This window comes from Aplidium turbinatum, chromosome 8, assembly GCF_918807975.1.
Source record: "Aplidium turbinatum chromosome 8, kaAplTurb1.1, whole genome shotgun sequence".
Lineage (NCBI taxonomy): Eukaryota > Metazoa > Chordata > Ascidiacea > Aplousobranchia > Polyclinidae > Aplidium > Aplidium turbinatum.
In genome coordinates, this window is record NC_137479.1 from 8,204,802 (window position 1) to 8,781,517 (window position 576,716).

Consider the following 576,716-nt stretch of genomic DNA (forward strand, 5'->3'; position numbering starts at 1 on the left):
TCTATGATTTTAAATAAACTGTACGGTATGCCTACATGTTTAAAACTTGGGCCATGGCAGTTGCAAACTTTAAAACTGACTGTTTTGAACCGATAACATCGATACTTGAGTTTCGGTACACCACTAATTTGTAGACCTACTGCGCCAGTATCTAAATAAATAGTGTGGCCAACTAGCTTAAAACAGAAATAATTCTAACGTAGTTGCAGTAATAGCCTTTTTCAGAAAACATTGGCTAGGCCTGCTATATTAACGATTAATAGTCTAATTGTATTAAACTGCTTATTTCTGTGCACCAATGGGCAGGGTTTGAAGTCGTTAGTCAAAAAGCAATGACTATTTCACTATTCGATAGTGCCCAAAAAAGCAATGACTTTCCGCTATCGATACTTAAAAAAGCAATGAATAGCAATTACTAAAAATAATTTAAAAAATAACGGGCAACCCGCAAAATCAAAAAAAAATACGCAAACTCGAAAAAAACAAGCCTAAACTTGCGAGAAAACCGCAAGGTTGGCAACACTATTAACGACTCTCACTGGCATGGTTTTTCTGAACTGTGTTGGCGCAAAATTTTCCTTAATCTTTTAAAGTTCGTAAACCGGAAGGGGACTAGGTCGGATAATAATCCGAAAACTAAATCTTGTAAATCCGTTTTGACGACAAAGTTATAGTGAACCACAAAAAAAATGATTTAGCAGTTCTCCCAAATATCGATTAGTGAAAAACGAATAATGATTTCGTTGCTTGCATAAAAAGCAGTGAATATAACGCGCATTCGATATTTATTTTTAAAAGAAATGAGTATAAGCATTCGATATTCAGAAAGCAACGAATAACGCTATCGAATAGTGACAACTAGTCGTTACTTCCAACCCTGCCAATGGGTGACTCTGCGACCATTGCAGTGTTACTTCTAATTTGATTTGCTGTATGGTAGGCTATATGGCAAAAGTAAAAGCAACCAAATGCTATCATAAAAATAGTAGGCTAAGCATTTGAAACATGGGAAGTTGAAGTCATTTGGGCGTGCAGCCCACCTGAATCTAGCCTGGTAAAAAACAAAGATTAAAAAGATTTCAGCTACCGGTACTGTAAAGTTTGTAAGTTTCTTGTCAATCCACATCGATCTAACTTGGTTCGACACGATAAAAGCAAATTGCACAAAAAAAAAGATCATAATTTGATCATAATCATAATTTTGTTCTGCGCTAATAAAGTTGATAAAAGTTTTGCTATTTTTAAAGGTGAAAAAAAATTGGTACTCTGTTTATCAATTTGGTACCCATTTAGAAAACAACTGGTACCCATTCATTAAGTGTGGTTGGCAACACTGCTCACTCATTCAATCAATTTTTCTTCATTAACGAGTCCTGGACGAAAAAGATGCTACAGTACTAACTACAATAGTCGATATAGACTGGGTTTTTTTTTTCGCTGAGACTTTTCGGTCATTTGTCCGACATGACTTGAAAAAATTCGGTCATTTTTTATTTATTTCGGTCATTTTTTCTGATGAAAATATTTCCTTTCAAGTAGCTGATACAAACCAAAATTTGCACTTCCTGACTAGCTACAACATTACTGTAAGTTTCACTGAGAAACGTTGTTTTTTCAGACATTTTGACTGAATTGACTATATCTTTTTTCGGATATTTTGACCGAATTGACTAAATTTTTTTAGGACATTTTGCTAAAAAATCGGTCAATGACCGAAAAAAAAAAACCAGGATATAGACCTACCAGCACGTTAATGAACGGGAAAAGGTGGAAAAACCTTGAAAGGTTTAAAACGTGCTTGAATAGAAAATCATATAGTAGGCTATATGCCTATAGTTAGCACGGCCACAAATACAAAGAGAAGCATCAATGTACCGGTAGTAGCCTAATGAAAAGTGTTGTGGATTGAATTTGCCAGTTTCAACATTGATGTGGATGAGCACTGAGCAGTCATCATAATAATAATAGGATTGATTGATTGAATCTTTATCCTCGGACTGGGAAAGCTTCTTGCAGAGCTTAATCCTAGCAGTTTCGCATACTTGTAGAGGCTTTAAATCACTGACGCAGGCCCGGTCACCGAGATTGACAAAGTGAAGTTTCCAATTGTTGAAGTCTTGTTGCCGGGGAACTATTCCATCCATTAGATGCCGCTGAATGGAGAGCAGTCCTTAACGTGCGTTGCTCAAGCGCACACCCCGAGAGTCGAACCAGCGCCGCTTGATCTTGAAGCTTCTTCGTTCCAGAAGTGACGCGCTAACCAATTGAGCTATCGGAGAAAGAAAACCGAACATAAAAGAAAGACATTGGCTATTGGACCGGCACCAGTCTTTTATTCCAAAACATTATTTGACCGATCATGACGTATTTTTTTTCTTTCATCTCTTTCAAAGCGAAAGATGAGAGGAGAACAAATGAAAAAAGTGCTTTGGTTATGTATATAACTTCTAAATTCAACAGTCTTTTTCAACTGAATCAGCGACGCAAACGGTATTTGTCAGGCTTGTATTTCAAGGATTTGAGTTCTATACTACGGCACTGTACCCAGAAGCGCTTCATTTTAAACTAAATTGCCTGCTAAAAAACACTGCCTAAAAGTAATCTGAACATTGATGAAACCATTTTTTTAAAGAAGTATTGTTGGTAACATTTTACGGACCGTGCAACCTACCGGTAGTTCGTACCCTGAACAGTTTGTACCCTGAAAAGATCGAGAGAAAAAATTCAAAAAAGCCGAAGTCGCTGTTCGGAGTTTCCGCAAACAAATAAACTGAAAAGATCGATAGAAAAAAATAAAACAAAGCCGAAGTCGCTGATTGCAGTTTCCGCAAACATTTTAAAATTTCAGTAATGATCCCAAGAGTTTGCCGAAGTCACTAATCGCAGTTTCCGCAAACATTTTAAAAGGGTTAGGGTTAGGAAAAGATCGAGAGAAAAAAATAAGAAAGCCGAAGTCGCTGATCGCAGTTTCCGCAAACATTTTAAAATTTCTAGTAATGATCCTAAGAGTTTGCCGAAGTCGCTGATCACAGTTTCCGCAAACATTTTTAAAGAGTTAGGGTTGAGATCGGAGTTTCCGCAAACATTTTATAATTTCTGGTAATGATCCTGAGAGTTTTTGTTTGTTTGCGGAAACTGCGATCAGCGACTTCGGCTTTGTGCTATTTTTTCTCTTGATCTTTTCAGAGGGAAAATTTTAAAATGTTTGCGGAAACTGCAATCAGCGACTTCCGCTTTTTTTTTATTTTTTCTCTCGATCTTTTCAGGGTACGAACTGTTCAGGGTACGAACTAGGTTGCATCCGCATTTTGCAGCCACCAAACTAACTTATTGAGTGCAAAAATGTAATGCGTCGTTCGGCAAACGTGGTCACATCCTCGTATGGCGAAAAAAAATCTAACTTTATTACTCATATTTGAAAATCTTGACATAAAAAATTAGGTTGTAGGGTACTCAAATTAAAAATTCACCACAAAAATGCAGTAGCCTAACGATTGAGTCACTTTAGGTTAGAATTTAGTTTAAACAAGCGCTTCTGGATAGTATCGAACTCATATCCTTGGGAATACCAGCCTGACAAAATATTGTACGTGCCACTGATTCAGATGAATAAAACTGTTGAGTTTAGAAGTTATATAAGCACGTTTTTGATTTGTTCTCCTCTCGTCTTTTGCTTTGAAAGAGAATGCAAAAGAAAAAAAAATGTCATGATTAGTCAAATAGTGTTTTAGATTAAAAGACCGGTGCCGATCAAATAGCCACCGCCTAAAAGAAACCCATCCTGCAGCTTAGCCATTCATTGTTTTTGTCAGAATGCAAAACAAACGATATTGTGGATTTCAAATACAGCAACAAAAAGAAGAGGTGGCAAAACCATCAGAGTTTAGGATGTGCATGCAAAGATCTGATTCTAAAGTATATTGTACGCATTGCTGAATATAGTTAGGCCCTTGTTGATTTCAGTCTATCTCTTGTTGCAACTTTGTTCCAGACGGTTGTTCGCCTGGTCAAACGTCATGTAGAAACCGTTCGGGTCTACTGAATATTACGTCATGGAAATTCCTAAAACATGAGCCAAAATTGCACCATCGTCCGTAAGACCTGGGTCAAACCTGTTGAAACCGGTTTAAACATGAAATGTTGCGTCGCCTTTGAGTTATCACAAATTTTTCTGATTCATTCTCGAAGTTGTTTGTTGGAAGTCGGTCGCACATTTAACTGGTTTATTTGGTGCTTGCTAGCTGGACAAATTCTCCGTCTTTTATCCAAGTAATCTGTATCGTAGTGACAGTTTTTAGAGGTGCAAGGCGTTGCATTTCGATTTCGATAGCCGCGGGCTAATTTTACAGGAATACACTTTAAGAATAGACGTTTCAAGGAGTGTTTCCTTTCGGTCACTATATGCAGACAAACGGATTCGGGAACTTTATGTTACAATTTTCCCACGAAGAGATTATGGTTTACCGCTGTGACCAAACTTGTTGGAGAAAAAGAAAAAAATGTACAAACATAAATGGCAAATAGGTTGCACAACAATATAAAAAGGAGTTCTACGTCTGTCTGTGTGTGCAACCAAGTTTAACCAGTTAGATTGAATTAAACCTCTAAGTAGCACTTACAGATTATGCTGTTGTGATTGTATTAGACACAACAATGCCACCACATTATTAAAGACTTTAAAGTATGAAAATACCTTTCTAATAGAAAAAGAATAGGGGTGAAAACAAATGAAATCAACACAAAATTTTGCATTTTAAAACCTCGACGACACCGATTGTGATGAAAATCACATCATTAGTAAAAATGTATGAAAAAATCTTTTCCTAAAATTTTGTCTTTCTACATCGAGTACTTTTCGAGATAGAGTGATTTGAAATTTTAGTCATTTTCACCACTTGATGGCGCCATTTTTCACATTTTAACCCATATCTCGGCCAATTTTTATTGTAGAGACATGGTTGATAGCTCATTTGAAAGGTAATTTTAAGCTCTATCAATCTATCTAAAAATAATGAAACTTTATTTAATAATGAAAGAGGAATGTTGTGTTCTTGGTTGTAAACTTCCGACGAGCACAGCAAAAATATATATTTTCAAAATTAAAATTTTTTTTATTTTTTTTTTAATTTGATTCTTCTTCTACAGCCATGCAAAATATTGTGTTGTGTTTTGACCATTCTGTGTGTTTTTTAATAATTTTATATTCCTTAGCCAATTTTTTTTTTTTTTGTTTATCCTTACTAAATTTTTTATACGTATCTGCAGGATAACTTACATGGGAATTAGTAACAAGCTAAATGCTGAGATATCTTAATTATAAATAAGTACAGCTTCGATGAAGAGGAGGTCTTCAACTCTTCATACAGTGTGTCTTTAATATAATTAAGCAAGAAGAGACTGGGAGTTATACAGAGGCAGATGATTTAAATTATTTCTATATTTTCGCAATGCTGCAACATTTTGAAAAATACAAATTCAGCTTGAGGAATGAAGTTGGCTATTGTAGCAGTTTGTATTGCGTGTGTCAGGAAATCTTTAAATAATATTATACAACATAGCTTTTTGTAGGTTCTAAAGATGAAATCCAATAGCCAAGATATAATGATAAAAATTCATGATTAAGCAATGACATTGTCGACCGTTACCTTCAGTGGTTAACTATAAGCAAATATAAATAATTTTAGTGGACATAACTCGCTACTAGACTACTATTAAAATATCCAAACAGTAAAAGCTGGTCACTTTATTTGAACAAGTCAAAAATATGCAATATTCATACATTACATCAGTGTTCCCTCCAAGGTTTTAATAATATTAATTTCTGTTACAGGGGAAATCCACTTAAAGCTAACTGTAGTTTATAAAATACCAAAAAATCCACACTTTACAAACATGCCAATGAAACTTATGCAACTTTATTTGATTGGAAGCAATCATCAAATCAATTTTGGCGATTAGGAGATGTGCTTACGTCATTGGGTGGGCATGGCTCTATACTTTGCATGCAAAATTATAACATTATCGCGAAAACAAAAGTTCTGGCACAAATTCCAAGCAGCAGCTATTTCATAGCAATGCATTAACTTTCATTTTAAACCACGAAAATCAGTACCAGTATGCCAAAAGTACGAACACTGAATCTTTGTTATCGTGATCGTACTGTTAATTTGCATGCAAAGTAGAAAGTACCGGTACTGTATAGGGCTATGCCCACCAAATGCCGTAGACACACCTCCTAATCAACAGAATTGATTTGCTGATTGATTTCAAATGAAAGTTCTAAGTTGCACAAAACCTTTAAAACTTTTAGATGTAATCCTAGAATATTGCTTAAAATACATATTTTACATAAATAACTGACTTTGGTGGGAACACTGCATTACACGTTAGTTCACTGTTCAAGTTGCAATTGAATTTTTAAAGCTAGCATCTGTTCGGCACGCAACAACTCGTTGTTGGTGAGGGAATATGTCCTTCCAAAGCTTGCAGTAGTTTGAGGATCCACTGATGAAAATAGAGAATTGCGTGGCACTATCAGAACACCATCTTTTCTTGGCAATGAATATGATGATACAGGACCATGTGGAATGTGGATGCAGAAATTTTAGTTCAAGCTCGTCATTACTCATGAACTTCTTCTAAACATATGCTAGCCACCAATTCTTCTCATACACACAATACACATGTAACATATATATATGAGGTAATTTTTTCCCATTGTAAAATTTTTGAACTGTGTTTGTTGTTGATTGTTGCGGTGGAAAAATTGGATGACAATGAATATTCTTTGACTATCAGCTTCTCAGTAGATTTCGTCAGTGGTTCAAAGAAATGTAATTTTTGTGTACCTGGAATTGGGTTTGCATAGGAAAACTTTTCTTCAAGGTCCGATGCATGTCGTTTAATTTCTTCATCTTCAACATACAAACATTTCACTTATTGTTAAGCTCTTTTCGGCCCAAACAAAAAGTTGCGTTGGTGTTTGATTGTGGTCATCAGACACTCTTTGTAGGCTGGCTTTGGCAGCCAAGTGTTTTATGGTACCTCCTACTCCATCACAGCGGCCTTTTCCATGTGATGGTAAAATAGATTGCCTTTTTTACAAGAAACTTAAAAGATTGCAAATATTTGAATAGATGACGTTGAAAGGTGTGAACAGTTACAGCAGGGGTCGGCAAACTGCGGCCCGTGGGCCAAATGCGGCCCGCGGACAAACTTTTTGCGGCCCTCGAACGATCTTACTTTTAGTGCATAAACTAAAGTTTCATCATCATCTACGCATCAATTTATTTTATATCATAACAAAAAGCCCTTTAACATGTGTTCCGACATTACTCGGTAACTCTCATGTACGCTACAAAATCTCTCAAAATTATGGTCTGACGTTACTCAAAATTAAAATGGAAATAATTTGAACTTCAATCATCCAACATATTGAAGGCCAAATACGATTCAGTTCCAATTGCCAACTTTTATAAAGAATATGTCCAGAAATCCACCTATCCTCATCTGTATGACAATGCAAAACGTGTAATGTGCATGTTTGGAAGCACATATTGCTGTGAGCAGCTCTTTTCAAAAATGAATTACGCACAGAATAAACTTCGCACTCGCCTGTCAGATCGTCATTTGAATGACGTATTGCAAATATCATCAACAAAGTTGCCAGTTGATTTAAACACCTTGGCCATGACACAAAAACAACATCATCCTTCACATTGATAAACGATAAGTAAATAAAAACAATGCATTGCGTTTTAATACGTGTTTGATAATAAATATGAAACGGCAACAAACACGTCTCATTGTGCAATAGACACAGGAATAGGAGTTGCAGGTGCGCCATGATTTTAAGGATAATGTGGCGATTGTTTATAGGTTGAAATTTATGCGGCCCGCACGGTACCGGAAGTTGGTAGATTTGGCCCAGTAGTACAGAAAGTTTGCCGACCCCTGAGTTACAGCATTGTGTTGAAGAGTATCAGAAATTAGGGCCAAACAAATGTGTTTCGGAGAAGTACCATAGATGGATCTTCAGCAGTAGGAAAATTGTGGTAAATTACAATGGGTGAACGGTAGCCTGCATATTTGTCCATGTCCATTGATAACTTTGAGCAGCATCTTGCACAAAAAAAGAGTAATTTTCAGCAAAAACACCCAAAATTATAACAGAGCCATCAATTTGTTGTTTCATTCGATTCAAACTTGCAGATTCTTGCTTAGCTATAAAATCATGTCTTTGAAGGATCCATAGTTTTTCCAACAGGCTCTCTACAAATTTGTCTAGGGGTCTATTAAGGTTTCCAAATGTGTGCGGTCAACAGTTCAGTTGTTTTTATTTATTTATTTCAACAGACACCCATGCTTTGTATGTGATTGAATCAACGAGCAGGTTTTCTTCAAATATTTCCGTGATCATACGTTTAAGGTCATTGATATGACTACATTTATCGCATAGGCTAGTCCAAGAAAACATTTTGGTTGAGCACTGAGCAGGGTTGCAAGCTAGGCGGGCAAGTAGGTGTTTGTAGCTAACTATTGTAAAGAAATGATTCAAATTAACTTTTGAAGCATTGTTTGCACGATGGAAAGAACACAACCGTATTTAATGTGTTGCCAAACATCATGGCTATCGATTTTATGCTGGCTTGACCAGCGCAAACTGTGCAATAGCCAATAGGTAATATATTTTTACATCTGACTGATAGTTTTGTAGTAGAAAGCAAACATTGTTTCAGTAGATCAAGATTCTAGAATCTAGAAGGCACACTGCATTGTATATGACAACCTGAAATCCACATACCATGCATGCACCTTGCCTAGTGTCCTTTCAAGATAGCTACAGTACAGACAAGATAGGCTATACAATGCATCCTAATAGGCTACAATGTCATGCAGAGCAAACTATGGTGAATTGTTAGAGCAAGGAAAATGAATTGATTGAAAAACACACAGAATGGTCAAAACACAACACAATATTTTGCATGGCTGTAGAAGAAGAATCAAATTTTAAAAAAAATTTTGATTTTGAAAATATATATTTTTGCTATGCTCGTCGGAAGTTTACAACCAAGAACACAACATTCCTCTTTCCTTATTAAATAAAGTTTCATTATTTTTAGATAGATTGGTAGAGCTTAAAATTACCTTTCAAATGAGCTATTAACCGTGTGTCTACAATGAAAATTGGCCGAGATATGGGTTAAAATGTGAAAAATGGCGCCATCAAGTGGTGAAAATGACTAAAATTTCAAACCACTATATCTTGAAAAGTACTCGACGTAGAAAAACAAAATTTTGGGAAAATGATTGTTTGTTACAGGGCTTCAAATCATGTAATTTTCATTAAAATCTGAGAGATTCGGGTTTCGGTGCTGTGTTGATTTCATTTGTTTTTACCCATAGGCTACTGTACCTGTTTAAGTTAACAAATACAATTTTCAGAGGTCCTTTAAAAATAGTTTGGATATTTATGCATGGACTATATATCGTTGACGTAAAACCAAATGGTGTTATGTCCAAAATCATCAAACTGAGATAAACGCAAAAAACCATTTATTTTTTTCAATATTTTTGATATCTCAAATGGATCAAACGCCAGTGCCACATACTTACAACCATACCATGCTCTCCTTGGTTTGCACACAACTAGATGTTTTTCAAAATTGTGTGCCACCCCCCATTTTTTACACCCCTTTTTTGGACATAGCCCAGTGAGGTTCTCAAAGTAACAACTGGTTGTAAAACAAAAACTGGACATAGCCCATTACACTGCCAGGATTGGATTTGATGTGGTGCTTTTGAAAGAGCATGGCATTGTTTGCAATCATGTAGTCATCTGCAAATGGAGTTTTGTAGCCTATTTCAACAATTTGTGTTTGTGGTGAAGAGCTGGTGCCTTCAAACACAAATTGTTGTATGGTAGCATATCACTTCGTAAGTGTAATCCTCGGCAGATTGCAATAATTATGCTTTGTTTTGCATTGGATAAATGATATAGTGATATTACTTTTACAGTGTTTAAATTACACTGGCCAACAAAAAAAATTTTTTTGAGTGCCGAAGATATTTTAACGGTTTCTGGGCAATTTTTGCCTCTGAATTTAAAATTAACATCTGTTTCTTTCAATTGGCTCCAGTTTTTGAAATATCAATATTTTCAAATTTTGGCTAGAGAAAATTAGCTAATTTAAAGTTAAACTTGGTGACCAAGATAGGCCGTGGGCACCTCATATTGTCTGCAAAGCATGTGTAGAAAGCCTGAGAAAGTGGACTAAAGGTACACTTAAAAATTTTAATTTTGGTGTACCAATGGTTCGGAGAGAACCAAAAAGCCATTTCAATGACTGCCACGGTACTTCTGTTTGGTAGACATACAGGGGTTTAATCGTCACAAGAAAAGCAGTTCGAATTACCTAGATTTAGAATCTGCTCATTGCTCAATGACCTGTTCCTCACTGTGAGGAAGTGCATGGCCATGGAGTATAATGAGTTTCATGAAGAGGTAGAAAGTTCTGCAAGTAACAGCGGTGGAAGTGTGTTTGAAAGTAGTTCAGCTATTCCAGAGACATTCAGACAGGGAGGAGCTGAGTGATCTCATCAGGGATCTTAGCCTATCCAAAAAAGCAGCAGAAATGTTGGCATGTCGACTTAAAGACAAAAACTGTCTTGGAATCGGAGCTTCCATAACATTTTACCACGCAGAAAAAGAATTGCTTCCATATTTTTGCCAACAAGATGAATTTGTTTACTGCAAAGACATCAAAGGGCTTCTGCTGAAAATGGAAGTACCACAATATAGAGCTCAAGAGTGGCGCTTGTTCATCGACAGTATGACACTTCGAAAAAAAGTGTCAACTGCCTTGCTGTAGGCCTACTAGCTTCTTATCAAGGAGAAACGCAGCTTCTATCAATACCTAAATTGCCATCTGGGACAAGTGAAGTTTTTAGTGTCAATACCATTTCACAATTGCCAAAGAAAAAACTGTTTGATAAGTTATATTAAATGTCGCTTTGTATCAGCTAAGGTCTTAATGTAGCGATAGGTTTTCTGTCACTCTACCACAAGTGTGACTTGAGCAAGAAGCGAACTATGAGCGCAGGAATATCAGTATAGTGACTGTCAACCAGACTGGTCATTAACCACCTGACCAGAAAAGGAAGGATTAGCAATAACATGAATGCACGATGATACACCAGTTATCATACCATATTAATTCAGGTGCACTGCACAAGTTATTTTCACACGAATGCTGTTTGGCAATTCAAATATGTTACAATTCTATAGAAAGGACTGAATCTTTCGCATTTTTTTTTTAATTTGCATCATGACCTGAATGGAAAATTGAACATAGATCCTTGGCATGATTCCATAATAAGGGGGTTATGTCCATAATTTATGGTAGCATTAGACATAGACCTATTTATACTATCAAGCTAGAAAAGGGCTATGTCCACAGAATTGCACATAGCCCAGTTTGCTTTCAAAGTATGCAAGATATTTGGGAGTATGTCCATAGCTTCACCTTGAATTTGATTATATACAAGGCTGAAACCCGGAGTGCTGGAAAGAGCTATGTTCAAAAACCGAGAAACTGCAATAAAACAAAAAAACCTAAAAGTGGACATAACCCGGTTTGGTTTTACCTCAACGATATGTAGTATGGCACTTTGGAATAATCAAAATCAAACCATACATTGTTTTAATTTATTGCCTCTAATAACTGTTTTAAGTCACTCAAATTATGAGTTTTTTTTAATAATTTCTGGCAATTATTTTGTCATATTTCAGTTCTGGCTTAACTTCTGGACCGCTGTACCAGCAGACAACTGTTTCATCCCTAAACAAAAATGCAGTGGCTACTCTTACAATATATTGTGAATATTATATAGTCTTAAAGGCTATATATATCTGTTCATTCAAGCATGACGTTTTTTTCTCGCCTTTCAACACCGCTAAGCTCTACAAATTTTAGTGTGAATGCCTGTGCCTCATCAGTCAGCTGCATTGGTCTTAGATTACAAAGAGTGTTGGTGCGACACCGCCCAGGAGTATTTTAAATAGATGGAAATCAATCACTGAATTGTTATGAGCTGTCACAAACCTCAATCTCATCTTAAGATCACCCTAACCCCAGATTTTCAACTCTTACCGACAAAATTGAAAAGTTTTTACAAAAATTCCAATCAGCGATTTAGATGATTTTCATTATTTTAACTCAATCTTTTTAAGAGATGAGGTAGTCAAGTGACGAAACAAATTGCACCCTGGTTAGCCAGCAAATGTGCATAAAACAATTACATTGATTGTGTCTAAAAGAGATTAAGAATGCAGATTGTCCTAAACAAAGTTATGTCTGCTCAAGTGCTCAACCACTTGTGTGTGTGTGTGTTTTTTCTTTTACTTGCTTAATCTGCCAAACAATATTTTTTTTGCAAAATTTTAAAATTTTACTTTCACAATATTGTAAAATTTTTATGTATATATTTGTGTTATTTGGACTTTAAAACAACTTCAAAGTTACCGTATACAGTATATCATACACATACAATCAGCATCCTTTCTTTTGTTAGTAGTTTTGAATATATGCATCATCTGTCTTCTGAGCTGTGATAAAACATAGTTTGTATAGCACATATCTAATGTAATATCTATATGTCATCAATCCAAAAGTGATTTACAATAATGCATTGGTATTGTTGCAAGTCGTATGGGTCTTGCAAATCCTAAACATCGGCAGTATACTTGTATGTTTGTTAGTTCTGGTACACATACCGTATTTATTTTTACACAGACGTCTGTTATCTTGTGATGTTTTGCAGGTCAACAAATTTAGAAAACACTGCAGGAAAAGATCAAGGGGCAGTTCTGTTGTGTAGTATCATTAATATTTCTTCAACTCACTGGCAACACTATGGAGAAAGTGGATTCCGAACTGGATTCAACAAAATCAAATAGGAAACGAACTCATTCATCTACGTCTGATTCATCATTTAAGTCACCTATGCAACCACCAAAAAGACCAACTTTAGATCGCTCATCCAGTGTGGGTGAAGATGGTTTGTCAACAAAGAAACGAAAAGAATTGGCAGAAGCAGAAGAAAGAATAAAAATGCAGTAAGTTTCCCAGCTTTGGTTAACAAATTTGACTGATTGTGAAAGCACTTGGCTAAACTGTTTTACTTCGTTTCCTGAACTTAAGCAAATATTTGTTGACACACCAGATTTAACTTCGTCATGCTCAATTACTTTATTTTGATAATTCTCTGCCATTTGAGAACTATAGCTAGGGTTGAGAAGGCTTTTTAAAATTTCAGCGAAGTCACACTGCAAGGTTTTCATCAGACCAACGACGTGCGCTTGAGCGCTGTGTAGCTGCTTATTACGCCGCACAAGTGATTACCTTTCATCGAACTAGGTCGTGTGGCTTCTTGCGTCACAATGCTCTGGGCACGAGTCGGAAAACTTCTACACTACACTAACACTACTATTTTCTGCTGTGCAAAGTTTCACTAGACTTTTTTTATTAGGTTTATTTTTGCGTGTCATGTGAGCGAAAGTGAATTTACCCTGGGCCTTTTCTTTCTTACTGTAATACCAAAACTTAACAAATTTTGCTGCATCTTGTGGTAATATCCTACTCGTATTTAATCTAATTTTGTAACCAACCTTGCTTTATCAATATTACTCGGAGATCAAAGCCAGACATTGGGACGTAAGACTTGAACTAAGTTGCGCGTGATTAGTGTAGACTAGAGGTACTTGTGTCCCCGTCAATTCATAGCGAAGAATTCACCTTTGTTACGCTGATTCAGTGTCATCATGGCCACCTAAAGATACGGCCTGATTTGTCACATTTTGCGGAAATTTCCAGGTTTTTCTAACTTTGGACGAACGTTTAAATAAATTTTTCTAAAAGTTATATTTTTACGCTTTCTTTACTCTTTTCCCCAGATGACACAATAGGTTTTAACATCCTCACATGTTGAAAAACAAAGAAAATTTGATTTCGAAGATTTTAGTCAAACTGTTAATTTTTCAATAACAGTCTGATTTTGCGTTTTTCAACTTACTTTTTCTCATTTGCTACTGCTTCCCCAAGGCAACGAAAAGCTTTTATGTCATAAGGAAACCGCAAAAAGTAAAAATATCTCAAAAAATGTCAGTCAAGCACTAGCAGTAGCTGTAATCAAAATCTGCAAAATGTGACAAATCAGGCCGCATCTCCAGGTGGCCATGGTGTCATCAATCGTTGAAGCAAGGTAACAATTGAAAGTTTTCCTGCTTAAATGGAAGTTAAGGGATACAGTATTCTCATTTTCTAGATGCGCGCTAGAATGCGCGGGAAATTATATTCTTGCAACAATTGTTCGTGCTAAGCAATGACGATTTGTATCGCTAGTTCTTGTGTTATTTCTCGGCGGACAAATATGACCGATCTAGATGGTACTTCCCACGGACATCACATGCTGTGACGGCGGACATGTTCGCCGTGAATTTCGAGGCCTGGATTACCATCAAGCAAAAGCTAAATAACATGATATACGTTTTTCTTCAAACCAAACTATCACAAGATGTATGAGGTGATAAAATACTGATTGTCACCTTATACATCTGATCATCTTATCATTTATTACTTATATATACCGTACACTTGATTATCAGATTATTACTTCATACATTTTGTAATAGTTTAGCTTAGTTTGCATATGAAGAACATCATGTTATTTAGCTAAATGCCTGGTGAACAGCCTCATTTAATTTTTAGCAAAACAATAGCTGTGTTGTGCTGTAATTTCCAGTTTGCCAGTTATATACCGTATGTAGTGCAGTATCATATGTATAAATGTATATTGTATATATGTTGTTTGAAGTACCGTATTATATTGTCAGCATCATTACACTCAAGCTATTCTTGCTAAAAATTAGACTTAGGGTTAGTACATGCATAGTTGCATACTATGTTGAGCAGTTGATAACATGTCTAGTTTAACTATTTAAATAACGAGGGATGGATATTGGATAATGCAGCGGAAGACTCCATCCTATAGTAGCACCCTTTGTATTTATGCTAATGTGGCTTTTCATTATTGTTGACAACAATATAGTGCCGTTTTAGTATTTTTAGTAAACCTTCTCCTATTATTTAATTAAGTAGAATATTGGAAATATCACTTCCTATTAGCTTGTGGGCCTAGCCCATTTTGTTAGTACACTGTATATATAATGTTAAATTGTGTTTTCATAGACGTTTAGTTGAGTCTTTCTCTGAAGATCAATTGAATCGATATGAAATGTACAGAAGGTCTTCATTTCCTAAAGCATCTATTAAACGCTTAATGCAGACGATAGCCGGCTGCAGTGTTTCTCACAACGTAGTTATTGCCATGTCTGGTGTTGCAAAAGTGAGTGTCTTTTGTTTTTATATCTTGCTCCTTAAAAATGTTTTTTTTTCAATCTTTGACTGTCCGTCGATATACACATTCATCAAGAGCACCATTTTTATAACTTTTTATCGTTTAGATTTGGAATCAGAATAATGAAGTTGTAAATGACTTCCAATTACAATAAATTGTAGTTAGTTAGTGCACGGTTTTACGTCCTTTGTTCCCCGTATTGCGAGGGTTGGACGTCAGTAAATTTCGATTCGGCTTGATGGCGTTAAAAGATCGGAATGGCCCGTTTCGGTGAGTCCGATCCCTTAACGGGGGATTTTTTCATTTTTTTTTAAATTATCGGGTACCGTAGGCCAGTGCTCTTCAACCGGGTATACTGTATACCCAAGTGTATACCAGATCAAAACTAGGGTATACAGCTGGAGAAGGGTATACGAAGGGTATACAGCTTAGATCTGTGATAGTGGAAGTCACAACAGAGACAGCAATTGGCATATTTGTAAACTTTTAACCGGACCTACACTGATGTGCGGTTATTACTCGCCAACCTGCTTTGTGCTTTCGAAACAGATACGCTCATTTTGGATGCGTGTGCCGTGTGGTTCGCATTTGACTTTGGGATTGTTGCGTCATTAATGCGCAAGTACGGGTGTATGTCCGCCGATTCAGGCCCTATTGTCAGATATTTTTCTTTTACTTGGAAATATTGCTAGTTTCGCTGAGATGTAGCGGTTGAGTGAGTGAGAATTAGTATGGTAGCTTGCTTCTATTGCAATCTACAGCAGCTACTGCTACTTAGCACGATTTCAGCTGTGGCTAATTAGTGGCTAGTACCAATTGATTAGCGGTGGTTGGTCTTACAGTTAAAGTCGTGGTGGATTCTTGAGCAGTTCTCAGTTAGCATTTAACCAGGTGGGTGATACCAGTACGAAAGATACCGCTAGGTAGCCTATTTCAGATAGGAGATAGTTGTGACTAATTTATAAAAACTTTGGATTTAAAGGTTGCAATGTCTTTGTTCAAATACTTTGGAAATGATAGTAACAAAGAATCTGATGCAGCCCCAGCCTCATCTTCTGCAAATGAGCTTCTTCCTGCTAAGCGTCGGAAAACAACGCTAAAGAGAAGAAAATGAAACGATGATTTCATAAATTATGGATTTTGTCGCCTAATCGGTGAAGAAGAAAATTCTTATCCATCTGCTCAGTGCCTTTTTTGCTCCACCATACAGTATATGGCAATGTTAATGCTGTTAAATCGAAGCTCTTAAATCATCTTACAAAACAGCATCCACAACACCAAAACTAATCTACGAAGTTCTTTCAGTCACAACTAGCTGCTCAGCAGAAACAGAGCAATGTGTTTGATAAGCAAATGGGACGCCAGTTAATCCACGACAAGAACATATTATTGGCATCGCTGAAGATGTCACATCACATGATAAAAGTCAAACGCCCATACACAGAACTTCCATGTTTCGTGACATATTCTGGATTGCAAAATTGGCATACTTGGCGTCGATTTTTGATCGTTTGAACTAAGTGAACATCAGTCTTCAAGGGAAAGGAGGTGATATATTTCGGTCGACTAGCAAGATCAATGCGCTGAAGATGAAATTGCACTCTGGAAAGAGAATGCTTTGTCGAGGAACTTCAATGACTTTCCTGTATTAAGTCAATACATGAAAGAGTCTAGCTGGGAGTTTGAGGACGTTTCTACTGAAGATAACTTGTCTGCCCTTATTGTTGGTCACCTGAAATCACTTGCCGACAATTTGACTACGTGTTTTCCTGAAGATAACGACCAATGTCTGGAAGCAAACTCGTGGATTATCCAACCATTTAATGAAGAACCAACTGAGGATGAGGAATTATTGGAACTACGAGCTGATTTAAATCAAAAATACTCATTTCGAGAAGTGGATTACACAGAATGTTGGGTTTTTCTTCTTGAATTTCCAGAATACAAACATCTCGTGCAAAAAGCCATTGATGTCTTGGTGCAGATGCCTACCACTTATTTGTGTGAAGAAGGATTTTGCAGTCTTGTTGAGATCAAGTCAAACAAACGAAACTCGATACTTGACATTGATTCTTTGATGCGGGGAGGATTAGAGAAAGAGCTAACACCACGTTATGTCCAACTTGCCGAAACAATGCAACAACAAGCTAGCCAAGTAGCCATTAGGCCTAAATCAACTTCAATTTTGACATTTTTTGCACTTTTGCATGCGTAGTTTCTTGTGCCCAGTTCAAGACTACTATAATCACTTTAACAAACAATTAATTAATTATTAGTTTTTTTTACTTCCTGTGAACAATTAAACATTGCTATTTGTGAGGTATACAAAGTTATTAAAAATTGAAAAAAGGTGTACGACGGACAAAAAGGTTGAAGAGCACTGCCGTAGGCCATAGCCTAATTATCATTGCCGTTTTAGGGTTAGAGGTTAGGAACTCACCGAATCGGACTCACCGAATTGGACTCACCGAATAGTAGCAGACCCTTAAAAGATAATGCATTGAAAAGGGAATACAATAAAAGTTATTTAACTTTGAGGGACACAAATACAAATTTTTAGATCTACAACCTTTGCAATACTGCATACACAATACACATCATGTGCGGTCAAATATATCATGGCCACTTGGCATGATCATATTCTTGCGCTCCTAATTTATGTACCGGTAGTGACTAAAATCAATATGAGGATTTTTTTGTAGTTCACTCGGCCATTGGCCTAATTAGATAAATCCATGAGCACTGTGCAAGCGCATGCCACCCATCCTGTAATTTTTGTCTTAAGTGCTGCCCCTTAGCTGGCTTCGACTTTTATGGGTTTGGCACTTGAGCTAAAGTTAACAGTTTACGTCGCACTATGCATGCCGCATGGAATAACTTTTCCAATAATATTATGGCTTAGGTGTTTGTTGGCGAAATAATGGAACAGGCTCTTGATGTGATGGAGCAATTGGGAGAGCAACCTCCAGTCAAACCAAGACACATCAGGGAGGCAGTTCGGAGGTTAAAAGCTCAAAGGGTTGTTCCTTATTCCCAAGAACAACATGCTCCGGTGAACTAGAGCAAACAGTCTCTGAACAAATGCTTCGGTGGTGATAGGTACCGGTAGTTTATGTTTCTGTATGTCTGCGACTATATAGATTTTTCGACGATAGTCTCAATGAGATCACAATATCGCAAAGAAACTATTTACTCGGATGCATTTCCTTATTTCCGAGCTCTAAACTTGGTATGACTTTGTAGCCGTCCATGCCTAATGTACTCTAGTCTAGAGAGACTGGTGATCGATCTGGTGTTTGCAAAACTTGAAAACATGCGATTTGAGGATATAAAGTCACTTTTTTGAACCAATGTTTCATAAATTGTAACAAAAGATGGCCAGTTTTGGCAGCTGTTATGCTTAAAAAACGTTTATTTTTATTTTTTATATGGCATGCACCTGTACAAGAACTCAGTAAAAAGGTGTAACTTGTCTATTCGTATTTTCCATTGCATGCGTGCAATGTCATTTGACGGCAATTTGTTCATTGCAGCATGGAGGACAAAGATAAAGAATCGTTACAAAGATGAAAAGCCATCGATTTCCGGCCACTGGTGTCAGCAGATGTTTTACTTGGGCTGTAAAGTGTCATACGATCCTCGGTATCTTTTCAAAGTAATATTGTAACAAATTGATCACCTTTGTTTTCTCCTGATCGAATGGCATGTTCTGTCTCTCAGCTTTGCAACAACAATTGAAAGAACTCTTTAACCCTTGACATTGAGTACTTACCCAGTTGAATTGGATCATAGACATATTCCAGACAACAAATCCTTCATTTTTACATTGATTCAACGTCTGCAAACGTTGAATCAATGTAAAAATGACGGATTTTGTTGTCTGGGACTTCTTGTTTTTCTTCCTGCTTTAGTGAATAGCTGCAGTGGTTTCTTGGGATGAAAAAGACTGTATGATCGAGTTGAACATGTTTTGAATATTCCCCTCAGGGAGCACGCTGAGGAATGTTGTTGGTATTGCTGCACAATATTATACATACGCTTACAAATGGTTGCTTTTAAAAATATTTCTTTTGTGATTCATTTCCATGTTAATGGTTGCGCATGAAATTAGTCTGAATTTTTTTTTATACTCATAAAATCTCTAAAGCTAAGCCTCCTCTAAGTCTAAAACGTCGAATTAATTTAAAAAATGTTTAGTTTGTTGATTTTTATTGAATCAGTGTCGAAATGACATCTCTGCAAGCAGAAAGGCACTCCTAAAGTTTGTGTAATCAAAACATCCACCTGTGTGCTCAGCCAACAGCACGATGCCTGTTTCGTGACTCAGGCCACGATGCATGCATATGTCGTCAACAACCATTTTATGACGTCATTTATGCAACTGCGAGTCCACTCCCATTTCTTATAAAAGACGGTTGCTTTGCTGTTTTGATTCATGATCTATTGTTGTGAGCTTATCAGATTAGTAGCCTACGACTACGTTTTCATCGCGATCGATTAAGCAATTTAGAGTGATTGCCAATGTAGTCAGAATGCAAAATAATGATAGTTTTATGTGTTCAAAAAAGGACTGCTCGAAATTCTTGTCCAGTTGTCAAAATAAAATTCTTAACGCTTCCTTGAACCTTCATGTTTCACGTCAATATTGCTTGTGCTCAGCCAGCTCATTTTATTATTGATTTAACGTCTAGAAACGTCGAATCAATATCAAAAGAATTGGTTTTGTTGCAAGGTGAATCTTTAACTTAAAAAGCTAAAATGATCAAACGTGCTATGACTGACTTGCCAAATTTAATTCTTTTTTGTTGGTCTTAAACTCTGCATTTTCCTTAGTATGATTTCGCAAACTTGTAGCTCTGAAGGGTGTTTTTTTATTTTGTTTACTTCACAGAACCGTCGATATACTTGAGCTAATTTTGAAATTCGGTGTTATGCACGTTGCGCGCATTCGGAGTTGTTTAGTTGCATTCTTTTTACGTTCGTTCAAACAACAGGTAAACATTTTTCTTCTATGAATGCCACCCCCTGTATTTACAGTGTTTGAAGTCAGAAAATGTCAAAACATTATTTTTCAAGCAAATGATGTTATGGAAGCAAAGTGTCTGGTACGCTTCGTCAATCTAAACCAAAAAAACAAAGCTCAAAATCCAGGAAATAATCTAATAGTTGTCAAAGGTTTCGAAATATAAACAATTCGCCATCTTGTGCCTAAATGCAAACATTAATTTCACCTGCGATCCTTCACTTGAGCTTGGCACACAATATAAACAGTTTTGATTTCATTAAAGTGCAAAAAGTTTGTGTAAAAAACTGTCAAGTGTTTGATAACTTTGTATCATGACTTTGAAATGTGGTTTCGTGCTTCACTTGCATTTACACCGAGCGATGATCAAACGTCAGTTGCTGCTGTTGAAATGTATTCAAGCATGACAAAGCTCACGTAACTTAGGTACATGCTACCCGTGACTGTGATGTTCAACCATCTATTTTTGTTTTATTTTTCAGTTATTTTCAATAAGATTACCTTTAAATGACAATAGATTTTTCAACATATCAAAATGCATTTTAGTCACAACCGTGTGCAATGTGCATGTGCTGGAAAGTTTGATATGTGTCCGCGATTTTCTTTGTAAAGCAAAGAACTTCTGTGCAAGCGCAATATGTTGTGATCAGGTTTGAAAGTACCATGTTATGCTATGCATGTTGCATCAAGAAAAAGATGCTTTGAAGCTTCTATCCTTTTTTGCCGAAAAGATTGATAGCTTCGAGACAAATTTAAACAAACTATTTAATTATTTAAACTCATTAAATTTTCCTAAAACCTTACATAGATCTACACATCAACTTGTCTTTGTCTAGTGACAATCTCTAAGCTTGTTTTTGTAAATCTTTGTATTGTAACTGATATTTACAGTTTTGCTAACATTTTATCAACGTTTATGTTTAGGTTTTTGTCGTGAATTACTACCAGTTTAAAATTAAGGGAACTGAAATTGTTTTGTTTTTGATTGAACCATGGCAACTCCTTCGGCCAGTGCTCAAGCGAATCCTCCATCTCTAGCTTCCAAAAAGCCTGCAAAAAGCATCTTAAAGAAGCATCAAGACCACCATGAGAAGAACAAAGGTGCCTCTTTTGATGAGATGAACATCCTAGCCACGTATCATCCTCCAGACAAAGACTACGGTCACATGAAAATCGACGAGCCGAAAACTCCGTACAGAAACGACAGCGACGGTGGGGAAGGCTTGGACGTTGATGATATATCTGAAAGACTGGCCAACGCCAGCGACCCTTCAGTCTGCAGACCACGCCATGATAGTGGGAGATCAGATGACGAAAGTGAGCAGTTCATGTCCCCTGATCAGAAGGAGCACATCAAGCAGTTTAAGCAACACCGAAAAGATCATTACAATATGAAAGAGCAGTTGAAAAAAGCCAAGGAACTATTAGCAAAAGAGATGGAGGAATTAGAAGACGAATAAAAACTTGGAAAAAGGTAAAGCTTGAAGTGCTTCCCTACCAATAATTGATCTTGAAAGGATGTAATTGTTTAAAGAAAATTTAGCAGGCCTCGAAATTCGTTTTTGTTGACGGCGGACAAACGTGTCCGGTCTGAGCAGCTATCTCGGCGGACAAATTAAGTAACACGGCGGACACACCAGTTTTAGCGTCGATCGTCACGCTTAATCACTTTATCTTGATAATTCTTCGCCATTTGAGAACTATAGCTACGGTTGAGAAGTCTTTTTAAAATTTCAGCGAAGTCACTCTGAAAGGCTTTCATCAGACCAACGACGTGCGCTTGAAGAGTCAAAGCGCGCGTAGCTGCTTAATACGCCGCATAACTAATTAACTTCCACCGAACGAGGTCGTGTGGCTTCTTGCGTCACAATGCTCCGCACACGAGTTGAAAAACTTCTACACTAACGCTACTATTTTCTGTTGTGCAAAGTTTTACTAGGCTTTTTTCTTTAGGTTTATTTTTGCGAGTCATATGAGCGAAAGTGAATTTTCCCTGGGCCTTTTCTTTCTTACTGTAATACCAAAACTAAACAAATTTTGCTGCATCTTGCTGTAATAGCCTACTCGAATGATCTAATTTTGTAACCAACCTTGCCTTATCAATATTACTCGGAGATCAAGGCCAGACATTGTGACGTAAGACTTGAACTAAGTTACGTGTGATTAGTGTAAAAGTATCGGTACTCCCATCGGTTCTTAGCGAATAATTCACCTTTGTTACGCTGATTCAATGTCACCAATCGTTAAAGCAACGTAAAAATCGAAAGTTTTCCTGCTTGAATGGAAGCTAAAGGATACAGTATTAACATTTTCTAGATGCGCGGAAAATTATATATTCGCAACAATTGTTCGTGCTATGCAATGACGATTTCTACCGCTATTTCTCGGCGGACAAATATGACCGATCTAGATGGTACTTCCCGCGGACATCACATGCTATGACGGCGGACATGACCGCCGTGTCCGCCGTGAATTTCGAGGCCTGATTTAGAATTGACATTCACTCAACGTTGCCGAATGTTGAGATAAGTTTAAAAGGCAGAGTTGTCTTGAAAGTGATTAGTGATCAACAATACTGCCTCTGATTTGGATTAATAGGGAAGGCCTTAGTCCTTGTTCTGTTAGGGATTACTCTTTGTAACTACTCGTGGCATTATCGAATCCAATTCCCAAAGGAGAATTAATTTGGCTTCGCTGCAATACTAACGCTTCAGCTGCTTATGGGTCGATTGTCGAATTTGGTGTTTTACAGCGTTTCAACGTCCGAGAGCATTGAATTTCAGATTGGCTGCGACGCACAAAAGTCACACCCCTGTCTCTGTGTCAAATTAAGGTTTAATTTAATAATTTTGAAAAAAAAGCATGCATTTAGAGTTAGAGTCAAAAATGTAATGGATTCGGAACAAAGTGTGCGGTGCCAAATTGCAGCAGGTGATATTGAAAGCCCTTCAACTGTACGAAATCATTATGTTGCACGTGTTTACGTTTTGAGCTGTGAAATTTACAAGAGATATTTCTTCACCTACGTTTTTAACTTGACTATGCTTTGCCACCTGTTGGCAATAATGCAAATTGCACCTAAATAAAAAGTTTTTTTTTTGTACTAAGAAAATAGACTTCTAAATATCCTCACATCTTGTACCTCATCTCAATGAGATTTTAAAAATACAGGAAAAAGTTTTGAGATAATGAATGAACATCTGTTGCTGCCTGCTTTTTTTACACCTTAACTTATACTACCATGGCTACCTAAAGATACGGCCTGATTTGTCACATTTTGAAGAAATTTCCAGGTTTTGCTATCTTTTGGCAAATGTTTAAATAAATTTTTCTAAAATTATATTTTTACGCTTTCTTTACTGTTTACCCCAGCTGATACAATAGGTAGGTTTTAACATCCTCAGATGTTGAAAAACAATGAAAATTTGAGTTTGAAGATTTTAGTCAGACTGTTAATTTTTCAATAACAGTCTGATTCAGCGTTTTTCAACTTACTTTTTCTCATTTGCTACTGCTTCCATAAGGCAACAAAAAGCTTTTATATCATTAGGAGACAGCAAAAAGTAAAAAAAAGCTCAGAAAATGTCAGTCAAACACTAGCAGTAGCTGTAATCAAAATCTGCAAAATGTGACAAATCAGGCCGCATCTCCAGGTGGCCATGGTACTACCTACTGTGTATAGTTCGGCACTACGACAGTTTTCGAACAGGGACAATGTAAAGCTGTTTTCTTCTATAAAACTTTGTTTAGATCAATTTTGAAACAAAGTTGTTTCGATAAACTGTCGGGTTTCAACGTGGCACAGGTGCGTGGCAGATAGTCTAGATTCTAGAAGTACGCAGCTACAAGTTTTGAAATTCTACTTCTCTGCAGTATATTTGCTCTCGAAGATACTTGGCATCAGTGGTGGGTATTTTGTATGAATCAACATGGAAATTTTGTATTTCTTAAGTTTTTGTCGCATCTTGTGCATGCAACTTTATACCGAATCTTTTCATTGCTTAGACGTAATTTAGAGTTAATTTATTGCAAGATTGATGTTTGATAACATCACATCGTTTTCTCACGTTCGCTTTGACGTCACAGCCCGAATCAATATTTGCTATTAAGCTAGTGTGGCTTATCATCATATAATGAACAATATAGTACCGTGTAGCATCTCTTGATGAAGAATACTCGTTAAATATTGTCTTTCTCAATATGCCGTGTCTTGTTTAGCTCACTCGTTCAATCAAAACAAGCTGTTCCAAACCTGGCACATTTTTCGATTCTGAAACCAAAGTATGCGATTTTTTATCCTCAACTCTTGAGTTCATTGTTAGTTTGTGCCAACTCATAGTTCAGTTGTACCAATCGCTTTGCCTTGGTGGCATGTAATGGTAAGATAATTACAAAAATAAAAGGCCTGGTTCACATCCTAACCAACAAAAGTTTCCGTTTTTACATCAGTTTCACGTCAAACGGTGTAAAAATGAATGCCTGTCCTTGTTCCTGACGCAAAGGCCGCTTTCTTATTTAAGTTTGACACAGCGTAGCCCACCCAGCCAGCAAAATCTTGCTCTATGAGTAAGCCTACATTCTATTTTCAAACAAACTCTTTGATTGAATCTTTATCCTCGGACTGGGAAAGCTTTTTTGAGAACTTAATCCTGGCAGTTTCGCATACTTGTAGGGACTTTGAATCACTGACGCAGGACCGGTCAGCGAGATTAACAGGGTGAAGTTTCCGATTGTTGTTGCCAGGGAATTATTCCATCCATTAGATGTCACTGGATGGAGAGCAGTTCTTAACGTCCGTTGCTCAAGCGCACACCCCGAGAGTCGAACCAGCGCCGCTTGATCTTGAAGCTTCTTTGTTCACAAAGTCACGCGCTACGGTGGTGTATTCCGTACGAGACCTTGTTCTAGGTTTACGCAAGAAATTGTGGAAAACCCGAATCGCAGTTGATGTGGGTTGAACCCTCTGCTGGCGAGCCCAATGTAATCTAACGTCTGGTCACCCAACGTTTGCGTTTTGTCGCTTCTACCTTTTTTAGACCTCTGTTGTGTTTGTCATGAGTTACTTTTCGCTCTGATGGTCAAAAGTAGAAACGAACTGAACTCAGTTTGCTGAGGTGGTTTTACATCAAAACTACGTCATTTGCACAGGAAGGGGGCAATGGGTTCATTTTAGTTGTTCTTTCCCCCACCTAGCATACACCATTTTAATGTTGTTGACTTTAATAATAAACATTGTTTCGACATAATTACATGACAAACGTGCAAAAGATGATTGTTTCGTTTATTTTTTAGTTTAAAAACTCTCAAACATTTTTGTTATGAATTGCTACCTTTATCTTTCGCATTCATGTACGGTAATTAACATCATTAAAAACCTATTTCAATTGCATTTCACCCGCAATTAAATCACCTCGTTTTCTAAAAAGATGTTTTTGTTTGCTTCATATAAATATTTTTCACAATTTTAGCCCAAACTAATATAAAACTAGTTGTTTAAACGGGTTAGTCCAGACATGGGCAAACTACGGCCCGCGGGCCAAATCCGGCCCGCCGGCTCTTGTATTCTGGCCCGCCGGATGTTATCGACATGTTGCAAGTTTTATTATTGTGAAGTTTCAATAGGAGGATTAGATACCTCTTGTCTCTAAATAGCGATACAATGTAGAATGTAATCGGGAAAGAATGTAATCGGGAAAGCTGATGAATTTCCTGAGCTGGAGGACAGAGATTGGCTCTGTGATTTTGCTTTTTCTGTCGATATATTAACACATATGAATGAGCTGAATGCAAAGCTGCAAGGGAAAGAACTCTTCGCTCACGATATGTACACAAGCGTTACGGCTTTCAAATCAAAATTGGCTTTATTCTCAGCACAAATGTCCAACAATTCTTTTGTTCATTTCCCCACATTACTGACGATGAAAGAAGCCCCTAAACATGCAAATAAATACAGCAAATCACTAAATGATTTGCACCACGAATTTTGCCGTAGATTTCTTGATTTCGAAAAACTCCAAAAACCATTTCAGATTATTTCGGCTCCACTTTCACAAGTCGCTGCAACAGCACCACAAGAACTGCAGTTGGAATTGATCGATCTTCAGAGTGACTACGTTTTAAAGGAGAAATTCGAAGCCCTGAAGCTAAATGAGTTTTACGCATCGCTAAGCAACACCAGATTTCCAGAAATTCGAAAGGTGGCACAAAAAATGCTGGTATTGTTTGGTTCCACATATATTTGTGAACAGACGTTCAGCTTGATGAATTTTAACAATTCTAGCCACAGGTCTCAGCTGAGTGATGCGCACCTCAAATCTATCCTGACTATCGCCACAACCAAAATGATGCCAAATTTCGATGCTTTGGCAAAAAATAAAGCTTGACAATCCTGTCAGACGTCGTATTTAAATTCGATTTTGTTTTTTGGTTGTATTTTTCAGTTATTTGTTAATTTAATCTTCCGTTTTTTTTGTCCCTTTGTTATTCGTGTGACAAACTATATGTAAGTGGCGGCTCGATCACTTGGCCCGCCAGTCTAAGAACAAAATAATTTTGGCCCCTAATTCAAAAAGTGTGCCCACCCCTGGGTTAGTCAATTCTTGGACAAAATATTTACGTGAATAAAGTGAAATTGTTCACACCTGTTATTCGTAGTCTTGTTGAAGCTTTATATCAGCATCAGCACTGTTTCATTCTTTTAATTTAATTTCTAAGAGAGAATCGAAAAATCAAAGTATGTTCGCTCTGCGGGGCCAATGTTGAACTATGGTAAAGGTAGGTCTATTGGCAGTTGGCTCCACGCACATGGCGATATTTTTAAACAATGGTTGAAGCTTCAAAGGCACCGCATTTGAGATGTGCAAACCATCCGACTCCACTGCAAATTTTTCGAGACAAAATAGTGAGCAATAGCCTAATGGCAATTTTGCTGCAAGTGTAGTCGAGTGATTTTGGTTGATTTCCACATTGAAAGAATTTTTTTTTTGGTTGGTTTTTGAATCTTTATCCTCGGACTGACAAAGCCTTGATTGATTATTCCTGGTAGTTTCGCATACAATACTTGTAAAATGTAGAGGCTCTTGACACGGCCGGTGTAGCAGTCCAAGAGTTACTGCATGCCAAAAGTTACAAGAGTTGCCAAATATTTCATTTAAATTTTATTTAATTTTGTTTCAAAAAAATAATTAAATTTTAACCTCTCAAAAGGTCAGATTAATAAATACAAGTATTTTGTAATGTTAACTGAAAAGCTTGCATTAGTTTGAGAGCAATGAATTCATTAAATTTCGTTAAAACAATTTTCGCTTTTCTATCGATTGTGAAAACGTCTGGCACCGCTGGTAACTTTTGGACTGACAGTAACTTCCAGACTGCAACGCCGCAGAAGCAGTCCAAAAGTTACTGCTATTGTAAGTGGGTGTGCTTTTTCGAAATTCTTTTGGAAAAACTTGTAAATGGACTGAAACTTCAATTGGTCAGTAGATTAAACCCTCTGCAAGTGTGCGAAAGATGAATCCCAAGGATAAATATTCTCACCACGAAACCATAATTCTAGACTTTTAAGTTTCGTGCCACGTGTTTTCGATGGGAGTCCAACGGAAATTCATTGGAATCTCAAAGTGTTCAACACTTTCGTAAAAGCTAAAGCCTTCCCCGCGTGTGAGACTGTGATAGCCTACTCACTGAAGGTTGATGGCGTTTTGACTACTGGTTGGCCTACATGTAGCCTAAGTTACTTTATATTTCTTCAAAACGGTAGTTATGAAAAACCAGACCAAAAATAGGCTCAGTGCTTTATTCACTAGAAAACTTTGGTTTTAACTTTCATGAAATAGGCCTGCATAAAATATAGTCAAAGACTATGTTCGTCAACTACAACTCAAGATCAGCGGCTAACAAGTCAGCCTTCAAATGCAAACTTTGTACGATATATAAATGCCACCGATTCACGTATAGCCCGATTTAAACTTTGAAATGTTTGGAGCGATGATCAATTAAATTATTTGTTTCAACAGAGCCATATAGCCTACAATGAGTCAATAAAACACTCATAATACTACATTGTGAATCGTAGGTTGCATTATAGCACAATCAGGATGACAGCAAAAGACTATAGGCTAAGTGGTCATCTAGTCAATCACCTCCCCATGCAAATTTATTTGCCAACGCACGTAAGGCACGGACACACCTTCAAATGGTATAATACAAACAAATCAGGTTAAAATGATATCCTACGTAAATTGTTAGGTTACAAATTCAAATTTCATTCCAAAACAGCAACAATTTCTGGTACAAAACTCATCTTTTAACTTTCATCTTATTTTCGCTTCATTCCCAATTACGTTTCTGCTGTAAATCATTTAAGATGCAATGGTGGATAAGTCTTCAAGTTCAACATGTTTCCAATGTTGAAATCATTTATACAAATCTGCTGCAAGCGTCAAATCTGAAAACCCTGTTTTAGTAACTTCTGAACTGGCAGTAACTTTCAGACCGCGTATACGCGGTCCAGAAGTTACGGTAACTTTCAGACCGCAGTAACTCCTGGACCGTTACACCGGTTAGCGAGATTGGTAAAGTGAAATTTCCGTTTGTTGAAGGGTTGTTGCCGGGGAATTAATCCATCCATCAGGTGCCGCTGAATGGAGGGCATTCTTGAAATGCGTTGCTCAAGCGTACACCCCGAGAGTCGAACCACCATAGCTATAGCCTACGTTGTTAAAATTTAAAAGAAATTTAATTTCACTTTGAGGAAAGTAGGCCAAGTTCAGCTTAAGAAATGATGCAACGCATGATACAAATTCGTTGCTTGTAATTTTACTGGAAATTGTTTTTTTAGGGCCCATTTTTGGTATTGTTTCAGACCTGATTTCTCTCGGAGGCCCTGATTGGTTATGCAGCAACTATATAATTCAACACTTTCTTTTGTTGTGACAAGCAGATGAATGAAAACAGTTACTTGAAAAAATGTGTAAAACGATTGGAAACAGTAGGCTATAAAAAACAAAAAAAATAATCAAATAAAACAAATTAAAAAAAAAAAAACGATTAAAAAATCGACGACTGAAAAAAACGTTTTTAACCATCCTCAGCTTTACACATGGAAAAGTGAAGTTATACAAGTTCAAAATGAAAAGTTCTGGAAACATCATTGTCACCATTTTTTGTGTAGTAAAGTGTAAATCGCCCTTGTTGCAAGTGATCGTTGTAGGCTACAGTAGCTTTCGCCCTATTTTTTCTTAAAAGAAAAAGATTAGCTTATTTTGTTCAACTTCAACTTGTGATTAAAATCGTGTTTAAAATTTTAAAAACATCTGGCAACCTTAATTGTGGCCATCTGCCATCATGTGGACAATGCGCAAGACTTTCACTTGTGAATAAATTTAGGAAACTTATTTGAGGAAATCTGACTTCTTCTTCTTCGTTTGAACCTTCTTCGCCACTCCAAGGGTCGAGGGGCTCTGCCTTTTACCACCCTTGGGCAGTGGCGGCGACGCGGTCTAGATGTTTGGGCAGGTGTCGAGCAGCCATTCAATTGATTTGTCATCCAGTTCACGCAGACCACGCACACCATTTGGCGCATGGTAGATGGCGCAATTACAAATGGTGTGGTCTACGGTTTGTTCCTCCTTGCCACACTCACAAATCGCGGATGGAGCCATCCCCCATTTGTGCATGTTCGAGCGGAATAGTCCGACGCCAGTACGCAGGCGGTTGAGCCGCACCCAGGCCTTCCTTGGCAAATGCATTCCAGTTGGGTGGTTGCCGGTGTCGGAGATGAAACTTTGGAGTCTTGAAGAGTTCTTCTTCCACTCCGAGCTCCATTGGTGGTCCGCCCAGGTAGCCGCACTGATGGATTGGTCTTCAGCAGTTTTCATCAGGAGTTGTGCGGCACGTACAAATGGGTGTCTCGATTTCAGTCGCTGAGGTTTCTTGTTCACAGACTCATAGAGACTTGAGTAGAGCAAGTGGTTGGGGTTCGTAGCGCGACGAGAAAGAGACAGGATAGCTTCTTCGCGACGAAGCTCAGCTGGTTGGATGCCTGCAAGGACAGGGAGATTTTCCGATGGTGTAGGTCGCAGGCATCCTGTCACGATACGCAAGGCGTCATTTATGGCAGTGTCAATTTGATGGCAGTGGGCACTGCGACTCCAGACAGGTGCACAGTATTCTGCTGGAGCGTGAACTAGCGCGATGGTGGCAATGCGCAGGGTATCGACTCCGGCTCCCCAGCCTGAGCCGGCCAGACGCCTTAGCAAAGCTGTGCGTGTTGAGATCTTTTTGCGTTCAAAATCTGACTTCAAAATTAATGAGAGGAAATAGAGAATTTGCAAGCAACAGAATTCCTGTTTGTCCATGTACCGTAGGTACAAAAACAGGAATTCTACATACTGCAGTAAAGTTTTAAACAAAATACTTCACATTTCTCAAAACTATAGTAGAAAATACCTCTGAGGTGACTACCGTAGTACATCTCCAGATATAAGGACGTTGACTGAACATTGATGAAGACCTGTTACAATTTCAAAATGTTGAATATTATTAAGTTAGTTCTCCATATTTTTTATTCTAATTGGTGTTTATCATGGTTTATTATATTTAAACTAAAAGTTTGTGTTTGACATATATCAATTCTTTTTCCTAATTTGATAGGCTACATTTTTATATGAGCACCATTACTTTTGCGAATCACATCAAGACAATACTCAATTTCCTGCCAAGTTTGTTGTAGCATAGTCTCATCAATGGCATTATAAATCCTTTGCTTCAAGTCAGTCATGTCTCGTACGGTACCTTTGTTTTTTACACCGTAAGTCGGTTTATGCCACTCATCTAATCATTACAATTTCAAAGTAATGCTGCCTTTTAAATTTATGTTTGTAAGTCAATAGAAGCTGTCATCACTGTGAATGGTATTAATGGCACAATTTTTTCTGTAAATTTATGCAATATTTATGTAGGCTAAATAGGCTACCAAATGGTCTTTTTGGCCGGGTGCAACCTAGTTCGTACCCTGAACAGTTCGGACCCTCAGTTTGTACCCTGAAAAGATCGAGAAAAAAAATAAAAAAAGCCGAAGTCGCTGATCGCAGTTTAATAGCACAAAGCCGAAGTCGCTGATCGGAGTTTCCGCAAACAAACTCGAGGGTTAGGGTTAGCGGAAACTGCGGAAAAATATTTGCGGAAACTGCGATCAGCGAGGGTTAGGGTTAGAAAGCATAGATTACTCGAGGGTTAGGGTAAGCCGAAACTGCGGTTAGCAAAAACTGCGGAAAAATGTTTGCGGAAACTGCGATCAGCGAGGGTTAGAGCATAGATTAGGGTTAGGATATAGTTAGAGTTAGGGTAAAGGTTAGCGGAAACTGCGGTTAGCAGAAACTACGGAAAAATGTTTTGCAGAAACTGCGATCAGCGAGGGTTAGGGTTAGAGCATAGATTTGTCTATGGTTAGGGTTAATAGCGGAAACTGCAATCAGCGACTTCAGCTTTGTGCTATCTTTCTCTCAATTTTTTCAGGCGGAAAATTTTAAAATGTTTGCGGAAACTACGATCTGCGACTTCCGCTTTTTTTAATTTTTTCTCTTGATCTTTTCAGGGTACGAACTGAGGGTCCGAACTGTTCAGGGTACGAACTAGGTTGCATCCTTTTCGGCCACTGTTTCATTTTGTACTCTCTTTTAATGTATTTTACTTTGAGTTTGTATCTGTTGCAAGACAAATAACAAAATTATTTTACTGTTGCATCAGAAACAGGCGCAACTATTGTAAAAATAAGGCAGGGCGCCGATCTTTGAATCTGAAACACTATTTGACCGGTCATGACGTCACTATACAGTCACTTTTTTTCTTTCAAAGCAAAAGACGAGAAGCGCGTATTATATATAAGTTCTAAATTCGACAATTTTATTCAACTCGATCGGTGGCGCGTGCGATACTTTGCCGGCTCCTATTCTAGAGGGAATGAGTTCGATACTATCTGAAGCGTTCTTTTTTCTTTTTTTTTTAACTAAATTTTGACCCGAAGTGCATTTTTGTAGTCAATTTTTAATTTGAGTTGCATTACATTTACATACCATTACCATTTTTTTAAAAGAAGCTTTGTATATAACTAACTTGTTGAGAGCAAAAATGTAATGCTTTGTTCGGCAAACTCGGTCATATCAATCAATCATTTTATTTTTCGTCATTAGCGCGTCTGGGACGAAACTACAAAAATCGATATTGACCTACCCGCACGTTAATGAACGGGAAAAGGTGGCAAAACCTTGAAAGGTTTAAAACGTGCCTGAATGAAAAATTATGTAGTAGGCTATATATTAGTAGTTAGCAATTAGCATGGCCACAAACGGAAAATCACCCAGAGAAATTCTCAAATTCCAGCAAATTAAAAAAATTCTAACTTTATTACTCACATTTGAAAAGACATAAAAAATTGGGCTGTAGGCAACTCAAATTAAAAATTGACTACAAAAATGCACTTCGGGTCAAAATTTAGTTTAAAAAAAAGAACGCTTCTGGATAGTATCGAACTCATTCCCTCTAGAATAAAAGCCGGCGAAGTATCGCACGCGCCACCGATCGAGTTGAATAAAATTGTCGAATTTAGAACTTATATACGCGCTTCTCGTCTTTTGCTTTGAAAGAGAAAAAGGTGCCTGTATAGTGACGTCATGACCGGTCAAATAGTGTTTCACATTCAAAGACCGGCGCCAGTCAAATAGCCACTGCCTAAAAATAAGGGTCTGCTACTATTCGGAGAGTTCCCTATTCGGAGACAACCTTTTTCGGAGAGTTCCCTATTCGGAGATATTTTGAAATTTTTTTTTTAAATTATTATTAATTTTTAAAATTAATTATTTAAAAATTATAGGTTTACTCTAAACTGCCACTTAGGTTTTAACTTCATCTTTTATGGCAAACGCTATTTGACAACTGTCTTTTTTTAGTTGACACGTTTTAGCTGAGACTATCTCATTAACCCTATTGGTAATCATAAAAACTGTTGTTGTGATGTAAAACACATATTTTGAACGAACCCAGACAACAAAATTCGTCATTTTTACATTGATTTGAATGTCTGCAGACGTTGAATCAATGTAAAAATGATGGATTTTGCCGTCTGGGAAGGCACTCAAAGGTAAACACTGGATAAAATGCAAGAATGCAAAAGAAATGATATTGTGGAATAAAATACAAAATTTTCTAAATAAACAGAAGAATCGGACATACATCTCTCTGTTATTATTTTTAATGTAAAAATTCCTTTTGTGGTCCCTTTGTGTGGAACAAATGCAAACTGTGTTGTTGAAATTTCCGATTGTAGTTTTGGTCTCAATCTCATCATCATGATTCGGAGTAAGATGTTTGTTAGGTGATTCACAAGGCTAATTGTTCTGTGGAGTGAGCATTCTGTTGCTCCGGTTTTCTTTGGTAAAGTTATGAATATGGAACGTACCATATCACTAGGGTCTTTCCGGTGTCATAAATATGATTTAAGATCTCAGTGGTTAGGTCTAAACTCCACTCATCTAAAGCTTCGAGAATTTCAACGATAAAAGAAACAATATTGTGGAATAAAATACAAAATTCTCTACTGTATAATAAATAAACAGAAGCCGTCGTTGGATTTAGAATTTTGTAATAGTTGAGGATTCTAATATATTCTAAGTTTGCATGCAAAAGGCAACGCAGGATGCATGTCAATTTTATCTGAGCAAACATTAATAGTTTAAAAATAAATTTAATTTGCTTTTTAGTTTTAAGATCTCAATGGTTAGGTCTAAACCCCACTCATCTAAAGCTTCGATAATTTCAACTATAAAAGAAACGATATTGTGGAATATCCTAGTATGCGTATCCTAGTCAGCTAAAGTTCTCTTTTCTATACGATTTCAACGTTTAGCGACGTTAAAACGATGTAGAAACGGCAATTTCTGCTGGTCGGGATAACTAGGCTACGGTATTTCAACGTTTAGCGATGTTAAAACGATAGGCCACACATTTGGTTATCTGTTACTACAATGTAAAAATGAACTGTTAGCAGGGTTGGCTGATTTAAATCAAATGATTTAAATCAGTGTTTCCCAAACTTTTTTTTAATAGCGCCCCCCTGGACAACGAACAGAGTATCAAACGCCCCCTTTGACAAAAAAAGTAAAACCAAAGTTATATTCCATTCATCACAACTTAAAGTCCAACTCTAAAGAGACAGATGAGGTTGGTGCAATGTCATCAGCCTCTTGATATCGAGTTTCAGTTTGGATAGGAACAATCTTAAGTCTCCCCGTCTAACTATGTCAAGACGGTTTCTTTTGTTATCCAGAAGCGTTGTCACGGCACTGAAAACACGCTCCACCAAGTATGAGCTGGGAAAGGCAATGATAGAAACTTTGACCCGATTCTACACGTGAGGGTATTTCTCTTTGATTTGGTTCTGTAGCCAGAACAATTGATACGAGATATTGAACTTCGGTTTGAGTGCAAAATCGCTTTGCAATGTTATCAGTTCCTCCTCAAGAATTCCATGTTCGAAAATATTACAGAATGGGTGAATTATCCAGTCATGGATTACTAACTGGAATACATCCTGGAATCGAACTCCCATGCCTTTGTGTACTTCTTGAAGATGATTGCTGTACGTCTCTACATCAACATCAGATATGCCTTTGTCAAATTCTCGTCTAGCTAAATTTCGCTGAAAGGCTTACAACACGAGATTTCGTTACCCTGAAGGGATAATTTCAATTCATTAAATTTGAAAAATATGTCTGACAAGTAGGCGATATGGTCACAACTTTGTAGAAATTCCACGACAGTTTCAAACAGCGAATAAAATCGTGCAAGGCAATTTCTCTTGGAAAGTCATCGTGCTTCGGTGTGGAGTAGTAAGCGCTCAAAAGCTTCATCATTCTCATTGCACAATCGTTTGAATAAGCGTATATTCAGAGCGTGCGCTTTAATTTTACTTACTGCTTTGATGACAGACTTCAAAGATAGATTAAGACGAACGCTAAATCAAAATACTCTCAGATTGTAAGATGGAATTTGCGTAATGGGAGTGATTCAAATTGTCATGCGTTACGTTACGACCTCAACTAACTTGTGAGGCACTGCGAAACGACGTTGCCAACATAATTACCACAATATCTGCCACAGAGGTCTTATAACCACCGTCTTTTGTATTTTTTTGAAGCAAAACATGACAAAAAAATGCTTTGCAATCCTCTTCTCGTAACTGCCCCGAATTACTATCAGCGCCCCCGAATTGCCCACTTTATAGTCAGCGCCCCCTTCATGGTCGCAAACGCCCCCAGGGGGGCGCTGGCGCCCACTTTGGGAACCACTGATTTAAATCATTGATTTAAATCATGATTTAAATCAAACAATAAAAATCAAAAAAATCAATTAAAAAAATCAAATGATTTTTTATTTGCTAAAATAAAAATAAATACATCAACAAACGTTTTACTGCTTCTTTGTAATACAAAAGTTATATTTAAATACATAAGGCTATAGGCTATGCATGTTTTGAAAGGCAACTTAGTTTACTTGGCAGTTCACACTTGGGACTTGTATACCAGCTCCAACATAGTATATTAGGCTAGAGCTTTTTAGGTAAAAAAAAATACAATCAACGATTCAGAAAAATGATCTGTGACTTAGTAAGGATGGTACTATCATAATATATCTGTGATGTTAAGGACAATAACGTTAGTAGGTGGGAATAATTGCACATGGCCAGGGTGACTGCTCTTGTCATTTATGAGAAAGGATGAGCCTTGGTCTGAAGTTGCAGCAATGTAATAGCTCAAAGTATAGCTGTGATTTAAGATACTGATAATTAAGTATAATACGGAGTTTCAGTTGTGCATTTCAACTCAGACAAAATTGTTTCAACTCAGACAATTGTTTCAGCATTTTAATACAAAAGAGGGTAAGCTGCACTATTCTGCAATGAGGCTCAGGGTTTTCAAATGTGAGAGTTTGAGCTAAAAGACACGGCACAGATTAATTTTTATTAGACCTTTTTTAAAATGCCTGTCCAGGTTAAAAACCGTTTTAAAAGATTGGTACTTTTTAGATCATAGAAGTAGTTTGCAAAATGTGTTTCTTTCTTTTTTCAAAAACATGTTACCATTCCACAGCTATTGATATTTTGTAGAGCCATAAACTTTAGCGCGAATTTTTCCTTTTTATTCAACACAGATGTTGTCATGCAATGTGATGTCACGATGGGAGTTTTGCGCTCAAACGTAAGGAAAGATCTTAGTGTAGTGAGATGACAGTCTGAGACTCACCTCAATCTCGATATGCACAATTGTGATTTAGTATAAAGCAACATATCACACCTACTTAAAAATATGTGCAATAGACAGGCTAGCCTACAATATGATAATAAAAATGATTAAACACTTGCAAAGCAAAGCCTTTCAATCAATCAAGGGGTTAAAAATGATTCTGCTATCTTACTAAAATGATCTCTTCCCCCAAGTAGACTCGACGCTTTTTTATCTAAAAAAAAATCAAAAAAATCTGATTTAAATCAAAAAAATCCGATTTAAATCAAAAAAATCCGATTTTTTTGATTTTTTTAAAAAAATCATGATTTTTTCCAACCCTGACTGTTAGGCTAACTGGGTTCTTGGAACAAATTTTTACTGGTTGGGATAACTAGGCTACGGTACCCGATAATTTCCTTTCAATCCAAGCTGTAGGCCACACATTTGTTGATCCAAACTATCGGTAATCATTTTAACTATTCAAAAGTACGGTACTAACTTATAGACAATTAGACATAAACATGATTTTTTTTTGTAACATCTTCTTTTTTTTATTTTCCCTTTATATCTTAAATTTTTCTGAAGGTGTTGCGGCGTGCCAAATTTCTTTCAACTCAATCACAGGTAGGGCAATGCTTTTCACACAAAATGTTATATTGAACAGAAAAATGTATTGTATTTTAATGCGCGTGTTCGGCATTTATTTGTTGTTAGTCCAGGTTTGCGTTGGTGAACGATTTATCAATAAATTATTCAAGTTTCCGAACATGACTGAGTTCACTTTTAGTTAAGTCAAATAAAAACTACACTAAATATCAGTAAAAAATACCGCAGCCTATATTCAAGCGGGTAGTAGGCTTGAGTGAAGAATACCGGTAACTTACTTCACAGTGTAGATTTTAACGATCTGTTTTAGCCTGATGCTGAGAGTACGTTGTGGCAATATTAAAATGCCCTAGCTTTCGGAACACAGTTCCCTAGTCATGTGCTATGACGAAGGGTAACTTAGTTTTCAAAACCCTGACTAGGTTTAATAATGAGCAAATTCGCACCATTATGCTTGCAACTTACTTGTAGCCAGGGTTCATATGCCCTATAGAAATGTATTCATGTTGTAGAGTGTTGTCTCATACGTGCTTGCCACATGACAAATCCATCCCGAGTAGAAGTAATTGCAAAAGATAACAGATTAAGTAAAGTTCTATCTGGCTGCAACCTGTGTTCAGGATGCATAGCAAATGTCCTGTGGAGATGTGCTAATGAGTAATATCAAGAGTAGTTAGAGCGTTGTCTCGCACCTCATCTCCACACGCGCATTAACAAAACAACATATTTTTTGTTCAATATAACATTTTGTATGAAAGCATTGCCCTACCTGCCAAGCTGATACAATCTGCAGACTTTACTAGGAATGGCACCTAAATGAACGGGCGCCACAGTGCTCCGCACCTAAATATCCAGACGCCACAGTGTGCGCGCCTATTTGACCGGCGCCTAAAAGATGTGGACCCCTAGATTACTATTATTATCGATACGCAACCACTAAACTACAGTGCTCTATAAAATACTCTGGCGCAAAAATTTGGAATAATATACCAGATGAAATTCGCAAATCCTCCTTCACAACTTTTAAAAGAATGTACAAAAAGAAAATTATTGACACATATTAGGCAAATGCTAAATTACTAATCAGACTTGCAATTGTAACACAGGCTGCGTTGGCCTACCTGAATATTTTTAATTTCTTATCCTCTTGGACAGCTTCACTGTTATTTATTTATTATGATTTCTTTCTCTCAATTAGCCAATTGTAATTATCATTGATGAGTTAAGGGCTGGCTGCTTGACTTGAAGATTTTGAATGGTCACTTCGCAGCCTCCCGCTGTTGTGATGCTTTCATCATTTTCTTTTTTTAATTATAATCATGTCAACAGTTTTACTATTTACATTCTGTTTTGATTTATTGTATATCTTTTTCGCAGCAGCTAATAAACATCTAAATATCTATTATTATGAAAACTGTCTTTTCAAAGCATGTCTTATCTATTGTTTTTGTGCAATCTCTGCTAGAATGTAAGTTTGCAAAAAACTTGAAATGATAAAATTGTTGATTAATGATGACCACAGTGTCTCGTCTAACAAACAGAAATTGTATTTTTTAATACAGGGCTTATTATACATAACAAAATGAATGAAATATATAGTTACAAAACTGTTTTTGTGCAAAACATTCCTCAAACTTGTTCAAATGACCATCTCAATGAAGTGTTCAGTGTGATTGGGCCAATAAAAGAAGGTTTTGTTGTCAAACCCAATACAGCGAGCCTCGATAATGATGTTAGAAAAAAGTTATTTGGTTTTGTCACTTACCACTCCCACGATGATTGCAAATCTGCTGTGAATGCATCTCCATCGACGTTCATCCTTGATGGCATGCAACCAAAAGTAACTTTGGCTAAAAAGAAAAGGTTTTCAAAGTCGATAAAATCAAAAGAAAAGAGAAAAGAATACATGAAAACAATGAAAGAAAAGAAGGCTTTAAAAAAAGAAGAAGAAGCCGCAGTAGAAGATGATGGCATAGATCCAGGATTTGAAGTTGTACCTGTAGAAAAATCTAAAAAACTTTCGGAAAGAATAGATGAGAATAACACGGGAAATGAAACAAAATCAAAAACTGCATTACCACCGAGCACTGTTGTAATTAGTGGTTTTCCATCCACTTATACGATTGCTAACTTTATCGAGGTTTGGAAAGTGAAAGATTTAGCATTGCCGGAAGAGTTTGTGATTGTTCCTATTAAAGAATCTTCAAATAATGAAGCTATTGCTCATGCTGTCATGAAGAACAAACAAGCTGCTTTGAAAATTGTTTTTCATTTGAATGGTGTTTCTTTTGGAGACGTGATGTTTAAAGCAACATTGAAATTTGACCCCAATTCAAAAGACTTCAGAAAATCAGCAAAGAAATCTCGACTCATTGTCAGAAATCTTAGTTTCAATTGCACTGAAGAAGATCTTCGCAATGCCTTTGAAAGGTCTGAAAGTGGTTTCATTTCATTGCTACATTATAAAACAACTCATAAAGTGGCTTAGGAACTTTTTCTGTCATATCAATCCTTTGAAACATAACGTTAGTACTGTAGTCACGTGGTGAGTTTGATTCTAAATTCACCTGTATTTACCCACTCAACCATTTCTGTCATATTTTGCTCTTCTTGTGTGCTTGTTTTTTTAAAACTTTTTTGTATCATTGCCAATTTGTTTTATGAAGCAGGTCAATAATATTAAATATTTTTTTGTGAAAGCCATGACCCTTTTCAAGTTGATAGTGATGTGTCCATTACTGCTCAGGTATGGAAATGTCACCCATGTGGAACTGCCCCAAAAGAAAGATGGAAAAAAATTGGGGTACGCCTTCGTTCAGCTGTCCCATGTCTTTGAAGCAATGAAGGCGATCAAGGAAATCAACATGTCGGAAATCAAAGGACGGAAAGTAGCGGTGGATTGGGCTTTTGCAAGAGAGAAGTATAAAAGAATTTTCCAAGCAGACTCCACTAAAACCCAAGAAACTTCAGGTTCGATGCTTTTTTATAATTTTAAGCATTTGGAAGTGAAGTTTGTGTTTCTTGACGTATTCTAAAAGCGAAAGAACGTTTTATCTATGTGAATTCATCATTTGGTTGAGAAAAACAGTTTTTAACCAACGTCATCGAAAGCAAGCTAATAAAAGTTTTTATACTTTTCAGATCGGGAAGAAAATAGTGATGATGAAGATGAAGATCAGGATGATGGTAGTGATGCAGATCAGTCTGAACTGAGTGATGATGAGGATAGTTTTGAAATCGAAGATGACACTGCTAATGAAGTTAGTAGAAATGATGATGATGCATCTGATACTGACGGTGACCATTCTGATGAAGAATCTGACGATAATAATCCAGAAAGTGATGATGAAAGGGAAGATGGTGATGCTGACAATTTATATGAAAAGGATCTAAACAAAGGTATCGCAAGGCCGAAAGAATTTCTTATTTGCTAACTTTGTTGGAGTTAGCATTTACTTCTACCCTCTACGTTTCACTGAAGTGGTGAGACTTGCCATCTTCATATTTTAATCAGTAATCCACTTGGTATCTGAAGAAGAGCACAGTGAGAGGGCAAGTATCTCTCCTCACGACAATCAAAATCTAAAATCACTCTTAATTATAATTTGTGTTAAAGACATGACATGTACTGTACATTATATAAAATCGCTGCAAGTAAGCCACTTGTTGAGCAGTGTTTGTCCTTTGCTACAAAGCACTGTGAAATGCTGATTGCTGAAATCCATTATATCTCAGTACACGATGTAAGTTCGATAATGTCCTAGTAGTTGAACTTGAACATCAGATTTTGTTGCTTCCATGCAGGCTTTGCATGGTTCATCCAAAGACCATCTTGGCCTGGACACCGTACACAAGTCTTCAAACTGAAGGCTGAAGTCGATTGCAGAAAACATGTATTTGGGTCCTATATTTGTCTAAAACGTTCTTTAAGGTTTTTATTCAACTGTTTCAGTGTTCAAATATTTTTTTACTATGAGAACCTTCAGGATGAGAACAAAATTATAGACAACGGTCTATCTGTCTATGGTTAAAAAAATCACCTCTCTATCAAAATTGTAGAAAAAAATTAGTATTTTATCAAGCAATATTGAAACGCAATTCATTAGTTCACACATAGAATGTAATTCTTTATACGTAGTTTCAATAAGTTTCATTAACATACTTTATCAACTATTAGTATGGTAACATTCAGATTGCAAAATGAAAAAAGCATTGAACACTGAAACAATTGAAACATTTTAGGCAAATATAGGACCCAAGTATAAGTTTATCTGCAATCGACTTCAGCCTTCAGTTTGAAGACTTGTGTATGGTGTCCAGGCCATCTATTTTCGTAGGCCACGAACCAAACACAAATTATTTTTGGTGATTAGTTCCAATACCAAACTAAAGAGGAGTAAGATGGTCTTTGGATGAACCATGCAAAGCCTGCATGGAAGCAACAAAATGCAAAGCCTGCATGGAAGCAACAAACTTTTATCTGCAATCGATTTCAGTCTTGAAGTCTTGTGCACTGTGACCAGGTCATCTATTTTCGTAGGCGATGGTTTCGTTTAATTTTGTTGCTAATGTATCCAACTTTTATAGCTGAAAAGTCGTTAAAAGATGGTAAGGTGAAGAAAAAAGTCTCCTCCGATGTCCATGAAGGAAAAACAGTGTTTCTTCGTAATTTGTCCTTTGATCTCGATGAAGAAGAACTCTCTGATACTGTGAAAAGATTTGGAGAGATAAAATATTGCAAAGTAGGAGATGTTAAACTTCTTTTTATCCCAAAAAATGTGTTTTTTTAAAGGTAGCTTACCGTAAGTAGCGCTTAACTTATCGGTGTTAGTTTTTTCCGTAACTTTTTTTAAAAAGTGTATTTATAAAATAAAAAAAGACTTGAAAAAAAGAAATGAAAAAAGAAAGTCAAGTAAGTCCAAGACATTTGGTAAAACCTTAATTTCATTTTCTACTATCTAAAAACTTACAAAAGGAAGCAACGATTTTCAAGGACATGTTGGTAGCTTGAATCATGGTTTTCTCGTTATTTCCTCCTGTGTAAACGTCAAGTCAAACATATTGATAGCTTTGTTGGAAAAGTAATTAATTGTGGTCATTACATTGGCGTTTTAATTCAACTGATTTTTTTTCACGAAAAACTTACAGATCGTGCAGAATCCCGACACCGGTTTCTCCAAAGGATGTGCGTTCGTTCAGTTCTTAACCAAAGACGCCGCGGATGAATGTGTGACCTCGCTTGAACGAGAGGCTACGGTAACTCAACTGTCTCATTGCGTTGTTTTTATCAAAAAGTTACTTTGCTACCCAGCGCCAGCAGTTAAATTGTTGAGCTGATACTTGAAAGTCACGAATTCAACACCAACAGTGGTAGTAGTTTGGTATCCGGATTGCTATAACGTCTCTGGACTTTCAATCGCTCCTTAACTGATTCTAAAGTTAAATAATTTTGCTCCGACTCCAAATCTCTCCGTATGAATGAATAGTTCTAGCTTGACGTATTTCGACGATGCTCACAGAATCTTCCCTGGCTACAGCTGCGTGCTTCGGTTGTTGCATGTATTGTATGCACATAATGCACTATTGGTTTAACGATGTGCTATTGAATTGAGATTTTGACACTCCCAAATAAATGGAGCTATATTTGAAGAGCAACTCGTTTAACAGCGTTTGGAAATTCGACTCTATCAAGACAGTTTTAATCTTTACATCCGTTATCTTGTAAAGTTGTCGCAATTTCACGTAAAGTCTTCAACGAAATCGCTTCCTTTTGCTTCACTTTTGGTAACGTGGCATCACACTCTCGTTGCAATAAATTTTTAAACTTACCAGAGAGTTACCTTGCGCGGCCGAACTATCTTCGCCAGTGTCGCCCACAGCCAGGAAAAACTGAAGACAGTTTTGAAAGAGAAGAAAGAAGCTAAGGTTAAAAAGGGAGAAAAAAGAAATCTTTACTTGGCTAATGAAGGTCTCATCAGACCAGGTATTTGCTTGAAAAGAATAGCACCTTCAAGTTTTTGTTGCTTTATCACATTGTTTGTCTGATCTTATTTATTACTTCAAATTATCTAGTTATCTTATTTTTCATTTGTCAACTCAAATTTCTGTCGGTAGGATGGTGCAGTATATCAGACCCTCGCATTCCAAAAATTCCAATCATGCAATTCTGGTTCGACTCTCGGTTTAAGCTGGTTGTTAAAAACACTGCTCACTTCAGGGTGTAATAAATTGGTTGGGCATAGCTGCTGAATGAAAGGCGGCCGGAAGAAAGGAACTGGCCACCCTACTCTCGTTAGTGCCCAAGGCTTAGTATAATGAGAACCTTATCTTATCTCCCGATGCTTGGATTCAAGTATGAAACTTACCTCTATTTGTCATCTGAGTTCAGTTTGTCCTGCACTCAAGGTTATATTTGAAAGTCATGCGAAAAAACATACTACGCCATGCATTCTACACCATGGCCATGCACAACGCAAAAGTTGTTCGCATCTACCTTTTTCACATTTCAATGTCTAAAATCTCTCTTGGTATCAAGAAACATAGATATTTTACTTCTTCTGGATTTATTCCCACTTCAAGTGGGGTTGCCGGTGCAGATTGCAGTCCTCCACATCACTCTCAGCAGCATCTACTTCTTTCACTCCTACTATTTTTATATCTTCTGCTACAGTCTCTCCATCTTCTGTCTAGCCTTCCTTTCTTTTGTTTCCTAACTTCTAAATTTCTCTCATTCTTCTTATTTCACTGCAGAAATTAAAAAAAAAATCTTTACCAGGCACTCAAGCTGCAAGAGGACTGAGTGAAATAGAACTCAAAAAGCGTCAGAAGATCGAAGAAGCAAAGCGCGCGAAACTGAAGAATCCGAGCGTCTTTGTTTCAACGACGCGGCTTTGTGTCCACAACATCCCCCGCCATGTTGATGACGGCGACCTCAAGGTGTGGTCAAGTGACGTAGTTTTTCTAATATTAATTTTTTTCTGTATACATTCAGAAAGAATCTTACATTGTGCCGTGAAATAGTATCGAAATAGGTTTTACAAATAGTGTGGTTGTGGTTTTTCTTAAGTTTCTGTCTATTTTTGCCAAGTATAAAAATAAAACTTTCAATGAAATCACTTTAATCCAATATTTATTTCCCTTTTGTTAAAATTTTTAAGCAAAACTAAAAATGTATATGATATACAGTACATACAGCTGTTTAAGTGTTTTACTTGGCCTGTATTAACGTTGTTTCTTCATTGTTGTCGCTTTCCCATAGCTATATTTTAAACAAAACTTGCAGTTTCATGACTTTAGAAATGACTTGTGGCTGTATTGCCTCTGCACAGCACAGCTTTTAGAAACATCATCAGGAAATTGTAAGGCAACATAAAAAGCCGATTGTCGTCATATCAAGGCCACAACTGTGAATAGAATTCTGCTCAAATCAGCAAATCATGTGACATCCAATTCCATAAATATGATGTTTAAACATTTTTGCTTTTATAAATATCACTTGCGCTAGGTCGCTTTGTTAACCTTACTATGTATCATTAGCGGACACCCTGAAAATACTCCTAGAAGTTGCACAGAAAATCTGTTACTGTGCAGTCTTCTGCTTCCGATCGTCTTACCTTAACAGACTTTCTTATTTAAATATGTCACCCCAGTTTCTTCTTATACTTTGTAAGATACTTTTCGATCAATTTAACTTTTCAGTACTTTTTTTTTAATCAATGTGTGGCGTTTTATCTGCAGAAAATCTTCCTCAAATCCTTCGAGGGTGAAAAGGGTGTCCGAATCACCGAGGTCAGGATAATGCGCGACCTCCAGAATGTCAACGAGTCGGGGAAGGCGCGCTCGCGGGGATTCGCGTTTATTAACTTCGCCAAACATGATCACGCAATCCGAGGCTTGCGGGCGGTCAACAACAACCCGGATATTTTTGGCGCTAGCAAGCGGCCGATCGTTGAGTTTTCACTGGAAAACAAGAAGGCGCTAGAGCTGCAACTGCAGAGGAGGAAGCGACAACTCGCCAAAAACAAACTGAAGCAGACTATGGCTCCTGCCGCCACCGAGAAAAAGGAAGCTCCGCCTTTGAACAGAAAAGAAAGAAGAATACAGAGATTGCGTGAGCAGCGGAAGCAGAAACGCGAAACAAATCCATTCGGAGGAGACAACGCGGGCGTTCCAGTCACTCGTTTGACTTCGCAAGTGATCCAGTCCACCAAGAAGGAAGACAGAAAGGAGTTTGAAGGCAGTTCCTGCATGACATCTAGCGGAAAGAAAGTAAAGATGTCAAAGCATCTCGGACCCAAAATCCGGCAGCGCAATAAGGGCTTAATTTTGAAACAAATTCGAGAAAGCAAAAAGCTAAATAAAAAAGGAAACCCTAAAACCTTAACAAATCAAAAAGAGAAGCGAACAATGTCAAAAGAACCGCGTCCACTGGTGATTAACAAAGGAACTGAAAATCCTAAGTATGGGTCCAGGAAGCGTCGAGTAAATTCAGATTTGCGTCAAGACCGAGAGTTCAACGAACTGCTTTCAAAATATACGAAGAAGTTTCAATCTAATTCTGGCTTGAACGTCAAGCAAACCAAATGGTTTGAATCATAACTTAAATTTTTCTATCTTGTCTAAGTGCATATGATCGCAGTGACGTATGAATGATGTTGCTGCTAGCGTTAGCCCAGACAGCAGACTCCGCCATTTTTTTACATTGATTCAACGTCTACTATGTAAAAATGACGGATTTTGCTATCTATTTGTCAGCTCAATAAATTCGGTGACTCTGACTGATCACAACAAAAGTTGAAATCCCAATTTGCCAACGCTGAGTCATGCATAGCCGAGTGGTATGAGCCCTGGTTCGTCGTTCAATAGGGCGCCGGTTCGACACCGCTCAAGAGCATGTTTCTTAGGCAAGACACGCCGTCGATTGCGGAGTGACCTTTCGACTGTAGCCCTGGATTTCTCTAACGTAAGAATACGCTGCTCTGGAGAGAAATTCCCACGGCCCTTCTTAGGGTTATGGACTGGCCTACTGAACTGAGTCATATCTCTTGCCTCAGTGTTTAATATACTTAATTACTCATCTTTGGGACTACGTTTATCCCAAGAGGTCGTGTTGGTAACCTGGTTTAAACGTTAAACCAAATGGGTAATGTTAAAGAAATATAGTTTGAGTTATCTACCCAATAATAACATGCCGATCACCGAATTCTATATTTGTATTAGCAGAGCAATCTGAAACAAACATCGGATGAGCAGAAAATAATGTCGAGACACGCAAACTTGTATTGAAGCAACCAGTAGGCAAAATCAGTTCTTGTTCCATTTAACAAAGTCTTTTCCCAAATGGTGAAAGATCTAATTTTAGCAGGGATCTTGCGTGCAAGATATTTTAGTCATCCTGTTGCAAAAGATCTGGACTCGGGTGAGGCAAATGGTTAGAATCACAATACAATGCAACTTCTAATATACGGTACATCATTCTAACGAAAGGTAAGATTGATAATACTGTCCGTGGGAGCGGCAGTGTTGTCTGCAAATGAGGTGTTGCGATGATAGTAACTTGTTCTAAAGCTGGACAGTAGACTCTACCCAGCCTGCAAAAGTTGCAGTTTCAGCAATAAAAAAAAACGGTAAATTTTTCTGTGATAATTACACATGACCAGGAAACTGTGTTCCGAAAGCTCGTGACAAACCGACCACTACCACAACGAACCCGCAGCATCAGGCTAAAACAGGTCGTTTGCATCTGCACTTTTGAAATAAACAACGATCGTACTGCTGAAAGCGAAACTCAATCTATTATTTTATCCATTTAACCTAGTACAGCCACCTGCTCTGGCATCATCTGCATCAAACCGGTTCAAAGCAGATTATGACGTCTCAAATGTTGTACGGTATCTACAAACGATTAAAACCTAATAATTATTTCAACTGATCGAAATTACTGTAAAATTAATGTCTGACAAGTGAAATCGTTTCTAAGGGAAATAATGCGTGGTTTACAAAAACGCCAGTACCGGTAGGCTACATGAAAATGCACCAACGGTGGCAACATGAACGCTTGCACCTAGTGGCGTTGACAGGGGGGCTTTAGGACCCGGGCCCGTGATGATTTAGGGGGCCATAGACTTGAAGAAACCACCCTGTATTCTTTGAATGCAGTGTTTTTTTCTTAGGTGTGTCTTGATTGGGGGGCTCATTGGTACCGGGCCCAAATTATCCTCTCAGCGGCCTTGCTTGCACCAATGGGCTGTTCAAATAAGCCCATCACATGGCGCTCTTGGGAAGCATTCAGCAAACCAATCCTTTTGCTGGCTGGGTAGTTTGGCAACATACGTCATATAGCGGTAACCATGACAGCAAAATCCTTCATTTTTACGCTGATTTAACGTCTGCAGACGTTAAATCAGCGTTTAGCGTCTGCAGAGTTTAGCGTCTGCAGACGTTAAATCAGCGTAAAAATGAAGGATTTTGCTGTTATGGAAAAGCACAGAAAGTTGAAACATGACATTCGAGCAACTCTCAACGAGACGTAATTTTAAGCTGCAAAAATAAATATAGCAACCCTAGCTTAAAAAAACAATCGTTAAAAGCTACAGTTCGATAAGAACACAATACTAAAACGGTCACGATATCCGACCTTGGTACATACTTCAACCGTTCTCTATATGAATTGATCGCTTCCAAACGCTATTTTTACCAGGGCTGTGAAGTAAGAGAGATTTTGGCGTGTCCAAATCGTTAAAAAAATGCCGACGCCTGTTTAATTTAAACAATAAAAAAAAAAAATTTTTTTCTAAAACTCACCTGAAAATAGAGGTAGCCACTTTAACAAGTCGAAATGCTGGCACTGAAATTGACTAGAATGAAACCGCCAACCAATCATAAGCTACGGTTTAAGTGACGTAAAAAATGGCAAAAAGAAGATCATAGAAACAAATTAAGTGATGGATTTTTTGTCAGCTGGTTGGGTTAGGGCTAAAAAGTAGTCATTTCATTGACGCGTGTTCGATTCTCACCACTGCTATTGCTCTTTTTCTTCTGTAATTACCAAATAAAGTTCAAAACAAGCATTAACTCTCTGGGTGAGTGCTAGAAGAGTCACAATTGGACGGTAGCCTCTTATAACACGTTCTGATTGGTTGACGGTTGCATTGTCGTCAAATTCAGTGGCAGAATTTCGACTTGTTAAAGTGGCTACCGAAAATAGAAGTGTTTGTTCTTTTCAATTTTGTTTAAGTCGCCGTTTCAACTTCAATTACAACCTAAGTGAAATCAAATTTTAAAAAAAGGGGAAAAAAATAATATCTGGCCACACTGAAGCCTATGTTTTTGTCCGACTCCACAGCTCTGAATTTCACACTAAATTGCATAATAAGAAAATGAATAATTAAATCAAAACGTGTGATTCAGCAAAAGCACTTTCATGAATAAACCGTTAAGTTTCGCAACGATTAGTTCTCTTTCTATAACACGAAAAGATTAGACTTCCATATGAAACGCTATTCTTTCGTCAGCCTAATATAGGATGGTAGGCACTTTAATGTACCCCACTGTCCGAAGGACATAACGCAATCATGCGTAGCGTATATGACATCACTGGTGTTTTAGTCACAATTTTCCTTATAAACTCAATTGATTGCAGTCATTAAGATCCTTCCTGCACTCAGTTCAGTTGCAGATGAAAAACAATATTAGCAGAGGGTGGGAATCGAACCCACGCAATTTTCTTTGTATCAAAATCTTTCGAGAAAGACGATCGGAATAACACGTGCTAAGTAACATGACTGAAATCAGCTGATTCTCGTATACGTTACGCATGACTGCATTATTTTTTTCGAAGAGTGGGTTACGTTAAAGTGCCTACCATATAGGACACACGGCTACACAGGCAACAACATTACAAAAAATAACGGCAAATTTGGTACATACCTTTTCTTCGTAAAATCTTAATAAAAAGCACTGGCGCAGCAAGTTAGCAGTAACGAGGATAAGTGACATTTTCAAACTGATTTCAAGCTCTATGTAATTACAGTAAACGATGCAAGTAAAGCAAGATCATCAGTTCAGTGGAATAAAATAACTATGCCACCCATTAGGTACCACTGAGTAGAGCCAAATGACTTTGCTTAACTGTAGTCTACCAAGAGTCGAACTCTGATCGGTTGCTCCTCTCCGACGCTTCGTAGGATCACCAAACGTGAGTACGTTTAACCAACAAATTTCCTGAGCCACCATAGCACGTATCGACGCTTTTACCCAGAAACTAACCACCGCAAAAGTAACGAACATGTTAAATAATAATTATCGTTAGTATATCAAATTTTGCCATAGCGAAACCACCATATACTGTACTGTAAAAACAACCTATCACATACATTAGCAATTGAAACAGTATAAAGGTGATAACAAAAATGTTTTGATCAGATAATTTTCGTACAGTTACAATAATCGACTAGAGACAATTTCGCTTTTGATGCAAAATGTAAATTTCCTATTGTTGAGTTGAATCCAGATAAAAGATGTCAGTGGCAAACCGCGCTATTTTCACGCTCACAGCGTTCCAAAAACGATGCAGCTGGAAACAAGTTTTAAGGATCGATAAAATAATTTTCCACAGCATAGTAGCCTTGAATCGCTGTAGCGGTTTTGTCACACCTTGCTGGTCATGATTGATTCCTGAGCGCGGCCTTTTAAATTGTTTCTGCCTGAGTGAATAAATTCGTGTACTTCGTCGAGGGTTCTTCCCTTTGTCTCAGGTATGCAAATAACAACATAAACTACGAAGATGGCGTTGAATATAGCGAATGGGAAGAATGCAAAGTCCCCAAACCATTGCTGCAAGAAATAGAAGTGTGTAAATATAAAAATTGCAAACGTTTCTTGACAGCCGAGTATAGCAAGAATTGACACCGATAGACATTTGTTTCGTCCGTAAGACCGGACTCATCTCATCGCTCTTTCTACATATTCACCGATTTCTCACCCAAAAAACACCCAAACTTATTCTGTGAAATACATCTTACAATTACTTAAAGGAAAACACAGTTTAAACGACGTGTTCAATTTCAAGCCGCATGTAGAAGCTGAACTTACCAGCAAATAGAACGGGATAAAACTGACAAACCAAGAAAATATCCAAAATATTCCTCCGCCAAATAGGAAAGCTTTCTCTCGTGTGGTGTCAGTAGTGAAGGCGCCAAGCATGGGGAACAGGGTTAGGTTTAACCCACATGCCCATCTGAGATGCACAAACACATTTTACCCATAGATTGCAGACATAGGTTTGACGAACAGTAAGAACTTATAAAAGAACATGAACTTATAAAACTATGCACTTATGGACCTATAATCACTTCTAAAACTTAATACGGTTTTTCTTTTAGTAGCTTTGGGAGAGAAGTAACGTTACAATACCATTAACAGATGGCTGACAATAACTTTAATAGGATTGAATAGCATTATTCAAACAAATACAATACTATAACAAACTGACAACGTAACAAAATTTAAGCCTTTTCGGCAAGAACTCTTTGCCCTCATCAGGAAATACTTGATACATCTAGAAAAATAATAATTTTTACTAATGGTAATGATAAGTGACTGAACTAACAAATAACTGCACTACGCACTGAGCTAAGTACGCATACAACTGAAGAACAGATAACAAAAATGTTGACATTTTGTTGCAATACTAGAGTGTAATCACAAAACACATTTTTCTTTTTAACTGGCAGCAAACTGTGCATTGTCGAAACTTTGACTTAAACGTAAAAATGTTTACTTAGCAATGTTGCTAAACTTACACTAAGACGTAAATCGTCACTGCAGCCAGACTGACAAATCTCCAGAAATCGGCTTGCTCCTTCATGGCCATGCCTATCGTCAGAAGGACCAGTGATACCGACATAACCGATCCAGACATGATGTTAAGTCGCTTCGGTCCGAACCGATTGATTACGGCTGACTGAAAAGTATAATCATCAAAATCAAAAGCCAGTCAGAAAGTACCGTTATTTTTACGTCGTTTTAACGTCTCCAGATGTAGAAACCATGTCAAAATGGAAACTTTTGATAGCTGAGAAGCTTCTTGATTCGGTAATTCAATGTAAAAAGCGACTGATTTGCTGTCTGAGTTAAGCAATGCTAAAAAGCAAAGCCTCTTTTGCATCGATGGCACGCACAATCGCACATCATGATGGAACATGTTAACCTGTTCACAATGTCGCATCACTGCAATGTTCACTATGCAAATTTCAATCACACCATAATAAAGCCACCTACTTGATTATTTGGGTATCAGGAAACGGAAGCAATTATCACCATTTTGTCATAAAAATATGAAAACTAAATTGTTCCTTCATTTAATGGATAAAAAGATGTTGACATGAGGTGTAGCCTTATACTGGGCGTAAACAACCCGCCCATTAAGAGTAGATCATACCAAAACACTTATGGCACAACATGTTATTTTTGTCAAGCACTGAATGAAAACATACTCCTTGTGTAAACTAATTATGTGCTGTCTTACTAACCTGCCTGAAACAAGCACGTGCGTGCAATCAATACACTGCTATCTATAGACACACATTATCATTTGCATATTAAATGCCAGGCCATTGACGCATCACTTACCCCTGCGAAGGCGACCACACATTGCACCGTGTACACAACAGTGGATGCCACGGTGTTAGCCTGGCCTTCAAAGCCAGCTTCGGTAAATATTTTGTTGCTGTACATACCGATTCCGTTCACTCCACAAAGCTGAGCTGTAACACGAGGCCAGATGTTTTGTTTAGACCGGTTATAATTTGCTTTCTTGTTATAACGAAACAAAACCAACACAAGAAAATTTATGTAAAAACAAAACACTAAAAATATTTTTAATTTCAGGACCACTTCTACTTTTCACGCCTGAAAAGGGTCTGTCAAAGAAAAGTGACCATATCACGGTATCTGGACACAAATAACTCAGGTTTATCCATTTTGATTAGCTGTTAATATCACCACCTGAACGTCAGAATGTAAGGAAGGTTTGAAAAAATATTTAAAAAGATGTACGCATCGACAGGATAATCCAACTTTTTGACACAACTGAAACAGATGCATGCAATCATGAATTAATCTTCGCCACACGATGACGCTAGTCAGCAAGAAAACAAGTCGGTGTTGAAACTTTTACTCAACCTGCATCATCTTCAGCCAACAGGCTTCATCACAAACACAATCGGAAGTGATAAATTGCGCGATTGACGAAGTTAATGGACTGGCCAACAGAAAACTTTAAAAGAATTCGGATTTCGGACTGCACATCTATAGAGTGCAATGCATTCTTTCCCTCCGTGGTCGAATTACGTGCAGTAGCAGCAAGAAGATAGGCCATGCTGTTTACGCACATTCCAAAACTTGCAAAGGTGATAAACTACTCTTGTTGTACTTGGCGAATAAAACTTCATTCTGGCCACGAATATTGATTTTGAAAACCATTTGCATACAAATTTATAACCCAACACAGCAAAGTGCACGCATACTCATAAAAGAATTACTTTACAAGACCACACCATAATCGCACATAGAATGATTGTAAGGTTATTTCTTATGGTTTATTTTTGTATGAATGATTTTGGTTGCAGCTAGCTAGCCTAGCTGTAACGCTTGCACAGTATTTGTTTAATGCTTGGAAACGTTGAAACGGTGTACAAAGGGTAACTTATCTGAAAGCATTACATCTAGCAACAAACGTTTTTTTTCGTCTGCAGACGTTAAATCAATGTAAAAAAGACGATTAGCTGATGACATTAGCTATGCTGCATTGTCACTATCACACGAGAAAATCGCCCGGCTAACAAACTCGTTCGTTTAATATCAGTTCAACATCTGACTACGTTGAAACAATATAAAACGAGTGATTTGCATGCTGAGTTTCGTAATCAGTTCTCACCTTGCACAAACAGCATCACCACCACAACCAGCTGCCTCCTTTCGCGTGGAGATTTGAACATTTCTGACAGAGTTATACTTTGGACATTTCCCGCCATTTTCTGATATGCTTCTATTTTGTCTAACTCCGCACCGAGGACCTCCTGCGAGATGAATTCATTTTTGTCAGTGATTGCCACAAGTTACATTAATGTTAACATCTAACAACGGTGAAACAATGCATTGAAATGTACTGTCAGCCACTTTCGTTATCTCGTTCGATTAGCAAGAGCTTCCCAATCAGCAAGACACGTTGCAGACAGGTATAATTTTTATAATCACTTTTAAAAGGGTGTCTAGTGCCATTTCCCATCAAAGCTTCGCAAAGCACGAATAGGTGGTGCACAACTTGCCACGGCAATTGACACAGCGAAAGGTAACATTTAGGTTAAAACATCAGCACTTCTATCTTTCCGATCCAACAGAAGTGCAAATTGACGAGAGAACAATGACCTGAGTACGATTGGTATCAAGAAGATTTTCCGGTTGACCTCTTGTTCTCAGCCAGTAAGGAAAACCATTAATTCTTCTCATTCAAAACAACTATGTCATTATGTGCAATAAAATCAGTTGTTTTTCTGTGAAAAAGTTTCAAAGTTTTCTGTGTATACTTTATAGGTTGCAGTTTGGAAAACCATGATCGCCAATGTCTGTATCAGATCAGGCACATAATTAATAATATCAATCTTCAGATAGTTGCAAAAGAACATCACAACTGTATACGTGGATTTTGTACACATTTTGGGGGTTGAAACTAGTAAAAAGATTGCAAAGCAAACGACACAAAAAACTGGCTATAAGAGCTAGAACAAAGTCTGTCTGGTGTGGGTGTGATTGCTTTCCTACACACACAGTCACACAGGTCATGTCAAAATATGTTTGTTATCACTGTAAGGCTTTTTATGCTTCTGAAAATCACAGTTCAACTGAACGCAACAGACCAACATTTTCTAAGAAATTATTTTTGAACAATCCGATTTTTAAATTTGCACTCACAGAGCCGCCACTGTTGTCGAACCAATGTCATGCACTGACATTCTTTATCGCTTTAGTCACAAACTTTGAACTACCAGTGCTAATATGCAAATAAAAATTGTTGCAAAAACTAAAACATGTTTTAATCCCACAACCACAATCTACGAACAAAACCAAGGCTTGTGTTAGCATCAGACCACAATCTTACTATAGCCCAAAGCAGCGCTTGCTAATCAAGCTGTTTTCTGATTGTGATATCACCTGAAATTCAAATGACTAGGTTTGCACATTATCAACTCCAGCAGTAGAAGAGGGAGGTTTTTTATAGTGATTCCAAACTAGCCGTTGCGAATTTGCTGAAATGGGTCATAGAGTAATATGGGGAGGTGTTTCCATGACAAGTCTTCTTGGAAGTTCACTAACACCATATGGGTGATCACGGGTAGATCTGGATCTTACTGTCCCGTTGGCGCACATGGTCTTTCGAGACCCAATTAGAATCTTGGCAACCATAGTTTTCATTTTGATTTCCTATTTGGAGCTCTGTCATTATCAACAAGAAAATTAAACAATCATTCTGCGCCATGAAAAAAGACAAAGCAAATAAAAACAATTCAGCACTTATTGAAAATTGTTGCTTCAAGAAATTGACGGACATAAACGACAGTGATAAAATAGGCCTAACGGGCCTTAGTAATTTCAAAATGCAAAAGTGACCATTCAGGCCAATGCTATTGCGTAGCCTAGCCTACTCAGTACTGCACACAAAAGTGACAAATTGGAAAGCTACCATAAAAAACCATGTGCAGAGTAGTTGCCGGCAAGTACCTACTTCAAACCATGGTCACCCTGGACACGTAACTGATGTTAAACACAGCTACCAACTCAGTAATCGAAAACTTAAAACTCCAGTTCAAAGGCCAATACTTCAATCCATACATCAACACTACCCTAATGTAAATCACGTTTGGCGGAGACAAGAGTGTTGAAAGCTTTAACTAACAAGTTGCCAATACAAAGAATAAATCAGGACTCAAATTTCTTACAATTTATACACAAATAGCTTTCCATGAAATACAAACTTTCAAATTCAAGCTCTTTTAAAGTTTGTGGTACGGCTTCTTTTGAAAACAAATCCAAGCTGAAGCAACTGGGAGAACAAATGTGCTTTTCAGTGCAAGTTGTTTGTTTTAGAATGCTGGCTACATATTGCACAAAAGGATTACATAATATCCGTAGCTAGAAGGTCAAAGTCAAAATGTTTGGAAATGATTAGAAGTAAAACATTGCAGAAAATACGCAAGTACGTCTTTCCAGATCCTTCTGGTTGCAACCAGTTCAACAACACCTCGGATCATTCTTTCTATTAAAACAAGACATTTTACCTCGTTAATCTTGTAGTTCTAAAACAAATGACTAAACTTCAAACATTATGAAAGCGTTTCTGAAAGGATTTGAAATCTGGGCAATGTTTTAATTGTCTTCAGCCCTCAGGGCAGGCTGTGGTCGATGAAATTTAAGAAAGTATTCTTGCATGCTCTGCTATACGTGCTAATTTCAATGTTGCCTTCATATTGCAGTGTTTGAGACTACCTTTAAAATTTACACTTTGGAATAGTCAACCAATTAGATTTCTGCTCAGTCCAGGTAGGCTATGGGTGACTTTCTGATTTTTTCAATCGTCCTTCTCCACTCATCTCTCTCGAATGCTTTTCTTTCAGTTTGGCTATTTTTCGTTTGCAGGGTTTTGTGATCTTTTGAGTTCATCATCTGCCATCATACGCTTAGTTTTTTCCTTTTTTTTTCAGATCTTTTTCTATACGTGGGTGCCTTGCTGTGTGCCTTGCTGTGTGCCGAAACTATAAAAGTCTATATTGAGTGATCATACATTGTAAGGATCATTTAGTTTGAAAGTGTTTAGTTGAGGCGTTTGTATCCCTGGCTCTCCGTGATAAGCTCGACATCCAGTAACCATAAGTCCTCGTGGTCCATTAGCTCAATAACCATAAGCTCATAGCTTCAATAACCAGTAACCACATTTCAAAATCATCAAATCGTTTAGGTTCATTCTTTTCATAATCCAGCTTTCACCTCCCAAGTAACCATGGGGATCATTAATATCTTAACAGTGATTGTCTTACTAGATACATATGTTTGTTCCTCCTAACATGTAAAAGTTTTTTTATTATTATTTTCTCTTGATGAATCAGCACTGCATTTTTTGTTTCAGCAGTGCTCCGACAGATGTGATGAAACCTTTAACGGTTTGCTTCTTTAATAATTAAATGAACCAAAATTGCCAGTTTGACTTGGAAACATTTAATCAACAATAATCAGTAAATAATAACTAGCAACTTATCAGGAGACTAGTATAAAATGAAGGAGTGAAATTATAAATTATGAAATGAATAAACACAAGACAAGAGCAAACAATTGCATGAAACGACACCCATCAGCGCCAGATGGTGTGGTCCCTTCAGAAAATATCAACATTGCGGAACAAACCAACAAGAAAGTTAAACCAAGGTCACTTTTATCGTTAGTGGTAAAAAAATAGTAAACAAACCTTAAACTACGTTTAATCAACGCAACTTAAACCTTGTGAAAAATGACAACAAACACTTTTTCTTTACATTGTTTCATTATCTTTAGAGTGTAGCCTACTCGGAAATTTATTTAGTGCCAGAACCAGAACAAGCCTTTGGTCGGTTATCCATTCACGATCGGAAATAAATTACTGTATCCAGCTGTCATTGCAAGTTTTGCATCTGTTCCCACTTTCTTATGCCCATGACCACCATTAATCTGATTGGATTAGAGACTGGAACATGTAAGATATGAACGTGAATGAATTAAACAGCATCGAAGACCCAAACAGCAAATTTATCGTTTTTACATCGGCCGTCTGCACATGTTAAATCAATGTAAAAATTGCGGATTTTCTGTCTGGGGGCAGCCAAATGTATTTAAAGTCATGTATGTAAAAATTGAACAATGCTGGATTCTTGTTTTATTCTCCAAACTAAACGGCAAACCTTTTCGAGATCCTTGCGATTTGCCACAGAAGTAATTGACTATTGCTTGCATTTGATTTTGTACATGCTCTGCACTGGCAAAGGAAATATACAATTTGACAGGTTCCGAAATGATTGTAAAGGCTACGTTTCTAAAAATAAGCAAATCGCCCCTTGCCTTTGAGTGCAAAAAAGCGCTCAACTAAAAAAATCGTACAGTTCTTACAATATGCATTCAGTAATCATCAACATACTTTTGAGCAGACTAATGGTCACACTATCAGTAAATCAGTTATTTTTTTACATTGTTGCAACGTCTGCAAACGTTGAGTCAATAAAAAGTACTGGTTTGTCGGTTGAGTACATTGTTAGGTGTACGCTGTACGGTGCGGTCTGGAATCAATAATTGTGTCAGACTTTTGTCTGTCAGTGAATGTAAATATACTAGGTTGCCAGCCAATTGGCAGTTCATGTCGACATACAACATAAAAAATTGTCAATCTGTCGAGCCGTGAGTCAACGCCTCGTTAAAGATTTCGGCATCTACTCGAACCATATACTTTCTTTGAGACTGTTTTGTTTTAAACGAAATCCAGCTATAGAGTGTTTGTGTTACGGCTTGATAACTTTAGCCTCTGATTAGTCATTAGAAAAAAGAGTTCAAATTGGTTGCTCCGTCGCCTCAAGTCTTGTGCGGAGAACAAGTCAACAACAAGTTGATTAAAAAAAGAAATTTTAACAAGCAATATTGAGCTGAAGGAACAGATTAAAGACAAACAAAAAGTGCTTAGATTACTTTGTAATTTGATCTTTATAGTTACAATGATCTATTGACATCACTCCATCTAATTTACATTTTCTAAGCTTACACTATAAAAGACCTTGGCACTATCAACCAAATAAGGCTTAGCAAAACACATTTAAATGGAAAAATATTATATCTAACTTCAGGCACAATAATGATGAACTATTTATAATAAAAAGCTAAAGGTTTGCTTTTTAAGCGAAACTTTAGTGAGACCAAAATAAGGCATTTAAATTGAGTCAACGAATACGCGATATCTCGTGAAATTTTAATGAAAAGCTAGAATTTATGAAAAAGTTAGAATATTTCAAAACTTATTGTGTGGAATTTTCAACCAAAATCACCGAGGACAAGGAGTTGATTGTGGCTTTTTTGCTGTTTGGAAGAATTTAAACTCAATATAAAAAGGAATTTGAAATAGTGAGCTTGACAAAAAACAAAAAATTAAATAAGGAAAGTAAATTTTAATCATTCACTGCAAAGTGCTACAAACAAATCTGTTCTTTTTACATTGATTCGATGTTCGCAAAAAATGCTAACCTCAATTCGCTAACCCGATGCAAAACAAGGGTGTATTTTACTTGCTGCTTCACTAACTTCCCCAAGCAAATGGGTGTTATGTTACACAAGGTCAGAAAGCACCAATCGGACTTAAGACGTACGAGAAACAACAATACAGTTCATAAAATTATAACACAAAATTTCAATGGAGTAGTTTAAACTAATTCGGAAGCTACATTGCGCTTGTCTTGCCTGGAATTTTTCACTAAGGAAATTACACATACTGAGCAAATTCATGCTTATTTAGCCAGTGCTGTTTATTACTCAGCATAAAAATTCCGAAAAAAGCTAAATCAATAAATACCGACAACACTCGCATTTTATGCAGATTAATGAAATTGCAAGTATAGGTCAGAAAGCAAGAAAATATTGCAAATTTGGTTGCAGAGCTAGCCACTTGCTTGAAATATTTGATAAAGTTGGAGGGTAAGGAAGCCTTCGGGCATGCAAGTAACTTTCCTGGCCGCTTGCTCTATATGAGAGAAGAGCCAACGTCTTTTCGAGAGTTGAGCAGACACATTTCTATCACGCAGATAACGGTTTGTCCCAGGTAGCCAAATCAGTCATATTTGACGGATTTTGCTGTCTGGGGTAGTTCAAAATATTTATCGGAAGTTTTATTTCAAACGTTAAGCATCCACTCACCTCTGTGGTTTTTTCTCGGAGTTTGCGCAACATCAACATTGCTCGATCCCTCTTCCCTTTTCGGAGGAGATAAGACGGAGACTCCGGCAACCATGGAGAGGACATCACGTAGATGATGGAAGGAACAGAGGACATGGCGAGAAGAACTGGCCACAACTCATTGGTGCCAAATAACTGAAAACAATAAAGATTTACGCTTTCTGTCACAACTTTGGAGGAGACACATAAAGAATTAATAACAATCTTCTTCCCCAAGCGTCATGTTTTAAGGACTTCCATGAGCAACAAAATCGAGATCCGCACATATTCGCAGAAACTGTAAGAACTTGAAATTAACTGGTAATTTGAACCACCGGAAACTATAACAATAGTCATCAACGCAACAAAATACCAAATGTTTTTTATCTTTGCCTAAAGATTTTATTACTCTATTTAGTCTGTATGGTATTCCTGAAGGCAGAAATAAACAATTTACTCCACGCGTCGTTAATGAAAAAGCATTAATGAGAAAGGTTTTCAAGGCACGAAAACAGGCTTTTCGATAAGACCCACCGTGTAGCTGACTGCATATAAAGCGGAAAATAGGCTATGAGAAGATTGGCTTATAACACAACTATGGTTTATATCAATGGAACAAGGTATGACAGTGGTTCAAAAAAATGAAAAACTACCTCGCATCAAACAAATATTTTAATCAGTTTTAACTATAAAGACTTTTAGCCTATAAGATAATGCTGAGCAAAGCATGAACAGCACATGACAAAATTGCTTCGTCGCCCTTGAGACTTTTCATAAACAAGTTTTATAATCAGGCACTTCTTGGATTGCTAATTATACATTCTTGCCAAGTTTAAGTAAGTTTAAGCTTAGAATAAAGCCTTTCCAAGAAAATGTGAAAGATTTTAATCCAGATTAAGACTTTTGGTATAGCTGTCACAAGTTCACATCCTTGTGTTAGCTTGTATTCAGAGCTTCTATGGTATTCACGATTATAGTTTATTTTCAGTTTTTTTTTCATACAACTGATCAAGCTTTTCGCGTTACTTCAATCATACTACACAATGTACCATCTTTTGCTATTTTTAAATGTATTTCTCAGTGGCGCATCAAGTTCAAACTAATGATTTGTTGGCAGAGTTTTTATCAGATTTTGACACAAGGCTGTGCTCAGTGTGCAGGGTGCAGCGCAAAACAGATTTCGATGCCTTGTTTTTGTCAAAGAACATCTCCCTCGGGCGTAACACAAGCGTTGTTTTAGAAAGGTTACTGTCCAACGAAAAAAGCTTTGAATATTCTTCAGCATAAAGGAATACGTTTTCTCTTCACGTTGGCTCTTCCGCATGTGGGTTTTCATTGGGACTAAAACTGCAGCCCTCCATAGTGGCGTACGGACTACGGTGACCATTTTTTTGAGTGTTTACTTTTTCAGCAGGTTTTAAACCCACACTAGGCTTGCAGTTTGCTCAATAGCTGTTCAGATCATATCAAAATAAGCTGAAGTGATGTGGTATAAAAAGTCACTGTGCAAATCAAGCATGTGGTTGAAACTTTTTGAAAGAAGTGAACACCCAAAAAAAGATGACTGATTGACTGTTGATTCCAATGGTCACGTACAAAGTCAAGCAACACGAAGTGACTACAACTACTTTGAATTGAAAATAATTAACATTTCTTGAGCTTATATTTAATGCTCGTCATGACTAGAAAACTTTTCGTCTGCCTGTCACCACAATCAGCAGAGCTGCCGTGTGAATGCAGCACCAGTCAGTGCAGAGGAAATTAGAACATCCTAAAGCAGAGTTGCAAAACAGAAACCTCTTATCTACTTACAAGTGCGCGTCTACATCTGTTGACTTATAATGCTATGTAACATAACAATGGCTGATCAGTTATGTGTTTGTGCGGTGAAGTATTCGTGCACTATTTGTGTATGAAGGATTTTTGCGTTGACTGCTGCTTCGTCGCGTAGAGTCATTGTACGACGCTCAAAAAGGACGCCGGTTCGACACCGCTCAAAAACATGTTACTATGTCCTTGGCAAAGCACTTAATACATACTTGAAGGCGAACAAAAAGATTAGCATTGTCACCAATGCTGAATTAGTTTTATCTTCTGTCAGTTTTTGTCAATGTTATTTCGTCTGCAAAGTAAACCACGTCGCGTTGGTAAAAAGTTAACTGTTTTTTAATTCTTGAATCTTTGGACTAAACATCAGCTGCCTGTATAATAGTAAAAGTGATTATCTTACTTCTTTGTAGCCAAGACAAAGGCCAATCAAACTTCCGAGAGATAAGTTGACCCCAATCAAACTGAGGTAAAATGTTTGACGGATAACTGTGCAACATTCTGCCACGACTATCGGAATCAGGTCTGCAAAGTAAATTGAAGTACTCTTAGATAGGGCTGTGGAGTCAGAGTCGGGAGGATTTTGGCATGTTCGGATTCGGAGTCGTTCAAAAAAGGCCGACTCCAACTTGATACAAAACGATAAAAAATAATGTTTTTGTTTACAATGTTTTTTCAAAACATTTTTTCTTGTTCTCTGTATTGCACTCTTAAATTCTTTGAGAAAATAGAAGTAGACAATTTTTTTTTAAATATTGCCATTTCAATTTCGATCTCAATTTGAGTGAAATTAAATTTTTAAAAAATGAAAAAGAACAAAAACTTTGAAAAATCTGGCAACACTGAAGCCGGGTCGGCCAGTTATACAGTAAATCGAGGAGTCAGAGTCGTATAATTTTCACCCGACTCTACAGCCCTACATTTATAAGGTTTTAAACTATCTACGCAAAAATTTGCATGGCATTACAATCATAAAAGTTGCTTTTGTGTCTAATGACGTTGAAACGATATAGGCTACAAATAAATTGTTAGGATTAGATATCGGTCAACGAGGCTGAAATTTAAAACAAGTTGCAAACTTGATTTAAGCCAAGTTTGTTTTTTTTAGTTATGTAAAACAAAAATGTTTTTCGTCACTTAACAGGAAAAGTGGCTGTACTTACTCATTAGTACTTACTCATTAGTCATTAGTACTTACTCATTCCAAACCCTGAAAAAAGACCGACAAGAAACCGTCCCACGATAATAGCCTCGTGAGAACATCCAAGTCGGCCTCCCAAGCACATGATCGCTACAGCAAAAATGTTCGTCAAATTCATGACCACCATAGATTGTCTTCTGGTAAACACGGAAAGTATCAAACTAATACACAAAGCACCCACGAAGCCGCCTGCCAGGAGCATTGAAACTGACAGCGCGATGAGCAATTGCACTTCTGACTCAGGAATGGTCACATTGAATCTTGCCTGAAAAACACAACACTTACGTTAGAATACATTTAATCAACATCACGCAAATTTTTTATACGAAATAAACTGAAAAAGTGATTCTCGTGCCATGATAATTTGGGTTGACAAATCTAGGTAAAAAGAGCCAATTTTGATAGCGAATACAAAGCAGTGGAATGCAATATTCTGTGATTGAATGCAATTTCAGACCAACGTTTCGGTTGTCACGAAAGGGCAGAAGGCAGCCTCATGGGCGAAACACGTGTCTATCGCTGTCAATTTTTGCTACAAATCGGCTGCCAAGAAACATATCGTTGATTGGATGGTCTGAATGGCTAGAGTGGAAGCTACACCGTTATGGTTATTGGTTAGCGCATCGCAACTGCTCGCTGTACCAGTGAGTGCTCACTGCTCAGCCTTGTGCTGATAGCCGGGAAGAACGCCCCTTTCTTCACATCTTTTCTTTTATCATTTTTTTTCCATTGAATTCTCACACATTTTGAATATCTTTGCTTCAAGAACGTTATGGGAAGTCTTCATCGCACACTTCACTGACCTAGCTTTGTTTGAACTCAATTGCTTTGATCTTTCAAGGATGCACATCTCGTGCTGTCTTCAATGATATCGACGGTCACATCACAAGTTACAATTTTCCTTTCCGCTACTAGACACGCTTTTCCGACTCAGTTAAACAATTGCTGACTCAGTTAAATAGTTGCTGACATTAGCCCTTTGTTTACATTGATTCAATGTTTACAGGCTTTAAATCAATCTAAAAGAGTTGATTTGCTGACTGGGTTTCAGCAATTAACATCGTTTTCGAAATTTGCGTGGGCACTTTTTTGCCAACTAAATTCATATTTTGTTCGATTACTTTACTTTGGCATTTACCTCGGCAACTGCCGACGCCAAATTCTGACTTGTGGGCCCACAAATAGTATATTATAGTTGTTTAGGTTAAAAATTGGCAATTTTTAGAAATCGCTTTCAGAATTAGCGGGGACTTCTCGCCCCCCGCCCACCCTTGGAATTGGCTTTGGCCAGTAAAACATCGACGCCAATGCATGTTCCCTTGCATTTAGCCTACTTTCCAAATGGAGATTTATAAGGTTTTATTATTGCAGAAGAGATGTGTCATTTTTTTAACCACACAAATTTTATAAATTCTTACAAAAACTTACACGTTGTGCAAACCTACGTGCACAAAACACGCTACAAAATAAATGTGCAAACCTACACAAGCAGCAATCGGTCTCATTGTACATTGATTCAACGTCCGCAGACGTTCAATCAATGGGAAAAGGACTGATTTGCTGGCTGGGTCGCAACACAAACCTGGTAAGTTTCGTTGTAAAAGGAAGAGAGCAGTATCATAGCGGGATTGAGGGCGCCCACAGCAATCCCAGTAGACATCATGACAGACGACACAGACAAAAATAAACTGAACATGCAGTAGTTTGAATTCTGTAAAAACACATGCCTGGTGTGAGAGTTTATTATAATATGCTTGCATTGAGTTAGAACATATTGATAAATAACTTAATAAATCAAAAATAGATGTTTTGCTTTTGTGACGCCGTCAATATCTGTCACCAACTTTGAACAGTAAATACAGCATCACAGGAGAAAATTACTGTTTCGTCTCTCCTGTCATATTTGGTGACACACAAAAAATAATAAGTCATTGGGTTACATCGTTGTACATGGGTATGTCAATTTGCTTGGTATTTTCAATCCATGAAAATATCATTGTTTTATTTAATTTATACAGCGAGTCTGCGAGAGATTTAAATCTCTTATCGCACAGCCAAGCTCATATCGATTTTAAAAGAGATGTGAAAAGATTCCTTGTTGTGCTGAAGTGACGTCATCACAAAACCACTGGAGCAATCATTCCATGACGTGTAGTCTACTGAGCCAGAATTATCAAACAAAGGAATGCACATATTTCCGCGGGAGCAATAAAGTGGAACCAATCTCCAATAAAATGTCTGGTCGGCCAAAGTATATGGCTATAAGTACCCGGTAGCACAATAGTTGAAACTGAGTTAGATTGAGGCAAGTGTTCGCATAAGGTTGTGTTATTCTGATTTCCTACCTACTTAACACCACAGACAAGACAGAAAACAATAACATTATAGCAAAAAGACAACTAGATTGGACTAACAAAGCCTTTTTACCTCTTCCAACTGAATAAACCGCATCGAACAAACATTCAGCGAAACCCGTTTCAATTTCAAAAGAAGAACAGTCCAAAGTCCTTAGCAAATGCATTAGACTGAAAAACATTTACAAACCTGAAGGGGAGGCGTTTCTTCGCGTTCGTCGAGAGGTTGTGCAACTTTCTTTTCATTGTGTTCATTTTTTTCTAACAATGGCATTGCGCCATTGATTCCATTGCTGTCTTCCATTGTTTTTTCTTATTGACAGAGTGTTTTAGCAACAAAAGTGAGTATTAGTTTTTTCAAACCTTTAAATCAGTCATTTCGGTTGCAAAAATCTAAAATTTCTTAAATTACAACAACCATTGAAGCTATTTTGGCCAACCAGACTGCAAGCTGCAATAAATAGGTCACTGTGCCTTGCTGTGCTACCCTTTGCTACAATTACAAAGCATCTTTCTCATTATCGCCAGACAGGATAGCCACTTCAACACATGTCATCATTCTTGTGTTTTAAAACGTTGTATGAACATAAAAACTCAACAAGAATTTTCCCAGAAACACCATCTCAAGCCGTCTGCATGACAATCGCTTACTCGTTGTGGTATCCGACAGATAGCTTTCCGCTGTGAAATGAATTAACGCAACTGGTCAGTTGGGTCGATATAGTTGACACGCTTGAGTTGCCTGGCTTAGAACTCAGCAACAGAAAACAACATATTGTTCAAAACTACCGTTTTAACTTGGTGTTTCGGTCAACTGCAAGATCATTATGATCGTTCAACTTTGCGTTAGTGAAACGTAAAATTATAACAATGTAACGAAAACACCACCACAGAATAATCAACAGTGACTAACATTAGCCTAAGGACTGACAAATACGTTGGGCAGTAGACTACAAAGCGAGATAATATCGAGTTTTGAGTGAATCATATAGGTCACTGAATCAAAACTCCATCATCTTATGTTGTTCTAACGTTGGACAGGAGTGAATTGACATAGCGAAAACTGCTCCAATATGAGTTTCAAGGAAAGCCATACTTTTTACTAAAGAAATAACTGAATCATACTTTCAACACAGGATGTTTGGCTGACCGGCTTTTTTCAACCATAGTGACGCGTAATAGGGCTGTTGCAAACAATTGCTGTAAAATGGCCTGGTAAAAAACGACTCGTTTAAACCACCTACTGCACTTTCAACAATGAGTCCATGTTGTGACACCATGTATTTTGCTTTCATGACTCATGTCTCCCTACTTCTCACCATTCAAGAAGCATCAATTTCAGCCTTGTTAGATCATATCAAGTTAGAAACCATTCGAACTGAGAAACCTATTGACAACTAAAGCAGCGTAGTTTGAAACATTTCTCTTTGTGCTACTTGTAACTGCAATTTATACTTGAAAAGAGGTAGAGAGTATGGTAGCAAACTTTTGATCATCTGACAAAGCACTGTATGCAATAGAAAAGAAATTTAATAATGAAATGTTTAAGTTGAACATTTCATTACGAAACGGGCAGAATTAAATAATATGAGATGTTCTGCTGGTGCAAATTAAGCTAAACTATGCACCAGCAGAACATCTCCTATTATTTAATTTAATGCCTGGTGAACAGCCTCATTCAATTTTCAAACGGGCAGAATGTTTCCTTTATTGATACTTCCTCATGTTAATGTTGTCTACACTTTTATAGCTTTTAACAGCTAGCGGAATTAATATTAAAAAAGCAGCCTGCAAATCTGTCCTTTTTGCACTGATTCATGTAGAAAAGAGGGATTCGTTTGCCGGTTGATAATCGTCGTGATCGTGATTGACCTTCTGAGCAACTCCACAAACGCCAGTTTTATCGCAACTGTACAGAAACGTTGCTTTTGTTATGCACTCAGAAAAAACCGCAATTCCGATCAAGTCCAATAAACTGTAGCTACAAAACCTGCCTACAAGCACGTATCACTTTTATGCTGATCCAACGTCACTGACTTGAGTAGCAACGTAGAAAACAGGAAATACACCAATGTCAAGTCCTTCTAAGAAAAGACTCGACTTACACCACGTGGGAACTCTTACCCAGACAAAAAATCAACAATATTTTTGCATTGATTCAACGTCTGCTGCAGACGTAAAAAAATTCTGATTTACTGTCTGGGTTACTTTATGGCATATTTAAACCAATAAATTGCGTTAAAAACTATGAATGCAGATTGGCAAGCATCATCGCATACTTTCAATGGCTCACGTAGCAACATTCCGTTTACACTGCTGCAGCTGTCACCTTATCGCATTCTATTGTAGGCCAGGTTACGAATCCAGGAAGAAAGCACGTCATTTATTAGCTTGTTCAAACATTGCAAACAGTAGGCCTACATCTACGCTCCAACAACGTGCAAGTTAATCAAATAAAAGTATTTCTGTTTATAGAAAAAGGAACATAAAAAATTGAACATGTAGTTTGTTTATTTTTTAACACCAAGAATGTAGTAAGCTTCTTGTCTCCATAAGATAACGGTATTTTTAACCCAACTGGAAGCAGGCTTTCCGCCGCACGTTGCACCTAATGATTGACATATTTTAAATTTCTAGTTAAAGGTTTGATCATTTCGACTGCAACTGCATAATTATGAAATTCGTAACTGTGTAGATCTGCACAAAGTATACAGCACAGTACAAGGATAGCAGACGCAATGCAACAGACAGTCAGAAGTAACAAATGCCCACAGCAACCGAGTCAGCTTTTCCATGTTGGCATGCCAACAAGTGCTTAGAATCTAAGCCTTAGATAAAACATGGCAGAATTCTTTCGAACGGTATCGAACCGCCGACCTTTCAAGCTTGGTGAAAGAACTATGATTATACTTGACCGATGTAGCCAATACAAAATTTTAGAAGCCAAATAGTTCCAAATTGGAACTTCCAATTGTCTGAGAACAAACACCAAAAACTGTAAGATACCACTCTTTATTAGAAGAGTATCCTGCATCCTTTTTGAAACAACAAACTGGTTACCACTATCAAAGGAATTGCCTCACTACTTAGTGAACAGATAAACAAACTTACTACGCGATTACTCCTCAATCTTTTGAGAACAAAATCGTTTAAGGAGTACATACAGTTTCTTTCGAAACGTCTTTGGGGTTGGTCACCTATTAAATCAATGCAAAAAGGGAGAATTTTTCTAGCTAAGTTGAACCTGACAAGCAGAAATAGGCATCTTAAACGCCAAACCCGCCAAACTCTTTTTGAATATTTGCAAATTATTCTGCCAATTTGTACTATTTCACAAGCAAATTGTAGCAAACGAAAACAGTAAACCGTAAAATAATACAAAGCTAGTTAAATCACAAAAGCAGTAAATGACCCACATACAGTCAAAGACATCTCTTGTCAGCTGTTACTACGCTTCCCGTTCTGATGATGCAAGGCTACACTGCGCTTTGGTATACTCAAGTGCACTACTACAGTGAAATATGACACTTGCATTTTGCGCCATGTAGCTGATTGAAATGTAAAGGAAATCATAGCAAATAATGTGCTTACATTGCACATTTACCATGTAAAGAGTACAGGATATTGCGCAAATACAACATTTAGAAGCATAGTAACGACTGGTAACAAAACTACGTTTTATGCGCAAACTTAAGCCTCCACAAATCAAACAGCCTTCGCTTTTATCTGTATCTTTAACGAAAAAAGAACATCTAGATGGGAATACAATATTTTGTTTGTTTGTTTTGTATACGGTATTATAATAAAAAAAAGCATCACAGGATAAGCACGGCTTTTCCAATTGAAAAAAAAAAGATCAATACTCAGTAGAGATTACTATACTGCAATGTTTGGTGAATAGCGTCATTCAATAATTAGTGTATTTTATGTTGGCCATGGTTGAAGTAATGAAAACAGAATAGCCTAAATTTATTTTTTGAAAAAGTTTGTCGAAATACACATTGCAGAATGTGTTTTCGTTGCACCTGTGTTGATGTCATCACTGAACAAGCAACTAAGCCAAAATGCTGTTCTTCTTCTTGCTTACGAGAAAATTTGTTGAAAATGTCGATTTTAGACTTGGTCAGGCCTTCCACATTCAACTGCAGCCAGGTGATGCCTTCCTGTACGACAACCGAAGTTGCCTTCCCTGAACAGTTGTTTGACATGAAAAGCGCATGCTCTAGGTCGGCATCACTCTGTGCAAGATGAAGTTGCGTAGAGCTCTGTGAGCTACAATTGCGGTCTCGATTTGTTGTCACTCGCTTGATAGCAAGGATCAATTACAAGGAGGTTTAACAATGCTGCTCTTGATTTTCTATTTATTGAAATACGCAAACTTATTTTAATATTATTGAAAAACGCAGCTTCAGTCAAACCGACGAAACTTTACTTTTGCAACACCTAATTAAGCCATGCGGATGCTCCTTAAAACAGAAAGCAACAGTTGAAAACGAATTGAGAATGTGTGAGAAATCATGAAATGATAAAGTAGGCTATAAGCAAATAGGCTTCTTATTGTTCAATCAAAGAAGGAAATCTTGACCTACGCGATACAGACGTTCGCTCTCCATTTACAAAGACATCTTCGATCCAACAGAACACCATTAACTTCCTCTGATTTTAAACAGCAGCAAAAGTGTCATCGCAAGTTTATTGAGAACTGCTTAACCCTTTATTTGTCCAGCAATAAAAATTCAGGTCATGCCCCTAAAACGTTGATTAAACTGCAGTTTAAGTGAGAATGCAAACACCAAAAAAAATCATAATGCAGCAACAAAAATTTTATAAAAAAAGAATTGTTGCAAAAAGAACAAAACACTGTCGTTCAAATGATTATTCAGCGACATAGGATATTCTAAACCATTGGGAATCAAATTTTGGAATTTTTGCTATATTTTCTTCGTCTTCTTAAGTCTCATGCATTTATTTGATATGAGATGGTGGCAGTCACGTTATTCCTATCCAGATGCTGCAGTCATTGAATTTCGTTGCTATCAAGTGCTGTAAGATTGGCATTTCCATCTCGAGGTCCGTAGATGAGGTAATAAATGATGACGTGCTGTGCGGTTCGAGTCCTGTCCACATGTACAGAACAGCGATTCGGCGAGGCCCCATTCAAACATATGACTGTTAAAACGTCCCACTCCAGTGGGAACAAGATCGAGCTTTACTTAATCTTTGCGGGATAACTCTGGTCTCTTATCATGGTGGAGGCGATATAGTTGGTCTCATTGCATCAACCCATATTCTATAGAAATTTCAGACTTTGGAGTTGTGCACGTGAAATCTTGAGGTTGACAAGCTACGACCTAGCTGCGACACAATCAATCAAAGTGAAGTACGACTGAAGGCAATTGAGATGCACAGCCACTGACCTAGTTACGAGTAGCAACGTATGGTCAAGCATCATCCCACATCTGAGCCAGCACATAATTTTTTGTTAATTCTACATCTCCAAACGTTGAAAATATAAAAAAGCACATGTGCTGACTGTATTATGCTGCAGAAATTCGATACCTGAAGTTGATTTTACAGTACAGTAATGCAAAAACTAAAAAATATTAATTTGCATCGCAAGTACGTAGGCTACTTTCAATTCTGCAATGCAAACACCATAAAATAGCTAAAAGAAAATTGGAAAACCGGATACAGGTTATTCTCGAAATAATAGAACAGTTACGCCAAAAAGTAGCCATAGCCTAATTTTGCAAAAGAACAATATTTATCACAACTCTGCCAAAGCTTTTTTTTATGTTTTCTTTATTCCCTTCTAAACATTGTTGTCAGTAGGCTACGGTGCGTTTATTACTACTTTTCGTCATTTTTTGTTTCTTTAGGTTGTTGCACCGTTCTCTGACAGTTTTACTACACTGTTTTGCTGGCTTATTTACTATTTGTTGTATGATCGTGACAGACTAGCAGCTGAAGTCTTTGACCCTGTGATCCCAGTACCACTAATGTAGGCTACTCCGCATTACAGCACTGTACATGTATTCGGGTTCTATGTGTTATTGTGCTGAAAAAAAAAAATGATCTAAACTTTCCAACACTATCTATAATATAATTTTAATTGCAGAAAATGAAGTCTAGTTCTCAAAGGCTATGTAAAGTACAGCGTTTCTTGATAAATTCGGACTAGTTCGAGCGCACATTGAAAATCGCGCACAAAAAAAAATCGTTCATAATTCATAGTTTATGACCTCCGTTGCAAAATCTGATGCAATGATTAAGACAGTGGGGACCAGTCTTTTTGATGCATTCTTCCGTTTGTTTATGTTGAGTCCCTCTCCTTTTACATGAAATATGCAACATATGACTAAATGAGTTAAAACGTTGCTTTTTTCACGATCACTCACTTCGTACTTCTGTGCTGAACTATCATTGTAGTGAAATTGTTGCGTCTTTGAATAAGCCATTATATATAGCCTACAGCAACATGGGTGTCGTACAAAGTTAAAAACAACCAGTTTGTTTCAAATAAAAATAACTTAGCAATAGCAATTTTGGAATTTTTTTTTCCTGGACAAGAAATTCATCTTGCTTACGACGGAAATGTGTTAGACGCATAAGACGCTTTATCACTCCCTGCTCCTAAAAGCAAGCCTGAGCAGAACTGTCAGTGGAGAAACAAAAAATTAAGTTGATAGTTCAGGTGCCCAGCTCAGTGCACCATCTGTAGACTACGACGCCAGAGCGTCAATGTAACGCCCATAGTGGGCATGTTGAATAGCACAAGACACCAAATGCATTTTTAGCTTGAATACAAAGATTTCCTTTCCGCCTACGTAACCAAAATTCTTCAACTGCCATAGCCTACATAAATCGGGATGATACGAATTTCAAATTCAAAAAATGCTCCCAAATCCTAATCCCAGTTTGCATCGGTGTGCGAAATTAATCAAATTGATGACGCCAATGCCAACGAATCAAAATGCATTTACCGTTTAAACTGCATGAAATCATGAAATTCCGCCTGGGGAATGATTTTTTTCCCGTTGGGAACCACAGAATTAAGGTACAAAACAACTTATTGTTTTTCAAGTTGGAGTCCTTTCGTCTCATCAAAACGACTCCCTACAAATACACGTGCAAAGCAAGATATTTTTGTAGCTGTAGGCCTACTGAAAATATACTCTTCTCGTTGTCAAGTGATATTTCAAGAACTGCATCTAGGTCCAATTTTTATCTTGGTCAACTTCTCGATCGCTCCAATCGCCCCCCGTGAAACCGCCACTGGTAGACTACTGCAGTCTGAAGAGAGTAACAACTAACAATCTACACTACTGTTGGCCACTCATAAATAAAACATAACCTTACAATTGCTATATTCCTATGTTAAATAAGCTTCGTTGTCTGAAGAAAAGCGTTAGATACAATAGGCTTCAGTTAAACCACAACTCTACTTTCAATGGACCAGTTCACTTTGAGGTTTCAGATCTTTATTTTTACTCTGCTTGTAGTCGCTGCACGTTTTCTACGCTGATAAGACAAAATATAAGTAAAAAGCACTCGCGCAAAAGTAACACAGCCTCTGTTTCCACCCGTTTTGTCTCATTCTTTCCAGCGTTGATTTCTGACTTTCAAGAACAAAACGAAGTTGGCTACAATGTCAACTGTCAAGTGACTACTGCAGACACACATACCACACACCGACACGCTTAGATAAACTTCGCATGTGGTTACCCAGTTGTAGGCCAAGTGCCACAGTCCAAAGTCTGTGCTGTGCTTTATTTATTACATAATTTAATATGTTAGTTAAAAGACAGCTACTGTACTTGCTGTTTCTTTTCTTAGTTCATTCCTAGTTGATGTAAAATCCTAGAATCTTTACTCTTTTGCGTTCTGTATAGTGGTAAAACTTGCTCTATACGCTATTGTCTGTGCATGCTTATGAAACGGTAGGCTAATGAGCATATAGAAACAATCAGAAATCGATCACACTACTGCACTGTTGGTACACAGCTTCAGCAATTTTTCAACCAGCAGAGCAATCCCTGCCAACAGACAGCAATACAGTAACAAAGAAAAATTACTTTTACTCCTGAATTCAAAATCAAAATCGCCAGTAGCCTTATGCTGACTTCCACATTGCACAACAACGTAGCACAGGCGTTCTGATTTCAACGACTTGATTTATGCGCGAGCGATTTCTACAAGAGTCAAGTACACAACTACACAAATGACAAACAAAAGCCTGAAACAGTGAGAGTTTACTTTTTTGTTTTTCTCGTCAGAGTTGCCTTGATTGGAAGTTAACCAAAGGCTCTGTAGCGACGTTATGCGGAAATCAAAACCCTAACTATAGCTTATTGAATGGTTTTGCAACAAGGCCAGATAAGACGTGCCTAAAGCATGTACTCTTTGCTGCTGCTTCCCTTGTCTTGGTTACGTAGATTCCTGTCTTCCTACTTGCACAACTTCAATATCTCAAAAATCTGTATTGTAGAAGAGCTTCAGTGTTTGCGATTCTTAAGCCCTACTCATCAAAGAACCTAGCGCTATCGTCCCATATCCCTTCTCTGTTTTTCTTTTAAAATATTCCATCGGTTGATCGACGTCCGTGTCAACCCTACTATCGACCCACTCCTTCCGACAGAACTTTGGGTTTCAGCGCGGAAAACTTACTGTGAATCAGGTCATGCTTTTTCCAAAGCACCAAAGGCTGCTTTGAGGCCAAAAAAAGCCAGCGCCGTTTTTCTAGACTACCAGCTGCTTGCAATAATCAGTAGGGTTGACAGGAGATCTAAGGGGTACTTTTGGACCAAGGCCCGTGATGATTTTAAGGGCTCGTAACCATTGCAAGGAGCTCGAGAGCTTTGAAAAATCACCTCATATTTAATGGATATAGTGCGTTTTTCTAAGTAGTGTCTTCCTCTCAACGACCCTGGCAATAATGTATGGCACAGTGGTCTTACATACAAGCTTCTTCTCCTGCTTTTAGAATCCTGGCTCCACTTCGGTCTAACTCTAACATCTGCACCCACGGCCTGCCACGCACAGTTTCCTCAAAACATGCATATACAGACGATCTACAATTTTCCATTGCAAGTAGTCGTGGGAAAATCTAGAAGACACTTTGCGCCAAGACACACAAACCTTTTCAGGTTATGACCAGAAATGGCGATTCAACTTATCAAAATCAAAACTGTGGCAGTAGCTTTCGAATTGCACAACAGGGGAAGCTGATTGTAAGAGAAATGTTATGAAGGGATAGGTTATGTTATGATATTACCTTGTTATGTTATTAAATGCTATGATATTATCTTGGGATAGGCTAACATTAGACAGATCATTTACATACAGCCACCATTTAGATCTGGTGTCACTGCGCAAGAAGTTCGCATCTTCTGCTACTCTACTGAAGCGTTTAGCAAGCACAGTGCCGGTCTTTGGGGTGTGCAAAAAGTGCGATCGCACAGGGCCCGCAAATTAGGGGGCCCGCAATTTACTCAGAAAATGCAGTAATTTTGTCATTTCCAATAGAAAAATTCAACATGTGAATTCAACAAAGGAATTAGCAACAAGAAAACATAGAGACTCAACGGGTGCAACCTATTTTGTCCCCTGAACGTTTCGTACCCTGAAAAGATCGAGAAAAAAAAACAACAGAGCCGAAGTCGCTGATCGGAGTTGTCGCAAACATTTCAAAATTTCTCTCGATCTTTTCAGGGGACGAAATAGGTCGAAATTTGATTTTGTTACTCCGATTTCAGGGTACAAACTTTTCAGGGGACGAAATAGGTTCCATCCAGACTCAAACATAGAGACATCTCTTTATTTCCGAAAAATGCCAAAGAAAGCATCATCTTACCCTTTTGCTATACCACCGGACAGCACCATTTTACAGTAATATTCATACCCAAACTTTTGTTGTACATGCTCTTAGAATGCCCCAAATTCAAAGTAATGTTTTAAAATTTTCTGGGAGAGGCCCCCCCAGACCCCCGCCGCTGGGTGTCGCCTTCGGCGATCACGCCGTCAGGCTTCGCCCGCCTCTTTCAAAATACCTAGCTACCTACGCTACTGAATTGGATCATTGTCATTGGGGCCCGCAAAGCATATTTTGCACAGGGCCCGAAATACCCTAAGACCGGCACTGAGCAAGCACCAGCTTGGGAGCGAAGGCTGTGTTTTCATGAAAACATGTGTTTTTATGAAAACCATATAATGTTTTAACACTTCCCACAACTAAATGTAGTGGCAGCTGAAGAGTTGGAAAAGTGGGGCCGCGTCTTCGGTGCAGACGAAAAAACAATGGGAGGTTTGAGGGGCCTGTTTCAGAAAAAATTGAAAATTACATTTCATTTGGTGCATTCTGAGCGTATCATCACTAAATTGTGATGAAACGTTTAGATAAAACTTTTTTATTTTAAACTTTAGAAGACACAAAACTCTAAAGTTTTTGTTCGAAGTCAGTCTTTAGTCAATCAGTGCCTTAGTGCCTGATCCTTTCTTTGACTTTAGCATCTTTTCAGAACTTTAGAAGATTAGATTTATCTGCGAGCCAGATGCCGTTATCAAAAAAGCCATATATCACAATAGCCAATGGTTCGCGAGCCATAGGTTCCCGACTTTTGCTCTGCGTAATTCGTCCCTGATTCGTTTCCTTATTTCAAGTAGGCCTACTGGTCCTTTTTCATAAGCCCTGTGTCACAATCAAGGTGCAATGCCTCGCGAGGGCTTGCTTTGTATCTTCAACGAGCGTGTTGTTTTGGTTGTAGAATTCTTGAGCGGTATGTTATTATCGGTCAATGACCAGTAGTAACCTCTAATTGTGAAGTCGTTGTTCTGCAACGTAATTTTAGATCATTCTGTATCTGGAACGTTCTGTTGTTTTCACAATTGCCAATATCGTTTGTCATGATGTCACAAGGTTGTTTACGAATGGACCTCTGATTACGAAATCTGTATTATGTAACAGTTCTCTACTCCTACGTGACATTCTTTAGACTTCTTTAAACTTGCTTGTTTATGCCGCTCAATGCTACGTGACCGACGATGAGTTCGTGTGATGCAACACTACGTAACCTTCTCGAAGTTACTAGACCGAACAAACCAACTATAAATAGTAGTGTAGTTTGTGTAATTATTATTATGATGATTATTATTGAGTTGGTTATGAGAGTGTGTTATGAGTTGTGGATTGGTAGTTGATGCAGAAATTGTTGTTGATTGAGAGTTGAAGTAATCGAATACAAGTAGATGAGAATTGATGCTGATATAATTTCTGATCAAAATTAGAGTTATTTGAGAAGCCGTTCGTTAAAGTCCTTCAAGAAGTTAGATTATCATTCCACTAGTAGAATTATTCGACATTTATTTGACTGCTTTTCGGTTATAACCCATTAAACTACGTCATTGAATCTTTCCAAGTCTTTTTCCTGGTAAGAGATAGAAAGAAATCGTGACATCCTGGGGGCTCGTCCGGGAAAAACCGAAAAAGAAATTAACCGAAAAACCGAAGAATACCGAAGATTTATTGAAAGAATAATAAATTAATGTCAAGATGGCGGATACTGTCAAACATGAGATGATTGAAGACTTAGGGAGCATGGCTGAACGAATGGGGCTGACTGGTAATGAGAAGTCTCAGTTTGTGATAGAAGAGTATCACAAGATAATGAACCAGAAAGCTCAGCGAGAAGCTGACGAAAGAGAAGATAGAAGAGCTGCTCGTGAAATAAGGAAAGCACAACTTGAAGCTGAAGCTGAAGAAAAACAAGCACAACGAGAAGCTGAAGAAAAACAAGCACAACGAGAAGCTGAAGAAAAACAAGCTCAACGAGAAGCTGAAGAAAAACAAGCTCAACGAGAAGCTGAAGAAAAACAAGCTCAACGAGAAGCTGAAGAAAAACAAGCTCAACGAGAAGCAGAAGAGAAACAAGCACAACTTGAAGCTGAGGAGAAACGGGCGCAGCGCGAAGCAGAAGCAGAAGAAAGAAGAGCGCAATATGAATTGGAAAAGTTAAAACTTGAATTAGAAAGACAAAAGCTGGACATTGGTGAGCGATCTAATTCCACTAATGATAATGCTCGAGATGTTATTGTGGCGCAAGTTAGACGTCCAGATTTGCCATCATTTGTTGAAGAAAAAGATGAGTTGGATAGTTATTTGTTAAGATTTGAAAGATATGCTACAATAGCTAAATTGGAGAAGTCGACGTGGGCTACCCAGCTAAGCATGTTATTATCGGGACAAGCTCTTGATGTATATTCAAGACTTTCGCAAGAAGAGGCCATGAACTACGACAGATTGAAGTTAGCTCTGTTAAAGCGATACAATTTTACCGAGCATGGATACCGTCAAAGATTCCGTGAGGCAAAGCCTGAACGACACGAAAGCCCAGGTCAATTTATTGAACGTTTAAGAAACCTTTTGTTAAAATGGTTTGAGCTTTCGGGGGCCGACCAATCATTGGACGGATTGGCAAACCTTATAGTTAAGGAACAATTCACAGATTCATGTTCAAAAGATCTGTCTGTTTATCTAATGGAGAGAAGTCCAAAAACTCTAGAAGAAATAGCCAGTGTGGCAAAACAGTACTTAGTTGCTCATGATGAGAAGTTGTCGACTGAAGAAACGTTGTCATGCGATAATGACGAAGAGCAAACAAATAATTTTAAAGGAGGTGCGGTTCCAAGAGAAGTACGTTGTTTTAATTTTAATGGCTTAGGTCATAAGTCTGTTAACTGCCGGAGAAAGACTAATAGAAATCATCAGGAATCGAGGAAGTGGTGCAATCGTTGCAATAGGCAAGGACACGAAGCGAAGGAATGCAAGGATAAGTCGTTTTCCTTACCTAATCAGTCTGGGAAAAATAAAGACACGGACGTTTATCGATGCGGTTGTGCGTTAATGATTCCTGAACCCACGCTTGGGGAGGAGAGACCGGATGAAGAAGTTTGTGAAAAAATAATACCTGAAGATTACCTGCCAGTAGTGGATGGAAAAGTTGGAAACAAAAAGGTAAAAGTTTTACGTGATTCTGGTTCTACGGGTATAATGGTGGTAAGAGATAGAAAGAAATCGTGACACCCTGCACATCCCATTATGCTTTTAAACTGTGTGAATCGATGGAATTACCGCAAAACCAACTTGACAATATTCACTGAGTAGGTTATCATTAAGATTTATCATTAGATTAAGACTCAAGAAAACGTAGAAAAGGCAAGTTGAGGAGGAAAGCAGTAAGGTGGGATTGACAAGAGAGGACGCGTCAGACAGATCGTTGTGGCGGCAGGGTGTGAAGGCGATTGCGACACTTGGAGGTGAATCCGGCTACCCTCGGTAACAGGGACATCACATGATTAAAACTGGACTACTAGCCTACTAATAGGTTATGTCGAACCCCAGTGACGTTTGGTGGCTTAAACCGTTGGGAAAGCAACTTGGAAATATGCTGCAGCAAGGTAGTAGGCACGAAGGGCGTAACCGTCGGGCGAAGCCCGAAGGCGTGTTGCCGAAGGCAACACTTCCAGCGGGGGGTCTGGGGGGCCTCCCCATACATTTTTGAAAAACACTTCCAATTTGGTGCGCTCTGAGAGCATTTCCAAAACAAATCAAAAATAAAAGTTTGTCAAATTGTGCTGCGCCTATGTCGTGATCATACATCCATTTAATGTTTGGAAGTCATGAACAATCTTAATTTTAACGTTGCAAGACCAAAATCCTGTGTTAGACATGGAATAATAGTTGTCTAAATGTTTAATTTGTCATGAATGTTCATTCTCAAATATTCAGTTAAGCCTACACTACAAAAACTAACACTTAGGCCTAAACATTACAACCGCAAGCAATTTTTACAAAAAGCTGGATAAGTTTGCCTCCTGCGTATAGAAGCTTAACAAACTAAATATTGCACCCGCACCTGAACGTTCATTGGCGAAGTAACGTTATATCAACGCTGTAAAAAGGGCAAAGGCATGACTATGAAAGCTAGTACAGTAGGCTAAAGTACATGGCGAGGAAACATCAAAAAACAGCAACAAGCTTTTTGGCATTATGATGCTGTGCGTGTACCGTGACGAGATACCATTCTGACCAGTTAGTCTAGTCGCTCTAGCGAATGTACGCGTTGACGTCACTGGGACAGCACAACTAACCTACCATAACCATAACACATCTGATTGGCTAAGCAGCTGGTGACGTTTTGCAAAACGGGTGAGGATTGGTTAAAACGAAGGCGTTTTTTGACATTTTTGAATCTGGGAAATCAAGTTTGATAGTTGCTTACCTGGAGCCTTAGTGATTGTTTCTGACAGAAGCGTTTGCGTCAATTGGCATTTATAGGCAAGACATGCGGTTTGGTGAGAACTTAGACTACTCACAAGCGTTACGAGTAATTCTAGTCACGAACACAGTAATTTTCAAGTTAAAATAGACGTGATAAAAACAATAAGTTAAACCTAGAATTCAGTCATTATATTTTGCATAGTTTTTGCTAAGGTAAGCACTGCTTTCCTTGCTTTCCCTCACCGATCGTCACTGTCGAACCCCAATGCACTAGCTCACACAATCTAACAAGCACGGGCATAGATAAAGCCTACGCTTCAATTTTCCAATTCATGTTGGATGCTGTAAAAATCTGGTAGGCTATGATATCTCATAAAGGCGAAGAAAAGAATTTATCTCTACCTGGCACAAGGTAACTTATGTCATGTACCGTACTGTAGTTTACAATGATCCAAAAGCTGAACTTGGCAGTAAATCGATCCAAAGAGCAAACAACCTTTCAATGCATCTAGATAAGAATCACAAAGACCCTGGTAGGAAATTGTCCAACGTATCTAGTGTAGGCTACTCATTCCAATCTATTGACGTGGAAGGTCTTGGATTTTTGGACGCATTTCCGCAACGGAATGCTGTCTTGTTTCAGAAAATGACATCTTTTTCAACAAAACAAATGTTCCGCAATGGAAGGTTAAGCTAAATCTTATATTGGAATGCTCAGTAACCAAGAAAGAAAGACATCACACAGCCCATCAATGCAACAATATCTTCATGGATTGGCCAAGTAAAAACTGCTTGGACTTGCAATAAAATAGCTTCATACGAAACAACAATAGAAGCTTCAAGCAAATCGATGCAGCATCGTCGAGAGCGGTTGAGCGAGTAAAATAAATGAAAGTAAATTTGTTGTGTGCTCGCGCCTCGCTTAATTTTTTGTTAGCGCCTTCACCTACGGGAAAGGCGCTTTCTCAAAAAGACAACACTCTTTCGTTTTGTTCAGTTCAGTGTTGTGTTAAATCCCATCCGGATGACTGTAACTTAAATTCTGCAATCTACTTTGTTGTTCTATGTAAAAATCTAATTGTAGTGTTAGCTTGGTAGAAAAAGTAAAATAAAAATTTAGCAAGTTGGGGATGGTTTGAAGTATACCAGACAGGATCGGGAGACTTACAGGACAAGCTCCCTGAACGCAACAAGTGTCTTTCGACAGCCTTTGAGGACGATTCAGCAGGTTCATAGTAAGTGCACGTAAAAGTAACTCCACTTCATGGCATTAAAAAGTGCAAATAGGCAATTACATATTCAATTCAATTTCAATTCAATTTATTTTTTTCTTTGTCGGAAAACAACAGCAATGATAAAGTTACAAATAGTGAACGGGAACAAAACCAACAAAAGGAAAAGGTGGCAAAACTACATATATTTTCTTTCTTTTTGTTAACAATTTTTTTGTTATATTATTATCAGTCACATGACTTCGGGAATTTAACCAATTGTACATAAATATATTTGGTTAATTTTTAACCTGATTAACTCGATTTTGAAGTTGATTTGGCTTTTTTCTGAGTTTTAGATTTGGCAACTTTGCTGCAGAGGACGTTGCTGAATGCCAGTGTTGCCAACTTTGTGATTTTTCCGCAAGTTGGAGCTTGTTTTTTCAGATTTGCGTATTTTTTTAGTTTGCAAGTTGCTTTTTTGCCAGTCTAATGTTTTTTAACTTGTCTTTGACACTAAATTTAAGATATTTTTTTATTGTATTCAACATTGCATCCTTTCTTTTCTTAATTGTTACGTATAATGGCATTAAATAAGTGTCATTCTTGAAATAAAACGTGATGCATAAACTGGAAAATGTTATTTAAAGTTTTCAACTGTCAAACTGCATACTGGATATTGGTTGCAAATTATGGGTTTGTGTTGGTGTTGATTTGCTTGTTTTGGCTTGTGTTTTAGATTTACTTATTTGTTCTTGAAAAATAACCTGGCATCACTGCTGAATGCTCTCAGTCTCAACCTTCGAGAGTTCGAGCTGCTCAGCAACAACAAACTTGGAATAAAAGGCACATTTTGGCATGAAAGATGGAAAATGTTAAGGATGGAAGATTTGGATGGTGGGATGGAAGACAGTCTTCCATCTGATGGATAACTGAGCTAGCAACTGCTTAAACTACATTCAGTGTAATTCCTACAATCGCCATTATTAATAATGAGCTAAAAAGATGATAAAGAGAAAGTAGAGAGCAGAGGTTAGCCTTGCTTATGCAGAAAAATATATCATACATTGATTTAAGTATTTTTCACCATTTTGAAACTAAAACTAGGCTAGCAAAGTATTAAAAAATATGCTTACTTGCACAGTAGTTTACTATATATATTATCCACTCCAGATTAGGTGCAATTTACCTTGTCTTTTAAGTTACAGTTTATATAAATCACCTTTTAAGCTGAGAAATTACAATGAGTTTTATCAATGTTTATGACACTGGATTGGTATCGCCATCTCCTACTGTGAGCCACAGGTCAAAGCCGCCATCAGTACTAAAATTTCAATCCACTGCAGGTAGGCTATAGTCCAAGGTTTGTTGCCACTTTTTAAACAATGACATTTTGCCATTATTACTTTAGCATTTACCAGACTGGCATTACCACATTGTAGTTTAGCAATAAATATTCCAAGCACATACATTTGTAAGCAAGAAAACAGATGAAGCTAAACTACAATTTCAAACAATGTTAAGAGTTGATTTCATAGGAGATTATAGATATAGATCATCAAAAATGTTGCAAAGAGTTTGACATGCAGAAATTCAAGAACTATTGGTCAAGCTGATGTCAGTTGAATTGATAGATATGTTTTCTATCTCCATTTCATTATAAGCTAGCTACTGTTACTGGGTGGTTTTGAATCTTTATCCTCGGACTGACAAAGCCTACCAACCAACCAACCAGTAACAGTAGATGGCTTATAATGAAATGGAGTCAGAAAAAATATCTATCAATTCAACTGACATCAGCTTGACCAACAGTTCTCGAATTTCTGCATATCAAATAGATATTTTTTCTGACTCCATTTCATTATAAGCTATCTACTGTTACTCAACCACATTCTATGTGTGTGTGGTTGTATGGTTAATGATTCTCTTGTCACAACGGATGATTTATGTCTTAGTTTATTTTTGATAAAATACTAATAAAACTTAAATCTGTCTATTAACTTTTTGTCCTTATATTTGTGGGAGTGATTAACAACAACAATCAGGTATATGTACTAGGGTGCGGCTGGTGCCCCTTACATGGATGTTTCAAATAGATATTTTTTCTGACTCCATTTCATTATAAGCTATCTACTGTTACTCAACCACATTCTATGTGTGTGTGGTTGTATGGTTAATGATTCTCTTGTCACAACGGATGATTTATGTCTTAGTTTATTTTTGATAAAATACTAATAAAACTTAAATCTGTCTATTAACTTTTTGTCCTTATATTTGTGGGAGTGATTAACAACAACAATCAGGTATATTATGTACTCAGTGACCAAGTTTGTGGATATGTTTTACAATAAGTTTAACTACGTACTTGTTTTAGACTTAGTTTAATTATTCTTGAAGAGTTGATTGGTGGTACAGAACTTAAAGAATCTGACTAAAAAGAGGTTCATGGTAGCCCGAAGCTGCAGGTTTTTGTCTGACTCTCTTCAAGAGCTTACTTCATTCTGGCGATAGCTTCTGAAGAGAGTCAGACAAAAACCTGCAGCTTCGAGCTACCAAAAGCAACCTTTTCGCAATCTTTAATTATTCTTCTTAAATTCTGCAGTACCATTTTAAAATGTAATTTTGCATATATATACTATAATTAACATTATTTGATTTTTCTAGATAGGAAAACTGCCAGTGTTAAGACCCTTGACCCTAGGCTTAAAAATTTTATCATCTCTTTGGTCATAGTTGGATTTTTGGCTGTTATTGGAGCTGCACTGTACACAAGTAAGCTATGGCTGACAAAATTTGCTTCAAAATGTTTTGTCTAATACAAACTAACAGACTATTGCATTCACAGACTGATATATTTTTGTTGACTTAGTCTACTCCTGAAGGGAATACAAATCTTGAGAACCAACCAAACACATTTTAGTTTGTTAACACAAACAAATTTTAACAAATGTGCTATTGCCATGCCATTTTAGAATTCTATGAGATAGGCCTATATACATTGGATTTGTGCAAGGTGTTTGAAAGAGTATGTAATATTTTAGCATGTAATGATTCAAATATGTTCAAAGCTGCAGCCGCATCGGTGTTCACTGACATGCAGCAAATTCAAGATGCATCATGTCTTGCTGTCGAAAGGGCACTGAATGAAAAGTTACCGCAGTCTTCAATTTTTGCCAATCGATGCCGAAGTAAGTAGCCTAATACTGTCGGTGCACGATTTCATGCCTTGGTCCTAATGAGACGACCCCTTGGCCGCAAGGCACAAATGACTCATGACCTGAATGACGCAATGTATGTATGAGTGAAGTTCTTTTCTCAAATTTGAAAGTTGGGTTTGTGACAATAGTTTAGTGTTTCAACCATAGATGCTATCAACACTATAAAAAGAGTGCTCACTGTCAAGTAAAAAAGCCAAGCAGAACGAATTACAGCAAATGTACACGTAGTTACTAAGCTTCTAAAAACTTACCAACTTGTTTTCCTTTTATTGGGATCCACAGCAAATTCTTTAAGAGGAATCTTTTCGTTTATTGTAGGAATATGTCCAATGCTTCATTTCCGATTCACCGTCACCTGATGCTTGCTGTGCATTGTAGAGTCCTTGTCTTTTAGGCGCAGACAGTTAGGCACCGGTCAAATAGGCGCGCACACTGTGGCGCCCGTTCATTTAGGTGCTATTCCTAGTAACGTCAGCAGATTGTATCAGCTCAGCTTTGGCACAACCTATTCGAGGTTTTGACGGAAAACTAAGTTACTCTTTACTCAAGCCTACCACCCGCTTGAATATAGGCTACGGTATATTTTTACTGATGTTTAGTGTAGTTATTATTTGACTTAACTAAAAGTGAACTCAGTCATGTTCGGAAACTTGAATAATCTATTGATAAAGTTTTCGCCGACGCAAACCTGGACTAACAACAGATAAATGCTGAACACGCTCATTAAAAAAACAATATATTTTTCTGTTCAATATAACATTTTGTGTGAAAAACATTGCCCTACCTGTCAAGCTGATACAATCTGCAGACTTTACTAGGAATAGCACCTAAATGAACCGGAATGGCCTGATTTGGTGAGTCCGATTCGGTGAGTTCGATTCGGTGAGTCCGATTCGGTGAGTTCCCTTTTCGGTGAGAGCCTTTTTCGGTGAGAGCCCTATTCGGTGAGTTTTTTTTTTAAATTATTGCGCGCCGTAGCCTAATTATCATTGCCGTTATAGGGGTGGGGGGTTTGGGTTTTTGGAGGTTGGGGGTTTGGGTTTTTGGGGGTTTTGGGTTTTTTTGGAAGTTTTGGTTTTTTTTGGGGGTTTGGGTTTTTGGGTTTGGGTTTTTGGGTTTGGGGTTAGGGGGTTAGGGGTTTTAATTAGGCTACGGTACCCGATAATTTTCAAAAAAAAATTCAAAAAAATCACCGATTAGGGCTCTCACCGAAAAAGGCTCTCACCGAAAAAGGCTCTCACCGAATCGGACTCACCGAATAGTAGCAGACCCAAATGAACGGGCGCCACACTGCCACAGTGTGCGGGCCTATTTGACCGACGCCTAACTGTCTGCGCCTAAAAGACTTGCTCCCCCATTTTATGATGGTTGGCTTCTGATATCACAGTTCGTAATTTTAGCTAAAAACATTGAAAAGTGCTTTTCAGATATCTCAAGTAGGCCTATCCCCGGTTGATCTTGCTAGCAGGAGACAATAACTGATCCATCCATGATCCAACTTCATCATTAAAAGAAAAATGTTATATTTTTTACTACAAGATGAAGCACTTTTTTGAACCGTTTCCATCCGGTGTCAACGTTTATCGATGCTACACACTGACTAAACTATTTGACAGGCAATCTTCGATTCTTAATGCAAGCCTGAGGTTCCAGCTTCTCCATGAATGTGCATGGAACTTAGTGCGGTTCTGTATTTTTTGCACAAAAAATCAAAGGCTCTTGTTCTTTGATTATCTGACAGTTGCTGACATCTTAAAACAGTCTAACCGTAGCCTACCTACTCGACAGAAGCCTAAATTCTTTGTTTGTCCGAGCAACACACACTTTCTGGATCATAACGCACAATTATAGCTTGTAAATTTCTCAATGTAACTATAACCTATAAGTTTTCCACCTGAATAAATAAATTGGCAGTTGAAAGCATGTTATCCAATAAGTTTCGTATACTTTTGGACTGGTTTGCTATTTAGAGTCAAACCAATTCCCAACTACGTGATGTCGATTTATTGAGATAAAATATCCCATTTGCTGATAAAAGCACTTTATATTCTTTCAGAAAAGTCGTGCACATTTGACGTAGAAGCTTGCAGTGTGAGGTGCCCGTTTGGCTACACCACTGACGTCAACACCGGTTGTGAAACCAATTGTGATTGCGCCAGCACAGGAGGAATATTTGACGGGGACATTCAATTTGACGTTGATGATCTTCCTGGACTATTTGCAGTTTGTACTGTTTATTGCAATATTTACATGTATGGACAGTTGTGGTTTTGAACGTAACTTTCTGAGCTTAGATAAATTTTCAGAGAGGTTAATGTCGATTTTTAGAATGGTTAATGCTGTGGTTCCTTGAAATGGAAGTAGTGCTAATCGTAAATTCATGGAAATTGATATCAATGATATCACTATAGAAATCCTATCAGAAAGACATGAATTGATTACAGTGTCGTCCGGGCCACTTAAAGTTGGGTGTCATAATTTGGTGCACCAATGCAAGTAGGTTTGACGCCACATGTTCTAGGCTACGGTATGGACATTGGACACACTTGATATTGTAGCGTTATATAGTATATATGTTTGTTACAAGTGATGATAAAATGGGCAGACTTTTGGTTCTTTTGAGGATTAATCAAAGCAAAGCAGACAAGAAAGTAAAAAAATCTAAAAAATTCTTTATTTTGTGATTGGTTACTGGTTTACTGTGGCAACTACATTAGCTATCTATTGCGTTTAATTACTTTTTGTTAAGGCTATTTATTTTTCTTATGTATTTAGGAATTTGTTGAAGATGAAGGAACAAACAGTGCATCCGTGTTTGCAAGTGGCCTCAGAAGTTCAGAGTTGTGGCCGGTCAATTCCAACAACAGGGTGGAACTCCCTTTCGAAATAGATTCCTCATTAGGTAGCACCTTTAAAGCAGATACGATCATGTAGCTTATCATGTATACAGTGTACAACATGTTAGTGGGCACTGGGCAATCACGTTAACAGACACAGGCCAAGCACTTCAAACAGGACAGGTAGACTGGCGTCGTTGGTACTTGAAACAAATTTTACTTTTTACCAGAATCGACAGAACAACATATATATATGAGAATGAAAAAAGAATGAAATTATTTAAATTTGAAGTTGGTGCCTTAAGTTAGAAAACGGATAGTTGCGTGCTGCAAGGTTTGTACGAAGGAAACTCCTTTTTTCATCGACACAAAATCGCCTCAGATCAACTACGGATTGTGGACCAGCTTTTCTGTGATAGGTTGCCGAGTGAAGTTTGTAACCTATCACTCGGCTCATCACTTTCAGGCTCTCGTGGCCGGACAGCGATCTACGAAGCCGCTGATTGGCTGAAGAAAAACACGTGTGTGGATTTATTCGAGAAACGTGACACTGATACGGTCAGCTTGAAGGTTTATAGTAGAGGCCCTTGTAGGTACGGTTGATGTGCACAACAATTTTTGAACCTTTGCGACCCTTAATTGCCATAAAGCTGAATAATAATATTGTATTGTGTAGCCTACATATTAACAGAGCAACTATTACCTCAGAGCGTGGAGGGAAGCTCTGGAACACAACTTTTAAACCACAGTGTTATTGATTGATTCCTTTAATTTTTCAAGACGTTTGTGGCACTCCATCTGATGTCTTGGATAAATCTTCCTTGTTGCTATAGGTTTACTCCTTTGAAAATGTAGATTTGTAAAATACAGTTGCATATTTTATGATAGGCTTTCTTGTTTTAAATTTATGCTGCCGGCTTTTATCATCCCAAGTATTTTTGTTGCCTTCAAAACATGAAATACTTTTGTTACCGATTTGCAACAGAAGTTGCTTTTGTTTATTTAGATCAAAAATTGGATTTCAGCGCAAGGCAGCTTTTGTAGATAAAGTCTACCAGCAAGATCTGGTCGTCAACGAGGGATGTGACGATGTCTCCGCGGTTTTGCATCTTCTCTTCCACGCGTTGGGCTTCTACCATGAACAGTCGAGACCTGATAGAGATGCTTTCATCACCCTGGATGAATCAGCAGTCAGTTTCGGTATGTTTGTTCTAATGTGCTGGCTAATGTAATGACTTATGGTTAGGACAGCTTTTGTAACACTTTTTACATCTTCGAGCAGCTTCCAAAATATTCAAAACTCATATAAGATGTTTTGCGCTACTTTCAGGAATTTTACAATGGAGCATTTTTTTAAATGCATGTTTTTATGCTTTTTGAACTATTGATTTTTATTGAACTTTGCTATATGATCGTCTTTTTAACTAAAATCACACAAAATTGTGTTTAGCTAATATTTGTTTGAAAAGTTTGTTAAGATGTAAGAAAAATTCTTTTTAATCTTGGTTCACTGCGGTTGTAAAGTACCCCCCTGTAGTTGAAGTGTTAACTTGTGGCTTCAATTTTCAATTCTTCTTCAATTGCCTTTTCAATTCAACTTGAATTCTGATCACAGCTTTAAAAAGCAAATACGATGCCGCTGCTGAAGAGAATGTCACCCGCGTGGACTTGCTCTTCCCGTACAACGTCAGGTCCATCATGCACCACACTAGCGACATGGAGGTCAAAGAAGGCGACTACATGTTCATTCGGAAAAGTACGAGCAAGCCACAGCTCACAAGACCAAAGTATCCCAACGCAAATGACGTGGCAGAACTCCATCAGCTTTACGGATGCAATGTGCCAATATCAAAGCAGCTGTTTGATGTTTATGCTGAGTCAGCTGCTGATGACGAGCCTGGCTACCAATGGGGACGTAAGTACCAGCTCAATGTTTTCATTACAAATTTCGTAGTTGGTTATCCAAGCTTTGTTCCCGGCAGTTGAAGATTTAAATTAAGTGGATGGGAAGCCAATCTTCGTGTCCACCTTTAGGCATGCCTTTAAGTGTTCTGCCTAAGACACAGCAGCATGCTCTTGAGCGGTTTCGAACCTGCACCCTTTCGAACGTCGTGCCAGGGCTCTCACCACTCGGCTATGTCATGATTCCAGTGACGTATTCAGGGTAGAAACGAGAGGATGCGAAGAAACTGTTACCACCGTTTCAGGGGCCAACTAAGACTTTTACTGCACCTTACAATTTTCAATGAAGAAATCGTGACGCTTAATTTCAAACTTAGACCGTCTTCTACCTAGTAATATCTTAGTTTTACGATAACTGTCGTAAGCTACATTTTCATACGTTTGCTCATATAGGTCAAATAGATTTGAAGTTATGTCTGGATGCAGACTGAGTTAGTCTAATATAGTAATAAGTGTACGTTTGTAAAGTGTTCAGCTTGATAGGCCAGTAAATTTGTTCAAAATGATGCAGTGTGAAAAAAGCATAAGTTTAGTTAAAAGTTAAAGACCTAAGTAGTAAGTATAGAGGGTCAGTTGTAGTTTGCAGCTCACTAGTGCAAGGATTTTCAAGCAGGGGTAAATTTCATCTGTGAAGCAGGTAAATTTAAAAAAAGAAAAGGTACGAACCACATTGCAAATGCCCAAAACCTGATGTGAAAACAGGTGATGATGATAAGTTTTCCTTTAGCCAGTCATTAAACAAATTGGGATTAAAAGTTTGCGGACCTCCCCAGACAGTATATCAACCACTTTTTGCATTGATTCAACGTCTGCCTGCAGACGTTGAATCAATGTAAAAAGTGGTTGATTTGCTGTCTGGTCCGTCCCAGTGAGTGGAGAGGATCAAGAAAACCTTTTGGTTCGAAAGTAACCAAATCGGTACAACTTGATACAGAGGTACAAACGTGGTCGGAATGGAGTTCATGGAGTGATTGCTTCGAGTGGTGTGGCGACTCGGCTCAGATACGCTACCAGTCCAAGAGACCCCTCTCGCCTGACGATAGCGCTAAGTGGGAGCGCAGGAAGGAAGAGTGAGTCTAGAACATCCCTTCGATGACAATCCCAGACAACTAAATTCGTCATTTTTACATTGATTCAACACGCAGACGTTGTAATCAATGTAAAAATGAAAAATGTTGTTGTCTGTATAAGGATTTCAAATTTGTGCTGTCACTAGTTAAGAGCTTGGAAATGTAGTTAGTTTAGCCAATTCACTGTCGTCGCAGATAACCATCAGCAGAAAGACTCTCGAAAAGGTGATTTAGATAAAAATTGTTATTTTGCAAACAAAAGTAACCATATAGTAGTCGGCCGTTAGTTTAAAATTGGACTGGATAAGGAAAGTTTGAAGAAAATAAAATTTGATAGCAAAAGTCTAAAGTTCACTAAATAGCTTTGTGATGGGCATCAGGTCCACTTAAAACTTCTAGAGGGGAAGAAACTGGTTTTTGACATTTTTTTCATAAACTCGAAGAGAACTTCTCATGTTGAAACAACTGCAATATCCAAAGCATGCCTGCAGAATACATTTCATTTCTCTACAAGTTGTTTGAAAAATATTTATCGCAACGCACAAACCCTGATCGATTGTTGATTTGGTTTTGAATCTTTATCCTCGGACTGACAAGGCCTCTGAGAAGTTATTCCTGGTAGTTTCGCATACTTGTAGAGGCTTTTGACGCAGAGCCGGTTACCGAGATTGACAGAGTGAAGTTTTCCGATTGTTGGAATGTTGTTACCAGGGAATTACAGTATTCCAACATTCCATGCACTAAGTCCCATTAAATGGAGAGCAGTCTTGAAATGCGTTGCTCAAGAACACACCCGAGAGCCGAACCCGCACCGCGTGACCTTGAGTCGGGCGCTTAACCACTGAGCTAACGGGGCGGACAAGCTTGTTGATGTAAATTGGTGTACAATTATAGACCATTGTATTTATCGGTTTACAATTACAGACCATCGTAAATTAATTGTTGATGGCAAATCGGTTTACAGGCGCGCCTGCAAAAACCCGCCCTGTCCGGATACGACGTACAGTGAGTGGGGGTCTTATGGGGAATGTTCAAACACATGCGGAGGGGGAACACAAAGCCGGTGAGGAATTAAGAGACTATCATGTTCTTTCCACTTATATTTGCTCTTTATTTGCATTCTTATTTCTTCCGCTCATCGAGAGTTGGAGGCAATGAAGCGTCAAATTTGTCATGTGATTTTTCAATTGTAATGTTATGCCTGGCATGTCGTTCTTCCACCTTCTTGGTTAGTCTGTCCCTGCCAAGACAGCACATCAATCTTTTTTTATATGTAAAAGCGGTTGATTTGTTGTCTGGGTGCTTTGCTTCCCATTTATCGTTTTATTTTCTATTTCAATTCGAGCACTCCCGTACTGAACAGATCAGATAAAAAATCGTTTAGTTTGACTTTGAAATAGAATAGACTATCATTTATGGCCAAACTATTATTCAATGCTGGAATGTGCAGGTAAAAATTTCATTTCAAATACGTTCAGTTGGCTACTTGCAAGGTTAAATTTTTTTGGTTGATTCTCTTTGTGAAGTCCACAACTTTTGTCACTCGAGAGCGATTCGACAAGACTGGCTGTTTCGGTACCATTGTGACGTCACTATACATTTTAATCTAGCGTATTAAACTTTCGATGCAGATTTGGAAAAAAACCAACAAACTTAACTCACTTTAAGCTAACTTCATGAAAGAATTGGTTCACGTGTAAATTTTCAAAATCATTTAGACATTACTGCACTAGTGCACTAATGCAATTTCATTACATGTACGAACACAATTGTATCAATGCAATCTTTGCGAAACCCGCGCCTCCAAACTATACAAACGTGCATAGCAAAAACAACAATTGCTTGTTTTCTAGTCATCGAGATTGCTTCCCAAAAATCCCATGCGATCGTACGAACTGGCAAGCGTTCATACAAAAGACGGAATGCAACACTGTGCCTTGTACTGCAGGGAGTAAGTGAAATGTTTCTTCTCTGCAATCTGTGTTGTGCTTTGAAAGACTAAATATCATTGTAGAGCTCATGCCCCGCATGAAAAGTGGGTGACGCCCCCCTTTGTTAAGAACCACTGATCTATCTTTTTCTATTCTTTCTAACTCTTTCCATTTTTAGTCGTATCCAGGCGTACGCCTGGTGGTTGAAGATTTAGATTAAGTGGACGGACAGGCAAGCCTTTCCATTCATTAGCATGCTCGTGGATTGATATCGAATCGTAACTAGTGCTTCAACTGGCGGTCGGCGCCTTTCGTTGATGGCAATAAAGAAATTCTTTCTCACTTGACACCTTTTTTGTTAATTAGCGTATCCAGGCTTATGCCCGATGGTTAAAGATTTATTTTAACTGGAGGGAAGGCAAAGAAGCTAATCTTTGTTTCCAGTGTCCACCTTCAGCCATTTCATTAAATGTCTTCCCTGAGACACAGTCACGTGCTATTCAGCGTTGCCGAATGGGGTGTCGACTACCGAGCATCGTAGGCCTACAGGGGCTCTCTTCAGTCGGCCATGCAACTGTACAACATGAACTTGACACAAGGTCCCCCTACAGTACAGTTGAAATGAGTTTTCACGGTTGGTATTTTATTTGCGTCAAGGTGGGCCGAAGGAACTGATTGTTTCGTGGCAAGAATGGGGAGGTTGGGGATCTTGCTCCAGGACCATGTGTCTGCTGGGGGATAGCGCTACCCGTGAACGATTTTGCTTCGATCAACTATTCAGGAAATCTGACGATTGCCCAAATAAAGAGGTTTGGGGTTTTTAACGTTAAGAAACACTTGTGATATTTCCTAAACGTTTTGTGTGTCACTCTAAAGTTTCTCAACTATTGATTATGTTTGGTGTGGCAATAAATTACAGGCGTACGATTTTGTTTCCAACTTGTTCAATCATAACTGCAGAACGTTGACAATGCATTTCATTGCTACGACATGAAGAAAATGCAATCGAGATGTTGCTTATAACGAACATAACATGGACAAGTTTTGGCCCACAAATTTTCCAGCCACTCCTGATATCTTTCGATTTGTTATCCTCAGCTCCCCGGAGGATACAGTAAAGAGGAGTCTCATGCAAAGTCAATACAGAAGAGGAAGTGTGAATGCACAGCGGAGGAGACGCGCAGGAGAGTCACATTCGGACCAACATCCACTCAGGGAACCTTACCAACGAAAGATCCTTCGTGTATGTTTATCGAACTGTCGATATCTTTTGATATGTCATTTCAGCTTTGTATATTTTTAGTGATAGTTTTGAAATTCTTTTCGATATTAACATGAGACAGCCTGATATTTTCTACTGGCCGAAGAAATCTTAATTGAGTTCTTGTCATACCGCAGGAAGTTCATCATTTCCATGCTCACTTGCATTGTTTGGTACAACATCACTTTGTCGCCATGGATTAGCCTTATAGTTTTGTCTTGAGTATTGCCATGTATTATAGTATTACTTTGAAACCGAATATTTGATATGTCTTCACACATGCAGAAAAACCTGATGTTTCTATTAGAATAAGATACTGAAGAAGCTGCCTCTACGGTGGCGAAAGCTTACTTAATGTATAACTTACTAAACGTGTCTGATTCCCAGGCAACAAAATCCGTCATTTTTTGTGTCTGCGCAGACGTTTTTACGTTGACGTCCGCAGACGTTGAATGAATGTAAAAATAACGGTTTTGCTGTCTGGGTGTTATTTGCATGCGATACATTTTTCAAACCGATGTTTTGCGTTGCAGTCGATATGTTCGCACCGGCAAGCGAGTTACATCATAATTATTTTTCTCTTTGTTCTTTCAACGAGCGCAACGACCAGTTCCCGAAGTGGCTCAGCGGGGAGTATGACGACAGACCTGGGGCTGACTGGGTTTGTCATGACACAACGCTGGGATATTAGTGAGTTCCCAGACAAGAAAATCCGTCATTTTTACATTGATTTAACGTCTTATTTATGTATAAATGACGGATTTTGTTGTCTGGGTTTCCCTGTTGCTGCCTCGCTGGCAAATATACTCTTTTTACCTTAGTTCGACGTCTGTTGACGTTAAATTATTGCAATTAGGACTTGCCATTAGTAACAGATGAGATCATAAAATAATGGGATTACGCCAAATTTTGTCATTTTAAGCAGGTGCAGAAATCAACAACACTTCGGGGGAGGCTGTTTCTGTTTGTCCCTACAATTTTTCATTTTTAATACCGTGATTACCACTTAGCCAACGCTTCTAAATTGAGCTTTCTCGGTAGATCGGTCATTTTTGTTTGAAGTCATACATTTAATTATTCTACTGATAAATAAGATCTTGATATTAATTTTTTTTTTTTAAGTAAACTTGGATATTCCGACGATGAAGGGAGAGTCCTCCAGTCTGACTACGCCGACCAGCTCCCGTTGTGTAAGAGATTGTTCACAGGAGATTTCAACAACGACGGCAAGGATGACCTACTTTGTGTCGACCCAGAAAACAGGTTATTTGAAATAATTTCCTCATTGCTTTCCAACAGCCCTGCAGTTCAGTGCATAAGAAACCACCGGGTCGTGTCAGAGAGAGGTGCCCATAACTCATAAAGATGTGTTCATGAATAGGTGCGATTTTTATAAAGGACTGGCCAATGTTACCACGAAATCATAATTTTTGATTGGGTTCCTGCATGCGCAATTGTTGTGAGTTCAGTATTGCGTTCCTTATTATGTTGGCCTAATTGCAGCAACTGCTTTACTATGAACCTCTAGTAGGCTATGTCTTAGTAGGGCATTGAACTTGCAACTTCAACCTTGCAGGCCACTGAGCTCAGGGCGTTTGCTGCAGCTCAGTGGAATGTAAAAAAAAAAACATGGTAAAAACGTGACTAAAAATTTTACTGGTTAAATCCTTCTCGATTCATTAATTTAAACATAGGCTGCTGCACATGACTAAGAATGTTTAAACAGAGCTCAATTTGTAGTTGTTGTTCTTTTATAACTAAACGTTAAATTCTGCACTTGGCCTATACTTTTTACAACTTGCGCAGTGAGATGGCGGCACACCTCAACGAAAACAACTTATTTCTTGGGGAGCCGGTTGTCTTCGATACTTACTGTGTGGACACGGCTGACCAGATTGTTGTCAGTGACGTAGACGGTGACGGGAAGGATGACGTCGTCTGCTTGGAACCCAGTGGCCACATATCCGTTCGTCTCAACGTGAAGAATGACTGGTAGCATGGTGGTGGAATCTTTTTCACTGCAATGAGCGGCAGGAGTTACGAATATTGACAGACTGGCTAGTCGATCCGTACACGAATGAAGCTCAGTCAAGCTCGTGTTTTCTAATCCGCCGAGATGGTTCCTTTTCCCTAGTCAGAAAATTGGTACTTTTCTCTATTCAACGTCTGCAGACGTTGATTCGATGTAAAAAAAGGACCTATTTGCCGGCTTGGTAACGATGATGTTATTTGAATGTCAATTTTTAGTATGTTTTGCAGACTCAATAACGTTATTCGAAATAAACAACTATTCAGAACAAGTTATTTCAGTTCAGTTTGTTTTTATTTCTGACCATCATAATGAAAAACCATATATTCCAAACATAGCAGAGGTCTAAATGTTGACTGGCAGCCTAGCAGGAAGCAGTAGGCTACTCTTGTCAACAATAACAATCATTTTATTTCACCACGTTTTTGTTTTCTTACACGAACGCATCCATGCGCTCTGGAGCGATGTCGAAAAACGTCCTTTCAAGCTTTGCGCAGGCATTTCCACTGCTTGGCCACGAACTGTTAGCTCTAGTTGGATTAACACGCGAATTAGCTACAAGGCAAGATTAGGTCAATTTTAAGGAAAGCTTTCTGTTCAGTGGCAGCGAATGGATATAGTTACACACTGGCAAATGAAAATTCCATTCTGTCATTCTCGGTGAGCAGGTGTGTTGGTAGTACAACGCCTGTTCTACCAGTAGAAGTAGGGGCTATGGGTAGAAAAGTTTTGTTTTTGATATGTAACATAACTCATCAAAATATGCTTTTTTGTCTCATGTTTATTAACTTATGATTAGTTAGTACTGTACTGGTTGGCAGCAGCCTGCATCTCTCCTCAATAGGTTATATTTCTTGTTTTTTTTTCTGCACAAGCATGTATGACTGTTGAAAAAATTCATACAACTGTGATTTCAAAGGCATCATGATCTTAAACTGTTGATGCTGAATGAATGCGGTCAAGCAGTTAAAGATGTAGCCTAATGATCAAATTCTTCAGATAAGGAAGATCACCAGTGGAGGGCAACATCTACACTTCCGAGCTAAGAATGCCACACATCTCTAACTAAGCTGTCCAGTTGGTTTCTAGCGAGTGAACAAACAAAAAGTGTGACTGCAGTTTCATTTATTTTTGTTATTCAACGACAACCACAGCAAAAAATCCAGACGTTTATACGCTGACCTGAGCATGCCCGTCATGATGACTGCAGCCGAGCAAGGGCTACTTTTGCTCAAGTATAAAAAACGTCATGCAACAGGAACTATCACTCATGCCGTCAATGAATATCTGCACTCTTGCCTTTAGCAGCGTAACAGCAATAGATAATACCAGACATTCACACATCATATTTAATATTTATGCTATGTTACCGTGACAAAACCACACTGAATCATCACAGAGCGAACACAAATTATTGTTCTATTGTAAATTAATACGAGAAACATTTACAGTTGAGAATTAATTCAACGCGAAGAATAAACTAAGCAGTACGGTAATCCTATAAGATTGTCGAAGGCCTTACCACCGAAACATTGCTGCCATGAACGCATGGCTTATGCGGCGCGAAAGTTAATACATAGGATCGCGACAAAATGTTTGTTGAAAGTTTCATGGCTTTTAAAATTTCTCTTTAACATGCTGTAGGAAAAGTATTTGTGTAATCAACAAACGATTTAAGGATACAGAAAGTCAAGAGTTATTACTTTGCACCGACAAACAGCACAGAAACAAGTGAAGACGCTGGCAGATTAAGAATTTAGTTTCTTTGTAAAAGTCTTGAGCCGCTACAAATCTCTTTGTTGCACCACGGCTTACACAAAAGATCAGCTCTACACAAATTAGATGATCCGACCGGTGCTATATAAAGGACACAATTTTTTTGGTTGCACGCATGGTCAAATTTTTCTCTCAGCCTCAGCGAAGTAGTTAGTACACAACAGATATCACTGTGTCAACATACCACAACAAAATTTCACGCAGCTAAAATCATCACAATATAAAATAGTTTACTTCAGAAACAAATAAAAATACTTTTCATCAATGCAGAAGCAGTAATATAAGATCACCCCAATTGATAGAAGGTAGTGCCGTAGTTTTAAAAGTTGTCTAACAAGATGACGCATTTGAGGCATCAATCTCGTCTCTGCTTGTAGAAACCTACGGAGTTGCGTTCATTCAAATCAATGTTTGTGTCAAACCAAAGCGAATTTCACGAAATCCGATGAGTTGGATGGACATTGGACAGTGATGTATTGTATAAACTACACAGTGTGACACATGTCGAGATATCTCAAGGCGTAGCCTGGGTTGGCAGAAAAAGTATATTTTCTATTATAATAGCTTTTTCTGTGATTGCAAGGTTGTTTAATATGCAGTGTAAGACTGGCAAGAGCATTCACCGTATCTGGATTTAAATATCTTGCAAACTCTACTATAAATCAACATAAATTATGAAGTATCTCATACAGCTTTCAGTTGAATCGCACCATCTTCAGCCATAGCAGCAAAACGCAGAATGAAAAACAGGTTTTAAACTTTAAATTGCAACGAGAATAAATTTGAAGCATAAAACGACTGCATTAAACCAACGTTATATTTGCGAGTTAAAATCCCTGACAAGTCCCGGTGCGTTCGCGCCGTCTTAGGCTGCCTTGAACTTTCGTCTCCCGCCGAACTTTTTGCTTCTCATCTTCCACATGTACCGCATCATTCCACAGACGCCTGGAAGTGGGAAGAAACGTTGATTAATTTTGCAGCAACAAAAGTCGGTAGTAAAATAGCATAAATAAAGTCTCTGTAACTGAAGATATCCTTTGCTTTCTTTTTAGTTTGAGATTTAATTCTTTGCATAAAAACTCGTGATTTAGTTCTTTGCATAAAAACTCGTCTTCCCTGTTTCTGCTAGTGAATAGTTCACAGAGTGAAAAGAACACGGTACCGTAGTCAATAGCTGACTGATAAAGTGGCAGTCTCGTTTCTTCGAAGCTTAACATTATATGCTATATAATACAGTCACATCAAGATTCATGGGGGGGGGGGTCGCTGCAGACAACTGATCGGTTTTGATGTCTCAGGATAAAAACCAGTTTCTGTGGAGCAAAATAAAGAGAGCCACATCATCCCAGACAGAAAAACTAATATCATTTTTACATTGATTCAACGTCTGCAGACATTTTGCTGTCTGGGATCTGCAACAACATTTTCAGTTGTTACAAGACCAAATCAACACAACAAGACTGTAAGAAATTTTCAGTGCAATTGTTTTGCCAATCGATGTGCTCTGCTGTTTCGGTTCACATTGAAAGCGGCACCTCACTCACCTACAACCAGCACCAGGTAATAGAACTGCAAGAAAGTTGAGAACCTCAGAGTGATTGGCAGGGGACCAGGAAGGGTGTAAGTGTATCTGTCGAACTCATCAAATATCACGGCAGCCGTTCTTACAATCGAATCTGGTGTGTACAAATTAAAATCATGTAAGCATCAGATGCAAAAGTTGGATTCTTAATACAGAAATTATCACACTGCAAAAATCAAATTATTTCAGTCAAAAAGAGGATATCAACAATAATGCAGTCAGCAGAACTGCCGTTTTCATATTGTTTCAACGTCTAGCGATGTTAAACCGATGTAACAAGGCAGCTTTTGCTGGCTGAGATTAGCCTTGGAAGAAGCCACTTCACGGTAAAGTATAGAAACGCTGGATTAGAAGTGACACCTTCGACAATATTCGTGTCCACCTTCAGGAATGCCTTAAGCGTCCTGTCCAAGACACAGCCGCATGCTCTTAAACGATATCGAACTGGCACCCTTACGAGCGTCACACAAGGCTCGCACCACTCCGCTACGCAGCCGACATAGTGTTTGCATGTCATAGAATTGGACTTACATTCGCAGTAACCACCAAAAGGATAGAGCACAATCCATGCGTGGTATCGCAGCCATGTTAAAGATTTCGACTCCATACCAATAATCTGGAGAACATAAACGGGGTATCTGAAAAGAAGCAAAAAACTATATTGGCTTTTTCATTCGACGTTATGTTGCTGTAAAAAGGCGCAGGAAAGTGTCTGCGGAAAACCGAAATCTGGCGAGTTTAATGTTTCCTGGGCTTGTATTTAGCCTCACCATGCGCTACTTGTGAGGCAGGAGGTACTTTAATGCGCTTGGTCGAATTAAGATTTCCCTCCAATCGATTATCACTCTGCGTAGGATAAATTTTTATTGAGTGCTAAATATTCTTCCGCTGTGGCAGACGAACTTAATGTTATAACACTGATGACTGCAATTCGCATGGATGATTCTGTGTTTGATGACGTTCATGGAAATCGCCCTCACAATGCCATCTCAACATCTCTTTGGTTGTGCCACTGAATGACGTCATGTTTTATGACGTCACATGCTTCGAATGCCAACAAAAATTCTAACTCGGTGCCAATGTTATCCTATGCTGTTACATTTCAACAACAGCCTACCTTATCATATCAGCGATACTCCACACGACGTAGAGATACCACACCGTCCATATCTTCTGGACATCTTCACCTCCTAACCATAAGCAGAAGAGAGCAAAACACCTCCCAGATACCTGGATGATGGAAAGAATTTGATGGGGTTTATAGGTCTGAGGTATTGATTTATGTCTTACGGGATTTTAAGTGATTTTAAAAATTTTTTCGCAACAAAAGTGTCCAAGAGTCATGAAAAATCGTTGTCCAAAAGTGATTCGCCTGTTATTACTGTTGGTAGAGTCATCATTCTTCTTGGTGGAAATAGAGACGTTCATAAACGTTTTTTAGTTACTGTGTTTTAGACTATTTGTTCTTTATCCTATTTGCAATCATCCCATACATTTTTCAACGCCATGTTTTTCAAGCAACAAAAATCACAGTAATCATTATAAAGAACTGTATCAGTGAAAATGCAAGCAAAACTGCAAATCTACGGCTGCCGATCAGCCTCTTAAATAGTAGATAAGTTTCAATTTAGAAACTGTAATCTATAAACTGGAACGAAAAAGCTTCAAGATCAAGCGGCGCTGGTTCGACTCTCGGGGTGTGAGCTTGAGCAATCCACGTAAATAATTCCCTGGCAACAATCGGAAAACTTCACTCTGTCAATCTCGGTGACCGGTCCTGCGTCAGTGGTTCAAAGCCTCTACAAGTATGCGAAACTGCCAGGATTAAGCTCTCAAAAAAGCTTTCTCAGTCCGAGGATAAAGATTTAATCAATCAATCATGTAATGTTTCAAGTGAATATTTTTAAAAATAATTAGAGATGATGCAGTTGAGAGAACTGATACAAGTCAACTTATTTAGATGTCTCGTTTATTTCAGAACCGCAAAGAGTTCAAAACTCTGTTTTAGCATATGACTTGTCCACAGATTGTTTACAAAAATTGTTTTCCAAATTTTTTTGTATAAAACACTTTTTTGAAAAAAAAAAAAAAAAAAATTGCAAAAACAAACACGACTCACGTCGTTAAGCAAAAGTAAAACATTTTCAGGCCAAAAAAATGGGAGAGAAAGCAATCTTGCTAGTTGGAGACGAAATAGAAAACGAAACCCTGTAGTTTCAACGGTTGCACGGCAAACAACTGTTGAGCTGAAGCAAGAGCGCAGCAAACCAATGAACACCAGTCCGCTCCTTTACTTGGTAGGCTCACCTGACACTTTGTGACGTCATTTCCGACAGCAATGTTATGTTATGACGTAGTGGTGTGAGCGGTTTTTCTTGTGTTCAAAGAAATATCAGAAAGTACGACAGCAAACTGATAAAACAATTTTATTGTAAAGTTCTCGCCACACAAATGTAGCTTCATAATTCTTATTTAAAGAAACAAAATTTAGTTGCTTCTATTTGAATAAGAATGATATACTGATGAAGCTACACTTATGTGGCGAAAGCTTTGCAACAAATTGGTTTTTATCAATTTAGTGTGGTGTTTAATGCTATTTCTTCGATCCTTATACATCACACTGCGTATTCACCGATAAATTCAAGAAAAGACATTCTAGGACACTTTTTTGTGACAACTTTTTTATCTTGAAGTTTTTCTTGTGTTAGTTTAAAAAAAATAACTGAAATAGAAGACAGTCGTTTTTGCATCAGCAACCCTTGCATTTGTTATATTAGGCTTTGATTCGAGTTGTTGTCAACATAAAAGTTTTGCCTGTGTATAGTCCATCATACAACATTTTTTTATTTTGCAAATATAGCTTTGCAAAACTGAACCCTTGCCCTCTTGGGAAAAGATTGTTTCACATCACTAAATACACGAATCACCATTTCATTTTCTTCTAAATACTTTGTCCTTGCAACGAGTCATAAGCAAAACCTGATCGTCAGGTCATAGTATTCTGAAAGTTAATTTTAACTTATGTTGAGCAATTTGATTTCCTTCCCAGGCTCTAACGTTGAAATGTCAATTAACTGGGCACCGGGTTTTTTGAAGGAGTCCTCTTGGTTGTCCAAACGTAATTTGCTCAGTCCGTTTGGTAACGGGCTTATCTCCCGACACCGAGAGCAGAGTGTTTAGCGATTGCGAACGACGTCGTGGTAGCAAGTTAGTGCCCTAAACCCACTCTTCTGCTGAGTACCAAGCAGGAATGAAACTTTAGTGCCATTTTCCAAAAAGATATTGGTGTGATCCGACGAGGAATCAAACTCACATCTACCGACGCAGAGGAGGGCACTCAAAGCACTAGGCCATAAAGCCAATTTGATGTTGCTGCTTGTTGCTTGAAAAATGTAAATTATTACAAATTGCATGAAAAACAAAATAAAACGCCAAGAAAATGTTCACGATTGCGTCTTGATAACGTAACAAACATTGAAACGATAAAAACCAAAAAAATCTGGCATTGAGCTGGAGTTTTATCAGGAATCACTCACCTGAAGAAAAGAAGTCAACCAAGGAGTCTTGACCATTCCCATGATCGGATGTAGGACTTCCAAGTAACACAGCCCAACAGTGAAAGCGACTAAGCCTCCCAGAGATTCGTAGATTCCGACGCGAAAACCTAAAAATATCATATCTCTATACAGACGCAAGTGCAATCTACGCTATGGCATCGGTAATCGGTATCTTATTGGATATATTGTAGTTGTAAATTGTAATCGTGACCTGTTTGGTGTAAAGGATGCAAGTTTTCATAGAAAAATTTCAATTTTTATCTTAAATTAAACTGTCACGAGTCATAATCTCAAACTGAGAAGGCAATTAAAGAAAAGACCTTTTTGCATTCTACCACACTAAGGGGCCACAAACCTTCGCCATGTAGCATGTAGCCACCGAGACAGCCAGCTGTGATGGCAGAGTAAAGGAGAAACATGACACAGTTGTAGAACACCATGTAGAAGTTTTGCATCACTGCAGCTGCTTTCGTGTTCTCGTCAACATCTAAAGCCTCTTTCATCTTCCTCTGGAAACAATCGTTATTACCAAAGATACTGAACGTTTCGCAACAAGTTAAACAAGAACAACGACACTTCCGGATTACCGGGTATTGTGTATGGGTAAGTAGGTGAAAGAGCATGTAAACATAATTGCTCTAAGCTTAGCAATTATACTCCGTTTTAGTTTTCATCTCATTTAAAGAAACAAAAAGAGACCTGTTGAAGTCGCAACGTTTCAAGCCAACGGTATCTAAACTCTTTTTTCCGAATTATATTATAATAGTTCGTTTTTCTTGAAAGTTCAAGATAAAACATAATCTAAATTGTATAATAAGATCGGAAAAAGAACACTACATTACGTATAACAGTGTCAAAGAAATGCAGTATTTATCAAATACTTTCACTAGGAAAACACCAGCTAACCAAGTACGCTTCTTTTTCCTCGTCTACCTCTTCCTCATCGTCACTCTCGGACCTCCATCTGTCAAAATCCAGTTTCAAGTAATGCGGCTTCTTGATATGATCCGGGAGCAGACGAGGCCACCACTCCCCGGGACCTTGTTTGGTGAGCTGGACATCCACGTGAGATGCTGACACCTTGAAAACACATCCCTGCAAACCAGAGGTGAAGTCAGGTCGTAGCAACAAAGCTGTCAGCGGTTTTTCAGCAACTCTGCAGTTATTTTCATAATCCGCTTAGTCTTCTATAGCGAGGAAGTAGCCGGATTATTGGCACCTGTTTAATTTTTTCTTAACTTTGCTGGGTTAATCCTTGTTTATTGTTACTGGTAATTGGTATATAAGTAAATAATTTAAAAAAAACATACTACATTGTACAAAAAAAACAGGTTTTTAGTGAACGAGGCTCGTGTCATGCGGCTTGGAGTCGCATTGAAATCATGGAAAACTGTCCATAACAGACTACAGAGCATGTTTTTCCTTGACGCCACTGGAAAAACAAGTTTAAAACTTTGTAGTAAAGTGTGACAGAAGAGTTATCACTAGTGTATTACATACCTCTGGATCAATTGGTCGATAAAAATCAAAAGCAAACTGGTAAATATTGTATCCTTTTGCTCCAGTCCCTTCAACTGCAAAACACAAACGCACATGATGACGTAAGATGGATTGAGAAGCAAAATAAATACATTTCAGCATTGCATTATGATTGATTAAGCCAATGTCTTTTAAGAATGAATTGAAAGTTTAACCAAACTTGAAAGTGTAGGACAAAAGCAAGTTAGAAATTTGTTAGCTTCAAAGTGTGCTTAACATGGAGTGGAAGCTGACTTGGTGACCTTGTAAAGTACTTCGCTTCCTTCATCTCTCATTTCACTATGTAATGTACAAATGTATTGTTGTGACACTTTTAAAAAAAGGTAAACCATAAGCAACAAACTACAGTACAACTTGCATATAATTTGGCTTATTTGTAACCAATTCATCAGTGGTCCTGATGAAAATCTCATCTTGCGTTAATATTCTAGTTGTCCAACTCATAGAATAAAAACCATAGAATAACATATATTACCTAGATTTACCGGTGGCTACTAAAACAATTGCATCATTTTATTTTGTTGACAAAAAGCAAAATTATATCATACAAACACAAATTTGTACAAGGATTAAAACTGAATTTGCGCTGTCTGCAGTCTGCATTTCATCAGTGAAGTAAAAAATAAATTTGGCAAAAGGCAAAGTGTACACCTACTTTTGGCCCACATGATGCTGTTTAACATTACGACCAAAACGATTTACTTAGAATGACGAAAGTGTCGGCTTCAACACTTTGCACAGTAAAACCTAATATTTTGCTTTCACTCATCAGGTAGTTGTATCTTAGACATTTCAATCAAAAGCAGCTTCAATAACAGAAAATTTTTTTTTAATGGAAACAGGAATGTAGTGCAGAATTCCATATGTGTCAAAATCGACATCTCCGTTGTTGGAGGTACTGCGTATGGCTCTAGCGACAAAACTTCTTGCATTACTAATTTTATAAAAAGTGACTTCAACTTGTGGCTAAGCTTGAAATACTTGGTACACCGTAGTTACGGTGTACCAAGTATTTCAAACCAAAATTCACTCTACAAGCATTAAAAAATTTAAGTTGAAGATTAGAATATGTCAGGGATATCTAGAAAAGGGGATATGAAGGCTCGCAGCGATTGCCTTATTTTCATGACACTACAAGGGCGGTAGTTTGTAATGCTTTAAACATGTGCTTCTTTTTTAAATCGTGGAAAGTTTTGCAGTGCAGCTGGTACAGTGAGCTACAGGAGACAGTTAGCAAATGTTAAGTGGAGCATATTTAAAGAATACTTGTTCACTAAGACAGTTGAAAAGTCACCAGTAAGCTGTTTGTTTTTAACAAAACCTTTGCAGTAGGCTAGATGTAAAGCAAGTATATGGGTAGTTGAATTAACAAGCAACCATGAGCATGCTGTGAATCAGGGCTGGGGAGCCACTGCAAAAAGCATAGGCTCCGGGTCCAGCTCCGGAGCTATCAAGCATTCATCCACTAGCTCCAGCTCCGGAGCTATAAATTTTTAAATAGCGGCTCCGGCTCCATACTTTATCCGACTTATTCTTTTAAGCGGTATTCGCTTAACCGATGTTTTTACTTTACAGTGCCGGCAAAAAAAATCTTTACATTCAGTCGGCAAAAAAAAACTTTACATGTAAAATCTGCAGAAGTTCTTGGCTTACTGTTCCCGCCAATAGCATTGCGTCACAAAAATGCTTATAGTTACATCATTAGCTACTCTCTGGCATCACTTCGCCGTAAAGCCATTGCTCTGCGTGCGTAGTGTTGCTTTCCAGCTTCGTGAATAGTAAGGGGGGTGAAATCGCACAATATTTTTCATTTTCTCAAAGTTTCGAGGTCTTGCAAAAAAATTTTTCAAAAACTAAAATGGGTTGAAAGAAGAAGCAAATGGAAGAAAAACCTCATGCCTTGACTTTGTTAGAGAAGATAGATTCTTTGATTGCTGAAGCCAGAGATATTGGGGTCTCAAGAGAGGCAATTTATCAATTAAAAAGGTGAAATATTCACTCATTGCAAAGATTTTGGTGATACATTGCCTCTCTGAAGACCCCAATATCTCTGGCTACAGCAATCACAGAATCTCCCTTCTCTCACAAAGTCAAGGCACAAGGTTTTTCTTCCATTTGCTTCTTCTTTCAACCCATTTTAGTTTTTGAAAAAAAATTTGCAAAACCTCGAAACTTTAAGAAAATGAAAAATTTTGTGCGATTTTACCCCCCTTACTATTCACGAAACTGGAAAGCAACACTACGCACGCAGAGCAATGGCTTTACGGCGAAGTGTTGCCAGAGAGTAGCTAATGATGTAACTATAAGCGTTTTTGTGACGCAATGCTTTTGGCGAGAACAGTAAGCTAAGAACTTCTGCAGATTTTACATGTAAAGTTTTTTTTTGCCGACTGAATGTAAAGATTTTTTTGCCAGCACTGTACATCAGATTGGATTTGGTTTGGGATTTCAGGTTTTGATTCAAATAAACGATTGATACGTTTAAGCTGTATACTATTAACCGATTTCGTCTGTATTCAATACTGGAGCTGGAGCTGATAAATATTTTGTAGCTCCAGCTCCGGCTCCACAATAAATGTTTAAAAAGGCTCCAGCTCCCGCTCCGGAGAAAATGCTTGGCTCCAACGCTCCAGCTCCGGCTCCCCAGCCCTGCTGTGAATATCCAGGCCTGATGGTAATAGCGCAATGCAAGTTATCATAACAAGATTTATTAAACTATTATCGCTGCCAATTGTCATTTTACAATAAACACAGATTATTTACGATAAACAAAAGCCCTTCTATTGTCAGAGGTAATAAAAGCCTTCGGATCCCCTTCTTTAGATATCCCTGGAATATGTATTCACACACAGTTGATTTCATATTTCAATAATACCGTACACAAACATTAAATATTTTGGCTGCAAATTTTGAAGTAGCAATATAATTATGGTCAAAAGTTTATAGGCCAATATATACCTAGGTCCTATAGCCTATACGTATTTGTATATATACTACAATGAAGTGTTTTTTCATCAACAATAATTTAATATGCAGGATGTCTGTGCTCATGCTTCAAACATTCGGTGAATAATTGTGTCAGAAATTATCAAAATGCTTTAGCATTGTTTTAAAGAACTCTGAAACATCATCGAAAATAAAGTTACCTTGAAAAGTGATAGAGGAGTCGGTCAAGTCAATACTTGGAGGCTGAAAAAAAACGTATCAGCAACACAGATATTTGAAATGGAATTCTATAATACAATTGCTGCATATGCCACACTGTGACAAAATGATGAAATTCATAAAAGCCAAAACACATTTGCAGTAACATGTTGTAAATTCGAAATAACTTGTTTTTTATGCAAGATATTGAACAAATTCTATAAGTTCTAAAGATATGCCAATTTTCATGCATTACATTTTTAAGTACCGTACTGCAGACCAATACCGAATCCTAACATGAAAATTTGATTATAAACCTGCCGATGATGAAATCGAACAGATTTTATAATCTTTCTATGTATAAGAAATACCGTACCATCCATCATTCATTATATGACATTTAAGCATTACGTTAGTTCAAATGTACCTTTGCATCAGATACATTGACTTTGAGACTAATTGTTTCTTTTCTTTGAGCCCAAGCCACAGTGGGATAAAGAGCATTTTCATTCAATTCTTTAATTTGCACCATTTTAAAAATCTTGCTCACAAGATAACACCTACTTTGTGCACAGCTATCACTGTTATCAAAAAAAGTATGACCAATGAAAAGGCATAATCAAAAAATCACAAAAATAATGCCGCGTAATAACAGCAAAACAGCTAAATGCAATAAAATGGGCCCTAGTATGGAATCCGCCACCCTGGTCAACATGACGTTACAAAACGAACGCAACTACTACATGAAGGGTGAAAAAAGGGATGCTGAAAAGCGGCGGAATGGAGGTGATAAAGCGGAATAAAACATTAAACCAACGTCGAGTGTTGAATATAACTACCTAGAATGACATAAAATTTACCAAAACTAAAAATTTACCCAATTAAAGTTTAAAAATAAAAATATGAAACGTTTGCAACTAACTGTGTTGTAGCTTCCTAATTTCTGCTCGGATTTTAACAGTTTTACCATTGTTGGAAACAGTGTTGTACGTTGACGCCGTCAATTTGACGGCGTCATTTGACGGCGTCAACTTTTTGTTGACGCTGAGGCTAGCGCCGTCAATTTATTTTTCAGTTGACGGAAGTGATAGCGCCGTCAACTATTTTGCCGATTTTAAGCGTCAAGCGCTATGCGTCATTTTTTATTTTCATGGAAAAAAAATGAAAAATCTTGTTTCACAATTAGAGTTTCACCTATGGTTTCACAATGTATTCTGGCCAGCGCGACTCATCCGAATTACCGGCTTTTGCGTTGGTTGGAATGGCTCCCTGAAATACACGCGGAAGAAGTTCGCCAAATGGTGATCAATGATCAGTCTAGGGCTATTTTTATTTTGACCTAAAAAAAAATTTTTTGACTTTATTTTTATCAAATTTTGACTTTATTTTGACCTAACGAAATTGCTTATTTGTAAAGGTCACATTTCTTCCTTGAATTGATACCAGGTACTCAAACATAATATTTTGTCGATTTCAGACCCAAACGTAATATTTTGTCGAAAAGTCAAGGTTTTTATGGATTATAAAAAGTGCGTCGTGTTTTTCGGCGATAGGAAAATCTCCACAAATCTGTCTAACTTTTGCTGAAGACGATTTAGCTTGGCTATTCCTAAAATCCAAACTGTTGATTTTCGAAAAGACTACGTTTGTGAAGATGGAGCTTTTTATAAAAAATATTTAAATACGTAACAATGAATAAACAATGGGCAATTTGCGATAAAAGGTACTGCTGATCCGTCAGCATTGTGACATATTTCCTGCTTTTATGGGTTAATATGGTTTAAGTGGGTAGCCACTTTAACAAGTCGAAATTCTGCCACTGAAATTGACTAGAATGAAACCGCCAACCAATCATAAGCTACGGTTTAAGTGACGTAAAAAATGGCGAAAAGAAGATCATAGAAAGCAAATTAAGTGATAGATTTTTTGTCAGCTGGTTGGCTTAGGGGTTAGGGTTAGGGCTAGAAAGCAGTCATTTCATTGACGCGTGTTCGATTCTCACCACTGCTATTGCTCTTTTTCTTCTGTAATTACCAAATAAAGTTCAAAACAAGCATTAACTCTCTGGATGAGTGCTAGAAGGGTCACAATTGGACGGTGGCCTCTTATAACACGTTCTGATTGGTTGGCGGTTGCATTGTAGTCAATTTCAGTGGTAGAATTTCAACTTGTTAAAGGCATACTAAAGGAAAATTTCAAACCGGAATTAAGCATTAAAATGAGTAAACTGAACATTCAAGAATACATTTCAAAAACAATTACCCAAAAAAATTTGTTTTCAATGGCGCTGGCAAGGCCCAAAGTCCAGTGTTTCATTTATTTTCATTTTTTTCAAAATGACCAAAACGTGCAAACACAGCTCAAGAATACGTCATAAAGTCCAGCAATAACAAAAGCCACGTTACCAATCTGATGTTTTGAGCAAACTGTCTGCTGTTTTGATGTTAAAATGTGCTGTTTTGATGTAAATACATACATAGCCTACAGTCAAATCGCCCGCAGTAACAATTATTGCGTGATTGGTTGATTGCTAGACTTTATGACGTAGACTTTATGACGTTCTTTACAGTCGCACGCTTCGTTGCTCAGGCCAATCTCGTTTTGAAAGCTCTGACAAAAGCACGCGCACAATGGTGGTCAGACCGCAATGGGGCAAAATTTTATTGAAAATCGTTTTATGGTAGCATGTTAAACACAAAGAACGTGGAAAATCGCCAAGTCAGGTTTTTCCTTTAATACCCCTTTAAAGTGGCTACCGTTTAAGTGTGTCGCAGTTCCTGATTTACAATGTTTCCACGAGGATTTTGACAAAAATTACTTTCAAGAAACACAAAAAGTTTGTCAAAAGCCATAATTTGACAAATTTTGACTTTATTGAAAATTTTGACTTTATTGTCAATTTTGACTTTATTTTGACCTATAAACTTCTTAGAAACAGTCCCCTAGGTGCTAAAAATAACTTTATTCTTGGATTCGTGGATAGACGAGGTCCTTAAAAATTTTTGACTTTATTGACTTTTGCGGGCCCTAGTGATCACCCATGTATTGAGAACGAGAGATCAGAGACAGAAAGCGAAAAATCCATGATCGGCTTCGCGGAACGTTGAAGATACTTTATTTCAAGAGCTTTATGCCTTTGAAAAGAGCGATGTTGGTGCAGTGAACCTGGTTAAAAGATTTATACATGCTAAACTATCACAGCACGTTAGGAACAGTGATACCTTTCCGAGTAAACGTTTTCAATTTATTTTTGAAATACAACACACCAATACCAACCAGCGCTGCTGTGGAACGCATGTTTTCACTTGGAAAGGACAATAGCCTAGGCTATGCGTCCCAAACGCAGCAAATTGTCAGACAAACGTTTTGAAATGTTTGCTTTTTCTGTAAGGAAATAACTAATAGGCTAAGCAGCTAATTACAATACAGTCTCAAAACATAATATCTGCTCTTTATTTTTAGCTATTGTTAGCCTAAACTTGGTTGAAATATTTCCGTTTTATGAGACGCTGGCAAAAAATAGCGCTAGAAATTATCGCTGACGCTGACGCCGTCAATTTCTTTAAGAGCTTACGCAGTACTTTACGCCGTAAAGTTTTTAGGCAATTCGCGCTGACGCTGACGCCATCAATTTATTTCAATGACGCGTACAACACTGGTTGGAAAGCACGATCACACATCTACCAGAACAAATTAGCTCTAAGTAGCCTACCAAAAAAGCACTAGCTTAATGTAGTGCTGACAAAAAATTCACCAACTTGTACCGATTCTCAGCAACTTAATTTTTACAATAAAAGTACTAATCTAACGCAACTGTAAAGAGTATGTCTTGCTTTATGCACATGAAAAGTTTTAAGTTTATATCTTATCTACAAAACGAGCAATCGTTGTTCAAACTTAATCGCCCGGCGAAGCTTTTTTCCAATGCATTCTAAAGGCAAATCGATCCTTATTCAGTATAAGCCACCCCTGTTTGCTGTGATCGGTAAATAGTGCTTCCACTAAACTTGCTGTAGTTTTCTCGTTTCTGCTCGGATTTTAACAATTTTGCCATCGTTGGAAAGCACGATCATACATCTGCATGAATTAATTAAACAAAGCACAAAATAATTACTAGATTTATCTTGTCATAACTTAAACTTTACCAACTTGTACCGATTCTCAGCAATTTATTTTTTACAATAAAATTATTAAACTTTTGTAAATTGAAGGAGTATATCTTGCTTTATGCACCTGGAAAGTTTCAGGTATACATCTTATCTACTCTAACCCCCACCAGCTTTATTGCTTCCCTTGCTTAACCCACCAGGATGCGCCACTGCACATCAGGTGGCGATGTCTTAAATCAAACATTTTGTCGTTCTCTTCAATTCATCAAATATTTGGCCCCCCCCCCAAAATTTTTTCTGGCTACGCCACTGGACAGAGTGCTTGTCGCTGCTTAGCTGCCGTCATTTCATACACAGCAAAAGCCGTTATTAACAGCTAAGCAAGAACATTGGCATGTATCCGGTTGTTATGAGAAAATTTCAACTATGCAAAATTGAATCATTCGCACAATGTCTTTTAGCAATAGAACCAAGACTTTGTAAAGTCCTTAGCAAGAGAAGAGCAAAACTTTCATCACTCTACCCTACCTAGATCTTGACAAGCGACATACTTCATGTCAAGTTATTTGCATGAAAATAGGAAATCTCTAAATTGATCTTTAAATTTATAATATGTGTTACCTGAATAACCCAACTTCAAAACTCAATTCAAGAAAATTGCTGAAGTACCGTAGCTACATTATACAATTGCGTTAGAGCTTCTCAAATAAATAAATTTCAATTACGTGGTATCAGCTTAAGGATTGTTTAGATTGAACAGTGTTTCCTAAATTTATTGCTGTAAATCACCATATTGCTAACTCAGTAGGCTATAGGTTATGATTACTGTATCTTTGTTTTGCTTCGCTCTTGATGGTAGCCTACCAGGCAGGGCTGTTGAGAGGATATTTCGGGCCCGATACCAATAAGATCCTTGGGCCCCAAAAGACATCTATAAAATAAAAGCACTGTATCCAAACCATACGTTGCGGTTTCTTTATGTTTCCGGGCCCTTTGAAAAGGTTTTGAGCCCCTAAAATTAACCCTGGCACGGGTCCAAAAGTACCCTCTGGACCCCCTGGTCAAACGTACCCTCTGGTCAACGCTACTGGTAGCAGGTAGCAGTTGTCGTTTTTGTATACGTGTTGTTTATTGTTGTTGTTTTTATGATACTGTCAGACTATTTTCGTAAGGAATAATCTTTTTGTAACATTTGTCTTTTATATAAAATCTCATGTTGATGATGATGACGATCAATGGATACTGAGCGCTATGAAACTGAAGCAGGTTAACAACAAGCACGGGGCTCCTGAGCCTCGAGAACCATTTATTTGACCTTGAGCACGAGCTTGTGGTCATAGCTCAACGCTCTCTTCTTCTTCCTGTTTTACGTCTCATTTCCTAGAATCAGGGTAGGACTGGGTCTGGCAAGGCACATCCTCAGTCTCCATTCATCACGATCTAGGGGGGTAGTGCTCGGACTTTGTGTATGCCACTGTCTTCAACACGGAATTGTAAATGGTCTTCACACCGTCACACGTAAACTTAAACTTTGGCATGAAGACAGAACCACATGACTCTAAAGCGTTTAAAAACGTCTTTGAAACGTTATTATTTTCAAAACTTGTTGCGGTCTCACGGTTACCAAAAGAATTTCTTACTAGGCGCCTCGCAAATTTCCCACTTGCAGATTCATTTCACCAGCACTTTTTCCTTGCAAATCGGCAAGCTCTAGTAAAAAGCGAAACCAAAAAAGTAGTTTTCGAGACAGCCTTTCCATTAATTTTTACTATGTCGAAAAAGAGTCATCATCACCTTTGAGATGCTACTTCGGCAGAGAAAGTTACCTGTGCAGATTTTAATGTCGACCGCAAGTCTTTGTAAAACCATCAACTTTCTCCAGTTGAAAAATTTTGTCCTCAACGACCTTACAATTTTCCCAAATTGAGTACGAAATTTTCCATATGGCGACAGTGCGTTACTGGCCACACGACAGTGGCTAAGGCTCTGCAACGCCACTTAGCGGCATTTTTCAACCACCTTCGTTTATTGGAATTTTTCTGCTAATATATTATTCAATGTACAAAATTGTTTTTGATAGCGGTAACTATAGATTTATTTTTTTCTAATGCCCCACGTTAAAGTATTTCCACAATTATTGTTGAAAGTAATTTTATTGCGTTGCTTTTAAATATTGACTTCTAAGTTTATATCGTGACGTAAAAGACTTCTAAAAAACACAAGTTTTATGTTTTGTTTCATCATCTGTGCAAAGTGTATTTGTTTAAAGTTATACAAGACATCTCATCCTTGCTCACTGACACTGTGACATGGTTTATAAGTGTAACAGTTTTTATAGACAAGCAGTCTACATAACAGATGTTAAATTTGTAACCAAATGCACACGATATAATTTACTGTAGTTAACGCTTTCGTCGCTGTAAACGTGTCGTCACCAGTTATCCTTTGAAACAAAATCGACATCTAATGAGCAAACTACGCTTGTGTTTAATTGTTTTAAACTTGTGAAGCAGTTTCACTTTTTTTTACGCCTAGGGTAACGTTGAAACAGCAGTTCCGTTTGACCCAATTACAAAGGCTACACCGCATGTTGAATGTCTTTGTTTTAAATAGAAACCTCAAATGACCGAAAACAGATTTCGCTGACTTTACGTTCTTTAATTTTGCTGTATTTTTTTTGTTTTTACAAAATGAGCACATTACTTCATGTCGAATTTGTGATTTTTGTTTCGCATGTTTAATTTAATGGTCCACATGGCCTGAAATTAACAGTTTTTTCAATTTTGAGTTACAGTTTCAATTCCATGGCATAAAACAGTATTTTGCTATAGCAATACGTTCATGCAGTGATGTACGCGCATACAAAAAATATTGACGCCGTCAGCGTAAACGTTCGAAAAACCATACGCCGTATGCGTCAACGTAACTTGTAAAAAAAGTTGGCGGCGTCAGCGCATACACTAGCGCAGAGGTGACGAACCTGCGGCCCGTCAAAGAATTTTGTGCGGCCCGCAAAACAATTTGACAATCGCTCATGCATTAAAGACAAAAGACATCTCAAAGCTGTTTTATGCCTTCACTGGTTACATTTCCTTTGCTATTTTCTTGCCCTAAACACTAACTTTCAGGGTTTAAAGTTAGAAAATAGGAAAGCTATAAGGTAAAGTTGTGAAAACACTATTCACCAACTTCATCTTGTATTTTTAGTCGATTCCAATCTATGAATCTTCTTCAATGTTACACCTGCTTCTGCACCCTATGAGCTCCAACTTGAACTCATAAAACTACAGAGTGATGACAGGCTAAAAGCGATGTATGTGAACAAGCTGTTGCTTGAATTTTATCGTGTTAGATGAGTCCCATACTTGATCCAAGCATCGGGGGATGAGAAGATAAGGTTCTCATTAGGGTCGGCCGCTTTTCCTTCAGCAACTACGTCCACCCAATTTATTACACCCTTGGCCTTGGGTAGAGGTGAGCGGTGTTTTTCAACAACCAGCTTAAGCCGTGAGTCGAATCAGGATTGCATTGTTGGAAAGTGAGTGCCTATCGGCAGTGCCATCTCACCACCGCTTTATCGTGCTGTATGTTTATCAAAGGAAGAGTTTCCAAACGTGAGAGCTCACGCTTTCAAATGGTCATCTGTTTTCGGCAGCACGTACCCATGCAAACAGTTCTTTTCTAAAATGCACTTTACAAAAAGTCGTTACAGGTCGAGGCTGACTGATGAAAATCTTAGTATGCAGTGGAAAGTTGCCACATCGTCTGTTCGACCTAATATTGAACGCTTAGTCAAGCAAAAAACTTTCCAAAAATCCCACTAATCAAAAAAAATCAATGTTTCAATGGTATTTCTTAATATTTTATGCTTCAATGCTGCATTAGATAGCTTCAACTATATGATTCGCATGGGCTTTTGTTTGTTGTTTGAAAAAGAAATTTCATTAACTGATTTGTTGTTTCGGAGCATAGCGGTCGAAACATTTAGTCAACTTGAGCAAAAAGGATAGAGCCAGAAAAAGAATTATACTCATATGAAAGCAAACGCTTCGAAAATTAAACTGTCGTCATTATCAGTGCAAGTACTGTTGCTCTATTCTTTTTGCTCAAGTTGATTTGTTTTTATTTTTTACTGTTGTATGTTTCGATTCTGCGTAAGATAATTTCAACTGTGTGGGTTTTATTACTTTCATTTGCCGTTTGTTACTTTTCATGAATAATATCTTGAGTCGCTTCTAAAAGATTTCATAGTAGGTTACGATTAAAAAGTTGTGTGGCCCGATAATTCATGTGTAATTGACAAAGTGGCCCGCGACCGCAAAAAGGTTCGTCACCTCTGCGCTAGCGTGAACTAATTTTGTTTGCTAGGTGCCAAACATTCACACGGTATAAACCACTCGAAACAAACAAGTTTTATTTTGAATTTCCACGAAGAAACACAAGCATCTGAAAGTGTTCATCTGACATTTTGCTGTGTTTTGGTTTCAATATGTCTTTGCCCATTGAAAACATTCTTTCAACCGCAGCACTGGAAGGTATTGGCGTGTTGTAGCGGAAAAAAGTATTTTGGAAATCTTTCGTTGGAAAAGCGCCCACGGTTAATGGTCCTTTGTGTGGCCTCTCTTCCAAGTACGCTTTTACAACCTCGTCTATGCTGTCTTCGCCAGTGTCCTCATAAAGAGCATGGAGTAGCCCACGGGGTTCGTTGTCGCTGGCTTCCTTCGTCTGGTTGCAGTGGCTCTCAGCCTCAGAGTTTTTTAACAACTTTGAAATGTGGCGAGCGCCTATCAAGAAAATTCTAGTATTATACTAACTGTCGCTCCTAGTAATATACTAACTGTCGCTCCCTAAAAATCCATTATAAAAAACACTATTTTTAAAATGATTCCGTTTGAATAAGACTGATGTTGCTTTTAATGCCATAATTCTCTCAGTAAGCTCTATGCTCTTTTCTGATAAGATTTTTAAAAAGTGGGTTAATGGAAGACAAAATTGCCAGACACAAGCACGTTTAGATTCTGAACTGCACAACTCTTTGTTATTAGCATTCAGGGATAGTTAGCATTAGCCTACTAGTGTTATTAGCAGTAGGCTACTCAAAAGCCTCTCACAATTGGCCCCTGGATGCATGTTTTGCTAAACTGCTCATCAAGTTACAAAACATATATAATTACATGCTTAGTTGCTTACGCAACAGAATGTATAAATTGTCAAGTAAAAATTACCTTAGCTTGATAGCCTACTGTATGTAGGCCTACACATTATTACGCTACATAGCCTACAACAAGAATAACCGGCAAAGGCAAAGTAATGTACTACATATAACATACAGAGTATAACATCATGCAAGCAATCACGGTCGGAGACCAAATATTTGAGTTTGTTTAGATACATAGGCTGCACTGCTCATTGCCTGAGAAGTTTATGATTTGCCCCAAAATGCAAGACTTAACTAATATAAATTAAAGTGCTCACAATTGCTTACAAACGCCTTCAACACTGCTTGACTAAAAATACTTCACACTACGAAGCCAAGTCATTGTTTACATTTTACATGGAGCAACATTACCAACCTACCTACTTGCTTGCTTACATTACATTCCTGTTCCGACCCGTAATTTACTAATTTCTCAGTAGGCCTAATTAAGTTGTTTTAACTAATTCTTTCTTTTTTTCTGCAAGACTTCAGTCTCCACGTGGGACTCTAGCGTCAAAGGCAATAGTGCGATATACAAACAAACTCCAGCTGACTGAACAATAGATGACACTGTGACACAACACTAGAACAATGGGCAATTGCAAGACGTCAACATTTCGCAGTTTGACAAAAAAAATTGCAAACAACAACTAAGACATTAAAAAGTATGCGTTGACGCTATGCGCTAAAAAACCGCGAAAACTTTACGGCGCAGCCTCAAGCGCAAACTATCCAAAAAAATGTGGCCGCAAGCGTTAGCGCAAACAAAAGTCTACGCCGCAAGTATGCGGCGTAGAATTTGCGGCGCATACGTACATCTCTGGCTATTTGTTTAACTAACAAAATTTGGAGCTGGTATACAAGTCCCCCCCCCCCCCCCCTTGGTAACTCATGACAAAGACAGGACTCGACCAACCATATAGGGTGAAACTACTTTACCTTTGCTTTACTGTTCACACACTTCAATCCACATGTTTTGGTCAATTCCTCTTTGTCATGAATTACCAAGGGGGGGGGGGGGGGGGGGGGGGGATTATTGCTGCTAGCAACTAAACATACTTCTCACTATATTTGTTTAAGCAACCTTTAAAATCTTTGCTGCTTTGTTATCTTGATTTTTTTGGAAACACAACTGAAAACAAGACTATTAGCTACGGTAACAAGTGTCACTTGTTACTTTGTTGTATAGATTTGTTTGTAAAGAATGCGGTAGGCTACTACAACAATGAAACTGCATCACTCTCCAGCAGTTTGGTTGGAAATTCATTTGAAAATCGCCAAGAAACTCCATCCCTCTCCGATACCGAAGTCACCCGCACGCCATCAAGACCATTTTCATTGATCATCACTATAATATAATGTTCAAATAATAATTAGTGTATATTCCTGAACCCATCAGTTATCGATTCCTGTTTTAAAACTACACCACTGTCGTTGCTGCGATCAGTTCATTTTATTTACAAACGAAACACTGTAGGCCAGGGGTCACCAACTGGCGGCCCGCCACGCTGTATCGCTGCGGCCCGCGGAAGGTATCAGCGTACAAGTATAACCAAAAATACTTTTCTTGAGGAGTTAAAGAGCACGAAGGCAAAAAAATACTTTCCGGGAAGCATATTTTCGCTTTGCATGCGATTCCACCGACCGACCAATCAAGTTATAGTTCTAGGTGGGGGTTGCTTAAAGTTATTCCAATGCGATGTCCAGCCACACCGTCCCAGTGGTTGATTAAAACGTCTGTTTTCGAAATTGCCTGTGAGCATAGGGTTGCTTATTGTTTGCAAATGTCATGTGAACACTAGTGTGCGTTTCACCGTTATTGTGTTTCCCGAGCAGTGTTCTCTTTATGCAAGTTTTTGTTGGAAAAATAGGTCGGTGTGCCAACTCAATTTATAATAAATTGGCAAAATATTATATATAAATTTGAAGACTTTTTCTGATTGTATAATGAAAATATTTAGCTTTGTACTGCAAAATGTTTTTTGTTTTTAAAGAAATATGGAACGCTTCACGATTTTGCGTGTCATCCTTGCGCAGGGGCCGTACTAATCTTCTCTGTATCGCTCCAATTTTAGCATATGTACTGCTGAAGCAAGTACTGCAAAATGTTGTTAATCAACAAATTCTTGCCACGCTGATAAGCACCGCAAGCGACAGTTGTCTATAATTAAAGAAAGACGGTTTTATAGACTCTCACAAAAGGATGAAAAATCAACTCATTACTTTTTTAGAGGGAAGACTGTTCATGAATTAGGATAGAATTACGATTTTTCGATGATTTTCACAAGCGTTTGTTTCATGGTGCCTGGTTTCTTTTTCCCTGTTATTGGAGCCTATTTTTCGCTGATACGATTGCAGATCACTATTGTTGCCTGTATTGCGATGTGTCAAACATTTCCTTGTTTACTGAAATTGTTAATTGCAAGATATCTTTTGTGAAGCGAAGTGGCAACACCACTCTTGCTTGGCGATGAATATTCTGATGAAACCGCTCGCCTCGCTATAAGTGCGCAAAACAAGTAGCCTCGTTTATTAGGTATTGTTAAAAAAGTCAAAAGTGTTGTAAAAGGAGCTTGGCCTGGCAGTAGCGTTGTTCGATTAATTTTGTTGTTGCGGTATTGTAACATAAATATGAACAACATGTAACGCTGGATAGCCTACTGGGTACGAAATGCGTTCTTTTCTAGCATAAGAGTCAACCTACCTAAAATTTTATTAGTGCGGCCCGCCAGCGAAAAATTTTTTTTCACGAGATTTCTGTCTCATTTACATATGTTGGCAAAAGTTTGGATTAAAACTGTGTGAATGCAACATTTTCTCGTTGGCACGGTTGGTTCAGTGGTTTCATCCTCGCCTAGTGATCGTGAGAACAAGGGTTCGACGCCCGACGAAGTCAAACTTTTTTTCTTCTTTAAATTAATTTTTGCGGTGCACAAGAGCTTTTCAAAAAAAGTAGGGTTAGGGAAAGCATATATTTTATTATCATTGCAGAATTTGTTTGGTAAATAGTTATTTCGCAATCTGAATCAACCAATCTCTTAACACTTTCGGAAAATCTTACTTTTAGAGTGACTAGAATCAATGATACAGAAATCTCGTGGGAAAAAAAATTTCGCGGCCCGCCACAGCTCTCCTTAGTGCCAAAATGGCCCGCATGCAAAAAAGGTTGGTGACCCCTCCTGTAGGCTATAGCCTATAGTTTTTTGTATAATAGGCTCACCGTACGTTTATTAAATGCTCGTGTTTTTCTTTTTTTGTATTGATAAAGCTTTGGTAGAGAGTTTGCTTTGTTGAACCATAGAGAAATAAAACATAGTAACTTTAGCGGGTTTAGCATACTTTATTTCACACAAAATATAACATAATTAAATAAATAATTTTAATATTTAATAATTAAATAAATAATTAATAATAATTTTTTTGTATTGGTTGTGAGATTCAGTCGTCCCCGCATGGCTACATCAACTGTCACACCTCCAGTTGCTTTAGGTATGTGGAGCCGACTGATTCTTTCAACTATAGGCTATTCATCTATTTTAAACTGTTTGGTTTGGTGGCCGTGCTTAACTTTACTTTCATCGACGTATGCTTTAAATTTACATCGCATGCACGTTTTAAACTTCTGTGGTTTTGCCGCCGTTTCCTTTTGTTGGTTTGTTCCCGTAAACTATTAGTAACTTTATCATTGCTGTTTTTTCCGACAAAGAAAAATAAATTGAATTGAATTGAAAAACTTTATCTCTCACCAGTTACCGGTACGTAGGCTACTCCATCAAACTTTACACACCTATTGCATCATCGCCTCGGCCCTACGCCTACCAACTCAATAATATAGCATAATACAAATCAAAATGCACATTTTTATTAAACTTTAACCTTCGGGTTAATTATTAAAGTAATTTGCGTTCTTCTGGTGACTATTTACTAGGTTACCTCCTGATGTTAAAGATGATAACTAGCTTTTTGTATTTCCGACGTTTCGTCAGTCAGCACGACTGACTTTATCAAGGAGGCTAAAACAGGTAAACACAACCTGTTCAGCAACGATGGCATAACACAAAAACATACTGATAAAATGAATAAAGTAAAGCAGCAAGAATCAGAGTTAAAAAACGCAACAAGATACCTAGAGGTTAAACTGAATACAATGAATGCCTAAAACCAGTAGGCTACTTTCCAACAGCGTAAATTTATTATCTTTAGGGCCACCGTCAAGAAACGTTGAAAAGACATCAGACAAGACAGAAAAAAAAGAATTAGCAATTAGGCTACAATGATAGAGAAAAAGCACTGAGCAAAGGAAAAGATGAAGCTAAAGTTAAAGTAATTTTTTGAACACAGAGGGGAAGTTCTGACCATCTTTCTGGTTAAGAGCATGTTGTGCTTTCTGGTTTATGTAGCCTACCACTTTTCTATAAACAAAAAACAATCTTTTTGTATAATCCTTTTCAGTTTTTAGAATGGTAGCGTTGGTCCAAGTAATTTTATGGTCTGAATCCATAGAGTGTTTGCAAAAAGTGGAATGCTCCGGACGTTGAAATTTAATAGCTCTTTGGTGCTCGTTGATTCTTGATTGAGCGTGATCTTAAATCAAGAGCGTGATCTTAAATCATTGAGCGTGATCTTAAATCAAGAACGATAGCTAAGTTTTAGGCGCCCGACTTTGCTCACAAAAAATGCAAGATCAAGCAGCGCTGGTTCGACTCTCTGGATGTGCGGCTGCGCTTGAGCAACACATTCAAAGACTGCTCTCCATTCAGTGGCACCGAGTGGATGGAATAACTGACAGACAACACTTCAACCAGAGGCTTCAACAATAGGTATTAGGTGGGCTGAGTAAAAACTTCACATTGTCAGCCTCGGTGACCTGATGTCCAACAACAGCGTGCAAAACGATTGAAGGTGAAGACAAACATGTTTACAATCAAATCAATTGTTTATATTTTTGGTAAAAGTACCAAAAAAAAACTGTAACCCAGCAAGGTTCAAAATTTTCTCCTGGTTTGGAAAGTGGAAACGTTGCCAGATGTTAGGGATACCAGATGTTTATGTAAATTTTATGTTTTTGTTTTCAAAATCAAAAAAAGTCATGTAAATTTAGGTTCCAGATCTTGTTTCTGTCAAAAACAACAAGATCCAGATTCGATCTGGATTCGGTGAAAAACTATAAGATATCTGTTTCTTGTAAAAATGCAGCTAATAAAACGTTAATCAGGGAAAACAGTTTTTGATTGGAATTTTGTATCTCATGGTGCAGTAGCTTACATTAGCTCGCCTAACCCTATATGGACATTTGTGACAGATCTGTTACGTTTCAAATTATCGCAATTTATTTTACTGTAAAAGCATTCATAAGTTTTAATTTTGAAGAATTTGATTCTGTGGCATCTGACTATATAGACCGAGAGCCTACGACAGAAGATTTCACCCCATAAGGTACAAAAGGTTTGATCCCTTGAAGTTACTGGGGTCAACCATGTCACTCACAAAAAGTATGGAAGATTGACCGCACCGGGTGGATCTGGACCCTAGAGCCCCCTAAAAAGCCCAAAAAGGGGGTTAATTTCACCCCATAAGGTACATGGACCAAACTTGGTGAAAACGAAGTTCTATGTCAGGACATCACAAAAATATCAAATCTAACAGTATTTTCGAGTGGAAAGGTGATGTAAGACCCCCCAGGGGGTTAATTTCACCCCATAAGGTACATGGACCAAAGTCGGTCAAAACGAAGTCTTATGTCAAGACATCACAAAAATATCAAATCTAACAATATTTTCGGGTGGAAAGGTGATGTAAGATGCCTTCAAAGTGACTTCCCTTAATGTGACCCCCTCGGAAGGTTTATTTCACCCCATAAAGTACATGGACCAAACTTGGTCAAAACGAAGTCTTATGTCAGGACATCACAAAAATATCAAATCTAACAATATTTTCGGGTGGAAAGGTGATGTAAGATGACTTCAAAGTGACTTCCCTCAATGTGACCCCCTCAGAAGGTGTATTTCACCCCATAAAGTACATGGACCAAACTTGGTCAAAACGAAGTCTTATGTCAGGACATCACAAAAATATCAAATCTAACAATAGTTTTGTTAGGAAAGATGATGTAAGACTCCCCCAAAGTGACCCCCCAGGGGATTAATTGCACCCCATAAGGTAGGCTACATGGACTAAAGTAGGTTAAATCGAAGTCTTATTTCACGGCATAACAAAAATATCAAATCTAACAATATTTTCGGGTGGAAAGGTGATGTAAGATGTCATCAAAGAGACCCCCCAGAGGGTTTATTTTACCATAGAGTACATGGACCAAACGTGGTCAAAACGAAGTCTTATAGGACACCACAAAATATCAAATCTAACAATACTCTCAGTTGGGAAGGTGATAGACCTACCCAAAAGTGAATCTCCTTCTGGTTTAATTTACTTCATCCCTTACTCGAACCAACCTTGGTGTAACGGAAGTGCTATGCCAGGACAGTACGAATGGATTAAATTTAAAAATATTTTTATGTAGGTTTTGGTGAAATACATTCACAAGCTGTCCCATGATGCATGAAATGGAACTATAGCCTACTTTACAATAAGTTTTTGTATAAATCATATTTAGCCAATCGAAAAAAGGCAACAGGACATGACAATACATGGCTTTGTAACACCAAAAACAGAAAGTACATAACAAGCATATAGGCTACAGTAGCCAGAAAATTGATCCAAGATCTTGATACGACCACTAAATGTTGACTTAATCGAACAACTGACTATCCAAATCAAAACGTTTCGAAATGAATCATTTGGAACGTTAATTCAGGCAGTAATGAACATTTTCCAGCTGCTACAATAAATAACCCAATAAACCCAATGTAGTAAATTTTTGTTTAATGCCATTTGCTTCATGTCTCCAATCAGTTGTTGTAACTGTTCATTCATAAACAGAGATTGTTTGTGTAAATGTAAATAGTCGTTTCTTTATTCTTCACTGTCACTGCTGTCGCTTTCACTTTCTTCGTCTTATTCTTCAGATTCATACAATTCTCCTGTTATATACAGAGAAATAAAGACTGTACGAAACATTTGCTATTATGCACTAACAGTAGCGTATTTAGAGGGGAGGATAAGGGGCGATGGCCTCCCCCTAATGATCAGGTAAAAAAAAATCATAAATTTTGCAAAAAAAAAGTTGTAGCGCAAGACATAATTGCTTGAATGATTCATCCTGCGCAACTGTGTCACAAGACCTAAGGGGCGATAATAGGCTTTTTCACCAACTTTTTGGCAAGACTTGCTCAGTTTTTGGCGAAGAAATCCGAATGCCGCGGAGAGCATCTAGACAACAACATTAACCTAACATTCCAGCTGAAACTGCTGAGATCTATTTCAAACAAACAGTTTTTCTTCCTTTTCTTCACAATTGCATGGCATAAATTCACGAGAGATTCAATGAGCACTGCTCGCTAGCTTTTAAAGTCAGCACATGATATATCTGCCTTCATTGATTCATGAAGATGAGGACTGCCCGATCGACGAGATTTTCGACTTCTACCATGCCTACCATGAAATGCTGGATGTTGAACCAAGCAATTGCTTTGCAGCTACTATTAAATTACGAAGAGCGAATCGGCTTGCAATTTCTGTGGATAAAAGGCATGCGACTCTTGTGGATGCGTGTCAAGCTGTTGAATAACTCGGCAATTATCCATAAATTACTTCGAATCTTTGCTACGCTTCCAGTTACAACTGCCTCCAATGAGCGATGTTTCAGTTCACTAAAGTACCTGCAAAATTATTAACGCACGACCATGACCGAGCCACGTTTGGATGGTCTACTAGCTCAGATGTATTTAAACAAGGATATTATACTCGAGTATGATGCAGTCATTGATATATTTGCCAAGCGCAGCCATCGCATTAAACTGTAAATTGTCATTGCGAATCGCCGAGAATGTTCAAAAGGTGTTCGAGGTCGGAAGGCCTAACTTATTGTTTATGTTCTGAAGTGTTTGATATCTTTTGTTGGTTCATTGATTGGAACAGTAACTTACTTCTGCGGATTCGCTCTTGATTTTGGACCCCCTCCCCTCCTATCTGATGGCTTCAGCTAACCCTCTCCCCCCATTCTGACGCATGATATGACATTTTGGTATAGCCTACTCCACCTATTTAAAGGATCAAACAAGTCTAATTTTTACCCAAGTAGAAAAATTTTGAAACAATTAACAACCATTTTCACCAAATTTGAGTTTTCCATGTACTTCCGTTGAGACTACCCCTATTGGCCTCCAGCCGCTATGCGGCTGACTGACACAATGTCTTGGCCCCCCTCCTAACAAACTTTCTAAATACGCCACTGCCACTACAGGTATGCGTAACATACAATAATAATTTTATTATCTTTTACAGACGTCTATTTTTCTTCGAACAATGCAACATTGCAACTTACTATTAACTGCAAAAGTTCAACATTTATTAGTTATTTAGTGCACCCAGGCATTTTTCTCAAGATTGCAGAAATTATTGGTTACAGGTTCCTAAAACGAAACTATACAGCCAGTTATTGGCTAATGTTTACAGTAAGAAAGTAAATGACGGATAGACCAGGAGAAAGTTTTATATTTATAAAGGGTAACCCAAGCGAAATCCAATGCTGTTTACCTTCTTCTTGACTTTTCTGGATGAGATCAGATTCCACGCAGATACATCTAAAGATGAAGGTGAAGCTTTACCTTCAAACCACACCACTTTATAACAACCTCCTTCTTCTTTCCAGCCATACTCTAGCAGCGATGTTGCTGCTTGTTCACTTCTAGTTGAAGATAACCACCGTCTTGTGATGAGATGTGTGCGCCTTGTCTTCTGGAGAAGTACTCGTGAACAAAGTGGTAGAGTACTATACTATCTACAGTAGCTTCTGGTATGCATGATATCCTTTCATTTTCTTTTTTGGGTTTGTAGCTGTCTAAAACCATTTGTAAACGGACTTCGTTGACATAATTAATTTTCTTGTTTTTGCACATGTTACACACAAAGTTCTCTATTGCGATGATAGTGTCTTCACTAATTTCTTTGTCTTGTCCGAGTTGGCTAAAAGCTGCCTAATGGGTAAAAAGCTGCCATAATTGGCTAAAAGCTGCCTTCGCCCTTTATGGGGTGAAATAAACCTTGCGAAGGGGTCACATTAAGGGAAGTCACTTTGAAGGCATCTTACATCACCTTTCCACCCGAAAATATTGTTAGATTTGATATTTTTGTTATGCCGTGAAATAAGACTTCGATTTAACCTACTTTAGTCCATGTAGCCTACCTTATGGGGTGCAATTAATCCCCTGGGGGTCACTTTGGGGGAGTCTTTACATCATCTTTCCTAACAAAACTATTATTAGATTTGATATTTTTGTGATGTCCTGACATAAGACTTCATTTTGACCAAGTTTGGTCCATGTACTTTATGGGGTGAAATACACCTTCTGAGGGGGTCACATTGAGGGAAGTCACTTTGAAGTCATCTTACATCACCTTTCCACCCGAAAATATTGTTAGATTTGATATTTTTGTGATGTCCTGACATAAGACTTCGTTTTGACCAAGTTTGGTCCATGTACCTTATGGGGTGAAATTAACCCCCTGGGGGGTCACTTTTAGGGGGGTCTTACATCACCTTTCCACCCGAAAATACTGTTAGATTTGATATTTTTGTGATGTCTTGACATAGAACTTCGTTTTCACCAAGTTTGGTCCATGTACCTTATGGGGTGAAATTAACCCCCTTTTTGGGCTTTTTAGGGGGCTCTAGGGTCCAGATCCACCCGGTGCGGTCAATCTTCCATACTTTTTGTGAGTGACATGGTTGACCCCAGTAACTTCAAGGGGTCAAACCTTTTGTACCTTATGGGGTGAAATCTTCTGTCGTAGGCTCCCAGACTAATAGTGCTATTTCATTTTGGAAACACTGCGGTCTCGCTTCACTGATTTTTTCGAACACAAAGTTTTTTGAGTCAGGTTCATAGTAGCAGCAGCTTAGCCTAGATGTTCTCTCGTAAAGTTTTGGATTTTCAGAACACCCAGGTGCGTTGGATTTTTTGTTTTATTTGAAAATAAGACTGTTGGAGTAGTTGATAACAAAATATTTCATAAATGATGTTTATATATGCTACAGTCATCCTAAGCTCAAACGTAACAAATCTGTTGACTTCGTCCATCATGCAACTGTTTTTTTGATCTCAAAACTTTTGTTTTGTTAGATTTGTAATCAATAGAGTTTTATTTTCATAGGTGCAAAATGAACGCATGATCTTTTTATGGAAAAAATCGGTATACAAGACCAGTTGGTGGAAAAAGAGAAGATGAATGTTTTGATATTTTGGAGTCTGACACTGAGAATGTTCCAGTAGTGGACCCTTCTACCTTTGTTGATGTGCCAGATGACAGCTTTAGTGATTCAGGTAAGTTTTATACAAATAAACACTATCAGTGAACACGTATAATTGCTGGCCTTCCATATAACCAAGCATTAACTCAGCTGTAGTGGACTTTGTTACAAAAGAAACTTACATGTACTGCAAAAAAATCCATTCCATGTTACAGTGCCGGTCTTAGGGTATTTCGGGCCCTGTGCGGAATATGCTTTGCTGGCCCCTATGACAATGATCCAATTCAGTAGCGTAGCTAGGTATTTTGAAAGGGGAGGAAGGTTTGACGGCCGGCGGATGAAACCTGAAGGCTTGTTCGCCGAAGGCGACACTCAGTGGCGGGGGTCTGGGGGCCTCCTCAGAAAATTTTGAAAAACTACTTTGAATTTGGTGCATTCTGAAAGCATGTTCAACAAAAATTTAGGTATGAATATTATTGTAAAATGGTGCTGTCCGGTGACATAGCAAAAGGACAAGATCATGTTTTCTTTGGCATTTTTCGAATTGAATTGAAATTTTTCCATTGGAAATGACAAAAATTACTGCATTTTCTGAGTAAATTGCGGGCCCCCTAATTTGCGGGCCCTGTGCGATCGCACGGTTTGCACACCCCAAAGACCGGCACTGCATGTTATAATGATAACCAGAGGCCCACACAGCGACGACAACTAAAAATATAAATCATACCTCTCTACTATCAAACTGATGTGTTCGATATATACTCTGATGGTAAAAAGGACTCTCCACCATGCTCTCTTGAGCCACATTGAGTTTTGTATTTGTTTGAGAATGTCTCACTTATTTCTCAGTCCCACAATAGGTAATGTTTGTACAATGCATAATTGCATATGTATGTCAAATTCATAAATGGAAAACAATAGTGATTCTTGTCATTTACTTTTATACTGCAGCTTTGTAGTATTTTTCCTTACTCTTTTACAACTTGTTATTTTTAGATGAAGGCATAATGGAATCCATCAATCCACCAACAAGGACAACCAAACCACCCTGTTCAATTTGGAGCTGTGTAAGAAAAAGTCCTTCCATGAGAAACACCCCTTCGATGAACACTGTACGTGAACAAGCTGACCCACATTTCATCACCAGCCAATTACTTCAAACTGTTATATGATGAAGCTATTGTGGAGCAGTCCTATTTGTATTTGGTCCAGTTAGACCAGGGGTTCTTAACCTTTTTTCCCTTATTACCCATTTCTGTCCAGATCAAAGTCCCATTACCCAAAATCTAATTTTAACTAGTTTACCATATTAAAAATATAAAACAGCGTTATTCAACAAAAACAACATTTATATAACGTAAAGAACGGCATCAATAGTTTCAGTGAGACATTTGCGCTTTTTTTGTGTACAATCGATGCAATATTGGGTGCGATTTTGGATACTGCACAAAGCAAGTCTGACTTCAGATCTAACAGCTTGTTTCGTAATTTTGACTTCAAAGCAACATCACTTGAAAATGCTGATTCACAGAGATAAGTAGAAAGGAACATAGTCAACAATGTTAATGGTTTTGCACAACTTTTGGATATGCTTTCCCCATCATTCCCCAGAATTTTCCCAAGCTTTCATCTTCAAAAGTATAGCCTATAGCTCGCTCGTCTCAACACTAACTCTAAATGTACACTTAGCTATACTACTTCAAACAGCAACGCAGCCATCAAGCTTGCTCATAAAACAACTGTAACTGAACTGATTAGGCTATACAAGAAAAATCTTACTTATTATGTCACAAATATGAAATACATAAAACCGGCAACAAAAATAATGCGAAAAATAAATCACTATGACGAAACAATTCTGAAAATGATAAAATATCACTGTGCTTGTTTGGTTGTTTTGAACGGACTCAAAACATCAAAAAAAAGTATAAGTAATAAAGCAACTTTACCACTTACAGCTGTGGCATTGTTTGTTACATCTATAATTCTAAATATTCTGGTTCAGCTGATTACCCACCTGCTATCCTGAAATTACCCACATGTGGGTAATTACCCATAGGTTAAGAACCACTGAGTTAGACCCTTCCAAACGTCTCGGAAAAACAGCTAAGAAGTTTGCATATATATTTACAAAGAAAGGGGATTATGCAAAATGTCTGGCTGGACAAGCTGCCTATACTTTTGTTAGAAGTGTGAAGAACACCTTTGCATAGACAAAACGCAACACTGTTTTAAAATTCCACAAAAAATGAACAATTTTGTGCTGTTTGAGTGAAAATAAACTAGTTGCTTGTTACTGTTTATTGTGTGCTTTTGTTGCTAGAGCGCCTGACGTTACAGATCTGCTACGTTTCAAAATTCTGTAGGTAGTGCGAATGTGCCTGACGTAACAGATTTGCTACGTTTGAAAAAAAAAAATTAAAGTACTCGAAAAAAAATCTTTTAAAATACAACATGTTTTGACTGGACTAAAATGTTTTCAAAAAATAGAAAAAAAATTTTTTTTTCAACTAAACGATAAATTTGTCCATATAGGGCTAATTTACCAAGATTCGGTTAAACCAGTGGTTCCTAACCTGGGGGTAAATTACCACCGGGGGTAATTTGCTTGTTTTTTGGGGGTACCGAGACCCGATTTAGAAGCAGTGAAGGTTGTGAACTTTATAAAAGCGAAGGAATTGAACAGCCGTCTTTTCAAGGAACTGTGCAAGAAGATGGAAGAAAGATACGAAGCATTACTGTATCACACAGGAGTACGATGGCTGTCTCGTGGCAAAGGGATAACCCACCTGGTTGAACTTCGTGAGGCTGTCCATGTTTTTTTAATAGAAAAGAAGTCCGACTTGGCTGAATAGCCTTCTTTTCTTACCAACAGTGGATTTCTATCTGGCTGATATCTTTGATGAATTGAACAAAGGCAATCTTTTAATTCAAGACAAGAATGTAGGCTAATTGTGATCGACACCAAAGTAACCGTAGCAGCATTTATCACAAAGGTTAAATTGTGGAACAAGCGAATTGGAAGAGGCACAGTTTCAGACGCTTGACATGTACCTCGAAGGCAATGGACTTGAGTTGACAGCGGCGTTGGAGGATATAGCTGACTTAGCAGACTCCAGTACGCACCAACATTAGCGACACGGGAATTAAATATCCTGACATCTTTTTCAACAACATAACGTTGTGAACAAGGTTTTTCAACTGTCTTGGGAATGAAGCGCAATCGCCTGGATGTAGAAAGCGACGCAAGAATTGCCCTCAGTAGCCTACCACAAAGGGACAAAGCCCAGGATCACAAAGCTGGCGGCTGAAGTCCAGGCCCAACTTTTTTACCACGCATTTTTATCTTGTCTTCAGTATTGTATTGATTGAATCTTTATCCTCGGACTGGGAAAGCTTCTTGCAGAGCTTAATCCTGGCAGTTTCGCATACTTGTAGAGGCTTTGAATCACTGACGCAGGCCCGATTACCGAGATTGGCAGAGTGAAGTTTCCGATTGTTGGTCTTGTTGCCAATCTGTGAAACTTCACCAGTCAGTCTCAATTCACCATAGGAGCAATCAGAGCTTCCACTTTTGTTAAAACAATTTGTAACAACGGAGATCCCGGGGGTGGGCCTTATTAGCTGCAGGTACCTTGTGAGCTAGATAAACTCGCAAATTTGAAAAAAAAAATGCTTAAGCTTTGCCTCAGTTGGAATCCACTGCACATAGGCTACTTACAGGAACCAGTTAATACTGTTTGGTGGTGTACAACAAAGATCGATCTTATACTATCGAATTCTAATAAAATACACTTTGGCAAGTAAGCGACTAGCACACAAACATTAGAAGCAGCAAAATCATGTGTTTACGTAAAACATTTATTATCGAATGCAAAGTAGCGCATCAAATATTCCAAATACTTCACAATGAAGGAAAATAAATAAAATTTGTAACAGAATGAGTAAAAGTATGACAAACACATCTGCATGTCACAATTGTCACATGCACCTTTGACACCACACAACGTCCCATGATCACCTAAATAAATGATCTCTGGAGTTCAAAGAGCACAAATGCAGAAAATTCTAGAAAGGGAAAAACTGCATAGTCTATGTCTGAATCTATAGCTGTACTTGAGTCTCTCGGAGAATTACATCATTACCGCTCATCGAATGGACGATCTGGACAAGATTCATGCAAAATATCAAGTTTCCTTGTTTTCCAAGTTTCATATCTTGCATTGAACTAAGAATATCAGGATAGAACTTCTCTTAATGCTATCTTCTGTTGTTGTGTCAGCACGTCCGGGAAATTTACATCAAACTGGATGATTAAGTCTCCTTTTCGGTTAGGCTGCTTTGACAGTGGCAGTCCTTCACCTCTGATGCGCTTTTGAGTGCCTGGCTTTATGACCTCCGTGCAAGGAACAGGTATGTTTCGTCCTTCCAAGTTTGGCACCACAGCAGTGAATCCAGTTAAGGCCTGATTGAAACAAAGACGTTAGAATTATATAATCACCAACCAAAATTGTAAACTATCTAATTATTGTTTAGTGAGTCAATTTTAGAATTTACTCTCAAGCAATCGTTAAGACACCGAACTTGGAAGACGATAGTTCTTTATGTTCAAAAAAAAACTTAAAGTTAAGATTTTAAGCATTGACCACTTTCACTATGCATAAAGTCAGCAAACCATATTTTGAAACACATCTTTAATAAAAAACAGACACTACTTACTTCTTTCAAAGAAACTGTTTGTTTACAAATAATGTTGCTTCCGTCTCTCTTGAACCTCTTATGAGGCTGATCTTTCACCACAAAAACAACATCAGAAGGAAGCCTACCAACATGTTGATCACCCTCCTGGGGAAATGTAATTCTTGTTCCTTCCTATTAAAACAGAGTAAATTTTGCAGTCTTGCTTCAGTAAAACCTCATTAAACTCTTAATTTTCAACATTCTTACAACTCAATTACATTACAACCATACTCACATCCAACAACTAAATAGTATTATTGCAAGCCAAGTCACTATACACTACCTTCCATCCTTTCTTAATGGCAATTTCCAGTATACGATCTTCATTAACTGGGTGTCCATCAGGCCGCATTCTCTTTCTTGTAAGTTTCATTTTTTTCGTGCAGCCTAAATTAATATCTTCCAGTGAAACCTGAAATGATATTAAATAATTAAACAATTTATTCCTTATAATTCCATAACTTAAATCCTGGAGAACAAATTTAATCAAACAAAAAATGAGGTATAACAGTGATAGGTGAGTAAACTATAGCCCACAAGGATGATATCTGGCACATTTCACTTAAAGCACAAACACATTTCACACAACTACAAACCTTGATAACAACTAATAAACAGAAAAAGAGGCTACAGCAAGCAGAGTAGGCTATACAAAAAATCTACCAATTTTAATACTAAACAGGCCTGTTTAAAATTGGAAAAGTTTTTATTCTGCAGTCTAAAAGATTTGTCCACCACTCTTAGATATCACAAGAAACAAGACAGTGGCTTATTAAGCCTGTTGTATAGCCAAATTAATACTGAAAACGCAAAGAAACATACTTTTAAATCGTGTAAAATTGGTGGGTCTTGTTGTGGTTGCTGTTTGAAATTGTTGATATTAATATGCTGACTGTTCTGAGGACCAAACATATTGCTGAATGGACTTGAAAAAGTGTTTGTTGAATCCGTAAACATCATTTCTTCATTTTGATTAGCTCCTGTACTTCCTCCACCAAAAAAACTAAAGGGATTAGAAGTTCCAAAAAATGAAGAAAACGTAGCCCTCGGATCACCATGAAAAGTATAGGAAAACCTTTCACCACCAGGACTACCGGCACTGTTGTTAAAACCAGCTTGTCCTTGAGTGTCATATATTTCCTTCTTTTTAGGATCGCTCAATACTTCATACGCTTCAGCAACTTCTTTAAACTTTTCTTCAGCTCCAGGACTTTTATTTTTGTCTGGATGATACTTCATCGCCAACTTGCGATAGGCCTTTTTGATGTCACTGCTTGATGCAGTCTTGGTTAAACCAAGAGCTTTATAATAATCCTTTTCCACCATTTTCAGTGTTTTTGATTTCGGTTTCAATACAATGACAATCTAGCGAAGAAATACACTTTATTTCGTATGTGTCTGTAAAGTAAAATAATTGAAAGTTATAAAAATTAGGTTTGCTTAATGTAGTGGAAATGACATCTAAAAATTTCAAAAAGTTTGAGAGTTTTGTCAAGATTACCATAGGTATATACTTAATTGAGCTACTAAGCTAGAATTTAGGTCACACTGGGATGTTGTAGAAAGTTAAAAATAATGGAAATTCATCACGGGTCCCAGTCCCTACAATTGCAATAAAACTGTTTCAATAAACCGGCTACAGTAATGAGAGTGTTCGCCTCTGAATCAGCAGGCATGAATTCGATATTCCATTAGTCATACCAAAGACTTTTTAAATGGAAGTGGCTGCATTTACGGCGCCGTAAATACAGCCAATACAGCTGTTCCATGCCTTTTCTTTTAATCTTTACTGCGCATGCGCGCTGTTGCTGGAAAAAAGTGCGTATATAACTTCTAAATTCAACTGTGTTTGCCAAGTGAATCAGAGGCGAGTGCGATTTTTGTCTAGCTCATACTCGCAAGGACATGAGTTCTATTCCACCGGAAGGTGATTTTATTTTAAACTCAATTCTAACCCGAAGTGACTCAATCATTAGGGCTTAGGCTACGCATTTTTGTGGTCGTTCAGTTTAGTTTGTTTTTAGTTCTGACCATCACAACAAAAAAACAGTATATGAAAAACATAACAGAGGTATAGAAAAAAGTAGAAGCGACAAAATGCGGATGTTATAGCGTGTATGATAGCAAAGCAGGACAATCAGTTTAAAATAATATAGCAGTCGTAACACCTAAAATTTTTTATAAATTTAGAATTTTTTTTTACTCATTTTAATTGTTAAAGAAAAAAACTCACTAGCCTTTTTTTCTCTTTGTTTTAAATTCATAAAAATTTTGTTAAGGTGTTACGACTGCCATAAAAAAAATTTTCTCGATCTTTTCAGGGTACGAACTGACTGTACGAATGGTTCAAGGTACGAACTAGGTTGCACCCACTAAATACGGCCATAAAAATGTGTAGCCTAACGATTGAGTTACTTCAGGAGTTCGGGTTAGAACTTAGTTTTAAAAAAAATCACCACTGGTGGTATCGAACTCATACCTTGTGAGTGCGAGCCAGACAAAGATTTTAGATTCAGAGTAAATCTAATCTTCTGCACCTTTATAACACTAGCCTACCGTATCTGCTTTGTAAAGTGCTGAAAGCAATACATTACATAACCTACCGTATCTACAATGGATAAAGCACTAGGCTATATAAACAAAACTATTATTATCAATGCATAGGCCACTTAAAACAAAATCTGATGCATATCTAGTTACACAAAAGCTGAAGGTGACACAACTTGTTCATTTAGTCTAAAACTTTACAAGACTGACAGCCAGATTAAATATCAACTATTGCAATGTGGTCTGCTTGCAATTCAGATTACAATATGCTTTTAAAAATGCAATCATTGCAGACTAGCCTATTATATTTTTACAATTCCCTAGTTAACACACCTTGCTGCTCCAGTTGTGTAAAAATTGTCCCATAAATTACACATAATTTAGTGAAACTACGTTTGCATACGTAAAACCTAGGCTAAAATAATAGCCCTATGCCAATTTGTTCTCAATTTCTTTTACGATGCTTTACGCCTTACTAACCTGATAAGTTTACAGCAGTCTAGCGTAACCGTAAGATTACTAACACAGAACTAAACAGTAGACCCGCAGGGTCTGTATTTATATCAGCTTAGAACAGTTGAGAAATTTCTCGCGGGAACTTTCGAGAATTGACATGACGTAATTTCATCGAATGTTGTAGAAAGTTCCGCTTCGTTGCGTGATTTTGTCAACAAACCGAGGTAATGTTAGACAAATTTCTTTTTTTTAATGAGGGACTAATCGATTGTGGGAATTCAATTTATTTTTATTGTTGGCGCAAAAATATTGAGGCCAGCAAAGTAAACACACAGATTTGACATCAACAAAAGGAAAAGATGGCAATACCCAAAAGTTCAAAATAAATAAAGTCTAAAATAAAGTATAAAATAAAATCTTTATACTCGGATTGGGAAAACTTCTTTGTAGGACTTCTTAAGAGCTTAATGCGAGTTGGTTTTGAATCTTTCTTCTCGGACTGACAAAGCCTTGATAGGTTATTTTTTCGCATACTTGCAAAGGGTTTTGACGCAGGGCCGGTTACCGAGATAGATAGAGTGGAGTTTCCGATCAAAAAAGTTCCCGCGCTTTTCAAAGCAAGCAGCAAAAATTTCTCTCTCCAGGCCCAAATCAAAAAATGGACTCATAAAAATAATTAAGGCCTGGAGAAAAGCTAATTCTAGAAAAACCAAGAAGAAAATTTGATTGTAGTCATATCAACACCAAAACTATCAAAATCAACCAGGAAGTTGCAGAGATAATTAAACTTGAAAAGACCTTCAGTTAGGCTAGCTAAGAAGTCAGCAGTCATTGTTTGTTTTTTTGCATTTACGAAGATAATCACAGCTGCCAGTAAAATCCTCAAGTTTAGAAGACAAAGTAAGTTAAAAGGACTCATTTTTGACTTTCTTACATTTTCTAAACTCAGCCATTATTTTTCACCCAACCGTTACTAATAACCTTCAACCCAACCAAGACCAATTTCAGCACAAGCTCAACCATCAACACCAAAGAGGTTAATCTATTGGAAACAAATCAAATTTCAGAAGAAAAAAAGATCAAATCTGGACAGTTTATTGTACGCTACCACTACATTTTTGGTTTAATTTTAGTTTGTTATTCTATTAATTTGTAGTTCTACACAATTTTGAAGTACAGTAATCAGATTCAGCTAGGTCAAGACTGACTAATATTTTTCCCCTAAGTTTCATCCTTTGTGACGTAATAATAATATTTTTGAAATCTTCACCTTCCGAACTCGTATTTTTTTTTCTCGTACTGTATTTTACAATTCGTATTCCGACATTGATCGATATCATAAACCGACTAACTTAGGCTACGTGTACGTTAGTATATCCATTATCCTCGCCAGTCTTAATTCTCTTTTTAAGCTGCATATTTTAATCAGGTCATTTTAACACAATTCATTTGATTCTATATCACTGCTTGACGGAATTTTGCCCTGAGTTACCTCTCATCAACTAAAGTACCGTAATTTAATTTAGTTTCAAATTAAAATTATTACTTAGTCAATTTCCAAAATCCTTGCTAAATTAAATATTTCATAACGCAATAATAGTGTTTTGTTTATTTTCTAAAGTGTTTCTTACACCACTTAAACCAGACTTGTTATTTGTTCTTTTTCGGTGCTTGTTGGTCACCGTCCTATTTCGTCACACATAAGTGAATTCTTTGATTATCCTGACTACAAGTTATAAATGCAGGTGTTGGTGATTTTGCTTTTAATCTGTTTTGTTGCAAAGTCATTTTGTAATCTTTCGTGTCTTGCGTTATTGGTTTTGTATTCATCTGTTGGTCATACTTTGTTTGTGGCAATGTCTGCGGATTGTAAAAATTTTTATTCAAAAAACTTCTTCTCTTTAACTAACAATATTAATAGGAACCAGCTATCGATTTTACATGTAAACATGAGAAGCCTAGTTGGCAACTTTGAAAAATTAGAATTACTGCTTGTCGAAATGCAAGAAGCACCGGACCTTATTGCTGTGTCAGAAACCTGGCTGAATGAAAATCGATTGCATTTTGTTAGCTTGCAAGGCTATAATTTTGTCCACTTTAATAACAAACAAACTGATGCTAAAATACAAGCAGGTGGTGTCGGGCTATACGTAAGCAGTTCAATAAAGTATAATCAAATTAATAATTTAAGTCTAAACTTACAGGAATGTGAAGATCTCTGGGTGGATATTACTTTATCAAACAATAGACAGTGCACAGTTGGTGTAGTATACAGGCATCCCAAAAATAAGTTAATTGAGTTTCAAACCAAATTCTGTGAGTGCATTGATTCGTTAAATAATTTCAAAAAACAATATTACATTTGTGGTGATTTTAATATTGATATGTTAGCAAAGACAAAAAATTCTGCTGTAAAAAATTACTGTGATGCGTTTCTCTCTTTAGGCTGCAATCAATTAGTACAATCCCCAACCCGTGTAACTTCCACAAGTTCAACTTTAATCGATCATGTATACAGCAACGACCAATCAAATAAAATTCAATGCCATGTTCTTATTCACGATGTTTCTGACCACTTTCCTATTGTAGTTGTGATAAACTCTGTAAAACCAAAACAAGAAAAATATACACAAAAAGTAAGGAACATGAAAAACTTTGTTGCTGATGAATTCGTTTGTGATCTGGAAAATAGCTTGACCAACCAATACACAGAAAAAAATGATTCAGTTCATAGCAAATTTAATCATTTCATCGACACTTTTAATGACACTTTAAACAAGCATGCACCTTTACGATTGTTGTCTCGAAGAGAAAGAAAACTCAAGACCAAACCATGGCTAACAAAAGGAATTTTGAACTCCATCAAAACTAAAAACAGACTATATCACTTAAAATTAAAAGACCCAACAAACACTTCTGCACAAGCAACATACAAAAAGTACAGAAATGTACTTACTCATACCAAAGAGCAAGCAAAACAAATGCATTACAGTTTTCTTATTACGCAAAGCAAGCACAACACTGGAAAAATATGGAAAACCATAAATGACATCATCAAGTACAAACATAAGCACACAGCTCACATACCAGAAGAAATAATTAGCACTGACAATGAAAAAATATCTGACCCTGCACAAATAAGTAACTGTTTTAATGATTATTTCACAGAAATTGGTCATTCTATGGCATCTAAAATCCCTCTACCGTCTCCTGGCTCATTATTGAAATTGCAAAGTGTCCCATTCTCCTTTTTTCTAAAACCTGTCAATCAAGAAGAAGTATTAAAACATCTTAATAATCTTTCTGTCTCTAAAAGTACAGGACATGATGGAATACCTATGAGATTTGTCAAACTATCCTCACCAATAATCGCCCCTTTCCTCACCAACTTATTCAATGAGTGTATCGATAAAGGTGTATATCCTGATGTACTAAAGGTCGCTCAAGTTACCCCAATCTTCAAAAGTGGCTCCAGGAAAAATTGTTCCAACTATAGGCCCATATCACTATTGTCCCCCTTCACCAAAATATTCGAAAAATGCCTGTATGAACAAATGTACAATTATCTAACAAAAAAAGACCTGATCACACCACATCAGTATGGATTTAGACCACAATATTCCACTTCGTTAGCTGTGTCAAACGTTTGTAATAACATCTTAACTAACCTAGATAATAAAGATACAACTTGCTCTGTATTTCTTGATTTAGCTAAAGCCTTCGACACAGTTGATCAGACTATTCTCATACAGAAACTGCAAACATACGGTTTTCGGCGCCTTCCATTACAATTGTTAAAAAGCTATATCAGCAATCGTCTACAGCACACGGTCGTCAATGGAATCTCTTCAAACTCAAGACAGGTTACCTGCGGTGTGCCCCAAGGATCGACATTGGGACCCCTTCTTTTCCTACTCTATATAAATGACTTACCAAATTCAACAAACATGAATGTTAAACTATTTGCTGACGACACCAATCTTACGATGAGCGACAAATGTGAAATAAATTTGCAGAACAATGTGAATGCCGAAATGCAAAAAGTTTACAACTGGTTGAAGCTTAATAGATTATCATTAAATTTCTCAAAAACTAAATACATGCTAATAACAAATAAAAAACACATAAAAAATTTTAACATTAACATTGGTAACACAAGCATTCAACAAAAAGATCAAATAAAATACCTTGGCGTTTACATAGATAACAAATTAACATGGAAATATCACATAGATAAAATTTGCGGAAAAGTAGCAAAAGGTTCATGGGCGTTGCTTAAACTCAGAAATTATGTCAACACAGACACTTTAAAAGATGTGTGTTACTGCCAATTTGCTTAAGTTAAGTCCTCTGCATTCATTTGTGCATTGCAAGACGTTTTCTAAAGAATAATTATTAATTTTACTTCAAATAAATTCCGTTACATTTTGTGTGCAAGCGATTACGTAACTTGTTTATCTATATTTGGTCTCGGTTGCACCTGTGTTTGCACCTGCATTCATTTTCGTTGAACCAACCATTTATTTCTCGATGATAGAACGTCAGTTTTCATTGATTTCTACAACCTTTATGACGTGTTGTGTTTCAACATTTGTCAATCTTTAGAGAAAGGGAATTTCGTAAATTGTGGATTGAGTTGTGTCATTCTTAAATTTGCTATTCTCAAGGCGGTCAGAAAGTAAAACTAATTCTCAAAGTTACCTGTTTATGAGATTGTCTAAAAATGCACATTAAAAGAACACGTGAAAACCAATTCAAATTCATGTGTCGTGTTGTTGGAAGCAATCTAGACAGAAGAAACTGACCAGGCAGTTCAATAGAGCAAAGGTCAACAATAAATAAAATTCGTCACTGTAACGTCGCAACCAAATAAACAAAGCGGGCGTTACATTCAGTTTTTAGACAAATCAAATCAAGAAAATCGTCGTTGTTGACAGTGAGCGAAGTTGAATGTCAAGAAAATGGCAACAAATTCTGTAAAGGAGAAAGACGTGGCAGATAAATTAAATACTGAAGAATCATCAAATCCAGAGCCCCCAACATCAAAGGTGACAACAAGATCACAATCCAAAAGGCTCCAACAAGCAACAAATGGCAGTCTGCACCCAAGCGACAGCGCCAGCAAAGATTCTAGCAAAAGCCGCTCCTCAACAATGAGCGCTAAAGTTAAGAAGGCGGTAATATTAGCTCGACTGGAATCACAAAAAAAACTATGCGAGTTGGAACAAGAGCAAGCGAAAGCAAGGGCAGAATTTGAAACAATGGTCCTAAAACAAAGTCAGCTACGTGAAGAACAAGAAAGAAAATTCCTGCAACAAATCCAGGAAGCTAAACTAAAGGCAGAGCTCCAAGAGACAATTGCCCAACTTTCGGAAGAAGAAGATGCTGGTGAGCGCTATAAAATATCTAAAGACAATGTTGATATAAACGGACAATTTCAATCGAATTTAGCAACTAATGTAAACAATAATGCTGTGTCTCCTATGTTATCCAATTTAACGTTGAGTGACGTAGAAACCAGCAGGTCTGACATCTACAAACCTATTGTCGTTTCAAACAAAATTAATCCTTCACAAACAGTAACAAATAAATCGTTTGTGAGACATGAGCCGAGTACGTCGTATGCCCAGACCCCTGTACTAAATCAAATAAACAATAATCAATCAGTAAACTCGAAACAAATTCCAAATATTACTATCAACCCGTCCCCACTGTTGTCTGTAGAACCCCCAATCTTTGATGGAAATTCTGCTGAATACTGTGGTTTTATAGACGCATTTGATACGTTAATTGATTGTAATTTCACAGAGCCTAAACGTAAACTTTTTTATCTGTTGCAATACACCAAAGGCTCTGCGCACACTTTGGTAAAAGGGTGTCAATACATGCTTCCCCACGAAGGTTACACAAAAGCAAGAGCTTTGCTACAACAAACCTTCGGTCAAAAATTTCAAATAGCTCGCGCATGTGTTGATTCCGTCATAAACGGGCCATCTCTTCAAAATTCTAACAAGGATTCTCTAATCAAGTTCTCTTCGGAACTTACTTCCTGCATATGTACTTTGTCTGGCATGAATTACTTACAGAAAATGGACAACATGGATACCATAACAAAAATAATAAGACGCTTGCCAAGTGGCTGGTATTCTGGCTGGTTACGCGAAGTTGACGTAATTTTGCATGAAAGAAATCAAGAAATAAGCCTTTCAGATCTCTCACGATACGTCTCGCGCAAAACGAGAGAAACGACCAACTTGGCATGCGATATTCTAAAATCTACTAAAAAACAATTCGATGATTCCAACTCCAAACGTAGGAGCAGCGTAACCTTTGCAACGCAAATAAAATCGTCGAACCATGAAAGGTCATGTCATCTGTGCAGAGATAAACATTTTCTCAATCAATGCAAACAATTTCGAATGATGAATATTGACCAAAGGCTTAAATTTGTAATCGACAACAAACTCTGCAAGTGCTGTTTAAATGCTGGTCACTGGGCATATCAATGTAAAAGGAAGGACCCTTGCATAAAACCAGGATGCACTGAACGCCACACTACTCTCTTGCATCCCCCAGATGCAACACAAATCACCACAAATATCACACCTAAAGACACAACTACTGAAAAAATTAATATCAATCAACCTACACAAGCAATACGCAATGGGCTTGTCAACACACGAACAAATTCTCGCAGTCTGCTTCCCATAATCCCAGTAAAGGTTCGCCTGCAAGGAAGTAATCAAACTATCACTACACAAGCATTTTTGGACAGTGGAAGTACAACATCTTTCATAACGAATGATTTGATAGAAAAGTTGCAAATTGCCGACTGTCAAGAAACTAATATTTGTACCATCACGCTAAACAACACTGGCAAACGTAACAAGGTAAAGGTGGTCACAAATGTCGAAATGTCAGATTTTGACGAAAACAAATACATTTCTCTAAGCTCTCTTTACTCCACCTTTCAAATTCCTGTTTCAAATACAGATATTCCTACCCTAGAAGACACTAAACACTTTCCAGAATTTGTAAACATCTCGATTCCCGATGTTGACGCAGAGGTAGGACTCCTTATCGGCAATGACAATCCGTACGTTCTCCAACCACAAGAAGTAATACAAGCAAAAGGTGGCTATTATGCCATCAAAACGGCCGTTGGCTGGCTAGTGAATTGTCCTAACAGCAAACAGGATCAAAGTAAAACTAAAGCTTTCTTTACCAAAACTTCTACCCATCCAATGTGCGACATGTGCTTTGACGCTGTTGACTCAATTGTTAACTGTAAACCCGAATTATCTGTTCAACAAGCTCAATTCATGAAATCTGTTAACTCTAGTATCAAACTTTTGGAAGACTCGCACTACCAAATCGACTTGCCCGTTCGAAATCCGGACCTAAAATTACCCTTTAACAAATCTCAAGCTCTCCAAAGAATTAATTGCTTGAAACGAAAGTTTGAAAGGGACGCTAATTTCTACATGGACTATAAAAGGTCTGTTGATGACATGATCATGAATCAATACGCCGAAAACGTTACTGATGTCCCTGGAATACATGGAAAAACGTGGTATATTCCACATCATGGTGTATATCATCCAGAAAAACCTGAGAAACTCAGAGTAGTATTTGATTGCTCTGCCAAATACAAAGGTATCTGTCTCAATGATACTCTATTACAAGGACCAGACATCACAAATAACCTGGTCGGCGTTCTTTTTCGTTTCCGCCGTGAAACAATTGCCATTCAAGGAGACATACAGTCTATGTTTCACCAAGTAAAGGTTCCTCAACAAGACCGTGATCAATTCCGATTCTTATGGTGGAAAGATGGGAATCTAGAAGCGCCCCTACAAGAATACCGAATGAACGTGTATGTATTTGGCACTGTCTGCTCCCCAAGTTGTGCAAACTTTGCTTTAAAACGCACAGCTGAGGACAACTCATCTCTTTTCAGTGCAACTACTGTAGATACAGTAAAAGAGTCTTTCTACGTAGACGATTGCTTGGCTTCAACAGCAAATGTTTCAGAAGCAGTTCAATTGGTAAGGGAACTTCGTGAGCTACTGGCCAAGGGTGGCTTTCGCATTTTAAAATGGATAAACAATGACCGAGTAGCCATCAAATCATGGAACAACAGTCAAATCGAAGATGCTTTAACACAAAAAAGCATCAAGTGGATCTTTAACTCTCCAAGTGCATCCCATCATGGAGGTGTGTGGGAAAGACAAATCAGATCCATTAGGAAAATCTTATCAGCTATCTGTAAAGGCCAAACTTTAACAGATGAAACGCTGACTACCTTCATGTATGAAGTAGAAAACATTATTAACAGTCGCCCACTTACAAAATCGTCAGACGATCCTAATGACATGGAGGCTCTCACACCGAACCATTTGCTTCTTCTAAAACAGCAAATAAACCTTCCTCCAGGCTCATTCACAAACAAAAAAGAGCTTTACTCTCGAAAACGCTGGAGACAAGTCCAATACATGGCCGACATCTTTTGGACACGGTGGGTAAAAGAGTACTTACCTTTGCTCCAGCAAAAACAAAAGTGGACCAAAAAATCTCCTAATCTGACTGTGGGGGACATAGTTTTAATCGCAGATAACACACCCCGAAACAATTGGCTCATGGGTCGCGTAATTCAAACGTTTCCCGACAAAAATGGCATTGTCCGTAGCGTTAGCGTTCAAACTAAACAGTCCTTGATTGTCAGACCAATTCAAAAGTTATGCTTGATCGTTCCTGCAAAACCAATGTAAATTTGTGCTGATTTTGTTTTCTCATGTTGGTTTATACCTGTGTATTTGAACAAATGTACGAGGCCTTAAAGGGGAGGGAATGTTACTGCCAATTTGCTTAAGTTAAGTCCTCTGCATTCATTTGTGCATTGCAAGACGTTTTCTAAAGAATAATTATTAATTTTACTTCAAATAAATTCCGTTACATTTTGTGTGCAAGCGATTACGTAACTTGTTTATCTATATTTGGTCTCGGTTGCACCTGTGTTTGCACCTGCATTCATTTTCGTTGAACCAACCATTTATTTCTCGATGATAGAACGTCAGTTTTCATTGATTTCTACAACCTTTATGACGTGTTTGTGTTTCAACATTTGTCAATCTTTAGAGAAAGGGAATTTCGTAAATTGTGGATTGAGTTGTGTCATTCTTAAATTTGCTATTCTCAAGGCGGTCAGAAAGTAAAACTAATTCTCAAAGTTACCTGTTTATGAGATTGTCTAAAAATGCACATTAAAAGAACACGTGAAAACCAATTCAAATTCATGTGTCGTGTTGTTGGAAGCAATCTAGACAGAAGAAACTGACCAGGCAGTTCAATAGAGCAAAGGTCAACAATAAATAAAATTCGTCACTGTAACGTCGCAACCAAATAAACAAAGCGGGCGTTACAATGTGTATCACGCTTTGATTTACTGTCATTTGCAATATTGTATTTCAAGCTGGGGAAAGGCCTGTGACAGTGCACTGGATCCATTAATATAATTACAAAAAAAGGTTATAAGAATAATTACGAAACAAAATTACTATGCTCACACTAATTTTTTATTTTTCAAAATGAACATCTTGAAACTAAAAGACATACATAACATTGAAATAAAAAAACATAGTTATTACTATCTGAAGCCTTTACAAATTGTTTCACCTAACGGATCATCAGAAGGTCTTAGGTGAAACAATTTGTAAAGGCTTCAGATAGTAATAACTACATTTGATTTAATTCGCTCTGCTTTGCCTTTTTGCTTGGCATTGAGCACTTTTTGTAGTATTAATAGTTTTCATTGTTTTAACATTGAAATAAAAAAACATATGTACAAAGTTCATATGAATGAGTATCCGTCTACGTATTGTGATTTATTTACAAATGCTTCATCTATTCATCAGCATAACACAAGATATCAAACAGGCAACAATTATTTTATAAACAGATCAAACACAGAATTTGGCAAGAAGTCCATGCAGGTATTGGGACCAATGCTCTGGTCAGAGGTTCCAAGTAGGCTAAAAAACTTATCATTTCATTGTTTCAAAAAAGAGATCAAAACGTTAATTTTACAAAGCTACAGTGCATCGTAAGTGATATGTTATGGAAACCAACTTGTCAGTTGCTTCGGAAACTTTATTATTCTCTGCTTGCTTCATGGAATTTTGTGTTTTGGCCTACGTTATCATCAATATGTTTTTTTTTGTGCGTATGCTGTTGTTGAAGCGCGGGAACGTTTCAATTATTATTTTTCTCTTGTAAGCTTATTTTAAATGGCAAAATCGTAATTTCCGTAGGGTGGCAATTGACTAGTAGACCGTATGGTCGTCTCGTTGTCTCCCTGTCGGTATGGGAACTTGTGTAACTTTTGTACTGTGTATATTGCATATTTCAAACATGTACCTATGTTCCTGTTACTGACAAATAAAACATTGATTGATTGATTGATTGTTGAAGTGTTGTTGCCGAGAAATTAAACCATCCATTAGGTGCCGCTGAATGGAAAGTAGTCCTCAGAATGCGTTGCTCAAGCGCACACCCCGAGATTCGAGCCAGCGCCACCTGATCTTGAAGCTTCTTTCTCGAAGCCACGCACTAACTAACTGAGCTATCGGGGCTAACGTGTGTCGTATAGGCCGACTTGTAGAGACTTTGAACAACACGGTCAAAGCAGCATCGTCAATCTTTTACTAGCGGGAAAGTGGAGCTCCCAACTCCTCTCGGAGAATAATTTCATCAAACAAAATAATAACTACAGACACCCTGCAGGGCAATGAAGGCTACCCAATTGTTGTGGCGCCACGTTAAAAAATATCATAACATATCCTGGGTTTCATTGCAAAGTTTATTGTAACCTCCTTGGAGTGTAACCAGTGCTGTATTCGAGGGTATGCGGCGGTATACGCAGTATAGGCTACTCTCTGCTTTTTCGACCAACTATAGTATACCCTCTGGATTTCCAAAAATAAACAATTTTGTACCTCTCATCCAATTTTGATGTTGATAATTCATGTTATGGTAGAATAAAGATTAGTATTTTGCAAATTGTGTATTATAATATTATATCATTTTCGCAAATCTGACAGTATACCCTGTGCTTTTTTTACGAATACAGCGCTGCTGTGTAACACGTCAGATAACCTCTTTTTTTTTTATTCACAGAAGGTATTAAAAATTAGAGACGCATTTCAAATCGTAATTTTTAACCTGAATAGGCCACAAGAAGCTTTTCACACCACTTCTTCTTCGTCGTATGAGCTGTTCTTCCGAACTATATGTTTGGGCATGATGTCATCAGCCACTCGAAGTCTCGTCATCCAGGGCCTTCAGTCCAAGCGTTCCATGTGGTGGTTGATGGGTTGGGCAGTCATGGACGACATGATCTACTGTCTGGTCTGTGGTGCCACACTCGCATCCCGGTGAGGGAGCCAGGCCCCATCTGCACATGTCTGAACGAAAGCGACCGACGCCGGTTCGTAGGCGGTTAAGCCGGACCCACGCAAGTCTTGCGAGGGACATTCCCGGAGGGTGGGGATCGACGTCAGGTAGGAAATCACGGAGTCGGGAGGTGTTGTTTTGCCACTCCATGTTCCATGTGTAGTTCGTCCAGTGTGCCGCACTTATTCCAAGATCTTCAACGTTGTTCAGAAGCTGTCGTGCGGCGGCACAAATGGGCGTCTTGATTTCAGTCGCTGCTGTCCTCCAGGTAGGCGCTGGAGTGTACTGTGGAGGAGGTGGCCGGGGTCCAGCGCGCGACGAGCAAGGGAAATCATGGCTCCTTTACGGCGAAGCTCAGCAGGTTGGATGCCTGCAAGGATGGGAAGGCAGTCCGTTGGAGTGGGACGCAGGAATCCAGTCACAGTGCGTAGTGCGTCATTGATGGCGGTGTCAATGTGGCGGGTGTGAGAGCTGCGGCACCACACTGGTGCGCAGTACTCGGCGGTAGAATGGACGAGGGCCAAGGTAGCTGTGCGAAGGGTTTTCGCATCAGCTCCCCAGCCGGAACCCGCCAGCCGCCTCAAAAGTGCAACGCGCGCAGATAGTTTTTTGCGCAGTGACTCCAGGTGTCGTCGGTACGTGAGTGACCTGTCCAGGGCTACGCCGAGGTAGGTGGGTTCGGCGCAGTAGGGGAGGTGTTCGTCATCGGTGGTAATGTTGATCTCACGTTTTGCTTCCTTGTTGTTTAGATGGAAGGCCGCCGACACTGTCTTTGCCTTGCTGAGCTGTAGCTTCCATTTCTGGAGATATGTTGATATAGTTGACATGTCCTGGCTTAGGTTCCTCTCCATGGACTGCCAATCTTCGGCTGGATGCGGGAGAGCCAGATCGTCTGCGTACGCATACTTCCTGGAGATGGTGTCAGGCAGGTCATAGATGTAAGTGTAAAAGAGGAGGGGAGCCAGGACAGAGTCCTGTGGGACGCCGTTCCTGAATCGACGTAGTCTACTTCGTCGGCCGCTACCGGTGGAAAGGGTAAAGCTGCGGTTTTGCACAAGTTCCATAATCATATGGACCATGTGCCTGTCAGGAAGGAGACGGAGTAGTTTGCAGGTAACGCCGCTGTGCCATACAGTGTCGTAGGCAGCCGTGAGATCGACAAACACGGCGCCAGCCTTCTTTTTTGCCGAGAAGCTGTCCTCGATGTCTTGGGTCATCAGAGTAACCTGGTCTACGGTTGATCTTCCCTGGCGAAAGCCGGCTTGTTTCCAAGGGAGCTGAGGGTCTATTATCGGTTCGACACGGGCGTAGATAAGTCTCTCGAGTATCTTGAAGGAGATACAAAGCAGAGAGATGGGGCGGTAGCTCTTCGGATCCCCTGGGGGCTTCTTCGGCTTTGGGACTGCAACCACTAGGGCTCTTCTCCAGATTCTTGGAATGCGCAGGTGACGCAAGCAGCAGGAATGGAAGTCTTTTAACCTGGACCTCATGGAGGGGGCAGCTTGGAGTATTAGTTTCAGGCATAGGTGGTCAAGGCCCGGGGATTTGCCTGGCTTTAGGTGCTGGAGGGCGGAGGCAAATTCTTCTGGGGTAAACTCACCAGAGATGTTGCCCTCGGCAGGTGTTGGGACCTTCCAGAGGTCTGTCATTTCCTTGAGGACGGACTTGTCTGATTCACGGTCTCTCGTTCTGTGCACTCCATTTTTTACAACTACTGACCCAACCACTGACCATACCACCACACCACTGACCAGGCCTTTATAAACGTATCCTAGCGACTGACTCAAAATGTCCGTAGTGATCGACCGACTGACTGTAGTGTAGGCTAATATGTCTGTAGTTGTGATGACTCAAAAATGTGCTATGTTACTACAAATTCTAAAACCTGGTAGAAAGTTCCGTTCACAAAACATCTTGACCAAAGAGGAGTTATTTAACCGTATCTATCACTGCTTCCTTTTGGCGGCAAGAGTTACTGGCCGAGACCATCAGGTCTACGTCTCTCTTATTGCTAATTACTTCGTCAGCTAAAATCAAATAACACCGGGAAAAAGTATGCTGTTGGTCAAAAGCCTTATATATCACTTCAATCAATTTATTTCGCAAAATATATTTGTGATTGTGTATTTTAGGTAGAAAAGGTGATAAAGACTCGGTTTTAGACCTATTTTCGCCATTTCTTGGTCAAATTTTTCAGTTGACATTTCATTTTGAAAGTCTTCTTGCATTGAACACAGAATTTCATCAGTTTTTTTTTCCGTTTCTGTGCAAACCATATTACATGCACTTTTTGCACTACAAAGCAATTTGCGCAAATAACGAATTACCTTCCTAATTATTGTCTGCCAGCAAAGAATGACTCATATTGCTTCAGAGACCGACTCCCTAACCAGACAGCAAAATCGACGTTGAATCAATGTAAAAAGACGGATTTTGCTGCCTGGAATTTTAACGCCATCGCGTTAACACAAAATGAAACCGCACGCTAATAGTAAATTGTCAATCAAGCTATTGAATAAACCCGAAATTTTCCTGCATTTTATAACTGGCTGTGACAAAAGGTTTATTGTGAACTTCACAATTATCCGGTACCAACATAATCAGGATTAAAATTTGGGGCAAGAAAAAAAAGTAAAAGTCAAGAAATCTCAGGTTTCTAGCGTCACTGCTTTTATGTGAAATTGCTGAATTAGCAGAGGGCGAGACCATAAGGTCTACGCCAGTCACAGATACGGTTAAACAAAGGGATATCTATGTAACGCTGATCTAGTTCCACTCTCAACCCTCGTAGACCAGCGTCAACAGGGGGTAGGCTATGGTACTTTTGGAGCCAAGAAACCACCGTGTTTCTTTAAATTTATTATGTTTTTCTTAAAAGTATCTTAATTCGGGACCGGAAAATGTGATTGGCAAAAGGGCTCAAGACATCTTCTTTACGGCCTTGGCCTACACAAAGATAGCTTAGGCTACACAACGTCATGACGCTGTTTTGGCCGACCCTTTTCCTTATGGAGGTCATGGAGCAGGCCAATAGCCCATACTGCATTTGAATACACTTTAATCAAATACTTAGGCAAGTGAGTGATTCTAAAAACAGAAAGTAGGCCTGGACTGTCGTAACAACAATCTCGGCAAAAGTTTGATGTGACTACTTTTGTCATCATCATCAGTCGTCATCTCCGCCTGCAGCAGATTGCGCATCAACATGGGTTATTTGCTTCCAAGAGTGGCGATTTTGAGCCAACTCGCCCAGTGTCGCCAAGTTGAGTCCGGTCCATGATGGGATGTTGTCTTGCCATCGTTTTGGTTGTCTGCCACGTTTTCTTTTTCCTTCCACTTTGCCTTCTGTGCAAACTTTGCTGATTCCGAATTGTGATCTTTTAGTGTGGCCGAATAGTTTTAAAACTGTTGATTTTATTATTGCTGCAATTGGTTGTAGTTTTGTCATAGTTAAAAGATCTTCTGTTTTCGTGTGGTCAAGTAGCCTTTTCTTGGTCATGCTTCTCATGATGTGATTTTGGAAGGTAGTGAGTTTTTTCATTGTTGATGATGTCCAATTTACGCATTCTAGACTGTACAGCACGACTGGTACAACGTAGTTGAAGATTTTTGATTACAGTTTAATTGGGAGTCTATTGGAGGTTAGAATCTTTTTGTTCTTTTCAAATGCTGCCCAGCCTAAGCCAATTCGGTGTGGCACTGCAGTCATTCCATATTTATGTACTAGAACTGTAACCTACTACTACTACTATTTTTGTACTACTACTAGAACAGACTACTTTTATAGGCTACGGAAACTGTAATCATTTTCAAAAACGTTATATTAGTCTGCTTTCAAACTTCATCAAATTTAACTGTTTTGTTCTTTTAAAGATAAGATTGCGATCCCTCTCTTCTTCCAAACTTCTGCGTGCGCTACAACACACAGGTTGTTAGCTAAAGAGCATGGCAAACATTCTTGAAGTTTAAAGTCGCATTTAATTTGGTGCGACGATGTTACCTACGGGCTGAGCTGAGAGAGGTGTAATTTGAACTGGCTGAGAGAGGGTAATTTGAACTGGCTGAGAGAGGGTAACTTGAACCCGGTAGCCTACCAATGAGATTCTCAGACCCCAAGTTTAGACACGAAAAACACACACTATATTCAAAGAATATGCGGTGTTTCTTCAAGTTCGTGGCCCCTAAAATCATCCGTGGCCTGGGATAAGTAGGTATAGCTTACCCCTGGTCAACGGTTCTGCCTGCGGACTGCGCCCACCACCAACGCTAACTTGTGATGGCAGTTGTAGAAACAGCTAACAAGCCTATGCTAGCATTGGCAACATTGGAGAACAAATTAGATTGACTTAATTTGTTTGCATATTATTTACTCACTCTTTTGTAGCAGTTGATCGCATTTGGTGCCATTTCCTAACGTATGGTTTACTTTCCGTTTTAAGCTACTGGTGAGCATGGGAATAATACAGACGTACAATCAATGTATCGGTTTGATTTATTCAAACAGAACAAATTGTGGTCATGTGAGGCTGTATGAACGGCGAATGTAAACAAACCATGGTAGCACTCGACCTAAATGTCAGAGCTTTTGGGAAACAAAAGTAGTAGGCTATTAGAATATAAAAACAGAACTTTACTGTAGGCCTAGTAAAGCAACACGTTATACAAACACATGTTCAGTAGGCTATATACAAAAGCAGATGAAACATAGCTAGTTAATCGAGAAAACAAAGTTAATACAATGCTGACCTTAAGCAGCAACATGGCTAGCGTGGAAGCTACACCGTTATGGTTAGCGAATCGCAGCTGCTCGCTGTACTAGTGAGTGCTCAGCCTTGTGCTGATAGCCGAGAAGAACGCCCCTTTCTTCACAATGGCAGCAATAATTATGCCCGTATCGTGCTCGGGGCAATTTGGTGTATTCATCAACGTAGTGTACATTTATTAGCTTACATAAAATTACTTCTGGCGTGACCAGTGTTCGTCTTTTCGAACGACATGAATGAAAAATTCTGGCAAGTGGTAGAAAGTTCATAATCAGATACTTGATGGTGCAGAGAATCATGGCTACCTGGAGAAGCGGCCTGATTTGTCACATTTTGCAAATTTTTAAGATCGTTGCTGTCTGACAGAAATTATTTTTAATTCAGATTTTTTCACTTTTTACTGACTTGTAGCCTAATAACATAAAAGCTTTTTTGAAGAAGGGGGCGTTCTTCCTGGCTATCAGCACAAGGCTGAGTACTCACCAGTACAACGAGCAATTGCGATTTGCCAACCATAACGGTCTATCGCTGTCAATTTTAGCTACAATTGGCTGTCGAGAAACATAAAAGCTTTTTCTTGCTTTGGGTAAGCAGCAAAAATTGAAAAATAAGAAACATTCAATCAGACTGTTAGCAAGTGGCTAACAGTCTGAGAGACATTTGCTGTGTCAAATTATCGTTTTTTCTATTCCTTCTTATGCTGAAACATATTGTTTCACCTTGAGAAGGGAGTAAAAAAGATTTCGTTCAGTTACTAAAATCTGAAAAAGTCTTACAGGATGTAACCAATCAGGCCGCATCTTCAGGTGGCCATGAGAAAATACAACAACAAAAAACTTCGAAAGCTTCTTTTTTCCTTCTTGTAAAAGAATGAGTTTTGTAACAATTTTGAAAAGTTGAATCAGGTTTAACAATTTTGATAAACACAATACTCAATTGGTAAAAGTGAGACCCCACAGCACAAGTAATCTACACGCACTGGCAAGTCACGAGTTTCGCAAATTCCACAAAAGATATCAATGACAAAGAAAAAACTGACAAATTCTGACTGAAAAAATGGACGGAGAATCAAAACTCGTGTTTTTACGATAGTTCAACACCTGTGGACGTTAAATCAATGTGAAAAACAGATCTTCTAGCTGGGGAAAACCGAAACTTGCCCTTCTTTGAATGGAATTTATTTGCATGCCTAGTAACTTTCACTGTATGACTGCTCTGTTGTGTTTACGGCAGCACTGCTCGTGACGTCTTCATCGTCTGACGTGGGTGGCGGTGATGCAGGCACTTGCGACAGAAGTTCCTCACCTAAACATGGAAAAGTGATAATATACTATAATGAAGTAAAATTTTAATTTATTGACATAACTGGGAAAGAAATAGGTTCAAATGTAGGATTCAAACTGTAGTATGTGTGTTACAAAATCTGGTAATTTTATCAAGTTACATACAACCTCTATGGTACATTGCCTTGGCTACAGTCGGTGATGGCTTTTGCTGTTAGTCGGTGATGGTTTTTTGGCAGAAGGCAGTGATGCTAATGAGACGCAGTGGGCAACATGATGCTGGCGTCGGCCAAACAACTGTCCGAAGGTCATCACAGTCGATTACACAATACACATAGCAAGGATGAACGTTCACTCTTACCTTGTAAAGTGCGGTTTTTCAGGTTTCCTAACCAAAATGCTTCTCGGCAGTTATGGAGAACCAACATCGCTTTGACGCGGAAAACAAACGTTTCCAGACTTCTTTTCAGTGCTGGCACATGATTGGTCAATGTTGAATCCTTTGAAACCTGAATCAAGTCGAAAAAAAACAAAAAAAACTAAACGTAGAAACAGTGACACAACAAACTCATTACAGTGAGGAGCACCGCAAACTATTTCAGGTAAAAGAGCAGAAATAAAGCTCTGTGAATCCCAACTTCCCTCTTATTAATATTTTATGATTTTGTTTTAACGGGAAGAAGTGGCAAAATCTTTAAAGACTCACGAGCTGTTATAAAACTTAGTAAGAACATCTGCAAGTTAAAAAAAACAAAACCCGATGATGATTTTATCAATGACTAGCAGGTTCAATGGTACATACAGCTCAAGTTTCTTGGTGATTAATTAATAATAATCTAATTACATAATAATATAATCAAACAATGATTTATAATCTAATTGGCTGTATTAGCCGCAATATTTAGCTTCTATTCAATTTTCAACAACGTAGTTCAATTAGCCAAATGCGTTCAAACAGCACTTCCTCAGGACGCACTTTTGAGTGGCAAGTGACGTGCTGCAACTGCCTGGTGCTTATTTGGAATTTCTTGAGCAAGTTGATGACGTCATCTTGGTGATCTCGAAACGTTTCTTCACAGATCGGAATGCCGGTCTTGACAAAACTCTGAAAAAGAAGGGCTACTGAAGACCTTAGTTGTGGCGGACTGCTATAGGCGGAAGCTATGGCTATTCTGCAAGGTACTGAATGAAAATATGGTGGGCCGTATTCCAAATGTTTAGTAAAACATTTATTCTGTTCTGCAATATTTGATCGCTATTTTATAAAGTAGAACATTGAAAATTTGTGATGGGTCAATTCGTGACTCGAGTCAGTGCTTTTGCATTCCTGTTATAGACTATACCGTTTTAACAGCACAAGAAAGTACGGAAATTATGCCGAGAAAGAAAAACTACTTGCGCATGGTGAAAAATACATTTGGATCAAAACAAAGCAATACTTGCTAAATTATTTTTGAAGTAATCGCGTACCGGCAGTCAAGTGCTTGGGTACCGGTACGCATACCACAGTTTGAATAGCACTGCACTAGGGTCATGAGGCAATATCTCCCAAAGCTCAAACGACGACAGATTTATGATGTATATTTGTGATAGAAGAGAGCCAACTGACGACACATAGATAAAGGTATGTTTGGAACAAAAAAACTCAAACAAACGACCTCTTTCCGTTCAAACGTGAAGTAAAGACATTATTAGAAAACCATTTTTTTTTTATTGAGAAGACCATCATACTCGAAGACGAGGGATAGCTATCATCATCATTAGAAAACATACATAAGTGATGGCTGATGAGTCCACTTACTTCCACTGTAGACCGGGCAAACTTTAACGCTGGCTTGAGCATGACCCGTGACGAAAACGTTTTTAAAACTCGTATGAGCATGTCAAGTACCTGAAATGTAAGAAAGTTAGAAAAAATAATTCAGTTCAATATCTTCACAATACGATGATTGAAAAAAAGTTTTAGGTTGTAATGTTTCAGAAACTTTACATTACAAATTTTTAGCAATCACTTGATACTAAAAATTCAGTTAACGTTGCCTTTTGGAATTAGGCTCAGCCCTATATCATGCAATAAATAAGATTAGTTTTGATACAACTGATCCATATATTGTACAAAAACTGTGTTTCATATACTCTTAATTTGTAGAAACATGTTGAATTGTTGATGCTACACAAACGAGGTACCCAAAAGCTCATTTTTACACCAACCCATAAATGATCAATATTCTTGTGTAAAAATGATCATACATTAACGAATTTTCAGCTAAAAATACACAGAATACCTAAATTCTAAACAAGATAAACTATCAGAATAAATCAGCTTACCAAGCACCCGATCAATTCATTGCTTGCTTTAAAACATAAATGTGATTTGGATTTTCAATTGCTTACTTTTACAACCTCGCTCCAGCTTAATAGGAGATCAATATTTTTTTCTTCACTGCCTGGTCCTTTGGAAGGAGGGGATATAGCGGCAGCCTGCTCCCCGAGGAACTCCATCATACCTTGTCAATAACAACTACTTGTAAAACAATGGAATGCACTTAGCTGGTCAAGTGTTGATAATCTATGAATTAACAACCATTTTTCTTTAGCAGTATATTTCCAATAAAACATCAAAGTTTAAACTAATGTACATTAAAGAGCGTAAGTGTTCGTTGCTACTTCAAATGGGGGAAAGTAACACTGAGCTGCGGTGCAAACTAAACCTGTTTCAAAATTTCAAAGGCTGATTTTTGCCAAACCTTCTAGTTGGTAAAAGAACATTATAATTTAAGGTCGCTAATTTGTGTACGATTGCGGCGACCTATACACAGAGTCCTTGCCAACGTGCAAGCTTTTAGTTTGACTAGAGACTGACCTGCTATGCTTCATAGCATGCAGAATGGCCATTAAAAGTTGTCAGAGTGGCAGTTGATGATTACAGCAGTTGTGTGTATTTTGTGTAACTTTAGACTACTTTTGTGCTACTGTTGTCATACATTTGAAACAATAATTATAATCTAGGTATTAGCACTTGTACTTGAAATCCGAAGACCTGGCAACACTAGTATCAAAAGAGACGTTTAGTCACTGGTAGTTTTGCAGTGATTTGAGATTTAGCGATCACGCTTTGGCAGTATTGCTCTTGTTGCTATCATTTCAAAACGGTAGAAAATACAGTTAGCCCAGGGTTTGTAATCAAAATTACATCAGCCTCTAGTTATTATGGTATGCTGGCACGTTGGCAAGACCTGTGTATATACAGTAGGTCGCTATTTGTAAGCCGGGCATATTACAAATTGCCTCTACTATTTGGAGGACTTGTTTATCAATTACAACAGTATTTCATTGTCAATCAAAACATTTATAAGTAGACTTGTGGCAGCAGAAAGATATATAATTTTCTTTGTACTTGAATAAAAAATATAGAAATTCGTCTTTGTCAAGCAAGGATAAGCCACTTTGGGCTGGTCATTTTCGTCGGCCTCTTCCTCTCTAGAATCGGCCAGCAGATAACAGAGACTGTTTTTGAGAAACTGTTCGATGCTTTCCAGTGCATCTTCACTATATTTCAAGTAGAAGCTAAACAAGCCGCTGATGATAGAGTTCATCTTCTGAGTGTTCACTGAAAAAGCAAGAATAAAGCTGTATGTTAAAAAGGTCAGGTACTACACAGACAGACAAATCAAGCGTTATTCACATTTATTCAAAGTTTGCAGACGTTGAATCAATGTAAAAAAACGGTTGATTTACTGTCTGGGTAATGTATCAATGCATGATGATCGTGCTTCATACATCGGATTAGAATTCAATCTACTGTATGTTTGATGAAAAAAGAAAATTAAGACTAAAAACTAATGCAGACAGCAAATGCGAATGACTAGATGAATTGGATTGCTCTATTTTCTGTGGGATTTGTCCAGCCTCGAAGACGGAAGACGGTGTCCATAGGATTACACAATTGCCCACTGGTTGACACAATTAATAGAATCCATCGCAGAAAATACGCTGATACAGAAAAACTAGTTAAGCAGTAAAATTGAAATTATTTCATGAAAAAAAAGAGCTAGTTTGATGTAAAAAAGTGCAAGCTTTCAAATACAGTAACACTTTTCTAAACCACGATCATCACACTTTTCTAAACCAAGCAAATTTACATATTCACTTTTCATACCGTAAAACAAAATAGCAGATGGTCTTAATCTAAATAGGTTAACCAATAACCATGCAAAAAAAACTTTCTCGAACCAGTTGCTGATGAGCTTTCAGACCATTCCCGTTTTAGAAACTGAAGAGCTGTGCTGCTAATTTTCTTCGCCATCCACGTTTGTTGTGATTTTTGGTCATCCGCAAAGTCCCGGATGTTGACCAAAAGTTTCAGCAAAACGTGAGCACCATGACAAGTGGGCACGGTCTCCGAGAAGGTGTTGATGTACCGAAAACAATTCGAAAGCATCACAATTGAGCCAGAAGTTTCTTGCCGTCCTTTTAATCTTTCCGATAATTGCTTTAAAATCGCATCCAGAAGTGGTTTGTTGCTAAAGACATTGAAAAGATTGCTCAGTTTATCAATTATGGGTTTTCCGATACATCACCTACTTTCAGTGGTAAAAACGTCTTTTTGCTTTTTATAAAGGAGGTGTGAAACAAATCGTATCCACACACATTAAAGTACAAAAATATGTTAATTCAGCAATAGACAACGTGGCATTTATATAGCCTAAACGTCAACCCAAGGTTTAAACGTTGATCAGCTAAATGTGTAAAAGTAATAAAACTAATTCAGATTAAACAAGAGTTTTCTTTCGTGTTAAAAAGCTTGTAAAGATATTGAGATGAGCAATCTTGAACATCAGAAAAGCATAACACTTACTTTTGGCAACTTGTTATACTATTGTACAATTGTACATGTACAATTGGCAGCGGTGGGATGGCGCAACGGATAAGGCGTTGGCTTTTCAATTATGCAAACCTGGTTCGACTCCCGGCTAAGCTGGTTATTGAAAACACCGCTCACCTCTACCCAGGGTGTAATAAAATGGGTAGGCGTAGTTGCTGAAGTAAAGGCGGCCGAGAGAAAGGAACTGGCCACCCTACTCTCCTTAGTGCCGAAGGCTTAGTACAATGAGAACCTTATCTTCTCATACCCAACACTTCAATCAAGTATGGGACCTACCTTTTTACATGTACAGTTGTACAACGTACACAGATCACAAACTTTCCAACATTATGTCATAAATATCATTATTATATTATCATTAACGGTATGTAATAAATTTAATGTATTGAAACTGTACGAAATTTTACCTTCCTTTCCAAAATCATAATGATGACAAATACAACACCACACTAGGTACCTTTCATCATCGAGACCATGCCAAGAGACGATGTGGTAAAATATTTCCATGAGTGTTGTGTAGCATGACTTCAAAAAATCATGTTGGAATACAGAAAGACCAGAGTGTTGGGAAGACATACTGTCATCACTTTCATCAGTTTGCGTTGACTTTTTTGCTAAGCAGTCCTAAGCAATAGAGCGTGTAAATAAACTGGATCAGCTTAGCACAAGTAATGAAAGCTGGACCTGACGTTCCTATAAATTAATAGTTTATTAACCTACTTTGTTAATTACACTTGACTTGAGGCACGGTAAATCATTTTAAAAATTGTCTGTATTCAAACAAAAATCTTCAATTTTCCTTGTTTTTTTTTTATGTACATTTAGCCCACGTTATCTATCCGATGAAAAATCCTAAACAATCTATTTTTCATGCACGTATTCACGCCGGTCAAATTTACATTCCACAAACTTTAAAATAATAACCACCGAACCTTAAAATACGAATTCACACTCTCCAAATGACGGCACAAATACGGCAGTGACTGAACAGTAAGAAAAGCAACTTTTCTCGCAGAAACTTGATCGATTCTCTCAAAGCCTACGCCTGGGTTAGTCTGATGACCAAAGCCGGGAGGTAGTTTTGATACGCTGAGTCGATGACGAACTTTCTCGTTGAAATCGTTGAGAAGAAACAATAGATGTTTTGGACGAAGAAACTTTTCGTCAGCTGTAAAAAAACTTGTTACCGGGTATTGCCAGCTTGTGTGTCACACTGTCACGGCCCACAGATCCGCTGCAGAATTTTCACAGACGCGTCATTGGGTGATTTCGTTTGCGTGAAGCTCAAAATTGGATATTTCGAAAATCATACACAACAGTTTAACATAGACGTCACTTCGAAAACAGGTGGTACAATCATTACACGATTCAGTGTAATGGGTCGCTGCAAAAATGCATAGTTTTCACCAAGTACGTAAATCTATCCAAACGCAAAGTCTATGACGCATAAAATGTTGACTGTTGAGAGTCTAAAAATTTGTTTATTCTATAAAATTAGTGAACTGAAACTATTTGGTTTACACTTGTAAACAAAGCATAAAAAGAAATGGCTTCAAACGTGATAAGGTGCACTGAATTTTAACAAATACAAATGCTTGTGTCAGCTTATTGATCTAAACTGATATTAGACTAAAATTTCAAAATTTATAGTTTAGATAATATGAAACCAAGGAACTTTCAGAAATAATTAATTAAACTATCATTCAACGTTTTATAGGCAGAGAAAACTTTTTCTCGAACCGTAGAAAATTTCATTATCAGATCACCGCTTATTGCGTTCATAAACGTAGTTGCACTGATGAGAATTTAATGTTCGAAAACGCGTTCTGCAACACTGTTTTTTGCACTCTGCAATGCCTGATGCAGATTTATCTGTAGATTTCCATCACGCATTGAAGCGGTAATCTGATAATGAAATTTTCTACGGTTCGAGAAAAAGTTTTCTCTGCCTATAAAACGTTGAATGGTAGTTTAATTAATTATATAGTTTAATTGAGCACGTGAGCATATGCTGTACCAAAAACATAATGGAAAAGCAACATAAAAGTACAAACTTGACATATTTTCTTCCAAGTCCTTGTGTTTTTGTTGGACACATTGCAGAGGGTGTTGCAACAAAACAAAAACGTCTTTACTCAGTTCTCGTAAGTATGGACGATACATCGATGAAGACAGAGACACAGCTGCTGAAGGTGAAGACGTTTTTTTGTCCTTTTTAACTTTGCTGAGGTTGGAAGGTCCAGCTGTTGAGGTGATGGTAACATTCTGAGATTTTTTAGGCGGTGAGCCTGATTTGCTGCTGGTTTGAGATTTCGAAATTGCTTTCAGAAGAGAAGAGTGAGAAAGATTTGCAAGTTCAACGTCGCTTGGACTGACAGTGTTAGGCAGGTAGGTATCTGGTGCGAATGGTATCAGCTTTTCAACGGCAGTTTGCAAGTCACAAATTTGCTTCAACCGAACCAAGACGTTCAGCTGCATTTCTGGGTCGTTTTCAGTGCAAAAAACAGACACTAATTCTCGAAACCAGTTTATCGCAGCAAACAACGAATCCAGAATACACATTGCCTTATCAGCAGAAAGATCCTTAAATCTGTCTTTATTCTCGTACATCATGTCATGCAAAAGAATAGGACAGCACAGCAAGGCGTCTATTTCACCAAGAGAACCACTTGAAATGACTTCCAGGACCGAAATCGCGCGAAAAACTGAGCACAGCAAGGAAGCAATGAAGCGGTTTTGAAAGTTCAACAAAAGTGAAGTGAGTTGAATTCCCACTTCGGTTTCTTTTTGTTCTTCTGCGGAAAGCAAGCCAAAGCGATAACCGCATTCGATTTCGTGACATGTGCTTGAACCACCTGAACCATTAAAATCAGTCAAAAACTTTTCTTGCAATTTGCTTTGAGCGATTTCGTTAATTTTTTTGGCAAGGAATTGTGATATCTTTTGGTTCTTCGACGCAATAAAAACTTCATCGAAAAACAAGGACCACCCTTTGATGTAATTTCTTAGAACATAGTTTAACGTCTCAAGTAAAGAGTCAACATCTTTTTGTAAACGTTGATCGTTGTCTTGCAGTGAAGTAGACATTGTGACTAGCATTGTCACACTTCCGATAATCCCAATGTGCCGAAATCTAAATGCAAAAGACAATCTGTAGAATAAGGCCAAACCAAATGTTTTTTGCGCAATTAAAGACCAGACCAGATTAACAGACACAATTTTATATTGATAGTATTATTGTTTTGATGGAATTTCTTCAATTGATACAAACAGTAATGAAGCAAGCTTTGCCAACCAGTGTTATGATACTGAATTCATTTACACAATCACAAAAGTGACAAAACGTACCCAGACAGCAAAAGCTTTCACTTTTACATTGATTCAACGTCTATAGACGCTGAATCAATGTAAAAGTGAAAGGTTTTGCTGTCTGGGTATGGTACACATTGGTACAGTACCTGTCTGATATATTGCTAAGCTGTTTTTGTAGTGTCATGTGCATCTCATCTCTCATGCCAAGTGTAAATGCGTCGGTTGCATCAGAAAAGGCCAAAGAACTTAAAATGTAATAAGATTTCCGAACCTACAAAAACGCAAAAAAAAAGTTTAGTAAAAACTAAAATAACACATTGTTGAAAATAGTGGTCACACGTTGAGCGCTTATCAAGTAAAAGGGGGATTCTGTCTGCAATTAATAATGCCTGCTGCGGCATTATTTAATAATGAATTTCAAACGAATTTATTTTCACACGAGTCAGTTCAATCATAAACAGCTATAAATCGATTTCGATCAGCTAGCAGGTAGACCATCTTCTAGTACAAGACTTCCCAAACTTTTTTGCTCGCGACCCCTTTTAATCTCCTAAAATTTTCCGCGACCCTTTACAGTTGACATGATAAACAGTGCAAAATATACATTTGTGATATTTATTAAAAGGCTTAATTCGAACGAAACTAGAGTAGCATCAAGCTACCGATACTCGAAACCTGCTACTTTACACATAGCCTATTGGAAACAAAACACAACCGAAAACACATTTATTCAGTGTGATGAGTGCGACCGCTTTCTGCTGCAAAGCAAATCCAGTCATTGCTCAACGTTTATTACTGCTCGTCTCCAATCGGTTTCAATCTTGCTTAGTCTGGAACGGCATTTTCTTGCGATTGTCGTCAACTTTAATAACGTTGACTCGCACAGACGCGTGAACACAAACGGCAGGAGTGCAGTCACTGCTGAGGGAGATAATTAGGCCTATAGATATTCCGCTTTAACCCGGCCAAATAGTGTGAAACTTTTTCCAGAAAATTCAAGCCGCAACGTAGAGTCAGAAAATAGATCAGCATGTTATTCCTGAGATTTGGAAGAGAGGTGCTCGGTATTTTGTTTTTGTATTGCAAATAGATTTTGGATCCAAGCTAATTTGGCATTGTTTAATTCTGGAAGAAAATACTTTTAAAACTGTTTCAACAGATTTGACAAGTGGTCGATAACCACAGGCTTAAACATTTGGTTCCACATCACTGTTAGTCAAAAACTCTACAGTAGATGAAAAAATTTCAAACGAATCATTTTCAACTTCTTCTTTCTGCAGTAGATGTTTAAATTTTTAACGAACGCTTCAAGTTTTTGATTTCTTGATTTCAATGTAAAAACATTGGTGTTTTTCCTTAGGTGGATAAATTAAGTTGTTTCCATTTTTCAAGCAAATCTTACAAATAGCATAATTTTGAAAGTCAGATGCCATTGCAGAAATGATGGACCAAGTTTGATTTTCACGACTTCATTTTTCAACGTTATTATAGCATTTTTAAAGTTTTGTAACTTTTGTCTTTGAGAGCCATCTTTCTTCACAATGCAGTAAAAGGGATTTAAACTAAACTCTCAGTACATTTCACCATATAAACTCGCAAAAATACGGGTATTGAGTGCGCGACTCTTGAATAAAGTTATTATTTTTACAGCATCTTGCACAATAGCATTGCGATGAGGATATATTCTTTTTAGCTATTAAAGTCTCGCAATGAATCATAACCTATTATGTGTAAATGCAATATGACTGTGTGTAGGCCTATCACTCACAAATCACACTTTTGCATGAAACCGAGCTGTAGCCTATGTCCTGTCATTGCAGAAGCTCCCTCAGTAGACATGCCAACCCAGTCCTTACAAAGTAGTTCCACTTTCGTTTAAAATTTGACAAAATTATCGTTACAGTTCGATTTTTTTAACTAGCTTTCGATTGATTCGATTAGTTTTACTTTTTCAATATTTAGCTACTAGCATGCAGTCCTCAAGCCAGGCCACTACCAGGGCTAGGCCTATTTAAGCAGAATCTAAGTTACAACTCAGTTAAGAATAATGTTTTCAACAGTGATATACATTAATTTTAACAACTGCATTATAAAATAAACGTCTGAAAAGTACCATAGGATAATATGTATATACTACTTTATGTAAAATTGGTATACTCTCTGCGACCCCCGAAGTTCGTTACGCGACCCCCAGTTTGGGAAGCCTTGTTCTAATAGACCATCAGCTTCTCGCTGATCGAAATCGATTTTTAGCTATGATTGAACTGACTCGTGTGAAAACAAATTTTTTTGCATTACAAGACATGTAACCGAGTCGTTCATATCAAGCATTGTTGTGGGTTTGACACCTGTCAGAAGATATTTCATTTTTTTGATAATTTAAATTTGTAGCTGCTCGTTGACATTGGGATCAAAGACAAACCTGCGACAAGGTCATGAGTTCCATACGGTCAAGCGCATCTCGTAAGAAATTGGCGTATGGGATCAATACGGACGGTTTTTGTTTGACAACGTCGCACAAGACGCCAAGCGAGATATCGGTTTCAGAATTTTTTTCACTGGTCAAAGCACTGATATGTTCCACTACCACCCCAATGGTTTCTTGCTTGCAAAAGCTATCCAAGTTTAAAAGATAGAGCTTGTAGAGAATGGCTGCGGATCGCTTGAGAGATAAATCTGAGTGCCACAGCTGAAAATATGTAATTTAATGTGGTTTTACGATGTGTGTTCTACAATGAAGTAAGCTAATTTCATGTAACCAGTCTTTACAAGAGACTTCTTCGTGTACCATGCCTGTTCTGGCTCGGGCGTTCATGCAGTGCCTTCCATTTACCTTGTTATTTGACTGTATTAAAAGTTGTTGTAGTAGTTACAAGAGACTAAGGAGTAACAATGAACAAAACCTTACAATTACAAACCGGAAGAGAGCATGCGCATCTCTCACAGTATGCGACACATAAAACGAAAAAAAAAACAGAAAGTTTATGACACTTACCAAACCCTGTGTGAGTTGGCGCATGGACTTGAAACGGGGGGACAGAAGGTGAGAGCAAACTTCAATCGTTTTTTGTATTTTATCCTCAGGCAGTAATCCGCGCTTTAGTTTAGTTTGCAAAAGATTGATGGCATTTTTTTTATTCTGCGTATTGTTGACACTACACAGCAACAACAGTGTGATGATGTCTCCAACTGTGATGTGTGATGACCTTGTCTAAATATAATTAAGTTGTGACAAGCATTATTTTATTAGGTGCCTTAGTTTTAGTATTATTAAACATAAATGTGTGGCTGTGTGTATATAAATGATAAACCATTAAAGAATCAATAATCTTTAAAGTAATTTTAAATTTAATTAAAATAAAGTAACAAAATGCATGTTTTAATCTACATTGAAAAATTAACAGTAACTAAATTGAGTAACCAAAGAGCGAAATTAAGTAAACAAAACAAAAAGAGTAACTAAAATGAGGTTTTAATCTGTATTGAGAGATTAATGTAATTGCAACGAGAACTTTTACCAATAATCATAATTTAAATTTGGACAATTTAAAAATTTCTTTTACACCTAATCATCATTACATCCAATCAAATTCATGTCAAACACACTGTACATACACAAAACCTACAGCACATGTAATTGTGTTTGGTTAGCCACATAGTATTCCTTGTACTGGCTGAACACGATCATTTGAAACAATAATCGTGTAGTAAAAAAAATTTCAATGCAAATTAAACCAAATAAAATTGAAAGATTTTTACTTTATCCAACACATTGATCCATGCCACAGAAATCCAAGAGTAAAGCTGCATTGAAGAAAAAATAACGTCGGCCAAGAGAGTTGTGCTAGATTTCACTGATTGTATATTTTCATCACTAACGTTTGACATGAGAACAGAAAAATCAAGATGGGGTCGAAGCTCGGCAATAATCTAAAAAAAAGTTAAAATTATTACTTTGCTGCCAAGTAAAGTCTTTACAACCGTCAATACACCAGAACTTAGTCAGTTTGCATTCTGTCACACATGCGCAATACAGCATCTATCAGAGAAGACTGGTATAAAAACAATTTATGCTGTAGCAAGAAATTTTGTGTAAAATTCATTTCTGAGTCACCAAAACATGACTGGAGTCGAACATATGTCGAGAATTACCCATTCAACTGCTAGTTTTAATTTATCTCAGGTTTACTCTCTGATAAATACCACTGGACGTTAATGGAATACAAACTTGACAAACCTGCTTTGCAGTATCTGCAGTCCTGCAAGACTTCAAAAGGTATTTCACAATGACAGGGATGTCTGCAATTGAAGCAGTTGATAAATATGACACTCCAAGATCGTGAACTTTCTTCTCAACATCTTCATTGAGAGTAAGATTTGAAAGAGCATCAAACACAGAAGAGGTGATGTTGTCCAGCCCGCTATTTAATAATTCACACAAATTTAGTGCAACAGAGGCATGGTCTTGGTCGTCAGCCAACAAATCGGGAATGAAGCATATGATGTCACATGCCACCTAGAAAATATTCAAGATATTATAATATATATTTAATTTTTGTGGGAGTGTACGATCTGTGATGTCATAAAATACTTTGACATGGTCTAGGGCTCTAGGCTATTATAATAAGTGACAAAATAATCTCAAATGAGATACAGAGATTGGCAATTATATACAATGTTGATTTGAAAAAACTTAATTTTTCGCAACTAGGGTTAAATTTGCGCATTAAAAAAAAAAAAAACTTGTCAAATTTTAACAATGGTTTGATTGTTGTCATTCAATCTGAAAGTAGCGAGCATCCAGCACTTGCAAACAATTTTCCAAGTACAGGAGTGTACAGTACACTTGTGCTTTTATACATACTCAGATCTATAGTATGAATTAGCAACATGCCATCGTAATGTTCTCCTTTTTCGTTCACTAAAAATGAAACTACAAGTACAAAAGTAACCAAGTTGTAAAAAAACTTATACAAATTATTGAAAGTTGTCTTAGCTGTGAAAACCACATGTTAAAAGGTAAATGAAAAAAGTAATCCAAAATGAGCAAAATAATAAAGTTAAATACACATTTTGAATACGATCCCATACCTCAGATTGCATAATTGAAGCCATTTCAAGAAGCTGGCTAGCAACTGTTGCAGAATTTTTAAATAAATCCAACCAACGCAACTGATTAATGATCAGCCTAGGCATATTAACAATATCCGCTCCATTGCTGTCACTTATTCCAAAAGAAGGATCCACTTTCACATTTCCATTTTCAGAATACTCTGGTAACTTTTTGATCAAAGCATTTGCAACAATATTTTGCAAATGATTGCAGTGCAACATCATTTTAAAAAGACTATCCTGTCAAAAGTGGTATGTTAATGCCTATTTCATTATCCGCTCCGGTAGCCGGAATGGCCCGTTTTGGTGAGTCCGATTCGGTGAGTTCCCTATTCGGTGAGAGCCCTATTCGATGATTTTTTTTAAATTATCGGGTACCGTAGCCTAATTATCATTGTTGTTTTAGGGTTAGGGGTTGGGGTTACGGCTAGGGTCTTATTTCAATGTTTAGCGACGTTAAAACGATGTAAAAGCAGCAATGATAATTAGGCTAAGGTACGGTACCCAATAATTTTCAAAAAAAATTTCAAAAAATTATCGAATAGGGAACTCTCCAAAAAAAGGCTCTCACCAAAAAGGCTCTCATCGAATCGGACTCACTGAATAGTTGCAGATCTCCGGTAGCACAGTTGGTTAGTGCATGACTTTGCGAACAAAGAAGCGTCGAGATCAAGCGATGCTTGTTCGACTCTCAGGGTGAGCAGTTAAGCAATGCACGTGAAGGACTGCTCTTCATCCAGCGACATCTAATGGATGGATGGAATAATTTCCCAGCAACAACACTTCAACAATCAAAAAACTTCAATCTGTCATTATCAGTGAGCGGCCTGCGTAAGCAGTTTAAAGCCTCCACAAGTATGCGAAACTGTAAGGATTAAGCTCTCAAAGATGCTTTCTCAGTCCGAGGATAAAGATTTAATTTATTAATGAAGCACTTTAAGTAGAGCTTTCTATATAGTCTGCTATTACCAAAAAAATATTTTTGACCTTTTTGGCTTTTAAAAGACATTGTAAAACACAGGAACGCTGGGTAATATACAAGGCCAGCATTTAGTTCATACGCGCCGACTTTTCAAAAAACCTTGAGGGGCGAGAAAGGTGATGACGTCATAACCAGGGGCGCCGGAAGCGGGGGGGCGGTCGCCCCCCTGCCCTCAATTTTTTCTGCAGATGGAGGGGCAGGGGGGGCAATGGTGCCCTTTTAAATTTATGTAAGCTACTGCACATTTTGCAATATAACAATTTCTGCTATTCGCTTTTAGCCTAATTATAATCTTTCATTTTTGCCTCAAAATAATATATAGGACTACGGCACAAAATTTTGCAACACAGTAGGCTACATGCCTTAAAACTCGTTTTTTTTCGGCAGCCATCGTGGCCTACTGGGAGCTCCTTCTCGGCGGCCAAATCTGCGTGCTTGGAGGCCAAAATACAAAATGAAAATAACGATAACACAAGTAAATAGAATTAAACTTGAAACAATGCAAAAATGACCACTTAGCGTTGTTGAAGTCTGGGCCTGAGCGACGTTCTACAATAGAATCGTTGCACCACGCAATAACTGCTTTATCGGGATTGTAATCCAGTACTGCGGGACCATCTAACGACACCCACACGAGTGTCTCCAATGTGGCTGATTTTAAAGAAGTTCGCCACTCTCCTAGAATTCTGTTTAGCAACGAAAAATAACGTTCGACATGTGTTGACGATGACGGCAAGGTAATAAAATAAGTATTTCAATGATGTGAAGGACATTACTAAAAGAAGCATAATTTTTTCAAAATATGATCAAAATATGTTTTCCCCTCGGATGTCAACTAACCTAATTCTCCTTCCTAACTAACCTAGTTCTCCTTTTTAATGTCCGACAACATCGAATCGACATAAAAACGACAATATTGGAAGCCGATGTAAATTAGTACTTCGGATTAAGACTTTGTTAAAATTAACGTCGGGAATTCCAAACAAGACTTACAGCGCTGGTGATCGCAGATGGATATATTCCATCAATAACAAATATTTCCGCACAATGCAACAGTGGCGATTATGACGAGCTGACCTAATTTTGCGTCACTCTTTGATACTACATATTTTCGACAGTTAATCCACGATCATTCTATTGCAAAATTAAATAATTGGCTAGAAGAGACCGGCGGCCAAACTTGGCCGATTGAGGAGGTAGCACCGGCGGTCATGCAAGCACTACTTAGCGGCCATGGCCGCAGGCTGCTTTAAGGCTTGACAGTAGGTTACATCATTATAACATAGCATGATGCCCTTCTTTGTATACCGGACACTTGTAGGCTATCATTAGCCTACTCAATACATAGTGAGCTGATAGATTAGCATTGTCGCTATATCATATCTTAAAACTCGAAAAAAATTGGCCTTTGGCTCACGGGACAAAAAAATTGGCTCACGAGACAAAACAGCGGAAAGAGCTATTTTAAGAGATCAATTTTTTTATTTTTGCGTGTAGGATATAATCGTTCTAATTATATTTATCGTAAATCGTTATATTTATTATCGTTATACATAATCGTTTATCGTTCTAATTATGTTTTATTACGTAGCATTCCATGATCGTGGAAGTCGATGTTAAACCTTAGCGGCCGCATAAAACAATGATGTCAGGTTAGTTAGGTGATAATGGCAGTAGGAGACGATTGTTAATGCAAGCAATATCTGCGACCAAGACCATTAAACACCTTTTCTTTTATCGGTTTTCGATTTAATTCTCACACATCGCGAAAAAAAAACAATGCGTTCTGTTGAATCATAATTGATCTCACAGCGGGAAGACCTCGTTGAAAATAGCGCGTCTAATTTAGTTGGTTTTCTTAATATTGCAGTGAATAGTTACGTGACTATTCCAGCATCGTAAGCTACTCTACCATCTACTTTGAAATTTCCATACCGTATGAGAAAGCCATGCGATCAGCTGCGGTTTTGCGGGCAACAGCAACGTAGGCTATATTTCGCTTTCGGTATTCTTTATGTCCGTTTAAATGATCTAAATCTCTTTCGCGAAGTGTTTTATCCTTTAAAACACCACTTGTAATAACCATTTTTGTTGCCTCTCAGCCAAAAATTTACGGGGGGCGCAGCCCCCCGGAAGTCGGCGCGTATGATTTAGTTAATCAAAAGCCGTATTGGCTATGATACATACAACAACAGAAATTAAAAATTTGAAAGTAACAGCCAAGTTACACATATCATATAGTGTAGAAACAAATCTAGCAAAGGTTATTACAATAAGAAAATTTTACCTGTATTGAGTTTGGAATTTGTGATGATGTTAAACCCAAATCATCTAATGAGACTGATAGTTCAGTTGCCATTAAGCATGATACAAAAAATGCTTCATCCACTAAGCTTTCTTCCAAAGCAGCAGAAAACGCCTCCACTGTTTCCGCAACTTCATCGTTGTGGGATCGAATCAACTTGTTCAATTTCTGCCAAAAACTAACTGAGTCTACATTTAATTTATTTCCTTTGATGTTAAACGTGAAACCGGCTTCAGATACTAAATGAGTGAATATGTTCTGGGGGATAGTAGAACTGCCACTGCTGGATCGACGTGCCTTTTTCTTAGGTCTTTGTTTTGTATTTGTTTCCATGATATTATTATTGTCACATTCAGATAAAGCATTTCGTTTGCTACTTCTTCGTGTTGCCATGTCCAACGACCCAAAGATCAATACCTACATTAACTAAATAAAATTCTTTACAACAATCTGCTTCATAGTTAAAAAGGCTATATAGGTAAGTTTGAATATGAACCGCTTGAGCTTAAAGCTGAGCCACTCTCGCATACGTGATATTTTACATTTGTCTACCATTAACGTCAAACCAGACTTGGCCTGAGTATAAAAATCAAGATGTCAATTTCATCTTTCACATTACCATAGAACTTGTGTTTTACTGGGTGCAACCTAGTTCGTACCCTGAAAAGATCGAGAGAAAAAATTAAAAAAAGCTGAAGTCGCTGATCGCAGTTTAATAGCACAAAGCCTAACTCGCTGATCGGAGTTTCCGCAAACAAACTCGAGGGTTAGGGCATGGTTAGGGTCAGTTAGGGTTAGCGGAAACTGCGGAAATATTTGCGGAAACTACGATCAGCGAGGGTTAGAGCATAGATTACTCTATGGTTATGGTAAAGGTTAGCGGAAACTGCAAAACTGCAGAAAAATGTTTGCGGAAGCTGCAATCAGCGAGGGTTGGAGCATAGATTACTCTATGGTTAGGGTAAAGGTTGGCGGAAACTGCGGAAAAGTGTTTGCGGAAACTGCGATCAGCGAGGGTTAGGGAGCATAGATTACTCGATTGTTAGAATTAGGTTAAGCGGAAACTGCGGAAAAATGTTTGCGGAAACTGTGATCAGCGAGGGTTAGGGTTAGTGGAAACTGCGGAAAAATGTTTGCGGAAACTGTGGTCAGCGAAGGTTAGGGTTAAAGCATAGGTTAGTCTGTGGTTAAGGTTAGCGGAAACTGCGGAAAAATGTTTGCGGAAACTGCAATCAGCGACCAGGCCTCGAAACTGAAGGCGGCCATCGTGGCCATGGCCGCGATTAACCTACAGAAACCGACATTTTGTCCGCCGGGTCTCGCCCTTCCGTCGGCCGCATTTGTCCGCCATGAAGTTCCGAAAATTTTGTACGCAAACGGTCTTGTGAATAAAGTACTTTGCCACTTATAATCACAAAGGATTAGAAAGCAGTCAAAGTATCCGATAAATCAAAATACACCCTGTCTAATGTCTATGCTTGAATTGTTAACATTATTGATTGACCGAGCAGCTGATGTCTGACATCCGCAGGATGCAAGTGACATCACAATACACTTTATTGATGCGATATATTCAGTCTTCGAAATTAGCGTCGGCAATAAAAATGCCTAGGCCACACGAGCGCTTGTAAGGTTAGGGTTAGACATTCCTCCCAGTCGTTATGGCACAGCCATAGATTTGTTCCTCAGTCAACACCCTGATGGATCTCTATGAAAAAGAAAGAGGCGTGTGGATTGGTATCAAAGCCCGAAAGCCGCAAAACGTGGACGCTTCATTGCGAACGGCAAAGACGGTGTAGATTTACAGCCAAGCGATGAGCTTCTTGAAGTGTCTGATTCCAGTGATGACGCGACAACCTCGTGCTCCGATGCAGCATCTGATGATTCCAATTCTGACAACTAGTTCTTTATCAAACAGACTTTGTGTTGTTCGCAGTATCCCAGTTGTGCCGAAATTATGTTAGTGTAATAATAGTGTATACGTAAATCGAGGCAATCTCCTCGCAGGGAGCTATTAATTTGTTATCGTTACCTAGTTGAGCAATTGACGTTATTTTATGATAATTCAACGTTGCTAGATGTCGAATTATTGTAAAACAAACGTAACTTTCTTATTGGGCATTGTTGTTACGCAATATAACCCGCCAGGAAAATTAAATCGATTTGTGCTGACTTGAACGTTGAATCAACCCAAAATCAACTTACTTTCCCCCCGTGAGTTATTTAACGTGAATTACTGTAACAGCGTGCGACGTGCGTATCTTGTAGCTCGCTTTATCGCTACTTTTGGCATTATTACATCACAACAAATCAAACAGTGCGGTCGTGATAGACTACTATAGTATATTTTTCGCCGAAGAAAAAATGTGCTAATTTCGAAGACTGTATGTTGATGCGTGTCGAAGTTGCGATGGCTGCCATGTGCTTGTGATTGGCCGCCGAACAGCTTGCTTCAGTCGGACACGTTTGGCCGCCGGAAAAAAAAAGTTGTTTCGAGGCCTGCTCCGCTTTTTTTAATTTTTTCTCTCAATCTTTTCAGGGTACGAACTGTTCAGGGTACAAGCTAGGTTACATCCTGTTTTACTCTGAAATTTCTGGATGTGTCAATTTCTGATGGAAAAGCAGATTACATAATGATAGTTAGGCTCTAGAAGTTCACAATGATCATGGATGGAAATTGCTTAAACTTGCAATTTCAATCCACCCCGATAACTCAGCTGGTTAGCGAGTGACTTCATGAACGAAGAAGCTTCAAGATCAAGCAGTGTTGGTTTGACTCTTGGGGTGTGCGCTTGAGCAACGCACATTAAGAACTACTCTTCATTCAGCGGCATCTAACGTATGGAATAATTTCCCGGAAACAAACATTTCAACCAATCCCTGATTTCAACATCTTAGTGACCGGGCCTGCGTCAGTGGTTCAAACCTTTGCAAGTATGCGGAACTGCCAGGATTAAGCTTTCAAAGAAACTTTCCCAGTGCAAAGATAAAGATTCAAGCAATCAATTAAATGTTGGGCAAGAAATCTCATTTATATATATATTTTATTGGAATAGTGTGCCTGTCTCTGCGCACTTGTGTACATGAATGTGTTGTATAATCAGATTTGTTGATATGGGATAGTGGCGGACTAGTTCAGTGCTTTTTTAGATTACGAGCGACACATCAAAAACTTTCAAAACCAGTGCGCACATTGATTTTCTACTGCAAGTTGTGTATTTTTTAATCAATGTATATAGGTTACTAAATTATTTGCTACTATACTAACAAGGTAAAGGATGTTGCTGCTTTTGTGCACAAATAGTCTTGATTCGAGGCATGACAGCACTGGGGAGTGATTTGATGCTCAAGCGATTTATGCAGTTAATTGTCAATCTGCTGTACCACGAAAGCAAATACCGTATTCTCTTTCAAATTAATTTGACACATCACAAATTGCACTTCAGCAATAACATTTATATCATCATAGGCTACTTTCATGGCACACTAGTGTACCACGACATACATTTTGGGAAATTCTGAACTAGATGACCACTGTTGGTCTTGCGCTACCATCATGATTATGCTATTTAATCTAACCTACTAGTATGGCAGTGGCTATTTGACCGGCTCCGGTCTTTGAATCTGAAACACTATTTGACCGGTCATGACGTCACTGCATAAGCACTTTTTTCTTTTTCTCTTTCAAAGCAAAAGACGAGAAGCGCCGACATAAGTTCTAAATTCAACACGTATTCTTCAACTCAGTCTGTGGCGCGTAGGGTTCGTCTCCGGCTGCCAATCTAGAGGGGATGAGTTTGATACTATCCGGAAGCATTCTTTTTTTCATTTTTTTTTTTATCTAAATTTTGACCCAAAGCGCATTTATGTGGTCAATTTTTAATTTGAGTAGCCTACAGTCCAAGTTAGTTAATATTTCTCAAGTTAGTTATATACAATAGCCTACCTCTTTTAAAAGAAATGATAATGGTAAAACCATTTTTTAAAGAAGTATTGTATATAACTAACTTGAGAGAAAAATGTAGGGTCGTTCGGCAACACACGTTCACTTATGACGATCGGAAAATTACCAAGAGAAATTTTCAAATTCCAGCAACTTAAAAAAACTCTAACAATATTACTCACATTTGAAAAGACATAAAAAATGGGCTGTAGGCTACTCAAATTAAAAATTGACCACAAAAATGCACTTCGGGTCAAAATTTGGATAAAAAAAAAAATGAAAAAAAAGAATGCTTCCGGATAGTATCGAACTCATCCCCTCTAGATTGGCAGCCGGATACGTATCGCACGCGCCACGGTCTGAGTTGGAGAATACGTGTTGAAGTTAGAACTTATATCGGCGCTTCTCGTCTGTTGCTTTGAAAGAGAAAAAAAAAAAGGCGCTTATGTAGTGACGTCATGACCGGTCAAATAGTGTTTCAGATTCAAAGACCGGAGCCGGTCAAATAGCCACTGCCATAATAATAACATACAAGAAGTAACATAACATACACAAACTAATAAAGATAATAACTATATTGAAGTTAACAGTTGGTATCAACGGTGATACACATACAAAAGCAAAGAGCTATGTAATATCAGCGGGGGGTAGGTAAAAAACAAACAAAAACAATGGGTTTGTTTGAAAATTTTATTCCCTCTATTTGTTATTTGATGCTATTGTAATAAATAAATTGATTTAACATTGCACTCTTGAGTCGATTAAATTTGAAGTAGGTACATTATATTCAATCATTGAAAATGAATTGAGATATGACTAGCCTATACAATTACACAATAGCCTAAGTTATGTTATTTCAAATATCGTTTCTAAGGCTACTTAAACAATAACTCTTGCACCATGTTTCTTTATAATGTAAAATAGTTTTGTAATTATACTATCTCTCAGTCTCTAGGCTATTTTTCTTGCAAATTCTTATAGTCCTCCTGAATCTTGTTATTCCTGTCAAAATAATTTGCGCCAAAAACACTCGCGCGTCGGCGGTATTTCCCCGAAGTACAAATGATACTTTTTTAAATACTGCAAAGAACACGGTTTGTAGAAAAAAGTATGGTTGGGTGGTTTTAAATCTTTATCTTCCGATTGATAAAGCCTTGATAAGTTATTTCTTGCAATTTCGCATACTTTTAGAGGCTTGTGTTTTAATCGTGCTATCTTAGTTTGCAATTTTTTGGAACATTGCATTTTTCTGAATAGCCTACTGAAAAGCTTGGGTGTTCATCAGGACAATTATCGTTTCTATTTCTAGCACTAGTTGCAACGTTTATCTGATGAAAGTAAAAGTAAAAGCAACAATAAACAGGTTGATTTATTGCTTCATTGACGTTGCGCGCACCGTCCATGACAATGTGGCATGCGTATCCTCAGAGCGAATTACATACAAAATAAAATTTACAAAGGTATATAGGCCTACTGCAGTGCGGTTGAAGGCAAGAAAAAATGAAACACACATTACATTATTTTAAAGATGTGTGAGCGGTTACTTTCCACGTTGAATTACCTAAATCTCTTAAAAATAATCATAATTTAGAAAAGTTTTAACCTATTGTTCTGTCATAAAAAAATGGCTGAGTGACTCTCTGTGTTACCTATATTAGACTGCACGAAGCTAGCACTAGCTCAATGTGACCATGTAAATCGAAAAAGAAATTAAATAGAGTGTAAATGAGGAATAATTAAGTATAAAAGAATAAACACAATACGTCACTAGTGTTTTCTTCAGGTGAAATTTAACAAAACAAATCCAGGTAAACTATCAATAGAAAGTTTGAGCCCAAAGTAACAATTTATAACAAATGTAAAAGGCTATTCTCGCAACAAACGAAATAAAAGTTTTTTCTCTCCCTCTTTGAACTCGTTACGTCAGTCACGCTACATTGCAGAAACGTCACGTCCAGCGCGCTATGAACGTATAGCGTCATCACGTTTAAATCGATCACGCAAGCATAGCAACAGGCGGCTTCAGTCTTCAGCCATCAGCATAGTCTACCGCTACCAGTTATCAGCAGGTGATAGTGGTGTTACAGAGAAAGCGTAGTTTGCAGCACTGGAAAGGATTTAAAATAAAATAGCCAAGGAGGAGTTTATCTGAAGCAGAACTTTCTTGTCACAGTAAAATATGTTTTGTTTCAAAGCATTTGGACAACATTTTGTAACTGTAATGTCTCTCAAATAAGCTATCAAAAAATCGGCCTAGGTGGGCTAACGTACCGGCATTTTTTCTTTTCTTTGTAGCCCATCTACAAACGCAGTTTCGTAGAGTATAGTTGACGAATCTGATTGAGACTTTATAAAAGTTAAATCCAATCCAACCAAGTTAAAGTAGTATATATTTTTGTCATAATGACGAAAAATAAAGTGATTGATGATTTTACTACCTGGACGTACGATACCTAATAGCGAAAAGTTAGGCTGCTTGATTAAGGTGGAAGTATCCCAGTTGTGAAAATCGCATTTGCCCTGATTAGGCTCTTGGGTTTGACAAGCATTTTTTTCTGAAGAATTATGAGGTTTTATATGGTTTTACTACATTATGTTTGTCATGAGCCAGGGACTATAGAGCCAACACAATAGGCCTCTTCAGTCTTCATAGCATTTTGAAAGTCTACTTTGGAACAAGCTTTTAGAACAGGAAAGTATGTGGCTTGCAGGTTAGCTCAGCTGGTGAACAAACGTAGTATCCACGTCATTTTGATGTTAAATTGTTCTGAAACTTGGCTGCAGCTGTTGCGCAATGAGTATTGATTAAAACAATCCAAAAGCGCGCAGTTCCATTCTGTGGGTGTGGACTTTGGCTGCCATAGTGGCGTGATTGGCAGCCGCTCAACCGTGACATGCCGACTGCCGGCGTTGTTTATACGTCGTTGCGTGAAATGCGTAGCTATGGAATTTTGTGCAGCGTTTTGCTACTAGTACTGGGGAGAGAAGAGAGAGAGTGAAACCTTTTATTTAGAAAAAAAACTTTTAATTCGTTTGTTGCGGGAATAATACGGTACAATTATAAACAATACGAATAAAGTAGCACCATAGCAATGTAGATACCACAACAGTCAGGAAGCAGCGAAAGTATCAGTCATCCATTCAGCTGCTTCCATGTTAGGCTGATGTTCAGTATAAAAAGGAAAAAATTAAGTCATGTGCTGCTGCGATACTCAAGTGAAGTCCTGTGGTTTTATTCAAATGTAAAAAAATATCATGCTCTACAAAAGTAGAATAAGAAAAAAAAAAAAACTTTTAGAAAAGAAAAAAAGAAAAACTTTATTTCGTTTAGTGAATAAAAAAATAACAGTTAACCTCTCAAGTACATGTAGCTCCACACAGAGTGAAATTTACATGCCTTTTGTATCATGGGCCAATCCTATAGATGTTTGCTGGTACACCCCTTCATTTTCTTTGAATTTTTATTTCGTTTGTTTGAAAATAATGGAGAAAAAAGAAAACTTTTGAAATCAATCAACTCTTATAACCCAAGTCCAAAAACTGCATCATATTCATCTCGTAAAGAGTTAAACTTGACAGAGTTCAACCATTTTTCGGTAAAATGTTTTAACGGCATCAGAATTTAAAAACCGCTAATTTAAAAATTATATCTCAGTCTGTTGACACGGAAAAATTGATGTTGATATCTTTTAAAAAAGAATATTTTGAGTTCAAATGCAAGCGCAGAGCTTTCGATCCAACTTCGAATCGAGTCTACAGATCTCCGCCCGTCCGCGATCATTTTATTCAGGACTATACAAAATTAGTTGTAACTTGCTTGTTTCTGCTTCGATTTTAACAATTGAACTATTGCTGCAAAGAACATGTTCCGTTCATCCAGGCTAAATTTAACACAAGTGGAAAAACTGCAAAATATTTCACCAGTTATTAGTTAAATTTGACCGAGTTCAACTATTTTTAAGAAAAATGTTTTTAACGGCATCAAAATTAAAAAACCGCCAATTTAAAAATCATATCTCGATCTGTTTATATGCAAAATTTATGTTGATATCTTCTTTTAAAAGGGAGCATTTTAAGTTCAAACGCAAGCGCAGTGCGTCCGCTGGCTTTCCGATCCAGCAACTGCTTTCGATGATTGTTTGGCGTTCCTGCAAAATCAACAAGGTATTTCCACATACATTTGATTACCTTTGATTATCCACATACATCAACATGCTATGATTTATGTCACCGTTAATCAATTCGCTAAACATCGTATCAGCAAATTTAAATGGACTTTGATTTTCGCAGCGCAGTTGAGGTTGGTGTGATTTCTCGAATTGCTGTCATTGCTATATTTGATTGGATGCAGCAAAACCAACAGTACTTTATTTTATGACTCAACATTACTATAAATAGCACTATTTCAACTACAGATTTGCACAAAAAGATTGGCTTAGTGACATTTAGTAAAAGTAAATTATTTTCGATCTTTACTTTGGAGCAGTAAATGTAGCCTGCTTACGGTTTTGTAGCATGAGATTAATGTAATATATTGATAGGTATCTTCAAAGAATAAGAATGATTCGTTTGCTAAGCTTGTTATTTGCCAGCCTGCTTTCTTTTGACGTAAAGGCTGGAATTAAATGGTTTCGTGGGGTCACTGGAAAAATTAGTCGATGCAAGAAGGACAACGATGATTCTGGAAACTTGAAACGGTAAGTTAAAAAAATAAGTCAATTATCTTTCCATTACGGCATTTACACGGAGAGTACCGGTATTGGAAGTTTTATGCTTGCTTTAACATTGAAGCTACAAATCTAATTCTTATTGATCAAAATTGAATGCGTCAATGGTTCTTAATCTTAATTAAACAAAATGTTTTTTTCGATTTATTTTGCGTTCTTAATTCTTAAATCTTTGCGTTCTTAATTCTCATTACTCCGAGACAATGTTTTATTGGTGATTAAGCGCTCGGTTATCCTATGCGAACATCATAAAGATCTGTTTGGACATAAAGACAATGCAGCCCAATTGTTTAAGCTCTGGACTTTGTGAACGAAGAAGCTCCAAGATCAAGCAGCGCTGATGTGCTTGATGTGCACTTCGAGGACATTTCTCCGTTCAGCTGCACTTAGGCCAAGAAATGGCATAGGTTACAGACAACAACTCTTTAACATAATATGGAAACTTTACTCTCTTTACTTCGACGACCAGGCCTGTGTCAGTTGTTCATGGTCTCAGCAATCTACAAGTGTGCGAACCTTCCAGGATGAAGCTTCCAATGAAGCTTTCTTCGTCTGAGGATAAAGGTTTTCACAATCAAAATCAATCAACATAACAAAAAAGAGAGTAAAGAAATCTACAGGGCTAATCACTCAAAACTACTGTAAAATGTGTTTTTTTGAAACTTTCTGTGTAGGCTACAATTTTAGATAATTTAAATAATAAAAGCATGTTTTTGGTGTTTTCAAGTAGATGAATTTAGTTTAATTTTCTTTGTGGAGTAAGCATTTTTCATTTTCTTATAAGTGGGTTTGATACCATTAATGTTTTCAAAGTTCAAACTATACTTCGACTTACCTTATTACAAGTCTGCATCCATGGGAGCACGACCTACTAGAAGGCTGTGATAGGAGTGATAGATGAATTAATTGTGGATCAATGTAAGACGTAGCACAAGATTGGCTCAAGTGTGGAAATGTATTAAAAGCGAAAGAAGTTTCTTTACACAGTAAGGTGTAGCAATGTTGCTTTGTTGTTGAGGGTGAAGCTCATAGCATTTACGAGCAATCAAAGCGGACTTCAAGCAGACTTTAAGAATGAGAATCATTGTTCCTTGCTACGAAAACTTGGTGCACTACTAGTTTCTCTATCCAGTATGTTTTTGTGGTGCTATTGTATTGATTTATGGATATTCAAGATCACATGTTTTGTCTCCTTGATAAAGTTGGACATCATGACTGATAAAGCATCGATATTAAAGCTAGTTCTCGCTTTCAATATCTTAGTTTAACTCAGCTTCCAATCACATTAATAGCAGCAAGGAAAAATCTAAGATTAGTTTAGATGCGCGGTGAACACTTTTAGTGTTGGCTAACTCATCTTGTCTAATTTAAGAATACACTGTAGCATATTGCTGACAAGGCCAATCTATTCTCAAAGAAATGTTGAGTTGCTCAAATTCATGTTCTTTTAGGATAAGCTTAAAAGTTGAAAACAATCTTGGCTTATGCCAAGGTCCAAGTCTAAATACTTTAACATGGATTAGGCATTACGTGATACTACGTCATACTCATCCAATGTTACTAAGGATTAAGCTCACATTGAAAGACATTTGGCTTTTCCGAAATATTTCGTTTGTTTGCATAGGACAGAGGTCAGCTGAGATTTCATTAAGAGTTCGAAAGATAGCTTTCATGATATCGGCAGTACAGTAGTTTTCAGCTTTAGGTTTAAAACAATTTTATTTTAAACTGAGACAGTAATTGTAAGTCAATTCAGAATTCTTTCTTGTAAGTAGATCACAATCAATTCTCATCTATCGTCTAATAAAAAGTTGGTTCTTATTTTAATCCTGAAACTCCAAAAGAAATTACTCATTTTATGCTTTGCCGAAAGATTTCTGTCTTTATTAGGCCTCTTCCTATTAAAATGATACAAATTAATTGTTGTAAGTTAAGTTAAAAAACAAATCGATGCTCATGCTTTCCCGTTTTAACGCAGACCCTTGACCAAGCGAACACATGAAGTTCGGGACATTTTGAAACTTTGTGACAAAAACATGTCCGAAGATTGGAAGCTAACTATGAGTTTCCGCCGGCTCACAGTGCCCCAGTCCGGGTTGACGAATTCTTGCGCAGCCGGGCTCTTAACCATCACGGTCATCAGCATGGCGTCGAGAACATTCAGTGCTTCTGACTGCTATTCTTGGTATTCTTTGCTTATCGTCGCTTCAACATGCGTAGTGCAAAAGCTCAGAGCAGAAAACGACCTTTACTACATCTTTGGCGATTTTCAGGTAATTTGAATGACAAAAGTTTGATATTTTTTAGTTTTAAACCAACAAATAACACTCAATAGTCAAAGTGTTTATTGAATATTCTATAAGCTGTGTTGTTTTGTACTTGATTATATGTGAACATCTTCGATAATTATATTATCTGTTCAGTAAATGCATGTTAGAGTACAGAGCCATGTTGCTTTAAAACGTAAAGGACTAAACAAGAAAACTCAAACAACTTATTTTTTATTTCTTATTCTTATTTTTTTGTCACTCACCAACTGCCTGTTCTGCATATTCACTTTTGCTGTACCCACAATATGACGTCATTATTATTTCAATTTACTCTCTCACTGCGTTCACCGGAAGAACTTTTCAATGGTTTTGTGACGTTTATTGTGTGTTGTGACCCATCCGGACAGCTAGAATCTAACCAAGCCTCTAAGAAACGGGAGCAGATGTTCTGTTTTCTCATCAACTAATAAATTGATAAACTAGCAAAAGCAATTGTAAAAATACGAGGTCTCACTGAAGATGGTAAAACTAGATGAAAAGAGAAAATCGTCAAACTTTAGCCTGTTCATTATACTTCAATGTACACTTTATAGTATTTCTTTTGGAATGCTTTAATGGATGAGAATAACCTTAAGAAAGGGTTAAAAAATTTCAGGCATATAGATTGCGTAGTTTTATTTTATCTAAATTTTAACCCATGGCGTAGAAAATATGGTTGATATTGATAAAATGCTAAAGTGAGTTGTTTTGATGTTCTCGAAGCTCACACCTCTTTCGTCCGTCGCAATAAAAATATCTTGGCAGCTCTAAATTTGAGCAATATTCTGGAATATCTTCAGTGTTTTCAGTCTTCGTTTTAACTACCGTATAATACAACCGTCTGTCTTTCTTGTAGCTTAGCGACTATTGATTACAACAGGAAGTGCATTGTGCTTGCGATGCATGGGGGATTTGTTTCTGTCAATTTAGCAGATTTTGTCTCATTGTTACAATTGCTTCTAAACTCGAAAGCACATGAGACAAAAACTTTATTTACGCTGCGCGCGCAAGTCTTCCGCTACTATTGTTGACATTAGAAAGCCCAGTTTTTATTAAAATCATCTATGAAGCAACATCATCTGGGAAGCAACATCGTCTATGAAGCAACATCGTCTATGAAGCAATATCACTTATTTTCACGTGTCTCAAAGCAATCGCAATTTTAAACATGATATTTATTCTCTCAGCTATTCCCATAGCTAGGGTATAGTAGACAATGAGACATCTATAGAAGCTTTTATTTGTACTAAAAGTTTTGCGGTTTCAAACCAGCAACAAAATATTTTCGAGAAGCATCCTTGATTGTGTTTCTTGCTCTCTTTTATCAGAAGAGCAAAGTCGGAGCATAGCGCAGCGGATAAGACGCTCTCTTTCCAATCGTGCAATCCTGGTTTGACTCCCGGATTCAGCTGGTTGTTGAAAAACACCGCTCACCTCTACCCAGGGTGTGATGAATTGGGTTGGCGTAGTTTATGAAGGAAAGGCGGCTAAGAGAAAAGAAACTGATGACCCTGCTTTTGTTAGTGCCGAAGGCTTAGTTTTAACCAAGTATAATGAGAACTTATTCTTATTCTCCGATACTTGGATCAAGTATGGGACTCACATTTTTTATCAGTAACACACTCCCTTCTAAGTTGGATTAGTGCAAGCGCTGCTTTACCCTGTCTATCGTCATCAGAAGAGATCAAAACTTTAAAATTAGTAGATTATTCTCCATAAAGTAGTGTTTTGGGCAACAGAACACTGTTAGATGTACCCACGGTTTGAAAACACAAGTTTATCTTGACAGATCGCTTTCGTAAGATATTTTCAACTTGTGGTTCAACTACAGACAATATCAATGAATGCCCATTGCACAACGTTTCCCCAAGTTAAGAGACTATGATGTATATATTTATGTAGTTCACTCCCATTTGTAGTCGAAATTTAACCACGTGAGCGTGGTATAGCCTATTGCTTCAAGTAGGTGCTACATGCTCATTGTCTATTCTAGGTGGGTCTGCTACTATTCGGTGAGTCCGATTCGGTGAGTTCCTAACCTCTAACCCTTAACCCTAACCCCTAACCCCAAACCCTAAAACGGCAATGATAATTAGGCTACGTACCCGATAATTAAAAAAAAAAATTAAAAAAATCCCCCGATAAGGGATCGGACTCACCGAATCGGACTCACCGAATCGAACTCACCGAAACGGGCCATTTCGATTCTGGGTAACGTTGTTCATTGGACCAAATATAGCATAAGAACAACAAGCTTTCACAAAATCCCGTTTTCAATGGAGGGACTAACGGAATAATCTAAAGATCAGTGACCATCATTGAAGTCAACATTGAAGACCCTCTGGAGAACTGACGAAAGATCAGTGACCATCATTGAAGTTTACATTGAAGACCCTCTGGAGAACTGACGATATTTCGACTTTGAGGAGATGGCGTACGTCTTTTTGACTGAGTGACGTAACCAGTCCCACAAAAAGAAACAAAACACTTGTACCCTCATTACCAGCCTAATGCAAAAAAGTCGCGCTCATACACTAATGCTGGCTGTTAAGAAAGGGAGTTGTTAGCAATAAGCTACGAAACGTAGATGTCCTTGTTCATAATGTATGTCCTGTTGAGTTGTTCATACCAATACCTTTGGCTGGAAGTTACATTGGGAAGAAAAGTAAATTGTGTTACCTTAGAAGGCCATCAAAATGCAGCTAATACAGCAATACAGCTACCCTAAAAATACAGCTAGACATCAAATAGCCTACCTACCTACCTACCTACTTACCTACGTACCTACCTACCACTACTAATAAAACTTTTATGTTTTTCGTGAGTTCAGCTTGTGAATTTATCTACCAGGCTACCACTACTACTACTACACAGTATCATAGCCGATTAAGTACCGTACCTGCAGGCTTCCAAAATACTCAAAAAAACACCACTAGAAAGAAAATAGAAGTTTGCAAGAACGCTGGAACTATTGGTGTTCTGTGGTCGAGATGCAAAGCATAGTGCAGTGCTTGATGTCTATACGTATCATTGCTACAAGGCAGAGATCTCACATTAGGAAACGCCATGTCACGCACAGCTTGCAGTGCGACATTTTTACTGGTGGTTTTCAGGAAAAACACTAGAGAAGCAAACAACACGGTATGAACTGACCTAACGGAATTGCGTTTTTGTTGGGCTAGCTAGAAGGATAATCTTTCCGCTTTGTAAACAAACATTACGAAAATCATCGAGCCGTTTGAAAACTAGTGAAAGTGCTAATCTGAAACAATATTAGTTCAACATTTAGCCAGCTATACGCTGGTAGCTAAATGTACAATACTGACCAATTCTGATATTTTGTTGTTTCTGGTTGGGCCATGCAACCAAAGAGAGGAGTCTAGGCAGGTAACCTTTGAAATGATGATTTGTTTTGCCCGTCAAACTGATTTTTTTTTGGCGTTATCACAATAAAGTATTCACAATAACAGGGAAAGACAACTTTTCCCAACATAGTTTTGTGGGGCATATTTCAGACATGCTATCTGCAATCTGCATACCCTGTATAGCATATACAATATAGCATACATGGGGGTTACAATTCATGGATCATTGAATCAAACCTTTTAACTGGCATTATTCTTATCGGGTCTGCTACTATTCGGTGTCCGATTCGGTGAGTCTGATTCGGTGAGTCTGATTCGGTGAGTTCCTAACCTCTAACCCCTAACCCTAACCCCAAACCCCTAACCCTAAAACGGCAATGATAATTAGGCTACGGTACCCAATAATTTAAAAAAAAAATTGAAAAAATCCTCCGTTAAGGGATCGGACTGACCGAATCGGACTCACCGAATCGGACTCACCGAAACGGGCCATTCCGATTCTTATCGTATGCCTGTCAATTGTCCCAATTTAGACTTTTGCTTTCTTTACCTAATGTGGCGTGTGTGGGTTCGGCAAATTGTTTCAACATCAACAGATGAACAGATGAACACTCAAGCTCAACTTTGTCATTGTATCACAGGTCCTTCATAGGTCCTATATTTAGTCTTTTTTGTTAGCTTAGCAACGTTGTTACACAGTTCAACGAACGACGATTCTGTTAACACCTAAATTTTTAGCCTTTCTAAAAAAACGTTTAAACAATAATTGTTTGCGGGTTTATGCTTGTAAATTTTACATCCAATATCACGTTGTTCTGTGTTAAGCAAACGTTAAGTATTTACCTCTTAAAAAGCAAACAACATTGCACACGTGTAACATGACGTCATACTGCTTGTAGGTCCTGATTTTCCGCCTGCTTCCTTTTCGTCTTGTATCTAGATTGTGGGGGCGGATGTGTGCATTATACGTCACGCCAAGCCTTCGTACATCACTCTACAGCTTCTACATCAGAACTTATAATGTCAATATAGAGGTGAATATTGCATTAAAAAGACGTTATCTTTGACTTCTAATGAATTTTAGACGCTTCGATGACTACTAACGTCAAAGCAGCAACAAACTTTCGGTTTAAAAGTGACCTGGACTGACTATAAGTGTTGTCATAATGGTGTTAGTTCTCTAGATAATTTTATTTTCAAAACAAAATGTTCCCTTGTAAAACGTTGCGTAACGCTAGAACAATGTAAAAATAGCAAATTTTGAAGTTTGGATTTTTGGAATATTTGCCATAATGATGACACTGAACATACACGTTCTATAACTTTTTAAAATTAACTCTTGAAATAATTATATTGACTCTGTAGTTGAGGCGAATCTCACCATTTACTGAGTGGAACATTTTATTTGTTTCAAGGAAGCTTTGGAAGGGGATCTACGTACTTACAGGACAATGGGGGAGTTTTTCAGGCGCAAAATCAACCCCAGCCTTCGACCCATTGATTCCACTGCTCAGGTCAATATTTCATTCATCGTGCACCCGCCACTCGTGATGTGTTAATTGTGAAGTGGTAGAAATTGGTTTTTAATGCGAAATTAAATAGCCAAGTTTTACAATGTAGCTTTTATTTTAAAGTAAGGAAAACCATTCTTTCTTTAAAGTTGTGAATCCAAGTGGACAAACTCTGTTCCATAGCCGGAGGTTGACAGCTTCTTTCCAACTTTGGCTACTTTGTGTCAACGTTGAACGTTTTTGATGTTTCAACGTCTTTTTAACATACGGGATTGAAAAAAACTGTTTATCTAAAGTGTCTAACTAACGTGGCTCTTATGCCACACATAAAGGATTAAAACAAGAAATAATTCGTGGCAAACGCCCGTCTTTGAACAAGAACTTTTTTACTGTACTTTTGTTATTAATTCTATCATTTTGTACCGAACGACATTAAATTGGCGATAGTTCAGTAGTAGAAAATGCATTTCTAAAACGAACCTGCGATATTACTTTAAATTCTTGCAATGATCGAGTCCTTTCAATAGTAATGGAGTTGAGTTTTCTTATATGATCAAGTTCTATTAGCTGGTTCACTGACTTTTTGTGGGATAATGTTGCCCGTGCGTAGTTTCGTTCATTTCAATGGATTTTAATGTCACAAAAAGTTTTTTCAATGTTAGCGTGTCATTTTCATTACCGGTACTTGAAATTTTTGTTACACCCCACCAACTTTCAATTCCACCTGTTGCATCATTTGTTGTGGTGGCTTGACATTGCAGTGTTGCAATTGAGCAAAGTCAACATGCTGCGTTAGGTTTGTTGTTGTTTATGTGAACTGGCGTTGAGTTTCTGCAAGGTCGGATTTCCTGAATTGGTTGAGTTGGACTGTTAGAGGGATGGTAAAGCAAGGTAGTGGATTCAGGCATAGATTTGTGCCATTGTGTGATGGAAGGTTAGCTATGTCAGCTAATCAGCCCATTTCTACATTGAGAACGTCTACAGATGTTGAATCTATGTTAAAAAAGGGTTAACTTGCTGGCTAGCAAAACATCAAAATTCATAGACTCGTTTAAATATACTTACAGGCGTGCCTGTTTCAGCATTTACTCCTCACCTGACAGAACAATTTCTATTATAAATCTTGTTTGAAATTTACTGCAATTGATCTAAAAAGTTTCCATTCTCACTTTTTTCTGACGTAAAAAGCGCATACTTTACACGGTCCCAATGAGATTTGTTTTCAGGTTGTCAGTTCCGTGGATGGAACGATGATTTACAACGGCTTGTTATACAACGGCACCGTCCAGCAAGTGAAAGGAATCAATTATTCTATTCACAAATTTCTAGGACCTCTGCTTAATCAAGGTAAATACACGGTTTAGATCCTTTCAATATAACACACTTCTGTGTGCATCCTGTGTCAAATGATGAATCCCGTTAGTTATGCATAACCAGTCAGGCTGTATGCACCAAAAGAAAATACACAATACCATCTATAGCGTGTAGCTCTAGCAATGCCAGCAAGTAGAACTTTAAATAGAGCATTCAATCGTTAGAAGTCTGTCTGCCTTTACTAGATCACTAAAACGCTTAAAACTTTTTGCTCGTTCTGTTTAGCTTGACAGAACACCAATCTTCAACGACCAAGCTTACAATATTTAGATTACATATACCTAACTATACTTTGGATACAACAAAAAACGTGTGATTTGATAAAGCAAATGTGCATGTTTAGATCATATTACACTTAATTGCGATATATCCCTCTTTATTGGAAGCATTTGTTCAACCTGTCTTATTAACCTCGTAAAGCTTCACCAACAATGTGTGATGCATTCAATCAATATTCATCTTACATTGCATCGCAGACGGTAAAGAAATGTCTCTTCAGAATTACATGACCAGTTTGATGAGAAATCCACTTGCTAACCATCTGTACAGTTGTGTTGTGTATCTGGCGCCAGGAGACTACCACCGGTTCCACTCCCCGGCAGAATGGTCGATGAACCACAGACGTCATTTCGTCGGTGAGTCTTTTTTTATCCTATTTTACTTCCCACGCAAATTTAGGAATGAATAACTGTCAAGGGTTGTATGTCGAAAGTCTATTAAACATGAAAATTGCTTTCTACAAACACGGTTTATTCGGCCTTTTTTGTTTCAAGCAACTCATGAAAGTTTCATCGCCTTTATATACCTATATGATATATAAGTTATTTTATGTAATAGTTGGCATTGCAATTTTGTTGAACTGTTTGGTGTTAAATTTTGTAATTAAATTTGTTTTCCATTGACGACTTTTGACTTAATTGCGTTAGCGGTTAAAATTCACCAACGGTGTTGTAATGGTCGAAGGTTCATGTTTAATAAATCGGTTGCCAAGTTTCTAAGTGGATCAAGCATTTTGCTTGAATGTTTCATGTCTTGTATGTCTATAACCATGTGCTATTAACTACTATCCTTTTGATAGCTTGAGTTGCATCAGATTACAGTAGATCAATTTTTTGAAAATATTTGTTTACTCCGAGGTGTAAGATGCCATTGATACTTATCCATGTGTGGTAATGATCTGCCTTGCAAGTCTAAGAATATTATCAAGTTGTCAGTGGAAGATCGTGAATATTGTTCGTACGCATGCATTATAAGTAACTCTATCGATTAATTGCCATTGTAAACACAATACGGTGGCGAAGAACCAATCAATACAAGCTCAAAGTTAAGATCCCTGATTAATGCAACATGCTTACGACGTCGACTGATGGAAAGGCAATGCTGCTGGGTTTAGTTTTAGTAGTCTCACAACAGCGGTGTGTTTTGTCTTCCCACACAAGATCCAGCAACATCGATGTTTCTCGTTGTCGTTTCTTGCTACATTACATTGCAAACACGTTGTCAAGGTCCATTGCAATTCACCAATGACGAATGGCACAAAACTGCGTATATTTGGCAGTGTGTTTCTTACAGTAGGGCCACACAGACTGCCTGTTCTTGGCTAATTTAATAGCTAAGTGATGCTCGTTGTAAGTGATACCCGTAGCTAAGTGATACTCAAATTAAACAAGTTTCTAGTAGCCTAATTCTAATCGAGTTAAAAAAACGATGCCTTTGCAAATCAAGCCTCATCTACAAAGCATCAAGCCCAATTTATAGCGTAGTAGCACCGGACAAAGCCACCCTGAACTAATTTGTTACTATCTTTCCTAAACTTTTTAAATTCTGTCTTACTCGAAATAAGAATCCAGTAGATCTCATTAAATTGCGTGGAAATGAACGTTCGGTAATGATGGGGCGACTTCCTGGTTAGAGGCGCCAGGGGCGACCACGTCTTGAAATTTTTTAAAACATATCTTTCGAAAAACATATCTTATTGCATATATTTCGCATACGCTGTTTATAAAAGCAAAAATCAGGAAATACAGCATAAAATAGAGTAACTGAATCAGGAATATCACAACTGGTAATCAACTTTATTGCAAAAAGTTGGTAGAACAATGCAACAATTCTAATGTTGCCTGTGGTGATACGTTCGAATAGTCAACAAATATATCGAGAAACAGCAAGGAAATAGTGCTGTACAAAACTACTGAAGGTTTTAGTTATCGGTGAATAACTTTCTAGCTCGTTATAAAGATCCAGTCTAAACTTAAATATTACAAAAAGTGACCAAAAACTGTTTTCTAACAAAGTGATACAATAACCCGATAACCATAAAACCAATCCTATTCAATGCAAGGATCAACTTGGCCTCTCTGGTAGTTTACAGTTAAATTTCCAGGTATAAAATTCTTTCTTTTTTGTATGTATTTAAGTTATGTGTAGACTGGTGTGACCATGTATTTGTCACCGTGTGGTGCGCGAACGTCTTGGAATGGACTTCTTTGAAACGCCTCTATTAAAACATCTGTTAAAACGCTCGTTTTATTAATGGCAATGAAACTAAAAGCTTTCAAGTCTTTGCTAAGGCTCAGAGCGTTTGTTGATAAAAATACAACGTTTCTTCCAAAATACTTCATGAACGATGACGCAGACGATGGAACTGTCTTTTCGCTTTCAATCATATCCAACTGTTGCACTTTAGGCCCGGTGGATGTGTCAACAGTTATGGAAAGTTTTTCCAAGTTATATATTGTCAAGTCAATTGGGGTTGTTGGTCTTACAAGTCCTTCGCAGTTGTGTAGGTACAATGTTCGCACGATCGCATAGTTTAAAATGTCAATAAACAGCTCTCTTGCGCTGTCTGACGACAGAGAATTGCAAGAGATCGTCAGGTTATAATACCACCACGCTAGTGTTGACAATCCACTTGCATTTTGTGCTATCTCTGCTGTGTAGTTTCCATAAACGTTGAAGCAGTTGTCCTCTGATTCGGTGCACAAGGCACTGCTCAGTAAATTGCAGCTGCAGTTTCTGGCTAAAGTTTCTTTTCCATTATCTATCAGCGTTATATGCTGGGAAAATGCACTTGAACTTTGGCAGGTTATTTGCAAAGAAATAAAACTAAATATCCAAATAAGGCCATGCTGAAGTCTAATCATGGCATCGATTGCTAAAGATATGTCATCCAAATAAATTACCTAATTTTCTGAAATATAAACGTAAAAAATTGATTGTATTTGATTTCATTAATTTACAATCTTATACAGTTGCCTGTGTCACTTTGTTTGTTATAGCTCAAGCAATATTCCAATCGAAAATAATCGATTTATCTTGTTTTGAAAGCAAGTTCAAATATTGTCAGCTATTATCCTATCGCATACACGGTTTGCCTACTCTGCAATCAAGTGTGTAGCCCAGAGGTTCTCATACTGTTCGTCTCAATGACCTGCTGCGTCGTTCCATTTTCCGAGGGCGTCGCACAGTGATTCCGTGTGGTATCTCGTATACTCAGTTGTGGTAATAAAATGCTTATAGATATTATGATCCCTTGACATGTGCTGTACATTCGAACTGATTGTTACAAAACTCTAGCAATTAATTACATGCTGTGACAAACACATAGCACAAGTCTAATTCACTTCGCCTCGAGACAAATCAAAGCTGGAGACAAACAAATAAATAAAAATTACTGAAATTCCTATTCCAAAGTCGTTGCAAGGAAAAAAGCTTGCGAACCGCTGGTGTAGCCTAATGCAGGTACACAGGTGGGTTAAGGGACACAACAACAAGCACCGTTTGTCATGTTCTGCGGTAATTAATCCGTACATTGCCCCCCCCCACTGTTCCTTCTTAGTTTAAGAAAAAAAGGGTTGTGCTTTGATCGCTATTGAAGTATGAAGTCCATTTGTTTGTGCTAGCATCTGTGCCCAGAATTTTGAAGATAACCTTTTAACGCTTTCGATTGTTGTCGCGTATTTGAAATAGATAAATCCCCTTCAGTAGGATTTGTAACAATGGGCGATCGCGATCATAAACTTTCTAAAACCTTTGATGATCCGCTGAGTAAAGTGGCAGCGGGTAGGAGAACAATTGCGTTGGTTGGAAATTTCTTTATTGCGCGTGTTTATGTCTAGCACAGTAGCCATATATTCATTTTATTAAAAAGTTTGAGCGGTTTAAAACACAGTAGAGGTACTGAAAGTTGTTGCTTTTCCGGCGTTTGTTAAGCTTAGCAACACTTTATTTGCAAAAATAAGCCGTTATAAGGCTGTAATCTGGACTTCATATACCTATTCTGTTAAACTATGCAGTATGCTGCCTTATTCTTCAGTGATCTGTGAATGCAAGTGCTCTGTCTAAGCTCAAACTATCTACAAGCTCACAAAACAAAAATCCCAGCTATACTTTTTTAAGGAACAGTCTTTCGTTATTTTAATCTTTATGGTAAAGCGTTGCAAGTATGTCAAAAACATCTTGATTTTCAAGTACATCACCTTTCCCAAAAAGGCCTTACAAGCCAATTATTATTCACCAACATACTTGCAAAAGCATATGTTGTAGATTCGATTCGAATATTAGAAAACTATGCTTTTATACAAATTTGACATTGTTAATTTATTTAGTGATCAATGACGTTAGTTTGTCATTAGTGGGCATCTGACAAAACTGCTTGTAACCAGAACTTGCTTGAGATAGACTTTTTTAATAATGTTCTGTGTTACCTGGTTTATTGAGGTCCAAAGTAAATATTTGTAAAGGGCCGTAGTTTTTTTTCTTCAAATTGGTCACTTTTTTGTTAGAAAAGTTAAATTTGTCAAACCAGCATGAAGAGCTGTTTTTCATCGCCTGTTATATCCTTGAAGCATGTCGTAACGCTAAAAGCACATACTTTATTCGCATCAGCTCATCTCAAGACCGTTATCTTATATAAACTTGTCTTACTGACGACCCTGAAAAGTTTTATTCACGGCAAAATCGTGCGCAAACGTAGGAATATCGTTTTCTGCAAGTACACAGTTCATTATTTTGTCCTGTCTATAATGCGTGGGCTTGAAACACAAGTTGCCATGGGCATGAGCCTTTCTATATTCTTTCCATTCGACCAATTCGTCAACTTTGTGTCTATCCAAAACCGAGTTACCGTAGTGGCCAGTGGCGTAGCCAAGGGGGAGCGGGGGTTTGGGGGTTACAACCCCCCCTTTGGCACGCGTGTGACGTCACGATATTGAGAATGATGCTTTCAGTCTAAAAAAATTGCCTAATTTTATACAAAACTGCATCAAAAGAGCGAGTTTTGCCAATACCAAACATTCAAACATCTCGGCCAGGAATTAGCAACAAGAAAACATAGAGACTTAGCTTTATTTCCGAAAAATGCCGAAGAAAACATGATCTTATTCTTTTGCTATGCCACCGGACAGCACCATTTTACAGGAATATTCATACCCACATTTGTGTTGAAAATGCTTTCAGAATGCACCAAATTCAAAGTAATTTTTCAAAATTTTTTGGGGGAGGCCCCCCAGACCCCCCGCCGCTAGGTCGTCAAAACCCCCCCTTTTAAAATTCCTGGCTACGCTACCGGTAGTGGCGTTTAATTTTTTTGTGATAACGTAAAAAGTTTGCTGTAAATTAATTACTTTGAACTATGGTGGTCTTACCAAACGAGTAAGCTCTTTTAAAAATTTCGCCTTTTTAGCGAATAGTTCAACGTATTGTATATCTGTTTCAACAACGCCAATATTTTCGCTGCTTAGCGACAGGTCCCATCTGTCTGATATGAGTTGAACACTTATTAGACATTTCATCATTTGCATAAACTCATTTCTTTGCTTCACATCTCGTGTTTTGCTTACCTATATATCTATACGTTGCTTTAGCTGTTTTGTTTGCAGGCTAGGTTATAGCCTAGGCGTAATTCTGCTCGAATGCAGTTTTGTTGAGCCATTGTTTTCGACTCTAACTTTTCTATTTATCACATTCATACAAGTGAACCACACATATTTTTAAGAACATATTTTCACAACTGTGTACCGTAGTTACAATTTTCTCGTTTCTTCCAGCTCACTCCATCCTTCGCTCTTACTGAAAGCCTTCACCTGGGTTTCAACCATTTTAAAAGCTGTCTGCCTTTTGTAATAATCTGTCGAACAAACATTGCTGTTCTATCAAAGGTTAAAGTTATTTACTTTCTCCAGCCGACCGTCAAAACCTAACGATCTGAGGCCCAGGCGTCATTGTCTGCTTTTTCTATTCCAACATGTGTTATTGACTTACAGTTATTATAAAAACAAGGGTTTGTCAGGGGTGGCATATTTTAGCTATTTGTTTAAACTTTGCTAAAAGAAAGTATGATAATTTTTGTTAAACTGATGTATATCGATATATATTAAAAACACGATTTTTTATTAAGAATTTAAATAAATAAAGTCTATGTTACCAAGACGTTATCACAAGAAAGTGTAACAACACAGTGTATTGTCAGACTATAAGTCCTATTCAGCTTTGCTCACTGTTGTGTGGCCTATCTAGAAATTGTGCAAGCACGTTTATGTTTATTTTGTTTTATATTGTAATATCTTTTCCTAATTGGGCTGTTTTTTTTTTCGAGCGAGAAACTCTTGTTTCAGCTTTTTATAATACCTTAATACGTTTAAAGCTTGTGGGAATTTTTTAGTAAAAATGCATTTTACTTTGCAATTATACAATACTGTGTTGCATAAAAAACGAAAAAAAAATCAATGTTATACAAGGATGGCTAACCAACATCTTATGATTGAAAGCGTCATAAGTCATATCATTGTTGTTTTCAGGCGACTTGTTGAGTGTCAATCCATTTCTCTTATCATGGATTCCTGATCTTTTTGTGTTGAACGAACGTGTAGTTATGAGTGGAGAATGGCATCATGGCTTTTTCTCGATGACCGCGGTTGGCGCCACAAACGTTGGCTCTATTGTCCTCTACGACGATGAGGTAGAAAAAACTACTTTAGAGCCTCAAACATTAAAGCTTTTGTTGCAAGTTGTTAGGTCTCAAATTTTACTGTAGTTTACTTATTGTTCAAATTCAAAGCTGGGAAAGCCTTTTAAGTGATTTAAAAGCGATTGCGATTCCTGTTGAAGGCTGCAAGTGGGGTCTACAACGCATGTCCAAGCTCGTACGGGACAATATTGACCACCATTTTTTTTTCGATGAACTAAAGTAGGCTACCGAAGGCAAGTTGGTTTCTGCAAAAATCTGTAAAATGTAAAGATATCAAGCCTTAATTCCACTCTGATTTGGCTAGCTAAGGCGCTCGCTTTTCAATCATACAATCTGGTTTGACTCTCGGCTTGAGCGAGTTCTTAGTTTTTAAAAAACACCACTCACTTCTGCCAAGTGTGTAATAAATTGAGTGGGCGTAGTTTCTGAAAAAAGAGGCGGCTAGTATAATGAGAACTTTATCTTATCCTCCGATGCTTGGTACCAAGTATGGGACCACCTTTAAACCGTCTTATGCATCTCAGACTTTAGAAACAAACAGAGCTGATGGGAGGAAACAAACATTCTGTGATCGTAGTTTCAAAGATGGCGGTGTCACATTTTCAAGGGGATCTCCCGTTGGAGAGTTCAAGCTGGGATCGACCGTGGTTCTTGTGTTTGAGGTGAAGGTTACTTTGATCGGTTGTCTGTGTTTTATCATCAGAAACAGCTTCATAGCTGAGTGATGGTGAGAGCCCTGGTACACTCAAAAAGGCGTCAGTTCAATATCGCTCAAGAGCATGTGGCTGTGTCTTGGGCAGTACATTCAAAGGCATGTCAGAAGGTGAACACGAAGATTGGTTACCTTGCCTTCCCGTCCGCTTAATCTTAACCTTCAACCACCGGGCGAAAGCCTGAATACCACAAAAAAGTGATTTTATCCATGTTATTTAATCTGCTTAATCTTTTTGTGCAACGTGTGATTGATCACCATGGTACTTGTTTGTGGCACAGCAAAAAAGATCCACCTTTTACTTTAAGTCGTATCCAGTTTTACACCCAGTGGTTGAAGATTTAGATTAAGTGAACGGGAAGACAAGGAAGGAAGCCAATCTTCATGTCCACCTTCAGGCACACCTTCCTGTGACTTGTCAAAGACACATTCCCATGCTCTTGATCAGTGTCGAACCGGCGCCCTTTCGATTACATTTCCAGGGCTCTCACCCCTCGGCTATGCAGCCGACGTCACATTGTTCTGATTTAAATTCATACAATCACATTTTTAGCATTAAAACGTTAAAATAAGTGTGAATAAATTTACGTTTTTATTGGTTCTTTTTTAGGCTCCAAAGAACTTTAGCTTTCTACAACAACCGGGAAAGCAAATAAACTATGGTGAAAGAATTCTATGCCTATGACAACAACATATTTATTCTCGAAAGTTTAGCTTCGAAGTTTGCTTGTGCTAAATGCGTTTAAAGTTTAATATATTTCGTCAATCGTGTAAACACTTTAAATTTGCGACATTACTAGCTACAAATTGGCCACTAGGATAAAACGTAACAACTTTCTAAAAGATTTGTTTACAAAAGGTGACATGAGAAACTTTTATGGGCTATACATTAAGTTTTGATCACCGCTGGAAAAAATCTATAGCGAATTAGTCTTTTTAAGATGCTTTCGGCAAAAAACGGTGTCTAATTCTTAAAGCGCTTTTTCCGTCAGTGCAAAAGGTGCGGGATTGTGTTGAGAGCCTTAAAGCTTTCATCTCAATCCGTCCAGAAAATATCAGATTATTTTAAATATTATGTTTGTTGAAAGTTACGATTTGGTGCGTACGCTGTATCGGATCGGTGTCCATTTTACGGTTTTACTCTTTTACGAGAGGTATGGTTTGTCTTCGCTGCAGCTGTGTTATGTCAGAATAACTTCTCTCTTTTTTGAAGATAAAAAATGTGACTGTAGTAAAATTAATTGCGTTATGTTAGAAAATCTGTTTTATTTCACAATTTCATTGAAACTGTTTTTTTTCTCGCTGTAGAAAGTCATTGTTCTCTTATTTTCCGGTATAATCGCTCAATGTTGTCGCTTTGAGATTAACGAACTTTTAAGGGTCGCTACACAAAATATTTTTATTTCTATGACATGTAACTTTGTCTGTGGTGGTAACATTCATAAACAGGACTCAACAACATAGTGTTGTTTTCTGCACTAGCTTCTTTGCAACTGCGATATTTTTTTATTTTTGTCTAAACACTGTTGTAATTCATGATACAACCGTACTCACAATTAGGGTGAAAAAGTGTTTCCCAAACTTTACTTTCTGATTTGTGATTCTTTGCTGCCCTCTTGATCGTCCGCCAACACCCCACACGAATTAAATATTGTTTGCCCTCAATATCCCCAGCATCTCCATTCTGATTCTGTGGCTAGTCCAACCACTTCATTGTTGTGTCGTGTCAAAGGAAAACATCTGCTTTTTGGAGAGCATGCAATGCGTATTCACTATTTAATAGTCACTCTCCATGTACCGAAGGCTGATGCATGCGACCTTCCAACATCAACTAAAGGTAACCTGGGTTTGCCAAGACGATTGTTCTCACCTTCCAACGGTCATGGCAGCCATAAGTGATAGTTTTCTAATCAATAAGTCCAACTTTTGTGTGTTCTCCTACCAAGATTCGTTTATTGCAACTCTGCTATGACGTTTGCGTTGGTTTTGATGTCGTTTTTACGTATCTACCGTAATATGTGTTATTTATACTTTTAGACAAATACATTTATTGAGTTTATTATCTACATTAACAATAGATGAAATTGCACGGCGATTGTACTTTGAACACAAAATAAGAAATTGCATATGTCGTGAAATAACACTTTCAGTGCTTAAAATTCAGCTGTTTATATATCAAAAACTAACAGTTCCATATAAACAACAAAATGTTTAAGACTGATTTAAACAAAAGCGAAACATCTTTATGCGTTCGAGTCATTTGCACCAGGCCGGTTCCTCGAGGGCCCGCCACCAAAAGTTGCATAAACAGGGACATCTTTTTTTAGTTCCGGAGGCGCCCCAAAGTTAGGGTTGACAAAGCCAAGAGAAGTCCCCTCAGATGAAGCAGTTCTTCCAGATCTTGAAGCGGAAGTGCTCGTCATTTCTGTCATTCCGGTCGCGCTAGTGCCGAAACTCGACGAACCGTAGGTGGAGGAATCATTCAGCGGGTTGTCGAAGTACCCGTAGCTACGAGCAGATTTCCCTCTGGAAAGTAGGCGGTGAATGATGATCAGTGGTTGCGATACCTTCCCCAAAATTGTTCTTACTTGGCGACACACAAAAATTGACTTTTAAAGGAAGAAAAGATATTAAGCAATAAGACAGTTAAAAACATAATATTGGCAATGGCAACTGAAACATAATGGAAATGCGGGTTCGATTCAACTTGTTGTAGTACTGCATATTCAAATCTTTCTTCATTGCGAGACAATTGGAGACCTTAACTTCTTGTATTAAACATGGCTACCTGGCTAGAACACGTTAATTTTACAAATAATTTTGTTCCGCATACGGCAAGAGTTCTGTCGCCTAACCATGAGTATAAGTAGACATTTGTAATTTAATTTCACGATATTTCCACACAAATACGTTGAAGCGCTTTGTAACATGGGGTCTCGCCAAACATTGATATAAGGTATAAATAATAATAATGGAAGTCATCTTACTTCGAGAAGAATCGCTGATGCACAAGATACGCCCCTAAGATGATCATGAACCCGCCCAGAAGACAACCAATCACAATTCCAGCAATGGCACCTGCGTAAACATCACGTGATTAAATGACCTTGTATTTTTTCCATGACAAAAATCATTGTCAGGCATAACTAAGAAGTAGTTGAAACGGTATCATTGGCCATGGTTTTGACACTAATGCCTTACTGTTGATGCGAAAGCGTAATAAAGTTTGCTATGAGTTTTACCTTGAAGCTCTGCCAGTTACGATTCTAAAAGGTTTTAAAGTCTAAAATTTAAAAAACTTTGAAGATCTGAAAATATATCTATGATTGCACAGCAGTCGAAGTGCTCAACTGAAGAAACATCTGAAACGTAAGATTCAAAATCTTGTGTTCAAATTTAATCTGTAGTCAGCCATACATTTAATCTCTAATCACGATCTCGCCTGTGCTGTTCAAGCTTACGAGAAGCTACATAGAAACACTCACCACTATTGAGACCGCCGACAGTGGTGGGCGGAACAGGGCGTGCAAGTTGACATCTAGTGCCCACATATTCATCAGGGCATGTACAGTAGAGGGCGCCTTGATTCGTAACGCCACACATTCCATTATTCTGACAATATCCGGATGTCGGGCACGCTCCACATAAGCTCTCGTCGGCCTAAGGTAGAGACGAAATCCGTAACTGAGCGAAAGTAAACTCACAGACAACAATCTAGACTAAAGTGAAGTACTAAGCTGTTTTGATTGCAACAAACTTATCCAAGACATTATCGTTGTGACTGGATAACCAAACCGATAGGTAGGCTACTATGAGCTCAAAACTACGACTAACCTCTCGAGTTTTTGCCACGCAAAATTTGTGATATTAATTTTACACAAGATTGGCGTGATGATTTTACGCACATTTGCATTTTGCAGTATGATGAAATGTCCTTAGATTTAGTGCTGACAGCCAGTGGCGTACGGAGGATTTCTCAAGGGGAGCATTCAAAACTGTTTTCGAAACGAATTGTAAAAAACGACAATTTGATAATAATAACCAGTAGCCTAAGTCATATTGCGTAAAGATTAGCCTGCCTTACTCAGCTTGCATTGGCGACAATTTTTTAGTTTGCAACAACTATAGTTTACTCGTTTGGATAAATTTTGCATTGGAAACAAAAAGTATAATGTAGCCCTCTTGGCGTCGCATATAATGTTTACGCATAGGCTACGACGTAGTTAGCTTACTCAACCCAATGAAGCGCATACGTATTGAGGGTACGTTTAGTGGCGTACGCAGGATTTTCTTACAGGGGGAGGGAAGCGTTCGATATAATTTTACATTTTATTTATCAAGAATTGGTGCTGGATAATCCCTGGCAACGATTCTGGATGCCATTATTGAACATCTTCGTCGTTTAACGAGCATTTAATTTTGGACAAGTCCTATGCTATCAACCGTTGAAAGACATTTTCTAAGAAAGCGAGAGCGTAGTACTATTTTTTCTGTAAACTCCAACAAAATAGGATAGATTTACTGGTTTCGCTGATTTAAAATTGTCATTCCAAATGATGGCCATTGACCAACAATACAAAACCGATAGGTGTAGCCTCAGCTGTAACATATCGAGTTTTGTAGCAGTACAATTGTTATTGAAAATTGTCGAAAAACACTTCACCAACTAAATATGCATGTGGGTGGGCCCCTAAACAGAGATGTGGCCCCACCAACTGGGGTTTTGGAAACGGTAGATAGGGCCTTGCATGGTTTAAGCTACTAAATATCGAGCTTCTGTAACAATATTTAGAACATTTTTTTTATTTCAAATAGCCAAAAAAAAACAATATACAAACTGAAAAAAGTGGCCCCGTAAATAGCCGTCTCTTCGGAAGGGTAAGAGGGACAGTTAATACGGACCTGCTACCCAAGACCACTCTTGAAGAATAACATGTTTGCACTGCATAATCACAACAACACTAAACAAATTAACATTTTTGAAAGGGGCAATGGCCCAATGCCCCCTGCGTACGCCACTGGTGGCATTTTTCTTTGCGGAAAAAACAACAAGATAGGTGATATTTCTCATCAAAACAAATATACCACACAAACGGTGTCATTGGAAATGAACAAAAACATTTGCAGATTTTAAAAAGTTGTGTTGCTGTCCGCAGAAAGTTCAAAATTATCGTTATTTTTAGATGTTATTTTTGATGAGCCTATAACTGTTTCAAATATTTAGAACTTATAATGTCTAAGAAGCTCAGCCTTTGATAAAATCAAGCGTTGACCAGTAAAAATACCATAAGCACTTACGTTGTACTTGGAACAGTCGGAGTTCTTATCACACAATAGGCCAGCGTCTAAGCAAGTGCCAGAGCCATCCAAGCATAAGAACGATCCAGCCTGGCATGTCTTCACAGGGCAGCTAAACTCGTCCTCGCCGTAAGGACAGTCCCGGACTCCATCACAAACCAGAAGCCCGAAAATGCAGGTGTCATCCGAGCAGCGATACTAAGCAACATAAGGCTCGTTAACTTGAAAAAACTTCAGTCAACAAATTGGTACCTTTTTACATGTGCAGACGTTGTATCAATGTGAATGACTCGTTTATTGGCTAGGCTATTGGGCTCACATCTTAGTACTTCATCAATTAGACCAACTATTTGATACGATTGTGTCGCCTGCTGGACCGAGTAGTGAAAGCATCGGTCCGACGCTCAAAAGAACGACGGTTCGACAATCGACACCGATTAGAGAGCTCGTTGGTGTATCTTTGGCAAGCTACTTCATGACTTCCTTGAAGGTTGGCAAAAAAGTTGGCACAAAAGTTGGCTTTTATGCTTTCTGGAACGTTCAGTTCACATCTTCAACCGTAAACCTAAGACAGCAATGCACAGAAAGACTTGTTATTTCTAAGAACGGAGAAGGTTTCCAGCTACCTGGTTGTCTTCGCACTGTCCCGTATTCTGTGCTGGCGTTGTCTTGGGCGTTTCTGTGGTGAAGCTGCAACCGACTTCATCAGTACCGTCCTGACAGTCTGGGTACCCATCGCACTTCCACTCGTTCGACATGCACTCCACGACGCCATCATTTGTGCAAGAAAACTGGTTATTTCCGCATGTAACTGGTTTGGGTGTGGGGCCTTGGCCTGAAAAGAAAAGTGAACGCACAACAAACATAAACATTTCAGCCTTTGTGAAAGGTGCCATACGGCACCAGACTCCTTCTCAGCCAGAAAAAAGTTTTTGACATCGTTTCAACGTTGCTGACTATAGAAACAAGAAAAGTGGAAACTTTTGTTGATTGGGTTTTGGTAAGTCGCCTACTTGTAAAACAGACTACGCAATGCCTCACCTGACCGACACGCGTCAGTGAACGACACGTCATCAATGGCTATGTAGCCTCCCAGGCTGGCGTCAGTTCCTCCCTCAGCCTCGAATTCAATGCGGAACGTATCGTGACTTGTGACCGGTACTGAAGCATATGACCACTGGTTTTTGGTTCCGGATGCAAACAAACTGTTCCCAGTGAAGGTCGCAGCAACGTGCCTTGCGGAAGTTGTCGAAACGATATAAACGCGTAGAATGGAGGAAACGTCAGTTCCTGGTGAAAATTGAAATAATTTTGTTTTTCGTTTAACGAAAAAATAAATGATTGAATTAACTGCATTGCTTTCATTTTTACGTTCTTAAGGCATGGGTATCGTACTTATATCGAAAATACTAATTGCTATTTGGTAAATTACAGCACATTGCATTAAAACTTATATTTGTTACAGTTTTCAGGAATTTTTGAAGTACCGGTAACCTAATTGATATTTAAACATTTAAGTATTTTATCAAAGATGATTTTGGTGCTGCTGGTGGCTTGTGAGGCTTAGGCATACCGCAACCAAAGTGATAGCCTACAACGCTAATTGCTCAGTTAAGTTAAAATTGAAAACAATCTATTGCATCAGTTGGTAACATGTGGTATCAGACCTTTGTTTCATTGAGTAAACATTGACAAACGCAGCAAATTATTATGTGAAACAGCTGTTCATGCTTTGTTCTATCTGAGAAAATAAAAAACACCAAAAAACCAATCAGTATGTTAGATATTATTTACGTCTTTTCACATGCATAAAAACGTAAAAAGGATGTATGATTTGCTCTTAACACACACAGACTGCCAACTCACCAGACATGAAATACCAAAAACGAAGAGTACAGACTCCCACACTAGGAGGCATGCTACAAGTGGTAAACTTGGCAACACTTCCTAACGGAAGGTCGTGCAGATTTATCATGGCAAATTTCCCAGTGCTTGAAGAAGGAGTGTGGTCCGAGGACGGGCCACTAGTTACTGGGTTATCTGAATTTAATCCTGAAAATTAAACGAAAAACTTACTAAATATTGAGAAAAACTGGAGAACGTTTAGGCAACTAGTAAGAATAATAATAATTTGTTTTTTTTTATATACCGCTGTATCCATCGCAGATATGCGTTGCTCCTCAGAGCTTTACAAAGCAGATCGTGTCACTGTCAGTGCAGCCATATAGAAATACAGCCGAATACTAACAGTCCATCATTGATGAATTTTACTGTCGTTATAACAACATTACATGTAGGCTACACATCAAAATCACATATGCAGTGAAATATTTCCAGTAAACGATTATCATGGAACCAATACAAATGTTTAAGGCAGTCTAGTCATAATATCAAAGTTTTGCCGTTTTTAAACGCATTGCTTGCCTTGTCCATTAGAGAGGTTCCAATCCAAGTCATCATCTTGATTTTGAACATATTGACATCCAGTAGACCCACCCCACACTGAACCATCAAAGCTGCAATCACAATTGTTCAAAGCGCAAGTGTCTTCATCGCTACCATCATCGCAATCGTTCTTCTGGTCACAAACCTATACAAAACATAAAGCCTATGAGTTGTGTCATATCATTTTGTCTTATCAAGCCGAGGAAGTTAAACGCAGTTGCGTGCAGATGACTAAATTGTAAACAACTTAACAATTTGTTTTGCACCAGTCAATGAAGAGTCCTCTTAATTGGCAATTTTCAGGCAATTGTCGCAGTTCTTCCGAGCTATGCTCTATATGAGAGCGAATCTTTCGCATGAAAGTTTGTGCTGGTAAACAATATACGAAACATTACAATCCTTGCTGATCATAGTAAATCAGTGGGTTTAGGATAATTCTAACCCACTGCAGCTCAGTCAAAGATTGGGTATCATACTTTTTTAAACAGACGACACAGGGACTTACTTCATCCAAGAAGAGACATTGTCCACTGGTGCAGGTAAATGCAGCCACTCCACAAGGCTGGCCATTTGATTGGTCACCACAGTTTGAAAATGTGACGTCATCGATTGCAACGTAGCCATTCTCGGCTCCGTTCAGAACTTCAAACACAATTTCAAAGGATCTGGAAAACAGTCGAAAAAATTGCTCATTTCGTCTATGGCTTAACACGCGCTATTGGGCATATACTTTGTTTTAATTTTGCTTTGAGCTCTCGTACCTTTCCTGGCCAATTTCAGCTCTGCCCTGGACCCAGTTGGCTCCTTGCCTTCCCAAGACGTCGAATAAAACGTCATAGTTCGGAGAGTTGGCTTTCTTCAGGACTCGCAAGTTTCCCACATCGACATTCTGAAAGAAAGCGATAACGATCATTTACTCTTCGCCCCACCCAATGCAAGCAAATCAATCCTTTTTACATAAATTCAACTTTTGCAGACGTTGAATTAAAGTAACAAGCATTGATTTTCTGGCTGGACTAGGAGTGCTTGTGCAGAAAAAATAACAAGCTCAGTGTTTCTCTCAAACAGATTAATTTATAATTACACAGCATCAATTGAAATATTCTAAAATAACAAAAAATATTTGTTTATTAACAATTGCATTGAAACTTTGTATTTTCGAGAGAATTTACATGTAGTATCACGAGTACAACATATGTTCAGAAGAGGCTGAACAATTTTGTGGAAAACTAAATAGACTATAATAGTTAGAATATAAAGTCTACTGCAGATAGTCCAAAGCGTTGTAAATAATAAATTCATTTTCGTTGAGCGTAATATGTGATTATAAAAATGTTTCAACTTTACTTTAGTCCCTATAGTATCAATACAATGCAGTAAAATCCTCTAAATGTACCAAGTTGTTTGCTGAGTTCATGTTGTAGTAGAACGTCATGCTGCAAGAAGGTGACGATCTCTGATAGACATCACTGACCAAGTGAGCCTTGGCTCCCACTGAGGACGATGGCCCAGTTGTGACAGCCATGTAGTAACTGCTGGTTCTGTCGATTGAGGAAACACGTATTCATGCAACATGAACAAATGAAAGACGCCGAAACATGTTTCCCCGAGAGAACTGTAAATACTCATCAACAACCTTGTTGACACATGGACTGCAGTGTCGTAGCTAGCAGTAAGTTAAAAAGGATAAACAAAACAAATCAGACTGGGGTGGTTAAATGATAAATCAAAACCGATTGAAATGGGGAAATACAAAATTCTAACTCAAAACTTGAAATCTTCTTTTTATGACAACGAAGTTAGAAGTCAAATTTTAAGTTAGAATTTCGTATTTACCCACTTCAATCGGTTTTGATTTATCACTAAGACCGATAATACAAAATTTGAAATACGAGGTTCTAAACACTTAGCATCAGAACTGTTCAAATGTGAGTTCAATCTATTGCAATATCAATTCCTTCGCATCATAAAATTAAAAGTGAAACAATTTCGAAAGAAATTCAAGATGGTCTTACCCAGCTGAGTGATCGGTAGCAGGACCTTGTGATGAAGACTGCCCCGCTTTCTTTCTTGACCAATCAAAGTTGTATGAGGCTGATTGTGAATTTGTCCACCCACATGAATTGACATCAAAATCGCAAGAGGAACCTGCAAAAAATGACATTGTTTCGTTTTAAGTGTCACAATAGAAGCCACGATCAGTTAGGCCTAATTCACGTCGATGTGAGTAGAATGGTTAATGAAGGCTGTCTTGGTAACAGCTGAAGTTGGACCTGCAAATCAACGTTCTTAACTAAAACAATGTGGCGTTGTCCTCTGTTGCTTCATAAGCAAAGTATTTATTAAACCTATGAATAGGAGTGCCCTGGAAAGTGGCTTATCGACATGCGTGTTGAATGCAACCATTGCAACTATAGGGATTAAAAGTAATTCGCAAACCTCATTTTTTAATCGCAGCTCGATTTTCACACGTCAAGTTGTGCAGGAATACAGTTCAATTTAAAGTGAAAAGGGATTGGCGTACAGCAATCGTCAGTGAATTTCAGTTCACAACGTAACAGGGCGCAGGTCAGAGTACAGAAGAAAAAAATTGCATAAAAGGGATAGGCCACAAAAATCCATTGAATAAGACATGCTCATAACATTTTTCGTGTCATATTGTTAAAGCAAGTCTGACAATCGTTTGCCCTTCAACACGTCACTCCAATATTGAGTGAATTGCGTTTCTGTATTAAAATGTCAAGGTGTAATTTTTTTTTATCTCTTTTAGACATTGGATTTAACAAAATATGCGATTAAGAGAAAATATTATAACACCATCTACCCACCGCATGTGCTCTCATCAGTGGGTCCGTTGAGACCCTGCCCGTCTCCACAAGCATCCAAAAAGTCGCATCTTTGGGTGTTGTCGTAACAACCACCGGTGCTGCATGGATAGAAGCCCGTTTCGCAAACTGTAGGTCCAGGAGGCATTGTGGGGATTTCCCCGTGGACGCCGTTGGGATCGTAAGTGCACCCGTCACTAAAGCTGACGTCATCAATCGCAATTGGCGACGTGTAAGCGTCCGCCGTGTGCATTGCTTCGAATACAACTGTAAAAGATAAAATGTACGTGTTTAACATTTATCTTGGACATTCTTCACTGGATATTAGTCTGTAAACGAATACCGGTCGTTGCTAGAGTGAAAATAAGCAAAATTATCACCATCATCATCCATTCGGGCGTACACAGACACTATTAACGTAGTTTTTCCAAACATCCCTTTCCCTCATCAATTCGACAGTTTATGTTTCTGAACTCCAGTGTCCTGCTCCAATTGGCGGAGAACGACTTTTGCTTGCTGACCCCGTTTTTACCAAAGAATAATATCACTAATTTCTTGTACAGTAAAATTATAAAGAGAAATAAAACAAAGTAACTTCAGCGGGTTTAACATGCGTACGTGTCGAAAACGTTAGAGTTTATTTTTAATTATGTTATATTTTTGTATGTAATGCATCATGTTAAACCCGCTGAAGTTGCTTTGTTTTATTTCACTATGGTTCAACAAAGCAAACTCTCTACCAAAGCTTTAAAATTATAAAGATGTTGTAATTTATAAGGGGCAATTATTCTCATGTTTATTTAGTCAGACATGACATGTTTCTTCAAGCATCCAGGTCAGGTAATGCTTTACGATGTTATCTTATGTTAAATCATGATTGCTTAATTAGAGGTGATTGTGACAGCACATCACAAGATATGAACATAAACAGAGCACCAATCTTAAACATGACAAGGTCATTTGGTGAGCATATGCCAAATCGGACAAACCTAAGCCGCGACAGCAAATTTGAAGTACTTGGTGCTGATTCAGCACCACCTGGGCAATATAGGGTTAAAGTTTGAGTAAAGGCTCAAGGCTGAGTTTAACTGGCATCTTTATTAAAAGATCTGCCATATTTTAAATTGTGTAAAACAACATCCAAAGCGCTCTGACGTTATCAAAACTTTTCTATAAACTTTTTTTATTCAACCTACTGTAGGTGGTAAAGAAATCAGTGGTGTATTATAAGTGCAACTTCAAATTGTCGAATAGTTTAAAAACGTCATAAACTGTCGCCTGGCAGTTATCAAACCTTCACAATATGTATTTCTATAGCTGTAAAGCACATATGAAATGGAAAAAGTCACGCAAGTAACTTTTATTACCTTGATAGGTTTCTCCTGGTAATGCAGTCACGGTTGCCATCGCTTTCTGCCAGAAGTCACCAGGACCGGTAAACTCAGTGTCAGTGGATGTGGAATATATTATGTTCAGACCGGAGTCTGGCTGGGAGGCGTCGAAGTTCGTCCGGTAGTAGACGTTGATCTGGTTGCTGGTTGATTGGAGCTGGTAATAGAACCTCACCAAGCAGGTACCAGATGGTGGTTGCGTGAATAATCCTAAAAAGGGGAAAAACGGTTATTTTTAGTCGGATGTTGTCTCTTATTTGGAGGAGTGAGTATTTTTATAAAGTCTACAAAAGTTTAGGATTGCAAAGTAGCCTATATCGAGATTTATGAAAAATAACGTGCAATTTTTGCTATCCTGTGTGGATGGGGAATGTTCAGAGACCAAGTATAGACACAGATATTTGCATCCTATTGACTGTCTTGCGAAGAGCCACGTGTGTTTTCGATAAGTCACAAACCGTGATCTTTGAGCGTTGGAGGACATCAATAGAATTGTGTACAATCATTTGTCGCAGACTCCATGCTTGCATAGCTTACATCACCTTTCTTTACGTTGTCTTACCAGGTGTGCCTAAGAGGGCAACTCCACTTGTCACTGAGTTATAAGGATCGGCATAAATGTAGTGGCCTTCTGGTTTCCTAATGGTGTGGTCTGATACCGGAAGATTGACTATCCCGGTCTGTGTCTTCCCAGTGGACAGCTGCCATTGGAAAGTGGATGACTCGCGTTCGAAGTCGCAAAGGTCGGTCTCGAAATTACATCTGTGAATTGTGAGGAAACAACAAGGTCACATACGTACTTTGACGTTCAGTTTGACAACAACGCTGCTTGTACTGTACGCTTGATGACAACATCTACAAGACAACAATTTGAAACATTCCACATAACTTGCCTCGGTTGCTTTTGGTAGCACAATGCTTCTAACTCGTCGCTACCGTCTCCACAGTTATCCGAGTAGTCACAAAGCAAGAATGTATCTATGCACACCTGGAAAGTTCAATGGTTCGGTTATGCTAGTAAATTAGTCTTTTTTACATTGATTCAACGTTTGCAGACGGATGTAAAAAGAACCAATTTTGCTTGCTGGGATGTTTTGACACATTGGTTATAATTTTGTATGTACAGATTGATTGCACATGATGGGCCTGGTTACTATCAGCACAAAATCTTGTTTTTTTTTATGTTTTTGTATACGAATCTACACAACCAACTTCAGTTTGCAATTCTAAGCAAATAAAATCACTTGCCATTTCGTTGCGTTTATATTTAATATTGATTCTTTTTGCACACTTTCGATGTGAATGCAGCCGAAGTTTGTGACATGTTTTTAAACAGAGCCTTTTTGACTCTAACAACATTAGCCACACGATTTCCTTGCGGTTTGATCTCAATTCCGCCATAAAGCAATGTATATCTGCAGTATCTTGTACCTTCCCAATAAACTGTTAGCGTTAATAAATAAAGTAGACTGATTTGGTGATAAAATTTCATCAAAGTTAGTAGAGGTTATTATTTCATATTGGCAGGGTTAAATATGCTAAAGTGAAACCTAAATGCACAACTTTAAAATATCACGGAGCAGCTTCCATGAACACAGCTTTAAATTCTCATTCCACATTTTGTATCCATGTTTAAATAAAGTTCAACTTTAACCAAACAAGTTGTGATGAAGATCCTTTACACTCTTAAATTTAGATTTGTTCTTATTTGATGATGAAATAAAGAGACTCAATTTGCTACATAATTTAACAGCTTATTCAACACAAGGGTTATGGTATTTGAAGTATTGCCAAATATTTTTAAATTCAGCCTTTAGTTAAAGAGCTCAAGATCTATAGACGCACTTGGTTAGCGCAAGTAAATTGTGTGTTCCCGCATGCCGAATTGCTTGGAAGATTAGGCTGGCAATTTTGGAACTCCAAATCATCGATTGTGGTATCTACGTCATCGCTAGTGTACTTCCCTGCTTCTATCACGACCTGGAAAGAAAACCAGAGATAGTAAACGGTGTTTCTTGTGATTTGTTCTACTGCAAAATAAAAACATTGAAAAACGAGTAGGTCTAAACTAAAACTAAAAAAAGAATACCTGGGGCAAAATTTTTTCTGGTGTATTTGAAAGAGCTTTAAAAACTCATTGAAGGTAACCTCAATCCGCAAAGACATAAATTAATATTGTAAAACTGTTAATTTTGCCCATCAATCTTTCAAAAGATATTTAAACATTCCAAAAAACTTTTAGAAAAAAGTAATTCGGACTTTCTGTTCAAAAACCAACAAGCAAAAGACCGCAATACTCCGTTTTTATTCTTTACCTGACACGAAACACCGCGTTAATGTACCATTTCATGTTGTGAGCTGGTCCCACGATGAAGTGATTGGTGAGGCATTTCAAATATTGAGCAAATGTATCAATTTTCAATTTGAAAACGAATAGTAGTGCGTGAAATTTATTTCAGGTTTAAAATAAGCTGAGTCGCCATTTTCGTTAACAGATAGAACACAACCAGGTAAAAAAAACAAGAAGAAATTGTACCTGGAAATTGGTCATCGTTCCAATGAAAACCTGAGCCTCGTGCCAGCCTGGACTTTGATAGTCGGTTTTGTACCAGAGCTCCGAGATCTGGTTTGATACTCCGGAGCCATAGGAAGTGAGGACACGAAGAGAGCCAACTGAATCCGTGTCCTTATCTCCCATCCAGTAGAAGAATCGGAGCAAGCACTGGGGTCCTGTTGCAGAGATGCTGGAGGAGTAAAGCTGCGAGACAAATGAATTGGTGAAGGACGATAGCATTCGTCTTGAGTACACACTACACATTGTTGATAAACATGCTTATTGTCGATAAAAAGGTATCTTTTGGAACTATTACAAGGCATAAATGTCATACGAAAGACATCTTTTTGCTGAAAAAAAAAACTTTGCTGAAGGCATTTTTGTTCGGTTTCGTAAATTTATTGCTTTTTATGAGAAAACTTGTTGAAGTCTCTTGAAAAAATTGAAAATGACCAAAATCACACCAAAGAAAAAGAAATTACAATCTAAATATAAAAAAATTGTAAAACCTATTTAAATCAATAGTTCAATACGGTAGCAAGTTAACCTTTGTCAATCACCTGAGTTGTTGTGTCTTGAGAAATTGCCGAACTATCTGCGTATAAGTAATAACCTGATGCTGACATTTGTGAATGATCTGTCGTTGGTCTTTTACCGGTGTCAGCTGATTGCATGGAGCTAGGTTGACCCCTGGTCCAGGCATATGTGTCTGTGGCCTTGGCACTGCAATAAAAGCGGGTTTCCAAGTAGAAAATTAGCATGGTTGCTATTGCTAAAGTGACAACAAAATATGACAACTGCGTTTAAATTGAAAGTAATGTTGTTTGACCTGACGATCAAAAGCCGCAATTGTTATATTGTTATTGGACTTGTGCTCAATCGTTTAAGATACATTTGGGTTCAATGGACAAAAAGAAAAGCTGATTTTCATAATAAACCGTAGTTGGTGGCATTGAACTACACGAGACCATCAAGAAAACTTGCGTTTTATCTTGGTCAAATTTACGAAAAAAAGAAGGCCATGTTTGTTCTATTTGACTTTAATTCCGCAACAGATTTTTCTGGTTCTCAAAAGTTGAGTATTAAAATACGCTAATAAAAAGCACTGTAAATGTATCATAATATAGGCTAATATAGCACTGCACTACAATATAGCACTGTATCAATGAACAATAAAAAGATAAGCACATCTAGCTGAAATATACTTACTTGTAAGGTTGCGGTAGTGTAAGAGTCCAACCACATAGATCAGCCTCAAAATTGCAGGTTGGTGACACTAAGAAATATACAGTACAGCACGATTATAACGGTATTTTGCATATATCGGCATAAAAAGAGTCTTAAAAACGTAAACGCACTAGTTTCTCAAAACAGCACAACTTGGCTATGTCTACAAATGGAATACGAGTGCTTATAGGCCAATATGTTCAACATGGGAACCATCAAATGTGGAAACATGATGTACTGAGTGTACTACACATACATAGACAAAGTTTGATCATTGATACAAAACGGACAACTTTTATGTAGATAATGCAAAACAAGTAAAGATGATTGTGCGATGATTTTTATTAAACTTAGATTTGGTCACGATTAAAGTAAAAGACAAAGAGACACAAGGTCCATTCCAGAGGTGTGCAGTTGAACAGCTCATTAGACGAACATTTCGCTTGAATCTAATAAATAGAAGTTACAAGCAACAAGTTTTCATCAAAAAATTAACCTTCAAACATGCATCTCTGATGACAGAGAAGATATCGCTGCTTTAAAACCTCAAAAAGTATGAGAGTTTTCAGGATTAAATCTTAAAAGAGGTTTTCTCAGTTCGAGAATAAAGGTTCATTTAATCATAGAAGACATAAATTACCACAGCTGGATTCATCAGAACCATCGAAGCAATCGTTGCGGAAATCACAAACTTTTTCGATAGGGATACAGCTCGAAGAGGTAGCGGAAGAAGTCATGCGGCAAGAAAACTCCAAAACCTCATTGCAGGAGGAAGGAGGAGGTGGTTCCGAAGGAGGATTCACACCACCAGGATGTATTGGAAGAGTCCCTAAGAGCAAAGAACAAGTAGATTACTTTAGGAGACTTACTTTAAGACAAATCCTTAACGTGCTGGCAAGGATTCAATTCAAACTTGTAATTTATGTAAAGGCTACAACACAACAAACAACAGGAAGCAAAAAAGGGACATGCAGTCATCAAGTCACCTGCTCACATTGCTGTATAATCACGTTTAGAGTAAGGTTAAAATTACTATACGAAATAAAAATTTTCAGATGCACCTAAAAGTTGTCTATGTTTATGTTCGGCTGTGTTGGCAAGGATTCATGGCGTAATAAAGGCGTAATAAAGCATTTATTACGCCAAAGTCGCTTTTCTATTTACATCATCGAATGATGATGATGTTTTTAAGAACTGTTAGTTACGAGAGCTTTATCACTTCATGCAAAAACTTATACTTTACTACACACAGCAAGAAATACCTTTGCAAGCGACTTTGGCGTAATAAAGCATTTATTACGCCAAAGTCGCTTTTCTATTTACATCATCGAATGATGATGATGTTTTTAAGAACTGTTAGTTACGAGAGCTTTATCACTTCATGCAAAAACTTATACTTTACTACACACAGCAAGAAATACCTTTGCAATAAAAATTTCACATCAGAAAGAATTAGTTGCAAGTTTTTACGATTAAATTGTGACAAATAAACATCAAAACACCGAACCTGAAGTGTCTATTGAACAGTCGGTAGAAAATGAAACGTCATCAATAGCAATGTCTCCTAACTGGCCATCTCCTATCACAGCTTCGATCATAACCTAACAAGAGGGTATTTGTTATTTGAGGAGTATTGTTAGAACAAATGCTTCTATATCGAATTTTAGACACACCAATGGAAGTAAAGGGTGTATAGTTGCTGCAAAAATTCGCTTTTGCATTTATTATAAAACAGTTATGTTTTTTTTTTAGTTTACTTCAACAATTATTGTAAAAACACGCTCCTTCTTCGTGCCTTGAAAATAAACGTAATATCTGAAGCCTCATAGTTTTCAAAGTAGATTTCTTGTAACTAGTAGAGTGCAGTGAAGGAAAAGCCATTACTTAACCAGACAGCAGTGATTGAAAACTATCCCTGAGGTAGCCTAAAATCTATTTACGTAGTTGCAATGTTGATTTAATTTAAGGGTACCGTCTCCAAGATTCTTAAGTATTCACGATAAAACGCACAAAACATTGACAACACTTCATGCTGTTAACTTTGGGACAGGATTTTCATCTGTAAGGTCTTAGCAATCCAAGAAAATATATTTTACTCATCATTCAATCAGCAACGAATTGCAGTGATGCAACCCAGACAGCTACTTTATCTGGTAAAGATCTGGTCTGATCCTTAGCCTACCTGATCTGGACCAGAAAAAGTGGTTGTCTGAGAGCCTATTTACCCCGAACGATGTATCCTTGTTGGCAAGTGATATCCTGGCAAAGGTCCACAAAGTGTCTACAGCAGGTCTGTTAAAATCTTTTTCGTGAGTCCAGGGCCCGTTGTCGTAGGTTTTTGTATACACCGAAAGCCTGTACACGTCTAACCCGTACATGTAGTACCAGAAACGAAGCTAGAAATAAAGATACGATAAGCAACATGTGACCGGAGTGCAAAAGAAACTTAAACTTAAGCTGTGTTTTTCTCACATTGCTATTTTACAGCCCAGAAACATGAAAGAGATTGCATAAATAAATAAGCAGTAACCTATGATAATATGGCTTATGTGGGCATGGAATCGTCTCAACAATATCTACAGTAATTTTCTTTAAGCGGTTGATGATTTCATTAGAATTGAATACAATGGCATTGATATTTCATTTGATAACTCTATCTGACCATGCAGTGTTTTGTCTTCGGCATAAAATTCACGCAGGATACAAAACCAATCAAAAAATAAAGAGCCTAAAACAAAGAAACTATACTCATGATCAGTAAGCGTTTTGTAAAGTCACAAATTTATATCTTCAGTTGAGTAAAGGTTACATGTAGACTAGTGGAGTCGTATGGTGTGCTCATCTCATATGGGTGCCTTTGGCGCTTCAACTATTGTTTAAAATTTATGAAAACTTTGCAGCTTAAATAACAGCAAGAAATTCAGTTTGCGGTTTCTGAAAAGGTCCTTACTTCACAACCGTAGTTCTGAGTCGTTGCTGATAACACCGGACTGTTAAGCCACGCTCTATCGCCTGGCTTCTGATCAGCGGCTCGTACGTAGATGAACCACCCGTTCTTAGTCGATGTTGTATGATCACGGAATGGTCCTGAAATCAATTTGATATTTAAAACTTTTACATGATGCGCAGTTGTGTACCACGCAATCGGTAAGCTGACCAACGTAAAATGCTTGATAGCACTAAAAAAAATTTGGTCATTGGTGATGAAACACGCAATGACCAAACACGGCAAAAACTCTGCAATAAACAAGCTCTTGCTAGGTTCAGAACGTGCACTGTTGTAGCAGAAACTAAATGGCCTGCAGTAGTTTCTCACAATCAAAATGCAAGTTTTCTTAGTGCATTTGAGCGTACCATTTTTATTTTACGGTACAACACAGAATGAAATATTATTTTTAAACAGACAGCCAAAAGCAAAACCGCAAAGGCAAAAAAAAAAATGAGCGTAAATTAATTCAGTTACCAGTGCCAGTAGTGGGCGTGCTTCCCTGATACCTCGTCCAATCAAAATCATCGTAAGAGAACTCTTGTTGCCACATTCCCCAACTTGACTCAAAATCCGTGATGTAGGAAAGATCTGAAAGTTAAAGCAGTTGAAGCTTAAATTTCCTCCTTGTTTCAACACCGTTAGTTATCACTAAGTGCAAAGCAGCCTATCAGTTCAGTTCAGTTGTTTTTGTTTCTGACCATCATCTATAACCATATCAGTAAAATATGAACGCAATGAAAAGTGCTGTACTGGCAACACTGCATGACCTCTTAGCCCATCAATACATAGGAACAAATGAAGTTACCATCCTTGAATATCCGTCAGTTTTAAAGAAAACAAGATCAAATTGCTTGCTGGAGCTGCTACTGTAATAAAATAGGTCGCCTACGGTAGTTTTGTACAAACTTTTTTTGAAAATACGAAGTTTTTTCAAATCTTTACAATGCTTCTTTATCATCAAACAACCGAAATAGATTGACCTCTTTACACAAAGCGGAACAGCGTAAAATGCAAAGGTGCAAACTTAACGTAAAGTTAGACATTCATTAGCTGATCACTAAATTGCACGCAAAAAAACACACATCTTTTTTTGCCAGTCAACTTACCACAGTTGAACTCATCAGAACCATCTCCACAGTCGTCCACAGCGTTGCAGCGAGCCAACTGCCGGTCCAGACACACCTTGGTTGTCGAGCATAGGAACTGATTAGGCGCGGTGCATTGCGGGGTCGGAATCGGAGTGCTGCATCCTGTCATCATGATGTCATCAATGACTGTTTGGCCGTTGTAGTTCCCGCTGTCAACTTTAAGGATTGAAATCTGCAAAGACATGTCTTAGTCAAAAAATATAAAGATATTCGTGTGAGTTGTAAATATTGCAAGGGTTTATCATCTTTCAAAGTTTATGGCGTCATGGTATGTCACGCATTGTATTTGGTGCATTCCTGTTTTGTGCCGGACGCGTTAATGGATACAGTACAGTTTTGTGAAATTAAAGTATTCAAAGTTTTTAAATAAATACGAACCTTGTCTTCATGTAAATCAAACTTAATTTGGAAAACGTGTTTAAAGTGAACATTTTCCAATTTAGAATGAAACCAGTATCGTGGCTCGTAACTACCTTATCATTTCATGACATGGTCGTCGTGGATTTTTGCATCTAAATAAGTCTGTGTATTTTATGATACCATAAAAGATATATGATTCCTGTGAGGGTCCACAACTTTTTAGACGTCTCATACCTGGAAAGGAGTAGTTCTTCTTCCAACATCCAACACTAAGTTGTTCCATACTTGTCCTTGATCCCCTGCTACCCTCCACATGATCGATTCTTCAACACTGGTTGCCATGACAACGTCAAGTTGCCCAGGTGCCGACCCAGTCTGGTAGTACCAAAGGTTGATCTAAAGAGAATTTAAAAACTGTGTTTATCGGTGTTAAAATCACAACAAAAAAACAACGCTGTTAAACCATTTGTCGTAAACTCTTGGTCGAATCGTAGATCCCTTTAGGGTTAGGCACATGAATTCAGTGCGCTGGATTCTCTATCAAAAGCGAAACAAACGCCAGTTTGGTTCTTGGAGTAGAGTGTTGAAAAAGTGCAGTCAGACGTTAAACTTCCACCCCACGTGCGGTTCTTCAGGAAGTAACTCAGAATTAATTCAATAGTTTTTTGCGAAAAATTTTGTACATCAAAACTTATAAAAGATGTCGGCTATCATGTAATTCAGTGTCGCTTCTTTCAAACCATATGTCAGGTATAGGTCTTAGTGCAACAAAAATTAAACAGCGACATTGATTACTGTTCATGCAACTTAGGTTACTTGAGTCTGTAAACTTAGCAATTGAAAAAAAATTCAAATACTGTGGTGCTGTTTTAACCGACGAGGAGCTCTACTGATATTATTGTAACATTGTCCATTACTATTAGTTCGAGGTGTCACATCAGGAAAAAAAGATGCAATCTCATTCAAAGAAATATCGCTTTGTCAGAAAATACTGCTATGTGCTTATGTCTGGGGCACATAAAAAAATTCATCTGCGCGTTTTATATTTTGAGGCACAAAGATATAACCTTCTGTTGAAATTTCATGTCTGGCATCATATGTAGGCTGTACCTTGCATGTTGAATGTGCTTGTTGGAACATCGGCCCATCAAACTCAGCAATTTGTGAAGCCGTGAACTCGGATTTGGTGATGTAAGCATAACCGCCATCCTGAGACTCCTTTGTGTGATCATACGCAGGTGCCATTCTGTTAAACAACCTTGATTGGTTACGGTGTAAGGTGAGCGGCTGGCAGTTGATGGAAGGTTTTATCTTAACAGAGATTTTTTTATGCGCACATGTTCAATTGTTCAACAACTATAAACTATATTGTGCTGCTCAATAACAGAAAAAGGGTCGCTGAACTTTGTTTCATTTTACCCTTCTGTATCATCAGCACAACTCACTATCTGACAAGGAGGAATGATGCATAAGCTAAAATATGTTTATGTCCTTAAATCTTTGAATTTACCTTTGCACAGCAGTTAATATTCTTCAAGTGAATTAAAGACGCTTCAAATATTAAAAAGTTTTATCAGTTAAAATACAATAAAACAACAACGAAAGATGAATTTTCTACCCTGGTATTGCTTGTTTTGCGATGGATATCATCCAGTTGAAGCTATCCAGCGACGTTGCAATATCCTCATGCCATCCGCATTGAGAACCATCGAGCGAGTTTGTGGAGTCAAAGTTGCAAGAAGTTGCTAAAATCAACAGTAACAAGGTTCATAAAAAGTGCTTTAAATATTTATGAAAACAACTGCAAAAATATTAAACAAAAAATACTGAGAGAATTACTAAAAAAAAGAAGTTAAGTCTGAACTATTAAGCTATCCGTAGAAAAGTTGCCTTATGAAATAAAATGCAGTGATAGATCAGTCGCATGTTAATGTAAGCGCAGGAGACAGCATTTGAGAATGAATGATTCTTTTCCGTTGTGTTAAAATGTTGATAGAAACTGTCATTTGAAGATGTTAAAGTAACGTTTAACTTGGTGCTTACGACAGTTCTGTTCGTCGCTGCTGTTTGGACAATCTTCATTGAAGTCGCACTCTTTGCTGGGGGGTATACAAACGGTTCCAGAGGAGTCACATGTAAAACTTTCCACGTTACAAACGTACGGAGGGGAGGGGGTCGTGGAATCACCACCAGGAGTGACGGGGACGTCAATAGGAGATTTGATACAACCTAGAAAAATAAAAAATAAAATTAGAATGAACACTTAGCCACCTAAAATAACACTTGGGCAATATTTCTTCTACAACAGACAACCTAAAGAACCACATACTTGCTGAATTTGAAAACCACCATGACGCAATACATCCAACTTCTAATCGCTTTCATTTTTTAATGAGTGAATGGTAGGCTACTTGGTACACACAGGTTATTAGTAAACAATGTTACAAAGCAACCTTTCGATCATTAATTTATTTATTTTGAAAGTTTTTATCAACTTTTGTTCTCTCTTATTCGTTAGCATGATGCTGTCTATTTTGAAAATTAACTGACATTAAAATCACATGGTACATTCTACAACAAAGTGATTTTTTTGAATTCACCTTCACTGAAAGAAATGTCGTCGATCGCAATGATTCCGGGACTAACGGTATTTAGCATTCCCTCTAATACAACCTAAAAAAAAAAGATATATATCAGCATTAGCAGACTAATTTATGGTAGGACCTACATGCCATTCAATATGGTTGTTTTATAGGCTTTTCATCTTTTCCGAATAGCTTACAGCAAATAGGTCCGTGTGAAACCTAGAGTTCTCTTAAAAAGTGAAAGGATCGATACAAGACAGTAAGAAAGATGGAAAAATATAGCCTACAGCTTTCGTTCAGCAAAAAGATTCTGTTTCTGTGTTATTTGCCGATGAGTTTTTATCAGGCTATCGAAAGGAAAAAAATCTTACCTGGAATGATCCGCTAGGCGACGTCAACAGCACATTACGTCGAGTCCATTGAGTGTTGCCAGGCTCCACAAATATTTCTTGCTTTGTGACTTCACTTTGGGCAGTAAGAACGTTGACAGAGAGGGAGGCAGCACCAGGACCATCCAGATAGGAATAAAATCTAATGAAAGACTAAGTCAGTACAAGAAGCAAGAAAATTCGCAGTCACTGGTGCTTTACCGTTAGATATACGGCTTATACGCATATCTTATGTGACCCTAATCTGCTCTACTGCTTCACTGACAGGGGCTTTAAAAACCTGAGTAACTTCTACAGAACGTTCGCTTTTGATCAACATATCTGCTGGTTTCAATACTCCGACAAGTCCGAAGATTAGCATAATCTAGCCTGTTGGTGTAGATTAAATATTGACAAGGGTAGACGAGGAGTCTGATCTCTACGCATCCAACCCTAAGTGGCTACAAAAAATTACGCTGTTTAAGTTGATTATATCAAACACTGACTGATTGCTGTTTATTGTTTAATGCCATTAGCCAATTCGAGTGCTTTCTTCAATCCATTTGTGTCTTCATTAATGACCAGTTGGGAGCAGCTGACTAGACGACCAAATGGTCTTTCGCTGCTCCTGGTTAATCAGATTGAATTCGTTAACACTGAGCGTACTTATGCGTTCCTCTACACCAGGGGTCGGCAACCTTTCTTCAGTCGCGGGCCAAAACAAAACTGCGCAGATGTCAACGGGCCGTACAAGTTTTCCATTTGCACTTCCGTTTTCTTTACTTTTCAAAATATTGTTAAAATTGGCGTTCTTATCAGAGTATCTCCATATTTAGCTACTATAGGCTTATATAGATTAATATAAAGAAAATTAGTAACAATTGGTAACGAAAAACACCAAGTACTTTATTTATTGACAGCACAACATTAATGTGATATTTGATGTTGTTTCCTGCTAGAAAGTTTCTGAAGGTCAGGTGATAGGTTGGATGAGGCAAGAATCATAACATCTTGCAAGTGGTCATCAGTAAGTTGTGTTCTCAACTTGCCGTTAAATATACGGTTAATTGACTATTACTAACGCAACTCATGTAGCCTGCAACTAGCATGCAGTAAATAGGCTAATATAACCGGACTTCAAGGTGAAACTGCCAAGTACCTTGATGCTACCTTCTGCAAGCTTAAGCTAAATTTTGCCCCAAACCTAGTTTACTATAACAAAGCGACCCGTGATCGATAGGTCGCGGGTACAAAGGCGCTTTGTGATAATTTCCTATGCTTGGTGGATTCTAACAAGCAGCAAATTCTTCAAAGACAAGAATCACTTGTTGAAAAAAACGGAAAAATGGAACTGGGAGTAAATTATAACTCTAAAAAATAAAGTAATTTAAAAGTCTGGACCGGCTGTCACTAAAAAGGCCAATTCCTGCTTCCTAAGCTACACATATTTCTAAATTATCAACCTTCAAACAAACTAATTCTTAAAACTTCAAATCTATCAAACTATCTGTCAGGCCTGCAACGTCGCTCTCTCTAAAATGCAGTTCGCAGAGAAAGAATATCAAGGAAATTCAAAATGGCGACAATGCCCTAACTAAGCATTGTTGCGGCATAAGTACACAGGCTACGTGATTACAAGTGAGCGTTACGGATAAATATGGAAAAGTAAAAATTGCGAAAGTTTTACATAACATTTAGTAATCTTAATTCTGTTATGTAAAACCAAATGGCAGCATAAAATAATGGGATGTTCGTTTTGGCCCGCCAACTACAATTTGCAAAAATGCTGCGGGCCGGATAATTTTGCTTGGCGGGCCGGATCCGGCCCGCGGGCCGTAGGTTGCCGACCCCTGCTCTATACTCATGAACTGTTTGTTATTGTGATGTAAGCTTATTGTGTATCGTACCATTATAGAATCTGATTGGCAAGTAAAGTTATTTCTCTCTCTCTTTACGGTCAGCTATTCCAAAGTTTAAGTACCTTATCAAAACACAGACCAGTGCCCGGAACATCTAGAAATTCATCAAAACCTCAAATTATTTTTTGATGGTTTGTACAAGCAGCAAAAATCTTCTAAATTTGGATGCACAAGCAGTTCATTTTTTAAGCGGCCGGTTTTTAATCGTCTGATTAGGAAATTGAGAAGGTTTACGCAAAGTTCATTTGTGGATCAATAATTGGTGGTTCTCTAGCCGTGGTGGTTCTCTAGCCGTGGTGGTTCTTATTACCGGATTATGGTTGGTGCGTAAAGGAAAAACACAGAAATTAATCGGAAATAAATCTCCTTTCAGTAAAGGATCCACTGTTGGTGCACCCAACCCTAAATAGCGTACAAATACGATAAGTAAACGTAAAGAGTTGTATCCTAGTGATATGTTGATGAAAGTAAACTAAAGAAAGCAAATGCCACCTTATGTAGCAATCAGATTGAGCTGTGAAAGCGAGGCTTTGAATCTTCGCTGCTACACCCCCTGTCATGATACTTGAGTCCAAGTAGGCGTACTGGCCACTACGCTGACCAGTGGTGTGGTCAAACGCAAGTGATGAGCTACTACCCACAGCCCATTCTGGAAGGTTACCTGAAGCAGATAAAACTTGATAATTATTCTATTTTTACAAAATGTACTTTCTTTAAAACTCAGAATAGTGAACGCATTAAAACAATGGCCGTTAATTCAATGCCGTGTCTTTTGGTATTGCGTCGATATAAAAAGGTGGATACGAAATCTAAACCAACTCCAATTTTAATTCCCAAATCTAAATAAGTCAATGTTTTTAAGAAAGATCAATATTTTTCTTGCGTATGAGTTTGGCTGTCGTGTTAATTTATACAGTCGTTGCAACTATTGGACTCTGTTACCATACATAAAAAGATCGGCACAATACAAGGTCCCAATGTGATAAACCAATTAAATCTACATCGACAGCCGACCACTTTTCGTGTAGATAAGAATTGGAAAACTATTTCTGTTGCAAAATTAAGAAAACTATTTACCATTGCTTTTTGTCTTTTTCCAGTCACAGAAATCTCTTTCGAAATTGCATCTCGAGTAACTGGCGCATTCGAACCCATTTTCATCTGTTCCGTCGCAGCAGTCGTAGTTAAAGTCACACCAAGTGTCTTGAGGCACACAGTGACCACTTTGGCACCTTTAAATAAGCGAGTATTTTCGAACATGGTCACAAAATAGTGATATGTAGGCTACTTGCCATTGTAGCGATCGTTTAAAATTCTAAACCAACTAGAGTTGCAAGCATGAAAATGCATATAACTTGTAATAACGATGCGTTTTATATTTCAGCTCAAAGGTATCGCTTTTCAAATCCCTCACTGTTTTTGTGTGGATCCACAAGTTGTCGGCATGGTTGGGTCAGGATAGCTGCAAGCTTCAAAGCTGACGTCATCAATAGCGACTGAGCCAAGGTTGATCGAAGTGATAGAAGCTTGGAAAATGACCTGAGAATGGAAATAAGTTTTTTTAAAGTAATAAAAAAGGAAAGTGAATCTAGAGCTATATCAAACATCATGTAATGCTGCCGTTGCTGCGCATCTAATGCAATAAAGACAAAAGTATAGTGATGGCCGACTGCCTTAAACTTAAACAAAATGGACCAACCAAATTTGAGCAGATATGACGAAAGATATTTTTAAGTGTAAAAAAATTGAAATTTGAATCTTAAATCGTTTGAAAATAATAAATTTCCTACAAACATCCCAAGTGTAAAAAATGGAAATACTAAATTAAGATTCCAATGTTTCCTACTCAAAAGTTTAAGTCCCCCACGTTTTGGTAGACAGGAAAACTTTATTTGGAGAAGTAGGCTATACGTGGACGATAGTTAGGCCTATATGGGTACATCGCATGAGCACCATGTTGAAAGTGAGATGAAATTTTTTCTTTAAATGGGAACTATCTTGTCTTCAAATTCTAAACTGTTGGTCGTTGTAGAAATACGTGATGTAACCTACGTCGTTAAGTGTCAAACCTGAAACTGTGAGAGGCACGTTGGCATGGTGATCATTTCGTCAACCCAGTTGCTTCCCTGATCTCCCTTCACTTGCCAGAGCTCACGTGACACAGAACCGGATAAAACCAGAACCTTGAGTGTTGCGAAATCACCGTACATGTAGTAAGAGAACCTTGGCAAAGTCGAAAACAAATTTAAGCAAAAAAAGATTAATTTCTTCTAAAAGCATGTAACTCAAATTGATTTCATAGCCAGTAAAGCACAGCGTTTTCAAACCAGACGAATCACGGTGAAATAGTGGAATTTGGATCTTTCTAGCCGACTTTGGTATCTATGCAGTCAAGCTCTTTGCCACTATTTGGAAATGTCTTGGTATTGTTATTAATAGACGACATATCCCTTTCAATGAACTTTAGTTAGAAATAGCTGAGAAGCTGTAGCTTATGGTTGTTACAAATCTTGAAGGGATAATTAAATAGGGAGCCGACAAATTTAAAAACTTTCAAACATTTATTAGAAGAGAAACGAATGTAGTTTTATTTATTGTATTTGCTGGACAACCTTTAGCAAATACTTTTGCAAAAATAATGTCTAACGTTTTCAGACTTGAAATTTATGTGAAATTATAGCAAGATTACCTGAATTTGCAAGTCAGTCCTGACTGCGTGTATGTGGCGCTAGTGACGTTGCTATTTGTGCCAGAGTATCCGCTGCTTGTGACCTTCAAGATGACGAAGTGGCCTAAAAAACGAAAGATAACAAACGATATCGAAAATACTGTTTGAAGAGCTATACTGAAGATTTAAAAGTGCACTAATTCTTTGAAAAAGTTCAACAACTTCCAAAAAAGTTTGAAATGTTAACGTTTGCCATAATATTGTTACTTCAGCAACATCATTGTGGTGTGTCTTCTCAAGCTAAATTCTTGGTTTACAAATTAGGCAAAGACTCAGATGCAAGAGGAAGAAAGACATCTTTTTCCTTTTTTGAATAAAAAGCCTTAAAAGATTATGTATGTTTGACCATACCTCCAGATGAAGACGTTGTGCCATCCATTGAGGGGCCACCTATTCCCGGGGGGTTGCTTTCCGTACCCTTCTGAACAAACCAGTTCAAAGTATTCGCAGGTGAGTTATTCCAACCACACAATCCATTCTCAAAGTTACAGGAGGAAGGACAATCAAGTTCGTCCGAGAGATCTGGGCATTCGTTCTGTGAGACAGAAAAAATAAAGCCACTGCCGCTATTTGAACCCTCAATGTGTCGTCAGTAATTTCTTTACAAAGAATTATTTTTATGACGTAGTAAATGAGCAAAGAAACATGTTTTTAGATACTAGGATCCAAACACGAAAAGATGCTGAAGGAAAAAAAAGCAATTTGTACCAAACAAAAACATTGCAACGCTTGGCTATTTTAGTTTTTAAATTTGCAGCAATTTGGAAGTTATTTCAGTGTGTTTGATTGCTTGGACTATAACATCAATGAATTGGCAACTGTTAACGAAGTATCGCCCTAAGTCCATTATTTGTAAAACACATTAATTCAATTTCAAGCATGAAAGCACCAAACAAAGTTTTCGTCATCGTTTCCAGGCAAGTCCATGGTTGAATAATTAGATTAAGTGAACAGGTAGGTGAGGAAGCATTCAGTGTGGTGTAGGCAATATTCTAGTGAAGTGCAGGCAATTCGTGTCCACTTTCAGGCATGCAATAAAGGGTATCGTCAACACACAACAGAGCGTGCTCTTGAGCGGTGGCAAACCGGCGCCCCTTTGAGCGTTGTAGCGAGATTCTCCACACTCGTTTATGCAGCCGACAGGAACAGCAAGAAAATGCAAGAAAACTTACCAAGAAATTACAGAATTTATCAGAAGCAAGACATGTTCCATCTTGACAAGGAATAGTGTCTCCGGAGCAAGGAAGGATCGCGTTCGGATCGATCCTACAGCTTGGTGAGAAGCTCACGTCATCCATTGAGATCGTTCCGCTGGTTTCTGAATTCCTAATGACGTCAATCACCACCTAGAACGTAACGACGATGTAAAACAATGTTACTTTTTGCTTTACTTTAATGTTAACTAATAGGTAAAAGCAGATGCTGATAATAATTATCAGCAAGCGATGAAATGTACCGGGTAGGTAGAAGTGACATTGCATTTGTAAAGGGTAGCGAGATAGTTTAAGAATACGTTATTCGAAACAACAGCGGTTGTCAAGATTTTTACCTCACCCATTGTCGACTTTCTGAAAATAACTTGAACCTTCTCCTATACCAGCTGTTTTAAAATTAGAATATGTGCAGCGTGGATTTAGTATAGGTTACAATCTCCGTGTCTACTGTACGTCAATCGTTTGGTATAAGAAGTGAAACAACAAAGATGCAGCCAGTTTACTCAAATTAAGAACCACTTTCACATCCGGACGTGACAGAACTTGCCAAAAACAAGGTTATATTTGGGAAAAGGAATAATCGTCGTCGTCGTCGTGTGAGCGTCTGGGGCCGAGGGTCTATCCTTTTACCACCCCAGATTCACGTTGTTCCCGGACTACAGTGGAAGGCTACTAGAGAGCAGCCAGTTTTTGGTTTCATCATTCATGACACGCAGACCTTCCACTCCGTTAGGTGGCTTGAAGATGGAGCAAGCATTGATGATGCGGTCTGTTCCTCGGCACCACATTCACAGGAGGAGGAAGAGGCCATTCCCCATTGGTGCATGGTTGAGCGGAAAAACCCGACGCCCGTACGGAGACGGTTGAGGTGCACCCATGCCTGTCTTGGTAGAGTTAGACCGATGGGGCGTGTGTCGGCGTCGGGGAATAATGAAAGAATAAGGAATAATGAAAAAATAGTACAAAACGAGTGGCTTTTGTACCTGGAAGTATTGTGACGAACTTAAAGCGACAGTGACGTAGTTCCATCCAACTGATGGATCAGCTCCTACGATCGAATCAACGAGTCTCACTCCGCCAGCCTGGTAAACGTTGATGACAAATTTAAAGAATTCGTTATAAAAATTTGTCAGATAAAATATACCTTAAGTCTTATTTGAAACTGGTAATTAGCTGTATCGAATATTGGGTGATCGAAAAAACTACGCAACCTATGGAACAATAAACAAGATTATTTTATTTTTGGTTTTGATAGTTTTTTGTTTTGTTTAAAAGTCTCAGATTCAAAATTTTCCTCGACGATGTAATACCGAAGTTGATCGTGTGATGTTTCCAGTTCTATCGATAACTATGTTTCTAATAAAGTCGCTAGTGACCAGAGTCACTGGACTCTATTGAAAAGATAGCACATAATTATCCAGGATACACCGTGTACTGCATGGTGTCATCAATTAAAGTATAGCTTTGATAGAGAGATAATTGTTGAATACCATAGACAGATGATTGATAGCAACTTGATAGGATTGAATTGCATAGTTCAAACGTAATGCATACAACTAACAAAATAACAACACATTAAATTGGAACGATTTCGGTAAAACTAATTTAAAGTCATACATAAGAATGTGAATCAACTATGAAAAGAAAATTACTCATTGATGACTTCGAGCGAAGAAAGGTGTCGCACGACGAGGTATATTATAGATATTATGAGTTAGAGTTACAGCATCTTACAGGTGTCATAATGGAGACATCGATCTTTCCAGCAGTGCGCGATTGCGTCCCTGGACTGATGTACTTGAAGAGACGAAGCACACATGCGTCGTTGTCTACTGGGGCTATGGTGGGTCCCACTAAACGCGCCTGTAAATGAACAAAAGACAACCAAAATAGTGAATGAAATATGAAAACAGTAAAATTTTCAAATTAAAAGCCACCATTTGCAATAAGCAAAAAGAAGATACTGAGTCGTGTTAGAAACTTTTTGAAGCCAAAATTTTAAAGACAAATGGTTTTATGGATACTTGAAAATATATTTTTATAGCAATTATGCTAGTTGTAAAATTCAAACAGAGATACACTAGATACAGTACGTAATTTGTAATGTTCTTTTTACATTAGTTCACGTTCTTCACACAATAAATGAATGCAATAAAAACGATGGATTTTGATATCTAGATATCTAGTTAGAAACTTTGAACACTTCTTTTTCTATAACACATTTCACTCACAGTCTGGGCCGTGTTTTGTGCCGACGCCTTCACATACAAGTAGGCTCCATTTTGGTTGGCATTGTGGTCCTGCGATGGAGCAGTCCCGCCAAATAGAACACCTCGGTTGACTAGCAATGTGCTGCTGGAGTCTTTTGTCCACAAACAATAGTCTGTGTTAAAGTCGCAGGCCCTAGAAAAAGGACACAGCTCTGAGCTGATATTTCAACGTTTTATGTTCAAAACTTCAATTCATTTTAATAGTCACATAATCGTGTGATAGAATCCAACAAAAAACACTTCAAGACTACGAATAAACTGGATCAAACACGTAGTTGATAAAAGTAGGCTACTCACTGCATATTGCTGTTGATTGACAATGGACGAATGATTGCAGACCAGTTTGTATACACAAGTTATGAAAACGTATGATGATGAGACCGATTGGCAAAACAAAGAGTGGTCACTATTATAAAACTGTCAATAGCATATTATATCTGTTGATTCAATGATAAAATACGATAAATCAACCTAAATGCTAGCAATTTTGAACAGACAACTCACTGATAAGCGGGGCAGTTAGCCTCATCGCTATTGTCATCACACTGGTTCATGAAGTCGCATCTCTGCTCCGTCGGGACACAGGATCCACTGGAGCATTGGAACTCTCCAAAATCGCACTGGGAGGTGGAGGATCGGTAACAATCCTCGAATGAGATGTCATCAATGGCGACTCTTGCTGGAAAAGTCAAACGAATGGATGAAAACAATGACTAAGGTTGCACAGCTGTCATTGTTATTCGATATAGCCTACTGTAACACTGTCTTCAAGCGGATGAATATTCAAACTAGTGAGCACAAGGCTGGTTCAAAACAGCAGAGAGATGAAAGATAGCATAGTAACTAAGCTTTATTATCACTATCATTATCACTATTTATCTTCAAATGATTACTCTTTTGAAGAAGCCTTATCATGGTTCAAAACAATAAAAAAACTGCGTCTTTACAAAACATGTTGGTATTCATTTCAGAAATAGAATTGCGTTTCCAGCTTGTAAATTTTAACAAGATAACTAAGCAAAAGGTTGACACACACAATAAGTAAAAATACTCTTTCCAGTAGGCCTACAAGTCACACCGTACTAGCACAAGCAATCAAGGAAGATTATTTGTTGAAGAGTCCGAGTTAAAGAGAAGACAAAGAAGAATGATACAATCAAATCTTAAAAAGCGGTTGTTCCAAATCTGGAGAATTTAGAGCCTTGAACACTGCGTCACCTCCAGATGACCCGTGGTAGGCTTCAAACATGACGTCATATCCGTGCTCTCTCTGTCCGATGGCCACGTTGACATTATTCCATTTGTCGCCTCCGTTGATTGCGCTGCTCCATACGATCTGAAGAAACCAAATTTCATGTTGATTTTATGTGCTGAAATCTCATACAGAAAATCTCCTTTTTGCAGAGATTCAACGTATGCGGACGTTAAATCGATGTACAGAAGAAGTAATTTAGGTTTCTGACTGAGACATATTTAAATAAAAAAATATGGTTCATAGCTTTAGTATATATTCAGACTTCAAATTGCCAGAATATTGCTCAATTTCAATTGCATTTGATCAAGTTTTGGGTTTATATTGTTTTGCTAAGAATGTACTGTATTTCGAGAATTTTCAACGTACTTTCGCTTAAAGAGGATAAAGAAAAAACTTTTCAGTGACAACATAACAAGTAACAGCCAGCTTAATACAACATCCTAAATCAACACTAAAATACAATGAAGTAAAAAATGTAGCGCCTTCAGCCGAGAGAAATAAAATAAAAAAAATAGAAAAACAAACACAAACTTACTTCAGTTATTGAGTTTGAGGTGACTAGGACAGCTATCTTGGAATCGAAGGTAGACGAAGTTGAGTACATGTAGTACCAGAAGTTCAGGTGGCATGTGGAAGAGGCTTCTCTCAACAATGGACCGTACAGGTGAGCGTAGTTCATGTAATCTCCAGTTGAAGGGTCCAAAAACATAAACCAACCTGTGATATTAAGTTTGACAAATTATTTCTGCATTCGATAAATTTCAGTTTGCAAACGTTTTCAAATTTGCTTTAATCTTTTCAGATAATTGCAAAACATTTTACTGATTTTGTCGAGCGTGAAAACAAGAAACAGGATAGGTTGATGTTTTTTCACAGTGTTTGATGAATTATGAAAACACTTTTTGCTTTCTGCAGCTTTCTGTCTGTTTACGTTTACACTAAGGTTTATGATATTTTACGTCTTCTTGTCTGAGACACGTTTATTCAAAGTGAAGCTTTTATATAACTTCCAATATCTGGTCTAGTCGTAAAAATATGCGTTTATGCATAGTGCAACATATTTGCATATTTGCAGCCTTTCATTGGAAATGCATGCAGTGATCGCAAATAAGCAGTAAGAATTTGAAGATTAAAAAAGAATTTAAACATTTGTTTTCTAAGATACATTCTTTAAATTGGAAGTACTTATTTTTCCTTGAAAAATATCCAAGCTGTTTTCAGAAATGCACCTTTTGTGAATGGTATCGCGTTCAATAAATAACAGGAGACAAAAACACATTTTAACTTTCTCATAAGAGAGTCATACCCGTGGGGGACCCGTTTGTGTGGTCTACTGCAGGTAGGCCAGTGCTTTGTGACCTATCCCACTGATACTCTCCTGAGCTGACGTCTGTCCATCCACAAGTGTCAACTTCAAAGTTGCAATCGCCGCATGTCGCTTCATCAGAACCAGTCAGGCAATCAATCGATCCTGTTTGTTTACATTTATGTTGTTATACGTTGTGTTGATGTCTAACTTTAAACATGCTCAGAATAATCAATAGGTTTACGTTGAGAATTTTGTCTTTCTCTTACAAGACGTTGCAAAAGTAAATTTGTACTACAGCTTTCCAAGATTCATCAGCACAAAAAATTGCTCTCTAAATCACACTCAGTCGTTTAGGACTCTGACACACTTTCGCTTGGTTTCGTAGAATGATGTAGTCTGTTATCTTCTTGGTTCTGCATCAGTGAGCTATGCACTACACAATTTTGACCTGAAATTACTTTCTTTACAATTAGGTTAAATTACCACAAAAGTGGTAACAATGGCTCACCATCGCAGTATCTGTCGTTATCGATGCAGGTTCCATCTCCGCAATGAAATTGTCCTTTTGGACAAGGAGACACGGTGGTGGATGCTACTGTGGTTCCTGGAGGAAGATCTCCTCCATCAACAACGCAACTTGAGCTGAAACTGATGTCGTCTATAGCGGTGTCCCCAAGGTCCGAGTTAGGAGCCATTCCTTCAATGATTACCTGAAGAGTGTCAATTTGAGTTGAAATCTTTTTGAAAGCGTTTTCAGTTGTATCCAGGTTAACACACGGAGATTGAAAATTTAGATTTTGTAGATGGAAATACAAGAAAGCCACATTTAGTGGCCAATTTCAATCGTACCACTGTGTGTCTTATTAAAGACACATTAACATGCTCTTGAGCGGTGTCGAGCTGGCGCACTTTCCAGCGTCGTACAAATAGAGCATGCAATAACCTAATGTATTTTAATATTTCATGAAAGTTCTTTAAAAATTGAAGATTTAGAGATTGTTGACTTTGATAGTCTCACTGCAATTGCTTTTTTGTTTTCATGCAAAGCTATCTTACTTTTAGAAATTTTATTTCTCAACAATTTAAAAAAATGCACAACCGTATTGCACTGCAGCAGCTCAGTACCTGGAACGGGATTCCTGACGTCGGATTTAAGTTCACGGAAGCCCTTTCCCAATTATTTCCTTGGCTGCCGTACTTAGACCATACTTCGGTCAAAGGTCCTCCATTTTGGGTTCTTGTTGAAACACTAAGCTTCCTAATATTTTCACCCCACATGTGATAATGAAGCCGCAGAACGCAGTCGCCGGGATTCGAACCTGAAGCAACTGCCATCGTGGGACTAATCAAGCGAGCCAAATCACCTGCATATTACAATTAGGGATAATTAACGTAAACATGTAATTAACGTAACTTAACGTAATAAACGTAAACAAATAACTTACACACGCTTGTAGGTCTGCAGGGCTTTTACATTGTTTGTTTGATTACTACAGCACAACAATGCGTAAATAAAACACTAACATTACAATTTACAAATCATTCATTTTTTTACTCTCTCTGCGCTTTAATTCGTACCAAACATTTACGACAGCATTTAAGTACATGGACTTATATAAAAAGTACAGTATAATTCAATTTTCTGTCTGTAAATGACGAAATTATAAATTCAAGTCAGCAATGCAAGTGCTCACACTAAACATTCTTTTTATGAACAGACGTTAACAAACGCTGACTTCAATCTCACCACTTTCCTGAGGGCCAGAGTTGACAAAGAGGAAGTGGCCGTTTTTAGTGTAAGTAGTGTGGTCAATGCAAGGTCCTGTCTCCGGGCGGCATCTGTATCCGGATGAAAGGGTCCAATCGAATTCGTCATCAGTCATCTGGGACCAGTCGCATGTTCCCCCTAGTTCAAAGTCACACCGTCCTGGGTAACTAGAGCAACCTTGAAAGCAAAGGACATGAATTTAGTACATGTTGATGGTGAAGTCAACATTTTTCGGACAACCATAGAGAATACTAGACTATACTCTATCCCAAAGTAGGTGATAAGGTTTTCTTCAGTTGCCCGTTTGCATTGTGTTTCAAAAAGCAGAAAGAAAGTGTTTATAAAACATCCAAGTGGCAAAGAAAGTAGTTAATACATAATAAAGTGAACTATATAAATTGTTAGTGCTACGCTAATGTAAACTATCTAATAGAACTTCCCCTAACTTTTTAAGGCAAACTGTTGATTTGCATAGATAAAGCTTTAACACACGAATACGTGGCTGAAAGTTTATCTATAAAGCAATAGCAATACTGAAGCATTGTCTTGCTTTCACTTCATCTTACCACTTTCGTCAGAGCTGTCACCACAGTCGTCAGCGTAATCACAGATCCTGGTCTGGTCCACACACGCTCCTCTTACGCAATGGAACTCGTTGCTGGAGCATGAGTCTTGAGGAGGAGGAAGCTCGCAGTTTTGAAAAGCGATATCATCGATTGCAATGTCACCTGTCACATAATATGATGTTACCTGTCACAAATTTGCAATGTCACCTGTCACAAATTTGCAATATCACCTGTTAGCAATATAGAATGTCACCTGTCACAAATTTGTAATATCATCTGTCAGGAATATAAAATGTCACCTGTCACATATTTGTAATATCATCTGTCAGGAATATAAAATTTCACCTGTCACAAATTTGCAATGTCATGTGTCACAAGTTTTTTTCTAGAAATTGTCATGAAATCGATTGAACCTTGCTTTGTTCTAAGCTTGCAAATGCAACAGCCTGATACTAAAGCTCAGGCGTATTAAAACTTTCATGAAAATCTTTCATAGTTCAATGACAGAAGAGTTGGCTAGAAAAGTGTTTAACATTTTAGTATTATGCTTTTATGAACTACTTTACCACATGCTTATAGAGAAAAAGATAGTTTCCTATACTTTTTCTAAACTTTTGTTATCTGATATAATACACATAGCTTGTGTGAAAGGTGAGGTAATGGAAACGTTTTTATTGCAAGTTGTTTGAGTTCAACATTGTTTCGCATTTCTATTCCATTTAATTAAAGAAGTGTACAACATTTTTCAACAAGGAGTTTAAAGATAGGAGAAAAACGTTGAAAGTCGACTTTGCAATCTTGAAAACCTCCAAAAACGTGGTACAAAAAGCTACAGAAAATAATTTTTTAACCACTTATTTCGTATTGGATATTCAAACGTTCTTGTTTCATATTTTAGGACTTGGCTCGTTTGCGCAGCTGCACTCACAATAAAAATATAGCACAAAAAAACATTTTACAGCTGTTTTTTTAATATTACAGAAAGGGCCGCATAAATGGAAACCGGGAGCCATATGTAGCACCCCTCTAGTTCAAACCATCTATTTTCCCCCTAAAGCATCAGTTACCAAGCACATCAAAGCTCCTTGTTGCGGTAATGTCAATCTGGAACGGTCTTGTGGTGCGGCCGAGTCTCACTGTCCCTTGGTACCACGCGTTTGCCTGGTTGCCGATCAAGGACCACACGATATTGTCTTCGTTGTTGATTTTCTTGTTAACCTGGGAAAACAACATTATCAAACGTCAAGAATCTTGAATAAAAATTGGTTGGATTTGAACTTCAATGATGTATCGCCACTTTGATGTTATTTTGCTCGCAGGCCACGGTATAAACTTTCAAGTAGAAGAATTTCTTGGAACACTCTCCGCAATTGTATAGAGTGCCAGTACACTTACATTTCTGGTAATATATTTTTTGAAATGAACGCAAAGAAATTTACATCAACACTAAAATGACACTCAAGCCATTGTTTTGGGTTTCCACTCATTTATGGAAATTCTTTAAAATACCGTACTTTTTTTTCTTCCATGTAAAAGCATTTGACGTTTTATTTTTCGTAGTTGGATTAAACTACCCAATGCAAGATTACAGACACAAGTTTAAATACCTGAACAAAAACTGTTCACAAATGTAAAGGCAGCCAAAATTAGGATAATATTTCATAAATTTAACTAGTCTATACATCTTTGTAATATTCACGAGGTATTTTGAGCCATGATTTGACTAGCACAGGCCATTGCTATCTACAATGCTTTTGAAATGTGGTGCTTCCGTAGAATGCAACGTATTTCATGGCTGGCAAAGGATGTAAAGAAATTTTACACCAAGTGAACCAAACCAGATCTCTGTCAAAAAGTATGAAAACCAGACAATATAAATTTCTCGGCCATGTAATAATAAAGCAAAAACTGGAGCATCTCTCTTTAACTGGTAAAGTTTTTGGAAGCGGGCATCTGGCAGACAAACACAAACTCATCTGAAACAATTTAACGACAAGACAGAAACAATTATCCATGCAACATATAATAAGAATATTTGGTGTAATTATTTATTTGAGGCCGTTGATGCCTGGTTCAGGCAAGGCAATTGAAGAAGAAGAAGTCTAAACATCATAACATAGTCGCTTTACGGCACAACAAGCACCTATAGGAAGTCACTTAAGCTTTCACCTGCAGAGATCCAATATGCTCGCCGTACATGTGATAGTATATAGTCATCTCACAATGGGGTCCGCTAGATGGTATGGTCTTGCTGAGGAAATGAGCTTGATTCCCAGTAGATCCTGTGCTAGCATCGACATACATGTACTTGCCATTTCCAGTCGTGTGGTCTGATTGAGGGCCTGGAATAAAGATATAATTTTGGTAAAGAGATAACTTCGTTGAATCATAAGCAGATAAACTAAGCAACTACAAGCATTTAACATGACATACAGAAATAAACTAAAATTTTTAATCATTTTCATTTCATGTAGGCCTAAATCTGTTCGTTTAAATGCTTGGCAAGAGTAAATACGTTGAATAACTGAATGTGCTGAATGTGTTTGTAAGATTTAGATTATTTTTTTATATTATGTTAAATGCTGCGCCGTTGCTTGATTTGATCTGTTTATGGAATGAAATACTCAAACTAGTACACAACTTGTACGCTTTTCGTCGCTAGAGCTATCTCGACTTAAAGGTTCAGTATTGCAATGTTGATTTACAAAGAAAATCAATGATGGCTGTGGTAGTTATATAGGGTAAGAAGTTGCAATATCAATTTTTCAGCCTATGAGTAAACTCGATGCTGCAAAATCTACTATCGGAGGAATAAGATTGGGATTATTAGAAAATGATAAGTCTTCAAGCAAGACGTGACACTGCACAAAAACAGTGACTAGCACCGTCACTAAAGTTGTCAGCTCACAACATAACTAATTCAAACTATATTATAGCATTACAGCCTAATTATTATTTCACAATGTAGGTATTAACGACCTGTTTTAGCCTAATGCTACGAGTTCGCTGTGGTCATAGCGAATTGCACTAGCTTTCGGAACACCAGTTCCCTAGTCATGTGCTACACGTCGTCATAGCACATGACTAGGGAACTGTGTTCCGAAAGCTAGTGCAATCCGCTATGACCACAGCGAACTCGCAGCATCAGACTAAAACAGGTCGTTAATATCTACATTGTGAAGTAAGCAACGATCACGCTGCTAAGAGCGAAACTCAATCTATTATATAGCTATTATGATCCACAGCTTCATGGTTTACTTGTTACCGAAAATAATTGATTTCGTTTATGCATTTGTTGACTTTTCATCGTTTGAATGGAACTATTGATAAATTGGTACCCGGACATTTTGCCGAAAGACATTTTGCCGAAACCCATTTTGCCGAAACCCATTTTGCCGAAAGACATTTTGCCGAATGGACATTTTGCCGAAACTCATTTTGCCGAAAGGACTAATTGCCGACAGGACTAAATGCCGAATGGACAAATTGCCGAAATTATACAAATGCATTTTATGTATTATCATAACCTAATAACACATAAATGTCATTCACAAACAGATTTCACTCACAAATTATGTGCGACAGCGCGTAAGTATCCGACAGAAGTGTTATATGTATAAGCGAACGTCTAATACTGATCTCCAAAACCTGTGGAGACTGCATAGCCTAGAGCCTATACTTATAGATGAGACTTGGTGTCACTTCAAACTGATACTGATTTCCAAAAACTGTGGATACTGTATATAAAGCAATTTTTAGGCAAACAACAGTAGCAAAGTAATTACTACAGTATTTCAAAGCCACTGCTTGCATGGTAACGAGACTTGGTGTCACTTCAAAATAATTACCAGTTCAAAGGCACTGCTTGCATAGTAACGAGACTTGGTGTTGCTTCAAAGTAATTTTTAGGCAAACAAACAGTAGCAAAGTGATTCTATTTCAAAAGCACTGCTTGCATAGTAACGAGACTTTGTGTCACTTCAAAGTAATTTTTTTCCAAATTGTTTCGGCAATTTGTCTATTCGGCAATTAGTCCTTTCGGCAATTAGTCCGTTCGGAAATTAGTCCTTTAGGCAATTTGTCCATTCGGCAAAATGTCCTTCGGCATAATGTCCTTTCGGCAAAATGTCTTTCGGCAAAATGGGTTTCGGCAAAATGTCTTTCGGCAAAATGTCCGCGCACGGATAAATTGTATTACTGCTGAGTGTTAAATGTGGGTGGTAAAACAACCACTATCCAATTATTACCATATACATTATGCAACAAAATTCCTACAAATAATCACACAGCCCACACCTGTATTTGAACTGGGGGTTTGACCTGAGCCTTGAGCCCACTTAAATGAACCGGAACTGGCATCGTACCAGTCGCAAGATGTTTGGTCAAAATCGCAGTCGTAACTAAAAGAAGCAAACCAAGTTATATCTTGCCTGCCACTCTAAATCAATACGTCGACAGCAATGGTCAAAACTAGGATTACATATGTTTAGTAAAAAATAAAAAGGTCACAATATAGATACTACTGTATAGCTACCTATGATAAAGACTAAACCAAACGCAGTACCAGATATTCGAATAGATTATTTTTTGATTAGATTCACCAGGAGTTCCAGCCATTTTCCTCCGAACAATTATTACAGTTACTGAATAAATTCCAATAAAATATTACTTATACTACTATAGGTATATCAAAAAAAGGATACTGCATTAATTGATGTTTGTGGATGTTGTTTAAATGCAAAAAGTCATTTTTTTACTCTTACCCGCAATCGGTTTCATCCAAGGCACCTGACTCGCAGTCGACGTTGAAATCACACACAGAAGCAAACGGGATGCATTTTGACGTAGTAGGGTTGACTGGGTCACAATAAAAAGCACATTCTTCAGGGGGGCTCGGGGTATAAGGGCATTCCCCGGTCAACACGTTTAGGTCATCGAGAGCAATGTCGCCTACATGAAATCACAAAGATTAGTTTGTGCAGGTAAAATGTTTATAAACGTTAAAAAAAACGTCAAAAAGAAAACTTAAATGAACTCCAGTCAAATTTTAGAATCTACAAACAAAACGAGCAAACAAATTACAAACAATTCATCTTTTTTCCAACATTGCTTTTCGTATACAATTTACCAAAGACTTACCATAAGAGCTACTACCAACTATTCCTTTAAACTGGATGGTGTAGCTTTCATCTTCGGTTACGTTGTTGGGAAGGTTGACCATCGCTTCAAGCCACACGTCACCATAGACGTTGCTGTCCTCCCACAGCACGTAGTTGTAGGTGGAGTCCCAATACTGGACCACTTGTAGCGTGCTCATTCCATCAAGTTTGGTTGACTGTTGGGAGACGGTTGATAAAACAGTTATGGAATCAATGTAGCGTGATAATTACGTAATACAATACGACTAAAAGCCGTTAAATAACGTAAACTGTAAAATCAACAGTGCAGGCTGCGAGTACATTTGTCGCAAATGCTCATAAAAGCAACTAACGATACGGCAGTCAGATAAACTTATCTCAAAATTACATTGAAACTACCTGCATAAGGTAGAAAAACTGCAAGCAACGTGGAATCGAATTATCAAAGCGAACAGAAAATATCTTTGCGAGGTCCCCAGAAACTTGCGGTGTTGAAGCTTCCAACAGGAGGTACACACCTAAATGACACACAACAAAACGTTTTTCAGTAGACCAGTAATTTAAATAAAACTACAAAAGATAATAGTGAAAGAAAAAGAGAGGGAATTAATTTTATTTGCCAATCGTATTCTATAATATTCTACAAGAAACTTACATCACAATAATATAAAATTTACAAACATAGAGAAACACTTGAAGAATTCAACCTAATTAGCTCGGAGCAACCAAAGACCATGTGAACACCCAATCAGCTGAACAATTATTACTCAATAAGACCACGATCGAATGAACATAGAAGTCGCCATACTCGAGTTTTACCCTTGTTTAAGATCATCAGTGGTGCACGAGTATGGCGTCTGCCATTTTCGTTCCATCGTGGTCTTAATGACTTCTACAAATCCCCACATCTCTATAACGGAATTACTGTAACAAGAGTTTATTTGTTGGTAAAGTCAGCAACCTGACAATCTTCGCAAACCAAATGCAAACCAAAACAAAACGTTATTCTTTTTTAAATTCTCAGATTTAGAAGGCTGTTTTTTTAGGTTGATGTACTGCAAAGTTTTACTGTAATCACCGTATGGAGTGCCAAGCGTGTGGTCCACAGTGGGTCCACTATCAGCTGTCATCGTCTCTCCTGCGCTTCTTATCCAGTCAAAATCGTCCGTGTTCTCGGAGTTCTGCCAGGTGCACATCCCATTTTCAAACGTGCACGATCCTAGAGGAGGACAAGCTCCAGGAACCAGGAGGATGTCATCGATCGCGATGTCTCCAGATGCTGCGGAGCCTGCGATGGCTTCAAAGATGATCTAAGAAAAGGACATGGAAGTCGTAAGAGTTTTTAAACTGAAACCTACGTATACAAAACTTTGAGAGGTTAGAAAAAGGTTTCAAATTTAATATTGTTTTTATATCTTGACTTGGACATTTCGTTAACCTATGTAACTTTTTTGAATAAGCTCGCTTTCTTATGCATCTATTTAGGTAAAGAAACACCAAGATAAGCATTCTTTTATAAATGCCATAGATTGAGTTTGGCTTTTCGCAGCATGATCGTTGCTTACTTCACAATGTAGATATAGATTCTTGTACTGTATAAGTTTAAGGTCTACTACAGTACTCTTAAAGTAACTAAAAAAACGTCAATATTAGACACTCATTCAGGCCTATCGCAAGCTTAGCTTGAAGAAAGAAAACTTGATGCTATTGATCACACCTGGAACTGCAAGGTGGTGCTTATGCTGACTTGCATCGGCCTCCAGTGGTTGTTCATGTTCTCCGACACACTCCACAGCAACATGGGGACGCCATTTTCCTCCTTAACATATACGTTCAATGTGCCTGGAAGAAACACGGATGCTTATTAGAGGATAAAGCATGAACCGTAACATAATAAAATGATGAAGATACAATGGCGAGAAAAAAGTCAACAAATCTTAAATGTTGGTACAATTGGTATTTTCTGTCACGTTTCTTTGGTCTAGTTCTAACACGACTGGCATCTTCAAATGGCTGCTGCTGAGTACATAGCCATTCGTGAAAGTATCTATGAATAAACTAAGTATACCCACCTACATTATCGGTATATATATGATAGTAAAATTGCATGCAATGCTGATCAGTTGCGGGATACATTTTTGACAAGATTCGAGCTTGTTGACCAGCAGGGTTTCCAACTGGCATGTACATATAGTGGCCATCTGCAGTCCCGTATGTATGATCATAACTTAGACCTGTGGAGTTATAAGAACATGCAGTGTTGATATTTTCTTGCGGTTTTAACTTGTCTAACGATGGCTGTCTAAACTTTGTTATATTCTTTAAATAAATATTCAATTATGCTTGCTTAGGTAACTTAGTAACTAAAAATTAAAATTTTTGTTCGTCTTGTAAATAATTTTGCGTTGTGCAAGATGATGAAGTATTTAAGTTTAAAAACTTAGTTCCAAAAAATCGCTAAAACCACAGATGCTCTCTGAGTGAAAACGCAATCTGACGATACTATCATTTGCATGTTCAGCATTTGGGCGCATACTTGATTTGTTTCAAACACAGCTCGTTAGATAAAGCATCGTCATTCGTATTGCAGCACTATTGCTTGAAAGTACACCACAACCACACTGCAACAAGAGCAGTTGAACGCGTACCATCGTTCTGTCCATTGATAGTTCCACTTCCTCTTATCCAATCGAAATCATCCGTGTCGTCTTGAACGTATCCGCAGAACCCACCAACCTCCTCTTCAAAGCTACAATCAGGCGTGGGAGGACAAGCGCCGAGATTGAACTGTAAAAAGATGTAAGAAAACGTTGAATAACTGAAAACATGGCATGTTAAAAATACAATAAAACCCAAAATTGGGTTTTTAATGTTTTCACCCGTGCATCGTTGCACGTAGCAGTATAGCCTACATTCTAGAATATTAATTAACAAACGCTTGCTAGTTTTAGCAAATCTTGAGCTTTGTTGCACGACAAACGTAAAATCCAAACGACAGAATATTATACTTTGCACGTCTGCGTGGTAGTTGACTATTTTAAACTCTGAAATAAATTTTTTTAGAACATACCTTCACATCATCAACTGCAATGTCTCCAGCCCATGATACTCCCTTGCTTGCCTCGATTATTATCTGGAGGTCTTGCTGTATGGTGATATGAGCCTGGTGTGGGAGAAATAAAAGAAAACTGTAAAGATGTGAATTATGTTTGTGTCAAAATTCTATGTCTTCTTTCTGTGATAAGCGCAAGGAATTTATAAGGTATTATATTACGAGTCTCTTATGATGAGTAATACTGCAAAAATAGACATTTCTTTATTTCTATAGCTACATTGCAAATTAGCATGGAAAGGGGAGTGTTGAAGTAGGATAGAACGCAATTCATGACCCTGTTTTTTGTCATATACCTGACCGTACAGCCACTGCGGTCCTCGGGTCCCTCTCCGTTGCCAGACCTTTTCCTCATATCCGCTGGAAATGGTGTAGTAGATGGTCAAGTCTGCGATGTCTCGTCCGTACATGAAGTACCAAAACTCCACACATAACCCTTCAAGACCTTACAAAAAAGTTGAAAAACAAATAAGTTTTGAACTATGCCACGAGTTTTCTGTGGCAACAGCACAGCATTGAAAACTTCACACCGTTAATCTCGGTGACCGGGCCTGCGTCAGTGGGTCAATAAAGCCTCCACAAGTATGCAAAATTGCCAGGGTAAAGCTCTCAAGGAAGCTTCCCAGTCCGAGGATAAGGAATCAATCAATCAGTTCAACAAAAAGACTTAACCACGCTGAGATATCCACCAAAGCAGCGGCTAAAATCAAGAAAGCCATTAGTACGCGCTGCACAAGACCTTCTGGCAGCCTCTGGTGGAAGCCCTAGCAAACAGTGGTGCCACGCGGCGTGGTATGAACAATGGTCAAGCAGCACATCTCCACTTCACCAAGTATTCAGATTCCCGCCCGAGAACCAGCTGGGCCATGGCAGCTCTAGACTTGCCTAATCAAGGCGTAACCGTTTGCTCACTGGTGTTGGACGCTATGGTGCAGAAATGTTACGCTGGGGCTTGGCAGAGAGTGCTGCTTGTGAGTGTGATGAAATGCAGACGGCAGCCCACATTATCAAGGATTGCCGGCTATACAGACCACCTCATGGCATGGAAGGCCTGTTTGCAGTCGAAAAAATGCTCTTACAAACGTTTAGCTGCCAACAATTTAAATTTCAAAAATAAAAAGAAAGTGTGCTCTATCAATATTAAATTATCCAGAAACTAACACAGCTTTGGTGATGAAACAGCAGGTCTTCTTCGCAACTGTGCTATTAAACGTTGAATCAACATAAACAAGCGTTTTTTTACGTCTTTTACAACTCACCAGGCGTTTGCACACTGCTGATCATCCTTGCTACGTCTCCCTCCTTCCCTTCAGTAGCGTCAATGTAGGCGTAGTGTCCTTCTGCGGTCTGCGTGGTGTGGTCCACACTGGGCCCGGTAGATCGAGAGTCGGTTGATCCTTGAGTTCGTAGCCATGCGACGTCACTTAGCTCAGGGCGGACATAGTAACAAAACCTAAAAACAGAATTGCCATTTTTGTTTTTATTTCTTTTGTCAAGTTTTCCGCTGCGAACCCGCCAGCATCAGGCCACCGCACGTCGTTTGTATCTACATAGGTGAAGATAACAACGATTATGTTGCTAAAAGCGAAACTCAATCTATTGCAGAGTTTAAACAATAAATGCTATTAATAGGCTACTACAAAAAGTGCCCAATACCAAGCAAAAAAGCTAAGCAGAGCAAATTACATCAAATACACTCAATACTTTCTAAAACCTCTATAGCATGTTTCACCCTTATTGCAGTGTTTATAACGTTTATTGTACCAAGTCAGCACAATGGAACTCGATGAAATCTATTCAAAATCAAATACAGGAAATTCATACTCTCGGCTGCCAGTGCAGATGTATCAAGCAATATAAAAAATCTTTAAACAACTCTAGAAAGCAACATTTCTTTTGAAGTCATTAGAAATAAAATCAAAGCTACAAAAATTCGTTATTCAATGCTCACCCATTCTCAAAGTCGCAATCTCCGTTTGTAGGCTGGTGATCAGGATGGGTCAACCAGGCCACTGTTGTAGTTGGAGGTGCGGGTGTGGGACAGCCTTCTAAGTTGACTGTGATGTCATCGATTGCTATAGTTCCCGCGGCAGGAGTATCAATACCGGCTGGGAATAAAAGTCAGAAACAAGTTATGCTTTAAATCATTGTCTTAAACAATGTTATGAGCAATTAAAAAAAAACACATGAGAAGCTATGACAGCAAAACTACTTTAAGAGATAAACTTTGCAGTTCACAAAAAAAAATATACCACAAAACAAAGCAAAAACACAGTGCCGAACAGTTAAGAAACCTTTCAAGTATAACTGCAAAAGATCGTTAACTACAAAAATTTGTTTTGATTTTTGTTTTTCTTTACCGACTCCAATTCCAAATGAATTATATGCAGATATCTTCAAATACTTTTCTAAGTACTTGATTTTATTATCGACTGCAAAGGCTTTCAAAGCATTTGTTCAAGTAACATATTAATAACATAACCCAACTTTAGCTTGCCTTCAAATACGAGCCAAAAATTGTCGACTTCCGTCACACGGACCCGTTGCTGTACCCACACGTTTCCGGTAGGTGTCGCCTGACTCCACACCGATGACGTAGGCTGGTTGTTAGTCGCTGTAGCGACATAGAGAGCAAGACTGCCAACACCGCTGCCATAGATGTGATACCAGAATGTGACACATCTGTAGACATACGTTGAAACAACGTAAACGTCTGCAGACTTTAAATCAATGTAAAACAGGAGTGATTTGATAGATAGGTTAAGTTGTTACCTCTCATTGCTAGTATCAACCACGAATGAATCGGACAACAAACGGGCCTTGTCTCCAGGGGCAGCAGAACCGGTGTCGACAAAAGCCGTGAAGCCATCGGCTGAACCTGAAAATAAATGTTAAAGTTAAAAAGAATGTCTTCTTTCATGAAGACGTCGCTATGGTTCTCAATCTTGTAGGTGATTGCTGTGGCAAATACATGTACGCAGCTTTGCATGAAAAACGTGAAGAAACGTTTCTTAAACTATGACAAGATTGGAAATTCTGTCTTTGGATTTAGCCTACAAGTCTATGCTATCGGTAAGCAGTGACTTCTTTGAGAATTTATTCCCTGAAGAATTTGTTTTTAAAGTGGTATTTGAAACAACAGTTTGTGGTCTCTGGAGTTGAGAAAATGGAAAATACAACAACTAAAATCACAAGACTTTTCACAGAATAAGCGCGTATTTACTTTCGAGTAAAACATATTTAGATAGTTATCGTAAATTCTTCCCACCCTGCGTATGATCAAACTGAGGCCCAAGGCTCCCGGATGAGGCTGCTGGGCTGTCTCGTAGCCAGTCCAATTGGTCATACCCACTCCTGTCATTGATGTATCCACACCATCCTGCCTCGAAGTCGCAATGTCCCGGAAGCGGACAGTTTCCATCCAACACAACTACGTCATCAATGGCGACGGAACCGGCAGCGACTTCAGCTGGGAGAATAAAAGAATGTCTTGAAACCAAAATCTTATTCTTAAAATTAGCCAATAAAATTGTTTTAGGCAAAAGATGAGATTTAATTAGGAGTCTGAGATTTAATCGACGTCCTGTATTCTAAAGTTATCTTTTTATTACAGCAATAGTAAAAGATAGACTATAGGCTACTCATAAAATTTCACATCACAGTATTGAACAACAATATGTTTGTTTTTGAACAAAAGTTGTTGCAATACCTCGTTCGGTTTCAAAGACTGTTTGCCACTGCAAGGAGCTCGGGTACATCTCGGCATAACCAAACCTCCACATGTCTTGCTGTTCATTTGTGTGCAGCCAAGTAATTTGCTCTTGGTAGTACGTAGTCCCATTGCCAACGCTCTGCAGCACCCTCAGAGGGCCATTATAGTCCAGCATATAGTACCAAAAGGTGACGCAGTTTCCACCTAAAAATCGAAGACAAGTTGACAAACGCCCATAAGATTATTTGCTGCAAGAATTTTTTTTTAAAGCCTTTAAACAGCTTATTAAGCTTGTGCTTTGAGAACATAACGTATGAACGTTGACTGGTGAAAAGACGAATGCATCTATGATGTGCCCTAATAAGCGACATATATGTATTTAGCAGTTTTAAGGCAAGTACGGGCGTGGGACTACTGAATCTTTTGACAAACCCAGATTAATGCATTTAAATTTGTATGCACAGCACTTCAAAAAATGAAATTCAGTCTTGCAGCTTACTATGAGAGCTGTACCGTTCGAAAAGGTGTGAAATTAACCGTAAGTTTCAACAAGCATACAGTAGAAGCCTGATTGCGACTGCACTGATGCTCAGCAAACATCTAAAAGCATTTGCCATAGTAAATATTTCAATATCATATCCTTACCCAAGCAATTTCCCCAGTAGCCCATATACTCGTAGGTGGTAGAACACCAAGGTTGGTCGTGGTTGTCGTATGTACATGTGTGATAAGTCTTGCCATTGTACGTGAAAGGAAAAGCACATTTATTTCCGTCTCCAGTCCCTCCAGTCGTATGAACGATACCGTAATCTTGACAGTTGATGAACTCTCCGCTGTATACTGGTGTTGTTGAACACCATGGTTGGTCATAATTGACAGTTGTGCAGTCATAATATGTCACTCCCTGAAAAGAGTATGTGATTATTGAGCAATACAGTAGACATGCTGACTGTTACCACATGCAATGACTTGCTAAGGCAGAGAAACATAACCGCAACACGCTTTCACCTGGTACTCAAATGGAAAAGCGCAGGCAGCTTTTTGTCCAGAAAAGAAAACTGAGGAAAGCAACCTTGCCCTGTCTCCAGATTGCGCTTCAGCAGGGTTTGCAGAGACGTAGTAGCCTCCGTCCATCGTCGTGTGGTCATAGGGCGGTCCTGAGCCCAGGTCTGGGTGTCCTGAAGAACACACAGAGTAAGAAAGTAACCTTCTATCCGATTTTAGAATTTATAAAGTTGAATCTTTAGCAAAATTAGGACTAAAATTATTGTCAAAGCAACAAACCGAGCAAATTGTACAAAAAATTGTAATGTTTTTATAAAAATAATCAAGACTTACATTAACTTAACTACAAATACAAAAAGAAATACCATAATGGTTTCTTTTCCACGAATAGCCGGCATTCTTGTCGTTGACCCAGTTGCAATAGTCTTCTTCAAACTCACAAACGGTTTCCTGTTCCGGGCAAAACCCATCCGTAAAAGTGATGTCATCAATGGATACGTCACCGTCCCAGCCTGTCAATCGTGAGACGTCAAAGGAAATTCGATAAGATGTATCTAAGCTGGTCCAGTGGATGTTGGCGGGTATCCAGTTATCTTCGACTCCCCCTTCTCTTTTCCAGATCTAAGGTAGAAAAATCACAAAAATACTGAAATTTTTATCAGCGCTGATGGTTTTGTGGGAATGCAGTTGCAATATTGCATTGTTTATATATTAAGACAATATAACAACATCATGTTGTTCAAAATAACTCATAGACGGCGTGACCCTAATCTGGAACTAGTTTAGAAGCTTCTGATTTAGTTACCAAAGTTTCTGTATTTTGCATCCACAAATTTATTGATTGAATACTGAGAACATAACAAAAATTTTGCAGTTGTTTCGACAGTATTTAAACCAATAATGGAGATTTAATTGAATTTTGAAAAATATATTCAAAATCAGCTGATAAAACATGGTTGTAATGTACGGACATACGGTTGATTAACTCTTCGAAAGTTATGTTAGATATTACAGACTATAAAACTCACTTCAACAGAAGTTCCATCAGCAAGCCAGCCAGAGACGGCCAACTGGCCAACATTGACACCATACATGTGATAGTGGAAGGACATGCAAATGCCGTTTGCTGCAGTTCTTGGGAAAAACCTATCGGTGACTAATCGGCTGGTAGTTTGGTCAGCAACAGTGGATGCGTCACCGTGCATGTAATAGCCTATGAAGATAATAAAAGCTTGCTATAGTTTTAATACCAAACAATGATTAATTCAATAACAATTACTGACATTTTCAACCACTTTAGATATTTACAGCTTAAGTCATTTTAAGCACTATCATACTTGCAGGTGAATTTTGTTGTCAACTTACATGATACCCAGTACCCACCTTCTTTTTTACTGCGACATTCCATCATGTTGGAGTTTTTGGAATTCTTAACTTACACAGTGGTAGAATCAAACCAAAATTTCCTACTTTGTGCCTCTGTGCACTATTGAAGTTACTCAACAAAATAGTTGCACCAATGATGCAATTGATCGTAATTTGTCAAACGTTTTATTGGGCCTACTAAAATTACATAATAATTCAAAAACAGATTGACGCTGACAAACCCTTTGTTTGACACAATGTAAGGAATTCGTACAGTAGACTATTTTTTTAACTAGTTGTCGCAACTTCACTGACCAGTTTCAGCAACGCCAATCACAGTTGCCATTCCAAAGTTCTTCGCCACGTAATTGCAAGCAAACCAACTTGGGAGGTTATCCAATGCTCGCGTTTTCTGTGTTAGCATCGCGAAACTGTCACGAAGCTCTAAAGATGAACAAAATAAAGCAAGTATTATAAATAAGAGCAGCAATGACCTGTCGACAGAAAGAAATACATTGTCTTGAAATAATTTTGCTGAACACATCAGTCTCATAACAAAGTTAATGTTGATAAAACCTGATATACTGTTATTCAAGAAACCTCACAACAGAGTCTCACATTACAAGCAATGTTTATTGATTGATATATAAGACCAGTCATAATTTATAAAATCTTTGGATGGCAATGTTGGTCTCTTAACTTCTTTGCATACTTATGCAGTCGAAATAATGATAATGTTATGCTTTTATTTATTGTCGCTCTACAACAGCTAAGGTCTTTTAGCAACAGGGCTCATTTTTAATTTTATATCAAGTTTACGATGTCATCACATTATTACCAGGATTTTTCTCTCTGCATTATGCAAGAGAGAACACAATCGGTACAGTTTTTAAAGTCTTCGATTTGGCCCGACCTGGAGTCGATCTCAGACCTACCAGCACCAAAGCCGAAAACGAGACCACTCGGCCACTGAGCTGGTCATTTAGTCGAAATGACAAAATCACAAACGTTAAAGTGACGAAAACTTGCAGTATTTCTATCATTACCCAAAGCAACAGGGCAGTTCTGGCCACCAGCACCAAGTGATTCCATAAACGCAACGTCAGAATCGTCGAAATTGTCTGGAAAGCTGGAATCCATGACGGCAATGGCTATCACCGAATCATAATCCACTCTGTCATCAAGGAAAGCTATCATTGCCTTGACCTGGAGACGAACGAGTGATCAGTTTTGAACGACAGAGCTAGGATTTTTTTACGATAAATTTTCTATCCATGCTGTTTCATAAAGAAATTTCAGTTCTAATGAAAAAAATCTACAGAAAATAACGTTTTCCTCAAACTGTGTCAGTGTCAAGAATTACGAGATTTTCAAAACCTTTGTTTAACATTTATCTAGTTTAACTGTTTGAAGGTTGGGGGGGGGCTGTCAATTCAACTTTTTTGCATCAACAGTTGTATCTCTAAAACCCCTGAGGCTGCGACTATGAGATTTCTTGACTTTTCCTAACTTTCATTCACCTCTATTGAGCTGAAATTTTGAGCAAATAAAGGTTATAAATTGAGAGATATAAGGCATTTCTCAGCACATCCTCTGAAATATTTCATATTCTATTGTTCAAAATTTTCCCACCAGCTGGATGAAAGTAATTAATTTGGCCCATGTCTCGTTAATCCTAACTGCTTCACAGCGTGAAGGAAATTGACAGTATGCGTGGACCTTTTGTTCTCACCACGGCTTATAAGCGACGTCGATACAAGAAAAGCTTCAACTTTGTTACGATGAGTTACCGTCGCTTGCGGTTGAAATTGCGTAAAATTAAACATAAGACTTGGTGCCAATGCATCTAGAGCGAGAATAGTTTTTCGCAGACAATTATGTCCTTTCAATCAAACAAAGCATAGGCTACAACGTTATTGCCTACTATAGAAGCTGCTCTGTAACATATTATGATTTTGGTTTCAAATCTTTCCTTTTGTCCGACACACTATCAAAAGCAGAAAAGGCGTCGATGTTCCCAAAGCTTCTCACATATACTTGTAAACATTTATTTCCAAGTCGACATGTAAAGATTTGAAATGCAATACGCTTCTCATTTGTGTAGGATAAACCAGAACATCACGCTTTTGTGAAAAGGACGATCGTTCCACCACGTTTATACGTGATGCAGCTTAGTTGAATCAATATATTCGAGGCTTCTTGTACCAGGTTCACTGTCACTGATAAACTAAACCGCGATGCAGTACCTCGCAAAGCAATTGTAGCGTAACATTTCCATGTGCTATAACTCGTCATAAATTGTGAAAACTTGTGTATTTACTTGTCAAGTTGTCTCATGTGAAGTGATAATTACAACTTGCCTGAGTAGGCCTACAGCAAGGGACAATCAAAATAGATGAAACCGCATTCATGGTAATATAGACGTTTTGCAAACTGCTCTTTTCGTTTTCAATATAATAACAAGAATGACAGCTTATTTTCACTAAACATATAAACAAATATCAAAAATTATGAATGAACAGCGCATCTATATTTTTCGGTTTAGGTTCAACAATGCATTCTAGCCGTCAAAATGATGGAATATTTGGTAATTTTGTTGAGACATACCATTGCCCAATCGTTGAATTTACATCAGAGATAATTTTATTAGATAGATTATCAGTTTCATGCACATGGTTTCATTCAGCGTTATAATGTTGTTTTTCAAGCCACGTGGCGTTCATGGTCATAACGCAACATTGCAGAAACAGCCAATATTGATACCAGGTAGGCCTACTAATTATTACGCCGCTTTCGTCGAATCTACGTCGCTAAACGACGATATTGTGCAAACGCCTGTTGGATTTCCCTTCTACGTGTAGTTTATCATAAACGTGAAGCATTGCTCAAAAAGCTAATCTGAATCACCATAGATAACCATAGCATTCATATAGTTTCATCATCAGTAAATATGTAAAGTGCACTTCACAATTTTTAACAACGGTCTGACAATTTATTATATTGCAAAGTTTTGATTTATTCTCGATTTTTATAATTCTGTGTAACAGTTTTTTTCTAACTAGTTTCTATGGGACTAACAATTTGTTTCATTATACATTTTCTTTAGTATTTCAACGCCATTATTAAAAAAATTACGTCCTTTTCACTTTTAAATAAAACATGGCAAGGCAAGGATTCAGTGCTGAAGAAATATTGCAACATGTTTTACTGGATTCTGACGACGAAAGCCAGGTGGATGATTTGGAGGATTTATGGCACTCCGATTCAGATGAAGAAGCGGATTCTTCTCCGTCAACTTCCGCAACAGCGATTCCGATCGAGATTGACGACCAGTTACCTTCCATGGGCGATGTTCAACCGGAGTTTGCGCCATCAGGACGGATTATAACATCGAAAAGACTGGTGAACAGCATAGATTCCTATCTCGACATGAACAACTACGATGCTGTTGAGTTTTCCTGACACACTGAAGTCTTATACAACTTTTGTAGAAAAGCCAAAGAACAGACAAGAGGGCGGCGTCAGCATTACTTGGTCTAATGCGAGACCGGTGCACAATGGGAGAAGGGGCCGGGCTAACATTATATCTGGCCCGATTGGTGTTAGAGGAGAAGCCAAAGAAGCCAAGACCCCTCGGCAAGCATGGGAACTATTTTTTTCTTTAAACATTTTGAACATTATTGTTCAAGAAACAAATAGAAAAATTGCCACACTCATTTCTCAATTGCCAGAGAGAATTTTAGATGACAGCAGGTACTGCTATTTTGGCCCAACCAACAACGAGGAGATGCTGGCCTTTGTTGAATTGGAGTATTTTCGGGGGCTTTTAGGACAGGCTGGTCATTCCACGGATGTATTGTTCAATCAACTGCAAGGACATCCCGTGTTTAGTGCAACAATGAGCAAGAACCGCTTTAAATTTTTATTTTCGAACATTTCGTTCGACGACCAAAATACTAGGCCGCATCGTTGGAAGAATGACCGGTTGGCCGCATTTCGAGTCGTTTTCGAAATGTTTAACGAAAACTGCGGCAAACATGTCATTCCAGGTGACTACTTGTCGTTGGACAAAACGCTATACCCCATGAGGACACAAATTGCCTTCAAGCAATATAATCCAAACAAGCCTGCGAAATATGGCCTTCTGTTCAAGTCGGTAAACGCCAGCAGATTCCCATACACATTTGCGGCATCGGTCTATTCAGGTAAACCGAAGGAAGAGCCATTTAATTTTTACGTTTGTGGAACAGAAGAACTGGTAAAAGGAATGGTGATGAGCCTGGAACAACACGGTGACCTTCAAGGTCGGAATATTTTGTATGACCGCTTTTACACCTCCATACCACTCGCGCAGTGGTTGCTTGACAGGGGTATAACGTCAGCTGGAACCCTCAACGCTATACGTAGAGGAATACCCCTGGAAGTGAAGCAAGTGAGTGGTAGGGAGAAATCTTCGTACGAAATTTATTGGCAGACGAGTGAGGCTGATCTCAGCCTACATTCTTATGTAGTAAAAACGAAGAACTCTGGCATGCGGAATGTGTTGATGTTGACGACCATGCAACCTCTATTGGGGATTACCAAGGATGACGGCAAAAAGAAGCCAGGCTTGTATAAGCTTTACGACTTCACAAAGGGTGGCACCGATATCATCGACCAAAGGATGGGTTGGTTCATTCACGTGCAAAGCGAAGTCCCCACGGTGGACAACTACTGCGTTTGCTTATTGAGAAGGTGCCAAAGCCACAAAAAATAAACTACCAAAAAACCGTGGCCAATGTCAATGCTGTGAAAAGCCTTTATGCCCTGCACATTCCATACGAGTATGTCAAGTTTGCTTTTGCGCAGAATAAACTATTTGAATGATTGCGGTTTTATAAACTTTGGCTTCAACCACAGCCTAAATAAAACGCGGAGCTCAATGAGAGATTTTCCTTTTTTCCTTTTATTAGACAGATAGCTATTTTTACGTTGATTCAACATATCAAGACGTTGAATACTTGTAAACATGTGCGGTTTTGCAATTAGATTGCTTATCAAAATCATCTATCCTTTTTTGTATAAAAAGTGGGTCATAAAACTAATCGTAATACTCGATGTAAAATTCAGCATTTTTATATGCTGAAACAGTATTGTATTCATATTTTATAAATCCATTTTCTATTTAGAAAATATCAATATAATGCGGTTTGAGCATAGCTGAATTTTAGCACGGATACAACGACTGATTTTATGACTTTTATACAAACAAGGACAGAAGAGAAGTAATCTAATTGCAAACCCGCGCATGTTTACATCGTCTTGCAATGTTGAATCCACGTCGAAATGATTGTATTAGCGTTGTATTCAATTTCTCGTATTATCGAACTGTAAATGTGCAGCCACTTGTAATTTCAATGTGCCTCATTGCATATTCTTAAATATTTCTGAATTTGTGTGTACATAACCTGACAGAACACAGGTTGCTTTACCATTGAATCAAGTTGAAAAACGTTGCTGCAAGAGCCTTGTGCCAATTGCTGCAGTCCGGTATTGCTGTAACCAAATCAAAATACTTATCAATATTTTGCTGCCAAACTGACATTTTTATCGCATAAACGCCCATTAGGCAAAAAAAAAAAGGCAGCTAATTCTTTGTAAAGTATTTCTCCAGGTTCACAATGATTTGACGCATAATAAATACTACTTTGAATAAATCTAAATATTGTTTGGATTTTAGTGTGTGGCATATGAATCTTAGAGAGCTTATTGAATCCACAAGAAAATGACCCGAGGCATTACAGATTTTCCTTTTGATGAAAAGCGTTGTGACGTTCTGTTAATTAATGAACCGTAACTGTTTTATTTTGAATTTCTTTCTGACTTCTGTTTATGTAAAGCATCATCGACTTTATCGGGTAATCTTACTCCTAGTACTAGCCTTGTATGTAGCCGAGTTCACATTGAACTTACATTGAGAGACGCTGTTGCAACTACAATACATTGCATTTAAACCGCTTTTTTTGTTGCATGATCTTCCATTCGTTTCGTGGATTACATAATAGTATTTGATAAACGCCACCCTGCTTCTTCAGCTGGTCTACATTTGTTAATAAAGCGTAGGAGTTGCTGTTCTTGGAACCGAGGTCACAAGATCATAATCCAAATTGGTGTGACACGCGTTCAGAAATCTCATTACTGCATGTAATTGATGAAGCATTGTTCTTTTAGTCAAGAAGCGAGCTTTATTTTGAGCGTGGGAAAAGTTATTATTTTGCATGAAAAATATAGGTTCAAATTGAGATTATGTAAAAAAAATTTAATCACAACATGGCAATGCATGTTCTTCATTACTCTACCAAAAAATAATGTGTAAACTCACGCTACAATTGCTTTAATCGCAAAATAATCCAAAAGTCATAAGTCACCTCAACATTTCAACGTCTATGAGCAGTTCTAAAATTCACATAGGTTTAATTTTCGGATATGCTCAGCGTGAATAATTTTACAAAGTGAATCCCAAAGTTTGAAACCGTACCTTAAAAAATAACAGAGATATCACTCCTAAAGCATAAGAAGAATCGACAGCCCCCCCCCAAACTGAGCAAGACTCCAGAGAGCCCAACCTCGTAAGGGTTAAACCAATCTAAACCAATGACATCACTAAGCTTGATCAAAACGCGGCAAAACACTGAAAATTATTCTATTTTGTTACACAAGAGGGTGGTAAAACATAAATTTTGTATAGAATTGAACTCATAAGAATTTTAAAGATGATTTGAATTTATTTCCATTTGATTACTTTCGCAATTCATTCGATTAAAATTAGTATTACATTTACGTTTTTGTTGAGGAGGTGTTCGATTACGATTAGTTTGGCAATGACTTTGTGTAGGCTACGATTACATATAGAAATGTAGTCGAATTCGATTGCTGGTGATACGATTAGCCCGTGTTTGGTGGGTATGTAGTGTAACTTACAACATAATTAAAATAACGCGGTGCTGAAAAATCCCGATTAGACACAACAGATAAGTGCTGTGTCATTCATCCAAACAATTCACGCTGACTTGCTAAAAACAGCGGCATGCATAACAAAGTATGAAGCTCAGCGTTATACTATTTTACACCAAGACAAGTGTAAACTTACTTCAGCTGCAGATCCATATGTGTCAAACACTTTCGAAGTAATATCCTTTGTCCTGATGTTGATGACAACGACATTATGTCCTCTGCCATTGACCGCATACTCCTTACCATTCACAGTGATGCTTGCATAATTTCCGTCCTCAAACCCTGCTGAGGTTGCTTCAACGTGGTAGACGCCTGGATTAGAAATTATACATGTTTTGTAAGTAAGTATCGGTAAAAAACATCAGCTAGAAAAATCAGCCCTTTTTACATTGATTCAACGTCTGCAAACGATGTAAACATGTCATCAGTGTAATCAATGTATCGATGTAAAAATGATTGATTTTACTCTCTAGTCTAGTTAACCATTATATGACGAAATAAACTGAAAAGTTAAAAATGAGCAACGTCTTGTATTTCGCACGTTTTATCAGCATGAGCAATTGACTTCTTTGAGTGTCCGAAGAACTTCCTGAGTGAACTTACTGTCTCCCCCCGTTGTGTGGTCGAAGCTAGGTCCAAGCCCAGTACTAACGCCGTCCGACGTTATTCCGGTCTGCCTAACCCATATTGGGTTTTGAGGGTCTTCGTTCACCCAGTCACAAGTCCCAGTCTCAAAGGAGCAATCTTCGGGCATCTCGCTGTACAAGGGCGGGGCTAAAGTGGTGACTGGTGGCACAGGGGTCAAAATGACACCTAAAAATAAACAAGTTATAGGAATATTGTTTATATAATACTGTACAATTTATTATTTTCATTTACAAAGCCAATATATTGTTAAGAAACGGTTTTTACAACCAACGAGTGGCAGAATGCCTTTCTTTTGCAATGTCATTGTCTTTCACATTACATGTCATTTTTAAGGATGCATGAAAACAAGGAACATTGTTTTTTTCCCACGTGCGGTGCTCATCAAAGCTATCAACTCCACATTACCAAAGGGAAAAGTGAACAGATATAGACCTTCAAATAGATCATGTGAGGTATTTTATAGATCGTGTAAACGTTAATTTCACGAGATCACCTCTTTTCAATTTTAGAATGAGCTTGTTTTATTGAAGGTTCAATCTTTGCATTAAATTCCTCAAGCATACCATTACAGTTGGATCCAATGTCGATGTCTATGTCATCAATGGCGATATCAGATGCATCCGCTACCGTGCTTTTGATGACTTCAAATATAATCCTGTGTTCTATTCCGACCTCAATGTCTACTTTCTTCAAGTGCCAGACGTCACCTTGGTCGCCTTTGAGAGCTGAAAACAAGGTGGATGATATAGGTGCTGTTTGCCTGTTTCACAACCATTTTGGTAACTACATGTAACAAGATAATGGCTTTGCTCGTAAACTCAATCTTCTTTCAAATTTGCACTATGAGCTGAAAATAAATGCAAAGTTTATGCACAAACGCACTCATGATCAAGAGTCATCATTTTGAGACCACTTGGTATCATGTTATTTAAGTAAGAAATTTGAGAAACTTAAGAAATTTATTTGAGTTGAGGTATTGCGACCGTTCCATATTTTAAACTGATTGTCCTGCTTCGGTACCATACACGCTATAACGTCCGCGTTTTATCGCTTCTACCTTTTTCTAAACCTCTGCTATGTTTGTCATATATTGTTTTTTCGTTATGATGGTCAGAAATAAAAACAAACTGAACTGAAAGAAATTGTCTCACTTGATGCGGTCTGCAAGCCATATTCGGTTTCAATTAGTACATTGAGTTGGCCAGTGGTCCTTCCAAGCATGTGGTAGTAAAACTTCAAACAAGATCCAACTGTTGGTAGGAATCTGTAACAAAACGTCACCAAGAACGACATAGTGTTGTCGAGCACCGTTGTTAAAAACTTGGAATAAACAATTTATGCTGTTTTTGAAATCAAAATTATACTTCTTGAATTCAAAATATCATAAATACACCAACAAATTTTTTAATTGATTTTACTATCTTCTTCAATATTTTTCCTCATGCTGATTGCTGCTACAAAATCAGGCGAAACAAAGGAAATTAAGACTATATGATAAAAATATCCCAAGCAAAAATAGAATACGTGCCAGTAGCTGGTCATTTTGGTAAATAAAAAAGATATGCTGATGGATGACCAATGATCATTACCTAATAAAAATAATTGTGAAAAGCAACTTTAATAAATAAAGAAATGACAAAGCGGCGACAAAGAGTAATAGATTTTCAGTTTCTTCGATGTCGTAGCGTGAAACATACAAAACCTTTCATTGAGTATAGTTAGATTTTACCTCAGCAGTAACACAATATATGTTAAAGATTTTTGTTTCTTAAACAAACATACTTCTCAGAGACCAGCCAGGCCTTTTCGCCTCCTAAATTCAGCGACGTAGATTCGACGTAAACGTAATGTCCTTTGTCGTTGCCTAAGGTGTGATCAGCCGACGGACCTGTGTAACCACTAGGTGTCGCGCCACTGCTCCAGATCCAATCAAAATCATCTCCTGCAAAAATAAAACAAATTCAAGTGACGACATATCATGTCAAAGACAAAAAAGATGTGCAAGCCATAAAAACATTTTTAGAGCATTGTCTAAAGCTAGCTCGATATTACAACCAACACATTCTTTTTCAGGATATATATAAAAAAAACTTTTCCAGCTAGCAAAATTAAACTTTGAAACATTCTTCTTCATCGTTAATTTAACATTGATTCAATGTCTGCAGAATGCAACAAAAAATTTTGCTCCTAAGGGTAACAGATCCTAAGTACAAAAAGCGCCATTTTGGCTTTAGGTCTTAAGAACTAATCGATGGTTATACGTAAATCATCAATCGAACGTAAAATAAAATCATATTTGCTTGGCCACCCGCACCTTCATCTTTTGAGTTGAACCAACCACAAAGATCTGTTTCGAAATCACATTTCCCTTTGGGCGGGCAAGCGCCAGGCAAGATCTTCACGTCATCGATGGCTATCGAGTACGACTGCGGGGCGCTCCCTGTGACAGCTTCAAACACGATCGAGTAAGGACTGTCACCACTGACTACCGTGGCACGTGCAGACTCCCACCGTGGACCCTGGGGTAAAAAACACATTCGTTTCTCTATCTTTGCCGCAATTAAGTGAAAGCGGAAAAAAATTGGTACAATTTACAAATTGTGAATGAAGTTAAGTAATTATCGCATTTGAGAATAACTGATGACAATGGCGTGGGCCTGGTGTGAACACAACATAAAGTACTCAATGTAAAGTTTCAAAGCCACTTTTGCAAGCATCACTGCCTGTCAGTGCAGACATGAGCATTTGTAGAAAAGATCAATGGTAGATTTTTTAGTTTGTTAATAACTAATATTTAACAATGAGATTTTCACACTCTATATCAATTTGTTTATGTTTAAAGGAGTTGAATCGTGGCCTACGAAAATAGATGGCCTGGACAACGTGCACAAGCCTTCAGAACTGACGGCTGACTTCCAAGTTTGTGATAAAGAAAAAACGTCTCCCAAGGGAGGTTTTTCTTGCGATCGTTGAGTCACATTCTAGAATTGATAAAATTTGTTTTTCTTTTACGTCGTTTCAACATCGGTAGACATTGAAACGATATAAAATAGAAAGCTTTGCTAGCTAGGGCCTGCTGGGTGCAGTCAAGTGCAGCTTTTTACTGAATTCATTAGTATTAACAGAAGCTCAAAGATGCATGTAGCCTACAGAAGTAGAGTTGAAATGCTAAAGAATACCTGTAATGTGTTGGTATCTGTAAGCAGGATTTATGATTTAGAGGTTATTTTATAGTCCTGAGAAGGTTTACAAGGAACTAGTAGGCTAGTTGTTTCAGAGTAGGAAGGGTTATCATAACATACACTCAGGTAGTGGCATTGTGGCAATGAAATTATTTGGAAAGCCCTAGTTGGCCAGATATTTTTATATTGTACAATCACTATTTGTAGCCTACCGAAAGTGTGTTAAGTGTCCTGATTATTCTTGAAAAGTTTTTAGCTGAACACAGTAAAAACTTTCGCCATCATCATCATTTGCTCATACGCCATCATCATCAGTAAAAACTTAAGTGAGGTAGTAAAGTAACAAAGAAGACTTGTAGTTAAATTAAGGCAATTTACTGTGTCTGTTTAAGGATAGCATCAAGTAAACTTTATATGATAGGCCTGCATCAGTGTAGACCTTTTTGCTAATAGACAAGTATTTTTACAGATTACCTAATAAATAAATAATGCCTCTTAAATGCTGTGTGCCTCACTGCAATTCAAATTATGATTCTTCCGAGATCAAAGTCTCTGTGTATAATAATAATAATTTATTTGCATCAGACAAAGCTGTCCAAAGTATAAATTTCCAAAAGATGATGTAGAGAAACAAAAGTGGAAAGATAGCATTCCAAGAGCCAAGTGGGTTGTAACTAAACATAGTGCAGTTTGTGCTCGAAAGATTCCAATATTAAATGATGATAACACTTATTATTATTTTGAGAAATATAAAGACTATTTTACCACCATTGATAGAGGTGCACTGACTGTCCCTGTTCACACCCTTGTCCAATGGTCTGTGTTTTGTATGATTTTTTTTCAAAGATTAACAAGGTCGTTCTGTAGGTCATTCTGTATAAACAATTTCATGCTAATTGCAAAACAGTACAAGTTCAGTGGTATACCAACGAAACATTCTCGGATATTGTCTAATGTATTCATTAAAAACTATGCCTTAATGAATACCCCGAGGAGTTCAAAAGAAACTGAACTGAAAGTGATAAAGCTGGGATAGGAATATCTTAGGTTAGGTTTGAAAAGTATGATCAACCTCACTTTCCATTTTGAAAATATACTTTTATGTGTAGACAACAGTTGTACATCGGAGTTAACAGACTGTAATACATAATTAAAACATTCAAAAAGTTTGCTCTAATTACCCATTTCATGTATTTTTTAGTTTTCTTTTCGTTTGACATCTAATGTTATTGTTTACTCGTATTATTTGAAGACGCCCTTACTTAACACATTTAATCTGCAAGTCTGTTTTGGAGATTGCGCTTTCACACAGTCGATTTTTTTGCAATCTGTATGTAAGCATATTGATAATGTGATAATTATATCAGTAAAACTTCGGAAATACCAGTACATCTTAAGCATTCCATTCAATGTTTAAATTATTGAATTGTGTTTGTATGTTGCTTGATAAATGCTACGATATTTTTTTTCGCATATTAAAGCTGCTTGTCATCAGAAAAAACACTATTGTGCTTGAATGAACATTCTTGACGAATATCCAACCAAAGTACGCTTTTCATTATTTAACAGACTTCAGCCTTCAGTTCTGAAGGCTTGTGCACGGTGTCCAGGCCATCTATTTTCGTAGGCCACCAGTTGAATGCTAGGAAATGATACGTAAACAAAGAGACAAACAAATTGGATTTCGCTGAAAACATATTTTCTGTCGGAAAATAATAGCATCAATACGTTGTACGCGCAGCCATAACAAGCTAGTTTATTGAATAATGGCACTATCTTTGGGGGAATGGAAAAAGTTTACATCAAAACATGAAATACCTGGCCACCAGATAGACTCCAAATTAATTGGAGTTGATAGCCGTTGTCTTGCTTCTTATAAACACTCAATGTTCCTGGGTCATGACTTGGGTCGTCATCATTGTCCATGAAGTACCAGAATTGCACGCAATCTGATTGGGTGCTCGGCATCACGTGGGTTTCCAGACGACAGGTCAGACCTGCAACATGTGATCAAGGTGTCAGATCATCGAATCTTGTGAATGCCTTTTCTGAGTTGTTTAAACTGCCTAAACCGCCTTCAGAAAAAAAATTTGCAAAAAGCAAGTTAAATACACGCACATGACACAAGGGAAGCATTGGAATTAAACAAAATGTTTCAAAATTTTTTTTAAGATAAAGATGAAGAGCTTGCTTTAACTGTTTGTGACGTCATGTTACTAAACTCACATTTGAAAAACTGTAGAAAAAAGCACGCTCTGTAAAGTTTTCAATAAACAAGAGCATGCTATATATTCACAACCACCTGGCAAACCTCCCGGGGAAGGGTAGTAAGGCTTTGATCCTTTGATTTTAATTATTAAAGCCAATACTTGTCTTGGCCTTTGAATACAATTTCGGCTAAATTGTGACTAAGAGTGAAATTACAAAGCGCTTTTCCCAACCTGGCTGTGTATTCGTGTATGCGTTGTTGTAGAGATACGATCCGGAAGGAGATTGGGTGGAATGGTCTATATGGGGGCGGTAATCCCCGGCTCCATCTGCCGTTGCCCAAACCCAAACAAAATCTGCTGTGTCATCATTCTTCCACTCACACCGATTGGCCTCAAAGTTGCACTCGTTGGTAGGTTCAGGACACTCACCTGGCGGTTGACCACAATGTTAACCCAGTCTGAATATCTGTTCTTTTTGCATTGAATTAATGTCTACACAGACATTAAATCAACGTAAAAAGGGAATGTTTGGCCGGCTGGAAACGCCAGAAAAGTAGTGACAGCTTATAAGCTGTTTTGTATTTGCATACGCCCTTTGGGTTCAAGAAGTATTCGTGTGCAAGAAACTAAACATTATAGTAGTGACAACGTTACATAACGTTGCCTATGACTACCAGGACAAGTATCAATTGAATTCCTTGACACACCAGCCCAGCTTAAAACAAAAGCTTGAAAAAAAAATGAAAAAGAATTTAGCATTAAAATATTTGCAACGAAAACATGTCGTAAACATTTTGGAAGGTTTGTTTATAAACACAATGACACTCCAAAGTCAGTTCAATGTTTCTTGTACAGCGAAACATTTCAGCAGCTGGTCTTGGCTTACAAGATTCTATTCGTTACTTACTAGGCCTACTCAATAAAGTGTTAATTACTGTATATATTTAAAAAAGATAGGTTTACCATTTTGTATTTGCACGTCATCTATTGCAATATCCCCATCTATGCCGCCCCTGATAGCTTCGAATTGCAACTGCCAGTTAAAGTTAGTCGACCAGTCATGCACGTATGCTTTCTTCCACCTGATTTGTGTAAAAGTAAAAGAATGGTATGTGTTGCACTACACGTGGTTCAAGTTTTAATAAAGTTACTTTGCTCTTATAAAAATAAAATTAAATGATTGAAATAAAATAATTTCACAAGCAAACAAACCAAACCAAAAGTTTGAAATTGTACAATTACAATAAACTACCAATAACTGTAATAAAAATGCCATGGTATCATATATCACCATTTAGCTGGTGTACGCTACGCCGCAAAAATCGTTTACAAAATCATGTTCGATCTGTAGAATCAAAATACTTCAAGGAATAAGGGCAGAACCGAACCTGTTTCCTTGTGTACCAGCCATGGCCCACAGAAGCTTCCAAGGGTCGTTACCGTCGCCTGACTTCCCATGTTTCTTTATCCTCAAGCCAAGAACACCGATGCTTGGACCGAACATGTGGTACCTGTGTCAGGAATGATGTAGAAAGAACATTGATTAGTGATTACGAAATATTTTAAATTTCGATGATCTAAGATTGGTGACAAAATGGCTGGTTTCATAGCTTTATTGGTCTTGGTATGTCCCTAAGAAAAAAGCGATAGTCTATAGATTACTGCAAACATTTCAAAACAGGAAGCAAGTAGAGTACATCTTACCATTTAAACTATTGTTTTTCTTTTACTGTTTTTTAAATGTCACAGAAAACTATTTCAAATTGTCTCTGCTCCATTTTTATTTATATTCTTAGCCCATATGAAATGACACAAGAAACACGAGTTTTAATGAAAACGCAACTTTACCAGAATGTAATGCATTTCCCTTGCCCGGGCATGGCGGTTTGATTCATTGTGATGAGAATAGCACTCAAGTCCGGTTGAAGTCGCTTTGCGGCATTGACCAGCATGTACTTCCCATCGCCTCCTTCACCTGAAAACAAAGATATATCTTTTAAGTTCTTGAATTCATGACATTAAACCTAAATATATTTGAAAAAAAAAACAGAAAAATTAAAGCAAATTGAAGTCTGGCAGTCAGATGATAAAATGATGAAATTGATATTTTTTTAATGTGTTTGACTTGTTGTCCGTAGCAGGCTTGCATCAGTTTTTGGATGACTTGTGAATAAACAATAGTTTGCTTATAGTTTGTTTCAGCACGTCCTTGTGCAGCCAATAAAGTAAGCCTTCCCACCATACGCAATATAACTAAGTTATTACCACTTCATTATCCCACTCAATTTGGAAGCACGTGCAAATACCACACATAATCTAAAATCGAATCCAAGTAATTTAATTTAAAACAAAAAACCTGTTTATAACCTGCCTTACAGTTTTCGCTCGAAAGTCTAGATTTTTTAGCAAGAACAGTAGCTATACTTTCAATCTTCGACATTCAGCACCATGAGCACAAATAAAAATGGACGTAATTGTTAAAATAATGACGACATTGTCTAACCTTTGGTGTGATCGAACTTAGGTCCATTGTTCGTTAGAACTTGATTAGAGCTGCCACTCTTAATGACCCAGTCGAAGTCATCATGCTGATAGTTGAACCATCCACATTGAACACCATCCTCAAAGTCACAGTCAAGCTGATGAGGAAAGGTAAACATTTATCTGTAGGTCTCGGAAACCGCAAAAAGAATTGAAACAATTTTACTTTGTTTCGTTTTTCTTCTCGATTTTGTGGCGCCAGCAATCTTACTATCCGTGTGTACACACGCACGAATAATACGAAGTATATGATTAGGCCTGCACGTCTAACATAATTCTAATGCAAAAAAGGAATCAAGAATAACACCGGACTATAATACTTTCTTAAATTCTAACCTTGTCGTAGAAGTCTGGAATATCATCGGCTTGACAATTATTAAAGTGAACGTCGTCAATCGCCAGATCGTTGCAATCAAACCCGCGCAAGCATGGCATCCCGACTATCTTGATGTGAAATCCTGGCTCCTGGTCGCCTGCAAGATCGTATGATTAAATCTTCAGCGCTCACGGTGTGCGAATGAAAATGACGACAATTATACCTTAAAATGATAACTACTAGCTTTATCACAAATCTGGTGAAAGCAGAGCTTTGATAGAAGAGATTTTACTTTGTTGTACTACAGACGTATAACATTGAGCAACGTCAACGGATTTACCATATTTTATTTTTGTCACCCCCAAAATATGAAAATATAAGATAAACAAACAAGTAAAAACTTTTAAATGTTTTCACAGTGATATGTTGAAGACGTTTGAAAGTTTGTTTAATTGTTTGTTTATCTTATATTCGTATTTCTTTCGCATAACAAAAATAGATCCAAAATATGTTAAACCCATTCTGTCATGGCCACGGCTGTCACGGCCGGTTCCGCCAACACTTTGCAATAGTTTCAACACAGCCATAAACATATTCGCATGAAAGTGACTCTCGAAAGAACTCGGCTCCAGTTGCTGATGCTTACCGATAGGAGCGACCGCCTGCACCCAGTCATTAGGCTGGTTGGATATCCGGATCCAGTTGATTGTAAAGTCCCTTTGTGCATCAGGAGCAAAATTGCCGACCTTTCAAGTAATTGCTTGGTTAGATCTTTAAAAATAACTTCAAATAAGTATGCTTTGTCTTTATTTTTGTTTTGTATGCCGTGGCCAAGTCTACGGACCACGACATGCGAGACAGAAAATCGAACTGAAGCGTGAATCTTTATACTATTCGCTCTGCAGTACACACAGGAAACTCTCAACTGGCAATGTAAAACGAAGCTGATAAACGTTTCTTACTGCAATTGTAGTCGCAAAACATTATTTTTAAAATAAAACTTTGCTAAGTACAAGGCTGCAAAATCAATTGCTTCTATCCAGGTTTGAACCACAGTTGCTTATAATGCTTAAATGGATATGAACAACTTTGTCTGACGCAAATAAATAATAATAATAGTTTAGTTAGTACTGTACTATCTTTCAAACAGTAAAATGCAATTTTTGAGCTACAAAGAGAAATATACAAACAACCAAGTCTTAAAACATCAGATCGCCTCACCTGTACCATGGTGATGCCAGAATGGTCAGAACCACCCTGATGATGCATGAACGACATTGTGCAGGCCAAGCTTGATCGTCCATAAGGAGGGCTCATCAGTTCTGCTTGAGCCAAGAATGTGCTTTGTGTGGCATCAACGTGCATGAAACTATTGACAATACAAAATGCGTTGTTAACTTTTTTTTGAAGCTTCTTGATAATCTTACCAGTTAATTTTTTGTGGTTATCTTCACGAAATGCAACCTTTCTCATTGAATTCATCGCTAAATACGTGTCAGTAAATGTACAATCATTCTGTATATAATGTTGAATTCTTCATATGATTTTAAAGGGCCGTTGAAAGGATGATCTTAGACCCGGTGTAACGGTCCACGTGTGACCGCAGTCCAAGAGTTACCAGGGTTGCCAAATATAATTAATTATTTCTTTATAAAAATAATTGAAATTTCTACTGCTCAAAAAATTGCATTGACAATTTTAGGTATTATTTAATCTTAAATGAAAATGTATACACTAGTTTGAGAGTAACTACTCAATTAAACTTAGTTGTAAAATTTTTGTTTTTGCAGTTGAGAGGATAATTTGGACCCGGTACCAATGAGATCCTTGGGCCTCAAATCAAAACACACCTAAAAATATACTATATCCAAAAAATCCGCCGTGGTTTCTTAAATTTTCGAGCCCTCAAAATTACCCTCGGTTCGGGTCCAAAAGTACCCCCTGCGCCCTTCTATCAACGCTACTGTGAATTTATGTGTCGGGAAGTAGGATTCATCATATTGTTTCTTTCCTACAAATTAAAATGCAAATATATAAAGAAAAATAAGAGAATTAAAGTGAAACCTACAATCCATTCGGGTTTCCACTTCCGTCTGTTTGGGGGCTGAGAGGATCCATAATGACACTTGTGTTTTCTCTGTTCCACTTGTAGTGGCCTGAGCTGACGTCACGCCAGCCACACCACGACTTCTCAAAGTCACATTCACCGCAGTATAGCTCGTCAGATCCATCAAGACAATCTGGTTGGAAGTCACACCTGAAACAAACGTCAATTTGTGTTGTTGCAAACTGTCAGTGTGTTTGCGATGCAAAGACATACTGTAGGTAATTATGGTTTTATTTATTGTCGCTCTAATACAGCTACGGTTTTTTAGCGACAAGGCTCAATTTTAATTTTATATCAGGTTTACGATGTCATCACAATACTACCCGACTTATTCTCACTGCGTTATGAAAGAAAGAATTCAATCGGTATCGTTTCATCGGTTTGACCAACCTGGAATCGATCTCAGATCTACCAGCACCACAGCTACAAGTGAAACCACTCGGCCAATGAGCTGGTCAAAATCATGGGTGATTTGCTTCTTACAACACAAAGAAATGTCTCCAAACTGGTACCACGCATAGCAAAAGTTTACGTTTTTATGTCGTTTTTACATCAGGCGATGTTGAAACGACATAAAAATGACATTCTGTTGGCAGGCTAGCTGGATACAAGTTTTTCTTGAATTATTGTTTGTTTGTTTGTTTATCTTTATCCTGCATTGCGGGAAAGCGGACTTGAGCGCTATGCATCGGTGTACGCCTTCCGACGTACACCTGACCCACGCTGCAGCCGACTGCAATGTCTGTTTCCGGTTGTCTACTTTACTTATGACTTAAATTTGGTACTACCCATTACTCGAAATTGATCACTGGGTAGAGGCAATTATCGTAAAGTTTCTTGCCTAGAGAAACAACAGCAAGTGCGGGTGGCTGGAGTCGAACATGCAGGCTTTCGACTGTGAGCCCAACGCGCTAACCACTCGCCATTGCTGCTTTCTTATTTGAAAGCTTTCAAGTCCAATATCAGCCAAACTTGTTCCAAGCAATGTCACACTTCTACATGGCACACTATCTCATGAACAAACAGGTATAAACAATCCAACAAAAGTTGCCTTACAAAAAAAAAACACAAATCATAATTTTTAATAAACTCACATCAGGTTGAAATCGATGCAAGATCTGTCATCGCAGACATATTCATTTCCCGCGCAGGGGCTTGCAGTCGTCGGTGGAGTGGTTCCAGGCGGTAAATTCTGATCTGCAGATATCATACACTGGTCTCTGAAGACCAGGTCATCCAGGCTTATGTCACCGTAGTCTTGGCCGCCAACCTTAGCTTCAATCACCAACTGCCAGCGCTGGGTGAACACGTCATTTAAATTGACGCCATATCTACACAAACAGAGGAAAAGTTTTTAAACATTGAAAGACATTGCCGTTCGGTAACCAAACACAGCCCGCAAATCAGTTCCTTTTTACATTGCGTCAACGTTTGCAGATGTTAAATCTATTTAAAAAAGAACTAATTTTCTGGCTGGGATATTGGCACAAGTAAATATGGCAATTTAATGTTCTAAGTTTAATAGATCTGCTGTCACTGTGCATGTGCTGTGATTATTGCTAGAGTGTGTATTAGCAAAAGCCTACATTATAACCATAACAGTTATGTTTTAGTGAGGCTTAGATTTGATGTATTTTATTTTGACACAATCAAAGCACAGCATTGCTAAGCGAAGTGGTTTGCGCATATCAATTTCTAATCCATGGCACAAGAATTATGTTAGACCCACTCTGCAAGAAGGGACAATCTTCGATCTCACTGAGCGTCGAGTGGAAAGAAAAGAAAAGAAAAAGAAATACATAAGAATAAACAAACTTAGCCTACCTTACAAAGTAGTTAGTTGTCTTGTCAGACCGTTGCCATAACAACGTCAGTGGTCCGCCATCTGTGACCCTGGAGTATACGGAGAGACCGCCCGACTCTATTTGGGTGGTCAGGTGGGCGTAGAAGTAAAAGTTACAGCGACTGGTGCCAACGGTGGGTTCGAACACGGGACTAGTGAGCCGAGCTCGGTCTCCTGAGTACAAAAACGTCAAAACGGATAAAAAAGTTCCATGTTGGTTTGTGATACGTTTTGAATCTGTATATGACCGCAACATGCTAGCTGATGAAATAAAACTTAGATAAATAAACATAAATAAATAAAACCTTCGGGAAGTGTTAGAAACGTTGGCTCGTCAACGGCCTGAAGGTTTTGCAATCGGCAGATCTCCAGGACCGTATGTCATGGAGAAATGTCATCAGAGAGAGTAGACATTCGTTGGCGCCCAACCCTCGCAATACGGGAACAAGGGGCGTTGAATCGCGGGGCGAGTGAAGCCAGTTCTTAATATTTGTAAGTCGAGCACCTTATTACTCAGATCAAGTAACATTTTGCCGAATTCTAAATGCACTCTTAACCAGCAAATGTTGAAAATGACCACGATTGTAAGCGACAATTAAAACAGAGCCTTTCAAATTATATTATTATTTTGCTTACAAAGTTCTGTTTCCTTTGTTGTTGAAACTAAAATCTAAATTTAATTAACAAATCTTTTTCGTTGAGGCAGAATTTCCAAACTAGAAACGGAACTGTCAACAGCAGAAGGAGAACAGTATAGGCTATATTGAAGCAAATGCGCTATGTGAAACTTTATGGATTAAAATAACTTGTTAAACTTTGTAGTTTGTAATCAAGTACATTCAAAAAGTTACTATCCATCTAACAAAAACCGTGAAACGTTTTCAATAATGCATTAGCCAATCCACAAAACAACGTGAAGCGTTTAAAACCTTAAAAAAAGAAACAGAAAAACTTTTCTGAGTTATGGAACACAACTTTGGAAATAATAAAGCGTTTAAGAAAGCAGTCTGAGAAGAGCCTTATTATACTTCATTGAACTGCAGCCTACCTTTAAAGTTTGGTCTTTTAGTAGTGACAGTGATGTAGTGGCCGTATTCCGTGTTAAAGGTGTGGTCTCGACTAGGCGAGGTCTCCCCCGATGTCAGATCGTTGTTAAAGTCAGCGCGTTGCAATTCCCAGTTCGTGTCGTCGGTAAACTGAAAGAAAAAGTTTAAAAAGCTTAGAATGCAGATTGCAGAACGTCTGTAGATTGTATTGTAATGTATCAGAATGTATCAAAACAGAATGTATCGGTACAGAATATATCAAGTTCATTACATCAAATATAATTATTACTCTCTAAAACCTCTACAGCCTGTTTCACCCTAAAAGGAGAATCATCACAAGGTCCTTATCCAATAGAATCTTATTCGTTAGGTACATGCAAGAACACCATGTAAATATCAAATGTTTCGTAACTAAATCATGACAACGAAAGAACTTGCAGAAAGAAATGCAGTATTTTGACTGACACCCTTCATCAATGATGTCCACAGGTAACTAACACAACAGATCACATGGGCAGAAGGCTAATCTGTGACGCACTGTCAGACATGAGGAAATAAAATATCTCATTCGAACAAAAAATAATTCTAAAACTAGTCCTTTGCTTGAAACAATGAAGAAGTATATATAGTATTATGAAGCATCTAACTTACTCACCCTTTCATTAGTAAAGAAACAAAAATCCCCGCCTTCAAAGTCGCATCTGCTGTAACCGTCGCAGTTTTGTTCGTCGCTTTTGTCGCCACAGTCGTCCGTAAAATCGCAAAACTGAAATATTGTATGAAAGTAAAATTTAAGGACAACAAGATTGCCTCCTGGCAAATTGAGCATCAATAAAAATTTATTATTTAAGTACAAATATTTCCAATAGCTTCTTTTAAGTATGTCAGAACTTATGTCATCTTAATGCTATTTCCGATGCTACGATTAAGTCAACAGTGTATGAGCTTCAGAACGCATATATGGTCGCGCGATGAAAACATCGCCTTTGCTTTGATAACCTACCTTGTAGTCTGGGACACAATTGCCACGATCACATCGGCTGGAGTACAAGTCACATTGTTCAACCTGTGGTTTCGGCAGGCCGCAGTTAACAAAGGAGATGTCGTCTATCGCTATCCCTCCCTGCACTTCGAAGGATCTGAGAAGTACAAATCACCAGTTAATACATTGAGTTAAAAACCTCTGAACCAAGATGCGAGTAAAGGTATAGGCCTAAGATTTGGAATCTTTTGCAAGATAAGGAAAAATATAAGTAGACCTATTCAGACAGCATTTCCTTTTCAGAAATATTAATCTGTTGGCATGGAAATTTGGGTTTTACTTTGTCGTTCAATATTTCTTAAGTTTGGAAGGATTTCTAAAGTTGTTGAATTTACTGAAACTAGGTTTTACAGAAAAACTTAAAACTACTAATTCGTTTGAACTCTGATATCATGCAGAGCAGCCACAACCGTTGAGACATGCAAATGTAGCTTAAGGTTGGTGAACGCAACACAAGGACCAGAGATTATACGTGTCATAATGATCTATAACCATGTGCGTATATCGAAAGATATAAAATATTTAAATCATTGAACGATTAAAACAATCTTAAGCCAATTTTACTTTCACCATATTAGGAGCTTCTCTATAATCAGAGAGGGATAAAGAGTCCAAGGGTAATTATTTTACTTTCAATCGTTACCAGTTTCTATTTTTGATGTGTTTTTCAGAAATTGCCCATGGCCCGAAAGTTGAAAACTTTCGCGTAATGAGTATTGGTGATTCAAATAACTGGATATGTTTACTTTGCATTGTGCTTTAGTTGATTGTAACTGTTGTAATCATACCAACCTACAAAACAAGATGGACAACCAATGGTGTAGGCTGCAACCAAAGGTGTAACAATGGTCGGTGTGCAACTTAAATAACCAATTACAAAACTGAACAAGGTGAGAACAACAAAACATAAAATCTAAAACAATCTTCTTCACCTGGTGGCATAAAAGAGGATCTCAAAGTCTCCTTCAATTCTTCCCAGTCTAATCGCTTGGTAGTTCCAACCCTTTCCAAAGTCTTCTTCCAACAACTTCCACACTCCTCTTTCTCTGTAGTCCTGCCGGATGTAAACAGCAAGCTCTCCGACTTCATGATCTGCGTACATGGTGGCTCCTCTTGTCACAGGATCAACCACAACACGGCTCTTCAAGATATTCTGGTCGTATTCTGAATAATTTCGAATGTTAAACAAATTTTTTAACAATTTTCACGTTTAAACCATAAACAGACATAACTCAGCAACAACATTACATTTAACATTATAAAAACAAAAAACAAAAAGCGAACGTTTTCCATAGTTTTGCTGTGATACTATATGATTCTTTAGCATTTCTTTTAATATATATTTTTCTTATAGGCTTGAAAAGGGCTGTATAACTAGCCGAAAACGTTCGCTTTTTGTTTTTTGTTTTTATAATGTTAAATGTAGTGTTGTTGCTGAGTTATGTCTGTTTATGGTTTGAAAGAGTTACCTCTCTACCCAAATTGTGTTTTCACGTTTATCTAAAAAGTTATTTGCTCTGCAGATGTTGAGCAATGTTGTTGGTAGCTTTCATTTGAAGACATTTTGATCTTAAAGGATAGTCAGTATTGGGCAACTCTGTTGAGCTAAATGACAAATTAACGCAGGAGATTACTAAAATAAATAATTATAAAGATTGGAAAAACAGAAAACTTTCAAGCATACGACAGGAGGATTGGAAACATAACACATAAAAAAAATTGTAAAGTTGGTTATGTAACAAGCAAAATGTAGAGTGTGCACACTTGTACACTTCACCTATTTCCAAATTTGCTACAAGAAGTGACAAGTGGAGATGTTTTTTTCTTCTTGTATTTGAACTAACATTAAATTATGAAAGGGGATTCAAAAACAGATATTTTACAGACTTGTAGGGGCACATGGCGCGAAGCAAGGGTAGCAGGTCAACTCTCTTGGGGAAAAACAGCAACCCATAGGCTCTCCATTGCAAGTCCCATCTGCACAGTTGAGGTTTGGTGCAAGGCCAGGACAATTCCATCCTATTTGCGCGTCTCTCATGTAGAAGAAAAACCTTAAAAGATATAAAATTAGCTCACTTGTCGTCATATATGGCCCATCTCAGTTTAAATGGCTGTTTCTTAACATTGATTACATTTAATCTTGTTAGCTACATACAATCATAAACAAACATACCTGAGCAACACCACAACATTTAACATTATAACAAACAAAAATAAAATAGCAAACGTTTCCGTCTATGCATACACTTCTTTTAAACTTAAAGTCATTAAAAGTAAAATAACTTTGCATTGTATGAGAATGTAGAAGAATCGTAATTTTCTTATACAATGTAAAATTATTTTTCTTTTGAAAGCATGAAAAGGACTATACACAATACATCGTCGAAAACGTTTAATATTTAATTTTGTTTGTTATAAATTTAAATGTCGTGATGTAGCTGAGCTATGTTTGTTTATGGTTGAAAAAAGTAACTCAAATTACACATCACAAGCTACATGATTACATACTGCGCTGTGATATATTTATACTGCAAGTTTTTGTAAGTCAACACCTAAAGCAAAATACGCTTATGGGTGTCAAACTAAACGGCTTGGAAGAGAGCGGTGAACACACGTCGACGTCGTTGATTCAAAATTCGCGATAATAATTTCGAGCCACCTCATTTCGCATGACTCAGCAGAATCCCGCAAGAGCGCGCTCTGAAGACGCGCAGGTGAGTTTAGAGTTCCAGTGTAAGCCTCCACTGCAAAATAATGGCCTGATCCGGTCTGCGTGTCGTGATCGTTTGAAGGACCGTTTCCATTACTTCCGCCATGGCTTGCTGTAAAAACCGGTCAGCCAGTAGCAAGTTGCATTTGATTTTGTGTCTACTTAGTTTAACCCAAAGAGCTCCATGAATATACAACATATAATTTACTCCAACATATGGTTTTTTACTACTTTAAATCAACTTTTGAAGTCACGAAAGACTATATTAATGATATAATTTGATTACGGGAGTCATCAAGGCATATCTTTGATTTCTCACCAACAGATTTTATTGTAAGAATTTTATAAAGATTCAGATAACTATGATAGCTTTCTTTTCAAACGTCTCAGCTCACGGTATACCAAGCTCATCTAAATATCTTTTAGTGACGTTTTATGATAACAAAGATTTAATACAGTAACAAAAAACTAGTATCAGGACAAAACATTTCATATGGTACATAAAAAAATTGATTGCAATACCTTGTTCGAGAAACCACTTATACTGGCCAGCACTGGTATCGAACCAGCCACACGTGCTTCCAGAATCATCGTCACCTTCAAACTGACACGCGGCACATGTTGCCTCGTCACTCGAGTCAACACAGTCACTCACAAAGTCACAGACTTTTTCACCAGCAACGGTTGTTCTCGAGTCGTTTACGCATGTGAACGATGGTGCAGGGGTAGTTGCCACGCAACTAAGAAAGAGTGAAAGTTGAAATGACCATATATGGACAATATTTTTACACTACGTATGATGTTGAACTGTTTTAGAATAAGTTTGTTCAACAAAACAACAATTGAATGGGAAACTCAGTAAAAAAATATTTACTTGTAACTAGATAAATATTAAGTCATTTAAGAATTCAGAGATGTTACTGTAATGAAATTCAAACTGATTTTGTGTTCTTGGTCATCAGGGTAGACCTACTTGAATATTTCACTAAAACCGTGACAAATATTCTACAAATTAAATTGAGTATAAATGCACAAATTATAACCCTGCGCAATTAATTGCATCTAGGGATTAGAGTACCTAACCCTAGTCAACACAATGGAAACAAAAAATTGATTAGCGTTGGAGTTATAAATCACTATGCAAATGCGGTTTTATCCACTGGTAGGAGTGGCCGATTCCTTTCTCCATTCGAAATTTCAAATTATGTTCACCTTCCATTCACTGATGAAATATCATCGATGGATATGCTGCCCGAGCTTCCCACAGTCCCCTCAATGATGATGCTGAAGGCGACGGAGTTGGTTATGTCTATCTGCACAAGAGTCCAGTCCCCGTCTGAAACAACATTTACAAATCGTCTAGGATTAAAAGTTATTATATTTTTCTACCACATGCCTTCTATTTATGCTTTGACAAGTACAAGCCAGACGGTGATAAGATTTTTAATTTGAAATCATCATCGCCTTTGCTCAAAAGGTTATAATCTGGTGCCGCAAATGCACCTGTCTTCTGCCCTAGGGTTTCTAAATCAAGAGTTTTCCCATGGGTGTGAACTGTGAAGCCTGTTTCTAGGAGGTGCGTGAATGCTGAATCATTGCGGTTAGTTGTAAAATGGCGCAAGAAGCTTCGACTCGTTTATCAAGTTTTTTAATTCATATTGTGGAATGCGCTTGATTATTGCTTTTCAGCGACTCTAGAAACGAGTGCGACAACTGCCTGGTTATTTCAAAAATGTTCCAACTAAGAAAAAAATGAAGAACCAGCGCCTTACTCTAAAATTTTTAAATAGTAAACCTAAGAAGCAAGTAACGGTTTTATTTGTTTAATCAAACCAACATATTAGACTTGTGTAATGTGTATCATATAGCTGAAGTAAGTAATACTTACTGGCTGTGCTGGGACTCTGCCACACGGAAGTTTCGCCCAACTGACTGTTGGAGTCAAACACTTGGAGTATGGTAGATGTACCCAATGTTTTGTACCAGAATGAGAAGCAATGCACTTTGTTCATGAGGGCATACCCGTCAGGAAACACTTCGGATACCAACCTAAGAATATAGCAACACGTTTTTTTTTTCAGAATTAAATTTGCTATTGTAAGTTTCTGAAGTTATTTGGAAGGTAGCTGAGTTTTGAAATTAGTTTTGACTGTCTTACATCTCAACCCAATGTTGTTTAAAATCGATTAACAGGTTAATTAACTGAACTGTTTTGTAACTAAACTGGTCATTTGGGTTTAGAAGCAACAACTGCAAATATCAATAAGCATAACACTGATTCAACACACAGCCAACACACAGGCAACATACAGGCAACATACAGGCAAGTGATGAGAGCCCTGGTACGAGGTTTGAAAGTGACGCAAAAGTCAAACAAACAATGGGTTCCGTACCTTGCCTTCTGCCCAATGAAGTCGTTGCTAGATGGCAAACTCATGTAGTGTCCCTGTCCTGTGGTGTGGTCTACTAGGTCTGTGCTGGCTATCCGCACCCAATCAAATGAGTTTGAAGCGGCCTGATGAAAATTTTTACACATGTTATTTCAAATTTGTCCTCCCCTTTAGCTCAGTGGTTACGCGCGAGGGTCAAGATCACGCGGCGCTGGTTCGACTCTCGGGGCGTGCGTTTGAGCAACGCATTTCAGGACTGCTTTCCATTCGGCGGCACCTAATGAATGGAATAATTCCCTGGCAACAAGATTTCAACAATCCGAAAAACTTCACTCTGGCAACCTCGGTAACCGGCCCTGCGTCAAGAGCCTCTACAAGTACGCGAATCTACCAGGAATAACCTATCAAGGCTTTGTCAGTCCGAGGATAAAGATTCAAAACCAACCAACCAATGGTACCAAATAAAAAGTCAACGGGAAAACTTTGAATAAAAATTGCAAACCCTGATTGGTTAGTTCTAGCCTACTGCTGCAGGTTCACTATAAATCCATTTGTTAAACAACTATGCGTATAAGTTTGTGCTTTATTTTCCTCTAAATCCAACGTTTTTTGTAAATTTTAATTATGCAAACATTTATCTGTTAAAGCTATCGACTCCAGAGCGAACACAATGTGCTTGCAATTCAAAACAAACCAAGATATTTTTCAGTGCGGGGAACACAAATTGCAAGGTTGTACAGACCAAAAAATACCTTTCAAAGCAGATTTTATGCTTGAATAGCTACGTTTTCCTCTCTGCTTACAATTAAAAACCACGCTGGGTTATTCACAAACTATGTATAAAAACACAGTTAGAAAACTAGTTCACCTGTGCCCATCCGCATCGCCCCTCTTCAAAGTCACAAAAACCATAAGGCTGGCAGGCTCCTTCTCTTATACCTACGTCATCGATTGCTTTGTCAGATCTTCCGTAAGCACCGCTCACATCTTCGAAGACAAGTTTGTACGGTAGTCCGCTGTTGATTGTCGCTTTGCCATGACGCCATTCTTCACTTATCTATGCATGCAAATATTTAAGAATGTTTCCCACAGTTAGGAATTCACTAGGATACGTTACATCAGCCATAATAGGTGCAAAAATTACAAGACTTTTCATAAAAACATTGCACCTGTATTTTTAAATTAACATGTGTGTATTGTATCACTGAAACATGCGCTTGAAGATAAATAAGTTTTGTGGCTATTCTGTAACTTTGTTTGATGAAAAATTTGTCTTAATTCTGCATTGTGCACCACTACAAATGTTTAAATTAGATGTGGTTTTGCTTGTTCTACATATCGTTAACATATTGTCCGCCCCGTTAGCTCAGTGGTTACGCGCCCAGTTTAAAATCACGCGGCGCTGGTTCGGCTCTCGGGGTTGCTAGCTTGAGCTACGCACTTTCAGGACTGCTCTCCATTCAGCGGCACCTAGTGAATGGAATAATTCCCGGGCAAAAAGACTTCAACAATCGGAAACTTCCTTCTGCCAATCTCGATAATCGGCCCTGCGTCAAGGGCATCTCCAAGTACCATGAATAACGTATCAAGGCTTTGTCAGTCCGAGGATAACGATTCAAAACCAAACCAAATTATTTATCGTAATTATTTAGCTTTCAATCATTTTTATCGTATACTGTTATGCTGTTGTTCAGAAAAATTTCTGCTCTCCCAAAGGTTAAAACAAAGTCATTGTTTTAAAATCGTAACTCTAACTAATTGCGGAAGTTGAGTTCTCACCGAATTTGAAATAGTCCAGATCGGGCTCCCAAGACCAGCTTCAGTTTTAGCGTAAACATTAAGCGACCCAAACTTTGAATCTGAACCAAACAGAACAAACCAGAACTCCGCACATTGTCCGTAAGTGGACGGAAATGATGGACTTTCCAGTCGGGCAAGGGCGCCTTCGGTTGCATTGTCTGAGCTGGCTTCTAAAATCATAAATAACAATAGACTTCAGCAATTTAGAGAGGAAATTCTTAACTAGGGTGCTCGCTACATTAAGGAGTGTAACACCTGTTTTTAGGAAATTATCTACTCATGCACAAACTAATCAACTTACCCGTCACCATGTAGTGGCCGAACTCAGTACCAGTTGTGTGGTCACCAACGGCAGGGCCAGTGTCAGGGGTGGGCATCGGCCCTTGCTGTCTCATCCAAAGGAAGTCCGCTGTTTGATCATACGTATAGCCACAAATGTCGTCTTCTTCAAAATCACATCTTGCTGCTGATTCTGAACATTCTCCAACCTACGTCACAAAGCATGCGGATGAATACATAAAAGGCTGCTCCATGGTCGCCTAAAGATACGGCCTGATTTGTCACATTTTGCAGAAATTTCCAGATTTTTCTAACTTTGGGCGAATGTTTAAATAATTTTTTCTCAAAATTATATTTTTACGCTTTCTTTAGCCTACTGTTTTCCCCACATGACAGAATAGATTTTAACATCCTCAGATGTTGAAAAACAAAGAAAATTTGATTTCGAAGTTTTTAGCCTGACTGTTAATTTTTCAATTACAGTCGGATTTAGCGTTGTTTTTAACTTAGGCCTTCTCATTTGCTACTGCTTCCCCAAGGCAACAAAAAGCTTTTATATCATTAGGAGACAGCAAAAAGTAAAAAAATCTCAGAAAATGTCGGTCAAACACTAGCAGTAGCTGTAATCAAAATCTGCAAAATGTGACAAATCAGGCCGCATCTCCAAGTGGCCATGGCTGCTCCAACACAACAACGTAACAGCGGACAGAGAAAGCTCATACGGACTACGGAGACATATTGAGCATTGATAAATGCAAAAACACTATTCTTATTGTGCGAATCCTGTGGAGATAAGAAAAAGCTAACCAGGTTTGTTTTTCCAGCATAAGCTGCCATACGTACACAATCTATTAAGTCATGAAAGTTGGCTGGCGTGTTTGAAAATACATTTCTTAAACATTAGACCTAACTAAGGTATAGCTTAAGGTTCATCTGGTAAGATACGAAACAGTTTGTGAAATCTACGATGGAAGTCTTTAACCTACGAAGCAATCAGGCTCTAACTATCAACGTGTTTCTGTTCCGACAGTAATTCCAAGACGAACTCTATTTATCTTAAGAAATAAAATTTTAATTTTTTCTGAAAGGGAAAGAACATTTCACTCCTAAACTAACTATATTTAGTCGAAAAAATGCATGTTTGGCTCATATGTTGTTATAGACGACCAGCCAGAAATGTGGTATTGTACTGATGAGTGAAAAATAAAGTTAGCTCTTTCTGCAAAGCAGAAGCCCGTTCGCTCTTTCTTTCTTGAACAAAACTTTTACTACTGTACTGTATTTATGATGTCACATCTTATGTAATTGAATTTCACGCTGTTAATTTTCATACGTTATGTACGTTTGATTAGGCATTCATGTTATCAACTCGTATCAGGTCTTCCGTCCTGTCCCGCAATAACGCACACTTCAGATTAAGTCAGTTACTAGCGTGTAAGGATTGTAAGAAACAACCTCATAAGACAACTAGAGTTATTTTCAATACCTCTACTAGAATTATGGTTGTTAAAAATAAAATCAACTCTATGGCAACTGATCAAAATAATTAAAATACATCTGCTCACTTTCAAAGAGATGTCATCCAACGCAATGTCTCCGGTTTCAGAATCCCCTCGTATTGTTTGGAAGACGATGGTGTACTCTCCGGGTGTGGATAGGTGGTACTGGCCAATTTCCCACCTGGAATACACCTCACGTGTCAGGGGAGAACCCGAAACACACTCTTCATATTAGCTATGTCTATGCTTTGGAAAAATTCAACTGTGCAATCACAAATCAACAGTATTGAATAATTTTTCACATCTTTTTTGTCTTTGATGTTCGTACAATATAGGACAGGGGTGGCCAACACGTCAATATCGTTCGACCGGTCGATCGCGTCGGATTTTGTGTTGACTTGCAATAGGCTATGTTGATGCAAGTATGTTACTGCAATATAAAAAATGTGCGGAATACATCCACTTCTTTTTGGTTCAAGATGGTTCAACTCATTTAAATGAATTTGCATTTCCATTTAATTTCACATAATTTTTCATTTTCATTTATTATCACGTATAGTAATCAAAACATAACAACGTGCTGTGCTGACCGACAGCCACTTGAACGATTGCTTGAAGCTGTCTTTGACAGGAATCACACCTGATTACGACATGCTGGTAAAAACATGATCAATATCTCACTGACTCATTAAAAAGAATTTTAAGTAAATTCAGTTGTGGAACATTTTATTTCGTATAGCATTGTATGTACTGTATTTTGTTAAAGACCAAATTAACTGAAACATGAACATGCTGCCAGGGGCGGATCCAGGTATTAACGTTAGGGGGGGCGATGTCATTGACATTCAGGCAAGTGATCAGCCCGGCACAAACAACGACGGGGGTCTCCCCTAGAAAATTTAGGTTGAATTTGGTGCGTTCTGAGAGCATTTTGAACACAAATTATGAGAAATTCTATAACTTAAAAAACCCTCAACAATGCTGTTGTGTAACAAAGGGAAGGATGAAGAGCTGATGTGCCCTTACCATGTCAAGTTGAAGCCTGAACAACCTAGCGGAATGTATAGTTGAGACTGAAGGTTTCACTCTTGATTGTTTCACAGCAATTTAAAAATTGACCACGGAAAGATAATAACAGGTAATTCTGTCTTCGCAATGTCACAGCATAATATTGATACAGATATTGAGGTTGTTATAGAGTAGACTTACTGTATAACTTCGAGGTTTTATTCCTCTGACAAGTTTTGAATTGTTAGAAAGAGCAATGAGGAAAGGTCAAAACACTGGGTCATGCTCCACCCCCCGTAGAATCTCCACTAGCCTATAGGCTAGGTATCGATTGTAAATTTTTATTTTGGACCAGCGAAACACTACAATTTGTACCTACATTAAAACTATAGAACGGCAGTTAAACATAGTGAAATGACGATCAAAGGATAGGCTAATATAGTCCTCCTTAAAACGTGTCATGCACGGTCGCTGCACCAGACAAAGAAAGAAACTAACAATAACAGAAACAACTATTTCTGTGGACTTCACAAATGAAACGAAAATAAAAAGGCTACTTTGCCGGTACGGGTAATACTAACAGGTGTCGTGCATTTGACTACAACACAAAGTCAAGTTTGAGGTTTCTACTGTTGGCAAATCGATTTATCAAGGAGTCTGTGTCAATTAAAATGTTCCGATGCTGGTGTAGTTAGGTCAATCCATTCAGTCTTTCCTCGCCGATGTTGTTCCTCAGCCAGGTTTTCAACGACCGAAAAGATGAAAAGCTTCTTTCGGCTGATGCTACGCTGACTGGCTGGGTTAATAGTATTTTTAGAAGAGAGTGTACGATTGTGTACACATCTTCATCACACTGTTGTAAAGCTTTTTCCGCAGTCATCGGTAAGACTGCAGCAGTCGCCGGAACAGTTATATTTGCCCACTTCTCCTTCCATAGTTGGATCTCTGAACATAGAGCAGATTCCACACTATATATGACCATGACGTAACAAGCTGTTGTAGGCATTGCAAATGACTTTTGTCAATGCTATCGGGTCGATAGGCTACTTGAGCAATTTCGTGGTAGCAATGATGTTAGGTGACAACATGCTAAAGTTTCAGCTAGTTCCACGTCTGACCGCCAAAGTTGCCAATCACCTGCTCTGTCAACCAACTTATCTAGGCTAAGGGATTTATCGCTATGCTCCACAGTGCCGGCAAAAACTTTAGAAACTTTTTAAATTTTAGTAATTTCGTTCGGTAATTAGACTCTGTGAGGAAATAATAACCTTGTAGCCTACTTTGTTATTATTATAGCCTACCTTAGCCTAACCTAATCTTTGAACATGGCAAAAGACTTATTCAGTATTGCTTTCGATATGTTGTTTTCCAAATCATATACATATAAATGAAGAATAAAGCTACTTTCTTAGGTTTTAGGGGGGGGCGATCGCCCCAATCGCCCCCCCCCCCTGGATCCGCCCCTGCATGCTGCTCAGTGCTGACGATGGTAAATGTAAATTCATTTGCAGCAAAAGTGTCACAGAAAAAAAGTTGCTTAGTGACTTCATCACCGACTCGTCGCTCCGGTGTTGGTTTATCTGTAAAACTGAAGCTTTAGAGCCACCATAAGAGAGCAGTCTAGGGTAGGGGTTGTACTGAGATTAGAGCCACGGAACAAAATTTGAACCAATTATCAAACCTGTGGCCATTCACACCATAGCGACCGAATAGCTTGCGAGAGGTTTAGTTGAAATAACATTTATTCCCCCATTACGAGCCAAAATAGGTCTTAAAAATAGACCCACAAGTGATTTAAGCTGTAGATCGAGAATACCTGTAATCCTACACTGGGTCGATCGCTATAAATTAAAAAAGTTTCTAGCAGATCACAGTCAATAAAAAGTTGGCCACCCCTGATATAGAATGAGAAATTATATTACTATGTATTACGTAGTTATTATTATTATATAATTTTGGGAGAAAGTTTGCTTTCTTGTACCAAAGACAGGAAAAGAGGCAAGATACAACATACAACAGGATTGAGCATAACAACAATATATTTTACAGTACATATTTACAAATAGTTTAACAGTCAAACGTTTTCGGCACCTTCATCAGGAATCTGAAAATATTTTATTATTAGTATTATATTAGTATTATTATGACAAATGTTATTTACGTTCATGGTTTATTTAGCGTATATTGCTATGACATATACCGTATAGTACACTGCAAATAAATATGCAACACAACAGGAAGGTAGAAGCAGCGAAGGGACATCAAAGTAGCTGTAGTCATCTGGTTAGCTGCTCCATGATTGCCGAGTGGAGCGGCATCAAACTGACGTTCTTCCGAGCGTCGCGAAAGCTCTCTCACCACTCGGCCACTCAGCCGAACAGACAAGCAATATTTTTAAAAATCTCCAACTGCGCATATGCAGACTATTTAATGAAGCTACTAAACAACAACAGTTTTTTTTACAGTACAGCACCTCGTAAACAAAAGTCGCAATGTTTTATCGCCAGTTGCTGAAACCCGCTAAAACCGGAAATTACCTGTCTTGACGAGTTCCAAATCTGCTCCATACGATACTGCTGGTTGATGACAGTGTTACTTCAACTTGTAGAGTACCAGTGCCCTCACCATACATGTAGTAGAAGAATCGAAGACAGCGGCCAGCACTGGGCACCGACACTGTGGTACTTTTTAGCCTGAATGTAAAAGAAATGTGTTGACAACACAATGTCTTGTTGCTGCAAAACAACGTCCATTCGTGTTGGGTGAGTGTTACGCAGTAGTATTATTCAATGGTGTAATAGTTTGGGAGCAGGGTGGAATGAATTATTTGGTTGAATAAACTCATCTGTTGCAGCAATCAAGCCAACCAACAGCCTATTCAGTTTTGATGTAAATTTCAAGTTTTTCAAAAACTGTTTATAGCTTACTAGACAAAAATGAGTTTATCAGAATCAACCCATTGTTATTTGTTAACTCTAACTTGTGATAGCTGCCTATTTCTACATAATTTTAACGTTTCGAGACGGTAACACGATATATTAATGACAACTTTTTTAAACAGTATTTTCAAAATACCATGTGACGTCATTTTCCTGTTTTTTTTTTACTTTCGTAAGTGACGTCACTTATGAAGTTATTCATCAACCTACATAACCCAATATGTATGACAGTTCCGCTTGCTACAGTCGAGAGTACTATATAGTATTTAGCCAACTCCTAGCTGGGTTATTCGTTTTGTTTAGTTTGTTAATGTGTGTTTTTTCGTTTATGTAAAATAGGTCTACAGATAACATGGTCATCGATATCTTACCGAGCCTTGTCGTTCGGCTGGTTCCCGCTTGCCTCCACGTACGCGTAATGCCCTGTTGCAGTAGCCAGGGTGTGGTCAGATGGGGGACCGGTCAGTTGTGTGGGGGTGCCACCTTGTTGGTTGACCCAGGGCTGCTGGACAGTCGAGCCGGATTCAACAGACCACGTACAGAACGCTCCGTCTTCAAAATCGCAATCCCAAATACTAGGAGCCTATCAATGCAATACATTGAAATGACAAATAAAAAAACCTCCTCATCTAATCAAGGCACAAGCAAAATAATGTAAAAGTTACGTCTGTCCTGTGAGAAGACAATAATTGTACATCAGAAATTGCTGTGCAAATAATATCTTTTAAAAAGTAAATTATTTCAAACACGAGCAAAGGAATACAACCTGAGTGGTGGTAGTAGTCATTACTGGAGCGGGTGTTGTCACATTTGTCCCAGCACAGTCTTGGTGGAGGACCAGATCAAGATCATCAATGGCGATATCCCCACCAGCGATCGTTGATGTTTTTGTTGCTTCTATTACAAGCCTAATAGAAAAGGACAACAATCAAAAATGTGTCATGGCGGTTTAAAAAGTAGTTGGCTTCTGACACTCAGTTTACTCATGCTGTCCCATAAGTGGTTGAGCGACAAGAAACGCATTGGATTTAACGCGATGACACAAATCTAAAAATAACTAAACAAGACAGAAAAAATCTCAGGTTTTCGACGAAGCCACGGTCTCTCATCAGCACAAAATAAGCAACAACAATCAAACAAATAAAATGGTAACAATTAAAAGACAAGGGTAAGAAATGTTGTTTGTGTGTGAGTGATACCCTAATAAAGTTGATAAAAGAGACTACTTGGCTAAAGCCTACACAGCATAATATAGAACATTCTGTCGAAACGTTGTAGATGCAAAACAACAATAACAATACCCTTCGAGTGCAATTGACCAGTATTGGAAGATGTACACGACGTGAGGACGAACAGATTTTGTGAATGGAATGTCACAAAAATATACGTTGATTAATCGTAACTATAATTGTTTATAATCTTGTAATAGGCTACAAATATTTGTTGTTATAAGTAACCTACGTACAACTTTATTTTTGATGCAAAGACATGACAATATTCTTTTGCTTACGACTTCAAAAACTACTGAATAATAAAGAAAACATTGTGGGTGTAATATCTTAATCGAGTCGGGTTGTTCGCTACATAAACAGCAAAACTAATCCATTTTGCATTGAATCAACGTCTGCAAACGTTAAATCAATAAAAATAAGAGACATTTTGTTGGTTAGGCATCCACTGATTGACACATTACCTCCACTCCTTATCCGATGTAACGTCAGCTTGTCCTTGGATCCAGACGTCACCTTGGCTTCCGGAATGCGTCCAGATCCTTCCATTGTTTCCCAAACCGTTGTTGATGGAATTAATATCCGTATCAACATCCTGTAAATAAGGATAAACCTTTGTGTATACGAAATTGGAACCCAAACTTAAGCTGATATCGATCATGACATTTCAATTCCTTCACTACGAAAAGCATCATTTTACATGTTTCTATTCATTGGTATCAACCATGCCCTGAGCAGGAGTGACAAGTTTTAAACCGTTGCATACACTAGCGTAAAGTCAGTCTAGCCATTAGTGGCAGATGAACTTTACAAGTAAAGAAATTTGGAGTTTGCAATGGAAGGAAATCTTTCACAGAAAGTTAAATAAACTGCAAAATCTCACAACAAAGAAATTTGGCGCTGTGTTGCCTTCAACCCTCGACGAGAGAAAGGAACTTAATGATGATGAAATAAAGTGTAGGCTACATTTTCTGTTCGTAAAAATGTACCAAGTTCCTTTTCTATAAACACACATTTCACGAGAAATCCTAAATTTTTGTTTTATCGGAAACAGGTTTTCGTAAAATTAAATTTTGTAGGCTTACAGGACATTGTCCTCAGGTAAGTGTTTTGAAAATTTTACTTTTTATGATCTTCCACTCCACTCGATACGTCATTAAGCTTATTTAAGTGTCATTAACCTCGTCAAATTAGGTTAAAAGCACTGTAAGATTATTTCAGCTCAATAGCAACTTCCAAGGCTAGTGCTTAACATCAATTTTACAAATTTATAAAAACAAATGTAACAAATTATATTTTACTTACTTGCAAGTACACGGAAAGCGAACCGACCGAATTTCCGAACATCTGGTACCAAAACCTGAAGCAGGATGCTTTGGTGGGAGGATACAACTCACTGGATACCCACGCCGAAGTGAGGGAGTTAGTCGGGCCAGTTGAGTCCATGTACAAGTAATGACCTATTTCGAAATGCAAGACGTTTAAATGTGATAAGATCGGTAGTACTTTCTTTACGTCACAAAATTGTCCTATTAATCTATCCAAGGGAATAAAAAAATAACTAAGAAAGAGAAAATGAGAAAAGGAAAAGAAAGTGAAAAAATCAACAAAGAGAGAAAAAAATGAAAAGAGAAAAGAAAAAAATCAAACAAAACGATGTGCTCTTCGAAAACCCTCTTTGCTAACCTGTGGCCGAATCTGTAGTATGGTCTGTTGCAGGTCCAGTGAACCGGCTTGGGGTGGCACCGGACGACCATATCCAATCCATGCCATCATCGGTTCCTGGGACGTTGTTCCAACCGCACATGTCCGTCTCAAAATCGCATGTTCCTGAAATAAAAAAAAACTGACAACAATAAAGCGAATGCTGAGAATAGTACGGTGTGTGAACGTTTTTCAGCTTAAACTACATAAGTCAAAATCGCAAAAAAAACGATTTATTAATACTAATAAGCCTACTTTAAATTTTCAAGTTTAATTTATCAACAGGACATATATTTCAATAACCTGGAGGCGGGCATTTTCCATCAACCAACTTGTAGTCATCAATAGCAATGTCACTGTTTGGTGTGTTACCTCTTACCGCTTCGAAAACAACCTGAAAAACAAATTTTGCTGTTGAAGTAAACGCAATGCATAACCTGAATTACTATGTGACTTTCCAACGCCTCGAGAAAAGAGGATTAGTGCGCTCTAAAATATTTTAGAAAAAGAAATGGAGACTCAAGTAGGTCATATTACGTCACATACATTGTGTCATGTGACTTCATTAAAACTTTATCGTTCACCCTTCCATGCACATTTTGATGCATCTTAACACAGTTAAGAATATGCAAAAACAAATTTTCTATACCATGTCACAATTCTGTATAGGCATTGCCGCCTTGTTCATGACGTCAACCTCAAAGTGATAATGTCGCAGTCATTTTCAATAAGCAATCGAAACATCTCATGCACGACAATAAGCGTAGTTAAATAATGAGTATCCAGTGGCTTTAAGATAATAATTCATTGATTCAATATCAACATACAAAAAATACTAGCCTACATTAATCAAATTTGACATAATAGTTTAATGGACTATAAGCATATGGTAAGCCTACACACTTTAACTGTAGGCCTACATTGTTAAAATATAGATGAAAAGTTTTACTTGGAAGTTAACGTCACTTGGTACAATGTCGACTTTTGCAAGCCGCCATTGTTGACCAGAGTTTCCGCTTTTTGACCACAGCAGCTCAGCATTGGGAAAGTCGTGGTATGGCTGGACGTATATATTCAGCGTGCCCATGCCTTCGCCGTACATGTAGTACCTTTAAGTGCAAAGCAATGGCAATAAATCTCTTGCGAATTGCCAACATTGTTTGAAATTATTGTTAACCCTTATGCCAGAAAAAGAGCTAATTACGCAAAAGCGATAAAAAGTTTCGATGTTCCACTTATTTTATCAACAAAATTTTTTCTTCATAAAGTGAAAGTCCAAATATAACGACTGAGCATTCATTTAAAAAAATTTATTTCCATGAATTTTGCGTGTTCATCATGCGAGGAAAATTAAATGGAGGAACTTCAGCGTTTTAAACCCTCACCAGAAAGTAAGACAAGTGTTTGATGTGCTCTTCTCTTGGTTGGTCGAAGAAATCCTAGAACGGGACCCCACACTTGCAGAATACAGCTGAGCGTAATAGTATCTCCCCTGGTCCGTTTGCAGAGTGTGGTCAACGGTAGGCCCCGTGACGTCAGAATGGGCAGACTTCCCCCTCTTGCCTTCCCAGTCAATGCCATCGTCTGTTCCATCCTGTGAAAAGAGCAGTTTTTAGTTAGACAGAAAACTTATTAAAGATTTATAGTAGATTACTTGCTGAGCCAACCCGTTTGTCTGATGCGATCGAATGCAGTGGTTAGTTCGAGGCTCAGTAACATTAGACAAACGATTGCTTGAATTGGATAAAGTAATATTAAGCTTGAAATAACTTTCATTATTTGATCAGTCATTGCTGTCGTCCATTAAACAGTTACTTTGCGACAGCCTACAATAACTCAACAAGAATTGGATTTTTGCGCATTTCAGACAGAGTGGAATCTTGTGTCAAAATACCTGGTTGAGATGGCAATTCGTTCCGGCTTCAAAATCACATTCGTGATCTTTGATTGGACACTGGCCTTTGGTGACTTTGACGTCATCAATAGCAATATCCCCGTCATATCCGCCTCGTATTCCCTCGATGATCAGTGACCAGTTCATGTTTGGCGTGTGTTGATAGTACCCGTAGTTCCACCTGTGAGAAATATACAATGCGCTGTGTGATCTTGTCTATATTAGTCCACACTAAGTGGACTTTATACTGTGTATACAACATTACTTTTAGTGGGTTCGAGTCATAGGCTTGTGCTGAAACCTGAATGCCTGATAAAATCATGTTTCTACTGTGGAGTTGTCTCTTTTATCAGCACATGCGTTGACATTTTGTTAATATCGATTTTTTGTGAGATTGTTCTCGCCTCGCATGCATAAACCTTGACTTTGGCGGAGGGGGGTTTGCTGGCGGCGAAGGCGGTATAAATTTTTTGCAGAATATTTGTTTGTTTATTATCCCACGAATGTTCACTGCCGCCCAATATGATAAAAAAAAGAAATTCCACTCTGAAATCTGAATTCTTCAAGAGAACGCGTGAAGTTAGTCAACTGTAAAGAATAAATTTATGAAGGTTTTAAAAGGGCAAGCAAACTGTTTTTGGAAAAGTAGTTTAAATGATCACAAAAATCTGGACAATAAAAATATAAAAATTGTTTTGACAACGGGGGATCAGTGAACACCTTGAACAGCTGGAATATACACCACTGGTTCATCGATGCTGCAACTTCAAACACTTTGAATCACACAGTTCAAGGTATCAAAGGGAAAGATGATACAGATGTAGGAAGCATGCTTTGTCTGCATATGTCACTTGCAGCCGACTGGTTTTCCCAAGACACAGAAAACTTCGAAAGAACCAGTATTGCTTGGAATGCTGAATAATTATTTCTTGTTGTGCTCCCTGTTTCTGCGTTTTTGTGTTTATTTCTTTGTGCTTCGTCTGAGAACTATTAAGTCAAAACTAAGTCATGAGTATTGAGTAGGAAGCAGACCCCCCGGTTGGGATTTATGATTGTTTTGAGAAGGTTTGTCGACTATTAATCATCTCAAAAGAAAACTTCACTTTGGAGCAGCGCATTTGTATCGAAAAGTACAAGGAAATACCATGCTGACAATTTGTCAATATCTGTGCTGATTGAGTTATCAAAAATTCTTGTGCTAATAAGAGTTATAAAGCATCTAAAAGAATCTCAACTGGCATAAAACATCAGGTAATGGAGTCATCAATAATAACAAAGACAAAGTTCCACCTGCATTGCATGAAACCAGTCGTTTCATAGCAGTGGTTTTTAATCCTTCTGCTAATAGGCAAAACTGCAAGAGCAAAGCCACTTATCAATCGAAACAATATACTTTATCTTTTATTTTCTTGATGATATTTTTCGAAAAAAATAAGCTGCATAAATACGATCCATATTACCAGACAAGTAGTAACCTAGCTATTGTTTTGCATTGAAAAGCAGTTAGTATTCAGTAGGCTGTCTCAAATAACATACCTGCCGCCTTGGGAACCAGTTCTGCTCCAGATGTGCCACTTGGATTCCTTGTCGTGGTTGTACCTGTATATGTTGAGCGTACCGACGCTTGGCCCGAGCATGAAGTAATAAAACTCAAGGCACGACTGCAGAGAAAAAGAAAAAGATTGGCTTAAAAAGCAAAGACTGCACAGTATATGATTTTTTTCCAGATTACACTAATATTCGAATCAAAACCCATTAGATGGATGGAACCCCACTAGATGGATCGAACCCCATTAGGATTCAATCCCTTACAAAGAACAGCTCGGAAGAACTGCGACAGTTGGCTGAAAATCCCCAATTATGGAGACTTTTTATTGACGGTATTTTGCACCCAACTGGTGTAACATAATTTATATGTTACAATCATTCAAATATTGTATTTCAGTCAAGATAATTGTCAGCGCTGTATAGATTTCTAACTTTGGTTGTATTAAAGTTTGATCATAAACGCTATTAGCGGGCACTTTGAACTTTGATTATAAAATGGTCCCTGAATTGGTTAAATTAACACCCACTGTTTATCTTCTGCATCAGTTCAACTTAAAGAAGTCAACTGGACATTGCAGCATATAGCTTGCAACTGCTAATAGAGCAACTTTTTAAACTGTTTTGTGAATCAATTCCTTAGACTTTTGCAAAAGATTTGACTTTTCACTTTTGTTGCGATAAACTTACCCAGTCATTCTTGGGTAATGGAGGCTGTGGGTAGGTTATTAGCCTTGTGTATGCGTTTTGTTTAATCGTTCTAGAAGCATCGAGGTACATGTAGTGACCAATGCCGCTTTCTCCAAGTGTATGGTCATATCCTGTCACGGAAAAGTTAAGATGAATTGGTAGTTTATCAAATTCTAGCCTGGTACTGACATAATTTCATATAGAAAAACATGCAAATTTTTATCGACAGATTAGAGACAACCATTATCTGTTGAGAAGTTTTAAAAAGCTTTTTAACATTCAACACAAACAAAATCAAACATTAATTTAACTGAAATCATACGACTGTCCACTTTTTCAAATGACTATATCAATTCATTCAAATGTTGAATCAATAACTTTAACGGCGTCGTCAACGCTACTTTTATCTAACGTTTCTAAATAATTCAGTTTGCAGCTGAACTCCGACTTGAAAAAGGCAATGGGAAAGATTAACAGAACAAAGTTATTCTGTGATTGGATCAGACTCAAAAAAGTTTTAAATGTGCGGTTGCAATAGAACCGGTTATCTTGCTAACTTGAACGAATAATATGACATAAAGAGCTTCCTAAATTCAGTTAGCCTGCATCAGCCTACATTTAAAGCAGGGTAATTGCTGAGGCCTAGTCATTTTGTTTCATAAAACCAAACAAACCTGGTCCTGTGTTGCTCAAAGACCCAGAAGTGACTCCTTGGCCGTATCTCCAATCGAAGTCATCTTCCTCCTGCTCTTGGTACCATCCACAAGTGTCCACTTCAAAGTCACAAGTCAAATTCTGGTAATTCGATGGAATGTAGCTTGGGTCGCAATTTTCAAAGGTCACGTCATCTATTGATATGTCAGTGGTACCGACAGCTAGAATGGAAGGTAAGGCAAGGAAAGCAATCTAGATGAACAGAATTAAAAGTTGATTGTACATTATAAAAAAAACAATTCTTATTGGTGTAACTTCGCATTAAACATGGCAGAAAAAATAAACCAATTATTTTTTATAAATTGTTTCATATTGTGTGTTTGGTGCGCGTGTCATCTATGGACTGTCTGATTTAATTTATACAACAACACATTTATTATTAAGGCCCTGAATGTAACTGGATGTTTTCTATTCTTAAATACGCCATTTTGCTTTGTTTACTTAGTTCATGCATATGACTCAGAGTCAGGCACAGTATATTTACTATTGCCAACAATTTCTCTGTAAACTTCACTATGGAATGGTATCCTAGATCGGGACTTGCAACGAACATGCTTCTTTGCATGTCCACGCAATTGTATGATTACAAGTAGTGGTATAGAATAATATAAGCAGAGAAAGCAAGTGTATAAATGATTAGAATGATAAATAATAATCGATAACGGCAAATCAAAGATTTATAGTAACCAATAAACGGTTGCAACACAATGATATTTCTTTCTTCCAACTCACTCTATATCCAGCAGATCTCAGTCCAATTGGTGCAGACTTAGCACTCCAAGCCAAACCCTGCGTACCCTGGGCGTACCAGACGTCTTTGTATATTTTATCTGTGTTAGCATTGGGATAGATTCGTACAAATATGGCCCCAGCGTCACCTGTGTATTTTAGTACATAAGTTAGGTTAGCACAGTTGTGCGTTGAGATTATCAACCGACAAACCAATATTAAAACACCATGACATGCAGTAACTGCTAAGCATAGATAAAAGTACCAAACATTTCCATCCACTGATTTATTAAAGCCATTTAACAGTGTATAGTATTAAATGCGAAAGCTATTACAAGTAAAATCTCATTTTTATGTAAATATTGTTCCTTACCACATCGATCAGTCACGTCACAGATCACAGCAACACCATGCAAGCTTACGACAAATTGTCAATACTTCCATCCAAAAGTATTGATAAAGTGTTGGCTGCACCACACAAAAACGACAAGTGTAGATCTAAATTGAAGCTCAAAATTGTCATCTTATCGCTGCTGACCTGTCCCTCCGAGATATAGATAGAAGTTCATTCTACAAGCTCTACCACTTGCTCCAACCGGTACTAGCTCAAAAAAAGCCTGTGCTAGGAAGGATGACTGTGTGCTGTCCACGTGCATGATATAACCTGGAAAATGCAGACGTAAAAATATAAAGATGAAAATACATGTCGTCTGGCGATTCGCTTTTTTGAGAATTAAATACCTACAATAACAAATACAGTAAGTGTGTTGAAGAACGATGACAGCAATGTTTTAAAACCAAATACTAAAAAAAGTATGAAAGGTTATTTTCCTAAACCACCTTGAGGTGATCCAGTCGTTTGATCTCCTTTGGGCCCATTTGGGTCATTTACAGTGGCCACAGTCACTCTGTTCCAAGCCCAGTTTCCATCACTTCTGTCCGTCCAACCGCAGGTATCGTCTTCAAATGTGCACGTTCCACAGTTGGCTTCATCGCTGTGACTTGGACAGTCGGCAATGTAGTCGCAAACCTATAACGGTCAAATACGAAATGATTGAGCAAAAAAGCGGTAAAATGAGCTAAATTTATTATAACTTTTAAAATCCAAGATCGGGGAGCAGCTGACTCGAAGACTATATGTCGGCAGCCGTGGCCGAGTGGTTAGCGCGTTGGGCTCGCAGTCGAGAGCCTGCATGTTCGACTCCAGCCACCCGCGCTTGCTGTTGTTTCTCTGGGCAAGAAACTTTACGATAATTGCCTCTACCTAGTGATCGATTTCGAGTAATGGGTAGTACCAAATTTAAGTCATAAGTAGAGTAGACAACCGGAAACAGACATTGCCGTCGGCTGCAGCGTGGGTCAGGTGTACGTCGGAAGGCGTACACCGATGCATAGCGCTCAAGTCCGCTTTCCCGCAATGCAGGATAACGATAAACAAACAAACAAACAAACAATGTCACTTCGCTGCTTCCTGTCGTCTGTTGTATCGCATCTGTGATCGCAGTGTACTGTATGTTATCGCAATGGGCGCAAGTAAAACCATGATTGTACTATTATTATTATTGTGTATGCTAAAGATGTTTTTAACGTACAAAATATTAACTTAAAAACCAAATTAGTAGTCAGTAGCGCATTTACCTGCCAGCAATTGATACCATTTTTTCAATCATAATTATTTAATTATTTATTTTATTATTATTAAGTGGATATTATTTTTGAAATCAATTTTTTCTGCAACTAAGATTGATAAGGTAACATTAACTTCATGTTTATAAGTTATTTATGGTTGTAAAACTTAATTCCTCGTTCTATCGCAGGTGGACATCAAACTCTACCTTGCTGCTGTCAATGCAAGTAAATCCATCGCCACATACGACCTGTCCGGCTGGACATATTGAGGGTGTGGTGGGGGGCGTTGTCCCTGGAGGTAGGGGGGTGTCGGAAAGAAACTCGCAGGCAGGGGTAAAAGAAACATCATCAATAGCAATATCACCTTCATGACCATCACCAACTACTCCCTCAATGAGAATCTATAAAAGAAATTGCATAAGTTTTTGGCCAACGCTAATTCAGTGACGACTTTAATTCTGTGACTTGATTGCGAACCAATAGTACTACCTACCCAGCTGCAAAGCGATGATTTAGTTGTCACCGTTCTGTAAATATAGCACTCTACGACTCCTGGTGATATATTAGTTTTATGCCAAAAAACAAAACGGTTTATTACAATATGACTAAAAGATATACTACAGTTTAAAGGTGAGACATTTACACAATATCTCAATGACAGTGGCAATACTGAAGAATAGGAAAACTGACAAAATGTAAAATCTTTCTTCAGACAACTTGGATTTTATAATTAACTTGACTATAATTGCACACCTGAAAGTTCTTATTGTCAGCAGGTGTAAGTTCAGCTCTTGCAAAGAAATCTTGGTCAAGAGACTTTTCTCTGTGCCACAACTTCGTCCACGGACCTCCGTCCTGGCAAGAAAATAGATTATATTGAATATCTCATTATTCTGATTGTTTGCCTGCAAGCAATTGTGCCAAGTCCGCCGATTGTAAGGCTCTGCGTAGTCTACGCATTCAAAAATGAATGCAAATTGTTATTGAACCAACTACCCTACACTTTAAAAATTGCTTTAACAATCATTAATCAACGCTGTAACGTAGAAGTGGTCACCTGTGTTCTCTTGTAGATGTTTAACGCCCCAATGTGGTTGCCGAGCATGTGGTAGAAGAATCTCATCTGACACGCACCACTCCCACCATTCGCCCGGATAGGGGGGAAGGCAAACACGGCGTTGTCGTTTTCAAGATTCGGACGTGACGCGCTCATGTAAATGTAGTGCCTACCGATGACGACATAATAAACAATAAGTCTTCAGTATGAATCCAATCAAAAGACGCCAAAAAATGACACAGAAAACATGAATTTCAATGCTCCACAATTACCAAATATGCAGTTGCTGTAAAGTCGTGTCAATGATCAATGACATTATTCCAATCTAATTTCATAGTAAACTATTTTCATAGTGAACTGTGGCAATACTTTACGTAGCTCTAACTAACGCACGTACGTATAGTCGTATACGTACGTTGCCACGTACACCTACCAGACGTACTCACCCGGTATCAGAGTTCGTGGTATGATCTCTAGTCGGACCAGTCCCAGCAGTGTGTGGGGTATCAGCAGACCTCCATTCCCAATCTATCGTTCCCAAGCCCGAGTTGTAGCCTTTAATATGAAGGCAACGCAAAATCAAAGTCAGACAGGAATTTAAGTTCGTTTTTTTTTAATATGACGAGCAGGCTGCCACAAAATGCTGAAAGTGAAACTCAAGTCTGTGACGTTTCGCCAATCTGTATGATCGACTTACTAAAGAGCTACTGTAAAACAGTATTTACGATGATGGTGAGAAATAACAAGAAGATACATAAAATTGAACTAATCAAAATAAAAATGTTTTAATGACCAACATATAAAAAAAATGCCACGAAGAAGAAAAAAATAAAATGGGTATTTTCTAGACATATACTGTATTCTGTTGCCTATATTAGGTATATTATTTCGGCCTGTCACAATGATTAAAAACAAAATGAAAGTCGAGATTATATCGCGCGCTTTACACAGATTCGAAAGCGTGGTATAAAAGACAAGAGGAAATATTACAACACTCACCATCGCAAAGGCCTTCCTCGAAGTCGCACTGAGTATATCCAGCACAGCTTGTTTCGTCACTGCTGTCACCACAGTTGTCTTCCAAGTCACAGAGGAGAGCGTTGTCCACGCAGGACCCGCGAGTGCATCTGACATGATTGCAAGTCACATAGCAAAGTGATGACAATATTGATACACACAACCAAAAAAGATACAAATACAGTTTGGAGTGAAAATGATTTTACCTTCAAAGATTGTTTTGTAGGCGGCAAAAGCTGTCGTGTTTTACTTAGTTTTAATGTAGTTGAATGTTAATCAAGAAAAATGACCAAACAAAAATATTCAGCTGTTTCAAGTATCGGTATGTTAAATCGACAACGTGCAGCGAAAAATCATTTGCAGTTGATGCAATAGGCAATACCGCGTTTGATCAGGTTGGCAAGATCCAGAAGTGATGTTTGGCAGTGCGCAGTTGACAAAGATGAAGTCGTCAACAGCGAGATCGCCTTCTCCGTTGACACTTCTAGTAGCTTGTAAGGTCAAGTACCAGTATGGTGGAACTCGTCCTAAGAAAATGATAAACAAATCATAAAAAGTAACAAAATCAAACTAAATTAAGGTGATTGCATAGACCAACTTGAAATGGTTGAAAAATAGCTTCACAGTATGGTAATATATGTTTGCAGCATATTAACAAGGAATGCTGTGTTTTACTTGGCTATGAACGCAAAGCCGAGTGTTTGCCGATTATACCGACGTAGTCCAAAAGTCGGCAGCAAGAATTTCAATTCTGCAATGTTCATCAGCAGCCGAATGCATTATCAAGCTCACAAGCATGGAGTAGTTGTGTGTCACTAATTATTCTGATTAAACGGACTGCCGACATAATACCAATAACTAAGCTTATTGTGGGTTTTAGATTAAAACTAGTGTCTAATCAAAACATGTACTTTTGTACGTTAATTTTTGTTTAGGCTATGACATGTCAATCAAATGGGAAAAAAGTTGCAGCCGGCAACAAAGAAAGAAAATTAGAAATTCAACTGAATATCGATACCAAGCTTGAACCGTCAAACGTAGCACTTAGATATATATCTGCAATCTCTCACCTATGTAGACACTAGTCTCCATCCATTTGTCGCCTTCATTGTAACTGTGCTCCCAGATCGTAAAGCTTCTTGTAGGCAGCCTCATTACCAATCTCAGTTTCCCTGGGTTAGGGTTCAGGAGGGTTTCGGTAAACCCATCTCCGTACATGTGATACGCAAAAAAGACCTACAAACACCAAAAATCAGTACTATAAAGTTGAATGAGTTTCGCTTTTAGCAGCATGATCGTTGCTTACTTCACAGTGTAGATTCAAACGATCTGTTATAGCCTGATGCTGCGGGTTCTTTTTGGCAATATCAAATTACACTAGCTTTCGGAACACAGTTCCCTAGTCATGTGCTATGACGAATGGTGTTGAAGTCAGTGAGTGGTTTTTTTAAAATGGCTCTTTGTTTTGCCGGCTGTTGAGTTAAACTCAACAGCAGGCAGCTTCAACCTAAAACTAAAACAAAGAGCCATTTTAAAAAACCACTCACTGACTTCAACACCATTCGTCATAGCACATGACTAGGGAACTGTGTTCCGAAAGCTAGTGTAATTTGATATTGCCAAAAAGAACCCGCAGCATCAGGCTATAACAGATCGTTTGAATCTACACTGTGAAGTCAGTACTATAAATACAAGATCATCTATTGCGCCAAAACAATATTGCACTATATTTATCTTACAATAAAGTAAAAACTTGAAATTTGTTTAAAAGTGCAACAGCTTGAAATTATATTAGCGCTCACCTGGCATGAAGAGCTAGATTGCATAAGAACTGGAGTGATCATGACAGCTTCAGAGCGAGCTTGTCCAGTCGTGGCTTCCACAGCCATGTAGTAGCCTGCAAAGAAAATCATATCAATTGACACGGACTGACACTTGAATGGCTGCTCTTTTGGTGAGATGTGTTTTAGGGAAAAAATAATATTAAAAAAAAACTATTTTTTTACAAAAAAGATGGTATTTTCAATCATAGACTTGGCGAAAACTGTGAAGAAATACCTGCTGATGTCCCCAGGGTGTGATCAACTGAAGGGCCGGTATCTATTCCAGATGTACCATCTCTGTCTCTGTTCCACTTATATGTACCGGCAGATACGTCATTCCAACCACACACTCCATTTTCAAAGGTACATTCACCACACGTCGCCTCATCCCATTTGTTTGCACAATCTATTAACATTGTGAATACGTTCGTAAACAAAATACACTACAAACTTTGAGACAACTTAGAACCAATACAACGCTAAAACGATTGTCATACCGACGGTGAAGTCACAGACTTTATAGCTGTTAATTGTCTCTGAAGATGATGGACCACAAGTAATGGTGGTAGGTGGTGAGATAGTTGCACAAGAGCCTGCAGAAAAAAAAAGCCATCAAGTTAAGAACAAGAGATTAAGATCCAAGATCTAAGAGATTAAGATCCATCCTTAAGCCACTGTAACAACATGACAACAGTGAATTTAGAAGTAAACAATTGAGGTATCAAATAGTAAAAAGCAAGCTTCAAAAATAACTTCACCATTTGGGTTAAATTAACAGTGGGCCGAAAATACTGTTTAGTTATTTTAGTCATTGCTAAGTCATCTGTTGAATAAAATATTAAGCTACTTGTAATGCGAGTAATATTGGGTTAACTTTCCTACCTTCACTAGCACTGACAATTTATCAACAGAAGATAGAAACTAGTCGTTAAAATCATTTCAGTCTTTTTGATCAGAAACAACTAAGGGCGGCTTTAAAATTTTGCAGAAAAGAGAGACACAATAAATGCACTTAACACATTACAAGTAACCTATGCTAAAAATATATTTATGCCAAAAAGTACCTCTCCACGTGACAATATCATCAATGGCCATGTCTCCACCGACGTTGGATCCAATCGTCCCTTCTATTATGACGTAAAACGAGTCAGCAGCAGGGATGTCAAACTTAAAAGTAAAAAATCAAGCGTAACCTATGACATATCTAACCAACAAATCCAGGCGAAACCTATACAACTATTAAAGCATTCGATGAAAATTACACAAGTAGTTTTTTTGAGCAATTTTTACGAAATTGTTCCGGTTGAGTCTGTTCAAATCAATTCTTTTTTTAAATGATTAAACGTTTTTAAATGTTTAAATCTTTGTGAACATCTGAAATTTTTTTTAAACGATGTAAAAATGGGATTGACTTGCTTGCTGGATCATTAGTTGTCCTACACCTCCATATGTTGGATTTTACAGACAAAATATCTATGCTTTAACGTGCTACTCCATTTCAAGTTTAGACTGTCTCATAGCTTACTTGCATATATTTCCAGCCTTCTCCTTGCTGGCCACTTTTGAACCACAAGTCATTCATGGTACCGGGGTAACCCCCCATAACATAAGAGATGTTCAAAGAGCCCACGGTGTTGCCGTACATGCTGTACCTAGAATGAAGAATACAAAAGCATGTTGAGTTTAGACAACCTTTTTGCCATATCGATAGAAGTTTCAAAACTTTCTGAGAAAGTTAAACTTTACCTAAATCAAACGAACCCGATAATTAGGTAAACATCAACCCTAAAAACAAAGTTTTCAAACTGAACTTTAACACATCACTCGGTTCTTCCATACCAAAACGTGAAGCAGTGGGAATTGTCTTTCTCGTTTTCATACTTGAAAAACACTTCTGACAAAAGTCGAGCTTTTTCACCGATAACTCTGGGCTCTGATGCTTCAATGTACATGTAGTTTCCTATAAACACATCAAAAAGTGAAGTGAATCTAGTGATTAAGTTATTAGTTGTAAAAGAGCTTTAAAAAACATACAGTTTGCAACGTTTAGTGATATTAGACACACAAATGTTCATACTGCATGCTTATGGCATGAATATTTGTTATTTACATGAGGTGCCAACAGCTTGAAATAAGCCGCGTAGACCACTTGGCATTCAATTATTGAAATTAAATATTGCGTAAAAACTGAAAAATATTGCCAACTGAACAGCAACGCAAGATAGCATCTTATGCCTACTTATTAAACCATGAGTACCGGTACATTATCAATCTCTTTTATTTTTGACGTTATACTGCTTAGATCGTTGTACATCGCAGTGTAAGCGGCAGTATGGTCTTAAGCTTACACAATTTACTACTGTACCTTTGCCAGTTCCGTGGTCCATGCTGGGGCCAGTGTTATCAGTGGGTGTGGCACCATTCCATAACAGCCAATCAAAATCGTCGTCCATTGCGTTGCTCCACCCACATTTGTCATAATTGAAGTCACATGACCCTAAAGTGAAAGGTTAATGTTGTCACAAACATTCACCAGCGGGTTGTGTTACGATTGTGAATTAATGAATTGTCCAAACTTCTTCATTTTTAGACGAAATAAAAAGTAGGCTATTTCAAATTTGCAGTAAGCAATACCAATACTAAAAATCTATTTTGATAAAAACCGCAAGATGCAGGGGGTCGAACCTGCGACCATCGAAACGTCATTCAGACGTCACGACTCCGCCTTGTTGGCAACCTGGCGCTATTTAAACTTTATTAACAGTGCAAAACGGTTCCTGGCAAACACTCACCAGATGTTTCACAATACTCGTCTCGGATTTCCAGGTCATCAATCGCGATATCGCTGGTCACGCCTGCACCCATCACTCCCTCAAAGACAAACTGGAAATAAGTTCAGTCGCGTTACTAAGTATTTTTAGGGAAATATCGGAAGTGAAACTTTTCACTTGAAACCAGTTTTACGGAATGTACAAAAATAGCAAGATCTAAACCCGAAAACACTCGTTGTAAAAATAACAACCCATCAAGATACAAACCAGATAACAACAATGGCACACTGAATAGTGTTGCAATGGTGCATAGACATTGAATCATGCCACAATCTAAATTACTGACAGTTGAAACTTGGTATGTCACAAGTCAGCAAATTCAGTTTAGCAAGCGATGACCAAGCAAGTTCGAAATGAGCAAGTAAAACTCATTTGCTAAGTTGGACAGTAGATTAAATGTACTAGCTGATGAGTTGAAGCACTTGTTGAGTTGTCGCATGCCGAGTGGCCAGAAGACCGAATCCAATTGGTTATTTTGCTAATTTGGACTTGTCCTTTAGTTGTTGGTAATTTTGACTGGACGTCCTCAACTTTCTATTGGGATTCATGTCGTCTACCTCCACGTGGTGAATCCTGGTAACTGGAAACTTTTCCAGGCTAATGACGACTACCAGAAGCAGAAACTGCTTTTCATACGAACGACGATGACGACTTTCTATTTGTGATCCATATTGATACAGCTCAAACACTAAACTATAATTCATGCATAAGTCAACATTGTTTTACAGTCGAAAAACGTTGAATGTTTATTTGTAGTTCACAGCAAATTTATGAAATATGTTTGAAACATCTTTCTGCAACAAAGATCAAAAAGCTACAGTTTTGTTTTACTGACCTGGAAAGATTCTTTCGACAAGAATGGAAAAGAAGCTCTTTTCCAACTCTTTCCTTGGTTGCCAGTCAAAGTCCAACGTGGAAAAGCGCTGTAGACTTCGTTCTCCATGCTCCACACGTTGAGAGTTCCTGTGGCATTGCCGTACATATTGTACCTATGATGAAAGCAAAGCATGTCGGGTTTTATAGCGTACGCCTTTTGAAAATCATAATCTTGGCTTATCATTTTAACTTGAAGAAAATTTTCACTAATTTTTATAGATTTTCATCGCAATAAATAGTTAAACATTACTTGAAATTTGTAATGAAGCAAAGCTGAAATAGCAGTGTTGGCACGTTTATTTATAGAGCTAAGATATGACACTCGTAGCTTACAGACAGCAGCTTTTTGCAGTGGGAAGCACATATTTTGATTAAAAACTTACCAAAAAATGATGCACTTTTCCGAAATAGCAGTATGTCGGGGACTGATCAACCGCGCTTTGGAACCTGTGCTCATCTTATCAGCCTCTGTGTACATGTAATAGCCATTTGTCGATTGTGTGGTGTGGTCGTAATCAGGTCCTGAAAAAATATGAATGTTTGTATATTGGATGTCATAACGTTAAGTCGTATAATTATATCTATCATTCAGAGTAAAAATGTACACGGCTGTGCCTTTATACGGCTGCGGTGACACTGTCTGCTTTTGTAAGGTGCTGAGAGAACCAAAGATCTGTGATAGATATAGGCCTACAGCACTTTATGAAAGCAAAGGCTGCGCTTTTTGAAGACAAGCTCATCAGGCTTATTTTATTTAAATGTCATCATAAAGCGAAATAGATAAAACTATCCACTAAAATAAACAAAGTGTTTATTTTCTTGATCAAAACAAATGATTTTTTTTTGTCTGGCATTTGTTCATACATTTTGGGTTGTACAATCTTGTAAACTATAAATCAAACAGAGACTATAAGAAACGTTTTTTCCAAACCTGTTTCAGCAGTCGCGGTGCTTCCTTGATAGCGGGTCCATTTGAAATCAGCGGTTGGATCATTTTCATATCCGCACATATCTTCACCTTCAAAGCCACAGTAGCGTGTAGGTGGGCAAGCTCCTTCGTAAAACTTTATGTCGTCCAATGCTACGTCGCTGCTATAACCTTTTCCTCTCTTTGCCTCGAATTTCACGTTAAAATCACCGGCTCTCGGTTCGTGAAACTATAAAATGTTTGTAAGTTTGAAAGCGACTCAGCTAATGTAGTAAAAACTTTTTTTGCTTTGGTTGCAGTGCGTTTTCATACTGGCCAATTGGTGAGATGGCGCAACGGATAAGGCGTTGGCTTTCCTATTATGCAAACCTGGTTCGACTCCCGGCTTATGCTGGTTGTTGACAAACACCGCTCACCTCTACCCAGGGTGTAATAAATTGGGTGGGCGTAGTTGCTGAAGTGAAGGCTGAGAGAAAGGAACTGGCCACCCTACTCTCGTTAGTGCCGAAGGCTTAGTACAATGAGAACCTTATCTTCTCATCCCCCGATGCTTGAATCAAATATGGGACCCAACTTTTTTACTGGCCAATTAAAAAGGATAAATTTTGCCAGCTTGGGAAATGATATAAAGCAGCAGATTGCGGTTTAGATTTCTTCTATTGACAACTGTAAACATCTTTATAATGCAGAGACATTACAACTATATTAGGAAAGATAATGCTGAGAAGGAAATATTTGATTAAAAATTTTTTTTTCATCATAAATAGCATGCACTTCATCATTTCATTAACAATTCAATTGTCGCCAGTACTATTTAAAAACTTACAAAAAAAAAGAAATAGTAAGAAAAGATTCTAACTTTTACAATATTTGGTAGATTAGGCCTACACCCATAACATCAACAACAACACTTACCTGTCCATAGTACCAAAAAGGTCCTTTCGACCCTTTACGCGACCACAGAACTCCCGAAGTATATTCTCTTTGTTGTATGTAGGCTGATAGTTCATTAACATAGTCGCCATACATGTGATACCAGAAGGTGACACAAAGGCCTTCAGAGTTCGTTGCAGTAAGGGTTGGACTAACAAGCACACCTGGGTCACCTAACGAATCGTTTTCGTTGCTGTAATCCATGTCCACGAATACATAATAGCCCTGCAGAGAGAATCAATACAATTTTGAGATAATTCGTTTTAACGCTATGCTGAAACTGTGTAGTGATAAAAACAAGTCCTCGTCTAAAACTTTACTAAATAAAAAAAATAATAATAAAGCGACTCTGCTGGCCTCTATCACTTCGAATAATGTCGTTTGATGCGTGGTTTGCCGTTTGCTGAAGATTTCAAAAACTTAACTTTCTTAAAAACCATATTTAGTGACTTCATCATACTTTTCACAAACAGGTCTTCAGTGAAAACATACACAACCTGTAATTTTTAACCGGCCATTTTTCCTGCTTAGAATTTGGATGTTAGACATACTAACAACTACTAACAATCACGTTCACACTGGATACAAAGCACTCACCTTGGATGACATAGTGGTGTGGTCAGTCGTTGGGCCCGTACTGGAACCAGGTGTTGGGCCCTGGTTTCTAGTCCAGTTCAAAATATTGTTAAGATCGTTTGTCCAGTCACAAAGACCATTTTCAAAGTCACAGTCCCATGGTGTTGGTGGTGGTGTTGGGTTGTCGATCGGGGGCACAGTGGGAGGGACAATATCGCTGCACAACTGATCGGCAAGGTCCACATCGTCAATAGAAATATCTCCTGCAATTTGAAATTGTTTATTATTATTTAAAGCCGTTTTGCCGCTTTAAGTTTCCAAGGCAGACGATAAATGCATAAACAAAATTTAAAAATCTTGAAAGTTATGTTCCCGCAATCTCTTTGTGAGTGCCTTCAAAAGCTTTACATTACAGCACTATCGCAATAGCACGACCATTTTCTGGGTGGCACTGATAGTAGCCTACGTGCAAAAACAACAGTTTAGTAACGATTCTATAAAATAAGCAAATGTTTTTTAATAACTTACCTGAATAACCATTCCCTCTGACTCCTTCAATAATAATGAAATATCTGCTCTCTGACGTCACATTGACAACAGCCGGTAGCCAGTAGTCTCCCTGGTCTCCTGTTACCGTGAACAAGGCTTTGCCTACATCTATGGTGGCCTAAAAAAGGTGTTAATATTTTCAATAAGCGGTGCTTTGATGTAATAATAAGCAATAAATTGAGTTTCGCTTTTAGGAGCATGATCTTTGCTTATTTCACAATGTAGGTAGATATTAACGACCTGTTTTAGCCTGATGCTGCGAGTTCGCTGTGGTAATAGCGAATTGCACTTTTGCTAATACCATAGCGAACTCGCTATTACCACAGTGCAATTCGCAAAGTGCAAATAACATTTTCTTGCATTTCATATTTGTTCACATGAAAAAGCATATCTTATTACAGGCGAAAAAAACGAGAAAATACGTCTACTCATGTTTTACTTTTGATGTGTTCCGTTGAGAAGGAGCGATCTTTCTAGCGTTAGCACTACCTGTCTATCACGTGTTTATCGCTGAGTTCTTGCTACACTCGACTGCCGAGAAACACGTTGATGTGTTCCGTCACAAACAATTTCTTTGCTATGACTACAGTACTATATCACAATAAAAATACGTCTTTCTTAACCTCCATTGAAACAAAAAACTGCTGCGGTGATTAAAAGCATAGAACTTGTGTAATAAACTCATAATAAGCAATAAAACAGTAAGATTCAGGTATCAGCTTTATGAGCTTTTTGACTCAAATCCCACCTGGCGTACGCTATTGATTAAGTACAAAATGTGTATTAAGGATTCATGTTTCAAACTACTGACTTGAATGTTTTTGTACGAATGGGATTATTTTGACCATGAATGCAAACCGTAAACTTATAGTGCCTTTATCTTAAAAAGTAGGTCAATCTGAACGGGACAAAAATGTGAAAATTAGATAAAAATGACAACTTGTATCAGTGTTTTTGAATATTCTGATAAAACATTCTGTTTGTGATAACCTTACCCAAACAAACTGTCTGTAACGGTCTCATAATCAATTAGTATAGGATGCATTTGCGTCATTTTTAATAAGACATTTACCGCTACAGTAACATCTTCACTCATTCTTCAGTCTCACAACATCAATAAAGTGACTGACAATGTATCATATGCTGTTTTAGAATAAAATTAAGTTAGTTTGTGGTAAGGGTGCATGGAAGCAACACAAAACATGCTCTCGCTTACTGCATTGTCTTGGGCCAGGTAGACATTCAGTTGGCCAATATTGGGCCCGAACATGTGGTACCAGAAAGTGAGGCATTTTTTAGATGGTTCTGAAGAAGAAGCCTCAAAGGAGGCACTTCCTAGCCACGCCTTAGACCCGGTCGAAACACTGGAGGTCTCTGAAATATTTTTTTCAAGAGTTTTAATTTTAGTATAGACCGTAAGACCTCCTGCAATATACTGTAAAGTTGTTTTTATAGTAACTACCCAGACAGACAAACGGCCACTTTTTAAGTTGATTCAGCGTCTGTGGGGTGCATAGCAAAAATATACAGATCTTTGTTAGAAAGATTACCTTGCTGTTCCATAAACATAAAAAAACTAAGCACAACAAGATGTTTAAACATTATTTTCTTCACACACAAAAGCATTAAATACTATAGGTTATTGTGCTTGTATCTCCGTATCATGTAATAAACATTATTAACTCTACAAAGCAAGTGTTCAATGCTCAGACAAAAAATCCAAGGAGAGAGTACTAAAACTAATATCTGTCCAAAAAATCTCAACAACTATTTCATTCTTGGCAGGACTCCCAGAAGATTCTTTACAGCCAACTACTTCATCTGGCACAGATCTTCATCTGATTGAGTATGGATCTGATCCCAAGTGAAGGTCTGTGTCAGATGAGATGGCTTTCTATAAACGATCACATCTGCCATTAGTGGCAGCCACATCAGCACTCTCACCAATATAGAGGTACATTCCTGTGGACGACCCAGTCGTGTGGTCCACCAAAGGACCGGTGGATATACTGGGTGTCGAACCCGCCATTCGAAGCCAATCAAAGTTATCAGTCCCTGTGTTTCCAGAGAAACAAATAAAAGTCAAAATTTAATTTGCTGTTTTAGAGACTAGGGAAAGAGATTGTTTATTATTAATAAAAAAAAAACTTTTTTTCAGAGTGGGAGGGACACAGAGAGTTTAAGATTCATTTGGAATAAAAAATTAAAGTATTAGTTACGTCACACGACATGTAACTAGAATAATAAAAAATAATCGACAAAAATAAGAGAATGCATTTTAGTTTCAAATTTGATTTTTCTTCCTAATGCTGTATAATACGATTATTTTCAAATTCTACCTTTGCCTCTGATGTTGACCCAAGAGCAAAAGTTCCTCTCAAAATCACAAAATCCAGGAGGAGGACAGTCTCCTACCATCGTCCGGAGATCATCAATGGCGACATCACCAGTGAATCCATTTCCTAGTTTTCCTTCGACAACAACCTACAAAATATGTGGCCTATTTAGAAGTTACTAGAAAGAGTCTAGACGGAAACAGCTTAAAGTATTTTAAACAGCAAGAATCGCAGAAGAAAAATGAAAGAAAAACAAGTGTCTTCTAATTTCTGGCAAAAATATAGGCAATTTGTGCAAGTTATTTCCTTTAGCAAACACATCCATCTACCCTGCGTAAAGGTGAGCGTTATTGTTTTAACTAGCTTAAGGCAGGAGTTCTAATCATTTGAAAGCGAGCACATAATCCGCTGTGCCATTCCCAAGTACCTCAATAAATTTTCATTATATCAAAAAAAATCCTTTCCAATACCCATTATCTGAATCATGAGATGATAATGAGTATGATGTCAAAAAGGTTACACGTGCAAGTGCTGCCCAAGCAATGGCCTACCAGCCACTTTATATCATGATACAAGTTAATATTTGAAAGAAAAACATTAAAGCACCAAAGACATACTCACTTGGAAATCATCATTTTGAACCGCTGCTGTGGCGTAGCCATACCGCCAGATGTCGCCTTGGTTCCCACTTTCGCTCCACACAATTTGAGAAGCAAGAAGAGATTGAGAGACTGGTTTCACGTAAATGTTAAGCGAGCCAATGCTGGTGCCATACATGTGATAAAACATTTCGAAGCAATATCGACTCCCAGCGGGGTACGTGAAACTCCTTAGCCGTGCAACTTCACCTGGGACTCTGGGGCTGCGCGCAATAACAAAACGACTTGTAAGGCAGCAAAAGCCAAACTAGTCAATTTTTAGAAGCTATCTGTGGTAAGCATAAAGGATTCGTTTCAAAGCTGGTAAAATGTTGGAAACTTTGCAGTTTTATTAGTTGTTAATATTAGCTGCGAGCCATCTTATTTTAATGGAATTCAATAACAATACATGTAATAAAGCTTATTCAACATCTTCTTAAAAACGATTTAAAAATGAAACGAAGTAGGATGTTTTCATGCATCGTTCTCTTTGAACTTGCAAGCTACATAGTACATAAGCCGGTACCCCACAACCTTTCAATTTTTTATAAACCTTAAGCATATAAAAACAAACCTTGATGCCTCTATGTAGGCGTAATGGCCATACTGGGTGGCATAAGTATGGTCCAGGGAAGGCCCTGTTCCATCAGAAGATGTTCCATTTCTGTCAATAGTCCAATCGAAGTCATCATCTTTAGCCTGCTCCCATTGGCAGAAGCTGGCTTCAAAATTGCAAGTCCCCTGAATTTTGTAAATATGTACTGTAGCTAGGAATTTTAATATTCATCATTTTTTGTATTTGAAAGTTTAAAAAACCTTTTAAACTAATTATTATATCTTGAAGACATGAAGTTATTAAAGATAATATCTCAAAGATATTATAAACCTATTTAGAAGCGTCAAAACGTTTCAGCTTAATCATTAGACCAGGCATAGAGAAATTGTAACTGGCATTTTAAAGAAAGCCTTTCATATAAACTTTATTTAGCCTTGAATGGTTGTAATCAAACTTGTATCAGCCTTCAGACAATGCTATGTCAGACTTACATCAGCAGGACAAGAACCAAAACTGACGGCCAGATCATCGATGGCGATATCTCCGGTGAAACTGGTCCCTACCACTCCCTCCAGCCAGAATCGAACAGGGTTGTACGTCAGGAGCGAGTAAGTGGCATGCACCCAGTCATTGGTCTGTGTTCCATTTAAGGACCACACCAACGCCAACTCACCGTGGGAAAACTCCATGTACATGTTTAGGGTGCTGACCTTGGCACCGAACATATGATACCAGAAGCTGGAAAATCAAAAGTAGCCTAAACTGAACGCTAAGCAAGAATACAATTTTGGTAAAGAGGTGATTTTCTTGAATCATGGACAAGTGAAACCTGATAACCACACGGCATTTAACATGATATAATAACATGAATATGAATGGAAAACATCAGGCAGAGGAGGGCCAAAATCACATGACCCTTAATTGCGCAAGAAAAAAACACACATCAATGACGCAACGTTACGTGAAGGCAGTCAGCAGACATTCTAACGTTTAAGAATCACATTAACGTTGCAGCCTCTATAATAGGCTAGCCTACTGGGAAAGCAAAGATAGCTTGGCAATTTTAGAATGGTCACTGGCTAAGGTGGGATCATCATATTTTCTTTGACAATCATGTTAGCCACTATCATTGCGATGTAGTTTGAGATATCAGCACATACGGGAGAAGTCAGTAAGTTGCTTTCATGTACAATGTACATTGCACTGAACACTACTGTATGCATGGTTCAGTTGTCAAATATTCTTAGATTGAAGTGGGATTTGAGGCGTGCAAACGCAGAGAAATTTAAATAAACTAGTTTTTTAATACAATATCATACATTTAGGAGCAAAATGGTTGGAACGCCTGGTTAATCTAATCAAAAAATAAAGAGCCCAAAATGTAGATACCAAGTAGATATCATAAAATGTAATGTAGATATCATATAAAATGTTTATTTCGCTATATTTCTAGTAAACACTCAGATTTTAAGAAAAATTTTTCAAAGGAAGTCTCAAAATAAAGTCTAGTCATATATCTATGCGTTAAAACTTTATGCATTATTATTAGCTTTAATCGTGACCAAGTAGTAGTAGCGCCTGGCTGACAATCGAAAGGACATGAGTTCGATACCTATATCGAGGACATGTGGCTAAGTCTTGCCAACGCATTTAACCACATGTTTGAAAATGGACACGAACATTTGCTTTCTTGCATCTCCGTTCACAAAAATCAAAATTTCAACCATGAAGATTAAGCTTGGAGACCACAAAAAGATAATCTTACTTAAAACATGATCCCTCTGACATTGGGGCCATCCAAGAGGATTGCAGAATTGCCCGATCACCTAATTTACGAGGCGAAGATGTTTCAATGTATGCGTAGTAGCCTTGACCGCTGGTGTGGTCACCAGACGGACCGGTGTTTTGGCTGCCTGTTGACCCTTTGTGCCGTGTCCACTCAAACTCATCTAAGTCAAGAAAGAAGAACGGTTTAAAACGTACTGTTGGAGTAATTTTGAAAAAAGTTATAATCTATTGCGCGCTTCAAGTAAAGCTTACGCAGAACGTGTTGAAAAATAAATTAGCATTTGTACAAAACGGCAAAAGTGTTTTGAAAGCTGACTTCAAAAGTACCAATGGTCATAAGTACGATGCTAGATGCTGATAGGTTTTGAAAATATTTACAAAACGTTCCATAACAGAGCTTTAACATAACAGAGTTAGATTTTTATATCCGCACCTCAAAACATCAGGTGATTGAGATTGTTTGAAATATTAAAAAGAAACAAGTTTAGCACAAAACACCTGCTCAATATAAAAGTGATCAATTTTGTGTATTAAATTTTCGACCGTGTTGCCTTGCGTGTTACTTAGCATTGCTTTTCACGGATTGCTCAGTGGTTAAAGAGATACATTGCAATTATTCTTTTCTCACATGTGAAACAATTGTTTTTACCTGCTGTGCTTTGTTGCCACGAACAAAAGTCCTTATCAAAATCACAATTAGCAACAGAGTAGTCCACGACAGGCTCAGCATTGTCGGGTAGAATTACACAATCTATTCCGTCCAATAACCTCAGATCATCGATTGCCATGTCTCCAGAAGAGGAGGAACCAATCTCAGCTTCAAAGATGATGTAGTATTCTATTACGCTTGATATCGTAACCTGAAAATGCAATATGGAGACTTGTGTTGAAGAACTACTTAAGTCCAAAATACGACTTTTGAGATAAAGCAAATTATACTTTTTTTTAACGTTATTTAATCTTTTATTTCTATGCAAATACCAGCGTGTGGTATAGCGAAATTAAGCCGTTTTTAAACCAAATTTTGCGCGTGGACAGGCATTGATCATTAAATAACTTATTTTTAGTGATAACTCAATTTCCACAAAATTTGACTTGGTCGTTTTACAACTCAGGTCTTCAGTTTGTATTTGGTAAGTTACTGCTATGCTGCAGATAGAGTGATACAATACAGTATCCTCATCTCTGCACATGCGAAGTAGAGTATCGCATAGACTGCTTCCTTTCTTCTGATGTTTTAAAACCTTTTACAAATAGATTTAACATAACGAATAAATGATATCAAATATCAAGAAAAACAGTGAAAGCTACAAAATGCATTAAAAACAAAACTTGTTGGAATAGACCAAGCTTATAACAAAGTCGGAAAAAAAAATACAATATAAGCTCTTGCAGGATAATCAACGTATGGAAGTTTTAATTAGAGGTTTTAAGTTATAAAGTTATCATCAAGTACTAGTAGGCTACAAAGAGAATATTGCAGGCCTATAAAGATTGTTACCGTTATATGGAAGGTGGAGGGGTTGCAGTCGTGCAAAATTAACTTACTATCTTACTTCACTCTCAATCACGCCCTAAAATTCACATTTTTTTCTACCTAACTTATGAACGGTAAACTCCAAAACATGACTATAGAATCAACAAGAAAGAAATTTTACTTTTCCATTTTTGAAACCCACACTTTTTACAGCTCATGCTTCTCTTTCCTCCTTGTCAATTCTATGGTCATGTTCTACTGTAGAGTTTCGCCTGCCATTTATAAACCTTTGCTCTGTTTGGCGAGTGTTGTTTTTGCTGTGACGGTCAAAAATAAAAACAAACTAAATTTAATAGAACTGTTGTTGATTTTTTGATAACCTTATAGGCTACCCAGTGATCATTTTTGTGTGATACAGAATGATACAGTATACATAACAACACAATTGTCAAATCACCTTTTTTCACTTTAAAAAGTTAAGATGTAGTTCTTTCAAAGAATAGAATCTATGTCCTAACAAATGGAAATCTGGTTTAATCTTGTGTCTGTTATCTCGTGCTCGTTTGGTGTGTTCTGATGATCAGTTGTTTCCAAAAGAAATCAAGAAATTGAAAAACATGTTTTACTTAAATGGATATCCTTCTCATTTTTTCAACAAAGTCTTAAACACCTTCTTGGCTGATAAACCAAAGGACACGCCTGAAGAAGTAGATTTTAGTTATTTTATTAGTATACCCTATTTAGGAAAAGATTCAACAAGTTTTGCAAAAACCTAACTAAACTTATAAAACAGAAATTTTCATGTGACATTCATCCTGTATATAAAACATTTCCCTTTGCTCTTCGAATGTTGTGTATAAATTTAATTGTTTGCGTGACGCAAGCCAGACATACATTGGTATGTCAACCAGACATTTGTTGACTAAGGCCGGGGAGCACTTAAACCCAAACTTAACAACCAAAAGTGCAATTAAAGAGCACATCGTCTCTTAGGAAACGTGCACTGACAATGTCTCGATCGACCAATTTAAAATCATCTCTTGAGGCAGATCTGCATTTCAGACTAAGATCATGGAAGCCTTAAGAATCAAACGTAATAATCCGTCTCTCAACCGGCAGTTATTCGCCTGTGGCCCATCGTTCCTTTTGTGTGTTCTAATTGTTTGTCGCATGCCTGTAGTTTACACCTCATGTGATCTGTTTCCCACCGTATAATTCACTCGTAATCATTCTTGTATCACTTGTTCAGTTTGTGCTTTTCAGTCCGGAGTGTCGTCACAGTTATAGTGCAAAGCCAAACATATCTTACAATTTTCATTTTATGTATTGCAGATTTAAATAATTCCTGATGAGGACACACGTAAGTGTCGAAAAGGTTTGAGTTATTATGTTATATATTTTTTGTGTGTAATACATTATGTTAAACCCGCTATGGTTACTTTGTTTTGTTTGTGTATGGTTTAAATTTAATAGTAGTCGATTAACCTGTGCGACTTTCCATTCATTATTTTGATCTCCTGATAACTGCCAAATCGTGTATTCGTGAACGTCGTGAGTTTCTGGAATTCCTTGGCTGACAATGACACGCAAAGTTCCCATACCAGAGCCATACATATGGAACCAAAACTGCATGCAGGCAAATCCGTTTGTCGGGACAAAGCGTTCCGAGTTGAATCGGGCGATGTTTCCACTGACCAAAGGAGGCGAGGCATCGATGAAAAGATAGACTCCCTAGAAAATCAAAGTAATTTCAAAACTGAAACTTAACCACTTGAACTTTAAAGGTCAGTTAAAAGTAGTTTAGTGAAAATAAAATCCTTGAATTTCAAAATAAATAAAAAGGCGTAAAAAGTATGTTGAATTGATGTGAAAAGATCTTTAGATCTCTGATTCAATTAAATCCCCGAAAACATTATATCAATGGTAACGTACCGTTTCTGATTGCTGGGTGTGATCTGTGGTTGGTCCAGTTCCAGTCGTGCCGGTAGCACCCGAACCTAATATCCAGTCAAAGTCGTCCTCGGCTTCGTTCGTGTAGGTGCAAAGTCCCTGGAAGAAGCAGAAAATAACTATCAATGCAATCTTTTGATTGACAGCCCACATGAACAATGGACCTCAATAGCTTGTATACAGAACAATAGCAGCCGTGGCCGAGTGGTTAGCGCGTTGGGCTCGCAGTCGAGAGCCTGCATGTTCGACTCCAGCCACCCGCACTTGCTGTTGTTTCTCTGGGCAAGAAACTTTACGATAATTGCCTCTACCTAGTGATCGATTTCGAGTAATGGGTAGTACCAAATTTAAGTCATAAGTAGAGTAGACAACCGGAAACTGACATTGCCGTCGGCTGCAGCGTGGGTCAGGTGTATGTCGGAAGGCGTACACCGATGCATAGCGCTCAAGTCCGCTTTCCCGCAATGCAGGATAAAGATAAACAAACAAAAAACAAACAGTGCATATATGCAGGACATGGGAGTGCGGTTTTCTGCATACTTGTATGATGCAACAATAATTTATATTTGGAATCACAAAAAAATTGATGAGGATCTTGTACGTCAAAATTAACCTGAGACGTTGAAAATCACACAAAATTCAATCAGAACGTAAAATAGAACATGGTTTGTCGTACGTTGCTACAATGCAAAGAGAGTTGGGTTGATTTAACTCTATCTAAACTAAATTCATCACAGATACAGATTTTCCGAATATAAAGCAAAGTATTGAACCAAAGTAAAACCACTTATCACTCGTTTGAGTGTTGCACTTATCACCTCACCATGCCTAATGGCTGCAAACTATCAAGTCGGTATCTCATTATTTTACACAAAGAGATGCCACCAGCAAGCACGCCTCACCTTTTCAAAGTCACAACCGCCGGGCGGTTGGCATTCACCGGAGGTGATTGTGATGTCATCCAGGCCAAAGTCGCTGTCCCAACTGACCCCGCGCACGGCTTCGAACACGAGGTGATAAGTAGCGGAGTTCGAGAGGCTAACCTGTGGGTTTTGTGGTTATTAGTGAGCTTGTTACCAATTCTGCACTTGTTCCTGAATATACAGTAAACAAATCAAGGTATAATAGAAAACATTGAAAATGAAAATATATGCACACAGCTCATAAAATGGTTTGCTGTTTTAGTTATGGTTTAACTGACAAAATAAAAACCTTCTATGATTATATTGTGAATGTGAAACTAATCACTTTTACACTGATGTAGATCTGGGTAGCTTTGTGTATTTTTAATGTGGCACAAATTCATGTTGCAAAGGCAATAAAATATTAGTCCAATATTCGTTAGTAACTAAAAGTACGAAAAAGAAAGAACAAAATAATCACAACGCCTGTCACTCAATTGAAAGATTTTGCTTGGATCTTAGGTGTTGTTGACTTCTGTAACTTTCCAATAAAGTGAAGCATATAAAACGTGCAGAGTAAGCAGAACAGTTAAACATTCTTGACACAACCTACCTGGGCTATGCGCCACTGGTTTCCTTGGTTGCCTAAAACAGACCAGATAGGCTTGCCCAACGGATCGCCTTCTTTGAACCCCTCTCCGGTCTGGTACACGTTCAATGTACCCATGGTAGACCCGTACATGTGATAGAAGAATGTCAAGCATTCGTAGGTTAAAGATACCACTTGTTGGTAGGGACGGCTGATGATACGGGCAATGTCACCCGGCTGCCTTGGGTCAGATGCTTCGGCATACATATACCGACCATAGGTGGTACCGTAGGTGTGGTCGTAAGTTGGCCCAGTATTGGCAGACGATGTACCTGGAAATAGAGTCGTGTGTGAGAAAATAAAAATCTTTCTAGATACAGTGGATGTTTTCTAACACAGTATTTTGTACTTTCACAATGATCAATGCTAGCTGTGACAGGTAAAAATGACGGAAGCAGCATTAATACATTCAATATATGCAACGGAATTAATTATTAATAAAATTTTGAAAACATTTAAGTGTCTGTTGCAGTGTACTTTTCAAAGCAATGCCTTGTCAAAGATTAAACTGATCAGCAATAATCATGTAAGGAGTACCAAAGATGAAAAACAATCAAGCAAACACAATTCGTGTTCATTGAAAGTAACAACGCGTTTATCAGCACGACAAAAACACGAATTTACGAGGTTACGTGCATCTTTAATGTAAATTCGTTACCAAGAACTTATGTTATATGGGAAGCAATTATAATGTTTATCATTATTATTGACAACCAATATAATCAACATTAGTTAGAAGAGCGAAGTAAACAAAGAAGTTATCTATTTTCATATAACTTTTGTTTCAAACGACGCGACAATACCTCCGCTTGTCTGTATCCAGTTGTAGTCGTCAGTGTTGTCTTGACTGTACTGGCAAGCCAGGTCGTCTTCAAACGTACAACTCAAGTCGGACTGGCTGGGAGGTGGGCACAGGCCTTGCACAAGCTGAATGTCGTCAATGGCAATATCTCCGGCCCAGCCTCCACCGACTGTTCCGCTAAATACGATCTGTAAAATAGGGAAGTCAATGATTTGATAGAACCACAAGAGTTCGTATTTCAAATCAAAGCTTTTTTTATCTTTCTGTCCGTCATCGTGTTGTAGGCTATTCTTAAAATCACGTCCTATTTAGAAAATAATCTCTTTTATCTCGTTTTACACTTAATAGTTTCGTTTTTAATCAATTTTAGGAAACTTTTTCGGTCAAGCTGTAGGCTATGATGTTAACAAATTTTCAACTGGGTTAACAATTCTTTATAGTTTTCAAGGTGGTAGTTAGAGAAATGAATGTGTTCCACATTTTGTAGCTTACAATGAGCCTCTCAATACCTGGAAGTTAACGTCGGTAATAATATCGATCTCGGCAGGATACCAGACCCTTGCCAAGCCAGTGTCTTGCTTCCATATCATTGTCCCGTTGTGAGTGAAGTTCACTTTCAAATACACGGCTAGCCGGTCAATGTTGGTCCCATACATGGAGTACCTTGTTATAATGAAACGCTCCTTGAGTGTTATGTTTGAAAATGTTGATATTTTACCCTAATGACAAGAGTTCTAAAGTACGACTTTTAGAAGGGCGCCCGTTGGGCACCGCTCCAAGAAAAAATGGCTGTGTCTTCGTAAAGACACATCCCAGACACTGCAGACAGCCTCTTTGTCTGATCCAGATCTTTACCAAATCTGGACCAGATAAAGTGGCTGTCTGGGTTAAGTAATGGCACGCTTGAAGTTTTAAACCAATCTGGCCTTCCATGCTTTTCCGTCCACATAACGCCTGTATGAATCTTCAATTACCGGCTGAAAACTAAGATACAAAAAAAAGCTTAAAGTACAGTAGCTGCACTTCTAATAATTAATCCAGTCAAGACAATTGTATTTAAACCACTGTAAAACGTCTATATAGTAATGGGGTTAAAAATTAAGTAAACATTGCCTAAAGTAAGTAGACCTACAACAGACCTGCTGTAGAAATCTTATCAAGTATATGCAGTACAATTATACATCATAGGCCTACATAACACTTAAACCACTGATTTACCAGAACTTTAGGCAAGACCCCCTGGTAGACTCTCCTTTGCCACTGACTAGCCAGGCAAACTCTCCTTTTTCCCTAGGAACCGATGTTTCTATAAAAGTGTAGTTTCCTGACCCACTAGTGTGGTCAGACAAGGGACCTGTGTTGCCTGACGGTGTTTGTCCTTTGCGAGACGACCAATCAAAAATGTCGTCTTCACTCTGCAAAGAAACGTTTTACTATGTTGCCCTTTGCTTGGTCGTACAGTTTATTAAGACAACAAAGGCAATCTTATCAATGTTCTCATCAAAAGAAACACAGAAGTTTGTATTTAAAAATATAAATAAAATAAGCTTTCATATTCTATTCTTGACGGAGACAAGGGTACAGACATACCGTTCAAGAATTATTGGAAATATGCAAACCAATCTTGCAAAAAGAAAAAAAAGTCCCATGACGCTAATGAAGCAAACACAGGGGAGATCAGGGACCAATGAGACAACAATAGTTTTTTCTATATTAACTAAATTAAATTACAGACCCTGTATACCAAACCACATTTTTCATAAAGCTTCACCTTTTGCTCACATCTTCAAAACATTTCAACAAAAAAATTGTTATTTTGATGTTTATTTTCACGTTTTAAATCCCACACTAAATTGTCCCACTGGTGCTTAACCTAAGGGAGCAGAGGGAAACTTTAAACATACATTTAGTGCAACAAGAAACTATTTACAAATAAAAAACAGAGATTTTACATTGATTTCATGCAATTTCATACATAATTGATTTCATGCTTTTTATTCCTGTAATTTGCTTGATATTGTCAAAATATTTGATTTTTTGTCGTCCTTTTGTTCGTTTGCCTTGCACCATCCCAGTCAACATTGAATTTTCCAACGAGTTGCTTCTTGCTATGTGTCCGAAATATCTCAATTTTCTGAGGTTAATGTTGTTAATCAGACTCCATTTATCGTTTATTTGTTCGGAAAAAAATTCATTTGTTTTTCTTTCCATCCAGCTGAAGCGTAATAGTCTTCTGTGACACCACGTTTCAAAACTTTTTAACTTTTTAATATCACGTTTTTTGCATGTCCAAATTTCACATCCATATGTGGCAATTGGGAAAACGAGAGTTCGCAGCAATCTTAATTTTGTGTTTTTACCAATTGACCTCTGTTTCCACACCGTTTTGTTTCGACACTTTACATAAAAAAAAACGTTGAAATAAATAGTTTGAATGGATTGCCTCAACAAAGCGTTCAAACTTACAAAACAAACACTACTGAAAAGAAAATAGAATACATAATAGAGTTATTTAAATGTTCCATGAACTTTTTGAAAAAAAGATTTGTCAACATCATCGTATTGTGTTATATATGCTTGTCCCAGATGTCCTTGAACAAAATGTCCCACCGGTGCCTGAAGCCCATTTTGACATATTTTTGCCTCTCACTCCAAAACTTGAAACAAATTAACTTTGCAGTTTTTGCTTAATGGAAGTACAAGTTATAAGGATTAAATAAACTTAAAAACTACTTTCTACTAAGTCATTGTTAAACCAAAAACACGAAAGAAATCCGATCACTCCTGTTTGCTTCAGCAAATGAAAATAGCCTTTATGGTGCCATGCTTGGACTGCATAAATTTTTGCCATCAAACTACGCTAAAGGACATTGACCAGTATCTCGCTTCCACGGGCAAAATGTCAGTCATTTCCGCTCACCACGGTTCAAGAAAACGGTAGTGTCTCACTGGTAAAGCGTCCCACTGGTCACCGATCTTCCCTACATGTAAAAGGGAGTACATGTTCCGCTTACCAAACAAAGGGCTATTCAACTGAAGTGATACAGGCTAGGTTTTTAGCATCGCCAAATATGGAAAATGTATGTGATGCAGCTGCCAAAACGGCATTTTCTACTTATACAAGACTTTAAAAATATATCAAAAACTGTATCGGCAATTAAGTTAACACAAAAATAAAACAAACAATACATTTTGTAGAAAAAATTTGTATCAAGCTTTTATTTTCATATGTCAAACGGAATCGTTATAAATAAAGATAAATCTTCATGTCTTTGCAAGGAAAAAGCAAGAAGAGAGTGCAACTGAAAACAAAACCAGTATCAAGATCTGTTATATGGAAATGATAAACAGGTTTTCGTCATCGCTGATGGTGTTGCATTGCCTAATACTTGCATCAAAAAATGGTTTCTCAGATGAGGAGCCTATAATTATATCAAGTGGAGCTACTGCGGTAGTCTTGTCTTTAATATCATCATTTCTATGTAGATATTTCTATCTAATACGCTGCAAATTTGATAGCTAAAAGAATTCACCAAACACACCTGAGTGTAGTAGCAAAAGTCAGTGTCAAAGTCGCAGTTGATTGGCCCATCTGGGATGGGCGCTGGGGTGGTGGGGGTGTCCCTGACCTGACCGTTGCTTGGTTTGTTATCCAGATCAGTTGGAATGGAAGTTACTGAGAAATAGCAAACCAGTTACTCAACCTTGAAATCATTTATTTTTTACATTAAATTAACGTTTGCAGACGTTGAATCAAAGTACTTAAAATAACTGATTTTTCTGGCTGGGAAACAACCGCAACAGATAAGCTGAGATTTTATTAAACGTTATCACTGCAGGGATCAGCTGGAGGTTCGAAGCTTAACATAAAATAAATTTTACATTGTTCAAACATTAATATGCATATATGTGATATTGAATTTTTTGATCTTGACAACGCAGCGCCAGAAAAATGACTTACCGTGTGAAGTTAGAACAAATATCACACACACCCTCGTCAATGCACTCGGGCATATTTTGTCGAGGATTATCATGATCAAGCACTCATATACTCCAACACATAGCAGATAAGCAGTTTTGCAATAACTTGAAGCCTAAAATATCTGAAGAAAATAAATCAATGGAGCATACCGAACAGCACCTGTTGGTATTTTTCTTGGGGAGTTTACATTTTCCCTTACGTATGGGCTACGGGCTACTGCTACCCTTTACTAACAATCCCTCAGATTCATTTTCTCCCTTAGGACGGTAGAATATGGCTCGCCTTGCTGTTTCAAGACTATTCATTGATATAAACTGCACCATGGTTGGACTGATACAAAAACAAGTATCTCTGTAAAAAGGATGGCACGCGTAGAATGACTCCTACACATTAAGTCTGCTGATTATTGCATATTAGTGCTAACCGTTTTAAGCTTTCTCCGTTGGATTTGTTCGATAAGGGCAAAGGGAAGGCTGATAAAACATTGCGGAAAAATCTTAGGGCTTACTGTAGATACTAGAACAAAGAAAATATCGACAACACAGGCGATACAATCTTACGTAAATAAAAAAAACTTGACTTTTAAGACTTTTGATTACTTTTTGTTTTGTTACAGAACAAGAGTCGAACAGTAGACCTTTCAGTTTGGATGCCATAGTGCCTTGGTTTTTGCAGATTGCCTTCATGTCAAAATCGATAGTGCTTTTAATCATGAACGCAAATCAAACGTGGTTTGATTAATATTAACCATCAAACATTTTTACAGTGATTTATCGTTTGAAGACTTAAATTTCAATTGATAAAAAAGCGACTTCTGTTTTACTTTGATGACTGTCTTCATTCGAAGTTTCAATCAAAAGTAAACGACTTGAGTTGATGAAGCGGAATTATAAAATAACAAAAAGTATTAGATCTGCTTTGCGTTTTTCAAAATAAAGAAACTCATTTGTTGTGGGTCAGAAAGCCACTTTAGTTTCACACAACTGAATAAAAAGATCGCGCAAAGATGCAAGGTTCTTTCATGGGATATCAAAAATTGAAATTGCTTGAGAATGATTTGACACAAATGAACATATCGACTGAAAAACAACAAATGGAACAAAAATTTTTAGTGGATTTGATAAAAAAAAAACATCAATACTGTAGGTGATAATATTGCGTAAAATATAAATGAAACAAACATTATCATAAAATTTTGTTAATGAAAAGTTTAGGCCAGTTAAAAAAACGTTTTAGTATGCTAGACCTTTTATTAATCCAAAAGCTCCTAACCACTTAATCACAGATGGAAATCTAATTTTGTTAATTTTAATATCAAATCTACGTGTCTTAATCTTACGACTGTGTTGTATTACTTTAACACATAGCAACAAATTAGATCCAACTTGTAAAACATACATCGATTGTTAGGAGTAAAAAACTAAAATTAACTATAGCCTACATCTCGTGACCATTAGAGTAATAGCAGTTGTAAACTTGACAATAAAAAATAAACCTCCTTTTGTGCGTTTGCAATTTGCCTTTGTGCAAAGCTATACCTTCTCTAATCCACAATTTGAGTGTTGCTGTTCTTTTTTGTTTCATGTTGCGCAATTTCTAGCCGAATATGTTGTACCACTGTGATTATATGGACGGTGTTATATAATCAAGCAGGGAAAGGTTGTGCAGGTAATGTATGACTTAAACAAACAACAGTTTATTGCTGATTAACTGTGCATTGTTTTTAAACGAGCAAGGCAATTTACCTCGCGGCTGGTACGGCAATGCGACCGGGATTTATTTGCATTGCTTAAATAATACTTTTATTCGGGTACCGTAGTTTATGAGATGCCTTTGGGAAAATGGAAGTAAAATAGAGATGTTACTCATAGTAAGAATATTGAGCTAAAATGGATTAGGAGTTACATTGAAATTATTTTTTCGATAATTTGCAAACTTGCTGACTTAATAAATAGGCTACTTATTGCAACTGCCAAAAATAATAATTCAAGAAAACTTCTGCAGATGTTGAATCAATGTATAAAAGGACTGATATTCTGCTAGCTTCGGTCTGCCGGAAGCATATATATCAGGAGCAACCACGAAACCATGAGACATAACGTCTGCAACCCATTGGCTGTTGGATTACTATGGTCTTTCATATTATTCAATTTTTTTTTTTAAAACTATGTTATCAATCCATTCGTTTTGCATCCTCTCCCACATATGGATTATTATTATCAAACTTCTTCGATTAAGAAAGAATTTAAACCTTGACAGGTACCAAGGTTGGAGCTGTCCTCACAAAGCAACGGCATTTCTAGAATCATCATCTTGCTTTATAGGCTTGCTGATTGTGATATCTGCCAGTTCAACTTTTATACTGCACAAAAATTTATCATAACTCAATAGTTTCAAACAAAAATAAATTGAGAACAGTTTAACTCCAGGTTACAAACGTTGGTTGGTTTTTGAATCTTTATCCTCGGACTGACAAAGCCCATGATTGGGTTATTCCTGGTAGATTCGCATACTTGTAGAGGATCTTGATACAGGGCCGGTTACTGAGATTGACAAAGTGAAGTTTTCTGATTGTTAAAGTGTTGCTGTTGGAGACTTATTCCATTGATCAGGTGCCGCTGAATGGAAGGCAGTATTGAAATGCGTTGCTCAAACGCACACCCTGAGAATCGAAATCGCTACCCCTGCCATTTACCTCTTTCGCTGTTGCCGGAAAGTGGTTGCTTTCCCCAACGTTTCGCCAGTCAGCACGATTGACTTCATCACAGAAATGGAGCAAGGAATCACCTGTTTTGAGGATGCGAGTATCTCACATATTCCGAGTGCTCTCCCTGGCACATTGTGGAAGAACACTGTCAATCAAAAAGATTGAAAAGCTCGAATTTAATCAAGAACTGAGTGACTTCTAACGGATAGGCTAGTTGCAAAATAGTCTGCCAATTGTGATTTGTCAAAGCGCATCAGAACATTTGCCGTGAACTGAAGTGAATACTCCGATCTGAAGTAAATGCTTCGAATAATTTATTTTTATTTTACTTTGAAACAAAACATCAACTTTATTTAATTTTTATTGGCAAGCTGTTAGTCAATTATTAAGAGCATTAAAAATAAGCAAACTGTACACATAAGTGATTGTAAGTTGGTTGATGTAACGTGTCGAAATGTTAAATATACAGATGTTACATAACTATATCAACACAAACAAAAGGAAATGCAAAGTAGGTGAAAGGTTAAGTGTTAACAAATTCCTATCTGAGATAAATATAGTTGAGAAGGAGCGATCTTTTCAACTGTGCATATCCTTTGCGACAATTAGTTTAGTAGTTTTCTTTCCACAAAGGTAAGGATTCAACTGACTGACAATAGCAGCGATTGAGAAATACAGTAGCCTTTGTGGCAAGAATTAGTGGTGTGATACTGCGCGAAAAAAAAAAGATACTGATGAGCTTTTTCGCACAACTATGTTGTGCGAAAGAGAAGAAAAAAAAATGATGCGCTTTATCATCTACCGCGGTGGGTCCCTTCGGTCGTAGTGAGTCTCTCGCCTCCCTGGTTGGTATTTTCCATGTAAGTATGATGTGCCTGCTGAGTGTTTGGGTGTGTGGACGGCTCTCGGAGCGGACGCACTAATGATGAGACAGGGAAGAAATCCATTTCATATGGAAAGTTTGTAAACCTGCAAGATGTAGTGGCATCCATCTTGAACTCTGAGCGTTGCGCAAACAAAAAAACAACTGATGTATCTCATCTGTTTCTCACCCCTTCCTTCCAAACCTCCTCCTACGGTCAGAAGAAAGAAGGACCAGTCGAGACTCTCTCTTCAACCGCCCTCTCAGTGTCCTCGGTGGGAGGGACGACTGATTGCAGGGGTGGGTCTCACTACTCAGTACGGTCGTAGAAAATCTTTGAAAAATTCTAAACAGCCAAGGGCGTAACAGCCCATCTTTAACCTGTCCCTCTCACTCATCTGAAACGGGCCGATGCCGGAAGAGTGATTGCAGCGGGATATCTTTAACCGTCCCTCTTCGTTGTCCCACTCGCCCTGAAATGACAGGATTGCAGCGGCCCATTCTAAGAAGACTCTGGGGTCAGCGAAAGTTATCCTTCCTCTGGCAGCTCCTCTCTGGCATCTCCGCCAAATGAAATGTCAGACTGCAATGGCCCGTTTCCACAAGCAGGTGCCCTTCTTCAAGCGGACAACAAGAAACACACACACAAACATACTCAAATTAAATTAAAACCAATTATATCGACCAAAACGTGTTTGTTCTGAGGCTTGACCCGCCACCTTCTAGTATGCTCTAACATCAGCAAGAGGAAAGTCGAGACAGGCAGATCAGCTTGAGGCAGCCAATAACCATCATTTTTACATCCACAGATTACCATCTACCGCGGTGGGTCCCTTCGGTCAGAGTAAGTCTCTCGCCTCCCTGGTAGGTATCTTCCATGTAAGTATATGGTGTGCCTTCTGAGTGTTGGAGTGTGTGGACGGCTCCCGGAGAGGACGGATTAATGACGAGACAGGGAACAAATCCATTCCATATGGAAAATTATAAACCTGCAAGGTATAGTGGTATCCATCTTGAACACTGAGCGTTTCCCGAAAAAAAAAAATGAAGGGGCCAGCCTCATGGGCGAAACACGTGTTTATCGCTGTCAATTCTTGCTACACTCGACAGCCGAGAAACACATGAGATAAATATCATAGTGATGATGACAAATAGTACAAAATGATGTTGTAAAACGTGTGATTGAAGCATTTTTACAGCAATAAAAAGATACAGGATTAGAGGCTGGAGAGCACGTGACCCCTGGATCAGCTACTATTTGTACAATTAGTTTGAACAATATTACTGCTGGAAATAAGATTGAAAAAAGCCTATATAGCCTCACAGTAGAACATTTAAAATGGAATAAAATTATGCCCACGGAAGGAAAATACCGAAATAACGCAGCTAACGTCCTGGACGAACGATGATTCTTTGAGCAAACTGCAGATAAAGCTAACTTTATGAAGGACCGGCACAAATTACCGCGGATCGGCGGTTGTGAACTACAGCCATAAAGTATCGTCAAACAACCTATCATAAAACTGCTAAAGCCCTGAGTTGTCCTCTTGTCTGGGTAATGACTCAGCCCCTAGTATGCTAACTAATGCACTCTTCTGCTAAGCTGGTGCTACACATTCTACACATTAATTTCAGACCTATCTCTGATATGCACGAAAATAATATAATTGAAGACTTGAGTTGTAGAACTACGTCGCATTTTGTAGAAATTGAATTGGCCCCAATAAAGATGTTGTAGGATGGTCAATGCATGTCTCCGAGCAACATTTTATTTAAAAACGCGCTGGTCCTTGCATAGAAATAAAAGTTTAAACAACGTTGACAGAACTTTAATCTTCCTTTCTCAAAAGTGGTATTTTGGACAAGTAGCCTAGTTCTTCAATTAGTAATTGCTTAACGTATTTTCTATTATTTTGTATTGCACTCAAACAAACGCATATCAGTGGTAAAGACATCAACATTATTACCACAAAGCTGACATGTTGTAGAATTGATCAAAATTGAAACCCAACAAACTACTTCGAACGTCGCAATCAGAGCGTAGGGGAGACCGGGGATAGTTCGGACGCGGGGATACCTCGGATAAGGCATTTGACGTCACAGTAGACTGCAGGGGTCACCAAATGGCGGCCCGCGGGCCGCATGCGGCCCGCCACGCTGTATCGCTGCGGCCCGCGGAAGGTATCAGCGTACAAGTATAACCCAAACTACTTTTCTTGAGGAGTCAATGAGCATGAAGGTAAAAAATACATTCCGGGAAGCATATTTTCGCTTTGCATACGATTCCACCGACCGACCATTCAGATTGTAGATCTAGGTGGGGGTCGCTTAAAGTTATTCCAATGCGATGTCCAGCCACACTGTCCCAGTGGTTGATTAAAACGTCTGTTTTCGAATTTCGAAATTGTCTGTGAGCATAGGGTTGCTTATTTTAAGTTAGTAAGTGTCATGTAAACACTAGTGTGCGTTTCACCGTTATTGTGTTTCACGAGCAGTGTTCCCGTTATGCAAGTTTTTGTTGGCAAAATAGGTCGGTGTGCCAACTCAATTTATAATAAATGGGCAAAATATTATATAGACATTTTCTGGTTGTATCAAGAAAATGAAATATCTTCTGACAGGTGTTGGTTGTATTACTTTTGGTTGTATTATGGTTGTATTTTCATAAGACAACTTCTGGTTGTAGGCTATTATGAAAATATTTAGTTTGGTAGCCTACTGTGAAATGTTGTTAATCAACAATTATTCTTGTCATGCTGATAAGCACCGCAAGTGACAGTTGTCTAATAATCAAGAAAATAATACGGTTTTACAGACTCTCACAAAAAGATGAAAAAACCAACTCATTGCTTTTTTAGAGGGAACACCGTTCATGAGTTGCGATAGAAACGTTTTTGCGGTGATTTCTACAAGCGTTTGTTTCTTTCTCCCTGTTATTGGAACTTATTCTTCGCTGATATGTTAGCAGCATAGCAGGTCACTGTTGTTGCCTATATTGCGATTTCTTTGGTTACTGAAACTGTTAATTGCAAGATTCTGAAACTGCTAATTGCAAGATTGCAAAATTGTACGTGTAAGGTCATAATTCCGTTGCAGTTAACCAAAACAAACTTTTTATTGATTGAGGTTGTAGTTAGAAAGCAATACTCAGATAAGCAAGTGATGATTTTGACCAGCACTTAATCAGGTAGCCATATTTTCTTCATTTACCTGTAGTCACGTGGTCGGGGATATTTCGGACACAAGTCACACAACGGCCGAAGTATCCCCGTGGAAAAAATCAAACTTAAACAAAATCTTATTTTCAGATCTTTTGAATAATTTATTGGATTTTAAAGACATAATGGTTCGGACATATAAAAGAAAAACAAAGATTCTGTATAAACTGTCAAATCAACTCAAAACGTGTGCATAAAATTGCTGTCCGAGATGACCCCAGGCATGTCCGAAGTTACCCCGGTACCGGGGTAACTTCGGACATTTGAGGACCGTAGAAATTATGCTTTTTATAAGCATTTCCGGTTTGCTGAAACAAACGATACTCCTACCCTTTTTTAGCAAAGCTCTAAGGTTTACAACAAAATAACATTTACGAACTTGCTGTGTAATTTAAAAAAAATATGGGCTGTTTTCAAAAAATCGTCCGAGCTATCCCCGGTCTCCCCTAATGTTTATTTTTTTGTAAAAAAAAAAAAAAAAAATGTTTTCGGCAGAAGTGTAATATGTAAAGATGAGTAGTTTGCAGATTAGTGAAATAAAAGGTTTTTATCGCAGTTTTGCATCCACCGAACTTGTTCCTCCACATACAGATGATTATATTTCTAAACTTGGTATGAAGACGGATCTGCCTTCGCTATACAAGATTCTCACACAAAACACTTGTGCTAACACTTTGTTTCGATCTAACATATATATAGGCATTTCGTGAAGGCTCGTCATTTTTTTCATTTGATTAACATAGGTCTCACATTGTTATATTAGAAGAACTCGACAATTGAGGCGAAAAATGCCATACTCCTTGCATCCAACATGATTTGTAATTCGTATGGACAGGCATTGTTATAACACCACATTGCACAAACAACACAAAATATTTTTTTGAATGTTCAGACATTTTCTATCCGCAGTGCTTCTTCAGTTGATTCCACAAATGTCTGTTTGTACTTCTGTCGCAAATCCGGTAGATGGCGCCTTGCACACTTTGATTTCCGGCTTATCTGTCGATGGATAAGGGTAGACAGTTGGCCGACGAAAAGACGATCTCTGTAAAATAAAATTTTCTGGTTTAATTGTAAAAATGCGCTTAAGTTCAGCAACTTTTTCCTACCGACAATTCAGTCATCGCAGTTTTTCTTTGGAAAATCGAGATCAAACTTTATTCATATCCTGTAAACGTAGCCTAATATGTTCAAGTCGGCAACAACTGAAGACAGCAACTCAATATTAAAGTTTAACAACGTTGCTTTTATATTTCTACATACTAAACATGTGTTGTGTCATGGTGTAGGGATATACTGTACGTATTTCAACAGTACGCAAAACTTGTTCGTGGTGATTGAGATTTAGACTATGTGCTAGGCTTCCTAAACGCTTGTTTTCAATCCGTTTTACTCTTTGTCTTAAATCCTCTAACATTGAGTTTTCAATACATTATTTCTCAATATTTTACTTATGTATTGAATTTCTATCAGAATTTTTTTTAAACGGAATAAAATTAAACATCAATTTCGATTACTTTTCTTGTAAACACTTAGTGTCAATCTTCAAAGCATGGTAGAAGCAGAAAGATGTTGAAGCAATTGTTATTTTTTACCTTTGACTGTGGTTTAATGCATGATTCAGTCATTTCGCTTCGATGAATAGCTTTGCTGAGACTATCAGAAGATTCTTTATCCCACGGGTACTGGAAATTTGAAACACAAAGTAATAATATTTAAAAAAAACATTAAAATCTACTATAAAACGTAGTAAAATATTTTATGTTAAAAGAAATTTAGTTTGTGGAAAGGAAATTTGTGATAAAATTTCCTCCGTGGCAATTGAAAAGACGTTGTTTCTGCACCTCTCGTCAAAAGGATCACGCCGTACATTGGCAAGACGCATAATAACCTTTTTTAAATGGACACAAAAGTGATTCGTTTGGATTCTTGTCAACTCTATAAAAGTTTTCAAACACTATGCATATTTTCAAACACTAACACTATTGCATAACCTTAGTTACGTCAAAAAAATGTCATAAATGTTTTTACTTTAGAGTTAAAATCCTTGATATACATACATTGTAAGACATAGAGTTAACAGTGCCCACTGCCCAGGTGATACAGAAAAAGCATAAGCCTGGAAACGACCAGTGAAAGTTAATTTTGTTTAGGAAGCAAAATATCTGCAAACTCCCATAGATAACATACTGTAGGTAGCATAAGACAAATAGACAATTTTTCCACAAAATTGTTCTTCAAGTTATAACAACTAAAGCCACGCATACGTTGAAGCATATAAACAAATAAACAATAACTGACGATAAGATGGGAGGAGATAATTTTAATTTCAACTTTAGTCCTGATTTTAGGATGCAACAGTATATTCTAAGACCTCTAGTATATTTTTCCCACAACAAAAGTCGGATTTTTCATAGAAGTATTTACCTGGAAGGTATTTTAAAAACTACAGACATTAGATCATGTTGCATGTTGTAACATAAAATTATTTTCTAGACATGACAGGGTCCGATGTTGGTCATGCCCAGGAGTAGGCCTGATGTATGTAAATTAGTGATGGTTGCGATTATTGCTAAAGTTAGTGATGGCAATCGCCTACTTGTAATCATAAAACAAGCCACATGTGCATCTATGGATACAAGGTCAAGTTAGTCTTTATCCATAGCTGGCTGGGCTGTAAATGTAGGGCCAAGCTGGCTGGTCTTACTCAAGTGTACAGGCTAACCAATTGCCTTGAAGTCAAAGCTCTCCGTATTTAGCTTGGGAATTAAAAACAATCGTTGGAATGCGGTAGGTTTCAAGAAACGCAGTTAATTCATGAATGTTGCTTCGAGTGGATAGTGAGGGGATTTACGGAAATACCTCCTGAAAGATCACTTCACAGTATTGGCGCATTGTCTAGTGTCCTTTTAATAGAGCTTTCTTTGCAACCACCTCTCATCGACCACCATCCATTAGCTCTACAACGTATTTACATTCAATATTGCCGTAGAAGCAACTTGAACAGCAGTTGTCAGCCTGAGGTTTTGACTGCAAAAGAATAGTAACCAAGGCAATTCGATCTCCGTGATTAAACTGAAACCAGCAGCTAAATAGACAGAAAGATGAAAAGGGGGTTGAACCGAGAATTTTAGAATTGGAGCTTAAATCGAAAATGCAAAGTAACTTTTGCAGATAGAAGCCAAAGACGTTTTTATCAGTTATCATTACAAACAAGCTATAAAAACGCGACTTCATTTTTTGAAAATTAGTTTTTGGAGATAGACTTTGGTCATTTTACGGCGGCTTAAATATAACCAGTTTTACACAAACTGTGTGTGTTTATGTCACGCTTCTGCGGATACGCGTAGTCATGCGCATAAAGTACAATGACCACTTTACCGTATTTTACGATAAAGCAAAGATCAGAAAAACTGTTTGTGACTGTCTTGCAACTTTTTTAAAGTGTTTTAGTGCAGCCGCCAACAATATTTGAACTTTAAATGCCATAAATAAAAATTGACGTCCATACAAAACAAGGCAATTTGAAGCAAAAAGCAATTTTCAGAGTAGGGAGAGGGATGTGGACGAAGACTTCAAAATCTTTTATCAAGGGTCTCAGAATATATACTGTTGTATCCTAAAACCAAGGCTAAAGTTGAATTAACTCTCCCCTCTACGTGAAACCAAAACTTAAGGTTATATGTAGCCTAAACTAAAAATCAAAATATCAACTTACGTTTGTGACGACGTCATCAAGAGTTTGATTTGCCATTTCTGGTGGTAACGAAACGATAAAGTCGCTTAAAGCAATATCCTGCATAGACTTTTCCCCACTGTTTTGTCTAAAAAAGAAATTATCGAGTTACCCGCCTATATGACACCGATTACAACTATGCCGATGTGTGTTTTGTTATTAGACTAAGTTTCACTTCTTACTTTAAGCTTTTGATCCCCATCATCTGTTGAAGTGGTTCGAGTATGCTCATAGGCGAAGAATAACACTCGGTCATTGATAGTTTTGGATAGTAGTTAATATAACCCAAGCACATTTCTTTCGTGGTGTCAAAACCGCCCTTAAGAATAAAAACAATTCCTCATGCAGACTACAAGTTCTCGATGGTTTATCGTCCCTGCAGTGCTCAATAAATGATCTTGCGAGTTAAAGTACTTGCGAGTTACTACAAACAAATCTAATATTTATTGCTTTGCTCAGGCATGAATATTTCGTTCAACATAATGACTGGACATTGGAAAATTAAAAATATTTAGTCATTGCTTTATATTGCTCAAACATTGGGCGACTTGACATTATTCTACCACGAAAAAAGTCATTGAATAAACTCTGAGCTTTATTCATAGGTTTAATGGATTTTAAGCACCTTTTTGAAAATTTTTAGTAGGCCTAACTGAAGATTATAAAAAAATCTAGGGCACACTAGCACCCGAGGCGTAGCCTAAGCGGTTAAAACAAAAGCAAATCTACGAGTTAGATAAAAGTGAAAGTGTTTTTAAAACAAAAATTATTAAAAACTAACTTGAATGGTTTTATTGGGCTACATAGTATAATCATGCAGCTCTACTTTCATAACGCAACAACAGATTTTGACCTTTCACTGGTCAAGCTATTTTCGCAATTTTAATCCTCCAGGGTGGCGGACAACTAGGGCTCATGTGACAAGATGAGACAATATCAAATCTAGAAAAAAGTTTGGAGGCACTCTAGTTGTATAAAAGCAGTTTAGAGAAACTTTAACAATGAAAAGGTTGAATTCCGAAGAATTAACCAAATTGTTAGGGGCTCTGGAATCTGAAAAAAAAAATAGCCGTATCTTTAATTCCAACTTTAGTAATAGAGAGTATGTCAGGTTCAGAAACTTGCATAATTTATTGATAAAGCTTTCGCCACCGTAATAGCGGCTTCTTCAATATCTTATTCAAATATTTAATTTTCTATCTGAATAAGATATATTTGAATAGATATTAGAATATGTTTTATTTGAATAAGATATTGAAGGAGCCGTCTTTACGGTGGCGAAAGCTTGATTAGGTTTTCGAACCTGACTGACTTTGTTTACTTATTATGTTTAATTGTTCGGCTGCATCCTAAATGAAGGATTCTTGTATAACTTTTAAACCGCAATAACATCGAGGAACCAGAGCAGAGGTTGAGAGACATCAGCATTATTTTCTTTAATTATAAAGAATATGTGTATTGATATAACGATATATAAATTGTATATATGGGTTGCTTCCAAAATATTGCAATAAAGAAAACAAATTCACAATCATACCGAAGTAACATTGGGCCTATTTATGCTTGAATAATCGCAGACCACTTGCAAAGAATCTCCTTTTTTGAAGACAACTTCCGGTGACACAGCAAAAATATGGTGGAACTTGAAGTGAAAATTGTCATCTTTAGCTAAGGATGGAAGTTCCTTTCCGTTTCTGAAAACAATGAAATCATTCAGTGTTTATCGTCTATGTGACGCTCACTTACACCTGCAAATCATACAGTGTACGCCCCAGACAACAAATCAGTCATTTTTACATTGATTTAAAGTCTGCAGACGTTGAACCAATGCAAAAAAATGACTGATTTGCTTCTGGGGAGGCCGCGTAAGTGTTGAAGCCACCTCGCCGCGCGGAAATTTGACTTTGTGAATCTTGCCGCGCAGGTACCGCAAAGACAAAATCTGGGGATCAAATTAATACAGTAAAAAAATATTGTTTCGATTGACAACATGGTTAAATAAACTTGTCTAGCTTGAAGTGAATGTGAAAAGGAATATTACTGTAGAAAAGCTGATTAAACAAATTTATAACAGGCTTGCAGAGTTTTAAAAACTAGACAGAAAAGCAACCATCAATAAAGTGTTGCCAAATTTTGAAGAGTATAAACCCTTTTGTATAGGGACAGTGTTATATCGGCACGACTTGCTTCACTAATTTTTCTTGCAATGTTGACACCTAGAAGTTTAACGTGAAAATCGTAATTCGGCAAAACTGCAAAAACAGATTCTTCGCTTCTTCATAATTGCTGCATTCTCATCTTCTTCGCCACTGCAGGGGTCGAGGGGCTTTGCCTTTTATCACTCCTGGGCAGTCGCGGTGACTCAGGCTAGATGATTGGGCAGGTGTCAAGCAACCATTCAACTGATTCGTCATCCAGTTCACGCAGACCACGCACACCATTTGACGTATGGTAGATGGCGCAGTTACAGATGGTGTGATCTGCGGTTTGTTCCTCCTTGCCACACTCACAGATCGCTGATGGAGCCATCCTCTATTTGTACACGTTGGAGCGGAATAGTCCGATGACAGTACGCAGCCGGTTGAGCCGCACCCAGGCCTTCCTTGGAAAATGCATTCTGGTTGGGTGGGGGCCGGTGTCGGAGATAAAACTTTGGAAGCTTGAGGAGTTCTTCTTGCACTCCGCTTCCACTCCGAGCTCAATTGGTGGTCCGCCCAGGTAGCCGCACTGATGGATTGGTCTTTAACGGTTTTCATTAGGAGTTGTGCGGCACGTACAAATGAGTGTCTCGATTTCAATCGCCGGGGTTGCTCGCTATCAGAATCATAGAGACTTGAGTGGGGCAAATGGTTGGGATTCGTAGCGGGGAGAGAAAGAGACAGGATGGCTTCTTCGAGACGAAGCTCAGCAGCTGGTTGAATGCTTGCAAGGACAGAGAGATTGTCCGATGGTGTAGGTCGCAGGCACCCTGTAACGATGCGCAAGGCGTCGTTTATGGCAGTGTCAATTTGATGGAAGTGGGCACTGCAGCTCCTGACATGTGCACAGTATTCTGTTGGAGCGTGAACTAGCGCAATGGTGGCAATGCGCAGTGTGTCAACTCCGGCTCCCCAGCCTGAGCCGACCAGACGCCTTAGCAAAGCTGTGAGTGTAGAGATCTTTTCGCGTAGTGACTCTAAATGTTGACGGTAAGTGAGCGACCTGTCCAGGACTACTGTTAGATATTTAGGGTTTGGGCAGAAGGCGAGGGTTTTTCAAGATTAATCTATTTAATCGTTTAATCAAGAACTGTTTAATCAAGTTGATGCTATCGCTTTGAAACATGACATCTGTTATCGAGACAATGACCAAAAGCTGGAAAATTAAAATATGATAAATCCATGTTAAACAGCTTGTCCAAGACGAAAACAAAAGGAATCAGATAGTCATTCGATAAGAAGATGGTTCAATACAAATTAGGTTTGGGGGTAATAAAAAAAAGAAGACGATTTCAGCTGAATAGTTGCATAAACCAATAAGGAAAAAATTTAATCGACGTCAAGTATTTTCAAAAGGAGTCGATAGAATCTGGGCTACAGATTTAGTTGAAATAAAAAAATTTCCAAGTGGAACAATGGTGTGAGCAGTAGCGTAGCCAGGAAGTTTGAAAGGGGGGGTTTTGACGACCCAGCGGCAGGGGGTCTGGGAGGCCTCTCCCAGAAAATTTTGAAAAATTACTTTGAATTTGATGCATTCTGAGAGAATTTTCAACAAAAATGTGGGTACGAATGTTCCTGTAAAATGGTGCTGTCCGGTGGCATAGAAAAAGGATAAGATCATGTTTTCTTCGGCATTTTTCGGAAATAAAGCTAAGTCTCTATGTTTTCTTGTTGGTAATTCCTGGTTGAGATATTTGAATGTTTGGTATTGGCAAACTCGCTCTTTTAATGCAATTTTGTTTAAAATTAGTCAATTTGTTTTAGACTGAAAGCATCATTCTCAATATAATGACGTCACACGCGTGCCAAAGAGGGGGGTTGTAACCCCCCCAAACCTCCCTTGGCTACGCCACTGGGTGTGAGGTACTTGTTGATGATAATTGATGTGTTTTCTAAATTTATTTTATTTAAACGCTGAAAGATAAAAAAAGGTGAAACAGTCGCAAAAGCTTTTCAGAATATTTTTAAACAATCTAGGAGGAAGCCAAAAATGTTGTGGGTTGACAAAGTGAGAGAATTTTTTAATAAACTATATAATATAAATGCATACGCCGCTGTACAAACCACCTCATGGCATGGAAGACCTATAATTTCAATTGACGATAACACCAGGCAGTTGCTAACCGATGGGTACCCTGATATATTGCAACAATACGAGCAAAAAGAAACTTGATACAACAGAGCAGTATTCTTTGTACCTTGATTATAATGACGAAGAAGAAAAATAAGGTGATTGAGAATGGCTTTAAAGGCAGAAAACTTATAAAAGATACAGCATGTCCACAAACAATGAGCATTCATGAAACAATTGTAAAAATTAAGTTTTTAAACAATGAGCACAAAAATGTAGTCAGTCGTTCTTTTATACTGGTATATGAATGTTTTCAGCTCATTGGTGAGAACTAGGTCAATACCAAACACATATTAACGTTTGCAGAACGCATTTCACCTGATATGCCTTAAGGAAAGTTTTCTTCCCAGGGTATGAGCATGAACGCCTGCTGCGTAGATCTTGATAAAACTTGTATGACTTTCTTGCATGGTCTAAAAATAACGTTCGAATTGAAAACGGTGATGAACTGTTTTATTTTGGTCAACAACGCACGAGTACAAAATAATTGACACGGCGAGAAGAACACAATAAACATAGCCAGGTCAGAGACTTTAAAGAACCGGCCTGCCAAGCCCCGCGGAAGCGGGGAGCGGCGTGATTATGGGGTGGCGATGCACCCGGAAGGGAAGTCCACACATTAAAATTGAAATTGAATTTATTCACCAGGCATTTAGTTAAATAACCTGACTGCAGACAGTGCACACCGTTTCGGCCTTCCGGCCTCTTTAGTGCAATAGGTAGGCCTACGCTGGGTATGGCCACGGAGATATATACCTCCGGGCGACAGTTTCCCATTTGTGAAACCTAAGCTCCAAAAAATGGTACTACCGCCAACCTTGCCAAAGCGCTCAAACTTCAAGCAGTGAGCTTTGCGCAATGCACAAGGTGCCTCGAGTAAAGTGCTCAATCGGCTAACCTAATGCACGTTCTTCTGGTGAAAACTTAGCTGATTATAAAAGTATGAAAATAAAAGCAGATTATCAGCGTTATCCGCAGACCACATCATCAATGACTGCTCCATCTTCAAGCCACCTAACGGAGTGGAACGTCTGCGTGTCATGGATGATGAAACCAAAGACTGGCTGCTCTCTAGTAGCCTTCCAGTGTAGTCCGGGAACATCGTGAATCTGGAATGGTAAAAGGATAGACCCTCGGCCCCAGACGCTCACAAGACGACGACGAGCATATATACATCTTGTGATAGTTCAGCTTAGTTTGCACCAGAAGAATGTGTATCATGTTATTTAATTAAATTAGAAGTTAAACAAAATGTCAAAATTCAACAGTTTAAATTACACTAGCCAACAAAAAAAATTTTTTTTTTGGTGCAGAAGATATTTCAACTGTTTTTAGCTAATTTGCGGTCGCTGATTTCGAAAATGCAGTCAGTTTTTGTCTATCAGGTCTAGTTTTCTAGTTACGGTAATTCCACTGCATGAGTGCACGTATGCATAATTTCTCATGTAAAATCTATTTACGAGTCAAATATATTGTCAAAAGATATAAATCAATTTCAGCAAGCCAACAAAGAACTTAAAAACGTACACACAAAGATAGAATTAATAGGTATGGTAGCATTTTATTCTTCACCTTGCTTAAAGTGTCTGCCATAAACTTGCGCTGAAGATATCTACGAGGGTGAACTGCAAAAGCATCATCGCGTTTAATTGACCAGCAATAGTCAGCTAGCATGGTAGCATCCCATCTCCCTTGATATTTGACTTCCATCTCACCAATGACTTGATGAAATCGCCCCCCTTGCTCGTCACTCAAATCGCCAAGATTATCAGGAAAGAAGTCCAGATAATTGTGCAGAAAATGAAGTTTGATGCTCATGTTAACATCAATATCCTGGAGTCTTCTGAGTAAGTTAGACACGAGCTCTTTGTAATTGGATGCCTTCTCATTTCTCAAAAAATCCGTAACTTTCACAAAAAAATCCCAGGCACTCAGTTCGGCCATGCCTTCCTTTCAAGATCCTCGAAAGACTGATCTACGCACTAGGGATAGTAGAACATAGGGATGCGAAACTTCATCCGCTTTTGGCTTATCCGCAACACTAGAAGGGTTACGTTTTTTTCTAATTTACAAAATATTTTACTTTTTATGGGTTATATAAGAAGAGTTAAGTTGGTTTTAAAGTAATTTAAGGTTTTTAGTTGAAAGCAAGCCTGCAGTAAAGCGTAAAAAAATGTCAAATTGGCAATTGACCCTTCTAATGTTGAAGGAACAACGGAGTTGCGCGTCCCGTAATATACCGTCCCTACTACGCACGCGTCAACCCAATCATCGACCCGCTCCTTCCAAAGGAGCAAGCTGGGTTTCGGCGCGGAAAATCCACCGTAGATCAGGTCACACTCTTAACCCAAGACATCGAGGATTGCTTTGAGGCAAAAAAGAAGGCCGGCGCTGTCTTTCTAAATCTTACAGCTGCCTATGACACTGTATGGCATCGCGGCCTTACTTGCAAGCTGCTTCGCCTGCTTCCTGACCGACATATGGTTCATATGATTATGGAAATTGTCAGGAATCGAAGCTTCACCCTCACCACCGGTAGCTCACGGCGAAGCAGACTGAGACGCCTGAAAAACGGCGTCTCACAGGGATCGGTCTTGGCTCCACTTCTTTTCAACATCTACACCCACGACCTGCCAACTACGGTCTCCGCAAAATACGCTTATGCGGACGACCTGGCAGTTCTCCACTCTACAAAGTCGTGGGAAAATCTAGAAGACACCTTGAGCCAGGACATGAAAACTCTCTCAGCCTATCTCCATAACTGGCGACTGAAACTCAGCAAAACCAAAACTGTGGCAGCTTTCCACCTCTATAATCGGGAAGCTGATTGTGAGCTACACGTCCAGAACAACGGAAAATCTCTGTCTTTCTGCCCCGAACTAAGATACCTTGGGGTGACATTGGACAGATCGCTCATATACCGCCACCATTTGGTGTCACTGCGCAAAAAACTCACATCCCGCGCTGCGCTACTCAAGCGCCTGGCAGGCTCTAGCTGGGGGGCGAGGGCTGACACTTTGCGTATAGCAGCCTTAGCCCTTGTCTACTCTTCATCAGAGTACTGTGCACCTGTTTTGTGCCGCAGTGCTCACTTTCATAACATCGACACTGCCATAAACGGCACCCTGCGCACAATGACCGGATGCCTGCGTTCCACACCATTGGACAATCTCCCCATTCTTGCTGGCATCCAACCAGCTGAGCTTCGTCGTGAAGAAGCCACTCTGTCCCTCGGTCGACGGGCACTGGAGCCTAACCACCTTCTCCACCACAAGATCTCTGCTCTCCCAAACGAGCATCCCCGTCGACTGAAATCAAGACACCCATTCGTGCCAGCCGCTCAACTTCTTATCAACAAAGCTGATGTACAAGACATCTCTGCGGCTGCTTGGGCGGACCATAAATGGAGTTCTGAATAGAAGTCAACCGCCACCAGACTCTATTCGTTCATCCCCGACGCCGACACACGGACCATCGGTCTAACACTACCAAGACAGGCATGGGTGCGCCTCAACCGTCTCCATACGGGCGTCGGGATTTTCCGCTCAACCATGCACCAATGGGGAATGGCCTCTTCCTCCTCTTGTAAATATGGTGCCGGGGAGCAGACCGCAGACCACATCATCAATAACTGCTCCATCTTCAAGCCACCTAACGGAGTGGAACGTCTGCGTGTCATGCATGATGAAACCAAAGACTGGCTGCTCTCTAGTAGCCTTCCAGTGTAGTCCGGGAACATCGTGAATCTGGGGTGGTAAAAGGATAGACCCTCGGCCCCAGACGCTCACACAGCGACAAGTTCTTTTTCATTCATAGAAGATGGGAAGTTTGGATCATTGATTAATTTTCTGATTTGAGGCCCATCAAATATGCCGGCTTTTCACTTTTCAATTGTTATCCTGGAAATTTTGTGCAAATATATCTGAAATAATTTCCATCTTTATCGAGTGCTTTTACAAATTGCTTCATTATTCCCAACTTTGCTATGTAAGTTATCATGAAGGTGAAAAAGCATTACTGTGCTTGCAACACCATCATTATTATTATATTAATGTGAAGAGGAGGTAACACAATTTTTGATCGTTCCACCAGAAAATGAGCTTGAACATTTTTCTCGCCAGGAATCATTTCACTTCTCATAGGCCAATGTTTCCTTTCTCAATGCTGATCTCTTGCCCTGCTGTCGCACAAACAGAGAAAACAAGGAAACTTTGCGTATCCACCTTGCATTTCAAGCAGAAATCCAATCATTTTCAAATCAACGCATAAATCCAGTTGTGTTCATAATATGAAATTTTTTCCAAAACAGATTTGACTTTGTTATACTTTTGTTTGAGAGTTGTTGAATGTCCAAGTGGTACAGATCCATAAACGTTTCCATTATGCAGTAAAACACATTTTAGACATCGTTTACAGCTATCAATAAAAAGTCGCCAATCTTGAGGATTGAATTCTGCTACAGTGCTACACCAAACTTTTTAAGAAGACCTTCCACATCGGTACAGTATACAATATCATTTTCCTGAGAAAAATAGGGCAAAAATTCAACATGGCGTTTTCGATAGAATTAAAGTGTACCTGGTTTAAAAATATTTTTTCGTTGAGTCTTGAAGCCAGTAACTCAGAAGATTCCTTTGATAAATTTAAATCCCTCGCCAAGTCATTGAGTTCTCCCTGAGAAAAAAGTTGACAAGGTAAAAAAGCAGGAGGAATTTCGATTTCAGCAAGGGTGGAATCGCTGTCAGTGGAAGCTTGCTCGTCTAGGAAGTAAATCCAATTGTGGCAATCCTTCAAAATCAGGAACAGGAAGTTTTTCTCTGCGTAGCACTGGCCTGATTGGTGAAGCTAGGTATTGATATTGCAAGGAAGTCCTATTTTTCCTGTTTATGCCTTTTATGTTTACTGCAAAAAAATGGTAGTGGCTATTATGATCTTTTGGTTCACGCCACACCATTGGAATAGCAAAGCTTAATCCTTTTCTTTTTTTGTTCGTCCATTGACGTAAATGTTCTTTGCAAGTTTTGCAAACAATGTGGAGAGCCCAAGACTTATCTTGATCCCCCAACTTCACTTTGAAGTAAGCAAGATAAGCACCCTTTACAAAATCATCGATTGGTTTTCTGTTAGGCTCTAATGTGTAATCAGCACAGATGTAGAAGAAAATATTTGTGTTATTGAGACAACGTCTTCTAGATGTTGTAGTCATAAGCGCGCTAGATTCCCCTCCCCCCCCAAAAAAAAAGCACCATTAGATAGATAGATGTTTATTAGCTGCTGCGAAAAAGATGCACAACAAGTCAAAACACAATGTACGGTACATAGCAAAACTGTTGAAATGATAACAATTAAAAATAAGAAAATGATGAAAGCATCACAACAGCGGGAGGCTGCGAAGTGACCATTCAAGGTCTTCAAGTCAAGCAGCCACCCCTTAACTCATTAATGATAACTTAATTATAATCAGTTAATTGAAAAAAAGACATAATAATAAATAAATAACAGTGAAGCTGTCCAAGATGATAAGAAATTAAAAAAATTCAGGTAGGCCAACGTAGTAGCCTGTGTTACAATTGCAAGTCAGATTAGTAGCTTAGCATTTGCCTAATATGAGTCAATAATTTTCTTTTTGTGCATTCTTTTAAAGGTTGTGAAGGAGAATTTGCGAATTTCATCTGGTATGTTATTCCAAATTTTTGCGCCAGAGTATTTTATTGAGCGTTGTAATTTTGTGGTGGTGTATCGATAATAATAGTAATCTAGGTTGTTCGAGTCGTAAAGTGGTGAATTTCGTTGCATTTTTTAAAGTAGTTTTGAAAAGAGTCGGGTAATGAGTTAAAACTAAACTGGTACATAAATTTAGCAATATCAAAGTTGTACAGATCTTTTAACTTAAGGATATTGAGTTGTTTATAAAAGGGTGTGACATGGTCAGCTCATTTTTCTTTCACAACAGCTTTGACTGCCTTATTTTGTAAAACACCAAGCTTTCCAATATGTGTTTTGTATGACGATCCCCAAATTGTCAGTCCGTATATTAAGTAAGGATGCACGAGAGAATAGTAAAGCTGAAGCATAGCTGTGGTTGATAAACAATGTTTTAATTTAGAGAGTATGCCAACAGATTTGGAGAGTTTGGAAGATAGAGTATCAATATGAGGAAGAAAAGATAGATTTATGTCAATTAAGATACCAAGGTAGTCTTGATTTGCATTATGCTGTCTTGATTTGCACCTACTAGCATTTAACACAGAAAACAATTGTCTTGGCATTGTCTGCTTTCATTGTTTGTTTTAGAATGTAATGCAAGAGTAATAATAAAGGTTGTAATCCCATAACGACAGCATTAAAACTGTTGCATTTGTGCTACTTCGTAGGGCAATTGTAAAAAAGTCAAAATCACTGTAACTTGTAAAGCTGGCCTGATGGAGAAAAACTGATTGCATTTTCGGAATCAGCGCCCCAAAGTTAGTCTAAATTAGTTCAAAAACTGCCGGCCACCTTTTCCCGTTCGTTAACGTGCTGGTAGGTTTATATCGATTTTTGTAGTTAGTATCCTTTTCGTCCCGGACGCGTCAATGACGAAAAATAAAATGATTGATTAATTGATTGATTGGCACCAAAAATTGTGTCGTTCAGTGTTATCTTTGCTGTGTAGCCAACCGTAAAGGTGCGTCTACACGACGACTGTTTTCTTGCTTCAAAACTTCTTGTTTGTTTAAGATAATCGCACTTTGTGCCGCTTACTTTTAAGCAAATAACCGAGTCGGCAAGAAAAAATACGCTCTAGAGCAGGGGTCACCAACATTTTTTGCATGCGGGCCACTTTGGCACTAAGAAGAGTTGTGGCAGGCCGCACTAATAAAATTTTAGGTAGGTTGACTCTTATGCTAAAAAAGAACGCATTTCGTACCCAGTATCCAGCGTTACATGTTGTTCATATTTGTGTTAGAATACCGCAGCAACAAAATTAATCGAAAAACGCTACTGCCAGGCGAAGCTCCTTTTAAAACACTTTTGACTTCTTTAACAATGCCTAATAAACGAGGCCACTTATTTTGCGCACTTATAGCGAGGCAAGCGGTTTCATCAAAATATTCATCGCCAAGCAAGATCGGTGTTGTCACTTCGCTTCACAAAAGATATCTTGCAATTAACAATTTCAGTAAACATGGAAATGTTTGACACATCGCAATACAGGCAACAATTAGTGACCTGCAAACACATCAGCGAGAAATAGGCTCCAATAACAGGGAAAAAGAAACCAGGCACCATGAAACAAACGCTTGTGGAAATCACCGAAAAATCGTAATTCTATCGTAATTCATGAACAGTCTTCCCTCTAAAAAAGCAATGAGTTGGTTTTTCATCCTTTTTGTGAGAGTCTATATAAAACTGTCTTTTGTTTATTATAGACAACTGTCACTTGCGGTGCTGATCCGCGTGGCAAGAATTTGTTGATTAACAACATTTTGCTGTACTTGCTTCGGCAGTACATATACTAAAATTGGAGCGATACAGAGAAGACTAGCATGGCCCCTGCGTAGTGATGACACGCAAAATCGTAAAGCGTTCCATACCTCTTTAAAAAAAAAACTTTTGAAGTACTAAGCTAAATATTTTCAAAATACAATCAGAAAAAGTTTTTAAATTTATATATAATATTTTGCCAATTTATTATAAATTGAGTTGGCACACCGACCTATTTTGCCAACAAAAACTTGCATAAAGAAAACACTGCTCGTGAAACACAAAGCGGTGAAACGCACACTAGTGTTTACATGACATTTGCAAACTTAAAATAAGCAACCCTATGCTCACAGACAATTTCGACATTCGAAAACAGACGTTTTAATCAACCACTGGGACAGTGTGGCTGGACATCGCATTGGAATAACTTTAGGCGACCCCCACCTAGAACTATAATCTGATTGGTCGGTCGGTGGAATCGTATGCAAAGCGAAAATATGCTGCTCGGAAAGTATTTTTGCCTTCGTGCTTTTTAACTCCCCAAGAAATGTATTTTTGGTTATACTTGTACGCTGATACCTTCCGCGGGCCGCAGCGATACAGCGTGGCGGCCGCATGCGGCCCGCCAGTTGGTGACCCCTGCTCTAAAGCGAAAAAACTGAGCGCCAAAGCGAGTTCTCTTGCTTAGAAATGTTTTCGAGGCAAAACCTCAGGTCTGCACTCAATAGTCTGGCTGCTAGCAGTGGTGCCACGGCTTGTGTTTTAGCACAAGATCTTGAGTTTTTACTTTTGATCTTGTGTTCTTGTGCTTTCTGATCGATTTTTGGCTAAATCTTGTGCTTTTTGATTAAAGTCAAATTAATCGTTGCTACCATGGTTTGAATTTGGTAGAGAATTAAGGACTGAAACTAAAAGATTTTGGTAACTAGGTTTCCTGTACCATATGGTACTTAGGCATATTGACCAATTTTACTCATTGAGTTAACAGGCCTGACAAGATTAGCTAAAAACTTGATCTGAAGAGCGTACGGTATGTGCTTGTCGTCAGACTCAGAGGTTGTGTTGCTCGATACTAGATAACAAGAGCAGCGAAAAGAGTACATCAGCATCAAATAATGACAATCATTCACCAAGTCCCAAAACGAAAAAGTGGTATAAACAGCCTTTTAATCGTCAATGGTTGGATTATCCTAATTTTAAAAGTTCGATACAAGAAGACAAAACTGATCGATATGTAGCATTTTGTGAGATATGTGATATTAAATTTTTTAATAGTTTTGATGAGATGGTCAGAAATAAAAACAACTAAACTAAATTAAAGACCACGAATAGAAAGGGAACAGTGATTAGCCTACTAAGCATGTATCTTCTCTAAACTGTTGATTTCAGAGTCATGTTATTCTTCAAATTGGCACAAAATGGGTACAAAATGGGTCGCAATTTCGCAAAGGTTCAATTTTGCAATCTTATGCTGTTGTATCCAAATCTTGTGCTGTTTTTTCTTATATTTTGAGCTTTTTCTGAATTTGCTGTGGCAGCATTGGCTGCTAGTCAAGCAACTGGGAAGTTTGCAGTTGTTGTTTTGTATTTGATGCACCCAGTGTTCTCTGGCCACACCTGTTTCTAACTTTTTAACTTCACTAAGGTGTCTGAATACTTCTTTCTGAAGTAAATTGCGTGTTTGCAACCTTATCATTTTGCAGCATTTTTTACACAAGTTCAGTTGCTTTTATTTCTGACCATGACCATCACAACAAAAATAATACACGTTAACATTTGAAAGCCATCATTGAATGACTGCAAGTTGCAACAACTCAAAGTGCCAGCTCACTCCGACTAGTTGAGAACAGTTGGTTTACTTCTTGCTTTGGCGCGAACTTTTTGAAACGTGACGTCATTGCAGTTGAAATACTCACGTGACCGCGGTTCAAGCAAGCAAAATCTTCTTTCGAGATTGTGTGTGTAGAGTAGACGAAACGAGCTTAAAAACTAGCTTAAGCAAGAATTTCTAAGCAAGAACACTTTCTCGTGTAGACGCACCTTAAGCTATGCAAACTTTGATTAGGTTCAATCATCAACTTGAAACATTAGCCCAGGGGCAGTGGTGGGCACTAGTTACTTTTAAAGTAACTGAGTTACAGTTACAGTTACTTCGCTCAAAAAGTAACTAGTTTCAGTTACAGTTTTTTAAAAAGTAACTAGTTACAGTTACTAGTTACAGTTACTTTTCAAAGAAAATAGATGCATATGAGTACTGATCTACAACTACTCTTCTTTCCATGAAGTACAAGTTGAAAAATACATGATAAAGGGCAAGATGATACTTTGTTCGTAGCTGTTGCCTAACTATAAAACAGCGACCACTCTGCTAGCTGTCCATATACTATAATGCTTCTAAGAATCCATAATCTAACTCCAAAACCAAAATGTCCGCCTACCGAATATAAAACAATAAAAAATCGAAAAAACGACATGCACAGGACACTCCGTGATAAGCAGTAGGGCGTATCAATATTTTTATACGGATATCTAAAATGAACGAAGAGTCACAACATCAATTTCCTTTTAGAAACATCAATATTTCAAAATGTTGATCGCTAAGTCCAGCTTGCTTTGGCTCCAAAATATCCTTCCCAAGGGAGAGCAGTCTTTCAACAGCAGCACTGGAGGGGATAGGGGTATTGTATCGCAAGAACAAACGCCTCATGGTGTCATTGGGAAATGCATCAGACGTAACCGCCTTTGTTGGGTTACGTTCGAAAAATTCATTTAAAATTTTTGCGGCACTCGCTTCCTTTTTTTTTGTGCTTTCAAATAACAGAGCAAAAAAGTCAACATCAGTGTCGCTGTTGCTTGCTGCATCGTCGATGTTGAAATTGCTGTGGTTCTGTTATAGGTTAACAATTTGGGATGTAGAGCCGTCTTAATTTCTTCACCCTTGTAAAGCCAAGAAAGTCGGAATTGTGGGTGAAAAGCAGCAGCTAACTGGCAGTCACTATCATCAAAAACATGGCCAAATCTGTTTTCCACAGATTTCAACAATCGGGTAGTAATGGCAGGCAGACAGCCACCTTGTTGCTGTTTCGAAGTTCTTATAGTCTTTTCCTCGTCATGCACATATAGCCTATGCCTTCTCTTCTGATTGCAGAATGTCCAGAGATTGGCATATTGGTCGCATTACTAGTGGGGTTTGTTTCAGTCTCAGATACTTTAGACAGAAACTTATCCATTTTGACTTTCGACTACTAACTACAGTAGAACTTGGATAACTCGTCTTCGGAAAACTCGTCAGTTTGCCCAAGTCATCAATGATTGCCAGGTCCCGGCAGAAAGCCTATCTTTTGTACACAATCAAGTTCGGTTAAGTGGTCACCGTGTACCGACTGTCATCGTGTACCGTTACAATCGCATAATTCGTCAGTTCGATTATGTCGTCACTGTTTTTCTTCCCCTGGGACATAAAATTCGTCTAAGTTGTCATCCACCCAAATGCTGACGTGGCATTTACAGACTCTTTCGAGAAGAAATTACTGTGCTAAGACGTGTGCACGCACACACTCTATTGGGCCAGACGCACATGCGTGGAGTATGTTGGTCTGGTCGATTGCGGGTGCGCGCGCACGTGCTCTGTTACCGATAAGAGAAGCGCTGAATTGGTGAATTCGCAAGTTCACTATCAAAAATGCATGACTACTTGGTTGACAAGACACTTGCAAGCAAAACGCAGTCAAAAATATCTGTGTTCTTCAGTTAAGCTGTTAAGTGTGTTATTACTGTAGGCAGGCGCGGATTTATGGGGGGGGGGCCAGGGGGCCCGGGCCCCCCCCGAAATTTTGTGAGGAATTGTTGAAATTGTATGTTTCCGCAACAAATGGTTTGATATGCTTCTAAACAGCTGATGTTAGTCCCACGGCAGACTTAACTTACCCCGGGGGGATAGGTTTTTGTTATTATGGTTGAAATTATCCATCGATCAGACTCCGTTATTTTCTTTCATACAACTTCAAATACATTTTAATAATAACATTTGTTGGAGCTGAAACCAACGCTGAACCAAATGGCGTCAGTTGCAACAATCTGAAACCCCTGAATGGCCCAGTGGCGTAGCCAGGGGGGAGGGTTGAGGGTTTCAACCCCCCCCCCCCCCTTTGGCACGCGTGTGACGTCACGATATTGAGAATGATGCTTTCAGTCTCTTTATGTCTCTAAAACAAAGTTTACTTAACTTTAAATGAAACTGCATTAAATGAGCGAGTTTTGCCAATACCAAACATTCAAATATCTCAGCCAGGAATTAGCAACAAGAAAACATAGAGACTTAGCTTTATTTCTGAAAAATGCCGAAGAAAACATGATCTTATCCTTTTGTTATGCCACCGGACAGCACCATTTTATAGGAATATTCATACCTACATTTTTGTTGAAAATGCTCTCAGAATGCACAAAATTTAAAGTAAATTTTAAAAATTTTCTGGGGTAGGCCCCCCAGACCTCCGCTGCTGGGTGTCGTCTTAGGCGAACACGCAGGCGGGCTTTGCCCGCCCGACGTCATAAAAAAAAAACTTTCAAAATTTCTAGCCACGCCACTGGAATGCCTGTTTTATAGTTTTTAGTCTTCTTTATAATTTCAATCAATTACGTATACTGTATGCCTGCAAACATAAAATATATCCAGTTGGTCATGGATACTCCATGCAGGGTTGTAACCAGATTTCAAGTTTACTTTGCATGCTTAGCAATTTTTATTGAAGTAACATTTATTTTTTAAACATTCACAATTGATGAAAATGGCTGTTTAATGTCTATTTTATATCATATCTAGGCTATATGTCGTAGTATCATTATTGTTCATATGTGCTTTATCTTTTTCTTTCTTTTTAATTGATTTTCAAATTTTTTGGCCCCCCCCGAAAAAAACTTCGAGATCCGCGCCTGACTGTAGGCTATATACTGTACTTTATTGTGTACCGTAATTAAATTCTTTTCTCGCTTTCCTCTTCGTCTCACTTTACCACTATCGCATTTAATTAGGTCGCGGAGCACCATGAAATTAATGCGACGCGAAACAATGGCAAAATTTAGCTGTTTGCATTGGTCGTCAGTTCGCGTAGGTCGTCACTTTTTCTGTTTCCCCTGGGGTGACGAGTTATCCAAGTTCTACTGTACCTCGTCTACCTGTGTTCAAAGCTATAAAATCACAATCTACAAAAAAAGAATCGCTTTACAAAAAAGGAGAAGCTGAAATTTCTAAAAACAGACAGCTTAGTGGGGGAACAAACAAAGGATTGTGGCGTCACAGACATCAATCCTTATAGAACACTGCGAAATCCTACCTCGCAGTTTACGCGGCCTCTTTTCTGTCGCTGGTACACCGCAAAATCCTATCTCGCAGTTTACACAGCTTCTTTCTGTACACAACCTCGCTTCTTGTCGCCGAATGCCTATAATCTCTCCCAAACAAATAATTTGACCACTACAAAAAACTGCCATTAACTGAAAAACAAACGACCTATTTTTGTTTGGAAAATCAAGTAACTGTGGAAAAATGATAAAATAGTAGCTAGTTACCCCTTATCGTTACTTTTTCAAAAAAGTAACGAAGTTACAGTTACTCAAAAAGTAACTAGTTATGTAACTAGTTACTTTTTTAACTAGTTACTGCCCACCTTTGCCCAGGGGTTCTTAACCAGGGGTGCACGCACCACTAAGGGGTGCGAGACCTGTGCCTAGGCGGTGCGGGGATGCTGAATTATCAAGGTTTGTTATAATATGACGTAAGAAGCAAAGTTGATTTACCAGGTTTCAACAAAAATTTCGAACTGTAGGCGACCATTACTTTTCAGCCAATCCTAGGAGGGGGTGCGAGAACTGATTGGTAATTTCAAGGTGGTGCCGACAAGGCAAAAGGTTAAGAACCGCTGCATTAGCCTAAAGTGGAGTTTCACCATCATGTAAAACAAGAAGCAATGGAAATTAAGACCTTTTTTATTCGATTGATAATCGGGTGGTGAGGATGAAAATAATTAATTTTTGAAACGTTTGCTGAACATGAAAATTGTTTCAAGATTTTGAAATTTCATTTTCTGATTAGATTGACCAGTTGTTCCCACCATTTTGTTCCTAAAATCCTTCGTTTACATGAGTTTACATAAAAATTTCGTTTACATGAGTTGCCAAGTCGAATAAGAAGCCTTTAACCTGAACCAAACTATTGACTGTGTATCACGTGAAATCGTGACTAATCAATAGGCCACTCACATGTTTAAAGCAACCACTATCGCATGTGGAGTCGACTTTATAGGACTCAGTTCGTGGAGGAATAAACAAATGAAGTGCACTTGACATCAGACCAATTTTCATTTTTCCTGCGTCATACTTCCTTAATGTTGGAGTGTAATAGATTCTCAATCCTGATGAGTCTTTGATATTTTGTACTGAAGAATACAATTGGTAACTCAGTAAGTTAACGACATGCTTAGTCAATTGCACATCAACTAAAAAATGACTGATCTGACAACTGAAGAATTAGCTGCTAACCTTTTAAATCAGGATTATTATAATGAACTGAGAGTTTGAAGAATTTGTACCCGTCTGGTCCCCCAAAGGGGTAGCCCGCATTTTCAGGAAGAGGTATGACCTGATGAAAAACGTAGCACACATCAAGGTAAATATACAAACTGAGTAGCCTAATAAAGTATAAACAACCTTATATGGATCCATAATACTTATAGGCTATGCTACTTCTTAGATTATAAAATGAGCTAAAAACAAAACGAAAGGACTTGGAAACACGTCAACAGCAAATCCTCGCAACAGAAAAAATAAACTGAAATCTTAGAAATTGCAGAAAAAATGTGATGAAGAAACAAAAAGAAAGAATTAATAGGCCTCTGTATGGTATGGCTAGCCTGGTCAGCTTATTTGTAATCTGTGGGACGCCGTTCAGAATGGAGTGTTTTGACAAAAATGTGTAGTAAATGGAGTGTTTTGACCGGTAGACGCTTTAAACATATGACAATTTTCGCTATAAACCAGCTGACTGCAGTCATTGCAACCCTTCTAGCACTAGCACTCAGTTAATTCTTTTTTTTTAACTCTGTTTGGTAATTAAAGAGGAAAAAAGAGTAATGGCAAGGGTGGGAATCGAAACCACGTCATTAAAATACAGTTATAACCTCCCTAACCCCAACCCTGAAAGCTATAGAATAGATCATGCTGCAGATGGCGAAGCATTTACTCGATTTAGTTTCTATTGAAAATATTTCGAAACGAGCGCTCACAATATCACTTGCACGTAACACTCCATCTACTGCAGCGACCTACAGATTATAAATACGATTCTGGTCAATGAGGTGCAAGTTGGTATTTTAAGGATAGGCCTATTAAATTAGCCTACACTTGTGAAATGTTCATTCTCGGACAAAGAAAAAAACTTTTATAATAATTTTCACTAAAAGGTAAGTCCCATGCTTGTAGCATTGGGGAATGAGAAGAGAATGTTTTCATTGTACTAAGCCATCGGCACAAACGAAAGTAGGGAGGCCAGGTCCTTTCTCTCGACCGCCTTTCCTACAGCAACTATACCCACCTAATTTATTACACCCTGAGTAGAGGTGAGCTGTGTTTTTCAACAACCACCTTGAACCGGGAGTCGAACCAGGATTGTGTGATTCCAAACGAGCGCCTTACCCGCTGCGCCATCCCACCGCTCACAATTTTCACCAAGTTGCTTGGACAGCAAATCATTTTTTACATTAATTCAACGTTTGTATTGATTCAACGACTGATTTGCTATCTGGGTTATTCTCAACAGTGCTGAAGTTAATCAAACAAAAGACATTTACAAATGCAAATACAAACTTCGATTCCAGAAGCCCAACTAAAAATCACTTCACGGCAACTTTCAAAGTCTGGATGTGGGTGGGGAAAACATGGTTCACCGTTGCCGTTAATGGTGCTATTCTGCCAAAAATACAAATTATGTCATGGAACTGCTAAAGCAACTTAATCTAGAGTAATTTTTTATTTGTTTACCAATAAAGCGACCACTCGACTTTGTCGCATTTTGATTTTTAACGAAGTAGGATTGTGAGGGTCAAAACTCTGCTGTTTTGGCCTCTATATCCACAAGGGTTCATGTTCATTTGTTGAAGGTGATATTACTTGAACATTTTGTTACCTGTTTTCTAAAAGCACAAAAGTTATACAGTATAAACTAACTCGGTGACCTATAGATGGCTCAGAACCAAATGGCTGTTTTCACGCAAGGTAGTTTCTGTGGTTGGACCTGTAACATACTAACATTGCATCGCCTCCAATGGTCATGTGTGATGGCATAAGAGAAAAGGTACAATAGCACCAACAACGAGCATTTTTGCTGCATGTGTACGCAACCTCTGACTAACCAACGCGACAACTTGGTTTAATTTAATTTTATAATTGTTAGTATTGATTAATTAATTTTATTTAAATATTTTATTTTAATAACTTTATTTTAATTAATTATTCAATTATTATTAGTTTCATTTAATATAATTATTATTTTTATGGGCAGATGTGAGAGGAGGGAGACATTCGCTGTAATAATTTTTGGTGTGTGCCTTTAAAGTGCCCCTGACAGGTAAATAAATTTGCGAAATTTACCTAAGATACCAAAAAGGTGACACTAACAAACTTCCCTGACCAGAAAATTGTAAAAAATGTCAACAGGCTACTAAGTTACACGCTTGCAAACTTTCGTTGACATCGGCGAATCTGACACTCATTCTATTGCGAAAATAAAAACGGCAACATCGCTGTGACGTCACTGTAAGCTGGAAGGATACAATTTGTGGTGACTGGTGACTTGGTTAGGTATAGTACGGCTACTGCAAAACGTGAATGTGTGGGGCTCTGTTGGTCTAAAGCACGTGCAAATTAAGAATTACCGAAATAGAAAAGTGAACTTACTATTACTACCAGGTTTTGATCAAATAGGTTGAGTTTATTTTTATCAAACAGCATCTCAATTCAATTGAAATTGCAGTTTCATAGGGCTACAATTTTGATACTTTTTTATTTGTCCTAATCTGGCTATAGCCATTTGCAGTGTAACAACAGTATCTCACAAACAGTAGGCTACCTTTAATTTATGGTTGAGGCAATGCTTAAAAATTGCTGTTCATGTGTATTGTTGTATTTAAAAATATCTATCCCAAATTTCCTTGCCAACTGAAAGTATTAAGTGCAATAATTCTCATTGTTCAGATGCTTCTCATGTTGCCTCAATAGACTCTTTCTATAATATTATAACTGATGCTCTCAAAGCAGCTTCTGATAAAATTTTTGTTGGTGTAAAGAAGAAATGTAACATATTTTCTGTTCCTGGTTGGAATAATCATGTTAAGCAAGCTCATGCTACTGCCAGAGAAAGTTACATCATGTAGGTGAAAAATGGGAAACAGTGAAATGGTTACCTATATGAGTTGATGCAGAGCAAACGAAAGGAGTTTAAAAAAGCCTTTCGCCGTTGTAATCATGCCTCTGAACAACATAGAGCAAATGTGCTTGCCTCAGCACTCAACTTGGACAGCTCACATAAGTCATTTTGGCAGAAAGTAAAAAAGTCTACTTGCAAAAAGAGTTCTCTTTCTGTAAATGTTGGTGGAGCACAAGGTCCTGAAGCAATTGCTGAGATGTGAAAACATCATTACAGCTCCTTGCTAAATTCTAGCAAAACCAACACTGAAAAAGAATTTGTTAACTCATGTATTTCTTCTAGGGATAAATATTACAACTTTTCTTGCAACATGGACACAATTGGTTCCTTGCTTGTCAAACTGCCATAAACCGCGCTGCTGGTGCTGACAAAATTTCAGCTGAACATATTGTTTATGCTGATTATTTGTTTTTATATTAGTGTACTTTTTAATATGTGTCTTAGTCATGGCACTGTACCAAATTCTTGCTTGAACACTGTCTTAGTCCCGATTGTAAAGAATTTGAATGGCGACATTCAAGATCCAGGTAATTGCTCTAGCCACAGTAATCTCAAAACTGTTTGAACGTTTTATGTGAATCATCTATTGCCTTTCTGGAATACCAGTGACAATCAATTTGGGTTTAAGTCTGGTCATAGTACTGAAATGAGTGTTTTTTATTAAAACAACCAGTGTCCTCTTATATCAGTCATGACACTCCTGTATATTCTGTCTTTTTGGATGCTTCAAAAGCCTTCGACAAAGTCAATCATCATTTATTGTTTAAAACGCTTATCACACGTAACGTGCCTACTGCCTATCTATTTTGTTCGCTTATTGGAATACTGGTGACCTTTGTGCCTTTATAGTAAAAAAACCATGCAAGTGAGGTGGGAAGGTCACCTGTGCCAATCATTTACTGTGTCCAGCAGAGTCTGACAAGTTGGGGTGTTAAGCCCCTATCTTTTTGCCGTATACATTGATCAGCTTTCTTATCTCAATAAAACAAAAGTTGGTTGCTATGTTGGCAACTCTTGTCTAAATCATATTGTTTCCTGATGACATTTGCTTCATCTCGCCTAGTTTGTGTGGCTTACAAAATTTGTTAGATGTTTGCCACAAGTATGCTGTTGAACATGAAATTACTTTCAATTCTAAAAAGTCATTTGGTATGTTATTCTCCCCAAAAAACTTTTATCTTTTACGTGCTCCTCTGCTACATCTAGGTAAATCTGAAATTGTGTTCACAGACTCTGTAAAATATCTGGGTGTATTTATTGATAGTTCTCAGATGAAAATTATATTTCAAGGCAAGTACGCTCTCAGTACTGTGCTGCAAATAATGCAAAATCTCAATTTTTCTAAATGCTCACCCGCTGTAAAAAACAGTTTATTTTGTTCTTATTGTATGTCGTTTTACTTATCCCAGTTGTGGAACAAGTTTAGATCTTCTGGTATAAAACGATTACGTGTTGCTTACAATGACTCTTTCAGAATATTGCACAATTTGCCTCGTTAGGTCAGTGCCCGTGAATATCAAGTAATGAATAATGTAACTACGTTTGATGCTTTATTGAGGAAAAAACATGTTTTCATTTATTAACCGATTGCATACACTTCTCAAATCGCTTTATATCAGACATGATGTCATCTGATTATTTTTATCGTTCTGAATGCTTTCAATTCTTCCAACGCTCATTATATTATATGTAAATTTGTGACAGTAGATAGCCTATTTAGTGAGCTTTTAAACCGATGGCATCCAAGGTGGCTCTCTGTGATCTTTGTGCATTTTCAGTTTGTGTATTACAGTATTTCGTTGTTTTGTTTTCGATGTGGACAGCTTTGTCTGACGCAAATAAATAATAAATAAATATGTGACAGTGTCAGTGACAAAGACCGTGTGGTTTCTTTTTACGCTTTCCCACAAAACAAGGTGCTGAGAAGAAAATGGTAGAAGTTTTCTTCAAGTGTTCGAAAGTAGGATGGGCCATACAAAACTAGTCATATCTGTTCTCTTCACTTCACTGAAGATGATTTTGTTAATACCACTCAAGTAAAAATGGGCTTGAGCAAACTTTACATTTTGAAGGAATCTGCCATAGGCTACCATCTGCAGTATAACAGCAAAGATGCAACCAGTTGCTGATGATGATTTCAGCACTTCTAAACAACAACGTTTACAAAAACGTGCCCTTGTACAGGTAAACTAGGCTTTTACATGTATAGACTCTGCTATGTACGTACTGAGGGCACATTATGAGAGAGAGAGAGAACTTTTATTTATTATGAATAGTGATGATGAATTAAATATGAATGATGATTCGTACAATTTCTTCATTTTTCACTTCAAGTATATTTTAGGTTTTGTAGGAACGTATCCAGTACAGTTTTATTAAACTGTAAAAAACAACAGATCTTTGAAAAAAGTAACCGCTTGTACCAACTCCGACTAAACTGTGATCCAGCAATCACATCTAGGAAACGTATGTTTCATCCGTCGCTAAGAACGCCGACTTACAATGACGTAATACCAACAAAGTCGTCCCAGAGCAGTGAAATATGGAGTTTCGCCTGTGGTGGCGCTGCGGAGCCGTCGTTTGATGTAAATTACGCCCTAACCAGTCGAGCTACGAGGTTAAGGTTAAAAAGTTCGCTAAGTATGATTCTGCGCAAGGAAGTGCTTTAAAAAGTTACTATACTTGGATCCAACCTGTCAGGGGCACTTTAAGGTAGCCAATTTTCATCAATACTCTTCTAAGAGCAAGTTTACGCAGAATCAATGAGATTTAATTAATGCGTTTATTAATGTTATAACGGATTTGATACTACGCTTTGTCAAGTCTAGTTACAGCTTCGTGGTTACTAAAGATGTTTAAAACAAATTTTTTGTCGAAATGAAATATTTGCAAAAAGTTCTATTCAAAATGAAAGAAAGTCAACACAAATAATAATTTCTCATTGAAACAAAACGAAACAGCTTATTTCAAATTTTAGGTTACTTTCTGAATTTACAAGCTTTGTGAGATGGAGGTATCCCTCACACTTTCGAGTACCTTTCTCTAAGTTTAAGCTTAGCTATCCATTACTTTGTTTTTAGACACCTTGGAAGATTGTACAAATGTACAGTGTAGCCTACACTATCGTTTAGTATTTAAATAATATATATAACTATGACAGCTAATGTAAGAAAATTGATGATAAAACTTTTCATGAAATAGTGGTGATATAATCATGAAAACAAGTCCGTGTAGTAATGGGATCCTACCTCCAAGCCAATACAGGCGTATGCAGTTACATGATGAACTACAGATCTGTATTTTTCTTCTATTATTCGTTCTGTCTGAAAATCATAACAGACAGAAATTTTAAGCGTTATCCAAACAGCAAAATCTGTCATTTTTGCATTGTATGCAGATTCAACTTCTGCAGACGTTGAATCAATGTAAAAATAACGGATATTGCCGTTTGGACAGTTAATGATGACTATTGCTTTAGAGTTGTTACAATCACAAGATACAAAATCCATTAACTCAACTCAAAAAAACTCACAAATCTACATGAACAAACAACTAGCCAATCAAGCAAATTATCAGTCTCTCATCTTTTTTTAAAACAAAATCACCATTCAAAACCATGCCGGCCTTCAAATTCAAAAAATATTTTTGCAGATTTGAGCAACTTTTTAAAGTGATTCGTAAAGCATGGAATTGACTTTCTAATTTGGATAGATGCAAGTTATCTTAGAAAAACTGTTTATTGCTTAAGAGCAACTCACACTGATCATATGATGCTTTCCTTTAAGTTTAGGAATTTCGATTAAAGTGCACTTGTAATACGTGGGTTGATTTGGAATTGCTGAATCATTAGCACGAGCTTCAAAAGTCAAAACGTCAGTTTCTTTGAATTCCAGATTGGGTTGTGGTTCGAGTACAAAAACGAATTTTGTACCTGAAACAAAAATAATTCAAATAGCCTATAACACACCATCACCATTTAGGGACTAGGCTACCATATTATGGATAGTGATATTTTAACTATACAGTACTTTATTTTATTACAAATATACCAGTTAAAAATCAATAGAAAGTATTTTTTTAATAAAAAGTGTAAAAATATACGTAAATGCTATACAGTATATTGCGCCTGTTTGCCATTTGCATGCAAAACCATTGTAATTGGTGCGTGCGCACTGTCAGTGACCTTCAAGGATGTGCTTGAAGCGTGGACGTCGCTATAATAGCATTTGGACTGGAAGCCAAACGTTATGCCTCATCTTGCAGGGCAAACAGGATTGCCATATTGGTAGTTATAAAGCCAAATGTTAGAACTTTAGCGCTTTTTAATGCGTTGGAAGGCTACTTAGATTTTGGCATTTTGATATATTTTTGGCTTTTTTTAAGTTTCAGCATTGTAAATAGTTTAAAAAAACTCTGTTTTATCAATGCGCAGCAGCCTATATTTACAAAACATCAGGTTTGAAATGCAGCTTTTCCAAAATCTTGATAATGCTTTTCATAATATTACATTTTTGGCTGATTTTCTCAACAGCATGATTACTACCATAGCCTAAGGTTTTGCGACCGTGCCATATTTTAATCTGAAAATGTATTAAAAAAACGTCAAGTTTCTAAAATTTGGCGTCAAACCAGCCAATATGGCAATCCTGTTTGCCGTGCAATGGCATAGCGTTTAGCTTCCAGTCCAGATACTATCCCAGCCAGTAAATCAGTCTTTTTTACATTGATTTAACGTCTGCAAACGTTGAATCAATATATAAAGAGACTGATTTGCTGGCTGGGATTATAGCAACGTCCACGCTTGAAGGCGGAGCATTGCCAAATTTTTTTAAATCAAAACCCTGCGCACGCCACCGGCCGTAAGCATCATCATAATATCCACGTCGTGAATTGGTTGCTTAATGAGATGCGTGTATGCATTGCGGCACCAGGCCAGCGTATTTGCAAATAAATGGACAAAGTGTGTGTGCAAGGGTTGGTGGTAACTAGCTCAGTGGCCGAGTGGTTTCGTTTTCTGCTCTGCTGCTGGTAGAACTGAGATCGATTCCAGGTCTGGTCAAACCGAAGCCTTTAAAACGGTACCGATTGTGTTCTTTCTTGGATGATGCAGTGAGAATAAGTAGGGTAATAATATGATGACATCGTAAATCTGACATAAAAGGAAAAAAATGAGCCCTGTCACTAAAAGACCTTAGGCTAACTGTTGTAGATCGACAATAAATAAAAGTAATAAACCCATAGCATTAGTTGGTGACTTGTGTTGGTGTGCGCGCAAGGTTGTTGTCCCAGTCAGATAAGTTACTACAAGTCGCACGCATCAAAGTGGGGCGACATGAGATGTTCGCTTTTTGTGTCGCACTCGCAGCTAATCATGAACGGGAACAATGTGTGAGTGATTTATTCCTTGTAAAATAATACTATGTTGGTTCAAGGTAAGATGATAAAGGATTGCCGCTTTGTAGTTACTTTCATGATGGATGCAGCTTTTCTGTTACTAAATAAGCAGCAGCCTTCATTGAGGTAGTTGTTCCGGCGTTCTTGTCAGCACAGATAAAGGTTGCCAGACTTGCTTCATAGTACGGTATTTACCCATTTCGTTTCGTTGATTGCAAATTTTTCATCAAGGTTGACATATTTTATTTATTTAATAAGATTGCCATAACAAAAGCTTTATAAAACATTGCTAAACATAAAGTAAACATCTAAACTCTTTACAACCCTCACAACACAACTGAAAAGTGGACAGAGAAATGTGAACAAGTGCTCCGCGAGTCACTCACGGCAGAAGCCAACATGTCGACTGTGCACAGAGCACGCAAGATCAATTAAACACACCCAAATCAGAAGAATCAGGAATTTCACAACAAAGGTTACTGATGTTTTCATCAACATATATTACAAAATATTTCACTATGAACCTTGAATTCTAAGTTTAGTGCCCGATTTGGGAAATAATTAACATCTCTTCAATTATATTTGTTCCCGACAGAATAATTATACACTAAGCGTGTGTCAGCTTCGCTGTACGCGTGTATCGCTTCAATCAAGCTGCAAAGTAAAATTTGCCAAAACAATTTTACTTTGTGCGGCGATTTGCTCGTTTTTCCGAGAGCTCTGCAAGCTAAAAAAAAACTAAAAATCTACTAATCTCGGCACTTAATATATGTGGACTTTTCAAACCACCATTGTGGTGGGCTGGTAGCCTATACAATAATACATAGTTGGGTTTTCTTCTACGAAGACCAGCTCACCTCTGTGTTGGAAAGTATGCTTGTTAAAATTTCCTTCCTGATTTTGATCATCGTCATCATAAGCGTATATCATCCTCATTGTGTCTGCCTGCAAAAAATAAAATTGCATTTGTACAAACTATACCTGTCTCGCACTTTCCTCAGTAGCCTATAGAAAAGTACTATATCCCTATTCTAGGGTTACCATATTTGAAAAAGCAAAATTCCGGACAGTGCATGACTATTTTCATAAGACCATATATGCGCTACCGAACTATTGGGTCTGCTACTATTCGGAGAGTCCGATTCGGAGAGTTCCCTATTCGGAGACAGCCTTTTTCGGAGAGTTCCCTATTCGGAGATTTTTTGAAATTTTTTTTGAAAATTATCGGGAACCGTAGCCTAATTATCATTGCCGCTTTTACATCGTTTTAACGTCGCTAAACGTTCAAATCGTGCAGAAAAAAATAGAAAAATGTTTGAACAATTAAATGAAAATTCGTCATGTCAGTTCAGTTGAATTGTTTTTATTTGTGACCATCATATCAAAAACAATACACGTCAACATAGCATAGGTAGAAGCGACAAAACGCGAACGGTAAAACGTGCTTGTGACCGAAGTACCGGTAAGTGATTGAGTTGAAAGAAATTTGGCACGCCGCAACACCTTCAGAAAAATTTAAGATATGAAGGGAAAATAAAAAAAAGAAGATGTTACAAAATAAATAAATCATGGATTACCGGTAGTTTGGATCAACAAATGTGTGGCCTACAGCTGAGAGGGTCGAACGAAGGAACGTAACGAAGGAACTAACCAAAGGAATTCCAGGTCATGTAACGCCGAAACCCAGGTTTATTCTAAACTGCCACTTAGGTTTTAACTTCATCTTTTATAGCAAACGCAATTTGGCAACTGTCTTTTTTTAGTTGACGCGTTTTCGCTGAGACTTTATTTCATTAACCCCTATTGTTAATCATGAAAACTGTTGTTTTGATGTAAAACACATATTTTGAACAAACCCAGACAACAAAATTCGTCATTTTTACATTGATTTGAACGTCTGCAGACGTTGAATCAATGTAAAAATGACGGATTTTGCCGTCTGGGAAGGCATAAAATGCAAGAATGCAAAAGAAACGATATTGTGGAATAAAATACAAAATTCTCTAAATAAACAGAAGAATCGGACATACATCTCTCTGTTATCATTTTTAATGTAAAAATTCCTTTTGTGGTCTCTTTGTCTGGAACAAATAAAAACTGTGCTGTTGAAATTTCCGATTGTAATTTTGGTCTCAATCTCATCATCATGATTCGGAGTAAGATGTTTGTTAGATGATTCACAAGGCTAATTGCTCTGTGGAGTGAGCATTCTGTTGCTCCGGTTTTCTTTGGTAAAGTTATGAATATGGAACGTACCATATCACTAGGGTCTTTCCGGTGTCATAAATATGATTTAAGATCTCAGTGGTTAGGTCTAAACCCCACTCATCTAAAGCTTCGAGAATTTCAACTGTAAAAGAAACGATATTGTGGAATAAAATATAAAATTCTCTACTGTAAATAAACAGAAGGCGTCGTTGGATTTAAAATTTTGTAATAGTTGGGGATTCTAATATATTCTAAGTTTGCATGCAGAAGGCGACGCAGGATACATGTCAATTTTATCTGAGCAAACATTAATAGTTCAAAATTAAATTTAATTCGCTTTTTAGTCTTAAAATCTCAATGGTTAGGTTTAAACCCCACTCATCTAAAGCTTCGACTATTTTTTTCTGCACGATTTCAACGTTTAGCGACGTTAAAACGATGTAAAAGCGGCAATGATAATTAGGCTACAGTACCGACAAATTTTCATTTAATTGTTCAAACATTTTCTATTTTTTTCTGCACGATTTGAACGTTTAGCGACGTTAAAGCGATGTAAAAGCGGCAATGATAATTAGGCTACGGTACCGACGAATTTTCATTTAATTGTTCAAACATTTTTCTATTTTTTTCTGCACGATTTGAACGTTTAGCGACGTTAAAGCGATGTAAAAGCGGCAATGATAATTAGGCTACGGTACCGACGAATTTTCATTTAATTGTTCAAACATTTTACTTCTATTTTTTTCTGCACGGTTTGAACGTTTAGCGACGTTAAAACGATGTAAAAGCGACAATGATAAAATTAGGCTACGGTACCGACGAATTTTCATTTAACTGTTCAAACAATTTATTTCTATTTTTTCTGCACGATTTGAACGTTTAGCGACGTTAAAACGATGTAAAAGCGGCAATGATAATTAGGCTACGGTACCGACGAATTTTCATTTAATTGTTCAAACATTTTCTATTTTTTTCTGCACGATTTGAACGTTTAGCGACGTTAAAGCGATGTAAAAGCGGCAATGATAATTAGGCTACGGTACCGACGAATTTTCATTTAATTGTTCAAACATTTTACTTCTATTTTTTTCTGCACGGTTTGAACGCTTAGCGGCGTTAAAACGACGTAAAAGCGGCAATGATAAAATTAGGCTACGGTACCTGATAATTTTCAAAAAATCTCCGAATAGGAAACTCTCCGAAAAAGGCTGTCTCCGAACAGGGAACTCTCCGAATCGGACTCTCCGAATCGGACTCCCCGAAACGGGCCATTCAGCGAACTATTAGCCATTAGAATTAATAGTTAAGGATTCTATATCAAAAATTCACTAGGCTTCCTCTATGATATTTCAAGTAAATCTCTGATTATAATACATGTGCGAAATCGCCTGCTTTTATAGACTGTTGGAATGTTCTAGTAATTTTCGCAGCATGTGATCTATATCTAACCAATTCTGATTCAGCACAACGGTCAATAAGTTCAAGAAAGTTCCAAAGCTCCAGAAAGTTCTAAGTGGTAAACATCATTGATAAGGAAAACGCTCTGTTACATTATAATTCCGTACAACCTCATAGTAAAAAAATGGCAGTGTTGCACAGTACGATTGCAGATGCAGTAAAATGAGCTGGCTGAGCGAATTTTCTAGAAAAAAATTTTCTAATTCCCCCAAAACGCCTATCATAAAATTTCGGACATTTGAGTATTTTTTAAATTTCCTCCCGGACGCAAAATTTAACACTAAATTCCGGACATGTCCGGAATTTTCCGGACGGTATGGCAACCCTACCCTATTCCCTTTCGTGGGTTATTTTCTTCCAAGCGCGTCATAGAATGGTTCTTAAGTGGCCATAGAGTTTAAAAATTAGTTTTTTTCAAACAAAGTATCCTACACTGCCTATAAGCTGGTGCTGAAATGCTGCACGTTGAAAAACAAAGCTCACTTTTACTTAAAAAGCATTAGGAATTGTGTGAGCGTAGCTCTGCCAAGAAAAAGTCTACAACACACTCTTTATTTCATTGGAAAACTGACATCAGTTTACAATATGCAACTACAACTCTTTGCTACTGCTGCACTACAAGTTGCAACATTACAGCAGATTGTGAGGCAAATACAGTACAATCACATGACTAGAATGCATTATTCGGCAACAACACTCACAGTGATAGGTCGATCTTGCTTCTCATCACAAGCAGCCAACTGTCTGACAAACTTTAGGAATGTAACTCCATCGCACTCCCAACCTTCCAAAAGTTCTACATTTTGTTCATCATCAAGTGGAGGATAACCATTGTGATCCAATCCATGTCTGTCCTGATACAAATAAATCGAATAGTTTTTACATTCATACTGCGATCCTATAGATTCGAGTTTGAATTGAGTTACTGTAGGCCTATGTTATTCTGAACACAGTAGCACGTTGAAAGTACAGTAGGCCTGTGCTTGTAGCTAAATACTTTACCTGAATCTTAACCACAAGGACACACCAAAGGAGCACATGCAGTCACTCACTGTGATATGAGCTTTTCCATTATCCACCCAACCAAGATGGATGTCTGCATCTACCATGTCTCCATCCTGAGAAAATCCAATTGCAATCCAACCAGTGGTGTTAACTTTAAGCTGCAAAAGTTTTTATTTTGTCTGTACGTTAACCTGGAGTTGAAACATTAAAATCAGTGGATAAGAAGACCATTCTCAGTTTCAGTCTTCAGGTAGCCTACTGTTGATAGGTGTTTGATTTGTTCATCCGACATCCTTCTGAGCATCATGAAGATGTATGCGGTGAAGTCGCTTTCACCAGTCTGTCAAACAGCTAACGACGAAAAATACAGGACAAGATGATAATATGTCAATGCGGCTGTCACGGTTCTTTCTATCTCTTACCAGGAAAGAGACTTGGGAAAGATTAATGACATAGTTTATTGGGATATCAAAGGTGAAACAGTCAAATAAATAGTCGAATAGTTCTACTTGTGAATTGATAAATGAAAATTCTTGAAGGACTTTAACGAATGGTTCATCACTTTCAACAAATAATCAAAATAACTGTGAACAGCAATAGACTCCAACAGCAGGAACACTTATAATTGACTTCAACGTACTTCACTCACAGCTTCTCATACAACTCTAATTTCGATCACAATTTCTAATAGCACTATCTCTCATCTACTCGTATTCAATAATTTCAACTACAACTTCGATCTCTATCAATAATAATCTCAATAATAATTACGCAAATTACGCCACTATTTATAGCCGGTTTGTTCTGACCAGTAACTTTCAGAAGGTACGATGTCACGTTTTAAGAATTCATTGTTCTGTTCAAGGTTTACAACCCTAAACATCTTTGTGACGTCATAACAATCTGCTACCTGACAAATTGCTTGATCTAGTATTCTAGTCTAGGGTTGCCAGATTGGGCGCTTTTACGCCCAATTGGGCTACTTTTGATTTCTCCAGGCGCCAAAAATTCGCGTTGGGCGCGCTTTTTTGGCTGGCGCCCAATTGGGCTACTTTTTTTGAAAATATAATATAACTTTTTATGTAAAAATTGTATCATGTTTAAGATTTTTACCTAATTCGTAGTTATTTTATTGAGGAGCAGCGTTTTTGGAGGCCTCGGTCAGGCAGGGTTACCAATTTGGTACAAACATGCCAATTTTCAAAAATATGCATGTTTAGGCTTTAATATCTGGCAATCCTGGCAACTTAAGTATTCAGGTTTTCATGAAAATGCAGTGGATGGTCGGATGGACATTAGTTCAGTTTGTTTTTATTTCTGACCATCACAACGAAAAACAATATATGTCAAACATAGCAGGGGTCTAGAAAAAGGTAGAAGCGACAAAACACGGACGCTATAACGTGCATGATGCCAAAGCAGGACAATCAGTTATGGCATGGTCGCAACACCTTAATAAAGTTTTTACAAATGTAGAAAAATGAGAAAAAAAGGCTAGTGATTTTTTTTTAACAATTTATATGAGTAAAAAAAAAAAGATAGTTTATGACCAAAAATAAAATGATTGATTGATTGATTCTACGTTGATCGACCTTGGTGAGTTATCAAAACTGTTGATAGTCTTGAGGGGAACACTCTTGATGCGTTAGCACATCACGAAAAGCAATTAAACCATTTTTTGTGTTACTTGGTGTGGTACCAGTAGGCCTACTTGTTTGTAGTTATTTTAACAAACAGTTGAGTGAATGCATGGTTGCCAATCTGTCTGAAACATGTGAAAAACTGGAAAAACACTTATAATTTGGGACTGATGATCAAGCCCTCGGGAAGAATTTTGTATAATCGCCTACCTCTTTGCTTGGGCTCCAATTTGGGCTCCATTTTAGAACCCCCCAAAAAATTGGGCTACTTTTGGGCTACTTTTTGCATAAGCTTGGGCTCTTTTTTATATTTACCTCTGGCAACCCTATTCTAGTCCAGTGCTACTCAAACTTGGTTTGGTTGGTTTGGTTTGGTTTGGTTTTGAATCTTTATCCTCGGACTGACAAAGCCTTGATAGGTTATTCCTGGTACTTGTTCGCATACTTGTAGAGGCACTTGACGCAGGGCCGGTTACCGAGATTGGCAGAGTGAAGTTTTCCGATTGTTGAAGTCTTGTTGCCGAGAAATTATTCCATTCACTAGGTGCCGCTGAATGGAGAGCAGTCCTGAAATGCGTTGCTCAAACGCACACCCCGAGAGTCGAACCAGCGCCGTGTGATCTTGAGCCCGGCGCGTAACCACTGAGCTATTTTTATGCCGTGTACCGGCTGAGCACCTTCCATCACTTGGCGTCCCGGTCAATTTGCGAAAAAAATACAAGAGCAAAGTCATTATTACTTTTGTAACAAATATACAAAAAAAACAAGTAAAAAACACTTTTGTTAATGGTCTTTCGAATTTTGTTGCGAAGTGTGCGCTTGCTTATTTGCAACCAGCTTATCCAATTGCGGTTCAATGGAAGACAATGCTACTCGAAGAGGAGCATGGATATCCAACGCGTTTCTGTGTTTTCTCTGGCCTAATTTCATGGGACACATGTGTCCCAGCGGTCCTCAAAGGGTTAAACAGCTCATGGTAGAAAAGCCGGCTTCACATAGATATGTAGAAGGGAATGGAAGCAGTGTTTTAATAGCCATGGTAGTCTCGGATATTCTGCTTTTATTTTGACCCAGAAGCTTGCAAGGGAGTTTGATTCAAAAGATTTTCGCAAACCTTCATCAGCAGATACATCCAATAATTTATACTAAACTACAATCATCTGATATTTTGAAGTCAGAGTGTGGCCGATCGATTGAGACTCTCACTTCTCTACTCGTTACTGAACGCTGCAGGCAGGCCCGCAACCAGCAAATATTTTCGGGGGGGGCATTTAATTTTTATCAAAGAACTAACATTAAAATGATGCATTGTGGCATTTTTATGTTAATGTCCACGCCCATTGATAGAGTGTGTGGCACTACCATGCTACGGTTCAGTGGTCATAACTTATGTCAATCACGTTTTTGTTTAGCACAGCATTAAAGGAAACTAGTCTTTGTAACCTTTTCTCATTTAGCTATGACTACCCAAGGAAGAAAATTACGATATCACAGTAATGTGTTCAGTCGGTTACAAATAAAATACAACATCTGTAGGCTACGAACTGCATTGGCACGACTGGAGTCATAAATTAATCAATAACATATATTTACATCAACATAAACGAACAGATACATATGAATAAACTCAACACGGTAATTACAAATTACAATCCTGAAATATTTTGTTGGCTCAACAAGTTTTTATGTTTGTAGGCCCAAAGAAGTTGACTTTGCAAATGCAAAATGACATTTTAATTTAGAGCATAAGGTCTAACTTTCTACTTGATTTGGAAAGTTCGTTTAACACCAATTCCGCGCTTGGAATTCGAGTAGGCTACGATGGATTTGCATGAGAGCTAGTCCAGAAAGCCTGTCCTGCCCCATAGTGCTTCTAAGGTAACTTTTCAAGCGTCGTAGACAGCTAAATGTTCTTTCTGCAGAAGCAATTGTGACTGGAAGTGTAGCCAAAATTATCAAGAGTTTGTAAATGTTTGGATAAAACTCTTTTTGGGATTCTATTGCTGACACCGCATCAATCGCACTTGCTGGCCTTTCACTTTCAAGAATACATTTAAAATCAGATTTACAAATGCCTAAGCCCAACTGAGTAGCTTATTCACCACGCTATCGCAGCTGCTTTTGATCTCGAATTATTTAGTTGTTTTTAAACGCTTTTTATGGTGATGATGGATCAGGCCCGTAGCCAGCCGGGGGCCAGGGGGGGCCTCGCCCCCCCTGGCAAAATCCCAACATTCTCGAGCAACAGCTACCATTATAATGATTATTATAAATTATAATGATTAGCAGATATTGCTACATTTGGATCTAGCCCTGCCGTTTGTGAGTGTGGATTCTCAGTGTTAACAAGGGTTGACGCTCCCACTAGACGGAGCATGTTACAACCAAGACAGGAAAACTTGGTGCTTATGGCCTTTGAACATTCTGTATCGAAATCTATCGATTTAGACTTGTTTGTGAGACGGTTTGCATCCAAACATCCGCGACTGCAATTGCAATAGACTAGCTCATGCAGTGGCGTAGCCAAGGGGGGGTTTTGGGGGTTACAACGCCCCCTTTTGGCACGCGTGTGACGTCACGATATTGAAAATGATGCTTTCAGTCTCTATGTCTGCAAAACAAAGTTTGCCTAATTTTAAACGAAACTGCACTAAAAGAGCGAGTTTTGCCAATACCAAACATTCAAATATCTCAGCCAGGAATTAGCAACAAGAAAACATAGAGACTTAGCTTTATTTCCGAAAAATGTCGAAGAAAACACGATCTTATCCTTTTGCTATGCTACCGGACAGCACCATTTTACAGGAATATTCATACCCAAATTTTTTGTTGAAAATGCTCTCAGAATGCACCAAATTCAAAGTAATTTTTCAAAATTTTCTGGGGGAGGCCCCCCAGACCCCCCGCCGCTGGGTTGCTGTGTTATGTTGGTCATTGTAATATGATTGCCGTGATTTAACTACCAAATAAAATAAGAGACCAGTGTTGGCCTTAACACTAATCTGATATATTGCAATTTTTGTGGATATCGATATTTGAGAGGTTAAAATGCCAAAATCATTTCAATTTTTTCGGCCCCCCCTAAAAAAAGTTGGCCCACCTTGCTTTGTGGTCTGGCTACGGGCCTGTGATGGATGCTGACATTATGTATACGCTAACGAAACAGATAATGAGGATGCCAGCCTAATTTATCGAACAAAATTGTTAGCATAGCTTCCAACCAGCGTAACCTACTTTCGGTTTCGATAGTCTACACTCCACAGTACGTGCACGGACATTTTGCCGAAAGACATTTTGCAGAAAGACATTTTGCCGAAAGGACATTTTGCCGAAACTCATTTTGCCGACAGGACTAATTACCGAATTCTATAATTTTGCCAATTTGTCTAATCGGCATTTAGTCCTTTCGGCAATTAGTCTTTCGGCAAAATGAGTTTCGAAAAAATGTCTATTCGGCAAAATGTCTTTCGGCAAAATGTCCTTCCGGCAAAATGTCCTTTCGACAAAATATCCGGTTACCCTACAGTATGGCTGTACGTGTACGACGTATAGTTGTTCCCGACAATTTTCACCAAATCAAACGTCATATAAAAACCGTTCAAGTCTACTGAATATTACGTCATGGAAATTCCTAAAGCATGTGCCAAAATTGCACCAGCGTTCATAAGAATTGTGTCAAACCTGTTTGGGCCTGTTTAAACAGGAAATATTATATCAGCTTTAAACACCTGTTGGAATGACTTCATAATTGTCTTTCATTATTGCGTCACAGTACTGCATACGTGAATTTGAGATATTGCTATCTATTCTGGTCATTCGTAAAATGATTGTTTGAAAGTTGGCCGCACATTTAACTGTTGGCTTAGTGCTTGCTAGCTGGACAAAGGTTCCGTCTTTTATCCAAGTAATCTGTTCTGTAGTGACAGTTTTCAGTGGTGTACGCGTTGCACCCCCTCGTTTTCGGTAGCCGTGGGCTAATTTTTACAGAAATACACTTTTTGAAAAGAAGTTCAAGTGTGTGTTTCTTCGGTCATTATATGCAGACGAACGGATCCGGGAACTTTAAGTTACAATTTTCCCACGAAGAAATTATGGTTTACCGCTGTGACCATAAAAAATAAAAGACGTCGCTTGTTAGCTGGTAGGCCAAGAAGAACTAGAAGCATAAAAAAATAAAAGACGAAGTTAGTTAGTTGGTAGGCCAAGAAGCACTTAGAAGCAAAGAAATAATAAAAGAAGATCTTATTGGTTGGTAGTCTAAAGAAGTAAAGAAAAGTAAAGACATTTCTTCTCAGTTTGGTACAGAAGAAAAATAACTTTGACATTTATTGGCAAGAAAGAAGATTAAAGGCAATCCATCTGTGCTTGAAGATTCAAGTGGAAGAATCCAAGCAAGTTTTGTGGACGTTTGGACTTCACATACTCGTACAGCTACGGTATCGTGCATTTAAATTCTTTTTTGTATTTTTACGGTCTTTGCAGTTAAGTTTTTTATAACTACTGTAATTTGTGTGTTTGTGTAACTTAATTTTTTAATTGTTAAATTTAGCCCTAACATTTAATATGTCTACACTCGGTGGTGACAGGGACTCGACCGCCGTAGACTCGACTGAGTTTAAGCCTGATGATGTTCTTTGCGGTCGGGCAGGCCATTCTGGGGAGGGACCCATTAACGATGAGGCTAAGTCAGTTCGAGAGGCCCGGCATCTTAGACGGGATATTTTGACTCAAATTGGGAAACTTTCTGTGGCCCTAGGTTCTTTGAGTGATAAGCAGGAACTGTTAATTTTTCGATCTAACTTATCTACTTTAGAAGAGGAATTACGGCATTTCCATGCTCTTTTGAGTAAAATTGTTAACTCTGCAATCTTGGCAGAACTTCGTGATAGGGTAGATCCCGAATTTAACTCGTTAAAAAATAACTTCGAACAAAAAGAAAGTGAGTTGTCAGATAGGTTGGATGCTGACATACATCCTGAGGATTGCGCCTCAAATGTAAGCACTAGGATGTCTGAGAGCTCGTCACGGATAGTTGCACAAATTAACCTACAGTTAAGACGAGAGGAGCTCCAGATCCAAGCTGAGGCCGAAGCGAGAGCTGCTGAGGCCGCCGCGAGAGCTGAGGCCGAAGCAAAAGCTGCTGAGGCCGCCGCGAGAGCTGAGGCCATACGAGCTGAGGCCATCGCGAGAGCTGAGGCCGAAGCGAGAGCTGCTAAGTTCGCACTCAAAGACGCTCAGTTGAGGGCCGAACAACGTAAAGAGGTAGTTTTAGCTGAATATCGTTCTGAGTTGGGCTCCCGGCGTAGCTCTAGGAAGGGCTCTTCTAGGCATTCCAGAAGTGAACATCAATCACAGTTTAATTTACCTAACCTTTTCCACACGCTTGTTCAATCCGTAAGTGGACCTGTACAATCCACATGTTTTCCAGCTGTTTCAGGAGGTCTCGGGGCCGCGGCTAAGGGTCTTCCGAAGGCTGTAGAGCCAAGGTCTGCAAATTACAACCGAACTCCTCCCCCAGAGCGTACAGGTCACGGGGCCGCCATTAGCAGTAATGCTTTGCCCCCTTCACAGTTTTCAGCGCCGCTAGTTTTTGATCGCCCAGCTACACGTAATTTGGGTGGTTGTGAGAGGCGTATCGCGTCTCCTGATTTTAACGTGTGTGAGGATCGTGATCGGGCTGTGCATGTGACTGAGCCCACTCAGCCCCTTAAGGGATATAGCTTGTCTTCTCCCGCTAAATCGAGTTCTCAACAGCAGGATTGCTTTTTTGAATACCAAAATAGTAGGACGTTCTTCGATAAGGCGGCCTTGATTGGTTACGATGGTAATAATATGCCATTTGTCTTCTTTAAAAATCGTGTTATGGCCTTGATGGCAGCTTCGCCCTTTAAGGGAACTCGTTTGACTTTGTTGCAAGCAGCTTGTGTTAGAACAGCTGCACAAACGATTGCTAATTTGGTTTCTGACACTCCTGGCTTGTCAGAGGAAGACAGGATAGAAATGTCGTTAGCTCGCTTGTCCCAACGTTTTGGAGTTCGTGGAGGTCTTTTCGCAGAACCAGAAATTAGAAAGTATCGCTATGGTAGCAAATTGACTTCTATCTCTTCCAGTGATTTGAAAGAGTTTAAAGATGAATTGTCGCAGTGTTTGCTTTACGCGAAAGCTTATGGTCAGCGTGATAAATTAGAAGGACGTTTTGTTTTGGATTTGGCTAAGCGACTCCCGTTTGACGCTAAGCAGCGTTATCTTGACTTTTTAGGTGATCAGTATGGTAGCACTGAGGAACCTACCTTTCAGAGTTTGTTTGAATTTGTAGTACGAGAGGAAACGCGCAAGTCGACTGATTTTAGCATTATGCTAATGGGCGATTCTGGTGAGACGCAGCAATTTAAAAAGTTTGGCAAAGGAAAATTGCCTTCATGTCCGGTTAGGCAGACGTCCGTAAAACCCCATGATAATGTGATTTCAGGGAGTTCGCAGTACTCGACTGCTGTTGGCGCACCGCGCGGCGGTGTGGCCAGACGTAGTGACATACCGGCATGTTTTTGTTGTTCATCACGTGGTCAAGTTGAATATCATTTTTTGTCTAATTGTAAAGAATTTTTGCGCTTGACACCTAAAGGTCGGAGAGATGTCATTGTGAAAGCTGGAAAATGCTTGAACTGTTTGCGCCAGCATATGGTTAAGGACTGTAATCATGCAAACAACTGTCGTCAGTGTGGGCCTAACAACGACAGGAAACACTATTTTCTTCTGCATGATTTTTATGTGACGTCACGTGATTCTCTGGATTCGGTCGGTAAAGATGATGCTGGTGCCAGAGTTCCTGTGCGTAATGTTAAGATTGGAAATGTTAAAGCAGCCTTTAACCGCGTTACTGCTGCTCGTGTTTTGAATCCAATGACTGGCAAATCGAAGTTGGTGTATTGTCAGCATGATCCTGGTTCGCAGTTGATCTTTGTTTCGAGTGACTTGGTGTGCGAACTTGGTCTTAAACCGTATGATAAAGCGTCGTTTAAAATGGATACTCTGGCTGGTCAGAAACCTACTTGTGCTGAACTTGTTAAACTCAACATTCAGTCGTTAGAGACGAATGAACTGTTTTGTGATATAACTTCGGTGGTTAACCCAGCTTGGGCTGACGATGTTAAGACTTTACCACATAAGCAGGATTTAAGTAGTTTCCGTCATTTTCATGACGTGAATATGTTTCATTTGAATGATTGTAGTACTGTAGATGTACTGATTGGAAACGACAACGCTTATTTGATGTGGGCAAAAGAAGAACGTGAGTGATTCAAACAATTTGTGTATCGTGTGTTTTTATTCATTGGCTCACAATTGTCGTCATTTCCTTTTAGTTATGCCATGTCAGACTGTCATAACTAGGGGCCGCTATGTTCCCGACAATTTTCACCAAATCAAACGTCATATAAAAACCGTTCAAGTCTACTGAATATTACGTCATGGAAATTCCTAAAGCATGTGCCAAAATTGCACCAGCGTTCATAAGAATTGTGTCAAACCTGTTTGGGCCTGTTTAAACAGGAAATATTATATCAGCTTTAAACACCTGTTGGAATGACTTCATAATTGTCTTTCATTATTGCGTCACAGTACTGCATACGTGAATTTGAGATATTGCTATCTATTCTGGTCATTCGTAAAATGATTGTTTGAAAGTTGGCCGCACATTTAACTGTTGGCTTAGTGCTTGCTAGCTGGACAAAGGTTCCGTCTTTTATCCAAGTAATCTGTTCTGTAGTGACAGTTTTCAGTGGTGTACGCGTTGCACCCCCTCGTTTTCGGTAGCCGTGGGCTAATTTTTACAGAAATACACTTTTTGAAAAGAAGTTCAAGTGTGTGTTTCTTCGGTCATTATATGCAGACGAACGGATCCGGGAACTTTAAGTTACAATTTTCCCACGAAGAAATTATGGTTTACCGCTGTGACCAATAGTAGGGCCTACATTTCATACTGCATAAAACGCTTAAAAAATTCTCAAAAAATTTCGGGGGGGGCAAATGCCCCCAATGCCCCCCCCTGGTTGCGGGCTTGGCTGCAGGTATAGTCAAGCACGTGGACACAGCACAAACACACAAAAAGGATGATCATCTCGCATCGAACATTGCGATACTTTGTTGAAATAATGGATAACAATTACGAAATGACATTTCTTTGTGACGTAGCTGGAAGTCGTCGTAGTAGCGGGCCACCAAACAGTCTATAGCTGGGTAAGCAGATTGAACATTATCGTTGCCTAAAAATTATTATATAGACGTTCTGAACAACATAAAACAAATTACTCAATTTACAATTTTTCCTAACTGACCGCGTACAAGCAGCTATCAAACACAAAGCTGTACCACCGTAGATGCTATAGGCCTAATCTTGATTCTTGATTGTTAGAAATAAAGCTATAAAAAAAAAACTGGAAAAGTATTCTGGAATAAATATTCGGACGAGTTAAACAAGTTATTAGAAGCACGAAAAGTTGGGACTTTACTACGAAGTCAAAGTCCGGACGAAAAGAAATATCAGTTACTAATGACTGCTACCAAAGTGCTTTTTTCCAATAAAATAAAATAAAAATATATTTGCTTTTCTACGTTGGTCAATTAATTTTGACCAAACTGTAATATTTTCTAAAGAAAAAAATCGCGATCCATCACTGTATTTTAAGTGCATTCTATAAGGTCAAGAAAGGTCAACTGCATTCTATAAGGTGAAAATTTTGGCAACACTCAAAGCGTACTTTCCTTCAGCTCAACTTAGTTTTGATTTGATCTTTTTGATTCCAGATCAAATTGCTTTTCTGCCAATCAGACGGTTTGGGTTACAATGTTGTAGACATATTGGTTGGTTTTGAATCTTTATCCTCGGACTGACAAAGCCGTGATAGGTTATTCCTAGTAGTTTAGCATACTTGTAGATCGAGGCTCTTGACGCAGGGCCGGTTACCGAGATTGTCAGAGTGTTAAATTCTTGTTGCCCAGGAATAATTCCATCCATTTGGTGCCGCTGAATGGAGAACAGTCCTTATAATGCGTTGTACAAGCGCACACCCGAAGGTCGAACCAACGCCGCTTGGATCTTGAAGCTTCTTCGTTCACGAAGTCACGCGCTAACCAACTGAGCTATCGCAGCGGACAACAATTTTCTAGAAACAACAAACTTCAACACTTTGTAACCTTGCAAGCAGTTCATACTGCGCTTACCACGCATGCTTCATTTTCTTCTTTCGTTTGAAACAGGATTGTTCATTTTTAGGCAGGTGATGGAAAGCCCGGTGAGTGTAGTAATACTATGCATTTCATTTGGCGCCTTGTAAATAGGATATTCAAGAACGACATGATTAGCAGTTTGTTCCTCGGCGCCGCATTCACAGGCCGATGAGGAAGCCAAACCCCACTTGTACATTTTGGAATGGAAGCGGCCGACTCCTGTTCGAATTCTATTGAGCTTGACCCAAGTTGGCAGGGGCAGATCCATACAACGGGAGCGTGCCACCGGGTGAGGTATAGTCTAATACCATGAAAATGCTCACGAATTGAAAAAAGAGCTTTTGCTAAAACTGTTTCAACTGTAGATCACATCAAATTTCAATTACTGGTAAGTCGTTCCGCTTGGCTTTTTTGCTTAGTATTGAGCATGTTTTGTAGTATTAATAGCGTTTATTGTTTTAAGGTAGCCTATTAATCTTGTTGATAAGATATGACATTTCAAAGAACTATAACATCTTACTCGTGGTTATTTGGATTTTTTGTTTCCTCTTGCTATTTTTAAGATTTGGCATTATTCCTCAACGGTAGCCTATGACGCAGTTAGCGGTTAGCGAGAACAAATTTTACTATTTTTGCGTATTTTAACGCCTTCATTTTGCTGCCATTCCTCTCTCTAGGGCAGCTACTGTCCCGTGTTTCTCTGTGCTGCTTAATCTGCACAACATAAAGTAAAGCAAACACAAAACTAATCATTTTAGATTATGTGGTGGTTAATTTCGTTTGGTTTTATGTCATTTCAAACCAAATTTTACAATATATAAATATATATACTATTTTTACTACGATAAACGGCATTAATGCATTTTCGGCAGCAGTGGCCGAGTGGTTAGCGCGCTGGGCTTGCAGTCGAGAGCCTGCGTGTTCGACTCCAGCCACCCGCACTTGCTGTTGTTTCTCTGGGCAAGAAACTTTACGCTAATTGCCACTACCCAGTGATCGATTTCGAGTAATGGGTAGTACCAAATTTAAGTCATAAGTAGAGTAGACAACCGGAAACAGACATTGCCATCTCGGCTGCAGCGTGGGTCAGGCGTACGTCGGAAGGCGTACACCGATGCATAGCGCTCAAGACCGCTTTCCCGCAATGCAGGATAAACATATGAAAAACAAACAAATACCCAAAAGAGTGCGTTACTTATATCATTTCTACAGTAGTTAAAATTTTCTTTTCTAATTTTGATTTGTGCAAACTTTTAAATGTGAAGCTACTTTTGAGCTTGTTTCAACTTGTAAAGGAGTTGGGCTTCGTTTTAGTTACAATTGGTGGGGAAATAGAAAAACGTATCTGACAACCTTGCTACAAATACTAATAGCTTTGCCAGAACAGCACAACGGCAAAATCAATTTTGACGTGTAATCTCGCTAAACACATGAAGTAAATTCGTCCACAAAATTTAGAATGGCGAAACGGGGCAGGAAGACAGGCTCAACTTTCTGCAATGCAAAAAGATATTCCGGCCCTCGGGTTAATTCACAAATATTCATTTGGCCCTCAGAGCAATTTGAGTTTGAGACCCTTGGTCTAGCGAGTAGTCAAATTATCTCATTGAAATGTTAATGACAGTTTCTTAAAAAGCGGCTTACCTCAAAAATTATATGTGAAGAGTTATAACTCCATGACATCAGAAACTGCTCCTCAAGATCCAAGTAAGTCTTCCTTGTACCGCTTGGGTTCGATTGTGATGTCACAACGAAAAGAAAACAGCATTCCAAATAGTAAAATATGAATATTTTCATCTTTATGAAATACTGCTATAACCTAAGTCGTTCTACTGCGTGGTAAAAAGAAAACATGAATGGACACTTTTGCTGTTACATAGGCTACCACGAAGTAGGCACTTGTAATGGTGGGATGGCGCAACGGATAAGGCGTTTGCTTTCCAATTATGCGAACCTGGTTCGACACGCGGCTTAAGCTGGCTATTGATAAACACCTTTCGCCTCTACCCAGAGTGTAATAAATTGGGTGGGCATACTGTAATTGATACGGCCGAGAGAAAGGAACTGGCCACCCTACTCTCATTAGTACCGAAGGCTTAGTGTGGTGAGAACCTTATCTTCTTATTTCCCAAAACTGAGTATGGGACTTACACCTACCTACCACGCAGTAGCCTAAGTTATGCTGTGTCTTAGTCAAACACTTATGTACAAGATGGGAACAGTTGGCTAGAAAACTGTCTGACCATTAAATTACTTCCTCAATGTTCAACTGTTTGTGTAAATTTACGTGGTTTGGAGATGTGGTCAAAGCTGAGTGCCAAAACAAAAATTGTCTGATATAATTGTCCTGCATACTATTTTCTAATCATCCTACTGTATAAACTACAACTACAGTAGAAAAGTCAAAAACTGCAGTAAGCATTCACCCTTTTAATCCCTTGCAATCGGATGCATTGTCTTGCTGGTGATCGGAAACTCCTTAAACATATGGATTGTTCACTGGCATCCTAATTGAAGATTTTCTTGTCGAATTTTGGGTTTTGGAAATTCCACAGGAAATGCCGGAACTAAACACGCCATTCATGATTCAACCATACATATCTACGATAACATACGGTACAGACTTGGTTTGCCTGTTATACATAACGATTATTTCGAGTTTCATCGAGTTGAGTATATGATAACAGCTGTTTCGGTTTTTTTATGTGACTTTCCACGAATTACAAACGCACGAGAAAATAAAACCAATACGAGGCACTGAGATGTTCAATCTTTGTAGTTTATTAAAAACCAGGTTACTTTGTTTTTGACGGGGTGTAGTCTATATAGCAATAGCTAAAATAGCAAGCAACCCCGGCGACTGAAATCGAGACACCCATTTTTACAGACTGCATAACTCTTTACGAAAACCTCTGCAGACCAGCAATTTATCAGTGCAGCTGTATGGGCGGACTACTAAATGGAACTCAGAGTGGAAAAAGAACTTCTCAAGACTCCAACGATTCATCTCCGACACTGGCCCTCTCCCAATCGGAATGCTTTTGACAAGGTGCAGCTCAAGCGCTTGCGCACTGGCGTCGGACTACTTCGCTCCAACATACACAAATAGAGAATGGCTCCATCCGTGATCAGTGAGTGCGGCAAGGAAAAAGATATCGCAAACCACACCACCTGCAACTGCGTCATCTACCATGCGTCAAATGGTGTGGGTGGTGTGCGTGAACTGGATGACGAATTAATTCAGTGTCTGCTCGATGCCTGCCCAAATATCTAGACCGAGTCGCCGACTCACCGCCACTGCTCAAGAGTGGTAAAAGGTAGAGCCCCTCGACCCTTGGGGTGGCGAACAAGACAAAGGTTCATATGAAGAAGAAGCAAGCAGAGCAAACATCATTAAATCTCTTTACAGCAGTAAATGTAGCATCACTTTTGTGAATATGAAATTGTGCAAGCAAAATCAAAACTTTCCTATTTGGAAATTTGGTGGTCTGATGGATTACACAAAAAAAAACATTTATATTTTTCCTTTGTCTGCAATGCCAAGAAAAAAACAAGTCTATCAACTATCTTACATTTGGCAGTTTTCATACTGAAAGGAAGTCTGTGCGCTCTTTAGTCATACACTGGCTATACTATTCCTATAATTGTAGCCTTCTATTTTTAACTTCCAAGACATCAAAAATAACCTGTGTTATCGGATTCTTTCAAATTAACTGCTGCATTCTTAAACTGACCTACTGAAGATTTTACCATGCCTGTTATAAAGTTGTGCTGAAGAGAATTTAATATTCGAAATCGCGATACACAACAAGATAACTTGATATAATTTGGACTCGTCGTACATTTTCCTTGATAATTACCAGGCATTGCATCCTATGGATCCGTAATTGGGCTTCTCTCTAGCACCAGCTAGCTGAGCGTGCAATTGTTCTCTTGCCTCACTTATTATTTTTGCATTTTAATATCTTAGATGGTATTTTATCTATTTCACAACTAAATTTGGATTGAAAAAAGGAAAGAATTTCTTTGACTTCAAGAGCAGAAGTGGGGTGCAAAAATGGATTGACTGACAGAATTTGAAAGATAATCTGAAAATTTGACATTTGTATTAAGAATTTTATCCACCAGATTTGATGCTATTGAAGAGAAATATTCGTTGAAGTAGCCTATTAGCCTTATTATTATTCTGTAGCCTATATTCACATATCTAATAATTCAATCCAAAAGTAGGCTACAGTAACATACGCAAAGACCGTGAGAGTTTATATTTCACCAACAGATGGCCTCGGCTGCCTTAACTTATTCACGGCCGGTGTCCTTTTAAACGAACATCGTTTTGAATGACTCAGTATTGTATCATCCTATTTTGTTTGAATCATTTTGGACTTGCTAGTAGTTGTTTAAGGTCTGTTTTGGAAGGTGCTGATAAATATTTGAGAACAGCGTACTTTTTCTAGATTTTGTAAAAGTTTAAAGATTGTTGAAAAATGTGAAGAGCCGGAAGAGGTGAAGTGAGGAGGAAGTTTTATTGCCTATTAGTAATAGATACGAATTATGTCTCTTCATCGTTTAACACTCTGTATTATTGTGCTTCCTACTACACTCTAAATTGTGTAAGGTTTTGCTTCTTTTGTTTGTTTATTTTGCTTTATGTTTATGGTTGCCTTTTAAAAGGACTCCGGCCACATAGCCACATTTTTTTGGCTGTTTGTTACACTGTCAAAAGATATTGAACATCGTATAAAGCAGCACATTGTGCTTATGGAAAACTTAACCATCGTGTTTTCAACAACCATGCTATATCTATCCTCACAAAAATTATGGTCCTCCTGGCAGTCGTTCTATCCACCTTTCTCTATGCTTGTGAAACCTGGACATTAGCCTATACCGCCGTGAAATCAAACGTCTTGAAAATTTTCAGCAGAGGAAACTGAGGCAAATGCTGGGCACTCGTTGGGAAGATTTTCTCACCAACGATGTAATCCTTGATCGCGCTAGGTTACCCAGTTCAGAAGCCACCATATTGCAACACCGCCTTTGCTAAACAAGACATGTCATGCGAATGGACCCGACGAGGCTTCCACGAATAATGCTTTATGGTGAAATAGAGACAGGAAAAAGACCCCCTCGGAAGACCAAAAATGAGATACAAAGTTCAGCTGAAAGTCTCTCTCAACCATGCAAACATTGATCTTGATTCATGGGAACAACTTGCTAGTGACAAATCACTCTGGAGAAAAATATCTAGGGAAGGCATGAAAATTTTCGAAAAAAAAACAGGATACAAAAAGCCCAAGAAAAACGAAACACTAGAAAAGCAAAAACTACCACGTCTCCCACCTTCAATACAATGTGACTTTTTCCCACGTCTTTTCCATCATAGACTGGACCTCCAAAGCCATATAACAAAATCACCATCCAAAGACAAATTCAATTTGAAGACGAAACCAATGGCGTATATGTCAGTGGCGTAGCCTATAGCTAGGGTTTGTGCCGCCGGGGCGGACCATGATTTTTCTACCTCTGACCGCGTTAAGTAGGAGCCAGCAAATAGAATTCGAGCCAAATCCGTTTCAAAACGGATTTTTACTATGATTTTTCGTTTACATTTAAAAATTCTGCCGCCCACAAGCTGCCGACCGGGGGGGAGGGGAACTGCCTACAGGGGGTACCGCCCTCCCACTAGCTACGCCGATGGTTACCGTGAATATAATATGTTTATACAATAATTTTGAAACGTCCTTCAAGAAAAATCTGACAAATTTCTACCTAAACAAACATCTGTTTCTGTTAAGGTATGGCGAAATTTATAATTGACCATATGGCCGTGTCCTTTTAAAAGGCAAACAAAAATGGACGACAAGGGATGGACAATAAGCGATGAACGACAAATTGGGATGGACGACAAGTGGCTCCTCGTGCCCCATCCTGTGACTGTGACTAACATCTGCACCAAAGCAGATGCCAAACGAAACTTGTCTACCAAGAGCCTCCACCCGGACGGCACAGCTGCAAGGGGCAATGGACAAGTTCAGACGCCCCACCATTCTGCAGCTCAACATAGAAGGCTATAGAACAAGCAGGATAAAAGTTGTGGAGCAGCTTGCCCATACTAACCGGGCACTCGTCATCCTCCTTCAAGAGACACAACCTCACTGGGCGCTCAGCAAACTCCCCTCGTCAGTGCCCTGTTTCTGCTAATGCCATCGCTTACCAGCTAGTGCAGAACGGGGTCTACAAGATAAAGAACCGCAAGGCATCCCGCCTTGTTGCCAAGGAAGTATCTGCCCTTTGGCGAGTGGAAACACCACAAGAAGAAGCAATCTCTGGAGTCTTCACCCCAGAGGAATTTGCCACCCCCCCTCCGCTTAGTGAAACCACACAAGTCTCCAGGGCGGATAAGATCTGCCCTGAGCTTGTGCTCCATGCTGGCCATGCCCTAAAGTCCTGGTTACGTAGATTCCTCTCTTCCTGCCTGCACCACCTCACAATCCCAAAAATCTGGAGAAGAGCTTTAGTAGTTGCAATCCCTAAGCCTCACAAGCCACCAGATGACCCAAGGAGTTATCGTCCGATATCCCTCCTCTGTGTTCCTTTCAAGATCCTCGAAAGACTGATCTACGCACGCGTCAACCCAATCATCGACCCGCTCCTTCCAAAAGAGCAAGCTGGGTTTTGGCGCGGAAAATCCACCGTAGATCAGGTCACAATCTTAACCCAAGACATCGAGGATTGCTTTGAGGCAAAAAAGAAGGCCGGCGCTGTCTATCTAGATCTTACAGCTGCCTATGACACCGTATGGCATCGCAGCCTTACTTGCAAGCTGCTTCGCCTGCTTCCTGACCGACATATGGTTCACATGATTATGGAAATTGTCAGGAATCGAAGCTTCACCCTCACCACCGGTAGCTCACGGCGAAGCAGACTGAGACGCCTGAAAAACGGCGTCCCACAAGGATCGGTCTTGGCTCCACTTCTTTTCAACATCTACACCCACGACCTGCCAACTACGGTCTCCGCAAAATACGCTTATGCAGACGACCTGGCAATTCTCCACTCCACAAAGTCGTAGGAAAATCTAGAAGACGCCTTGAGCCAGGACATGAAAACTCTCTCAGCCTATCTCCATAACTGGCGACTGAAGCTCAGCGAAACCAAAACTGTGGAAGCTTTCCACCTCCATAATCGGGAAGCTGACCGTGAGCTACACGTCCAGAACAACGGAAAATCTCTGTCTTTCTGCCCCGAACCAAGATATCTTGGGGTGACACTGGACAGATCGCTCACATACCGCCATCATTTGGTGTCACTGCGCAAGAAACTCACATCCCGCGCTGCGCTACTCAAGCGCCTGGCAGGCTCTAGCTGGGGGGCGAGGGCTGACACTTTGCGTAGGTATAGCAGCCTTGGCCCTTGTCGACTCTTCAGCAGAGTACTGTGCACCTGTTTGGTGCCGCAGTGCTCACTGCCATAACATCGACACTGCCATAAACAGCGCCCTGCGCACAGTGACCGGATGCCTGCGTCCCACACCATTGGACAATCTCCCCATTCTCGCTGGCATCCAACCAGCTGAGCTTCGTCGCGAAGAAGCCACTCTGTCCCTCGGTCGACGGGCACTGGAGCCTAACCACTTTCTCCACCACAAGATCTCTGCTCTCCCAAATGAGCATCCCCGTCGACTGAAATCAAGACACCCATTCGTGCCAGCCGCTCAACTTCTTATCAACAAAGCTGATGTACAAGACATCTCTGCGGCTGCTTGGGCGGACCATAAATGGAGTTCTGAATGGAAGTCAACCGCCACCAGACTCTATTCGTTCATCCCCGACGCCGACACACGCCCCATCGGTCTAACACTACCAAGACAAGCATGGGTGCGCCTCAGCCGTCTCCATACGGGCGTCGGGCTTTTCCGCTCAACCATGCACCAATGGGGAATGGCCTCTTCCTCCTCCTGTGAATGTGGTGCCGAGGAACAGACCGCAGACCACATCATCAATGACTGCTCCATCTTCAAGCCACCTAATGGAGTGGAACGTCTACGTGTCATGGATGATGAAACCAAAGACTGGCTGCTCTCTATTAGCCTTCCAGTCTAGTCCAGGAACATCGTGAATCTGGGGTGGTAAAAGGATAGACCATCGGCCCCAGACGCTCACACGACGACGACGCAAACAAAAAAATGCATCAAAAAAGCAAAAATCACCAGATTTTTTGATCTAATCAAAAATTATGACAATACAACTTTGTGGCTGAAATATCACCTAAAAAGAGCAATGGGAACTTATGGTGGCTTTTAATGGGTTAAACCTTGGCCAGACTATAAAGTAGTATTCATTCAGCGGCACCTTGTGGATGGATTAATTTGCCAGCTAGAACACTTTAACAACAATCGGAAAATTTCACATTGTCAATCTCGGTAACCGGCCTTGTGTCAAAAGCCTCTTCAAGTGTGCAAAACTACCAGGAATAACCTATCAAGGCTTTGTCAGTTCGAAGATGAAGATTCAAAACCAACCAACCAACAGTTGTCTCCATTTAGTATTGTATACAATAAATAGTTTAGCTGCTCCTTAGCTCAGTAGTTACGCACCTGGCTCAAGACCATGCGGCGTTGGTTCGACTCTCGGGGTGTGCACTTGAGCAACGCAATCAGGAATGCTCTCCATTCAGCGGCACCCAGTGAATGGAATAATTCCCTAGCAACAACACTTCAACAATCGGAAAACTTCACACTGCCAATCTCGGTAACCGGCCCTGCGTCAAAAGCCTCTACAAGTAGGCTATGTGAAACTACCAGGAAGAACCTATCAAGGCTTTGTCAGTCCGAGGATATAAAGATTCAAAACCAAACAATCACTAAATTGTCGTCATTGCAAACTGAGTATGGTTACACAATATGACTTACTGGTTATTATTAGCAAATGGAAGTTTTATCAATTCGTTTTTTTTTCGAAAAAAAATTCAAGAAGAGGTGTTTGTAGAAAATCAGAGTTGGCAGCAGAAAGTGAGTAAGAGGAGTTGTTCAAAGCAATGGCACTTTCAGACTCATCATTCTGTTTTATAGGCTTGCTGATAGTAATGTCTATCAGCAATTGTCATTTCGACTTCAACAATTGGTCTGCACAAAACTTTTCTGTTACTTCAGCGGTTTGAAATAACAATGTTGAGAACAGTTTAATTCCAGGCTATAAAATCAGGCAAAACAGCAGTTAATTTGTGCAAAATAATCTTAGGCTAGGAGAACTAGATCGTTGGATGTTGGATATTAATTACACAAAGATATTAAATCCAAACTTTTTTTTTTTTAATTTTTTTCATAAATCCTGAGAAAAAAGCCACTTATAAAGGAAACTCCACCACTAACATGACAAGCCAGACAGCAAAATCCGTCATTTTTGCATTGAATAGTATAGGCACTAGGCAGACGTTGAATCAGTGTAAAATGACGGATTTTGTTGTCTGGGAAGCTATGAAGTAATTCGAAACGATAGAATACTCGTTTCCGTTCCGAATTTGTCATTTTTGTTTCACAACATGTTTTTTTATCTTCTGCACCAGTTAATCAATATCAAATACACTCTTAGAAAATGTCAGCCGTTCCTGATTGTCGAAACGGCGTAATAAATGCAATATACCACAAAAAATGAGTATTATTTTACATCAAGAGAACCTAGTAGGCTATGTTTTCTAATTGGTTAACCGCTGAACGGTCTCATTTGACTCGTAGCAAATCAAACCAACCTGTCCTAGTCAGATTAACATCCAAAATGATACATTTTTGAAGCAAAATTGAGAATAGAAGAGGGTCGTTTTAAGTATTCCACCTTCCAACAGAAAATCGGTGCCACGGTCCGTTATTCTTGACTTTGCCAATCTCCAACATTTCGCCAGTCAGCACGATTGACTTCACCAAGAAATTGGAGCAAAGAATCACCTGTTTGGCGATGCGAGTATTCCACATGTTCCGAGTGCTCTTCCAGGCATATTGTGGAAGAGCACTGTCAATCAAAAAGATTGAAAATCTTGAATTTAATCAAGAGCTGAGTGACTTCTAACGGATAATTGCAAAATAGTCTGCCAATTATGATTTGTCAAACTATTAAAAAGGCGTCTCTGGACATTTGTCGTGAACTGAAGTGAATATTCCGATCTGAAGTAAATACTTCGAATAAAAAGTTTTTTGATTTTACTGTAAAATGAAATATCAACTTTATTTAGTTTTCATTGGCAAGCTGTTAGTCAATTATTAAGAGCATTAAAAATAAACAAACTGTACACATAAGTGATTGTAAGTTAGTTGATATAACGTGTCGAAATGTTAAGTATACAGATGTTACATAACAGTATCAACACAAACAAGAGGCAATGCAAAGTAGGTGACAGATCAAGTGTCAAAAAAAATCCTATCTGAGATAAATATAGTTGAGAAGGAGCGATCTTTTCAACTGTGCATATCCTTGGCGACAGTTAGTTTAGTAGTTTTCTTTCCATAAAGGTAAGGATTCAACTGACACACAATATTTTAAATAAATAACAGTTAACCTCTCAAGTACATGTAGCTCTACACTTTACCTGTTTAACTTGTTACTTTACCTTTACTTTACTTACTTTATGTTCTGTTAGAATAACCAGACATTTCACTTACTGAAGTTTTAATTAACTTAAAAGTAGTACATCTAAATACATACGTAAACAGAAAATAACATGATTACTCTGTACCCAACATAAGGACCTAACACCAGCTGACAAACTCAAGACTGCAACGAGTTGAAAACACAAAACACCGCGTGTACCAATAAAGAAAGAATGCCTGCGTCCGAAACAAATCAATCATGACGTCACATACACAAATCAGAAGAACGCAATTTCATTACAATCTCCTCCACCAAAATAGTGTGAATATTAATAACGAATACATAGCAAATATAATAACACGGTAGATTAAAGACAACACAATTAGTAAGACAGCCTATCAGGAGGTTTACGTTCTCTTGATGATCGCCAACCAACTTCAGTTTGTGCTTTCACAACCTTTTTGGGCGAGTTGTCAACATCGGCGAGTGGTAAGTCGGTAGGCCTATTATCTGCTGGGCTAACTTCCATGCTATCAGGTTCAAGTACGCTCTCTTGTGACGGAGGTGAAGACGAACGTCCTGTTGGGGCAAGATCTCTAGCAGATACAGTGGCTTCATGACCATTTTCGAAACGTACACGAGCATAATTCGAATTACTTTCGAGAATTTCGGCACTGTCAACAAGAGGTTCATATTTACTGTTACGCACATGTCGTCTAACATACACAGGACCATCTTCCAGCCAAGTCGGGACAGAAGTGCCAAACGATGATCGTCGTGAAAACTTAAACAAGCGATCGTGAGGGGTTTCGTTTGTGGCAGTATTAAGCAATGATCGGATCGAATGCAAAGCCTTGGGTAACACAGCTTCCCAGTGGGCAGTGCGCAAATTTTTCGATCTTAAACACAGTTTTATGGCAGTCCACACAATACCATTGTATCGTTCACATTGAGCGTTGCCTTGGGGGTTATACACAGAAGTGAAACTAGTCGCAACAGACAAATTTCTCAAGTACTCCTTCAACCTCTTAGAAAATTTAAACGCTTTGGCGTTGTCAGAATGTATAATGCTAGGTGTACCGTACACTGAAAACAAATTGTGCAAACATGAAATCACAGTATCGCCACTGGTATCAGCACAAGGAAATACAAACGGAAAGCGAGAATACTCATCCACGATAGTAAGAAAATAACGATTTTTAGAAACTGATGGTATCGGGCCTTTAAAATCTATGTTCAGTCTCTCAAACGGTTGGGTAGATTTGATTAAAGTAGCATTCGGTGGCTTATAAAATCGTGGCTTTACTTCACAGCATACTTCACAATTAGCAGTCAAACGTCGAACGTCTTCAACTGAATACGGTAAATTTTTCATACGAACAAAATGAAACATTCTTGTCACACCTGGGTGACATAATTTGTCGTGAATTTCATACAGTGTAGTGTCTGCTGTGCTGGCACAATATGCTCTTGAAATGGCATCTGGTGCTACATTCAAAGTCCCAGGCCTATAAGTAATGTCGTAAGAAAATTGTGAAAGTTCAACTCTCCATCGGAGAATTTTGTCGTTTTTAATTTTGCCATGATTTTTGTTGTCAAACATAAATTTTACCGAATTTTGATCGGTGATGAGGCTAAAACGGCGGCCGTGGAGGAAATGTGACCATTTTCTAACAGCTTCCACTATTGCTGTAGCCTCTTTCTCAACACTTGCATGATGCTTCTCATTGCGATTCAAAGTGCGAGAGAAAAATGCAACCGGTTTACCGTTTTGTTGAAGTATTGCTGACAGTGCTACGTCCGACGCATCGGTTTCAACACAAAAAGGTACATTTTCATCAATAGCTTGCAACGTTGCGTCCGCCAACACTTGTTTTAAGGTTTTAAACGCGTTTTCAGCATCTTGAGTCAATGGAAATGATGCTGTTTCCGTTAGAGGCTTTATTTTGTCAGAATACTTCGGTATCCAACGTGCATAGTACGCAAACAACCCGACAATTCGGCGTAGAGCCTTTGCATTCTGAGGCACAGGCATTTGAAGGAGGGGCCTTACTCTTTCTGGATCTGGGATTATAGTTCCATTTTGAACTCTATACCCTAGAAGATCAACTGTTTCACATGAGTACTTGCATTTCTTTTCATTAAAAGTAAGGTTACAGTCTTTAGCAACATCCAGGAAATGACGCAGATTTTCATCATGCTCCTGTTTTGTTTTGCCACACACTGTTACATTGTCTAAGTAAGCAAAAGTACTTTTACAAGAATGTCGATCAATAATGTCATCTATAATTCTTTGAAACCACGGCACCGCGTTAGTTAAGCCGAATGGAATGACATTATACTCGTACAGTTGACCATTTGCTTCAAAAGCAGTGTACAAGCGATCAGCTTCGGGAATTTCAATTTGATGATAAGCACTTTTGAGATCGAGTGTGCTGAAGAACGTGTATTGTGCAATTTTATTTACTTGATCTTGCATATTGGGTAATGGGTAAGCGTCTAAATCAGTAAATTTGTTGATTGTGCGGCTATAATCCACACACATTCTTTTCCGGTGAATTTCTTCATTTTCCCCCGACACAACAAGAACTTGGGCTCTCCATGGAGAAGTACTTGGACGAATTATTCTATTAGCTAGTTGTGCTCGAACGGCATTTCCAATAAACTTTTCATTGGTAATGGATTGTTTTCTTGATTTTGTTGCAATTGGTCTGCAATCTGCAGTCAAATGTTCAAAAAGTTGTGGCTTGAGAGGTGTCTTAATTTTTCCTAGAGCGCCAAGCTGAAGCGATGGTTCCTTTCCACCAAAATCGATTTTTACTGACTCATGTTGTTTTAAGAAGTCTTGGCCCAAAATTACGTCAGTCAGTAAGTGTTTCAAAATCACCAGATTGACATCAACATATTTGCGTAGCCCGAGTTCAATCTTTACTTGACAATAACCTTGACTACTTGACGCTTTTCCTTTTATAGCCATTCCAATTTTACATGATTGAGGGTGAACTACAAGGTTATGCCTTCGAACAAACTCTTTATCCACATGGCTTAAACTGGATCCAGTGTCAATTAATGCATTAGCCCAAATGCCATTGATGCTAACTTTAACATTTACCTTTGTCGGGGGGTCTTCTGTTAGTTCCGACGATGATACCACCGCGAGCGATTCCATTGCAAAAGACTTCTTCCAACTCGTGCGACAAACCACCGCGTAGTGTCCGTAAGCGTTGCATTTGTAGCACTTGACTTTTCTGGCCGGGCACAGCGACCGAGCATGTTTTGGAAAACCTCCACAATATCCACATTTTGATATGAAGCTGGATTGATTGGAACTACCCGCAAGTTGGTTTTGAATAGCAGCAGTACTGGGTTCATCATGATACTCAGAAATCGGCCTTGACACAAACGGCCTGTCATATTGTTCGGAGTTTCGATGAGCAATTTCTAGAGAACGAGCTTGCTTGAAAATAGCTTCTAGCGTTGTGGTCTCTGGGGTGTTGTTTTCCAAAAGACGCTGTCGAATCTCGTGAGAGACAATGCCAGAAATGAACGTTTCACCTATAGCTTCGTTTCGATATTCTATTGCCGTCACCTGTCTATAATCACAATCTTTGGCTAACGTTTTTAGCTTTTGTAGATAGTCATCTAGCGATTGACTTATTTCTTGTTTGCAAGTTTTCAATTGGTAACGTGAGAAACTACTGTTGATAGGTTTCTCATAAAGAGCACGTAGTGTAGCGACTGCATTGTCGAACGTGTCGCTCTCACTAATATAGTCATAAACGTCGGCATCCACATGCGCAATCAGGCATCTTAGCTTGTCCGCATCAGTCGCATCCGGTGTACCATCTAAGAATCCTGTGAATTGTTTGTACCAATGTAGCCAGGTTTTCTTGGATTGCGCAGAACTTGGATCAGCCTTGAAGACGTTAGGTTTATAAAACTTGCTGTCCATTTTCAAATAAGTTAATTAAATTGTTCTGTTAGAATAACCAGACATTTCACTTACTGAAGTTTTAATTAACTTAAAAGTAGTACATCTAAATACATACGTAAACAGAAAATAACATGATTACTCTGTACCCAACATAAGGACCTAACACCAGCTGACAAACTCAAGACTGCAACGAGTTGAAAACACAAAACACCGCGTGTACCAATAAAGAAAGAATGCCTGCGTCCGAAACAAATCAATCATGACGTCACATACACAAATCAGAAGAACGCAATTTCATTACACTTTATATTACTTACTTTACTTACTTTACTTTTACTTACATACCTTTACTTTACTTTACCTTACTTTACCTGTTACCTTGTTAGCTCTAACTTTCTACCTTCACTTTACTACGCTGAAGAGATCGGAAGATCGAAACACTGGCCTTTGTCCGTAGTTATTTTTCATAATGTCTTTTTAGACATTCCTTTGGGGTCAATAATGTCTTCTTAGACATTACTTTTAAAGAAATAAAAAAGAGTCTAAAGGCATCTAAATTTCACTCTGTGTGGAGCTACATGTACTTGAGAGGTTAACTGTTATTTTTTTATTCACTTGTTGATTCATTCATATCAGTTTGTATCCTCTGTGGATCCTTCTCTAGTTTCATGGGCCAATCCTATAGATGTTTGCTGGTACACCCCTTCATTTTCTTTGAATATTTTAATTGTTTATCTATTGTTTATTGTTTATCAATTGTTTATCTATTTTTGTTTATCTATTTTTTGTAACGTAATAGGTCGATTTTTTTTCACTTTTGTTATGGTTTAACGTGTAAAACATATGGTAACCCAAATTCCTCATATTACTGTGACATGCCACGACTACATCCCAGCTAGCGATGCCTGTCATTTTGCATTAATTCAACGTTTGCTCACGTTGGATCGGTGTGGAGGTGACGAGTTTAGCTGACTGGGGTATAAAATTATCGCTTTATCAACGCAACTCTATATCAAAGCACGCTTGATATCTTCAAGACATAACTTTTCTGGGTATAATTGAATTTCCGCAAAATGATGATGTTGTTTTTGCTAGTTTGTTTTATTTGTTTTCGTCATTGATTCGTATCGCCAAGTTGTATCTATTTTGTGAGTCGTGCAAGGCCTGGTGCGTTGCGCTTGAAATGGCTTTGCCTGTGGTAGGATTTCTTTTTGGGGTTTTCTTTGCCTGCCTTGCTCTTCTTTGCTATGAGCTAAACGCATCAAGACGTGTTCCCCTCATGACCATCAGCACTCTTGATAACGCACCATGGCCGATCTTCGTAGCAACTGTCCGAACAAATCTTAAATATATCAGCTAAAGATATTTGGGCTAATAAAGCTATAGCTGAAATATATGTTGTTTATTTATTTTTTTTGTAACAGTTTCTTTTTTTATTTTTCCTTTATATCTTAAATTTTTCTGAAGGTGTTACGACCGTGCCAAATTTCTCAACTCAATAACTTACTTCGGTTACAAGCACGTTTTAACGTTCGCGTTTTGTCGCTTCTACCTTTTCTCGACCTTTGCTATGTTGACGTGTATTGTTTTTGATATGATGGTCAGAAATAGAATACAACTGAACTGAACTGAACTGAATATCAGCGATTGAGAAATACAGTAGCCTATGTGGCAAAAAGTAGTTGTGAACAAAAAGCTACCCTTCCTCTGGCCGCTCCTCTCTGGCATCTCCGCCATATGAGATGTCAGAAAAACAATGATGAGCTGTATCTCATCTGTTTCTCATCCCTTCCTTCCAAACTTCCTCCAATGATCAGAAGAAAGAAGAACTAGTCGAGACTCTCTTTGCAACTGCCCCTCTCAGCCGTCCTCGATGGTAGGGACGACTGATTGCAGCGGTGGGTCTCACTAGTTCAGTACGGTCGTAGAAAATCTTTAAAAAATTCTAAACAGCCAAGGGCGTACCAACCCATCTTTGTCCCCCTCGCTCATCTGAAACGAGCCGATGCCGGAAGAGTGATTGCAGCGGGACATCTTTAACCGTCCCTATCCATTGTTCCACTCGCCCTGAGATGACATGATTGTAGCGGCCCATCCCAAGAATACTCTGGGGTCAGCGAAAGCTACCCTTCCTCTAGCCGCACCTCTCTGTAATCACCGCCAAATGAAATGTCAGACTGCAGTGACCCGTTTTCCACAAGCAGGTGCCCTTCTTCAAGCGGACAAGAAACACACACACAAACAAATTCAAATTAAAATCAATTATCGACCAAAACGTGCTAGTTCTCGGGCTTGACCCGCCACCTCCTAGTCTGCTCCAACATCAGCAAGAGGAAAGTCGATACAGGCAGATCAGCTTGAGGCAGCCAATAACCATCATTTTTACATCCACAGATTACCATCTACCGCGTTGGGTCCCTTCGGTCAGAGTAAGTCTCTCGCCTCCCTGGTAGGCATCTTCCATGTAAGTATGGTGTGCCTGCTGAGTGTTTGAGTGTGTGGACGGCTCCCGAAGCGGACGCATTAATGATGAGACAGGAAATAAATCCATTCTATATGGAAAGTTGTAAACCTGCAAGATATAGTGGTATCCATCTTGAACCCTGAGCGTTGCCGGAAAAAAAAATATGATGAGCTCAGCCTCATGGGCGAAACACGTATCTATCGCTGTCAATTCTTGCTACACTCGACTGCCGAGAAACACATGAGACAAATATCATATTGATGATGACAAACAGTTCTAAATGATTTTGTAAAACGTGTGATTGAAGCATTTTTACAGCAATAAAAAGATCCAGGATTAGGGGCTGGAAAGCACGTGAACCCCTGGATCAGCTACTATTTGTACAATTAGTTTGAACAACATTACTGCTGGAAATCAGGGATATCTAGAGAAGGGGATACGAAGGCTTTTATTACGTCTGACAATAGAAGGGATTCTTTTATCTTAAATAATCTCTGTTTATGGTACAATGACAATTGGCACATATAGTAATTTAATAAACTTTGTCATGACAACCTGCATTGCACTATTACAACCAGGTATGGATACTCAATGAATGCTCATAATCACTTGTTAATTCAACTACCCATATACTTGCTTTACACCTAGCCAACTGCAAAGGTTTTGTCAAAAAAAAACGGCTAAACTGGTAACCTTTCAACTGTCTTTTTAAACAAGTATTCTTTAAATATGTTCTACATAACGCTTGCAAACTGTCTTGTGTAGCTGAGTGTACCAGCTGAACTACAAAACTTTCTGAAATTTTAAAAAGAACCGCATGTTTAACGCGGTACCAACTACCACCCTTCTAGTGTCATGAGAATCAGTAATCGCTCTGAGCCTTCGTATCCCCTTCTTTAGATATCCTTGCTGGAAATAAGATTGAAAAGAGCCTTGCCTCACAATAGAACATTTAAATGGAATAGAATTATGCCAAGGGAAGGAAAATGCCGAAACAACGCAGCTAACGTCCTGGACGAACGATGATTCTTCGAGCAAACTGCAGATAAAGTTAACTTTTTGACGGACCGGCACAAAAGTTACCGCGGATCCTTGGTTATGAACTACTGGCATAAGTTATCGTAAAACAACATATCACAAAACTGCTAACGCCCTGAGTCGTCCTCTCGTCTGGGTAATGACTCAGCTCCTGGTATGCTAACATGCACTCTTCTGCTAAGCTGGTGATACCCATTGCACACGTTAATGTCAGACCTATCTCTGCTATGCACAAAAATAATATAATTGAAGACTTGAGTTGTAGAACTACTTAAGTCGCATTTCGTAGAAATTGAGTTGGCCCCAAAAATATGTTGGAGGATGGTCAATGCATGTCTCCTAACAAAATTTTATTTAAAAACGCGCTGGTGCTTGCATCGAAATAAAAGTTTAAACAACGTTGACAGAACTTTAATCTTTCTTTCTCAAAAGTGGTATTTTGGACAAGTAGCCTAGTTCTTCAATTAGTAATTGCTTAACGCATTTTCTATTATTTTGTATTGCACTCAAACAAACGCATATCAGTGGCAAAGACATCAACATTATTGCCACAAAGCTGACATGTTGTAGAATTGATCAAATTTGAAACCCAACAAAATACTTCGAACGTCGCAATCAGAGCGCAATGTTGTTTTCGGCAGAAGTGTAATATGCAAAGATGAGTAGTTTGCAGATTAGTGAAATGAAAGGTTTTTATCGCAGTTTTGCATCCACCGAACTTGTTCCTCCACATACAGATGATTATATTTCAAAACTTGGTATGAAGATGGATCTGCCTTCGCTATACAAGATTCCCACACAAAACAGTTGTGCTAACACTTTGTTTCGATCCAACATATATATAGGCATTTCGTGAAGGCTCGTCATTTTTTTCATTTGATTAACATATGCCTCACATTATTATATTAGAAGAACTCGACAATTGAGGCGAAAAATGCCATGTTCCTTGCATCCAACATGATTCGTAATTCGTATGGACAGGCATTGTTATAACACCACATTGTACAAACAACACAAAATATGTTTTTGAATGTTCAGACATTTTCTATCCGCAGTGCTTCTTCAGTTGATTCCACAAATGTCTGTTTGTACTTCTGTCGTAAATCCGGTAGATGGCGCCTTGCACACTTTGATTTCCGGCTTATCTGTCGATGGATAAGGGTAGACAGTTGGTCGACGTAAAGACGGTCTCTGTAAAATAAAATTTTCTGGTTTAATTGTAAAAATGCGCTTAAGTTCAGCAACTTTTTCCTACCGACAATTCAGTCATCGCAGTTTTTCTTTGGAAAATCGAGATCAAACTTTATTCATATCCTGTAAACGTAATATGTTCAAGTCGGCAACAACTGAAGACAGCAACTCAATATTAAAGTTTAACAATGTTGCTTTTATATTTCTGTTATGTGTTTTAGTTTATTTGCATTGAAACGGTGTACTTTGTTTTCGTTTTCCCAGGTCTTCTCTTTTGCTTTGTATTCATCCGCATGCTTTTGTTAATTGGCACTTCTCGTTTTGGGCTTACTTTGCAGGTTTCACACTATATCTTGGTTGTGCAATTTTATAATAAAACAGAATTTCAGTATGACTCTGATTGAATGAGCTAAGGGAACGTTCAAATATTACGTAACGCTTTTTTTCCGAATTTTTGACCCCCCCCTCCCCCATGTAACGCAAACGTAACGCATTTTTCAATCCCCCCCTCCCCCATGTAACGCTTTTTCACTACGAATTCAGCATAAAAAACTACCATTCTGTACTCGAAAGCGTTACGTAACGTTTTGCTTGAACCCCCTCCCCCCCGATGTGACGCTAACGTAACGCTTTGCATAAACCCCCCCCCTCCCCCTCGAAGGCGTTACGTAATATTTGAACGTTCCCTAAGAACACAACAGAGTTATTTGGCGACGAGGATGGGATGCTGAACGTTTAAACGAGAAACTTACAGTGGTACGCAGAAGTGTTCAGTTTTAGTCCCTACGAGTTTTACTCTCTACAAGTTTTAGTTTTTTTTTTAAATTATTTACAATATGGAAAAAGTCGTGGAATTAATGCAGTCGCAGCTGGAACACATGCGACAACAGATGCAACAGCAAGAAGAACAGGCACGACAACAAAGGCAGCAGCAAGAAGAACAGACGCGACAACAAAGACAGCAGCAAGAAGAACAGATGCGACAACAGATGCAACAGCAAGAACGTCATCATGAAGAACAACTGAAGGAGTTAATTTTAGCCCTCAAAATTCCATGCGAATCAGAAAACCAAAATCGGGTATCTCAAGCTATTCCTAAATTTTGTGAGTTTGATTCAACTTTAGAACTTTGGACTGATTATTGGTCACGTTTTTGCACATTCGTAAAAGCACAGTCCGTTCCTGATGATAAGAAGGCTCAAGTTTTCCTCACTAACCAGTCAGCCAGCATCTACAAGATGATCCTCAATCTGGCCGCACAGGAGTCTACAGCAAAGCCAATCAATGAACTTACAATGGAGGAAATTTCTAATTACATGAAGGCACGGTTCGACCCTAAGCGCTTCGTTATTCGTGAACGATTTCGCTTCTGGAGCAACTTGAAGCGGAAACCAGGTGAGACTGTTCCAGAATTGGGTGCACGAATAAGGCAAGCCGCTGCCACGTGCGACTTTTCTTCTATTACTAATCCTTTAGATGAAGCTTTGCGTACTTGTTTTATGTGCTCGGTAGGAAACGAAGCAGTTCTTAAAGCGCTCTTTAAAATTAAACCTGACGATCTTACTTTTTCACGTGCTCTTGAAATAGCCATAGAAACTGAAGACGCTGCCAAAGAGGCGAAGGAGACGATGTTTGGCACTGAACCGTCGGTGGTACATAAAGTTAAAGGCACCGATAGACGATATTTTTTCAAGAAAGATACAGTGGTCAGTGCTAATGCGAACAAGCATAGTAGATGTTATCGATGTGGTAATTCTAATCACCTTGCTAACAACTGCAGATTTAAAAATGCGATCTGTCATTTCTGTAAACTTACAGGGCATGTACAAACCGCATGTCGTAAAAAAGCCGCACAAGTTCATTCTTCTAAGGTCAACTGCATACAGGAGGTAAATACTGTTCATAATCCGTCGAGTAAAGTTCCTAAACTCAAGGTTCGAATTTTTATTAAGTCTTTTCCCGTCTTAATGGAACTTGATACAGTTACAGGAGGAAATTTCATCTCTTCTGAAGTTTGGTCGCAGCTAGGCAAACCTATCTTGCAGACTCCGCAGCTACGTTTTCAGTCGGCAAGTAAGCACTCGATGCCTATTATTGGATCTTTCACAGCCGAAGCGAGCTGCAACAAATCGGGAAAGACGACCACAGTTCAATTTATGGTATGTGAAATCCCTAACCTTAACTTATTAGGACGTGATGCTATTCAAGCACTAGATATTTCGATAGATAAGTTCTTTTCTTCATCTTTACATGCTATTCACCGTCACAACAATAGATTTTAACTTGCAAAAATCATGTTCCGAGTTATGTGATCAATACGAAGACTTATTTAAACCTGAGTTAGGTTGTCTTCAGGATTACGAATTAGAGATTAAGTTTAACTCTGATTGTAAACCAGTGTTTTCAAAGCCCAGACCAGTGCCTTTCGCCATTCAAGAAGACTTAGCTCTTGCCTATGACGCCGGCATAGAAAAAGGTATCTGGACACCTGTACAATTTTGTGACTGGGGAACTCCTGTAGTACCAGTTCGCAAGGCTTCTACCGAAGGTAAGAAATCCAAATTAAGGGTTTGTGGTGACTATTCTTCGACGGTTAATCCACAACTTAAAACCCACAGGCACCCTTTGCCTCTTCCAGAGGATTTAATGCATAAACTAGGGCGTGGCCACGGATTCACTAAGATTGACCTGGCAGATGCTTATAACCAGATTAGGTTAGGTCTAAAGAGTCGAAAAATATTGGTATTAAGTACCCATAGAGGGGTTTTACTGCAAAATGTTATGCCGTTTGGCATCTCTTCTGCCCCAGGCCATTTCCAACAAATAATGGATGATCTAACTAGTGACCTTCCAGGTGTAGCAGTCTACCTGGATGACATTTTGATAAGTGGAGCTACAGCGGAAGAGCATTTCCAGAACCTTAAACGACTACTCGATCGTTTATCTTCGAAAGGTCTTAGATGTAGGAAGGAAAAATGTAGATTTGCCCAGGCAAATGTCGAGTACTTAGGTCATGTTCTTTCTAAACAAGGGATTTCAAAGGGTCCTAAAGTCGATGCAGTACTGAACATGCCTGCTCCTTCCAATGCTGGTACCTTGCGTTCTTTTCTGGGGTCGGTTCAATTTTATTCTAAGTTAATGCCGCCAGAATTTTCTACGGTAGCGCAACCGTTATATCATTTAACCAAGAGTGGTGTTCCTTGGAGCTGGGAACACAAAGAAAAGTGCGCTTTTGCAAAATTAAAAACGTTTCTTTCCGCAGAAGATGTTCTCGTACACTTTAACCCGTTGCTTCCTTTAGGAATTGCGTGCGACGCATCAAGCGTGGGCATTGGCGCCACACTGTTTCACCGCTCCCCGGACGGAAGCGAGAGGCCAATAGCCAATGTGTCGAAAATCTTGACAAAGGCTCAAAAAAAACTACAGCCAAATTCAAAAGGAGGCTTTGTCCATCATCTTCGCTTTGAAGAAATTCTGCCAATACCTCTACGGTAGGAATTTTATTTTGGTAACGGATCATAAGCCTTTGCTTTCACTTTTTGGTCCAGATAAACCTACCCCTTCGCTGGCGGCTAACCGGTTAGCACGCTGGGCGTTGTTTTTGAGTCAATTTAGTTATACTATAGAGCATCGCAAAACAACGCATCACCAAAATGCTGACGCCTTGAGCCGTCTTCCGTCCAACGATGACACAATTTTTGATGGGGAGGAAAGTGCAGATGATGTTGATATTGTCTGCGCAATTGATACGTTGGATTCGCAGGTTAGTCATTCCGATTCTTCTACTTTGCGCAAGGAAACTTCCAAGGATCCAGTCTTGTCTAAAATCATTCGCTTTACACAAGAAGGATGGCCTGCGAAATCAAATTCTAACGATCCAATCGAACAGTTTAGAAGAGTTGCTGATTCTCTAACAACATGTTATGGTTGTTTATTATATGGTTCTAGAGTAGTTATTCCGTTTAAACTCCGCAATGATATTCTTTCTCTTTTACACGAAGGTCATTTCGGCATGCAGCGAATGAAACAACTGGCCAGGACAGCAGTCTACTGGCCCAATATCGATGCGGACATTGTCGACCTCTGCCGAACATGTACTACATGTGGTGAGCATCAAGCTGCACCAAGCAAGGCTCCTATCCACCCATGGATAGCTCCAGAGAAGCCTTGGAGTCGAATTCATGTCGATCACGCTATTAATTTTTTAGGTTCTAATTGGCTTATTGTTACCGATGCTTATAGTAAGTATCTTTCTATTCATCCAACTTCTTCCGTATCGACGTCTGTTACTATTGATCCTTTAGAGCAGGATTTTGCCCATTTTGGATACCCCCACTCCATTGTCTCAGACAATGCGACTACGTTTTCTTCAGAAGAATTTAAGAATTATTGTAAAGCTAGGGGAATAACACACATCACTGGAGCACCATACCATCCAGCTACGAATGGTGCTGCCGAGCGTTTGGTGCGCACTTTCAAGCAGGCGTTGAGAAAATCGTCGTTACCGCCTAAAAGTGCGACCACTCAATTCTTGATGCAGTTTCGCCGTACGCCTAATGCCAGTGGTTACTCTCCCAGTGAGGTATTAAACCACCGACAACTACGTACTAAATTAAATATTTTACTTCCTTCCTCAGCTCAGATCACGAAACCGTCGACGAGTCCTTCGCCTCGGAAACAAAACCGGAAAACAATTAACTTCGATGTTGGTGATCCTTGTTATGCTTTATACTTTGGTCCCAGGCAAAGCCGAAGCCCTCGTTGGGTTCCTGCCGTCGTGGTGAAGCGACACGGAAGTCGTAGTTTGCAGGTTCGAGTGGACCCTCGAGGTCCAATATGGAGACGCCATATCAACCAGCTACGTCCGCGTTACATCTCGCCGGTAGACGGGGACCCAGGGGAGACTACTTTCACGTCGTCATCGGAAGCTGACGAGTTTTCAGTTCCATCGACGCCGATTGCGACCAAGGATTCATCGACGCCGATTGCGACCGAGGATTCATCGACGCCGACAGCGACCGAGGATCCATCATCGTCATCGCACCAAGAACAAACATCAAGGCGATCAAAGAGAAGACGCCAACCACCCCTTCGTTATGGGTGGTCATAAAAATTATTGGGGAGGTGTTATGTATTTTAGTTTATTTGCATTGAAACGATGTACTTTGTTTTCGTTTCCCCAGGTCTTCTCTTTTGCTTTGTATTCATCCGCATGCTTTTGTTAATTGGCACTTCTCGTTTTGGGCTTACTTTGCAGGTTTCACACTATATCTTGGTTGTGCAATTTTATAATAAAACAGAATTCCAGTGACTCTGATTGAATGAGCTAAGAACACAACAATTTCTACATACTAAAGATGTGTTGTGTCATGGTGTAGGGATATACTGTACGTAGTTCAACAGTACGCAAAACTTGTTCGTGATGATTGAGATTTAGCCTATGTGCTAGGCTTCCTAAACGCTTGTTTTCAATCCGTTTTACTCTTTGTCTTAAATCTTCTAACATTGAGTTTTCAATACATTATTTCTCAATATTTTACTTATGTATTGAATTTCTATCAGAATCTTTTTTTAAACGGAATAAAATTAAACATCAATTTCGATTACTTTCCTTGTAAACACTTAGTGTCAACCTTCAAAGCATGGTAGAAGCAGAATGATGTTGAAGCAGTTATTTTTTTACCTTTGACTGTGGTTTAATGCATGATTGAGTCATTTCGCTTCGATGAATAGCTTTGCTGAGACTATCAGAAGATTCTTTATCCCACGGGTACTGGAAATTTGAAATACAAAGTAATAATATTAAAAAAAACATTAAAATCTACTATAAAACGTAGTAAAATATTTTATGTTAAAAGAAATTTAGTTTGTGGAAAGGAAATTTGTGATGAAATTTCCTCCGTGGCAATTGAAAAGACGTTGTTCCTACACCTCTCGTCAAAAGGATCACGCCGTCCATTGGCAAGACGCATAATAACCTTTTTAAAAATGGACACAAAAGTGATTCGTTTGGATTCTTGTCAACTCTATAAAAGTTTTCAAACACTATGCATAACCTTAGTTACGTCAAAAAAATGTCATAAATGTTTTTACTTCAGAGTTAAAATCCTTGATATGCATACATTGTAAGACATAGAGTTAACAGTGCCCACTGCCCAGGTGATACAGAAAAAGCATAAGCCTGGAAACGACCAATGAAAGTTAATTTTGTTTAGGAAGCAAAATATCTGCAAACTCCCATAGATAACATACTGTAGGTAGCATAAGACGAAAAGACATTTTTTCCACAAAATTGTTCTTCAAGTTATAACAACCAAAGCCACGCATACGTTGAAGCATATAAACAAATAAACAATAACTGACGATAAGATGGGGGAGATAATTTTAATTTCAACTTTAGTCCTGATTTTATAATGCAACAGTACATTCTAAGACCTCTAGTATATTTTTCCCACAACAAACGTCGGATTTTTCATAGAAATATTTACCTGGAAGGTATTTTAAAAACTACAGACATTAGATCATGTTGTATGTTGTAACATAAAATTATTTTTAGACATGACAAGGTCCGATGTTGGTCATGCCCAGGAGTAGGCCTGATGTATGTAAATTAGTGATGGTTGCGATTATTGCTAAAGTTAGTGATGGCAATCGCCTACTTGTAATCATAAAACAAGCCACATGTGCATCTATGGATACAAGGTCAAGTTAGTCTTTACCCATAGCTGGCTGGGCTGTGAATGTAGGGTCAAGCTGGCTGGTCTTACTCAAGTGTACAGGCTAACCAATTGCCTTGAAGTCAAAGCTCTCCATATTTAGCTTGGGGATTAAAAACAATCGTGGGAATGCGGTAGGTTTTAAGAAACGCAGTTAATTCATGAATGTTGCTTCGAGTGGATTGTGAGGGGATTTACGGAAATACCTCCTGAAAGATCACTTCACAGTATTGGCGCATTGTCTAGTGTCCTTTTAATAGAGCTTTCTTTGCAACCACCTCTCATCGACCACCATCTATTAGCTCTACAACGTTTTTACACTCAATATTGCCGTAGAAGCATCTTGAAAAGCAGTTGTCAGCCTGAGGTTTTGACTGCAAAAGAATAGTAACCAAGGCAATTCGATCTCCGTGATTAAACTGAAACCAGCAGCTAAAATAGGGTACCCGGTCAATTGGTCGACAGACATTTGGTCGACAGTCATTTGGTCGACAGACATTTGGTCGACAGGACGTTTGGTCGACAGACATTTGGTCGACAAGACATTTGGTCGACAGGACATTTGGTCGACAGACATTTGGTCGACAGGACGTTTGGTCGACAGACATTTGGTCGACAAGACATTTGGTCGACAAGACATTTGGTCGACAGGACATTTGGTCGACAGACATTTGGTCGACAGGACGTTTGGTCGACAGACATTTGGTCGACAGGACATTTGGTCGACAGACATTTGGTCGACAGGACGTTTGGTCGACAGACATTTGGTCGACAGAACATTTGGTCGACAGGACGTTAGGTCGACAAGACATTTGGTGGAGTGGACAATTGGTCGACAGGACATTTGGTTGACAGAACGAATCATTTTATTGACCATTATATTACCTGGTATGTGTGTTTATTGAAAAGGGGTCTGGTTTGATTTTTAGATGGTCTAAAACGCTTTTTCTGGCATTTTCTGGACGAAAAACAACCATTGTAATCGGCTGGCATTTGCTTGGTTTTGTGCGCAATAAGCACTATACAAAATATTTTTAAAAAGAACTCTGTAATTTACCAAGTATAAGCCGCACTCGTGTATAATACGCACGCCTATTTTAGCCCTAAAATATTTGGAAAAAAGAAGTTTTTGTACATAATACGCATCATGATTTTAATCGAAAGAAAAGGCAGAGAGACTGAGAGAGCCTATAGAGCAGAGGTGACGAACCTGCGGCCCGTCAAATTTTGTGCGGCCTGCAAAACAATTTGACAATCTCAAATGGTCATCTATTTTCGGCAGCACGTATCTATGCGAACGGTTCTTTTTTAAAATGCACTTTACAAAAAGTCGTTGCAGGTCGAGGCTGACAGATGAAAATCTTAATATGCAGTTGAGAGTTGCCACATCGTCTGATCGACCTAATATTGAACGCTTAGTCAAGCAAAAAACTTTCCGAAAATCGCACTAAGCAAAAAAATTCAATGTTATTTTTAAATATTTTATACTTCAATGCTGCATTAGATAGCTTGAGCTGTATGAATCGCATGGAGAATAATAATAATAATAATAATGTTATGGTTTTATTTATTGTCGCTCTACAACAGCTAAGGTCTTTTAGCGACAGGGCTCATTTTTAATTTGTATCAGGTTTACGATGTTATCACATTATTACCCGACTCATTCTCACTGCGCTATGCAGGATAGAACACAATCGGTACCGTTTTTAAAGTCTTCGGTTTGACCCGACCTGGAATCGATCTCAGATCTACCAGCACCAGAGCCGAAGGCGAAACCACTCGGCCACTGAGCTGGTTCGCATGGAGAATGACGCAACGCTGTCAGGAAAGCGTATTTAACAGCGGCCAATCACGAGGTCATGGAAAACGCGTAAGGCAAAATGCGAAACACAAGGTACAAACTTAAAGGGCAAGTTCTCAAATAATATAAAAGTTTAAAAGCACGTTTCCAATATTACACTAGACCAGTGGTTCCCAACCTGGGGTTCGCGACCCCCAAGGGGGTCGCAGAGCATTTTATAGGGATCGCGAAGTTGTTGCTCATGCAACAACAAAAGTGAATGTAAGTAGGACGAGGTAGGCTACCGGTCCGCTAGTAGTATGTGCCAGGCTACGTTTACATGACGTTTCATTGCGCCCGAAATGAAAATTTTCCGTTTCGGTTTGTCTGCCAGACTTGTAGTCTGTTTGCATGCGATGACCGAAATGAGATTCGTGGCGGTCTGGATTTCATATCGGTAGTTTCAACAGAAATGAAACCGAAATGAAGCGGTTGCGGGTGATGTAAACACACCGCAATGAGATCCTAGCAACGAGATTAGCCCTAGTGGTAGTAGTTTGTGGTCTGTTTAAGTATTTATTTGTAGTGTAGGAGGAAGAGAGAACTTGAACATTACATCAGTGCAATAGCTTTGTGTTTTTGAAATCATAATGATAGATATTTTCAATTGGGACTGGAATGGTGGTTGTTTAATTTAAGTGAGCAATTAGCAATTGGGAACCAGCAATACAAAGTCACTCTCTCAATTTTACTGGGAAATGTATGATTCATACCCACAGATTTCTATGCTGGCTTTTCAAGTATTACTGCCCTTTGCTACGACGTATCTAAGTGAGAGTGGTTTTTCAGCTCTTCTGCATATGAAAACGAAGGAAAGAAATAGATTGGATGTGGAAGACGACATGAGACTGGCTCTGTCTAGCACGCAACCTCGAATTTCACGGTTAGCTGCGGACCTACAAGGTCATCACATTGATTTGTCAATAAATGCAAGAAAAACATTTTTAAAGCTGCCGTTTGTTGTATTATTTGTTAATAGTATACTTGTATTAAGGAAAGAATATAAGTGGGGGTCGCGGTATCTACGAACATTTTTAAAGGGGTCACCAAGACAAAAAGGTTGGGAACCACTGCACTAGACGGGTGATAATTATTTTAATTAATTTCTATCACCCGTCTGTGCAACGCATCTGTCTGAGTAAACAATTCAGCGTTGATGTTTGATCAACGCTGGACAGACGCAAACAAAAGAGGTTCGTCTGATAACTGAAGTAACCGGAATTCTTTGAAGTTAATTGCGTTTATTACATCATAATAACACTACCATTTGATGCGTTGATTGTTACTTCAGGTTGAAAAGTATAATAAAAACTCAAGCAGAAAATCTGCCATTTCTTCTTTGATTCAACATCTGGCCACGTGGAATCACGGTATATGATTCAGTATTCAGCTGGGATTCGGCATATTAACAAGTTCAACCTTTAAATAGTGTCTGAAATGGAATTCGCTACAAGCATAAGAGGTGGGCGAAAGCTAATTTTCGATGGTTTTGTGTATTCGATTGACAGAATACGTGATGAGAAAGTGTACTGGAAGTGCGAGGAGCGAAAAATATGTTCCGGCAGGACGACGACAGTTGGCTACGTAATCTGCAATGGACCATCTCAACATACACATGCAGGCGATCCTAGCCGTGTCGCCGCTCTAACAACGATTACTGCCATAAAAGAACGAGCCGTGAACTCCGAAGAAGCCACCAGTACGTTAGTGCAGAACTGTACAGAGAACTTTCCGCTTGCCGCTGCAGGTTCTCTACCGAATAAAGAAGCATTAGCGCGGATGGTGAGACGGAAACGAAAGGCCCCAGACGGAGACGATGTTCCATACGAGTTATCCAAAACAACCAGAGGAGATGATTTTTTGGCACTTCACGACGAGGATCTGGACTTGTACATTTTTACAACTCATCGGAATTTGGACCTTCTGGAGAGAAATACGCATTGGTTCTGCGACGGTACTTTTGACAGTGCGCCAAACAATTACCAATTGTACACCATTCATGCTCTAATAGTTGGTTCGCGGACTGTGCCTCTCGTGTATTGTATTTGTCGGAATAAGGACCGTGATACATATCGCCGCATTTTCGATTACTTGAAAAATCGAAGGGCCACTTTAGCACCCATATCAGTCCTTTTAGATTTTGAAGTGGCTGCCTGCCAGGCATTGAGAACCGCGTTTCCAACCGCGGACATTCAAGGATGTTTGTTTCATTTTGGACAGTGTCTTTGGCGTAAGATTCAAGGTCTAGGTCTCAAAGCCTGGTACGTGGAAGACCCGAGTCATTCATTTACAATTAAAATGTTTCAGTCTCTGGCATTTGTGGCACCGGCCGATGTGGTTGTCGCTTTCGAAGCAATGATAAATTCGCTGGACGACGATTCTGATGCAGTGCTGGAAGAGTTTCTGGTCTACTTTGAGACTACTTGGATCGGCATCATGCAACGGGGACGGCGACGAAGTCCGTTGTTCGAACATGCCCTCTGGAATGTCAACGAGAGAGTAGTGGACGATCTTCCGCGAACGAACAACTCCATCGAGGGGTGGCACCATGCTTTTGCAAAGCGCGTAGGAGTCACCCATCCGACAATTCGACGCTTAATAGTCAAAATCATTAAAGAACAGGACCAGAATGAACTCGTACTAGAGCAACTAGTAGCCGGTATCCGCCCTGTTCCCATGAATAAACGTTACAAGATCGTTAACGACCGACTGAAAAACATTGTTGCTAACATTGATGTGTATAATGACCATGTTGCTTACTTACGTGCTGTCGCGCACAACTTGTGATTATGTATAAGTAGAAGGTATTAATGTATCGTATTGTCTTATGTATAACTAGAAGGTATTAATGTATCGTATTGTCTTCGTTCATTACAAAATCTTCACTCGTTCATTACAAAATGTTCATTCGTTCATTACAAAATGTTCATCGTTCATTACAAAATGTTCATTCGTTTTGTTCAACGTCGACCAAATGTCCTGTCGACTAAATGTCCTGTCGACCAAATGTCTGTCGACCAAATGTCTGTCGACCAAATGTCTGTCGACCAAATGTCTGTCGACCAAATGTCTGTCGACCAAATGTCTGTCGACCAAATGTCTGTCGACCAAATGTCTGTCGACCAAATGTCTGTCGACCAAATGTCTGTCGACCAAATGTCTGTCGACCAAATGTCTGTCGACCAAATGTCCTGTCGACCAAATGTCTTGTCGACCAAATGTCTTGTCGACCAAATGTCCTGTCGACCAAATGTCTTGTCGACCAAATGTCATGTCGACCAAATGTCTGTCGACCAAATGTCTGTCGACCAAACGTCCTGTCGACCAAATGTCTGTCGACCAAATGACTGTCGACCAAATGTCTTTCGACCAATCGACCGGCCACCTAAAATAGACAGCAAGATGAAAAGGGGTTGAACCGAGAATTTTAGAATTGGAGCTTAAATCGAAAATGCAAAGTAACTTTTGCAGATAGAAGCCAAAGACGTTTTATCAGATATCATTACAAAACAAGCTAAACACGACTTCATTTTTTTAAATTAGTTTTTAGAGATAGACTTTGGTCATTTTATGGCGGCTATAACCAGTTTTACACAAACTGTGTATGTTTATGTCACGCTTCTGCGGATACGCGTAGTCATGCGCATAAAGTACAATGACCACTTTACCGTATTTTACGATAAAGCAAAGATCAGAAAAACTGTTTGTGGCTGTCTTGCAAATTTTTTAAAGTGTTTTAGTGCAGCCGCCAACAATATTTGAACTTTAAATGTCATAAATAAAAATTGATGTCCATACAAAACAAGGCAATTTGAAGCAAAAAGCAATTTTCAGTGTAGGGAGAGGGATGTGGACGAAGACTTCAAAATCTTTTATCAAGGGTCTCAGAATACATACTGTTGTATCCTAAAATCAAGACTAAAGTTGAATTAACTCCTTCCCCCTACGCGACAACAAAACTTAAGGTTATATGTAGCCCAAACTAAAAATCAAAATATCAACTTACGTTTGTGACGACGTCATCAAGGGTTTGATTTGCCATTTCTGGTGGTAACGTAACGATAAAGTCGCTTAAAGCAATTTCCTGCATAGACTTTTCCCCACTGTTTTGTCTAAAAAAGAAATTATCGAGTTACCCGCCTGTATGACACCGATTACAACTATGCCGATGTGTGCATTTTTATTAGAGTAAGTTTCATTTCTTACTTTAAGCTTTTGATCCCCATCATCTGTTGAAGTGGTTCGAGTATGCTCATAGGCGAAGAAAAACACTCGGTCAATGATAGCTTTGGATAGTAGACAATATAACCCAAGCACATTTCTTGCGTGGTGCCAAAACCGCCCTTGAATAAAAACAATACCCCATGCAGACTACAAGTTCTCGATGGTTTATCGTCCCTGCAGTGCTCAATAAATGATCTTGCGAGTTAAAGTATTTTATAAAAGTGATATCTGATGAAAGGCTTTCATGGCAATTAAAATTATCATGGAACTAACATTTGGATACTACAAACAAATCTAATATTTATTGCTTTGCTCAGGCATGAATATTTCGTTCAACATAATGACTGGACATTGGACAATTAAAAATATTTAGTCATTGCTTTATATTGCTCAAACATTGGGCGACTTGACATTATTCTACCACGAAAAAAGTCATTGAATAAACTCTGAGCTTTATTCACAGGGTTAATGGATTTTAAGCACCTTTTTGAAAATTGTTAGTAACTGAAGATGATAAAAAAAAATCTAAGGCACACTAGCACCCGAGGCGTAGCCTAAGCGGCTAACAAACGCAAATCTACGAGTTAGATAAAAGTGAAAGTGTTTTTAAAAAAAAAAAAATTATTAAAAACTAATTTGAATGGTTTTAGGGAACGTTCAAATATTACGTAACGCTTTTTTTCCGAATTTTTGACCCCCCCCCCCTCCCCCATGTAACGCAAACGTAACGCTTTTTTCAATCCTCCCCTCCCCCATGTAACGCTTTTTCACAACAAATTCAGCACAAAAAACTACCATTCTGTACTCGAAAGCGTTACGTAACGTTTTGCTTGAAGCCCCTCCCCCCCGATGTGACGCTAACGTAACGCTTTGCATAAACCCCCCCTCCCCCTCGAAGGCGTTACGTAATATTTGAACGTTCCCTTATTGGGCTACATAGTATAATCATGCAGCTCTACTTTCATACTGCAACAACAGATTTTGACCTCTCACTGGTCAAGCTATTTTCGCAATTTTATTCCTCCAGGGTGGCGGACAAACTAGGCCTCATGTGACATGATGAGACAATATCAAATCTAGAAAAAAGTTTGGAGACACTCTAGTTGTATAAAAGCAAAAGTGTTTAGAAAAACTTTAACAATGAAAAGGTTGAATTCCGAAGAATTAACCAGATTGTTAGGGGCTCTGGAACCTGAAAAAAAATAGCCGTATCTTTTAAATTCCAACTTTAGCAATAGAGAGTATGTCAGGTTCAGAAACTTGCATAATTTATTGATAAAGCTTTCGCCACCGTAATAGCGGCTTCTTCAATATCTTATTCAAATATTTAATTTTCTATCTGAATAAGATATTTGAATAGATATTAGAATATGTTTTATTTGAATAAGATATTGAAGGAGCCGTCTTTACGGTGCGAAAGCTTGATTAAGTTTTCGAACCTGACTGGTTTTGTTTACTTATTATGTTTAATTGTTCGGTTGCATCCTAAATGAAGGATTCTTGTATAACTTTTCATCCTCAATAACATTGAGAAACCACGACAGAGATTGAGAGACATCAGGATTATTTTCTTTAATTATAAAGAATATGTGTATTGATATAACGATATACAAATTGTATATAATATGGGTTGCTTCCAAAATAATGCAATGAAGAAAACAAATTCATACCAAAGTAGCATTGGACCTATTTATGCTTGAATAATCGCAGACTACTTGCAAAGAATCTCCTTTTTTGAAGACAACTTCCGGTGACACAGCAAAAGTATGGTGGAACGTAAATTGAAAATTGTCATCTTTAGCTAAGGATGGAAGTTCCTTTCCGTTTCTGAAAACAATGAAATCATTCAGTGTTTATCGTCTATGTGACGCTCACTTAGACTTGTAAATCATACAGTGTACGCCCCAGACAACAAATCAGTCATTTTTACATTGATTCAACGTCTGCAGTCGTTGAACCAATGCAAAAATGACTGATTTGCTTCTGGGTTGGCCGCGTAAGTGTTAAAGCCACCTCGGCGCGCGGAAATTTGACTTTGCTAATCCTGCCGCGCAGGTAACGCAAAGACAAAATCTAAGGATCAAACCAAAACAGTAAAAAATATTGTTTTCAATTGACATGGTTAAATAAACTTGTCTAGCTTGAAGTGACTGTGTGCAGATGGGGCCTGGCTCCCTCACCGGGATGCGAGTGTGGAGCCACAGACCAGACAGTACATCATGTCGTCCATGACTGCCCAATCCATCAACCACCACATGGAACGCTTGGACTGAAGGCCCTGGATGACGAGACTGTCAAGTGGCTGATGACATCATGCCCAAACATATAGTCCGGAAGAACAGCTCATACGACGAAGAGAAGACTGTGAAAAGGAATATTACTGTAGAAAGGCTGATTAAACAAATTTATTACAGGCTTGCAGAGTTTTAAAAACTAGACAGAAAAGCAATCATCAAGAAAGTGTTGCCAAATTTTGAAGAATGTAAACCCTTTTGTATAGGGACAGTGTTATATCGGCACGACTTGCTTCACTAATTTTTCTTGCAATGTTGACACCTGGAAGTTTAACGTGAAAATCGTAATTCGGCAAAACTGCAAAAACAGATTCTTCGCTTCTTCATAATTGCTGCATTCTCATCTTCTTCGCCACTGCAGGGGTCGAGGGGCTTCGCCTTTTATCACTCCTGACCAGTCGCGGTGACTCGGGCTAGATGATTGGGCAGGTGTCAAGTAACCATTCAACTGATTGGTCATTCAGTTCACGCAGACCACGCACACCATTTGACGTATGGTAGATGGCGCAGTTACAGATGGTGTGATCTGCGGTTTGTTCCTCCTTGCCACACTCACAGCTCGCTGATGGAGCCATCCTCTATTTGTACACGTTGGAGTGTAATAGTCCGATGACAGTGTAGTGTAAAGGCATAATACATGTTATGCCCTGAGACGCTGCGCAATGGTAATTACGCAGCACTGTGCGCGTACCTGCCGTTGGGCGACGCAAGGACTGCTACGTGAGCGATGACTGAGGTTTTTGTGGTCATTCGAGACTAACACAACATGGTGTCAGAAGTGAGATAAAATGTCGCATCAGATAATGTTACCAGATGCGTTTAACTGGCAACATAACGAGTGGGGCCAGTGGATTAAAAGATTCGAACGATATAGGCAAGCATCCCAATTAGCGTCGAAACCTGAAAAAGTGCAAGTCAACTCTCTAGTCTATTTGCTAGGAAGCAAAGGCGAGGATGTGTTTTCTTCATTTAAGTTATCAGAGGCCGATTCGATCAACTACGACGTAGTCAAGGAACGCTTCAACAACCATTTCAAACTGCGCAATAACGTAATTTTCGAAAGAGCAGTATTCAACCGCCGAGATCAACTGCCATGCGAGCGCTTTAATGACTATGTTACTTCTCTGTATGGCATGATAGAAAAGTGTCAGTATGGCGATATGTCTGATCAGCTACTGCGAGACAGACTCGTCGTAGGTATTACAAATAAGTCGCTGTCGGAACGCATGCAAATGAACTCAGAGTTAACTTTACAAAAAGTTATCGACGCCGCACGACACGCAGAAAGCATTGCAGAGCAACAAGGTGAACTTCAAGGTAGAGCGGAGAAAAATTTCGACTACGTGGACGGGGTTGAAAGAAAACGTCGCAATAAGTTCTTCCCGAAGCGAGAATGCTGCCAACGATGTAGTAGAAATAGACATTACGAAAACGAAAAATGTCCAGCTGAATTCGTTACTTGTTTTAAATGTTCAAATATAGGCCACTTTGCAAGACAATGCCGCAGCAATAAATACCAGGAAGTCTCGTCGATATCAGCTGACAAAGTCGTAACTAGTTACGAAGAGGAAAAGACGTCTTTCTTAGGTGAAATAAATGAGTCTTCAACGAGTAATTGGACCGTGCCTATTAAAATTTACAACGACGTCATTGATTTTAAAGTAGATACAGGAGCGGATGTTACAGTTATATCAAAAACCTTAATTAAAGATTTCCAAAAGCTTCAATTGCTAAAACCTGACCAAAGGTTAGAAGGACCCGATGGACAAACATTGAACATTGTCGGATACTTCGACTATTACGTATCCTACAAAAAACGTGCGGCATGGCAAAAAATTTATGTTACATATTCAGGTAGCAGAGCCTTGCTCGGAAAACCCGCCATAGAGGAATTAAATGTAGTTAAATTTGTGGATAATCTCGACCTAGAGTCAGATAAATACAAAAAGGCATTCCCACACTTGTTCGGAAAATTGGGATATCTCGAGGGGGAGTACAACATAAAAATTTGTGACAATGCCGAACCTTACCAAGTGTCCGTAGCGAGAAGAGTCGCTATCCCTCTACTTCCAAAAGTTAAAGGTGAAATTGATCAAATGGTAAAAGATGGTGTCATATCGGAAGTTAATGAACCAACGGATTGGTGTTCAGGGATGGTCGTCGTCCCAAAGAAAAACGGCAAACTACGCATATGTGTCGATTACACTCAACTCAACAAATGTGTGAAACGTGAAAAACACCCGTTACCCTATGTAGATCAAGTTTTAGGCCAACTGGCAGGTGCAAAATATTTTTCTAAATTAGATGCAAAATCGGGTTTCTGGCAAATCAAACTATCAACGCAGTCAAAACTGTTGACAACGTTTATTACACCGTTCGGACGATTCTGCTTTAATCGTTTGCCATTCGGGATATCAAGTGTCCCAGAGTATTTCCAACGACGAATGTCCCAAATCGTTGGAGGTATTGAGGGAGTGGTTTGTGAAATGAACGATATTTTAGTTTTTGGAACTACCAAGAACGAACATGACGACAGGCTGTGCAAAACAATGAGTAGAATACAAAAGTGTGGATTAACATTAAATGAAAAATGCGAGTTTTGTAAAACGTCGATAAAGTTTCTAGGTCACGTCATCGACAGCGAAGGAATCCGTGCCGATCCAGACAAGGTGAAAGCCATACGCGATATGGGTGCTCCAAAGAACGTAAGCGAAGTTCGAAGATTTCTCGTTATGATCAATCAATTAGGGAAGTTTTCCTCAGAAATTTCAGAAGCAGCTAAGCCGCTGAGAGAATTACTCACCAAGAATTTTGTGTGGGCTTGGAAAAAGGAGCAAGAGAAGTCCTTTGTTACAGTGAAGCAGTTATGTTGTTCCACAAAAGTATTGTGTTTTTACGATCCAACAAGAGAAACAATTGTTTCAGCAGATGCTAGTTCATTTGGATTAGGGGCAGTTTTGCTTCAGAAACAACAGAATGGTGATTGGCGCCCTGTATGCTTTGCTTCGCGTTCTTTGAGTACCACAGAACAGAACTATGCTCAAATCGAAAAGGAGGCCCTAGGTGTCACTTGGGCATGTGAGAGGTTTTCTGATTACGTCATAGGACTGAAGTTTGTTATCCAAACCGATCACAAGCCATTAGTTGCAATCTTAGGAGCAAAGTCGTTAGCAGAATTGATGCCACGACTGCAACGGTTTCGGATTCGCCTAATGCGTTTTTTTTATTCTGTTTTGCACATTCCAGGAAAAGACCTAATCCTTGCAGATACACTCTCTAGAGCTCCGGTAGAGCCACCTTCCAAAACAGACGAAGATAACTGTCAGCAGGTCCACGCTTTCGTCTGTTCTCTTGTTGAATCGCTGCCAGCCACGGAGAGTCGTCTACAACAAATCAAAGAACGTCTGGCTGATGACTCAGTGTGCTGTGAGATTATGCAATATTGCACAAATAAATGGCCGACCTTAAGTAAGTTAGGCCCAAAACTAAAAGTATTTTATTCCTTTAGAAGCAAATTGTCCGTACACAATGGATTGCTACTTTGAGGAACAAGACTAGTGATTCCCGTTTCATTACGATTGGATATCCTGGAGAAAATCCACGAAGGCCACATGGGAATCGTCAAGTGTCGCCAACGAGCTCGCGATGCAATTTGGTGGCCAGGAATAAGTAAACAAGTCGAGGAAATGGTGAGGAGTTGTGTTTGTTGCGCGGAACATTCCCGCAATCGGTGTGAACCAATGCTGCCCGTGGAAAGACCGAGCAGACCATGGCAAAAAATAGCGAGTGATCTATTTGAGTTCAAAGGTAAGAAGTATCTTTTACTGATAGACTATTTTTCGAGATGGATCGAATTATCCTTGTTATCGAGTACAACATCTCCTTCCATCATTAATCACATGAAGTCTATGTTTTCTCGTTATGGCATTCCCGAGATACTAGTTTCTGACAACGGCCCGCAGTATAAAAGCCGAGACTTTTCAAACTTTGTAGACGATTTTAGCATAACTCATGTTACGTCTAGTCCTAGATATCCACAATCTAATGGCGAAGCCGAAAGAGCCGTCAGAACCATGAAGACCTTTCTCGACAAATGCAAAGATCCTTACTTGGCAATGTTGGCTTATCGTTCGACGCCATTGAGGAATGGATTTTCTCCATCAGAGTTGATGATGGGCCGCAAGCTCCGGACAAAACTTCCATGTTTTCCCGACAACTTGCTGCCAAATTGGCCAGATTTTGCACTTGTCCGCAAGCTTGACCTTGAGGATCAAATCAAACAAAAAAAAGACTTTGACCGTCACCATAGAGCGAGACCGCTACCCACCCTCCATCCAGGTGATGAGGTGTTTGTTAGAGACAGAAGTGCCACGCAGAAGGGGGTCGTGAGAAACGAGTATGACGCCAAACGGTCATACATCATAGACACCAATCAAGGAACATCAGTTCGTAGAAACCGCAGAGCATTGGTAAAAATACCACAGGCTGGTGAATTTGATATAAGTAGTAGGCCTAGCGTGAAATGTGAAATCTCTCATTCCATTGACAATCACTTAATTAACAACGAAGCAAATACAGAGACCAGCGACGTCCAATCTACAAGAACGAGATCCGGCAGGATCTCAAAACCACCTGAACGCTTGTCATATTAACTGCTTACGTCTTGTATTTTTTTGGGAGGGAGATAATGTAGGACTATAGTTGTGTCTTACTAGTGCATATTGTTTTAATTTACCATATTTCCTTGAAAGTGTCTTACGATGGGAAAGTTGACAACGTTCCGCGAAGTTTCATGATTGTTTGACTTGTATACATGAGACTGGCTCACAGAAGCTTAACTGATCTTATTTAATACCGTAGGGGAAGATGAGGTAAGTTGTGCCAGTGGGTAAGTTGAGCCACCCCCTGTAACTCGAAAAATAAAAATCGCATCAACTTTCTACTGCCACCTACCTGACCGTTTATCTTATATGGAGCTGTTCTGTAAAGATTATAGGTCTTTGTCTTGTAGAAAGACAGAAAATCTATTTTTAGTGATTTTGGGAAGTTTTTTGAACTTTTTGAAAAAAAAGATTTTTTGAGTTGTACAAAATGTCTGTGACATTCACCAGTATTGATATGTCTAACAGTAATCACTAATGTTAGCTTATTCAGAAACTATTAAAGTGAGGTTGCTAGCTCATATAAGACTGGAAAAATTCCCGTTTAATTTTTAATGGCGTCCTTGAGGTAAGTTGAGCCAGTGACATACAGGTAAGTTGAGCCGGTGGCTCAACTTACCTCACTTCAGTTTCCAGTGTTAAGTGATGATATATGTAGTCATTAAATAAATAACAAAGTGTACTTTACTCTTTAATAGTCTAAATATCTGGAAAAATAATTTGTCCATTGGTCTATTGAAATTTAAATTTATTTGTAGTGTAACCTGCAGCCTACTAGCAACATGCAAGGGAAAGCCCGACCCTGTGCATTACATTGGTAAAATCGAATACTTCAATAAAGATAGAGAAATTGAGGCCAACTTTTTAAGAAAAGTGCCTGGAAAGTCCGAGGAAAAGTTGTCCTTTGTCTTTAAAGCAGACGATGATGAGTGTGCTTTTCTTAAAGAGGATGTCGTTAAAGCTTCCTCACACGACCACTTGGAGAAACTTTCTGCCGTCAGCAGAAATTCCGGTTTCCATGCTCTCTTGATCAGTGGCATATGGAATAAGTTAAGATCTGACAGACAACGGAAATTGATTTATCAAATTCACATTTGGAGGTTTATTTAATCAGGATGGTGCTGTATTAATGTATCGTTTTATATTCTGTTCTGCAGCTCAGTTAACACGATCTGCTAGTCTAGTACTACATTGATTCAACGTCTGTTGACGTTCAGTCAACGAAAAAGTAGCAGATTTGTCGACTGGGAAGTGCGCAATTTCACAGTCGAACAGTCACAACAAAATAACTTTTTCCTTTCACATGTTGTTCTTTCTTCCTGGTAGCAGCTATGTATTAATTGCTACCCAACCTGTCTTCTTTCCAGGGAGTCGAACCGTTTGATTTTTCCTGTTTGGGTCCGGTTCTGGTTCAAAGATTGTTTCAAAATTTGGTTCAGTTCCGGTTCAGGTTCGAAGAAACTTAAAACCGGTTTTATAAGTTCCGGTTCGGGTCCGATAAAATTAGGCCTAGGCCTACTATTGCCCAACTACTAACTAGCCCAATTGGGCGTGAAAACTGCAAGGTTGGCAACACTGATCTCAACACTGCTTAGCTCAATTAACTTGCCTTTGTTGTTTGTTGCACAAGTTACAATCAAACTATATTGTCTATGATGTCACAGAACAGAAGTTGTTTACCTCAAAAAATTCCTCTCCAAAGCATTGATGATAGTGGATCTTGTGTTACGGAATAGGCTATAATTCATCCGTACAATGTGGCCTCCAAGATAACAACATGCTACGTACAACTTCACTTACCACAATGCGAACAATGACGTAATGCTGGAGTGAACCGCTTTTTTCAACCGGTTCGGGTTCGGTTAGGGTTTAAGCTAACTCAAATTTTCGGTTCAGTTCCGGTTAAGGTTCAGACAAAATCGCACCAAAACCGGTTTACAAAAATCGGGTTCGGTTCGACTCCCTGCTTCTTTCTAACTTTCGACTCAAGTTCCACATGTGTTGAGTGAAGATTAGCCTACATATTGTCAACAAGAGACTGGGTCAATTGTGAAGTGGAATAGTCACTGCACACTCTAATACGTCCGTCCGATAGATTTATCACATTGTAAAAGGCCGAACCACGTTTTCACCAAGCAGCGAAAACACGAGCTTGTGAATAGAGAAAAAATAATGAGATTGTTGCTCAAGCATGACAGTGCATCGCAATGATGGCGTTACCATTGCGTCACAGTCCATATTACAATTCTGGACCAATAGCTGGGCAATAATTTCGTGAACATATATGTACTGCATAGCATTTTATATGTTGGCTACCATCGCTACAGCTTTTGTTATTGAACTTAAACGAGTGGCTCAACTTACCTCACACCCCGGCTCAACTTACCACGTGGGGTGGGTAAGTTGAGCCAAAATGACGTAATATTTAAAAGATGCTTTTTTTGAATATTCTTATGAGTTATGAAAAAAATTTTTTTGTTAAATTAAGGCCAAAGCATCAACCATTATGCTGCCACTTTCAATTTTATTGTAAACCAAGCGGTTTTCTTAGTAGAAGCGTTTAAGTAAAAAGTGGCTCAACTTACCTCATCCTCCCCTACCCTATTATCTTCCCATGAACCGTGTGAAAACTTATTCTGTTTATTGTACTGTATTTGCAATGTGTGGTTATACACCTGTTTCTGTATGTAGTCTTTACAGTACCTCGATGCTTGGGCGGAGATGTAGTGTAAAGGCATAATACATGTTATGCCCTGAGACGCCGCGCAATGGTAATTACGCAGCACTGTGCGCGTACCTGCCGTTGGGCGACGCAAGGACTGCTACGTGAGCGATGACTGAGGTTTTTGTGGTCATTCGAGACTAACACAACAGACAGTACGCAGCCGGTTGAGCCGCACCCAGGCCTTCCTTGGCAAATGCATTCTGGTTGGGTGGGGGCCGGTGTCGGAGATAAAACTTTGGAAGCTTGAGGAGTTCTTCTTGCACTCCGCTTCCACTCCGAGCTCAATTGGTGGTCCGCCCAGGCAGCCGCAGTGATGAATTGGTCTTTAACGGTTTTCATTAGGAGTTGTGCTGCAAGTACAAATGAGTGTCTCGATTTCAATCGCCGGGGTTGCTCGCTTTCAGACTCATAGAGACTTGAGTGGGGCAAGTGGTTGAGATTCGTAGCGGGGAGAAAAAGAGACAGAATGGCTTCTTCGAGACGAAGCTCAGCTGGATGGATGCCTGCGAGGACAGGGAGATTGTCCGATGGTGTAGGTCGCAGGCATCCTGTAACGATGCGCAAGGCGTCGTTTATGGCAGTGTCAATTTGATGGAAGTGGGCACTGCAGCTCCAGACATGTGCACAGTATTCTGTTGGAGCGTGAACTAGCGCAATGGTGACAATGCGCAGTGTGTCAACTCCGGCTCAAGATTAATCTATTTAATCGTTTAATCAAGAACCGTTTAATCAAGTTGATGCTATCGCTTTGAAACATGACATCTGTTATCGAGACAATGACAAAAAGCTGGAAAATTAAAATGTGATAAATCCATGTTAAACAGCTTGTTCAAGACGAAAACAAAAGGAATCAGATAGTCATTCGATAAGAAGCTGGTTCAATACAAATTAGGTTTGGGGGTAATAAAAAAAAGAAGACGATTTCAGCTGAATAGTTGCATAAACCATTAAGGAGAGAATTTAATCGACGTCAAGCATTTTCAAAAGGAGTTGATAGAATCTGGGCTGCAGATTTAGTTGAAACGGAAAAAATTTCCAAGTGGAACAATGGTGTGAGGTTAGGGTTGTAAAAATACATTTTGTGTAAAATACATGTAAAATACAAGAAAAATACATCGACGGAAAAATACATGTATTTTTCGTATTAAATTAAAACTTATTAAAAGCTCGCGTCATGCTCCGGCAACAGCGTAATGGCAGGGAGCATCCGCTCGCTACGCGAAGTTCTTGGTCCTTGTAGGTCAGTGGTTCCCAAACTCATTGTCGCGATCCAAACGAGGATCGCGAGGATGCTTCTGAGGGTCGCGGAATGGTAGGCCTACATAACAACGTATACAAATGAGGACTTTTACACAATCCAACCATTCCAACTGCGGATTTTAGAGCCCTGTATATTCTTTTTTATCAACGTTTAGTGATCGTACTTAATACCTTACTTGCAATGGCCTTATAGTCTTCTAGAGATATTATATATTGTGATGTCACAGGCGATTTAGGTCACAATTAGGTCATTGTTCTATTGCGGACATGTGTAACCGCCCACCACGTTGTTCTGAGTGGCCCGCGTGGTAGGCTACTCAGCATAATGTTAGTTCACTTACATCAAAGCAAGTTTAAGGTTTAGGGGGTTTATGTAGAGCTGAAGCTTTGTGATGTAAGAATGCTGCCTTGCAATTTCGCAATGCGAGGTTAGCACTTAGAAGCTGTATGGAGTTGTACAGCACCTACAAACTGTACAGTACGTAGCTAGAGATTTGTTGGTGCTAATTGATGATGTGTAATGATTGTGTAATGATTTAATGATGATGTGTAATGATTTAATGTATGATTTATGAGAAATAAAGGTAAAATGGACCAAAATATTGACTGCTTTTATTGGCATAGTCACTGTACTCATGAGTTTCGAAAAATACGAAAAATACAGAAAAAATACAAAAAATACATGTATTTTACATTTGTATTTTACGCACAACCAAAAATACAGTATTTTTACAACCCTATGTGAGGTACTTGTTGCTGATAATAATTGATGTGTTTTCTAAATCTAGTTTTATTCAAATGCTGAAAGATTAAAAAGGTGAAACAGTCGGAAAAGATTTTCAGAATATTTTTAAACAATCTAGGAGAAAGCCAAAAATGTTGTAGGTTGACAAAGTGAGACGACTGCATAATAAAAATATTTCAGGAGGTGGGGGGAATGCCAATTACACCCATGACTACGTCCCTGGTTATACGGATTACACTTATTGATTCTGGTTTGGTTATACAGTAATTGAAGAAAAAACGACACAAATGACAGTGTCTGAAGAACGAACATGCTGGAACAAGATAACACCTCATCAAGTCATCAATTGTGGTTTGTAACAGTATGCAGTATAGCCTACGCTACTGTTTTCAGCTGAATCAAGGAAAACGGATGTGTTCAACCGAATCTGGGTAAATTAAGCGAGCTAATGTGCTGCGCTATGGGAAACGGACTTCCAATCAAAAATTTATTTTTTCTTTGATTAACGTTCTTAGCTTTATTTTTACAGAGAGGGCAAGAAATTTTACAGGGGGGGACAATTGCTCCCATTGCCCCCCTTGATTACGCCACTGCACATTTATTATATTAGCGAGCAATCCCTCAATTCTATTTTCCGTAATTTTGAAATATAAAAGCGTGATTAAATAAATTTGGCATATCTTGGACGTTTTGATAGAGCAGATGTAGTTGTAGAACTAACACAGGCCAACAAAAAAGATAAAAAAAATTGTGTCTGCAATGTAAGATGTGATTTGGGGTATATTGAGGCTGCTGATTTCAAAAATCACATCAGATTTTACCCATCACATCAGGTTTTTGAAATTTTTGCATGGTATTTTTTCTCATAATATTGGCATTTTGGCCGAATTTTCTCTTACTGTTACCGTTTTATAAAGACCTTAAGAGCCAATAGTGTTTGAAAATTTGTCATATTCATGGAAATGATTTTATTTCGTAACATTTGGAGATGTATGATGACACCATGACCATTGGAGTGACCGACCTACCTTCAGAAGGTACACTAGTCAGAAGCCATCCTAGCTAGATGGTTCACAGGTCAAAAGAGTCAACTAGACCATCTGGCTAGTGGACCATCTGTCTATGGTAGACCATCCAACTTATGTGCCTTCTGAGAACTGTCCATAAACCACCCCTTACAGGCAGGGTTGCATTCACTTTCGCCTGAATGCTTAGTGCCATTCTACTTTTTGATATATAACTTCGGTTTTATGTTTTTCGCTGAACGTGGAGATTTAAGCTTATGTGAAACTTGTCTATGACTCATTCTTATTTGAATTTTCATGTATTCAGATTTTTTCATATTAGCAAGGTGTTAATTCTGTTTGTAGTGTAAATAAGTAGCAGAATGACATCTTCAAAAAAGTGTGTAAATGACCCTGATGTTAACCAAAGGCAAACCATAACAGTTTTGTGAAACAAGCATATCTTACATACTTTAAAATTCGCCTGGGTGATCAGGACAAATCATGGACTCCACACATGCTGCATGTAAAGCTTGTGTGGAAAACCTAAGACGATAGATCAATGGAAATCCTAAATCCACTCACAACATTCACAAGAATCATGCAAGCGAAAGTTTGTCCAGAGCAGCGGTTCTCAACCAGTGGGCCATGGCTCACTGGTGGGCCATAGAAGCATTTTGAGGTGGGCCACAAACATATTTGAAAAATTGAAAGATTTATTGAAACATTTTGTTTCATTTTTGTCACTATAGTTAATTTTACACTTGTGTGTTTGTTTAGTTACAATGAATGATGCTGCTGTTTCCAGCTACAAAGTGGCAATCATCATTCTAATTATTGCAACATACAGGGTTTTACATCAACTCAGTTTATACAACACTTTATGATGCAGTAGACTAGTTTGTGATTACAATTAAGCCATTTTTATAAGCGGTAGCTTTGTTGAACTTCTGCAGATCCGCTTTTTAGTACGTGCAGCATTTTATTTTGTGGATTATGTTGGGCAGGAATTGACAATGCTTGAAGCTTTAAGTTTGATGAAAATTACATTCAGTATGCACATCAATTTTTGATAACAGAGAAGAAAAAGGACAATGTGTATAATGTTGTAAAGTTCTTAGTCATCATTCATTGAGGCCATCAAAACTGAAACTTCACCTCGAAAAAGTTCATCCAAATTACAAGGATGAAGATGTAAACTTTTTTTAATGAAAAAAAGATAGTGTGAAGCGTCAGCGCCTGGATTCAACGAGGGGATTCCAGCAACATTCCAAAGGCAATTTTCTGCTGCTTTTTGATTATAAACCTTTTTTGTAATTTTTTTCTTACATAAAAACTGAATGGCCCACAGAACTTTTATGCAAACAAAAATGAGCCACGCAAGAAAAAAGGTTGAGAACCACTGGTCCAGAGTAACGTTTCCCAAATGTGCATGTGAATTTCCCTTTTTCTGTAGAATTGAACCTATTTTTAAGTGTCTATTCTATTCAATTTCTTCAATTTTATTTTTCTTTGTTTGGCGCAAACATAATAGCGAATGACATTACAAACACACAACTGTAGCACCAACAAAAGGAAAAGATGGCAAAACCAAAAGGTTTAAAATATGTATTAGGGATTTGCAAAGCCAACAAACCTACTTCTTAACACGAAAAAAATAACAATGTAGCCTACTCTTGTAAAAAAAATGACGTTGGACGTTTAGTGTTAGCGGATAAACTTTGAAGAATTGGGTTCAAGTTACCACACTTTAATAAAATTAAAAATTAAAAGAACAAAACAGGTCTTGAAATACCTCAATCATCAATGTTTTCATTAATATTATGTTTGTATATCTTGTGTAGACATTAGACTTTATCGTGATGAAGTTAGACTTTATCACAGACCTTGTTGACAAAAAAGAGTTCAAATTCCATGAAACGCCATAGTCTACCAATATAGATCAGGAGTCGATTTTATCCATTTTTACCAAAACAGCATTCAGATATCATAAAATCCTGATGTAAATCAAACAAAAAATCTGATGTAATTTTTGAATTCAGCACCCAAAATATATAATACCCTAGAATGACATTTACTATGCTGACACAAAAAGTGTGTTGGCTTGAGTAATGAGCTTTTCTAAGCACTCTATGGAGATGCATCTAAGTGAGTTGAAGTTAGGAAAATAAGTACAAAATTGTGGGAATTTTATCAATCATCTGGCCGGAGCTGTAGTCGAGGGAAAAATATACGACTTCGACTCCTAGGTTTATAACTGACCGACTCCGATTTCATAGCTAGTATCTTATTATTTTTTTGTCTTTATTTCATTTAAAAAAATTTAAGTTCTCTGAATTTGCGATGAAAATTGAAATGGCGACTTTCACAAAAACGAACAAAATCAAACAATTCTGTTTTCTTGTAACGTTATAGAGCGCAATACTGAAAACAAGAAGCAATATTTTGAAAAAAAGATTGCAAACAAAATTGTAATGTTCACCGTTTTGTATCAAGCCAGAGTAGGTTTTCGCTGACCATTCCGATTCCGGATACGCCAAAATCCATCCGACTGCACAGCCCTACTTCTGGCAACAATATTTTTTGTAATTTTTATTTTCATCTGACAACGTTATTATTTCTTTAATATACGGTAGCGTTGGTAACTGCTTAATGGTTTGATGGTGAGGTTCCCAAACTGTGTGCCGCGAGAGGGTCGTAAGTGTGTCTCAAAAGCCTTGCTGTGATTTGAATGTTGCAACAGTAAACGCAAATCTGTGAAAGGTTAAGTTGGTTTAGAAAACAACAAGTTTTCTTTTGTGTTGCAGTCATCATCATTATGTTCCTTCCTCGTCTTGAGGGTTGGATGCAATGAGCCATTGTTCTTGAGTCTTGACCATGAGCTGTTTGTACTGCTTTTTCATAACTTAATTTTGTCCATTTAGTGATGTTTGAAGTCCAAATCATTCTTGGTCTGCTTTGTTTCTTTTATCGTTTATCTTTCCTTCTATTAATGATGTTTGTAACGAATTTTGTCTTATTGTGTGTCCGAAGTACTTCAATTTTCTTCTTTTAACTATTTGTAAGAGAATTTTACTTGAATTGAATTTGGACAGGCCTAATACTTCATCGTTAGTGATCTTTTGTTTCCATGAAATTTTTAACATTTGCCTGTATGACCAGAGCTCGAAGGCATCGATCCGTTTTTCCATTTTTTGTGATACTGTCCAAGTTTCAGAGTTACATAAAAGGGTTGACCAGATATAGCATTTTAATATCTTTTGACGAATTGATAAATTTAAACGTTGATTGATTAAAACATTTTTCATTTTTTCAAATATAGTTCTTGCAATTTCTATGCGTCTTAGAATTTTATGTTCACACCTCCCAATGCATCTTCAGTTATGAAATGTCCAAGATAAAAAAAAGATTTCACTTTTTGTATATTTTCATTGTCAATTATAATTTGGAGTACCGTACTGGAGTTGGTTGCAGCGGTAAACCATAATCTCTTTGTGGGAAAATTGTAACATAAGATTCTCGGATCCGTTCGTCTGTATGCAATGACCGAAAAAGAAACACTCCTTCGAAACGTCTATTCAAAAAGTGTATTTCTTTAAAATTAGCCCGCGGCTATCGAAAATGGGGTGCAACGCGGTACACCACTAAAAACCTGTCACCACAATCCAAACTACTTAATTAAAAGACGGAAATTTTGTCCAGCTAGCAAGCAATAAGCAAAACAGTTAAATATGCGACCAACTTCCAAGTAACAATTTTAAGAATGATAAGAATAATTTGCGATATCTCAAACTCACGTACGCAGTTACGTGACGTAATCATGAAAGGAATTGTGAAGCAATTCAAACAGGTGTTCAAAGGTGATGATGCAATGTTTCATCAGGTCTTACGAACGATGGTGCAATATTTGGACATTTTCTAGCAATTTCCATGACGTAAGATGCCAGCTAGGTTAAGTAGACTATAACGGTTTTATATGACGTTTGATTTGGTGAACAAAATTGTCGGGAACATAGCGGCCCCTAGTTATGACAGTTTGACATGGCATAACTAAAAAAGAATTGACGACAATTGTGAGCCAATGAATAAAAACATACGATACACAAATTGTTTGAATCACTCACGTTTAAGTTAATATGCAAATACAAAGGGCATGCAAAGAATGAACAACAATACGAATAATACACGACGATACATGAAATTGGTACCATAGGTACACGCTAAAATGACGCTATATACAATGGTTGCGATAATAACCGACTGTTCTGGGATCAGACAAGTGTCGGCCACCGCAGACAAAACCAGGCTCAAACCCTAACACTTAGGTGTTCTTTACGGAGACAAGGCACGAAATATCTCTCAACACGTAGTCTACTTTCACTTTCCCCGTACTCTCATCATAGTTGCAGACGGCAACTTTAGCTCTCCTAACCACAGGCTTCCCTTTCCTAATTTGTGGAGCTCCCTCATGCACCCTCCCAAGTTGATACTTCCCACGTTTACCAATGTCTTGGAGAGAACCCACCACTACAAGTTGACCAGGCTCCAAATTGTCGGCCGTTTTTAACCATTTTTTCCGGCCCTGAAGCCCTGGCAAGTAAAAATCGATCCATTTGCTCCAAAACTGCTGAGAAAGTGACAAATTGAACCGATAATCCCTCTTAATTGGTCACGATCATGTGATTGCCCAACAGCACAGTATGGGTCTAAGTATGGGGTCAAAAGTGAGGCAGGGGTGATGACAGTAAAATCCCTAGGGTCGTCACTCAAAGGTACTAAAGGGCGTTCGTTCACGATCCGAACGGCACTGCCTGTGTACGTAAGCAGTTCAATAAAATTGGGCTTACGTATTGAAGTGTCCAAAATGTGAAAAAAGTACTTGGTCATATCGGCCACGAATCCAAATCTACTCAGCCGAAATCTAGCCAAGAGATCTGCCAGAGGGTTTAACAAATCAGGACACGAAAACATTACATCATTAACACAAGTTCCTCGAAATTCAAACTTGCCATCGTAGACATTACGCTTTTTTAATTGTGACGTCACAAAGTATGGTAAATACCATTCAAATCCCTTTACATTTTCTGCTTCACCAATTTTAAAGCCTTCTTCCTTAAAGCAGCAGCTCTATCTGACGCCAACACAAAATTGTTAGGTAAATCAATATCTTCCTTCAACGGTATAGGTATCTCAAATCGACTATCTTTCAACTCAATATTCGGTTCAACAAGTTCTCTAGCCAAAATGTCATTGCGAGACAATTCACAGGTTTCATTTTGCAAAGTCAAATCCTGAATGACTTTGTTCAGGTCTGCTATTTCCATATCACGAGACTCAATTTTACGCTGAAAGCTAGAGATGACATCTGACTCTGAAAACGTCTGCACTCTGCACACATTAGCAACGCTTTCATCTAAGGGTGACTTACCACCACAAGCCAACCAACCGAGAGGAGTGAGTAAAGCATGCGGTTCACTACGATTTTCACCAACACGCTCTTCTTTAGCCCACATCAAATAAGCGTTGTCGTTGCCAATCAGCACATCTACAGTACTACAATCATTCAAATGAAACATATTCACGTCATGAAAATGACGGAAACCACTTAAATCCTGCTTATGCGGTAAAGTTTTAACATCATCAGCCCAAGCTGGGTTAACCACCGAAGTTATATCACAAAACAGTTCATCCGTCTCTAACGACTGGATGTTGAGTTTAACAAGGTTAGCACAAGTAGGTTTCTGATCAGCCAGAGTATCCATTTTAAACGACGCTTTATCGTACGGTTTAAGGCCAAGTTCGCAAACCAAATCACTCGAAACAAAAGTCAACTGCAAACCAGGATCATGCTGACAATACACCAATTTCGATTTGCCAGTCATTGGATTCAAAAAACGAGCAGCAGTAACGCGGTTAAAGGCTGCTTTAACATTTCCAATCTTAACATTACGCACAGGAACTCTGGCACCAGCATCATCTTTACCGACCGAATCCACAGAATCACGTGACGTCACATAAAAATCATGCAGAAGAAAAAAGTGTTTCCTATCGTTGCTAGGCCCACACTGACGACAGTTATTTGCATGATTACAGTCTCTAACCCAGGGGTTCTTAAACTGGGGTCCGTGGACCCCCAAGGGGTCCGTGGACTAGTTTGAAGGGGTCCATGAAGGCCCTTTAAAATATTCAAAAAACTGAAAAACTTAAAGCTCTTCAGGATAAGTTATCTTTGTGGAAAAGGAGATTGGAGACTAACAACTATTCCAATTTCTCAACGTTGGAAGAATTGATGCTTCAAAATGGAACTGCAGTTTGTAATGCTCTACCATCTTCTCTGCACACAGACATTTGGAAGCATTGCAAAACTGCCGCAGAGCATATTAAAAATACAGTATGGATATTGGATACGTTACCCTTTTCTCGTTGGACTGGAATCTATTAGTGATGAGGGCCTTGCAAAAGATGAGTTCATTGAACTAAGGGCAATGGAATCATTAAGAATGTCCTTCAATTTGAAAAGTATTGGCGATTTTAGGAGTTCGTTGACGCAAGCATATCCTTTTTTGGTAAAGAGAGCCATGGCTGCTATAATCCTTTTTGCGACTACATATTTATGTGAGTGAGGATTTTCATCCTTGGTAACTATTAAAACAAAGAGTCGAAACCGGTTGCAACTTTCCAAAAGGTAAAAAAATCCCCCATGTTGAAACTTCTGAAGAACAAAGGAAAAATGCAAATCGTAGCTAAATTAAGTCATCGGCTGACTTGGCGCAGAGAGTTAGGGCGATGGTAGTCATTTCATTGATGTTGGTTTGATTCTCACCACTGCTATGCCTATTGATGTTTTTTCTTCTGTAATTATCAAACATAGTTCAAAGTAATAAATGTTAAAGTGTCTACCCTACTGATCAGCACGACTCTGATTGGTCAAATTTCAAAGAAGGGACTTTTTTATGGTACCTTTTAGAAAATTGCAAACAGGTCGGATGCAAAGGATGGCATGCGTGTTGCCATATCAAAGACGAAGCCACAATTTCATGTTTTTGTTGAAGACAAACAGCAGCATCCTTCGCATTAATGAAAGTAAATCGAAGACATTGAAAAACAATCTGCATTCGCTATTTCTTAAATTTAATAAAACATAAATTTTGTTACGAATTCATTTTAATTTTATTGCCCTATGTTCAATTCATGCTGATCAAAAAAGTTTCTTGGTCTAGTCCACAAAGGGGGTCCATGCAAATCAAATATTTTTTTAAGGGGTCCGCGTTAAAAAAAGTTTAAGAACCCATGCCCTAACCATATGCTGGCGCAAACAATTCAAGCATTTGCCAGCTTTCACAATAACATCTCTCCGATCTTTAGGTGTCAAAGCGCAAAAAATCTTTACAATTAGACAAGAAATGATATTCAACTTGACCACGTGACGAACAATAAATACATGCCGGCATGTCTCTACGTCTGGTCACACCACCGCGCGGTGTGCCAACAGCAGTAGATTACTGCAAACTCCCTGACATCACATCATCATGAGGTTTTACCGACGTCTGCCTAACCGGACATGAAGGCAATTTTCCTTTGCCAAACTTTTTAAAATGCTGCGACTCACCAGAATCGCCCATTAGCATAATGCTAAAATCAGTCGACTTACGCGTTTCCTTTCGTACAACAAAATCGAACAAACTCTGAAAAGTAGGCTCATTAGTGCCACCATACTGATCACCCAAAAAGTCAAGATAACGCTGCTTAGCGTCAAACGGGAGTCGCTTAGCCAAATCCCGGGACTACAGAGAAGGGGACTTCCGACTGAAAAAATTTTGCTTCTGTCATTGGGCTTTAAGAGGGTCGTTGTGCGCATGCGCGAACCTCTTAGTGGCATGTTCGCTTGTTCAGTATTGGTTTGTCAGTTGAAGACTGGAGGTTAACTTATGAAGTGATGTAGTAGTCTAAGTTTGCTTTGCTTTAAAGTTAAGACAGGTGTGCAGAGTAATGGTGAGAAAGACTTGAACAAAAAGCAATACAGCAAGCAACGTTATAAAATGGTGATTTAGGCTAGGCTAAGCTTTTTGATTTTTTTTAGACAGTTCAACTGCAATTGCTGTGAGGCTATTGACAGAACATGTTTTTAACAATTTTGGCTGATGTATTCTATAAATTACCTGCAAACATATATGTTTTTCAGTGTTTATTGTATATTTGTACATTTTTTGTCACAATTATCAGCAATTTAGTTAATTACCGTAATACATTTGTGTAGCCTACGGTACCTCAATGCCAGTCAGGTCACAAATCTAACCGACAGATGCCAAAATTTCAATGTTTGTCTTTCCAAAGAATGAAGAGTTGAAAAGAAAATGGTTTATAGCAATTCTGCGTAAAGATTGGACATTAACTAACTCGCACAGAGTGTGCATAGAGCATTTTCGGGAAGAATACAATAAAGAGAGTCGGCATGAAGGGGTGCAACCTAATTCGTACCATGACCAATTCGTAAAGAGAAAAAATAGCACAAAGCCTTGATCGCTACAAAGCCGAAGTCGCTAATTGGAGTTTCCGCAAACATTTTAAAGTTAGGGTTAAGCGGAAACTCCGATCCGTGTGTTATTTTGGCTTTTTTAATTTTTTTTAATCCTAACCTACCCTAATTTCTTTTAACACTAACTCTAACCCTAACTTTAAAATGTTTGTGGAAACTCCGATTAGCGACTTCGGCTTTGTGCTATTTTTTCTCTTGATCTTTTCATGGTATGAATTAGGTTGCATCCGGCGTGAAGCACTTGGGCGCCAAGGGTATCAACGTTGCGACTAAAGGAAAATGCTGTTCCAGATCTATTTTTCCTCACCTGCCAAGGCATTTGTCAAAAAACACTCTCTATGTCTCGACCAACAACATCTGGTACCGGTACTGCTTCTTGATGTGACAAAGAAAACGAACGAATAGAAAAGCAAAAACTTGCATTGTTTCAACTTGATGCTCTGTGTGATTTTAATTCTTTTTTGCTTTAGCTGCAAGACGCAATCTTGCCTGAAGGATACTTAAAAGTTGTTGAAGATGAAAGTGTTCACTTTCATTACATTCAAAATAGGCTACTGCATGTGAATTTGACAACCATGTATGCAACAGGTAGGCTTTCTTACTCATCCAACTAAGAACCATTACAGTGAAATGACTTTATAAATAGGCTGGGGCTATATTTACACTATATAGTGTAATAATAGCCTCAATAGTGTTGCCAGATAAGGAACTCTGCCCTAATTTGAGAAAAGTTTAAAGCTGTTGAAAACAAAAAGTTGCATTTTGGAAAGCAATGGATATATTTATGAAGTGGAAAAAGTCCAGCAATAATGGACTTACCACTGAAACGGTTACGGCTTGTATTCAGAGCATGTGTGCAGTTCCGAAACTTGCTGAATACCTCCAGGAGAAGCATGGATTTGATTATGTCCTGAGTAGAAAATTTATGTCTGATCCTATTGAATCGCGCTTTGGTTGGTATCGTCAAACCAATGGAGGTATCTTCTTCATGTCAGTAAAGCAGCTGCTCGAGTCAGAAAAAAAGTTCGTTGTTTAAGTTTGTTACAACAGCAAGCTTTGGTATCAGCATCTTGCCTGGTATCCTCTGACCAATCTCCCCCGGAAATTTCAGACGCTTCCTCTTTCAAATGGCTTGATGATTTCTTTGTTGTAGGTAGCATAGATGATTTATCTGATGTTGAATTGTTGATGCTAATGTTACGTGCTTTGTTAGTGGATACATTGGACTTAGTGTATCTCACCGAAGAAAGTGCTCTGCTTGCAAAGAATTGCTTGTGCAAGATTATAAATGTACATAAAATCCAAGACTGTGTACCAGAAGAATATTCCCAGTTGTTTGAGTTAGCTGATCGTGGAGGTTTGTTTGCTCCTACAGATGCTCGACTGCACTACATTATTTTCTATCTGTTTGTGTAGAGATCCTACCCCAATCAAGGTACTTCAAACATCCTCCGAAACCAGGCAACAATGAGCGACTTGGCAGTCGTGACACCCCCCTTTCAAGGGTTAATATGCTTGCCCGTGGCAGCAGGGGACCTGGAGCCTCCGGAAACACATAGGCCTAACAATGTTGGCGTTGCGGCAGTATTATAATCATCTTTGTTTAATTTTTCAAAAAAATGAATATAGGCTATACGGTATCATAGTATTGGCGATTCCATGTAGCCTTATGATTTTAACACTTTGCTCCTCAAAGGGAGGCCAGATTTGGCCCCCCCCTCATATTTCCTTTAATTATTTGAAGCACAGTAACGCCATGCACTTGGTTTTTCTTGACTTTTCCTAAAATTGCCAGGCGGATCTGATGATATTAAATTTGATGCTGAAAGTTGTGTAGTTTTCTTGTAAATTCAAGATTTTGGTGAATTTTTGCTATTTCTAGCTAACTTCCAGCAAAGCGTGAAATGGATTACATTGCGATGACAAGCCATAAGCTCATAATTGCTTCGTGCATCGATATGCGCGAGCAGAGAGAAACATCCTCTTGCTTTCTTTTGTTTGGTTTGACCTCAATAATACAAAGCGCGTTATTTCTTATGCTACAAAGAAAAGCCAGTGATCACAAAGCTGTTAATTAGAAACAATAATAGCAAACGTTTTTTGCGTTATCAGCTCTACAAAGAAGAATAGCAATCCACGATCAAAATAGTAGGCTATGGAGGCCACAAACTATTCAAAACAGTTGTTTCAAGCAGATAATATTCATTGACGAATAAAAAACGTTACAATAAGAAATCTTCTCTTGGATAAAGACACGAAAACCTGGTTTCGAAATAAACGTTCTATGGAAATGCTCTCATTGACAAAACTTGCAATTGAGGAAATGTATCACTGCAAATGCTTTTGGGAGAAGCCGGAGAAATAGCGTTTTTGCAAACAGTAATTGTGAGATACACTCAAAATTATGAGATAGGCTCCATTTACACGTAGCAGCTAACTCGATGGCGTCCCTTCACTGCTTTATGTCGCCTACTTGTTGTTATGTTCTGTATTTTTGTTTCACAGTGCACTGTGTTTTGTTCCAAAGAGCGCAAAATAAAGATGATAATGCCTCATCTACATTACAACATATTTTGTAATGTAGGCCTACAAACAAAATGTACAATGTACACAATGTACATTACAAAATATTTTGTACTGTAGACGAGGCATAAAGTTAGGCGTCACATAAGACAAACAACAAATCAGCTTTCTTCATCATTGATTCAACATCTGAATACGTTGCGCCAATGTATAAGGGGCCGGCTATTGTGAAGACCCGCCATTTATAAACGATCCGATTATACCAAAAGTGAGACAAACTAGTGGATCAAAGAATGAATAAACAATGCTGAGAAAACTAAATCTAAGTGACGAACAATAAAGATGTCTTCATTTATCTTGGAAAAATGCTGCCTAAACTTATCAACAAAAAATACCGTAAATAACGGCAAGGATCCCGAAAGAAGAATTTGCTCGACTTTGGCATGAATTTAGTCAGACATCTACAGTAATAATTCCACACATACAATAACGGGCTCTCAACTGCTGTAAGATACATAATAATCAACCTGGTTCTGGGCGATTTGTGTAACAGTTTAGGGGAAGACACTACTTGAAATGAAGCACCACACAAAAGATTTTCATTGAAGACTGAGTCTAAAAACCGATGTGGATTGTGCTGCACAATAACTTCAAGTTTAGGACAGAAGAGGCACAAAATATCACGATAAAAATATAGACCTTGTGGGAAATTTTCGAGAATCATAACACGATGCAAATACCATAAACGCTTAGTTTGCATGCTGCTCTAAGCTGGCCGGCAACCACAAAGGTAGACAATAGCCTACAGGCAGTTTATAATTCGATAACAGCGCAATAAACATTATAAATACGTAAACCGACAATTTTCTTTTACAAACGTTTTACGTCTAATAGTAAATTTTCCCCCAACAATTTTTTGTGAAGCACTTGCAAACCACGGTTTTGTAAAATAATTCATCATTATTATTTTTTACTTCTCGGATATTGTAAAACGTCATCAGCAAAATCACAAAAAAAATTTCATGTAGTAGGCCTAAGAATTTTTTATAGAATTGTAGCCACGTTGTTTCAACAAAGAAGCAATCTTTTAGCAATATAAAGTTATAGAAAATAATTTGCAATCATGCAAATGGTTGGAAAGAATCTAGGAAGTCTTCTCACAATCTGGCACAAAATGATTATGTTTATTGTATCTCTGTAAAATGTTTTACGACAAACTTTGAAGCTTCGTTATAATCATTTTTATCTTTGAAGTCAAAAGTTATTTTTTTTTGGCCAGAAACATAATCACTGCCTTGCTGATGTTGTCGCTTTTACGCGTATTTTTAGTGCTTCAAACAATAAGGACCCAGTCAGCAATCCAGTCCTTTTACATTGATTCAACATTTGTAAACGTTAAATTTATGTAGATTTGCTGACTATGGGTTATTTCACATTTCCTTTGTTCACGCATGTTCCTCAATTCGCTGTTGCATTATTTCGACCCTGGCGGACTAAAAATGTATTTTCAAATTGATTGACACAATCTTCAATAAAAAGTGAGCTTCGAACTTAGCTTTGTTGATGTAAATGCTGTATTTTTTGTGGATGTAATTTATGAGTCATGTTTATAAACACCCGTAAGCGAAATGACTTATGATGTGGCCGGCATGATATTTGTGATGCGACTTGACACAAATCCACAATTTCAAAAGCACCTAATTTGACTTAGAAATTTCAGATAATTTCAACAACTTGTTCAATTGTCTTCTCTCTACTAAAAATATTCATACTACAAACTCAATTGTAAACCTAAAATACACAAACGAAGATGTAAACAGCTATTCAAGCAGGCTAAGGTGTTACTTATGAGAAATTTGGTTCCATAAAACTAGAAGCTAGCCATGAGTTTCGGAATGCATTAGTTTAGGATAAAAATGTAAGACAACAAACGCAGTTTTGTTTTTTTTCAAATTCGTGTAACAATGTTACTCTGATTGTAACTATTTTAGAATCAGTGAGTAGCTTACAATAAGATTTGCTCGCAAGTCGTAAATTCTAATCAATGCAATGATTCGGCACACCGCACACACACTTCGTGCGTTCGATCGAGCTCTTTGTTATTTAGAAGTTTGCATGAAATCGGATTAGCACGGTAATTAAATAGCGGCAAGTTAAATCAAAATTGTCGTTTTTGGGTACCTTTGCAAAAATTGAAATATCAAGTTTAACATATAAAATTTTAAAATAATGACTTTTCAAACTTATAGACAAATGATTTGCTTTCACACCAGTGCAACTTCTGTTGAAATAGCATCAGTGGATAACACGTAACAGCTGATTGAATTTGATCCAAAAACGGCCCCCCCTTGAGCAGTTAACTTCCAAAAAAACGTTGAAAAGCAAAGGGTTAAATGTTATAGTGAAATATATAATACTAAAGTTACGTTTTATCAGTGTTTGCATATTTTTTCTCACTATATACTCAATTGGAAGTGGCTATTTTTCCACACTTAATGCCGTGGTTACAATCAGGTGTTGCCAGAGTTGGGATTAAAGTTAGGAAGGGTTAAGGTAAGGGTTAGAGTTAAGAATAAGATTAGCGTTTTCATCTTTGCCCAGGACTAAAAAAACTTACAAAATTCAAGTTTTTGTTTTCAACAGCTTTAAACTTTTCTCAAACTAGGGCAGAATTCCTTATCTGGCAACACCATTGAGGTAATTATTATACTATATAGTGTAAATATAGCCACAGCTTACTCAATTTTGTGCTGAGTACCCTTAAAAGTTGTTACATGAAACAGAAAGACGTTTAGATGTTATCTTTTGTCGATTTTCGTTTGAGCGGTAGTAACCCTCTTAAGGCCCATGCCGTTTTTGAGTCGGAAGTCCCCTTCTCTGTAGTCCCGGGCCAAATCAAAAATAAAACGTCCTTCTAATTTATCACGCTGACCATAAGCTTGCGCGTAAAGCAGGCACTGCGACAATTCATCTTTAAACTCTTTCAAATCACTAGAAGAGATCGAAGTCAATTTGCTACCATAGCGATACTTTCTAATTTCCGGTTCGGCGAAAAGACTTCCACGAACTCCAAAACACTGAGACAAGCGAGCTAACGACATTTCTATCCTGTCTTCCTCTGACAAGCCAGGGGTGTCAGAAACCAAATGAGCAATAGTTTGCGCAGCTGTCCTAACACAAGCTGCTTGTAACAAAGTCAAACGACTTTCTTCAAAGGGCGAAGCTGCCATTAAGGCCGTAACACGATTTTTAAAGAAGATAAATGGCATATTATTACCATCGTAACCAATCAAGGCCGCCTTATCAAAAAACGTCCTACTATTTTGGTATTCAAAAAAGCAATCCTGTTGTTGAGAACTCGATTTAGCGGGAGAAGACAAGCTGTATCCCTTAAGGGGCTGAGTGGGCTCAGTCACATGCACAGCCCGATCACGATCCTCACACACGTTAAAATCAGGAGACGCGATACGCCTCTCACAGCCACCCAAATTACATGTAGCTGGGCGATCAAAAACTAGCGGCGCAGAAAACTGTGAAGAGGGCAAAGCATTACTGCTAATGGCGACCCCGTGACCTGTACGCTTGGAACACAGTTCACTCGTCATGTGTTATGACGAATGGTGTTGAAGTCAGTGATTCGTTCTTTTATGCAGCTCTTTTGTTTGGACTGAGGCTGCTGGCTGTTGAGTTTCTGTGTTGTTAGGCGTTATCGCTAACGTAACGTACAACGTAACGTACAACGTAACGTACAACGTAACGTACAACGTAACGTACAACGTAACGTACAACGTAACGTACAACGTAACGTACAACGTAACGTCCAACGTAACGTACAACGTAACGTACAACGTAACGTACAACGTAACGTACAACGTAACGTACAACGTAACGTACAACGTAACGTACAACGTAACGTACAACGTAACGTACAACGTAACGTACAACGTAACGTACAACGTAACGTACAACGTAACGTACAACGTAACGTACAACGTAACGTACAACGTAACGTACAACGTAACGTACAACGTAACGTACAACGCAACGTACAATGTAATGTATATGCAATGTAATGTATAATGTAATATAATAATGAAAATGGTTTGGGATAAAACGTTTTGGTTCATTCCACTAGAAAATCAGGAACGTGAAAACGCGCAGTTTAGCAAAGTATTGCATATTGGCCCTTATTAGCACTTAGGAGCCTTTAAGAAGGGTGTATTTTAATTGTCAAAATCAAATATTTTTCCAAAGGAGCTTAGGTTGAACGCTCCGCTGGAACCCTGTCACAGGTATCGGCAACCGGTGAGTTGTGAGCCGTGAGTGCCTTTAACCGTATCTGTTACTGCTTCCTTTCGGCGGCAAGAGTTACTGGCCGAGACCATCAGGTCTACGTCTCTCTTATTGCTAATTACTCCGTCGGCTTACATCAAATAACAACGGGAAAAAGTATGCTGTTGGTCAAAAGCCTTATCTATCACTTCAATCAATTTATTTCACAAAATATATTCGTGATTATGTATTTTAGGTAGAAAAGGTGATAAAGACTCGGTTTTTGACCTATTTTCGCCATTTCTTGGTCAAATTTCTCAGTTCACATTTTATTTTGAAAGTCTTTTTGCGTTGAACACAGAATTTCATCAATTTTTTTTCCCCTTCTGTGCAAACAGTATTCCATGCACTTTTTGCACCACAAAGCAATTTGCGCAAATAACAAATTACCTTCCTAATTATTGTCTGCCAGCAAAGAATGACTCATATCGCGTCAGATCGCGACTCCCTACCCAGACAGCAAAATCGACATTGAATCAATGTAAAAATGACGGATTTTGCTACCTGGGTACAGAATGGAATTTTAGCACCGCCGACAAACACAAAATGAAACCGCACGCTAATAGTAAACTGTCAATCAAGCTATTGAATATCAGCAAATTTCTTGCATTTCATAACTGGCTGTGACAAAAGGTTTATTGTGAACTTCACAATTATCCGATACCAACATAATCGGGATTAAAAGTTGGGGCAAGAAAAAAAAGTAAAAGTCAAGAAATCTCGGGTTTCTAGCGTCACTGCTTCTATGTAAAATTGCTGAATTAGCAGAGGGCAAAACCATAGGGTCTACGCCAGTAACAGGTACGGTTAAATATTAATCAAAGGGATAAACAAACTGTCACTGTCACTATTATCGCAAATCACTCGGCTGACATTTATGAATTAGCCCCCCCTAATATTTTTTCTGGGTCCGCTACTGCGTAGAGCAAGTGTTCAATTTGGCAGGTTTAGAATAATGATTCAAAAAAAAACGAAGAGATAGCAATTACTGTTATTTGTTCATACAGCCTAAATGCTGTCCAAAATTTGGTTTAATAAAATGGATTCTCTCGTATTTGTCTTGCACTTGAGTAAGTACACTGTGCTTTCTACTTAGGAAAAGTCCACTGAACTTCCTCAGTGCTTATGCTTGTGTCTAGTCAACAGTGGTGCCACGAGTGAAATATGGTCAGGCAGAACATCTCCAGTTGGTCAAGTATTCGGAACTTTGTCTGAGAACCAGTCGGGTTATGGCCTCTAGACTTGCCTCATCTAAGCGTAACCGTTTCGTTTGCTCATTGGTGTTGGACGCTATGATAAAGACATGTTGGGTTTGGGCTTGGCAGAGAGTGCTGCCTGTGAGTGTGGTGAAATGCAGACGCCCGCTGTGCAAACCACCTCATGGCATGGAAGACCTAGTTTCGATTGACAATAACACCAGGCAGTGGCTAACCGATGGGTACCGTGATACATAGCAACAACACGAGAGAAATAGAAGCTTGGTACCACAGAGCAGTACTCTTTGTACCTTGATTTTGATGACGAAGAAGAAAAATAAGGTGATTGAGAATGGCTACGCAGAAAGCTTATAAAAAATACAGCATGTCCACAAACAGAAAGCATTCATGAAACAATTGTAAAAAATTAAGATTTTAAACAATGATCACAAAAATGTAGTCAGTCATTCTTTTATACTGGTATATGAATGTTTTCAGCTCATTGGTAAGGACTAGGTCAATACCAAACACCTATTAACGTTTGCAGAACGCATTTCACCTGATATGCTTTAAGGAAATTTTTCTTCCCAGGGTATGAGCATGAACGACTGCTGCGTAGATCTTTATAAAACTTGTATGACTTTCTTGCATGGTCTAAAAATAACGTTCGAATTGAATTTGTTCACCAGGCATAACCTAACTGCAGACAGCGCACACCGTTTGGGCCTTCCGGCCCTCTCAGGGCAGTAGGTGTTGAACTGTTTTATTCGCAAGAGTACAAACAAACATAGCCAGGTCGAAGACTTTAAGAAACCGGCCTGCCACACCCCGCGGCGGCGGGGAGCGGCGTGATTTATGGGGTGACGATGCACCCGGAGGGTTAAGTCCACCAGCTTAGGTCGCGAGGGCCAGGCTGGGGAGTCAAGGTACCTGTGGAGGGAGAGTGTGGATCGAAACATTATATGGCCCGTCCGCAAATTTAGAATGGCGGAGCGGGCCAGGGAGACAGGCTCTTTCTGCATAGCCCAGAATGAAGCCCTGCGACGGACCGGGCGACCTGTCGCGTGTGGACGCTGGAACCGGCAGTAATTGACCGCCGGGCAGCGCCCACACTGTAAACGAAAAAGGCTCGAAAAAGAACCTATAAGGGAGCTACTGCGAATGGGGTTCTTTTTAAGAAAAGAACCCTTTAAGGGGTTCTTGAAAGAACCTATAAGGGAGCTACTGCGAATGGGGTTCTTTTTAAGAAAAGAACCTTTTAGGGGGTTCTTGAAAGAACCTATAAGGGAGCTACTGCGAATGGGGTTCTTTTTAAGAAAAGAACCCTTTAGGGGGTTCTTGAAAGAACCTATAAGGGAGCTACTGCGAATGGGGTTCTTTTTAAGAAAAGAACCCTTTAGGGGGTTCTTGAAAGAACCAATACAGGGTTCTTTCAATAACCCATAACGGGTTTTTTCCTTAAAAAGAACCTTTTTGAGGTACTATTATGAACCTTCTGAACGTTTGATAAAATACCTTTCAGGTTTTTTTCTTATTTAGTACCTTTTTGAGGTACTATTATGAACCTTTGATAAAATACCTTTCAGGGTTTTTTCTTATTTAGTACCTTTTTGAGGTACTATTCTGAACCTTCTGAACGTTCGATAAAATACCTTTCAAAGTCTTTTTCTTATTTAGTACCTTTTTAAGGTACTATTCTGAACCTTCTGAACGTTCAATAAAATATCTTTCAGGGTTTTTTTCTTATTTAGTACCTTTTTGAGGTACTATTATGAACTCTCGATAAAATACCTTTTAGGTTTTTTCTTATTTAGTACCTTTTTGAGGTATTATTATGAACCTTCTGAAGGTTCGATAAAATACCTTTCACGGTTTTTTTCGTATTTAATACTTTTTTGAGGTACCAACCTTCCTATGGTTCCAATAGACACCTTTAGATAAACTTACAGTGCTATAACTGATGCTTAAGGTTTTATTGAAAAAGACGGTTACAAAGCAAATACCTTCACAAAACACGATTATCAAGAAATCGTGTTTTGTAGAAATGAACAAGTGTAAAGAAAACGAAAAACGATGAAGCATCTTCATTCTTTACATGTAGGACGATAAAAAAATACAGACCACAACAACTACAAAAATTATATAGGATGATCGATAGCTTTTAAAGAGCGCAGAAAACGTACTTGCAACAACGAGATACCGGTACACGTTTTCTGATCTCCTAAATACCTTCCGAGCATCCTGTATAATCACTGCCCATTACAATTTATTCACAAAACGCAATACCTTGCTTGTTACCTCCACATCTAAATGTAAAATGTGGGTAGAGAAAAAAGACAAGGTATGCTTAATGGATTTGGGGTACTGGATGTTAAACACCCAGTAAGTACTCATCAGCACGGCCACAGCATCCACTAAATTATCCATGCCAATTACTTGACACCCGTCAACCATGACAGTGAAGCCATCTTCTTCTTCAAACTGTATAACCGGATATGTTGATTCTGGATTCTATAACAAACAATGAGCATATTATATATCAACTCGATGGCCAGCACAAGTGCGGGCATTGAGCAACATTCACTTCACCAAACAAATAGCCTACAATGGGTGGGAGACACACAACCAAGAGCCTTTTACTTGGTATCACATTTAGCGATTATCAATCAAATGCGATGGCTCGCCATGCAGGACATCAGTAATGTTCTTAATCATCTTTTACATTCTTAATTAGCTTAATTATAATCACCAATTTCCGTAACAAAGCATGCATTGAAAATTGATGCTTATTGCATTGGTTGTGATGTAGCCATGATAACTCTCATGAAAGAGTGACGGTACCGTGAGTATAGCCAGCTTGGATTAAACTAGTTCTTCTCTAAAAAATGATCTATTATCATCTATTAATTAATAGTTGCTATACATACTGTACGAACTACAAATTAGGGAGCGTTCAACGTCAACCGGTAACTGGGGAGGGTACCTGAAAGTTGATATTGGAGGGGGGGTGAAAAGCTGGGTGACGTCAATTGTAAACCCTTCTCCTCAAGCAAAAAAAGATAGTTTAAACTTAACTTGATATAATGAAAATGCAAGTTTAGTTATGTTACCTGTTAAGTTCAGAATGTCCGCCGGCAATTTCTGCTTTTTAACGTCCTGATAAAAACGGTGGTGGCTAGTTTCTGAGAGCAGTTCAACACAATCTTTTTGCACCAGACTGTTCATTTCTTCGATCATCTGCAAAGACAAAAACCTCAAATTAACCCTCACATACATGCACAATTTCTGTCACTATATAGGATATATTAAAACTCATAGTATAAACACAGGGTTAGTTGGATAATAATCCTTAAAGGCGAAATATATTTGTCAATTAATCAGGCTTCTGTGTTTATACTGTGAGTTTACTGCACTGAGCTAACAAGTTCCAGCAGCGATCGCCTGATAGTTGTCGCCTGATATATCTGATGTCAGCTAGATCCCAGTCACCTTACTAACCAGTACGTCACACTGGCTTTAGTCTTTAAATAGTGCCGTATATATATAAAAATGAACGTAATGTTCAACATACCCAAACAGCGGTTCCCAACGACAGATATTTCGCTTGCAGATCGGCAACCGACATTTCGTTCCCATTGTGCAAACACGTGGATCGAGTGCGCAACATTCGGTCGCGAATCAAGCCGTTGTTGCGACAGCTCTCCCCCTTCGCCATCTCCCCTCTCAATTGTTTCAAATGACGCTCAATGTTGAAAGCATCTTCTACCTCGCCAACTAACTGTAAAACACAACAATTAGCACGCACACAACCATAGATACAAGGTTTGCAGTAATAAGGTTTATAGTAGAGTAGACATTGACAGTTGACGGGTATCCAGATGCGACGGTTTCTGAAGACAATATTATAAATTGTAAATAGAAACAGAGAATTAACTGTTGTTTTACAAAGTACAAAGTTGTTGTTATTGTATAAAGAAGACCACGTTGCGTAATCACAAAACAACAGACGAGAACATTAATCTGACGTGAGAGGATCCTTAGAATACAAACTTTTAACCAGTACATCGCCAAAGTACGACATAATTAATAATATAAAGAACAGTATCTTACCAACTAATTGTAGCATACAGATCTTCACGAGTTGATTTCTGCACTTCGATAGTTGGCATAATTACTGATACTATCTTATATATGCAGCAGCAGATGTCTTGACTCTATGTCTATACACTAATCTAACTATCTAAACTGTGAAATGCGTTGTAGTCACCACATACACTGGCTTGACCGGTAAACTGGTCTGACCCGTAAACGTACGATAACTAGTAGAAATTACGTCAAGAGACGCACAAATGCTTCCTTCAGCTTACGAAGACGAAAAAAAAGTTTTCTAAACGACGACTTCAAGCTTGACTGAACAGCGACACAAAACGATAAAAACACAAGGTTGTTTTGATAATTTTACGTTAGTTTTTTGTTTCGCCTACTTGTGTTCCTTTATTTCGTCATGCGTTCTTTATTGTTTTGCACTCTCTTGCACTGATCGCCAAAAGAAAACAGGATTCGTAATTGGCAAATCGGTTTGTATTGCATTCGTTCTAAAATTGCTTATTTCAATATTTCATAATTTCAAAGACAGTCACAAATCGAAAGCTCAAAAGTTACAGCGCAAGTGAAATTGTCTAACACGCACAATAAAGTAGCCTAAATTAATGCACATCAAGCATATTAAAAGCACAAACAAAAACCAAATCAAAAATCGTGTGTCGTTTCATCTCATTTTACAAATGTTGTAGACTATGTTTTAATCATCATCATCATTTGTTCAGTCGATTGGAATTGTCGGTCACGCAATATGCCTTCTCTCTTCACAGCTGTACAGTTTTGCGTTTATCAAACCTTACTGCATCAATATCGGATTGCCCATGCACAAACTGTACAGTCTTGCCTTTACCAAAATGTAATGCACCAATATCAGAATCAACATATCCGGTTATACGGTTTGGAGAAGAAGATGGCTTCACTGTCATGGTCAACGGGTGTCAAGTAATTGGCATGGATAATTTAGTGGATGCTGTGGCCGTGCTGTTGAGTACTTACTGGGTGTTTAACATCCAGTACCCCAAATCCATTAAGCATACCTTGTCTTTTTTTTCTACCCACATTTTACATTTAGATGTGGAGGTAACAAGCAAGGTATTGCGTTTTGTGAATAAATTGTAATGGGCAGTGATTATACAGGATGCTCGGAAGATATTTAGGAGATCAGAAAACGTGTACCGGTATCTCGTTGTTACAAGCATGTTTTCTGTGCTCTTTAAACGCTATCGATCATCCTATGTAATTTTTGTAGTTGTTGTGGTCTGTATTTTTTTATCGTCCTATGTAAAGAATAAAGATGCTTCATCGTTTTTCGTTTTCTAAGGTTGGTACCTCAAAAACGTACTAAACACAAAAAAAACCTGAAAGGTATTTTATCGAACGTTCAGAAGGTTCAGAATAGTACCTCAAAAAGGTACTAAATAAGAAAAAACCTGAAAGGTATTTTATCGAACGTTCAGAAGGTTCATAATAGTAGGCTACCTCAAAAAGGTATTAAATAAGAAAAAAATCCTGAAAGGTATTTTATCGAACGTTCAGAAGGTTCATAATAGTACCTCAAAAAGGTATTAAATAAGAAAAAACCTGAAAGGTATTTTATCGAATGTTCATAATAGTACCTCAAAAAGTTATTGAAAGAACCCTGTATTGGTTCTTTCAAGAACCCCCAAAGGTTTTTTTTTCTTAAAAAGAACTCCCATTCCCAGTAGCTCCCTAATAGGTTCTTTTTCGAGCCTTCTTCCTTTACAGTGTTGTTGCTAAAGAATCTCAAAAAAAAGTTAAAAAAAAACGTTTCGAAAAGAACCTTTCTGCAGGGTTCTTTTCGAAACAAGTTCCGAAAAAGAACCCTAGGCTTAGGGTTCTTTTGGCAAGCAAAGGGTTCTTTTTGCAATAAAGAACCTTTGTTGTTAAAAGAACCCTAAGCCTAGGGTTTTTCTCGAAAAAAGAACCCTAAACGAACCTTTTTCGAAACAAGTTCCGAAAAAGAACCCTAGGCTTAGGGTTCTTTTGGCAAGCAAAGGGTTCTTTTGGCAATAAAGAACCTTTGTTGTTAAAAGAACCCTAAGCTTAGGGTTTTTCTCGAAAAAAGAACCCTAAACAAACCTTTTTCGAAACAAGTTCCGAAAAAGAACCCTAGGTTTAGGGTTCTTTTGGCAAGCAAAGGGTTCTTTTTGCAATAAAGAACCTTTGTTGTTAAAAGAACCCTAAGCCTAGGGTTTTTCTTGAAAAAAGAACCCTAAACGAACCTTTTTCGAAACAAGTTCCGAAAAAGAACCCTAGGCTTAGGGTTCTTTTGGCAAGCAAAGGGTTCTTTTTGCAATAAAGAACCTTTTTTGTTAAAAGAACCCTAAGCCTAGGGTTTTTCTCGAAAAAAGAACCCTAAAAGAACCCTAAACGAACCTTTTTCATTTACAGTGCACGTCTCTTTCACGCGTCCTCGCGCAGGTACTTTGACTCTTATACCCGGTCTGCCAGTAGGCAGAGCGGATAAAATTTGGGGTCTCCCACGAGGAAGAGAGTCGAACCATTTAAGAATAATTTGGCTCTCGTGGCAGACGAATATTCAATAAAAATGTGGAGCAGAGGCTCGATGAATCAATATACTGTAATAAAAAAAAAAGATATGTAATTAATACTCACTGGAGAAGAGTAAGCTTTCATTCGGCGAGCACGGATGTGCACTGGCCAGACGTTGAGGCAGGTTCGCTCAGCTGGGTCGGGGAGGCTAGCGATCGAAACCAGAGGCACTGATAGGCTACATTATCGGTAAAAATAGAAAATTGGGGTAGAAGTTTTGAGGCTGCATCGAGTTGATCAGGGGATCGTGTTGATCAATGCATTGAAAGCGGAGAGATGTTGATCCGAGCGGGCAAGAACAGCGTTACAAGGCGAAAGCAGCGTATGACAGTTCGAAACAATTGATTGATTAGTACATAGAGAATCTAGTGATGATTGAAATTGCTTAATTGCTATTAAACCAGTCTCAAGTCACAATGTACATGAGGTATTTTATTTCCTTCCTTTTTACTTTAGAATGATTGTTTTTGAAGAGACTGGAGTATCATATAAAAGAAATGGCGCAGGTTTATAGAAATAAGGTGATGACATAAGGTGATCAATTTTAAGCCAATATTGTTATAAGGTTATAACGTCTAAACGGTTTGCTGTCTTGCGCGCTCGGATACTTACTGCAACGTTATTAGGGAATAAGTTTCTGATCGCTGATGTCGTCTTTTCTATGACGTAGCCCCTCCACAAGTGAGCCCGGCGTTCCAAGCTTTCCAGACGCGGAAGGATCCTTCGATTGAGAGGGAAGCCACTTTTCTAGCCACCTCTGCTACCTCACGAGAAGGAACGCCCAAGGCCGTCAGAGCTCGAGAGCTCGTCGGGGCATAGCTCCCAAGGGAGCCTACGACAAACGGAAGTGACAGGACGTCCCTGCAAGGGCGCTTCCTGTCTTCCTTTATGTTGACACATAACTCGCCGTACTTGTCGTGTTTTCTGTCGGCGGCTTTTCGAAGAGAATCCGCGCCGTTGTCGAACGGACATGTGACGTCACATACGACCGTGACACCGTCAGGGCGTTGCAAGACGATGTCAGGACGCAGATCAGCACCGCCCGCTTCCACGTGCTGTGGAACCGTACTATCTATGGAAAGCCCGGGTTGCCATTCGGCAGGCACGTGCCCCACGATCTCCCTCAATACTGAATTGTGTCGTTCCGTGACGACAGTCATCACGGTAGGGCAGTGATTCAATATGTGGGGGAGAGTCTCTTCCGCTTTCCCACACGCACGACACATGGAAGGTAGGTAACGGCGGCCATGGCTTGGTTTTGCCTATACACAGGGTATGGCCACGGAGATATATACCTCCGTGCGACGTTTTCCCATTTGTGGAACCTAAGCTCCAAAAAATAGTAGGCTACTACCGCCAACCTTGCCAAAGCGCTCAAACTTCAAGCAGTGAGCTTTGCGCAATGCACAGCAAGGTGCCTCCAGTAAAGTGCTCAATCGGCTAACCTAATACACGTTCTTCTGGTGCAAACTTAGCTGATTATAAAAGCATGAAAATAAAAGCAGATTATGAGCTTATATAGGCTACATCTTGTGATAGTTTAGCTTAGTTTGCACCAGAAGAATGTGTATCATGTTATTTAATTAAATTAGAAGTTATACAAAATGTCAAAATTCAACAGTTTAAATTATCTTTGCTGTGTAGCCAACCGCAAGCCATGCAAACTTTGATTAGGTTCAATCATCAACTTGAAACTTTAACCCAGGGGTTCTTATCCAGGGGTGCACGTTTAACATGTAGCCTGCCATGTTTTTAACCAACAAATTTATATTTTAACATTTCACCGAAACTTATCAGAATTGCAAAATGCATTTCAACGCTGCAAATTCAAAACCTCAATTCTGTTCTCACCATAGCATCTTTTCACATATAAACTAGGTGGGCACTTGCTACCTAGTCCCTTTGCTTGCCCACCTAGCTCTTTCTTTGCCTCCCTAGTTTGAAACTAGGTGGGCAATTTTTAAGACTTAATTTTTGTTTAAATTAGATACAAGTTAAAGAATGAGCAGCTAATCAGTGGTTCTCAACCTTTTTTTGTTGTTACCCTACTCTCCGCCCTGAAGTGAGCCAATTAACCCCAAGATCAATTTTTAAAAACAAAGTGTTTATTGCTATGTATTTCAAAGGGCTAACTATGGCAATCAAAATGCAATAACTTACAATGCTGAATACAAGATGACAATGCGTGGTAAACATTCAATGCGAAGGTTGGACCTGGACTTCAGCCGCCAGCTTTGTGATCCTGCACTTTGTGGTACTGAGATTCTTGCGTCGCTTTTGACATCCAGGCGATTGCGCTTCTTTGTCTTCATTCCCAAGACAGTTCAACACCTTTGTTTACAGCGATACGTTGTTGAAAAAGATGCCAGGATATTTAATGCAGTGTCGCTAATGTTGGTGCGTCTTGGAGTCTGCCAAACCAGAAGGGTTCCAATCCAAGGGTTCCAATTTCCCCTTGAAATCAGGTTTCAACGCTTCGTTTATTCGTAGAGTGATAAATTCTTCTTTGGCCGGAAAGTCGTCATCATCCACCTGGCCGTCATCACAGGTGAAGGGCTCAGTGCAACATTGGAGACTAGCCGTGGTCAAATTCGGAAAAGTTGGCCAATGTCCATCTTCTTGGCTTGCTGGCCTAAGTGGTCAGCTATGTCTTCCTTCAACGCCGCTGTCAACTCAAGTCCATTGCCTTCAAAGTAGGCTACATGTCAAGCGTCTGAAACTGCACTACTGTGCCTCTTCCAACTCGGTTGTTGCACAATTTAACCTTCGCGATAAATACAGCTACGCCTATTTTGGTGTCGATCACAGTTACATTCTTGTCTTGAATTAAAAAATTGTCTTTGTTCAATTTACCAAAGATATCAGACAGGTAGCACAGCTGGGAAATTCACTGTTGGTTAGGGAAATATTCATCCAAGTCGGACTTCTTTTCTATCAGAAAAACATGGACAGCCTCACGAAGTTCGACCAGGCGGGTTATCACCTTGCCACGAGACAGCCATCGTACTTCTGAGTGCTACAGTAATGCTTCGTATCTTTCTCTCATCTTCTTGCACAGTTCCTTGAAAAGATGGCTGTTCAATTCCTTTGCTTTTATAAAGTTCACAACCTTCACTTGCTTCATTGTTTCCAAATCGGGTCTTGTTACCCCCCAAAATAGACAAATTACCCCCGGGGGTAATTTACCCCCAGGTTTGGAACCACTGAGCTAAATGGAAAGCTTTAGCATACATTTAGAACTTATGAGCCTACCTTTGACATTACTTATAATATCCTTAATGTTCCATTCAAGCAGATTAATTATCAATTTGTGTTGTGAGTAACCTACCTCAAATTTTGTGTGAGATTCTGAATGTCTGAATTACCGAAGTTTGTTTCCTGATTTTCAACAAAATAAAATACCAGCTCTTTAGAATCATCTAATTCTGTAAAGATTCAACTCATTATAATATCTTAGCAGTTGTGTTTGATATATAGGCTATTATCATAGTTGTTTCTTTTTCCTTTAAGTTTAGTACAAGAGATCTCTGCCACTAAATGTTGCTAGATTAAAATTTATTACATTATTATTTACAAAATATTGTGGGCGGAGATGAATATAGGAATCAATTATGGGTCTCAAAAGTTTAGTCTAGTTATAATATGCCTTTTCACTCACAATTTGCCTAAGAAATCTACATTTTTAAGCTTAGCCTACATGTTTTACGCTCGTGAAAAAAATGCCCTTTTTCCCATCATTTACGCGCGAAAAGTGCCCTTTTTAACACAACTCTCGAGCTAAAAGTGCCCTTTTTTGAAAATTTGCCCACCTAGTCCTGTTCCAGACAATTGTTCACCAAATCAAACGTCATATAAAACCGTTCAGGTCTACTGAATCTTAGCGTATAACGTCATGGAATTTTTCCTAAAAAATGAGCCAAGATTGCATTATCGTTTGTAAGACTTGTATCACACCTGTTGAAACATTGCATCATCGCCTTTGAACACCTGTTGAGAATTGCTTCACAATTCCTTTCATTATTGCGTCACATTAACTGCTTACGTGCATTTGAGATATCGCAAATTATTCTGATCATTCTTAAAATTGTTACTTGGAAGTTGGTCGCATATTTAATTGTTTTGCTTATTGCTTGCTAGCTGGACAAAATTTCCGTCTTTTATCTAAGTAGTTTGGATTGCAGTGACAAGTTTTTAGTAGTGTATTGCGTTGCACCCCATTTTCGATAGCCGCAGGCTAATTTTAAAGAAATACACTTTTTGAATAGACGTCTCAGAAGAGTGTTTCTTTTTCGGTCATTGCATACAGACGAACGGATCCGGGAATCTTATGTTACAATTTTCCCACGGAGAGATTATGGTCTACCGCTGTGACCAAGTCTAAATTTGTGAAAAGATGCTATGGTTCTCACGGAACTTAGGTCACGCTTCCAGTTAACAAATACTACTCTCACGGAATTTAGCTCACAACATCTGTATTTCTAAAACGACATAACTATGTAATCGGTTTCGCTTTCATAACTCTCACGATAGGCTATTTATTCATAAAAAGGTACTACCGGTATATTATGAACTTTGCGGGGAATCGAAAAACGATCACACTCAAAAACAGACTGTGGAAGGAGAAGGTTAAATTCACGGCGGGAGAATGTCGCGCTTCTGGCACCCGTCGCAATAAACTAAATTGGTTAGAGTTAGACATATTTCTCAATTTCCCGAATAGCAAACTTGTAACTTTGATTAAATAATAACTACATTGAACAAATACATTTAACTTGTTTAACTTTTGTACGTAGCCTAATCATACCCCTAGACTAGACTAGACAGACTAAATTATCATTATAATAACCAAAAGACAGCATCAGCTAAGCAAAACCCCGGAGTTTTACCGTTATGTAAAACAAAAAGCAATGGAAATTAAGACCTTTTTTTATTCGATTGATAATGGGGTAGTAAGGATGAAAATAATTAATTTTTGAAACGTTTGCTGAACATGAACATTAGTTCAAGATTTTGAAATTTCATTTTCTGATTAGATTGACCAGTTGTTCCAACCATTTTGCTCCTAAAATCCCCATGTGTTTTCGTTTACATGAATTGCCAAGTTGAATAAGAAACCTTTAACCTGAAACAAACTATTGACTGTGTATCACGTGAAATCGTGACTAATGAATAGGCTACTCACATGTTTAAAGCAATCCCTATCGCATGTGGAGTCGACTTTATAGGACTCAGTTCGTGGAGGAATGAACAACTGAAGTGGAGTTGATAACAAGCCAATTCTTATTATTCCTGCGTCATACTTCCTCAATGTTGGAGTGTAGTAGATTCTCAGTCCTGATGAGTCTTTGATATTTTGTACTGAAGAATACAATTTGTAGCTCAGCAAGTCAACGACATGCTTAGTCGATTTCACATCAACTAAAAAATGACATCTGACAACTGAAGAATTTTCTGCTAACCTTTTAGATCATGATTATTATAATGAACTGTGAGCTTGATGAATTTGAACCCGTCTGGTCCCCCAAAGGGGTAGCCCGCATTTGCAGGAGGAGGTATGGCCTGATGAGAAACGTAGCACACATCAAGATAAATATACAAAGTGAGTAGCCTAATAAAGTATAAACAACCTTATATGGATCCCTAATACTTATAGGCTATGCTACTTCTTAGATTATAAAATGAGCTAAAAAACACAAAACGAAAGGACTGGGAAACACGTCAACAGCAAATTCTCGCAATAGAAAAATAAACTGAAATCTTAGAAATTGCAGAAAAAATGTGAAGATGAAGAGACAAAAGAAAGAATTAATAGGCCTCTGCATGGTATGGCTAGCCTGGTCAGCTTATTTGTAATCTGTGGGACGCTGTAGCAAATGTAATGTTTTGACTGGTAGACGCTTTAAACATATGACAATTTTCGCTATAAACCGGTTGACTGCAGTCATTGTGAGCCTTCTAGCACTAGCACTCAGTTCATTCTTTCTTTGAACTTTGTTTGGTAATTAAAGAGGAAAAAAGTAATGGCAAGGGTGGGAATCGAAGCCACGTCATCGAAATGACAACCTCCCTAACCTCAACCCTGAAAGCTGTACAGCAGGTCATGCTGCAGATGGAGAAGCAGTTACTCGATTTAGTTTCTATCGGAAGTATTTCGAAACGAACGCTCACAATATCACTTGCACGTAACACTCCATCTACTGCAGCGACCTACAGATTTTAAATACGCTTCTGGTCAATGAGGTGCAAGTTGGTATTTTAAAGATATTAATTGACACTTGTGAAATGTTCATTCTCAGACAAAGAAAGAAACTTTTATAATAATTTTCACTAAAAGGTGAGTCCCACGCTTGATCCAAGCATTGGGGAATGAAAAGAGAATGTTTTCATTGTACTAAGCCATCGGCACAAACAAAAGTAAGGAGGCCAGTTCCTTTGTCTCGACCGCCTTTTTACCCACCTAATTTATTACACCTTTGGTAGAGGTGAGCTGTGTTATTTAACAACCACCTTGAACTGGGAGTCGAACCAGGAATGTATGATTCCAAACTAGCGCCTTACCCGCTGCGCCATTCCACCGCTCACAATTTTCACCAAGTTGCTTGGACAACAAATCAGCCGTTTTTTACATTGATTCAACGTCTGCATTAATTCAATGATTGATTTGCTATCTGGGTTATTCTCAACGGTGCTAAAGTTAACCAAACAAAAGATATTTACAAATGCAAATACAAACTTCGCTTCCAGAAGCCCAACTAAAAATCAATTCATGGCAACTTTCAAAGTCTGGATGTAGGTCGGAAACGCATGATTCACTGTTGCCGGTAATGGTGCTATTCTGCCGAAAATACAAACAATGTCATGGAAATGCTAAAGCAACTTAATTTAAAGTGATTTTTTATGTGTTCACCAATAAAACGACCACTCGACTTTGTTGCATTTCGATTTTTAACAAAGTAGGATTGTAAATGTGAGCGTCAAAACTCTGCTGTTTTGGCCTCTATGTCCACAATAGTGGGGTTCCCACGCACTCAGTCATTTCAACTTGATGCAAAAGTTTCGTTTTCAGTACCAATTTGAAAGTAAGGACCTATAAAACAATTTTGGTCCGAGTGTCAAGCTGTCAGATGAAAAAAAACAAAATGGCCGCCAAAATCCAAGATGGCGGCCAATTTCCAGATTTTTTCACATTATGCCTCGTAACTTTTGTACTATTGAACCTAGAAGGGTGATTGTGGTCTCTAAACTTAGGTTTGTATGTATGAGTAATTCGATAAAAATAAAATAAACATGATTGGAGCACAGAGTGGTGATTTTGGTGTCTATGTCAATGTTACGTTCACTGTTCGCACCCTTATTACATCATTGTTTTTTAGTTTCGAAATCGGAAGTCGATGTCTAAGTAACTTCGAGTCATAGCAAGGAAAACAAATTATTTCTTTTGTTTCTAGCATTTAAAGAGAATGTCCCCGTTGATTGATAACCCCTGCTGATAATTTGTGCCATAAACAGAGTTTTTTTAGGCAACTGACCTCAACGTATGAAGTATTTTTTCCGTCAACTCCTTGAAGGACCCAAATCATTACCAGTACAAGAGACTTCCAGGAAGATTCTCTCTGTGAGTCAGTTGGCCATGTTAAATATGACTTCTTTTTTTGCAAACTTGAATTGTGAGCCTCCACTCGCAGTGTTTCTGGCCCTGAAATTGCATTCCCAAACAAGAAGCAGGAAGCTGGTACAACTGCTACACAGCTATGCTCTGAGCGTGTCATATAAGAATCTTCTGCGTGGGTCTGGATGGCCTGAAACCCTGAAAAAATCTGGGCTAGTGAATACAGAATCAGCAGCCACAGCTTTTCTGAAAGCATCCAATGTAATGAGAACAAGATATGCCCACCAAGTTACTGTTGTGGTACCAACAGCCTTCTAAAACGAGCATACGAAGATAGTGGAATCGAGATCAACAGATCATATTCATGTTCATCTGGGCACATCGGGAGAGGAAGTTATAACTCATGGTTAATACCTTGCAGAAGCTTGCGCCTCTGTTCTTTGCTCTAGAGTCTAGAGCACCACATTTACGCAAGGTGGATTCCAATCTTTATCCGAGACCTGGAAGGTCTTCCACTTAGCATCCAGGAAGAATTTAATATGGGATACTGGACAATAAATCAAAGCAATTATCGTTTCTCATCCTTACCTATCGATCAAGCACATGAGCAAGCCAACAAAAGGGTGAAAGGAGTTGGTGGCATTATTGGTCTCACTGAGAATCGTGACATGTTAGAACGCTGGATATTGACTGGCCCAGAAATCAGCCGTGTCGTTGAGGAGTTCAGTGGTGTAAATGCTCACGACGATGATGAAGAAGAACTCCCTCATCATGAAGAAGGATGTGCATCTCAGCACCGATTACTGCGCCATGTTAAAGACCTGATGGAGGTGTTGCTGAGCAGCAGAAATCCTTTTGAGGAATTCAGTGGAGACATGGTTACATTAGATGACAAGATGTGTGAGTCGGCGGTTGCTGCTGTATCTGTCCATACAGTCGAGTCTTTGGGAAAAGAGCAGTACAATAACTTCAGACAGAGTGTGCTTGACACCAATGACACACCTTTTACATCGCCGATCAAGCACAACAAGTTAGTGTTCTTCCATGAAAAGAAAAAAACAAAAAAGTCAGAAATTAAGCTGAAAATGCAGCACTTCAAACGTCACGCAGAGCTTTTTGGGCAAGCTTTTCTTGTATTAGACAGCCGTGGGGGAAACTTGGAGAAGTTTTTTCAGCACGAATCTTCCCTATACCCACCTGCATTGTCTTCTGAAGGGTCCCTCAACTCTTGTACCAAGTCAGATTTGCTGGTATATATCACGGAAGCCAGTGCAAGTAGCGCGATTTCTCTCGACGAGGAGTTACTTGCGCCAGATGTTTACGATTTCATTATTATTGACAGTGGAGTGCTGATACACTAACTTTCTGGTACAACTGTCCAAGGCAAGACCTTTGATTCATACTTCGAAAAGGTATTTTGCCCAAGAGTTCGCCATGACTTGAACCGATCGACAAGAGTAGACATTGTCTGGGACCAGTATCGTGCACTGACGATCAAAGGAGGCACAAGGGAAAATCGAGGAACAGGCATCCGACAGCGCGTATCTGGTACTCCCAAAATCCCAGGAAATTGGCAGAAGTTTCTAGCGAATGTTGATAACAAGAAGGAACTGTTCACATTCCTGTCAAAGATAACAGAAGAAGAGTTCCCAAATGACAAGAATGTCTACATCACTTCAGGTGATCAAGTCCACCATGTTGGGAACGGTCCACCAATGAATCAATGCAACCATGAGAAAGCTGACACGCGTGTTTTAGTACATCTCCTCCACGCACTCCAATCTTCGTCAATTGGGATGGTGTATACTGGAGACATATGTTGTCGTAATCCTTCTGAGTAACTTTCATCGCATAAAGGCTCTGAACCCGGCAGCAGAAATTTGGATCTCATTCAAAGCGGGAAAGAGAACCAAAATGATCTCCCTGAATACTATTGCCATAAACCTATGCACGACAATATGCAAAGCCATGGCCCTTTTCCATGCATTCACTGGATCAGACAGTACTTCTTCCTTCAAGTTCAAGGGTAAGCGATCCTGCTGCACGTTGATGCACGAAGTTCCATCCCTTATGGAGCAATTTGCAACTATTGCCGACACTCCATTCCAAACATCCTCAAGGTTGAAGGAAGTGGCAAAGAACTTTGTCTGTAGACTGTACTCAAATGAATCAAATGAGGACAATGATGTTGACCTCGTCCAAATGAAGTTGTTCTCACAGACAACTAGGGACGTGGAGAAAATTTCCCCAAGTAGTGATGCTTTGGATCAACATCTTAAAAGAAGTGTCTTCCAAGCAAGCATCTGGGCAACAGCCTACATGTCCATGATGCTTGTCATGAACCCAATTGACCATGGGTGGAAGGAAGAGGACGGCAAGCTGCTTCCCATTTGGACCACGCTTCCCCTCGCCAAGGATGTGTTCCATGTACACGTGAAGTGCTCTTGCACAATTACCTGCTCTCGGTGCAAATGCGTAAAGACTAAGTTAAAATGCACACGCCAGTGCAAGTGCACATGCAAGAAAATAGCTGGACTACGCAACAATTTTCAATATTGACAATTGACATGTAGGCTATATAAAATATACAATTATTTCAATATATGGGCCTTCGTTAATTTGTTAGCCATTTTCTTATTGAATGTATTGTTTCGAGGAGTTTATCGAGCAATTTTGCAAGCCTTTTGTTATAATTGAGTTTGCGTTATGACCCTAAACCATGGGTCGGCAACCTTTTGAACGCAGCTTGCCAGTTTTCGAATTATCTGGCTATGTGCTAATGTTAATGACTTATTCGCGTGCCAAACATCTTTTGAGTGCGGACAGTTTTGCCTTAACTGCCCTAAACTATACGAGCTGAATCTGTAGCCTATTGATGTAGAAATTTGGCATTCTTGCGTGCCTTCGACTAACTGTCTGGTCAAATCTGCATTGCTTCGCTGTTTCGCAGTCATTCGTGCTTCTAACGCAGAACTAACAAAATTGTTACACATTTATTTGGAACTTAACTCAATATAAGAAAACATCTTGCTCTAATCGTGTTTATTTTATTTTAACTGAATTACTCATACATACAAATCTAAGTTTCGAGACCAAAATCACCATTCTAGATTCAATAGGCTAGTATAAAAGTTACGAGGCATAATGTGAAAAAATCTGGAAATTGACCGCCATCTTGGATTTTGGTGGCCATTTTGTTTTTTTCATCTGACAGCTTGACACTCGAACCAAAATTGTTCCATAGGCCCTTACCTTCAAGTTGGTACTAAAAACAAAACTATTGCATCAAGTTGAAATAAAATTGAAAAAATGCACAGGCATGGAACCCCACTACAAGGGTTCATTTGTTGAAGGTGATACTACGTGAACATTTTGTTACCTGTTTTCACAAAGCACAAAAGTTACAGTGTATAAACTAACGAAGTGACTTATAGGTGGCTCAAAACCAAATGGCTGTTTTCACAACTGCAACCGCTGACTAACAAACGCGACAACTTGGTAATTTTATTTTATAATTATTATTATTAATTTATTTTATTTAAACAATGAAAACTATTATTACAGTAGCCTACTACAAAAAGTGCTCAATGCCAAACAAAAAGCAAAGCAAAGCGAATTAAATCAAATGTAGTGATTACTATATTTGATTTAATTTATTTAAATATTTTATTTTAATAACTTTATTTTATTTAATTAATTCAATTATTATTGCTTTTATTTAATATAATTATTATTTTAATTAGCAGATGTGAGAGGAGGGAGACATTCGCGGTTCTAATTTTTGGTATATGCCTTTAAGGTAGCCAATTTTCACCAATACTCTTCTAAGAGCAAGTTTGTGCAGAAACAATGAGATTAAATTGATGTATTTATTAATGTTATAACGGATTTGATACCACGCTTTGTCAAGTCTAGTTACAGCTAATTTCGTGATTTCTAAAGATGTTCCAAACGAACTTTTTGTCGAAATGAAATTTGTTACAAAACGTTCTATTCAAAATGAAAGAAAGTCAACACAAATAATAATGTCTCATCGAAACGAAACGAAACAGCATATTTCAAGTTTTAGATTACTTTTTGAATTTACAAGCTTTGTGAGATGGAGGTATCCCTCACACTTTCGAGTACCTTTATCTAAGTCTAAGCTTAGCTTTCCATTACTTTGTTTTTAGGCCCCTTGGAAGATTGTACAGTGTACACTATCGTTAAGTATTTGAATAATATATAACTATGACAGCTAATGTAAAGAAATTGATGATAAAACTTTTCTTGAAATAGTGGTGATATAATCTTGAAAACAAGTCCGTGTAGTAATGATATCTTATCTCCAAGTCAATGCAAGCGCGTGCACTTATATGATGAATTACAGATCTGTATTTTTCTTCTATTATTCGTTCTGTCTGAAAATCATAACAGACAGAAATTTTAAGCGTTATGCAAACAGCAAAATCTGTCATTTTTGCATTGTATGCAGATTCAACGTCTGCAGACGTTTGCAGACGTTGAAGCAATGCAAAAATAACGGGTATTGCCGTCTGGACAGTTAATGATGACTATTGCTTTAGAGTTGTTGCAATCACAAGATACAAAATCCATTAACTCAACTAAAAAAGAACTACAAATCTACATGAACAAACAACTAGCCAATCAAGCAAATTATTATTCTCTCATCTTGTTTTAAAACAAAATCACCATTCAAAAACCATGCCGGCCTTCAAATTTAAAAAATATTTTTGCAGATTTGAGCAACTTTTTAAAGTGATTCGCAAAGCATAGAATTGACTTTCTAATTTGGACAATGGATAGATACAAATTATCTTAGAAATACTGCTTTATTGCTTAAGAGCAACTAACATTGATTATATGATGCTTCCTTTTAAGTTTAGGAATTTCGATTAAAGTGCATTTGTAATACGTGGGTTGATTTGGAATTGCTGAATCATTAGCACGAGCTTCAAAAGTCAAAACGTCAGTTTCTTTGAATTCCAGATTGGGTTGTGGTTCGAGTACAAAAACGAATTTTGTACCTGAAACAAAAATAATTCACATTTAACACACCATCACCATTTAGGTACTAGGCTACCATATGGATAGTGATATTTTAACTATGCAGTACTTTGTTTTATTACAAATACCTGTGAAATATCAATAGAAAGTATTTTTTTAATAGAAAGTGTAAAAATATAGGTAAGTGCTATATACAGTATATTGCGCTTGTTTGCTATTTGCATGCAGAACCATTATAATTGATGCATGCGCACTGTCAGTGACCTTCCAGGATTTGCTTGAAGGGTAGACGTCGCTATGGTAGCATCTGGTCTGGAAGCCAAACGCTAGGCCTCATCTTGCAGGGCAAGCAGGATTGCCATACTGGTGGTTTTAAAGCCAAATGTCAGAAAATTTAGCGCTTTTTAATGCGTTGGAAGGCTACTTTGACTTTGGAATTTTGATATATTTTGGGCTTTTTTTAAATTTTGCGGAGCATTGCCAAACTTTTTTAATGAAAACCCTGTGCACGCCACTGGCCGTAAGCATCATCATAATATCCACGTCTTGAATTGGTTGCTTAATGAGATGCGTACGTGTATGCATTGCGGCACCAGGCCAGCGTATTTGCAAATAAATGGACAAAGTGTGTGTGCAAGGGTTGGTGGTAACCAGCTCAGTGGCCGAGTGGTTTCGCTTTCGGCTCTGGTGCTGGTAAATCCGAGATCGATTCCAGGTCTGGTCAAATCGAAGCCTTTAAAACGGTACCGATTGTGTTCTTTCTTGCATGATGCAGTGAAAATAAGAAGGGTAATAATATGATGACATCATAAATCTGACATAAAAGAAAAAATGAGCCCTGTCACTAAAAGACCTTAACTGTTGTAGATTGACAATAAATAAAAGTAATAAACCCATAGCATTAGTTGGTGACTTGTGTTGGTGTGCGCGCAAGGTTGCTGTCCCAGTCAGACACTCCAAGTCGCACGCATCAAAGTGGGGCGACATGAGATGTTCGCTTTTTGTGTCGCAGCTAATCATAGTCCGGCAGCCCGTGACGTATTTGTAACATCATAAGGTACAAAAGGTTGGAGTGTTTTATCAACCTTGCCCCACTGTGGGATGATCAGAAACCCACATCCGAGGTTTCACTGCTGGGGCGTTTTGGGGCTACGGCCCGGTGAAAAAACCATTTTGGGGGTCAAAAAAACATCATAAGATACAAGAACAAAACCTATGCCAGATTTTATGCCTTCACTTGTAGACCTTGGAACAAGTCGATCTGGGTGCCCCAGGTGGGGCATTCCCGAATAAGGGGCCCCCAAAGTTGGGGAAAAATACGTAAAAATAACATCATAAGGTACAAAGATGGAACTTCTTTCATCAGTTGGGGCATGTTCCACTGAGTACGAAACAACTTTTCTTATAGCCCCAAGGTGGGGCTCAACCTCATTTTGGGGGTATAACCCCTAAAATTCACAAAATTAACATCATAAGGTACATGGATGAAACCAAGTGTAGGTGATAATACCTCACTTACGGATTTCAAAACATTAAAATTTGGTCACCCCAGGCGGGGCATTCCCGAATAAGGAGCCCCCAATGTTGGGGAAAAATACGTAAAAATAACATCATAAGGTACAAAGATGGAACTTATATCATCAGTTAGGGCATGTTCCACTGAGTTCGAAACAACTTTTCTTATGGCCCCAAGGTGGGGCTCAACCTCATTTTGGGGGTATAACCCCTAAAATTCACAAAATTAACATCATAAGGTACATGGATGAAACCAAGTGTAGGTGATAGTACCTCACTTACGGATTTTAGAACATCAAATTTGGTAGCCCCAGGTGGGGCATTCCCGAATAAGGAGCCCCCAAAGTTGGATCAAAATACGTACCGGTAAAAATAACATCATAATTAGGCTACAAAGTTGGAACTTGTTTCATCAGTTGGGGCATGTTCCACTGAGTTTGAAATAATTTTTCTTATGGCTCCAAGGTGGGGCTTAACCTCATTTTGGGGTATAACTCCTAAAATTCACAAAATTAACATCATAAGGTATAAAACCAAGTGTCTCTCGTATATATTTCAAAACGTCTGCAAATATTTTGGAAAATCAACGAAGCATGTAGGATATAATATCTACACAGCATAACATTTGCTTATTGGGTTAAAATTTATTACTATGAAAATAGATATTGTACGCAGGGGTGGATTGGCGGCTAATCATTAGCCTACTGGAATTCGAGAACGTTCCCGGTTGGCCGGTCAGAGGGTTACTGTCCTGTTTTATGTACAAAAGAAAATTTTGTTCGAAATATAATAGTCGTAGCGCTATATCCTTATTCTTTGTTTGAATAATACTGACAATGATTCAAGTTACAAATCGAAGCTTGTTATACAAATACGTACAATGTCTAATTTTATAGCCTACATCATATTACCGGTGAAAGACTTTTTCTGAAATGAAATAAATTGTTTGTGAAACGAGTATTTTTTATGTTAAATCTATTTTGATAGAAGTGGGCCGTTATTATTTTTAATTTCCCGGCTAATTCAGTTTGCTAATCCGCCCCTGATTGTACGTAGGCCTACCTACATTTAAGTTTTTCTCAGACCAAACACTGAACAGAAACAAATCACACTATGTGGTCTCATTTAAACAACTGAGAGGACTTATCGAATAACATGTGATTTGTGCTGAAAGGAATGGAAAAATTGCTCGCTACAAAATAACGAAACCTGGAACGGCGTGCGAAAGAAACGTTAAACTATACACTAGAACGAAAAGATGCACATTGAACTATTTGAAAACATATGCCCTGCTCATCAAGTCAAAGGACTTCTTGAAAAAGCATGCCTCCTACATAATCTCTCTCGAGTAGGCTATGCACCATTGGCCCCGGTTTGCAGCCATGCGAAAAGATCAATCCTAACACTTTGTTCCATGTGGTTTCGTGAGTTCTGGTGGAAACCGTGAAATTAATACAAGTTCAAATCATACTCTATCCTTATGTTTACAAGAATAAAGGTAAAAAGTTGCTTATGTAGGCTATAGCCTACAGTTTATTTATGCTTGAGGTGGAGAAAGGCACAAACATCTATTCATTAAAGGTCTGCAGGCTCGTCGTCAGAAAAGTCACATTTCTCCGTTTCTGTTGTTTTATCATCTGATTCTGTTCCGTCTTGGTCCAAACCCTTCTCACTTTGCAGAACGTTGTCCAGCGTGGACGGAACTGGATCTCCATGAAACCAAACTGGAGTGAATTTACCATCTTCCAAACGCCAGCCGCTTTCAACTAGTGTCTGGAAAAAGCTTCCTTTTTCGGCAGTATGATTCTAAATGCCACTAATGTAATTCGCTCTGAGTATTTTCTAATGGAGCACAGTTTTGCACGGAGAAAGTTGCTTCCATCTGAACCTTTCAGTCGTCGCAATGGATTGGAACCTTTCGGTTTGTATGTCTCAATGAATTCTTTAAATCGTAATTCATTAACGCAATGACCACTTTTACATCCATATATCTGGCACACAAATTTTTCAATGCCTTTTTCAATGTTTTCATCAAGATTTTTCGAAAATCCCAAAGCAGCAAAGGCATGTTGAGCATGCACATTTTTCTACAATATAGCCTATTAAGGGGTCGAGCCTTCTCTTTACCCGAAAAAGCAGCTGTATAATCACAGCCTGTAAAGCAATGAAAACCGGGAAGCGACCGAAGCATGTCTGGAGATAAAATACTGCCAAGCTTTGATACATCAATATATCTCAGAATGTTGTTTGCCTGTACAGTGTACACCAACTTCCATCCATATGTTTACGTCTTTTTGTACGAACGACAAATTTCCCAACAGTACAATCAGAACATCCGTGTCATTAGAGCGGACTACCACATTTTTCACATCTTGGCATGCGGTGTACATTAGGCGCGTATCTGCTTCTTCGTGGTAGCATAACAAGGTCTCCTCTTCACCACACAACATTTTTTCGCCATCTTTTCGATAAACATAACATTTTTCATCAAGTGTAGCATAAAGAACCTTTAAGTCGAGGAAGCTGGAATACTCATCTGATTTCTAAGAATTAACAAGAAAATGCACCAATGCTTGCTTGAAGTTGTCATTCCTCATTGCAGCTGCAAATTAACAGGTCGTCTCATGGCCTCTCCTTCGATGACATATTGCTGATCGAGGAAGCCATGAATTGCTCGGCGATCTCGCTCGGCATCTTTGATGGACGGCGATACAGTTCTATCGAAAACAACGTGTATTGTTTTCCCACTGTGTCTGCACAATTTCTTCAAAGTCGTCTTTGCAACACCTCCGAACGTCATCGGCAAATCTCTAAGAGTGTGAAGAAGTAACATACCATCGATCAACGTACAGTCAACAAAAGGCGGATCTGTAGGCTACTTTCAATTTCTTTTCAAGAGTCTTCAAAAGCATTGACTTTTGGGTTGATTTCATCGTTGCATCCATATGGCACAAAGACAGTGGTACTGGTGTGAGGCCGAGGGGGTAAGACAGCATCAATTCCATGTCTACCTTGTGATCTACTGCTAAACATAGAAGCCTTCCCATCAAATTGCGTTCAATTCTCAACTGAGAAAATTTGCCTTCGCGGGTTATGCTTTTCACAATGGCAGCTTCAGAAGCAAAGTTGCAGATTTTGTTTCTACGTATTGGTTTGTTGAAGGTGCTAACGTCCTGGTGGCATTGACTTATAAATTTGTTTCTATCCTCAGTTCCTTTTTAAAAAACATTCAAAAGAAAATTTGAAGTGGCAGGAGCGACTGCTTTTCCTGTGCTAATATTGAATAGAAAGGATACATCGAAGCTTGCACTAAATGGATTAACTGTAGGCTACTGTTTATTTTTTGCATTAGTTTATCCAAATGTCTGCGATCTCTATCGATGCTTGAAGGACGAAGGTCAAATGATACTTCCTCTGCTGATGTCATCCCCAGATCTTCATAGAAGTCGGGGACACTCACTATATCCCCGATAGAAGTGGTGTAGGATCGATCGGCGCATAAAGTGGGTAAGTGCCCATCTCTGTCTGGCACCAATTGAATTGGTGAAAGACGTAATCCCAGTGAGTCGATTGGCGGATTCTGCATTGATTGTTTGCTCCAAAGTTGGATCAACAGCACATCCACAGAAGTTTTCTTTTCAGTTCTTTTAACGGATAAGATTCCTTGTTCAAACAGATCACTTATTCCAGGGTGAGTTTCTTTCATTTTTAGCATGTTATCCTGCAGACGCAAAGTCCATCTTACATAATTTGGTTGGTTGAAAATGAAGAACACGCTTGACATCTCTCCTATGCAGTGCACAAACAACTGATGATTTACAGAATGAATACTCCGAGCAAAGAGGAGGTACGTCTTCACAAGTTTTAAGTATCCATACCAGTACTGGGCAGTCTTGCCATTTTCTCCTGTTTCGGTTTTCCTTGAAAATTCTTGATAGGAATTAACAAAAAGTTTTCAACATCGTCATCCAAAAAGCCAATTGTTGACTGGGATGGACGAATACATAAAAGACGTAGTTCTTCGTCCAGATTTTCAGGAGCAGGGCATTGTAACAAGAATCCGTTAAAATGCAAGTTTCTAATGCTGCTCCGAAAAGAACGTGTATTCGTTTGCACCTATTGTAATGAGTACCAGTACGCAGAAACCTGTTAAGGGATCCTTCGGCAAGAATACCAGCTTCTGTTAGGATGTATGGACCACCTGAACCATCCAAGTACTTACCCATAGCTTTAAAGAATGCCATGCAAATGTGGAAACCACCCAGTAATATGAACAAACGGTCATATTTTGGACTTTCTTGCTCTTGAATGGTGAGGGCATGTTTTGCAATGGCCAGATCGTATGTAACACACATGTACTCTTGCTGGCATTCATCTGTTATCTGCAAAGATCTTCTCATTGTTTCAGCAACCACTTTCAGACTGGTGGGAGACTGGTTGATCTGCGGAAGGTACGAGATCTTTTGTTTTGGGAAGTTATCTTCGAATACTTTTTCATTCCATTATTATGGAATTATGACTTTCGCACCGGGTATCAGTCTTTGTGCTAGGAAAAATCCTCAGCTGAAGCAAAAAATTTTTTGACGTTTTGCAAACACTTGGTTTCATCCAAATAGGCTATAGCCTACATACAAACTTGAATTTGGAGGTTGTATAATGTACATCCAAAAATGAGGTTAAGCCCCACCTTGGAGCCATAAGAAAAGTTTTTTCGAACTCGGTGGAACGCGTCCCAACTGATGATACAAGTTCCATCTTTGTAGCCTACCTTATGATGTTATTTTTACGTATTTTGCCCCAACTTTGGGGCTGCTTATTCGGGAATGCCCCACCTGGGGCGACCAAATTTTAATGTTCTGAAATCCGTAAGTGAGGTACTATCACCTACACTTGGTTTCATCCATGTACCTTATGATGTTAATTTTGTGAATTTTAGGGGTTATACCTCTAAAATGAGGTTGAGCCCCACCTTGGGGCCATAAGAAAAGTTGTTTCGAACTCAGTGGAACATGCCCTAACTGATGATACAAGTTCCATCTTTGTACCTTATGATGTTGTTTTTACGTATTTTTCCCCAACTTTGGGGGCTCCTTATTCGGGAATGCCTCACCTGGGGCGACCAAATTTTAATGTTCTGAAGTCCGTAATTGAGGTACTATCACCTACACTTGGTTTCATCCATGTAACTTATGATGTTAATTTTGTGAATTTTAGGGGTTATATCCCCCAAAACGAGGTTGAGCCCCACCTTGGGGCCATAAGAAAAGTTGTTTCGTACTCAGTGGAACATGCCCCAACTGATGAAAGAAGTTCCATCTTTGTACCTTATGATGTTATTTTTACGTATTTTTCCCCTACTTTGGGGGCTCCTTATTCGGGAATGCCCCACCTGGGGCACCCAGATCGACTTGTTCCAAAGTCTACAAGTGAAGGCATAAAATCTGGCATAGGTTTTGTTCTTGTACCTTATGATGTTTTTTTGACCCCCAAAATGAGTTTTTCACCGGGCCGTAGCCCCCAAACGCCCCAGCAGTGAAACCTCGGATGTGGGTTTCTGAACATCCCACAGTGGGGCAAGGTTGATAAAACACTCCAACCTTTTGTACCTTATGATGTTACAAATACGTCACGGGCTGCCGGACTATCATGAACAGGAACAATGTGTGAGTGATTTATTTCTTGCAAAATAATACTATGTTGGTTCGAGGTGAGATGATAAAGGCTTGCCGCTTTGTAGTTACTTTCATGATGGTTGCCGCTTTTCGTTTACTAAATAAGCAGCAGCCTTCATTGAGGTAGTTGTTCCGGCGTTCTTGTCAGCACAGATAAAGGTTGCCAGACTTGCTTCATAGTACGGTATTTACCCATTTCGTTTCGTTGATTGCAAATTTTTCATCAAGGTTGACATATTTTATTCATTTAATAAGATTGCCATAACAAAAGCTTTATAAAACATAGCTAAACATAAAGTAAACACCTAAACTCTTTACAACCCTCACAACACAACTGAAAAGTGGACACAGAGAAATGTGAACAAGTGCTCCGCGAGTCACTCACGGCAGAAGCCAACATGTCGACTGTGCACAGAGCACGCAAGATCAATTAAAAACAACCAATCAGAAGAGAGAATCAGGAATTTTACAACAAAGGTTAATGATGTTTTCATCAACATATATTACAAAATATTTCACTGTGAACCTTGAATTCTAAGTTTATTGCCCGATTTGGGAAATAATCAACATCTCTTCAATTATATTTGTTCCCGACAGAATAATTATACACTAAGCGTGTGTCAGCTTCGCTGTACGCGTGCATCGCTTCAATCAAGTTGCAAAGTAAAATTTGCCAAAACAATTTTACTTTGTGCGGCGATTTTCTCGTTTTTCCGAGAGCTCAGCAAGCTAAAAAAAACTTAAAAACTACAAATCTCGGCACTTAATATATGTGGACATTTTAAACCACCGTTGTGGTATAGAATAATACATAGTTGGGTTTTCTTCTACCAAGACCAGCTCACCTCTGTGTTGGAAAGTATGCTTGTTAAAATTTCCTTCCTGATTTTGATCATCGTCATCATAAGCGTATATCATCCTCATTGTGTCTGCCTGCAAAAAATGAAATAAAAGCAAATGTGACATTTTGGTTTGGCGAAAACCAACCAATACCAACCTCCTTCTCAATTTTAATGCTGTATGTCCTTCTGCCTACAAATCTGGATTAATTAAATGCCTGCTCAAGCGAGCACAAAGTATTTGCTCTAATTTTGATAATTTTAATATTGAAGCCAATCGTTTACGGTCTTATTTTATTGCGAACAACTACCCCACATGGTTTTTCAATAAGATGCTGAGGGGGTTTTTGGATTCACGTTCTACGCACTCTCAAGCGGACGAACGTGAATGGAAAAACTGTCTTACAGTTTCCTTTGTGGGTAAAGCATCGAGACGCTTTGTCAGTAATATGTCAAGTTTTATCAAAATGAAGTTCAACGTGGATATTGTTCCTGTATAAAACGTTCAAAGTTGGCTATTATGTTCAGCTTAAATCTAGGACTCACTCTTACGTGTGTTCAAATGTCGTGTACAAGTTCACTTGTTCGCATGACGCGAATTGTACATACATCGGTATGTCTACGCGGCATTTGGCCACGAGAGTGAGGGAGCACTTAGATTTAACTAATTTGAACAAGCAAAGTGCCATTAAAGATCACATATTCGATTGTCAAACATGTTCTAATAACAAACCATCCTTGGAGTCGTTTAGAATTATGCGTAAATGTTCCACCGAATTCGACACTAAAATCCACGAGGCTTTGCTAATAAAATCATACAATCCTCGCCTCAATACACAGTTGTTTGCCTCAGGTGCTTCTTATTTACTCAACGTCTTTTCTTGATACGTCATATGATGCGTCTTTGCCTCGTGTAATTTAAACGCCATGTGATGTGCCTTTCTCCTATGCTATGCCGTTTCATTTTGCATTTCGTTTTTTCAATTCAGTGTTTAGATCAGTTATTCATTTTCAGTGTAGATATGATAAGCAGTTACTTTTTTGTTACTTGATAAGGGCTAACGTGTGTATGGCCGAAAACGTTTGTAGCTTATAGTTTATGTTTAATTTTAATGGATTATGTTAAATGCCGAGTCATAGAATGGTTCTTAAGTGGCCATAAAATTTAAAAACTATTTTTTTTCAAAAAAAAGTATCCTATACTGCCTATAAGCTGGTGCTGAAATGATGCACGTTGAAAAACAAAGCTCACTTTCACCTAAAAAGCATTGGGAATTGTGTGAGCGTAGCTCTGCCAAGAAAATGTCTACAACACATGCACTCTTTATTTCATTGGAAAACCGACATCAGTTTACAATATACAACTACAACTCTTTGCTACTGCTGCACCACAAGTTGAAACATTAGAGCAGATTGTGAGGCAAATACATTACAATCACATGACTAGAATACATTATTCGGCAAACAACACTCACAGTGATAGGTCGATCTTGCTTCTCATCACAAGCAGCCAATTGTCTGACAAACTTTAAGAATGTAACTCCATCGCATTCCCAACCTTCCAAAAGTTCCAGATTTTGTTCATCATCAAGTGGAGGATAACCATTGTGATCCAATCCATGTCTGTCCTGATACAAATAAATCGAATAGTTTTTACATTCATACTGCGATCCTAGATTTGAATTTGCATTGAGTTATGTTGTTCTGAACACAGTAGCACGTTGAAAGTACAGTAGGCCTGTGCTTGTAGCTAAATACTTTACCCGAATCTTAACCACAAGGACATACCAAAGGACCACATGCAGTCACTCACTGTGATATGAGCTTTTCCATTATCCACCCAACCAAGATGGATGTCTGCATCTACCATGTCTCCATCCTGAGAAAACCCAATTGCAATCCAACCAGTGGTGTTAACTTTAAGCTGCAAAAGTTTTTATTATGTCTGTTCGTTAACCTAGAGTTGAAACATTAAATTCAGTGGATAGGAAGACCATTCTCAGTTTCAGTCTTCAGGTAGCCTACTGTTGATAGGTGTTTGATTTGTTCATCCGACATCCTTCTGAGCGTCATGAAGATGTATGCGGTGAAGTCGCTTTCACCAGGCCGTCAAACACGACAGTAGCCTATATACAGTACAAAATGATATGTCAATGGCTGTCACGGTTCTTTCTATCTCTTACCAGGAAAGAGACTTTGGAAAGATTAATGACATAGTTTATTGGGATATCAAACGTGAAACAGTCAAAGAAATGGTCGAATAGTTCTACTTGTGAGATGATAAACGAAAATTCTTGAAGGACTTTAACGAATGGTTCATCACTTCCAACAAATAATCAAAATAACTGTGAACAGCAATAGACTCCAACAGCAGTAACTCTTATAATTGACTTCAACGTACTTCACTCACAGCTTCTCATACAACTCTAATTTCGATCACAACTTCTAATAGCACTATCTCTCATCTACTCCAGGGATATCTAAAACAACGGGATTGCTGACTTTGCAAATTTCGATAAAGCGATGGACACTAGAAGGGTCAGCGCTGTTAACGCCCGAAAATGAAAAAGGCGAAAGCCCGTGTCAATTACGCTGTTGAGAAGTCGCCTTTTCTAGATATTCCTGCTGTGAAGCTAAAATAAGGTCTTGAAAGTGGGCACTCCTAGGCATCTTCCCTAGCAACACCCATAGCAACAACTAATGGCTAGCCTTGTCTATAACTTAAGATCATCATTTTAAAGCAAACTTTTGCTGTTATAGTCATCCAAGACTATTGAGTATTGAACACAGCTTTAGTTTTCATATTTAATTGATTATTGCATCCTTTTTGGGAAAGTTTTAGTCATCAAAAATAGGAAATAAAAAAAAACATAAAAAAAAATAAGAAAATCCAATTTCGTGGTATTGCTAAACAAAGAAAGTTGGATAAGGTTGGTTGTAAGTCTAACAATGGTGGTAGACTTGTTGAACTGTTACTGCAACACAAGTGTAACCTTTCCTGTAACACCAGAAAGCCATCAACAACAGAAGATCAAAGCCCTTTTTGCCAACCTTCTACTTCAGCAAAAAAAATTAGGAAAACAAGACAGTGGCAAAATCTCTGCATATTCAGAAATCTGCCAAATACTCGACAAGTTTTAACTTGACAAATCAAGAAAAAGAATCTTTGACACATCCAAGGCCAGGAGAAAAACATTAAAAGCACTTAAACATTAAAAGAAAAAATTACAAACCCAAGCAGAGGCAAAAAAAGGGTCTACTTATGATAAAGGAGGCTTTAAGGTGTTGAAAATGTTTATTGTTGTTTTTCGTAAAATGTGATTTTTGACCAAGTACCAAATTTTAATCCCAAATATCTCTTTCATTTATTTGCCAATCGCTTTCAAATTTTTATCAGATCAGACAGAGTAAACATGCAAAGCCTCTGGTCAAAGAATTTTGGAAATTTTGTCCATGGTGCTGTCGGCACCCATTTGTTTCATGTTCGAGGATCAAAATTTTTGAAAAAATGCAACAATTCGAATAACTTTTTATTTTCTCAAAATATCTTTATTTTCTTCCATAAAGCTTCAGTCTTGATACTTATAAACATTCTGTTAAAATTTGATTCAAATCCAGTAGGTGGTATTAAAAATATTTGTGTTTAAAATTTGTGTATTTTTCACCACTTGGTGGCGGTTTGTGGAAAAAGGGCCGTATTTTCAATTTTTTTTTGCTTTTTTAAAATTATTTCATCTTCAAGCATCATTTTCAAAACAAGAAATGGGTTGTATGTTGAGAAATCCACATTTTAGTTTGTGCAGTGATGATGCAGTAACCCTCCTATTGTCCACTTCAAAACAGAGTCAGCAATCCCGTTGTTCTAGATATCCCTTATCTACTCGTATTCAATAATTTCAACTACAACTTCGATCTCTACCAATAATAATCTCAATAATAATTACGCAAATTACGCCACTATTTATAGCCGGTTTGTTCTGACCGGTAACTTTCAGAATGTACGATGTTACGTTTTAAGAATTCATTGTTCTGTTCAAGTTTTACAACCCTAAACATCTTTGTGGCGTCATAACAACCTACTACCTGACAAATTGCTTGATCTAGTCGGAGAACCTTCTAATCTTGCACGTATGCAGATTCTTCTGGAAGTACATTATTTCGCAATCAAAGGTCACTATAGGACAGTAACTGATAATAACACTTCGTAAGAATTACACAATTAATACAGCACGCTTGGTCAAGACACATAATGTAGCCTACCGTATCCGTGTGGGCTATACCTATTGATTGTGACAATGCACTTCTGGATGGGAGAATCAGGCAGTAAGACTTTGCTTTCCGTCTAGTGGCGTATCTAGGGGGGAGAGGATTGAGCCAATCATTCCCCCGTAAACACAAAAAGTAACTTCATTGATGATGTATTTGTAAGGTCGGTTTAATGAAGACCTTCACAGCATTGAGTTTTGTATAAATCCCCCCCCCCCCCCCAATAAGGCTACTTACTAGATCCTTTCTTGTCTCTGTTACTATTTGAAAAAGTCAATAAAATCCTTTCTAATAAAAACACATGTGTTTCATAACGATAAAAATTATTAATACTACAAAAAGTGCTCGATGCTAAGCAAAAAAGCAAAGCAGAGCGAATTAAATCAAATATAGTTATTACTATCTGAAACCTTAACAGCCTGTTTCACCTTTAACGTTGAATAAGACCCTTCTGATGATCCGTTAGGTGAAAGAAGCTGTTAAGGTTTCAGATAGTAATAACTATATTTGATGTGTTTTATGACGTATATCAAACACAAAGCTGTACCACCGTAGATGCTATAGGCCTAATCTTGATTTTTGATTGTTAGAAATAAAGTTATAAAAAAAAACTGGAAAGTATTCTGGAATAAATATTCGGACAAGTTAAACAAGTTATTAGAAGCACGAAAACTTGGGACTTTACTACGAAGTCAAAGTCCGGACGAAAAGAAATATCAGTTACTAATGACTGCTACCAAAGTGCTTTTTTCCAATAAAATAAAATAAACTAAAAATATATTTGCTTTTCTACGTTGGTCAATTAATTTTGACCAAACTGTAATATTGTCTAAAAAAAAGATCACGATCCATCAATGTATTTTAAGTGCATTCTATAAGGTCAAGATAGGTCAACTGCATTCTATAAGGTGAAAATTTTGGCAGCAGAAGAACACTGAAAGCGTACTTTCCTTCAGCTCAACTTAGCTTTGATTTGATCTTTTTGATTCCAGATCAAATTGCTTTTCTGCCAACCAAACGGTTTGGGTTACAATGTTGTAGACATATTAGTTGGTTTTGGTTGGTTTTGAATCTTTATCCTCGGACTGACAAAGCCGTGATAGGTTATTCCTAGTAGTTTAGCATACTTGTAGATCGAGACTCTTGACGCAGGGCCGGTTACCGAGATTGTCAGAGTGAAGTTTACAATTGTTAAATTCTTGTTGCCCAGGAATAATTCCATCCATTTGGTGCCGCTGGATGGAGAACAGTCCTTATAATGCGTTGCTCAAGCGCACACCCCGAAGGTCGAACCAACGCCGCTTGGATCTTGAAGCTTCTTCGTTCACGAAGTCACGCGCTAACCAACTGAGCTATCGGAGCGGACAACAATTTTCAAGAAACAACAAACTCCAACACTTTGTAACCTTGCAAGCAGTACATACTGTGCTTACTAGCCTAATATCATGAAAATGCTCACGAATTGAAAAAAGAGCTTTTCCTAAAACTGTTTCAACTGTACGTAGATCACATCAAATTTCAATTACTGGTAAGTCGTTCCGCTTGGCTTTTTTGCTTAGTATTGAGCATGTTTTGTAGTATTAATAGCGTTTATTGTTTAAGGCAGGGTGGTCCAAGACTGCGAACATGAAGGGCCACATTAGGATCTGAAAAAACTTCACGGGCCACATAGTGAGAAATGATAACGCGTTGCTGAAAGTAGAAACGATGTTAAATAAAAACCTAACTAGGTTGCGATTTTGAACTTCTTTTGTATAGATTTCGATCTGTTTTAGCTATAATCTTACTGTTCGCAGGCTATGAACATTAACAAATCTTGTCGCTGACAAAATACAGTTGCAATGAAAGGACTGAGTTTGCTGTTCTCATCGACCTAATGTTTTGTTGCACGCCTAACTCACTTTTTAATCTCTGCTTGCGACTCAAAAAGTGATTTTCAGCTAGTAAAAAAGATACGATACATAACACGTCAACAAATTAGCAAACTAAAACAATTTATTGTTTTTTGCTTTTGCATAATAGTGTCGATCACTGGTTTAAATTCAGTGGTCGACAGACGTAAGCAGGCATCTAGGGTTGCATCAGCCATTCTGTTCCGTGTGTCGCTTTTTAATCGCTTCATAACGGAGAAAGTGCTTGCAACAAGAGCAAAATATCAACGCACGTTTGTGTCGTCACAAACCGACATTGTTCCCTCATAGTTACCTATTGACCCAATTATGCGCGACTTGTTTAGGGTTGTGGCGAATGTAATGTAAGCTTATTTATAAAACGTAGGTGTATTTTTAAACCTTGGATTTAGCACTGATAATTCCGGCATGCACAAAGTGTTCGCGTGCCGCATGCGGCCCGCGTGCCAGGGTTTGGACCATCCTGGTTTAAGGTATTAATCTTGTTGATAAGATATGACATTTCAAAGAACTATAACATCTTACTAGTGGTTATTTGGATTTTTTGCTCCTCTTGCTATTTTCAAGATTTGGCATTATTCCTCAACGGTAGCCTATGATACAGTTAGCGGTTAGCGAGAACAAATTTTGCTATTTTTGCGTATTTTAACGTCTTCATTTTGCTGCCATTCCTCTCTCTAGTGCAGCTACTGTCCCGTGTTTCTCTGTGCTGCTTAATCTGCACAACATAAAGTAAAGCAAACACAAAACTAATCATTTTAGATTATGTGGTGGTTAATTTCGTTTGGTTTTATGTTATGTCAAACCAAATTTTACAATATATTATATATATACTATTTTTATTACGATAAATGGCATTAATGCATATATCGGCAGCAGTGGCTGAGTCGTTAGCGCGCTGGGCTTGCAGTCGAGAGCCTGCATGTTCGACTCCAGCCACCCGCACTTGCTGTTGTTTCTCTGGGCAAGAAACTTTACGCTAATTGCCTCTACCCAGTGATCGATTTCGAGTAATGGGTAGTACCAAATTTAAGTCATAAGTAGAGTAGACAACCGGAAACAGACATTGCCATCTCGGCTGCAGCGTGGGTCAGGTGTACGTCGGAAGGCGTACACCGATGCAAAGTCCGCAGGATAAACATATGAAAAACAAACTATATGAAAAACAAACAAATGCCCAAAAGAGTGCAACGTTACTTATATCATTTCTACAGTAGTTAAAATTTTCTTTTTTGATTTTAATTTGTGAAAACTTTTAAATGTGAAGCTACTTTTGAGCTTGTTTCAACTTGTAAAGGAGTTGGGCTTCGTTTTAATTACAATTGGTGGGGAAATAGAAAAAAGTATCAGACAACCTTGTTATTAATAGCTTTGCCAGAACAACAGCACAACGGCAAAATCAATTCTTGACGTGTAATCTCGCTAAACACATGAAGTAAATCCAGGCCACAAAATTTAGAATGGCGAAACGGGGCAGGAAGACAGGCTCAACTTTCTGCAATGCAAAAAGATATTCCGGTCCTCGGGTTAATTCACAAATATTCATTTGGCCCTCAGAGCAATTTGAGTTCGAGACCCTTGGTCTAGCGAGTAGTCAAATTATCTCATTGAAATGTTAATGATAGTTTCTTAAAAAGCGGCTTACCTCTAAGATTATATGTGAAGAGTTATAACTCCATGACATCAGAAACTGCTCCTCAAGATCCAAGTAAGTCTTCCTTGTACCGCTTGGGTTCGATTGTGATGTCACAACGAAAAGAAAACAGCATTGCAAATAGTAAAATATGAATATTTTCATCTTTATTAAATTCTGCTATACCTTAAGTCGTTCTACTGCGTGGTAAAAAGAAAACATGAATGGACACTTTTGCTGTTACATAGGCTACCACCAAGTAGGCACTTGCACAAGGCACTTGTAGCGGTGGGATGGCGCAACGGATAAAGCGTTGGCTTTCCAACCATGCAATCCTGGTTCGACTCCGGCTTCAGCTGGTTGTTGATAAACACCTTTCGCCTCTACCCAGAGTCTAATAAATTGGGTGGGCATACTGTAATTGATACGTCCAAGAGAAAGGAACTGGTTACCCTACTCTCATTAGTACCGAAGGCTTAGTGTGGTGAGAACCTTATCTTCTCATTTCCCAAAGCTCAGAACTGAGTATGGGACTTACACCTACCTACCACGAAGTAGCCTAAGTTATTTGGCAGTTATTTGGTGAAATGATAACAACAACTAGCCGATGTTTTTTGGTTCAATCTCCCATAAATAACATGCTGATGCTGTGTCTTGGTCAAACACTTATGTACAAGATGGGAACAGTTGGCTAGAAAATTGTCTGAACATTAAATTACTTCCGCAATGTTCAACTGCTCGTGTAAATTTACGTGGTTTGGAGATGTGGTCAAAGCTGAGTGCCAAAACAAAAATTGTCTGATATAATTGTCCTGCATACTATTTTCTAATCATCCTACTGTATAAACTACAACTACAGTAGAGAAGTCAAAAACTGCAGTAAGCATCCACCCTTTTAACCCCTTGCAATCAGATGCATTGTCTGGCTAGTGATCGGAAACTCCTTAAACATATGGATTGTTCACTGGCATCCTAATTGAAGATTTTATTGTCGAATGTTGGGTTTTGGAAATTCCACAGGAAAAGCTGGAACTAAACACGCCATTCATGATTCAACCATACATATCTACGATAACATACGGTACAGACTTGGTTTGCCTGTTATACATAACGATTATTTCGAGTTTCATCGAGTTGAATATAATGATAACAGCTGTTTCAGTTTTGTACGTGACTTTTCACGAATTACAAATGCACGAGAAAATAAAACCAACACGAGGCACTGAAATATTCAATCTTTGTAGTTTATTAAAAATCAGGTTGCTTTGTTTTTGGCGTGGTGTAGTCTATATAGCAATAGCAAGCAACCCCGGCGACTGAAATCGAGACATCCATTTTTACAGGCCGCATAACTCTTGACGAAAACCGCTGAAGACCAGCAATTTATCAGTGCAGCTGTATGGGCGGACTACTAAATGGAACTCAGAGTGAAAGAAGAACTTCTCAAGACTCCAACGATTCATCTCCGACACCGGCCCTCTCCCAATCGGAATGCTTTTGCCAAGGTGCGACTCAACCGCTTGCGTACTGGCATCGGACTATTCCGCTCCAACATGCACAAATGAGGAATGACTCCACCCGCGATCAGTGAGTGCGGCAAGGAGGAACAAACCGCAGACCACGCTATATGCCACTGCGCCATCTATTGTGTGTCAAGTGGTGTGAGTGGTTTGTGTAAATTAAATGACGAATTAAAGTCTGCTCGACACCTGTTCAGTGTCGAAACATCTAGCTAGACCGAGTCGCCGCCACTGCTCAAGAATGGTAAAAGGTAGAGCCCCTCGACCCAGTGCCGGTCTTAGGGTATTTCGGACCCTGTGCGGAATATGCTTTGTGGGCCCCAATGACAATGATCCAATTCACTAGCATAGCTAGGTATTTTGAAAGGGGAGGGAGAATTGACGGCGTGTACGCCGAAGGCGACACCCAACGGCGGGGGGTCTGGGGTCTCCCCCAGAAAATTTTGAAAAAATTACTTTGAATTTGGTGCATTCTGAGATCATGTTCAACAAAAATTTAGATATGAATAATACATATCCTTAGAATAATACTGTAAAATGTTGCTGTCCGGTGGTATAGCAAAAGGTAAGATCATGTTTTCTTTGGCATTTTTAGGAAATAAAGCTAAGTCTGTATGTTTTCTTGTTACTAAATCCTGGCTGAGATATTTGAATGCTTGGTATCGGCAAAACTTGCTCTTTTAATGTAGTTTCGTTTAAAATTAGGCAAACTTTGTTTTAGAGACATAGGTTGATTGCTTTTTTGGCCAGATTATTACAGTTTAGTTTTAAAACTACATATATATGGCATAATAGCGATGGTTTTGTATTGAAAGTAACATATTCTATTTAAATGCAATTGCCACAAAACTACATTCTGTTGTCACAGTACAATGTACAATGTAACTATTTGGCACATGGCGAAATGTCCTGGGTGTTTTTTCATATCTTTATCCTGCATTGCAGGAAAGCGGACTTGAGCGCTATGCATCGGTGTACGCCTTCCGACGTACACCTGACCCACGCTGCAGCCGAGATGGCAATGTCTGTTTTCGGTTGTCTACTCTGCTTATGACTTAAATTTGGTACTACCCATTACTCGAAATCGATCACTGGGTAGAGGCAATTATCGTAAAGTTTCTTGTCCAGAGAAACAACAGCAAGTGCGCGTGGCTGGAGTCGAACATGCAGGCTCTCGACTGCGAGCCCAACGGGCCTAAAAGCATGGGGTGGCCTAAAAGCATGTAAGCTTGTAAAGGTGGCCCGACGCGACAATCTCAGCACTTGCCTCACCCTAAAGCCGCAACTGACTTCAAGCATACCGGTCGTCGTCGTTCGTACTTGCTTGGAATCGAAGTGGTACTTGCTTGCTTGTGAATCGGTACTTGCTTGTGAATCGAAGTGAATTTTTTCCATTGGAAATGACAAAAATTACTTGCATTTTCTGAGAAAATTGCGGGCCTTGTGCGATCGCACGGATTGCACACCCAACGACTGACACTGCTCAACCCTTGGGGTGGCAAAGAAAACGAAGGTTCATACGAGGGAGAAGCAGAGCAAAAATCATTAAATCTCTTTACAGCAGTAAATGTAACATCACTTTTGTGAATATGAAATTGTGCAAGCAAAATCAAAACTTTCCTATTTGGAAACTTGTTTGTCTGATTGAACTACAAAAAAAAAAGTTTTCCTCTATCTGCAATGCCAGGAAAAAACAAGTCTTTTAACTATCTTACATTTGGCAGTTTTCAGACTAAAAGGGAGTCTATGCGTTCTTTAATCATACACAAGCGATAAGTTCCTAGAATTGTACTATTTTTAACTTCCAAGGCATCAAAAATAAACTGTGTTATCGGATTCTTTCAAATTAATGGATTTGTAAACGAAAGCTATGTGCATATTGGCATAAACTTGTTTTACGTTGTTTCAATTCAATTCAATTCAATTTATTTTTCTTTGTCAGAATACAAAAGAAATGATATTGTGAAAAAGAAATACAATAACAAACCCAACAAAAGGAAAAGGTGGCAAAACCATAATGGTTTAAGACGTGCATAAAAGGATCTAATATTGCGGTATATGCATCGATAAATATAGTTAAGCACGGCCACCAAACCTGATACATTAAAACAAGTAGATGAATAAGTTAAGAATCAGTCGCCTCCTCGTTCCTAAAACAACTGGAGCGTCAATTCTTAAAGCAATGAGAACACGACTGAACCCAACAACATCACAAAAACAAACTAATACACACACACACATATTGTAATTACATAAGGGACTATCAAAACAAGGACTATTTACAGGTTTTATACAGAAATAAAGTGTTCGCAGCAACGAAATTAAGTAGCTTATAGAATGCAGAACAAATACACAATATGGCAGCTCATTATTAAGATAAAATAGTTAAAAAAGCTTTGTTTTTTAAATTAATTTCCAGCACATGTAAGAGCATAAGAAGTATGATGATATAGCAGCGTGTTTTTCTTATTGCCAATAAGAGTTGAATCATCTTTTATAGCGTCAGTGAAGGATGGAGTGTTTTGGTATCGCTAATGAGAGGTGGAGATTCTTTGGTAGTGCCGATGAAGGATGTAGTGTCTGAGCTGTTTCAAGCATCTTTTCCAAACCAATCTAAACAATAATCTTACGAAAAGTCAAGCGATCCTCTGAACAAACATAATAGCTTATAATAATCAGGGGGTAGTTAGATGCAAGCTTGTAGTAACTTAGTGATATATTCTTATCTGGCAATATAAAATTATGCAATACAGTATAGTAGCTTATTCATGGAAGAGTAAAGATAGTAATCATCATCCTTAACTATTCGGGTGTAATATATGATAAGATATAGCCTACGTATATTAAGATATGTTAATGCAGTAGCGTAGCCAGGAATTTTGAAAGGGGGGGGGTTTTATCCACCCAGCGGCGGGGGGTCTGGGGGGCCTCCCCCAGAAAATTTTGAAAAATTACTTTGAATTTGGTGCATTCTGAGAGCATTTTCAACAAAAATGTGGGTGCGAATATTCCTGTAAAATGGTGCTGTCCGATAGCATAGCAAAAGGATAAGATTATGTTTTCTTCGGCATTTTTGGGAAATAAAGCTAAGTCTCTGTGTTTTCTTGTTGCTAATTCCTGGCTGAGATGTTTGGTATTGGCAAAACTCGCTCTTTTAATGCAATTTTGTTTAAAATTAGGCAATTTTTTTTAGACTGAAAGCATCATTCTCAATATCGTGACGTCACACGCGTGCCAAAGGGGGGGTTGTAACCCCCAAAACCCCCCCCTTGGCTACGCCACTGTGTTAATGTATAATATAGTATCATATGTAGGATAAATTTACAAAAGTGGCATTTGGAAAGGCATGCTATGCCAGGATTTGGTGTAACAATCATTAATACAGTCAGAAAATTAAAGAGTTACAGCATAGGTTGTTAGAGGTTGATTTTCAGAACGCAAGTGCTTTTTCAGGTTACTGCAAAATATTGAAAAGGTTTCAATTTCAGTGACGGTTTTCGGGAGATTGTTCCACACTTTTAACTCCACTAAACTGGATGGAATGTTGAGTCAGTCTTTTGGAGAAGTAGGGGAGGAAAAACTTATTGTTGCTTCTGGTTGATATTGAGTGCAAATTGTTATTAAGTTGAAATAGAGAATTAAAGCATTGGGGTAAGTGATTGTGTTTGAGTTTGAACATAAATTTTGCAGTTTCTATTGTGTATAGTTCGTCAATTGTGAAAAAATTATGGGATTGAGAGTGATTTGATTCATGTTTTGCAATCATTTTTATAAATTTGTTGCAAATCTTTTGAAGTTTATTTAAAACAGTTACATGACCATGCTTCCATACACTTATGCAATACCGGAGATTGCTTTCGATTAAGGAATGGTAAATGCAAATCAGATTGTTGGTGTTTAAGTAGGACTTAACCTTGCAGATCACTCCAAAGTTTTTGCGAAGTTTTTGCAGTAAGGATAGCATATGGGGTTTCCATGACAAGTCTTCACTCAGCAGAATGCCCAGAAAACTGATAGTGTTGACACGTTCAATGGGTTGATTGCATATAGACAGTGTGTAAGAGAGGTTTGAAAGTTTATTGGTATTATTGAATAACATATATTTTGTTTTTTTTACATTTAGTGATAGCTTATTTGCTGCTAACCAGTTTGTTACTCCTGTCATTTCCTCATTCGCTAAATGAGTTTTACTTGCTTATGAATGTACTTTTTGTGCCAGATCTGTTGCGTCATGGATTACTTAGCATCTACGTTAACGATTGACTTACTGATGTAACTTTAACGTTTCTATTTCAACATCACAAAAAGGACTTTTTCCTAGTTGTAAGTTTAAATAGCACAGCATTGCATTATTTGTTGATTCAGCATGAATATAGCTCAGCTTTATGCGAACATTTCTTTGCGTCAGTTTTACACGTTAATAGATAGAATTGCTTGGCAGCTAAAAGTATCGTATTTGTTAAATGAGCTATTGAAAAGAACTTTGATCTTACCGTAATTTAACCCTTACAAGGTTGGGCTCCCTGGAGTCTTGCTCAGTTTGTGGGGGGGGGGGGGGGCGGTCGATTCTTCTTATGCTTTAGGAGTGATATCTCTGTTATTTTTTAAGGTACGGTTTCAAACTTTGGGATTCACTTTGTAAAATTATTCACGCTGAGCATATCCGAAAATTAAAACTATGTGAATTTTAGAACTGCTCATAGACGTTGAAATGTTGAGGTGACTTATGACTTTTGGATTATTTTGCAATTAAAGCAATTGTAGCCTGAGTTTACCCATTATTTTTTGGTAGAGTAATGAAGAACATGCATTGCAATGTTGTGATTAAAATTTTTTTACATAATCTCAATTTGAATCTATATTTTTCATGCAAAATAATAACTTTTCCCACGCTCAAACATAAGGTCGCTCCTTGACTGAAAGAACAATGCTTCATCAATTACATGCAGTAATGAAATTTCTGAACGCGTGTCACACCAATTTGGATTATGATCTTGTGACCTCGGTTCCAAGAACAGCAACTCCTACGCTTTATTAACAAATGTAGAGCAGCTGAAGAAGCAGGGTGGCGTTTATCAAATACTATTATGTAATCCACGAAACAAATGGAAGATCATGCGACAAAAAACGAGGTATAAATGCAATGTATTGTAGTTGCAACAGCGTCTCTCAATGTAAGTTCAATGTGAACTCGGCTACATACAAGGCTAGTACTAGGAGTAAGATTACCCGATAAAGTCGATGATGCTCTACGTAAACAGAAGTCAGAAAGAAATTCAAAATAAAACAGTTACGGTTCATTAATTAACAGAACGTCACAACGCTTTTCGTCAAAAGGAAAATCTGTAATGCCTCGGGTCATTTTCTTGTGGATTCAATAAGCTCTCTAAGATTCATACGTCACACACTAAAATCCAAACAATATTTAGATTTATTCAAAGTAGTATTTATTATGCGTCAAATCATTGTGAACCTGGAGAAATACTTTACAAAGAATTAGCTGCCTAATGGGCGTTTGTGCGATAAAAATGTCAGTTTGGCAGCAAAATATTGATAAGTATTTTGATTTGGTTACAGTAATACCGGACTGCAGCAATTGGCTCAAGGCTCTTGCAGCAATGTGTTTCAACTTGATTAAATGGTAAAGCAACCTGTGTTCTGTCAGGTTATGTACACACAAGTTCAGAAATATTTAGGAATGTGCAATGAGGCACATTGAAATTACAAGTGGCTGCACATTTACAGTTCGATAATACGAGGAATTGAATACAACGTTAATACAATCATTTCGACGTGGATTCAACATTGCAAGACGATGTAAACATGCGCGGGTTTGCAATTAGATTACTTCTCTTCTGTCCTTGTTTGTATAAAAGTCATAAAATCAGTCGTTGTATCCGTGCTAAAATTCAGCTATGTTCAAACCGCATTACATTGATATTTTCTAAATAGAAAATGGATTTATAAAATATGAATACAATACTGTTTCAGCATATAAAAATGCTGAATTTTACATCGAGTATTACGATTAGTTTTATGACCCACTTTTTATACAAAAAAGGATAGATGGTTTTGATAAGCAATCTAATTGCAAAACCGCGCATGTTTACAAGTATTCAACGTCTTGATATGTTGAATCAACGTAAAAATAGCTATCTGTCTAATGAAAGGAAAAAAAGGAAAATCTTTCATTGAGCTCCGCGTTTTATTTAGGCTGTGATTGAAGCCAGTGTTTATAAAACCGCAATCATTCAAACAGTTTATTCTGCGCAAAAGCAAGCTTGACATACTCGTATGGAATGTGCAGGACATAAAGGCTTTTCACAGCACTGACATTGGCCACGGTTTTTTGGTAGTTTATTTTTTCTGGCTTTGGCACCTTCTCCCATAATAGCGTGTTTGCATACGTCGCATCTACGTCGTGTCGACGATAATTGGGGCAGAGTGGCCCTACTGCCGCTTGGAGTTGTTGTTGAAGGTTGTTTCCCTATGACTGCTTCAATCTTATGTATGGTGTGATAGTTCAGGCCCTGGAGAGATCGCGACTTTATTAATGGCTTCACGAGTTCCATGGCCAGTTCCCAACCGAAGTCGAAGGATTTTCGCTTGCGTGAATCAGTCCCTTCATTTAGTGCTAAAACTGGAGATGCGTTGACGCGGCAAGTATCCAAAAAATAAGCAAACGCAGTAGTTGTCCACCGTGGGGACTTCGCTTTGCACGTGAATGAACCCATCCTTTGGTCGATGATATCGGTGCCACCCTTTGTGAAGTCGTAAAGCTTATACAAGCCTGGCTTCTTTTTGCCGTCATCCTTGGTAATCCCCAATAGAGGTTGCATGGTCGTCAACATCAACACATTCCGCATGCCAGAACTCTTCGTTTTTACTACATAAGAATGTAGGCTGAGATCAGCCTCACTCGTCTGCCAATAAATTTCGTACGAAAATTCCTCCCTACCACTCACTTGCTTCACTTCCAGGGGTATTCCTCTACGTATAGCGTTGAGGGTTCCCACTGACGTTATACCCCTGTCAAGCAACCACTGCGCGAGTGGTATGGAGGTTAACGAGCGGTCATACGAAATATTCCGACCTTGAAGGTCACCGTGTTGTTCCAGGCTTATCACCATTCCTTTTACCACCTCTTCTGTTCCACGAACGTAAAAATAAAATGGCTCTTCCTTCGGTTTACCTGAATAGACCGATGCCGTAAATGTGTATGGGAATCTGCTGGCGTTTACCGACTTGAACAGAAGGCCATATTTCGCAGGCTTGTTTGGATTATATTGCTTGAAGGCAATTTGTGTCCTCATGGGGTATAGCGTTTCGTCCAACGACAAGTAGTCACCTGGAATGACATGTTTGCCGCAGTTTTCGTTAAACATTTCGAAGACGACTCGAAATGCGGCCAACCGGTCATTCTTTCAACGTTGCAGCCTAGTATTTTGGTCGTCGAACGAAATGTTCGAAAATAAAAATTTAAAGCGGTTCTTGCTTATTGTTGCACTAAACACAGGATGCCCTTGCAGTCGATTGAAACAATACATCCGTGGAATGACCAGCCTGTCCTAAAAGCTCCCGAAAATACCCCAATCCAACAAAGACCAGCATCTTCTCGTTGTTGGTTGGGCCAAAATAGCAGTAGGCTACCTGCTGTCATCTAAAATTCTCTCTGGCAATTGAGAAATGAGTGTGGCAATTTTTCTATTTGTTTCTTGAACAATAATGTTCAAAATGTTTAAAGAAAATAATAGTTCCCATGCTTGCCGAGGAGTCTTGGCTTCTCCTCTAACACCAGTTGGGCCAGATATAATGTTAGCCCGGCCCCTTCTCCCATTGTGCACCGGTCTCGCATTAGAACAAGTAATGCTGACGCCGCCCTCTTGTCTTTTCTTTGGCTTTTCTACAAAATTTGTATAAGACTTCATTGTGTCGGGAAACTCAACAGCATCGTAGTTGTTCATGTCGAGAGAGGAATCTATGCTGTTCACCACTCACCAGTCTTTTCGATGTTATAATCCGTCGTGGTGGCGCAAACTCCGGTTGAACATCGCCCATGGAAGGTAACTGGTCGTCAATCTCGATCGGAATCGCTGTTGCGGACGTTGACGGAGAAGAATCCGCTTCTTCATCTGAATCGGAGTGCCATAAATCCTCCAAATCATCCACCTGGCTTTCGTCGTCAGAATCCAGTAAAACATGTTGCAATATTTCTTCAGCACTGAACCCTTGCCTTGCCATGTTTTATTTAAAAGTGAAAAGGACGTAATTTTTTTATAATGGCGTTGAAATACTAAAGAAAATGTATAATGATATGAAACAAATTGTTAGTCACATAGAAACTAGTTAGAAAAAAACTGTTACACAGAATTATAAAAGTCAAGAATAAACCAAAACTTTGCAATATAATAAATTGTCAGACCGTTGTCAAAAATTGTGAAGTGCACTTTACATATTTACTCATGATGAAACTATATGAATGTTATGGTTATCTATGGTGACTCAGATTAGCTTCTTGAGCAATGCTTCACGTTTATGATAAACTACACGTAGAAGGGAAATCCAACAGGCGTTTGCACAATTCATCGTTTAGCGACGTAGATTCGACGAAAGCGGCGTAATAATTAGTAGGCCTACCTGGTATCAATATTGGGTGTTTCTGCAATGTTGCGTTATGACCATGAACGCCACGTGGCTTGAAAAACAACATTATAACGCTGAATGAAACCATGTGCATGAAACTGATAATCTATCTAATAAAATTATCTCTGATGTAAATTCAACGATTGGGCAATGGTATGTCTCAACAAAATTATCAAATATTTCATCATTTTGACGGCTAGAATGCATTGTTGAACCTAAACCGAAAATATAGATGCGCTGTTCATCCATAATTTTTGATATTTGTTTATATGTGTAGTGAAAATAAGCTGTCATTCTTGTTATTATATTGAAAATGAAAAGAGCAGTTTGCAAAACGTCTATATTACCATGAATGCGGTTTCATCTATTTTGATTGTCCCTTGCTGTAGGCCTACTCAGGCAAGTTGTAATTATCACAATCTAACTTTTCCCAACTATGAGCACTATATCTCGATGCGCATTTGTGTCAAAATTTTGATGGTGTCCAAAAATCAAATATTATTTACAAAATAACTCGGTCTCTTTGTCACAATCAATGTGCTAGGTCTTACGACGGGCCGCTTGTATCTCGATCGAGCGTGCTGTTTTGATTGTAAAATTCTTATGCTATAGGTTATCATCGGTCATTATCCTGAAGTAACCTCTGATTACGAAATCTGTATTATGTAACGTGTATTCTGGTCATTCGATTGCTACGTGCAGTTCTAGAGTTTTCTTTAAACTTGCTTGTTTATGCCGCTCAATGCAACGTGACCGAACGATGAGTTCGTGTGATGCAACATTACGTAACCTTCTCGAAGTTACTAGACCGAACAAACCTTTTATAAATAGTGGTGTAATTTGCGTAATGATTATTATGATGATTATTATGAGTTGATTATGAGAGTTGTGTTATGGGTTGTGGATTGGTAGTTGGTGTAGAAATTATTGTTGATTGAGAGTTGAAGAAATCGAATACAAGTAGATGAGAATTGGTGCTGATATAAATTGTGTTCGAAATTAGAGTTATTTGAGAAGCCGTTCGTTAAAGTCCTTCAAGAAGTCAGATTATCATTTCACTAGTTGAACCATTCGCATTTAATTGACTGCTTTTCGGTTTGACCCAATAACCTACGTCATTGAACCTTTCCAAGTATTTTTCCTGGTAAGAGATAGAAAGAAATCGTGACACTCTTAGAATATCCTCATATGTCACATCAACAAATACTTTTCTGACTTACCAATAGGCCTAACTAAGGTAATAAAGAAACATTCTACTAACGGACAGTTCAGTGATAAAAAAAATCCAAAAGTTTGATATTTCTTGCAAATGCAAACAATAAAAGTTTTTCATAACAAGATGAAGTTCAATAGCATTACAAGAATTCCATCACCATAATTCAAAAAGAACCTTTCCATTACTTGGGTTGACCCTTGCGATTACTCCGCATATGGGTTATGTCAGGCGCGGATTTATGGGGGGGGGCCAGGGGGCCCTGGCCCCCCCGAAATTTTGTGAAAAATTGTATGTTTCCGCATCAAATGGTTTGATATGCTTCTAAACAGCTGATATTAGTCCCTCGGCATCACAATTGATGAAAATGGTTGTTTTAATGTCTATTTTCTAGCATATCGTATATGTCGTAGTATCATTGTTCATATCTGTTTAGCTTTTTCTTTCTTTTTAATTGATTTTCAAATTTTCTGCCCCCCCCCCCCCCCCCCGAAAAAAACTCTTAGATTCGCGCCTGGGTTATGTTATGTACCACTATAGTTCACCGTACTGCCAATTGCCTAAAGCATGAAAAAAGTTGCATCTGTCTGCGGTTATAAGTTATATTTTTTTCTAAATTCAACTAAAACAGCTATTCGCATTATGAAACAGTTGGATAAGTGCCATAAATCAAACCATGGAATAAGTTTGTTTCCCTATAAAAACGCCTGCCTGCAAAATGATACCATGTTCATAAAAATTACTAGATGTACATAACGCAATATACTTTATGATATTATATTTTCTGATTATACATTTCCAGTCCTTGTCACAGACTGCATAATGCTTACTCATTCACTTTCAATGTAACTGAAAGTAGTTGTTAGATAAAACTTATATATCACACGCGCTATCAAGTAAAAGCGTTCTATTTTACATTGATTCGATTGGCTCAATATGAGATGGCTACTTCTAAACTACACTTATGAAGGCAAAGTCTGCAATTACTTGAATTTTTGCAGGTGTTACCTACAATAAATAATGCGATTAATCGAATACCATTCTCACACAACTCGTGAATATGTCTAGTCAATCAGCGCTGACATAATGCTGGATGATGCATTATTGTTTATTGAATAATTTAGTAAATATGCGTAACTTCATCTGTTTGTTATTGTGAGACGAAACTAGGAAGAATGGAAATAGAAATGGATAAAATAAAGGTATTTTTATTCAATGTAAACGCGCTGCCGCGTGTCATTATCTAACTACAATATCTCTCGCCGCTAGCCTATGTCGATTCATCGTTTTCTGACGTCACGTCCATTCGACAATAAACGATTTCTTTCATGCATTCTCAGTTCAGGTTGGCAGTTACCGGCCTTTCCGTCGATTCAACGTTGCAAGACGTCACATAAGTTCATATCTTTAGTTTGGTAAACGGAGATAAGATTTCATTGTGACATTGCTATGTAAACTTATATTTCACATGAGACAACTTGACAAGTAAATACACAAGTTTTCACAATTTATGACGAGTTATAGCACATGGAAATGTTACGCTACAATTGCTTTGCGAGGTACTGCATTGCGGTTTAATTTATCAGTGACAGTGAACCTGGTACAAGAAGCCTCGAATATATTGATTCAACTAAGCCGCATCACGTATAAACGTGGTGGAACAATCGTCCTTTTCACAAAAGCGTGATGTTCTGGTTTATCCTACACAAATGAGAAGCGTATTGCATTTCAAATCTTTACATGTCGACTTGGAAATAAATGTTTACAAGTATATGTGAGAAGCTTTGGGAACATCGACGCTTTTTCTGCTTTTGATAGTGTGTCGGACAAAAGGAAAGATTTGAAACCAAAATCATAATATGTTACAGCGCAGCTTCTACAGTAGGTAAATTTCTAATTATTCAAAAAAGCGTTGTGGCCCAAACAGAACAATCTAAAAACAGTCTACAACGTTGAATATGTCACAGGAAATGAGAGTGAAACAAAGCAAGTCGATCACTTTCAATACTTATCTCACATTTTACATCAAATCTACTCCAAATGACGCTGAGTCATTGCAATAACGTTGTAGCCTATGCTTTGTTTCATTGAAAGGACATCATTGTCGCTCTAGCTAGATGCATTGGCATCAAGTCTTATGTTTAATTTTACGCAATTTCAACCGCAAGCGACGGTAACTCATCGTATCAAAGTTGAAGCTTTTCTTGTATCGACTTCGCTTATAAGCCGTGGTGAGAACAAAAGGTCCACGCATACTTGCAATTTCCTTCACGCTGTGAAGCAGTTAGGATTAACGAGACATGGGCCAAATTAATTACTTTCATCCAGCTGGTGGGAAAATTTTGAACAATAGAATATGAAATATTTTAGAGGATGTGCTGAGAAATGCCTTATATCTCTCAATTTATAACCTTTATTCGCTCAAAATTTCAGCTCAATAGAGGTGAATGAAAGTTAGGAAAAGTCAAGAAATCTCGTAGTGGCAGCCTCAGTGGTATTAGAGATACAACTGTTGATGCAAAAAAGTTGAATTGACAGCCCCCCCCCAACCTTCAAAGAGTTAAATCGTTATCCCTTACGTTACTAGCAAGGCAGCAAAGTACAATCGTGTTGACAATGTCTTCGATGTATATCTGAAAAATAACATCAAGTCTTCAGCAAGAAACTGGCGAGGATCTGGATGTTACGTGGCTGTCACGCGTAATACTCGTCTTCCTCTCAATTGGTCTGAGTTTTTGAGAAATGACAGCAACAAAACTGCGTTATATCAACTGGTTCAACAAGCTGTGATAAGATTGTTGTAACATTGTTAGATACAGCTCTTAGTAATCAAACATTGGACATGTCTGAGATTTCCCCGTGTGATCACGAAGAGGCAGACACCCGTATGCTTCTCCATGTGAAACATGGAAAATCCGATGCAATAATCAAAACTTTAAATACTGATGTGGTAATTATTGCAATTTCGTGTTTTGACAAATTAGAAATCTTTTCGTGTTTTGACAAATTAGAAATCTGTAAACTATGGGTTTAATTTGGAGTTGGAGAAAAAACTCGCTTCATTCTAATCCATGATATTATTTCATCTTTACATCAATCTCTGATGATTTGCGTTTCATTGCCTTTGTTTTATGCTATCACAGGCTGTGATAGGCTACTGTTTCGTCTTTTTTCGGTTTTGGAAAAAAGGCTTGGGATGGTTGGATGCTTAATCTTACCGAAATGTGTGGTTTATTTAACTCTCTGAATTTCTCAAGCTCTCCTAGTTCTATAAATGACATACAAAAGTATGTCATGGCTCTTTATGGCAATGGTCCTACTATCACGGATGTAGACGATTGCCGTTATATGATGTTTACCAATGGTTGCATTATTCAAAGGCTGCCACCAACGTCAGCTGCTCTGATGCAGCATTCACACAGAGCGATATATCAAGCTGAAATATGGAAATCAAGCCTCGTAAATGTTCAGCAACTATCTTCGTATTTAGCTTGGGGTTGGAAACATAATGATGCAAATCAGCTTGTTTCGTTTTGGACCTCAAGCCAATCCGCATCATCGATTCACGAAATGATACATCATTGTAGTTGCCAATCTACTTATGGCTCTCAATATTCCTGTAAGAAAAAATCCATAAAATGCACAAGCCTTTGTTCATGCAAGTACGAAACATGCAATTCGACCACACAATCTCCAATCCTCTCTGATGTTTCATCTTCAATCCACATTGACGTTTCATCTCCAATCCACACTGACCATTCAAGAAATGCTTTTGATTTTCTAAATTCTATGTTGTAACTTGAAAAAATTTGTCGTACGAATTTTCTTAACATCAAATTACGTATGGTATGAATTTAACACTAAAATTCGCTACTGGAAGTTTTTTCATCTTGAATTGACAGTGTTAAGACTCAGACATTGCATAATCTGGTGTCGTGTATTCATTTGATTTGTAGGTCATAATTACATAACTTATTATTTTAACTTTTAAAGTGGCATGACTAAAAGGGAAATTCACCCCTGGTAGTTGCTTTTCTGGTTATATCCTTGATGACGTCATTATTGCGTCATACTGTACTGGTATTGTTGTTATTGCTTGCACTTGCAAAATTTTAAGCATTTGCAAAACTTATAATGATAGTATTTGATCGCTTTTTTCAGAATAAACTTACCTTTGGTTCCTAAATTTCAAGTTGTCTCATCTTAATAATGTAATGATGACGTCATAAAAGATGCAATCATGACGAAACTACTTTTGGGAATTGTGAAATGATATTAGTAACCGGTACTCCAAGTAAAACCAACAGCAAACGACCAAAATAGGTTAAAAAAGCAAAAAAAAAGAGATTGATGACGTCATAATGACGTCATCAATCAAACTATTTTGTGTTTGTTTTGTCTCACTTGTTTGTGTGTGCTTTTTAAGTTAAAATATGCAAAATCGAATATGCAATTGCACAAAATGCCGTAAAAACAGCTGAAACGTGATTTTTGGGGAAATCCCCGATTTGGGGGTGATCACGTGACCCAAAAAGTTGCGGTACCCACTAAAATCAAAGTTGGGTTGACCAATATGCAAAAAAACAACGTGTAACACGTTTAGCCTAAAGATTCCCCTAAGGGCCTGAACTAACAAGGAACTTCGACAGAAATTGTTAGCTATCTATGTTTGACATTTGTCACATTAAAACACGGGAAGCAGCTGACTCGATGACTAATATAGTCTTTCGCTGCTTCCTGTCTGTTGTAGATTCTAGTTATGGTGCTATTTTATTTGCATTGTCTATATTTTGTACCGTATACTTTTCTCGCAACAGACAAAATAAAAGGTTTCTCTCTCTCTCTCTCTCTCTCTATCACGCCGCTTCCAACTCTTCAGAAAGTAACTGATGTTTGTAGATCAGAAGAAGCTGCAAAATCAGACGAAGCTGCCATGGAAAGGACGCGGAGCAGGTTCATTAACCGAAATAAACTTCCGCGACGTCCGTATAAATCTAGAGAGAGAGAGATGTGAAATCATGCAGAAGATGTAGAAAACCGAACTGCCCACCCAGAGGACAAACCCAGTGTCCTGCTAAAGACAAGGTATGTCTAAAATGTCGCAAAAGTGGACATTTTGCTTCTGTATGCCACTCTAAGACGTCAAATTCTGTCAGTCGCGTAACTAGCAAGAAACACACAGGTCAAGTTAAACGAAGTGCTATTAATTCATTGCATAAGGATAGCCTACCAGCTCCGAAAAGTTAAGTTACATTACGATCAGCAAAATCTAGAAGTGTTATTGGTTCCAGTCAAGCCACGCAGGATACCGGTGCTGAAGCCACCCTTATAGGAACAGGCAAGCTTAAACAGTTAGGATACGATCTTAGCATGTTAAGTCCACCAACTAACGACCCTTTAATGACCGCAAATGGACAGTCACTTACATGCATTGGTACCAGGGGCGTATCCTCAATGGAAGCAAGGGAAGCATTGCTTCCCTTGTCAAAATTGAAAAAAGAGAAAATTACATTTTTCAGTAAAACGGTTTCGTAATTTCTTTACCTGAATACAAATTAGAACGGTTTCTAATTCATGTCACCGTGTGATTTCAGCTCGGTTTTAATTTTAAAAAAGTTGCTTACGGAAGCGAAGATTCGTATCGCTTCCCTTGCTCTCGTTTTTGCTACACTAAGAAACAAGTGAGAGACTAAGGAAAAAAAGCAGAGCAAAGTTTGCGCGAGTTATGTTTCTTTTAACTAATCCATGGAAGCAACTTTTCAATCGCTTCCTTGTCGCAGGGTTACCAGATTGGCTAAACTCCTCAAATTAGGCTTTTTTAAAATTAATTCTTCAAAATGCATAATAATCAATACTTCTGAAATATTGTAACCCTACTAGATGAAACCATGTTCTCCATTGTTCAATATATGTTCTATACTTATTTAATACTCGTAATGTGGCGGATTAAAACTCATCCACTACAGTCCTTTTATACTTGCTATTTTTCGGGCTATACTTGCAGAATTATTTTTGCTACAATTTATTGAAATCCGCTACAAGTCATAAAATGTATGTACATTTTATTATTTTTAATAGAAACAGGTAAATATATCCATTTGGTCTTTTTGTCTAATATTTTCCTTGTTTTGGCATATTTTTGTATTATTTTAGCTTTTAGACCTTATCATAGTCTGGCAACTCTGCTCTGTTAGATTTTGCGTCGCGGGCTAAAAATGAAAAAATTTAAAGCGCTGTTATGGTTATAATATCGGCCTAGTAAGCAAAAGTTTGAGCCAAATGTTATCTTTACACTGCTATCCTGGCTGGATAAACTTTGGCATAAGACAGGATATGTGAGGTCGAGGCTAAACTTGACTGAAATGAATTCTGGCTTAAGCTACTACAGCAGTAGGTAACTGTAGCTGAGTTTTTGGTGTTTTCCAATTTTAGCCGTATTTTTTACCCATTCGTGCGTAAGAGCTACCATTAATAAGTTAATAGCTGTTTATCTGCTTATAAATTTTATACAAATATTACCCTAAAAGTGTTTCCAGGAAGCACTATAATCCATTACTTGAGTGTAATTTTGCAAAAAAATTTCCGGGGTGGCATGCCCCCGAACCCCCCTAGAAAACACCCTGATCCCCCACGAGTTTTATTGCTTCCCTTGCTCAACCAACCAGGATACGCCACTGATTGGTACTTTGTACTGCGAAATAGAGTATGGAGAAATGTCTTCAAAAGAAACCATCTATGTGTGTAACGAAGTTGAAGGTTTTTTACTTGCATGGTATGTTTGCAAGCAACTTAGTATTTTGCCACCAGACTATCCTAAACCTCTAACCTTGCATCAATTGCATACTACAAAGCAAATTTCAAGTGTAAAAGAAAGCAAGTTTCATATTTCAAATCAACCTACTCTAGAAGAAGTCGATCAGATGAAACATACACTTTTGAATGAATTTCAAGATGTATTTGCAAACGATGGCGAACTCTGTCAAATGAATGTCAAGCCGATGAAAATCTCTTTGAAGAAAGAAGCACAACCATATGCTGTATCTACGCCTCGTCAAATTCCTTTGGCGTACAGACACCTTCTTAACCCTATTTCCTGTGACGTATTTTGGCCAGTTGACTTGCGGACGGGGGGGTCGTTTCGACACTAGCACTTTGAGCTCGTGTAACTCGAAAACTACCCAAGATAGAACAATCAAATTTTCACATGGTGCAGATAATTCATCTGACAACACAGCATCAAAAATCTTTTGCAATTTGTTTAACAGCACAGCTTGAAAAATCAAATAATTTGATCGCTGGTCATATTTTTTTATTTGATTTGAGAAACCGCTTCTTAATTACTTTATAATTGAGTGTGACGGGCGGATTCTTTTGTTTTGGACTTTAATCTTTTACGCGTAGACGTCGTCCACGCTTCAATGAAATCGTAATTGACGTCCGACTTGCGTTTGCTTGTTGTTTTGCCGGAGGCATCTCATAAAAATCTTTCGCTTTGTCTCAACATTTGCAGAGAGACAAAATCACCGCAAAAAACTGTTTCAAGTTCTTTTTGAGCCACATGTTATAGTCTACATATTTTCAAACGTACTGTCATCACTTGATATTAGAACTAAATCAAGCAATGAACTTTAGTAAACATTTTATTTGGCGTCAATTGTGTTTAGTTCAGTTTTCTTTTCACACTCACACTGCCTAATTTGATTATACATGATCAAGAAACACGTTGTATTTTGCAGCACATCCCAGGGAGCTATTCATTCGTTTTTAACATTGTTTCAACATCTAGAGACGTTGAATCGATTTATAAAATGACTGATTTGCTGTCTGGCAAGCGGTTGAATACAGAAAAGTAAGGTAGCCTGATGGTGTCACATGGTATTTGAACAACAACCTATCCAAAGGTAGCCACTTGCTTCGATAGGAGCTCGTTCCAACTTAGGCTCGTTCCAACTTCATGCACTTCAAAACAAAAAGCGATAAACTATGTCACGATGCATTGCAAAAGTGATATGTTTCCATACGTACCAACAATGATCACTTTGAATGAAAAAATTTTGCAAACAATTTTGATAAAGTGTAGTGATAATAATTGCTTAGTCAAATCGTATTGGTAGGTTATAGAAGAGGTCGTTTGACGTTTGTACATTGCCAAATGGAACTCCAGTTCTGTGTGACAAACTCAAAGTCGTGGGATAACGATACGAAAAATGAATACATTTAGCAAGATATCAAATCTTGCAAAAAAATCTTTTTTAGGCTGATTGCTATTGTCGTACAAAAAAAAACAATCACTAAAGTTTTGACTTTTTCCTTCGGTAAAATTGAAGGTTATTGATATTTTAAAAATACACGTTTATGTCTAAACGATTGGCATGGCTTTTTTCATGTTGTCAGCTAGATTTGCAGGATAATGTTTTCTACATTTTTTTCTAATTTGTTGGACATGCATTTTGTGGCAAGCTATTTCTTACGCATTAGAAGATTTCTTTCTCTTCAATTTTGAAATAGCACTTTAGATGCAGTTTGCGGTTGACGGCCTTACTGCAAAAGCCATCTCCATCTTTTGTGATTGATACACACTCAAAAACAAAAGGCGCGTAAACTACTGCTGGCCGATAGACCACGTCACAATACATCATAATGATGTTTTTCCGAACCAAAGACCCAGAAAACCAATTTTGTTGTATATTAGTTCAGACGTCTGCAGACGTTGAACCAATGACAAAAAGTGACTTGCTGATGTGAAACAAAGTGATTGCTGTTCCCAATGTGCAAACATTTTGATAAAAAGTAATCAAGTTTTTGCCACAGCTTTCTGGTCCACTTAGGCTACTCTGGTCAATCGACTCATGTTAAAAATTACTTATCGACATTACTGGGTAGCCTCACACTGAAGTTGTTTTGTGTAAAGTCTTGCTTGTGAAAAAGTCGAAGTAAAAACACAAAAATGAAGTGAGTTATATTTACAAAGTATTATATTCTTGAATGAACCATAGTTTTAAAAAAAAATAGTTTGAACAAGTTTTATCTGATAGAAACTATAATTGATATCATCGCGTAGGATCAAATAGCTGTGAAAATCACTTAGAGCAGCAATCCTTTGTAGTGATTTTCATTTCTCCTGCAAACCAAGGTGAACCTCAATATACAAATTTTTATGCCAAACGATAAAATTCGTTTTTCCTTTTTTTCTAATTAGTTTTATGAGACAAGGTAAACGATCCGTATAAAAAATGATTCAATTCAACATATTTCCCTTATTTTGTCAGATATGCATTTTGTGTAACAATGCTTTAGAAACATTGTTGAGAACGGTATAGCGTTTGAGATGCAGTCAAAGAATGCAACTTCGCGGTTGATGGCGTTATTACAAAACCCAATCTTTTGGCACGGAAATGTATTCGAAAACAAAAGGCCACAAAAGCAGCTGACTGATAGATTACGTTGCAATACGTTACAAAAACGAGGCATTGATTTCAGATTTTTTCAACCCAACCAACAACTTTACTCCAAATGACATAAATGTCCAAATTTATTGAGAAGAAGATATAGGCTTACACCGTTTTGTGAAAATAAGCTTTTGAAAGCCAACATTTGAATAAAAAGTTTGAATTTATTGAGTTGGTCCTAATAGTGTTTCTGCTGAGATGTATCAAACTTTTGAATCTTCGTAGAGAAAAAATAATTTTGTAATCTCTCAAGCAACTGCAAAATTACCATTTAGGTAAAGATTCAGTGCTTATACAATATGTGCAATGTTTGTCAAAGCACAATAATTTAGTTGCGCGTGTTTTTCCACAAAAGCAGAGCAATTTAAATAGCCGATGTCAAGTTCTTTTCAGTATTCTTCAATCTCTCGGTTTTATAATACATTTTAGCAACATCCATGTGAATATAAGTGTACCGGTACTGCAGAAGTTTATTGGGGGGTCAAGAACTCACTCCTTGTTATTTTCCGACAAGAAATCAACAAGAAACTTACCACATCAGTCGGTTTGTTTTATGAGATAAACTGAGTTTTGTCAAGAATTTTCGTATTGCTTCTTGTTATAAGTTAGAAACAAAATGTATTCGCCATAGAAAACTATGTAAAATGACATCTTTTTCAACATGGTTTATCGTATGCTCTCTGATAATTTCAAAGAAACTCAGATGTAATTAAAAGATTAATCAAAGCAACTCAAAACTCTGGTTTGCAAACAAAAGGCGGAATCATTACGGTTGAATGCGTTCCAACAAAACCAAGTCATGAGATAGCTGCGTCGCAGTTCCACGCACGGCGGCACTCAGTAATCCTGTTAATCCGTATAATTTGAAAACAAAAGGGCTAGCTAGTAGCAGACTAAAATACCAGAGTATGTTATGAAAATCATGTCATATCTCTAAAACTATAGACAATAGCAACGTCATTTAAATCGAAATAAATTCTTGAATAATTTTTAGGAAAAGTCAAAAAATTTCAAAGGTGTGGATTGCGTAGTTCTTTAGTAATATTGCTTTGAAAAGTACCAAATCCCACCAGACCCCCCCGTCACAGGACAAACGGTTAAAGAAGAACTTGAAAAACAAGTTGCAGCTGGTGTTATAGAACCAGTTACAGAAGCAACTGATTGGGTTCATCCTATCGTTGTAGTGCCAAAGCCAAAAGAAGGTATTCGATTATGTGTTGATCTTCAAAAATTAAATCAATACGTTTGACGCTCTTACTATCCATCAAAGAAGCCACAAAATTTTGAACAATAAAATATGAAATATTTCAGAGGATGTGCTGAGAAATGCCTTATATCTCTCAATTTATAACCTTTATTTGCTCAAAATTTCAGCTCAATAGAGGTGAATGAAAGTTAGGAAAAGTCAAGAAATCTCGTAGTCACAGCCTCAGCGGTTTTAGAGATACAACTGTTGATGCAAAAAAGTTAAATTGACAGCCCCTCCCCCCAACCTTCAAAGAGTTAAGAAAGGTTATGTTAGATCTTTCTGGAATATTTGTTAACTATAATTGTTTCTTTTTAGTCGTCGTCGTCGTGTGAGCCTCTGGGGCCGAGGGTCTATCCTTTTACCACCCCAGATTCACGATGTTTCCGGACTACACTGGAAGGATACTATAGAGCAGCCAGTCTTTGGTTTCATCATCCATGACACACAGACCTTCCACTCCGTTAGGTGGCTTGAAGATGGAGCAGTCATTGATGATGTGGTCTGCGGTCTGTTTCTCGGCACCACATTCACAAGAGGAGGAAGAGGCTATTCCCCATTGGTGCATGGTTGAGCGGAAAAGCCCAACGCCCGTACGGAGACGGTTGAGGCGCACCCATGCCTGTCTTGGTAGTGTTAGACCGATGGGGCGTCTGTTGACGTCGGGGATGAACGAATAGAGTCTGGTGGTGGTTGACTTTCATTCAGAACTCCATTTATGGTCCGCCCAAGCAGCCGCAGACATGTCTTGTACAGCAGCTTCGTTGATATGAAGTTGAGCGGCTGGCACGAATGGGTTTCTTGATTTCAGTCGACGGGGGTGCTCGTTTGGGAGAGCAGAGATCTTGTGGTGGAGAAGGTGGTTAAGCTCCAGTGCCCGTCGACCGAGGGACAGAGTGGCTTCTTCGCGACGAAGCTCAGTGAGTTGGATGCCAGCGAGAATGGGGAGATTGTCCAATGGTGTGGGACGAAGGCATCCGGTCACTGTGCGCAGTGCGCTGTTTATGGTAGTGTCGATGTTATGGCAGTGAGCACTGCAGCACCAAACAGGTGCACAGTACTCTGCTGAAGAGTAGACAAGGGCTAAGGCTGCTATACCTACGCAAAGTGTCAGCCCTCGCCCCCCAGCTAGAGCCTGCCAGGCGCTTGAGTACCGCAGCGCGAGATGTGAGTTTCTTGCGCAGTGACACCAAATGATGACGGTATGTGAGCGATCTGTCCAATGTCACCCCAAAATATCTTGGTTCGGGGCAGAAGAACAAAGATTTTCCGTTGTTCTGGACGTGTAGCTCACGATCAGCTTCCCGATTATGGAGGTGGAAAGCTGCTGCCACAGTTTTGGTTTCGCTGAGTTTCAGTCGCCAGTTATGGAGATAGGCTGAGAGAGTTTTCATGTCCTGGCTCAAGGTGTCTTCTAGATTTTCCCACGACTTTGTGGAGTGGAGAATTGCCAGGTCGTCCGCATAAGCGTATTTTGCGGAGACCGTAGTTGGCAGGTTGTGGGTGTAGATGTTGAAAAGAAGTGGAGCCAGGACCGATCCCTGTGGGACGCCGTTTTTCAGGCGTCTCAGTCTGCTTCGCCGTGAGCTACCGGTGGTGAGGGTAAAGCTTCGATTCCGACAAGTTCCATGATCATATGAACCATATGTCGGTCAGGAAGCAGGCGAAGCAGCTTGCAAGTAAGGCCGCGATGCCATACGGTGTCATAGGCAGCTGTAAGATCTAGAAAGACAGCGCCGGCCTTCTATTTTGCCTCAAAGCAATCCTCGATGTTTTCGGTTAAGAGTGCGACCTGATCTACGGTAGATTTTCCGCGCTGAAACCCAGCTTGCTCTTTTGCAAGGAGCGGGTCGATGATTGGGTTGACGCGTGCGTAGATCAGTGTTTCGAGGATCTTCAAAGGAACACAGAGGAGGGATATCGGTCGATAACTCCTTGGGTCCTCTGGTGGCTTGTGAGGCTTAGGGATCGCAGCTACTAAAGCTCTTCTCCAGATTTTTGGGATTGTGAGGTGACGCAGGCAGGAAGAGAAAAATCTACGTAACCAGGACTTTAGGGCATGGCCAGCATGGAGCACAAGCTCAGGGCAGATCTTATCCGCCCAGGAGACTTGTGTAGTTTCATTAGGCGAAGGGCGGTGGCGAATTCCTCTGGGGTGAAGTCTCCAGAGATTGCTTCTTCTTGTGGTGTTTCCACTCGCCAAAGGGCAGATACTTCCTTGGCAACAAGGCGGGACGCCATGCGGTCCTTTGTCTTGTAGACCCCATTCTGCACTAGCTGGGAAGCGATGGCATTAGCAGAAACGGGGCAGTGACGAGGGGAGTTTGCTGAGCGTCCAGTAAGGTTGTTGATGATGCTCCATGCTTTGCAGCTTGAGTGTGAGAAGTCGATGGTTTGGACAGCTTCGTTCCATCCCTCAAGCTTCTTTGTGTCCAGCCGCTCATGTAGTCTGGTGGCGGCGGTGTTAGAAGCAGCACCACTTGTGGCGTCTAGGTATGAGCGATAGAGAGCTTCAAACTCAGAGTCCTAGCATAGCTGGTTCTATGGCCACGTGGTATTGTGGCCTTTGCCGCAGTTATTATGGAATTGCAGAAGTCCTGGTATGCCTCGTCTGCGTTGCATGTTTCAGTCGATGTTAACTTTGCAGCAGACTCGTTGGTCAGGAGGCTGTATTGATTCCAATCGGCATTTTTGAAGTTCCATCGCTTCACCGGTGAACTCGGGACAGGAGCCACAAGTTTTGGGGCGATGATGAGGGACGGCCGACGTTGGGATCGCGGGAACTTCTCAAGCACACGTCTGTCTGGGAGAGAGCTGTCGACACTCGCGAAGGCCAAGTCAGGGTTTGTCCCTGTTCCCCAGCGGCTGGAGTGGAAACTGGCTGGTTCCTTTGGGTTGAATAGAGGGCAAGATGGTTTGTAAAGTCCTAGTCAGCCAGCAATTCTCCGTCGCTACTTGTGTTGTTGTAGCCCCAGTCGATGTGCCTGCAGTTGAAATCGCCAGCGTAGAGACTGGGGGAGGAGAACGTTGGAAGGGATGGTCGCAACATTCGCGAGGGTGGGGGCTTCTAGATGTTGACGATGTTGTAGTCTGAGATACAAATGCACACCCACTCAATCTCAGTATCAATTGGGGATTAATCGACAAAGGTCCACTTCAGGCTCTCATGCACAAACGTGGCAATGCCGTGCTTCCTGCTTAAGGTAGACCCGGCTAGCGTGTAGTTGGGAATAGCTAGCCTATCTGCAGAGGTGCAGTGGGTCTCTTGGAGGAGGATGACGAGTGCCCGGTTGGTATGGGCAAGCTGCTCCACAACTTTGATCTTGCTTGTTGTGTAGCCTTCTATGTTGAGCTGCAGAATGGTGGGGCGTCTGAACTTGTCCATTGCCCCTTGCAGCTGTGCCGTCCGGGTGGAGGCTCTTGGTTGACAAGTTTCGTTTGGCATCTGCTTGGGTGCAGATGTTACTCACAGGATGGGGCACGAGGAGCCACTTGTCGTCCATCCCATTTTTAGTCGTGATGTAATGCTTATAAGCATACCACCTTGTAGGCCTAAATAAATTCTGGAACAAGAACAGAAAAAAATTCAAGGAAGGTAGAACAGAAAAAAAACGAATACGGACGCAAGAAGTACGAAAATAAAAATTAATAATAAAGTTGGAGATAAAGTTAGGTGGTGGATGTCGCTTGTATAGCTCTTGATTATTGGAATGCTCGTGAAACGACGAAAATGTTCAATAATGACATCCAGAAGCATTGCCTGGGATTATCCAGCGTACCTATATTTGCATGCGAGATGACTTTTAATTAAAAAACTTTTTAAGAGGGGAGGAGGGCTTGCTCACGGAAGGAAACTGCACGTCGCCAATTTTTTTGTAACCACTTTGTTGAAGTGGGCTGGTTTGCATTCAACCCAGCGTTTTTGTATTTTTTTTTTAAATAAACACTGCTTCATTTTTCCCCTAAATTTAGTTTTTTTTGGAATGTAGAACAACAAGCTGGTATAAAGAAACACACGATCGACTATATTGGCGAGTGAAGGGGAAGGCCTTCGCACAGCCACCAGGCTTAAAATTATGAAAATCTTTTAGGTATACAGTAGACTCCGCTTAACTGGCTCACGAATAACTGGATCATTTTTCTAAGTCCCGAATCACATGTGCATTTTCAATGTAAATGTATGCCGCTTTTCTGGATCACTGGATCACTTTTTTCGTATAATTGGGTCACTTTTGCACCGAAAATGACAGTAAAATCCTATAATAATTCGCACGTCATTGACTGGAAACAGGCAAATTTGCAGGTCAGACTTGAAACAGGCGACTATATTGCGTTTTATTCAGCAGAAATAATACTGTATTTTAATACAGCATAAATAAATATTACTGTATTGAATAATTATTAATTCTTATTTGATTATTTCTTTTACAACTTGGCTTGCTTTGATGACTAAATAAAACTTGATCGTTTTTTAAATTCAGAACTGTATCTTTTCGGCTAACTGAATCAAAAGCCCTCTACCCGAAGTGATCCAGTTAAGCGGAGTCTACCTGTATTACTAACTCCATAACCCATTTGCATTGTTAACAGATTGTGGATTAGGGTGGCTCGTTTTTGAACTTTTTTTTTAAATTCTCTGTGGGTAGTGAGGAAATGGTGCCAATGAGTGAGAAAACGCTCATGACAAAATTTGAGATTCGTAACAAATTGTCTTCAGCCTCCTCATGGGGCCCAAAAATCGAAAAATGGGGTCAAAAACGCATTTTTTTCAAAAATATTTTTAGTTTGGGTAGATACAATATTGTTTAGATATATCTAATCAGCCTAAGAAAAAAAATTGGAGTCATTTGAACTATTCTTTCAGCTTCTGAAAATTTCCATTTTGCTGAAAATTTTGCATTTTTGTGGGTGGTTACATGATTGCGTTAGACATTTTGCCAGCTATAAAACGTCATTGTATTTCTCTTTATAGACCTAACCTGAGCTGTTGCGTCATCTTTTAATGAAATTGGGTTAGTTTGGTAGGAAAAAGTGACGTCTTTTATTTGAATTTATGTCACTGACGAAGGTTGTAGTTATGTAACCACAAACAATAATGCGAAATTTTCAGCAAAATGAAAATTTTCAGAAGCTGTGAGGAAGCTGAAGGAATAGTTCAAATGACTTCAATTTTTTTTAGGTTAGGGAACGTTCAAATATTACGTAACGCCTTCGAGGGGGAGGGGGGGTTTATGCAAAGCGTTACGTTAGCGTCACATCGGGGGGGAGGAGGTTCAAGCAAAACGTTACGTAACGCTTTCGAGTACAAAATGGTAGTTTTTTGTGCTGAATTCGTAGTGAAAAAGCGTTACATGGGGGAGGGGGGATTGAAAAAAGCGTTACGTTGGCGTTACATGGGGGAGGGGAGGTCAAAAATTCGGAAAAAAAAGCGTTACGTAATATTTGAACGTTCCCTTATTTAGATATATCTAAACAATATTGTACGGTATTTACCCAAACTAAAAATATTTTAAAAACGAGCCCCCCTATTGTGGATTCACTCTGATGTTTTTGATCCGAGTTTACACCCTATGGTTTGAAAAAAAATTAGGCATCTTTACTAAAAAGTAGAGACCCAGTAGTGCATTTAGGAGGGAGTGGGACGAAATGGTGCTCACACGGCCCTATAGGGTAGGCCTTCTTTTTCGTTATATTGTTCAGAGAGCGATAATTTTTGTTTATAGTAGCCTACCGAACTAAATTGCATTCGATATTCAAACTTTCACAAAAAAGTTCGATTTATGCTTCAATCTGAAGACATTGTCTCTTAATCGAACTATTACCGCTTTTACTCATCCATTTAGGTTTAAGCTACTATCATATTTACATAGGTATCTAATAATTCAATCCAAAAGTACAGTAACATACACAAAGACCGTGAGAGTTTATATTTCGACAACAACAGATAGCCTCCGAGAAAATCCTGCGTACGCCACTAAACGTAGGCTACCCTCAATGCGTGTGTGCTTTATTGGGTTGAGTAAGCTAACTAAGTCGTCTGCGTTAAACATTATATGCGACATCAAGAGTGTTATGTCAGTCTAATACAAAATCTATCCCACTGAGTAAGCTAGTTACTGCAAACCAGCTAGCTCAGCGGTTAAGCGGCGGGCTCGAGATCACACGGCAATGGTTCGGCTCTCGGGTGTGCGCTTGACCAACGCATTTCAGGACTGCTCTCCATTTAGCAGCTTGTGAATGGATTAACTTCCCGGCAACAGCATTTCAACAGTCGGAAACTTCACGCTGTCAATCTCGGTAACAGGTCCTGCGTCAAAAGCCTCTACAAGTAGCCTATGTGAAACTACCAGGAATAACTTATCAAGGCTTGTCAGTCCGAGGATAAAGATTCAAAACTAACCAAACAGTCACTAAGTTGTCATTGCAAACTGAGTATGGTGGGCTAATCTTACACAATATGACTTAGTGGTTATTATTAGCAAATGGAAGTTTTATCAATTCGTTTTCGTTGCAAAAAAAATTTCGACAAGGGGTGTCCGTAGAAAATCAGAGTTGGCAGCAGAAAGTGATTGAGAGGAGTTGTCCTCACAAAGCAACGGCACTTCCAGACTCATCATTCTGCTTTGTAGGCTTGGTGAGTGTAATATCTACCAGCTTGTCATTTCGACTTCAACCATTAGTCTGCACAAAACGTTTCCGGTACTTCAGTGGTTTGAAACAACAATATTGAGAACAGTTTAATTCCAGGCTATAAAATCAGGCAAAACAGCAGTTACTTTGTGCAAAATCATCTTAGGCTAGGAGAACTAGATCGTTTGATATTAATTACACAAAGACATCAAATTTAAAAAAAATTCTAATTTTTCTCATAAATCTTGAGAAAAAGGCCACTAACGTAGCTACATTGGAATAAAGGAAACTCCACCACTAACATGACAAGCCAGACAACAAAATCCGTCATTTTTGCATTGTTTCGGGCTATAGGCAAACGTTGAATCAATGTAAAATGACGGATTTTGCTGTCTGGGAAGCTATGAAGTAATTCTAAACAATAGAATACGCGTTTCAATTCCGAATTTGTCATTTTTGTTTTACGACATGTTTTTATCTCCTGCACCAGTTAATCAATATCAAATACACTCTTAGAAAATGTCAGTCGTACCTGATTGTCGCAACGGCGTAATAAATGCAATAAATTACAAAAAATGAGTATTATTTTACATCAAGAGAACCTAGTAGGCTATGTTTTCTAATTGGTTACCCGCACTTGCTGTTGTTTCTCTGGGCAAGAAACTTTACGATAATTGCCTCTACCCAGTGATCGATTTTGAGTAATGGGTAGTACAAAATTTAAGTCATAAGTAGAGTAGACAACCAGAAACAGACATTGCCGTCGGCTGCAGCGTGGGTCAGGTGAACGTCGAAAGGCGTACACCGATGCATAGCACTCAAGTCCGCTTTCCCGCAATGCAGGATAAAGAAAGATATGAAAAACAAACAAACATTTGACTCGTAGCACATCAAACCAACCTGTCCTAGTCAGACTAACACCCCAAATGATACATTTTTGAAGCAAAATTGAGAATAGAAGAGGGTCGTTTTAAGTATTCCACCTTCCAACAGAAAATCGGTACCCTGGTCCGTTATTCCTGACTTTAGCCTATCTCCAACATTTCGCCAGTCAGCACGATTGACTTCACCAAAAAAATGGAGCAAAGAATCACCTGTTTTGAGGATGCGAGTATTTCACATGTTCCGAGTGCTCTCCCTGGCACATTGTGGAAGAGCACTGTCAATCAAAAAGATTGAAAACCTCGAATTTAATCAAGAGCTGAGTGACTTCTAACAGATAGTTGCAAAATAGTCTGCCAATTGTGATTTGTCAAACTAAAGCATCAGAACATTGGCCGTGAACTGAAGTGAATATTTCGACCTGAAGTAAATGCTTTGAATAAAAAGTGTTTTTATTTTACTGTAAAATGAAATATCAACTTAATTTATTTTTCATTGGCAAGCTGTTAGTCAATTATTAAGAGCATTAAAAATAAACAAACTGTACACATAAGTGATTGTAAGTTAGTTGATGTAACGTATTGAAATGTCAAGTATACAGAATTACAGATGTTATATAACAGCATCAACACAAACAAGAGGCAATGCAAAGTAGGTAAAACAACAAGCGTTGGAAAAATACCAATCTAAGACAAATATCATAGTGATGATAATTTGATGCAAAAATGATGTTGATAAACGGGTGATTGAAGCATTTTTACAGCATTAAAAAAATGTACGATCAGGGCGGTTTTTATTAAATCTGAAACAAAGATTTCGATACAACATTAAGTCGTTGACTTTACTCTCACAAGCATTAAAAGATATTTAAGATAGTGAACTGAACACAGACGATTCAACCAGTCAATTCTTTTCTATTTTGGATCAGCGTAGAAAAGGACTAATTTGCTGGATTTGGATTTTAAATGAGAAGTCATTCTAAGAAATGTAAAAAATGAAACGTTGAGCATTCACATAAGGCACAACTCGGGAAAAATAGTTGCAGCAGGATTTCTTTATCTAGAAACAGTCATTTTTGCGTGGATTCAACGTAAAATGATTGAATTTGATAACTTAACTACACAAACTAGACTAGTTAGTAAAAGTTAATAATACTGTTACGACATAAAAAAATGCGCGATGTCGAAAAAAACAACAAAAAAACACGAACTAGTGGCACGTACATACGACGCAAGGCAATTGATATGCTGATAGATGATCAAAAATACAAAACTTTACATTTTTCGATGTAAAAAATACATTGCATGAAATACAAAAGTCTATGTCAATAAAGTTACAAAAGCAACCTAAAAGGACTCACTATAACACAAGTTTAATATGAAAACAGCAGTGATCGAAATATGTTAACTTTGGGATTGTACTGCGTCATTACGCACACTCGATACGTTGCGTAAGCGTAAACACGTCAGCGCAATTTTTAACAAATTGAATCAGCACAACGTTTGTCAAGCTAGCATCAGCAGGGAACTCTGGACTGCATAGAAGTTTAAGCTGTGGCAAAAATTGTGCCCTTTGCAAATCTAAAAAAAGAAAAACGGGACATTCGATGCGTGTATACTGTCACTATAGTATATAAATAATTAACGTTAATTTGTAACTTTTTGAAATCAGAGTACACTTAAAGTATGTGTTGTGATGAACATTGAAATTTAATAAACTGTCAGTAAAAGTCGTTCAACCAATTTTAAACAACGGCATAGCGCGTACGCTTACTCATCGTTTTCAAGCAAATGCAAGAGAAACAAAATTGAAGACGATCTTTAATTCAAACCCAGTATTGGTTAATCCCCAAAGAAGATGCAGTTGATTGATGTCCTGCTTCTTGATGAGAAGATGGAGCATTTCTTCTTGGAAGAGTCGAACATCTCTCCTCATCCGAGCTGATGCTTTCATTGGAAGATAACTCAACGGAGTACTGATAGTGATCTAAGAAAGGATGATGAGGATCATTGTAGAAATCCATGGAGCAAGAAGCTTCCATGTGGTGATCCTTGAATCGTTGATTGGGAAGGTTGATTTGCGGAGTCGAAAGTTCTCGCATCCTAGATGAAGCAAGAACTCCTTCCAGAGGCATTGAATTAGAGATCATGGCATCATCACAGTAACCATCCACAGGATCATCATCCAGGAAGCTGGAAGATGTTTTCGGAAGAGGAGTCACCACAACTGGAGCGGTTGGACAACGCTGTGGTAAATTATTGTTTTCCGTACGCGATGTGACTTTAACAACGGTGGAGGCATCGATATTAGTTTGTTGATGAGGAGGAGCAGGGATCGGGGAAGGAGGTGAAACAGCAATTGATGGCTTTAAAGTTGGTGATTCTTGTCCATGAATATAAGCAGGACTTCGCTTTTCTTGCTTCCGCTTATAACAGCAAACCACAGCAACCACGATGAAGATCAAAAGAAGACAAAGAGCAACAATCAACGGAATCAACCATGGGACTTCACTGTCAGCTTTCGGCTCCTGTATAATACAAAACGTTAAAGCAACAAATGGAAATTCGAACTTGTAGTGCAATCAATCATCTACTGAATTTTGTTATATTAAATTAATTTGAAAGTGTAGCTTTGTTGTTCATAAAATATTTGTACCTGAGCGAATATATATCGGAATATAAACAACAGATTACTTTTAAAGTTGATATTTGAATAGTTGATACTGCGAACTTCGGCAGCACATCCCAATACAACAATTGCAGTTGGCAGTGCACTGTTTGCATTTTTACCAACAAAACGCATCTGGACCCCCTAATTGTTACATATCCTGCGATAGTCAATTTTGAACATGAACAACCATGATTATTCATAACTACAAAAAATAAAATATTTCTTGCTTTTACTACTCGGGTGTCTTCTATTTTATCCAAAGGAGAAAGAGTTGAAGAAGTCGATGTCAAGGACACAGTCCACTCTGTAGGAAGAGCCACGGAAGACGTTAAAAATGCTGTGCTTTCAATATTCCATTGAATGGTGGATTTGTCATCAATCAATGGTGATGTTGTTTCTGTGGCTAGAAGATGGATAGCGTTACTTTTGTCTACATTCAATGTTTTGAAAAATTGATATAAAAATCTATTAGCCTGTGCAGAGTACGCACATGGAGCCACACATACTTGTCGACACGATGGCAGAGGGTTTGACGTACTAACAGAATATTAAAAGCAAAATTTACTATTGATAATATTTCTACGTTAATCAAATTGAAATCAATCGACGCAGAAACATCATTAATACAGTTGTAAACGTTATTTAAAAAAAATATAAAGTCTGCAATCAGCGCTTATATAAATTTGGTAAATAAAGTTATAAAAGCCATAAGTGGTTATAATATTCTCGCAACATCAACACAAATCACAAGCACCCTCTACCAACCTGTAACACTCCCTTGCAAGGAGTCATCATCATCAGGAGCAGGAACTATCCTAAACCGAAGAACACCGACAGCAGGTTGGACAGCTTCGCTCTCGACTGTCAAACTGGAAATGACAAACAAGTTATTTCGGCTGGTATAACTTTCTTCTTTCATTACATTGGTTCAACATCAGAAGGCGCATTTGTATGAGATAACATCGCTTTTCGAAACATTGAACTGTGTGCTAACGTAGCGCAAGGGAAACAACTGAAATTAGATTACCTTAATTTCTCAGCTGTTAACGTTACATTTTATAATATCATTGTCAGTCGGATATGTCTGATTGACAACGAACCCACGCAGTTTCTTTACGGACGACTGCTTTATTTTTGTCGTATCCAGGCTTTCAGCCGGTGGTTGAAGATTTAGATTAAGTGGACGGGAAGGCAAGGAAGCCAATCTTCATGTCCACCTTCAGGCATGCCTTTAAGTGTCCTGCCAAAGACACAGCCACATGCTCTTGAGCGGTGTCGAACCGGCGCCCTTTCGAGTGATGCAACAAAGCTCTCACCACTCGTCTATGCAACGAGCTGTTGATAGGAAACAGTTCATGTACAGTTACAGAAACATGTCAGTAATTTTTCGGTTGACGCCGTTTCAATCTAGTAAGCACTGTTTCTTTTACGCTGCATCCTACATGACACCAAGTGACACATCTTCAAATTTTGAGCAAAATCGTTTTTATAAAAATTGCAACTTAATTTGAGTAGCTTTCACCTGAACTTCAGCTGATCTTGGAGAACGCTGGAGTTGGTGACGTTGACAAATCCAACATTGAGCGACACGAAACCGTTTAATACGTCATCGTGTGTGAATGACGGATATCGGATAGACCGCTGAACTAACGACCGACCAGTTGCTACAGAAAGAAAAAAGCAAATAATCTTGTTTCTTTTAGTATGACGTAAATAGTAAAGATGGGAACTTCAACAGGCTGCTTGGACAACAATCAGAAAGTACAGGTGCTGCACTCAGCTGCAGCCAATGAACAATGTCTCCATAAAAATATGTCGGTCTAACAAGCTGAGTGCATTGCGATGGTAATATGAAGTTGTGTCGGCTACCAGTATGCACATTGCACAATGCACAGGCAGAAGCGTAAAAATGCACTTATATGCGTAAAGTGGTTGGTTTAATACCATAGACAAATATATCAACCCACCTGTGCTGCATTGAGCTACAGAATTCATACAATTGCAGTGTTAGGGAATGCACACGTCACTGATCACAATATTCACCTGGGGTAGTGTTGCCTGCAAATCCAGCCACAATCACATCAGCATAACGAGGATGTTCCAACAGTCGATAGATCGGCTCAGAGTTGGTTAAGTTTGCAAGTTCCCCGGCATCAAGGTGGCCAACATGCAGCACAGTTCGTCGGTCGGGAAAGATTTCCATGTTTTCTGTATAACAACGTAAATTAATTAAATCTTTGGTAACAAATTTGGTGAAGTTTAGAATGCCAGTGAAAATCAATACAAGTGGTTTCTATTCTACCACCCTCTATTTCAATGATGTGTCCATGTCGCTTTTCTTATATCTTGTAGACTGCACCACAAAAATGAAATGACTTACTGAACCTGATTTCGAGGCTGTCAACTAACAAAAAAGTTATTGCACTAATTTAATGCTCAATAATCAAGTAGTACTTCACACATTTGGTTTTTGAAACAGTTTTTGTCTTAGAAAAATGTAAATACATTTTGTGAATATGCCTTGCTTGACCATGGCCTTAAACAAGCAAAGCTAAGCTTAGAAAACTTATCTCACTTTGCATTGCTTGCTCAAACACAGTTTGGTACAACTAAAGTCAAGCAAGTGAGAATATTATTTTCAAAATTGTCTATCTAACAACCATATGTTGTCCATGTGACATCGCTACAACGTCTGATGACATTGAAGACACATAAAATAAGTTGATTGGCTTGACTTAAACGTACATTTTATGAAATGTAACTACCTGCTGTTCTAATGAGTGGATCTACGGTTATGTTTAATGTTGCTGTGGTGTTTGGGTGTCCATCCGTGATGCGATTGTCATTGTACGTGATCATGAACGTCATATGATCACTGGCATGATAGCGGTCACTCATGACATACGTAACACGAGAAGTGATGAAATCATCATATGAAAAATCGGTCACCTAAACAGTGCATGAGAGTATTGCTACTTTTCTATAAAACTATAGTGAAAACTACATGATCTACGATGGATGCTACAAAACCATGGAAAACGCTACTAAACTAAATTACATAAAGAATGAATCTATTGTATTTAAGAGGAATCAAATCTTAAATTTTCAGCGCCACTGCTGATCGATGTGTTAGAAACTTAGAACTGAATGAAGGTACAGGGGAATAAATGCTATGCAGCTGCACTGGGTGAGAGTGAGAACGCGGTTAATTTGTTTTACCCCCTTCTTCTTGCCATTCAGTAGACTTCCAGCCATGGGGCCAGTTTCAATATGAAACGTAATAAACCGTCGATCACCGTTGGTAGACGTCATCAAAACGTCATCAGACAGCAAAGCAGAGAACTGGCCTTGCTTGAGATGGAGTGGAGACAGTGACACTTGCAAGAAAACAGGCTTAATCTATAAAAAAGAAAAGTTAAAATGGATATTTTTATGCTCACCAAGTCACGTATCATTATCTCAACAGAAATTAAGTCATGTCAAGATTATTTTAAGGGCTTGACAAGAGAGGACGCGTTAGACAGATCAATGTGGAGACAAGGTATGAAGACAATTGCAGCACGTTAAGGTGGATCCGGCTACCCTCGGTAACATCACCGGATTAAAACTGGACTACTACTACTACATTTTAATCGTATATTGCACAATATCATTTTATCACAATAATTTCATATATTTACATTATTTAGGCGAAAATTATCAAACTCTAAAACAGCTGCAATTTGTAACTATCACACCAGGCGATCACTTGCCTTGATTACGAAGAGTCTATAAATTGGTCTATGCTTTCCGTCGGTGAGGCTGAAGTAAAAGGCGTCTGATATTTCTTCACTGTCACCTGAAAAAATAATACATCAATCTTCACTGTCATGTTCAATCAAAATTTTTATAAACATTCTATTTAAAAAAATTTATTGGGCAATGTTGGAATGATGTAAAAACACCATTAAAATACGTACCAAAATGTTTTAAATCCCTCCCAGGCTCATTTTGAACGAACACTATTCGACCCCGATCGACATCATCCTGAGTAAAAGTGGAGATCGGTGGGCTTTGGAGCGTCGAATTTCCGCTAATTAGTTTTAACACCCCGTAGGTCGGGGGTCTTATGATGGAGTATTCGATGTCAGTCGCAGGATTGTCTATATCAACCGCCAGTAGTATGGAGTTGTTGAAAATGGCTTTGAATCCTTGGACGGCCTGAAGCAACAAGATTTTGTTGTTAAAGCAGCGGTTAAGTGATCCAATCAAGATCCCTGAAGATGTCAGTCTGAGCTGACTAACGAAACGTTAAAATATACAAATATTTGGCACTTGATGGAACGAGCAATACGATACGATAGGCCTGCCTACATCAACACTCTAACAAGGCGAGCAACTTCTAATAACCTAAAGAGTCCCAATCAAAATTAGCTTTACCACTAAATGAGGAGATCTGGTTTGCAACTTGGGAGGGTTATCGTTGACAGGCTGCACTTGTACGTGGAAGGTGTCACGTAGCGTGTGGGTGGGAAGCTCGTTCGAATGCTTCCTATTCTGCAGGTAAGCCTCGAATACAAAAGAATCCTGAAATTGTCGAAATGAAACAGTTTATCTGACAGATAACGTTTAAATTATTACAACAAGTACAGGACACTGGGTTGTAATTTTTATATTGACTCAAGCTGAATTGAATCAACGTAAAAAAAAGACTCATTTGCTGCGCGGGATGAGCCAAGAACACGTAACTATAACAATATTTTCCTTAAAATTTTGTTGCTCATATTTGAGTAGCATCATCTCAGACGTCTTTTAATGCTAGTATCTAGCTTTAAAATCGACAAATGCAACTGCCTTGAAGCTACTTTTTTGGTAACGGTAGCGCCGCTGCAGTTTTGGTAGAGTAGCGGCGCTGATTCTTTTAATGTACCGGTAGCGGGGAGGATATACATTTTTTCAGTCGCACTCCCGCTACTTTCCAATTCAAAGTGAAAAAGAAAATCGTTTTTGGAGACTTTTTATGGAAACAATGCGTGAAAACATCAAAGCAGAACTCATTCGACTATTGCGGGAAACGTCAAGCCACGGTGATACCGACAAGAGTGACACCAACACCAGTTACGACTACGAGGATGAATTTTTGGTGTGTTGGTGCCAATCGTATGAAACGTCGGTATTGGAAAAAAATCAAATAGAGAGGCCTGTTTTCAGACAGAAGCAAGTCCTTGAGCTTTCCTAGTGCCGATTTATAACGTTTCTTTATTAAATACAACACCTTCCTTCCAGTGCTGCGGTGGAGTAAAACGAAAAACGCGCTGAAGCCAAACCGGCAAGACTCAGGGACTCGCAATTTTAAATGCTTGTGTTTTTGAAAGATGCGTAACAATAAATTTCACCTAAAACATGTTTTTATAACGACGTTGAAATGACAGTGTAATCGAATGATGTCATTCGCCTTCAAGGTCATTTTCACGCCACAAAGTGGTTCCTGTGGCAGTTTAACTTCATGTTAAGACAGAAGTAACGGAATAAGTAGCGATAGCGCGCGCTACTTTAGCCTGAGTAGCGGTAGCGTGCTACTTTTATCGATTGGTAGCGGGAAGCTGTAGCGCGCACTAGTTTAGCCCGAGTAGCGGATGCCCACCTCTGGCCATATCCAAGACAGCACTGCAGACCAGCGTTGCCAGATGGTGTCCTACAACACCAATTTTGAAAAAATGGTGCATTTGAAACGGCCTGGTGTAGAAAATTTTTTCTTCTACACCATCACAGATTTGATGTAATTTGGAAAATCTTTGCTACTTTGTTGTATTGAAGTATATTTATAGTTGTGTTGCATTTATAAAATTGTTTGTCCGTAATCGTAATCCGTAATCTTGTCCGTAATATTTGCTGACCTATTGCCCGGCTGCTTTGAGTCTTGTCTGTCTGCTGAGAGTTTGGTATTACTGAACTACGTTCATCAGCTAATTGTATATGCTACCTACACCATGAGTAATAAATTAATCGTAAAATTCTTTATGCACAAAGTTAAGGTCCTAAACATGATGTTTAGCTCTTGCACACTTGCACTCTTTTTATTGGAAGAACAATAATTGAATGTTATTTTGTTTGAAAAACTATTTTTATTTTAACCTTCTAGCTTTTCCACCTAATTGTATTAGCTGTGTTGACATGTAACTGTGTGATTTTCGTTCTTTTCTGTGTAAATTTTTGTTATTCCCATTACTTTTCTTACACTTCTGTATTTTAGGAAAAAATTTAGGGCGTTGGTGTAATTTTAGGTGAAATGGTGTAATTTGGAGGTTGAAATGGTGTAATTTGGAGGTTGAAATGGTGTAGTGAGCAAACTGGAGTCTGGCAACACTACTGCAGACAAAAATATCTAAACAAATGTCAAAAAAATGCTTTTATGCACGATTTACTTTTTGTTAAACGATGTTTTGTAATTAATATGTACGTACACACTGGCACAGCTTGAGTATCCAGTGCCCGATAACAATGTTACATAATACATAGAGTTAAATTGGCCTTCCCACTGATAATTTTCCTTGTTGCCTCAAACCCAGCTACTCCGCTGTACAAACATCAACACCAACCACCATATGTCCACAACAATGTACACAGAACTCGTTGAAGACACACTACCTTCGCATGTTCGGAATCATCGTGTGAGTATCGTACAATCCTCAGTTCGATGAACCGGTGAAGAAACGAATCGTTGCCTGACAACACGCGACCACCAATCGACAACTTGCCATGATTGGGCAGCGACACCAGACGATATCTGCAGGTGGGTACGGTACATTGTTGTTATATAATTTGCTGGTGGCGGTTCAAGTGTTAAAGAAATTTAATTTTTAAATATGTTTTTGAACACTCATCCAATTGCATGATGCTAGTACTTTCTTTGTTCTACCATCTACTTCATGTCAAAACATTGATTGCAGAAGATGAAAAACTACTTGATCTCTAATAATTGAATTTTACTTTAGTTAACAGATCGGTGCGAAATTAAATAGATATTATTTCTATTATTCTAGAAGCAAGATTTATAAGTAAATAAAATCAGCCGGCTTGATTTTATTTACTTATGACGTTTAATCGCATCCTAAGTAAAAAAAATCTTTGTGAAACTTTTTATTCTCAATAATATCGAGAAAGCGGAACAGAAGTTGAGAGAGACCACGTCTACTGCTACTGCATGTTTTTTATCATGTATCTTATTAAGATTATGTTAGGTTATTTCACCAAAGCAGTTAATATTTTTAAAAATAAAGTAGCTTCTTACGAACATGTGTTTTGTGTTCACAAAACCATGTTTTACCTCAAGTCGTAGCGTTTTCTTCGCGCAGTGTCGGCAACTTTTTTGAACAGGTTACTGGCATCCAATTGGTTGGAAGTCAGATTAAAGCTGCCACCTTCCATTACCGTCCCGCCTGAAGCAAGAAAACGCTAGAGTCGTTAAGTTTGACGTTACTTTAATGTAATTTCGGAAAACATTACGTCTTCTCATTTCACCTAAAAATTGCACAACACCAGGAAAACGATAGTAACGACGTCAGAATCATCATGTCGTACTCGTAGGCAAGGCTGCTTCGTTATTTTGAGATTGACGAAAGGCTAGCAAATCTATTAGGTAGTAACAGTTGTTACATGCTATGCAAACTATCGGTCTGTAGTTGAACTAATGTAAAAAATGATTGATTTGCTGACTAGGTACTACATTTTGTGTTCAAAAAATTACTCGCTTTGTAAAATCGAAAGCTGGTTTTGTGCATTTCTTCTGTTCCCTAAATGAAATGTTGTTAATTTGTGAGGTTTTTGCAGCGTTCGTACCCTCTCACCACCAAACAACAACTATTTATACCATTATCTTAAAGCTTTGAGACTTTGGCTACTTTTCTCAGTTTATTTGGCACGCTATATCGTATGTTGCAACTGGAACTTTCTTTATTCCAGAACACACCGAAAAATGAACGTAAATGGTCAGAAACATATTTATCACCGACCTTCATTCAATTGGATTGGACTCTGCCTTCCAAAAGAAGCATAAACGTCATAGGACACGTTGAGGTGGACGACAACCCCAGTGACGTTTCTAGCAGGGAAAGAAAATGCAGTCACTTGAAAGTTGTCGGTTGTGCTCCAGGCGATCGGGTCTTTGTTCTGGAGAAATACAACAGTTGCTTGCAAATTGTGACAAAAATAGACATTAAATTAACTCCAAAAACAAGTAAGGCAAACCGGGGCTTGTTGTCACAAGGGGCGTGTTGTCACAGCAATTTTTTTTGTACTTGCACTGATTGCTTCGAGTTTATATTTGTAGCACGTGCTTCGTTAAGAGTCAACTTCATTTTGATGTTAGCAAAGTTAAGAAAAGACAGCAGGTTTAGCTTAAATTCAATTATTAACAAAAATTTGGTCATCGATGTAAATTTCACTAACTTTTCAAAATTATGTGACGCTTTTATAAGAGCAGTCTGACCGCAAGTATGAAATCAGTTTTATAGTTTATTATGTTAGGAGTATAGCTGACACTTTAGAAGTTAATAGCGTGCCTTTTCTAGTCACCATTAAAACTTTTGTCCGACTGCGTACGTCGGGGCGAGTTGTCACAGCTGTGATGATGGTCACAGCTTACGAGAAGCAGAAGCAAAATTTGGTGTAAAGTATCAAACCCTTGGTTGATATGTGAAGGCAAGGAAACAAGACCCGAAGCAGTTGTTGAATTAATTTCAACTTGTTTATAAGCGTAAATTCCACGTAATAAAATTTGATTTTGTATGGCAAACCTTACATTGTAAGGCAAACATTGTGACAACACGCCCCATGCTTTGTGACAACATGCCCCGTGCTGGGGGCGTGTTGTCACAATTTTTTTTTACAAAAATTTGATTTTCTTGAAATCCTTTTGCGATTAAAAAGTTTAACTAGTGGCAAAAGGAAGTGTAAGTGGACAGCGTACGAATGATATAACCAAATCACTTGCATTGTATAGAGCAAAAGCACAAATCGAAAAGCCCCAAACCTGTGACAACACGTCCCGGTTTGCCTTACAAGATATTTTTCGAATACACAACACACGCAACAACAAAATAATATTTCTTAAATACTGTATTTTCATCTTTTTGTTGTTGCTAAATTTGTAGGAGTGGTGCTAAATTATAATCGAAAATGCAAGATGAGTAGTCACCTGATGGAAATATACAAGACCAGAGTCAATGTCGCTTTGAGTGAATTCTTCGGTTTGTTGAAAGATCACGTTTGATGTGTTGGTGCTTTCTGTGGAAGAAAGTGTTTAATGCAATATGGAACTAGCTGACAATAACAGTGAAATTTGAAGCTGTGATAAAAGATTAAATCGGCGGGATATTTGAACGTTGAGGAAATTAGTTGTAGAATGGCAAGTGCTAAAATATTGTCAGCATAAAATAAGCCACAGTGCAAAGTTGACCCTTTGTGCAACAAGTTGGCAAAAAAATCAAACAATAACTGACAAATGGGGAAAAGATGCCCAATTTCATAATGGGAACATCAGCGAGAACTCACAAATAGTTGGTGCGGTTCAGTAAATCAAACTATCCAACTTATTGCAATTAATGAGATTTACTGTTGAACGTCGTTTTCATTAATTTCTTTGCGATTCTTCCCAACGCTGGTTGCTTGGTGATGACGTAAGCTACGTCACGTGCATCAGGCTCCACAGTCTTGTCATTGGTCGTCGCTTTCAAGTGATCGCTGGTAAGTCGCGCATACGTAGATGGAAACACCTGGTGAAAACAGGAAAAGTGTCACGGACGATACAAAAACTTCTGTTCAAAAAGCTTTCAGTTAAGTTTTGATCAGTTGCAATATGTTTGTATTAAGCTACGCTTGCAAGGCAGACAAAACATGGCGAGACACAGACGCACATACAAAGAAAAATGGTTTCATTTGTACAAGCAACTACAATACTTCTGTAAATTTGTGCATATCTGCTAACAAAACCAGCACAGCCATTTTTTGTAAAGTGTAGAAAATCACCTGCGAACTCATAGCCTACCTTCAAAACTTGGGTTGGTTGAACGGTGATGTAGAGTAGCTTAGCAGTGATCACGAAGATGTGCTTCGTGTCGAAGTTATCATGATCGTTCACTTGGTAGGTGAAGCCACCTGTTGTTTTACCTGTGAAGACAAATGATGTATAACATGCTAGCCGGAAGGGGATGGCTTGAAAACCAAAACTCCTGAAACTGTAATTACGTGACGTTATGTATCTGTGATTCGGTTCCTTTGGGCAAGGTTAATAAAAAGTACCGTTGGTATAAATATTTAAATTCAATTTGTATTCTTAAACTAGATTTTTAGTAGAAAAGGTCACAAAATAAAAAATTCCAAACCGCTTTTTACATTCAAATCTAAAGTAAAACTCAATACTATAAAAAGTTGCAGTCAATTATTGTGCAATACAGTACAATCTGTCAATGCAATACCTTTGTGAACAAAGACAACGTCTTCGGATTTAATTTGAGCTTGAGTAAAAGTAGCGATGGATTTCGTCGGTTTCGACTTCAGAGCAACGTGGCCATTGTCAGGGGGAAGTATCTCGTAAGTTAAGTTTATGGGAGAAGAGTCCAGATCGACTGCCGCTAGATGTCGCGATGTTATCGTCGTCGTGGAGTTTATCCAGACCTAGAATAGTTTGATCACTTAATCGACGTTTCTGACCAGTTGTGTGTTTCTAATGGTCACTTAACCGAAAAAATTGATTCGATTTCATTGGCTAAGTGTTGCATGTTAGTGGACGAGTGGTAAGAACGATGTACGAAAGGACACCGGTTCGACACTTGCCGCAAGCACGCAGCTGTGCAAACGCAATAACGTGCTTTAAGGTGGAGGGCACAAAGATTGGCTTGCCTGCATGCGAGAATACTTTCAAACTTTCATCATCAGGTACAGACGACAAAGATCGTTTTCCACTTAACTTTGTTTGTTTTTGAGTAAAACGATGGATGGCATTACTTTGTTTCTCAATGTAAAAACATAATTTCAAACGCTGTTTAACATTTTTTTACGTTGAACACAGCAACAAACCGTTAATCCCGTATCATTCTCCATGCGTGGTGGTTGGTCATTTTCAGGTATGACGGTTATAAACGTTGAAACAACGTCACTTTGCCTGCTTCCATCCGCTGTTGTGGCTTGAAGCTGGTACATGTCCTGTAGAGACTTGCTTGGTTATCGCAGTCCATTCATCAGTAAAATTGCAATACTACTTCGATAAGATAACATTACAATACTTGTAAATGATGGAAACAACGAAGCTCTGCACCTTTGACTCATCCATGTTGCGAAATACAGGGAAATAAGATTTAACCAAACAGTTACAGTGTTGTTGCACTAGGACCTTATAGAATAGTGAGCAAGAATTTGCAGATACAATCCTTAAAAATAATAATACCCGGACGGCCAAAGCAGCAGTACATCACAAAAAGAAAGTGAGTACCATACTTGATCCAAGCATTGGGGATGAGAAGATAAGGTTCTTATTATACTAAGCCTTCGGCACAAATGAGTAAGGTGGCCAGCTTCTTTTTCTCGGCCGCCTTTCCTTCAGCAACTACGCCCCCATACAAATTATTACACCCTGGGTAGAGGTCAGCGGTGTTTTTCGACAACCAGCTTAAGCCGGGAGTCGAACCAGGATTGTATGATTGAAAAGCGAGCGCTGCGCCATCACAATAAGACGACCTAAATCTTTCAGAACTTTAATACTTTCGCCAGTTAGCGGCTATTCCGCCCCATTCATACGCAACGATGAAAGTTAAATTTATAGAAAATTATTACGAAATTCAATACCTGGGCCGTGTCGCTTCCATCGTGGAGGTAATAAACGAACTCTGCTTTTGTGAGGCGAAATGTGAACTCTGACAGGCGGTTCCCTGTATCACGTGATGACTCAAGTTGGCCGTTGATTGGTTGACGGATTACGACGAGATTGATGTCCAAGTCTTCGAAATGAGGACTCACGATATCAAGGTAATCACGCACAAGAACTTTCGAGCGGCCTTCACCCACGCTGAAATTACCAGCCCTGAGAATAATGAAAAATGCCTTCATATTGCTTTCATTCCATTGTGGAAACTAGACAAATTCTCGTAACAAGACAACCCCGTTGCGATAAATCACAAATAACTATTCAGTTGGGGGCTGTGGTTGTTTATTCTGCGACTGTTCAGTTTTTTTAGCAATTACACTTTTTTCAATTGTGCATCCCATCTATGATTCAACTGCTTTATAACCCGAACTTATCTTTACTGCTTTATGCAAACCAGAACACAATCGGTACCGCTTTTGAAGTCTTTGGCATAAATAAACACAAGGCACAAAATAAATCAGATTTTTCGCATACTTAGAACCTACCTTAAAGGTATGATGAGAGGGATTATCTCCACTTGGCAAACCACTCCAATCAAGCTAAGTATCCCGTTACTGACGTCACACGTGTAGTTGTCGAGTGGCTGAGGCGTCTTGAAGGTTGCGTTGCTGGATTGCACGTACGTAAGATGGCCTTGGTTGATGTCCCACTGGGTGAAGACTAAAAATATTTAACAAAGTTCAGGGATTGGCGCTGGTCTCGCTTTCTGCAGCAGCGCGGGTCGAAGCGACGCGCCCAAGGTTCTATATTCAACTCCGCTTGATAGGACCCGCACCTTGTTCTCTCTTATTGACGTAAAAAACATTTATTGTAGGCCTACATAACACGAGTTTGGGAGTAATGAAAGCGGTCCAGTAGAAGGAGGTCGATTGTATGACTGGTTCCCACATTGCTAGAGCTGCTGGCGGCTTCTTAACACAAAATGATGCTTCAATGAGAAAAAATCCAACTACAGTTCAGAACCTACTAGTAGCATTGACAACAACAGACGAAGCTGGTTTCCCATCGATGCCAATTGTTCGATTGAGCAAAAGATGTCCATAACTTGGCCTCTGACGTATGGTGAACACGATGCCACGTGGTCGGATGTCCTGGTGGGTGGCTCTCAGGTCGGATCGTCTTATTCTGAAGGAAGATCCCTGCTGGACGGACACAGCCCGATTCCGACGGATGACTGGCGGCTGTTGCTGGCTCGGCAAGAAGATCTGAATGCTGAGCTGGAGAACGACAACATTAAAGTCTTGTTCTCCGAAACTATAACGAAAATGGTTTGTAGCTTAACCAGAAAAATAGAATAGGTACTTTTGAATCAAAAAATCATCAAGGAGATCATGGCAACATATTACTCTCATTTAGAATTTGAAGAAATAAGAAAAATGCTTTGAGAAAAACTTAAATTCTTCATTTTAAACTTTTATGAAGATATACATTATTGTACCTGATTTAAAGTCTTATAATGAACCTACATTTCCATAAACTGTCGTCTCCCCAACGGTGACTGAATAACCGATGTGGTCCGCCATGTCAGGTGACCCATCGTGTCTGTACTCTATCAACTCCTCGTCAATCTGACGCTGGGTGAGGTCAAAGATGGAAGTTTTATTTCCAAAGTTTAATGTCCCATGCACTGGCGGCTGCAAAATCCTGAACATAAATGAAGACGTCGCTTGAATATCACTGAAAGTCAGATCTCCTAAACCTCAGTTGTTTAAAACACTTTGTGCTATGAACAAACAATGAAAAAAATTAGACAATAATGGTTCGACTCCAGCCTAGTGCTTCGGAACAAACTTCTTAAAATGGATTTACAACATCATTATTACTCAAGAAAAATGTCTTCAAACCGTTATTACTGTCTGTGTCTCAGTAGTAATTATGCCAAAGCGGTGATCTTCTATGTTGAGAAACGATGACTGACCTTGTAATTGTCAAAGCTTCTTGCTATACGTTGATTCAAAGCAAAATCATTCGAATACGCGGTACTACGACAGTTTATCGAACGACAGTTTATCGAAACGACAGTTTATCGAAACGACAGTTTATCGAACGACAGTTTATCGAAACGACAGTTTATCGAAATGACAGTTTATCGAAACGACAGTTTATCGAACGACAATTTATCGAACAACAATTAATCGAAAACCCAAACCCTAACCCTACCCCTGAACCCCCAACCCTACCCCTACTCCTTAACCCCCAACCCTAACCCTAAATCCCTAACCCTACCCATAACCTCCAACCTCTAACCACTAGCCCCTAACCCATAGCCTCTAGCCCCTTCGATGAATTGTCGTTCGATGAACTGTCTTTCGATAAATTGTCGTTCGATAAATTGTCGTTCGATGAACTGTCGTTTCGATGAACTGTCGTTTCGATAAACTGCCGTTTCGATGAATTGTCGTTCGATGAATTGTCGTTCGATGAACTGTCTTTCGATAAACTGTCGTTCGATGAACTGTCGTTCGATAAATTGTCTTTCGATAAATTGTTGCGTCACGCAAATACGCAGTGTTACAACATACATTACCTGTATTTTATAAGAGATGCTCGGCCAACAATGTTGGTATCAGCATTCATATTGGTCGTAGTGACCACAGCACTGCTACCTCTCTTAACCAGCAACTTGCTGGAATTACTGATCCTCACATACGGGCCAAAAGCTTGCACAACAAACAGGCCTGAAAAGTTCAAAGATACTAATCACCATTCAAAGAAAATGAAGGGATGTACCAAAAAAATTGTAAGATTGGCCCATGATACAAGAGAAGGATCCACAGAGGATACAAACTAATATGCATAAATCAACAAGTGAATATACAAATAACAGTAACCTCTCACCATTTAACACTATTTTGTTTTACTGTAACACTATTTTTAAACAAATAAAAAAAGAGTCAAAAGTCATGCAAATTTCACTTTGTGTTGAGATGCATGTACGATACTTGAGAAGTAAGTACTTTATTCTAACACTATTTTTAAACAAATAAAAAAAGAGTCAAAAGTCATGTAAATTTCACTTTGTGTGGAGATGCATGTACTTGAGAAGTTACCGTTAATTTTTTATTCACATACTAATCATCATTGACAAAACCTTGTGTCGAAATTTAGAGCATTTCTACATTCCGCAAAAACAAAACTCAAGCAAATGCAAACTTCTTCAATGTTAAGTTGACCTCTCAACGAGTCATCTTCACCTGTAGCAAAGTTCTTCCCGTCTTTGACCCAAAACACGAATCGGCCGAAAGAACTTTGCTTGTGATCGTGACGAAATAAAACGCTGTTTGATTCCATGTCTCTCTGTGTGAACTCGAATATCTGTAACAGAAAATATAGCGATTTTCAAAATCTCTTTGAATTCCTGAAACATCAAAGGAAAACAAGCTCTGTTGACAAAGCTACATATCCAATTGCAGCAACAATAAAATCAAAAGTTCTTTAGAAGTTCATCAAGTTAGCTCAAAATCGTCACTCTTGGCAACCATTAATCCATGTTGATGCGCAATCTGCTATAAGCGGAGATGGCGACTGATGATGATGAAGCTCTGTTGCTGTCTCATTATGAAAGGATCTTTTGATCATTAAGTATATTGTCATTTTTATTCCATGTTGGATATATTTTTATGTAGGACTACCATGCAAACCAACATAAACATTTACCTGTTCTCGTCGTTTGCTGGTAGCATTGAGGATGTCCCCATTCTTGATGCCACGGCGCACATACTTCAGATCGAGGTCATCCTGATTGACATCCGGATCGTGATACCAGAGATCCCGTTTGGTGAGCAACCTCTCTCTGTTCCTCACCACGTGAAAGGGTTTATTGATCACACGAATGGGAGGGTTGTCGTTCACTGTTGTTGAGAGAGTTGAAGTATTTTGACGAAAATATAACGTTGGATCGCAGTTTTATGATGTCACGCTGACTTATTTTGACAATTAAACATGATCACAGTGAAAAAATGTATATTAAAATCTTACAAAAAAATGTTCCAAATGACAAATTGACCTTTTTAAGTTGGTGCAGCGTTGGCCGACATGAAATCGATGTAAGAAAGACGATTTTGCTAACTAGAGCAATGTATTCAAATATGCCAAGCAGAAAGGGCGAATTACATAACCAATGAGTAACAAGGTTAACATAACAATAAAAACTCTCTGATAAAAAGAGCAAAAATGAAAAAAATGCGAAATAGTATCTGCTCATGAAATACGCAAATTAACACGGTTAAGTAAAACTATGGGTGTGTGCTCTGCAATGTAAAGTAATATGTAAAACATACGTAAAGTAATGGAAACGGTAAACGTTCCATTCGCTGTTGCATTCCTCAAGGTATCTAGTTTATTAGGCAGCTCGCCTTCCAGAATGGGACGAATGGTGAAAGCAAAGCAATCGTAGTCACTCTCGCTGTCATCATGTCTGGAGAAAGTATATGAGAATTTAACAGAGACTAAGATTCTGGAAAGGTATCAAATTAGGAGGTGACAGATTTGAATAAGCGTTTTAAGAAATCGATTTTATGTTGTTTACATGCTAGCCCAGAGCGCTCAGAACTTATAGGTAATTTTTGACGATAATTATACGTGATTTTGACGTAAATTTGACGATATGGAAATCTGTATATATACATAAATTCCATAAAAGTTCAAGACTAATGTGAAATGAAGGATACTGTGGTTCAGTTACTACCCCAGTAAAGCAAAAGAACATTAAATTAAGTAAACAAGCCAATACCGAAGTCTGTTCCACAAAATAGTCATTGCTTAGACAAGTCGATGACATTTGAAGCAGAACAGTTACCTGTAATGGAGCCTTCCATCGACGATGTCTCTTGTTGTGAATGACGTAACATTGGTTTGTGCTCTGATGAGAGTGTCATCGTCGTTTGCGGAAGATGAACTGGTCACCAATTGTCGCAGTCTCAAGACGCCGTGCTGTGGCATCTTGGTAACCTGCAGCAACAGTTTGAGCTGTTGTTGATTACACTATTGGTGACTTGAACATGCAAAGCAAGCGTCAACGTAAAAACTGAGCAATTTATTTATAACTCACAAAAAAGGCTTAAATAAAAAATAAAAATTAGTGTTCAGATAATATTAAAACGTTTATAACATTCCATAACTACAGAAACAATGAGAAAAGTATTAAAATATAGATACAAAAATAAAAAATAAATATATATCTCTCTTGGATGAATATGACGAATCCTTTCAAAAATAGGTATTCATTTTCTTGAAATGTTCTTTCTCGAAACGTTCTTTCATGAAAAATCATTAATATGCGCTCAATTAAATAAACAACACATTAGCAACAGTTTTTATATTAGGGCCAAGAGTACTTGCGCTTACATTGAATAGAAACCGTCGGTGCAGCAAAGTTTGAGCGAACAGGTGGTTGGGTGTTATTCTACTTTCGCCCCCTTCGTCAACAAGTAACTCCAACATGGTCACCTGTCGTGAGGTAAGAAATGATGAGAACTGCAAGTTTTGATAAATATGTTTCTTGATCATAAAGTCTGATGGTAATAAAAATAATACGAAGTGAAAAAGTTATTCTTTCAGTAACAGTGGTTCTTTTTCACATCGCTTCAGTGGCACTAGTTAAAATATAACTTCGCTGGAGAGTATTACATACAGGTTGGCTTATTGGGCAGCATAGAACTGAGTGAAGAGTTTTAAAGTAAAAAAAAAAATTAAATGTTTTCATGCAGCACTTCAAACAGATAAGAATGAAATGTGCTTCATGCTTAGGTCTGCTATTCTAAAACCTTTGGAACTTAAATAACTACTCACTGTTATGCTTCGTGTGTCAGGGATGTATGTGAAGCTGAAGTTTTGCTTGGGCGATCGATATCTTCCCTGAACTACCGCCTGGAGCAATAAGCTGCCTTGCAGTTTGAACACATCTCGATCTATTTGTCTGGTCAGGACAGTCACTCGCAATTTGCCTGATTCTAATTCCGCTAAGGTGAAAGCGTCTCCGGTCGATACTTCAAGACTGGAATTCCTGAAGCAAATTTGCAAATAAGATTTTAACAGAATTAAAGCAAACGTAGACATGATGTGTATTTTTTGAATGGTGCCGTGACCATTGCAGGTTCGTGTTGCTTTCAGCCCTTTTTAGACAGACAGTATCACCGCAGCCGTAAAACAACACACCCAAATCAAATATTGTTTTCGTCAATGCTGCTTGCTTCTGTAGAAAAAAAAAACGATTGCAGGGTCAATGGTACGACTTGACATGGTATCGAACCCACGTCTACCCTTTTAAAGGTAAGAACTCTAACGTTCGATTACTAAGCAAGATAGCGGAATAAGCTGTGTCGACAAAAAAGTTCAGCTTGCATCATGGCAACGAGTCATGCACAGCAATAGCCACACATGCCAAGATTAACAGCGCTCCCTTTCACTCGTCGTCCGGTGAGCCTTTGGGGGCGAGGCGAGAGTCTATATTTTTCACCATCCCAGATCACGGTGTTCCCGGACTACACTGGAAGGCTTCTTTTATGCCAATATGTGAAATCGTGTGACGTCAGGACAGTAGACGCTTCAAGAAGCTCAAAGTCTTTTCGGCACGGTGCCATTTCTTGTATTAATATGTTTTGTATGAATAATTGAATACATGAAGTAAAATGCGCATTTTGCGTAGTGGATTTTCATGAGTTTTATCAATCCTTTGCTTAGGTACGTTAGCTGACAGTTTATATACGTAATATTACAACAAGAAACTTACTCGTAAGAAAGTGACGCATATTCAAACTTTTTCAAGACAACCAGTTGAATTTCGTCTCTTGAAACATCAGCCACTCCTGTGTATAGCACAGAGATGACGTCACTGCTGAGTAGCTTGGTGCTCCGACCCGCTTTTAAAGTGATGGAAGAGAGGTGAAGAGAAACCTTCACACGCAAGATCGTGATGTTGAAGATGAAAGGACCAATCTCATAGCCGCTGGCAGAGGCGAAAAAAGCAAACCTGAAAAAAAACGTTTAACTTCAAGCTAACAAAATGGCTGTGTACGTAGCCTCAATATGCACTTTTATCTTACCTTCACTCCAATCACACACTGCAAATGGTACCAGTTAAAAAACGTGTCAGCACACACTTAAGCAATACAGTAATGAGAAAACGTATTACATCTTTGGACTAAAAAACACGCAATCAATTTTGTGCCAGTGATACGTTATGCATTCGTATCAGCTTTTATTAAGTGAAAATCGGGGAAAATCTACTTGAAAAAAGTAGACTGAGAAAATATAACGCTCTTCTTGGTGAGGTAAGCCAGCTCACGCGTGATAATGAGCGTGCCATCAGAAGGTTAAATCACCATCTTATTACGTCACTTACCTATCTTGTACAACGTCAGCAAGTTGGCCGTTGGCGTCCACATTGAGATACCTCACTCGGCCGTCACTGATCTGTGATTGGAGGAATGAGGAAGCTATAGACCACGCCCCACTGGACCCATCGCTGCCCATCAGCACCTGTAGAAGGGAAAGTAGTTGTGGTTAAAAGAAGTTCAATTCAGTGAATATAATGTTTAACATACAGTAACCTGCTTTAATAGGAAGACGCGAATTCATAATTTACAGAGGTATATTTTCATTTCGATCAAATCTGTTATTAAAAAAGGGGTTGTCGAGGTGCAAAAACAACAGAAGCTTGATAGCAAATCGATAAAATAATAACATGTGTTCTCATTGAGTGTTGTATCCAATGCATGTGTGGTCCTCACCACTGCACAATAAAGGTACCTACTTCAGACCAGTAATACACAGGTGCCACTGAATACAATATTGCTCGAAATTTATTTCCTCAAAACTTGATGAAAAAGTGAAGTTGTCAGAGCCTAGTATGCGTGGGACAGCACGAATCTCTGTTACGTAGTTCTTCGGCCATACAACTGCTTCAAACACAGTATGTTTCACAGTAGAAGACCAACCTTCTGATGTCATTGTGTTTGCTGGCTTTGCACTATTCCTTAGTCGTGAAGAAGATAACATGCTCGTTTATGTTATCAACAAGCAAACAATGCCAAGTTATCTATTCAAACAAAGCTACACTTGCTAAAATAACGTCAAGATAACTGAATTTAAACTTCATCTTCTTTCTACAAACCTGCAACTGTCCATAGTTTGGGTTGTCTTGCACAGTATACCTCACATCGACAATAGATTGCCCGGCATTTGTGTCGACCGACAGATGGTTGCTCGTTAACACCTCAGCTTCACCTTCCACCAGGGTGAAGCCAGTGTTGTTTGCAACTAGCAATTACAAGTGAATAGAAATCAATGCGGTACTACATGAGGTTGAACAGTGGGGAAAGAGAGAAGAAAGAAGAAAAAAATGTAAATATTATATGCTGAATGATTTATAGTTAGTAGTAATCTGTCCGTTGTTTAGGAAGTAGTTGAGGAAGTGCTTGAAAGAATAATGTAACGCAATCTGATATGCTGTTCGGAGAAGAAACAACAATTATATACAATCCAAATTTGAGATAATGTTCACTGAAAAACTTTGCAGCAATATTCCATGAACAAAACAGAGATTGTAGCACTTTTCTACAGTTCACTTGGAAACACGACAAAATGATTTTGTTTGTTATGGAAAGTCTATGAAATACATCACCTTTAATTAAACTCTTTGAAACCCTTGGACTTTAAATTATATAACTGACTTACTTTTAATATCTAGAGGTCGGCTTGATATGCGAAGAACTGAAGAAGACTGGATGCCACTGTTCCTGGATGGGTTATTGCTTACTTGTAGAAGCAAACGGGCGTTCACCGGACCTCTAGCATGAACGAAGTTGATATTGTTCGAATTGATGTCCTCTTGGGTGAAGAGATTGATTGGTCTTCCGGGATTAGATCTGTTCTCGATGTATAGTCCTGTTCCGACTCCCAGAAGATGGTAGAAAATCTCTGATGGTGAGCTGTCTTTATCAATGGCAGTGAGGATGTCTTTGGAAAGAGGAGTTTTTGTGTTGCGGATGGGATGAAAAACGTATCGTGAAGGAATATGAAGATGAGGAGGATTATCAACGGGAGTCACAGTGATGTGGATGTTGTAGGAAGTAGATTTGGAGATGTGATGATGCTTTTCGTCACATATGAAATATTGTTTAGGGTCCTGAGTAAAATAAATCAATTGATCATAAAATTTAGCATCCAAGACCAAAAGCTTTTAAAAAAATCAATTTAAGGCAAAGTATTGCCTGCAACTGTTTGTTAAATACAAAGGTTTAGGTAATACTTAACCTGAATAGAAGTCGCCTAAAGATATGGAACTCACGTTTTTCCTGATCAGACTATCCTTCTCCACTGTTGCAAGAACAAAAGAAAATCCGTCTTCCGACCTCTCGGAGCCATCGTGATGATAACTCAACCTCCCACTGAGCACATCTTCCATTTGAGCAGTGTCGCCCACTGACAGCCGGTTGCCATCAAAATACAAGTGACCAAATTCGGGCAATGAGATGAGTTTGAAATTGAAGACTGGCAAGCCATTGTTGTTGTAAATCCGACGCACATCCGTCTTCATTGCTTCAAGGTTAATGATCTCTTTGGTGAAGTTTTGAATTCCATCTTCCACCACTACAAAGTCATGAAGGGTTAGATTGTAACACACCTCTCGCTTCAGCTTCCTTGCTATCTGAAATGTAAAGTGTCAAAACAAAACTGTTATTAAACAAGTTAATCATGGTTTACACGCAAATAAATGTTGTTTATATATAACTTAAGGCTATGTGTTGTTCAATTGTTCATTCAATAAAATATTCATACGCCAATCTGCTACAACTGTTGACTAGTTCCAAAAAAATAACAATTTCATCTACTGTAGCTCCGAAGCAACAAGTTAAAAGAATCTTTCCAATATTTTTCAACTATCTATCTTTGGTATAGGTCAGGTCAGGGTTACTCAACTAATCTTAACAAAGGTCCAGTTTGACAAGTTGAATATTTTTAGCGGTCCGGTCAATAAGTTATTTCACACGCAACCACGAAAGTTAAACTATCTGTACCAAACCACTTTTTAGGTAAAATGTAACTCGAATTGGATTTCTGAGAAAGTGTTGGGGAGTCTGGGAGTCGAAGCCCCCGCAGCAACTAGGATAATCACAGTAAAAATGGTTTCCTCCCAATAGAAATCTGTTTAAAGAAGCCCTGAAATGTGGCAATGAGGTTATTCTTTCAAAAGCTCAGGGTCCACCATCAGCACCTAGAAGGTCCGGATTCGGACCGCGGTCCGCCTGTTGAGTAGCCCGGGTATAGGTGATCAAGGATTCATCTCAAGCTACGTAATATACAGTGATATTTACATCGGATTTGATGGAATTCTCTGAATTACTGTTGGAAGTTGACTCTTTTGTTTTTTCTTTCTGAGAGCTCTCTGGACGTTGAGGAACGATGACGAAGGTAGGAAAGGAGGGAGGATCGGTACTGAATATTTGAGGAGTGAATTCCTTTGTTGTGCATCCAGCGGACACATCGTGCGATTCCAGGATATCGCCAAGAGATTTTGACCTGGACAGAAAACATCAATAATTACAACATCGCTTGTTCTCAGTTGTTTTATAAAAATTAAGTGATGGTGTTTTGTATGGAAGCTTATGTCTGGCAGTGGACAAGTTAGATCAAGCGGACGCAAATGCAAGAAAGCTAATTAGGCAAAAAAGAAACCGATGCGTACCATGGATGGGCGTCGAACTGCCGTCATTCCGGGCGTCGAAAAGACGCGCTAACCACTCCCTCAAGCCGGAATGGCCCGTTTCGGCGAGTCCGATTCGCCTTTTTCGGCTAGTTCCCTATTCGGCGATTTTTTGAAAGGAAATTATCGGGTACCGTAGCCTAATTATCATTGCCGTTTTTACATCGTTTCAACGTCGCTAAACGTTGAAATCGTGTAGAAAATGCACAGCCACCAAACCTACAAAAAAAGCGAAAAAAGAAAACTTTTATTTCGTCGATTCAGAATGTAAAATAGACTTACAATTAACACTTGCAAGCGCAACAAGGGCGATTTAACACAAAAGAAATTCAAAAAATGACATCTTTCCTGAAGTTTTTACTTTGAGAGTCTCGCATTCAAAAACTTGGTTGTGATGTCATAAAAGACTCAGAAAAATAAACATTGCAGGAAACCGGCTCAGCAGGACCATGCGGATTCAGAAAAAAGTAAATAACAATAGAGATATAAAATAATTAAATGTAATAAAATACAGACATGCTACTTCTGCTCGAATTAACTTTGTTCAATCAAATTCATTTTCCAAAGGTTTTACAAAAGTTACACAAGTAAAATAATTTTATGGCGATTTAAATGCAATTATGCTGTATTTTCACCAAAAAGGTAGTGATAAAAATGCAAAAAAAAATTGTAGTCAAAAGCAAATTAAGGAGAAAGATTATACTGGCAACAATTTGTATAAACATTAAAGCTACAGAAGTAAAGTAGTTTTGATGATACGAATTTTAGTACAAAAAATAAAAAGGTCTGGCAGCACTAATTCTAAAAATATAGTTAGGCTAGGTAATTTTATGACAAAAATAACTACCGTAATATATTCTAAGTTTGCATGCAGACAGTAGACGTAGGATTCAAAGAACCCAATTAGCCTAACAGAGTAACAGTTCGTATTTACATTGATTCAATGTCTGAATATTGAATAATATTCAATCGTTGGATTTGCAGAAGGCGTCGTTAAATTTTCAAAAAATCGCCGAATAGGGAACTCGCCGAATCGGACTAGCCGAATCGGACTCGCCGAATAGTAGCAGACCCCCCTCAAGCAGCCAGGATACAATGATTTAAATGTGTTTGTGGAGTAGGGCATACACTTCTACGGTTCTACCAACAGCATTTGTAGAAAATTTTAGCCTTTTTTATAATAAAACTCTAAAACAATGCACAGAACACACATCAGTGCCACTCTAGATAAAAAACAACATGAAAACATCACAGAATGATTCGTACAATCTTCCCCTTCAACGATGGCAATTTTTTTAATGTTTTTCATCACGACACAAAAGCTATGGAACGACAATTGCTCTGTATTCCGTTTAATTTTAGATGCACAATTGTGATTTACATCGAGAAAGTCTGTTCTTTTTTTTTGAAGTATTGCAGAACACCAGCAACTTGGAATAGCAGGAAACACCTACCGAGAATTGATGCGGATGTTTTTTATACAGCCAGGAAACGAGTCAAGCCTTAAACCGGTGGAGAGAAGATTTCTGTGCTTTTTTAATTTACCACTAAGTCCACCAACATATAATGGACCTTTCAGATTGATTTCTTCAACACTTTCGTCATCACCAAGGTCTGGAAAAAGATAGACATAATAAAAGATATAGGCCTAGCCTACAGAGCAAGAATAATAATATTGATTTAAAAATAAAGCGTTTTGGTTATTAAATAAGTGTTATTTCTTTCATGTCCCAATCACTGACTGCCATGAATACATGAGATTGGACTCTGTCGCCAGATGGCTTCACTCAATGAAACGCTAACGAGCCAGCAAACCGAGACCTTTCAACATTGATTTACAAACTGTAGAATGTTAAAACAACGGATTTTGGTTGCTGGTTGCAGTTTAGTATGTGCATCTTCTATTCATACAAAAAATTATTCTTGCCAAATACGACTGACCTTCTAACCTTTGCTGTTGGACTTGGAAACCGATAATAAAAAGTTGTACAGTTAAACTTAAAACTCGCTTAAATGCATTATATTTTAAATTTTAACGTCAGTATTGTCGGTGGTCGGATCGTAAGAATGTCAGATAAAAAGCAGACTCCGCAGAGGTTACTTGCGTCATGCTTTTAATTTTTTCCTCGTTTACGTACAGCGTCTAGAAACATAGCTCAGTTTTTTATTGTCATAAATTTTATCAACTATGTTCTAACAAGCAAAGTAAAAACAATCAGAAGACAGACAAACCCGGATGTAGGTCGGTTTGTTCAATGAACACTTTGGTTCTGTTTCTATCAACTTTGATCTCAAGCACAGAGGAGCTGAACGAGAACCTGGAATGAAAAACAATCAAAAAGCAAATCGAGATTTAACGTTCGTTTCTCAATGAAAACTATCCATAAAACCAAACAAAAATGCGTTTTTGAGTTGTGACACAAAAAAGACCACCTTATCCTGTGCCATTTTCCATCGTTGATAGGCTGAGTTGATTGCAATCCAACAACACCAGCGCCTTTGTTCATTGAAGCTCGCACCGTACCACCAATCATCTCCAAACCGATGAAACCGCGCCTGTTGAGACAGTTGGAATATTGAAAGATTGATAATAACGTTGTCAGTGAAGGTTTCTTAAGGTGAGTCCCATACTTGAATCCAAGCACCGGGGGATGAGAAGATAAGGTTCTCATTATACTAAGCCTTTGGCACTACCAAGAGTAAGGTGGCCAGCTTCTTTTTCTCGGTCGCCTTTTTGTCAGCAACTACGCCCACCCGATTTATTACACCTTGAGTAGAGGTAAGCGGTGTTTTTCAACAACCAGTAAGTCGAACAAGGATTGCGTTATTGCATATCGTGCACCTTGTCCGCTACGCCACCCCACCGCAAAGGCTACTTAACGAACTCCAAACTTGGATTAGGTGAGGACAGTAGTTTTTTAGAAAGGCCCGATTGTTCTATAAAAGTAAAGTGATAGAGCTTCGGTAGAGAGTTTGTCTTGTTGAACCATAGGCATACGAAGCCGAGTAACGTGATCAAGTTTAACATCTTCAAGTTTATTACATATAGAAACACAAAACTACGCAACAAATTAAGTATCAAACGTTTTCGACATCACAAGATGTCCTCTCCAGGAATAATATACATACAACTTAACTACATCTAAATAAAATACAATGGTTAACTAAATCTATAAACAGGAAAAGACAAAAACTGCACAGTACTTCTGACTAGCTCAAACTCAACGATAGGCTCTACGAGAATCAAAGGCAACTGCATCAAAGGTGTTAAACAGATCACATATGGTAGAAAGGCAAGGTGCGAAAATACTAATTTTAAAATACAGAGAGCAAAAAAGACGAGCCGCAAGCATACAATTGTCTGTTCAAAAGTGGATTGTGACGTTTTATGTACAAGGCTTCCAAGATCTTAGTTTGATACTCAGACCTGCCTCTGGACATGATCTCAAATTGCTTGATAGAAACGTTGTTTTGACATTCTGTACATGAGAAAATGTGATCTTTAATTGCGCTTTTCTGTACAGAATTCAAATTGAGGTGTTCCCAGCTCTAGTCGATAAATGTCTTGTTGACATACCGATGTATGTCAGGCTTGCATCATGCAAACAACTGAATTTATAAACGACATTAGCACATAGAGCAAAGGGCGTAGGCGACTTCAGCTGGAAATATCTGCCTACTTTGAACGTTCTATATACAGGGTAAATGTCACAATCAAATTTCTTTTTGACAATTTTAGCTAGATTTTTTGAAAATTTTACCGAATCTTTTCCCAAGAATGGTACATCAAATCAAAGAGGACATCTTGTGATGTCGAAAACGTTCGATACTTAATTTGTTGCGTAGTTTTGTGTTTCTATATGTAATAAACTTGAAGATGTTAAACTTGATCACGTTACTCGGCTTCGTATGCCTATGGTTCAAAAAGTAAAGTGATTCACAAGTACAAAAAGTTTAAACGAGAGTTGGTATTCAGATAGACATACTCCGATCCTTGCTTTCACACTTTTTTACTGTGCAGTCTGCAGCCTTGACAGATTTCCAGCGAAATCTCGTAAAATCCAACAAACTGTGCTCAGTGTTAACATTGAGGAACTGACAGTTTTATATACATTATTGCGTAATTCATGCGCTAGTAATGAAAGCCTTCAGAAGCACATACATTCTTCTTCGGAAGGCTTTCAATTGCTGGCGCATATAAACAAAAGACGAGGAATTGAGTTAATGCTATTAGAGATGTACCGATATATCGGTATCGGTGTCCGACGTTTTCTTCGTAAACAGTTTTTCGTAAAACAATTGTTTGTAAGCAATTGTTCGTAAAATCAATTATTCGTAAAGCAATTCTTCGGGCATGCAATTGACCGTAATACTAATTGTTCGTAAACAAATGTTCATAAAAGTTAGGCTACAGCTTTAAAAAAAACAAACAACAGTTACAATTGTTTACGAACAATCAATTAGGGTAGACTATATGCTAGAGATGTGCTAATTGTGCTTAAAGACGTGCTGTACCTGTAGAGTGTAGACGAGCAGACAAAGTGTAGGGCCTGCAGATAACCGTATGGTCCTTTTTGCCACTGAAAGAAATCTCCAGCTCCTTGCCCTGGTAGGTATGCTGGTATGCTTCAAAGCACTGGTATGCTGACGGCACCTTCAAGACAGTGCCTTCACTGTTTGAACAGCTTTATACAATACACGGACTGAAGGAAAACACTTCAGTGCCTCTGGTGTATGCCCTGCTGGGGGACAAAAGGAGAGAAACATACATTCATCTGCTGCAAAAGATCAAGAAGTTGTTACCTGCTGTTGCTGTTCCAGAGAGAATCATGGCTGACTTTGAGATGGCCATGGTCAATGCAGTAAGCAGAGGGTACCCACTTTCAACTCACCGTGGCTGTTTCTTCCATTTGTGCCAGTGCATTTGGAGAAAGACGCAATCAAGTGGCCTGAAGAAGCAGTACGAGACAAGTGCAGAGTTTGCTCTGAGGCTGCGCATGTTGTCGTCTCTGGCCTTTGTGCCTATTGATGAAGTCAGCCGGGCCTTTGACATTCTCATTGATGAGAATGTATTACCAGATGTTGCTCAGCCAGTAATTGACTACTTTGAAGACACTTGGGTTGGGCGCCCAGATCGTCGTCAAGGGCGCCGTCCTCCAATGTTTGCAATTCAAATGTGGAACTGCTATGATGGCGTCCTCAGTAGCCTTCCCAAAACTAATAATAGCATTGAAGGATGGCACAGAGGGTTCATGTTCCAGGTATCTGCAAATCATCCAGATATTTGGAAGTTCATATCTGCAATCAAGCGAGAACAAAACCTAAATGAGGTTCGCATTGAACAGTATGTCAGTGGCCAGGCAGGACCCCTTCCAAAGAAGAAGTACAAGGACAGTGCAGAAAGACTAACTAGAGTCGTCCGAACTTGGCGTCAAGACTTTCAAGATGATGAAATTTGTGATTACTTGCGTGGAATTGCACACAATACTTCATACTAAACTTGGCTTGTGGACAATTTGTACGAGGTTACTTAAAGTAGTATTGGTAGTGTAAGTAAAGAATTGCTAAACACAAACAATTGTTGTATTCCAATAAATAACAAAAAATGCGCTTTTTCATTGTGCTTATTTGTTTATGTCGTCGTAACTTGGTTATTCAGAAAAATTTGCATTATGCACCTTCATCGGAAATTGCAAGACAAACCTTGCTGTTGCGAAAAATTGTTCACGAACAATTGACCTATCACCTGTTTACGAACAATTCACCTATACGAAGAATTGTTGTATACGAAGAATTGCTTTACGAAGAATTAATTTTACGAACAATTGTTTTACGAACAACTGTTTACGAACAATTCACCTATAACCATCGGTATCGGTGATATCGGCCATTTTTTGAGTATAGGTATCAGCATCGGTATTGGCAAAATTTGGCCGATACTAAACATGTAAAAAAGGCGTTTGCTGCGGATTTTCTGCAGAAGCAAAGATATAGATTTTTTAAAGTAGTAACTAACATTACATTGATGAAGAAAAATAACAACCTGTTCAAATTTTTGATACCTCACACTCCCATGACTTCATGCGCGCACCTTTTGGCATTGTTTGCTTACAGTGATTCTTTCACTCAAACAAAACGTTTTGTTTCAGCAGTTTTGCGTTGTCCGATTCTTAAATTGTGAAGGATACTCAATTTCTCCAATATTTTTCATTTGTGTTTCTTTTCTTTTTTACTCTCAGCAGAGGATAAAACCAGGCCAAGACTACCCAGGTAGCAAAAATGTATAATTTGGCATCGTTTTTACGTACTAAACGTTTGAAAGACCCATGTAACTTGGTTGTTTTTAGTAAGCTGGTTCTATAAGTTTGTGATTTAATTTCCATCTTTCGTTGTCATAAACTCACCAAGCTTAAACAATGTCATGGCAGAGTAAGTAGGCTCAAAATGAAAGCAATAGGACTACGAATCCTCACTAAACTAATCAAAATGGTCTTGTTGCACCTAAGGTGACAACCTCATTGTGAAGAAAGGAGCGTTCTTCCCGGCTATCATCAGCACAAGGCTGAGCACTCACTAGTACAGCGAGCTGTTGCGATTCGCTAACCACAACGGTGTAGCTTCCACGCTAGCCATTTAGACCATCCAATCAACTATATGTTTCTCGGCAGCCGTTTTGTAGCAAAAATTGACATCGACAAGAATTGAAACGGCTAGTGTGGAAGCTACACCATTGTGGTTAGCGAATCGCAACTGCTCACTGTACTAGTGAGTGCTCAACTTTGTGCTGATAGCCGGGAAGGACGCTCCTTTCTTCACAATGAGGTTGTCATCTTAGGCGCAACAAGACCATTTTGATTAGTTTAGTGAGGATTCGTAGTCCCATTGCTTTCATTTTGAGCCTACTTATTTTGCCATGACATTGTTTAAGCTTGGTGAGTTTATTACAACAAAATGTGGAAATTAAATCACAAACTGATAGAACCAGCTTACTAAAAACAACCAAGTTACACGGGTTTTTTAAACGTTTAGCAACGTAAAAACGATACAAAATTATACATTTTTGCTACCTGGTTAGTCTTGGCCTGGCAAAAGCTTTTCAACCAAACGACAAGCGCCCTAAGGTTGCACATTACTTGTCGAATAGTTTTTGTACGACTACACAAATCACTTGGTTTACATGTTACATCTTATTATCAATTATGATGGCCTATTTGGAGAGTTTGCGCAAACACTTTATTAATGTTTCACAAACCCCAATTATGATTTATTGTTTCTTCCCTTAGCTTAATCCCTTATACCTCAGTCCTCAATTACGGTGGCCTTTCATTACTAAAACCTACTATTATGACAAAACAATACGGTTGAGATTGGATTCTTGAGTCTTTAATAAATTATGCCAATTGAAAGCTTTTTTTAATAGTTTTATGCAAATAAGGTAAAACTTAGCATTTGATATAATTTCTTGCAAATACCAAAATTGCTTCTTTTTGTAACACCAAAGTATCGGCCAAAATATCGGTATCAGTATCGGCCTAAAAAACTGATATCGGTATCAGGATCGGCCAAAATATTGGTATCAGTATATCTCTAAATGCTATACAATATTTGACTTGATTACAATAAACGCCGTATTTTAATCAGCAATATATATCTGAAAACGTTTACCTTTTCCACCCAACGTTAAATAAAATCAATCCATGATTATTGAGAGTTTTCAGGTTACAATCAAAAGTCCCTTCGTCAGTTCTTGTCCATCTGTCGTATTTCAAATATGCGTGTACGGAATCAAATGTCATCGGTTCAGTGTGGCGCGCACGGAGTAGTCTTGTGCAACCTTAAAAGATGCAGTGCTCTTAACCAAATACGTTACACTGGCGTAAGGGTACATCGTTGTCCACCAGCATAGCTCTATATTGACCATCGAAGTTGATGAAATCGACGGTAAAAGAAAGCACACTAATGAAATCATCTTTCTTGTTAAAAGAACTGACAGACTATAAAGCAACAACCTTTACCAGCAGACAGCATTCGAAGATTGTTGGCAAACCATCTTACTTTTTCTCCACCCTAATAGAGTTTACTGCACAGTGCACATATTACTTTTTTTCAAACAATTTAACAACATCATTTACAAACAGCACAAAATATAAAAAACTCACCAGGTTCAATATTATGCACTATCTTTTGTGTTGGAATGCTGTGAAGGGGATCAAGAATATTACGGTTGTTGAAAGTGGCACTGAGCAAACAGCCTCGAAAAAACGGAACTGACTTATCAAGGTAATTGGCTCCAACCGCAACATCTGAAAATTACAGACAAGAGATTGGGTCAATAGCGAACACACATGAAAGACACTTTTACCCAGTGTCCAGTTTTTAGGCAACCAAAAGCTTACCATAGCCACCGAGAAAAATCCCCAAATCAATTTCTAGCACATTGTCATCATCTATCGTCCATACTGTTTCTGACGCCACATCTTTACCATTGATTCGAAGATCAAGTCGAGAAGCAATACGCAAAACGTCCACTGTGTGCCACAAGAGATTATTGTATCTTGTGCCTAAAGGAGACTGGATGACAGTTTCACCAGCCCCAAGATTAATTTGTATCTGAAAAATTTAACAAACAGCTTTTTAAAACATTAGTTCGAAACTTGAAACTGCCGCTAACCAAACTGTATAGGGCAGACATTGGCAAATTTTATCAAGTATTTTAAATACCCAAATCAATTCGTTCAAAACTTTAGATAAATGTCCATTGTCCAAGGCAATATATTATTTTGATGATAGATAATCTATTAGCATATCTATTAGAGATGCAATTACCCATTTCAATACAACCAGCTAAGTTTCAGAGGCATGAATATATTGCACGCTAGCTTATAACTGCAACTTATCAGCAAGGCTAAAACTTGGTCCATATGCATGCAACTTTTTTGCAGAGTTGATCTCTTTTTGCAGGTTTAAACCTGGTTTTAACTGGTCAACACTAGGTTTAAACCGGTCAAAACCCAGAAAAATATTTTTATGTAGTATAATAAATGGTCGGCTACCTGGACTATCGGAATGGCCCGTTTCGGTGAGTCCGATTCGGTGAGTCTGATCCCTTAACGGGGGATTTTTTCAATTTTTTTTTTAAATTATCGGGTACCGTAGCCTAATTATCATTGCCGTTTTAGGGTTAGGGGTTAGGAGTTAAGGTTAGGGGTTAGAAGTTAGGAACTCACCGAATCAGACTCACCGAAACGGACTCACCGAATCGGACTCACCGAATAGTAGCAGACCCCTGGACTATGGGCTATGTAGGAAATATAAAAGTAGTTGTGAGTTGTGACCATTTTGATATGCAGGCCTCGAAATAGCTGGCGGCCACGGCTGCCTGAACTTTTATTCCGCCAATACCGACCTGTCAGGCAAAATTTGATGGCAAATGTTTTTCATAAAAAAATTGTTGGAATAAATTCTTGTACTTCAGTTGGCTGTGCAAATTGTTCATCGTTCTACCAAGCATTTTTTGGTTCATCAGAAACTTATTTTTAGAATGTGAATTTTCTTAATAATTAAAATACCCGTACGGTATTTTACGAACCATAAGGCGCAATTTAAATCCTTTTTTTTCCTCATAAATTGATTGTGCGCCTTATAAGCCGGTGCGCCTAATGTATGGATCAAGTAGTGCTTTATTGCCTACACTCAAAACCAGTACCGATACTATTATTATATAAATAAGCCACCGTCTTACACAATAAACTACGGTATAAGAGCAACTAACGAGTAACAACTGTGATATTCACTAGGCCCATTCTTTCTTTTGCTCATTGTACTATTGTGACTTGCTTACATTTATTAGGCATTTTTGTTTAATGAGCTTTATACGGTAACCCATACTCTCTTACACAATAAACTACGGTATAAGAGCAACTAACGAGTAACAACTGTGATATTCACTAGGCCCATTCTTTCTTTTGCTCATTGTACTATTGTGACTTGCTTACATTTATTAGGCATTTTTGTTTAATGAGCTTTATACGGTAACCCATACTCCTTAAAATACTTTGCGTTCTATAGCCCGGTGCGCCTTATGTCTGAACAAACAACTAATCAAAGCAATTTATTGACAGTGCGCCTTATAATCAGATGCGCCTTATGGTCCGCAAAATACGGTAACCAACTGATTGAAATATCAAAAATAAACAGAGAAATTGAATATTTTTTGAATAAAATTTCAAAAACTCGCCGAATAGGGCACTCGCCGAAAAAGGCTCTCGCCGAATAGGGAACTCGCCGAATCGGACTCGCCGAAACGGGCCATTCCGATAAGTTGCAAGCTTTTGGTTTAGACTATTTATATACCGTACGTCATATACCGGTATATATCATATATATGACAAAAATTCAACCAAGAGCTATGTGCATACCTTCAATCTACCACTTTTTAAACTTATAATAAAATAATCCTCTTGGCCAGCTGCAATTAAAAGTATTCCATCAAGCAGTTGTGTCTGGAATTGCAGTGACACAGTTGTATCACTGGAAAAGTCTGATATGTGTTCAAAGGTAAAGCTATTGCCATAGAAAGAAGCTGAAATAAAAGAAACTGAAAGTAATTTTTTGGTTCACTTCAAAACAATAAAACTTATATAATATATGAATTATTAGCCTATCAAAATAATTTCAAAGCAAAAATTTTACATTACCTGATGAATAGAGAGCTTCTCCAGTTATCACAGAATTAGAACACAAAAAGACAATGGAAAAAATACTGGCAAGCATCAACATTTCAACAAACTTCTAAGGCAATATTCAGCTCATTATCAAACAAATTTCATGATGCACCCTAAGGCTTGGTATATATATATTTTAAGAAGCTTGTTTTCTCTGTATATCATAATGCATAAAAACCGGGTGAAGGCTAGCTGTAGCAGACCCAGGAAACACTTGGTCATTATAGGGTGGAGTGGAAAAAACTTTTTTTTGAAATTCAAAAAAGGGGGGTCTAGATCCCTGACAAATTGGCAAAAAACAACAACAAAACTGGTTTTGGGGAGTTGCACCCCCTATTGGCCGTGCTACGGTGCTACCCCCCATTTTATAGGGGGTCACCCCCAAAATTCTCAAATCGGCTGTAACTTTGGAACTGCTGGTGCTAGGAACATGAGTTTGGTATCAAATGATGCAGAATCATAATGTTTCTATCTGCTGTAAGAAGACTTTTTGCCTTAATCTCACTAGAAAAAAAGTTTTGACAAAAAACGTATATTTTACCATGTTTTAGACAAAAACGGTAGCGCAAGCACAAGATGATGGGTAAATGCGCATGCTGTACTGCATATGCAGGTTACAGATGACTTGGATAGTTTTGCTTATTGAATTTGCAATAAATATACAGCATAGTATGCATAATATATGGTACACATGACGTAAAGAATACAAGGGTTAACTGAGAGCATGTTGGCAAGGGCAACCATTGTCTAACGGTACAGTAGTGTGACTGGTAATACAAAATAGTGCTCACGTCATGTAAACACACAGTTGCAAGTAACAGCTTTACTGCACGACGTGAGGGTTACTAACTGGACACCTGTTCAAAGTGTAGGTGCATAAAACATGACATATACAGCATATACTGTAATTGGTAGATGTAATTGGTAGATGGGTAGACTGTGATCTGCCATGAAATCATTGTCAAGGAAATACCAGCACACAGATTGATATGATTCATTGACTCAGGCGCTTGACCATTGGCCTCCCAAAACAAAGAAAAAAAGATTATAATAATTAAAGAAATAAATGTTGACTGTTGATGTCCCTCAACCTCTGTCCTGGTTTATATAATGATATATAATTATATAATTTCAATAAATGATTTATATAATGGTTTATATAATTTCAATAAATGAAACATGGCTGAAGGAAAATCAATATGGAAATTTTAAGTCACTTGATGGTTACATATTTCTAGCAAATAGTAGAAAACAATACAGAGTAGGGTGCATCGTCTCCCCCTTTTTTTTGAAACTGGTTTCGTAACATTGAGAAGTGTGTTCCACTTCAGGAAAATTTCAGCCAAAAATTTTTTTTTCGCTCAGGGACTCCCCCTTCCACTAGCGCCTGACCCCCCCAAATTGCGGACAGAAAAATCGCCATAACTCCAAAACTAAAATACTTAGACATAAAGTGTTTGGTATTAAATTCATTGTAACTATATATATGATTTGATTCAAATTTGGTGAATAAAACATATTTTACAAAGAAACAATTTTTTTGCTATTCAGTAGACACTGTTCACTCGAATACATCTAAAAAAATAGCTATGAAATGATAATGCACTGTTCGTTTTATGCATGTTCCCTCGCAAATATTATAATAATATCAATGAATGAACTAAAAATATCAATAAGCCTAAAGTGAATTCTGTTTCATTACTAATAATTATAATAATATTCAATAAAAATTTTAAAAAAGGCAGACTTTGTCTCATAGAATAGCCTTGAAAACGGCTTTAAAAAGGGGGTCCAACGAACGTTTTCATCTAGCTCCCTTCGGGAGTAGTCGCTAGAATAGATTCTTCAGGCAAACGGGGTAGTATTGGTAGTAAAGCTGTTTTAAATAATTACATTTCATGGGTATTTGAAAATTATGTGGCGATATACCGTAGTTACGCACAAAACTCAGATTTTGTCCCATAATCAAAGGCCACTTTTGAAAGTGGAGTTGCAAGCTTGTTAGATGGATGTAATGCAACAGTCTATGGTTTTTGTCGCAAGTTTGGTCTCTTAGATCTGCTTTGTTGAACCACCTGAAGAATGCTTTCAAAGTTTTGAATATTTTGAGCTGATAATCGAAAATCTGTGGCCAGCTTGACATCACGCTCGGAGCAGCCATTTATAACCGTTAACATTTCTGCTTTTGATTTGGCCAGTTTATACTGACTATCTTGTTCCCACTCTAACGTTTTTTTCAAAAAACATTGGGCGTACTTTTAACAGCTTAAAGAGATACCAGGAATCTTTACCAATCAAATCAATCAGTGAAGTGTTGGCATCAATTGTGCCTGGAAAGCTTTCCTTTACCTTTTCTTTTCAGAGGTTCCTGAATTGAACCATCAGCTGCTAGCATTTTCAACAAAGCAGTAACAATTCCTCTTTTTGTTTTCTCTGGAACACGGTAATCAAACAGAGAAAGAGGAATCATTTCTTCAGTTAAGTACCAGAGGTGGAGATTCAGCTTCTTCAAAGCACTAGAAGCTACGATGGGAACAATCTTCTCAAACAAATGTAAAGTTTTCATTAACTTCAGGTCTGCCCATGGTGCAGAAACTCCTGAACTGCAACAAAACCACCATGACACATATAGGAGGAACGTTGCAAACATTTTCAACTTATTAGTTTCTTTTGGCTGCGGAATCAAGTGTTCTTGGGATTAGCAGCATCCATTACTTCTTCACTTCAGCCCTTCCAGACAATAGTGATAACTTTATGACATAAATAACTTTAGCCAACTTCTGAGCTTTGTGAATAGCTCCTGGCTGTTTAAATTTAAATGGCTTCTTGCATGGCAATGGATAGTTGAAACTAAATAGACACAGCTCCAATAGTTCTCTGTAGTCTTCTTGAGGAAAATATCTTTCATCATTTTTTGTAAGCAACTGGGTTGCAAGAGCTACAGATTCACTGATTGACAAGCACTTGTAGCTTATGTAGGCTATCTAAATAAGGTGGGAAAGAGATGAGGTCTTGAGAAATAATGTTGAAGTGAGTACGAAAGTGAACAAACATAGTTATTTCAGGCAATCGAGATGTTTCAATACTCAGTGCTTCAAACGCATTACCTACGATTAGTTCTCCAATATGTTTTCTGCGTGCACATTGCACACCATAGCAATGACTTCTTCAATTTCTGTTGCAATTCAGCACAACCTCCAGACCAAAGGCCAGTGTTTGTTGATGTAGTGTCAATACCATGCTGATAGCACCATCAACAGAACAGTTCCATGCATCCAATAATTCAGTAGTGAAATCAGCTATGATGCTCCCAATTGATTGCTCTATTTTACTTTTAGGATTGAAAGGCACACCAAGCAGTTTGGTTTAATTTCGAGGACTGAATAGTTGATTGATGGTACAAAACTTGATTAAATCTTTAAAAAGAGACGGATCCATAACTCTTTATCTCATAGAGTAGCCTTGAATAAGGCTTTAAAAGGGGAGTCCAACTTGAACGTTTTCAACGAAATTTTTGTTTTTTTGTAAAATATGTTTTATTCACCAAATTTGGATCAAATCATATACTTACAATGAATTTAATACCAAACACTTTATGTTTAAATATTTTCGTTTTGGAGTTATGGCAATTTTTCTATCCGCAACTTGGGGGGGGGGGGGCAGGCGCTAGTGGAGGGGGGAGTCCCTGAGCGAAAAAAAAATTTTTGGCTGAATTTTTCCTGAAGTGGAACACACTTCTCAATGTTACGAAACCAGTTTCAAAAAAAAGGGGGAGACGATGCACCCTAATACAGAGGTGGAGGTGTTGCATTGCATATAAAAAATGACATTGTGTTTACTGTGAACAATAAACTTACAATTATGAAAGAAGAAATTTTTGAATCTTTATTCATTGAAGTTTCTGTTAGTAATAAAAAGTATACTGTTGGGGCTATATACCGATCACCTAAAAATGACTGCAAATCTCACTACTCTTTCATTCAACATTTAACTCAAGTTCTACAATCAACTAAAAATGATTGTTATATTTTGGGTGATCTTAACTATAACCTTCTTCATCTAAACAACAAACACACCAACGGATTTGTTGAAACCATGTTTGATTACAGCTACTATCCTATCATTAATAAACCAACTAGAATATGCAATTCAGCAGTAGGGTGTGCCACTTTGTAACTTTTTTTTCATAACCAAGGTCTCAACCCATTTTGGGGTTTCTTTTAGGATGAAAAACTATCCCAAAAATTTTTGGGGAAAAATATTCGAATTTAGTGGCACCACAGAGCACTTCGGAGCAAATTTGGCCAAAATCGCTATATCTGACTGACCGGTAAAGATAGAGAGTTGATTTTAGGCTCTATTGAAAGGTAATCGTCATGTTTCTATATGCTTTAAAAGAACATTTTTCTCTAAAACAAACAGAAATTAAGTTATTGCCAAAAAACTGATTTTCGCTGAATTTTTGGGCATTTTTACTGTAGCCTATTACATAGTATTGCCTTACACTTTGTATAGGTTTTAGCAGATTTTTTTATTGGTAGTTTGGTGTTATACAATACATGTTAATAATTCTTATCAATGTATAGTAATTTCGTTCTCTTCTCAAGATCATATCCAGATTCTTGGTTCTCTCAGATGCACATTTTTTGCATCTGAGAGAACCGAGAGAACATGCACATTTTTTTGTTATTTACATAGTACCATTCGTTAACAAGCCTTAGCTTAGCAAGGGCAATATGATCTTGAGAAGAGAACGAAATTACTATACATTGATAAGAATAAACTCACTTATTAACATGTATTGTATAACACCAAACTACCAATAAAAAAATCTGCTAAAACCTATACAAAGTGTAAGGCAATACTATGTAATAGGCTACAGTAAAAATGCCCAAAAATTCAGCAAAAATCAGTTTTTTGGCAATAACTTAATTTCTGTTTGTTTTAGAGAAAAATGTTCTTTTAAAGCATAATATATAGATTATAGAAACATGATGATTACCTTTCAATAGAGCCTAAAATCAACTCTCTATCTTTACCGGTCAGTCAGATATAGCGATTTTGGCCAAATTTGCTCCGAAGTGCTCTGTGGTGCCACTAAATTCGAATATTTTTCCCCAAAAATTTTTGGGATAGTTTTTCATCCTAAAAGGAACCCCAAAATGGGTTGAGACCTTGGTTATGAAAAAAAAGTTACAAAGTGGCACACCCTATTCAGCAGCCACAATAATTGACCACATTTGGACAAATGTCTACAATGCTCAAATAAAAACAGCAGTGCTCACTGACTGTATTGCAGACCATCTTCCAGTATTACAATGCTCACAATTAGGATTAGTCAAACAGTGTAATTTTCAAAAAGAACATAGAAATCTATGTGATAAAAACATTGCTATGTTTACAGTAAAGTTACAACAATTAGATATCTCTGACATATATTATGAAACTGATGCAAACCAAGCATATGATATATTTATTGACAAGTATAATACTCTTTTCAAAACTTGTTTTCCAGTATGTAATGACAAAAACAAGAAACATAACATCTGGTATGATAATGAATTGAAAGAAATGCATCAAACTAAACAATTGGCATATAAAAAATTTCTTAGAAAACCAACTCCAACAAATAAAGCAGCATATAATAAACAAAGAAATACTTATGAAAGATTTTTGAAATTTAAGAAACAAACTTATTTTAAAACCCTTCTGCATAAGCACAAAAATAATCTTAAAAAGACCTGGAGTGTCATAAATAGTTTGCTTGGAAGGAAAAAATCTAAAAGTGACTACCCCATTAGCATTAATGGTCAGGTAGTAAATGATACTTCACAAAAATGCAATCACTTTAATGAATATTTTACTTCTGTGGCAGAAAAATTACTTGAAAAAATTCTCCATTCTGCTGATCATTTTTCCAAGTATCTTCCAAATTCATCACCCAAATCAATATTTTTAAAACCTGCAAGTTTTAAAGAAATTTACGGATTTATTAAATCTTTGAAACCAAAGTTAAGTTGTGGTACTGATGGCATTCCAGGCAAAATTTTAAGGCATACCCCGATAACATAATAAAGGTACTAACACATATTTTTAATTTATTTTTGGTACATGGTGACTTCATAAAAGCATTAAAAATCGGTAAAGTAGTGCCAATCTATAAAAAAGGAGACCCAAGCAATTGCAGTAACTATAGACCAGTTAGTCTTTTGTCTTGCTTCTCAAAAATCTTAGAAAAAGTCATGTACTCAAGATTATACTATTTCCTTGATCAGCGTAATTTCTTTTACACCCAGCAGTTTGGTTTTAGACATAACCACTCCACGAACCAGGCTACTACACTGCTAACCAACAAGATCTACAAAGCAATGGAAAATAAAGAAGCAACCCTTGGCATCTTCCTAGATTTATCAAAGGCTTTTGACACAGTAAATCATGAAATACTTCTGACAAAACTTTATCACTATGGTATCAGAGGAACACCCCTCCAGTGGTTTCGAAGCTACTTAAATAATCGTTTTCAGACAGTAGAAATTTCTGGTAGTGTTTCAACTCCATTAGAGACAAAGTGTGGTGTGCCCCAAGGTTCTAATTTAAGCGGGTGCCAGATGTTTCGTCCCTAAGATCTTTCGTCCCGACGTTTCGGCCCTACAAGACATCGGCTACTTTGGTGGAAAGTGCGAGATTAACAGTGGCAAAACACCGCGACCGAAAAAAAGTTTTATTCGAAGTCGGCAAGGGGCCGAAACATCTCTTGAGCTGGCGAACACCGCGGCCAAAAAAAAGTTTAATTTCGCGGGCGAAAAAAAGTTTAATTCGAAGTCGGCAAGAGGCCGAAACATCTCTTAAATTTTCAATTTAACAACCTTTGGGCTACGGCCGTGTGACACACGATGAAGAAAATCAATAACTATTGCCTTATATCAGGGGTGTGCAACCTTTATTACAGGAGGGCCATATATAAATATCTGGGTGAAACCGCGGGCCGCACATTTATTTAACATTTTAACATCTTGTGCTTTATAGCAGTTGCAGGCACAAAAGAGTAGTTTGTTTGTTATTCATGTTATTCTTATGGCATTATTAGAGGTTATTCCTTGCAGAAATAATAAGATAAGACGCATAAATTTCTGAAGAAAACTGCTAACTTATTCAAATTTATTGTCACACCGACTACGAGTTCAGTGAGAAATTTGCAGCTGGTTTCTTTTCCCGAAGACTTTTTTCAAATTTACTTTAATGGAAGTGCTCGCAATTCGAAGTCCATTTTCCAGGTGTTCGCCTGTCAGAACCGATCGATAGGGATATTTTATGACGCCAATTTTAGAAAAAAATTGTTCGCACAAATAGACTACGTTGAGCCAAAAAGGGCCATTTTGAAGTCATGAATTTTTTCAAATGTGGAAAGTCATCTTGGTTGAGATGTTTTCGGTAAAAATTAAAAAATGCACGACTTCTTTCAGCAGTTCATAAAATCGCTGCAACCCTTGCTTAACCAACGCACCTCGGAAAAGTACAGTAGATCTTTATGTGCCGTGTTGAGATCATCCAGAAACTTTTGAAACTGACGATGGTTGAGCCCTCGTGCTCGAATGAAATTACTGCCGTAATAACCGGACTCAAGACGTGTTTAAACTTCAAGGATTTTTCTCAAAAGTTTTTCTAGTGAATGATAACTTGCAATAAAAAATTGCTATGTCATCAACTCATCATTGATTTTTCTCTCCCTCAAGGCAGACTTCAAGAGACCTATGAATTCAATGCTAGTTCCGGACATGGATCAAGCACCATCAGTTGCGATTCCGCATAAGCTGGACAAGTCCAGTTCGAACTTGTCAAAAGCATCAATTACTTCAGTAAAAATGTCAGCACCAGTAGGCTAATTTGTCGTGCCTTTCATTGACTGTAGTGACAGAAGCTCTTGCGTTTCGTTCAAGTCTTTGTCCACTCCTTTTACAAATATGGCCAACTGTGCTATCCTTCTGGTCCGTATTTTCATCGATCGCAAAACTCCATGAAACAAAGTTCTTCACCTTATCTCTGAGAGTGTCACTAATATCACAAGCAAAATCATCTATAGCCTACGCCTCGCTATCGTCCACCGTGACAAACTTATTTTCTCGAACTCACTCTTCATTTTAGGGCACATTTCTTCTGCGACATCGATAAGACACTGCTTCACAAAATTACAGTCAGAATACGGTTTCATTCATAGTTCAGCTATTCTCTGTGCAAGCTGTGCCTCTGATCTACTGACGTTCCAAATAATTAAATACAATCGGATGAGCGGTGGCCGGTGGGAGATTTCTAAAATAGTTAAGAGAAGGTGCGAAATGTACAATAATCCACTCTATAATGAATTGTTTGCACGTGCCAGACTAAACTAAATTATAAACACGTTTTGCGGGCCGAACACAATTCAAAATTAGCACATCTTCGCGGGCCACACAATTTTTCTTCGCGGGCCACATTTGGCCCGCGGGCCGCAGGTTGCACACCCCTGCCTTATATGCCTACAATACAGCCACTGCAGGATTCAACATAACAGCATTTGATTATATTCCTCAGAGGTAGATGAAGACATGACTTTTAATTTCAACTGTCGGATAGTGGAAACGAACTAATAGTAGGCCTATCTGAATACAATTGCGATTAAAAAAGCTATAGCCTAATTATCATGTCATATAATTCACTGATTTAGACTAGAAAAAGAAACGCATGTCGTTTTTTTGGTTATTCACAAACGTATTGTAGCCTTTAGAACATTGCTTGAAAAAGTAGGCTAAAACAGCCACAGTAGGCTACATCATGTCTATTCGTCTTTCCATTGTTGGCCAGAACAATCAAGCAGCGACGATCGCTCCCCGCGGAGCAGCTGGATATAGTGCAATCATTTGTAGGTACCGCGGTAGCCTACTGTGCAATTTTTTCAAAACGAATTTGTATAGAATAAATATGCCAATGGTGTGTTTAGGAAAAAAAGACAATTGTTACGGTATTTCAAAATAATTATTTTATAATTTTTCCCATCATCAAAACAAGAATTCGAACGCCCAAAATTACTAGGCTACATGGACGTAGACTTCCTTATGAGGTCACTCAGAACAAATAAGTTAAACGTAAGCTTTGAAAATGAATAAATCAAAACATAGGCTAATATATCTATTCGATCATGTGCATGTTTAGTTTTCTCAAATGTGTGACAAGCCATTTACAAGCTAAGTTATGAGTCTGACTTATATTAATCAAGATGGGCTTTTAAACTCTGCGCCTCTTATTTTCTAAGCAGTCGAGGAACAAGTAGGCCAGATTATAATGGGGAAGATTAGGCTACTTGAAGAAAAAAAAAATGTTTTTGAATGTAGCTTCATAGATGGGTGGATGAGCTGAGGGATAGACATATAGATAGGGGAAGGTGGTGTTAGTTGAGTCAGTGGGTTAGTTGAGTCACCATTGTTTTCTGACTAACCAAGCATGACTTCGTGAAGATTAATTGCTAGAAACAATAAGCATTATGGGTAACTGCGTCCATCTTGCTTTAGCAGCCGTGCAAGTTATACAGGTCATACAGTCAGCAAAATGCCATTTTTTGGACTAAAAAGTAAATATTTTCAGCTCAAAGTTGATTGGGATGCTGAAGCTATGCTAGGCGTAAGCGAAGATAGCGTCAAAGTTTCATATAGTTTATAGCTATCTTAGGCATAGTACATTTGTGTAAGACCGATAAAGCTTTACGTATAGATAATATGTTCAATAATTGTCACGAGGAAGGATTGGGGTTGGTTGAGTCAATAGCTGCAGGGCTAGTTGGGGCAGTGACTCAACTAACCCTACTTCAGGTTGCAGGCTGCTGAAATCTTACTTCTGAATTTGAATTGCTAAACGTGCATTATTAAATCAGTTACTTGGACAAAATGAGCTATTATTTGATTAAAATTATCCATTAGGCGTACTTTTCTGTTTAGTTTTACACCCTCACACATCTGATTAATTACAGCCTTTGGACAGGGCTGTGTATGGCCCGTTTAAGGCCTACTACAACAAAGCATTGAGTTCCTGGCAAATAAATAATCCTGGAAAGGTTTGTAGCAGGCCTACCGTATATATGATGTGGCTGGCATTACAAACCAAGCCTATGAAAATGCTTTTTCCCACAAAAATATTGCTGCCGGTTTTGAGACAACAGGGATATATCCTGTGTACAGAAACATTTTCACTGACATAGATTTTGCTCCAACAGAAATGACCAACCGACCTTTAGAGTTACGTGTTGGGATTCAAGCTGAAAACTGTTCTTCAGAAATCAATGAACACACGGATCAGTTGTCCGCAACCTTCGAAACACCCAACATTAGTGCTGCACATCAAGCTTGTTCCAGCGTAACTTCTGCTCGGAATTCAGCTAGTTCAGAGACCAGTTATGTGTCTCCAATGGAAATACTTCCAACTTTGCCAAGTTTGGTTTGCGAAGCAATACAATGTGGCCCGAGGGAAAAGCATGAAAAGTATTAGATTTCACGTCACTAATTTCGATAGAATGTGTGAAATTTGAGTCTAGGCGGTATGAAGACTTTTTTTAGAAAAATGGCATGAAGTAGGGAGAAATCGAGAGAAATTAGGGCCTGGTTGCGGTAAAGACCTATTTTTATTTTCTTAGAGAAACGACATAAAGTCAGGTAAAATAACCGAGGAAAATTTGGGTCTGGTTGCAGTGAAGACTCTTTTTTCAGGGAAAGACTGTGGAAACGGGCGAATTTGGGGCCATGTGGCCCGCCTGGTATAGTTAATAATTTTTGTGGCCCACAGTACAAAGTAGGTTATTCCCCACTCCTGAATACAATAAACGTTCATTGATGGTATAGATCAGAGGTGCCAGATGGGGGCGGTGCCCAAGATAGACCCAAAAAGTTAAGCATCTCATGAATGCCATTGCGCCTCAACTAACCCCACCCACTGACTCAACTAACCCTACCTGCGGGGTTGGTTGAGTCAAACGGTGCTCTATGTTTGAGGTAATAAAAATGGCAATTAAACATGAGATAGCATTTTGATAAATGGGTAGCAGCAAGCATACTTCATTACCTTTGTTTTACTTAGAGTTTCATAGGTGTATCTACAATAGGTAAAAAAATATAAGGAAAAATCTGAAACATGACTCAACTAACCCCACCTTCCCCTACTAATTTGCCTCAGCGATCCCCATTGAGATACGTTCGTAGAACAAACACGATGTAGACGGATTATCGAGACCACAGGATCTTGCGGTTGTGACAGCAGACGTGTCATTTAACTTGGTATAAGCTTTATTCTGGCATAGCCTACTTTTTTATTCTTCATGACAGGATGTTTGCAAAGTATTTGTTGAACAGCTGGCATTCGTAGATAATTGGCCACATAGTGTCTTGTTTTGATTCGATTTCTAGGCCAACAACAAACATTATGTAGTCCGACAATTGCATTAGTAGATAATTGGAAACCTTAGTAGCGGAAATGATTGATTAACTTAGCCTATATTTCTTTTTTTATTTGCTCGTACTGTTGTTACCTATTTTCTTGTCTTCAACACGCTTTGCACAATAGCCTACTTTATATAAAGCCAAAGTTGTATTCATCTGCGGTTTCAGTTTCACAACTTCTTAGAGATGAACGTATCAAAAAAAAGCTCCTGCTCTTACTGCAGAAAAGTGGTTCGAAAACGACAAGAAGCGATACAGTGTGATAAATGTGCAGGTTGGCAGCATCGCATCTGCAATACAGGCTTATCGCGAACATTGTACAGAAAAATGGTCAAGGATGAGTGGGAACTGGAGAATTGGCAATGTTTCCAATGTTCGTCTGAACAAGTAAGTAATAGCCTACAGTGATATTTTATTAACATACTAGCCTTCATCTATCTCGAACCAGCCGATTTTGGATAGGCTAATAACATGCGGCAATTGCTAAGACTATTGCCAATTATTATGAAAACCTAGTCTTTAGAAATGTGCAACGAGGTCAATTGGTGGTATTAACCTCTGTAATGCTTTTTTGCTTTGAAGCAGGGATGCCCAAAGCGCGGCCCGCGTTAACAATATCTGCGCTTATAATTTGATAATATCCGGCCCCAGTTTGGGCTTGTCAATTCAGTTTGTTTTTATTTCTGACCATCACAACGAAAAACAATAGGTAGCCTATGCCAAACATAGCAGAAGTCAAGAAAAAGATAGAAGCGACAAAATGCGGACGTTATAACGTGATTGATACTAAAACAGTAGGCCTACAATAGGCTAAGTTAAAAACATGGCATGATCGCAACACCTTAGTAGAATATCAAAATTTAAAAGAAAAAAAAGCGATTTTCAACTTTACTTTGTATGAGTAGCCTAAACAAAAAAAAGAAGACAAAAAATAGACAGTCGCAAGGTTGATCGGCCTTGGTGCGTTATCAAAAGTGCTGATGGTCTTGAAGAGCAATACAATTTCCCTAAGTTATACAGTAGCTTACAGTCAGCCCCGCTTAATCGGGACCAAGCCAAACTGGTCTGATTAGGAGAGCAAATTCCAATGTTTTTGCGTGTTATAACGTCGTCGTTTTGCTGCCATTTTTCCTGTCCCGTGTTTCTCTGTGTTGTTTAATCCGCACAAGATAAAGTGAAATAAACACAAAACTAAATTTAAATTTTTATTACCAGTCGGGAAAGTTTTGCAATTACAGGTTGTGCGGTGGTTGATTTCTTTGTTTCATTTCAAACCAAAGTTCACAAAATAAATATAATTTTTAGCCAAAAATTTCGTTTTTGACTTTAACAATTTGTGTAAACTTTCAAGTTGTTGTCTACTTTTGGGCTTGTTTCAACTTTTAAATGGATTGGGTTACTTTTTACTTGCAATTGGGCTGGAAATGTAAAAAGTAGGCCTATCTGGTAACCTTTGCCACTAATATAGCATAGCACCATGCCCAACATTAACTCTTGACGTGTAATCTCGCTAAACAATACAGTGTAGAAAAAGCAAAAACCGTTAACCATTTTAACCACCAACCTATTTTTGGTGGGAGAGTGGTCCGTTTAAGCGGCGTAGTGGTCTAAATAAACGGCGAAAATTGTACAGAACATTTGATTTAGATACAGAACCAGCGAAAAACTGTTGATTGAAGGGGTAGTCTGAATTATCGTGGGCCATAATAAGCAGGTTGATTGTATAACTAAAAACGTTTCGTAACTGCTTACCTGACGATATACATAGGCCGAACTTCAGGGAAAAGACTCACAAACAGTGAAATGAGGCCCGTGCCTACCAAACTTTGGGCATACTTGTTTTAATGTAATAACTGGTTTTAAACTATTTGTTTGGGTAGGCTAAATGCTTGTTCTTAAGCAAATGCTGCTATACTTACATATTAAAGTAATATCCAAATTAGCAGAACTCCAAATTCATATCTAAATCCGGTTTTTAAAATAGCTCAAGGCCGGATTTAAATCCACATCAACGGAGGACTTATTAGTTTACACTAGCGGTAGGCTAACCCTGTGGGCTAACCTAACCGAAAACATGCCCATAAAAAACTATGCCACACTTAATCTAAAGTAGCCTACTTTTATTATCCACCTCAAATCATCATAATGCTTGCAAATTACACCGAGCTGATAGGCCTAACATGAAAACAAATTCAACATTTGAAGCATGATGGTTTATGTTTTTGCAGTCTACCCTTCTTTAATAGTAGCCTACAATTTTGGTAAAGAGGTCACTTTCTTCAACCACAGACATATACAACCCTTCTTTAAGTTTTCTGTCTTTAAATGCTCTGTAGCCTAATATATTTTCTAAACCTGAAAATTCTTTTCAATTTAAGTTTTTAAAATAAATTTGCAACATCACTGCAAGGTAACATAATTGTAAATTGCTTGAAATCAATTTTGTGTAACTTAAAGTTAGGTTTAAGCGGGCAAGATTTGGGCGAACACTAGCCTACTCTAAAAATAAAAGATAAAAAAAAGCTATTTGTTTCGTAAGACGTTATAGGTCGAAACAGTTTTTATTCAGCCAATCCATGAGGACGTTGTTACATTCGGCAGCAGTGGCCGAGTGGTTAGCGCGTTGGGCTCACAGTCGAGAGCCTGCGTGTTCGACTCCAGCCACCCGCACCTGCTGTTGTTTCTCTGGGCAAGAAACTTTACGACAATTGCCTCTACCCAGTGATCGATTTCGAGTAATGGGTAGTTCCAAATTAAAGTCATAAGCAGAGTAGACAACCGGAAACAGACATTGTCGTCGGCTGCAGCGTGGGTCAGGTGTACGTCGGAAGGCGTACACCGATGCATAGCGCTCAAGTCCGCTTTCCCGCAATGCAGGATAAAGATAAACAAACAAACAAAACAAACAAACATTGGTGGGCGGTGAGGTATCCTTGAAGCTGGGTTACTGGGTTAAATCTAGTAGCACTGTTGTACGCAGTGTAGTGGGCCATCCCATAGCGTTATGGATCCCGGGCAGTGGCGCCGGCAGGGTGGGGGGGGGGCAGGCGGGGCAGCTGCCCCCCCCCCAATGTTTTGGGCATCATCTTTTTAATTTTTTTTTTTATTAGTACATATTAATATTTTTTTTTATTATATTTGGTTCCCAACCTCAAGTACGTCAACTGAAGTTGCAAGGGGGGGTAAAAGCTCTCTCTTTAAAAAAAAGTATGGAAAACCTTGATGACTAAATTGTACAGTAGATAAAAAGATTTTCAACAGAAGCAAAGATATAGACTTTTTAAAGTTGTAACTAACGTCACATTGATGTAGAAAAATAACAACCTGTTAAATTTTTGATACCTCACACTCCCATGACTTCTTCTGCGCGCATTTTGGCATTGGTTGCTTGCAGTGATTCTGTCACTTAAACAAAACGTTTCGTTTCAGCAGTTTTGAGTTGTTCGATTCTTATGTTGTAAAGGAGACTCAATTTCTTCAATATTTATCATTTATGTTTCTTCTTTAATCTCAACAGAGTATAAAACTTGTAAAAATTTTTCATCCATACCACGTCATGAATGAAATTATATCTCAAATCGGCGTAATGACGTGACATCATCTAAACATTTTACCGAATAATAAAGTAAAAAATTCGATCGTCAAAAGTGGTTTGGTGGTGGTAAATATTACGCAATGAAAAAAATGTGATAAGGTTGGAAGACATTATGTCATGCATTTTCAATACAAATATGAAGTTTAAAATTTATTCTTTTGTTCATAGTCGTAATCCACCTTCAAAGCGGTAGCCTACTACAAAGAACAATTTTCGATAAGGGGGGCATTAAGAATAAGTCGACATGACTTTTAAGGTTTACGTCAGCTCCGGAGATCAGTAAAATATAAGGTTCTCGTTATCGTGATTGTAAGCCACATTGTGATTTCTCGTCAAACTGTGCAAGGATGCAAGCCATCTGCAACTGCTGAGATCGCTTGTTCGATCTAGATTAACATCTAAACAGCTATTCGTTATACAAAACTTGAATATATCAGAAATAGCCTAAAGTAACTTCATTGTCTCAAAGCATTTTGTTTGACACTCATCAAGATGTATGACCTCTATGACGTTACATTTTCTAAACTTTGGGTTGACTTCAGAGCATAAAAGTTAGTGACTTACCGGAATAAGATCGCTTTTTGAATCAACCAAGTAGAAAATTGATAAATAATAAAACTGTAATAATCTCGCAAAAAAAGCAATCAACCTATGTCTCTAAAACAAAGTTTGCCTAATTTTAAACGAAACTGCATTAAAAGAGCGAGTTTTGCCTATGCTAAACATTCAAATATCTCAGTCTGGAATTAGCAACAATAAAACATAGAGACTTAGCTTTATTTCCGAAAAAATGCCGAAGAAAACATGATCTTATCCTTTTGCTATGCCACCGGACAGCACCATTTTACAGAAATATTCATACCCACAATTTTGTTGAAAATGCTCTTAGAATGCACCAAACTGAAAGTAATTTTTCAAAATTTTTGACTACGCTACTGTCTTGCACTGTCAATATTTTGCCCCCTCTATTGTTGTAGGTCTGGCGGCGCCACTGATCCCGGGAGTATGGATAAGCCTACGTTCTATTACTTTGTTTGCAGAAAAGTATACTTTCTTATGTTTGTCTTTTCAGACAGAAGGAACAAGTTTACTGCACACGATCAGCAACTCATCACAAACTGCGGATGAACAAACTTTCCAAGGTTTCGATGCAACTTCCAGTTTGGTTGCCACAACAGGAAACGAGCCAGAGGTAAAAGATAAAATGATTTCATGCGCACCTAAGGCTGGTGTTTGGAATTCAGGATTTGCGTCAATCTGAAAATTAGGCGATGGTAGTTTACGTAGCATAATGTTAATTAAGCGTGGTTTAAGTTTCGGTTCACACCTTCAGCCTAAGTATTAAATTCTCTAATTTCAATACAATACTGCCTCCAAAAATAAAACATCGTTCATTGGCTACTTGGCAGAACTTCTGATTGTTGACCTTTGCATTTTAACTTCGAGGTTTTTTGCTGTCAATAACCTCATACGAAGGCTATACAGTAGACAAGGCACCGCAACCTCCTCATTTCAAAAGGTGGTCACTGCATTTGAAATACAATTTGCATGCTAAATTTTTGAAACAGCTCGGAACATCTTAGTAGACTACAGATGTAGGTTTCAACAAAGTTGCAAAAATTGCCCTCATATGCCAACTTAAATTTTATTTGTTTTATTTTCAGCTGGTACAAACGAGTACACCGAGAAACAGCATTGAAGCAACGCAAGGCGAACCACCAATACTTGATGATGTATCAGTAATTGATGATAATGCATCCCCAGTCGAAACATCCTCTGTTGCACCTCTTCATACCAAAATGCGTGTAGGCGCATCCTATTTGGACGAGTCATCTTTGTCTTACTCGAATCCTGAATATGAGGAAGTACTTGAATGTGAACAAGTGATGTACAATGTGATTCAAGGAGGATCTAAAAGAGGTAAAGATAAATTGTTTGATTCATTCGGATTCAGTTATACATTGAAGAGAGAAACTGCTTCCACAAAGCAGTGGCGCTGTTCAATCAGAAGCAGTAATATAACGTGCTGTGCAACAGTGGTAGAAAAAAACGGCAAGTTTGAACGTGGAGCAGCCTGTCACAACCATCCACCAAAACACGGCGCTGAGAAGGTCATCACAATAACATTAGCTGCGAAACGAAAGGCAACCGATAAACCATTTGAACCAGCGACTAAAATTATACGAGAAGAAATTCGAAAAGAAATCTCAAATCCTTCGGATTTGGAAGGACTACCTCCGATAGACAACATGTCCCGATATGTGAACAAGTTTCGGCAGCAGCACCGCCCCCAAGAACCAACAACTAAGGATTTCGAATTGGATTACTCGAATGTGCCCCATGAATTCATATTTGAAGATATCTGTAGCGTCCCTGAAGCTGGTAGGAGCATAGTCTTTGCCACTAAATTGCAACTGAAAATTTTAGCGCAAGCTAAAACGTGGTTTATGGACGGTACATTTAAAATAGTCCATAAACCTTTTCAGCAATTGTACACAATTCACGCATTTGTTAAAAAAAATGAACAGTTTTTCCAAGTTCCACTTGTTTACGTCTTTATGACTGGAAAGAAGACAGAAGACTATACGGCTGTATTTGAAGCTGTTACGACCGGCTTCGTCACACCGCCTGCAGTTACACGCGTGATCTTGGATTTCGAAGCGGCTGTGTGGAAGGCGATCACAAACGTTTTCCCTGCTGTTGAAATTAGAGGTTGTTCGTTTCATTTTACCCAAGCCATTTACAGACACGTGCAATCTTTGGGATTATCGGCATCCTATCGCAATAATTTCGACATAAGAAATTTTATCAAAAAGCTAATGGCGTTATGCTATCTTCCTTCCCTTCATATTGGACCAATGTTCGAAGCTCTGGAGCAAGAAGTAAATGCGTCTGCTTCCCTGTCTGAACTGACAAACTATGTGCAATCAACTTGGATGGAAAATTGTGTGTGAAAAAAAGAAAATTGGAGCGTTTACGGCCTTCCCTTTCGTACAAACAACGACGTTGAAGGATGGCATCACAAAATGATCAAGAAGGCCCGTCCAAACACTCCATTTTATTTGTTAGTAACTCTACTTCGTGAAGAAGCTGGCGACATTCCAATAAATGTCCAGCTCCTTGATATGGGATGCTTGAAGCGTCGCCAAAGAAAGAAATATGTTGCACTCCATAAGAAGGTATTTCGTTATTGGCGTCAGTATGAAAATGGCGAAAGAAGTGCGAACAAACTGTTAAACGCCTGTGCAAAACTAGTCAGCCCGGTGGTTGAGTAGCCCATCTTATCTATTGAACAGCAGACAAACTGCTTTATCCTTATTTGGGATCATCAGAAGATCATGAAAAATATGCAAAAATAATAAATTGGTATAATACGATAGCCTACTTGAAAAGGGTGTCCGAGGTTTTTTCCTTAAACAGTTGTTCGTAAAACAATTGTTCGTAAAACAATTGTTCGTAAAATTAATTCTTCGTAAAACAATTCTTCCTAAAGCATTTTTTCGTGCACGCAGTTAAAATTTGATGTATACGAAGAAATGCTTTACGAAGAATTGTTTTACGGATTTCATTTTACGAAAAACAGTTTACGAACAATGGTTTTACGAACAATTGCTTACGAACAATTGGTTTACGAACAATTGCTTACGAACAATTTGCCTATAACCGCAAGTATTAAACATTACAACCTTAAACCTGCCTGCAAAAACACTCAGAGTTATTGAAGGACCACTACCAGAGTTTTTCGCACAAGACTCCGATAAAAACGTGAACTGATGTTAATTAACAACGTGTATGACGTCATACAGAAGCAAAATACGATGCAGGCTGACGCAACCTGTAGAAATGAAAATAAATTTATGTTCAAAATGAATGAATGAAAACGTCCAATTTCAATTATGTTATTTTAAATTATTTGAGTTTAAATTTATTGCGGTGACGACATTTACTCACCAATTCAGAACGATTGTTCAGAAGGTAGTTACAATCGGCCTTCAGAATAGCAAGCTCCTCAGCAAGACAAAGACCACAATTGTTACGGCCACCCCCACTATTAGAACGAGAATAACTGTGGACCATGATATTTTAGGACCCACACCCTTGTCTTTGAATAACTCTGAATTTTCTTTTTGCAGGCGGGTTTAAGGTTGTAATGTTTAATACCTTTTCAAGTAGGCTACAGTATATAACCGATTTATTATTTTTGCATATTTTTCATGACCTTCTGTGACCCCAAATAAAGGTGAAACAGTTTGTAGAGGTTTTTAGAGAATCTCTTCAAACAGATTGATCATGTTAGATCAGCTATGATCTCCCATACGAACTGCCTCCATTTTGTTCTGTCTTTTGTTTTTATTAGTACATCTGGCATGCTTTTTATTCCCGTAATTTGCTTGATATTGTCAAAATATTTCATCTTTTGTCGTCCTTTTGTTCGTTTGCCTTGCACCATCCCAGTCAACAATGCATTTTCCAACGCGTTGCTTCTTGCAATATGTCCGAAGTAGCCTATCTCAATTTTTTGAGCCTGCGGTTGTTAATCAGACTCCATTTATCGTCTATTTGATGGGAAACAAATTCTTTGTTTTTCTTTAGAGAATAGTAATTGTATTTGATGTAATTCGCTCTGCTTGGCCTTTTGCTTGGCATTGAGCACTTTTTGTAGTAGGCTACAAGCATTTATTGTTCAACAGTAGACAAATGTATTGTAGGCCTAGATCTGCAAACCAGCAGTGCCAAGCGATTACTTGGCTATGAAACAGACTAATAAAAGGATGCATTTGAAAAGTTACTAACAAGCGTTGCATTTGAATACATCTGTGAATCACTGTAGGCTATAAACTTCAAGCTTTCGAAAATAACTATTTTTGACTTAGGCCTAGCTAGCTATCTTTTTAAACTTATCGTAGTCTAGTTTATTTTGCAATTTGCATGAGTGTCACCCAAGTAGCCCATGCTTGTGTTTATTGTAAATCAATACACACGCTTTACGCTACAACAGTCTGCATGGTTGTCAACTTTACTAACTCAGTTATTGGTTTCTTACATCTAGGCGTCACTTTTTGCTCAAGCTAATAAACTGGTTTGTCACCCCCCATTTTGTCACGTTGGCTTACTTTACCTATTAGGACCTCCCTGGCAACATCCACTATGTTTCTTACAGAAAATATTAGTGACTCAAAAAAGAAACCTTTAACCTACAGTGGGTCATGCAAAATTCTTTTGATGTGGTTTTAAGCAAGGATCGTCTTGCATAGAAGAAAAGCAGCTTTATGGCGTCACACCAGCCCATGGTTAACAGGCACGCCCGCTTATCAAAGTCAATTCCAAGGTAGATTACACTTGAAATTGCCCGCAACAGCTTGACAGGAAGCCAGAAACAAAACTATTACCAGTCACTGCCCAAGATGTTTCGGTCCTTGCCGACTTCGAATAAAACTTGTTTTCGGTCGCGGTGTTTTGAAACTCTCAATCTTGCACTTTCCACCAAAGTAGCCGATGTCTTGTAGGGCCGAAACGTCGGGACGAAAGATCTCAGGGACGAAACATCTCGCAAGCCTAGGGCCGAAACGTCGGGACGAAAGATCTCAGGGACGAAACATCTGGCAAGCATTTAAGCCCCCTATTATTCATAATTTACATTAATGACTTCCCAAATTGTTTAAATTGTACTGATTCTATCATTTTTGCGGATGACACAAATCTTCTGTTGTCCAGTAAGAGTGTGGATAAATTGCATGAAGCGGCCAATACAGAAATGCAAGAAGTTGTCAAATGGCTTGTAGCAAATAAATTATCACTCAATGTAAACAAAACAAAATACATGGTATTTGATACTAACATGAGTACTTGTAGAATAAGTGCGAACAAGTGTAAGCAAATCTTAACCCATATAAGACAAACGTTGCGTTTTCGCAACAGACAAGTAGGTCGCGCTTTTTTCTGTTTCTAGGTCGAACTGCTTGAGATTTTGCGGTCAGTCCAGTTTCATTAGTTAGTTTAGTGTTGTAAGAGTCACAAACAAGTTAGCTTATCTGTTTATTAGCCTTACTGAAGTTTTAACATAGTTCTGAATTTCGACAATTTTTTGGAATACGATGGCTGCACGAAATATTAGGTAAGTTGCTCTATGGTTAGGGTAAAGATTAGTGGAAACTGCAAAACTGCGGGAAAAATGTTTGCGGAAACTGCGATCAGCGAGAGTTAGGGTTAGAGCATAGATTACTCTATGGACGGTTAGGGTAACGGTTAGCGGAAACTGCGGAAAAATATTTGCGGAAACTGCAATCAGCGAGGGTTAGGGTTAGAGAGCATAGATTACTCGATTGTTAAAGTTAAGGGTAAGGGGAAACTGCGGTTACCGGAAGCTGCGGAAAAATGTTTGCGGAAACTGCGATCAGCGAGGATTAGAGCATAGATTACTCTATGGATAGATTTAGGGTAAAGTTTAGTGGAAACTGCGGAAAAATGTTTGCGGAAACTGTGGTCAGCGAAGGTTAGGGTTAGAGCATAGATTAGTCTATAGTTAGGGTTAGCGGAAACTGCGATCAGCGACTTCCGCTTTTTATAATTGTTTCTCTCGATCTTTTCAGGGTACGAACTGTTCAGGGTACAAACTAGGTTGCATCCCCAAAAATGCACAGCCACCAAGCCTACAAAAACAGAGAGAAAAGAAAACTTTTATTTTGTCGATTGTAAAAATAGGCCTACAATCAACCAGGGGCTCTATCCACTTTTAGAATTCAAGGGGGGGGGGGTGATTTTTGGACAGTGGGTTAAAATCATCATAGTCGTTTCAAATTCTGGGGGGGCTATGCCCCCCAGACCCCTCATTGCAGCATCAGTTTCATTGATCATCAATGTGCACAGGGTTTCCAAATGGTATCACAAAGTATGTTTTGGAAATGGCATTTTTGAGTAGCCTAAGCATTTAACTAAGTTAAAACTCCACAGCGTGAACGCCTGTCTCGTAGTTCAGGGTTACCAAATCAAAGAAGTGCTAATAGCCGAAATATTTTTTTTTTAAATTCGATCAATAAAATATCACAAAACCTTTTCAAAGCCAAATGAGTGGGGGGGTGATTTTGCATTGCTCACCCCCCTTGGATAGAGCCCATGCAATCAACACTTGCAAGTACAACAAGGGCAATTTAACAGACGAAAAAATTCAGGAAGTGACAAGTTACCGTAACCGTACTACTACTACCATAGATATCTTACATACCTGAAGTTTTTACTATGAGACTGGGACTCTGAGACAATGTTGCCATCTAGGTTTTTTAAAAATAAACTATATATGAAGCTAAAAAAAGACCAGAATTTATAAACCAAATTGAAGCAGAAATAGCCTAAACCAAAAAATAAACCAACATACAATACTGATGGCAAATCGCATTACGACACATGAAGCTAAACAAAAACGACCAAAATAAGCCAAATTAAAGCAGAAATAAAGCAACATACAATACGGAAGAAAAATCACATTACGACTCATGAAGCTAAACAAAAAAGACCAGAATAAGCCAAATTGAAGCAGAAATAAGTTAAAAAATAAACCAACGAATCAAGCAACGCAGAACTGCTGAAACAAAACGTTTTGTTCGAGTGAAATAATCACTGCATCGAACTGAATACATGACGTAAAGTATGTTAAAAAAACAAAACAAATATATATAAACCAAAAAAATAACACTTTTCTGAAAACGTCTATTCAAGAATTGTATTTCTATAAAAATAGCCCCAAGGCTGTCGAAGAATGGAGAAGTTTTGGTAACGACTAGAACATCACACAACTCAGGCGAAAAAGAAAATTGAAAAAAGAAAACTAATCGGGAAATAGGTAAAACATCGCACTCTCGAGTTTTTTGGTGCTAAAAGTAACTACTTTCAATTCTCTCATTGTCGCAAACCGTCATTTTTCCTGATTAGTTTTCTTTTTTCAATTTTTCTTTTCGCCTGAGTTGTGTGATGTTTTAGTCGTTACCCTAAAACTTGTCACTACAATACAAATTACTGAGATAAAGACGGAAATTTCGTCTAGTTGGTAAACACAAGCAAAACCGTTTTAATATGCGACCAACTTTTCAAGCAACAATTTTAAGAATGAGAGAATAGATTACGATATTTCAAACGCACGTAACCATCTTCTGTGACATAATATTGATAAGCATTATGAAGCTATTCAAGCACCTGTTAAATTTGGCTTACACCATATCTCGTAATTCAAGATTTAACGATTATGTAATGTTTCACAGGTGTGACAAAGGTGATACAATCTTTGCTTATTTCTAGCAACAGTCCATGACGTAAGACGTCAAGTTCAGTAGACAACGGTTCTATGTGACGTTTGATTTGAAGATTGTCCGTAATTTAACACTCACACAGATTTAGCTCAACACATCTGTATTTCTAAAGCGACACAACTATGCAACCGGTTTTGCCTTCATAACTCTCACGACATAAAAGGCATTAGCGGTATATTATGAAATAAGTGGGGAATTGAAAAATGCAGACAATCAGAGACACTCAGAGATGGAGAACAGACTGAATAACAGAAGGAGAATGTTAAATTCACGACTGGATAATGTCGCTCATCTGACACCGGTCACAATAAACTAAATTGGTTAGACATTTTTCTCAATTTCCCGAATAGCAAAATTGTAACTTTGATTAATAATAAAATATATAAACAGACATAACTCAGCAACAACACTCCATTTAACATTATAAAAACAAAAAACAAAAAGCGAACGTTTTCGGCTAGTCATATAGCCCTTTTCAAGCCTATAAGAAAATACATTATTAAAAGAAATGCTAAAGAATCATATAGTATCAAAGCAAAATGGTATCAAACACAACAAAATCGTTCCCCAATTTTTTTTAGTATTATCAGGAGCTAACAAGATTTGAGAAACTTTGTTTAGCTATTTTGGCCGCTGTTTTTTTTTGTTTGGAATTGCAGTTGCCTACATGCACAGTTGGAATTGCAATTGCCAACATACACAGTTATTTACTCTGAATATGGAACTTTGTGTGTAAGCTTGTTTGGCTTTTGATAAGGCAGAAGCACTGCCACATTCTGAAATCGACTAAACAGCACCATTTATCCCACGCCGTTCAAACGTTGAATAACCACTAAAAAACATACCAGCAGCTTTGGGCCTACCAATTTGCCTCGGTATGTTCTATTGAACCATTACTGGTGCAGTCGTGAGACCTTAAAAAGTGGTGTTTGTGGGAAATTTTTTTTATCAAGCTGATACGTTGTTCAGACCTTCCCCATATTATGCAAACAGCTCAGAAAAAAATCCCCATCAATCGGATGATGGGAAACCCCCTTTTGGACCCTTTCTCCAAATGACGTCACAATCCCTTTGGGTCCAACACATAAAAATTTCAAGTTTTTCAAAATAGGACATATTATACATCATTTTTTAGCTTTTTTCAAGGGGAACAACTGCTTCTATTAACTAGAACCTTGAAAATGTACAGAAAAAGAGTAATTACCGATTAAGCAAAAGTATAATGAATTTCAGGCAAATTTGAAATTATTTGTCACTGTTGGACTTATTCTTCTATATTTTTTAACAAGAATTAAACGAAGTAAGCGAAAACATTAATTGAAGCTATCATCATCATCAAAAATGTCAAACATGTTGCTTTCCTCCTCGCCTTGTCCCGTTTCATCTTCATTGTACGAGCATTCCTTTTCTTCGGTACCAACATCGACGTTTTGCAGAAGTGAAAAAAAGTCTTCATTCTTAAGTTTTTCGTCTAGTCTCTGGAGTATGTCGTTCATACTAAATATTACTTTGATACGAAAAAGATGTGAAACTATCTTTGTGTTTCAAGCATCCTTACTATAGGCTACTATTACATTTTCAACACCTTGACATTCACCACACGAAGAAACACCACCGTCATTCTGGCAGAATAAGTCTGCGCGATCCGCCTAAAAAAATGATCCGTAAAAATTTGCGCGATAAACAATGCGATGACAGTAGCAACACTCGGAAGCTGATAAAATCACTTCTCCTTACCACATCAAAGCAAATGTTATATTTTTTCCATAGCCAAATGAACAGTGAACACAGAAATTTAAATAAAAAACTCAACTTGTCAAAGATAAAGCAACTGCAATTGCGAAAAGTTAGACATAAAATCGTATCTATTAAGATTGCGATATGTGATATGGCAAGAAAAATAAGCATCACAAAAACGACTATAAAAATATTTTCCCGAAATATTTTTCGGAATTTTATTTTTGAATCGTGTTCAGAATTAAATTTACTTTCCAGGGATGGCAAGCTCGTGGTGGGGCAGACGAAGGAAACGCGAGCAGAATGGTTTAAAAATGGGGGAAATGTCTTACGTATTTAAAAATAAATAGAGAATTTAACGTATATACACGCCTTCAATTAAGCGTCTATCAAAATACTTTTCCCGAAATATTTTTCGGAATTTTATTTTTGAATTGTGTTCAGAATTAAATTTCCTTTGCAGGGATAGCAATCTGGTGGTGGGGCAGATGAAGGAAACTGGGGCAGAATGATTTAAAATTTGGGAAAATGTCTTTCATATTTAAGATTAAATAAGGATTTTGACGTTTTGACAAGCCTTAAATTAAGCGTTTATAAAAGATAGTTGAAAAATTGGAAATTACAGAAAATAATGGAAAAGACCTGTACAAAAATAAATTCCTTGTGTTACATTTGTTGATTAAGTTCTGTATTGTAAGGTTTTCCCACCGCACCTTTGAGGCAACCTTATGCGGTCGTTAGGTTTTTTGTTAACGCAGGACCTGTCGCCAGTAGCCATATTACACCTGCCTATACAGCACATCTTGAGTAGAGCAAAAAGATTGTTCAGAATAGTTAATGCTTCATCAATATTGAACTTTTCAGAATTTGACAAAATGATGTGTAAATTGAAGAGATCCTAATTTGAAACCTTAAATTTCTCTAGAAAGCGATTATAGGCTATACATTTCGAATGGGTATTTTTTTAAGTTTTAATAGATTACTGCATCTACAATGATTTGATTTAGAAATCACTAGGTTTGTTTGTCGTATCCAGGCTTACACCTGGTGGTTGAAGATTTGGATTAAGTGGACACGAAGGCAATGAAGCCAATCTTCGTGTCCACTTTCAGGCATGCCTTTAAGTGTCCTGCCAAAGACACAGCCGCATGCTCTTGAACGGTATCGAACCCGGTGCCCTTTCGATTGCCTTTCCAAGTTCTCACCATACTCGGCTATGCAGCCGACCTCACCACTCGGCTATGTAGTAGGTATCAGTTAATGAAGAATAATTTGTATTCTCTGAGCACAACATAAACTTCTAAACATTTTTTCAGCAAATCGAGTAGGATGCTGCGGATTCTTTTGCTATATTCAGTCTTTAGCTTTTACGTAGAAAAACAAGTATCCGCGATCCTGTATTAGGGTACCTTTGTCATTTCGCAGAACGAAATACATCGAACTTTTTTGTCATTAAATTCCCAAACTACATTGGCTCCTTCTAGACAATAACAAGTGTAATGGCCGTTTTCCTTCCCTTCACCAAAATGTGCAATGGCACTTACGAATTTGTAATTACATTCAACGCCATTTGCATCCTCAAGAGTAAAAGTTTCATCTGCTGTGACACATCTTTTGGATTTGATTACACCAGTATTTCTACCTAAAGACAGAACCAAAACTTTGGGGAAACTAAATATTTGTTTACTCGTAGTGCAGTTCACACTTGTACATTTACAACATGGTGACATTTCGTTGTCAACAAGCAAGTTCTTTAGATATAAGGATAAAAGATTATTTCTGAAATCCAGTGGTACATTGGTAGAAATAATACTTTTTCGTTATTTCTATGAAGCTCGCTTTTTGAACCGCATTCAATACACTGGTGATATGTGACGTATTCCAGTGCCAATGTTATATCAGATCGCTCTAATAACAATGGCAATGACGATTCGCTAAAAAATTCGGCAGGGTCATGTTGCAAATCCAGTGGAAATTTACTTCTTATATCATTCAACGTGTTTTTAAGTAGTTTTTCTTCTACGTTTCTGTTAACAATAAGATTATGCATTATTAGAAATAAATTTCTGTCTAGTTTTGCAATACCTTTGTCGTTTTCCAGCCACGATATTGGCACATCACATGTTGTAATTACAAATTTAAGCGCTTGCAATGCAACGTTCAACCAATAGGAGTTACCTACATTTACTAAGCCAGGAGGAAGATTGCTATTAGGAGTTCCAGATAGAATCATTAAATCGGGATGAGCTTTGATAGCGTTTGTAACGATGTAATATATCATCCAATGTCGATAGGTTGTGAAAAAATCAACATCCAAATTTCTTTGGTTAAGCTTTTCATTGCTGTTGTTGCAAAGAATATCCGCTGTCATGCAAACGGCCAGTCCACAAGTATTGTTGTCTGGTTGCATCAAGATGTGTTTATAGTGTCTACGGCACAATCGTCCTTACATAGCCCGTAATCAACCAAGACATTTAATAAACAATCTACGCCGTCACGAAAGAACTTTGAAACATCACTGGACATGCCATTGTTTAATGAATCATAGCAATGTAACAACTCCTTTTGGATGGAAAAATGTAACAAACGAAAATGACCATTGCACAAGAAAGGCAGAAGAACGACGGGTCGCAGTTTGTCCTCGTTTTCTATCATGGCCGTTTTGAAAAATTTTATTGACTTTACGAGTGTTCCTTGAAGAAGCTTGCTTGTGGAATCGCAGTCTAAAGCTCCTATGGCGTTAATGTTGCTCGGTTCATTGACTTTTAGCAAAATGTAAGCGTCTACCAGACGTTTGCTTAGCCAACCAACGGCCGTTGGATTTGTATAGTGCTTTTCCAATTCGCTCTTGATTTTCCTACAGGGGTCATTACACGCCGTAAGTAAATCTAGCCAAGACACTTCGTGGTTTTTGTCTATTACGAGAGCGGCATCAGATAAACAGTTACGATTTATTGCCAAACCGTGCCACACCTTTGTTGAAAAATCCTTCATGTACTCGAAATCTTTTTTTATAGCAGTCCAAAAGTCATTTATCCGTTTGTCATCACACATAGAGGTTGCAAAAGCAGTGTTTTTATAAACAGCCGATGTGGACATGGAGTCACTTATGACATTGCCGTATCGAATATGCTTTTTTGATTCATTGTTAGTGTAAAACCCAGTGGAACGACGTTTTATTGGTTTTCTAAATTTAGAAACTACCAGACTAGTGCAATGGTTTGACTGATCTTTCAATGTTTGGTCGCTTTTGTTTTTGGAAGAAATGTAAGGTTTTCTGTAACCTTGGTGTATATAATGTGCAGAGTATATTTTTTCATTAGTTCTGATTTCATTTTCATATTGTTCCACAAAATTATCGATACTTACAACTTGCTTTCCTTTTAAATAAATTTGTTTCAAATCCCAAAAATGCTGCTCAATGATTCCTTGAGTTAAGTTATCCCGAGAAATATTTCTTAATTCGGAAGAAATAACATTTTTAAACCAAGAGGAATACCGAAAGTAGAGTTGATCATTTGGGCATTGATGATGAGACGAATGCCGGGATAAGTCTCCCAGAATTAGCTGCGAAGTTGTACTAATTCGACTTAAAACAATTCGAATGAGTTGGGAACAAAAGGTTTTGTCCATATAAACATTTTCGTGCTTTAGCTTTGAATTGCAATGGTTAAGGTGATACGAAAAGTTATTAGAATCTAAAAAAGCGACAAGTCGGTTATGGTAGCGTAAGTAAAATGGAGATTTCAATTCTTGTTTTTGATTCTCACGCATGCTGGTATGAAAATTGTCAGTCAGGTCGTTTACATCAGTTTCTTCGATTTCATTTGTTACTTTTGGTTTAGTTTCGTTAGGTTTAACGCCTTGATGCAGTCTGTTAAAATGATAGTCCACTTGAAAAGACGTTCGTTCGCAATTGGTTACCCAAATAATGCTTTCCATTATTTCGTCCAGTTCACGCAGGGTTGTACATGCAAATAACAACGAAATCCAATGCATTGCAGTCAATCTGTGTTGTTTATGTTTGTAATGTTTTTTTGCCATAACTTTAGCTGCACGCATGGCATGACTCAAGCAATTGTGAACGAACGTTTTTTCTAAGTCGTACGTTATTGCCTCGCCTGTAACTACTCTCCAGCATCTGTTGTAATAATCTAACCTTGTCTCATTGCACATAGCACTTAATACAGCATTCCACATAGCCATGGAACCGTCAATCATCATCAATGCCGGCTTTTTTACTTTCCCGCAAATTTTTACAGTGTCCATTAAAAATTTTCCCAGAAAACTCCGTATACTCTCAGAATTATGAGTTGTTGCGATGTTTGTTGCCACCGGGAGCGCTGGACCCCCGGTGTATGGGCTTCTCACTAAAAGCGAATAAATTTGAAAGTCTTTTTCACCTTCTTGTTTTCTGACTATACTTCCAGTTGCGTCGAAATAGACTACATCAATGGGGCATAAATCCCGATAAAGTTTTACTTGTGCATTTGAATACATTATAACTCCTGGTGGATGTGTAGTTATTTGTCTTATAAAGGTTCGATTTTTCTTTTCAAACTCGTATCTCAGGCGATTGATGTTATACATCCAATTTTTTGAGTATCTATTGCAAAGCTTACCTTCACTTTTTATATTTCTCAAAACAGACGAGGCAGGTGCAAAGTTATACGCTCCGTAAAATAGTTCATCTTCAGTTAAGTCATCTACCAACTTTCGGCCAACTTCGCTAGGATGTCTACATTGTAGTTGTTCCATAAGTAATTTACGTTGTTCTCCTGCGACCGGCCTTCGTTTAACGCAATGCGATTCATGGCTACGCTTCCCCTTCACACTTACGACTATTTCAACTTTATCAACGTACGAAAATATACGAATGGTCCCCTTTACTGAGCATTCACAACAACGCGAGTGCTTGCAATACATGTTAGCATGGCCATTGTAAAATTTTGTATCGCCGCTACTTAGAGATTCAACTGCTGCTGGTTCTACCAAATAATGATTTCTGAAACAAAAAACACATCTGTCATAAATTTTTCTAACTTTTTTGCATATAATATCGCGATATAAACCAGATGAAAATCTATGCGCAGTGCGACTGGGAGTCATTTCTTTCCATTCATCTAACGTGAGGAATAACGACTTACTATCTATGTTAACCAATTCACAACGTCGTTCACGCTTTTGCGATACTGGCTCTTTAAAATCCCCTAACTCCTTCAATGTTTCATCAGAAATCCAAGGTTTCTGATTTTGGGAGCATCCAAAAATACTACCTTCATTATCATTTACTCCGTTTGGGTCATTATTTTTGTTTTTTACATCAGTAAATATTTTTTGGCGATCAACTTTTAGGCCTACATCATCTTCAGCTTTGCCATCAGGTTTTAGATTATCTATTTCATTTAAGGTTTCATCAACTTTGACTTTTACATCAATAAATTTTTTTTTATTATTATTAACTTTTGCTTTTAGATCATCAATTTCGATTAAATGTAAATCAACAGAATTAGTTGGAGAGGCAGATTTACTAACGTTACAAAGCAAATCAGATTTCTGCTGGAAAACTGGAGGTAAGACATTTAAATGTTGAATGGGTTTGTTGCTTACACCTACAAGTTTATGACAAAACACGGAATTTGAAGAATGCAACACTATCTGTTCACCTTCGCATACAAGATGACTATTAGCACAATTCCATTGTTTTTCTGTTAAAGCTAATGCCGGACTATTTGGTGAGAATATGCAGCGAGGGTGAAACCATTTCAAGCAAGTTCCGCAGCACACATATAGGGATCCGTCATTAGGCTTGTTACATATGCAATAGAGAAGATTGTCTTCATGATTTTGTAAAGAAATGTCACTTCGATAGGCAACAGAAACAATTGTTTCGTTTTGATCTGGGTTATTCTGTTGACCAACATCGCAAAACTTTTGCGCACCTAGCGTTGAGGAGATATGTTGAGATGTCACGCCTTTCGCTATATCTTTTTGTTTAGAAGAAACATATAGTAGTTTTACCGATTCCCTAAAAGAAGAATCACGACGCCATCTAGATTTAATTGTTCTCACTTCAGAGCGAAAAAAGGAAGCAGGCCAATGATTTTCCTTTAGCATTGCTGCGACACATGAACCAGGAAGGTAGTCATCGCGAGGGAAGTCGTCCATATGCTTGCTGATGGAATTTGCTAATTCAATATCTAACTGAGAGGGCACAGTTTGTGATACAGAAGCGGAATTTGTTTTAAAATGATCTATTAAGTTTTCATTTTTTCGACAAAACGTCAACAAATATTTCTCTCGTTTAGAAGCAGCACACTTTGCACGAAAACTCGAAGACGTTAAAAACTCTACACGGTTTGATTGGTTGCTCAGGGAATGCAAATTATTTTTCGCTAAATACCTACCAATTTCATTTGCTGTTTGACTTACTAAGTCATCAGAAGCACCTCCAAAGTTCATTGTCAACACTTTGCTGTTACGTTTCGGAAAGGTGCTCTCTTGGCAAACTTCATCAAAATGAAATAACGTTTCAAGTGGAGAAAACCGATTTTGCGAAACAAAGCTTCGAGTAGGATTACAACTGGAAAGGAAATTTAATTCTGAACACAATTCAAAAATAAAATTCCGAAAAATATTTCGGGAAAATATTTTTATAGACGCTTAATTGAAGGCGTGTATGTACGTTAAAAACTCTATTTATTTTTAAATACGTAAGACATTTCCCCATTTTTAAACCATTCTGCTCGCGTTTCCTTCGTCTGCCCCACCACGAGCTTGCCATCCCTGAAAAGCAAATTTAATTCTGAACACGATTAAAAAATAAAATTCCGAAAAATATTTCGGGAAAATATTTTTATAGGCGCCTAATTGAAGGCGTCTATAAACGTTAAATTCTCTATTTATTTTTAAATACGTAAGACATTTACCCTATTTTTAAACCATTCTGCTCGCGTTTCCTTCGTCTGCCCCACCACGAGCTTGCCATCCCTGGAAAGGAAATTTAATTCTGAACACGATTCAAAAATAAAATTCCGAAAAATATTTCGGGAAAGTATTTTGATAGACGCTTAATTGAAGGCGTGTATATACGTTAAAAACTCTATTTATTTTTAAATACGTAAGACATTTCCCCCATTTTTAAACCATTCTGCTCGCGTTTCCTTCGTCTGCCCCACCACGAGCTTGCCATCCCTGGAAAGCAAATTTAATTCTGAACACGATTCAAAAATAAAATTCCGAAAAATATTTCGGGAAAATATTTTTATAGTCGTTTTTGTGATGCTTATTTTTCTTGCCATATCACATATCGCAATCTTAATAGATACGATTTTATGTCTAACTTTTCGCAATTGCAGTTGCTTTATCTTTGACAAGTTGAGTTTTTTATTTAAATTTCTGTGTTCACTGTTCATTTGGCTATGGAAAAAATATAACATTTGCTTTGATGTGGTAAGGAGAAGTGATTTTATCAGCTTCCGAGTGTTGCTACTGTCATCGCATTGTTTATCGCGCAAATTTTTACGGATCATTTTTTTAGGCTACTCCAAACATACTAGACGCAATTAAACCATAAACCATAACACATAATAGACGCTACTCCAAACATCTTTAAATAAAACTATAATCCGCAACACGTGCCACTTAAATTTTACATGCATCGGATTCAGTATTAAATTATCTTTCCAGGAATGCGCACCAATAGGTCGGCATTTGGAAGGAACTCCCAGCAGAACGCTTCAAAGATGGAGCATATATTTACTATAAACATTAAAATAATACGATTTTTGTATAATATACACCACTTCAAACATCTTCAAATAAAACTATAATCCGCAACACGTGCCACTTAAATTTTACATGCATCGGATTCAGTATTAAATTATCTTTCCAGGGATGTGCATCAAAGGTCGGCATTTGGAAGGAACTCCCAGCAGAACGCTTCAAAGATGGAGCATATATTTACGACAAACATTAAAATAATACGATTTTTGTATAATAGACACTACTCCAAACATCTTCGAATAAAACTATTAATCCGCAACACGTGCCACTTAAATTTTACATGCATCAGTATTAAATTACCTTTCCAGGGATGTGAACCAATAGGTCGGCATTTGGAAAGAACTCCCAGCAGAACGCTTCAAAGATGGAGCATATATTTACGATAAACATTAAAATAATACGATTTTTGTATAATAGACACTACTCCAAACATCTTCAAATAAAACTATAATCCGCAACACGTGCCACTTAAATTTTACATGCATCAGTATTAAATTACCTTTCCAGGGATGTGCACCAATAGGTCGGCATTTGGAAGGAACTCCCAGCAGAACGCTTCAAAGATGGAGCATATATTTACGATAAACATTAAAATAATACGATTTTTGTATATTAGACACTACTCCAAACATCTTCGAATAAAACTATAATCCGCAACACGTGCCACTTAAATTTTACATGCATCGGATTCAGTATTAAATTACCTTTCCAGGGATGTGCACCAATAGGTCGGCATTTGGAAGGAACTCCCAGCAGAATGCTTCAAAAATGCAGGAGGATATATTTGCGATAAACATTAAAATAATACGATTTTTGTATAATAGACACTACTCCAAACATCTTCGAATAAAACTATAATCCGCAACACGTGCCACTTAAGTTTTACATGCATCGGATTCAGTATTAAATTACCTTTCCAGGGATGTGCACCAATAGGTCGGCATTTAGAAGGAACTCCCAGCAGAACGCTTCAAAGATGCAGGAGGATATATTTGCAATTACCATTAAAATAATACGATTTTTGCATAATAGACACCACTCCAAACATCTTCGAATAAAACTATAATCCGCAACACGTGCCACTTAAATTTTACATGCATCGGATTCAGTATTAAATTACCTTTCCAGGGATGTGCACCAATAGGTCGGCATTTGGAAGGAACTCCCAGCAGAACGCTTCAAAGATGGAGCATATATTTACGATAAACATTAAAATAATACGATTTTTGCATAATAGACACCACTCCAAACATCTTCGAATAAAACTTTAATCCGCAACACGTGCCACTTAAATTTTACATGCATCGGATTCAATATTAAATTACCTTTCCAGGGATGTGCACCAATAGGTCGGCATTTGGAAGGAACTCCCAGCAGAACGCTTCAAAGATGCAGGAGGATATATTTGCAATTAACATTAAAATAATACGATTTTTGCATAATAGACACCACTCCAAACATCTTCAAATAAAACTATAATCCGCAACACGTGCCACTTAAATTTTACTTGCATCGGATTCAGTATTAAATTACCTTTCCAGGAATGTGCACCAATAGGTCGGCATTTGGAAGAAACTTCCCGCAGAACGCTTCAAAGATGCAGGAGGATATATTTGCAATTAACATTAAAATAATACGATTTTTGCATAATAGACACTACTCCAAACATCTTCGAATAAAACTATAATCCGCAACACGTGCCACTTAAATTTTACATGCATCGGATTCAGTATTAAATTACCTTTCCAGGGATGTGCACCAATAGGTCGGCATTTGGAAGAAACTCCCAGCAGAACGCTTCAAAGATGGAGCATATATTTACGATAAACATTAAAATAATACGATTTTTGTATAATAGACACTACTCCAAACATCTTCGAATAAAACTTTAATCCGCAACACGTGCCACTTAAATTTTACATGCATCGGATTCAATATTAAATTACCTTTCCAGGGATGTGCACCAATAGGTCGGCATTTGGAAGGAACTCCCAGCAGAACGCTTCAAAGATGCAGGAGGATATATTTGCAATTAACATTAAAATAATACGATTTTTGCATATTAGACACCACTCCAAACATCTTCAAATAAAACTATAATCCGCAACACGTGCCACTTAAATTTTACTTGCATCGGATTCAGTATTAAATTACCTTTCCAGGAATGTGCACCAATAGGTCGGCATTTGGAAGAAACTCCCCGCAGAACGCTTCAAAGATGCAGGAGGATATATTTGCAATTAACATTAAAATAATACGATTTTTGCATAATAGACACTACTCCAAACATCTTCGAATAAAACTATAATCCGCAACACGTGCTACTTAAATTTTACATGCATCGGATTCAGTATTAAATTACCTTTCCAGGGATGTGCACCAATAGGTCGGCATTTAGAAGGAACTCCCAGCAGAACGCTTCAAAGATGGAGCATATATTTACGATAAACATTAAAATAATACGATTTTTGTATATTAGACACTACTCCAAACATCTTCGAATAAAACTATAATCCGCAACACGTGCCACTTAAATTTTACATGCATCGGATTCAGTATTAAATTACCTTTCCAGGGATGTGCACCAATAGGTCGGCATTTGGAAGGAACTCCCAGCAGAATGCTTCAAAAATGCAGGAGGATATATTTGCGATAAACATTAAAATAATACGATTTTTGTATAATAGACACTACTCCAAACATCTTCGAATAAAACTATAATCCGCAACACGTGCCACTTAAGTTTTACATGCATCGGATTCAGTATTAAATTACCTTTCCAGGAATGTGCACCAATAGGTCGGCATTTGGAAGAAACTCCCCGCAGAACGCTTCAAAGATGCAGGAGGATATATTTGCAATTAACATTAAAATAATACGATTTTCGCATAATAGACACTACTCCAAACATCTTCGAATAAAACTATAATCCGCAACACGTGCCACTTAAATTTTACATGCATCAGTATTAAATTATCTTTCCAGGGATGTGCACCAATAGACCTTTTGCATAACAAACCAACAGAGCGTGACGTTGGAGTCGTGAACGACTAGCCGCTGTTTGCAATGCTGTGCGCTCGTGTTATAGTGGCGTAGTTTGCAGGCGAATAAATTGTTTAATAACGTTTGCCTGAGCATGGCTTGAGCTGTTGTTGTGTGGTCTTTACTGGCGTGTATCAGTGTTTTAGCATAATTTGCCTACTAGAACTACCCAAGCCCCATGATCATCATCGACTGCACTGAAGTAGCCTACGTTTCGAAACACTATCCTCACTTCACCGTCGGTCGCAAACGTAACCTACTGGAACTATAAAAGTAGACTAAGCACAGCAAAGGCATTAGTGGTAGTTGATCTAAAATGGGTGTATTATGTTTGCATCTCAGTTGTAGGCTACACTGGTAATATGAGTGACGAAGAAATATGTCAGAGAAGTGGATTTTTTCACCTTTTGAAGCAGATCACATGAGGTGTTAACTTGGACAAACAATCAGAACACACACAAAAGGAACGATGAGCCACAGGCGAATAACTGCCGGTTGAGAGATGGATTGTTACGTTTGATTCTTAAGGCTTCCATGATCTTAGTCTGAAATTCAGATCTGCCTCGAGAGATGATTTTAAATTGGTCGATCGAGACATTGTCAGTGCACGTTTCACAAGAGGCGATGTGCTCTTTAAATGCATTTTTGGTTGTTAGGTTTGGATTTTTTAACAATTGAAGTTAAATATTGCATACAAGTCTTTTATGAACAAATTACAAAGAAAATAAATGTATTAATGCCGTTTTATAATGTTCAAAGGCAGTCACGTGAGATTGTTTCGTGGTGCAAGTTTTGTTCTTTCTGCGGACCCAATCAATTTGATAAAATGCTGCGCTCTGTGCCTTCTTTCCAAGTTATTTTCCACATAAAAACTAGCTAACGCGGCTTTCCCTTTCTTTTTCATCTGACGCTGTGTATACTGTAGCCTACTACCAAGTGAATTATTGGACATAAGTTTGTTATGACCTTCTAGTTACTAGCCTACTATTTGCTAATATCGTTGGTTTGTCCTATGTATCGTTAATGTCAATACAGATTAGACCCTACCGCTACAAACCAACTAAAGTGCGTCAATCTACTTGTCCCCAAACGAAGGGTCGAAGTCTGTTGTGGTTCAACCCTCGATTGACCGTGGCCGCAATAAAATGTATTCCGCCTAAACAACAAAATAAGAAAAACTTCTCAGCAAATAATATTATTGTATGAAATATTCATACGGACCATAACATTTACAAAGCACATTATCATACGGTAGTATTGGTATTATTTTAATGTTTATCGTAAATATATGCTCCTGCATCTTTGAAGCGTTCTGCTGGGAGTTCCTTCCAAATGACGACCTATTGGTGCACATCCCTGGAAAGGTAATTTAATACTGAATCCGATGCATGTAAAATTTAAGTGGCATGTGTTGCGGATTATAGTTTTATTTAAGATTTTTCGAATGTATGTCTTGTCTCATTTTATACCTCGCACTTATTCACGGATAACTTTTTTAGGCGGAAAGCGGAAAAATTATTCTGCCAGAATGACGGTGGTTGCCATTCCTAGGGATGCGCAACTACATCCGCTTTTGGCTTATCCGCAACACTTGAAGGGTTACGATTTTTTCTGATTTACAAAATAATGTACATTTTATAGGTTATATAAGAAGAATGAAGTTGGTTTTAAAGTAATTTAAGGTTTTTAGTTGAAAACAAGCGAGCAACAAAGCTTGAAAAAAATGTCAAATTGGCAATTGACTCTTCTAATGTTGGCGGAACAACGGAGTTGCACGTCCCGGTATCTACCGTACCTAGCCATTCTATAGTTACGACAGGTGCAAGTTTTCGTTCCACATGAATTTTTTGTTGATTTCTTACATCTGCATCTAATTACTATGGTCAATGCTTCTGGTGATATATGCATATCCGTCATTATTGGGACAAGATCGTTGTTGCTATTGTTTCTCCATCCCCATTCACAAACATTGAACTTAAATTCTTCACCAAGTAAAGACGTAGCCCATGGAAGTAGACTGCTCTTTGGCTTGGTGTTAGCTTTTCCGGTGCAATTATTTACTTCGTCCAGGAGCGCTTCAACAAAGCCTGGAGCATCAAACAAGCCAACCCAAATATGAAAGATATCAAAGAAGGTCTTCTTTTCCTCCATGCATGGCCAGGATGCGACACAACGTCATCGATATTTGGAAAAGCGAAAGGAAGTTTGGTTACGAGTTTGCGAAAATCAGCAACGCTGAAAGAGAATTCTGCAATTATCAGCAATGTCTGGAGTTCCCAAAATAAGGTCAGAGAAGCATAGCTGCATTCAAGATCTGGTATGGTGGCAATGAAGATTTAATGCTTACTACACTCAGGTAGGCCTATGTCTTTTTACTTAGGGATTATATAATAATGTTTACACTTTTAAGATATTGTCCAATTCTAGATACCCTGCATGTAATTATTATCTTTGTTTACTTTTAGACATGGCAAATACATGCATATGGCATGCAAAGGGTAACATCATGAGTGCCAGTCTTCCAATGATGCAGTAACATATTAACTGCATCAGTATCATCAGCAATGACATTTACTGGACCTTTTCGAAGAGAAGCATAATCAAGGGATTTTGCTACAATGGAACTGTCAGCATCATTAGAGCAGTTGTGACCTTCTTCGGATTGTCTCAGAAGGGTAGAAACAAACTTGATGAATTTAGCCTTGTTTTCGATGCAGATAAGGTAGCGATCTTGAGTAAAAGGAAGTGAATTGCTCGGATCAGTTTTTACAAACGTGCTCTGTGGAACGGAATTTTGGCGCAAGTGCTCGTAACTTTTAGTACTTTCGTCATCATAGCCATCAAACACAACAACAGTATGGATGGGTATAATGGTTTTGGATAGATTTCACATACGAATTTCAAACTTCCGAAAACTTCATTCCTTTTTTCCAGCGAACTTTATGTAGTAATGCACCACCGTCGATAATAGAAGTCACTTGCTTGTTGTTGATTTCCTCCAAGGCATGCGACGAATAAGAACCAGGCAGAACTTTTCGAAGGGAGGGTTTGTCAGGCTTTTTCATCATGCCTTCCTTGAACATCGACATTGGCTCTGAAGTCAACTCGAATTCGAAAAATTGCTCAAGGCTTTCCTCTCTTTCAGCAACAGCAATCATCCTATTGAACATGACTTTCGAACCAATAGGCTTACCACTTGCACCACTTTTTGTTTTGTTTACTTCCATTAAGGATTCTAATGGCTTGATCAATCTTTGCGTTTGATTGATGCGTTAGTAATTGCTACCCCATCTAAACCTTTCTGGGTATTTTGACCAATTTGCTACGCTTGTTCACTATTGACGTCATATTTTCCAGCGATGGACACTAGACTGCTTAAAAGAGAAGATAGGTTTAGGCTACATCTGGTACCAAGAATGGGTGTTTCGTTATTAACCAGGCCAGAAACTTTTCACAATTTTCGTAATCCTTCTTTTTTCTTGAAGCACCCAACTCTTCATGCTGGTTGCTTCATAGAAACTGAGCCTTGCTTAGTTGCGTCATTGCTTCATGAATACTTGCCGAGTGGCTCACACTCAAAATCCAAAGATGTCGAACACTTTCTGTCATACTTTTTCCTTCCGTCAATCCTCCACGCGATAAGAGTTTGCTCGATCGCAAGATCTGTCCAAATTCCAGTGAAGCTTTTTGCTGTCCTCTTTACTGTGTGCTGCTTGGTTAGGAATTAATCGTACAACCATAGATGTAAAAAGAATTCTGCAATTATCAGCAATATCTGAAGTCATGGTGTTGAATGTAATAGTTTAGTAAGTATACTTGAAATACAAAGATAGTTTCACATCTTTTTCGTATCTAAGAAATAATTAGTATGAACGACATATTCCAGAGACTAGACGAAAATCTTAAGAATGAGGACTTTTTTTCACTTCTGCAAAACGTCGATGTTGGTACCGAAGAAGAGGAATACTCGTACAATGAAGATGAAACGGGACAAGACGAGGAGGAAAGCAACATGTTTGACGTTTTTGATGATGATGATAGCTTCAATTTATGTTTCGCTTACTTCGTTTAATTCTTGTCAAAGAATATAGAAGAATAAGTCCAACAATGACGAATAATTTCAAATTTGCCTGAAATTCATAGATTTATCCTGTTGCTTAATCGGTAATAACTTTGTTTATGTACATTTTCAGGCTTCTGGTTAATAGAAACAGTTGTTCCCCTTGAAAAAAGCTAAAAATGATGTATAATATGTCCTACTTTGAAAAACTTGAAATTTTCATATGTTGGATCCAAAGGGATTGTGACGTCATTTGGAAAAAAAGCCCAAAAGGGGGTTTCCCATCATCCGATTGATGGGGATTTTTTTCTGAGCTATTTGCATAGTATGGGGAAGGTCTGAGCAAAGTATCAGCTTGATAAAAAAATTTTTCCACAAAAAATTTCCCACGACTGCACTATAGCCTACTGTTTCCTATTACATACACCCTATTACGACAAACATTAAAATAATACGATTTTTGCATGATTGACACTTCTCCAATAAATTCAGAGGCGTAGCAACCGCCCTCCAAACCCTCCGATCGGAGGGGGGCCCCGCAAGGAATGAGGGCCCCTCCGCCGAAGTTTTTGGAGGAATATCGAAATACAGGATATAGGCTAACCATGTGGTCACAAACGCGCATGCGAAATAGCAGAGCTTATCGGTATTGAGTAGCAATGGCGGCTCGTGGTCTCAAAACATACGGGGGGGGGGCTGCATCAACCAGTAGCAGTAGGCTAACCTAATATTAATAATTATAAACCTGTACCGGACTGAGTTATAAATGCACTGAGTTAGGGTTAGTAACACAGTAACATGTTCTTTTAAGCGGACATGTAACCAATGGGGCGGACAATGGAAGTGGACAATCACTGCAAAAAAATTAAAAGAAAAATGGGAGACATTGATGCCAACGAACTAATAATGGAATTGAAACGTTTTATTTATATCATTGAGAAAGAGGGAGGACTTGTCACGGCAAGCATTTTTTAACGTACAAGAACAGCCTTCAGGATATAGCCTATGCCCTATATCCTGAATCTTTGCATTTGCACCAGAATTTTTCTGACCGACCACACCAGTTACTGTCGCCAGTGCTGAAAGGACCATCAGCAGAATGAAACTGATCAAGAATATCCTGCGCTTAACCGTGGCAGATGACATACTTTCCGCTCTTGCAATTACCATCAAAAACAAGATTGCCAAATCCCTAGACTAGGCCTATGCCCCATTACAATTTGTGCAGAACAAGGCTCGAAAGAAGCGCTTTGCGTAATTATGGAATATGTATCCAGTGTCCACACTGTCACTGTAGACAGTGTTGGGCGCGATAACTCATTTTTCAGTTAAGCGATAACAATAATCGATAAACGAAAAATGCCTAAAGCGATAACGATAAACAATAAATCAAAAAAAGTTAAGCGATAACGATAAGCGATAAAATTATCGCCGATAAAGATTTTTTTTTTCTTGATTAGCGCTGCCCCATCCCATGCAGCACGAACTGTTTTCATCAACATGACGAAAAATTGAACATACTATAGGCTACTGTAAAGGGACAAAACTTTTTGTAAGTTATGCATGAATAGAATCGCAACAGCGGCAGTGGGTATCGAATCTTCAACCTCTTGATCCAGAATCAAACCACTGAGGTAACCGCCGTGCTTATAATTATACCCTCAGATACCAGTTGGATGCTTTTATCAATTGAGTTACACTGCCGCTTACGTGCAGTAGGCAAAATAATTAAATCAAATGAAAATACCATAAAAAATTCCAAACTTTGTATTTTGCTTTCTGCTTCAAGGGCTGTTTACAGCAAGGTCAGCAATAATTGAAAAAATTTCAAAAAACGCAAAATCAAACGAAATTTATATCGGAACAACAATATCGGATTTTTCAATGTTAAAATTAGCCATTTAATGCCAAAAACTTTCTGATAAACTCCCTGAGCTTCTGATCCTCGGATTCCACTGAGTGAGTTTGCAGCGCTCCCCAGTTCTCTGGCTGAATTTTAAATAATTTTTCATTCAAATTCACTAGGCTATTATTTGTTACGTTTTTTGTCTCTGTGGCCTCTCTTTATAAACCGATTTCTTATTATGTTGATTAGTCATTTGTTAACTTTGATTTGCAAAATTACCATTCCGCATTCATAATATTGTTGCCCCACGAAAACTTATGGCGTTTATTATGTGACCGGCTTTTTTATGACTTGTTCATTAGGTTAACATTTTGGTGCTCTCTCACCTTGGGCAGGTGCCCCCCCTCCCTATTTTTTTGCTCTGGCGAGAGCACTGAACTTTAGGCCTACTGTACTGTTCTTGCATCTTTTCTCGATGGTCATACATAGCCTATCTACTTCATGCTTACTGCATGGCTAATTTTCTTTAACTTTAAACAGGAACAACTTTTAACTTGCTACGCCCCTAATCTAAACCTATGCAATAAAATCCCACTCTCCAGAGTCTTGATCTTGAAAAGTGCGGTAAAATGCACGATGCTGCAATCAGAGTTGCGCTTACATTTCAATTGTAAAATTTACTCACGATTGCCGATTGCAGCAAAACAACAAGAAAATTGTTGCATGCATTTCATTGCACTGCAATTTGCCACTCTAAAAATTATTGTGTTGTCAAGGCCGTTGCTGCAGGGGGGCGTGCCCCCTCTCCTGACAACGACTTGTGCACACACACTTCAGGCACTGAAGAAGAACTGGTTTCAATTTTAGTTTCATTAACTAGGTGGCTTGTAAAAATATTACTTTTCATGGTTTTTCCACTTGTGTGTCGATACGAAATAAAATTTATCGGCGATAATCAAATATTGCCTTTGGCGATAACGATAACTGAAAAAATAATTGAGCGATAACGATCAGCGATAAAAATTTATCGCTGATAGTTATCGGCGGTAAATTATCGCCGATAATGCCCATCACTGACTGTAGACGTATACACAGTGGTGGGCGCAGCTAATGGAAAAGTTAGCTTTCAACAAAAAATCAGCGAATTTCCAATAAATTTACTTTCGCTAATGAGTGCGCTAAAATTTCTAATTATTAGCGAAAATGTTAATCCGCTAACCAAAGCGTTAGCTTCGCTAATTAGCGGAACTGTGCCCTCTACTGTGTATACTAATACGAACCCTGCATGTTGTATAAAATAAATACCACATTACATTCCTGCAGGCGATTTCGATAACGAAATGCAACGCTTTTTGAAACGTCAATGCATACCAACAAACGAATGTCGATTGCAATAGTGGAACGTGAATCAAACTCACTTTCCAATGGTGGATAAATTTCCACAGATTTTGTTGGCTATAGGGGAGATGTGGGTCCAATGAGCCGGGTGGGACCAATGACCATAGGCTTGATTTGGCCATCTTGTGGGTGTTTTTTTTTTTATTTGTTGCTGTTGTGTCGAGATTTCTTCTTTGTCAAGCACATGTGTTTTGGTCAATTCAGACTTGCTAGTTTGATTTTTTTCGTTTTTCGTCTGGTCCTTGAGGAGTCCGTTTTGCTCCACTCAGGGGTCAGTTGCAAGGATGCCAGAGCTTGGTTTTTCCACCTAGATCTGGGTTTTTTTGACCACATCTGGGTTTTAAGTTTTTTTTTCAAATTTAGGTAAATCTAGGTTTTTTGGTTTTTAACTTTGTACAGAGCTTGCACGGTGTTAAGGCACTGGGATCCTCGATAAATGGTCCACACTGCAACACAAAAATGATAAGGTAATGTTTTTTTCATCAGCTACTGCAGTCAGTGAGGTACAGGATGCTGAAGAAATGATCCAACTTTATGAAAACGTGGATGACTAAAAATTGGAGTAGTACAGCTATTTGTGTTACTGAACATTTATTTATTGTGAATTTGAGTTATTCTTTTCAACGTTATGTTCAAATGAAAAAGGCTAAGCAGGGTTTATTGCTAAGAACCAATTTAGCTGTACACCAAACTGTAAGCAGGCATGATGATTCTCCTCAGCCACAGTCTACAACTCACACAGCAAAAGTTTAGTTCAAAAGTCAAAGCTAACCTTAATGGCTAGCCTATAACTTACACTCATACATCTAGGCTAGTCAGTTTTAGAAATTTTGGTTAAACACACACTGAACCTTGCTAGTTGGACGCTTTACCATAAAGGCAATTTTGAGCCAAAATCTTTGCTGTGAGCCCTTATAGGCCTACCAAGGTCTTGTTTTTGTATATAGTTACATTCCATATATATTAACTACGGTACCATACCAACATAGGCATGTATATTGTATAATTATATATCGTCTCTAACAAAGCTGAACTATCGTAACTCCAAAAATGCAGTTTTGAGAAAATTAGATTTTAAAGTTCACGCTGTGTTTGCTGTACATTCATTTACGCTAGTTCATCGTTCTGTATCATCAAAACTAAAGTAGATAGAGTTACGATGCTTTAACAAAATAAACTGTAGTCTATAAAGATACCAAATCAATCAAAAACGCAAGTTTGAAAAATTTGGACTTACGATAGTTCAGCTTATTAGAGACGATATATATACGTGTTACTATTTGCAGCTTTCTGAGACTTCTGTGTAATGATTTAAAATGGTGCTAGAAGCATACGCAGGTTTTTTTAACTGCTTTACTACATATTTTCTGGACCTGGGTGTTTTTGCCTCATCTAGGTTGTTTTTAGCACACAATCTAAGTTTATTGGAAATTTGTCGCTGGCATCCCTGGTCAGTTGTGCCCCAACACCAACAGTAGCCTATGCTTCGCACAAAACAGTTTAAAAAATAGCGTAACTAAAAAAACTCAAACTGTTTATGATTATTGATTAGGTTAATAAAGAAATATTTCTCTACGATTGATTTAGCAATCAAGCAACTTCATCTTCACTATAACTTTTACAGCCATCATTGACTTTTACTTGGTTTTTCTTACATCAGCATCCTCTGAAACACATTATCTTTCCTTGTGACTTCGTTCAAAATGGAATGAGCCTCGTGTTTTTATAGAAACATATTTTTGATGTTCGCCAAGGTTTAGTGAAGTGGTGTGAACATTTTCCGTTTTCGAGAAAAATGAAGCGTCCCTTTTGGCCCACCTTCTCCGTGTAGCTTACTATATTTTGTTGTCTGCATGTTTGCACCTGCAATAAAAAAATAATTTAAAGTGAATTGGACTGTGCGTTCTAATTCCATTGTTGACGGCACGTTTCTTGATGTCGTCATAGTATCATTTCGGTACCCGGTCAATTGGTCGAAAGACATTTGATCGACAGTCATTTGGTCGACGGACATTTGGTCGACAGGACGTTTGGTCGACAGACAATTGGTCGACAAGACATTTGGTCGACAGGACATTTGGTCGACAGACATTTGGTCGACAGGACATTTGGTCGACAGACATTTTGTCGACAGGACGTTTGGTCGACAGACATTTGGTCGACAGGACATTTGGTCGACAAGACATTTGGTCGACAGGACATTTGTTCGAAAGAACGATTCATTTTAGGGTTAACTAACCCTAATCCTAACCTTAACCTTAACCCTAACCCTAACTCTAACCCAAATGTCCTGTCGACCAAATGTTTTGTCGACCAAATGTCTTGTCGACCAAATGTCTGTCGACCAAATGTCTTGTCGACCAAATGTCTGTCGACCAAATGTCTTGTCGACCAAATGTCTGTCGACCAAATGTCTTGTCGACCAAACGTCTTGTCGACCAAATGTCCTGTCGACCAAATGTCTGTCGACCAATTGTCTGTCGACCAAACGTCCTGTCGACCAAATGTCTGTCGACCAATTGACTGTCGACCAAATGTCTTTCGACCAATCGACCGGCCACCATCATTTCTTGACCATTTTGATCAGCGTTGTTTCTGACTGCTCGATTGAAAATTACGCACTTTTTTAATCTTGTGGGAAATTTGTATGCGCTTATTTTGCTTCACTTTTTAAAACTGATCTGTCGCCAGAGTTGCCAGTTCCACAGTTTTCCAGCGGAATTAATTTTGCTTCGGAATTGCGAGAAAAATTAAGCAATCTCGGATTGTGGGTTTATAGGCTAGTTTTTTAGATTGCCTATGGATTCATGGTTTTTCATTTAAAGTGGTGAGCTTACATTTTACAGTTTCATAGGCAAAGCTAATTTCATGCAAGTTTTCTTCTAGTTTAATTTTGCATTTGTTTAGGATAGACTGGATAGCGGATATAGTGCAGTTATAACTAAACAACCTCAGAATAGTTACATAAGCTTTGGCTAATAATAAGGTAATGGAGCAAGTGGGTTTTTACAAAGTTAGAATAGCCTACTAATTGCATTGTAGTAAATATTTTTTAATGACAATGTTCTGTCAGAATATTCACTGCTTATGTAGTTGAATGAGTTTCGCTTTTAGCAGCATGATCGTTGCTTACTTCACAGTGTAGATTCAAACGATCTGTTTTAGCCTGAAGCAGCATCAGGCTATAACAGATCGTTTGAATCTACACTGTGAAGATTCACTGCTTAGCCTACTGGTGTGATGGAAAATATGTCATCAATATGAACATCAAAGTAGATAGGCTACGCATAACATAATAAACTTGCTATTTTTTACAGGCTGTAAAGTTTGAAGTTTACTGGTTGATTGAACCTTTATCCTAGGACCGAGAAAGCTTCTTTGAGAGCTTGGTCTTGGCAGTTTCGCATAGCCTACTTGTAGAGGCTTTGAACCACTGACGCAGGGCCGGTCATCGGTGAATGGAGAGTAGCCTAATCCTTGAAATGCGTTGCTCAAGCACATAGCCTACCTCGAGAATCAAACCAGTGCGCTTGATAGCCAAGCATTTAACCAATTGAGCTGTTATTTTGAATTCAAAATTTGTGCGAATCAGCAAATATTCCTTTTGTTTTGGACTATTTTTATCATGAAGAGATTGGGCCAGTTTTTTTATGGCAATTTTGATGGAATTTTTACAAAAATCTGACAACCTTGCCTGCCACTGGTAGCGGCTCTACAATATAAAAAAGTTGGCGGGAGGCACCAGAATTTAAAAGATGAAAAATTCCAAGAAAATTATAAAATGGCTGACAGGGAGCATGAACCCCGAAACTTTTTAATTTTTGTAAAAGTTAAAATCACAAGGTTGGTTGAAAATTGAAGTTAAGTTTGCAACCTTTTTTTCATAGCCATGGACAAATTTCAGTAATTTATTTTTTTAAGGTTTTGCTTTGTCTTGTGTAGGCTAGTAAACACAGTCTTTCAGATAAATTTCAAATATCCGTCAGCGGTGCATTCACCTCATCACATCAATAACACAAGGCACATTTCTTCTCATAGGCCTATTTGTATTAGGCTACGGTACCACTGAAATAGGTTAATTAAAGGCTGCCAAGTTGAGTGAGAATGTCTTTTGCTAATAACTTATTGCATTATTTTTTTCGGTGTCCGACAAATTGTTGGTAAGCAATTGTTCGTATAACAATTGTTCGTAAGCGATGGTTCGTAAAACAATTGTTCGTAAAATTAATTCTTCGTGAAACAATTCTTCCTGAAGCATTTTTTCGTGCATGCAGTTAAAATTTGATGTAGCCTATACGAAGAAATGCTTTACGAAAAACCGTTTACGAACAATTGTTTTACGAACAATTGCTTACGAACAATTGCTTACGAACAATTGCTTACGAACAATTTGCCTATAACCATTTTTTTCAGTTTTGAGGGACACGAAAATGCACACTGTTTAATCTTTATAGGCCTATCTACTATTGCAAATACGGGATATTTATGCCGCTGCTTAGATCAAAGAAATGTGATTAAAGGGAGCGAAACGAAAAAGGAAATGTTGCAGACAGTGAAAAAAATCATTTTTTTTCTTCATTTTTAATCACTGCTTATTACTTTCTAATCTCTGCTTATGCTTATTATTTCGTCCATGACGCTAGGCTCAGCAGTATCGCACCATTAGGTTATATAAAATTATTGCTATTGTTCATCATGACTGTTCACGGGGTTGGAAGTAACGACTAGTTATCACTATTCGATAGCATTATTCGTTGCTTTCTGAATATCGAATGCTTATACTCATTCCATTTAAAAATAAATATCGAATGCGAGTTATTCACTGCTTTTTTATGCAAGCAACGAAATCATTATTCGTTTTTCACTAATCGATATTTAGGAGAACTGCCGAATCATTTTTTGTTGTTCACTTACTTCGTCGTCAAAACTAATTTACGATATTTTGTTGTCGAATTACTATTCGACCTATTCCCCTTCCGGTTTACGAACTTTAAAGGATTAAGGAAAATTTGCGGCAACACAGTTCAGAAAAACCATGCCAGTGAAGGTAGGCACTTTAGCCTAACATAGGACAGTTTTCCGTGCGAACCAGCTACCACCATTGCGCCGCGGCGCATTGGTTAAGAAAGGTAGGACAATTTTCCTTATAAACTTAATTGATTACAGTCATTTAGATCCTTTTTGCACTCAGTTCAGTTGCAGAAGAAAACAGCACATTAGCAGAGGGTGGGAATCGAACCCACGCAATTGAAATGACTATTCCCTTGCCCTAACCTTAACCCATTAGGCCACGCTGCTTGTGGCGATACATTCACTTAATTTTCTTTGTATCAAAAATCTTTCGAGTAAATCGGTCAGAATATCAGGTGCTGAGTCGCAT

At 38.3% G+C, this 576,716-nt stretch overlaps 16 protein-coding genes, 1 long non-coding RNA gene and 2 other non-coding genes across 21 annotated transcripts; 8 read left to right on the top strand and 11 right to left on the bottom strand.

Moving 5' to 3' along the window:
- Positions 1-12,833: 12,833 nt before the first annotated feature.
- Positions 12,834-21,364, top strand: LOC145775096 (transcription initiation factor TFIID subunit 11-like). 2 transcript variants are annotated; one of them, XM_082586294.1, is made up of 4 exons: positions 12,834-13,117; positions 15,249-15,405; positions 18,320-18,516; positions 18,951-21,364. In XM_082586294.1, exons 1-3 carry the CDS (start codon positions 12,915-12,917, stop codon positions 18,476-18,478), a joined length of 519 nt encoding a protein of 172 aa, XP_082442420.1. In that variant the 5' UTR covers positions 12,834-12,914; the 3' UTR covers positions 18,479-18,516; positions 18,951-21,364. The 2 variants fall into 2 exon arrangements, with proteins under 2 accessions (XP_082442420.1, XP_082442419.1); XM_082586293.1 differs by having other exon boundaries at positions 18,320-18,469.
- A 4-nt stretch (positions 21,365-21,368) lies between these two features.
- On the top strand, positions 21,369-27,070 carry LOC145775097 (protein phosphatase inhibitor 2-like). Its single transcript, XM_082586295.1, has 2 exons — positions 21,369-21,914; positions 24,191-27,070. The coding sequence occupies exon 1, from the start codon at positions 21,433-21,435 to the stop codon at positions 21,898-21,900; it is 468 nt and encodes a 155-aa protein (XP_082442421.1). The 5' UTR covers positions 21,369-21,432; the 3' UTR covers positions 21,901-21,914; positions 24,191-27,070.
- Positions 27,071-38,819: 11,749 nt separating this feature from the next.
- On the top strand, positions 38,820-46,133 carry LOC145775843 (RNA-binding protein 28-like). Its single transcript, XM_082587224.1, has 8 exons — positions 38,820-39,756; positions 40,073-40,296; positions 40,468-40,725; positions 41,914-42,068; positions 42,475-42,582; positions 43,159-43,309; positions 44,102-44,262; positions 45,064-46,133. Exons 1-8 carry the CDS (start codon positions 38,909-38,911, stop codon positions 45,922-45,924), a joined length of 2,766 nt encoding a protein of 921 aa, XP_082443350.1. The 5' UTR covers positions 38,820-38,908; the 3' UTR covers positions 45,925-46,133.
- Positions 46,134-46,526: 393 nt separating this feature from the next.
- LOC145775842 (solute carrier family 2, facilitated glucose transporter member 1-like) lies at positions 46,527-65,089 on the bottom strand. The gene is made up of 10 exons (XM_082587223.1): positions 64,892-65,089; positions 63,930-64,058; positions 62,345-62,612; positions 61,550-61,671; positions 59,302-59,475; positions 53,264-53,405; positions 51,958-52,091; positions 51,129-51,289; positions 50,419-50,563; positions 46,527-50,160 (listed from the first exon to the last, which is right to left on the bottom strand). Exons 1-10 carry the CDS (start codon positions 65,003-65,005, stop codon positions 49,975-49,977), a joined length of 1,575 nt encoding a protein of 524 aa, XP_082443349.1. The 5' UTR covers positions 65,006-65,089; the 3' UTR covers positions 46,527-49,974.
- A 16,276-nt stretch (positions 65,090-81,365) lies between these two features.
- On the top strand, positions 81,366-94,757 carry LOC145775841 (uncharacterized). The gene is made up of 16 exons (XM_082587222.1): positions 81,366-81,533; positions 82,852-82,959; positions 83,256-83,375; positions 85,462-85,628; positions 86,181-86,307; positions 86,709-86,835; positions 87,249-87,442; positions 87,858-88,157; positions 89,139-89,274; positions 90,239-90,337; positions 91,128-91,225; positions 91,863-92,014; positions 92,304-92,448; positions 93,000-93,156; positions 93,589-93,729; positions 94,273-94,757. The coding sequence occupies exons 1-16, from the start codon at positions 81,431-81,433 to the stop codon at positions 94,460-94,462; spliced, it is 2,364 nt and encodes a 787-aa protein (XP_082443348.1). The 5' UTR covers positions 81,366-81,430; the 3' UTR covers positions 94,463-94,757.
- An 852-nt stretch (positions 94,758-95,609) lies between these two features.
- On the bottom strand, positions 95,610-106,670 carry LOC145775527 (very-long-chain (3R)-3-hydroxyacyl-CoA dehydratase-like). Of its 2 annotated transcripts, none has more exons than XM_082586823.1 (10): positions 106,521-106,670; positions 106,096-106,138; positions 102,911-102,984; positions 102,344-102,505; positions 101,766-101,919; positions 101,390-101,517; positions 98,971-99,083; positions 98,385-98,491; positions 97,816-97,947; positions 95,610-97,216 (listed from the first exon to the last, which is right to left on the bottom strand). In XM_082586823.1, the coding sequence occupies exons 1-10, from the start codon at positions 106,623-106,625 to the stop codon at positions 97,137-97,139; spliced, it is 1,098 nt and encodes a 365-aa protein (XP_082442949.1). In that variant the 5' UTR covers positions 106,626-106,670; the 3' UTR covers positions 95,610-97,136. The 2 variants fall into 2 exon arrangements, with proteins under 2 accessions (XP_082442949.1, XP_082442948.1); XM_082586822.1 differs by having other exon boundaries at positions 102,317-102,505.
- A 10,721-nt stretch (positions 106,671-117,391) lies between these two features.
- On the bottom strand, positions 117,392-117,498 carry LOC145776470 (U6 spliceosomal RNA). The gene has a single exon (XR_014290258.1). It is a non-coding gene; the product is annotated as a U6 spliceosomal RNA (small nuclear RNA).
- A 7,917-nt stretch (positions 117,499-125,415) lies between these two features.
- Positions 125,416-126,920, top strand: LOC145775207 (uncharacterized). The gene is made up of 3 exons (XR_014290135.1): positions 125,416-125,464; positions 125,672-125,841; positions 126,765-126,920. It is a non-coding gene; the product is annotated as an uncharacterized LOC145775207 (long non-coding RNA).
- Positions 126,921-129,608: 2,688 nt separating this feature from the next.
- LOC145775489 (dnaJ homolog subfamily B member 4-like) lies at positions 129,609-133,342 on the bottom strand. The gene is made up of 4 exons (XM_082586785.1): positions 131,331-133,342; positions 130,792-130,920; positions 130,488-130,640; positions 129,609-130,233 (listed from the first exon to the last, which is right to left on the bottom strand). The coding sequence occupies exons 1-4, from the start codon at positions 131,832-131,834 to the stop codon at positions 130,006-130,008; spliced, it is 1,014 nt and encodes a 337-aa protein (XP_082442911.1). The 5' UTR covers positions 131,835-133,342; the 3' UTR covers positions 129,609-130,005.
- A 5,130-nt stretch (positions 133,343-138,472) lies between these two features.
- LOC145776021 (uncharacterized) lies at positions 138,473-142,282 on the top strand. The gene has a single exon (XM_082587430.1). It carries the CDS (start codon positions 138,473-138,475, stop codon positions 142,280-142,282), a length of 3,810 nt encoding a protein of 1,269 aa, XP_082443556.1.
- Positions 142,283-149,451: 7,169 nt separating this feature from the next.
- Positions 149,452-168,017, bottom strand: LOC145775385 (Fanconi anemia group D2 protein-like). Its single transcript, XM_082586674.1, has 17 exons — positions 167,587-168,017; positions 164,297-164,557; positions 163,443-163,721; positions 162,965-163,135; positions 162,201-162,416; positions 161,628-161,894; positions 159,352-159,476; positions 157,948-159,026; positions 156,826-157,061; positions 156,351-156,517; positions 155,242-155,531; positions 154,406-154,618; positions 153,403-153,515; positions 152,810-152,899; positions 151,985-152,113; positions 151,370-151,517; positions 149,452-151,030 (listed from the first exon to the last, which is right to left on the bottom strand). The coding sequence occupies exons 1-17, from the start codon at positions 167,995-167,997 to the stop codon at positions 150,915-150,917; spliced, it is 4,311 nt and encodes a 1,436-aa protein (XP_082442800.1). The 5' UTR covers positions 167,998-168,017; the 3' UTR covers positions 149,452-150,914.
- An 8,090-nt stretch (positions 168,018-176,107) lies between these two features.
- LOC145775872 (phosphatidylserine decarboxylase proenzyme, mitochondrial-like) lies at positions 176,108-194,607 on the top strand. Its single transcript, XM_082587259.1, has 9 exons — positions 176,108-176,244; positions 178,253-178,547; positions 182,848-182,982; positions 183,364-183,462; positions 184,686-184,806; positions 185,310-185,468; positions 191,631-191,791; positions 192,325-192,462; positions 193,123-194,607. The coding sequence occupies exons 1-9, from the start codon at positions 176,108-176,110 to the stop codon at positions 193,195-193,197; spliced, it is 1,320 nt and encodes a 439-aa protein (XP_082443385.1). The 3' UTR covers positions 193,198-194,607.
- Positions 194,555-292,757, bottom strand: LOC145775871 (MAM and LDL-receptor class A domain-containing protein 1-like). The gene is made up of 133 exons (XM_082587257.1): positions 292,712-292,757; positions 292,145-292,240; positions 291,883-292,053; positions 291,627-291,721; positions 290,895-291,060; positions 290,207-290,351; positions 289,783-289,934; positions 289,254-289,362; positions 288,808-288,976; positions 288,504-288,605; positions 287,957-288,151; positions 286,962-287,151; positions 286,660-286,785; positions 286,125-286,270; positions 285,353-285,584; positions 284,679-284,809; positions 283,980-284,104; positions 282,444-282,624; positions 281,935-282,143; positions 281,499-281,658; positions 280,853-280,943; positions 280,532-280,675; positions 280,151-280,305; positions 279,310-279,440; positions 278,383-278,524; positions 277,988-278,199; positions 277,215-277,370; positions 273,736-273,850; positions 272,193-272,379; positions 271,871-272,061; positions 270,960-271,148; positions 270,095-270,216; positions 269,590-269,750; positions 268,914-269,037; positions 268,224-268,441; positions 267,651-267,813; positions 266,879-267,042; positions 265,924-266,155; positions 264,953-265,088; positions 264,605-264,715; positions 263,952-264,099; positions 262,885-263,077; positions 262,155-262,391; positions 261,022-261,210; positions 260,175-260,322; positions 259,600-259,699; positions 258,974-259,110; positions 258,600-258,735; positions 257,945-258,071; positions 257,485-257,607; positions 257,060-257,178; positions 256,328-256,525; positions 255,705-255,883; positions 253,019-253,223; positions 252,487-252,646; positions 251,856-251,968; positions 251,268-251,429; positions 250,660-250,869; positions 250,193-250,368; positions 244,110-244,269; positions 243,379-243,507; positions 242,727-242,911; positions 242,064-242,319; positions 241,702-241,871; positions 241,339-241,597; positions 240,691-240,897; positions 240,250-240,450; positions 239,754-239,859; positions 239,479-239,663; positions 238,933-239,089; positions 238,241-238,434; positions 237,278-237,426; positions 236,940-237,032; positions 236,518-236,656; positions 235,942-236,103; positions 235,587-235,711; positions 234,948-235,179; positions 234,269-234,387; positions 233,871-234,066; positions 233,495-233,681; positions 233,028-233,131; positions 230,901-231,073; positions 229,799-229,949; positions 228,732-228,893; positions 228,145-228,342; positions 227,523-227,761; positions 226,906-227,107; positions 226,395-226,559; positions 225,624-225,805; positions 225,052-225,169; positions 224,338-224,512; positions 223,795-223,966; positions 223,298-223,426; positions 222,547-222,645; positions 221,522-221,695; positions 220,699-220,884; positions 220,311-220,408; positions 219,691-219,844; positions 219,036-219,160; positions 218,699-218,853; positions 218,114-218,282; positions 215,706-215,865; positions 215,350-215,422; positions 214,793-214,978; positions 214,368-214,494; positions 213,860-213,995; positions 212,984-213,145; positions 212,348-212,561; positions 211,716-211,829; positions 211,203-211,339; positions 210,478-210,648; positions 209,760-209,853; positions 208,893-209,081; positions 208,235-208,301; positions 207,586-207,748; positions 207,008-207,229; positions 206,317-206,451; positions 205,365-205,459; positions 205,034-205,233; positions 204,448-204,681; positions 203,084-203,347; positions 202,271-202,403; positions 201,652-201,796; positions 201,017-201,144; positions 200,761-200,920; positions 200,235-200,400; positions 199,677-199,862; positions 198,852-199,100; positions 198,437-198,645; positions 197,811-198,008; positions 195,998-196,172; positions 195,500-195,590; positions 194,555-195,038 (listed from the first exon to the last, which is right to left on the bottom strand). Exons 1-133 carry the CDS (start codon positions 292,740-292,742, stop codon positions 194,756-194,758), a joined length of 21,342 nt encoding a protein of 7,113 aa, XP_082443383.1. The 5' UTR covers positions 292,743-292,757; the 3' UTR covers positions 194,555-194,755.
- A 394-nt stretch (positions 292,758-293,151) lies between these two features.
- LOC145776022 (MAM and LDL-receptor class A domain-containing protein 1-like) lies at positions 293,152-313,472 on the bottom strand. The gene is made up of 27 exons (XM_082587431.1): positions 313,400-313,472; positions 312,981-313,114; positions 310,657-310,853; positions 309,948-310,101; positions 309,440-309,626; positions 308,601-308,908; positions 307,988-308,128; positions 307,068-307,184; positions 306,621-306,866; positions 304,308-304,518; positions 303,636-303,819; positions 302,362-302,608; positions 301,889-302,055; positions 301,298-301,538; positions 300,680-300,824; positions 300,285-300,395; positions 299,557-299,714; positions 298,320-298,458; positions 297,813-298,054; positions 297,198-297,440; positions 296,286-296,511; positions 295,738-295,876; positions 295,314-295,467; positions 294,440-294,530; positions 294,013-294,144; positions 293,487-293,607; positions 293,152-293,299 (listed from the first exon to the last, which is right to left on the bottom strand). Exons 1-27 carry the CDS (start codon positions 313,470-313,472, stop codon positions 293,152-293,154), a joined length of 4,656 nt encoding a protein of 1,551 aa, XP_082443557.1.
- A 6,596-nt stretch (positions 313,473-320,068) lies between these two features.
- LOC145775720 (DBH-like monooxygenase protein 1) lies at positions 320,069-367,944 on the bottom strand. Its single transcript, XM_082587078.1, has 15 exons — positions 367,792-367,944; positions 355,330-355,440; positions 354,979-355,131; positions 351,469-351,556; positions 348,976-349,148; positions 348,466-348,540; positions 343,600-343,701; positions 342,277-342,376; positions 341,998-342,173; positions 328,591-328,685; positions 325,481-325,637; positions 324,126-324,262; positions 323,926-324,031; positions 321,803-321,892; positions 320,069-321,252 (listed from the first exon to the last, which is right to left on the bottom strand). The coding sequence occupies exons 1-15, from the start codon at positions 367,942-367,944 to the stop codon at positions 321,124-321,126; spliced, it is 1,845 nt and encodes a 614-aa protein (XP_082443204.1). The 3' UTR covers positions 320,069-321,123.
- Positions 335,747-335,853, top strand: LOC145776417 (U6 spliceosomal RNA). The gene has a single exon (XR_014290219.1). It is a non-coding gene; the product is annotated as a U6 spliceosomal RNA (small nuclear RNA).
- A 16,616-nt stretch (positions 367,945-384,560) lies between the features above and the next one.
- On the bottom strand, positions 384,561-462,701 carry LOC145776023 (DBH-like monooxygenase protein 1). Its single transcript, XM_082587433.1, has 14 exons — positions 462,549-462,701; positions 456,541-456,651; positions 456,203-456,355; positions 454,734-454,821; positions 446,549-446,721; positions 440,819-440,920; positions 439,545-439,644; positions 439,268-439,443; positions 427,970-428,064; positions 399,805-399,961; positions 398,117-398,253; positions 397,917-398,022; positions 391,038-391,127; positions 384,561-385,354 (listed from the first exon to the last, which is right to left on the bottom strand). Exons 1-14 carry the CDS (start codon positions 462,699-462,701, stop codon positions 385,226-385,228), a joined length of 1,770 nt encoding a protein of 589 aa, XP_082443559.1. The 3' UTR covers positions 384,561-385,225.
- LOC145776359 (uncharacterized) lies at positions 429,386-431,162 on the bottom strand. The gene is made up of 3 exons (XM_082587756.1): positions 430,982-431,162; positions 430,521-430,647; positions 429,386-429,921 (listed from the first exon to the last, which is right to left on the bottom strand). The coding sequence occupies exons 1-3, from the start codon at positions 431,123-431,125 to the stop codon at positions 429,887-429,889; spliced, it is 306 nt and encodes a 101-aa protein (XP_082443882.1). The 5' UTR covers positions 431,126-431,162; the 3' UTR covers positions 429,386-429,886.
- A 28,636-nt stretch (positions 462,702-491,337) lies between the features above and the next one.
- LOC145776024 (chondroitin sulfate proteoglycan 4-like) lies at positions 491,338-528,221 on the bottom strand. Its single transcript, XM_082587434.1, has 43 exons — positions 528,091-528,221; positions 527,812-527,975; positions 525,790-526,003; positions 525,553-525,696; positions 525,059-525,227; positions 519,827-519,949; positions 519,626-519,711; positions 518,848-519,007; positions 517,005-517,209; positions 515,978-516,337; positions 515,365-515,815; positions 514,802-514,947; positions 514,031-514,167; positions 513,419-513,658; positions 512,479-512,692; positions 512,035-512,136; positions 511,487-511,638; positions 510,969-511,105; positions 510,346-510,539; positions 509,883-510,003; positions 509,216-509,366; positions 508,155-508,332; positions 507,656-507,905; positions 507,174-507,348; positions 506,610-506,844; positions 505,845-505,970; positions 505,244-505,442; positions 504,814-504,935; positions 504,382-504,541; positions 503,965-504,053; positions 502,781-502,937; positions 502,096-502,207; positions 501,417-501,555; positions 499,209-499,355; positions 498,749-498,989; positions 498,542-498,627; positions 498,009-498,188; positions 497,555-497,738; positions 496,833-496,997; positions 496,312-496,453; positions 495,555-495,658; positions 495,017-495,192; positions 491,338-494,646 (listed from the first exon to the last, which is right to left on the bottom strand). Exons 1-43 carry the CDS (start codon positions 528,170-528,172, stop codon positions 493,945-493,947), a joined length of 7,821 nt encoding a protein of 2,606 aa, XP_082443560.1. The 5' UTR covers positions 528,173-528,221; the 3' UTR covers positions 491,338-493,944.
- Between the last annotated feature and the right edge of the window lie 48,495 nt (positions 528,222-576,716).

Excerpts from the sequence above, each read along its gene's own strand:
- LOC145776359 (XM_082587756.1), bottom strand. The coding sequence starts at position 431,125 with ATGGCGAAGGGGGAGAGCTGTCGCAACAACGGCTTGATTCGCGACCGA. Across the intron at positions 430,648-430,981 it reads CGTTGGGAACCGCTGTTTGG|ATGATCGAAGAAATGAACAG; the intron begins GTATGTTGAACA and ends TTGTCTTTGCAG. Across the intron at positions 429,922-430,520 it reads GGACATTCTGAACTTAACAG|AATCCAGAATCAACATATCC; the intron begins GTAACATAACTA and ends TGTTTGTTATAG.
- LOC145775096 (XM_082586293.1), top strand. The coding sequence starts at position 12,915 with ATGGAGAAAGTGGATTCCGAACTGGATTCAACAAAATCAAATAGGAAA. Across the intron at positions 13,118-15,248 it reads GAAGAAAGAATAAAAATGCA|ACGTTTAGTTGAGTCTTTCT; the intron begins GTAAGTTTCCCA and ends GTGTTTTCATAG. Across the intron at positions 15,406-18,319 it reads CCATGTCTGGTGTTGCAAAA|GTGTTTGTTGGCGAAATAAT; the intron begins GTGAGTGTCTTT and ends ATTATGGCTTAG.
- LOC145775489 (XM_082586785.1), bottom strand. The coding sequence starts at position 131,834 with ATGGTGGAAAAGGATTATTATAAAGCTCTTGGTTTAACCAAGACTGCA. Across the intron at positions 130,921-131,330 it reads CAATTTTACACGATTTAAAA|GTTTCACTGGAAGATATTAA; the intron begins GTATGTTTCTTT and ends ATATCATTTCAG. Across the intron at positions 130,641-130,791 it reads CCATTAAGAAAGGATGGAAG|GAAGGAACAAGAATTACATT; the intron begins GTAGTGTATAGT and ends CTGTTTTAATAG.
- LOC145775843 (XM_082587224.1), top strand. The coding sequence starts at position 38,909 with ATGAATGAAATATATAGTTACAAAACTGTTTTTGTGCAAAACATTCCT. Across the intron at positions 40,297-40,467 it reads TAAAACCCAAGAAACTTCAG|ATCGGGAAGAAAATAGTGAT; the intron begins GTTCGATGCTTT and ends TATACTTTTCAG. Across the intron at positions 44,263-45,063 it reads TTGATGACGGCGACCTCAAG|AAAATCTTCCTCAAATCCTT; the intron begins GTGTGGTCAAGT and ends TTTTATCTGCAG.
- LOC145775841 (XM_082587222.1), top strand. The coding sequence starts at position 81,431 with ATGAGTTTTATCAATGTTTATGACACTGGATTGGTATCGCCATCTCCT. Across the intron at positions 92,449-92,999 it reads ACCAACGAAAGATCCTTCGT|TCGATATGTTCGCACCGGCA; the intron begins GTATGTTTATCG and ends TTTGCGTTGCAG. Across the intron at positions 93,730-94,272 it reads TGTGTCGACCCAGAAAACAG|TGAGATGGCGGCACACCTCA; the intron begins GTTATTTGAAAT and ends CAACTTGCGCAG.
- LOC145776022 (XM_082587431.1), bottom strand. The coding sequence starts at position 313,472 with ATGATAATCCTCGACAAAATATGCCCGAGTGCATTGACGAGGGTGTGT. Across the intron at positions 302,609-303,635 it reads TCAGAGGGATCATGTTTTAA|CTTCTGGTATCATATGTTCG; the intron begins GTAAGATTATCT and ends TTGATTTTCCAG. Across the intron at positions 293,608-294,012 it reads GGACCACGGAACTGGCAAAG|GAAACTACATGTACATTGAA; the intron begins GTACAGTAGTAA and ends ATGTGTTTATAG.
- LOC145775842 (XM_082587223.1), bottom strand. The coding sequence starts at position 65,005 with ATGGAAGACAGCAATGGAATCAATGGCGCAATGCCATTGTTAGAAAAA. Across the intron at positions 64,059-64,891 it reads AAGAAACGCCTCCCCTTCAG|AATTCAAACTACTGCATGTT; the intron begins GTTTGTAAATGT and ends GTGTTTTTACAG. Across the intron at positions 62,613-63,929 it reads TTTACAACGAAACTTACCAG|GCAAGATTCAATGTGACCAT; the intron begins GTTTGTGTTGCG and ends TGTGTTTTTCAG.
- LOC145776023 (XM_082587433.1), bottom strand. The coding sequence starts at position 462,701 with ATGAAAATATTCATATTTTACTATTTGCAATGCTGTTTTCTTTTCGTT. Across the intron at positions 446,722-454,733 it reads GCATACTTTCCAACACAGAG|GTACAAAATTCGTTTTTGTA; the intron begins GTGAGCTGGTCT and ends TTTTTGTTTCAG. Across the intron at positions 439,645-440,818 it reads GTTGGGCTTCTGGAAGCGAA|GCCATACCTCCTCCTGCAAA; the intron begins GTTTGTATTTGC and ends GTTTCTCATCAG.
- LOC145775527 (XM_082586822.1), bottom strand. The coding sequence starts at position 106,625 with ATGGTGCAAATTAAAGAATTGAATGAAAATGCTCTTTATCCCACTGTG. Across the intron at positions 101,518-101,765 it reads CTACATGCTACATGGCGAAG|GTTTTCGCGTCGGAATCTAC; the intron begins GTTTGTGGCCCC and ends TGATATTTTTAG. Across the intron at positions 97,217-97,815 it reads TTACCTGGTGCTGGTTGTAG|GCGTCTGTGGAATGATGCGG; the intron begins GTGAGTGAGGTG and ends TCCCACTTCCAG.
- LOC145775097 (XM_082586295.1), top strand. The coding sequence starts at position 21,433 with ATGGCAACTCCTTCGGCCAGTGCTCAAGCGAATCCTCCATCTCTAGCT.
- LOC145776021 (XM_082587430.1), top strand. The coding sequence starts at position 138,473 with ATGGCAACAAATTCTGTAAAGGAGAAAGACGTGGCAGATAAATTAAAT.
- LOC145775385 (XM_082586674.1), bottom strand. The coding sequence starts at position 167,997 with ATGGCAACACGAAGAAGTAGCAAACGAAATGCTTTATCTGAATGTGAC. Across the intron at positions 162,417-162,964 it reads GGATCAATGTGTTGGATAAA|ACAAGGTCATCACACATCAC; the intron begins GTAAAAATCTTT and ends AATTATATTTAG. Across the intron at positions 151,031-151,369 it reads GAAAAACCGCACTTTACAAG|GTGAGGAACTTCTGTCGCAA; the intron begins GTAAGAGTGAAC and ends TTCCATGTTTAG.
- LOC145776024 (XM_082587434.1), bottom strand. The coding sequence starts at position 528,172 with ATGTTGATGCTTGCCAGTATTTTTTCCATTGTCTTTTTGTGTTCTAAT. Across the intron at positions 502,938-503,964 it reads GTCTTGTATATTTCCATCAG|AACAAAGACCCGATCGCCTG; the intron begins GTGACTACTCAT and ends GTATTTCTCCAG. Across the intron at positions 502,208-502,780 it reads TCCAATCCAATTGAATGAAG|GCGGGACGGTAATGGAAGGT; the intron begins GTCGGTGATAAA and ends TTCTTGCTTCAG.
- LOC145775871 (XM_082587257.1), bottom strand. The coding sequence starts at position 292,742 with ATGGCCATTGATGATATTGTCACGTGGAGAG. Across the intron at positions 211,340-211,715 it reads CACGCCCACTACTGGCACTG|GACCATTCCGTGATCATACA; the intron begins GTAACTGAATTA and ends AATTGATTTCAG. Across the intron at positions 207,230-207,585 it reads CTCAAGACACAACAACTCAG|CTTTACTCCTCCAGCATCTC; the intron begins GTGATTGACAAA and ends TTTGTCTCGCAG.
- LOC145775720 (XM_082587078.1), bottom strand. The coding sequence starts at position 367,944 with ATGAAAATATTCATATTTTACTATTTGGAATGCTGTTTTCTTTTCGTT. Across the intron at positions 355,132-355,329 it reads ATGGAAAAGCTCATATCACA|GACAGACATGGATTGGATCA; the intron begins GTGAGTGACTGC and ends TATTTGTATCAG. Across the intron at positions 351,557-354,978 it reads AGCAAGATCGACCTATCACT|GCAGACACAATGAGGATGAT; the intron begins GTGAGTGTTGTT and ends TATTTTTTGCAG.
- LOC145775872 (XM_082587259.1), top strand. The coding sequence starts at position 176,108 with ATGATTCGTTTGCTAAGCTTGTTATTTGCCAGCCTGCTTTCTTTTGAC. Across the intron at positions 176,245-178,252 it reads GATTCTGGAAACTTGAAACG|ACCCTTGACCAAGCGAACAC; the intron begins GTAAGTTAAAAA and ends GTTTTAACGCAG. Across the intron at positions 184,807-185,309 it reads AGGACCTCTGCTTAATCAAG|ACGGTAAAGAAATGTCTCTT; the intron begins GTAAATACACGG and ends ATTGCATCGCAG.